The 563,754-nt window shown below is 50.5% G+C and overlaps 15 protein-coding genes and 1 long non-coding RNA gene across 39 annotated transcripts in view; 7 read left to right on the forward strand and 9 right to left on the reverse strand.

Annotated features, from left to right (window-relative positions):
- Positions 1–3,000: 3,000 nt before the first annotated feature.
- MAPK14 (mitogen-activated protein kinase 14) lies at positions 3,001–43,028 on the reverse strand. 2 transcript variants are annotated; one of them, XM_074977730.1, is made up of 12 exons: positions 42,446–43,028; positions 32,432–32,561; positions 26,138–26,196; positions 24,108–24,219; positions 23,278–23,307; positions 22,716–22,763; positions 22,122–22,236; positions 21,261–21,332; positions 6,806–6,885; positions 5,887–5,965; positions 4,886–5,059; positions 3,001–4,387 (listed from the first exon to the last, which is right to left on the reverse strand). In XM_074977730.1, exons 1-12 carry the CDS (start codon positions 42,559–42,561, stop codon positions 4,320–4,322), a joined length of 1,083 nt encoding a protein of 360 aa, XP_074833831.1. In that variant the 5' UTR covers positions 42,562–43,028; the 3' UTR covers positions 3,001–4,319. The 2 variants fall into 2 exon arrangements, with proteins under 2 accessions (XP_074833831.1, XP_074833830.1); XM_074977729.1 differs by lacking the exon at positions 6,806–6,885 and adding an exon at positions 12,592–12,671 and having other exon boundaries at positions 42,446–43,026.
- Positions 43,029–43,213: 185 nt separating this feature from the next.
- Positions 43,214–74,199, forward strand: SLC26A8 (solute carrier family 26 member 8). Of its 4 annotated transcripts, none has more exons than XM_074977433.1 (20): positions 43,214–43,521; positions 45,096–45,274; positions 47,375–47,514; positions 49,982–50,098; positions 53,709–53,884; positions 55,709–55,873; positions 57,382–57,531; positions 59,200–59,282; positions 59,841–59,988; positions 60,878–60,991; positions 61,699–61,776; positions 64,250–64,345; positions 65,401–65,507; positions 67,310–67,379; positions 68,535–68,627; positions 68,716–68,850; positions 69,660–70,043; positions 71,799–71,853; positions 71,988–72,175; positions 73,335–74,199. In XM_074977433.1, exons 2-20 carry the CDS (start codon positions 45,105–45,107, stop codon positions 73,554–73,556), a joined length of 2,691 nt encoding a protein of 896 aa, XP_074833534.1. In that variant the 5' UTR covers positions 43,214–43,521; positions 45,096–45,104; the 3' UTR covers positions 73,557–74,199. The 4 variants fall into 4 exon arrangements, with proteins under 4 accessions (XP_074833534.1, XP_074833533.1, XP_074833535.1 ...); XM_074977432.1 differs by lacking the exon at positions 43,214–43,521 and adding an exon at positions 44,012–44,107; XM_074977434.1 differs by lacking the exon at positions 43,214–43,521 and adding an exon at positions 44,012–44,107 and having other exon boundaries at positions 73,449–74,199.
- A 4,213-nt stretch (positions 74,200–78,412) lies between these two features.
- Positions 78,413–126,118, forward strand: SRPK1 (SRSF protein kinase 1). The gene is made up of 16 exons (XM_074977560.1): positions 78,413–78,743; positions 79,182–79,242; positions 98,732–98,850; positions 102,643–102,751; positions 103,156–103,243; positions 103,868–103,955; positions 105,618–105,724; positions 106,488–106,653; positions 107,878–107,903; positions 109,670–109,883; positions 111,109–111,546; positions 112,833–112,933; positions 115,838–115,945; positions 117,649–117,718; positions 122,878–122,970; positions 124,018–126,118. Exons 1-16 carry the CDS (start codon positions 78,413–78,415, stop codon positions 124,200–124,202), a joined length of 2,304 nt encoding a protein of 767 aa, XP_074833661.1. The 3' UTR covers positions 124,203–126,118.
- Positions 126,119–127,772: 1,654 nt separating this feature from the next.
- On the reverse strand, positions 127,773–139,733 carry LHFPL5 (LHFPL tetraspan subfamily member 5). The gene is made up of 4 exons (XM_074977678.1): positions 139,198–139,733; positions 128,949–129,185; positions 128,115–128,148; positions 127,773–127,875 (listed from the first exon to the last, which is right to left on the reverse strand). The coding sequence occupies exons 1-3, from the start codon at positions 139,607–139,609 to the stop codon at positions 128,132–128,134; spliced, it is 666 nt and encodes a 221-aa protein (XP_074833779.1). The 5' UTR covers positions 139,610–139,733; the 3' UTR covers positions 127,773–127,875; positions 128,115–128,131.
- Positions 139,734–149,038: 9,305 nt separating this feature from the next.
- Positions 149,039–151,813, forward strand: CLPS (colipase). The gene is made up of 3 exons (XM_074977250.1): positions 149,039–149,122; positions 150,248–150,370; positions 151,673–151,813. The coding sequence occupies exons 1-3, from the start codon at positions 149,039–149,041 to the stop codon at positions 151,811–151,813; spliced, it is 348 nt and encodes a 115-aa protein (XP_074833351.1).
- Positions 151,814–152,910: 1,097 nt separating this feature from the next.
- On the reverse strand, positions 152,911–167,011 carry ARMC12 (armadillo repeat containing 12). 2 transcript variants are annotated; one of them, XM_074977557.1, is made up of 6 exons: positions 166,846–167,011; positions 159,375–159,523; positions 157,621–157,755; positions 156,530–156,703; positions 155,901–155,966; positions 152,911–155,157 (listed from the first exon to the last, which is right to left on the reverse strand). In XM_074977557.1, exons 2-6 carry the CDS (start codon positions 159,420–159,422, stop codon positions 154,819–154,821), a joined length of 762 nt encoding a protein of 253 aa, XP_074833658.1. In that variant the 5' UTR covers positions 159,423–159,523; positions 166,846–167,011; the 3' UTR covers positions 152,911–154,818. The 2 variants fall into 2 exon arrangements, with proteins under 2 accessions (XP_074833658.1, XP_074833657.1); XM_074977556.1 differs by having other exon boundaries at positions 155,901–155,972.
- A 22,442-nt stretch (positions 167,012–189,453) lies between these two features.
- Positions 189,454–254,829, forward strand: FKBP5 (FKBP prolyl isomerase 5). Of its 3 annotated transcripts, none has more exons than XM_074977834.1 (12): positions 189,454–189,556; positions 219,623–219,751; positions 222,109–222,253; positions 224,380–224,522; positions 227,110–227,224; positions 239,923–240,079; positions 241,533–241,623; positions 243,224–243,307; positions 244,845–245,016; positions 245,301–245,482; positions 251,098–251,337; positions 253,179–254,829. In XM_074977834.1, the coding sequence occupies exons 2-12, from the start codon at positions 219,647–219,649 to the stop codon at positions 253,266–253,268; spliced, it is 1,524 nt and encodes a 507-aa protein (XP_074833935.1). In that variant the 5' UTR covers positions 189,454–189,556; positions 219,623–219,646; the 3' UTR covers positions 253,269–254,829. The 3 variants fall into 3 exon arrangements, with proteins under 3 accessions (XP_074833935.1, XP_074833934.1, XP_074833936.1); XM_074977833.1 differs by lacking the exon at positions 189,454–189,556 and adding an exon at positions 190,187–190,275; XM_074977835.1 differs by lacking the exons at positions 189,454–189,556; positions 244,845–245,016 and adding an exon at positions 190,187–190,275 and having other exon boundaries at positions 245,297–245,482.
- An 8,110-nt stretch (positions 254,830–262,939) lies between these two features.
- TULP1 (TUB like protein 1) lies at positions 262,940–301,789 on the forward strand. Of its 5 annotated transcripts, XR_012642568.1 has the most exons (15): positions 262,940–266,827; positions 269,980–270,028; positions 285,626–285,755; positions 286,625–286,777; positions 288,527–288,643; positions 289,678–289,791; positions 291,186–291,326; positions 291,998–292,095; positions 292,788–292,958; positions 295,107–295,219; positions 295,959–296,067; positions 296,511–296,609; positions 297,171–297,342; positions 300,749–300,873; positions 300,976–301,099. XR_012642568.1 is itself a non-coding variant. In XM_074977354.1 (14 exons), the coding sequence occupies exons 1-14, from the start codon at positions 266,781–266,783 to the stop codon at positions 301,107–301,109; spliced, it is 1,644 nt and encodes a 547-aa protein (XP_074833455.1). In that variant the 5' UTR covers positions 262,951–266,780; the 3' UTR covers positions 301,110–301,789. The 5 variants fall into 5 exon arrangements, 4 of the variants coding, with proteins under 4 accessions (XP_074833455.1, XP_074833457.1, XP_074833454.1 ...); XM_074977354.1 differs by lacking the exon at positions 300,749–300,873 and having other exon boundaries at positions 262,951–266,827; positions 292,791–292,958; positions 300,976–301,789; XM_074977353.1 differs by lacking the exon at positions 300,749–300,873 and having other exon boundaries at positions 262,955–266,827; positions 300,976–301,789.
- Positions 301,790–312,681: 10,892 nt separating this feature from the next.
- Positions 312,682–374,246, forward strand: TEAD3 (TEA domain transcription factor 3). 3 transcript variants are annotated; one of them, XM_074977885.1, is made up of 14 exons: positions 312,682–312,936; positions 340,325–340,579; positions 350,810–350,874; positions 355,305–355,367; positions 355,492–355,554; positions 359,582–359,593; positions 360,167–360,304; positions 360,762–360,805; positions 361,764–361,825; positions 364,001–364,104; positions 364,575–364,748; positions 366,517–366,657; positions 367,282–367,434; positions 369,328–374,246. In XM_074977885.1, exons 2-14 carry the CDS (start codon positions 340,444–340,446, stop codon positions 369,439–369,441), a joined length of 1,269 nt encoding a protein of 422 aa, XP_074833986.1. In that variant the 5' UTR covers positions 312,682–312,936; positions 340,325–340,443; the 3' UTR covers positions 369,442–374,246. The 3 variants fall into 3 exon arrangements, with proteins under 3 accessions (XP_074833986.1, XP_074833985.1, XP_074833987.1); XM_074977884.1 differs by having other exon boundaries at positions 312,688–312,936; positions 363,971–364,104; XM_074977886.1 differs by lacking the exon at positions 355,305–355,367 and having other exon boundaries at positions 312,691–312,936; positions 363,971–364,104.
- Positions 374,247–376,923: 2,677 nt separating this feature from the next.
- On the reverse strand, positions 376,924–383,044 carry LOC142002060 (uncharacterized). Of its 2 annotated transcripts, XR_012642612.1 has the most exons (5): positions 382,407–383,044; positions 382,063–382,158; positions 379,550–379,739; positions 378,990–379,103; positions 376,924–377,588 (listed from the first exon to the last, which is right to left on the reverse strand). It is a non-coding gene; the product is annotated as an uncharacterized LOC142002060 (long non-coding RNA). The 2 variants fall into 2 exon arrangements; XR_012642611.1 differs by lacking the exon at positions 382,063–382,158.
- Positions 383,045–383,583: 539 nt separating this feature from the next.
- SMPD2 (sphingomyelin phosphodiesterase 2) lies at positions 383,584–403,737 on the forward strand. Its single transcript, XM_074977876.1, has 11 exons — positions 383,584–383,704; positions 389,875–390,048; positions 392,016–392,112; positions 392,240–392,316; positions 397,908–398,001; positions 398,106–398,195; positions 398,938–399,020; positions 399,237–399,369; positions 399,619–399,723; positions 400,970–401,120; positions 402,101–403,737. Exons 2-11 carry the CDS (start codon positions 389,999–390,001, stop codon positions 402,442–402,444), a joined length of 1,224 nt encoding a protein of 407 aa, XP_074833977.1. The 5' UTR covers positions 383,584–383,704; positions 389,875–389,998; the 3' UTR covers positions 402,445–403,737.
- MICAL1 (microtubule associated monooxygenase, calponin and LIM domain containing 1) lies at positions 403,307–446,101 on the reverse strand. Its single transcript, XM_074977875.1, has 25 exons — positions 445,779–446,101; positions 431,855–432,146; positions 430,012–430,219; positions 429,000–429,116; positions 428,212–428,313; positions 426,921–427,076; positions 425,492–425,592; positions 424,386–424,643; positions 422,723–422,838; positions 421,969–422,095; positions 421,461–421,530; positions 420,721–420,868; positions 419,828–420,015; positions 419,053–419,162; positions 418,289–418,339; positions 417,426–417,545; positions 416,554–416,728; positions 411,801–411,883; positions 410,142–410,814; positions 409,340–409,407; positions 408,712–408,813; positions 406,444–406,537; positions 406,153–406,252; positions 405,484–405,557; positions 403,307–404,611 (listed from the first exon to the last, which is right to left on the reverse strand). Exons 2-25 carry the CDS (start codon positions 432,119–432,121, stop codon positions 404,448–404,450), a joined length of 3,672 nt encoding a protein of 1,223 aa, XP_074833976.1. The 5' UTR covers positions 432,122–432,146; positions 445,779–446,101; the 3' UTR covers positions 403,307–404,447.
- Positions 446,102–450,850: 4,749 nt separating this feature from the next.
- On the reverse strand, positions 450,851–492,656 carry LOC142001809 (uncharacterized). Of its 4 annotated transcripts, XM_074977389.1 has the most exons (20): positions 492,477–492,656; positions 491,521–492,087; positions 490,049–490,181; positions 489,838–489,942; positions 486,055–487,713; positions 474,264–474,321; positions 469,224–469,285; positions 468,263–468,343; positions 467,796–467,871; positions 464,854–464,929; positions 463,541–463,568; positions 462,219–462,359; positions 460,127–460,258; positions 458,417–458,564; positions 457,630–457,679; positions 456,997–457,047; positions 454,066–454,148; positions 453,845–453,982; positions 452,806–452,919; positions 450,851–451,109 (listed from the first exon to the last, which is right to left on the reverse strand). In XM_074977389.1, exons 7-20 carry the CDS (start codon positions 469,227–469,229, stop codon positions 450,950–450,952), a joined length of 1,284 nt encoding a protein of 427 aa, XP_074833490.1. In that variant the 5' UTR covers positions 469,230–469,285; positions 474,264–474,321; positions 486,055–487,713; positions 489,838–489,942; positions 490,049–490,181; positions 491,521–492,087; positions 492,477–492,656; the 3' UTR covers positions 450,851–450,949. The 4 variants fall into 4 exon arrangements, 3 of the variants coding, with proteins under 3 accessions (XP_074833490.1, XP_074833491.1, XP_074833492.1); XM_074977390.1 differs by lacking the exons at positions 486,055–487,713; positions 489,838–489,942; positions 490,049–490,181; positions 491,521–492,087; positions 492,477–492,656 and adding an exon at positions 478,043–478,125; XM_074977391.1 differs by lacking the exons at positions 469,224–469,285; positions 474,264–474,321; positions 486,055–487,713; ... (2 more) ...; positions 491,521–492,087; positions 492,477–492,656 and adding an exon at positions 478,892–478,953.
- Positions 492,657–496,076: 3,420 nt separating this feature from the next.
- On the reverse strand, positions 496,077–508,709 carry FANCE (FA complementation group E). 2 transcript variants are annotated; one of them, XM_074977407.1, is made up of 12 exons: positions 508,592–508,709; positions 506,857–507,090; positions 504,436–505,090; positions 503,683–503,727; positions 502,900–502,959; positions 502,606–502,749; positions 501,179–501,302; positions 499,580–499,655; positions 498,996–499,062; positions 498,414–498,539; positions 497,472–497,572; positions 496,077–497,132 (listed from the first exon to the last, which is right to left on the reverse strand). In XM_074977407.1, the coding sequence occupies exons 1-12, from the start codon at positions 508,627–508,629 to the stop codon at positions 497,129–497,131; spliced, it is 1,674 nt and encodes a 557-aa protein (XP_074833508.1). In that variant the 5' UTR covers positions 508,630–508,709; the 3' UTR covers positions 496,077–497,128. The 2 variants fall into 2 exon arrangements, with proteins under 2 accessions (XP_074833508.1, XP_074833510.1); XM_074977409.1 differs by lacking the exon at positions 496,077–497,132 and having other exon boundaries at positions 497,468–497,572.
- A 6,561-nt stretch (positions 508,710–515,270) lies between these two features.
- On the reverse strand, positions 515,271–522,478 carry LOC142002022 (uncharacterized). 3 transcript variants are annotated; one of them, XM_074977799.1, is made up of 8 exons: positions 522,330–522,478; positions 520,435–520,512; positions 518,913–519,223; positions 518,506–518,600; positions 517,741–517,949; positions 517,089–517,199; positions 516,783–516,915; positions 515,271–516,154 (listed from the first exon to the last, which is right to left on the reverse strand). In XM_074977799.1, exons 1-8 carry the CDS (start codon positions 522,401–522,403, stop codon positions 515,999–516,001), a joined length of 1,167 nt encoding a protein of 388 aa, XP_074833900.1. In that variant the 5' UTR covers positions 522,404–522,478; the 3' UTR covers positions 515,271–515,998. The 3 variants fall into 3 exon arrangements, with proteins under 3 accessions (XP_074833900.1, XP_074833899.1, XP_074833901.1); XM_074977798.1 differs by having other exon boundaries at positions 520,393–520,512; XM_074977800.1 differs by lacking the exon at positions 522,330–522,478 and adding an exon at positions 521,575–522,268 and having other exon boundaries at positions 520,393–520,512.
- A 7,317-nt stretch (positions 522,479–529,795) lies between these two features.
- PPARD (peroxisome proliferator activated receptor delta) overlaps positions 529,796–563,754 on the reverse strand; it is a 39,311-nt gene continuing 5,352 nt past the window's right edge. For 3 of the 4 annotated variants that reach the window (XM_074977327.1, XM_074977326.1, XM_074977325.1), the window contains 6 exons: positions 543,365–543,595; positions 541,837–541,988; positions 540,779–540,917; positions 539,043–539,245; positions 535,468–535,918; positions 529,796–534,732 (listed from right to left, as the gene is read on the reverse strand). In XM_074977327.1, the coding sequence (XP_074833428.1) occupies positions 534,485–534,732; positions 535,468–535,918; positions 539,043–539,245; positions 540,779–540,917; positions 541,837–541,988; positions 543,365–543,494 (1,323 nt within the window). In that variant the 5' untranslated portion in view covers positions 543,495–543,595 and the 3' untranslated portion in view covers positions 529,796–534,484. The remainder of the gene's footprint in view (positions 534,733–535,467; positions 535,919–539,042; positions 539,246–540,778; positions 540,918–541,836; positions 541,989–543,364; positions 543,596–563,754) is intronic. The other variant, XM_074977328.1, reaches the window with a different exon arrangement.

Here is a 563,754-nt window from a genome sequence, read left to right on the forward strand (position 1 = left end):
CTCCTGTGGTTCAGCAAACTCTCTTGTTTGGCACTGGTGAGGTCCCAAGAGTGCTGGACTAGAGAGGTTCAACCTGTACAGCTGTCTTGTTTCCTGCCTATAAAAGGGAAATTACAGCCATGAAGCTTTCTAGCGTAGAAGAGTAGGAGAGCTGACCAAGCAAGTGTTTTTCCAGTACAGCAAATTCCCTGATTTTCTTTGATTTGGCACAGCTGAGCTTTCCAGTTATTTCACATAACTTGTTCCAGTACAGGTCAATTGTACCATACAATATATTGTAGCCTAAAAGGATATATAATATACTTGATTTACAGTTTGTAAGCCTATATTCAAGCCCATATATTCTATTAAACCCTTCACGATTTTATACTATCTTTAGCCGTAATGCAAGGGGTCTACAGGGTATCCATCTTTTAGATGTTAGCTTTAACAATGTTTTAAAAACGTAGGTGATAGAGTATGTAGAAATTTCTAGCCCTTCTAATTTGGCTAGTATAACCGCAGAGACCAGTGTGCCGACGCAGAATGCGACATTGTCTTGTGTGATATTGGAAGGTGCCAAAAATACATGGGCATGGTCAGACTGGACATCTTGCTTTTCCACAGAGACTAGGGTCACCATATGGTACTTCTCAGCGTTTTAACCACAGATGCCCATTTTAGGAGTTTGTCCACCAAAGCATAAAGTGATCTCATGCATATTCAAAGGAATGTCAGTTTAATCCTCCAATCAAATGTGCATACCCGAAAAGTCTGTGTGTGGAAGTCTGGTAATGCTGGGTTGAAGTGATGCAAAAAGGCCAATAACACCCCAGGGGTGATAGTGTTAAGGTAGATTTTCCTCCTTCAAACTCTCCCTTGCCTTTTCTGTTTACTAGCACTCGTACCTTTTCTATAAGACCCTGTCACCACCAGTAGAGCACGGCTGGTCCATCAGCTCCCCAGATTTTCAGGAGTGAGTGTGAGTATAGTGCTATAATAGGCATTTACAATTGTATATTCAGGCTGCATTTAATGTTACTGACCAGGGCGATTGCATCTGTTTCTCTGTTCTTTGCCCTAGTCATTTTACTGTGTGTGATTTTACTACCAATTGCAATAAAAATTGTGCAGCTCTGGCATTGCTCACAGTGTACAAGTGATTGCTGCAGGTCATGAATCTGCCTCCAGCTTTTCTAGCTTTTAATATCTGTAGTCTGGGATGGAAGGCAAATTTAGAGATTCTTAGGTCGGATTAGGAATACAGTTTTGAGCGTCAGCTCGCGAATCAAATTCCCAATTCCAGCCAACAATATTTTCCAGTACTTTGGGACACATTTATTAGCATCGTCGTGAATGAGTTCACTCTTTAAATCTGTGTAATAAAATTCTCCCATTAGGCTTTTTGTTTAGTAATAGCCATATCTTGTGAAGCTCTTACTAGTGATTTCCAAAAATAAAGCTTGATTTGATCAACAAGTAATTTCTCCTCTGCAGATGTGGTATACTAGGGAACCTTATATCCTACAGTTAGACAGCTGCAAGACTATTCTACAATGATTGTAAAGCATCTAAGTGACAGTACAAGAACCATGGAAAAAAAAAAACACAAAAAAAAAAACAAAAAAAACTTACTTCTAAATAGGAACTGAAAAACCAAAAAAAAAAAATTACAAATACTTAGGAGAGACGTAGATCCAGGGCAGACTGACTGTTCTGGAGCAGAGACAAAACCTGGACTATTATTATGTTGGACAAATACTTACAAAGCTGCCTACAAGCTATTCATTGGCAGACAACATTCATGGTCAAACTCTAAACCACCTCTGCATCAGTTGGAGAAGCCAAGCTAAATGAAAGTGAACACTGATTTCAGAGGAAGTGGAGGTAAGATGCGCATCCTCAGGCTTTGTAACGCTTATGTCCTAGTATGAAACCAAACCTCATGCAATCTCTTGGAGGGGCCAAATTCACATAAATGAAATATTTAACATTACACATTGGTAAGCACCAGCAGCCAGTATATCTGAAAAATAAGTTTTATTTTAAACCAGTGGTATTGTGTGGCATAACTGATTACAGCAAAGTTGATGGATACAAACAAAATAGCAGAATTTCTTTTCTGAAGTACTTCTGTTCAGCAGTCAGGCAGTCAAACAGCACTGCTCTGAAAACAGGGAGTGCGTGCCACACGGGCTCCCATTAGAGTCTGGACTTGGAAACATTCACACTCATACATGCAATGCTTATATTTAAAAAAAAAATATCTTTAGCAATATTTCGGCATGAAATCACACTGTAGCGTCTACACATAACATGGCTGATAAAAATAGTCTTGCTGTAGATTTACAGATTACATCTCTATTTCCATTTAAATACTTAGACCGTAGATTCAGCAGAGAAGGTGTTTTTCTACTGGCAATTTCATTTGGTCAAGGGGAGAGTTCTGTACCCAAGGCATGAAGGAATTGCTCTCTCCACCCCATCCCAAGCTTCTCCAAGAGGGTTTGACCTAAAGCGAGATCACTTGAAAGTGTTCTAGGAAAAACTAATGGCTTCATCAATCACTTCCCACCTCTTTGTGCTGCCTCTTTATGCATAGGAATAAATACGTTAAAACAACCACTCTCCACTCCTACGTCAAGGATCCATCAGGATACAAAATACTGCAAAACCCCTGCTCTTCCCACACAGGAGATGCCTGCAATACATGTACTTATGAAAATGCCTTTTCCCCTATATTCTGAAAGAAGGGCCTCTGAGCCACCCAGGACAGCTGCATTAGAGAAAATACTGAAAGACGCTTTCCTCCCACCCAGTCCCTAAAATGGCCATTTCATTCATACAGGGTCCCTATAAAATACAAAATATTTTAATCAATTTTATTTTTAAACATACTCCCTTTTTCCTCAGGTAGAGGCCAACCTACTAAAATATCCAAAAAGCTCTTTTCCAGGAGGGTAAAAAATAACCTTATGTGAGAGCTAACCACACCCACACCCACACCCACACCCACACCCACACACCCCCACACCCACGCACCCACCCACAGAGAGAGACAGAGGCTCTGACTTCCCGTTTGCTTATTCTACGTTTCGTGCTCCAAGCAATTCTAAGAAACTTCTTTTGGGGAGCAAAATAAAACTTTGAAGTTTGGGTAATTAAATTGCCATGTGTTTAGCTGCTCCTTTGAATGACTCTATCCTTTACCCTATAAATACAAATATTCTGAGAACAGAAAGACCAGGACAAAGAAAGAGGTGCATATGTATTTTATCCTTTTCTTATCAAAGCACCCAGAATGGCAGATATGTTCACAATGAGTTGAGCTACAAGAGGAAGGATGCTGCGATTTTCCCGCAGCAGAAAACCTCTGAACAGTACTTTATTGGCAGACTTCCTGCTCCAGTATCCTCCTCCCAAATAATGCAACAAAAGTAGGTCTACATGCACATACGGCTACAACATGCAAAAAACACCCCATCTTGTTTGGAATAAAGCACACACACACAGCCTGAATCCTCTCTAGACTGCCTGCGTCCACACTAATGCCAGGAAGCCTAAGGAGGAGGGGAACAGGAGACACATGGTGATTCCCAATCCAAGGGCACACAGGCTATTGCCTTGGAAAGTGTATTTCCGAGTTATAGTGTTCACGCCTGGCTACCTACAGCCCATGGAGAGAAGTAGGCTCAGAATTCCATTCAAGAATGTTAACTCCAAACTCACCTTCACTCTTTTCCCATTCATTTAAGGCACAAAACATATTTACATTTTCAAACCAATTCTTCTTGTGTTTCAAAAACCAAAGAGATATTTGTATTTTCTGCTGGCATGCAATACTGGAAAGAGGCTTTGGATGTAGACCAGCCGTCTGGCACAAAACACAAAAAGATATCCCTCACTCCAAGTCGGCTGCTGCAGAAACCAGGAGTCTGTGTTCAAGTATATAGTTACTTTGATTATCTAAAGTCCCTTCCTCATAGGAGAACCATTTTAATGGTAACAACTGGGTCTTGAGAAATAACGGGGCTTCCTTGCATTATGTCTGGTTTGCCTCAGCAGCAGTGCGAGTTGGCTGCTGTTCCTCTGGAAGGGCTAATAAAACTGAGTCACAAATAGGTACTCAGAAGCTTGTCCCAAGCTGTATGCAGAATACAAGACAGCATGCAGCGTGTTTACATAAAGTCAGCCTTCCTCCCTCTCTCTCTCTCTCACACACACACACACACGGAGAATATCTTTGTGACAAGAGGCACTTGAATGGTATTTGGAGAGCCCCTATGAAAAGGCCTTCCCCTCACAGTGAAGCGGGACAAACAGAAGAGAGAGGCAGTTTCTCAGGATTCCATCCCCTCTTGGTCAAGCGGCGGTGGTACAAAGCTGACTACTTCATCATAGGTCAGACCTGGAGAGGAAAGAGGAACAGAGGCTCAGTACAGCAAGAGGATTGCAGTTTGATCCTCAAAACCACACTTCGAGGAGAAAACATGCTCTAGATATGCTGAGCAAAAATAAAAGCCCTACAGACTGGCACGCCAAAGGAGTCGAACATCAGCATGTTACTTCCAGAGCGCCGGGAAGGCATACTTCAGCCATCTCCAAAGCACTGAAGTCTCCATATTCTCTCTGTAGGAGTTAATATTTGTATCACCAGCTAGCAGATGACTCATTCTGCATACAGTGTGCCACCAGAACAATACAAGATATTCCAAATGAACAAAGAGGCAAAAAAAAACTAATGAGACCCTTTGTCAGCATACATTTCCATCGGCTCCCTCTCATGCTCACCACTGCTGAAGGTTTGTACCGATCAACCCCAAAATCTAAGATTCAGCGTTAGCTCATGGCATCTGCCTTTAGATAGGCAGCTTGCCTCAGTGACTCCACCCTTCACAGGACTCACTTTTCCATTCCTCAATCTCAAGTTCTCTACTTTCAAAGGACTGGTCGTAGGGGTCCGCCACTGGTTCATCATCTGGATCGTGATACTGAGCGAAGTAAGCATGGGCCAGTGCCTCTGCTGCAGTAATTCGCTTGTCTGTATCCAGCACCAGCATCTTCTCCAGCAAGTCCACAGCTGTCAGAGCCCAGAGATAGAAAAGAATGGTGTTTTGCACACGATGAGCCACCATAACACTACGGCTCACTTTTATATAACCAACACCTATGGAAGTTTATAGCTTTTCATGAACTCCCTCCCCAATCCTTTAAGTGTCGGAGGCACCAGGACACTGAAACACTCTGTAGGCAAAACATGTGCAAACATCTGTATTCCAAGACATGCCAGAATTCAGCTTCACATTTCCTCAATACGAGATTTTACAGCTAACAGGAATGTAAAGCAGGAATGATCGCTTATAATGGCAATCAAAACCTAGGCAGCAGCAGATCCTAGTTTTAATATAGACACCACAAGTTAGCATTGTGGGACTAAACCAAGAAAAAATTTTTCCTCCCTCTCCCAAGCAAACACTCTGGATTCTAATTCAGATCTGTAGTAACAAAATGCAGAAGCAGCTACCTGGGAGTCAGTGCCAAGCAGCTAGTTAAAATATTAACTGATAAAAATATCTCCTACTTTAGAAGCCACAAAAGAGTATCAACGACTTTAAATTTTATATTTAAGCAGTGAATTATACCAGGAATTATTAGCCATGCTGCAGGTGGCAACACTTATTTTATTTTATAAATCTTGCTGTGGTAAAAAGTTCATAATAGTTTATTGGAAGTTAACAAAGACTGTGTCTCATTCGCTTCCACCCTCCACCACCACAAACCCACCTAAACATATATCCATCCTCACACTAACTCAAAGGGAAAAATCCCAGTATCCAAATCAATAAGCAAGACCTAACAATATCTGCCACGAAATCCCCTTCCCAAGAGAAGTGCTGGAAGCCTTACCCAGTGGATTGGCACCAATAAACACATTTTCAAAGTTCATCTTTGGCATGTAGGACAAAGACTGGATGTAGTTTCTTGCCTGTGGAAATAAATGTTTTGTTAAAAAACATCTCCCAGCCACCAAGATATGGCATGCCCCTTAATTTGCCAGAAGTATTTTTGTTGTGTATACACTGCCTACTTACTATGGCTCTCCTGCTCTCACATCTAAGTGTACATCTGCCCTACAAGGAAGATTGACCGTGGCAGGGACAATCTTCCGGGGTTCGATTTAGAATACTTAGTGAGGATGCGCTAAATCAAATTTACAGGGTGCTCCTGTCGACTGAGGTACTCCTCCCTCCTATGTAGGCTCCCATCAACGTCTCTTAGTGGAGACAATATGGAAGTCCAAGGTAAGATATAGCTGAAATTGCGTACCTTAATTCAACCCTCCCCTGTAGAGTAGGCCTACCCTGCGACTCTTATTAGGAATTTCATCTTTCTCTCGCCTACCAACCATCCATGGTGGAGAGAGCAGAACAGCTAAAAAATAATGACAAACAAGACTTGTTCCATGGTTTGTGCAAGAGAGGAAACATAAAATACAGCCCAGAGATCTGTTGCAAAAATTTTACTGCCTCCTCCAAGCAGCATATCATATACTGCGCTGGTATTCAGACATCTTCATGGTGTCCAGTGGTAAATCATTCAACAGTTAAGTGACATTCAAAAAAGAACTGATTCTGGTTCTCCTATGTCCCAGAGGTTGACAGTTTAGTTTGCATTATTCCAGTTGAAATTTGCTTTAGATCTTTTTTTAGGCTTGCTGTAGCTGGCAGTTATCTCAGTACACACGTCCTGCCTCACGCAAGCATTTAGTGAGCCCAACATGCGGTGACCTGAATTGCAAACCCCTGTACATCCTGCCAGGTCTCACCTCATGGCTGGGCATCCTGTTAATCAGATATGCAGGGGGTGTTCCTGTCAGACGCATGATCTGCTGAAGCTGGTTAATATCTTAGGTGCCTAGTCAAGGGCTTTGTTAAGAATAGTGCAAAAAAAAAAAAAAACAAAAAAAAAAACACCCCACTTTAAAATACAGAATCACAGCTGCACACAATCTATTTCTTCAGCCTACCACAAGGCACAGATGAAACAGGCAAGTACAAGTACCCCTCAACCTGTCAGACATCCTTGTGAGGTTTAGTGATGTGCACCAGTGAGCTCCTAAAGCAAGTGATTCCTAATTCTCAATGGTGAACAGCCTGTTAAACACAAAGAGGCACTAGTTTAACAGCCACACGCACTTAATTTATGAATTTGCCTCCTTAAAACTTCCCAACAGTTTCATTCACATATGGCCTCTGAACAAACTGATCCTCTGAACTGGCTTTAAAGTGCATGTCTTTACTGACTGATGGCACAGGAAGCTGTCAAGACCCTTGTGGCCTAGATGCTGGTGATATTAGTGCAGCAACCAGCACCTTCCTTCTGAACTGCTACAAAAGGAGTGTGATATGTGGGTGAGGTAATGGAAGACCACAAATGCAGGGCTAGCAAGACATTAGCACCGCACAAAATAAAATATTAGCTGATGTCACTGAACAGAAGTACAGAGAGTTTAACAGCATCTCAACAGAGGCAGAAAACCCTACATGAGACAAGTACTAAAACAAAGCAATCTGGAACATTACCCCTGCCCCACACAAATCCCCATCAACTAAGCTAGAAGATAGCTAATTGCCTGTTTATTGTATAAAAGAGATTCTTAATGTGGACCTCGGTAAAAAGGAGCTCTGCTTTTCCCTCACAGAAGTAAGTTGATGTAGTACAACTCAGGGCCTATATGCTGAAAAGTCCATCCTGATGTACACAATGCTCCCAGACTCTACCACACCAAAAATTGTTTTCATGACACTGAAGCAGAGCATGGCATCACCATCTTCAAATTGTGTCTCCCCCACTTCATTTTCTTCCTTCCCAAAATATGGTTTGCAGTGTTTTAGCTGTACTGGTCCCAGGATATTAAAGAGACTAGGTGGGTGAATATCTTTATTGGAGTTGGAGTGGGAGGGGGAGAGATTACCCGACCCATCTAATCTTCCCAATATGTATCACTTTTTCTTAACATACTCTCCAAATCTAAAATTCAAGGCTTGTTCACCTGAACATTTTAGTTTACAGCAACTTCATGTGCGTGACTATCACACAACCTTCCACTCACAAGTGTCCATGCAGATCCCACTGAGGTCCATTAACAGTTGGTTAATGAGCTCTGATCAATCTCTGCAACAGGACTGATCAAAGTGCACTAACAAACTGAGAGTGTGCATCAGCACTATCCACACAGATACTCCATGGCAGATTAAAATAGGAGTTTGCTGTAGACTTCCTGTATAGACAAACCCTAAATTATTCACCTAACTGCTCAACCAAATCTTCCATTCTTTAATCTTATTTAGCCTCTTCTCAGAGCTATAGGTGGTCGTTTCAACGACAGTCAAAATATTCTCCTCCCCTTAGCCTCTTTAGTTTTTCCCCACTCTAACACCAAACAAAAATCAACTCCATTATTGGCCAGATCAGTAACTTCTCCTGACGAATTGACCTCTCAATCATCAATGCATAATTTAAATGTCATCTACTATTTCACCAAGACTGCTCTTTCCACGCACCTAGATTTCAATAGCTGTTGTCTCCAATGCCCTATCCTTTGGGTCAAATCTTATCCTCTGAGTTCTTCCTTTCCCAAAATTCACGAGTGCAGAAACCCACATCATGCCTGCAGCCCGACAATCTGGGCATGCTATGATCCACCCTCTCATAAGGCCCAGTATCATACTGAACTGCAACCCTGAAGGACCTGAGGTCATCCACAGGGGAAATATTGATTCACCAAATAATAATAATGAAAAAATCATAGTTTTGTTTAGTAAGGGACCTGGAAAGGCCACTTAGACCTACAAGACCTCTCCATAAGCAGCAACATTTTAATCATTCTGCAATTTCTAAAGTCATTGAAAATTCTTCACTCTCATTGCCTACCTTCATTTACCTGCCTGCTCTACATTCCTACCACTTACAAAAAAAAAAAGGGGGGGGTTCAGACTTTCCTCTATGTAAATAGCACCCATTCATCATCACCTCTTAACCCGTAGCTAGCCTCCTAACTTTATTTCTCTTCAAGTAGACCTACCAGAGGGAGCAAGGGGATAGTCAGTTAACCACAAGAGCTCTCGTGCACGAAGTTCAGGAGGAACCTAAAAATCTATTACCTTTCTTATTCAACATTTGCATGAGGCAGATGAGGAAGCCGGTGAGAGATCGACAGGATGCAACCCACACCTTACATTCTTGAAATGTAGCTTCACATTATTCACCAATTCCAGAAAGTCCAATCACACTGCATTTTCAGTGTCTGGCTTAGAATCACAGCTATGAAGCAAGCTGAAGCCCACCCCAAGCAAGTCTGAGGTGATAATGGGAGTCTGAAGAAAACTATCAAAGGAAATAAAGGAGGTTTCCTTTCAGCTGAATGGGAAGGTCAAACAACGTGTGCCACTTGGATTTGTGCCCTAGGATCCTTATATTAGGCCCTGGGCTGCTTCTATCTATTCAGATATGCAAGTGTATCCGAACAGGATTCACCGCAACATCTGAGATTAGATTTTTGAGTGAACAGTCCGTAAATGAGAGCGAGGAGCTGATGACTGTGGAGTGCCCTCAAACCTAGAATTTAATTCTTTGCTGTGGCCCTGGCTCAACTATGAATAAAGTTTGTGCTTAAGCATGTTAGATAAAATAACACATTTCTAATCATAAAGCAATTAAGGTTTGACCATGACAAGATATAAAACCTTGTCCTAAACTACTGTTTAACATTATGTTCACATGTGCACAGGGCCTTCCTTATCCACACAGAATGTGCGGTTGAGGACGACACCCCAAAATTTGGGAAACCACTGGATCTGAATGTTCACTCACCAACCTCTTCCTGGCTCTACTTCCTCTGGAGACAACCTAGTTAACTTAGAAGTGAAAAAGCCTGAAACACTTGTTAGCAGAACACTGAACCCTAGAAAGAGCCATTCAACAGGCATGTGCCAATCCGAACATAATACCAGTTTCTGAATTAACTGTGTTAGTCTACAGGTGTGGTGTCCAAAATGCTAGTCACAAGCAACATGTAGCTATTTGACCAGTTGAATGTGGCTAGTTGGCTTGAACAATAAACAGATATTCAGAATAAGGTGGCTAGTTTGCTGTAGTGACTACTGCTTCAGAACTGGTTGGACACCATGGGTCTACAAAATCGGCTTTAAAAATATTTCATTAGGGTGTTGCTGAGGATTATAATACCACATCTCAAAAAAAAAAAAAAAAAATCCTCCTCCTCCTCTCCCACCCCAGGCTACCACTGAGCATACGGGCACCAGTTTAATAGTACCGCACAGGGCTCAATAAATCCTAATGATAGGTTTTAAAACAACCTATTTCTCTAGTCTAGACAAGGCAAGTGTTTTTATTTACCCAATCTGTCGAGATTCTGCAAGGTCTTTTTACTCAAGCTTTTTCTAAAGGGAGATATAACTCTTTTCTTGCCATTTCCCCTCATATATTCAGTTAAATTGCAATGTAATGCTTTAATTCCACCCAGCTCCTTCTAAAAATGCCAAGATTCCCCCCCAAGATTCGCCACACACTTCTCCCACCAAGCAGTGGGGTGCATGCTCGGAGCGGGTGGGCAGCGCTCCCCGCATGTAGCTCTCAGGAAGAGCAGCATTACCATGCTGTGGCGAATACAGTTCTCAAGCTGTACGCGCCTCTTAAAGCCTTTAAATTTTAAAGGCTCCACGAGCTGCACACAGTGTCCCATTCGCCACATGTGGCAAGCAGCAACCGTATTGGACACCACGGACTTAAATTCTTAGTGGCCCCCATCAAAAGTTATTGCCCACCTCTGCCATAAGGCATTGTTCTCAACTCCCTTTTCCTCTCCAGCTACCGACCCTTATCTGCAAGCAGCATTTCACAAACACTCCCTACCTTCTTCAGGTTCAGTCAGTGAAAATTTGAGCACAATGTCCCTTCCCCATTTACACGCTGCCTCCCTGCTTGAACACATCACTCAATTCCAGCTTAACTTCCGTCAATCACCATAAAAGACAGCTAACCTCCTACTTGACACGGGGAATACCATGAATTACATCTCAATTCTGAATGTGAGCCCTGCTCTTAGATTTCCAATACCATGGTAACTCAGATGCATTTCCTTTGCACCTTAAGCTGCTACAATTTTGCAAGTCTGAGTACTGTAACTTGCTCAACAAAACCACACCTACAGGGACACCAGTTCTGTGAATTGCTCACTAATTTCATGCCTTACTATAGCTCCTTTTATGTCCTCCCCCACATTTGCCCACACCCAGAGTTCTATGGATTCTCAATGCTTTGGCCTGCTATATCTTCAGAAAACTTCTCAGCCTCAGAGCTCTAGTTCTTCCTATACCTGGCCTGCTCACCTCTGAGTTGTGGCCCCATCTGACTTCTTACATGCCAGCGAGCTCAAGTGTTTGCTGGTCCCACATCAGATATCTGAAGTGGGCTAGTTATACCCCACCACACTGATTCTTCCATTCTCTAACAAGTATCTCAATACCACTTTTCTGCAGCCTGCCACTAGATACCTATAAGCTAGTTTATTACATCAATATTTACTGTGGATTAGCAACCCATTTGCTTCTGCTACTCCCAACCCTCCCCATATAGTCTTCTGGTTTTGTTTTCTCTCTCTTTTCTTTGGGGGTGGGGTGGGGGAAAGGGTGGTTAACATTTTTATTGTCATTTCCCCTGGGATAACTTCAGTTCCTTGTAATTTCGCAAAGAGATAACATTGAGTCTGATTATACTTTGCCTCCCAAAGAGGTTCACAATCTAGGAACAAATGTGTTCATACGGCAAAGATGGTAGGAATGACTGAAGACATTGGTCAACGTTTAAATAGGAATCTATCTAAATCAATCTTCAGTTATAGATAACTCACGCAGGCGAAAGTACAGTGGACATTAACACACTTACTAGCACAGCATGGTTGGCTGAAGTGGGTAGGCTGGCTGTATATTATAAGGGTAGCACCTCTTTCATAATTTAGCAACAGCTATGCAATTTGGATTTTACACTCTGAAAATAAAAGTGTGGTAGTGGTGGGAGCAGCAGCAGCTCATTCTGCTGTCCCAGAAAAGGCTGCTTTGGGAAGAACATACAAACTCCCATGGAGAAACTGCATATTTCAACGTCGTGCTATTTTTGGATGGGATCGTTTGCCCCAGAGAGTCCCTTGGGCAGGCAATCTGGAGAAACAGTGATTGGGGTAAGTCCCATGATCCAAACCACAAGAGGTGCTTCTCCAGGAACGTCTGCCCCCGTGATCCTTTGTGAACTACAGACCCACAGAAGAAGTCAAAAAGTAAAACTGGATGGGAAAGAGAAAAGGCAGGAAGATAAGAGATGAGGAAATATATGAACTCAGACACATCCCAAGAGAGAAAAATGAAAAGGGAAGAGACCAAAACACTCAGGAAAAAGATCAAAGTACAAACAGACTACAGGAGGGCAGTACAGTGGGTTTTTTTTTAAAAAAAAAAACAAAAAAAAAAAACACACCACACACACACACACAGGCTCCCAAAAGGGCAAATATTACAAATCAAAGTATAAACTCACAGACTCTGAGGAGATTTTCTTCAAAAGCTCAGGACCTGGGGTTCCAACGAGTCTCAAAATGAGCTTCAACTGATCAATATCTAATGGTGAACCATAAAGGAAAATGCTGGGACAAATCAAAATGAAAAAAAAAGAAATTCAGAGTATCAGCCTAATGAAGTTGGAAAGTTAAGGTCTAACAAGACCTTGTTGGAATGATCATTTTCAACAAACTTTATACATTCCTTCTGTATAAAGTTAAACATCCCCACACAATCCACTCATGTCCAAATCACTGATATTAAAAACCGGACCACAAAAGTGCATACATGCATTGAGGAGAATTGATCACTGACACTGTGCACTTGACTGACATGAACAATGCACAGCAGACAGACAAAACTTTTGTCTCACCAGCAAGGCTTGGTTCACGTGCTCACTCCACCCTTTAACATCCATCCACAGCTTTAGTAGCTAGCAGTAATTAAGCATATTAGTAATAGATGCAGTGAAGCAGGCGGCTAGTGAGTGTAGGTGCTAGTATGCAACAATGCAATTGTAATACACTGCTGAGATAGTCTGACCACCTCTGACAAACTCCAGCTGTCACTGCAAGTCACTGGAACTTGTTGCTGTCTAGAGCTCTTCTAGCAAACTAAAAACTGAGCTGGCACACCCTTCTCCTTCTTTCCATACTGCACGCTGAATGGGAGAACACTTTGAAGTGGCCAAGATAGCCAGCAGAGGGTGCTTGTTTCTATAGGCTTCTTTTAGAAAATATGAAGTGGACTACATCTTTTTCTTTCTACGTGGCTCACAAAACAAAAAACAGAAGTTTTGCAAAAATAGGGCCTGAAAACCCCCAACCTATATATTTGTTTGATGAAAAGCTTTATGCTTCCAGTAGGACAGGTGTCTTAGAATAGACAAACTGCCCAGTCCAAAAACAGAATTTGGACATGTCGTTTAGGCAGTTAAGCTACTCTCTTTGAAAAGGGAGAGTGAAAATACATATTTAAGAAATCTGAACAAATGTACACTGAGAAATCTGTTAAAATACTATTATAAGTCTGACAGTAACAAGAACAAAGAGCCAGACTGGAAACCAGCTTCTTTAAAACAACTGGGAGCAAACTTATTCCATCTCTAAATTGGTCTACTATGCTGCATTTCAAATCTCAGGGGTTTCAGACGTCTTCATTCAAGTTTGTTCCTCAAATATTATACCCTTAAACTATATTAACACAGTTATGGGGTTTCCCTAGGCAGCATTATTCATGGCCAGGGAAACAATGTCACTCTGATCTCATAAATGCAGTTGCAATTGTATCTTACGACATGGAATCTCTTCACTGAAATACAGGAAACTCTCTCATATTCGGCAGCCCTGGGACTGGCAGGTTGCTGGATATGCAAATATTCTGGCTAAGAGAGAGCAGCTGGAGGAAGGCACAGGTGGGGGTCAGGGTCACCCCCAATAAAAGAAGTTCCACCCCCTCACCCTCCCAGCACTCCAGTGCTGCGTCCTGTTCAGCTGCTGCCCCTACCTTGTTGGTGGGGACAGCATGGAGCTGCTTGATGATGGCGATGTGGGGCTCGCAGTGTTGTGCAGGGAGCCGCTCTGGATGGCAGATACCGGGCAGGAGAGCAGAAAAGCCTGCTGGCTGCACACACAGACAGCACAGAGGGATGCAGGGAGAACTGGCTTTGAAGGGCAGGGCATTGATCACACTCTCCATAATTCACAAACCCAGCCATGACACCACTTCTCTGCACTCCCACCTGGTGTCTGCTGCCCAGAGCTTTAGTTGTCAGTTATGCTGATTATTTGAGGTTCTGGTTACTTAAAAATGGGATAAAAAACTTTTACTGGACCACAATTCACACACAACTGAGTATCCTTACTACATGCATTTTGCCCATATTAGGAGTACAATTCTTACTGAAAAAGTTTTCAAGTGGTGCAAACATTTCAGAGAAATTTTGCCCCACCCAGAGGCCATTTTTTCCCATAGTTATTTTTAAAAGGAATCTTGTACTCCCAAAATGCATCTGCTAATACTAAGGACTCACTACACATCCAATTCTTCTTGTTAAAGCTGTATTTTGATTAAAATTTAGTCTACAATAAAAGCCTCTATAATGGATTTAAAAAAAAAACCTGTGCTATAACGTTCTTTGACAAACAGATGAGTTGACATTTCACTTAGTGACAAAATTTCACATTTTGATTAAACTGTTATCAAGTTTGAATGAAAAGAAGCACTCAAACACTGCAGCCAATTATCACAAATGTATACCTAGACAGATATACCGTAATCAATGAATTGCAAATTCTCAGGCATCAAAACTTGTAATGGAATCAAACATTTCTGTGATATGATCAGCAAGAAACTGCTATAGTTAAAACAATCAGCTATACTTAAATGGCTCTGATGAAAGCCAATTTGAGATAGCCATTACGCTCTGCACCCCTGCTCTTTCATAATACATTTATGGAAACTATGGACTGTCTGCATGTCTTCATTTCAAGTTTGACATACTTTCCCCGCCTCCCACAAGTGCGTTTTAAAATCATGCTTTCATCTGTCACAGTGTTCCCCAAATAGTGTTTCATGGGAACCCAGGGTTCCACGAAGTGAAACTGAGGGTTCTGGGAGAAAATTACATTACAATAGCTGACTCCGCTGCAGTTCCCCGCCACCACTGAAACAGCAGAACCAAATGTAATTGATTTAATGGCTGGCAGGAGGGATCTGGGCATTAAAATCAGCTGAATTTAGTTCCATTATTTCAGTGGCGGCAGGGATGGGGGAACGGGTTTGTGGGATGGGCGGGGGGGGGCGTAAACTTGGGGATCAGGGCAGATTTGTGGGCTGAGGTGGAATAAAGCTTGGAGACCGGGGGTGGGGGGCGGGTTCGGGGGCCAAGTGGGGTATAGAGCCTGGGAATGGGGTTCTGCAAAATTCTTTGGTGTTTAAAAGGGTTCCATGACCAAATAAAAATTGGGAAACAGTGGTCTAATCAGAATAATGGATTAGACATTATGGTACTGAAGTTGAAATACAGAGCCACAATGAAGTTTGTCATTATGTGCATTAATAATTACGGAAATAGCTGCTGTGCATGTAGACTCTGAGTTTAAGACCTAAAAGCATCATAGGACTCTATCTACTCCAATGTAATAGCTAATCTATCATCACTAAGGACACAAAAGAAGCCATGACCACTTGTGATCATTAAAAGACCCCATGACTTTTTATTAAATTCAAAACATCAAGGCCATTTCTACGAAGGCCACTTCCTTCAGAAGTGGCATGCTAATACAGGGAGTGAAATATGCTAATGAGGCACAGATGCAAATTCCCCATGCCTCGTTAGTATAACGTCTCGTGATTTGGAGTCTGGAAGACCGTTCTTCTGGACTACAAAACGCTGTGTAGAAGCGTGACCCCAGGGGAGCTTCCAGAAGGAAGTCCTCCTTCCGGAGGCCCCTTCTTCCTGAAAATTTTTGGGAAGAAGGGGCCTCCGGAAGGAGGACTTCCTTCCAGAAGCCCCACCCCCGGGCCACGCTTCTACACAGCGTTTTGGAGTCTGGAAGAACGGTCTTCCGGACTCCAAATCATGTGACGTTATGCTAACGAGGAGTGGGGAATTTGCATCCATGCCTCATTAGCATCTTTCGCTTCCTGTATTAGCATGCCACTTCCAAAGGAAGTGGCCTGTGTAGAAACAGCCCAAGAGCATTGTAAAAGAGCTAAGTGCTTCCTGAAGTTTTGCTGAGCTCTTCACTTTTTGTCCTAAACTACTGGAGCACTGCTGTGCTCTTGTGGTTGGAAGTGAAGATACCCATATATAAAATTTACAAATGCAGGACATGTCCATTTAGACGTGAGTCCCCACTGGTGTAAACAAACTGACGTGGATACAGCCGCAGTTATCCCTAATTTAGATAAGCCTCTCAGTGTTTTGGCACCTAAATCTTCACAGAAATATGAAAAATAATGTTAAAATTGCCCAGTGTTATTTTAAGATACTAAAAGCGCTAGACTTACAGTGTAAAAACTAAAATGAGGGTCAGCAGCACTCTTTTAATTTTGGTAGTCACACTTACAAACTCAGCAAATATTTGGCACTTCCAAAGGGATGTGTGCCACCAACCAAAACACACACTGCCCACTCTGGGCGCTCTACTAATCAGCTGGGCAACACCTGAATCTCTCTTGGGCAACCACCCAAGCTGACAAGCAACACTGCCACCAACACCTGCTTTAGTGCTAGAGTCTGAACTCCCTAACCGAGTTACCCATTCAGAACAGACCCAGAGCACTGGCTTTGACCGGGTGTGTAAACACAGTAGTGTAGATGACACTATGGCACATAGTGGGCTGGCTACCTCATTAATCGTATTCTTGGGATATAGCAAGGTAAAAGTTGCTAGAAACTTCCCAAGTATATTACACTTCAGGTACCTGCATGCAAACCTGTGAAGCAAACCAAAACTACTGCATCTAGTTTTAGGCCTACCATCAGTGTCCCACTGAATTACAAGCGTAGACTTCACTAATGGGGGGAAGTGGTGCCAGAATGAAGTCAACTCTGAACAGTTACACACCAAACTAACAAAGTTAGTAAAACACACAGAGCAAAAGGAAAAACAAAAAACCAAGAAAAAACAACAAAATTCACAAGAGGAAAAAGTGTATGGAAAGGGAAGCAGAGCATGCAAACCTCAGTAGGGATCGCCACAGGCTCTTGGAGGACTGAAATCCCAGTGATCCTGAAACGCAGAAAACAGTCAATCGTCCATCAGCACAAGCAGCATGCACTGCAAGACTACAGGAATTTATCCAGGCAAAGCAGAGAATACTCACAAGGCTGTATAAGCAGAGCAAAATATACCAAGAAACTACATAATTGCCAAATGATTCATTTACACCATGAAAATTCTGTTGAACAGCAAGCAATTGGATAGCCCCCCCCCAAAGAAAAAAAAACACAAAAAAACCAAAAACAAATTTTTAAAGGGACAGAATCAATTTAACAGTCAAATATAATTTTGTTTGTATTGTAACAACTAACATGTAAGATTGATAACAGTGAAAGAATTGTTTCCTTTTGCATGACAGTACTTTGTACAGGGAAAACAGCAAGTCAGCTTCCTGTTATTTGTGGAAGAGTGGTGCTAAATGAGTTTTTAATCAATGGGAAAATATGCTTGTAAAAGTACAAATATTAGTAGTAAACATAAAGGTAAGATTACAAATAATTCAAGTCAATTTGCTTTCTAAAGATGAGTGAATTTCAAGAGGACAGCAAATGCTTAATCTGACTGGTGGGAGGGGGAGAGAATTAAGGTTTTCTATTATAGCCCTTGCTTGTATTTCCACATCCCCAAATTTTTCTGCATCTGCTGACTATTTCCCTGTACTTTCCCGCATCAAAAAAGATTCTACTATATTTTAGAACCTCACAGTTGATCCATGAGCTTCACCCCGGAGTTAACTGAGACACATATAACACCTTAGGGACTTAATATTCCCTCTGTGCAGTTTACAGAACCATATGACTAATCACTTCCATAATAACCCCCCATTCATGGAATGCTGATCTTAGAAAATGCAGAAGACCTCAGTCACTTCCTTTAGTTTCTTCTTGCTATCTTTGTAAATCTGAAAGGGGTTGAGATTTGGGGGTGTTAGCTTCTTTCAATCTCTTTGGAATGAGGTGTAAAGACACAGATAAAGGTCATACCTAACTCCCAACAGACACTGGATTCCAGTACTTGCCCACCTCAACATGCAGAGGATGTGCACTGTCACTTAAAAGTGGAGATCCAGGCAGGCAACGCTCAAAGAAAGCCTTCAGTAGTTCTCTATCTGTGGATGAGGTCTGGTAAGGGCCTGCAACAGCTTTATATACATTTACTTCTGGGGGAATTCTGTGCCACTGTGCAATGTAGAATTTGACAGAATTCCACTTCTGCAGCAGAATTGGGAGATATAGAGCTGCTGGCCACTTCTGGACACCGCTGGACTCTGCAGGGCATAGCTCACTGCGAGCATAGCACACAGCTTGCATGGCTTAGAGGCGGCATGTTGTGCTTGATCTTCATTCCCCTGAAATGGGAAAGGGCCCTGGAATCTCAGCTCTGGCAAAGAGCCAGGCTTAATGACACAAGATCTCCCCCTGGGACAGCAAAGAAGCTGAAAGGAGACTAAAGGCAGGAGTGCCCCATGGCTGGGATGCAAGGGGTGACCCATGGAGGAGCTGCTGGTATCTGGGCCAGAGAACACCCAGCACCTAGACTGTGCGGAAGATAGGAGAGTGAAAGTGTCTGGGCTTTAGGGACCCCACACAGCACCCTCTAATGGGAATAGGGTTGTCAAAGAGGTTTTAACTCCTTTGTAACTGTCTGTAATGTAGACATTGACAGGTATTTTGAAATAAATTACCAAAATAATTGAAACTGGAATGATTATATTGCATTATTTTGACAAAATGCGCAGAACTTTTAATTTTTGGTTCAGAATTCTCCCAGAAGTATAAAGTTGAACAATGATTTACGAGAAAAACATCACAATGTGACAGATCATCAACAGGTGCAAAAGAGCGTAAGCATTCAAGACAATCATAAGCATCTGCAGTAAATTAATGAAACATTTCAGCATGATATAAAGACAGACAGGATTTCTTAAAATCAGATTTGATTTTTCATAGTAGTTATATGCCTATAATGCATATTTTAAAAAGTCAAAAGAAAGTCAGACTTGGAAGGAGAAACCTAGTGGTTTTGCTCAGTGCCCTGGCATTTAACAAAACATTTAACTCTTTTACAGCCCTTTCCATCAATAAGTTTCAAAGCATTTCTTTATAAATGGACGTCAGTATTATTCCAGTTCATAGAGGGGGACAACGAGGCATAGAGAGCTCAAATTACTTGCCCATGTTCACCCAGAAGACCAGTGGCTACCCCAGGTCACCTGTGTTCCAGTCCAGTGTTCTATCCACTAACATAAATTGCCTTCCCTAAACGTTTCAAATAGGATTTGCAATATAAATTACATGTCTTTGTAGCATTTTTGTTACCTCATGAAGAAGAGAGAGCACCTCAAGTACAAGCAACCTTTTGTTAGAGTCTCTGAAACAGTTTTATCTTGTTTACATTCTGATTTCAGAGTACTAGTACTTCCAGAGTCAAACGTCAACAGCAGTGATATTTTTGCTGATACAACTATTCTGGCTTCTTTGCTTTTTTTTTTGCAGGGGAAATAAACAAACTGTCTAAGCCAGACCACGTCATAAACCGGTTGCCAACTCAGACAAAATGGGGAGACAGTAGTATTTGTCAATTTCTCTTTTCTAGACCCCAAGCAAGGAAGAGGGGCGGTAGAGAGAGAAGCAGAACTGGGGTTCAAGTAGCCCAAAGTTGGAAGTGGAAACAGAGGGAGGAGAGGAGGTAACTCTCATTGAAAGAAAGCACATTAAGAGGGATGAATGCAGAACTGAGATCACAGTTAGTATGGAAGGAAATAAAATAGATTATGCAATATAAGGAGAAGGATGGAATCGTAAGACACTCAACAAGGAAGAGAAAACAGACAACAGAAAATGGTACAAGTGTAAGGAAAGGAATAGAGCAATTTGGGTTATTTTTTTAAAAGATCCAGGAAAGTGCTTTTCAAAGATGATATATTAAACAGTAAGTTAACACATTAAATATTAATAGAAAACAATCAAAATATGTTCCAATAAATAGATGCAAATGTTAGTGCTTGTGCAGACAAAGTACAATTGAGCATGTGGAGTGGTGGAGCTTTGGTGAAAAGTGCTTAATGTCTGATGAAATCCATTGCTATACTTATATTTTTAACTCAAACCACCTCTACCCAGAATTATTTTTATCCCTAGACATGCAACAGCTGACTAAAGTTTTGGTTTTTTTCATTTGAAATACACCAATTTGCCCCAAATAGTAAATTTTATTCTAATTCCCTGGGGAAAATATTCCTAGATGTTCCTGCAAAGAATTTATTCTCCCTTTACAAATTACCCTTCTTGTAGGTTTTCCTAAAGATCTCATCCAGGCCACTTTGGTGCTACCAAAATCACCATGAAACAAGTTTTGCCAGAGCCTGAGTCCTCACATCAGCACCAGCATATACTAAAAGGGGGAGTGGAACCCATCTGATTAAAATAAATAAACATCTGACAAGGTAGTTGGATATTTTGGAACAAACTGGCAAGAGATCCCTGACTTGAAGAAACAGGAGACTCACGGATTTTAATAGGAGCCTGTTTAAACACAGAGGGCAGGTTAGCTTAGTGAGATATAAAGGATGTTTTATACTTGTCAGGAACCTGCAATAAGCAGAAGAAGGGTGCAATGGGGATATGGGCATTTTGTGCCCATAACTAAACCCAGAAGCCAATAATTTAGCCAGACCAACAAGCAAGGGATGCCCAATAACTGAAACAAGTGAATACTCTAGGGATTGCAGCTACCAGTGAAGAGTTCTGTCTCCTTTTGCACAGTAATGATTTCTCATGTGGGACAAACACAACCATGTCTGGAGCACAAGAAGTCATTCACTGAAAATTTTATTCCCTTGGGAAATGTATAACAGAGAAGTGCTCTAATTTACGTTTTTTTTTTTTTAAAAAAAAAAGACAAAGTTTTTAAAGGATACGGTCTGTACCAGGAAACAATGTTCTTCCAGTCAACAGCTCGGCCATAATGCACCCCACTGACCAAATATCAACTGAACAAAACAAACAAACAAACATTAATATAAATGTACTGTATGAAAAAATAAAACCTCAACTGAATTACCTTGATCGGTAAGTACAAATAATTCAATCCTTTGGTGTTAAAAACAACTTATACCATGTCCCTGGCCAGCCAACTACATTCTGCCACCCTCAGCTGACTCTTCATGAAGCAAACCTAATACCAAATTACATGAAAGTTTCCCCAACTGGGCACAATGCCCATCAATCAAAGTCTACAGAAGAAGAAGGCGAAAGCCTGTTCAAGGCAGGCAGATGTCTGTGGGATGGATTTGCACAGCTGCAAGGGGGCCTGGTCTTACACCTGTCACACCCAAATGGAAACAGATGGAAAAGGAAGGCCAAAAAAACACCCAGGGGATGTACACACAAATAAAGAGGAGACAGTGACAGGAGAACAGAAAAATAAATAAAAGGTATGAAATCAAAGGAGCAGATTTCATATCTACCTCTACAGGAGGTCGTGACCTTGCAAAATTATAGGAATGTCTGAGGATGGACATTTTACTCATTATAAACCCCAGGAATTTTAAATGATTTATATAAATGAAATCCTATGAATGCAAATGTAATGACACTCAAACTGTGGCTTAACAACAGCTGGCTGGCCATTTAGTGTTGCCTCTTTCCATTCAGCTTTACTCCAATACAGTTGCCCTAGTTGCATACTTACAAAGTGAAGGAAAGTTGTCCATAAGACAATAGCTGTCGAGAGGAGAGCTAAATTACAAAAACGCTTGAGAACCTCTCTGCTAATGTACCTGTCTGGTTGTAATGCATCCAGTTCAGCATGATCTCAGGAGCCCTGTACCACCTGGTAGCCACATACCCAGTCATCTCATCATCCGTGTGCCGGGCCAAACCAAAATCCAGAATCTGCAAAGAGATGCATATTGTTGCAAAAAAAAAACCAAAAAAAAAAAAAAAAACCAAACACCCCACAATCCAAACTCTTTAGAACAAGTCAGGCAAATTTAAAACTGGATGAAGAAAGAACTGAATGGAACAATAGAAAGAGTTGATTATGGGACACAAATTAAGGCACTTGACAAGAACAGAACAGGCCTCAGGTATCACCACTAAGGCAGAGTTGTGCATGCACTTGCTTCTAACTGTACTATGTTCAATTCCAAGCCAAAGTTGTTAGCCTTTACTCTTATGAGCACTGAATTCACTCAATATGTAAACATTTAAATTGGAGTTTAGCACAAACATCCTTTCAATCCCCTAGAAACGTTAACAGGTGAGGCCGGACATGTATTCCAAGCATATTCAGCTGAGCTATTAAGACGACGACAATTTGCTTAAGTGACTAATCAAACCACAAGTCGAACTACACACTATCCTCAGATTACCTTCAGCTCACAGTCTTCATTTACAGCTAGGTTACTAGGTTTTAAGTCCTAAAAAGGGGAAAAAAAAAAAAGCCGATATTAGCAGTCTTGCATAATAATGTATTAGCTGCAACCACAGCTGAGTTCACGCATTGTCTGCATTTGGCATTAACAAGCATGTAAACAGGAATGCAACTTTTTAGGAATGTGGGGGAGGAAGTCTCATTTCTGAGCCAATTTTCATTGAGTTTTCTGCTGTTCTCATATGCCTGCTGTAGAAGCAGCAGCCAGTTCTTTTCAAGATTATCTCACAGAAGTCTAAGCCTCAATACCTCCATTAAAGTAACGAAGACAGGATAATGCAATTTACTCAAAGAGACAGCAAGTCAAAGCAGAGCTGGGAACAGAACCCAGGAATTTTAAACATCCATTTTTCATCCATAGCTACTAAACTATTTCCTTCAATATTCCCCAGTAGCTTTCAACAGTTCTACAGCTGCTGTGATAAAAGACTCTTTGGTATACCTATTAAAGATAATGATTTCAATACATTTTAAACAATGACTTTAGTACCAATACTCACTCTATGTATTATGTCAGCCGAATGGATGTACTGTAACACAAGATGACAGATATTTTACAGAACAGTATAATAAACATCTTCTGTGTCCTTATTACCAATGCCTATATCACCCACCCAAACCCACAAATAATTCACTTAAAGTGGGACTCAAGTGGTGCATAGACCTTCCATGGGTCACGTGCACAAGGGTGTTTCAAACTTTTCAAGATTTCACAATTACCAACAATTAAACTATATGTTGAAGCTCTCTAATCCAAACTCTCTTGTCTGGCAAATGCTGTAACCTGGCATGATTTTAGTTAGCCGGAGGACCACTTATCATGGATGTGGCCAAGTTTCCATGGTCCCAAAAAGTTTGTTTACAGTAATTTACCCCTAAATATCTTCTAAGAGCCCAGTAAAAAGCAGAAGTGCTGGTAATGTGCTAGAAAATATTGACCTCTCATCATCTGGTAAGATCTCTCAACCGGCACTGGTCAGGTCCCAAGAGTGCCAGATGAGAGAGGGATCAACCTGTACAACAATGATATAAAACGGAAGGGATAAAGCATCCAATATGGCAGTGCATGGAACTGCTCTTATTCATAACCTTACAGATTCAGCCCATCATTATACCCCAAGCAAAAACATATTCATGTTTTGAGTTTCTTGAAGCTCTATAACAATACCGAATCATTAAGTTAACAGGGGAAAGTACATCTAGGGTAACCTTCTGCTGCCCTAAGAAAGTGAATGCATTCATGTTAACCTCTAAGGGAGATTGCACACTTCAGGAATTTTCATCTCTCCAACCTGAGTGTACAGTACATTCATAGGACTAGCGCATGTACCTTCAGACCCCGAAGAATTTGGTATATAAGAAACTGCACATGGTCATCTGTGAGTTTCTGACATTTCACAATGTTGTTCAAATCAGCCCCCATGAGGTGGGTCACCAGATACCTAGAAACAAAAGGAAAAAGGTAGGAGAGGGAGAGCCATCAGGAAATTCCTCCTTTTTCCCCCCATAAGAAAACTTCTAAGAAAACTAGCACACATAGGGCTTGAATGAAGCTTTTCTTAATATGGAATAGGCTATTAGACCATCCTTCCTGTTCCTCAACAGTAGAGAGCTGTTTTAAGATATGCCTTTGAAGATAGTACCATTTGACAAGAGGGGTATATCTGAAAGCCAGTAAAGAGGTCACTGTTCCTAGAAAACCATCCCTCATATGCCAATGGACAAGCTGAAAGCAAACTGATGTCTCATGTGAAATGCTCTTACAATAGTTAGAGTAATGCCACAAGTTTGCATTAACAGAACATTTCCTCTCTCATCCCTTGTGCTGCAGAATCACACTTGTGAGGGATCCAAGAACAACTTACAGGGTGCGAGATCAATTTATCCACTTCCCTTTTGTCTCACCCTCCATCTGTCAGGATCAAAGATTGTATTTATACAATTCAGGACAATGCCTTGTCAACCCCTTGCAGCATCTCACAGCTGTATCCTGTTACAAGCCATTCCCAGGCACATCATGATTTCAGAAATATAAACCTGTTCCCTCATAAGGGGAAAGAATTTGGTGATGAACAACAACAGTTTGGAGTCAATAAAGTAACCCAAAAAGACTGCTTTATATTCCCTTTCCAGCTCAAATTCAAGCTATAGGCACAAACACACTGTTTGTCAGAGTTACATGGTTTCAGCTTTAGTCCAACATCAGAAACATCTACTGGATCAGTTCTAAAAATTTATGAATGGCTTGGCACACACAGCCTCATTCCAGATAGGGTAATGCTAATTTTCCAGCCCAGTCAATCTTTTGCAAAGCACTTGTACCCACCAAGCCAGGTCCTAACGGCATTGCCTGAGTAGCACAAAGGAAAATGACCAGGACACCCCACTATATAGACTGTGGCTTCAAATAACTCAAACTCATTGCCTCTTTCCTGCTTTTTTTTTTTTTTTTGTCATTTAAAATGTATGATTATGCAACATCATTGACAAGACTAATGGGGATCTTCAAAAAGCACTAAAGGGAACCCTAAATATTTATTGGTTGGCTCAGCAAAGAGCAAATGGTAACGGGAGGAACACAAACGACACCTACTAGTACTTTAAGGATATATATATAAAAAAGGAAAGAGGTGCACATGGCATAACATGGACATATAATTAGAAATGTGAGTTTCTGGACAAAGAAAATTATTAGGTCTTGAAATAATCGCACATGGGGTATAATAGAACTCCCCTTACTTCCGAGGTTTAAAACTAGATAGACAAGGTGCTACCAAAATTGAATAATCCTACACTGACAAGAAGAAGAATGAGGTAATTAAAAAGAAAACAGGGATAGAAAACGCTTGCAATTCTAAAACAAAATTTAACTACAAGCATCATAAACCTTCCTCATTTCAGCCAACGTACCAAGGGTGGCTAGTGCTGCTACCATTGTAGCTTGTGTGCTTACAGGGGAAGGAGGTGACCCAGCAGGAGAAAGACAAAAGAGAAGTAAAGGAAGATATAACAGTCTTCAAATATGTTAAGGGCTGTTATAAAAACAACTGTGATCAATTGTTCTCCAAGTTCTCTGAAGGTAGGACATCTAGTAGTGGGCTTAATCTGCAGCAAGGGAGGTTTAGGTTAGATACTAGGAAAAGACTGCTAACTATAAGGACAATCAAGCTCTGGAATATATTTCAAAGGGAGGCTGTGGAATCTTCATAACTGAAGATTCTTCTCAACAAGTTAGACAAAATACCTGTCAGGGATGGCTTGGTCATAGTTTAGAGGCTGGATTAGACTTCTCAAGGTTCATTCCAGCCCTACATTTCTATAAACACTTTGGGGACTGCAGTCTTCAAAGATGTTACCTACACATCATTGAATTCTTCCAGCGACTTAGCAGGTGTGAACACATCCAACAGACCAATCACCTATAAAAGGAAAAAAATGAGAAAGCTAAAATATAGTACAATCTGATCTACTTAGTAAGTGTGATTAGTACCCGTACTGGAGTAGAAAGGATTCACTCCAATTGATTATTTTCTTCTACATCAAGAGGCCAGGGGAAGAGAGAAGAAATTAATTTTCATGATCCTGAACAAAGGTTATGTTCTTGCGGTGGGGTGGGTTAGATCTAAAAGTTTTAAATATATATATTTGCCATTTCTACCCCAACTATCCATTCAAAGAATCAAATAGGAAAGGTGAAAAATTGATACGACACATTGATATAGTCACTTAATGCAATTCAGAGGTGAAAGTAAGCCTGCAGGGCCAGTACAGCATTCAGGTAAGAAAGCGGTCGAAGTAGCTTTAAGTACGTATGTACGTGTGTGTGTGTGTGTATTTATTTATAATATATATATATAAATAATAATATATAAATTCTCTCTCTCTCTCCCCCCCCCGCCTTAAAGCTACTTCGACCGCTCTCTTACCAGGATGCTGTACTGGCCCTGCGGGCTTACTTTCAAGTCTGAATTGCGTTACGTGACTATATCAATTTGCCATATAAATTTTTCACTATATGGCCAACACTAAAGCACCGGGGACAGCCATCTCCGTGCTGTAATAAAACCATCTCTGCAAGGTGAACAGGTTCTAGTGCTGTGAGCACTGCCTACACTGCGCTGAAACTCGAATCACTCGGGTGGGTGTTTTTCACACCCCTCAGCAAAAAAAGTTTCAGCACTGTAAGTGGCAGTGTAGGCAAGTCATGCAAAGGGATCTGTGAAATTAAGGGTGGCAGTGGGAAGGGGAGTTGCAATCCAATTATTCTGGTAAGAAATTTAAGTTACTTTCAACCCTGGCTATATCCGTGGTTGTAGACAGGCTGATCCCAGGATACACTTTATTGGACTAACTTTTGTTGGTGAGAGAATTTTTCAAGCTTGCACAAAGCTCTTCTTCAGATCTAGGAAGAACAACAAGAAGTCCTGTGGCACCTTACAGACTAACTGATATTTTGGAGCATAAGCTTTAGTGGGCAAAGACCCACTTCGTCAGATGCGTCTGATAAAGCGGGTCTTTGCCCACGAAAGCTTATGCTCCAAAATATCAGTTAGTCTATAAAAAGGTGCCACAGGACTCCTTGTTGTTTTTGAAAATACAGACTAACTCGGCTACCTCTCAGATCTAGGAAGGCTACTCAGCATGTCAGCTAAATACAAGGTGGAGCAGATTTTTAGCATAAGTAGTTGACACATATCGCAAGGGACTATTCAAGGTGAAGCTGGCATTTAAAAATTTCTCCAAACCACAGTGAGGAAAGAAGGAAGGTAAAGGAGGAGGTGAGGGAGAGGGCTGTTAGTGGATAACAGATTTTTGTAATAAGCCATAAAATCTAGAGAGTCTTTACAATCCACTAAAAGTAGTGGACTCAATAAAGTTATAAATTTAAGCTCCCAGGCTCATCTTTTGAAAGTATCGAGCAAGTTTAAAATGTACACGAAATACTGGACAACCTTTAACGAGGAGGAAGAGAAAGCAGTGGACAACTGAAAGTCTAGTTATAAAACAAAATGCTTTTGAAGACAGCACTGTTGAGAAAGCACACAACTGAAGTTTTAAAAACAGAGTTAACTGGATTGAGAGGTAATTAGGTTTTCCTCCTAAATTAAGTTAAGATATTGGTGGAAAAAATTCTAACATTATAGGCCGTATCTACACATGCCCCAAACTTCGAAATGGCCACGCAAATGGCCATTTTGAAGTTTACTAATGAAGCTCTGAAATGCATATTCAGCGCTTCATTAGCATGCGGTCGGCCGCGGCACTTCGAAATTGACGCGCCTCGTCGCCGCGCGTCTCGTCCAGACGGGGCTCCTTTTCGAAAGGACGCCTCCTACTTCGAAGTCCCCTTATTCCCATGATCTGATGGGAATAAGGGGACTCCGAAGTAGGCAGAGTCCTTTCGAAAAGGAGCCCCGTCTGGACGAGACGCGCGGCGGCGAGGCGCGTCAATTTCGAAGTGCCGCGGCCGCCCGCATGCTAATGAAGCGCTGAATATGCATTTCAGAGCTTCATTAGTAAACTTCAAAATGGCCATTTGCGTGGCCATTTCGAAGTTTGGGGCGTGTGTAGACGTAGGCATATTGATCCAAAAGACCAAAGAGGTACTGTTGAAAAACTATACATCAAATATATCAAGAGTCCATACCTGTCTGTGTTTTAATTACCCTTGTTAACTATTTGTTAAATTATGGTTTATTATAATGCCTAATTATTTTATTCACTATCCGCATATAAAGGATGGTTCTTTTTTTGTATATTTATTTTGAATATGTAAAATATTTCATAGATTAAGCTACATGAGACAATTATCAAAATACCCATTTCTAATATTATGAAACACTTCGGTTTCAGCATTTAAAGTTCAGTTCCATGTTATACTTTAACTGCTTTTATGCATGAAGAATGAAACATACTCTCAGAATTATAGCACTGTGGAGTACCTGATGGATTTGCTAAGAATTCAAATATATCCATATAGCACTAGAAATTTGATATGCTTTACAAACATACAACATTTGTTTCCTACGTGAAAGAATTTACGACCCTGAGGCAAGACAGGACAAAAGTTCAGAGGAACAATGATATGGTGATTACTGATACGGAAGGAGGATTTTCTTGAAAAGATGTATTTCAAGAGATTTATAGGCAGAAGACTGTACATGACAGATAAAATCAGGAAGATTATTGTAGGCACAGCGGTTAGAATGAGACACTGAAAATGTAGATGAAGACTGAAATGAAACAAGAGAATTGGGAAGAGCAAAAGCAACGGCACATGATGAGAAACGCAATTAGTGATTTGTTATTTGAGAGTCTTTAAGGTGCTACAGGACTGCTTATCACGTGTGATGAAGCAGCGTAACCCAGCTGCCACTCAGACAATCTGTAATAAAATCACTCCTCTAATTTCCACTTACTCCTATCCACTCATCCTAATGTGCAACTGCTGCCTAGAACTAGTTAAATAAAGAAGAATTTTCATAGTAGTTTTGGGAACAAAAAGCATTCCAAAAAGTTTCAAGAGCAATTTGATAGATGTGTGTCAACTAGGGCAATACCATCAACACCAGAGCTCTACCCTCATGATAGCATGAAACAGGTACTATTGGGGAATGTTCTTCTTAATAGGCAAGCGTTCTGGAAATTCCACTTACGTTTAGCAACACTAACACTATCAAGAAGACTGCTGAAGTGTCAGAGCCTTTGGCTACAGCACAGCTGACTGAGGTGGCTGGTCGCCAACTACACACATTGGAATGAAAAACAACATGAGGAATTCCAATCAAAATGCCCCAGAGAATTCATGAATTAAGTTGTTTGGGGATGTTACTTTTTCACTAGTTAGGAACGCTGGAAGTGAGTTGGACTCAGCTCACTGCCAAAATTTTAGGAATTTTCTTCCTGTCAACCTAAAGCTCATAAGTTATTATTCTCCCTCTTAGCAGTCTCCATCTCTTTGTACAGCTGTCAAACTGTTGAGTCATGTGATTCTGGTGCCTCAAAATAGCATACAGCACTAATGCCTTAATGCTGCAGTGAATGAGAATTATTCACCCTAAACAAGACCTTTTACTAGGGCAATGTAGAAGTTACTTGCAGGATGCCAAGGATGTATTCTGATCAAGTCAGAATTGTATTTGTTTTCTGTATTCCTTAGAGGAATTCATGGGTAAAATGATGAGAAAATAAAACAACCCCTCTCACTTCTGCAGTATCAAGACAACCAGCATTTCAAGTTCACAGATTGGGATCATTGTTTACATTTAAACTTTCCCATTTGCTAAGACTTGCTGGACTCTGTGCACTGAAGTTACATGACAGACAGAGATTATTTTTCAAAGGTTATTAGGGTTGCAAGAAACCTGTGATATTACCTGATTCATCCTCCTGAGAATCAAATTTCAGGCTTCGTGCATATCACAAGAAATTGGAGAAGGTAGAAATACGACTTATTTTCTTTGAAAAGGCACATTACTTTTGGAATCAAATACATTTACTGATCGTCAACACACTTGATGCACAACTTAACATGGGCAGAGATGCACTACAAACTTGCATTGTCATGGCTGTGCCATTTCTGGTTAAGACTCTAAACTGACAGCTGAGAGCTCTCCCATCATCTTAAGAACTCCACCTCTGCAAAAGGCAATAGCCATGTCAGCAGGAGACACTCTCATGCCAACACAGCACTGTCTGCATAAGGAGTTATGGTTGGTTAACTATGTCACTCGGGGTGTAGATTTTTCACACCCTTGAGCAATGTAGTTGTACTAAGGAGTGTAATGTATATCTGGCCTAAGACAACATCTCTGTCAAAAGCAGCATGAAATTCTGCACACATAGTGTATAAAAAACAGAGCACCAATGAACATGATAGAGCAATTATTACATATTGGTGCAAATAATTTTCTTTTCGTAACAGATACACGATAGAACTATTAAGATGCACAGTGTTCTAAGAAGGGATCCAAAAGAGGGGTAGATGTTTGGCACAGTGGTATGAAGAGAAATTCTGTGCAGAAGGGACAGCGTGACAAGAAGCACAGGGATAAAAGTGGGAGGAGGATAGAAGAAGCAGTAAAACAGAAGGCATGACCAAAGCACAGGAAAAGAGGAAGACTTGAGAGGAGAAAGAGATTAGAAAGAAAATCATATGAGGTGGAGTTCTGCAGAGCCTGAACCTGATCTAGAGGCAATGGAAAACCATTGAAGGGATTTGAAGATGCAGGAAAGGGAGTGAAGTGCAGTGCACATGAAAGACAGTGTTTGCATTCCCTTACAGTCTCATGGCCCAAGTACCAAATAAGAAAATGTGGGACAAAGGTCCCCCTATGCTACAGTCCAAATATTAAGCTTTCCTCCCCTAATCTAGCATGTGAACTCTCTGAAACAAGAGCAAAACTTTAGTAAATGGTTCCTACAGTGCCTAACGCAAGGAGGCAATGAGCCTTGATTGACATCTGGTATAATACAAATACTGAAGTCAAGGCCAAGGACAATCTGCATCAGTGAAGAATGCAACAGTTGAAGAGGCAGAAAACACACAATAAAATCTACCCAGTGGAACATACTTGGAGAGTCCCAGCATCATGGAAGATAAGTCAGCATGTCACAAGATACTTAGCCAGCATCCATCTTTGCAAGGGTAGTAGCAACTAATGCTAAAATGAGCGATTGGAGCCACCACAGTTCAGTAGCTGTGTTGAAACCCAGACTAGAAGAGGAACATCAGCAGGAAAGTCAAGTGACATTTATCTTACCACACACGCAAAGACTGACCTCACAGTAGGAGGAGGAAATCAAGCCTCCCAGAACACCACAATAACATGCATTAAAAGCACAAAACTCAAAAAGTGGAACAGGCAAAGCACTAATTAGACTCATCTTAATACCTGTGTACTACTGTAACACACTGTGCATCAAGATGAGGCTTTACTGGGAAATAGTTACATTGCAAGTCTGAAGGTTAGTTCCCTCAAAATATCCTTCTAACACTTCCACTGAGTTACTGAAATCTAGATCAAATTCTTACTATTAAGGATCTTCTATAAACCCAGTAAAACACGCATAGCACCCAAAATCAATTATCATCACACCTGACTAAGCAGGTCTTTGCCCACGAAAGCTTATACTCCAAAATATCAGTTAGTCTAAGGTGCCACAGGACTTATTGTTGATTTTGCGGATACAAACTAAGCACAGCTACCCCTCTGAGACTTATCAAACACAAGTATGCCACAGTCATCTGTATAACAAGCAGGTTCTTATATTGTAATTAGATTTGTCTGGGGAGATCTGGTCACTTTGAAGAGCATTTACACCACTGCCTTCTCCCTCAGCACCTCCATTCCCAACAGCTACTAAACACCCTGCAAAGCAGCAAAACAAGAAAGACTTGAGACAGAAATTAACTGATTTTATACAAAAGAAGTACCCATTCTTCTGACTCACTCCTGTCATGTTCTCACAGTACTAAAACCAAACATTTTACTCAATACCCAAAATTCCTGAAGCACAAGACTTTTAATGTAGTCATGCTGGAAGTTCTATTTCCCGATCATTGTCTCATCTGAATTTGATCAAGGTTTTCACAATTATGAATATTCAGTTTCCCCACACACTGCATGGCTCTGGGCTTCTCCTATAACTTACATTTTCATGTTTCATATGTTTAAGTAGTCGTAGTTCTCTGTAGGTCCTTTTTGCATGGATGATGGACTGAAATGGTCTGGATAGTTTCTTCACAGCCACTCGCAGCCCAGTTTTTCTGTCAAAGGCAGAACTACAATTAAAAAAAAAAAAAAAGTTACCAACTAACCATGGATTGAGACTGAAATAACCCATTTTTGTTCTTCCCACTGAAATTAATCCACTAAATACCCTGGGTCACATTTTAAAAAGCTAATTTTCCAATCAGCAAGGTGAACTCTTTGCATCAGGATCAGTAAGTGGGAGGGCAGGAAAGGGGTTTTGTAGAAGAGGTATGTATAGCATATTTGAAGAAAGCAGTCTGATGCATACCCTAAAAACATTTGTATAAAACATTTTAACATACTTTGGAATTGGAATGGGGCAACCCCTCTCAAAAACAATATTCGAAGAAAGACTCAAAGACTTTGATTCTTTTTTTAAGCAGGAGACTCTGGCCTTGTAAAAACCAGTAATTTACAAGGAAGTGCCCTGCTAGCTTCCCTGAAAATTTCACAGCATAATGAGAAATCTTTTAGGAAACTTAAATTAAGATTATTCAACTAGTTCAGTTCAATTACTAGCTCACTCTAACTTACCAAATAGATTGACAACTCAAAAAGCACAAGAACTTGTTTTCTTTCTTACAATCTCCAATATCCTGAAGAATACAGCGAACACATAAAATCAATTTGATTCACTAACTACACAGGCTGTTTGCTTTTTTAAAAAAGCAATTTTAAATGGAAAAATCTGTTGTGACAGATTCTTATGTATCAGCACATTTAAAGCAGTTTTATTTAACTAATAAAAACAACTGATTTGGGCATTTTAAATGGATCCCAGGTTTTACCTAAACAGAGTTTGACACGAATGAAGAATGAAAAGGTTAATCTGAAAATTCAAAAAAATCATTTACCATTCTCTAACAAGTAAGAATTAACAGTCTGCGAGTCTATTAAACACATAATTGCTTAAAAATTTATCCAGATTTAATGCAGCTTTCTGATTAGGAAAAATAATACCAAATGTACATAATGACTATGTTTAGTTGTAAACACACATTTTAGTGGTTACCAACTAATGAGAATCACCTTCTCATTACAGGATAAAAGGTACAAATACAAAATGATATTAAAAATTGATTATTTCCCGTCAAGGTTTCCCCAGCAGCTGTTTTAATTCATTTTGATTTGAATAAATCCATCCTGAATGTCACCACAAATATTTTTACTTAGATGTAATAGAACATTGCTTTTCATCTAACCTCTATCCCTGCACAATATTCTAGAGCCCCAGCAGAGAATTTTAGAACACAAGCAGCAACAAAAGGTGGATATTTATCCATGAACAACTAAAATGTCACTTATATTTTCTTCCCCCTTTTGATGTTGTCTAAATCTAGCTTCTTCTGATTTGTCAAAAAGAAGAGAAGGCGGATGCTATTAAAATGTGAAACTGATGAAGTTACACTTAATAGTAAAATAACAGAGAAAGTGTGCAGAGAATGGAAGAAAAGCCAAGAGTCATGTGTCCATTTCAAAGAACTTTTATTCAAAGCAGCCTGCCTCTCCTTTCTCAATAAAATCTATACAGGCTATTTCCCTTGATAATCATGAAAAGGAAGGGAAAGCTCATATTTACACATTCAAAGAGGGAAGCAAGGCCAGTAATGGAAAGTCCATAACCACATCCCACAGCAAGTAACAGCAGAAAAACGTATCTGTACTAAATCTAAAGACATGTACACAAGTCAGAAAAAATATTAAATATGACCCTCTTCCAAACCATAACATACATTTCTATAAAATGAAGTCACTATAGTTATTAGTATGGCTTGCTAACTTTCACTTAAGAAAAAAAAAAAAGCCCTATTAAAACCCATGTGCACTTTCAACTCCCAGTGCTGAAATGAATCTTACGAAAAACTCAGCAACCATGTAGCCAAACATTTTCCCCCAAACAGCAATGACTATCTTCCATGCTTTTGCTATCTTGCATGATATCAAATGCCTTTCTGCACACCAGTAGCCTCACCTGTGCAGCTAACGTAAGAGTACATTCTACTGAAACAGCTCAAAGGAGAAGATATGGAAATAAAACTGGAAAAAGTCTATCAGAGCTCACAGGAGCCTCAGACTGCAGTAGTTGAATTACTAACATTGGGTATTTCAAAATGTGTTTGAAAATTTACTACAGGTTGCACTTGCTAGACCAGAGAGTGCTGGTTTTAGGAACATCCTTGGTCCAACAAGACCACTGATCCTCTGGGACCAGAGAGTCTGGCTGCCCCATGGCAATGTGGCCTGGGACTGGGACCACCTGGCTACCCCACAGCAGCACAGCCAGGGCCAAGTGGCAGCTGTGCAGCCTCTGGCAGCACAGGGCCACCTGCCAGCAGATGCAAAAGTCTGCCCCCCCACCCCCCAGCAGCTGGGAGAAGGAGGGGTGCCAGCAGAGAGGATGCCTGCTAAGGCTAAACACTATAATATACTTCACAGCTCCAGAGTAAAATCTTAGTCATCACAATGCAATCTAGAATGATGTGAATTGGTCACTCTCTTTAGCAGGATCCATCTCCTTCAACTGTGACAGGTAGCATACAATGCAGTTAAACAGTTGTTCTTGCCTTGGGAAAAGAGACTCCTTTGCATATTATTCTATTCTCACAACTGCAGTCACTGCACCATACTTCTCACCTACCAGAATGCAACAGGCTGCCCACAGTATCCTTAATCCTACCCACCAAGGAAGCAACAGATTGGAATTCTTGGCTAGGTTTTCCTTATTCACAACAGAAAACAACTATAACCACAGTTATATAAAAGAATGCTGTGTGGCAGGAACCAACTACAACTTTAAGACTAATTCTATCTTCACTAGGCCACCTTGCCGTTCATAACAATTACATATAAGCTATATATCCAGTGTGAATTCACACAAATAATTGGGTGAACTGCAATGACCTGAAGAAAACAGTGTCCAAAAAAGTTTAACTGTCAAGTGGTTGTGCGTGTTCCTTTTCAACTGCCTATGGCCTCAGTATTTCCTTTCAATATGATCCCTGAACTTGAAATGCTTTTAGGATAAAAAATTTTCTCCATTATTCTCTCCCGTTAGGTTTCTTTATGGAAAAGAGTAGTAAGCCAGAAAGTTTTAAAGAAAGATACGTCACCCACACTTTACTTTGTCCATTTAGATTGTGGTGGGCAGCCCTCTGCAGTGCCACCATGGACTGCAGGATGTCTGTTTGCTCCTTGACAACTGTCTGGAGCTCTGACAAGTACTTGTTCCTGCACTAGAGCGTGCTTTGCTGCCACTGCTGGCCCACTTTCTGTCAGCAGTGGCTTGGGCTCGCTCCCTCTGTGCCTCTTGCAGCAGCTGCAGGATGAGGTCCTGCTTTGACCTATTCCTGCGGCGCACTACTGCAAGCCTGTCTCCCCAATTCACACCGCCTGTTGAAGACAGTCAAGGTAAAAATTAGGTACAATTTTTAAATGTGATACAATGCAATCAATGGGTATCTGTTTGACAAATCACTGCAACTTTTGTCTTCTGAGGCCACTTTGGAATCAACGTCAGCAGAACAGAAGTTATAAGTGCTCTAGACCATTTCATTGTGGACATGGTAAGATCCTGACGGCTACAGGAGTGGGGGGTTGAAACAAAGCCCTGTAAAACGTAAAGGGCAGGAAAAAAAAAGTTTCCCATTCTCTTTTTCCTGTGCAGGAAAGAAGGCATTTAAAGCAGGGAAAGCCCGTGCTGGACATGCTTGTGTCCGGGAGCAGGGTCCGCGCAGCCCAGCAGTGAAAGGGAGGAGTCAAGCCTGCCATCTGCACGGCAGGCTGGGAGAGTAGGGGGGGAGCACTCCTCTGGATTGTAAAGCCTGAACATAAAAGATTCTTGGCATTGGTGTCTCCTCCTAAATCCTATGCAGGGAAAGTCCACACTGGATATGCCAGTATCTGGGAGCAGGGTCCACACAGCCTGATATGCACGTTTTGGGGAGGAGGGAATCAAACCCACTTGTTGCACAGCAGGCTGGGTGTGGGGGCAGCCCTGTAAAATGTACAAGACAGAAAAAACCCTCTCTCAGCAGCTCCTCTTAAATCCTTCCTCCCTTTCCTGAAAACAATGGCACACTAGATTTTGGTGAGCTTTTCCCCCGGTTATCAGAACAAATGCCAAAACATGGCAAGCATGTACCCTGCTCAGCTGCAAACTACCATGGCAAGCATTGTGAACATCTCACAATTATGCTGCAGTTTCTACAGAGCCTACCTAGGAGCCACCAAATCAAGGAAGACTATGAAGAAGCCAAGAATACAACAAGTGGAGAAATTGACATATGCTGGCACTAGTGGTTCCCAATGTTGCAGGGGGACACCAATTCTGGTCCTGTGGTACAAGCACAAATGGACAGGACCACATAGTTATATGGGTTTGGGACAATGACCAGTGGCTGCCAAACTTTTGCATACCTAAGGCCATTTACCTTAAACTTAGTGAATTGCTTCCCCCACATCCTGAAACACAGCAACATCAGAATGAGGCCCACTCTTACTGTTGAGGAGTGAGTGGCAATAGCCCTGTGGAAATCCGCAATGCCAGACTGCTACCAGTCAGTCAGGAATCAGTTTGGAGCGGATAAGTCTACAGTGAGGGCTGCTGGGATTCAAGCAGCTACGACAAGCAATACCCTCCTACTCAGAAGAACAGCAGCAACTCTTGGAAGTGTGCAGGAGATAGCAGATGGAATTGCTGCGATGGGATTCTCTAAGTGTGGTGGGGCAACAGATGAACACATATCCCTATCCTGACACGTCACCACCTTGTCAAAGAGTACATAAAGACAAGGCTGGCTACAATGTACAACCTTAGTCACTCCTGTTGTAGGGCTGGAAGGAGAAGGAAGGAATTCCAACAGAGATGTTGAGTACAATAACTTTTGACAGAAAATTAAAACATGAAATATCTGTACTCCAGTGATACTCTACCCCTAAATTATGACAGTTTTAACTTGTGTCACACCTGAGCAAAGGCCTAAAGACAGCGTCTTTAAAAAATTTTCAGTATGCTGAGTAATTTTTGGCAAATGCAGATGAATGCCTAATGCTTTCACAAATAAAAACAGAGCTACACAACATCTGTCACGTTGAGAAAGTGTTTTTAAAACACTACATAAAGCAACATTTATCTCACCCTTAAAACACTATACATTACAGTTGAAAGACTGTTGAGGAAGAGAACATGATACAAAAGTAGAAATTATGAATCCCACATTTCAGGAAGAAACATGAGTTTAGGAATTAAATACCTCTGTCTTACATAAAAACTTCCAACTTTCACAGCCAGTGAGCCACTATCATGGATGCAATTCAGGAAATTGCTTCACTACCTCTTAACATACCAGAACACACCACTTAGACTGAAACAAAAAAAGCAATCATGTAGCACTTCAAAGATTAACAAAATAATTTATGAGGTGATGAGCTTTCATGGGACACCACCTAATCAATTGTTAGACTTTAATGTGCTACATGACTGCTTTTTTGTTTTGACAGACTAGACTAACACAGCTCTCTCTCTCACCACTTAGATTGGTTTAAGTGAAAGCTCATGCTCAAAACTTTTCTGTTAGTCTATAAGGTGCCACAGGACCCTTTGTTGCTGTTACAGATTCAGACTAACACGGCTACCCCTCCGATACTCAATCACAACTGAAACCCTCTAAGAATGATTTCAAAATTCAGAGGACTGCTGTGTAGAGAAGGTTAGGTTTTTTCAGTGGACTGATGTAAGGAACTGGCAAAACTACTAGTCAAGTTTGTTTAGAAACTGGAAAACTGATTATCAGTCTCTTACAAGTCTAGTTACGACTTCGGGTGTTCTCCTTATTAGCTGCAATGCAAGCAAACTTCTCTACTGACCCTGCCTCTTTAGCAGTATCCTCTTTTTGGTCTTGAAGATAACTAATCGTTGTTTTAGGGACCAACAACCCCATTGTGTAAGCAGGAAATCTACTGCCCTCAAAATGTTTGACAGACCTGTTTACGTATTACGAAAACCAAAGTCATTTATGAGTTCAGTCATTGTACGTATGGCAATTAACACATGTCCAGCACACAGCTATAAAAAGGCATTTATTTCAGCACCTCTTCCCAACCTCTGTTTGATCATATTAAATTAGTACCGTTTTGGAAAAACAATACAATATCAGATTACCCATAAATATTGCTTTGTTGTACAATAATTATTTCCAGACAGAAAATGGATCACACAATACCTCCACTTCTTAAAATTCAAGTTCTGTAACAAGTTCAAACTCCTTGGCCTCACTTTCAACGCTCTACCTAGCACCTCCTCATGTGTATGACTTGTCTCCTGTTACACCCCTACTTGCATGTTCTGCTAATAAGGCCACCAGCCTTATTATTTTCATGCCCCTCCCAGTGAACTCTATGGCTCCTTTCATGCCACACCCCACACTGGAAACACCCTTTCCCCCCCAGCAAAATATGCAGTCTTGTCATCTGCCAAGTCCTCTCCCATAAATTCATTTCTTTTGGCTAGTCTTTCACAATATAAGGTGCACCCCCACATGGATACATTACCCTATAAACCAATGAAGTTATTTCCCCTATATGTTGGAAAGGTAAAAAGAATAATTTCTGTTTTATTATTATTAAATTTGGAAGGATCTTGATGATGGACTGGTGAGGGTGAAGACACATACTATTTCAAAAACGCTTTCAGGTAGAAATGATTTTGCAAATAATTGATGATACATTTCCCCTTTAAATGTAGAATTTAAACTTCCTTAAATTTGCAAGGGTTTTTTTTGCCTTTAAGTCTAAAGGGAACTAGCTGCATGGCATAACATACAAGAAACTCAGACTCCGAATGTGATGCTTTGATTTTTTGTCTCACAACTAATGTCAATACTGCATATTTTCAGTCGACTATGCTATAAAGAACACTTCTTCTTGAAGAGCTACACAATTTATAATATTCTACCCTAAACTAAGTAGGGCTGTAAAGAGGGACCGAGGCCTTACATACATCAGGCAAAGGGACGGCTGTAAAACATTGCCTGGAATGCCTTGAACTTTCACTGTCCTGCAAAACACTTTTGTGTAACAGAACACATTTTAGTAGCCAACGTGGCTGAAACAGCCACACCAGTGTTCAATTTGATCCCATGCAGTCACCAATGATCTCTCCCCAATATGGTCAGAAAGTTACAAGAGTTGCATCAACCTCAATTCAGTCACTTGTCCCAATTTCATTCTCCAATGAAATACCTTGCACTTGGAACCAAAGTCTCCTGTACATGCAACTCCAAAACACACTGCAAGCTATAGACATGCTGCCATCACTTCATGGGAGTGCACAACAAGAATTCAAACAAAAACAGCTATGTTGCATGAAGGACCAGCAAGAGCAGACAGCATAACCATTTCACACAACAGGTGTTAGTGCAATGGTTTAATAATTTTGCATAGGCAATTTCACTGACTACACTACTATTTCCCAAAATTCTGAAAACTAATCCACCCACCCACCACGCACATCCAGCTCTCGCTGTATGCATCTTCCTTCTATTCTATTTAAATCAAAGATGAGACTCATGAACAAACTGAAAGGTCTGCATTTGCCTTCTCTCCCAACTACTGCACCCCATCATTTAGGAAACACTCGTCTACCTGAGTTGTTAATCTTCTCAGTCACAGCCAACCCACTCATCCTGTTTAACCCCCGGCCTAGATGTGCAACTAATGATGGATCATCATCGCTGCATGGGGAGTTTTCAGGCTTGAGGAGGTTAATCATAATCTTGTGTTTGCAGTCTCAAGTTGTTGCAAAGAAAATTCTGATGCTGAACAAGGCATCTCCTTTATACTAGGACCATGAAGGAAAAGATGTGCTAGACCATACCAAGTCCTTGTGTGAATTCAAAAAACTTGGATAATCAGCAACTATCAGCTACACATCTGAAACTACTTCAAACAAAACATAAAGCTTTCTCGGTTATTAATGCAATTGCACAATCTTTGAAGGTTTTGACACCATGAAACAGGAAGTTAATGATGCAAATCCTTATGGTATATGGGCAGTGAAAAGAAATATTCTGAAGTAATGCAAGCATTTTGGAGAGCACAGTGCAGGTGGGAGAAGAAAGAGACCTGACTCATTTTATTGTTAGTGCTGATTGACTCTGTTGGAAGGCACTGAGCACTCTCAACTCAGCATCTAAAGGAAATATCCATCAACCAGCAAGGTCAAACCTTTATCTTGCAACTACAATTAAGATCAGTATTTCTACACCAAAAATTTGGGGGAAATGATTTCAGTTGTCTTATTAATTATTCATACTGCTAGAACATGTTTGCCTTTTACACTTTGTATACAGTTTCAATGTTTATATACTTTAATACAAGGCAGTTTTAACAAACGTTAAATGGAACTTTGCACACAATGTTATAATATAATCAACCTTCATTAAAGACAAACATCTGACAGTTTAGTTTTTTTTAAAGCTACAGTATACATATAACAATTACTTTTTTTCATTAATATTTACCGAGTCCTGGGCTGTAGATATAAGTTGACATATTGCCTCTAAAATGCAAAAGAAAAAGACCTCTGACAACGTGGAGATCTACTGAGATTGAACAACAACAACTGGGATACTCCTGGGATCAGCTGGAAGGTTTGTTCCAAGACAGGGTGAAGTGGAGGAGACATGCCAATAACCTATGCTCCACCCAGAGTAAAAGGGTTTAAGTCTATAACCTCATCAATGCATGCTCACTTCATACACTAGAGGAGGGAAACCACGGTGGGGAGGCTCTATTACAAAATCTTTATCAGGGTTTGACATATTGGGTGAAAAACTTTAAACACTCTTCACGTTCATAAGACATTAATGTTTTACACATTCTCTTTTTTTTTAAAAAGGGCAAAGCCAGCCAACAGCTTTTACGAATCACTTATTTGATGACAACATTAAAGATAATCAGGGAGATGAACTCATTGCCTAGTCTATACATTTGAAGGCTGAAACTAAGTAATGTTGCATTACCAACTGAGCTAAAGTACTTGATGCACCAAGGGAGTTCAGCCCCTCTAGTCATGCTGTGGTAATTACAAACAAACCAGATTCTACAGATATAGATCTTAAGTGTATTAGTTTAAGTAAAGATTAAAGATCAGAGATTGTTTAATGCTGGTTACGTCCACACTTTCACAGATCTGACAGCAGGACCTACACCTAATTTTCTCAATCCAACAAAAGCACAAGTGTCCCTATGTTAATTTCCAATAACATGATATTTACCTTAAAAAGCACTGCTGGTTGATAGGGCAAGCCAGATGATAAACTCACAGCCTTTCCCACCATCTCACTATCCCAATTTCACCAGCCCGCTCATTACAGTCACCCCAAATGCAACCTGCTCTGCAGCTCCCAAGTGAAAATAGAACAAGAGCTTTCAGACACCCTGTTCTGCAAAGCAGACTGCAGGGATCTGGCACAACTCCACCCCTGATCTACTGACGATGGGGGAGAAGGAGAAGAAAGAACGTGCATCAATATCTCGGAGGAAGAGGGGGACAAAAGTATCTCCTTCTGTGAAACTGGCTCCACCACTACCAGCTGCCATGCGGTGCAATCTGGTGCATCCCCCGAGCGAACCACTCCTGCTGCAGCGGTTTCCCCACTAACCCAAGATAAAAGTCCCCCGTGAGCAAAGCCGATTCAACCATATCGGGGGCAAGGGCGGGGCGCCCCCCCCTTCACTCTCAGCCCGACACGTGCAACACCCAAGGGCACCTAGACCTGGGTGAGAAGCCGGGCACACACACCCCGGGCGGGGCCAGCACCGAGAGGCCCGGGGACTCAGGAAAGGTGCAGCCCAGAAGCCGCCCCCCACCACGCGGTGCATCCTGTCCCCCCCACCCCGCCCGCACACTCACCAGACGGAGCCGTAGGCCCCGGAGCCCACCGGGGACAGGTTCTGGTAGCGCTCGGGCACCTCCCAGACCGTCTTGTTCAGCTCCTGCCGGTAGAACTTGGGCCGCTCCTGAGACATCGCGGCTCCGGAGCCCGCCCCGCCCGGCCCGGCGGGAGGGGGGACTCTGCCAGCGGCCCCAGCAGCGGCTCTTCCTCCCCTGCCCCCCCACCCTGCAGAGAGGAGACAGGTCTGCCCCCTTCCTCCCCTCCGGGGGGCCTCGGGCCGCCTCCGAGCCCCCCCCTCACCGCCGCCCAGCTGGCGGCCTCAGCGCAGCCCCGACAGGGAAGGGGCCGGGGGTGTCTCGTGCAGCAGCGCCTCCCCCTCCCCCCGAGCGGGCTGTCTCGCGCTCGCTGTTGGGATTCGCCTCACGCGCCCCCTCGGCGCCGCGCGCGCTGTCACCCCACGGGGCGGGACAGCGGGTGTGAAGGGAGGGGGGTCCTAAAAGGAACCAGATGTTGGTGGGGGGGGTGCACTCCTCTCCCAAGCAGGCAGCGCAGGCGATTCCGGAGTGACCTCCCCCGCCCTGCCCAGTGGCACTGCCCAGGCCCGACTAGGCGATTCCTCCACCTCCTCCCGGAACCCAGACCAATCGATCGCGCTCCCACTTCCCGAGCCTCGCGAGAGCCGAGGCGCAAAGAGCGGCCATGACCCAATAAGGAGCCCGGGGGTGGGAAGCTCCTCTCTCGCGAGCGCCGCGCGGGCGGCCTGTGACCCGTGGGCGGGGGTGCTCAGCGCGGAGCGGCGGGAGCTGACCCTGGGTCGGGCTTGCTTGTGCCTGGCAGCCTGGGGCCGCCCCCGGCCTAGTGGGGGCTGCAGGCAGGAGCTGAAGCAGCTGTCCCCGCGTGTTCTCGCTTCCACCCTGCCCTGCTCTGGCCGGGGCGGGGCGTATGAGCTGGGCTCTGCGCTGGTAGCTGTGAACGTGCGATCCCGGGGGTGTGAGCCTGGGCTGAACGTTCCCCCCTGTAGGGAAGTGCCCCAAGCTGAGTCAGCCGGTAGATAACCCGCGAAGGGGCTGGCACACGAGCGCCTTTCCCGGCGGTGAGCGTTTGCGGGCAGGGGGCCTCCCTTTCCCCGCCGGCGCCTGCAAGCTTTCCCGGCCGCTGCAGCGGCGCCGCCGTGCAAGGCGGGCGTGAGCGGCTGAGCTCCTCGGCGGCGCCTGCTGCTGGTTGGCGCCCGGGTTAGTTTGCAAATGACACGCGGCTTTGCAAAAAAAACAAAACAAAAACATGAAATAAAATGACCCCCCCCCCCCCCCCGAGCGGCGTTGGGGGGAGATCGGGCCGGTGCCGCAGCTGTCCCGTCTGTCCGCCCGCGCTCTGCGCTTCGCGGCGGGATTCGCTTATCCGCGAGCTGCACCTGCACTTTTCTGTGCACTATTCCGAGGCAGAGCCCGCCGGGGTGGGGGTGGGGGGGGATCAGAGCTGACTTCCCCGGGGGGGGTGGGGAGAGCAGAGGCGCACGTGCGACCTGACTTCCCCGGGGGGGGGGGGGGGCGGAGGAGAGCTCAGAGCAGGGGGGATCGGGCCCCCGCGGATGAGCCGTGTGAGGAGCCCGGGCCCCTCGCGGGTTGGCAGTTGGCGAGGCCCAGCGGCCCCCGCGAGTCTTGAAGCGCAGGTGGCTGCGGGTAGGTGCCGGGCCCCCTTGTTCCTGGGCCGGGCAGGGCCCAGCGGTGGCGGCACGCGCGGGGAGGGGGACAGGGAGAAAGGATGAAGGAGCCCAAGAGAGGGTGGGCTGGGGGCGCCCAGGCCCAGCCTCAGCCCCTCAAGAGCTGCTCCATAGGGAATAGGGCTTTCATTACCCCCCACCCCCAGTGAAGTGACCCTTGGGGGTGCTGCTGCCCGAGGGGGGTGTTATCACTGCCACTGTGCCACCATGGACAGAGGGCCTCAGCCAACAGCCCCGCTCTGCCTTGGCCTAGCCCCCCTGGCTTGGGGCCCTGCTGCTGGGGCTGGAGTGGTTTCTTTTATATGCAGGGTTTGCAGTGTGGGTCACTGACTCTCAACACCTGCACTGTACATATATCGTTCCAGCACCCCTCTTGGATGGGATTACGCCAGAGATGGATTTATCCCCTGGCTCAGTCATTCAAACGTTGAAGATTTCATTGGGGCACTCTGGTTCAGTGATCTTCCTTTTCCCCTTCAGGGTTTGTCTTTGCTGTGGGAGTTTGTTTTTCCACAAAAGAAAAACAAAAACTTTTTTTTAAAAAATGCATGGAGCCTTCACACTCCCAGGCATGAAAAATCAACTTAAGAGGGGAAATAACTCCAAGTCTGTGAATGAATTTCAGCACCTCCCCCTCCCAAGGTCAAAAATAAACACATGTGAACAATGCACAGCTGTTAGTGGCTTATGCGAATACTCCTTTTGCAGTGTTGTGGCTGTGAACTGTGGCTGTAAATGTGAACGCTCCATTTTGCTGCAATGCTGCAGCTGTGTGAAAGCAATTTTTTGAGTTTACTTATTTTGACCTAGGGATGTCAAAACAAGTATCATCAAAAAAACCCATGCAGTGTAGACGCAGCCCCCTCAGTGTCAGGGGTAAGAACAACGGCTTTGATTCCCCTCTCTTGCCTTTCTTTATTTCTTCATTTTTGACTGTCCATGATCAGTGCAATTGCATGGAGCCAGACACTGAGACCATCAGTGCTCCCAGGCAGCTAGGGAAGTACAAAATCAAAAGAGGCATATACACTGAAGAGCACTTCCAGAAAAACTATGAGAGAAACACTCCCTCCCCAAGCAACAGGGACTTCAGACTCCCCCAAGTCCAACGAAGGATCCAGTGCAGGTGAGTAATATACAAGGAACAACTTGGCAGGTGTGAAGAAGTTGTTCAGGTATCAATGTAGAAGCAGATACTGACCCTCCTGCTGCCCCAAAGTCAAAATTACAGTGTAGCAGAAGTGTCTAATACAAGCTGAACCAAAGCACCAAACTATGTATAGAGTTCCATGCTCACAGAAGCTGTGTGTTTTGTCAGCCAGGATGGAAAATGTTTTTGATACCCTCCAAATGAGTGAGCAAAACAAGTCATCAAGCAAAACTGTTGAGAAAATGCACACACAAAATTGGGGATATGGGACCTCTGGATCAAGATTTAATGCTGCCAAGCGTTGGTGTGCAGGGGGTCACCCACTTCTAAGGCCAGCTGTGCATCTGAGATGCTTTCCCTCCTCTAGTGGCACAGTTGCTGTGGTAATGTGAGGCACTTCTTCATAGTGCTGAGGGGTTCTGTTAATTATTTCAGACCCCTCGAATGCTTACTTTATTCCTAGCTGGCAGCTGCAGACAAAAACTATGTCTGTTTTTTTTCTGCCATTTGCGTTTGCTATTTTTGTTGAAATTATCTCAAGTACTGCTTTCACTTCCCACCTAGTGTTGGACAGAAAGAAACAAGATGTTCTGAGTATGGCAGAAAACGCACTACCTCATTCTGAAAAAAGCAAGCAGTCCTGTAGCACTGTAAAGACTAATATATTCATTTATTAGTTAATGAGCTTTTGTGCTTGAGAGCCACTGCTTCAGATTTTCAGACTGGAGTAAATAAGAATCCAGGGAGGAGGGGAAGGAGGAAGGAAAAGGGAGGTGTGTCGCCTGTCATTAATAGTGCCAGTGGAAAAAGTAAATTAAGTGGGATGTGTGCCATTCCTGCAAATATCAAAGGTAGGGAAATTGCCCTTGTAATCCTTGTAATGTGTAAGATAACTGAGATCTCTATGAAGCCCAATGTTAAATGTGTCAAACTTGCAAGTAAGTTCCAATTGAGATGTCTCCCTCTGTAACGTTGTGGTAAAATCCTTCTGTAGAAGAACGGCTACTTTAAAATCCTTTACTGAATGTCCAGGGAGGTTAAACTGTTCCCCTATAGGTTTGTATGTATTCCAGTCCCTGATGTCAAATTTACGTCCATTGATTTTTTTGGTACAGAGACCACTAAGTTTGTCCAATGTACATAGCAGAGAGGCATTGCTGGCACATAATGGCATAAATCACATTAGTGGATGTGCAGGAGTATGAGCCCCGATGGTGTGGTTGATTTGGTTAGGTCCAGTGATGATGTCTACACTATAGATATGTGGACAAAGCTACCAATGGGGTTTGTTGCAGAGATAGGTTCCTGGATTATTGGGTAAGTTAAAAGGGTTAGTTAGCCCCCCTGAGACTATTTACTTCATTCTGCCTTACTTTGGAGTCGTGCTGCTCCACTCCAGTGTTCCCTAATAGGATGTGTAAGGTGTGTGTACAAATGCAGCATTAGTTAATGTAACCCCAGCCTGTTCTTTCCATTCGGGACTTGCACTGCCGGAGTTATCTTTTGTTCTGTTCGCAACGTCTGAAGCATCTGGTATTGGCCACTCATAGAAGACAAGGTGTTAGTCTAGGTGGACCATTAGTCTAATTCAGCATGGCTGTTGTTATGTTTTTAAACGTGATTGCAAGCCATTAGTTTGACATCTCCATCTTACAGGAAATAAAGCTGACTGTTCCTTTCTTAGATGAACTAGGTGACTTAAGTCTTTTTTGCTTAAGTTTACAAGGAGTTTATGATTTTCAGTTTCCAACTTCATCAGAATAGCAGGAATCAAAGCACAGTCATCTGCTCCCCATTCGTAGTACCAAAAGCAGGAAATTGCTCTGTTCAGAGTGGTGGGATCTTGATTATGTGTGCTAATGGGCACATAAAATGTTTGCTGTTGATTTGACTGGAATGCAAGGAAACCAGATATAGGGATCAGAATGGTGCATTCGTATGATATGTCTATGGGGCCTAAAAACAATCAACCATAGCTCTAGGAATTCTGGGCATAAAAAAGACAAAGTCCTGGTAAAGAGCCACGGAGGTGGAAATACTTAACAGTTTACATAAAACATGTCTGGTTCCTTTCAGATTCTCTTGGGCAAGATTCAGGAAGATCATACTCAAGATGTTTCCTATTCTGAACTGGTTGTGTGCCTATCGAATCAGAGAGTGGTTCCTGAATGACATACATGCTGGCCTAAGTGTGGGGATGGTCCAGATTCCACAAGGTAAACAAAGAATAATATGCTTGTGTATCTTCCCCATTACATCTTTTTCCTCCCCTAGTTTTATTCAGACCTCATTTTATCTCTTTTCTCCCTAGGTTAATCAGAAGTTTATTCTCCAGTCATGTAGGGTCCCAGGGTGGACAGAGAACAACAAGAAGTCTTGTGACACCTTATAGACTAACAGATATTTTGGAGCATAAGCTTTTGTGGGCAAAGACCTGCTTCATCAGATGCATGAGTGGGAGGGTAGTTTCAGAGGAATGCACAGCCACATTAATGTGTGCATATGTCTTGTGGCACCTTGTAGACTAACAGATGTTTGGGAGCATAAGCTTTTATGGGCAAAGACCCACTTCATCCAATGCATGATGTGAGGGGTGCGGTTTCAGAGGGGTTGTGTGCAAGTGCATGTATGTCATTCAGGAACCACTCTCTGATTCGATAGGCACACAGCCAGTTCAGAATGGGGAACCCCTCTGAAACCACCCCACTGAAACCAACCCCCAACTCATGCATCTGATGAAGCGGGTCTTTGCCCACAAAAGCTTGTGCTCCAAAATATGTTAGTCTATAAGGTGCCACAAGACTTCTTGTTGCTCTCGAAGCTACAGACTAACACGGCTACCTCTCTGATACTTGTCAAGGTGGATAGAGTTTGTACATGCATACTTTTGTGTTCATGCAAGTGCATGTATTTTTTCAGGTATGCTTCTTGCATATATGCACATATTAATGTGGCTGTGCATGTGTTTGGACCCACTTGTGGGCTTAGTTTTGAGTGATGAATTTTAAAGTCGCTTTTTCAGCTCCCATGTGTATGCTTGTATACATTTGCAAATTCTTACCCTATTATGGAATTGCTACTTACGTTAAGTTTGAGTTTGTCTGTACATTTGTTTGTTTAAAGTAGAGATTCAACCACTTTGTTATGTATGAAGAGTACAATGTATTTTCCACAAAGTTAATAGCTTGATTAAAGAATATAGTTTCTGAGCATTTATGATTAATGAGCTAAGATAAAATGTCTTAAACAACAGATGCTTTGAGGAAGGGAAAAAAAACGTAATCTGTCTTTACTAATTACTTGAATGCAATTTGGAATCACAAACACTAATATGCCTTAATTAAAATCATATGGCCATTGCATGTTTTTACTACAAGGTAGAGTCAAGATGGTTCGGATGCCCTGACAGTTTTCATTCTATGTTTGTGTGTGTGTTTTTTTTAAAGTTTAACCTGAACTCTGAATTACCAGGATCTGTAATGTTTCTGGGATAGTTGTAACATTCCTTCAATGTATTTTATCCTAAATAACTGATGCATACTCTCAGTCTTCACCCCCATTTTAGGGTAGCTATTGTATGGGATTAAACAGTGGGCTCTAAGACATCACATTTCTTTAGTTGCATTTATAGCCTGCTATGTATAGGCCTGTAAATATCTGCATACATATATTTGTACTCACGCTCAGCATATACATTCAGGCATAATATTGGATATACACAGAGAGATGCATACACCCATGCGCACCTTGTAAGATTTAGTATTCTATTAGTATTCTTTGTGACAATGAGGTTTACAGCTCATCTACAGGCGTCAATAGTAACAGAGAAGGAGCCGTGCTAGTCTATACACTATCAAAACAAAAAGCAGTCAAGTAGCACTTTAAAGACTAGCAAAATAATTTATTAGATGAGCTTTCGTGGGACAGACCCACTTCTTCAGACCATAGCCAGTTGATGAGCAACCTTTAGGAAGTTTCTGGATGATCCGTCGCCAATGTCTGGAGCTGAAACTCAAAGGAGACTAAATAGAAGATGAAGAAGAACCTTGAATCTGAATCTCTTAAAATCCTGGTGGAATCCACCTAATGGTATCTGAACCCCTCCTTGCCCACCTATGATTTACTAAATGAAGTACACAGATAATTTGGTAGTCACCTCCTTTTGAACTACGTGCTGCTTGTGAACAAAACATCAGACAGCTGTGAATCCTATTTTTCATACCTTTCAGTGCACTTTAATCGGCAAGATGTATAAACCTTTATCATCTAACCAGCAATAGGAGGGTTAGGTGAAATGAGTATGTGGTGCTAAGTCCAGTTTCTAGTTAATAGGAGCACATACTACAAAACAATCGCTAAGTTTGGCACAAACAGTCCCCTTAGTTGTCAGTCTCAATTTTTGACTTCTCTGCAGAATGGATTATGGGGGCTGAACTGTCCTGTCATATAGGGAGGTGGTTTCTCCAGACACAGATTGAGACAGTGTTGGGGAAGTATGAGGGAGCCCATACACTGCTGCTTGCTGTCTGTGTTGTGTCTATTCTATGAACAAGTATAGAGCTTTATTCTCCAATGCTGTCAGGCTGGCACTTTTCCCCAGCAGAATTTCTCTTCAGAAATAAAAACTAACAATAGAAGATAAAATCTCACCAGGCACACTTTGCTTTTATGTTTTTCCTCCAGGACTGTCAGGAGTTTTGTTAACAAGGTTACCACTACCAGTTGTCAATGGTTTCTATTCTGCATTCTGCTGCTCATTGACGTATGTCATATTCGGGACCTCACGCCATATTTCCATTGGTAAGTTTTACTCTGTGAATAGGATTCCCATGACATGTGCATAGTTGTCATTAAAGCTTGTGGGAGAGGTGCTCATGTCTGTCTTTGTCTTATCTTTTCTTACCTGGCAGCCTGGCATTGGAGTTTGCCTTCTGACTCCCATTCACTTGCTTGAATTCTGGTTCCAATTCTGAACAGATTGTTGTGTGATTTTGAGCAAATCACTTAGGATTCAGCTGTGGATGAACTGTATGCCAACAAAAAAGGAGCAAGGTGTATGTACACTGACTTCCTTGCATGGATTTCTACATCACAGATACCAGCACAGAGGAAAGAGCTAGAATGCCATGGCAGAGTACAGTAATCCGCACCAGACACAGGATTCGCACAGACTACTCTTCCTTCCCTCTCTTTCCCACCATTCCCTAGAGAAGGTGGGGACCCAGACTGTGACTGCATCACTGTTTAGCTTCTGGTCTGCTTGTGTGGTCATACAGCTGCTTGTCACCACAGGTTGAACCTCTCTTATCTGGCATCCTTGCAACCTGACCAGTGCTGAACCAGAGAATTTGCTACAGGCTGTGAATATTGTCTAGCAGCATTGCCAACAATTCTACTGCTTACTGGGTTCTTAGAAGACATTTAGGGGTAAATTACAGCTAAATCATAGCACAGAACACTGAGAGCCAGGACTAGTCTTGTAAAGAAGCTTTATGGGACCTTGTGAAACTTGGCCACACCCATGATAAGCAGAGATCCAGCTAACTGAAATGATGGCGGACCATGGGTGCTGCTGGACCAGAGAATGCAAGTCTACAAAAGTTCAACCGGTATTGTATCCTGAATGGTTCCACATTTGCTGATAGTGCAGACACAACCACATGAGAGAGTGAGAGAGAGCATTATATAAAAAGATCAACAAACAAATGAACTGAAGGATAGAAATCTGTGAACAGAGTCCCATCAATTTTGTTTTGATAGTGGTTCTGATCCCAGACCTCTGTTTTCCCTTCCGTTCAGGCATTCTCCTGGATCTCAATATACCTCCTAGATTTAAATGTTGGCTGTTCCCATGTATGGGATGTTCTTCATGTCAAATGTACTTAAAAACTGAATTCTAACTTTTGCAGTAATTATTTCTCAGCTATATAATTCTGAGATTGCATTTTTGGGTAACATATATGATTTAGGGGCTGGTTGTTCTGCTTTCAAAGCATTCCCTCTTTAAGTAGCTACAGATTAGGCAAGTGAATTACCTTGACATTGCTATTGCCAGCAAATGATCACCTTCTTGCTAAATTAGAGCTGACATGGTGAAATGAGTCTGTAGGGTGGAGCAGGGAATGAGGATTCAGGCCTCTGTCATGTTTTTTTCATGGCTTGCCCACTGACTCATGACGCATTTTGTCTTTCTGTGCCTCAATTTTCTCTTCAGAAAAATAGACATGATAGCACTTAAGTTCCTCACAAGTGTTTTGTGAGAATGAACGAGTATTTGTGATCCATTGAGAAAGGCATCCATGTAAGTAGAAAACTTCTTCATGATATTGCCTTGGTTCTGCAGATCCCCACTATGTGATTTCTTGTCCTGTAATATGACAACAGAACCAGTTTCAAAGTGAGTAGCCATTGAGGGAAAGTGCACATGCCCTTCTCTTCCAGCATGTCAGACCAAAGGTATAAAAGCATCCATCTCTCAATTGTCTCTTTCCCTCTATTCTTCTCTGTTCGTTCAGCTGAGTGGACATGGAGCCCTGTTCTCAACTTGCAGTAGGGATGGTCTTATGATAGTGTTTTGTTTTAAAGGGTTGGTCTAACAGTAACATCATAGGGTTTCCCCAAACACCACAGCTTGTTTTTGTGTGTAGACTGTTCATCTTAGATTTCCTGTGCTTCAGAAGATGGAAGGAAAAAGGGCTCAGGATTTCTTACCCAGGCAAAATATTTCTATGGAGATGGTTTCTCTGGATCTTCACTTAAAGAAGGAATCCTTTGATCTTTTGGAGAAGGATTTTGTTTCTGTTATGCTCAGCAGCTCTTTTGGTTCTCCACCCAAGAAGTCCTCGAATCCAAGGGAGAAGGGTTATGTCACATGACTCAGAGAGGTCCATCTGGACCCAACCCTGGCCTTAGAGCTTTCACCATTCAGAAGCAGGAGGTCTTTGAATCCTTTATGAGTAAAGAAGTTATGTCCTATAGGAGGTCCACTTCTTCTCAGAAGAAGACAACACAGAAAAGGAAGTAACTGACACCCGGAATTTGTGTAAGAATCTTCTGGATATGTAGACGTTAAGCAAAAGATAGTTGTGATTATGCCTTTGTGCAGACAGGCACCTTGGAGTTTATGGATTCAGAGGTGATACATACGCCTCAGATTCTTTGATTTAGATCCCAGGAGTCTGAGTCTGATGACTGTCATTACAAGGCACGATAGACATTCATAGTTGGGATTTGTGAAGAAAACGTCACAATGAAGAACAAGAGCTTATTTACTAAAGTAGCTTTTACTCTTTTGTGTGGTCTTGTGCATCTCCACAGAACTCATTTTCCTACCCAACCACTGTAATAGATTTAATAGATATTCTTGAAGCTAAAGCCAAACTTCAAGGACAGCGGGGGTGTTTCTAAAATAGCAGAATAGAAGGAAACTGCATGCATGCACCCTGGCACACAGTCTTGAAGGCTGACTGCTTTGAAATGGGCACCTCTGGCCGAGTGATGTGACGGGCCAACTCAGAGAGGCTTTAGACAGGCAATAGGTTTGGAGATCAACAGTTAATTGGGCAATAAGTAACTTCTTTTTACTTATTGCCTCAGCTGGGGACTTCTCCTTTGAGGTTTCTCCTGGTTGATTGTGGGTAGATGTCTCTGTACTGATTACAAAAGCTGGACTGCTATGTGCAAAGACTGAGCAGAAACCAGTGAACCCATGCTATTTCAAAGGGTAAATTGGACAGCAATCAGTGCCTCATCAATGAACGGCCTTTGGCCAGAGACGAGACTATAACATAAATGCTGAAAAGCGTGGCCACTGTATCCTAGTAAGTGGGTGTAGGGTGCCCTCTAGCCTTTGAGACACAGCTACATTTCCTTCTTCAGATAACTTCTTTCATAGTATCAGAGAGGATCTGTGTTAGTCTGTATCATCGAGAACAAGAAGTCCTGTGGCACCTTATAGACTAACAGATATTTTGAAGCATCAGCTTTCATGGGCAAAGAAGCAGGTCTTTGCCCACAAAAGCTTATGCTCCAAAATAACTTCTTTCGTATTCACTCTTCAGTCCATGTGACAGTGGGGTGAAAGCTGCTTTGGAGTTTGTATTGAAATAATACATCTGAACAGTTTGATAGATCACATGAGGATGTAGATGCATTCAGATCTGGGATTATACAGAAAGATCATCATATATTTGGGAATATATAGCTACTGAGAACCAATGTTTGAGACTTGATTTTATATGTCTGAGACATGATTTTTTACACAGTTATTAAGAGTGGCATGTGTATGAGTAAGTAAAATACATGGTGAAAACAGACCTACTAGTGCATGGGTGAGGTGTGAAAAATGAACTTGTGGTTGTAGGGGATCATGCAATCTTTATTTTCTGTTCTCTGCTTCTGTTGGTCACAGGTTCATTTAGCATCCTGAATGCAATGGTGGCAGATGTTCTGAAGACTCTGAATTTCAGCCCTGTATTAACGGCTAATGGTACCTTTGCCAATTTCTCAGATGCAAATTATATGAAGAGTTACATGGAAGCCTTGACGCTTACGGCATCAACGACATTTCTGACTGGTGTCATCCAGGTAGAAGTGACATTCATTTTAGCTCCCTATGGATAAGTTGTTAGTGGACATTGTACAAACCTGGAAACTAGAACTACCAAGAAATTAAACTGTCTCACCACTAGTCTGAAGCTCAGCATATATGTCTGAATAGATACTGTTTGCAGTACATTGAACATAGGGCTGAAGTTCTTTTACCTCTTCTGATTTCCAACCATAATATGTCAGGCTGCCTCTATCCTTAACCCACACATTCAGTTTGCTTCCAAATCCTGGTACATCTTCCATATAACATTTCCTGAATCAATGTTTATTTCTCTGTCCACACAGCAAGAATTGCTGGAAGCTGAGGGTGGACGGTAGGGGATGGATCACTCAGAGATTACCTGTCCTGTTCGCTCCCTCCAAAGCAACTGTACACATGCACCCTTTGACTCTCTTTGTTGGTTCCTCATTTTCTGCTGCATCAGATTTCAGCTTTTTGACTCCACCTTTAAGACGTTTTATTGCTCTTACTCTCCCTATTTGTCTCTTGCCAGTGATGCCTGATAGTCTTGCTAATTTATCTGTGGCTTCTGTGCTATTATATGTTTGGGTTTACTGTAATTTTTAACTTAAAACCTGAATTTCCCACCTTTTCTAGTAGGTATTGTACATGACTGCATTGTTCTTGTAAGGATTTAACCTTACATGTGCCCTTACACATGCTAACTCTTAATTTTTCTTTAACATAATATTTTTGTCTTCGAGTTATTTCTAATTCACCAGATCAAATGTGAAGGTCAGAGAATCTCCTTGTGTGAAGCTGTATTGCTAGAGTTAAACGTTCTGTATTTAGCAGCCTGATTCTCCACTCCTTGCACCTCTATGTAGGCATTTATACCTGTTCAAATTGGGTGAAAAATGCCTAGCAGGCTGCTTCAGTAGTGTTTACGCCAGGAGTGGGCAAAATCAACCCTGAGGCTGCATACAGCCTGCCAAGCATTTCTCTCCAGCCTGCCCTGTTGATTTGCAAAGCACGCATATTTACAGCCAGCAGCATGTGGTCAGCTGCCCCTTCCCACACCTTGTTTCATCTACAGAAGAGTTACCCCTAAGATTCTCCTCCTAGCTGTGCAGAGGGGGAGAGAGAAGGCGGGAGTGCTGAAGTCAGGGTGTTCTCCTGCCCCTGATACAGAGCAGAGTTTGGGGAGAGGGAGACACACAGTGGAGCTGCTCCAGTCTGAAGCATGGATGGTGAGTGACTCATTCAGGTGTGCAGAGCAGGAGAGTGAGGAGACAACAGAGCAGGACAGATTTCCCTTAAGAAGACACAGGGTGGCTTCTCTCCAAAACTTACCCAGCAGCAGCCAACACATACACACTCTGTGTCACTGTTGCACATACCTAGTCTGTGCCTCACACACATAATCACAGTCACATGCACACTGCAGCACACCCCCAATTTGTGTCACAAAGTCTGTGTCTCACACACAAAGTGTTTCTTGTGCATACCCACACACTCTCTTCGTCTCTCACTGTAGCCCTCAGCCCCAGCTCTTGTACCCAAGGCCCTGCCCCTTCCAGAGGGGCCCAGCACCAACCTGCCACCAATACAAAATTCATGGCGTGGACCCTCTGTGAAAATTATTGCCCATCCCAGTTAACACTCTTTGTGCAAAGTGGATACAACAGATACAAATGAGCACACCTGGTATAGAGCAGTGGAGAGTCAGGCTGTGATGTATAAAGGTTGAGGGGATTGGAGAGTTAATGATTAGGTTCCAAAGTGGCTGATCACTTAGCTGGTTGGGCTCAGTCCTTTTTGAGCCCCTACTCCTCATTCCAAGCTTGTCCACCTTTCAGTTGCTTTTAGGCTGCTTCTGTTTGGGATTTGTCACAACCTACCTGCCAAAGACCCTCATTGATGCGTACCTCACTGCAGCAGCACTGCATGTCATCGTATCCCAGTTTTCCTTCATCTTCGGGATCATGATCGACTTTCATATGGGCCCCCTGGCCATTTTCTACGTGAGTGAACCGAAAACGTGGTCCATAGCTACGTTCACCCTTCCCAGGAGGGTGTGTGATACAGGGTGTGCAGAGCTTCAGGAGGCTAGAAGGAGAGTGGAGCTGAACAAAATAAATTGTTCTCTATTCACCTGAGAAAATACAGTGAGGAGTAAGAAGCAGTACTTATGCTGTTGTTTTCTTTATTGCTGTCTAGAGAAAACATGTTTGTAAAATCTTGCTGTGTGTTTAGCAGCTGTCTCCCTCCTCCTCTTAAGGTGCTTTTGTAGCAAAAGAGACCGCTGGTTCAGATTCATTGTCAGCAGTGCAGCCTGCAGGCCACATGCAGCTCGTCGGGTTCTAAGCGTGGTCCACAAGACGTTTTGCTGACTGTTGCCAACATGCAGGGCTGCCAGAATCTGCTGATTTCTGTCCACATCATTTTTCTTGCTGGTGTTAATAAAGTGACACACAGGAAGGGCAAGGGCATGGGAAGTGACGTGCATGCTGCTTGTATACAACATTGACTGTGAGAGCCATGTAGTCCCTCTGCATCCAGTCAAAGTGCTGATATCGTTCAGTTGGCACACCCCACAAATTCTAGGTAGGCAAGGGAGGTTAGCAAGACTACCCTATCCTGAGAGACTGTGTTGGTTATGACAATCTTGCAGACCACTGAGATGAAGGAGGGCCACTCATTCAGCCTGGTCACTTGGTTTGGTTGCCCATCGCAGTATTAGAGATCATGAACACCAGAGCTGCGTCTACACGTGCACGCTACTTCGAAGTAGCGGCACCAACTTCGAAATAGCGCCCGTCGTGTCTACACGCGTCGGGCGCTATTTCGAAGTTAACTTCGACGTTAGGCGGCGAGACGTCGAAGTCGCTAACCTCATGAGGAGATAGGAATAGCGCCCTACTTCGACGTTCAACGTCGAAGTAGGGACCGTGTAGACGATCCGCGTCCCGCAACGTCGAAATTGCTGGGTCCTCCATGGCGGCCATCAGCTGGGGGGTTGAGAGATGCTCTCTCTCCAGCTCCTGCGGGGCTCTGTGGTCACCGTGGGCAGCAGCCCTTAGCCCAGGGCTTCTGGCTGCTTCTGCGGCAGCTGGGGATCTATGCTGCAGGCACAGGGTCTGCAACCAGTTGTCAGCTCTGTGTATCTTGTGTTGTTTAGTGCAACTGTGTCTGGGAGGGGCCCTTTAAGGGAGTGGCTGGCTGTTGAGTCCGCCCTATGACCCTGTCTGCAGCTGTGCCTGGCATCCCTATTTCGATGTGTGCTACTTTGACGTGTAGACGTTCCCTCGCTGCGCCTATTTCGATGTTGGGCTGAGCAACGTCGAAGTTGAACATCGACGTTGCCGGCCCTGGAGGACGTGTAGACGTTATTCATCGAAATAGACTATTTTGATGTCGCAACATCGAAATAAGCTATTTCGATGTTGGCTGCACGTGTAGACGTAGCCCAGCTCATATCAAAAAGCAGTAAAATCCCCTTCTCATCCTCTCTGTGATGTTTCCCTTTCAGAACCTGTTTCATTATTGCATGGCTCTCCCAAAGGCTAATTCCACCAGCATATTGCTATTTTTGGTTGGCCTCGTCATGCTGAGGATCAGCAGTTGTATCAAGATAACTTACAAGCACAGTCCTGTTGCATTCCCTATGGAGCTTCTCCTGGTAAGTGTTCTCTGTATGTCCACTATGGTATCACAAATGAAGAGGAACCAGCAAAGTCTCAGTCTCAGGGGCAACTTGGTTTGGAGGTTAGAGCATGGGACTATGAAACAGGAGATCACTTGTCCCATCACCTGCTCAGCCATTTATTTGTAGAGTGGCTTAGAACAATTCACTAAATCTCTGTTTCCATTTTCCCCTGCGTGATATAAAATATCCCTACCTTCAGAAGATGCTGTGAGGAGTGACTAAGGACTATAATAGCAATGAAGGGTCCTGTGGCACCTTATAGACTAACAGAAAAGTTAGTCTATAAGGTGCCACAGGACCCTTCATTGCTGTTACAGATCCAGACTAACACGGCTACCCCTCCGATAACTTAAGGACTATAATGTGCTATAGAGATGCAAATTATTACTCAGAGATGGACCCAACTAAAATACCAGGTCTACACTCTGGATCAGAATTTGAACTTCTTATTACGGGCTAAATTAGAACCTCGCGTCCAAACACTCATTTGGGTTTCTACATGTGGGTCTGAATGTGAACTTTCCCAGACGGTGGGGCTAAGTTCAGGCTCATTCTATTCTAGAGAGAGGTTCTAGCTGCAGATTCATATTTTGTTGTTGTTGTCATCTTTTATTCATTTTTTATCTTTCTCTTTTTCTTCTCCAAAGTCTTTTGTTTTTTTTTTAGTTATCAAAAACATTACATGTAAATGAGTCCAGAACGGCTGAAAGGAAAACTCTGGCCTTTTTGCTGGGCCAAGAGTCTGAGAGTTCAGAGGTATTTTTCTGAAAAAATAAGGTATTCAGAGTCCAACACTTTAATGGAAGTTGAGGCCACTCAGCATCGTGTAAAATAGGGCCTATTTGTGACAATGGCCATATGGAAACCCAGGATCAGACACAGCATTGCTGAGAGTCGCGGTGTGCCTTGGGGCAAGGTGGGAGGGGGGCCTGGCTCTGTGCCCCGGAAGAGGCATGACCAATGGTGAAGGGGCAGGCTCTAGGACATTCAGCCCTCAGCACTACCAGGACCGTGGCATTGGGCCCCTTCCCCACTGCTCCCTCCAAGCCATGCACAACTGGAGTTGCTCTGGTGCAGCAATTCAAAGGGGCCCAGGGGCAACTGCTCCTTTTGCTCCCCCTGCCCAGACATGGGCCTGTTTGGAGACCGCAAACTGGTTTCTGTCCTGATTTATTGCTATTTAACAACTGGAGAAATAAAACTTTTACTCTTCAGCGTTCATAAATAATCAAGTTAGCAATAAAGTTGATTGTAATATCGTCTTACGCAGAATGCCTCCCTCACTGCCACATTACAGGTGGGGGTCACTTGCAAAAACCTCAAAAGTGCCTGTGGTGATAAGCTTTTTTGAAAGAATATTTTACAGGTTACTTCATGGTTCTTATGCTTGGAGAAAAAAAAATCCGGAGGCAGCACCTGTAATTACTCCTGTGGAATTTTGCACAGTGCCTTGTTAAATTGCAATAGAATTTTAAGAGCTAGTGTCTCACTTTCTCCTCATCTTTCATTACCACAAACTAGAAACTGCTTTTCTTATAGTGTGTTTCTCAAGGGAGCATTTTATAAGATGTATGAATAGACAGATGCTGCTGCCTCAAAATTTTATTCTTTAGACTACAAGTTTCCTATTTTCTTCCTCAGATAATCACTATCACCATTATTGCTAACCACGTGCATCTGCATGCTGAATCCAGTGTGGTTGCGGCCAAAATGGTTCCACACCGGTAGGCAACTTCCAGTGAGGAATGAGAGTGTGCTGTTTAATTTGAGAGGTGGGAAGGGAGGGAGAGAGAGAGAGAGATCGAGAGAGAAAGAGGGAGAGGGAAAGGTCTTTCAGTCACTACTGAAATCTGACTTGTGCTGGTTTTGTGCCAATAACTTAAGAATGAAGGTTTCTTTATGCCATTGCGAAGAAGGTTTCCTTATCCCATTGACTGGGACAGCTGTGCGCTCCCTCTGCATCCAAGCAGAGCGCTGCTATGGTTCAATCAGCAAACCTCGCATATTCTAGGTACGCAAGCAGAGTTAGCAAAACCACCCTGTCCCAAGAGACTGTCTTGGTTATGGCAATCTTATGGCCTACTGAGGTGAAGGAGGGCCGCTCACTCAGCCCACTCACTAGCCATACATCAAGGAATTCTCCTGAGACGGGCAGTGGCCACCCCAAGCAGATTTTGAGAATCTGCTGAAGGATGCTGAATGCCATCAGCAGAGGTCCTGAAAAGGGGCCTGTACAGAAAGCACGGAACAAGATTAAGACAGTTTCTTCTCTGCTGTTCCAGGTTTCTGCCTCCTACGCTGCCAGACTTATCAAATTTAAGCAGCATTGCAGCCCATGCCTTCTCCCTGGCTATTGTAAGCTACTTCCTTCTCATTTTTGTGGGAAAGAAGTATGCTTGCATTCACAACTACAACATCTCCAGCAATCAGGTGAGAGCCAAACTTCACATGCGTCCTACACCACCCAAACTGGTCTTTCTCCTCACTAACCAATGCCACTAACTAGCTGGGAATGTGGTGGGAGGCCTAGGGGCAGAGTAGAAGTGCAGCCACTGAAGAAAGATAAATTTAAGTTTGCGGGGAGGGAGAGATGGAACTAAAACAACCGCTTCTTCTACAACCTGACTCTGTATGTTTCTGGTTGAGGGCTGCATCCCCTGTTTATGCCAATGAATTTTGGAACCTGGTCAGACAGCTGTGCCTACTGATAAGGCTGTGCACCTCCTACGCATTAATAGCCAAAGTTATAAAAATACTCTCATTTCCTTCCTTTCAATACCCACCTGTTGGTGAAAAGTTTCTTTCCTGTCAGGACTGATGATATGGGAAGTCTTTGACCTCAAACTCCATTATTTCTAACATACTATAGTAAGTAGCTAGTAAGTTTGCACCATTTCAAATTCAGTTTGTTACAAAAGCATTGAGATAGTATTAGGATGGGACAAAGGCAGTTAGGAAGTCAGGATGACCTCTTGTAGCCTTCAGGGCTGAATACAAAGCGAACGTCACTTGAATAGGCATTAAGCTGTGCATGTTGACGGGGGTGTCATTCATTCAGGGGGCTAGAGTTCACTCTCAAAGGACTCTTGGAAGAAGAAACTGAGGTTGTTGAGGCCAGAGCGTCAGATATGAACCTGTGGAACCAGGACAGGGAGTGTCCTAGCACGCACTGCTTCTCAGACAGTTCCCAAAGCTTAGCAATGCAGACGGACATCCAAAAAATGAACATACTGTGAAATATCACTGTTGAAAAAGCCACAGCTACTGTGAACTGTCATGAGTTTTGGGGTTCAGTGGCTTCTTTGTTTATGTTTTACAGGAGCTCATGGCTGTGGGGCTATGCAATGTCTTCAGTTCATTTTTCAAAAGCTTTGCTGTCAGCTGTGCTATTTCTGGGACTGTCATTCAGGAGAAGACAGGTGGAAAAACACAGGTGAGTTGGGCAAGTTTTGTGAGCTGTGACGCTTGACCATGAGGTCAAGCTTCCAGACCCTCATCTAGGATCAGTATAACTCAGCTAGGACCCAGTTTTCCTGTAAGCAGTTTACAGACTACTGTAAAGACCACTTTTCACATGCCTTTGCAATATAAATTCTATCCCCTGAAGACCCTGCTGTCTTTAATTATATGATCACATACTGTTGTAACTGTTGCACTAGCTGCAGCAAACACGATGTTCTGTTACATGTACATCAACACGTACTTTTGCTGCTGCTTGTCTTCTGAAACATGATAGTGATGGTCTTGCAATTAGAGGCACAAGGTTCCCTGTGCCCCTTTCCTTACATGAAGGAGGTCTCAAATCCCCCTGCTTGTACTCTTTGTGGGCAAATGGTCCTTCAGCTAAAAAATAAGTGTGTCATATTATCACTAACTCTTTCCAAATACTGTGAGTGGGATTAGACCAAGAGGATGAGAAGCACAGCGAACGCTGAAGCTCTGGAGGTGTAGGGTTTGACAAAATAATGGGACTTTTGAAGTTTTGTGTCCCATTGTCTCATGAAATCTTGCATAAGAGTCTTATCTCAGTCAGCTGTGTTGCTGGCGGCTGGACAACTTTTGATATTTCCAAGGTGCTCAGTCCAGGAGCAACACATTGTCCTCTCTGGAATGCACTTTTAACACAGTATTTCTGTTCAGTTTGCAGCACTAATTGGAGCAGCCATAATGCTAGTGGTGATGCTGAAACTGGGACACTTTTTTCAGTCTCTGCCTAACGTAAGTGAATGTGAAATAGAATGTAAGTAGGCTGCTCCCATAACTAAGGCCGTGTCTACACTAGCCAAAAACTTCGAAATGGCCATGCAAATGGCCATTTCGAAGTTTACTAATGAAGCACTGAAATACATATTCAGCGCCTCATTAGCATGTGGGCGGCTGCGGTGCTTCGAAATTGACGCGGCTCGCCGCCGCGCGGCTCGTCCCAACGGGGCTCCTTTTCGAAAGGATCCTGCCTACTTCGAAGTCCCCTTATTCCTATGAGCAGATGGGAATAAGGGGACTTTGAAGTAGGCAGGGTCCTTTCGAAAAGGAGCCCCGTCAGGACGAGCCATGCGGCGGCGAGCCACGTCAATTTTGAAGGGCCGCGGCTGCCCATGTGCTAATGAAGCACTGAATGTGTATTTCAGCGCTTCATTAGTAAACTTCGAAATGGCCATTTGCATGGCCATTTCGAAGTTTTTGGCTAGTGTAGACATAGCCTAAGTCTTGTAGAATGCAATTGGGATTACACTACAGTTAACAGTTTCTAGGGATGGCACCAAATCAAAGTCAAATTCAAACTCTCCTGAACTTTATGAAGCTGGAAATCCAGCTAGAAAATTTTGCATCTCAGACCCAAAGAGTTTAAGCTCTGCCTGAAGCATAAATGAAACTTCATAGCCAGAATCCATCATTTAAAAAAAAATGTGTTCACTTATTATCTCAGTCCCCTGTTTTGCAAACTCCTACAAATGCCTGAATAGTCCCACTGAATGCAACCAAGCTATACACATCCATGAAGTGCTCTTAGACATAAAACATATGTGTTTATAGGATTGGTGCCTTATAAACTTCACTACTGAGACCGATCCTTATTTCCTGAGGTCCCCTGGCCTCTGTGCCCCTGGCCTGTCTACACCAGCACTTATGTTGGCAAAACTCTTGTTGCTCAGGGGTATTATAAAAACCTCACCTCTGAGTGACATAAGTTTTGTTGTCTTATGTGCACAGCATGATGCTAGCAGGAGATGCTCTCCCACCACTAGTAGCTAAGCCTTTCGTTGAGCTGTGGCAGAGCTCTCTCTGGCCTACATAATGCGGCTACAGGGTTGCTCTTATCTTAGCACATCTGTGTCAGGACAGCTGTATCCATACAGCTGTATCACTATAAGCTTGTATGTGCAGGTATAGCCTAAGATGGGAAAATCAAGTCCTTTCCCAGAACTATCTGACAAATTGGATGCTATCACCCCCAATTCTCTTGTCTACACTAGGAAAAAAGGGTGGTTTTGATAAAGGATGTCAAAAGGCTTCCCCTCTCTTTAGGGCTGGATTAATTCTTCTGGGGGTCTGGGATTACTATAGTTTGTGGGGGCTGCATGAGCTCTTGGGAAGGGCCAAAACCAAGGGATCTCTGTGTGGGAGGGGACTGTGGGCTGACCTAGGAAGATGGGTATGGCTCAGGACAGAGTGAGGGTTCCAATTTGGGGTGTGATCTCTGGGGTGTGGCTGGGGATGAGGCATTTGGAGTGCAGGAGGAGGCTCCATGCTGCAGTCAAGGGATTTGGAGTGTGGGAGGGGACTCAGGACAAGAAGCTGAGGTAGGGCTGTGGAGTCTGGGCAGGAGTTTGGGTGCAGGTGGGGGCTTAGGGTTGGTGTGTGAGTTGTGGGATCTGTGAGAGATTTAGGGTATAGGAGAGGGTTGGGACAGGGGGTTGGGGTGCAGACACTTATCTGGGATAGCTCCCATTTGGTGAGTGGGCAACAGGTGACTCTGCATGGCCTGTGATTGCTTGCAGGCATCACCCCGCACTGCTCCCATTGGCTCGGAAGGATCCACCTTCCTTCTCCCCCAGTTAGGCTGAGCTGGCCCGGAATGCAGTACGCAGGGGCTGCAGCCTCTAAAGCCCCTTCTTAATCTGGCCGTGCCCGTCTGCCAAGAATTGTCCATGCTAGCTGAAAGCACCCCTCATAACAGCAGTATTTCTATGGTGTTGATGTGGGCCTCCCTTAGCATTCCAAGATGCAAAACGATATTTGCAGTCACTTACTAAAGAGTGGAAGGTAACGCAGCATTTCAACATACAGGGCCATTCTGTTTGCAGACATTCCAGTGAAACGAGACAAGAGATTATGCACAAATTCAAAAGGGGTTTAGAGATCAGAAGAAAATTATTAGTCATATGCAGTGCTTTTTTTTGTGCTGGTACTTGCTGATACTGAGTACTGGCACCTTGGCAGCCCCAGTCATGGGACTGGCCGGGTGGAGGGGTTGGGGAGCTGGCTGAGTAGTGGCTCCTACTTTTTTTTTTTTTAAAACAAAAAAGGCAATGGTCGTATATATACGTGGTAATTACTGAAATGTAAGTATTTTAACATCATAACTTAGCAATTTATATAGCCATGATCTAAGTATCCCTTGAATATCATGTTTAGAGTCTCATAATGAATTAAAAGAAGAATAAATGCTATTTTTCTCTGACTCTCATAGGCTGTACTTGCAGCTATTGTAATGGTCAACATGTTCCCATTTCTTGAAAAATTTATGGACATCCCCACCTTGTGGAGACAGGATAAGTATCACTTTGTAAGTGTGAAAGACTCACACGGACCGTGGAGTGCTTTTACAGGAGGTTGCAGAGCAAATAATTAAGGTGCGCTTGGAGAGGTGGTCCACAGAGGAGGTTAGGGCATATTTTTCATGGCCATGAATTTGGTAGTTCCCTACATGTAACACCACCACTAGTGTATTATAGGCTTTAGATTCTGCATCCTCAAATGCATGGTAACTGTATATTTGGCGGAGTAGGGGAAGTAAATGTGTCAGCGCATATGGTTTGATTCAGAGGGTGAGGTTCTGAAGTCCTGTGCTTTGAAACCTGATCTGTCACCACTTCTAGGCTAGAAATGTTCCAGGAGTGAAGATGAGACACTTCACCTGCTACCATCTCCAACCTCTACTTTCATACAGCAACTAAATGGGCAGCACAGAGAAGCCAGGCAGCTGCGCCATGTGGTAGGACCAGCAACTGCCAAAACATGGACCTTCTAGCCTCTGGCCAGTCTAATCAACACTTTAGAATGTTTTCTGACTTTCTCTGCCATATGTTGATTGGCTATTTGTTCCAGTCCTCTCCTCTCTTCTCATGGTACCTTAACTTCAGCTTCATACCTTGCCCCTGACCTTGTCCCCTTCTTTTTTCCTCTCCCTTTTCTTTCCACTTAGCTGGTCCCCTCCTAGGTAAACCCATCTAATCTTCCATCTCAAAAATGTTGAGGAACTAACCTGATGTTTGCTGCCGTCACAGAAATCATTCTGCTTGTTTTTGAGTAGCTCCTACCACAGTGGGGTGCTGGGCCAGGACCGGGGTAGACAGGTGTTATTGTACTACTACTTCTCATATAATAATAAATCCAACTTGATGATACTGCCCAGAGGAGATCAACTGAAAAGTCATTAGGACCTTTCTGAGGTTTACAGTGGCTCTTTCCGTGGGAAGCCAGTGCAGGTACATCCCTCAGTACAGAAGGCATCTGAATTATTTGGTTGACTGAGTGAATGCTGACATGGAGCAGATTTGTGTGGTCTCTGTGTTTGCACTTTTCAGTAGCTAACATTGTCCTTCCTGCCTCTTATTAAAGGTTATTTGGATTGTGACTTTTGCAGCTGTTCTGTGCCTTGGTCTTGATATTGGCTTGGCCATCGCAATGGGATTCACTTTCTTCATCATCACGGTTAGGTCACACAGGTACTGGGTCTTGTTACTCTCAGAGCAGGGCACGAAGCGTACCTAAAGGTGTTGTTTGGGAATAGCAGTGTGATACAGTCCAGTCCAGAAGTGGTTTTGTGCTTGTGGGGTAAACCCGTCAATCAATGTTTTCTGAAGTGTAATGATTTTCCATCTGTGCATGCACTGGTACATTTTTGGCAATTTCACTTCCTAGCCTAACTGATGGACTGTCCATTTGAGCATCTGGAAAGGGTGCCCACCTAACTGAGGGCTGTTCATTGTGGTGATGACATCAGCTAGGCGAATCAGTGACCTGTTTGTTTTAATCACTTAAGCTCCATACACAGTCTGACATAAGAGTAAGGTGGTAAATGGTGTCAGAAGATTATCCCTACAGTGGTCATTGATATTCACCTGATGCAGTCCATCAATGTATCCTTCTTCTCACTACAGACATTTACTGCTAGGGGAGGTCACCTTATTCCAGATCAACATGAAATGGATCCTTCTTTATTATTGTAAAATCTCCCGAGCCTCCCATTTATTTAAGGTTTGCACTGATAGACTTATTGGAGATATGATTTCCTCCCAGTGCTTATCAAAGGACATTAAATTATACACAGAGACGCGCTATGAGCTAGGAGGTATTCTAAGTCTTGAAAGTATCACAGCACATTGCAAGGACAGAAGGTACCACCAGCTCATGAAGTTTCACATCCTTATATCACAGACCTCTAAATTATCATCCAGCCACCCCCATGCCAGGTTAATAGCCAGAATTAGACTGAAGTATTATAGCCCTCAGCTGAATTGACACTAGATGTCACAATTGTGAAATATTTCAAGTTGCAAGTTGGAACTTAATTTACACTTCTCTGCAGCATCATTGTCTTGCCCTAGCCTTCATATTTAACAAGCACATTGGGGAAGTAGTTCTGGATAATTGGCCATTTATATATCCTCTCCATTCATACCATGTTGCCAGTTTGTTGCTGCTTGTGAATTTCTCAAAAGTGGGGATGTGTACTGGCAATTCTCGAAAGAATGAGAAAAGTTATCAGGAAATGAATTTCTTTGATTACAGGGTCATTACATGTAAACACTAACCACACTCTAGATCGGGGTGGCCAACCCATGGCTCTTTGAGCCATTAGACATGGCTCCCTCCTTAAGGCTGTGCATTGGGAGTGCTGTCTGCTGCTCTGTACATGCACCCCAGCACTTGGTGGGAGACGCGCAGGGTGGTGGTGGAGGTGGTGGTGTCAGCTCCAGTGAGTTTGGCAGCTTCGGTATTGAGTTAGAGCTGGGTAGGGGTCTTGGGGTGTACCTGGCTCTGGGGGAGGGGGAGGGTATCCAGTTATGGTGGGGAGCTGGGGAATGCCTGGTTCTGAGGGAGGTCAAGAGCATTGAGCCACGTATTATATGTTTTCATATATTTATGTAGATACATAGATTGGTAAAAATAAATACTGTATATAATATATAGCTCTTTGCATTCTGTCCGTGGCTCTTAGTCCCTAACTGGATGGCCACCCCTCCTCTAGATCCTCCTCCTCCACTTCTTTGCAGAATGTATTGGATTTGGAAGAGGGAGAGATTGCACGCTTTCTTCCATACTCGTGTGTGGAGCGTTCCCTGGCTTGAAACAGAGCTCTCTAAAGGGTTCAAAGTCGGATGGGATGGGTACAGGTGCTTGTGCATCAAACCCCAAACCTGCAGTTGGTGTGCCCTTCAAAGAAGACAGGAACAGTCACAAAAATATAGGGCGGGCCTGGTGTTTCTCTCTACTCAGAGAAAACCTAATAAACATCTCATTTCAGAATGAAGATTGTAATGCTGGGCCACGTTCCAAACACAGATATATACAGAAGTTTATCTGACTACAAAGTGGTAAGAGGGGAAAAAAAAAACATCCTCAGTCCTGCTCTGTACTTCAGCTGTGTCACCTGGAGACCTGCGAGTGACCCATCAGACTCAAAAAAACCACAAGAAGCCCTGTGGCGCCTTAAAGACTAACAGATTTACTTAGGTGAAACCATTGAAAGTTTATGCACAAATAAATGTGCCACAGGACACCATGTGGTTTTTGCACGTACAGACTAACACGGCTCCCCCTCTTAGACTTGTCACCGTCAAACTCCTTTCATTCACTTCAGGCCTTAAAAATCTGTACAGGTCTTTGAATTCAGGGACTGAAGACCCATACAAATTGTCCCAAGAAAGGGACTTGTCACCTTGGGAGTTCATTCTATTGATACAGGCTCCCTCCATAATGAAAGACTTACTCCCTGTCATTGCTGCAACTATAGAGCATTTATTGCTGACCTGCTGCCCTTAGTTAGGCCTTGTCTATACTAGGAAAATGACACATTTTTCACAATACGTGTCAATAATAGCTATGTCTGTAGGAGACTTCAAAATTGTCCCAGCAGTGGTAAAAACATCAGGACACCCACATTTTTACTGTAATACAGGTTAAACTTCTCTAATATGAAACTCCTCATCCATAATAGGGCATGATGTTAGTTAGCCAGATGACCACTTATCATGGGTGTGGCCAAGTTTCCCGTGGTCCCATAAAGTTTGTTTCCAGTCACCAGTCCTGCCTCTCAGTGTTCTGTGCTGTTATTTAGCTATAATTTACCCGTAAGTGTCTTCTAAGAGCCCAGTAAGCAGTGAAAGAGTTGGTAACGCTGCTAGACAATTTTGACCTCCTGTGGTCTGTCAAATTCTCCTGTCCAGCACTGGTCAAGTCCCGAGGGTGCTGCATTGGAAACATTCAATCTGTATTGTTAATCCTGCTCTGTGAAGATCTGGATAATGCTGTGGTGAACAGATTACATTTGTACTCCTTATTGTTAAACAAGGTGTAGGTTGTTTTCAGTAATGAGTAAATGAGTAATGAGTAAAGAGTGTGGTTTTGTCTATACTCCAGCAGCCAAACCATTTTCATTCCTGCTACAAGGAGACCCATTGTCATTGTCAGCAGTGGATCATTTTTCTAGTGTAAGTATAAACCTTAGAGACATAGGTTTTGTCTTCCAGGCAGCAGAGATTGAAGGTGTTAAAATCTTCCAGTGTTGTTCCTCCATCTCCTTCGCAAATATGAGACACTTCAAAGACTACTTGTTGCATAAGGTAAGCCCCACATTTCCAATCAGTCAGCTGCTAACCTCCTCCAATGGAAACGCACAATCTTGTATGATGAACTCTCTGTCTTTTTCAGATGGATATGAAAGCTGTGCCCCTCGATGAAAATGAAATGAGAGCTTTAATCTCAGTTAGTCTGTCTAGCACTGGAATGGAGAGAAGGGATTTGAAATGTGCCTGTGTTTGTGATCCACCCGAGCCATTACCCAGGGTCAGACACCTTTTTATGTAAAAAAATAATTATCTAGTCAGAGGAGTCAGACACTGTGACACTGAGGGCCATATCATTAACGTGCCGGAAATCTGAAGGCCATACTGAATTGCATATAAACTTACATATATTTGCAAACCAAAAAATAAGCAGGTACAGTCCTTGTGTCTGCTCACAAGACTTATATTTGTTTATATTTCTGTGGGCAAATTTATTTATTCCTACCCTTTGTTTTCTGTCTTCCAGTTATCAATCCATGAGAGGACCTCTCCTCTTATCCCATGACAACTTATTTTACTTAAGGGCCTTTGGTGAAGGACCTTGTCAGAGGCTTTCTGGAAATCTAAGTACACTATATGCACTGGCTCGCCCTGGTCCACATGCTTATTGACCCCCTCAAAGAACTCTAGTAGATTAGTCAGGCATGATTTCCCTTTGCAGAAACCATGTTGACTTTTCCCCCAACAAACTGTGTTTATTTATGTGTCTGACAATTTTATTCTTTACTATAGTTTCGACAGATTTGCCCACGACTAGTGTTAGACTTGCTGGTTTGTTGTTGCCAGGATCACCTCTATAGCCCTTTTTAAATACTGGCATTACATTAGCTATCCCCCAGTTGTTTGGCCCCAAACAGTGGGGCTTGGGTTTAACCTTGAGCCCCAGGAAGTCCAATGCTAGCATTGGCAGTCCCATTAAAATGGAATCGTGACCCATGACCCACTTTGGGGCCTCAACCCACAGGTAGAGAAGTGCTGCTCTAGCCATAATTCTTCTAACAGTCTTTCCTCTCCACTGTACCATTCTAGATACCCTATACTGAGAAACTGGTGAAGCGACTCCACAGGGATGATGAGTCTTCATCATCTTCCCTGAATCTGATACGGTGGTCAAAGTTTGAAAGCAAGGAAAGTTCTGGGTCTCTCACAACAGGAATGTCGCAAACACAGCATGCTCAGTCCACAGCCATCAGGCTCAGGGCAGCGAGACCTGAGACTGGAAAAAAGAAAGGTGAAAGGAAAAGAACATGGCATTCTTCAGACCCTGGATTAGATGCTTCCACCACACTGTTGTGTCAGGAAGGAGTACAGTTGCAGTCCAGGGAGTCGTCAACATATCCAGTCCACACCATTATTTTAGACTTCAGCATGGTGCAATTTGTGGATTTACAAGCTTCAGATTTACTCAGGCAGGCAAGTCACCTGAATGCACGTAAAAGCAGAAACTGAAGTTTGCCCAACATCAGATGCTTTCCATAACCCTAAAGTTACCTCTTTATATAAGCACCCACACCTGTTCCTATTGACTTTAATGAGACCAAGATCCAGATCTCTCTTCACAAGTGTGTAATTTCCAAGACCTGTACATATTCCCTGGCTATAGTTTAAAGGTAAACTGTCAATCTAGAAACAGCACATACACACGTGGCACTAACGATATCTGAGATTATTTCAATTCAAATTGCTTTTTTAAATTTCTCCTTTACTTTTGCCCCATTTCTGCTATATATATGTTTTGCCCTTCACACAGCAAGCTGAGCACTTTGGGGCCTTTTATTTTGGAACTTCAGTGCTTCGTACTTCATTGTAAGCTCTAGGAGGAAGTCCTGTTTGGAACACTCGGCGTGCTGAATCTCCTTTCCAAAGTAGGAGAGGCTAAACTGTCCCCGTCCCTGGGATGTTTTATTGAATGTTGGGATATCCCTCATTGTAAGTTAGCACATTCTTCCGTGAAGCCTTTGTCTATATCACTCGTGTCTCTAGGTCACTTGAGCATTTTTGACTTGGATTTTTCAAAACCAACTAATGATTTTAAAGGCCTCCATTTAAAGGCCTCAGTTATAAAGGGACCTGCTTGCCAGGGAATTCTGAGCACCTACCCTGTAAAATCAGGTTCCTCTTAAAATTAAAGTATCTCAAGATGGGCACCCAAAAATGGAGGCAATCCAAATTCTGGTTGTGTTTGAAAATGTAAGTCCTCATATCTATTGCTTATTCTGGGGCATATTTTGTGCGTGGGTGCGTGCACAAGTGTGGGCACTCAGTCTTTTTTGACTTGTGTGATATGGGATCTTCATTTCCTGTACAACCAAAGGAACTGATCTGAATACTGGGAAGGCAGGGTTTCTATCCTGCAGACTGTGGTACCTGATATCCAGTATACGACCTGGCGGTTTGGAGTCAAGATTCTTTGAGCTGTAAGAGTTCCGCTGGCCTTGCATTGACCTGAGTCGTCCAGAAGAATGCTATCTTCGGAGAAGCAGAGTTCCAAGCAAAACCTGTTCCCCCTTCTGGGCTAGGTCCGTTCTTGCACAGAGCATAGGATTGTCACTAAATTAATAAGCTATTAGATTATAGGCCATTAGTCTACTAGGCAGCATGTTTAAAACAAACAGAAGGAAGTATTTTTCATGCAATGCACAGTCAACCTGTAAAAACAACAAGAAGTCCTGTGGCACCTTACAGACTAACAGAGGTTTTGGAGCATAAGCTTTCGTGCGCCCCTGACAAAGTGGGTCTTTGCCTACAAAAGCTTATGCTCCAAAGAATCTGTTAGTCTGTGAGGTGCCACAAGACTTCTCATTGTTTTTGTGGATCAAGACTACCCCTCTGATACTAGTCAACCCCATGAAACTCCTTGCCAGAGGATGCTGCGAAGATCAGGACTTTTTCAGGGTTCAGAAAAGAACTAGATAAATTCACATAGTGCAGGTCCATCAGTTGCTATGAGCAAGGATGGGTAGAATGGTGTCCCTCACCTCTGTTTGTCAGAAGATGGGAATGGATGACAGGTGAAGGATCGCTTGATTACCTGTTCTGTTCATTCCTCTGGGACACCTGGCACTGGCCACTGTTGGTAGACAGGATACCGGGGTAGAGGGACCTTTGATCTGACTCAGTCTGGCCAGTCTTATGTTCACTAATATTAATATAGGATTCTCTCTACAGATGTTCCATATGTTTCAGAATATTGGCATTTCGGTCCTGATAGCCAGCTGCCACTGTGAGTATAGTATTGGTAATGCTGTATTTAGCCCTTTTTTGTAAGAAAAAGATGAAGCTTTAAATCTCAATTAAATGCTTTATCCATGCTCCTTCGTGTGAACCTGTCCATACCAGTTTTTGTTTCTTTTGCAGTCTCTGTAATAGCAATCTTTGAGAAGAACGATTTCTTTGACAATTGCGTCACCAAGGCACAGTTTTTTCTCACACTGCACGATGCTGTGCTAGCCGCTTTGGAACGGAATCAAAGGCCAGAGACTGTGGAACTCAGCATTGGAGAGCCTGAAAACGAGTTAGGTGAAGGGCTGATGGAAGAACAGAAGGTGTGGTGCTCAGTTTAAATCTAGATGTGCATTGTGATCCTATAAGTATTTGAAGCTGCACCCATAGAAAGACGTTATAAGCTGGGGAGTTAGCATGGGCATATGGTAGCCAGGGATTCCTGTGTTCTAATCTCATCTCTTATATTGACTCCCTCTGTGATCTTGAGAAAGTTTCTTAATTAGTTTTTCCCCAAGTTTCCTCATCTGTAAAATGAGGGTAACAATGCTGCCCTATGTTAGAGCCTGTTGTATTAATTAATATTTGTAGAGCAATTCTGAAATTGTACAGTGCTGTGGCCAGGTGCCATTTTCAATTTGCTTTAAAACAAATTCAAAATGCTGTGCTAAGTCAAACCCATTCCCTCCCTGCGGACTGGCTTTAACAAACCAATTGACAATAAGATACAGTTCTGTTAAAACCTTTTCCCAAGCTAGGCTACTCGGGGGTCCTACTTCAGCACCACTTAACCCACAATCTAAATTCTGTCCCTCCAAAAACACCTTTCCTAGCTATCTGATATCCAGTTGAGATAATTAACCACTTGCCTCATTTCATCATCAGAAACCACTTAGGCTATTCCCAGCAGGATCAAAACATGCTAGCCACATACAGTTGTTTGAGGAAAACAGTAATATTAAATCCCAAGGCATCAGAAGAAAGGTCTGATATTTCTCAAACTGGTATAAATCACAAGCATGAACATCAATGGATTTACACTAGTAGAAAATTGGTGTTAGTGAGGAGAAATGGACCCAAATTGTTTAGGGTCATGTAGGAGTAATGTCATGTAATTAAGCAAAGATAAATGTAGAATGAACACCAGAATAAGTTCCTAGCAATAAGGTGTGTCAGCAGCAAATCACTAGAAAATATATTGAGGAAAAATCATGCATTGGCTGTGGGCTTTGTTGGGTGATTAGGAGGGACTGACAACTTTTCTGATCATTATATTCTGATCCAAAGAAGAGGCTACAGTGGCATTGGAGGCCACAGAGGAGGGTTTTATTCTTTTCTGTATTATTGCTGGATCACTTCAGTGTTCCCAGGGCTAGTGCAAGGGAGCAAGGGGGCTTTTAATTCCAGTATGTTGGGCATTGTGCAGCTCAGTAGAAGGGCATTGTATAGCTCACTGGAAGGCATTGCTTTGGTATGTTTCAGAATGAAAGTCAGCACTCTGATAACAAGAAAGATATTTCCTCCTTAACGATTAGTAGGAGTGAACTCTTAAATGAAGAGCCAATATCAGATCTCTTCCACGCATACTCACTCCAGAGTGAAGAAGAGATCAGCACGTTCCAACAGTATGATGTGCCAACCCTTGAGCCGACTAACAGAGAGGAAGAGTGGGAACGGAGATGGAACTATGCCAGTGATCCCTAAATTTCAGACATGAATAAGCGCTGATAGGAAATCCTAGTCCAGTATATACGAAGAGTTGCCGACATAGCTCAGTTCAGGTCGTTCTTGCCTGAATTTTTTGTTTTTGTTTTTTTGCCTTTGTCTCTTTCAAAGTTATTGAAATAGGCAAGTAGTCAATCCATTCAATGATTCTGTTGTTTTAAGGAAACTAGCACTGTTTATCAAATTACTCTTCAGTACTTTCAAGTAGAAACCCTATTCTGTTTTAACTTTTGTAGTAAATTAACTATAAAACCTGGAACCATTAAATTGATTTTCATATGTTTCTGAAATTTGATGGAATTCGTAAACGTCCTCCAACATGGCACGTCTTTTGCAGTTTGTTTTGCTACTGACTATATCTCGTTTTAAGCACATTTTTCAGCAGATTGAACACATGCTATTTCCTTAACCTCAGATGCATGCAAATTTAGGGAAAACTCTATAACAGTGTTTCTCAACCTTTCTGCTACCAGGGCTTGCTAAACGGTGTCAAGGAGACCTCAGGGACTGGCATGAGTCAATGGACTTGGTCAGTGAGAAAGCCTGCTCTAGAACAAAGCATTTCATTACTCGTACTTTGCTAAAATTGCCTAATGTATTCAGTAAAAATTAAATGCTTTGACTTTTTTTTTTTGGTGCCTTTCAAACCTCCTATAAGCTCCTGCCAGAGAATTATGTTATTTGCATCTCTTTTTAGTAGAATTTCCTAACAAATGGAGACAGAGAGTTTCAGTTTCATTATTAAGAGCTGAGAAAATGGCTGCTTTAGAATAAGACAGAGGAAGTGGCAAGTGGAAAATACAAACGTCTCATTTGTGTTATCTGACTTCCAGCTTCACACTCAAGAGATTTTGGTGAAACTGTTATATCACCATAATGGTGCATGCTGGGGTTTTATTTGGAACAGAAGCAGTCTTGCTATGTCAGGAGTGCACAGTGACTCTACCATGTGCACATTTAGGGAATTCTTCCCTGGCCTCAGTAACTGGAGTAAGGACTAAGGGGGAATTTCATCAGCAGAAGGCCCATCTACCACTTAAACCCTTTAGTGAGAGCATACATTCTAGATTTGAACAGTGCATGGGCCCTGTGCTGGCCCTGTGCTCCAAGCATGAATTTCACTCTCTGTGAGCTTCTCCAGCCTATGCTGTGTGCATGATGTGGTTTCTCCATGTGTTGCAGTAGCAGAGAGATTATACAGGACTCCTCCATTGCTGGGCTGTTCCTGGCAGTTATGTTTTAATTATATGTGGATGAATAGAAATTTTAATATTTTATTATTTGTCGAGATTGACTCTCTCTAATATGGCACCAGTGGGACCTGACCAGTGCTGAATGGGAGAATTTGCCAGACCACAGCAGGTCAATATTGTCTAACAGCATTACTAACACTTCCAATGCTTACGGGGCTCTTAGAAGACATTTAGGGGTAAATTAGAGCTAAACAACAGCATAGAACACTGAGAGTCAGGACTGGTGGCTATAAACAAAATTTATGGGACCACGTGAAACTTGGCCACACCCATGGGAAGTGGTCATCCAGCTAACTAAAATAATGTCGGATTACTGATGATGCTGGACGAGAGAATGCTGGAGTAGGGAAATTCAACCTGTAGCGTCACTTGCATTAGTAAGTCCTGGAGACGTTTTAAATTTAACTTCTTCCTGTGTCCAGGGAGATTCTAGAAGAAAGACATGTAAGGTGAAACAGTAAAGGGTTTTACAAAACCATGGAGGTGCACGTTCTTACAAGTTGAAGAAGCTTGGAGTGTCACAGCTCTGATACTTGTGAATGGAGCTTTCAGTTCTTTCTGCTAGTCTTTCTAACAGTGTTGAGTAACTCTCTCATGCAACAGAGGTTTCCCTTGTGGTGTTTCTGTATGGTGGCTTCTAGCCAAGTTCCTTCCTGAGTGGCAGCTCCAACCAAAACAGAGAAATACAAAATCACAGCAAACACAGCCTTAATGTTCAAAGTACATGGGCTGCCTTGTGGCATCCCAGTGTTATAATGAAAATTATGCTACTTGCCCTTTGCAATCAGAGCCTTCCCTTTGAAATTTGGGAGGGGTATGTTTGCCCGGTCACCAGCCTTGCAAAGAATAAATAATACCAGCAGCAAAGTACAGCTGTGCGCTTTCCACTCCCCATTCAATGTTAACTTCAAACACCAATATGATTTTAAAACTGTTCTAACATATACATGTATTAATTATGCAAGATAAGTACTCCTCAGTCAGTGTGTCAGGCACGTTCTTACTGCCTGGTCGTTCTCATTGCAAGTCACTGCAAGCCTTAACACTAATCCCAAAATTGTGTGCAAGGTTTCTGTGGCACAGATCCCTTGGTGCAGAATTCTGGGTGTGAGGAAGCATGTACTTTGCATCAAAAGAATCAACCTATCCCACTTAAAAGGCAGTGCAATGGAAGTCAAGGACCAAAGGTCTGTCTATGCAATTATATGCTTGTAACCAGGTTGTGAGAGTCTCATTGCCTGATCCAGTTACAACAAGGTCGTGTTTTGTTGACATAGTGATGTTTTTCACACCACCACCATGAGCTGTGTGTATGCTACCATGCCGTTTAACTGCTTCCATCTCTGTGTACTGGGGAAGTTTAGGCACCTATCCCATGACATCTAAATAGGAGGGTCCTGATTTCCCATTCCCTTGTACAATACCCTTAGTTAGTCCAATGCAAAGAGGGTGTCAAATGCCACAAGAGAAGAATAAATCGAATGAATGACTACACAAGGGAGAAGACAATTCAGAAGCCCCACAATGTGAAGGGGACATGCATAGAGAGTGGCAGCAGCAATTCATGGAACAACGCACTCTAGTGTGTCATATAGCACAGAGAGCTGGGAGGAAGCAGAACCAATCAAACCAGGTACACACAGGTACAGCTACAGGGGCATCTACACTCTAAAAAAATCCTTGCCAAACTGGGTGAAGAAGGAAAATCATATCTTCCCCTCGGCTTCTGGAAATGTGAAAGAAAGATGGCTACTATGGTTATTAACTGAGCATTGATCAAGTTACGTGTGAACACACGTTTTGTTTAGTGCCAAGCATGACAGTCACTGGTTACAAATTCAGGAATAGCAAACCCCCTTCCAGGCACAGAGCCTCAGTGTGCCATCAGATGTACAGAATGGTACAGATAGAGACTAAAGGGAGCAGGGCATATGTTTATTTAATAGCTAGGAAGCTAAATTTTTGTAAGGAATTCAATTGGTGGTTCTAGGAGCATCTAATGAGCAACAACAAAACAATAATTTACACAGTGAAAAGTACTTTGTGTCATCTTAAAGTTACATACGTACATGCCATGGTCTGTAATTTTGCCTTACCTAAGAAATGGTTATAATCTAACCTAATGTTGTGTTCCTATAATGACATCTAGATTTGGGGTTATTTCTAAAACTCTGTTGCCTAGAAATAACAACAAAATACATGTTACTAATATGCAGATTTTACTAAACCAGTGTTTTAAACTTCCGCTATAGCTGAAGATAACTAACAAGCATGGTTGCTGCAGCTGTGATGATGGTATCTTTGTACAAACAGGATGATAATGCCAGACTACAGTATTACGACTGAGATGAGATGAGTCATTTTAAAACAAATTTACAAGATTTTTGTAGCATTAAAATAAAACATAGTCCCTTACAGAGCAAGACATCCCAACTGAGTGGCACCAGACCCCACCAACACACGCAGATGCAAAACTTGGAGACGCATCTCCATGAGTACAGTTTTCAACACCATATATTTCAGCATACATTTCAAGATCCACGGGTCCTTCTCATGTCTATGACCATGTTTTTTCTCTCCATTTTTCATCTGAGGAAGTGGGTTTTGCTCATGACTTAATAAATGTATTAGTCTCTAAGGTGCCACAGCACTGTTTGTTATTTGTAAAGCTATGGACTAATATACCTTCCCCTCTGAGACTATACATCATGCAATGCACTGAATGTCCCAATAATAACTATGTGGATGAAACCAGACAATCACTGCTCTTGCATGAACTCACACAGGAAAGTATTAAAAGACAAAACCACCATGTGGCTTGTAACTGAACACTTTCACAAAGTGATCACTCTATATCTGACTTCATCCTCAAAGAAAACCCATGCAACTCTTTCAGAAGACAAGCCTGGAAACTTAAATTCATAATTTTGCTAAAACCCTAAAACGATCAACTGAATAAGAGATGTTGGATTTGTAGCCTATAGGACAATCTATAACTCCCTCCCTCCCTCCTCCAGCTGTTCTTCCTACTCTGCATTTTCTTTGCTCCTTACCACGGGAACAGTTTTAACATGTATGTGGCATGTATAACTTGTGCAGCATCTGAAGTCTGAAGAAGCGGGTCTGTCCCACGAAAGCTCACCTAAGAAACTATTTTGCTGGTCTTTAAAGTGCTACGTAGCTGCTTTGTGTTGATATTGCCTAGCATAGTGCGCAGTCCGTGTAGTGTGTGAGGTGTACACTGGTTGTACTTTGTTATTTGTAGTGTGTGCATTGGGGTGCGAAACAGTGTGCACGGTGGGGGGGGTCTCATTGCTTTCGCGTGAACACGACATGACATCGTGACCAGACATTACATTACATAGTGCGCACGCGAACGGGTGGACCGCGCGCGGTGCATTGTGGGCCGCGGCCTGTGACATCTCCGGGGCCTGTATTTGAAATTGCGTCGCGGCCAAGCGGCTGGTGAACGTCACACTCAGCGCTTCGCTCACAGGCCCAGCGCGTGTTGTCTCCGCCCTCCCACCCCCAGTCAGTCACAGACGCTCCCACCGGCGGGAGATCGCGCATGCGCTCGGGACCATGGAGCAGTTGGGGGCGGGGCGGGGCTCGGGGGAAGAGCCGCCCCCGACGTCTTCACTCTCTCTCCGTCGGCGGGGGCGGGGCCGGACACGCTCGGAAGAGCTAGGGGGCGTGGCCTTCCTCACGAGCACGAGCTCGAGCTCGAGCGGCAGCAGCGAGGGCGAGGAGGACATCTGGTGGCGCGCGCAGCGGCGCGCGAAGATACCGAATGTGCGCATGCCTCGCCCGGCTCGGCCCAGCCCCGCGCAGGCGCACAACCAGGCGAATGATTTAGAGCGCACGCGCGGAGAGCTGCGGGGGCTACCGGCTCTAGCCGCCATGGAGCGGAAAGGTGAGTGGGGGGGGTGCTTCCCCCCGCGACACGTGTACCCCGAGTTGCGCCTCTGCCCCTTCCCCCGTCGCAGGCAGTGTGGTCCACCCCGCACCCCTTCCTGTCTGTTTTCCTTGCCCCCCCACTGCCGCGTTCCAGCCCCTCACTGCCTGTCTGTCTGTCTGTCTGCTCCCCGACGGGCGTGTTGCTGCCCCGCGCTCTCCTGCCTGCCTTACCCCCGGGACGCGGCTCCCCTCCTGTCTGCCTTCAGTCCCCGCCCGCCCGTCTGTCTGTCTGTCTGGTTTTCCCCCCCCCCCACCCGTGCACGTGCCCTCCTTGTCTGTGTGTCTGTCTGTCCGCGCTGCCTGCCCCCTCGGTTCTACGTGCCCCTCTGTCTCTCCCTGCCGACTCTCCTTCCACTCCACCCTTGTTCATCCCTCTGCATCTGTCTTCCCCCAGTTCTGGCGTTGCAGGCCCGGAAGAAACGGACCAAAGCCAAGAAGGAGAAGGCCCAGAAAAAGTAAGTCGGACCCCACTTCTCTCCAGCTGGAAAGTGACATCGGATCCCGGCCGGGGGTTGGCTGATGTTGGGCTTGGGCTACACTTGAACTCACCGGTGCACCTCTTTTTGCAGTCTTAAGAACTGGACCATATCTGTGACTCCATAAGATGGTTGAAGTGACTCCCATGTCTCTCTATCTTGATCAGTCTCCCAGGCATCATGTAGGCTAGCCCCTCAGTTTACTTAAGGTGAATTTTAAAGACGGATGTGGCTAAGCTAGTCTAAGTCTTTAGTGTAGATATACTTAAGCTGATTTCGCTAGATGGGTTTTCAGCTGTATTAGTGTACTTTTGTCATACAGGTGAGGCCTTAGAGTTGGTCTATGTTTGCAGCCTTTTCAGGTGTTCCTGGCCCATACTAAACAACCTGTCACTGGCTTTCTTCTCTTCTCTTCCCCCCACCCCCCCACTCTGAAGATCTCTTACAGAGCTAGAATCTCTGTTTCTCTTTTTCTGTAGCTATCGGAGGGGGTATAGTAGGCATGCAGGTTCTTAAGTAGGACTGGAACTATATCATTTGCATGTAATGAGGGCCTGGTATCTTATTAGCCTGTTATGAAGTTTGGTGGCAGGAGTCTTTGCCATCCTACTGCACAGTTTCTTTTGTCTGTAACTGCCTCTGCTTAGAACTAGCACCTTCACCATTCAGTCACATGACTTCTGGTGTATTTGGAAGTGGAAAGGTTGCCCTGGAACCTCTTTTGCCAAGTCAAGACATAGAAGGTTCTTCTAAGCAGTTTGATTACTTAAGCAATCTGTTTTTAACTTTCACCCTCTCTTCTCTGTGGTTTGCCTTATAACTTCATAGTTATGTTACAATGTGCTGTTTACTTTACTCTGTACCTTTGACATCTTTGTGGGACTTCTGTACCCATGCCAGGAATTACATAAATCAGTTGGGTGATAAATTTTTGGATGTGTGTACAGACCAGTGGATTCTCTAAGTGACTCATATCCTAAATATCCCCTTGAAATCCTATGCGTTAAGTCATGCAGTGCCATTAATACTTAGTGGCTACTGATTTCATTTTGGTTGGATGTGGCCTGGCCTGTAGTGTTAGCTGGTGTGACGATTCGATCTGTTGTCAGGAGTGCTGCTGGTAAGCACAAAGCTCTTTCTGTGAGTCTGCTGAAATGTATCTTCTGCATTAAGGCTCTCTTTCAGTGTTCTTAAGCATTAGCAAAACCAGAGAATTGTACAGGAATTAAGTGAGAAAATGTCCATATAAGTTAATTTCAGCACTTTCTGTAACGAATCACTTTTTTTCCTTAACTTTTCTGGTTTTCTGCTCAAAATGATTTTCTTTTTCTCTAGAGAGCCAGTGAAGGTAATAATTAGGTTTTAGTTGCATAGTGTCATTGCTGTTTTTAATCTCTATGGGTCTGATTCTTATTTAGTATTTGCCCTTTCATTTTAAAGTGTATGTGAGAGTTAGAAATACATTTCGTTGCTTTAGCTGAAGTCATTTTTTGAGTTCTTCATAACGTCAGAAGCACTGACAAGGCTTTGGGGTGGAAAAAGGCATCAAACACCAAAAAAAGAAAAAACTTTTTGCAGGCAGGAGAGGTATTGTATTACATTAAGACCATTGGGAGGAATTTACTGCCTTTTTCTAAAGCTAATTAATATGACAAGAATATGAAAATGGCTTCTATCTGAAGTAGTAATAGTCTTGTGTCTTTATTTCTGAGCAATCAGATTTTGAGCTGCTTTCTGTCTGCCTCCTCTTTTATCCAGTTATGTGTGGGGTAGAAATCTAGCCGAAAGCTTGGTATTGGTGGAGCTGGTAGACCATAGCTTCTGTTGGTAAAATTGTCCAAAGCTGAAAATTATTGAACAGTAGGACTCTTGCAACTGTGGTGTATTTCCAAAACCACACTAGTTGGGGGGGGTGTCCTGAACCTCAGGTGATACTGTATGCAATCAGTTGACTAAGCTGCTTATTTCTATTGATACGAAAGTATAGACGTCTTACTTGAAATGTATGAATAATGTTGTTTTGGTAGTCAGCTATTTCCAGTTTTGCCACTGACTTGCCCACAGCAAAGTCTCTTCATCTCCAGGCTAGGATATCCACATCCCTAAACTGGTGATAATGCTGACGTGCCTTGCTGAGATGTAACGAATCTAGTTAATGAAATTGATTACTTTAAATGTTACTTGTAACATCTTAGATGAATAGTTTTTTTGACTGACAAGTTAATGAAATAAATATATCACCACCTCTTACTTGGTTTTGCATGAAGAAAGGCCCATCAGTTTTGCTTTTTGCATGGGATAGCAGAATACTGCAATGTTTGTTTGAAACACGACAGGGGAATATTTAAATCCAAATTTGTTTTTGTTAAAATTGTCTAATGTAATACATTTACTGGGGTGTAATAAAATATTTTTATTAATCTGTTTTTGTTCTAAACTATTGGAAGTGCCTCCTTTAACATCTTGTCATGAGTGTCAAGATTTCTGACTAAAGACAGTATAAAGTACAACATTAAGTTTTAAAATAGGTTAGGCTGATTGTTAATTTTACCCCATTTAATTAGGCTAAATATATATTTGTAAAGAACGTCCAAGATGAAGATTATATTAAAGATGCAGATATTGTAAAATACCAACTCAGTGTGGATATTTTTGAAAAATGAAGTCGCTTCACGTACATCGGCCCCTAATTTCTTCAGCCTGTTTTTGTGGTTCTGTAGTTGTATTTTATTTTTAATGTTTTCTTTTTGCTGTATGAAAAACCCATGGCGTACCTGCAAAAAATGCTGTCAAGGGCAGCGTTACAAAGAATAAGGTGACTTACCTCATCTCATTTTCCAGTTATAATATTTCTATAAGAAACACCTAGAAATGTGGGTGTAAAAAGTCAGACTGGCTGAAGTTTATTGTGCCTACTTAAAAAAAAAATAACTGGGGGGACGGGGACTGAGTTTTGTCCATGAAAACTCAGTGAAGTTTGGCCTTTAGATAGATAGATAGATCTTCCCCTTACCACCAAAAAAACACCTGTAAGTCTGACTCACATCTGTTTGACTTAAGTAAGTGGGAGAGAGCATGTACCTGAAGACAGCCTGTTTCTAGAAGAGGACCCGGAAAGAAGTATCTAGTAAGAAGGAAAAGCATCTGAATCCTCAGTGTCCCTGAAGTACTGGAAAGCTATCCATAACTCCAGGAAAAGCTGGGGGGGCGGGGCGGGGAGGAATGTTGAGTTCTTTTCTGCGTAATAAGCTGCGTTACTGGAATCTGGCCTGTTTCTACTTCTCTCCTTGTTTGCCCTTTGGTCTGATGTTGGAATGGGGAAAGAAAATGGTTCTATGTGCCACTTAGCTTTTCTGTAAATGCTCCAAGGGTGTGGAAAGAGAGGGTCTGCGACAGCAACAGCAGTGTGGCCCAGAGAAATGAACAAGAGTGGCAGTAAGGAGATCCAACGCTGCGGTCCTGACTGTGCCAGACTTTCCTTGTGGTCTCAGGCAAGTCACTGAACTTCGTGGTTTGGTTTCTCCTGTCACGGAACAGCTAAGTGAAAATATTTAAGAGATGTGAAGAAAGCTTGTCTCAAGTTTTGCTTTGTTGAGGCATGAAAGGGTATGCACCTGCCTATGCTTTAAGTGCTGCTAAAACGGTCAGTGTTCTGTATGCAGACTGTTTTAGAACACATTGCTTCCAAAAGGTAATCTTGGCTCATGGCTAGCTGAACACAGTCATGTGGTGCATTTCTATTACCCTGTGGTAAGTGAACGGCATTGAGGACTGTGACACTATCAACTTATATGATATATGCAATTAAGTTTACTAATGGATTTACAGATGAATTTAATACTGCTTTTCACTAAATTTAGTACCTTTAGAGGTGTGGAAGGTTTTGTGCAAAGTCTTCCTTTTAGTAACTGGACCGAAACATATTTTGCATTACTGAAATCTACTAATTGCACTATACGTCTTTTTGAAGTGTTCATAACGTATTCCATGTTTTCAGGGTGGGGAGCCAGGAACCAGGTGACAGCACTGGTCAGTTTCCCGGCTCCCACAAGCAGAGGGGAGCTGGGACCCAGGCTGCTGCCAGCTCCCCATCAGTCAAGATGTCGATTTGCATTGTGACAAATACTTAAGTTAAAATCACGTAAGTCGGAGGTCTACTATATATCACTTTGATTACACTGTTGAGTTCGTTTTTGGAGTTCGAGACTGCATCTCACTTTCTTTCATTTTGGTTTCCAGATTTCATAGAAGAAATTAAGTAAAACAATTTATGTAACTTACAGGAAAAAAATCTACCAATCGAAACTAATTTTTACTTGTACACATTTATAAACTTCATTTATACAATATTTCACTAACTTATTTCAAGGTGTGACCACATTTTTTCCTCTGGAATATCTTCAGATGGATTTTCATTGGTGGATTTTTTTGGGTCTGCTTGTTAGAAATGGAGCAAGCCAGCAGCTTGCTTATTTAAAAAGATTACTAAACCATCTGTAGCTTATTAAAAAGCAAACATTGTATCAAGGCTGGACAGTGCTTGGAGAGGTCATTATGTCTAGCCTCTTGTGCAGAGGTAGGGGTATGTTAGACGTACATAATATTTATATATGGGAATTCCACAAAAAATCAAGTAGCTGCATGGACTACTAGCTTCAGTTATGGGTAATGCTATTTTCTTTCTTTCAAGCATTTAGTCAGATCTGCAAATTGCATGGTTAGAGGTTGAGTGGTTTTTTTTGAACAAGAACTTGTAGCTGAAAATTAAAATAAATACTAGTATGACTAGGAAATTGAAGAGTTAAAGACAGAAAGACCCCATCAGGACACTGTTTGTTTTTAGTCCTGAATTTGTCATTGTTTTGAAATTGAGTATTGGTGGTCAGCCACTTGGATTTTCATCTGGCTTAGACTTAGACTTAGACCTGCCTGTGCGTCTGGGCACATCAGGCAACAAGTGCTTTCCAGAGATTCTGATTTTAGTCTACTAATAATAATAATAATAATAATCAGTAAACGCTTTCATATCCAGCAGCCCCAGCACTCGGGAGCTTGCCAGAAGTTAAAATATTCTAGATAATGGAGAGGGATACCTAGCATGCATAATATCTGATCTTGTTTTTCTTTAGTGTTCAGAAACAAATGTATGCAGAGTACTTTATTTACCAACAGTAATACTGTGCATGGTAAACTTACTTTATTTGCTGTATTTATTTCACTGTACTGTACTGTAAAACGTAACTAAAACTTACTTAGGGTTCAAATGCTGGTTATTGGAGAGTTCCAGGTGACAGAATGACAGATATGAAAGAGTTTATTGTACTTTTTCCCCATCTCTTGGAGGAGGTGAGATCTTCAGTAAGTTGTGCATGTGTGCCAGTGGAATTTCTTATACTCTGTAGTTGAACATCTGTCATATGTGTTTTTCGTAAAGTGGCTTGAAATCGGTGAGTTGTATCCATACTTCATTGACCAAGAAAAGATCAGTGTTGAGTTATTAAACCTAACTTCAAGTCCTGACTCTGCCTTAATCTGACCGTGGGCAAGTGGTAACAATAGAATCTACTTTTATAAAGAGCTGTGAAAATTTAACTACAAAGGATTATTTTTAAAAAAAAAAAAGTCAGTGAGACAGTAGTATTTGGAAATGTTTTATGCAGATATACAGTGCATTTTCTGCTGTGGCACGTGGTTTGTTTATTGAATTCAGTTGCATGCCAAAGCCTAGTGTTCAGATCTGTGGTATAAAGTTGTTCATTCTCAACAGATGTAGTGATTTAAATAGAATGCGTAAAGAGGCAGTCCTAATGTATAAGGCCTGCTAAAGCTTTTTTCCCCTTGCATGTATTTTATTTGGCATGACATCACACAGAGTTTTCTCCTTGGACCTGTCCCACTTGCTGGATCAAGGGAACATTGAAGTGGCAAATATATCTTTTTGCTAAGAAGGTAGAAAGCATAGTGTTGAATAAGAGACATTATGAACTAATTACGTGTTTGTGTTCTAGGGCATGTGTGGCCACCATGTCATATCTGTGGGGTATTTGCAATAAGCTGGCATGAAGGAATAATTGATGCAGTACTCTAAATAATGCTCCTAATGCGAGTTGCCTACCAAAAACTTTCAAAGAAAGAATGAGGATATGTGGAAAGGAAAAATGGGCTTTGAAAAATGATTAGGTTATTATCTCCATTCCTGCCAATTTGTAGGTGATTTGCTAATTCCTCCGCAGAAGAACTGAGGCTTGTAATTGTTAAGGATCTCATTGTTCTGAAGTTAAATGTTACAGTAGAATGGTTGTAATCCCGTTTTCTATAGAACAGTTCACTGTCCATGTTAACCAGCCTGCTTTGTTAAATATAGTTGTTGTTTTACATTTGTTCTTGGCTTTCCTCTCCACTAGGAGCAGACATTGGCCTTTTGCATCTCCTCCTTTTCAATGAGGCAAAAATGTTTTTACTTCTGAGAAGGCACAGCTGCTCCCTGCAAGGGAAGGACAAATTGGGGTTCAGAAAATATTGTAATTTAATGGTGTGTGTGTTCCTGGTCTTTGTCTGAGAGGAGGGTGGCTCTTGTCTGATTAGCAGCTTTAGAACATCTGGCTAAGCAGCTTTAATTCTAAAAGCATTTGTCCTTCTGCAGCTGATCAACATGCATATTGGACTTGTTCCCTAACCAAAGAGAGGCTGACATGGGTAATGAATTAATTTGTCATTTACATTTGTGAAATAGCAGCAAATATTTTATTGGTATGTAATGTCTGAAATTGTGGAATGCAGATGATATTTAACTGAACAATTAATAACAATATTGCAGCAAACAATTATAGAATTTAGGGTCTTCTCTCATCATCTGTTGCTTTGAAGGATCATGCACTAGAGGTGCAAAGGGACATAGGAGACCGCAGTCCAATAGTAGTGCTATACACAGGGTGGAACAGGAGATAATTTGTATGAGTCATTTAGTTTATACAGTAGACCCCCAGGTTACGTGGAGGTTGTGTTTCTGCACAACCACAGGTAAGTCAAATTTCACTTTACTCAGGGGAGCCAGCACAGCAGTGCTAGTCAGTTTCCTGTCTCCTGTGAGCTGCCTGGAGCCAGGGCAAGGCTCCAGCTCCCCACTCTTCACAGGAGACCGAAAACTGGCATTTTCTCTCTCTTGGGAGCCAGGTTCCCAGCTCCCTGCCACTCACAGAAGACAAGAAACTGACTAGCGCAGCAGGACTGGTCAGTTTCCCGCTCCTGTGGGAGCTGAAGTCTGGCTCCCAACTCCCCTCCTTAGAGGAGACAGGCACTGGCTCCCCACCATCCTGAGTCATGTTAAACCAAGATATGCACAACTTGAGTGCGTGTATCTCAGGGTTCTACTTTAATTGTCCAAAAGATGATCACTTCTTGCTTTTACAACTAATTTGAATGTTTACTGCTTTTTCCAGTACTTGATTTTTAACTTTTTAATCTAGGATATAAAGAATGGGAACGGAGAGCTCTTGACTTTTTAAGGGGAATGGGGGAGGGAAACTCCAAGGGCTCGTAACTTGACTTTTGACTTATAGATACAAGCAAAAAGCTGTCAAAGGTGTTAAATTTCTGATACCAGTTAAAAGGTTTTAATGAAGACTGCTAAATACATTTAACCATATAATGTGTACTTTTGGGTGATGAAACAGATGCAGAGTTAGGTAAGGAATCAAATACATAGAGTCCTGTTTGCTTACCTCTTACAAAGGGAAAGTCATTGAAGTATTTGGGGGTGTCCTGAATGTTTGACTATACATAATGTCTTTTGTCGAAATCACTTCCATAACTGCTGACTACAGAAAGTTTTGCCATTCATCTGACTTCTAGTTTTTCAGTGACCCCTCCCTCCACCAATCATATCACACAGTCAAATTCTGATGGTCACCACCCTCCCCACTTCTTTTCATTTAGTATTTTACTAGAGACATTGCATTGAAATTAACTAGTAAAATCTGGTCTTCAGTATTTACCCTCCATTGTTATGAGGCACCATCTATATAACAGTCAGTTGTGTATGCTGGGTAATGGTGGGTGGAGGATGAGAGAACTTCACAATATATTTCCAGTAAAATTCTATTTATTCTTCCATGATCAACAGAATACTTGGTAATAAAAATGTATGTGAATGCCAAGACTTTCATTTGGGACAAGGTTCAATTTGTGACATTATGCTTTCTCATCTTGATGCTTGTGAGTCTTTTGTGCACTGAAACTTGCAAAAACTCTGTGCTTCAGCAGCTAACCTGCTGAGTTACATGAAACAGAGCAGACTGTGTGGAGATGCAGCAAAATCAGCATATTATCTGTGTGATGTGAATTCCTGTGAATCAAAATACAATGAAAAAAATCTAATTTCAGCTCTAATCAAGTGAACAGTCATTGCATTTATTATATATCCCAGACCTAGTCTACAATATGTCCCCTGCCCCTTCAATCTAAGATACACAACTTGAGCTCTACTTCAGTTTTGCAAATAGTGTAGCAGAAGTTGATGTGCTTAAACACACTCAAAGTGGTGTCTTCCATGGGGTAAGGTCAGTGGCTGCTGCTGTCCCTTCGACTCAGCCTGCTCCTCTCATCCTGGTGGAGTACCAGAGTCCATGGGCAAGTGCTTACTTAGAAGTGATAAGTTGACCAGATGCAATAAATTAACTGCTGGTGCATCGATCACTACAGCCTCAATCTACTATGGAGTGGAGAGAAGCGCACAGAAGTGATATATAACAAGATTGTGTTTAAGGCAATAGTATTCTCTGATCTTGTTTATAAGGCTAATTTGTTACGTCTTGTATCCTATTGTTCATATTGGAATATGTCCTGCTTTTGTTGTAGAAGTCTCGGTACTTTTAATGGTGGTTGGTCAAATTTGGTGTTCTGATTTAGAATTAGAATTGATGGGCCTCAAGGTGATACCAGACAGCAGATTTTAGGTACTGCCATTTGTAGCTGTGAAAAGTACATTATCTGTAAAGCCAATTTAACAGAGCCAATTTTAATTGAAATTTTCTGGGCTTTAATATTCTGAGTGTACACTACACCTGTAATTGCCAAGGTGTGTGTGTGGTCTTTGAGCATTGTTTCCTGAAAATTATAATACTTGCCGTCTCTGATAGTCTTTTCCTTGGGAAACTTGATATTTTTATTCAATGCAGTTTATATTGTGAACCTTCAGAAGATCAAACTGTTCTCATCCATCTGCTATGAGGAAAGACTTGTGAGATGCTGCTGAACTTAAGATGCAAAGTTAAAAATGAGACTCAAAAATGCACTCCAATTCAAAGCATTTGTATAAAGAACTGTTTGTTTCATATTGAATTCTTTGAACCACAGCACAGTATAAACAAGATATTTTTCATGTCAGATTGTTAGAGTAAGGTGCAGGACTGTTCCAAGTCCAGATATTGACTAAGAATTGCCAGTTCGTCAAATAGGGTATCCTGCTTCAGAAAGAAACAGAACTATAATGCACAAAACCAAATACTTGGTGTTGTATATGAAGGGTGATGGCATGAGTAGTTCAACCCTAACGCATGGCATTTTATTACTGTTAGCATGAATAACTATACATTTTTTAATAATACTGACTATATAGCTACAGTATTTAACTTGTCTTCCTGTACCTTGTACAATATCTTTTGCAGTATTTTGTTGTGCTTTTTGAATGTACTGGATAACTGAATAGTAACAGGGAGCTGTGCTAGTCTGTATAATATCAAAACAAAAAAGCAGTCAAGTAGCACTTTAAAGACTAATGTATTAGGTGAGCTGTCGTGGGACAGACCCACTTCTTCAGACCATAGCCATACCAGAACAGACTCAATATTGACCAATATCGAGTCTGTTCTGGTCTGGCTATGGTTGGAAGAAGTGGGTCTGTCCCACGAAAGCTCACCTAATACATTATTTTGTTAGTTTTTAAAGTGCTACTTGACTGCTTTTTTTTGTCCGGATAATTGAGTGATCCTGTGTCAAGGGACATGGTAAATGAGGGGTTTACTTTTTTCCATTGTACCATTTACAGCTTAATACCTCAGGTTCCCTCTGCCTAGTTATTGTTCCCTTACAGGCTAAATGATCCTAGGTTTTGAAGTTTCATTTTATGAATGTCATCTGGTTTTCTCTGTACTTAAAATATAGCCCAAAGTCATTTATTCAAGAATAGTGATTCTGAATGTCTTGTGAGAGACCCCTTTAAAGGGACTCGATTTCTAGAGGATAGGCAAGTGACCCATTTTCCAATGAGTACCAATTAAGGTGTCATGGTGGGCACCCAAAATTGCTCCATATGTGAAACTTTAGTATTGATTGAGGAGTGCAGTGAGGTTTAGGAGTGCAATGGTGAACCGGGAGGAGCACACTGGTGGGTGCTCGTACAGCTGTGGAACAAAAGGACAATCTTGTCTCTAAACAGCACTAATGTGCAGGCACGAAAAATAAATGCAGGCTTCAGATGGGATGTGCTACAGTTTGATATGCCAGGGAGTACTTGATTTGTGATGGCTAAAACACAGGAATGGCATTGAGTCAGAGTTCTATTCCTCATCTTTCCATTGGCTCACACTCACTGCTCGTCTCTGTGTGTCAGTTCAGCCATTCATAAAATCAGGGGAAGTTTCCATGTGAAGCCCTCTGAAATCGTTTGACATGTTATCAATGCAAAATATTCTTTATTTTCATGCCTAAGCACTTTATTGTTCTAAAGGCTTTTGTTGTGAGCAGCAGCATCTTCATTTGAGCCAACAAATGGACTCATTTGACTCTTGATAGAGGCTTCTGTTAGCTGACAGCCTATTGCTGTAATGAAAAAATTCTATTACTTTAGAATGTGCATCAGTTAGCTAAGTAAAACTTTAGCCATCGTGATGTTTAATCCACACGTGCATTTAAATTAGTCTAGAATCTATTACAAACAGAAAAGCTAATATCATCAAATGTCACGAACTCTTTTCCCTGCCTCACGGGGTCATTGGCTACAAGGACGAGATAGCAGAAGCAGCCACGATGGAATGAAGAGACGTGGGAAAGGGAGTTGCTCAGGGAGGGTCAGTGGGCAGACAGGAGTCAGGTGTGGGTGTGAGGATAGGAGGAGCAGAGCGGCTCAGGAATCGAGGTGTGAGTGGGAGCAGATTGGAAGCATATACTGTGTCAATGTCCTGTCCCCCAACGCTCCCTGCTTTACCAACATCAGTGGAGATGTAGAGAAGGTTCCTCATCACTGTACTATCTGTTGTAAACCGACAGCATTTGTGACTGAAAACTACCCATAGTCCTGCAGGTAAGACTCTTGGGGTGTGGTGGAATCTGATCAATAACTTTCTGCCCCAACACTTTTTAAAGAAAAACAAACACTACTGAATTTGGGGCTCACAAAATACAAGTGGGTCAACAACCCTCTTCCTACCTTCACATTCCTGGCAAGCAGGGAATAGACTGAAATCTGGGGCACAGGAGAATGGTATTTATGATGGCAGCTTACTTTTGCTATATTAAGTGTCCAACATGTAAAGAGGGTTACAAGCAGGAGGGAGAAGTTGTGGTTGTGGAATCTCCATCACTGCAGATACTTAAGAGCAGGTTAGATAGACATCTGTCAGGGATGGTCTAGGCCAGGGGTGGCCAATCTTTTCTGTATCGGGGGCCATGTAGCAATTTTTACATGTTCTGGGGCTGAACACAAATACATTTCTGTGTTCTAAGTGACCCCACAGAGCCTTTCCAACTGGAACATATGACTCCAGAGACACAGGTTATCGGCCCCTGCCCCAGCCTGATTACACTCCATGCCTCACACTCACTTTGGCCAGCTTGGGTAAAATGGCGCCACTGTCACTGCCACGGGAAAAGGCTTGGCAGGCTGGAAAAGATCCACCCCAAAGACCACATGTTGGCCACCCGTGGTTTAGACAGTGCTTGGCCCTGCTGTGAGGGCAGGGGACTAGACTCGATGACCTCTGTAGGTCCCTTCCAGTCTGGTGTTCTATGATTCTGTGATCAGTTTTCCTAAGAATATCTTGTGGTTAAGTTCCTCAAGTTTGTCCTCAGTTTCTTCCGTGAAATCTTTGCCCTTCCTTAAGGGTTTCCTGTTGCTCTCTCCAGCTAGTAAAGTTGATGTTCTGAATAATTCTGAAAGCATGTCAAAAGTTGGTGATTCGCCCACAAGATCTTTTTTTAATTCAAATACAAAAGTGATTACTGAACTGCACATGACAGGACGTATTAAACTCTGCTGGTTTCCATAGAAGCCCTTTACAGCTTGTGCTTCTGATATGGCAGACAGTTCTGTTTTGTAGCAGTAATAAATGCTTGTAGGGGGAGTGGGAGTGAAGAACAAGAAACTTAATCATCTTGCTTATGTGTACATTAGCACAATCTTGATGTGGAATTCAACGGTTCTAATCTTCAAACTGAACTCCCACAAACAACAGTTCTTGTATGCCTTGGCTGCTGTGAGAAACGTAGCTTTTCAAAAGCTAAGTATTCTTTCCCTGACAATAGAACTCTTGTTAAACTACCTCAGCAGATGTCACAGACCTGCCATTGTTGGTTTTAACAACCAATTCTGTGATTGAACAAAAAAGGTAGGGAGAATAAAAACTTGTCCTGAATTTGTGCAGGGGTGGGTGGATCTCCTGTAATTAAAAAACGTTTACGGACAACAACTGCAGGTAGATGACTTTTGCTTCTTGAGTGCTTTGTTTTGCTTCACAAAGTATGACTTGAGCTGAGTTCCTCAGCTCCTTTAAATTTGAAAAGTTTCAAGGGTGTGGCTAAAAGGGTCTAGCAATCAGTTGTAACAAGAAGGTAAATATGCAAGTTTCAAGGTAGCAGAATGGTGAGAGAATACCAATGTCACTTTTTCTGTGTATACACACAGTGATTCCTAAAAATAGCCAAAACAAAGAAATAACCTCCTGGATAAGATCTTGGTGGCTATCAACAGAAGCAGGATTTCTCTGGCTAGGAGTACGTTGTTAAGACCTTGACATTGCCTCTTTTGTTACAGGTCTTCTGAGGGACAGCAATCAGGAAGATGTAGTTCTTTTGGGGAGAGCTTGACCTGATGTACTAATGTCAGGAACAACAGTGTCCAAGGTTTGAGTCTGGTCAAAGGCTTTAGTCTCTCTCAGAAAGAAGTAAAAAGACCTTTTCAACATCTTGCCTGTAAAGGGCATGCAGACATGAGACAGTATGGGCAAGATGATTTAAGGTGGAAATTCACTCTCCCTTTTTGGAAAAACTCAAGAGTGAGTCCAATAGCACTTACTTACCCTTTATTTAAAAACATACAGACACACACATGGAGTCCTGTGGCACCCTGAAGACTAACAAATTTATTAGGTCATCAGCTTTCCTGTGCTGCAGTTCTCAAACAGGCTACCTCTGTGTTTTACTCTTGTAGCATTTAGGTTATGACAGTACCATGGAGACTAAACTTGCATACCTAAATTGCCATTTCTGTGCCAGCATAATCCCACATTGATGATACAACCTTTGCTGACTAGAGTTGTTTTCCATCAGTGTAGGAATACCACCTCTCCAAGTGACAGTAGCTAAGTTGATGGAAGCAGTCTTTTATCAGCTTAAGTGCATGTACGCCTGGGATAGATGAGCAAACTACAGCACTTCATGTATTTTTTTCCCCATACTCCTGAACAATGTTATTTGTCAACCCAGTAAAGTCTCACTAGGTATAAAACCTGTCATGTAAAATGTGAACATTCAGTTAACAAGTGGTTCGAAGGTTTCATTGTCTTTGTAGATGGTTTTGAGGGCCTCTGAGAGGTGACCTGCGGAATGGGCGATGTGGGTTTTGAAATTGTACTTCAATGCCTTACTTCTACTGACTTGTTTCCCCGAGTGAGTTCTGCAAAGACAAAGACAAAAGTTTGCCAAAAATACATAGAAATACTTTTTTATGGCATCCAAGAGGCTGAACACGTGAATTAACTAAACAACTTAATGAACATTTTCACCTCTTTGTGATTTAAAAAAGAATGAGAAGATATTTGTAACCACAGCTATTGGTGTTTGGCATAACTTCTGAAAACATTTCTTACCTTGAACATCCTCCATTTCCTGCTCTATTGCCCTGAGGCTTCTATATTGAAAAGTTGGACTATCAGCAGTTAGTGACATTAATGACACTGGAAGCTGTGACTCTAGTGATCTGTTGAATATGCAGGCTTATAGCAGTCAATTTCAGGATGATAAAGGTGAGTGAGGCAATATATTTGGGCAGACTTCTATTGGTGAAAGAGACAAGCTTTCAAGCTTCCACAAAGCTTTTCTTCAGCTGTAGTGTTGAATGGGCAGAATTAGTTTGTTTTTTTTTTCCTTGTTGCACTGAATCTGACTAAATTCAGCATTTCCTCCAGAGAAGACTGTAAAAAGCAAACATCAAGAAAATGTGGCGAATGTTTGTTTAACCCAGAGTATGACTAAATTTGAAGATCAGTTGAGAGCAGCCCCTTCACTGTTTGCTGCAAGGCCCTGTACCTGCAATGCAGTGCTATGCATCTGCAGCTAGGTGGTGGAGACAAATCCTTTTTCTGCCTCCCACTTGCACAAAGCTTTGCTGCTTTCAGGAAGAGCAGCACTCCACCAGCACTGTGTGCGCCTCTGCTCCCTGAACAAGCTGCTAGCTCCCTCTTCTTTTTTTTTTTTTTTTTTTTAAATGGCTCTTTTGAAAACTGTTGGTCCATCTTCAGGGGTATCTTTATCAATGGGAGTCCGCGCTTCCTGCAGGTAGGCTTTTCTTTTGTCTCCTGTGGACTGCTGCTTTTTAGAAAGACTTCCTTAGAGAGGAAAAAAGGACTTTTCTGTCCCTAGAATTAAGACTTTGACGCATTCTATGAAAGCTCTCACGCTTGCCTTAGAATACTGCACCTTGACATCTTTTCTTCTTCCTTAAAATATTATCTGATCATGTGATTGCAGAGGCAGGCTGCAAATCTAGTTAAATCTTAAGATTAGGAGGTAGAGGGAACAAATATTAAAAAAAAAAAAAAGATCAAAGTGCATTTTAGTGTTGCATTGAGCAGTGTAGTTATAAAAATTAGTTTCTATAGATTCTGCTGAATAGCTATAAATCACCCAGCTATGGTTGCTTTTGTGGCTTCTACTGACAGCGATCGGCTTCTTTCTCCTATGTTTTAAATGTAGGCAATGGAGTTCTTGATCCCTCCAACACAATCTGCCTGCATGTAGGCTATGCTGTCTGAGTGAAAGGTGCTGACAGAGTGGCTGTTATCAGGTTTTTGTGTGTGAACGTTTGGGGGTCTGGTTTGAATTCTTGCTCTCTATTTAGTGGAGAGTTTCATCTTGGTTTATTACTTTGACCCTTTTAGTGTACCTTCTTGATCTGGCAGTTGGCATTTTAGAAATCAAGCTATTATGGGGAATCTCGTGGCTTCTAATGAATTTGAATAGGAGATGAAAGGCGTTCGGGAAGAGAGTTTAATTTTTACATGGTATTATGAAGATCTGTTGCTATGCGGCTGATAGGGAAATTTAATGTAGAACTGTAATGTCTTCTAAGACTGAATCTCAGAGCTGTGGGACTGTGCAAGATGCAAACTACATGGTGTCATGCCTCTCCAGGTGGTCAACAGCATGAGTGGGGAGCTCCAAAATTTCCAGTGTGGCCTGAGTGGTTTCTAAAACCATCCTTGATACAGGGAGAGCATTGCAAAGTACTTCAGTGGGTTTCGGACATTCTGATGTGGACCATTTTAAGATGACTCTTCTTGTGGCCCAACTTGCTTCAGAGAAGGTGTAAGATGGGGCAGCTATTTTGGACTTGGTTACATGGAAGTGGAAAAAAATCTTAAGGTCACTCTCTGAGCAGACAGAATGAAAACTAACTCTGAATGAGGTGGGTGTGACCTTGCTCTTTTACATCCAGGGAGAGGGAAAAACAGAAAAGTAAGTATTTATTAGCACCTAATCTCTTTTATTGTTGCTTCTCCCAAGACTCTTCTCATAGCACATCCAGATGATTGAAACATCTTTTTCTCTAGGCTTGACTGTGTGCAGTCTTGGCCCAGTCTGATCCACTTGGAATCCCCGGTATTTCTGTATCAACCTGTGTGCTGTCTTGGGGCGGGGACGGTGCATACATTGTAGCTAGCTCAATGGACACCTGGTCCAGACCTGGGACTCCTAGGTGCTACAGTAATACAAATAGTACACCCATAGCCACACCATGTTTCTTGGCAGCTTGGGTCTGTCCTCCTGTGTTTGCTGCCTGCCCCGGTTTTGAAGTAGCATGCAAATTGTTTCCTCTCTCTACCTTTCACTAAAGTGACAGACTTACACTAGCTATGCAGGATGCAGAGAACATTTTTACGCTTAGCTTAAAATCCTGAACGAAGTCAAGCTACAATATGGGAAATCTTTTGATGTTTGAATACTCTTAGGTGCATTACTGTAGTGTAGTAATTGGGAAATGTTCTGCTATTCCAAACCAGTGATGTGCATGGTTTGTCAAGTGCTGAAGTCTCAAAGCACTACTAGGCCTCATGATATCCTAAAAGACAAGAGGCCCACTGTCCGATTCTCTGGTGATCCGCTACTGATAGCAGTGCCATAGGTGTCGCTAGTGCCATAGTGTCCAGTATGGTCACCGCTTGCCACATGTGACAAACACACACCACAGTGAGGTGATTGTTTCTGGAGGTGCATGTAGCTCTTGGAGCCTTTAAATGCAGCTCCTCCTAGAGCTGCATGCGAATGTTGCCCGCTCACGTACGCGCCCCACCCTGGTGGGTGAAGCACATGGTGGCCCCAGTGCACACGCCCCATCCTGGCAGCTCCCATGGCAGCCTCAAGCTGTTCTGGTAGCTGTGGTGAGTTACCAGCATTTACAGTGGGGGGCCTGGTTCTGGGGGAGGGTATTTATTTGGAATGGGGCTTGGGGAGCCTGGCTGGGGGTGTTGGAAATATAGAAGGATCACAGCCACAACTGTGACAATCTTTCAGTTGCCATTGGACACCACTACACTAGTTAGTTTTTACCACAGCATTACTGAAGTTCACCTCAAAACTATGGCCACCTTCAAAGTCAGTCTTGATCGGATTAGAGTTGGGAACAGTTTCTTTTACTTATAGGGGGTTCCTAAAATGAATTGTCTGTTTTCAGCTTATAAAAAAGAGTTAATCTTCATGAGTAATGCAGAATGTGCATGGAAGAAAAGAGTTAAGTTTTAAAGTTGCCTTTGCATCCTGCAGGCTTGTATTAAATCAGAACCTCTTACCTGAATTGTATAGTTTGGCTAAGGCTGTCATGAGGTGACTGTGACTCAATCCTGTTCACTTCTGAACAGCTACAACTGCAGGATGCACTACTTGACTGACATAGCCAGCATTCGTCTCGGGTTTGGTCTCCCCTGCGGTGATAAGCTGACATAAAGCAGTTTACATTAACCTAACGTTTGGTCTGCGTGCCAGCCTTGCTCCCACTGATGTAAGCGCCATACTATACCGATGACACTTTCCACCTCCGCTAAAGGAATTGGGTTTATGTAGTGAGAAAGTATACATCTTACATTTGGCTTTTGGCAGTCGTTCTTGTCAATTACGTAACTCCATGCTGGAACAGGGAGTCAGGTGGGCATAGCTCTGCTTGGAGTAAGGAGCAGAGTCTCATCCCTTTCTCGCCCCACACACACACTGCCCCTCTGAAGTCAGGAACTAATCCACTGGTGAAGGGTGCACACCACCAGCAAAAGGAGGGTCTTGTGAACCTGAACCACCAGAGTAATTACAGTGTAGTATTGTAAGCTGACCTGATGTAGGTCAGCTTAATGCTCTAATGTAGAGAGAGATGCCCTGAGTAATCATTCATTCTTTCTAGTAATGTGGGGAAATAATTTTGAGCAAGGTGGATGGGAGGCACCAATTAACTTACAAAACAAGTTGCAATACAGGAGAACTTTTTACAGTGAATCTTCCAGTCAGTTTAAATTATTGGATATTTTCTTAGTATGTTATGCTATAAATAAAAGAGAATGCCTTGATATATTGTCAACTGTACTTTTGTGTTATACTTTTTAAAAATTCAAGTTTAGTGATTATCTACTACTGCTCTGTTTATATAGTGCCTCCCATAATGGGGCACCATTCTTGGTTACTACTTTAGTACTACCGTAATATTATTGTTGCAAAAAGTGCACACTTAAGATACAGATTTCTTAGAAAAAGATATCTAGGTTAACTCTGTGTGAAGGGGATTGATTAGCTCTGTAGGGCTTTGTGTAATAATAAAGGTTTTGATTTGCTTTGAAACAGATGCTCTCCTTTCCCCCCACCCCCAGGAATTTCTAATGGCAAAGTTAATCTTTTCTTTGCATCTCCCAGTATTGCATCACAATGGGGTGACAGCCTTCCTGCAGCCCACTTTTCATAAGCATAAATTGAACACTGACTGGAGGAGTGATGAGAAAATGCCATTTTGAACCAATTTTCATGTTTGCTTTATTTCTGGATTTAGAAAGATATAATTTCTTAAAGGACATTCTCAGCTAGTTTAAGTGTAAGGCTTTGAATCGGTCATGCTCAAATTGTAACTTAATGTTTTGGGGGATTTGTACATCCTCTTAAAGCAGTGGGAGCCAAAATGTTGTGCTGATGTAGGTGAACCTGATAATGACACTGACTAGCTAATCTTTTTTTCCTGCAGTTAATCTAGCGCACATGGTAAATGACTCATAAGATTCTGAAATTTACATCTGTAGACCCCTCAGTTGTTACAGAAGGAAGGAATCTTTCATCTTCTGTACTGGAATTCAAGACAGTTTTTTAAATTACAGCTACTCTAGTTTTCATAGAGCAAACTTTTAAGTTCTTTTCTTAACAGTTACTATTAGCTCCTAAGACCCTAACTATTTTATACCAACCCCTTCTTAAGCATATGGGGAAAGTGTGCTTCAGTGAGAAGGGACTGGAGTATCCAAGAAATGTCACTGAATCCTCTTAATCTGGAACAGTTTCATATAACAGGCGCGGCCTCAGTCTTAAATGAGTGAAATATGGTTGAGTTTATGGTGTTGAGATTTGGTATAAGTCGTGCTGTAAAATATAAGTTGCTAAACCTCACTAGAAATATTTAGTGGGGAAAAGAGACTGGAAGAAGTCCTGAGGACAGTAACTTTATCTCAGTGGGATCTGCTTGGCTTTGTAACTCACTAAAAAAAAACTGTGCACACTTGTTTTAATTTTAAAAAAATGCCTCTAGAGAGCAGAGAGTTGCTTTTCTCAGCTATGAAGAACAAAGAGCTGCTGTTCACGTGCCACCTGGGGTAAATGCTTTTAAATATGAGAGCAGGTTTTCTGAAGGCCACTTAGTTGTCTTCTTCCCTCTCTCCTGTCTCTCACCTAGTAGAAAGTGAAAGCAGTGGGACTGAAACTAATATAGCTTCAAATTCATATTTGTGCTGTCTCTCAGGCCTGAAACTCAGCATCGAGGTCCCACTACCCCTTCAGAGAATGATCTCCCTGAACAAGAGGAGGAGATCCTGGGCTCAGATGATGATGAACAGGAGGATCCAAATGATTATTGTAAAGGTGAGAGGTTGACCTTTTAGATTCATGATAAATACAGGTTGGTGTTTAATCTGATGTGGTTTATTGGTCAGAGCTACAACTACAGACTCGTATTGGTATAACCGCAAGAGGTGGGGTGAAAATTCCACATCCCACTAGTGACATAGTTGAACAAACTAACCACGAGGTGTATGTTGGTGAGAGAACTTCTCCCATCAACGTAGCTACCATGGAGGTAAATTAAGCACCCCAGTGGAAGAAGCTCTCCTCCTATTGATATGTCTTCTCTTAAGCACTACAATGGCGCAGCTGTGCCAGTTCGGCATTTGAAGTGTAATCCTGTTCAGTATCTCCCAAGCAGTATGCAGAGGAGGAAATGGCCTCTGTTTCCTTGGTGTGAAAAGAGAAGTGTCAGAATGAAACGCTCACTTGTGGCTACTGTGGTGTGGATGTAAGAATTGTGGTGTTTGAAAAAAGTCTTAAACCTTTGTACTCTTGGTTCTGTGTTTAGTGGTGCACGTAGAGGGGAAAACAAAAAGAGAACAAGTTTAAGTTTACGCCATAGAGCACAAGTGTTAACATAATTTGTACAGGGAGACTGTGCCAGGCATGTTGGAATGGGTAGTAATCCATGGGTGGTCCTGCTCGGACAGTGGATGCTGCGTTTAGATTCAGTATACCTGTACTGCCCTGGATCCATTACAGTGGAGCGCTATTACCAATGCAGGAAAGTGCATTGCTTTTGGTGTCGATGCTACAAACAGTGGCGAGAGTAATGGAGCACTGGGTGAGTTTTGCCAGGTAAATAATGGTAGACAAATTTGACATGCTACTGTTAAACAGACTTGATTATTGATGTACACTACTTGTCTTAAAGAATGTTAAGGATGTAAAACCAAACATTCAAAAGCTAGGAAAAGACAGAAATATGGTTGTCCATGGAGCATTAATTCAGCCCCTTTGTTTCTAGGTACTACGACAGCCTTTAATTATGATGGTTTAGGATTTTGACACTGTTGTATTTAGTAAAAGTCGCAGTTCATGGGCAATAAATATAAATTCATATTCCTGACCTTTACTAAAACTAACAAAATGAAGAGTGGAAGTGTCCCAGCACCCACAGCTGCTGAGGCTCCAGGATTCTTTCTGGCGGTTCCAGCACCCCACGGTTGAAATAGAAAATGTCTGAGGTCCCTGTAATCCCAGATTCCGTGACTTAATCTTAGTTATGATACCATTTTTCCCCCTGCAGGACCATGCCTCCTTTACTGCACAGGGTTGAGTGGTGCTCACTGATAGTTATTGTATATTTTGTTCCCATTCACCGAAGTCTTGTATTTACTGCACACCTTTCAGATCCTGTTCTGTGCACATCTATATGAATTCCTTTGTGCTTTTTATGATACACATGACCACAGAATATGCATCTTTGTGGCACAGAGATTAAAGCCAAAAGTATCCACAAACCTGAGTGCCAAATTTCAACTACTAGGGTCTGATGATTTTTTTCCAGAGTGCTTAGGGTTTTTTTAGCACTTCACCTAGCAGAGACCTTCATTGCCTTCAGTTGTGGCAGAGTGCTCGTCATTCTGCGTCTGGTGCCCCCAGGTGTCTCAGACTGGATAGTCAGAAAATGGGGAACAAAAAATTAATAACCACCTAGGAAAGATTTCTTGGTGATTTGCTCAGTATGTCCTAGAAGCTTAATGGCCGATACGGAGGAAGAAGTCACTTCTCCAAAGTGACACTGAGCTTCCTTAACTGTCCTTTCCCTTTCTGGTGCTGCAGTCTCCTGCCTCATTCACAACACTCCTTCCAGTTCTGCAACAAAAGGAGGCAGGAGATCTGCAGACAGCAGTCTCATTTCACTACACAGTTGTGATTAGGCTCGGAATGGCCTCCATTTTGCTCACTGAGGTCTTATGGGTGGGAAAATGAATGACTGAGTAGAGCTTGTCAGCTCTGGCCCTCCCTTTTACTGGGACCCCACTCTTTAAATACTCCTCTGAAACCCTCACACCCCCACTCATGTATCTGACAAAGCAGGTCTTTGCCCATGAAAGCGTTTGCTCCAAAATATCTGTTAGTCTCTAAGGTGCCACTGGACTTCTTGTTGTTCTCCTATTACTTGATATGATTTCGGTGAACAGAAAAGCATAAAAGAACAGAGCAGCCAAAGGAGGAACTTAGCAGAAAATCATTTTAAAAGCTGCATTTCCTACAACAGACTATCTTCTCCTCACCCTTCCTGTGAAATATTAAGAGCATCATTTTCCTTGACATGGTTATTATAAATTGATTTAATTACTTATTGCAGTAATTGTCAAGCCAGATAAACTGGACAATTGATTTATTGACTATATATCAGTTAGTCTTGATTTGACTGCAGGTTGAACCTCTCTCATCTGGCATATGTACAAGGGGGCCAAAGAGGTGTTGCATAGTAAATCTTGAATGTAGCAATTTCTAAACTGTTAGTGTTTTGATTTCAGACCTCTTAATGTTCTGATGTAAGACAAGGCAGAAAAACCTTTTGAAAAAGGTGACATGGTTGGGCCCTTTGGATCCACAGCACAGACTTCTGCCACCTTGGAGCTAATGGCATAGTTAATGGCAGCAGCAACTGTCATCTTTGAAGACCAGCCAGTAAAGGGAGATTAAATGCTCGTTTTTCTATAAGGTTTCCAAACGTATGTGTTAACCTTTTTAGTCCAGCAATCCAGGAAGAACAGGGTATCAGATGAAAGACTTTTGCCAAGCAAGCTGCTTCCAGGGTCTCACTTGGCTCTGTGATCCCCACTGCTATAGGAGCAGTGGGCAAAAACCTCAGTGGAAGTGTGTCATTGTGCTGCTTTTCCACCAGGTGGGGTAAGGGAAGGGGAGCAGTCACCCACAGAGCCACTTCCTCCTGTGTACCATGGCTATTCTCAGATTAGACACTCTTCGAGTACAGGGGTTTGTGTACTTAACTTTGGATTCCAGAGTCCAACATATTTGCCACAGTTCAGTTCCAAGATTAATAGGGTAGTATATTGTGATTATTACAGAGATCCCTCTGCCCCATCCCCTCCAGCCTTCCTTAGTTCCCCCTCTCCAGAGCTTTTCATTTCTCTGCATATTTCAATGATGCTACTTTCTTCTCCCACGCTGCCCAGACATTGGGAGAGAGTACACTGGGAATGTAGGAAAGACAACAGCCCTGCTCTCTGTCCTGGTGTCTGATGCCACAGCTCCCTCTAGCAATCAAGAGGAGCAATTTCAGAGGAGGTTCTACTCAGTCCAGGGGTAAATCATCTTAATTTTGCTCGTGAGGGAAATACACATGTGGTCCAGCCCACACAGGAGCTGTGTGCAGATGGAACATGCTTAGTGCATCTGAAACTTTCACGGAGGTTAGCTGCTAAACTCTTAACAGAGCTCTGGTAATCGCTGACTAACAGTTGTTCTCAGAGGCTAATAGTTTGGGCCAGTTCAGAAATTTTTTCCATTGGGTTATGAAAATGTGCATCCCGGACACCAGCATGACCCACTGACTTCTGTGCCTAAAAGTGTCTTCATATACATGCAAGTTCAACTTTAGAGCATATTTATGTTTATATAAACTTAGTGGGTTTTTACAAATGCCAAGGAGGAAGCAGTGAGGCTTTTGAGCAGTATTCACACAAAAAAGATACTCGTGTGCCCATTATGTTTAGCGTATTGAAATGTATGTGTGAGTGAATTTTTCCTGTGCTGTGGTTCTTGTTCCACTTGTCTGCTCTTTGACTTCCATGTGAAGGTTGGAATTGATAACTTCCCATTTGCTTTTTCCAGGTGGTTATCATCTTGTGAAAATAGGAGACCTATTCAACGGGCGATACCACGTGATCCGGAAACTGGGATGGGGACACTTTTCCACTGTGTGGCTGTCTTGGGACATTCAGTAAGGCTTCTATTTTTTTTTGGTTGGCATTTGTCCTAAGAATCCAGAGTAGATAATCTTTGCACAGATAAGATTAGCAGACTTTTTTACCATTTTACGTTTGCTGTGCATGCAGTGTCATAAAATATGACTGCAGTAGCATGTAAACAAATATGAATATTTATAGTGCATGTGTGTTAACACAGAATGGCCGCTCAAGTTATAGTTTGCCTTAAATCTGTAAGGAAAGGAAAACTAACTGGGCTTTGTAGGAGCCCTAAAGACTGGTAGTTTATTCATGAGAAAACGCTTATCTTCCTGTGTTACCAAGGAAGCAATCCTTAACCAGATCTTGGAGGTGAGTGAATTGAGGCCACTTATTTGGAATTGGACCATTTATCACTAACTTGATGTGTCTGTTTTAGAGGGAAAAGGTTTGTGGCCATGAAAGTAGTAAAGAGTGCTGAGCATTACACAGAAACAGCTCTGGATGAAATCAAACTGCTGAAATCGGTGAGTGCCTGAAGGCAGAAAGCTGTTTTCAGCTTTGTCCGTTTTTAGAGTTAATTTGTCATTAACAGAGTTAATGTCATTAATGTTAATGTCATTAACAGACTGCTTGTCTCTGGGTTTCACAGTAAGGGGGAGTAGTGAGTTACAGACCTAATCAACCAGTGGAGTCTCTGGATTAGCCCTTTGATCCATAAGGGGGAAAGAGTGAGCAAAGCTGACAGACTTATTTAGGGAATACAGTTCAAGTTTTAATTTTTTCCTAGGTCGTTCTTTATCTCCTCCCTGGGAACTGCCCATAACCCGTACTGATAATAGTCTTTGATCATTATACAATAATTGAAATTCCTTGCCTCCTAATCTCCACTTTGTACCTCCCAGAGCTGGTGCTTTTTTGCTTTCCAGTTCAGTTTTATTGATCTGATGATAAAATATCCATGTGAAAGGATTGTTGGGAAGATTGCAGGAGGGTATGCACCATTCTGGGATCCACTAACACTGCTTGGTACAGGTCCTGCTTTTCCCCTTTCCTGAGGCGGTGGGGAAGACCATGTTACACACCCAGGGATGTCTAGCCCAGGGACTCTGTTGCATGATTTCTTACGTACCTTGTCTTTCTCCATGTAGGTCCGCAACACAGACCCCAATGATCCAAATAAAGAGAGGGTGGTTCAGTTGTTAGACGACTTCAAGATCTCAGGAGTCAATGGCTCCCGTATCCTTTTCAAATGAAAGCACAGAACTGAATTAGCATGGCAGTTTCGTGTCTCTCTCTCTTGCCAGCAGGAGATGAACAATGTCCATTCAGCTGTTTTACTATCCAAAACCAACCCCAATAAAACAGTTCTCTGCCTGTGGGCCTTATAGCTGCTGACAGGGCATAGGCCTATAATAATTTATCAGTTTGCATCTCTATAACCATATAAATAGGGTGAGGAGGAGGAGAGTGCTGCTGAGTCATGATGTAATATGCAAGACAGCATGACTGCACTTGATTGAGTTGAATAGCACAGTGTCTTGGGGTTTTCCTCTTTGATCCTTGAACAGACCACCTGCAGGCATCCTTTTATTAAAACCTCTGGCTAAAAACTAAAACATTGTGTAATATCCAATCAATCAGCTAGTGCTGAGTGCAAACTACAGGCTTATAAATTAGCAGCCCAGTGTCTGCTTTGGCAGCCTTACAGGCCCAATATAGTTGCTAAAGCACAACCTTATGACCTGCTTAGCAACTCTTAATGTTGGATTGTCCCAGCTGTTGTACATGTTTGTAATATCAAGAACAAAGGTGAACATTTATCAGAAGCTGCTTGACATGAAACACTTTACTGGGTTTCTTCATAACTTCTGTTCTAAAATCCTGGCCCCAGGACTTTCCCTCAAACCCTGTCTCCCTCGTTTGCAGAATGAGGGGCTCCCGTTTATTTCGCTGGGAGCACTTAGTAGGTGGCAGAGGGAGAGTCAGACCCCAGATGGTAAGCTTTCTAATGTTTACACAGCTGGGAGAGAAATAACAATTGTTCAGCAGAACTCACTTTTCTGGTCAGAGCTCAAATATTGTTATGAGGAGAGCTGATGTGAGAGCCTCCATGATCCTTTGGGAATTTGTCTGCTCAGCTAGACAGCAAGTTTAAACACTAGCAGCAGATCAGACGCAGCCTGCAGTGCAGATAGTGTTTTCCCAGAAGTTAGTATTACTACTGTGGTAACACCATTTTGCCAGCTGCCTTTTTAGCCATTTCAAGCCTTATGTCAACACGGACAGTGCTGGTAATTGTTCACATATACATTTGCTGCTTCAAATATCGAGGCAGCTATTTGTGCTGGGAAGGCGAGGGAGTAGGTCGGAGCTGCAACGTCAAACAGCTAGAGCCCTGCATAGATGCAAAAATGTGGATCCATATCTGCCAGGCTCAGCTCCTCATCCAAGATGCAATCCAGGTTATGCTTCCATCTTCACAACAAATCTGGAGGGGAGAGGGAGCACAGATGAGTGAGGAGAGGCTGTGTTGTGCAGGCAGCAAGTCAAGCGCAGCAGAGACCTGAGGCCTGAGTCAGTGTGTACCATGCAGGTGAGGGGAGGGCTGCCTGACAGGGCCAGCGCTCGGCCTCTCCTGTTGGGAGATTTAGGATGCAGCTTCTTGCATCCTTTCTCTGATGGCAATGTTGAAGCCTGCCCTGGCACCATCCTCCCCACTTGGCAAGCAGGAAAGAACCCTGTGCAGGTATCTCCAGAGATCCACATGATATGGGTTAGGTTTGCAGGGCTCTGCAAATCTCACAAGGTATTGCTTGGGGTTAGATTTAATTTCAGCTCTAAGAAGTGTGGGGTCACTTTGGTTCATGGTGTCCCTCTTTCTCCTTGACCCTGCTGTAGATATCTGTATGGTGTTTGAAGTTCTAGGGCATCATCTCTTGAAGTGGATCATCAAGTCAAATTATCAGGGACTTCCACTTCCCTGTGTCAAAAGAATCATCCAGCAGGCACGTTCCAATACCCTGACTCCAGTGAGAACTGGGTTTTGGGACTGTAATTGCTCTTCCATCAAATGCAGGGAATGAAACTTGAAGGCATTCATAGTAGTATATGTTCTTACAAAACAAATAAGTGGCTTCAGTAGTCCAGTTACTTGCATTCTGTTCAGTTGAGGTCTAATTTGAGTAGGGACTGCATGTAACATAAATCCCTCTGTGCTGCCTATAACCATTTAAACTTAGCATCAAAAATTGGCTGGCTAGACTTTTCACCCCCTTTCTCAAACAAATCTTGTTGCTCCTGAAGGGAAGGTAAGTTCCCTCCGCTTTCCTACAGCGACTGGATTCCCTTTTGTTTCTGTAAGTTCACTCTTCACTGACCGCATTACTCTGTTTACAGGAAGTAGGAGGATCTTGTACTCTTCTCTCTTAACTTTGTAAATAACTAAGGGACAGGATGCTCCTGGGACATAAGATAGGAGTGGGAAGGTACCAAGTGTTAAAATTCAGGGGGGCTTAATCCTCAAGTACTGGTAGGTCAATGAATAAAAGTGGTGATAGCATTTTATTCTAATTACCTAGTTAAAGTAGTAAACTTCCTTTTAACTCATGGTAACTGTAACACCAAGATAGCCCTGGGGTTTAACTTGAAAACTTCCTGTTTGTTCATTACCTAGATAACTATTGAACATTCATTTTCTCACCCTTCCACATCTAATTTGCTCATTGTGTGCATCTCTTGAATATTTGTTTTCATCTCTCCTATGCACAGGTTTTGCAGGGTCTGGATTACTTGCACACGAAGTGTCGGATCATCCATACAGATATTAAACCTGAGAATATTCTCCTGTGTGTCAATGAGCAGTACATCCGCAGGCTGGCCGCGGAAGCAACGGAATGGCAGAGATCTGGGGCTCCCCCTCCTTCTGGCTCTGCAGGTGCCTTTACCACAAAAAACATGCAGAGTCCAAAAAAATTGCAACTGATCTGAGAATTTTTCTAGTTCTCGTCTCAGTATTGCAGAGTAGAGGAACAGCATTTCAAGCCATTTTGGCAAAGCCAGTCATAAGCTGCAATATTAGTTATATACAGCGTACATGGTCATTGATATGCGCTTTCTATGTTAATCTGACACAGACTAGGTGGCAAAATAGTCATTTGTCAAGCATTCTGAAAGACTCCTACAGACAGCACTAGACAAATGTCACATGGTATTTTTCTTAAGCGCTGTTGTGAGTGCATGAGAATTCAAGCTTTTAGAGAACACATCCTTGTGTGTTCTAGAAAGTGGGAAAATTTCTTTCCTTTGGCAATTCTGTGGATCTGTTTTGGCAAACTTTTGATGACATGACTTGAGCAGCACACATTAACCAACTTTCAGGGCAGGTTTGAAGGGGGATTAAGCCAACAGAAGTGGTTTCCCTGTTGTCTGATTGCAGCATCTGATTTATGGCAGAGGTCAGGCTTTATTTTTGTTTGAAGTCTCCACATATTTTCTCAACACGCTTTCTTGGCATCTCTGTATGTGCCCCATATATCCCCAGGACTTGATGGTTCTTGTCAGTCTCTGATATGCAAAATGTAGCTTTTGGCTGAGGCCAGTACTGCACAGCTTTGGCTGGCTAGGCTACTAGCCTCCCCCAGAGTTCTCATATTCTGGTGCCAACATCCCAGTTAACATCTTGGCTTAAGCAATGTATATAGTGCATGAAGCAGGTATCCTATCATGCTGTTGCAAGCTTTAAGTCCCTTTTCCTGGTCACCAGTTAAGGGAGTCTGCTGTCCAGTCTGTTTAACTGGAGCTTGACTCCTCTAATGGAAATGTTTGGTGGTGTATTCTTTCTGGCAGGGTGACTGCTGTTCCTCTTTGGAGAGTTGAGGCTTTCAGAATTGGAGGATGCACTTGAGCTCTTTGTCCCTAGGCTGTAGAGAAATAAGACGGACATTCCCTAGACACATAGGGAGGGAAGGAAAGAATCAGTATTTCTTTCAGTGGCGCTTTGTTTCAAAAATACCTAATTTCCACAAGGAAAGAAAGTGGGACTCTGGAAGACATGCCTGGTTTCCAGTAGTTAATGCATTCTGCTCATGTGATGTTTTTACTGCAGTGCGATTGCAATCTGTAATGTAAGCATACTAACTTATTTCTCTTTCTCTTCCAGTGAGTACTGCACCACAGCCCAAACCCGTAAGTATGGTAACTTTTTTTCCTACCTTTAAAAATGTAAATGCGTGCTGCCTACATACCTTCAGGTTTACAGCTTGTTTATAGTTGTGCTGTGCTTTTGTCTATAATATGATAAGTGGAATCCTACTTTGAGGACCTAGCAAAAGGAATGGAGGAACTTGCAGTAATAACAAGTTCAGCGTATGGCTGTTCAATGCATGGATGAACATTTAAATTTGCTGTTACAGGTACAGCTGGGTGCAGAATGGCATCCAATAATGGAGCTGTTCAGTACCAGCTTCCCAAGATCACTAGCATTTTCAAGAGCTCAGCATTCCTAGACCATCAATCGTTAGCTGTGGTTAATGAGGCTGTGTGCTATTGAAGTGGCCCAAGTGGGTTGGAGCTTTAGTAATGCCAGCTCTTTTACATATTTGAATCTGGTCAATGTAGTGTGACGAGGCAGTTGCTATCTAATGTGTGTTTGGCCTGTGTGAGAGAGGCTGCAATATCATACATCTCAAAAATGCCAACATAATTGACACCTGTTATGGGATCCCCAGTGGATGGTCCCAGGATTCCATGGGTTATGGAGATGGAGCTCCTTTTGCTCCAGGGTGGCTGTTGAAGTACAGCATGGGTTCTCAACCTTGCAGGTGAACCACAAGGCTTGGAGCTGTACCCCCACAGCAAAGGGCCTGTGCTGGTGCTCTAGCCCCATGGTACCTCCTCACTCCCAGCCCATGAGGTGGTTCTGTGAGCACCAGCTTACTGCTGCACTGGAGGAGTGGGGGACAGCCCCATGACCAGACAGGTTTTCATGGGGAAACAAATGTGGCTCTATCTGCTGTCCCTTCCTCTCTCCCTGGATGGAGGAACACAGCACCAGAAACTGCTCCCGGGACCATTTCCCTGCTGCTCCCATTGGCCAGATTTTGACTTCCCGGCCTGCTTCCATGCCTGCTCCTACCCAGACCCGCCTCCTGCACTTTCCCACTCAGACCCGGCACCTCAATCCCTATCCCATTCCCCAGCAGCCCCCTCCCATGCACTGAACCCCTCATTTTTGTCCCCACCACAGAGCCTGGGGACCTACGAAATCGGCTGGCTCCAGAAGAGTTAATCTAGTTTGTGGGAAGCCTGGGTCCTCCCTCCCCTGCCTCATGGGGCAGGAGTGCAAGAGAAATGAGGAGCTCAGTGGGGCCACATCTGTTCTGCTTATCACCTTTGTGTGGCCCCCAACTGGCTTTTTTCTGTGGGTCAGTGACCCTCCCCCAACCCAAAAATGGTTTCTCACCCTTATACCGTAAATAAAGACCATGTTGAAACCTTTTCTTTGGACGTAAATTAATATTTTATTTAAAACAAAGTTTGTTAAACTAACCGAGTTAAAGCACTTAGTCTGTTCCATGAGTGATGCTCCCGTAGCCTAATATGAACCACTTAGTATTTAAGGTGTGTAGAGATAAGTGAATGCATTTTGTCATCATGGGTAGGTGGAGGGTGGGCCACAGAAATGTCTGTGTTGATCAGAGCGTACTGCAAGCCAACCACTTAAGTACAGCTAAGGGCATGTCCTGTGAGGGTGTAGTTTTTGGGTCAGGGCTGAAGCCCATTGGCTTTGCAGTAGGTAAAGGGCTTTCTAACTGCTGCATCTGTTCTTGGGGGGCGGGGGGTTACTTTTCAGTCTCCAGATTTATTTAGAAAGAATTGCACTGAAAACCTGACTGCAAGCTGGGATTTTATTGGAATAAATACCAAGCCAGGTGTCTGACGTTTCTCTGCAGGCTGACAAAATGTCAAAGAATAAGAAAAAAAAACTCAAGAAAAAGCAGAAACGGCAGGCGGAGCTGCTGGAGAAGCGAATGCAGGAGATAGAGGAGATGGAGAAGGAGGCAAGCCCTGTACAAACAGAGCCTGAAGAGCAGGGAAAAGCTCAGAACCCTCTTGAGATGCTGTTAAAAGAGAGTTCATCTGATGAAGGGGTGCCAGGAAAGCTGGGTATGGATCTGGAATGTCACTCTCTTGTATGCAGGCAGTTGTTTAAAGCAAAGCACAGTTAACATTCCTTCCGCTACGCTGTTAGTTGCAGTGTTCTTCTCTGCAGCATGTGGTGGTCAGGCCTCTAATGCTATGCACCAGCCTTGTGAATGCTGACCACTGAACTGTAACTGAATCGCCACTGTATTTCACTAAAGTTGTGTAGTTATGCAATGGGCAGTATGTCTACATTGCAAAAGCTGTAGCTGTGCCATTGTAGTGTGGACATCTACAGTGACAGAAGGCGTTTTTCTACCATAGTGAATCCACCGCCACAGACTAGTGAGAGCTGCAGAGGAATTCGTCCATTGGCTTCTCTGTATTTACGATGGGGAGTAGGTCAGCCTTACTGCGCCACATGGCACATGAAACTTTTCACAGCCCTGAGTGATATAACTAGGTTGTGAATTTTTAGATGCAGACCAGGTGGCGGGTATTTCAGCACCACTATGGGCATGTCTCTTATTACCCTTCCAAGCAATGAGCAGATACCAGTCCAGCGCAAATCGATTTATTGCATCTGGTATAGGTGCGATAAATCAACCGCTGAGCACTCTCCTCTTGATTCTGGTTATCTGCCAGAACGAGAAGTGTAGGCAGAGTCCATGGGAGAGTGTCTGCTGTAGACTCTCTCTCTGTAGTGAAGACACTGCGGTAAGTAAATCTAAGTACATCGACTTCAGCTATGTTATTCCTGAGGCTGAAGTTGCCTAAGTTTGATCGACGGGCCGTCGTGGTGTCGACCACACCTATGTCAGTGCATCCAGGCTGGCATAGCCCTATAGCGTAGACGCAGTCTTTGCGGACAAAAGGGATTTTTACTACTAGTATACAGACACGACCTCCCCAGAAAAGCTGTGCCAGCCTGATGCCTGTTGTAGATACAGCTGTGTGGATGGAAGAGCACTTGGTAGCTACATCATTCAGGAGTTAGGTTTTTTTCATACTACTGTCTGATATAGTTACAGCCGCCTAACTTAAGGGCAGAATGAGTCTGAGCAGGGACCAGCAAGCATTGTGCTGGTTGGTAAAATTAATTAATTAAATCATTGTGCATGGCTGTTCTTTGTAAACATAGTCGTTTTGGGGCTCATTTTAGGTCTTCCTATAGCTGTTAGTCCATGTGTTGCTTCCCTGTCCTTGAGAGCTTTCGGATAACTTTTTTTTCCCTTTTCCCTTTCTCTAGCTGAAGTTGCCCATGTGCAAGAGCAAACTATCCTAATGGAAGGCAGCATGGAAAAGTGCATACCAGAAATGAACTGCAACGGAGTAGTACACATGACTGCCTTCACAGACTCCAGCAACCAAGGGTCTGGGAGGCTTGAGGAGGACCTTCATAATGCCAATGACTGTGATGGGCACTCTCTAGCACAGGAAGAGGATGGCTTACATAGCTGTAATTACAGCCAGCGTAACGGAGATGCAGAGAACAGGTCACGAGAAGTAATGTCGGACTCACGTGTGCCCTTAATTTCTGAGGTGCTGGATTCCATGGTATATCAGCCAACTTCAAGCGAAGAACAATCGTTCAGTGAACAGGAGATCAGCCAGTTGCAAGAAAGTATACTCGCAGAGATACCTTCAGAAGATGAGAATGAAAATAATGGCCCATCTGAGAACAAAGGTACCACTATTGCTGGTAGTGATCCCTTCTGCTAGAAGCATCTCTGACTTGAGGGCACTGAAATCTGAGCCCCCGTATACACTTTTTATCTAAACTTTTGATCTGGCTGTGCCCAAGCCCCATTTTCCTCCCTAAAATGATGCCTTAGTTTCATATTAATCAGGACATCTTCCTTCCCATGTTCTTCCCAAATCCTCGTATGAATAAGAATGAGTGAGCACTTCAGTCTGTGGATGTCAGACGCACAGACCCGTTCTGTAAAACAGCTGGCTGCTTATTGCAGAACTGTGGCGAACTCTGACCCAGACCTGTAGGAGCACTGCTTGGAAGTCACCTATTGGAATCGAAGCGAGCAATCATTTGAAGAGGAAAAGATGGTTATCAACCTTTCGTAACTGTTCTTTGAGAGGTGTTGCTCCTCTCCATTCTGAATCCCACCTGCCTCCTCTCTGTTGGAATGGTGCAGCAAAAAAGAATTGAGTAAGTGAAGGGTGAGCAGTGGTGTATGTGTGCTGCCATAACAGTGCCGCTCCATGGGGCTTCGTAGCTGACCCAATGGGTACTGGAATGGAAAGCTTTCCAGGGATCGTCCACGCAGCACATGCGCACGCATGTTGGAATGGACATGAGGAATGCATCTCAAAGAGCAACAGTTACGAAAGTCTTCTTTTTTCCAGAGCTGCCTTTCCTAATGCACTTAGGAATCCTTACTAGATGTCGCTTAATGACTTTTTATTTCTAGCGTATCCATGTCTTCTTGTTGGAACTGTACTTCACTTTGCAGCCAACTGCATTGCTGCTGTGGGGAGAGCTGCTGCCATTTTTGGAATTGAATCCTTGTAACTTCAAAGAGAGGCTCCCTAGGGCTGAGGCTCTCTTACACACTACCAGTGCTGCTGAAAGCATTCTGCCGGTGTCAGCGTGTTTACTAAGAAACAGAGTCAAGCAAGCAGAGCTCAGACACTGCCTTCTTCCTGCACTTCCACATGCTCTGTTATGCTAGCATTTCAGTCTCTTCCTACTGCAGCACAGGCGGAGGAGCTTTTGAACATATGCGGACGATGCATAATGTACTAGTTAGGTTAATTTTACAATGTTTATGCCCCCATGAACTGTGGTGATAAACAGATATGGACTAGAGGTCGGTGGTTAGTAGCTAGACTGCAGGGAGGAGTACTCTCATCACTGACCCATGTCTTTCCTGCATGAATGCCTTTGGGGTTTGGGTGGCAGATGGTGGCCCTGTCGGTGTGGATTTAATCAGCTGTTGTGCATATTGCATTTAGGGAAATCCACTGCTGGGAATTTTCTCCTTAATCCCCTTGAGCCAAGGAATGCAGATAAACTCAAAGTGAAGATAGCTGATCTAGGAAATGCCTGCTGGGTGGTAAGTGTCAAACCTTTCAGTGTTGAGTTAGTAAAGCTGCTTATCTGTTCCCAGTTGACTGGGATTGAGGGGGCTTTGAAGAAGGCAGTCTGTATTGTTTACTTTTAAAAATGTGTAAAAGTCTACAGCTCACCTGTATCGGAGGGGTAGCCGTGTTAATCTGGATCTGTAACAGCAACGAAGGGTCCTGTGGCACCTTATAGACTAACAGAAAAGTTTTGAGCATGAGCTTTCGTGAGCACAGACTCACTTCATCAGATGCTGGTCTTTGGAAATCTGCAGGGCCAGGTATAAATAAGCCAGAGCAAGGGTGGGGATAACAAGGTTAGCTCAGTCAGCAAGGGTGGCTTATTTATACCTGGCCCTGCAGATTTCCAAGACCAGCATTTGATGAAGTGAGTCCGTGCTCACGAAAGCTCAAACTCACCTGTCGTGTCTTGAGGGCTAATTTAATCTTTGCACTAAGTTTTTAGACTAATGTGCCTTATCAAAACATATGTTCTGAGGGAACCATTTCATTTATGATTTCTGAACATGCAAAGTAAAATGTATGGCAGTGCTTCTAAATGCTTGGACATCAGGAAAAACCTAGTTGTCAGGATGGTTAAAAATTGGAATAAATTGCCTATAGAGATTGCAGAAACTCCATCACTAGATTTTTAAGGGCAGGTCTGACACCTGTCCGACAGGGATGGTCCAGATGGTGCATGTTCCTGCCATGAATGCAGGAGAGTGGACTTGATGATTTCTCAAAAGTCCCTTGCAGCTCTGTGATGCAGAAGCTGTAAGAAATCTTAAGCAGGAAAGAATGTCTATAGATAGCCATGTTAGTCTTTCTCTTCACAGAACAAAAGAGCTGTCATTTAGCACTTTAAAGACTAGTTGAATAGTTTATTAGGGGATGAGCTTTCGTGGGGCAGACCCACTTCTTCAGATGTAGAGTTTTCCAGCTCTGTAGAAGTAGGTCTGCCCCACGAAATCTTATCCTCTAATAAATTATTTGGTTAGTCTATAAAGTGCTACAAGACTGCTTTTTTGTTTTGTATAGGTAACCCTGGAGGCAGAGCCCACTGGCAAGGGAGAATGCAATCTATTCCACAATGCTGGCGCAGGGACTTGCCTCTTCCTTATCAGCAGTCTCACTGCCTCCAGGGTTACATCTGTGAATAATATTAAATAGCAAGACAGTTTGGAATTCTCTTTACTCCCTTGAAAAGTCCTAAATTCAAGATTCTCTGTTTGCATTGCAACTGATCAGACAGTATCGTAGAATAGGGGTGAGCAAACTTTTTTTGGGGCTCCACTTTTCGTCCCTCCAGTTAACACCTCTTCCCCTCAAGCCTGTCTAATGTAATCCAAACCAATGGAAATCTCAGTTATGTTCAGATATGTGGGGGGTGTACTCTGTAGCCAGTGTAAGAAAATAAGTCTGTAGAATGTACAACCTTTATTAATCGGTATAGAAATGTGAATACACATACTTGAAAACAGTAACATATTTCCACATTTTTAATGAGGTGGATGAGCCTGAGACCCAACAGCCAATTGTGCTGTGCCCCCCCCCCCCACCCCCATGAAATGTCACACATGCCCCCAAAGGGGCCCACCGCCCACTTTGCACACCCCGGTCCTAGAAGTCTTTCTTGCTCTGGTTTAGATAGGTGCTGCCATACACCTTCTGGGAAGCAGGGGATGTTGGACTTCTGAAGTAACTACAAACTGCTTCTCAGTAATGACTCAAATAGAAATGTATTGGTCTGGGTATATTTATCATGATAGAGGCTATTAACCTTTATTTAAAAGGTGTTTGCAAAAGCTTTGTCGTTCACCTTAACTTGATGTTATCATGGTTTTAGAGTCAACCTGAAACTGTGATCCACTAGCACTAGCATGCACACACTGATAGCTATGAAGTACATCCCATTGTTAACATGGTTCCTAATGTTTAGGCTGCACGGGCTACGTCTACACGTGCACCCAACTTCGAAATAGCTTATTTCGATGTTGCGACATCGAAATAGGCTATTTCGATGAATAACGTCTACACGTCCTCCAGGGCCGGCAACGTCGATGTTCAACTTCGACGTTGCTCAGCCCAACATCGAAATAGGCACAGCGAGGGAACGTCTACACGCCAAAGTAGCACACATCGAAATAAGGGAGCCAGGCACAGCTGCAGACAGGGTCACGGGGCGGACTCAACAGCAAGTCGCTCCCTTAAAGGGCCCCTCCCAGACACACTTTCATTAAACAGTGCAAGATACACAGAGCCAACAACTAGTTGCAGACCCTGTATATGCAGCACGGACCCCCAGCTGCAGCAGCAGCAGCCAGAAACCCTGGGCTAAGGGCTGCTGCCCACGGTGACCACAGAGCCCCGCAAGGGCTGGAGAGAGAGTATCTCTCAACCCCCCAGCTGATGGCCGCCATGGAGGACCCCGCTATTTCGATGTTGCGGGACGCGGATCGTCTACACGTCCCTACATCGATGTTGAACGTCGAAGTAGGGCGCTATTCCCATCCGCTCATGGGGTTAGCGACTTCGACGTCTCGCCGCCTAACGTCGATTTCAACTTCGAAATAGCGCCCAACACGTGTAGACGTGACGGGCGCTATTTCGAAGTTACTGCCGCTACTTCGAAGTAGCGTGCACGTGTAGACGCAGCCACGGTGTCCTGTTTGACAGAAGCTGGTGGTGTCTGACGTGTAATAGGTTACTTGTCACAAGTCACTTGCTAAAATTATTTGTTGAGATTTAATTGAGATGTCAAACTAGCCTGTCATGTTACATCTGCAAGCTGTCTCAGAAAATAGCAACTCTCTGGTATTACCTCAAAGGAATCTCTTCCTTCAGAGCTTAATGCAGCATCTTTTTTTTTTTTTTTTTTTTTTTTTTCTCTTCAGCACAAACACTTCACTGAGGACATTCAGACAAGGCAATACCGGTCCTTGGAAGTGCTGATAGGATCTGGGTATAGCACCCCTGCTGATATTTGGAGCACAGCCTGTATGGTGAGTATGGTCAGACAGGGTCGACCTCCCATATTCGGTGGCTGCAGTGAATTCTGGGAAATAGCAGCATCCTGTGTACTCTGTGGTGCAGAAGGGAGCTAGGGGTAGGGAACTGGTGTGCAGGAGGGTGTATGAGGTTTGGGGGAAGGAGAGGGCAGGGGACTGGGCTGCAGGAGGGGGATGCACAGTCCGTGAAGGAGTATGAGTTCTCAAGAGAATTCTGACATGGAAGTGGGGGGCTGGAGTGTGCAGGGTCTGGGAGTTGGTTGTGACTTAGGCCAGGAGTGCCAGGATTTGGCCTGTGACCTCTGGCAATGGATTGTGGTGCAGGATCTGGAAGGATGTATGGGTGCAGAGGTTTAAGGTTGTGACCTGGGGCAGATGGTTGCAGAGAGGGAGGGGATGGGATGCCAGAGGCAGGCTGTTTGGACAGGAGGCACTGAATTAGGTGGTTCACGTCAAGCAACCCCACCTGCACACACTGCTCAGAGTTGTTGTGTGCTTCTCCGAGTGTCACTGCGAGCTGGGGGAAGGAAGGGAGAGGCTTTGTGTGAGGCCCCCATCCCCAGCACAATATTGTGGCTTCCATTGGTTGGTTTCCAGCCAATAGAAGCTGCGAGATTGTGTTGGGTTCAGATGAAGCCTCTCCCCCAGGCTTGCAGCAGTGCTCAGAGCACATACAACCCAGACGTTCTGAACAAAGGTGCAGGAGTGGGGCAGGCAGACAGCCTGTCTGAGGCTCCAGTTTGGTTGCAGGCTGGATCCAGTGGCTTGGCAGGCCATGTTTTGCCTGCCACTGCTCTTAAGTTATAAGAGGAAGCTGTATATTGAATTTGGTGGTCCTAGCTCTCACGTTTAGTTGGAGTTCTTGACCAGACAAACTCTCTAAAATAGATAGTAGGTAAGAGCCAGGATGGCAGAGTACAGCCTGTCAAGGGATGGATTCTGAAGCAAGTTCCATAATGTGAGTACGGAAGGCACTCACTACAGTTTCCTAAACGCACTAAAACAGCTCTGGAAATACGCACACTGATTTCGTTCTGAATCGACAAAAGTTGCAGCACCTCGGAAATCAAAGCTTGGAAACGGTAAAGTAGATAGAATTCGTCATCAGACAGCCAGAACGTACTGTGTTGCACAGGCTCACGTTGTGGGCTGTACAGGGATGCTTTAGAAGGTACAGTGGTGTCTCCAAATGTAGAAGTAGAGAATGGGCAAAAATGTGCTTGGAAGGTGGTTGGAAAGGTCGTTGAATTTGTGAAAAATGCCCTTTTTGGAGGAATAGTCTTAGAAGTTGCCGTGTTAGTCTGTAGCTTCACAAATAACAAGCAGTCCTGTGGCACCTTGGTGTCCCACGTGGCCTTGTTAGCTAACTATCAAAGCAAAGCCTAGTTTGGGGGTCGGCGGATGAATCTTTGCTTGGTACAATATCTTGATAGTTGAACTTGATGTCACAGACACTCACTGTGCCATGATCCAGATTTGCTCAATGAGACAATTGAGGTATACTAATAGACCTGTCATTGTGGCAATGCGTCTTCCTCACAAAAGATTAGACTAGAGCTGAATATCTTTCTAGGTTTTTACAAGTAATTGTTTCTGTCTCCCATCCAAACTGCCACATCTGCTCTTCAGAACTAACATGTAAGTGTCTAACAGCGACAACTTGAGTAATTCAACACATTAACTTTTTTCTTGTGTAGGCCTTTGAACTAGCCACAGGAGACTACCTGTTTGAACCCCACTCGGGAGAAGACTACTCTCGGGATGAAGGTGAGTGTGACTGTCTTTTTAAAAGGGAAAAGTAGCACAAGAGTTATTGGGTGTCCCCAGGGTGGGGGAGATCTTTTTGTTACAGAGGCGCAGAGGCTCCTCCTTTGGATACTTGTCCACTTGCTGGAGTAAAGAAGCCCCAGGTTAGTAGTATCGGAGGGGGACTTGTGTGCTCCTGAGGCTTCAGTTTCAGTCACTAAACAACAAAGGTTCAGTTTCCGTTGCTAGATACCTAACAACTTCCCTTGCCTTTAATTGCTGCTGGGAATCTCCTTCCTGCTCCAAATGAATATGATCAGAACAGCTTTAATCATTTTCCTGTGTCCTGATTTGCACCTTTATCTGCTGTAGAATATGCACAATCTCTGATTTAAGGTCCCCAGTTCCAAATATGCTTAATGAAGCCAGTATTTTTAATATTGATGATGATGTCATCCTCTGAGTCAGCATTAGATATGGGAGGTCTAGTAGTAGTATCCCCACAAACACAGTGATACTACACTAGTTATAATATAAACACTTATTAAGTCGAGCTTTTCTCTGTGGGCCTCAAGAAATGCAGAAAAACAAATCCAACTTGCTGCAGAAATGTGAAATAAAGTTTTACTTTTTAATCTGACTAGATTTTTAAGAAATTGCTATTCCTGTGGATTTGTCTTACTGATGCACATTGAAGTGACAAAAACAGAAGATACTACTAGATCTTGCATTGTGTACACTGAAAATTACCATTGCATCGCGCTGTGCGAATAGCTTTAGCTTCATTTATGGGGAAATTGAGATTCAAAGGGGTAGCCGTGTTAGTTTGTATCAGCACAAACAAGAAGTTCTTTGGCACCTTACAGACTAACGGATGTTTTGGAGCATAAGCTTTCATGGGCAAAGATCCACTTTGTCAGATGCATGGGAAAGGAACTTGCCCAAGACATTACAGCGGGCCAGTGGCACAGGAAATAGGACTCGCATTGTCAGAACCCAAGTCCAGTGCGCTCAGAGAAGGGTACTGTCTCTGAATATTAGAAACATGCGAGAACAACAAGTGAAATTTTTATATATAAAATGCAGTGTATTGAACTTTGTTGCCTAAAAGCAAATCAGAGTGTCGCCTTTCATAACGTTACCTTAACTTTCTCCTGCCTCTTTTACAATGCAGGTAATGAATTAGCTTTCAAGGGCAAAGACCCGCTTCAGCAGATGCTCACAAAAGCTTATGCTCCAAGAATGTTAGTCTATAAGTAACAGAAAGCTGAGCTAGTCTCTATATTATCAAAACAAAAAAGGAGTCAAGTAGCACTTTAAAGACGAACAAAGTGTCCTACAAAAGCTCACCTAATAAATTATTTTGTTCGTCTTTAAAGTGCTACGTGACTGCTTTATTATTTTGTTAGTCTATAAGGTGCCACAGGACTTCTCATTTTTGCTGATGTAGACTAACATGGCTACCCCTTTGGTAATGGATTGGGTGGTAGTGAGCTATAAGGGTACTGTGTCCATTTTAGAGCTCTGAAGTTTGAGCAGGCAGCGTAAGACTTTGTTCAGAAGAAATACAATGTTTTTTAAATGCAGCTTTCTCTAGTAAGTTGCTCACCACCACACCTGTAGCATTAATCATGGATTGGCTCATTGATGACCATTAGCTTTTATTTCACATTTTGAACAAACAGACCCTATATGAGCGGTGGAATTAGCAAACATTTCATTCCATTTCCCAGTGACTTGAACGTAGAAAACATTGCTGTCAGTAGAGAAGTGCTGTTCCCGGGCCTTTTGTTCTCAAAAGGCAGTCTTGTACCTTCTTGGATTGTGTAGCTTAAAGATCCAACTCTCTCTCTCTGGGATCTTTTTGTGTCTGTAGTCATTTGGTCTGTACTGCATACGCCAAAGAAATAATTCACTTTATCTAACATGGACACTTTGTCCAGGAGGCTTGTCAAGAATTCTGCACCACTGGTGCAGCTCCTGTTTTTGTCACTACCGATCAGTAAGACTGCTCCGTAGGAGTTGTAATTTCTTAAAATCTATAGTTAAGTAAACTTCATTTCACATTTCTGTAGCAAGTCAAGTTTGTTTTTTCTGTATTTCTTGGGTAGATTTGAATGCCTCTGGATTGGTCCAGTGGCACCTAGTTGCACCAGTAAATTCCCTTGATGCTCTTAATTGGCACAGTTTGTACATTGAAAAGCACTATCACATCACACAGCTTGTGTGTGTGATATATGCAAATTCCCTTGGTCTGGGAGTGTCTGAGCAGTCTTAGTAGGCATTGGAAAAAAGCCATATCTGCTTCAGTGAGGGGGAGCCCCTTCCAGACATTCTAGAGCCCAGAAAACAGTTTTCCATGGAAGAGTGTTTGCTTGATTCCAGCTGAGGAGTATTGACACCACAGCATAACCTTTATGCTATTCTTTGGCCACAGCAGTATGTATCTTAAGATCATGATCTTCAGAATGTTGATAGATAGGCTGTGCCTGCACAAGCTATGATTCCCCCCACCTCCCCCCACCTCCTGTGCAATAAAAAGTTGGATCACTTATTGCCTAGGTTAAAACACCAGATCAAATGGAACTGAAAGCTACAAGATACATGCATGGGTCTGCAGTCCGTGAGACAGATCAAAGTGGCATCTCAGTAAGAAAGTTTGAGTCCTTTCTCTGGGCATCCCTCCACGTAGCATGCGTCAGATCTCTAATCTTAAATAAAGAATAGGTTTGTAATCCTGGGATATTGGAAACCTGGAGAAATTGCATCTCTTAGATCTACTTGGAGCATTTCAGTAATTTACGTGTCTGAAACCATGACCTCTAGCTCCCCTTGCAGCTAAATTTGTAAGTGCAAGAATATAAGCATTCTGCATATGTGGGAATCCTAAAGCTAAGGAAGCACTAAAATTCAAGGTGAATGGCTAGTATCAGTCACCTAATTAGTACTTTACCTGGCTCATGTACCACTGCCTTCCGACCTGGGCTGTTCTCTTGCATTTAAAAAGCCTTCTCATACTGGCCTTACTGTGTATTTCCTGGCTCTCTAAATAGCCCTAGTGAAACTACTCTGAGTTAAATAACTTGTTCTCCATCCAGAACTTGAATTGCACTTGGAGGGGGAGAGACTGCGTCTTTGTATTTTCCCTTCTTGCAGCTGCCCTCCCACGTTCTATCGTGAGGTACCAAAATATCCGTGGAGGCCAGACTGAGTAGTGACACCAGAACTTTCACACGAGCCACTTCTCTGAAATTTCCAGCCCATTTGGTAGTCTTCAGGGTTTCCCATGAACTGAGGTCTTGGGCAGCTGCTCAGGAGAGATTCAGGTGCCACGCAGCTCATTAGCAGAGTGCTCACTGCACCCGCAGTGGGCAGTTCATACTGGGGGTGCACATTCACACATGCCCACGTGTACCTAACAAAACTTATTCCACCCATGGACAGCAAAAATTAGTGGGAACACTGGTAGCAGGTAGTGCTGATGAGCACAAGCTTTTACTGAACGGCAGGGTTTTTAGTTACCCCATAGCTTGTCTATAAAGTGATCACTTTATATCTGCTCCTTCACCCTGAATATAGTCTCGTTTAAAAGTCACTGCCAAGGGGGAAAATGTGGGGGTTTTTTTTTCTTTATTGTGTATAAAGGCCTCAAATGTATTGCTTGTTTTTTACATTAAAAATATCAGGTCTTATCTGTTTGGTTAGAGCTTTTGGTTTGCTGCAGGACTTTTGAGGCAGATGGAAAGCTAGTGAGATTTCATTAGCTCTTAATACAGAGTGTAGGGGTTCCAACAGAGATCAGGCCCTGTTGTGCTGTCACATAACATATGCAGCATGCATTGAATACAACCTGAATAGATTAAGATGGAAAAGGAGTGGGAAGTGAAGTGTAATATGATTGTTTAGTCTCATGTGGGCTGTGATGCATTAGTTTAATTTATGCTGTTGCATTTGGTGCGGGGTGCTGCCAAGGGTTGGGCCTCTGATATACAGGAGTCTAGACCAGCTCTTTTCTGGTCTTTAGCTCTGACTGTAGCATAGCAGCTTAGTGACAGAAATGAGAGCAAACCTAGTTTTCAGCTGTGTCAACATAGTGCCTTGTCCCAGCCCCCACTGCTGTCTGTTACAGGGCTGAAATCTGAGCAGTGTGAAGTGATAGTTCTTTCATCACTGTTTGAAATATGAGCTAAAACTGGTTTTAAACACTTTGAAGGAAAAGCTCTCTACCTGCCAAGCACCTGTACCTCTTCAGTAGGGGGTCTGAGTATGTCCAAATGCATTCTTTGGACTCTGAGCAATCCTACAGCATAACAGAGACCAAATTTGATATTTCTGCTATTTCTGAAGTGTAAAGGATGGGTGTCCAACCTTTTGGCTTGCCTGGGCTGCATTGAGTGAAGAGGAATTGTCTTGGGCCGCATATAAAATATATAATATAGTTAATGTATATAAATCACATAATAATGTTAAAAGTTTATGATCTTGTGGGGCCGCATTACTAGCTGTCCAGAGCCGCATGCAGGCCGCAGGTTGGACACGCCTGGTGTAAAGGCTTTGCCCTTTATACATCATAAAGTTGAAATTCCTTGCTCTTCAGCGGATCACCTTTAAACAGCTCCTCTTTCCTCAAGATTGTTGTGGAAATAAGCCTTTTACGGCCACGGTTCCATTCTCCCATCTTTGTCCCTTTTATTTTATTCTTCTTCCCCTTCTGTTTTAGACCACATTGCGCATATTGTAGAGCTGCTAGGCAGAATTCCAAGGCACTTTGCCCTCTGTGCGAAATATTCACAGGAGCTCTTTGATCACAGAAGTAGTATCCCTGCCACCTTTTCCTCCTCCAGGCACCAGGACTGCAGACAATCAGGAGATAAAGCATCCACACCACTGTGTTGTTCCACATCAGCCCCCACCTATCAATGAGAATAGGCTTCTCCAGGTCTGAGTTCCTCGAATACTAGGAACTACAATCCAACGATTCCCCTAATAAGGGAATCGAGCTCTGGATTTTGTCCATTCTCTCCCAGTTAGGGAGGAAAACAAGAATGAAAAGTTTTCCAAATGGAGGTGTGCATGCTGCTCTCTGTCGGTGTCCAGAGCTGTGGCTCTGTATGGAGTGCCTTGTATTGATACCTGCTGTGTATGTCTCTCTTCTTTCTGAAATGTTTTGGAACATGCAGATCACATTGCATTGATCATAGAACTTCTGGGGAAAATACCTCGCAAGCTCATTGTAGCAGGAAAATATTCCAAGGAGTTTTTCACCAAAAAAGGTAAAAGGAAAATAAGATTTTTTTTCTAGGCGTGCCCTAATGACTGTTGCTGGAACCTACTCGGTAACTAGAAACCACAGCAAAGTTGTGGTTGTAGGTCTTCTGCCTGCTGCACTAAAGATTCTTGCAGGACCAACATGCTGCTCTATACATAAGATTTTGTTGGCTGCTGATTGCACACCAGTGCTCGCATCCCAGCACACGCCAACCACAAGCAGATGGCAAATGATGCTGGGGTTAGTATGTTAGTTTTGTGGGCTGATTCGGCATCATACAGTTAGTTTTTATCAGTTAATGGCTTTAATGTGCTGTTGAGTTCCTTCATATAGACAACTTTGCTCAGCTCCTGGCTTGCGTGTCTAATTCTACCAGAGCAGCAGTACCCTCTGGAAGTGATTATTGAGAGGTGCTATTTCAACCCCCAGTGACTTCTCTTCCAGAGATTTCTGAAACAACACAACTCTGTTTGAAGGAGCAATACTCTGCTGAGCTGTCAGAAGCTAGCAGCACTGTATTATCCAGCCTAAGAATCTCTTAATGAGGGTAATACTTTTCTGGCATGATAAAGCTCCTTAAAACTAGCTGCTAAAATGCATCTGTCTTCTCTCTGTTGGCCAGAGCATGAGGACCACAGTGTTTTCTGCTCTGTGATGTCAGACAGCCTTCAGATTTAGAAATCTGAACAGCCACCTGCTACATGGAGAACCTCTCCTCAGGCTGGTTCAGTGCATCTGCTAGTCAGGACAGATGGCAAGCACGCTGGTTGGTGTGTGTGTATTTTTTTTGTTTCTGGTAACTAATTTTGTATTGAAATTGGGGCAGAAGTCAGAGGAGAGAAATGGGACTTTCTTGCAAAGTACTTCTAAAACTGGCTGACCTCCAAGGGCAACTTTATGAAAAAAAAGAGTGGAACTTGGGTTAAAATTCAACTCTGTACCCCCCTAGCCAGCATTTACCAAAGCAACACTTGAGTTCTGAGGCTTACCCAGAGGAACTTGGTAAGCCCCTCTGGTACTTGCTAATTCCATGTCTGTTTTTGGTTTTCAGGTGATCTGAAACACATCACCAAACTTAAGCCCTGGGGCCTTTTTGAAGTTCTGGTGGAGAAATATGAGTGGTCACAAGATGAGGCAGCTGCATTCACAGACTTCTTATTACCTATGCTGGAGCTGATTCCAGAGAAACGGGCTACAGCAGCGGAGTGTCTCAGGCACCCCTGGCTGAACTTGTAGGGCATCAACCCAACACCACAGCCGTACACTCTGGTTTACAGCCTAGGTACACCCAGCTGTTCCAACTGCCCCTCCCCAGGTCCATTCTTGCCCTTGTTCCTCTTCAGTGCGAAGCTTTTCCTTCAAGGCTTCCAAGATTTTAGATAAATGTAACCTGTTCACTTGAGTGTGCTTATTGGAGTAAGCAGAGACTCTTCTCAGCCAGTGGGCATTCTGTGAGCTTTGCCTTGTTTGGGCTTTGCCAAAGATTGACTGACTGGAATCTGAAGCTGCCCGAGTTTCTTACCTGTGAATGTAGGCGTGAGCTGATCTGTATTGAGTGTAGGCTCCCTTAACTCAGTTACACCGGTGAAGGGCATATGAAGATCTGTGAATCCATCCTCAGCTCACTGACTCCCTTGTATAACCAGTGGCTAGCAGGAAGATGAGAAATAGTAGATGGGCACCTGGGTGATAACTCGAAATCCTCCACCTATCCCTAAGTGTTTGTCATTTCTTGGGAGACTTCTCACATTATCAGTCAAATATATTTTTTCTTTAGTTTTAGCCGCTGAATCCTATGAAGAGCTGTATTTAAAACCTATTTTTAGTCCCATGTATTTTTTTTCCCCCGGTATTGAGATTAGTTTCTGAATTCAGTGAAACCTGTTACGCGCTCTCATATGCCTGAGCCTTAGAACTAGAACATCACATGAGAGAGACTCTCCACCCCCCCCACCCCCCCCCCCAAAAAAAAGCAAAAGTTGGAACTGGTTAAACACACGCTCTTCAGGGGAGATGTGTGCCTGCTTTGTCAGCAGAGTGGAGCTGGGCTGCTGGTGCATCTGCCTAGACATTTAAGTGAGCTGTGCGTGTTTTGTGCCCCCTACTGGCACTTCTTTTGCCTTGGCTGAAGTTATCATAGCGTCAGTGACCAGCTGGCATTTAGTCTAGAAAGATGGAATGTACTTTCTCTTACTTTGACCATTCAGTTACAAAGGGCGGGGTGGAGGGTGAGTTGGAATCTGTTTTGCAGCCGCACTATGTTCCCTGAGTTTGAAACATCACATTTCCAAAGCTTAATGTCAAGATTTCTCCTGTTAGCTTGCTGTAGGTGCTGGCCTTGAGAAGTAACTTCCCCAGGTGGGATTGCCTTTCATTTTCAGATGCAATTGAGTACCTGGGGATTAACACAAAGCTGAACTAGGTGGTTTGGCTTTTTAGTCTAGACAGTCAGCTTCCCTTTCCTAAAACCATTCAAAATATGGTTGCCCGGTAGAGTATTATATAAGCTTTTAAGGCTCTCAGAGGAGCTGGGTGACAGGGGTTTGTGGAGGCAGTTATTTTAATTCAGAGTTAAAGCATTGAAGCGTTTGCTATTTTATGATGGGTCTCTCCTAAGCTTGCCTACACTATTACAGATTCGTCGCTGTCTACTCTAAAGCAAGGCTTTGGCAGGGTAGGGACTTGAACAGCCCTTCCTCACTATGGACCAAACAGGCCTTTGGGATCAAGAAGTCCTCAGAGGGCAAACTGCCACAGGACTCTGGAGCTCCCAGAAGGCCAAGAAGGCGCTAGTAGATGGTGACACCCTAGTTGCCAGTGAGACAAACATTTCGGTCTTCTGTGTGTTTGCGTTCTGACTTCACAACTTCCCATCCACAAAAGCCGATGTCCTTCCTTAACCCACTTCAGAGGCATAACCGTCTTGCCCTATAGTTTCTTGCTTGTCCGGTCTAACACCGACCTGAGCGGTTACTGAAATTCATGCTGCATGTCCATTTAGGGGTTCTTAAGTAAGGTTCTCTATGCATAATCTTAAGATTAAGGGAAATAAATATACCAAAACAGTTCTAAAACTGCTGACTGGTTTTCCTGGACTCTGGAATTCCTTTCCTGGCTCCAAGAGTCGCTTGTTGCAAAGGGATTACAGACAAGACTGGACTGTGTATTATTTGCCTTCTCTTTAAATACTGTGAAGACTCTTTGGCGGGGTGAGTGGAACTTCTGGTGGGATCACTGTAGCGGCTGCTGTCCTGTGCACTTCTGCAACGTGGCTGACGTGAAAGGAATGAGACCCACGGTGGGGTCTGCACATTGGGTTTTGAGGTATGTTCCCCCCATCACCACCAGAAGAGGGTGTTATCCTCTAGTTCATTAAAGCGGCAGCTTGTGGGTTGAAGACATGTAGAGGCAGCTGTCAGCATTGTCTTGTCCCTTCTGCTCACTCTCTTTGGGGGGGGGGGGCACTAAACTTCCAAATTGCCATAAAGTGCTCACTAAAGGATTTGTACTTGCTGTGTTCGTCTAAAACCTGAAGGAAAATACATTTTTATTCTTTCTACTTGAGTGCATTGTCTTTTCTTTGTAAATGCAGTACAATAAAACAGATTATTTAATAACCCACACATATGCTATTCCTGCTATGTTCCTGCGGTAGCTTCTTCATTCAGAGCCATTGTCTGGCCATTGCTTTTTGTATTCTGCTAGAGGAGGGGGCAGTGTTAACACATTGAGTCCTGAGACCCCATTCATGTGCAGCATTGTGTGAGTTAGGTAGATGAAATCACAATTGTTCTTGCTAAAATAGAAACTGATACAGTTTTTTGCTATAATGTCCCCTTTAAACAGCCATGTCCCGTACTTTGGCACAGTTTCCGTTTAATAGACCCTTCTTCTCTCTGTCTCTTCTTCCTTCCCTAATAGCTTTACTTGAGATGTCCAGAGCTTTCCTTACTTGGAAGATCAGGGTTGCAGCCTTGCTGGGTCTGACCTGCTTTCTAATAGCTGTATGGCTAGAACCATTAAATTCTGGTTTGCTGTTTAAATTTTGGCTTTAGAGCTGGTAGTTCTGCCTAAAAGGCAGATTCTCCTGATCAGAAGCAGTTGCGTACCTGTGCAACTTGCCGAATGTGAATATGTAGAATGCTGCTGCAGGTGGGCAATCAGCTTATGCAGATGGTTCAACAATGCAGTGACAGTGAGTTGAGCTGATATTTGAGTGACATTATCTGCACTAGTGAAGATGATCTGAGTTCCCTGCTCGGTCCACCTGTAGCCCCCTGATTTGTGCCAGAAAAGAGGCTTCATCATGCTTTGCCTCTAACATTGCTCATTATGGTGTGATAGGGATGTCGTAGCTAGGGAAGTTGATTTGTTACTGCACGTTAATTCTGCAAGAAGCTGGATTATTTTACTAACTGCACTGTGTCTTTGAGTCACTCTTCTTACGGGTAACTTCAAGAGACAGCATTATAGTGAAAGCGCATGGAGGGCTTAACTGGAATTTGCAGGTGGAATGGTTTCCTCTTGTAGAACAATGCTCAAGGTCACAAGCTGCCAAATGAAAAGTAAGTTCTCCAAAGATAGTAGCACCAAATCAAAATACTGCAACTTGGCCTTTTATTCAGCAGGTTTTCCCCTGAAACAAGCCAGTACAAAATGGGATTGAATAGATCAAGCATATACTGCCATGACCCTCCAAAGGGGTGGAGTCATAAAATACTGCTCTGTCCCACTCAGTAGCTGATTGGGTCCTTTTGCTCAAATAAACTCAAGGGGGTTGAGTCTACAGCAGCCTCCTGCATGGAATCTTCTCAAGAAAGTTTGTAGTGAGAATAGGATTCCTTCAGGACAGCTTCTCTAAGAAAAGCATCCAGTTTCTGGTAGTTACCTGGAATGACTTTAGATGTGTCTGGGAAGAGAATGAAACAGTTAGAATGAGACAAAATTGTAAGTTAAAACAAATTGACACATGTTTTCCCTTTAACACCCTTTTGTGTAGTAAATCACTGCTTTAATGCCATTTAAGCAAAAGCATTTAACTATATAAGAGCAGTTAGAATACAGGACACTGAAATCTGAACACTGCCACTGATCTTTCAAGAATCTTCCAAAATATACTTGGAACAAATTAGAGGTAACGTCACTTACTGTGGTGTTCAGCTTCTTCAGTCATGGCTCTCCTCTGTAAAACAAAGAATTCTTTAACACCGGAGCAGCTGTCTGCAAGTTACATCACTTTCACGTAAGAAAAGGACTCCTTACTCTGGTGGTAGATGAGTGTAAGGGCAATGCATGGTGCCCTGCTGCATGCTGATCGTGGACAAACCTCAGATCACGTCTACTTACTAATCCATTCTGACGGCATTGTTCATAGGCGTGGAAATGGACTGGCTCGGGTTGGCAACCCGTAGCTCCAGAGCTTCGTGCAGCTCTTTAAGGAGCCACTTGCAGCTCCAAGCGCTGCTGCTGCTGCTGCTGAGTCCACTTGTAGCTCTGGAGGCTGCTGCGCTTAAACAAAGCCCACCATTACAATGGGCTTTAGGTTTTTTTGTTTAAGTGGCGGCAGCTTCCAGTGGAGTGAGGGGTAGCAGGGAGCCCTGTAAGGGGAAGCCAACAGGGCAGGGAGTCACGCCTGGGGGTGGCGGGTTTCTGCTTGTCCTGCAGGAGCTGTGCAAGGAGGAGGCCAGCAGTTGCCAACTGGCAGAGCGAGGGCAAGAGGGCACCGCCTCCCAGTCACATGGGAGCTGCAGTTTAATGCCAAAGGCTGCTCGAACCTCTCACCATGCTCAAATCAGCACAAGCAAGGCTGGACTGCCCGGCTCACCGCGGTTACGTCGAGCCCAAGGTGAGCACTTGGCACAGTGACTTCCTCCCATCTTGGGGCGCTACAGCATGTCTGTCCCCCCCCGCCTGGGCATTCCGCTTCTCCCAGCTGAAATCACGCTTCCCTTCGGAAAGCGGGACTTGGCCCAAGACAGTTACCTTTATTTTCGACTTTGAAATCGTCGGGGAGCAGGTTGTCCTGCCGGTTCCCTAGAACAAAGGCCAGGAAGGAGAGGATGAGGGCGTCCAGGATTCCGATGATGCAGAGGATGAAAGCCCAGCGCACAGTGCATGCCCCCAGCGTGTATTTATCAGTTTTGTCCCCACACATGCGCTTTACTTCATTGGAATCCCAACCATCAGGGTAGATCAGGCAACCTATCATTAGGCCAGCAGCTGCAGGGGGAAGGGGGACACGGAAGTGACAACAGGTTACGCAGGGGCAGTGCCATGACCTCTGGAGGAGCTGGGTGGAAAGCATGAAATAGCAATGCCTGTGAATGCTACTTAGTCTTTTTTTAATGGTGTGTGTCCGCTTCCCTTTGAACAAAAGTTCATGTGTGATTGTGCAACATAGGGTCACCTTTCACAGCTCTACATGGATTTTCTGGGCATTTTGTCCTGGAACCTGGATTATCACTCAGCACCCGAGACGCTGCTGAAAGCTAACAGCACAGCGATTTGATGTGGCCCACACAGGATCTGGCTGTGGCTTGGAACAGAACCAGCCCTGTTGCGCCCATGATGGTTACCCACCAGCTCAGAGTGAGCTGCGGACTAAATGAAAATCACAAAACGTGTTGCTGATGGGGAAAACATCAGAAAATCCATTTTAACTGCTCTGTGCCTTGCTTTGCTACGGGCGCGTGAAGTGGAAAACTGTTTCTTGGCTAACAAATGCCCTGCACAGCTATTTCTGCCTCCTTGTGTCAGTACTAGAAACAGCTCAAAGTTTGAGTTGTGCCAAAGAATGTTTGTTAAAAGGGCCTGGCTCTGGTCGTTGTCTCATGTCGCTGTAATTGGTTGGTCAGACTTCTGAGCTACCTAATCTGATTATTTCCTGGCCCCAAGCCATCTTCCACCAATAACTGCATTGCACTGTTCTATTGTAAATCTCACAGTGCTCCACGCAGGGTGTTTATCCTGCCACTTTTGCAGGTGGAAGAGTGAGGCACTGAGGGGGAAGGAATAAGAAACCAAAGCTCAAGGATTATGGTGGGATGTGGGAAGTGCACTTGGGTTAACCCTGGGTGACGGGAGCTTTGCATCCACCGAGCAGCATTTGATGTGATCTCTCTGTCCTGGGACCTCATTATCTGCAAACGGGCAGACCCAAACAGACCAGTTGCTCAAGCAGAGCTAGAACTGTTCTGTTACAGTGGCACAACATCTGTCCCCCTGCCACTCCAGCCTGGCTGAAGTTACTGCACATAGGATAAAAATGGCTTAAAAATGTGCTTTGGCTTCTTTCAATGTTGCTTAAAATGCTTTCAGTGTAGGGCACGGTAAGGGAGTGGTACATTAGGATTTAAATGGTCACACAGGCAACCTTTTCCCTTGTAAGAAACGATTACAAAAGAGTTACCGACTAGGAGTGAGAAGTCCTCATTAGATGTCGTTTCACTTGAAGTTGCAACTTTACGATCCCTATCCCCGGTGTATATGGAGGGACTCCTGGAGTGCTGTATGCTGCATGCACGCAGGCCAGGGCTACTGGTATAGCACGGCGTTCCCAGTGTAGGCTTAGCCTAGGCCAAATGTTTTCATGTAACCTGTGTTTATCCATCTGCCCACCTCGCTTTGTTCAGCTACCTTCACTGCCAGGGGTGAGCAGGCGGGGGGGCACAACCCCCGCATCTGTGCCATCTAACCACTGCTACTAGAGAGAAGCTGCCTCTCTCTTGAGAAAGGAACTGCTGTTGCAAATATCTCCCATTAACTTTGTCAGCTGGGCATCACCATTCCGTTCCCGCATGAGTTTGCGACAGCAGCCTCTCGGAGTCTCCCTCTCCATCCCTAGGAATGGTCTCCTCCTAGCAGGGGGCTTGTGTGAGCCAGGGAAACTCCTATTACCATTTGTTTAACCAGAGTTGGGCTAATGTCTTCCAAAGTATTTTACTGCCGCCCAGGGAGTTCACACCCACATTGATTTTGACGTGATTCCAACTGCAATCGCACAAAGTCGACTCCTTCCATAAACATTTGGAGAGAGAGGTGCCTGGAGCCGGCCTGACCCATTTCTGGCCCTCAGCTGCTTTCTCTTTGTGTGCCATCTCTGCACCATGCAAGGCCTTTCCTGCTGCGGTTAGAGCAAATGCAGCTGTCGCCTCAAGTTTTTTCTTTCTGGCTGGGTAGCTTGGCTTCTGCTCGCAAGGGGGCTGTGGCTGCTAAATGCAAAGGATAAAAACTAACTTTCTGTGCAGAGGGCAAGAGGTTTCCCTGCTTTTCACCCCACTCCTCCCAGCTTAAGGGGCTGGGGCCAGGGTTAAGCTTGCACAATGTCTAGGAGAGGGGCCTATGCAGTCTATAGTGCAGCTGTAGTATCCATCACAAATCCGTATCCTGTATGCCTTAAATGCAGGCTCCTCAGCCACAAACAGAATCGTAGGACACTAGAACTGGAAGGGACCATGAGACATCATTGAGTCCAGGCCCCTGCCCTCATGGCTGGACCAAGCACCATCTAGACCATCCCCAATAGATGTCTGTCTAACCTGCTCTTAAACAGCTCCAGGGATGGAGATTCCACAGCCTCCCTCGGCAATTTATTCCAGTGGTTAACCACCCTGCCAGGAAGCTTTTCCCAGTGTCCAACCTGAACCTTCCTTGCTGCAGTTTAAGCCCATTGCTCCTTGCACATCCTTCCTGTGCAACAGCCATGTTACTGTACCAAGAGCTCCAGAGTGAGGAACTACTCACCTCTGGGATGCACACCCTCTTTTGTGGGACTTACAGCAAACGGTTTGCTGAAGCAGCTGCATGCTTGTGGTTACTGTACTTCCACGTACTGTTTCAATGCTGCTGCAGTAGGTGAACAGCAGCAGCCTCCGTATCTCTGCTATGGGGGGGGGGCGTAAAGATGCTGCCCTTGCTGACTTTCTAACTCCACTCACGCAAAGGCCTTCCCTGTAGTCACCCTTCCTTGCTGTCCCTGGGAATGCTACAGGCCAGAGGGGGCTTTCAGGCCTGGTGACAGCTGCTGCCTGGCAACAGCCTGCTGAGGTGGTTTTCAAAGGCTTGGCGAGAGAACAGCAGCAAGGCCAGGCAGTGTCTTGCTGGCATCCAATAACCCATCTCTCTTCATTTAGAAGCTCTGCTTTCCAGGCCGCTCATTTCCCCTGCGGCTCAGCAGGAGGAGGGTACCTACTCCTCGGACTGAGGGGGGATCCTGGTACAAATAAAACAGAGGTGACTGAGTTCCCCAGCACCACCCCAAAATAACTAGCCTCCCAGTGCCTGCTCAGTCTGAGCATAGGAACGGCTCTGCTGGCTCAGACCAGCGGTTCAGCCGGCCACAAAGCCTGTCGGACAGCAGTCGATGCCTGATGGTTCTGTGGGACTGAGCAGAACAAGGCAATGAAGGAGTGATCCAGCCTCCATTGTTGAGTCACAGCTACTGCCTGGAGTAGGAAAAAGGCCTGCAACATACGCCGGTGGGTGTATCTCAGGGCTGGGATGAGGCCTAGGCCACAACAGTCAACACTTTGGCCATACAAAGCTGAAGTGAAGCTGTGAACAAGAGGCTGCCGCTCACAGAAGTTGTCAAGAAGAGGGCTGATGCTAGAGAAACACTCATACCTAGTAGGCGCTAAGCACAGGCTGTGAGCACCTTCTGGAAGGGTCCTAACAGAACACCTTGATAAGCAACAGCTCAGTCCCAACGCACACCTCAGACCACCAGGGCAATACCGACCCTGGTTCAGGACAGGGTCTGAACTGGCAGATGATGATAGTGACCGAAGCCCCATTTATAAAGTGGTATCTAGGTAACATCAGAGAGTGGCAACCTGCTATCTCAGGAGCAACGTGTAACTTGTTTGTACTTAGGTATAAAAACGTACCACAAAGGAGTTGTTTTTGCCCAGGCTAGGGAGCCACAAATGATCCTCTCACTGACTAAGCTGAGTCCATTGTCATGTGGTACCTATCAACTCTTATCGTACTTCCTTTGACAATAAACCTCTCTGGGCACGTTCGTACCTTATCTGATTTTTGTGGTCTTTCGGGCTTTCTTGGAGTCTGCTGCATTAGCCATCCATGCAGAGCTAACGTGATAGACAGAGGGAGCAGATGTTTGCAGCTGAATGATTATCATCATTGGACAGAGCAAAGAATCTCTCAGGACACCTCACTGGGGACTTCTGGTAACTACACGGGCAATCAGTGGACTTGTACCCCCAACTCTCTTGACAAATAGCCATTGATTGACCTATCCCTCCAAAAGTTTAGTACCCAGTTCTACACCTGGCCATCGCAATGCGTTCCACAATGACTGCATGTTGTACGAAGAAATACTTCCTTGGGTTTATTTTAATCCTGTTTCCTACTCACTTGATTTGGTGACCCCTGGTCCTTGTGTTCTGTGAAGGGGTAAGTAACAGGTCCTTATTGACTTTCTCTGCCCCATTCATGACTGTCTCCGTTGTTACCAGCAGAACAGTCCCGGTCTTTTTGATGCATCACGATAGAAAAGTTCTCCTGTGCCCCTAATCATTTTGTCGCTCTCCTCTCTACCTTTCCCGGTTCTAACATATCTGATTTTTTTGAGATAGGGGTGACCAAAACTGCACCCAGCATGCCTGGTGCAGGTGTACAAGGGATTCACATAGGGCCATTGTGATATTTACTGACTTATTACTGATCGCTTCCCTAATGGTTCTGAACCTTCTGCTCGTTTTTTTGACCGACTGTTGTGCATGGAGCTGATGTTTTCAGAGATTATCCACAATGACTCCAAGATCTCTTTCTTGAGTGGTGATGGCTAATTTAGACCCCATCATTTGATGTGTATCCTGGGGGTTTCATTTTTTCAACCTGCATTACTTTGCATTTATCGACATGTAAATTCATTTGCCAGCTGGTTGTCTGCTCACCCAGTTTTGTGAACTCCATTTATAAATTCTTTGCAGTCAGCTTTGGACTTAACTATTTTAAGCAGTTTGGTATCCTCTGTAACCTTCGCCATCTCACTTCTCACCCTCTTTTCCACATTATTAATGAATATGTTGAACAGTCCTGATCCCAGTACAGATCCCTTGAGGTCTCTGCTACTTACTTCTCTCCACTATGGAAACTGTGCGTTTACTCCTACCCTTTGCTTTCTCTCTTTTAACTAGATCCCCTCTTACAGAACCATAGAACACCAGAACTGGAAGGGACCTCAAGAGGTCATCAAGTCCAGTTCCCTGCTCTCATGGTAGGACCAAGCACCATCTAGATCATCCCGGTTAGATATTTATCCAACTTGTTCTTATCTCCAATGATGGAGATTCTACAACCCCCCACCCCCGAAAGCAATATATTTCAGTGCTTAAACACCCTGACAGGAAATGTTTCCTAATATCCAATCTAAACCTCCCTTACTGTAATTAAAGCCCATTGTTTCTTATCCTATCATCAGAGGCCAAGGAGAATATTTTTCTCCCTTCTTCTTGTGACACCCTTTTAGGGACTTGAAAACTGGTGGTATGCCCCCTCTCAGCCTTCTGTTTTCCAAACTAAACAAGCCCAGGTCATATTTTCTAAAATGATCGGTTTAGTCGCAATTCTCTGGACCGTGTCCAGTTTCTCCCCATCTTTCCTGAAAGGTGGTGGTCAGAACTGGACACATTACTCCCACTGAGGCCTTATCAGTGCAAAATAGAGCCGAAGAATTACTACTCGTGTCTTCCTCACAACACACCCAAGAGAGATCCAGGTGCCCCCTAGTTGATTAGCAGAGTGCCCACAGCTGCTGACAACTGCCAGCACAAGTTTCTATGGGTGGTGCACATCCACACAGGCCTTGGTGTGCGTAACAAAATTTATTCCACCCATGGACTGAAAAAGTCAGAGGGAACCCTGGTCATGACCCTCACAAGCTTTGAAATGTGACAGGGAAATCTGAGAGAAGCTTCAGGCTCTGTCCATGGTGCTAACACAATGTGCCCTATCATGCTGCAGGGATGAAGTGCACCAGACTGCAGTGCCTGAGGGGTAATCAGTCCAGCTACTGCTAGGCCTGCAATTTAGACTTCACTCCTAGAACCAGGCTGTGATTTGGTCAGCAGAGTCTGTGGGGAGGCTGAGGTGGCTTGGAGGCAGGCGTATGTCTCACAAGAAAACTAAGACAGCCTTAGCTGTGAGGAGTGGAAGGGTGGTTGTGTGGTTAAAGTGCTGAAGGCAGTCTTGAGTCATTTCCCTGTGTGCCTTGGGCAAATCTCTTAGGCCAAGATTTTGTTAAGTGGTTAGTGCATTGGGTGCCTAACGTGAGACATCTGCAAGGACCCTGGTTTTCTTTAAGTGTGAAGCCATCTGCCCTCTGACAATCCAACCCCTGAAAATCTTTGCCATAATCTGTGTGTGCCTCAGTTTGCCATCTGTAAAATGGGAATAGTCTGCTCCCTTCAGCTGCGCTCCCCTCATCAGCAGGATTCTCCCCCTGTCTGGTTCCACGGTGGCTGGGGCTCCCAAGGAATACTTAAGTCTTTGAGCTGTGGACAAGTCTGCTATGGGACTTGAAGGAAGCTGCATGATTTGCTATATTTAAAGCTGGACTGGACAGAGCCCTCAATGTACAGATTCTCAAGAAGAGTTCTGCACAGGCCAGGGAGACAGTGGAGTGGGTTGGATTGGACAACCTCTGGGCTTCCTTGGAGCTTCGCCCCTCTCAGCATGGATGAGTTTGATGTGCATCTGTCTAGAGAACCTCCACTCGGAAGGAAATATCTTGTGTGTTTGACATGTGTTCCCTATGAACCACAATTCTGGCAGCAGAGCCACTGCCTCTCTGGCATGGGTTGTGGTGTCCCTTTGCTAGCAGCCAGCTCAGGCACAGCTTAAAACCCTTCACCATGGGACGTCCACATCCAAATCATCCATCAACCCCACCCTCGCCAGAACACAAACGAGCTTGCAAGGGAGTTAAAAACAAAGGCATCCCAGCCAGACTGTCCTCTGTCTTTTGAGAGGATGGGGAGAGGGGACTAAGGCCCAGTCTGCACGAGGGAACAAAGTCGATCCAAGCAGAGCCATGCTATTAGCGCAGCTAGAATCCACATATCAAGATTGACTTTCTTCCCTGGTGTAGATCGGGGTTCTTTGGGCTCCTGCTGATGTCCCTGACTCCATGTAATAGCATCAAACACCAGGGTCAATGGCCACACCCAGAGAGTGATTTTTTTTTTTTTTGATGCATCTTCAGACATTCAGCAAAATCAAGCCCCAGAAGATCGCTCGTGGCGTGTTGACCCCCGTAAGTGTAGACAGACCCTAAGAGTTGACTGCTTTCTTTGGGAAACCTAGCACCTTTCCATGTGCTGGGTTGTTCCCCCGCAGGGCGTGTTCAAAGCAGAAGCTACGTGCCTTCCGAGGCAGGGTTCGCAGATGCCTGCTGTGCGGGGTGGAGCACGGTTTGGTCAGAGTCTGAGCGGCTCGGTCGCTTTGCTCTGCTTGGGGCTGTGCAGCTCTGATGGATCTCTAAACTGGTCCTGCCTGCCAGGCTCCTGCAGCAGCACCACCCAGTGCTCCTACCCCATGCAGGGCCGTTTCTTTTCTACTGCTAACCTGCAGGTGCTTTAACAGCAGCACAACAAGCCCGTCAGGACAGGAGCTGGATACTCAGAGCCCTGCCTGCCCCTGGGCTTTTGCACTCAAAGGTGCCCGGAAGTAGACTTGCATCTTTCCTGCTGAAGCTACTACAGATTAACCATTTTACCCGCTCTCTGCCAACCACCCACTCACTTGCATTCTGTTCCAGGGCCAGCGAAGGCCGAACCACTCTGGCCTGAGCCTGGCAGCTGCGCGGCCAGGCAGCTGGTACCATGTGTACAAATGCCACACAAGCTTCTGCTAGTTCACCTCAGGCCCTGTGACCCAGCTACTGTGCTGTTGTCACAGCAGGTCTGCCGGGAATTAGAGGCTGCTGGCTCTTGGCAGGAGGGAGCCTGTTGTTACGCATACAGCTGGAAACAGAATATCGCCCTTTTCTCAGGAGACCTAAGCCAGGATGTGAAGTGGATGGAGGGGTAAGACTAGCCCCCTTCTATCTCATACCCCTCAGCAGACTCATCCTGTTTGGTCAACAGCTTCCCATCTGAGACAACACACCAGGAATTGCTACGCCAGTCCTCTGGGGCAGCCAATCTTTGGTTGTTCCAGGCTCCCTGGGCTGCTTCTAAGCCTCTTATCTTAATCTTGACATTTGTTTCCTTTAGACCTATTGGCATTAGCTGATCATCTGCAGACCAAAGTCAGCCCTGCTGCAATGCCTTTGTCTGCAACGGCTTTCCACCAGCTCTGAAGATGGCCTGACTTTCTCTGCTGCTGTGGCATTTTTCACCCCCTGCAAGGTGCCCCACTGGCTGAGCCAAGCAGGAACTGTAACCAGATGCAGCCTTTCCTGTTTGACATCAATATTTCATTTCGCGGGGGAGGATTGGATTAGATTGCAACATCATCTTGCTGTGATGGGGAAAGTGCATAGCCTTTGCCTTGCTTCTGAGTACCAGCACTGCAGGCAAGGTTTAATTAACAGGCCTTCTACCCAGCCTAGGCTCTGTGGGTTGGGTGGTCTGAAAAGTTGTTCTCCTTCCAGCCTAAGTTCCACAACAAGTTGCTTTCTGATGGGCTGGGGAAACAAAGCCAACACTGGCCTCACCATAGGGCTCTGCCTACACTTATCTGCTCCCTGACCTAGCAGCTGCTTGGCCAGTTGTTGCTGCAACCTGAGTTTAGTGGGTGGACAAGTTTACAATCCGCAATGCTTGCATTAGTCCAAACCAATCAAGTCCCACCCCTCAGAGAATCAGGTGACTGCCATGGGAGCTGGGCCAGAGTCCCTGCCCCAACCACAGAATCACACCTCACTTGATATCTAAGGACAATGCTTCATATTCTCCAGTCCTGTGGAGCATCACATTGGCATCTGCGGTAAGTAAAGCAGCTTTATGGCCAGTCTGAGCTAATATGGCAGCTCCAGCCTCATCCCATTTTGTCTTCTGTACCTCATTTGTTCTCTGCCAACCAGGAAAGAATTACAGGACATGAGTTGTAGAGGGTGTGAACCACCCCACTTTTGACAGCAGCCAGTGGGTGCTTCCTGCCTCGGGCCCACATTCCTTCCTGAGGGGTTGGCTCAGAGTTTCTCCCCCATTTAACTGAAAAGGATCTTGTCTTCCTGCTCCAAGGAGCACAGGGGAACCATACACAGAACTTGCCTGGCTTCCTGCGCCGGTGTGTCCTGGGACTGGCTCCTACCTTACAGAACTCAACTTTGGGCAGAGGGCAGTAGTAGGTAAGTGCCCTATGTCAGGAGGGACCCCCCTGAAATCCAGAGGAGAGTTCATTTGGTATAGCGCTTCTCATACAGATGCTGGAAGGTGGCCCTTTACAGCTGTTTAAAATCCATTTAGGCCCAGTGAGACTTTTAGCCCAGTGCCTGTTCTCAGCTGTTCTCCCCTTCATGCTTACCTACATGTAACGAGCCTGGCTGGTCTCAGCCCTCTCTGCTAGGGCTTGGTGTGCATGGTGCAAAATCACTATCCCACTATCATAATCCCTATATGGCCCTTTTATTGGAAATGTGGCCTACGGGGTAGAGAACTGGACTGCAGCCCAGGAGGACTGACTCTGCCACAGGTGGGTGGGGTGGCTTGTGGCAAGTTACACCACTGCTGGTGCTTCAGTTTCCCCAGCTGCAAAACAGGGATGGTGCTGCTGCCCTTCTTGAAGAAGGACTTGGAGATTCACTGATGCAAAGTGCCATATAAGCACTTGGTGTTGTTGTTGTTGTTATTACTGGCAGCTTCAGCAAAAAGCCCCCTTACGATGCGGCCTAAGAAGACTATAAACTATCCTCTTCCTCTGTTGTCACGCTGCCAGGCTAGCAGTGCAGACCTAAAGGTTGGGCAAAGCCAGAACCTCCAATGCCTGCACAAGCTAATGCAGGGGTGGGGGGAACAGCAGGTTCTAACTCTGTCCAACCTTCTCCTTTTACAACCATTCAATTGACCCAAACTGCAGGGGACATGGTACAGCATAAGCTTCTCTGGCCCATCCTTAGTTGCCAGTCCCTTGCATTGCTCCCCCCAGCTCCAAGAACGGGCTGATCTCAGCTGAGCCCTGCAGAGGCCGTGGTACCACAAACCATTGTGAATTGTTTCTGGACCATGGATGCATTTCTGCCCCGGGGACACCATACGCCACTCACCTGCTGCCAGCTGCATCCAGGCACAGATTTTGTAGACGGTGGCCGAGTTGCAGAAGAAGAACAGGCTGAAGCAGAGGATGCAGCCGATGATGAGGAAGGTGGAGATGCCCACAAAGAACATGGCGGTTTTGAAGGCGCCGGAGGGGATGGTGCCGAAGTCCAGGGGGCTGCCCTTGCAGATGAGCTCCCCCGTCAGGGCATTGCCAATGCAGTAGGAGTAGAGGCCGAAGTAGCCAGCCTGTGGGGTGTCAATGCTGTCGCCGATCCAGTAGGGTTGGATGAAGCTCACCATCATGATGATGGCAAAGCAGAGGGTGAAAAGGGCCCACAGCACCCCCATGGCCCGCGCGTTGCGCACGTAGTTGGTGTGGTAGATGCGGGCTGCTTCTTGTGCTGGCAGCATCTTCCCCATGGTGCAGGTGGCGGGCCTGGGGCTGCTTCTGGCCAGGGGGAGGGGGTCAGGGCCGCCCTTGCCTGCGCGGGGGCGCCAGGCTCTCTCCCCGGGCTGCCTGTGAAAGGGAGCAGTGACAGCTGGAGGGCTGGAGGGGACCCTGCGCTCCCACCCTCACCCAGGGACCTCGCCCAAGCCCAGCCCTGGGATCAGCCTGTGGCCAGACCCCGGGCTCCAGCCCCACTGTCCGCCCAGCCGCTCCCGCCCCGGCCCAGCTCCCAGCCGCGCTCCCGGGGGACCAGCCGCTCCTCCCCGGCTCCTCCCAGTCCCCGGCGCCGCTGCCTCCTCCCTCGCGTCCGCCGCGCCCGCCCTCGCCCGCCCCGTGGTTCCCCGGCCCAGTCTCCGGCCAGGGCTCAGCCCCTGGCCCTGCCCGGCACCTGCGGTTCAGCACCAAGGAGAGCGCCCGCTGGGGAGCAGGTCGCCCGCCCGGGCCACGGCGCAGCCGGACGTGGGTCCCTGCGGGGGGGGAGGGGGCTGGTGGGGCCCACGCGAGCCTTGTCCCGGGTGGGGGCTTGGACGGCGAGATCGAGGGAAAGAACGAACCAAAGAAGCCCCCTCCTGGACTCAGCTCCCTGCCACCTCCCCCGGGGGGGGGGTCAGGACTCTTGGGGTCTATCCCCCAACCCCCCAGGAGCATTTAAATGTCTGTTCCAGCACCCAGCCTGTCCCCCACCTTCCTGGCACCCCTTCCTCCAGCTATCATCCACTGCCCCCTGCCTGGGACCCTGCCTCGGCAAAGCCACCCATCAGAGACTAGCCCCTTCACCTAAAACAAGGGAGAGGAAAGAGCCAGCCGGATTGCAGGGCTTATGGGGTGAGAACAATGGGGTGAGAGGGTCAGATCTTCAGCTGGGGGGACTGACTGCAGCTCCATTGATGGTAATGGCTCTTTTGGCCCAGATGAGCTTCTGGCCTGCAATCCTGAGAAGTGACTGGCTATGCAGAGTCGCTGAGATGCCCGGGTGCAGTTACAGTGGGGATCTGAGAGCCAGGGAACCAAACTGGAAGCTCTGTGTACAATGGGACCCACTTCAAGCCAAGGTGGGGTGGGGCAGCACTTCCAGGCCTGTTTTTATGGTGGTGAAAGTGCTGGATTGCCACTCCTAGATGGGAAACTCCTGTTTAGCTGCAGATCCGATACAAAGCAGGTCACACCAGTGAGTCTTCCCCCTCTTACTCGGCCTGGCTGCTTACAGAACTGCATCTATGTTAGGAATTTGGGGGAAAATCTTTCCCCATTGCACTAGCTTCAAGAGTGGTGGGAAGATATGCCTGTCTGATCTAACCCCAAGGCAAAGCAACCTTAGTCCCAGCTACATAGCTGCTACTGGTGGCAGATTAGCATGGTGTTTTATATGTTTCTTTGTCTAGCTACAAACACAGGAGCCATAGTCTTAAACCATTGTGTCAGGTGCACTACAAAACCAAAATAAAAGGGCAGCCTATGCTCTAAGGAGGCTACAAGCCAAGTGCAGCGCAACAGATGGATTTCCCATCTCTGTCTCACTTTCTTGGCAGGAGGGAGTCGCCGTTAGCTTTCCAGATTGTATGAGCCCCTTTCAAAGGAACAACCTCATTAACACCCCAGTGTGAGCTGGCAGAAAACATTTGGCTGGCTGACTCGTTTAGAAGGAATAATTTCACCATGATGTGAAAAGACTGCGCTGATCTGGAGCTTTTTCAGAGGACAATGGAGGAGAACTTTTCTGGTTTCCACAGGGCACTTCATCTACAGGAAGCAGGATGATGTTGATGCTGACAGCCAAGGTAAGGGTTAGAACAGTGCTGAATTACTGTGAAGTACTGTGTATGATGTGAATGTAATAAGGCTCATTGCTTCTGAATTTGCGAAAGGGAGCAGGGATCCCTTAGCATTAGCTAGTATGCTGAAATTGCCCTTGAATGCTGGGAACTTCAGAGGTCATCAAATCCAATCCCCTGCCCTGATGGTAGGACCAAGTACCACTGAGATCTTTCCTGGTAGATGTTTGTCTAACCTGCTCTTAAATAGCTCCAATGATGGAGATTCCATGGTCCTGCGAGGCAATTTATTCCAGTGCTTAACCCCCCTAACAGAAAGGAATCTTTTCCTGATGTCCGACCTAAACCTCATTTGCTGCAAATTAAGCCCATTGCTGCTTGTGCCAATATCAGAATAATTTTTCTGCCTCCTCTTTGCAACACCCTTTTAGGTACTTGAAGGTTGCAATCGTGTCCCCTTTCAGTCTTCTCTTTTCCAAACTAAACAAACTCAGGTTTTTTCAATCTTCCTTCATCGGTCATGTTTTCTAGACCTTTAATTGTTTTTGTTGCTCATCTCTGGACCTTCTCCAGTTTCTCCACATCTTTCCTGACATGTGACGCCCAGAACTGGACACAACACTCCAGTTGAGGCCTAATCAGTGCAGGGTAGTACAGAAGAATTACTTCTCACATCTTGCAACGCTCCTGTGAATACATCCCAGAATGATGCTTGTTTGTTAGTGTCACACCAGGCTCTGTGACCTCCTAGGTCCCTGTCGGCAGTACTCCTTCCAGACAGTCACTTCACATTCTGCATGTGTGAAACTGATTCTTCCTCCCTAAGTTAAGTACTTTGCATTTGTCCTTATTGAACTTCATCCTATTTACCTCAGACCATTTCTCCAGTTTGTCCATGCCATTTTGAATTATAACCTTTTCCTCCAAAGCACATGCAACCCCTCCCAGCTTGGTATCTCCCACAATCTTTATGAGCGTACTCTCTGCCGTTACCGAAATCGTTGGTGAAGATATTGAACAGAACCAGTTCCCAAACTGATCTCTGCACAATGCTGCTCATTATGCCTTTCCAACATGACTGTCAATGTTATTCTCTTCCACATGGATTATGAATAGTTAACCAGAGTCTGGGTGCACATGTGTTTAAGTAGAATCTTTGGTCATGGTCAGTAGCTGGCCAGCGCTCACTATGTAAATGTGCAGAAAACACATGAACATATTAACTCTCCTGGGTAAAGATGACCCTTTACTAAGAGCTCAGGTGAATGATTGATTGATAACAAGGAATGAAATGCCCACAAGGCATAGTTCAGAGGTGTATAAGCCCTGTGAGAGTTTGGGGTATATGTACTAAGGATATTATATGTGTAGTTGCAGTTCCCCAATTAATATCTGAGGAAGTCTGAAGTATGATGGGGTCTTCGGGTTAGCCAACACCTTGCTACAAGGCTGTGGGACTTGTGGGCTGGAAGTTAATTATTCATAATCCATATGGAAGAGAATAATGTTCACAGTCATACTGGAAAGGCATAATATGGGACAGGGAGATATGGGGCAGGGAGGGGTGGCTCCTCCAAGCCCTGGGGAGCTGGGAAGGAGGCAGCAGCTGCTGGTGATCCCCGGAGCCCCAGGAAGTGGCAGCTGCCTGCCCCTCCCCAGAGCCCTGGGGAAGCAGCAACCCTGGCACTCCCCCCTGCTTCCCCAAGGCTCAGGGAAGTGGGGGTGGGGGGATGGCCCAAATACGGGACAATTAGTCCCTTTTAAAAAATAAATAGAGATGCCTTTTTGGCGTTTCAAATGTGGGACCAATATGGGACAGATGGTCACCTTAGCCAGAAAGCCTCAAGGTAGCCAAAGGTAGCCAAATGTTCCTTGTTACAAGGGATATTTAACAGACCAGGTATTTGAGAAGAGCAGAGAAGACAAGCGGCTTCCGACTATAACAGACGGCCGTACTTGTCTTGTTTGCCGATCAGGGTGATGTGCGTGGCCAATGTATTTATTGAGAGTTTACGTTTGGGGAATTGAGACATTGAGAATACGTATTGTATTACCTTTTACTGCTTGTTCAATCCCTTCTCAGATAAATCGCTGTGCACTGAGCAAGTGCTATCTGACTTTTCAATGGTACAAGTAACACTACGTCCCAGCCATGAACAGGGTTACCTCTAATTTTTTTCCAGACATGGGCAGAATAAGTTTTGTTCTGTGCACCAAGGCATGTGTGGATGTGCACCACACGACATACTTTGGGTGGTTGTGGGCGCTAATCAGCAGGGCTGTAACAGCATAACAGTTTGTGTTTTCTATAACCCTATTGAAAGGGCAGAGGCTTTCTTTCCTCTGCAGCTGAAATGAAGAGCTGCAGCTAGTCGCTGTAAAGCTGGGAGTCACATGCTGTATTCCATGTACATTGCATTACAGGAGTGTCACACCAGGCTGTTAAGAGGGAGACCCCATCCACTGGCCAGATAAACAAACAAAACAAACCAACCAACCAAACAAGCACTTTGAAGACTAACAGAATAATTTATGAGTTTAATAATTTCATAGTCTTTAAAGTGCTACAGGACTGCTGGTTTGTTTAGATAAAGAAACAGTCCCAGACAGGTAGAGAAAACTTAGCAGTTTGTCTGGCAAGAAACTACTTATCAATAACTGAGGCTGTGGAATCCCCATTCTATGGTGATTGTCTTCATTTTCCTACTGTTTGTCTGCGTGATCTCTGTCTGGTTTGTAATTGTTTCCGTCTGCTGTGTAATTAATTTTACTAGGCGTAAACCAACAAAGGTGGTAGGGTGTAACTGCTTAGGTAATTCTGTTAGAGTCGGTTACAAATGGTTAGTACATTTATACTAAAATAATTGGTCCAGATAGAGCTAAGAAGGACTCAAGTTTCACTACATAAACTGGGGTCCAGGAAGGAAAAAAAAGGCAGGAAGAAAGGTGGGTGTTTGAATTAACAGGGATCCACCTTGAGCCCTAGGAACCATGTCCCTGAATACGGACAGGATAAAGATATCTGTGAGGGTAACAGTGTGGCACCTGAATCTCTCCTGCGTGGTCACCCAAGTGCTCAGCTTACAGGGAACACTGGCAGTGGGCCATTAAAGATCCGTTTCAACAGGAAGCATAATAAAATGGGACACAGGAGAAATTCACCTTCTGCTGACCATCTGTTATCACTCAGGATGGCTAATAAAAAGGCTGCAGATGGAAAATGCAGCAAACAAGTTAATCACTGTTAAAAGGGGACTGGCGTGGAGCTGGTACCATTCTCCGAGTTCTTTTTATCATCAAGCCAGCCTGAGTCCCTGAAATATCTTTAAAGCAAATATATCCACCAACAGGTGCTGTGTGCCTGCTCCGGCTTGAGGCTCAATGCTGCCAAAAGTTTATTGCTAGTGCGGCAGGGCACTTACCAATGCTCTTCTAGAGTGCGAGGTACAACGGGACTGGATGACGAGAGAAGGTGGCTTGGATGTTTATAGGAGTTTGTCACTGCACTCTGCTTAATTTATATTTAGATGTTACTAAATAGTTCTAATTGGACTTATCTGTTTATTACAATGGAACACCCACTCTATCAGATACATCGGGCTATACATAAGTTTCTGAGCTTCCTTGTGGCACATTTTTGGCCCCTGAAGCTGTTAAGTGGGCTAGATTTGCTGTTATGGGTTTGCAAAGCAGCAGAATTGTCTTTCATTTTATTATCATAGTCCTTTCAAAGAAAGTAGGAAGGGAGGGTGGATTGTCCAGTGCTGAGACCTTGGGACTGAACAGGTGATTTCTGGATTTTATCCTCAGCTCAGCCTGCTAAAGGGTACATCTATACTTACTGAGAGATCAGCCTGGTCAGAGTTGATCTTCTGGGGTTTGATTTCACACTCCTAGCAGGGAAGTGCAAAATCAAACTCTCGGGACTTGACAGTCAAGCCCTGGACTCCTCATTATTGTGAGGTGTCAGGGACGGTGACAGGAGAGTTGCTCCTGCCGACCCCCCTTGGTTGTAGATAAGTCGATTCTAACTATGCATTTGCTGGAGTTGGAATTGTGTTTCTAGGATCAACCTTCAGGTCTAATGTGGACCTGGCTTGAGCCACCTTAACTATGGTTAACTATTCGCACAGTTAAAAAAATTCCTCTTCTTCCCATTCTCAGCTTGTCTATCCTCATCTGCTATCCACCTGGATCATGTTAGACCTTCCTCTGCTAGACTGAGGAGCCCATTTTTAAATCTTTGGTCCCCATGTGGGGACATACAGGCTACATTCAAGCCATCCCCAAAGGTGAAAGTAACGTAGAATTTCTTAAGTATCGGAGGGGTAGCTGTGTTAATCTGGATCTGTAACAGCAACGAAGGGTCCTGTGGCACCTTACAGACTAACAGAAAAGTTTTGAGCATGAGCTTTCGTGAGCACAGACTCACTTCATCAGATGCTGGTCTGATCAGCATGTGATGAAGTGAGTCTGTGCTCACAAAAGCTCATGCTCAAAACTTTTCTGTTAGTCTATAAGGTGCCACAGGACCCTTCGTTGCTGTTAGAGTTTCTTACAGGCACTGTCCTCTTGACTGTCTCTCAAAGGCGCGTCATCTTGTAACCGTTCTTAGGGCTCTGCTTTAATTTGTAGATGGGAGTCTGGGCATTTTCCCCAAGTTCACTCCCCTCCTACTTGTTATGCTGTGTAAACCAGAGTTTCCCAAACATACCATTACAGGTGGCTCTTAAGAAGCCGTTCACAGTTTAAACTGCCATTCAGGCAGATAAACCAATCAATTAAATTAAGTAGCCTTTCAGCCCTGCAGGTCAGGGAACTGTCCCCCTGCATGCAAGAAAAGGTATAGCGCAGAGAGCTAGAGAGCCAAACACGCAACGTCCAGCTCAGGTGAGGTAGGGTCCGGGGTGAGGGGCTGGGAGCTGGTCAGGGCTCTGTACCCCTGCTGGCTTTAACCCATGGGGATCGGGGGTCCCCCTGCACCCGGCTGGGGTCCCCATGGCTGGCGCTGCCAGCCCAGGGCTCTGCAGGTCAGGGGTCCCTCCCCTGCACCCAGAGGGGGTTCCTGCGGGCTGGCACTGCTGACTGGGGCTCTGTGGCCCAGCCAGCTTCAAGCTGCTGAGGTTGGGGGTCCCCCCCTGCACCTGGTTGGGGTTCCCATGGCTGGTGCTGCTGGCCCAGGACTCCGTGCCCCTGCCAGCTTCCATCCACAGGGGTCAGTGGGCTCTTTGCCTCTCCTAGGCCCCTCTGGCCCCTGAGTTACTCCTAGCCTCTGAGTGGGACTCCTCCAGCCCCTGAATGTGACTCCCCAAGACTCTGATTGTGGGTTCAAGCCAGGGGGAGCAGTTTGGGGGTGAGGGTCTTTCTACCACCACAATTCTGATTAACGGTAGCAAATGTTATTATTTTATTAATGTATTTTTCCCTTTTCCAAGAAATAACGACTATGAATATATAAACATGCAGGGGCACAATTTTATATTCTTCCCGCAGGCACAAAATTAGCTAGTTACGGAACTGCTCCACCCACCCACCCGTTTTTGAATTGCCATGGGTCACCAAGTCTGCCTGAATTGTCAAAATAGGTCCCCACCTGGAAAAGGCTGGGAACTGCTGGTATAAACAGAGGAATCCCAAAGGTGCTATCTCTGTAATTCCACTGAGCACCTGAGGAACAAATGCCCAGTGCTGAGTGGGAACAAGCAGCACATAACTCACGGAAATGCTGCCTTCCAGACAGTAGCAACACAGGCGTTGTAAAGCCGGCCTCTACGCACCAAACATTTGCATCTGGTCAAAATTAGTGGCAGAAATCTCCAAGGGCGTAGGGTTACTCATGCAGAGATTTCTGTAGTCCAGAGGGAACTGATTAATTAAAAATATATGTAACCCTTCTATTAATGGCATGTGACTGCAAAATGGGACAGGTTTAGTTGCTTGGGGAGTCTGTCAATAATGCAACCAAACTGGCTCATGCCCCCACCTGGTAACATGGGTCAATCTCACCCTACCTGCTGGGTGCCAGTAAAGGCAGTTCTTCCCCTCTAGTAAGCAGAGTCTGAGACTGGAACAGCTCGTTTAATAACAGTAGCCTAACATAAATTCACACAGAGACATGCAGCTTTGCTAAGCAAGGCAACAAAAACTCCATCACACAAGGCACTATCCCCAGAGTCTGCTGAGCTGTGTTCCTTGCTTAGAGCTCTTGCCTTACACGCCCCACCTTTCCCTCAATTTTCCACTCAGCACAGATAGCAACATTACCATGAGGAAGCCAGTGTGGCATGTTAGATGGGCTCTTTGCTGGCAAACCTTTTGGGTTCTATTTGTATTATTATTGTATTAGCTCAAGTGGGCCCTTTTCCTCTTTCTCCAGGCAGTGAGTCTGACATGGCTTAATCACTTAATCTCTCCTGTGTATATTTTGCTTTGCTCAGCTGTCTTCTTTCTCATGCCAGTGAGCATGAAAGTGGAAGTTTGGAAAATGTAATTCTGCCTCTAGAAGGACCTAAAAAATGAAAATATACAGATGGTGGGCTCTGAGCTTAACGGGTCCAAATTCCATAGATCTGTTAGGGTCTGAATCCATACCGTGACTCCCGAGAAGTTTGTAGGCCTGGGTGTCAGCACTAGAAACTCTGATTTTTATTGTAAAAGAAAAGAAAAAAATGATCTGTGCCATGGAAATTCAACCAGCTTCTGATTCTGTTAACAAAAGGTTTTCTGTTTTTCTGAGTTGCCAAATTTCCCTTGCACAGCCTGATGTTTGAATCATGGCCAGAACAGAAAGTGCTTGCGCAAATTCAAACAAACATAATTGCAAAGGCAAGTTAAGCCTAGGAAATGGCAGCTTCATTCCCTAGCAAAATCCTTCTCTTAATTCCTTTGGTTCACAGACCCACGGTTGTTTACATGGGGGTGCTTGTGGTTTGAACTGACAGTTCTGGTTCAGTGCTGTGATTTCCAATGGTTCTCTGCATTCACAGCGCCCAGCCAAAGCCATGCTGATGCCATCGATATCCAACAGGGTGGAATCATTCCCCGCTTTAGGTTTTCCATGATCTTGCTGACATTGCCTGTGAGGGACCTGCAGCGGCACTAAATAATCCGGACAGCCCTGGAATGATCAGCTAGACCCGCAAACAAACGGAGTGCTTCTCGACTGGTGCAGGAGCCTTGAGACAGAGATAAAACAGCGGAGAAATGCTCTGATCCCGCACTCCACACTCAGGCAATATTCCCATTCACTTCAGTGGGCATTGTGCCAAAGGAAGGACTCCAGGAACAGGCTCTCAAAAGCCCTTGTGCCCTAAAGGAGGCCTTACCAAGTGTCTGCGTGGGTGGCAGGTGAATGTCACTGGCAAAGCTGAGCTGAGATTGCCTGTGTACGGACTGCAGCAGGACTGGGGCCTTTCTTTGTTCCTCTTGATTCTTCTCTTCTGTCTTCCACTATCAATACTTCAAACTGCCGGAGGCTGGTTCAGCCTTATCAGCAGAGTGAGGTGTAAGTACGTGATTGGGAGCCGGCTGGTGACGTGAGGGCAGATCAGCTTTATAGACCTGGAACACAGCTGGAACTGGACCAGCCCTGAAAGCCCTGGATAGGTCCTTTGGCTGCCCCACGACCAGATGGCGAACGTTCTCCTCGTGCTGTGGCTGAGCCTTGCTTCAGCCCAGGCAGTTTCTGACGAGCGAGGCCTCATCTTTAATTTGGTAAGTGGAGGCTGGGAAAGGCAGAGACCTACAGGTCTAATCTCACGTGTTCTCCAGGGACAGACCGTCTCTTGGGGAATTAGCTGTCCTGTGGATTTTCAGGTGGTGGTTCTGAATATCCACCCACTTCCTTTCTGCGGTCAGTCTGATTCTTTGGGAATTTTCTGGAGCAGAGGAAAGAGAACGATTCACAGGCATTGGTGGCAGCTTAGTGCTTCATTTCAAATTCTCTCATTAATGCTGCTGCCTTTATGGGCATTTCTGTGGCCCTTCCCCAGGCCTCTATGGGAATGACTCAGAACTTACGATGGACTAATTCCCACCGCCCCTCCCTGCAAAGGATGGAAAGTTATTGTTCTGCCCATGTTACAGCTGGGGAAACTGAGGCACTGAGTGATTACTGGCCTGCTTTGCAGTGTGTCGTAGAATCATAGAATCCTAGGGCTGGAAGCAACCTCAGATCATCAAGTCAAGTCACCCTGTCTCCCGCTGAAGCCAAGGGGAGGGACAGGAGCTCAGCCACTCTGGACCTCAGGCCATTCATCATGGCCAAAAGGGAAGCTTATGGCAGAGCCAGCACCAGAGCCTGAATGTCCTGGCCCAGGGACTTAGGGAAGGCCACACGGTGTCTTAACCACAAGCAGTTGTTTGGGACCGTGACATAAAAGGTGACGTCAGCCGGACTAAGCCCTGGGAGCCCCAGCTGAGAGGTGCGTGGTGGCATTCAGAGGGAAGAAGGGGAGGTGTCAGGTTTTCAGACAAGCAAGCTGGGGCCGGGAGACGCCACCTTCGGCACTTGCCAGCCGCAGTGCGGCGTTTCACCCTCGGCTTGCAACGGCAGACTGGGCAGGGGTGCGAACGGGGGGCTCGCTGGTAGGACCTCTGCACCAAGATACGCTCAGAGGAGCCACCTAGAGCCATTTTTTCCGGAGTCATTTCGTTCCGGGCGGGACTTCCGTTCTCTGCTGGTGCAGACTCTGCGCGGTAGACCAGCTGAAGGCAGGGCCTGCGCGTGTGTGTGTCAAAAGGCAGCCACTGGGCGTGGCTCTCCCTGGCTGGGACAGCAAGCGGCAGAGGGGGGCCCGTGGGGTCCACCCTCCAGCTCTGGCTGTGTTTTCCCTCCAGGACAACGGGGAGCTATGTCTGCAAAGCGCTCAGTGCAAGAGCAGCTGTTGCCACAGGACCAGCGGGCTGAGCCTGGCTCGTTGCACCTACCGAGCGGCCGAGAATCAGCAGTGTTCCCCACAGGTACGGGGCATTGCCGGCAGGCCTGCTGGCCCGTTACCTCTGGCTTGTGCTCCCCCAGGCCTGCCCGTCCCCAGCCCCAGGGGCAGCGAGCGAAGCGGCAGAGATCCGGACGTGCCGGCAGGGGATAGAGACCCATGTGTGCCAATTGTGGGAACAGCAGCAGGGAGGGGCAAAGCGCTACCAGCTAGAGAAGCCCCATCCAGACACTCGAACCTTTGGGGCTCTTTTCTGTGACCTGCCACTGATCCTTAGCGCTTGTCCTCCTTGTGAGACTCCCTCCAAAGAGCCTGGGGACCTCAACGCCGTCCCAGCAGGTTTCCAAGCAGGGTTATGACCCTCTTGCCCCTCTGGAGACACCTCCTCTCCAAGGTAGCCCCATTCCCCCCTACGCTGCGGGGGTCATTTGCTGTTGGCCCTCCTGGAAGGTGCTTCCATGGTGAGGGAGCCCAGCAGCCCCTCTCCGGGGCCTTCGTAACGCCCCACTCAAATTCTGGGCTGTTCTAGGGCTTCCCACTAAGCTGTCCCTGCCAGCCATATCTTAGCCCCAGGCCCAGGCTGCTGATCACCCAGGAAGGCCTGGTTGCTGTCCAGAGAGCTCAGCCTGGGTGGACAAAGAACAGGGGACAGGGTAATACCACATCTGGGTCAACGTAGGGAGCTGTCAGCATCGCTGGGAGGGCTTCGAACCTGGGCCCCTCACAACTGTCTGCGTGAGTTAAAGGACCAAGTTCCTACTTGGAACTCTTCTACAGACCAGCCATTAGAGGGGAGCAGCAGTTACACGCCGCCTCGCCCCATGCCCCTGCCCTGCTCTCATCTGCAGGCGGATGGTTGTAAGCATCGTGGTGGAGGTGGGATTTGAACACAGGGGGGTGGTGGCTTTGTGGGGCTGTGCGGGGAGGGTGTCTCACAGCAGAGAGCTGGTGGTAGGAGGAGCTGAGTGGTGTGCTGGAGCCTGGCTGGTTCACTGAAGGAGGCCGTGGGCACGCTCCGGGCCGGGTGCCTTAGTTAGGGCAACTATATCTCCCTGTCTCAGATACGGGACAGGGAGATATGGCCGGGTGGCGGCTCTCACAAGCCCTGGGGAGCCGGGGAAGGAGGCAGCAGCTGCTGGTGCTCCTCAGGAGCCCTGGGGAAGTCACAGCTGCCAGCCTCCCTGGGAGCCCGGGGCGGGGGAGGGCAAATAAAGGACAATTTGTCCCTTTTTAAAAATAAGTCGGGACATGTTCTACCATCCTGCCCAGTACGGGACAGATGGCCACCCTAGCCTGAGCGTGACTCAGGCCTTTCTGACCTTTGCAGAGCATCTATGGGGTTTACTACAAGTGTCCCTGTGAGAGTGGCTTAACCTGTGAGGTTGATAAGACCATCGTGGGATCCATCACCAACACCGACTTTGGCATCTGCAAGGATCCTGGGACGTTGTCACATAAAATGGAATAACAGCACAGAAAATGTCTCTTGTTCCCACACAGGCACCCCACAGCCATCCCCCTCCCCCTCCACACCCCACAGCCATTCCCCCTCCCCCCCATGCACCCCACAGCCATCCCCCTCCACACGCCACAGCCATTCCCCCTCCCCCCCATGCACCTCACAGCCACCCCCCTCCCCCCCCACACCCCACAGCCACCCCCCTCCCCCACACGCACGCCACAGCCATCCCCCTCCCCCCTACACCCCATAGCCATCCTCCCTCCTACACAGGCACCCCACAGCCCTTCCCCTAACCCCCACCCACCCCACAGCCATCCCCCCCCCACAGGCACCCCACAGCCATCCAAGGTCAAATTTTTCAGCAGGGGAAAATCACCATTTTCTGTCCAGCTGCATTCACATTCCCTCCTAAGCAGTGTTACCAGAGAGCTCTATGATTGTGTACTTCCACCGTAATCATGTGTAACGAGTTCCGTCACTCGAGCAATGGCTCTGAGCGGCGTTCCCCCTCCGCCGAATGCAAACATCTATGGCTGCTGGAACACTCCCCATGACCCAGGGCCGAGCCTCTTCTGTCATGTGGGCTTTGCTGAGTTTTGAGAGAGAGCCATTTGCCAGCCCCATGTGGCTCTTTGGCTGGTTCCGTGGGGCTGGTTGGTTTCAACACTAAATCTATTTTCAGAATAATGTGGCTAGTGGCTATTGCTTCACAACAGGTTGGCCACAGGGGTAGGGTTTAAAAATAGGGCGGAACCCCCTGAAAAAGCTTGTCAGCCCTTGAGAGGAACATCTTGTGTCCTGTGTTTGAGAAGGCTTCCAAACCCCAGCACAGCAATGTTGCCAATGTGCAGCTAGACTTTGCATATTGTGTAAACTCCTCAATTAAACCTGATGATTTGGCTCCCACTGTGTCTTGGGGTTCTTTTGTGTTGTTTCACTGGACAAAGAGCAAGACGCACAAAAGGGAAACTTCGGCACCAAATGGTTAAAAGGGACTTTTTCAAGGGCGCCCAACAAGGCAGAATTGGAGCCATGAACCCAGAGCCCACGTCGCCTGTTAGCATTAACCACTACACCATCCTGCTTTTTGTGGCTTATTTATTTGCCTCGCTTAGCCTATGTTTGCCCTCATAACCAAGGCATCCTTCAACTGAGCAGCCATTTGCAAAAATCCCAGGCTTTTAGCAAGAGCAGGTGCTAGCTGGTACCTCAGCTTCAGTCATAACCTGGCCACCGTGGCTGGCACCAGGCCTGGTGTCCCCAGGGTGACAAAGCTGAGACAGAGAGGTCCAATTCCCTTTGCCATTAATGGTTTCACTAGCAGCGTGGGTGGACAGGGGTGTCTTGTTCCCACTCAGGGCCTGGTTAGACTCAGCCCTGTGGCCCAGAGTTGTAGGTGGCTTGTTCCATGTGCAATTTCAGGGGAGCAACCGTTCTTTAGGGAGGCGGGTTTTATTCTTCATCCACCCACAGTGCCCCTGGATGGCTGCAACTGCTGCGTGAGGGCTCCGACAGCGTACCAGGGCACACCTGCCTTGGGAGGTTACAGGGATGCTGCATGACTACTAGGGGGAAGTAGACTGGCCAGTGTATGGCCTGCCCACCCCAGGCTGCCAGGTGCAGCCCTGCACGTGGCCATCCTGCACAGAGCCCACACGGGACGGGCTGGACAGAGGCTGTGCACCCCAGCTGCCTGAAATCCTGGGGAATGGACAGGGGTGGATAGAGGCTCCAGTGCCCCATCACGAGCCTTCCTAACGCAACAGTGGCACTTGTCAGCACCAGCTGGGGCCATCCCAGGCAGCTGGGACAGAGGGGTGCAGCCCAGCCCTCTCTCTCTCTACAGCCAGGGCTGGGTCTCGGGGTATTGAGCAAATTCTGCAGGAGACCCAGGAATAGGGGGAGAAGGGCACTGAGGGGGGGCAGCTGGGCTCTAGGCTGGGTAGATCTTTGTCGGGGCATCCAGCACCTGGCATTTGCCTGACAGCCGGGAGTGTGGGTATAACGTCTCCCTGGTCCAGCTTGCTCAGCATTCGGTCCAGTTATGTCCACACCTCACACTAAGCCCATGCTGTGACTCAGGTTTGAACCCAGGCCCTCCACCCACCAGTCTGACTTGGTCAGCCAGCACTCAGGACTTGGGTCCACTGTTCCCTATCAGCTGCAAGCTTGGGTGGCCACAGAGTAGAAATTCAAATGCCACCCAGCCGATGAGCAAAGCGCCCCCTAGCCAGCAGCCTGCGTTTCTATTGGTGGTGCACTTCCTTCCGTGCACAGAACAAAATTTACTCTGTGCCCAAATGGAAGAACGTAGAGAGAACACTGCTCAGGTCCTAGGCCTCGGCTAGGGACTGGTTCAGAGCCTCAGGGCTGAGCTCCTTCTGCTGTGTGGGTGCAGCTCGGGTCAGGGCCCCTATCAGAAGGCTGGCACAGGGCAGCGTGGAAGCGAGAGCCCCCAGCTCCAGTGAATGTCAGTTCAGCTTTACAAAGCAATGTGAATATTCAAGTGCGGCTGTGGAAACTTCATGTGCCCACACCCAACTTCCACAGCTCTGGGCTTCGTGTGCCATGCATAAGGCTGGAGGGTCGACTCCCATTCCAGCCAGTGCTGTAGCTACACCCATGCCTGCTCCCCCCACATCTGGACGAGGCACAGGCACGATTTACACACACAAACACCCCAGATTCAAGCAGGGGTGAGCAGCTGCCGCCCAGCAGCTTTGCCTGTTTTCAGTGGGCTTGCACAGTGAGACCAGTTAGCAGGCAAATTCCCAGCCTAGCTGTGGCCTGGATTGAGTCCCCAAGGAGAGGCGCTGGGGCTGTTACCCAGGGGCTGCAGTGCTGAGCCAGGAGCCAGGCTCCTGGGAAGGCCCCAGTGCCCAGTGACGCTGGGCTCGCTCCAGAGAAAGTCGGAGTGGAATGGCAATGGGCCCTTGCTCCTTTGATCTTTTATTAGCCTCTGGTGATTCTTCGGGTCTCATCTGGTTATTCCTGCCCTGCCATGAGCCAGCTCAGGGCTTGTCGTCTTCATCGAAGTAGGAGCAGTCGATGCGATGGCTGCTTAGCTTGGCCTCCTCCTCCTTGCAGAGCTGGAGGCTCAGGATGACCTTGCAAGCCTGGATCTGCACCTCTTCCTCTGGGTGGATGATGAGGGAGAGCAGGCGGTCGGCCAAGCGGGAGTCCTCCCCGAAGAGTGCCGCATGGAGGGACTGCTCGTTGTACTCCCAGTGCACTGATTGGTACTGGGGAGTCAGGCGCCCCTCGCTCAGCTTCTCCACGAACACCAGCACTTCGTAGAGCAGGTTGCCGGGCAGCGCGGTGTGGAAGAGGTTCAGGAAATTGGGGTTCACCTGGGGGGGGGGCCCAAGGAAGGTGCTGCTATGGGATGAGTTCATCACATCTAACCTCCAACCCCGGCATGGCTCTGACAGATGGGAATGCAGGATGGAGGGAGGGTCATGAGGTCCTGGCGGGGATTATGATCTACCCGGGGACACCTCTCTGCTTCTCATTCCCAAGCTCAAAAGCAGCAGGTTCTCTGAGCTGCAGCTGCTCCTGCTGGCCCTCAAATGCTTTGAGATCAGCCTCTCGGAGGACCCCAGGCCCTTCCCGAGGCGACTCCCAGCCTGTCCATGGAGAAGCATGGAAGTTAAGGAAGTGTCTATGAACCTGAGCAGACAGCCAAGCGCAGGGGCCGCAGGCGTCACGGGGGCCAGGGGAAAAGCCCTTTGCTGCCCCGCCCCATGTTAGCACTCAGCGTTTGCTGGTGTAGGACAGCATGTTTGGTTTTGGTGGGTTGGGCTTTTGCCCTTTTCAGACGCAGTAGCCAAGCTGGCTAATTGGAAGCCAAACTTCCTCGTGTATTCAGCCGGAAGCTCAGCGCCAGCTGGGAACCATCAGCCCAAGCAGCTGAAGTTTGGTAAATTTACAAGCAACAGAGTCTGAGAGAGGGAAACGTCAGGCACGGCCTCTGGCGCCTGTAACAGGATCCCAGGTGCTTCTGGCCTCTCCTCCCCTTGCGCACCCTGCTGCCCTCTGCCCTGGGCCCAACTCTTCCAGACATGCCTAGCCCTGGGAGAAGGCCGGCCCTTACCTGGCAGTTCATGATGTCGTACAGAAGGTCTTCCTTCTGGGCCAGGCTGCTCAGCAGCTTGAGAACCTGCACCTAAAAGAACAGGACGGTGCGTCTCAGGATGCCTGCACCTGAGAGAACCTGCACCTAAGAGAACAGGCCAATGCACCACCCCAGCCCTCGTCGCTGCTGAAGCAAAGGCCAGCAGCCCAGCAGGAGCCCCTGGAGGGAATGAGGTGGGAGAATGTGCCGCTACTCACTCCAGTCCCAGCCTGTCCCAGCAGGGGGTGCTGCAGGAGAAAGACCAGCCTATTAGCTGAGCTCAGGTTGGGAGCCCAGGTCGCCCACCTTCCGAGCTGGGCTGGGACCATGACACACTGGGTAAGTTTAGAGAAATCCCAGTTTCCCACCTGTGTCTCAGGCGTGTGGGGAGAAGCGAATGGGGTTAATTAGCTAGTGCTTATAAAGCACATGGAGGATCAGTCCTGTGTGCAAGTGGCGGGGCGGGGGGAGGTGGCAATTGCTCCACCGGCTTGGGGGCCGGGTAAGGAAGGGGCTCACGCTTACTCCTGTCCCTGACAGGGACTCGCCCTCTGTAATGGTGCAGAAGCTCCTGGCTGGAAGGGGGAAGAACGGCCCCGTTTCTATACCTGGGCCAAAGTGCTCCCAGCCTGCAGGATTTCCATCAGGGAAGGTATCACCCGTCTCAGGAGCGGGTGGGTGTGATCTGGCAAAGGCAAGCCATTCAGCAGCCTCAGCCCAGCGACGTGCAGCTCTGTGTCCCAGATGGTAGTGATCAGCTCCAGGATCTTGGGCACAAACTCCTGCATGGCAAGACAGCAGCCCGGTAGCTGTTCACTGGATCCCAAAGGTCTGAGACAAGCTACCATGAATGAATGACTGCAAAGGGTTAAACCCAGGGAGTGTGGGTTCTCTACTGATAAGCAGCCAGACAAGCCAATGGGGAGAGGGATAGTTTGTACTGAAGCAGTGGCCTGGATCTGTCTTTGTTTGACTGCTGCAGAGAGACCAGGCTGGCTGGCTTAATGAATCCAGTCATACTCAGACCACAACATGACCTGGGCATACAGAAATGTAAGTAGAAAGGAAATGTTTAGTTTAACACAGCCCAGTTATTTTTTTTTTTACTTTGGGTTTGGTGCAGGACTTCTCAGGCTGGCTGAAATATTCCCTCCTGTACACTGTAACTTCTAAACTACATCCCAGGGGAGTAATCCTCTGTGCTGGGTCACCTCTTAGGGAACTTTATCTGTTTTGTTTTGTTTTGTTTAGAAAGTACTTTTTTTAAGGCAATGATTTGATTCCTGTGTCCATCTAGGCCTAAAGCTGAAAGATCAGCTATCAGTTTGCAGCTAATTTCTCTCTTTTGTTTTCGAGCTCTCTCCTAAGGGCGGGTTAAGAGTTTGGCATTACTCCCAAGTTTGTCTTCCTTGGTTCTAAAGGGGGTTTTCTCGCTTGAGTGCTGGTAGCTGTCTCTCAGGGTCAGGGAATCTGTGACCTTGAGAAGCTTTTTAAGCAGAGCCTATAGAGCCAAGGTATTTTTAAGGCCTTTTGCATGCCCCCACCTTCTGCACTCAGTGTCAGTGTGGGGATCAGCCCTTACATAAGTGCAACCCCTTCGCAACACCCTCCAGGGGAGTCTGCTACCAGCTCAGGCAGGGAGCTGGTGCAGCTGGCCCCAGAGGCAGCGGAGTCCAGCCATCCCGAGGGGAGCAATTACCTGGATTTTAATTCTAAACTTCCGGATCCCAGCAAACGCCTTGAGGGCATTTAATGCCTGGATTTTGATGCCTTTATCTTTGTCATCCAAGGCTCCAGCCACCAGTCTGATGTCCTCATAGGTACAGGCTGAGGCCTGGGAAAGTAAGATCCAGATGTGGATGGAGCTGAATTAAACTGCATACAGGGGCATAACTCTGCACAACGAGGGTGGGTACTGTGGGACCAGGAACCACAGAAGTACTTGTGAGGGGTGGGGGGCTATGGAGACCCCTTGGCAGACAAGGCAGTGGGCTGTCGAGCCAGGGGGAGCCCCATTAAGGAGCCCTGCCAGGAGTCCTGTTGCTGATTCTTAAAGTTAGTCATGTCCTAGTCAGGGGTCCCACCAGGGTTCCCTCCAATTTTTTCCATCCCTGGGCGGAATAGATTTTGTTGTGTGCACCAAGGCACGAGCAGATGCGCACCACTAGTAGAAGCACAGGCTGCCAGCCGTGGGCGCTCTGCTCATCAGCTGGGTGGCATTTGACCCTCTCCTGGGTGGCTGCCCAAGTGCTCAGCTAAGAGGGAACCCTTGGACCAACCCCAGGGGCCCCATTTGCTGGGGTGAGGGGGAAGAGGAGGGTTAAGTCTGCCTCCAGGTCTGGTGCATCATGTCTCTCTCACCAAACCACCCCAGGAAGAGCTAGAGGCCTGCCCCAGTGTGAGTGGGAGGCCCCATGTCCTGCGGCACTTGATGCATTCGTACAGACCACAGACCATCTGTCCTCCCATGGGTGGAATACTTTGTTCTGGGCTCCAAGGCATGTGCGGATGTGCACCACCCGTAGAAACACAGGCCGCCAATTGTGGGTGGCTGTGAGTACTCTGCTAATCAGCTGGGCAGACCTGAATCTCTCCTGGGCGGCCACCCAAAGGCTCAGCTTGCAGGGAACGCAGGTCATGGATCTAGCAACAGTTTTAGCCAAGCCCCACGAGCTTGTCTCATTCGCCTGGCTCTGCTGTGGGGCTCACGGTACACTAAGTGGCCCTCTCTGCCATCCCGCCTCAACCTGCTGTTTGTGGCCAGTGGCGGGGAGCGAGAGGTCTGAAAGAGGGGGGGGCTTTTCTCTGTAGCAGGGCCAGTGCAGCCGCAGGGAATAGCTACAGTGTTCCCTCTGAGCTGAGTGCTTGGGCGGCTGCTTGGCCAGCTGATTAGCAGAGTGCCCACAGCCAGCAATAAGTGTTTGTAAGGGGTGGTGCACAGCTCACATCATAAAATTTATTCCACGTGTGGAGGGAAAACATTCGAGGGAGCCCTGCTAGGAGGCTCTGTACATGCACAGACGCAGGTGGTTTTTGCAGCAGAGGGAATTCTGAGCTCGGGCTGGTTTCCAGCAGGGTCTTCTCAGACTTAGAGAAATGCCATTACAAGAAACCGGCCTTGCCCTGTAAAAACACGTTAGAGCAGGGATCAAGCCAAATCCCCTGCCCCTTTAAACTCACGCTATCCACAGCCAGGTTTGCCGCTTGGCCCATCCCTCCTTAAACAGCGTCTCTGCCTTTACCCCATCTTTGGGATCACGCAACAGAGTCCCCTGAAAAGCCACTGAGCCTGTGATGCCAGCTCAAATCAGAGCTCGGTCAGGAATTGCATCCCATTCCCTCTTTCTGCCTTCCACCTTCCCCCCCACCCTGACCCAGAATCTCTCTGCACCCAGCCCACAGCAGGTCTGGGGGACATTCTGCTTGAAATGCCCAGCTTGGCTTTGCTCTCACCTCTGACTCCAGCAGGTAAACGCAGCGGGTGATGCTGTGTAATATCATGGTCTTGGCGTAATCATCCTGCTTCTGGCTCAGGGAAACCAGGAGTCGCCGCAGCTCTCCGGAATCTTTCCCAATGAAAGGCTCATGCTCTATGGCGAGTCCTAGGAACAATCACCCAGCACTGACACCAGCGCCAAGGCACAGGGAGTGGAGCCCCCCACCCCCACAGCCTGCAAGCTGAGCTCCAAGAGGAGAGCATCACAGAGGGCGGCTTTTAATACTAGAGTGCAGTGTTACCTAGTAGCTAAAGCACCAGATGGGGACTCAGGAAACCTGTCATCTGATTCTGCTGCTGAGTGACTTGAGGCAAGTCATTCGTGCTCCAGGCCTCAGTTTCCCCATCTATAAAATGGGGATAATGAAACTGTCCTCTTCTGTGAAGCACTGTGGATGTGGCTATGCAGCAAAGTTATTTTGAAATAACAGCCGCGATTCAGAAATAACATTGTGAGCATCTACACAGCGAAACCACTCTGTTGAAATAATTTCAAAAGAACGCAGAGCTTCTTTCGAATGCCGTAAACCTCATTCTACAAGGAATGGTGCCTGTTCCAAATAGGGGCTGCCTAAGCAGGGAATAGGAGCTCTTTTGAAATAAGCTATTCTGAATAGTTATTCTGAAATAACACTGCTGTGTGGACATGGAAGGCTGGTTGCAAGTGCCTATCTTTGGTGTGCTTCCAGGGGCTCTAATCCGAAATAGGCTCTCTTGTGTGTGAACACACTGTTTCGGAATAAGTTTTGCTTATTTTGGGGCTTCCCTGTAGTGTGAATGCCTTATTGCGGAATAGCTTATTTTGGAATAATAACTTCGGAATAAACTATTTTGGAATAACTGTAGTGTAGACGTGCCCCTTGACAGCTGTTGAGGAGCCATTTTTGACCCGTTATTGTGTGGACAGAGCCATTTCCTTGCTCAGGTCTTGAGCCGTGTGTGACAAAACTCAAATCCAGACAGGACCAACAGCTTGAGTTACAAACTCCAGATTCAAGGCAGGTTTGGCAAAAGCTTTGCTGGGGTTCCTGGACCTTACAGGCAGCCAAGGCTGTGTTCTGCCTGAGCAGCCTCCTCCTGCAGGATTTAGGATCTGTTCCAGACCATGCAATGTGCTGTGCTCCCAGCTGAGTTTTGGGGCAGGCAAAGACCACACAAGCCAAACTCAATAAACCAAAGCTTCGTTGACCACAAATAAATCGAAGCATCCAACAGGCCGTGACTACGGCTGGGTGGAGGGGGTGAGCAGGCACCCCTCTTCACCTGGCCAATCCCTCCCTCCCAGCTCTGTCTGGGGAAACGCAAGTCCCCCACACCCCGAAGCAGCCTGACCCTCTAACGGGGAAAGGAAGGGTTCCAGGAGAGAGTCCCAGGTGCAGGGCTCCAAGCCGGCACATAGAAGCAGGAGGTGAGGGAGTGTTTATCCCATGAGTTCAAGGCAAACAAGCCATCCATTCAGAACATTACTCAGCTCATTGGCCTATGGGGGAGCTTGACCCCTGTCTGGGATATCCCGGCTCAGTTGACTGAGATCCTGCACCCACTGCCTCTCCTTTTGTGGTGCTGACCTAACCGGTTGCATCAGCAGGGTACTCCTGCAGGGACGGGACGGGAGGTGAACAGCCATGGCTCACCAGGGCCCAGTGCAGACGTTTATCATTACAGCAGGGCGGGGAGACGCTGAAGCAACAGCTGGCAAAGCCTGGAGAGGTACTGGCACTGCCCCCTGCAAAGGTGGTGCACTCCCACAAACCACGGGCCAGCCGTCTGGAGACAGCAGCATGCTGCAGGGTTTGCAGATTGGCCCAACAGCTGTCTGCCAGCAGGGCATGTTGGCATGAGGCCATGTAATCATCCCGGAGACATCCCAGCGAGGCTGCTGGAGACGGCTAGGACTGTGTCAGCCACCCAGGTTACCTGGCTAGCAATGTTCCCTGTAAGCTGAGCGCTTGGACGGCCACCCAAGAGAGATTCAGGTGCCACCCAGCTGATGAGCAGAGCACCCACAGCCGGCAGCGTCTGTTTCTGCTGGTGGTGCACAGCCTCACAGGTGTCGGTGCACACAACAAAATTTATTCTGCTAATGGATGGAAAAATAAGACAAAACCCTGCTGGCTGGGGTAGGGGACAGAGGCCAGAGGAAGCTACTGGCAGTGATGGAATGGCACTTTCAGGGAAGGGTGAGGGAGAGCTTCAACAAGGCCACACTCAAAACTAGGCCGATAAACAAAACCAAACCATTTAGAACCAGGCCAATAACAACACAGAGGTGACAGAACAAATGTTCTCCAGCCGGGACTTGCCAGTCAGCACACCCGCTGTGCGTGCCTTCAGCAAAAGCGGTGCTCGCACGTAATCATGAGGCTATTGACATGTCCAAGCTAGCAAACTAGCCTCAGGATCCTCTGATGAGCTGGGACGAGCAGTACTGCGAGAGACCAGCCTGGGCTGCTGGGTGAGCGCTGGATCGGAATGCCGCGGAGGTTGTCCGCATCCCGGCTTTTGGCTTGGACTCCTCTCCTACCAGTTGGGGAAACTGAGGCACAGAGCGTTGATGCAGTTTGCCCGCAGCTGACTAGCTGCAGAGCTGGGCATAGAATGCGGAGGGCCTGTATTCTCAAGTGCCCCCTGAATTTCCCCCAGCAAGCAATACGTGAGGCTTACATGGTGGCAGAAGTAACTTGTCCCTGGGGCCTAACCCCTTACCCCAGGCCAGTGGGGACAGCTGCAGTCAATAGCCTGCTGCAGCACCCTTCGCAGGGCCCTCCTAGGAGCCCGCGGCTGCTGCCAGTACTCACGGGCTATGCTGACGGGCTCCAGAGTGAAGGGGGGGCTGTTCAGCCCCGCACGGATGGTCTTGTACAGCAGGTAGAGGGCCCCGGCCCCCGTGGCCACGCTGAGCATGTTTTTACGGGTGCACATCTCTAAGTACTCCATCTTCCTGCCTGGCGGCACCCAAGGGAAACACCGAGAACCCACTGGGGCCGGGGAGGTTATGCTCTAGAATCAGAACTCCCAGGAGTCCAGAACAGTGGCTGCAGCCGGGCCCACCGCTGGAAAGACTCAGCTGCGCATCGCACGGTTTGTGATGTCACCAGAGTCCATCCTGGCCTTTGTGGCACAGCAGCTGGGGGCGGTTCCTACTGCCTGGCCAGAGGGAGGAAGGACTCCTGCCTGGGCCGTCTTAGGCAAATGGCCTCTTGTCCTCTGTAAAATGGGGAGCGTACTGCTCCTCTTCAGGCTTCCCTCCAAGATTTTTCCCATCCCTGTGCAGAATAAATTTTGTCACATGCACCAAGGCACGTGCAGATGTGTGCCACCAGTAGAAACACAGGCTGCCAGCTGTAGGCGCTCTGCTCATCAGCTGGGTAGCACCTGAATCTCTCCTGGGCAGCCACCCCTGTACTCGGCTTACAGGGAACGCTGCTCCCCTTCCCTAGTGAAGTGCTTTGAGATCCACACATGACAAGTGCTGGGAGGGTACAATGACGAGGCATTGACTAAGAGCATGTCTACGCTACTGGGAAAATCGACCTGCTCAGGGTTGATTTTTCCGGAGTTCCATTTCGTGCACCTGGTGGAGAAGCGCGAAATCGAACTATCTGGGGTCGGCAGTTGACCTTTGCACTCCTTGCTGTTGCGAGGAATAAGGGAGGTCACTGATCTCCCTCTGTATGGATGGCCGGGTAAGTCGATGGCAGGTAAGTTGATTCGAGGTCTGCAACTGCCTTAGCTAGAATTCCAATCCGCAGTCAACTTAACTCCCTCGGGTAGACCAAGCCTAAGTCTATTTTAAGTGTCTCAGCCAATGGAGCTCCCACTGCTTCCTTTGGGAGTCTATTCCCCAGCCAGATCTCACGCGGGAAAGGCTTTTTGCTGAAGTCCGACTCCGTGGGCCCTTGCGTTGGTTGCTCCCGTTGCTCCGAGAAGTACCGCCTTCTGCCACGATTAAATTACTGCTCCGCTCCCGAGGGCCGAACCCTTCACTCAGCCGGCCCAGAGCCCAGATTCGGGGTAAGTGCAGAGCCATGGCTGAGTCTGGATCCGCACTTTGCCGCTGTTAACTTTGTCGGTCATGAGTCGAGCCTAGCTGTGGATCCAGCGGCAGATCTGAACTCTCTTTGCCGGGTGGCAGCCCCCCAGAGTGAGGCACTGGGTGCCGCCTTGGAAGCTGGAGGCGCTTACTGCTTTGTGGGCGGGAAGCAAGCCCTGGTCCTTTAAAGCATCTGGCCTGGGTGTGGCTTTCTAGTGCCCCCGGCAGTGTTTGTGGGGAGAAGCGCAAGGCCCTGGGGACTGTCTTTCCTGGAGAGCCCATGGGGCCAAGGAGCGACCTATGAAAGGGGGGGCAGTCTTGCCTACAGCCCTGGCCTGGGACACTGGAGACCTGGGTTCTATTCCTGCCACTGGCCCACTCAGTGACCTTAGGTGGCTCGGTGCAGCGCTCAGTGCCTCAGTTTCCCCATCTCTAAAGGGGGGGATTGTGAGACTGGCCGCCTTTGCGATCAGCTTCCTGAGCTGTGGCGGAAAAGCACTCACCAGAGCAAGGTGTCAATACTTCAGAAAAGGGAGCCAGCACCTGCAGGATCAGAGCCTGACGCTGCTACCGCCCCGGCTCCGTCCCTCGGAAGTGGGGACGGGGCTATGAAGAGCATCCTTGAACCCAAGGCCCCAGCTGGCTCTTGCGGCCCGATCCCCCGAGGCAGATCCAGCATGCGCCATTGGAGGGCAGCAAAGCCTTGGAGATGGCTGGAGGGTTTCCATCCACCCTTGGAGCCACCCTGCTCCGGCCAGGAGGGCACCATTTCCACCCCAGCCTGGAGCCTGCAGGTGTGCGGACGGAGGGAGACAATCTCCTGTGCTCCCTCCAGGCTCCATGGCTGCACCTTGCACAACTCTCCCCCCCACCACCACCAGCGTCTTCCTGCGAAAGCTCTCCCCTCTCCTCCCCTGCCCCAGACCTCCCCCCGCTGGGCTTCCCAGACACAGCACCAGGGTCCCAAGGCGCTGTGCTGCTATGGCCCAGGGGTGCTGGCCTGCAGGGGCTCCGCTGCCTCAGGTCAGAGGTAACACCCAAGCCTTGGCCTATGGCTGCTCTATGCCCTGAGCTAACTCCGGCCTGGGTCAGGTCGGCCTCTCCAGGCTCTGTCTGCAGCTGGGTGCAGGATTCCTCCCTTCCTGTCTCAGATCGCTAGGTAAGAGGGCAGAGCCCTGTCAAACAGCCATCCCGTCCTGCTCCAGAGGTTCCTGCGTTTCAGTGGCTGGGGAAGAGAGCCGGTATGTTAGGGCTGCCCTTCCCTTGCCTTGCACCCCGCTGCTGGCTGGGCTGCTCAGCTGTGTGCCAGAGACCCCGCTCTGCAGAGTCTAACGGGGATTCTCCCATCGCTGCAGCAGCTGGGGAATCTCGCACTCTGTCCGGCTGAGCGGAGCCGAACTAGTGTACTGTGTGCTGCTCGGGAGGGAGAGTCAGCACATGGGAGTGGGGGGAGGAGAGGGGTCAATGAGAGATCTGGCCCAGTGCCAAACACAGGCAGGATTTTCCAGCTCAGACCTATGTTCACTGGTGAGGCTGTGCTCACGGAGCCGTAAAAAATGCAGGAAGGGGCCGTAGTGAGCGAGGTGCAGGGGAACTCGCAGAGGGGGGGTGGGCAGCCAGGAGGGCAGAGCCTGGCAGAGCGGAGTGCTGGGACGGGGAGTCACACCTGGCCTCCGTGTCCGGTGTGTCCTACGGGGGCATGGCCGGTGTTCGTGCAGGCAGAGATGTGTCAGGCTTTGGGCCTTGCAAGCAGCTGGTGCTGAGGCAGGGGTGGGAGCTAAGCTGTCTGCAGGGAGAGCCCCGTTCCAAGCTTTTCTTTCTCAGCTGCACCACGCTAGCAAAGTAGGGCCAGGCACAAAACGGTGGGGCGAGGTGCCAGGCCCACGTGTGCACCGGGATGGGACAGGCCCGGAGCTGCTTGCGGGAGAGCAAAGTCCAAGGGCTTTGCATTTCCTCTGGAGCATGGCAGGGGTACAGGTTCCTCTCTGGGGAGCGGCGCTGCCAGGTGTAGGCCCTGGGCCGGGAGGAAGGGGAGCTCTCTGGTATGGGCAGCCAGCCCCAGGCTGCGCTTTGCAGGTCAGGACCTGTCCCTGTCCCGTGGGAGGCGGCACAGGGAGCGGAGCGGGTGGTGGCCTGCGTTAATAGGGAGGTGGCCGTGCTGTACCGCCTGGGGCTGTCTCAGGGTGCTGACATCGCCCCAGGTGTCCCGAGCTGCAGAAATGACGCCTGCCAGTCGTACAACGTGATTGACGAGACTCGGCACGCCCGTGCCCACACGCACCACCCACGTGCACCCGGCCACAAGCCCACCCCGGGGCAGCGCCACCACACCCGGCCCCGAGGCAGGCACCGGGAGGGCTGCAGCCAGAGGGCCTGAAGGGGCCCCATCACCACCGGCCAACCCCTCCCCCCACCATGGCCTTTCCCCACCCCACGGTCCTCGAGCCGTTTGTGCGGCTGAGAACAGGCTCGCCGAGGCCGCGCGCTCCCTTCCGCTGAGCTGCTCCCTAAAGGCTTTGCGCTCGGCCTCTCCGTCTTCCTCCCCCTCCCCTTCGCGGGCTGTGTGTCATGCCGAGGGTACAGGATGTTCTGTTCGCTCATGCTCACTCTCTCACCCCCCCTTCCTGTTGGGCTTGTGGCCTTCACCTTTTTTAACTCGTTAAGGAAGGGAGCGCTGCTCGCCCTTCCTTCCCCCCCCCCCGCCAACAGCCGAAGGCCTGCGGGGCTCTGTCTGTTAGAGGGTGGGTGTGGGGGGCAAGGGGTGGTCCTGAGCAGGGGGGCTGGGCAGTAAGCAGCAGGGGGTTTATTTGGCAATGGAGGAGAAGGAGGGTGGGGTTGAAATTCGCCGTCGCCCAGCACCCATGGGTGCAGCCTGCCTCTCCCGCAGCCTCTCGCTTCCCTCCAAGCCATGGGTGGCAGGGAAAGGGAGGGAGCGGCCTGGCCAGATGTAGACAGGGACCATCGGGCAAGAGCTAGTTTCGGCCTGGGAAAATCCCAGCTGGGCTGAGGCGCGCCTTTTCCCCAGACAGGGTCTCTCTGACCAGGGAGTCACAGGTGGGCTTTGTCTCCAGGGTGCTGACCAGGCTGCAGGCTGCTCAGCCTCTCTGAGAAACTGAAGCTGGGCAGCCAGGCACTGAGACAGCTGCTTTTGAAAAAAACTTTGGTTTAAGTGACCCAGCCAAGGTCACACAGCAAGTCAAAGCCAGAGTTGAATAGAACTCAGGAGTCCTGGCTCCTCCTTCTGGATGTCTTCATCCCAGCACAAAGATTCTTCTGTTTTCCCAAATTCTCCCTGGTGTAAAGCATGAGTAATGCCATCCTGCCTGATTCCTCACCCTTTCCCTCTCGTGTAAATCAAGAGTAACTCCATTGGATCTGATTTCCTACTCACTCACCTGGTGTAAATCAGGAGGAACTCCATTGGTCTTGAGTCCCTCCTCAGTCACCTCGTGTAAATCAGGAGTAATTCCATCCAGCCTGATTCCCTGCTCACCCTGATGTAAAGTAGGAGTAACTATAAGGATATCAGGGAATTAGCATCATTGGAAGCTTTTAAAAATAAGTCGGCAAACGCCCGTCCGGATGGTCCAAGATGGTCCTTCCCCCGCACGAGGGGCTGGATTTAATATTTTCCAGAAATCCCTTCCAGCCCTGTGGGTGTATGACTCTGTGATTTACCTACGTGTCTGTGATTCTGTGATTTGTCTGGGAACATTGTGATATGCAAGCAATATAACCCATGCATGCTCCTGGGGAGTGTTGCGTGACGATACAAATGGACCCACTAAAGGGCATTGAGGCATGACCAGAAATTTTAAAAGCCAAACTACATGGCTGATTTAAAGTATTTTCTCCCTGCTCCAGTAACTGCAATCGACAATGACTAACAAAATAGCTCAGCCTTGCAATGAGCTGCATTATAAATGCTATCTAGCTCCTTACACCATGACTAATCATGTTGTGACTACTGATGGGCTGCTGAGTGGGTGTTTGGTCCACAGCTGGCTTGGATTTGGTCTCCTAGTGATTGGATTCAAGGACACTAAAGCTTGCAAATACTTTGTGGGAGACTAACATGGACAAACGGTAGACATCTGATGAGCTTTTTTTAAGGAATTTTCCATTGTCTATAAGTCAATACCTTGCAAGAGATTTTTGGCTCCATCTAGTCCGGGAAGTAGGGTCCGCTGGGGGCTCAGATCCAAACCAGAACACTGTGGGGGGGTGGGATGAGGATGGATCTGAGCTCTCCCTCTTCTCCCCATTCCCTCTACGGTCAAAGGCAGTCACATGCCAGGTTCCAACTGTGTGACCTTTCTCAAGCTGTAATGTTCTCCAGGGCTCCCATGGAGCCGCTTTAAGCATCCTGGTGCAAGTTCTCCACCGGCTCTTTTGAAACCACCTCCCTGCAAGGTAGTAGTTATGTTGATGGAAAAATTCTTCTGCAAACCTAGCACTGGCTTCACCAAGGGTTAGGTCATCTTAACTCTGTTGCTCAGGGCTATGGATTTTTCACACACCTGAGCAATGTAGTAACCTAATTTTGAGTACAGACCTGGCCTTCCAAGCCAAAAAGTAGTAATTCTCTGTTCCTCTCTAAACCCTTCTAGCCTAGACTTCCAAACCCATTTAGGAGGCCCCGTCGACACTTGAAAGTTAATTTGGATTAAGGTAGGGTGTGAATCTAAAGAGCAACAGCTGTTCCGGAGAAACTGCATGTGAGGAGGCTCTAAACCCAAGTGGATTAAGCCAAACCAGCACAAGGCACACGTGGATGTGGCTGTATTCAGGGGTAGCTCCTTCTTAGGGCTCGTCGGCAGCAACAGGCAGGTGTGAGAGGAGGGGATGGGGATGGAGGGTGAAGTGAGTTGCCAGAGGAGGTTATGTAGGCATCTGTGGCAGAGCTGGAATCACACCCCAGGAGTCTTAGTCCCAGGCCGTGCGTTGGGGCAGAGGTGTGTGCGCTTCCCCTTGTAAACCAGATCCGTAGCCCAAGCTATATACTGGCTCTAAGTGTGCTCCTTCGAGGTAGGTAGGGTGTGTGTGTGTGTGTGTGTGTGTGTGTGTGTGTGTGCGCGCGCGTGCGCACAGAGAAGATCTCTCTCCTGCTAGGCTCTTCCTGAATAGCACCTGCAGGGGCTCCTGCTCCCTGTCCTTCAGGAATGTCCCATCCGCCCAGCCCGCTGGCAAAAAATCAGAGGGGAGATAGCAGGACTTGGCGGAGAGCTGCTGTTTTCCCAACTCCCTTCCTGTCCGTGCGCTGCATGGCAGCTCCCTTGCAATGAGAACTGTAACCCTTTGCGCCTGGATAGCATCACCCATGTGAGGAGCTTTATCCCCCATGCACAAGGAGCTCAGCGTCAACCCTGTTAATTGATGGGGAAACTGAGGCACAGAGGGGCAGTGAATTGCCCAAGATCAAATGACCGGTCCTGTCCAGCTCTTCCATCAGAACCCTGGAGTCCTGACTCCCAGCATGCGAGTGGAGCCGTCTGCTGCTTACCAGCAGCGATGGTAACAGTGCCAGCAAGTAGAGGGAAGGCTCTGCTCATGGTGCTGACTGCCCGGGGTTTGAGCCTTGCAGCTGCCTGTGGTATTGATAAGCACTGCTCTGCAATCCCAGAGAAGAGAGAGGTGGCTGGATCTGGAGAGCCGATCCCAGCAGGCACAGGGGCTGGTGGTGCATGTGATCCAGCTGATGGGGTGACAGTGCACGGCAGCCTGTTGACTTCGGTGGGTTTGCAATCAAAGGACAGTCGAGTCAAGTAAGCAGTCAGCTGCTTTCTGCACTCATGGGAATGTGAGGAGGTAGTCAGTGGATCCCCAAGTAGAGGCCATGGACTACTGCCAGCTCGTTCCAATACTGAACGCCGTAAAACAATCCCACCTCGAGGCATTTGGCTTTCCCTGCTGTGCAAAGCCAGCAGAGCTGTGGGCAACTGAAAGCAGGAGTCCCTCTTTGGGAATGGCATTTGGGGAGGTGCCCATGCTTGGACCGGGATCCATCACCAGCCTGACGAGTGCCGACTCCGGGAGCTGTTACCATATGAGTTCTCCTCCCCGGCTTGCTAGCGATGTGTGTTTGCTGTATCCAGGAGCAGTTTGAGGGTTTGGTGGCACAGGAAGCTAATGTGACCTAGAACACGTTATAACAACTAACGTCCAGGCGTTGCTAGCAGGGCCTGAACCTGTTCACTCTGTGGCTCACGGGAACAGGGCTACTGGTTTTAGCAGGAACCCCATTGAGTCTAGAGTTCCTTGACAAGAGTTCACACAAAGAGCATTGGTCTCAACGCTGCGTTGCAGGCCAGGCTGTTGGTTGGCTCTTAGGCATCCAAGGACATCTCCCTCCCTTCCCATCTTAGAGAAATCTGCAGGGTGGGAGCTATGCAGGAGATGCTCGTTCCCTATTGCTGGCACATTCCTGTGGACACAGAGTCCTAGCCAGGGCTGGGGGATAGTACACCAAGCACAGCAGCCGGCCTTGGGGAGGGAGAGGAAGTGTGTGCATGGAACAGCTGGTGTCAGATGGAACTGCTCGAGAAAATGGATTGCTCTGCAAAACACAGATCTGTGTTCTCCAGGTATGTCCGTTTCCAGCCTGGCTGTGGGCCTCTGAGTGGCCCTGGCCCCACGGCACTTGGGGACAGAGATGAGTGCATCACCGTTATGTGTCTCATCGTGACTTTGCCGCAGGCGGCGTTGGCTAGCCCAGTGGTTAGAGCATAGGACAAGATCTCCTTGGTTCCACAGTAGTCCCAGGTGAGCGGGTGGGGCTAATTTGCGGGCTGGCGGGTTAATTTGGTGGCTGGTGCACCAGACCACTCTCTCCTACCATGGGACTCCCGTTCTTCAGAAATAAAAGGGTTTAACACAAGTTCTGCATCTCAGCCACGTCCTTTCCCCTGACCCGGGGTCTTCTTCTGGACAGTCCTGCAGCTCTTGTGCTCCTTCCTAGCCTGCTTCCTGCAGAATCACACTGCCCAGGCTGGAGGTCTACTTGGAAGGTGCAGTAGCCTTCCCTTGACCTAGGGACTCCTGCAGGACCTGCCAACCCCTTGCAGCTCTGAGTCACTCACGTTCCATCACAGGAGACTCTCGCTGGTCTCTCATGTTTCCGGGCTCCTCCCTCTAAGCTGGGGGCATTCCTTTGTACAGCTCAGCATGTCGACATTGCAAATTAAGATGTAACTAGGACCAGACCCAAGTTCCATCTAGTCGAGTATCTTGTCTCTGACTGTGGGCAGCACCAGCTACTTGAGAGCAGGGATCTTACGTAACACAGATGTGGAACCATTTACCCCTCTAAATTAGTCCTCTTGATTCCTTATAGGGATGGGCTGGGATCCTGACGCATGACATTTAATACCCCCTTCTAATTCCTTGTTCTGCCGTTCACTGATAGCACTGGCTGTTCTTGATATCCATATAGATATCCAACCCCTTTTAAAAACCTTAAATTCTATGCCTCAGCAGCTCCCTGTGTAATGAGTTCCACAGGCGAGCTGGAGTGGTGTGAAAGTATTTCCTTTCATCAGTTCTGAATTTGCCACCTTTTAATTTCATTGAATAGTTCCTTGTTCTTAGGTTCAGAGACTGGGAGCTGCTGTTCTCGAGCTACACCCTTAGGACGCTTTTAGCACATCCCCGCTCACTTACGTGCTTTCTAAGATGGACAATCCCCATCTTTTCTGGACAAGGCGGTGGTCAGCACTCCTGGGTTCTACCTCGGTCTCTGCTCTGCATGGGTTTGGTCAAGTCCCTTCCTATTCACCACTGGTGAAATGGGGCTAGCTACTTTCTCCATGATGTGTGTGTTGTGAGGTTTGGTCCATCTCTTAAATGCTTTGGTCATCTCAGCCACCTCTCAGGGGGCCCATCGCGTTTATGTCGAATATCTCTGGGAGAAGGCAAGTTCCCAACATCCTCGCCTTTCCCAGACAACTTCTCCTGAACTGCCTCTCACGCTAACGTGACTACACCTCAGTCTCATGTTGTTTGGTTCCTCGGCCTCTCCCCAAGGGCTGAATTGCGGGCAGCGGAGTGCCGGGATGCGTAGTTTTTGCATGAATATGCCTGTTGCTGCGTGTTTATGTTAAAGGAAGCAGGTCAAAGCAATGCGCCTTGTATTGACAATGATCTGTGACGGTTCTTAGTTCCTGAGGGCGGTAATGCCACAGTTTCAGCCCAGCCCATGGAGAAAGTTCTGTCTCCCCAGAGAAGCTTTCATCTTATTGCTGAGCATTCCATTGTGACAGAGGAGCCAGGCCTTTGTCCTGGAGCTTCAGTTGCTTTTTTTTCAACACCCTGGGCCCGGCCCACAAAGTGCTTTGCATATAAGGACAGAGACCTTGAACATGCTTTGGAACTCTCCGGGAAGCTGGCATGGAGGGTAGAGGATGGGCGTGATCCGCCGACAGCTCAGGAGACACGCTGCAGCATTCTGTGCTAGCTGCAGCTTCCTATGAAAGCATCAGCCCTCGCCTGTGTTTGTCACAGTGCTGTAACCCGGCGGCAAGGTGACGAAGGCCAGGTCTATGTCTCCCCAGAGGAGATGCAATCATGCACAGAGGGTAGAAAGTGTTCTGCGGGGATACAGCTAGGAGAGGGCCCAGTGCAGAGGTGAAAGGGGGCTGGCGCGGCTCATGGAGCAGGGCTTGCACTGGGTAAAGACACACAAAATCGATCTCTCTGGGGTCGGCAGTCGACTCCAGAACTCCTCGCCATCATGAGGTGCAAGGGAGGTCGACAGGAGAGACGCTCCCATTGACCTTCCTCGGTGAGGACAGTCAAATCAGTCGATTTCCGATACATCGGTTCTAGCTACGCAGTTGCCATTGCTAGCATGGCGTATCTGAAATCGACTTTCTGGCCTCACATAGACCTGCCCAAAGAAGCGACTGCTGGCGCTAACCTGCACGTGGCTGACATTAGAGCACGGCCTCAGCAACACTGCCAGCACGGCCACCCACATGGGGGGAGCAAATGGAGCAGCTGCCTTGGAGGGACCCAGCAATTTAAAAGGGCCATGAGCCCGGAATCCTTCAAATCACCACCAGCCTTCTACACCACCTTTGTACTCCCAGGCTTCTGGCTGGCTGGGGAGGGGCGGGGTCTGCCCACAGACCCACCCTTCCACCAGCAGCCTTGCCCCTTGCAGGGCTCAGAGCCGCTCCCCCTTGCCAAGGACGTGAGGCCTGGCATACTGCTGAGACCCAGTGGCTGCTTTCATGCCAGGCTCGGCGTCAGTGGGAAAGCAAGAGCTTGCCTTGAATCCAGAAGGAACTGACCAGTTGTGGGTTTGCATCAGTGACATTTGCACAGCAGCTGCAAAGCATTTCCAAATTCTTTCCCCTGCCTTCAGCATCGCCTCTGCCTCGCTAAGATTCTGCATCTGCCAGCTGGTCTTCAGCCAACGGCTGGTCTCCTATGAGCACCGGGCCATCTAGATGGTAGAGCTGCAGTCAAGTGTGGTGAAGGATGGGCAGAGCTGGGAATCATCTATACATTGCTGGCACTTGGGTCCCTGTTTCCTGACCCATTCACCTAGTGGTTGCATGTAGATGGCCACAGGGCCCAGGGGAAGAATCGATCCTTGTTCTCAAGAGGAGAAGGATCTAGTGGTGGACATGCAAGTTCTCATCTCTAATCACTGGGTTCAATTTAGCTCTCAGGCAAGACTGCAGAATCTCCTGGTCAGCGGCATTGGAGGATGCAGAGAAGTTTAACAGGATGAGTATAGATGTCTGTGTTCTAGGTGTTGACATTAGCCTGTCCTTTGGTGCCACCTCAGTGGTTTTGGTTCTGTGTCTTTTCCTGAATCCTGACTAAAGTGGGTCTGAAATGTAAGTGCTGGAACTTCTTCTTGTTCTTTGAGATCACTCAATAACGAGTCGGACGTCTTCATGTCACCCTCCTCTTTCTGAGTCCGATGACGGCTGCCGAGGTCGATTCTGGAGCCGCAGGTCTGATCTCAGAAGGGGCAGGTGGTGGTAGCTGTTAAAGGGGCACGGGGCAGTTTTTTTCTGCTCTTGTCTTCTTCTCTACCTCTCCTCACCTACGCTGCAACGGGACCTCTCAAACTGAGCCACCCCTCACGGATTTCCACTCTCCCCTGGGGATGGTCGTGGGCAGGGTTCTCCCAAGTGTTGGGATCGATGCTGCACTTTTTCATGTATACCTGCAGCTCATCTTTATATCGCTTCCTCTGGCCCCCCCAGCGCTCCTCCGTCCTTCTTCCAACTCAGAAAACAGACGCTGCTTTGGGAGGCGCTGATCAGACATCAGAACCATGAGACCAGTCCAACAAACTTGTTGGTGAATGATACTGGCTTCAATGATGGTCATGTTCAACTCTTCCAGGATGCTAGTGTTCAGGTGCCTGTTCTCCCAAAGGATAGTTAGGGTCCTCCCGAGACAGCATCTAGCTGGCTGGAAGTAGGGCTGCTGTGGATTCTACCACCTTTCTCTCTGACTTAAAGCAGTTTCCATTATAGCCAGAGTTTACAGCTTGGTTCAATGGCCCTCAGCACCCTCACTATAAAAATTGTTCCAGGCCACCCTCCCCAGGCTAAGATTTTGGCTTCACTTAGCCTAAGCGCTGCCTCCATCTGAACTGTCCCTATTTTCCGTGTACTCCATGTGTCTTCTGGGAGGTATGTCAAGGAGACGGATAAAGAATATTTGGCCTTCTACCACCTCTTTCCCCAGGGGCCTTGAAATGCTTTGCCGCTGCTAGTGGATCAAGTGAAGCTGAGCACCAGGGAATGGCAGACGGAGGGATTTTTAGAGCTGGGTGAATAACGTGCTGTGATTATTTACCCATCGGAGTCACTTTTTTGGGGCGCATCTGACAAAGCGGGTCTTTGCCCACAAAAGCTCATGCTCCAAAATATCTGTTAGTCTATAAGGTGCCACAGGACTTCTTGTTGTTGTTTTGGGTTGTATTTGCTTTCCGCGGCCCTTGCCACAGAGTGTGGGGTTCCCCAGGCCCTGCACCCCAGCCATAGCCAACTGTGCCTCTCTCTCAGCAGGGAGAACAGAAGGTTTATTAGCTGACAGGGACGCAGCGTAGAACAGACTTGTCAGCACAGAAACCACAAGCAGTCAGCACAATTTATCTTGGGGAGAGGGGGTCCTCAAGTCGGGGCCCTGGTCCTCCTTCCTCCTGCTCCAGCCAGCTCAGACTGCCCCCAGTCAACAGCCAGTTTCAATTCAAACCAGCCAGGCCCCTCCTTTGTCCTGTTTCCTGGGAAAGAAGAGTGTCACCTGGCTGCCTAGGTTACATAGAGCCCAGAGGCCTATGGCCTATGTGTGAGAGGTCCTCACGCCGAAATTCCCATCACCACTATGCACTGATGCTGTGCCTAGGGAAACTGAGGCACCCACCTCGGGTTGATACAGGACAGTAGGAAACACATGCAACCTAACCCGGGGAATAAATTCCTCACACACCCCATTTGGTCACAGCCATTCAAGCAGCATGTGCAGAAATAAACATGTCAAAGGGGTGTGAATGAGTCTTTGTGCTGGTGTGGTACAGGCTCCCCTCTGCCAGTTGGGTGGGAGGCTGTTGGAGCCCCTGCAAGGGCAGAGGCCTGTGGCTGCTTTTGGCTGGGGAGGTCCCCACGTTCCATCTTGGAGGCAGCAGCGGTCATAGGTGAGGGCGCAGGTCCGTTGGGAGGAGTGGAGAACGGAGGAGAGGAGAGAGGGAAGTTGTGCAGGGGCCTGGCATTTGGCAGCAGCTACAGCCAGAGCTCTGGGCCCCTCTGACATGCTGCAGCAGCTCTGTTCCGCTGCTCCACGCGGCTGGCGGCTGGAGGAGGAGCCAGCGTCGTGGTCAGCGTGGTGCTAAGGGCTGACTGCCCAAGGTCCCTTCCCTTCCACCCTTGACCCCCTCCCTTTCGGGGAATGGAGCCAGGCCCCCTCTCACTTTGCCTGATGCCCGGCTGATTCCAGATCCCCCTCTGCACTGTAACACATTCTCACTAGTGGCGTACGCTTAAATCCTCGTCTAGTGGACAAATGGAAACAACATGGGGCTTGTCTGCCTAGTTGTAATTCAGTGCTCAAACTGTGCCAGAGCTGAGCCCCGGCCCCTCTGGGCCTGGCAGTTCATAAACCTGGCACCTCTGGGCCTGGCACTTCAGAGTGTGGCACCTCTATACTTAGCAGTTCTATATACCCCCCCGGGCATGGTAGTTCACAGCCCTGGTACCCCTGGGTCTGGCAGTTTGTTGCCCCAGCTCCTCTGGGTCTGGCAGTTCAGAGCTCTGGCGCTTGTGGCCTTGCCAGTCATAAAAGTAAAAGAAATTGCTCGAGCCCAGCACCCAGCTTCATTACAAATGAAGCCCTGAAGGAAGCCGGTGTTGAATTCAGAGTGAATGTGGTGTCGTATTCAGGGACCTCGGCAACACAAACTGTCTGATAAAACTGGACGGACTCAAGGTCTCCAGCTATTTTCCCTGCAGCAAAAAAAGGGGACAGATATTCCAGATGACTGATTTGCTCTGCTCTGGGAATTGGCATGGCCGGTAAGAGGCCACGGGGGGATGAATAAGCCTGGGGAAAACCTACTGTCTTGGGACCCTTCCTGAGCATTTGCTCTATTGGAACATGGAACATTGTCCAAGGGAAGAAATACAATCAGCACCACCTGGCATTTTGAACACTAAATGGAATAAAATTCTGGCAGACCACCTGGGACAAGGGCTTGGTGTGTGGGGGAGAAAAGAGGGTAACCGGTGGCATTTGACTGAAAGCCTTATCCTTTGACTTTGCAGAGGGGGAAACTGAGGCACGGGGAGGGGCCTGGGGCTGGGTACACAGAACCCCAGCGTGTGGCATGTTGGGTGGCCTGTGCCTCCCAGTACCATTTCCGCAAGAGCGGCAGGACTACGCTGGGTGACTAGCCCTGCCCAACGGGCCTGGCTTCCCATGGCTTGCCACCCCCAGGGACCTCTGCTCAGCAGCGCCCAGCCCCTCTCTCTCTCTCTCTCAGGTTTGTGGCTGACCGCAAGCCTGCAGGAGTGGTTTATCTAGAGACAGAGCACACCCACTTCCCCAGCTGCTGAGTCAGGCTGTTCCCTTTGCTTGCCTCACCGCTCGGTACATTGTGTCCCAGCTCGGCTGCTCTGGCACCTCGCCCAGCTCACATCAGCTTCTCACTCTTGTTTGTGTTCTCATCTTGCACCGAGGGCTGGCTTGCGGCTCAGCAACCCGCCCTGAGCCGCCCACCCCTCCTCTGCTCCAAAGGGATAGGGATAGCAGGAGAGGAGGGGGTGAGGGCAGGTTCCTGGGGTGGGCAACTCTGACTTGCGGCGGGAGGGCGGTGGCCGAAGCAGTGACTCCAGAATGAATGTCCAGTTTCATAAGAGATGAACTGGGGTCATCTGTACACTGAGTACATCTAATTGCTCTATGTATTTTCCGCCTGCGTCTCCTATCAGGCTAAATAACACAGACCCTGTATGTAGGTCTGACACACGCGTACGTAATATTCTCACGGGAGATGTTTATCTGCTACGCTCTCAAGATTAGTCAGTCAAATGTCAACGCTTCCCAAGGACAACGGATCAAATCAAACTCCTGCATTGTCCTGTGTCCTCCCCCAGTGTGCTTGAATGTGGGGATTCGACCCTTACCCTAGGCTAGCTAGCACCTCTGACTCTTAGACGTTGTTCAAACGGTGCTGCTGTGTAAAATGTCACGTAACCATCCAGCCCACACACAATCACAAAATGCTCCGACTGCAGATGGAGCATGGCTGGAGGGACAGGAGCGGAGGAAGCCTATAGTCGTGGTCAGCTGCCGTGAATCAGTTGTAGTGCTTTGAGAAGTCTGGGTCAGCCCAATGACTTTGTTAGCCATGCTGGTTGTGGCAATAACCCAGGTGTCTCGATGGAGAAATTCTACCAAGCGCACAGAACACCTAGAAGTCTCGGCTGAGATTGGGGCCCCATTGGGCTAGGAGTTGTACATACAGATCCCTATGCCATAGCCTCATCTTCTCAGCCTGACAATGTGAGGATTAATTGCCCTCTTACCCTAGCTCAGGCATTTGGGCTGGGGGTGGGAGCCTGTCCCTCTGCGGGGTGACCTCCCAACTTCCCTCCTTAAAGCATTGCTGCTCAGAAACAGGGCTTAATTTCGTCAGGAACTTGAAGACAAATTATGGGGCAGACTGTCCAGCCCGCTGATCCCTGGGCCCAGCCCCTGTTTACAATCCAAAAAGACATGACAGACAAAAGAAAGCATTTTACAGATGGGGAAACTGAGGCACTGGAGCCAGATTTTCAAACACACTCAGCACGCTGAATGCTGAGCCCTAGAAAATGTGTCCCAGAACTCTTCCGAAAACCTGGTCTCAGAGGAATTAAATCCAGATCTTCTGAGTCGAAACCCCAGGCCTTAAGCATAAAGCCAAGCTCTCTGTCAAAAGCTCAGTTCAGTCCAGACTGCAACTGGCTCTATCTGGGAAATCACATTGATTCTCAAAGCTCTGTCTCCTAGACAGGACTGAATAGAAAAACTGACTCAGACTACAGAGACGCTCGGAGACCGGTGCAGAATGTGTGACTAAAGATGCTGTTGAATTAGAAACCATCTTCAAAGGAAGTCACAAACAGCTGGTTACGACAGAGCAACCTGGCATGCAGTTGACCAGGGGATTCATCCTCAGCTGTGAAGTCCCTTCTTAGCCTTGTTTTCCAAACCTGTTTTGGGGCCTATCCAGCTGTGCGACCTGCCCCTAGCCTGGAACATGGACGTACGCACTTAGCATTAGTCGTGGGAGTAAAGGTTGAACCTCTTGTCTGGCACCCTCGGGACCTGACCGGTGGCGAACGAGAGACTTGCTGGATGATGGGAGATCAGTATTATCTAGCGCATCATCAACACTGCCACTGCTTACTGGGCTCTGAGAAGACATTTAGCGGTAGATTACAGCTAAATAACAGCACGGAACACTGAGAGCCAGGACGGGGGCCTGTAAACAAACTTTTTGGGATCACAGGAAACTTGGTCACACCCGTGATAAGTGGTTATCCGGCTAATTAAAGTCATACCAGATTACGGATGTTGCCAGGCAAGAGGGTGCTGGACTAGGGAGATTCAACCTGTAGGCCCATTACTGTCCATACACCTGCATTTTCAGGGCTTAGAAGGCCAGAGGTGAGGGGGCAAAGTTGCCATCTGGTGGCTGGTATGTGGCTCGCTCAAAAGAGCGTGACTAGAATGTGGCACCATCTCTGATGTGCCAGGCATCTTTTTGCCTCGTTCGACTGTAGCCCGATCCCACCAGCAGCTGCCTGTCGCTGGAGACCAGTGTTTCCTGTAAGCTGAGCGCTGGGGCGGCCACCCCGGAGTGATTCCAAAGCCACTCAGCTGATGAGCAGAGCCCCCTGCATCCGGCAGCATGTGCTTCTGCTGGTGGTGCTCATCCGCACATGCTTTGGTGCACATAACGAAACTTATTTTGTACATGGCTAGAAAAAATTCAAGACAGTGTTGCTGGAGAGACCTTGTTGGGGACAAGGCTACCAACCAAAACTGAACTGGGGAAGGGGAGGCAGGAGAACGGCCTGTAGAAATGTGTCTTCCCAGCTGCTGTGCTTTACCACTTCTGTACAGTATAGGGTGCTGCCCTATCATCTCATTTCAGCTATCAGCAGGAAACCTTCCCTCCCCCTCCCTCCAATTCCCAAGTCATGACCGGGGAGGAGGTTGGTACAGTTTGTTACATTCAGGCCGGAATGTACTTTGTGTTACAAATGGCCTCTGGCCAGGATTCAGAAGCTGGACTTTATTTATACTCCTCTGCTCCAGGCTCAGCTACATCCTGCTGTCAGTTACTTCTGCTTTTATCTGCAACGGGGATGACCTGATCTCAAAAAGCCATTCATCCTATCGAACGCAGAGAAATAGACGTGGACCCTGCATGCCTGCTCTCCCAGCTGCCAACTCGCAATTGATTTACACACTTGTAAATTTTTTTACAAAACCATTTTAAAAACGGAACTGGATAATTTAGGAAAACTTTTTGCCCTTTCAGCCGGCGTGCAAGTTCGAGAGGAAGCACAGTCCAGTAGGTAAAAAATACGAGTGAGATCAGCCTCGTAACTCTGTTAGCAACTCTGCATGATCCTAAGTCTCGTAAGCAGTTTGTGTCTCGTTTTCCTACAAGGAAATTGTGTCCCCAAGTCGTCTCACTCAGAGCCTCCAAAGCCAAGGGCTAGGGGAAAGGCAAAATTGCTTCTTGATTACAGACTGAGGGACCTTCTTGATGGCGACAATAGATACGTTCAGCAACCTAAGCCAGAAGTTTACGGCTCCAGAATGCCTTTGAGAATCTTTATCTTGTGTGTTCATCAAAGCCACAGAATCATAGAACCCTAGAACTGGAAGGGACCACAAGGTCATCGAGCCAGTCTCACAGCAGGACCAAATATCATTTATGTCATCCCTGTTAAATATTTATCTAGCCTGTTCTTAAATGTCTCCAGTGATGGAGATTCCACAACCTCCCTAGGCAACTTTATTCCAGCGTGTAACCACCCTGACAGGGAGGAAGTTTTTCCAAATGTCCAATCTAAACCTCCCTTGCTGCAGTTTAAGCTCATTGCTTCTTTTCCTATCCTCAGAGGCCAAGGAGAACAATTTTTCCTGTCCTCAGAGGCCAAGGGGAACAATTTTTCTCCCTCCTCCTTGCAACCCTCTTTTAGGTACTTGAAAACCGCTATCATGACCCCTCTCAGGCTTCTCTTTTCTAAACTAAACAAGCCCAGTTCTTTGTCTTCCCTCACAGCTCATGTTCTCAAGTCAGTGGGAGCTGCTTCCTCTTTCGAACGGCTGCAGCCCTGCCAGCTCCCGCCGCATTTTCCCAGCAAAAAGGTAGGCACAGAATTTATCGGAAGAACTAAAACCTGCACAAAGGAACCTATGGACCAGCCAGATAAAGTCCTACCCCGGGTGCATGCCTTCCACATGGGCTGCGGATTAATGGCCCTCATCTTGCAACTGAAATTTCACCACCAGAAATGGGAGTCAGTCAAAAGAGATGAGACTATTTTGCCCAGTCTGAGAATACCTAGGAGTTCACAGTCATCATCGCCTATGGCCTACAGCTTTAGCCAGTGAATGGAAATGAAACTCTGGCCTGTTGCTTCAAAAGCACAGGCTGTAGCCCCTTGACCTCAAAGGAAAACACCAATGTGCTGGCAGTACTCTTGTCCCTATGATATGCTTAGCAGCTGTGATCCTCTCCAGCCATGGGCAATGGCACACAGATATTAACCGACTCATTATATGGGTGCTAAGCGAGATGTGCCGGGGGATGCTCTCGCCACCTGAGCTTACACAGCTCTGCACTTTCACACGGGGACCACGAGCGTTTCTCACCGTGAATCAAGTCCAGGCTGACTCAGTATTAACTACCCCAGTCCTGCGTTACTTATACCCTCCAGCTCCCATTGACATCAGGCCTACAAGAGAGAGGGAGATGGGGGGCTCTTGGAATCAGAAAGACTGCAGGCTGGAGTACCCGTTCACGGAGAGCTTGTACTGTTCCGCATTGTCTAAACTAGCACATCCTGTACCATCGCTGACAACAGCGAAGTATTAGCATGAATGGGGCTGCACCATTTAAGGTAGCGTCAAGAAGAGCTGCTCCAAACAGGTGGCCTTGACATATCGTTGAAAATGGTTTAAGTGCTCGGAGAGAGAGAGGGATAAAGCCCTTGTCATCACTGGTGCGGCCTCGCCCGGGACTGACAGCAAGTACAGAATGCGCTTCGCAGCAGGCTGGCAATGGTGTAATATGGAGATCCATCTAGCAGTAAACCCTGCATAGTGCTAGCTCCAGGTTCAAGCCAGCAATGGTAGGAGTTCTGCAGCGTTCGGTGGTCACGCCCACGGTTGACCTCCGCATGTAAAGGTGTGCGTGAAAAACAGGCTACAGCTCGTACCGGCTGTGCCACAACTCCACCAACTGAAAGCAATCTAGTTCCAGGATTTAAGGACAGCAGGCACCAGACATATTCACACGTGGGAAGTGCATGGCCCCTCCACAAACAGGCCAGCTCATTTGCAACGCCGCTCCCAAAACATGTTTATCTCCTCGTCATATGTAACAATACGAACGTCAGAGGATGCCTGAGGACTGGCTGCCAAATCCTCAGTTATTTGGCACTTCCAAGCGGGATGATCAGAGCCCTGGCTTGCTAACTTTGCTATTTTAACACAGTTCTCATTTTCGGACTCAACCCAGCCACCTTCAGCAGCACCAGTGCAAAGAGCTGCACTGCTCTGAAGGTGTCACCGAACAAATTCAAGGCGTTTGGGAAGAGCCCCTTTTCCCCCTCCCTCCCTGCTGGTGGAGGCTGCGGAATGGAAACCTTGCATGGTAAACAACCAACTTAACAGTGCAGGGTGAGGGGGAGAAACCAAAAGGAAGCCAATTTGTTTTTAATCTAAAATGAGCTGGAGGGATTTGCTGATGATGTGGCTTTTAGATTCACAGCAGCAGAGCAGAGACTGTGTTTTCTTCTCTATCTCGAGTGGTTAAGGCAGATAACACAGTCTATTTTTAGAAGGAGATGCAGATGAATAAAAATCTTTTACCTCCACTTTTACGTCATGTTAGATGCTGCTGAGATTCTCAGCACTGCAAAGTATCCTGTCTATGTCAAAATGGAGCAAGAGGTCTTACTACAGGGGCTGAGTTTGGCTAGATTAATTCGTGCCACAAACTGATCTGTCGAACCGTGAGCTTGTCCTCAGGGACCTCTCCCAGCACTCCCTGGCTCTCTGGCCAGTGTCAACCTAGACAGCTCTGCCTCAGGCAAACAGGTACATCAGGGCCAGCTGTCCTATTGAGGCAGAACAGACAGTTCTGGGAGCAAAGAATTAGGAGATTATTTATGGTGTCATGCTTGGAAGGGGCAGATTTTCTCTAGCTGCGCTTGCTGCAGTTCATGGTGGAGGAGTGATATGGAGCTGTTGGTAGCATGAAGGTCCAGCCTGGCTGCCCCATGTGCTGCTTCAGAGAAGCTCTTGAAGGCAGGGCCGTGCTCAGCCATGTGCAGAACATGCAGCTGCGTAGGGCACCTGAAAATTTGGGGCACCCCTGAGTCCTAATGTCCACCCAGCCACCCTGCTTCTTCCTGTTCTGTGGATGCTGCAGCCTAGTGGGCCTTCGTTTGAGTCATAGAATTCTAGGTCTGGAAGGGACCTCAGGAGGTCATCTAGCGGATGAGATAATTGACTTCATTACTGCTCGAATGGCTCTTTCACAGGTTCAATGTTTTTCTAGTAGGTCTGATAGAAGGCTATTTCACTTTTAAATCAACTAACAGGCATAGGCTGTTAGTTTCTGAATGTACTGTCAATAATCTCAGAGAGTAGCCGTGTTCATCTGTAGTTTCACAAAAACAAGCAGTCCTGTAGCACCTGAAAGACTAACAGATCTATTGATTAGGTAATGAGCGTTCATGGGTAAGGCCAATCTGAAGTAGTGGGTCTTACCCACGAAAGCTCATTACCCAATGAAGAAATGTGTTAGTCTTTAAGGAGCCATGGGGCTGCTTGTCTTTTCGTGAATGCACTGTGTGAGTCCACAGGACCTAAGTTGAAAATTTACTTTACAAATATTAGTTTGTTGTTAAATATTATAAAATCATATATTTAAAAATAATTTCCTCTCCCTCTCCCCCAGGGGGCTGCCATTGGGCAGAGGGGCACCTGTTTAATCGCATTGCATCACTTCAAAGAACAGCCCTATAACTCCTAAGGACAGCCCGGAGTCAGCTGGAGAGGGGTGAAATTTGCAGATTTCCCGCCCATGTCATAGGGCTGGTGTTAAGCATTCATGATAGAGACCAGATTTTCGAAGCGGCTCAGCATCCAAACGTTGAGTTCTTCGTACAATCTGTTCTAGGCTAAGGGATGGAGGGGAGAGAATTTCACCTAAAGAAGATGTTGCACTGAGATCCAGGGGATTTCCCTGTAAATCTTAGTGGAGCAATGGAAAAGCATCCTCCCAAAAAGGCCAGCCGTGCCGCATTACTAGCCAGGCTTCCCCTGCTTCATGCAGCTTATCTCTGAGCTGCTGTAATCCCTATCCTTGCACCTAGGCTAAACCCCCTACCAACTGGCTTTGGAGCAGGAAGTTTTAATGCTGCTGGAATCCGAACTAATTCCCACTCAGGAGGGATTCAAAGACCGCCCAGCTGATTAGCCGAGCGCCCACAGCTAAGGTTTGTTTCTGTAGGTGGTGCACACACACAGATGCCTCAGTGCACACAAAAAATATTCTGCACCTTGGTGGAAACCCTGCACTGGTACGGACAAGATTAGAGGGTGCAGGGGGGAGTGGCCATTGTTACTCCTTTCTCCCCTTACACGCTTATCTGAAGTCTTCGGCCGATTGTTGTGCATGTTTCACCTGAGCTGGTCCTAAATTTCTGAAAGCTCTGCTGGAGTCCCCAAGGTACAGTAGCACAGGGATCTGCGGTAAGGAGAAGCTGTTGGTGGAACGTATTGTCCCAATGACTGGACCATGTGCAATGTGCCTGGCATATAGAATACGTATTACTTGCTTAGATGTCAGACATTACTAATGGGACCAGGACTAATGATAAGGGCGTAGGGCCTGGCAGCAGCCTTTCTAGACGCAACATACTGCATGTCATTTCCCACTATACATAGTTTCTGTTCCACACATTGTACCAGCGCCTCATATACCAGGTGGTAGGGGCTGAAAGTTGGGCCACACGGGCTAGTGAAGTTTGTCTCTGTCAGATCTCCAGAGGAAGCAGCTTGCAAGCGAAAGAGATTCTGCCACCTCTTCCCTCTCCTGCAGATTCCCAGCACCAACCCCTCGCTGTATCTGCACAGGGATGGGCATTAACCTGCGCACACAAGCTGACAAACTGCACTTGCAACTCACGAAAGCAGCGTTGCTAGGACCCTAGTCCCTACAGGTTCCTGACAGATGGAGGATGGGGTGGTAAGTTGTACTACTGCAGATGTTTTGCTCTACTCAATGCCAAGAAACACACATACCACCACCAAGAAGCTCTATACAACATCCTTAGTCCTAATAAATAATGCTGTGCAATGACCAGAACTACCTTCCCCCCCCGACATCCCTCCAAGCCATCTATTGGCGTTGCATCTATACATGGCTACATGGCTACTTCTGGGCAGTGTTCACTCTAAACTGAGCACTTGGGCAGCTGCCCAGGAGAAATTCAGGTGCTGTCCAGCTGATTACCAGAGTCCACAGCCACTCACAGATGGCACCATGTGTTTCTACCAGTGGTGTACATCTGCACGTCTTGGTGCACTTAAAATTTATTCTACCCATGGATGGGAAAAATTGGAGAGAACGCTGCTCCTGGGTACCTGTATCTATATGAAACTTACAAAGTGCATGATACAAACATCCAGTGTCCATTCTTACCCCATGTTTAAACTCCTGTGGTTCCCATTAAATAACTTTTGCATAGCTAACACTAGAAGCTACAGTAAGTTTAAAATTATATTAAGGCTATATCCTAAACAGCCAAGGCCAGGAAATTGAGGCTTACACAACTGGCAGTCTCTGTTCAAGAGAGGCCCAGTGCTGGAATAACAGGGTATTTGTGTTAAGAATGAGGTCCTTCGGAGTCCAGTGTTTTGTCAAAGCTCAGGATTGGACGGCCAGAGGCTGCTGCTGGTCGTGACTCAGTGCACTGGGAGAGCTGAGCAGCAGGGGTTGGTCAGGACTGAAAGCTGTGGTTAACGCAGTGGGGGGCCCACTGCCAGAGCATTATATGAACTCTAGATTGGAGGGGTAAGCATTATCACTGGTCAAGGGAATGGTGCCCTGGCAGATCTCTATACGGACGCCTGTCAGCCATATTATACCTAGCTGAAGTTGGTGCTCTTACGCTTCACTTACTCATCTGCTCCAAATTCACTTATGAAAGCCTAGGGGGAGAAAAAGAAAAGAAAAGAAAAACAAAAACACAAGCAACCTGAGGCTTCTGTTTTGCCCAAAAGTCAGCCACTTTAACATAAGCATTGCAGAGGGCTGGGAACGTTGTGATCTTACATAACATATGTGCTGCAATACCCTGGCACAAATAGGGTGAATCAAGTACAGAGTGGCTGCCTTAACTGTGAATTTCCAGGCTTTTGTGAGTTTACGTCAGTCTCACTGTTATTTGAATGTGTTTTTTAAAATGGCAGTATCCTTTTTTAATGCACCTATAAAATAAGGGGAAGGAGAAATCAGAGCAAAATGGACCCTGGAGCTGTCTTGACAGTTGCTAGAATCTGGTAAGGAATGTCATCTGGATTCTAGAGATATTTTGAAAGAAAATTCCATCACCCTCTCACCAAGAGGCTGTAAAAAATGTAGCTGCCATTTTTGTGGCCCAACACAAAACCGATGTGTGATCTCTTCCTGCTGCACCTAATGGTTTCTAGGAGAAAAAGCTGGGGGCTTATCCGAATAAAAATAAATAAAAATAAAGTGATCACTCTGTTCTTTTGGGCTCTTTTTTTTATTTTTGGTATTAGAGACACCTCATTGGTTGCTAAATGGAAAAAAAAATTAAAATGGTTGGGTACATGGATGGGGAATGAGTGTATCTTTCAATCTTCCAGAAGACGTTTAGGTTCAGAGTAAAATTCATATTGGTAGACTTTCTTCTCTCATATATTGCATGTCCTTAATACCAATAAAATTTAGTACGATCCATATTTTCCCTTCTACCTTTTGAAGACAGAAAAGTGCTGTTAAATCAATGAACTACCTATCTGAATATTCAGTTTTAAGTTACAGTTCTCACTTCCAAGGCGTTATTTTGGTGACTAATAAATGCAGTAAAATAAAAAAAAAAAAACCCATAACATTATTTAACATTGTATCTAAGGAAGAATTTGATAAAATTAGAAATCCATGGACAGTGAAGCACATTCCTTGGTCACCTAGGGCTGCGTCTACACGTGCACGCTACTTCGAAGTAGCGGCACCAACTTCGAAATAGCACCTGTCACGTCTACACGTGTCGGGCGCTATTTCGAAGTTAACTTCGACGTTAGGAGGCGAGACGTCGAAGCCGCTAACCTCATGAGGAGATAGGAATAGCGCCCTACTTCGACGTTCAACGTCGAAGTAGGGACAGTGTAGACGATCCGCGTCCCGCAACGTCGAAATTGCTGGGTCCTCCATGGCGGCCATCAGCTGGGGGGTTGAGAGATGCTCTCTCTCCAGCCCCTGCGGGGCTCTATGGTCACCGTGGGCAGCAGCCCTTAGCCCAGGGCTTCTGGCTGCTTCTGCAGCAGCTGGGGATCTATGCTGCAGGCACAGGGTCTGCAACCAGTTGTCAGCTCTGTGTATCTTGTGTTGTTTAGTGCAACTGTGTCTGGGAGGGGCCCTTTAAGGGAGCGGCTGGCTGTTGAGTCCGCCCTGTGACCCTGTCTGCAGCTGTGCCTGGCATCCCTATTTCGATGTGTGCTACTTTGACGTGTAGACGTTCCCTCGCTGCGCCTATTTCGATGTTGGGCTGAGCAACGTCGAAGTTGAACATCGACGTTGCTGGCCCTGGAGGACGTGTAGACGTTATTCATCGAAATAAGCTATTTCGATGTTGGCTGCACGTGTAGACGTAGCCCTAGTGTGAAATAGCTCTGTCAAAATTCAGATCTGTAAGAAGTAGCATTCCTAAAATGAATACAAATGCCTTAGTTCAGATTTATACAGCATTCAAGACAATAGGGTCTTGAATCTTTTCCTGGATTTATGGTTTCTGGGTACTGATTGCCATACAAATAGAGATATGTTTTCAAAAGATATCAAGATCAGGTTTTGAAGTGTTTCCCACTAGTGTTCCCTACAAACTGAGCACGCGGGCCACCACCCAAGAGAGATTCAGGAGCCACTGAGCTGATTAGCAGAGCACCCACAGCCAGCAAGATGCGTCTCTACTGGTGGTGCGCATCCACACATGCCTTGGTGCACAAAACAACATTTATTCTGCCTGAAGACATTGAAAAAATAGAGGGAACCCTATTTACCACCCACAAACGGGGGCGGGGGAAAGGGGCAGGTTTTTGAGAGTTCAGCTTGTCGGATGTATAGACTTAATTGAAAATCTGCCGACTTAATTTGGTACTAAGTGAGAGCAGATCTGTCCTGAAAGTATAACGCTAGTTCTGGATGCTGAGTCCTTCTGGAAACTCCAGCTATAGCTGTCTCCATGAACTATTTCTTATCTAGCTCCCTTTGCAGTGTGTCTAACCGAAACAAGGCAGCATTTGTGCTACTACAAGAAAACCTGAATGTGAAACTGACTAGAAATACAAATAACTAGGCTCATCTCATTGTCCACCCTGAGTGATACAAAGATGTAAACCAGGTTCAACAGTACTGGAAAGGATAGTTAACAAATAACATTACTTTTTTTTTTATAATTTGCAGTCGGTCTCCAGTCTGGATTAGTTTTTTTTAATTAACAGGATTAGCCTGTTTGTTACAAAAGCCCATGTCTGCTCTGAAACAATTCCTTGCTGTCATTAACTTTCAGATATTCACAAAGGTTTTACTTCTCTTTTTTTAAAAGACAAGGGGAAATATATGTTCAGATAACGGTGCTAGTCTAAGATTAAACCCCCAATACCAAAGGGAATGAGGACTGCAATTAGCATATAACTCCATTCCCTCTCCACTACTGCTGTGTCACTACACTGTGTTTACAACATGCCATATCTGCTGCAAAAAGCAGACATACACAAAGAGGTGGGTTAAAGGTAGAGTTTTGCTTTAAAAGGCTGAGGGGTGGAAATACTTTCACCGGATCCTGCAGGTCTTCAATTTGGCCCCTTGTTCATCTTTGTGTTAATAAAGGAGTGTTAAGGAGAATTCTCCCCAACCATTCCCAGGTCATGAAGTAGCGATTTCATAGTTGCTGCTGCAGTTATCCACAGCTCAAGCAGGTGTCCCAGTTTCCAGAAGAGCCAGCCCAGGGTCCTCAGGTCTGAGCTCCTTTAAAAAAACCTGCCCATCAAGTGTCAACATGGTTGCTGCGATGTCCCCAGTGCTTTTGAAAACCAGAAATTTGGGTCAGTGAATCTAGGTAGGACCTAGTATCAGAGAGGTAGCCATGTCAGTCTGTATCCTGGAGAACAACAAGAAGTCCTGTGGCACCTTAGAGACTAACATATTTTGGAGCATAAGCTTTGGTGGGCAAAGACCCGCTTCACCAGATGCAGGAGTCTGGGAGCGGGGGGAGGGGGGGTTCTCCACTCTGGATGTATACTACTGATAATGGGCCATTTCCACCTTGCTGAATAGACCTTGTCAGCTCTGGCCCTCCCTTTTACTGGGACCCCACTCTTTAAATACCCCTCTGAAATCGCCCCCCCCCCCCACCTCATGCATCTGATGAAATGGGTCTTTCTTTGCCCAGGAGAGCATATGCTTCAAAATATCTGTTAGTCTATAAGGTGCCACAGGACTTCTTGTTGTTCTCTAGGTAGGACCTAATTTACCTAATGCCACCCATTTCTCCCAAATAATGGCTGTGCAATGTAGCCCTGTGCATTTGTACATAAAGAGCAGAGGGAAGAGGAAAGCCACCAGGGCTGTTTCTTGCTTTTGCCCAGTTTGAGGAGTTGGGAGTCATCACAGGAGGCTTTAAAAGGCCCCATTTTGAGCATATTCCCTGGGGGACTCTGGCTAATGTAACAGGTCCCACTGGTGAGAGTGGTGTGAATTCTCCTGGCAACTTTGGAGTCTTAATTCCCAGGCTATTCTAAGCTGGGTCCTGAACCGCTGTGCTGCTGCTCAGCCGGAGAGGGCTTCAGGCAGGTCATCAGAGCGCAGCACATGCGTGCCAAGGGGCAGGTCCCCGTTGCCTTCGGGCTGTCCCTGGGAGGCAGCGGGCGGCTAAGGCTGCTTGGGCCGGTTGAAGGGCGGCTGGGTCGCCTCTGAGTTCACTCCGGTTGCTTTCACTGAGGGCGTGTGTTCGTTACAGCGCCGCGTTTGCAACGGGCTGGGTTGTTGTGGTTTTTTTTCGTTGTGATCTGCAGTAGCTCCTTGGGCTGACCTGTGGGTTGCGGGTGAGTGGCTGCCCCGGGCCTGGGGGGTTTCGCAGGCGGGTGGGGGTTGCACGGGCAGCTGGGGGTTGCACGGGGGCGGTGGGGATGCACGGAGGGTTGGGGGCAAGGCACCGGGACTGGGGAGTCGCACTGAGGGTTTCGGGGGGTCATACTGACAGTTGAAGGCGCTACGTGAGGGCTGGAAGGTGCGTTGACGGTTTAGGGGCGTTGCACGGGGGTTGAGGGGTTGCACTGACGGTTTAACGGCGTTGCATGGGGGGCTGAGGGGTTGCACGGCGGGTTCGGGAGCGTTGCACGGGGGTGTTACGGAGTTGCACTAAGGACTTGGGGTTGTACTGAAAGTTTAGACGTTTTGTGCGGGGGGCATGGGGCCGCAGTGAGGACTTGGCGGTTGCACTGACGGAGCGGGGGCGTTGCACGGCGGTGGCGGTCTTGCCCTTATTTTGTCCTGCACCCGGGCTCTTGCAAAGAGAGCGCGAAGCCGCGAGCAGCTCCCGGCAAGGTGGCAGGGAACAGCCTCCTTATTTACATAGGAGAAGGGAGGGAGCCAATGAAGAAGCGCCTCGGGCTCCCTTGCCATAGACGGGCGGACGCTGCTGCCAATGGGCGCTCGGAGGGGCGGAGCATATTCGGGCAGGCGCGGGCTGGGGATTCAGGGCCGGCTCTGGCCGCGCTCTGCGTGTCAGTCTTAGCCGGGCGGCGCGGCGACGGCGCAGCAGGTACGGGAGCCCCGGGAGTGAGTGGCGGGACGGTGGTTTAAAGCCGGGGCTGAGTCTCCCTCCCCCCCCCGGAGAGCCCCCCCTCCCTAGGGCAGCCCCCCGAGGGCACCCCCAGGGGTAGCCCCTCCTCCCTAGGGCAGCCCCCGCCTCCTAGGATTCGCCCCCCACGGACAGACCCTCTCCCCCCCAGGGGCACCCCCCAACCCCTAGGGACAGCCCCCCCTTACAGTCCGGTGCAGCCACGCTCCTCCCACGCAGCCCCCCTATGTGCAGCCCCCCACCCCCCCCGGCAGGTTCTGGGTAACTTTGGATCCAGGCTACCCTCCTCCTACCCTGCGGACTCCAGGTCTCCCCCCACCCCCAACAGCACCCAACTTTCCCCTTCCCATCTCCCCCAAAGCCTCCTTCCTCTGACCCCTTTCAGTCCAGGCCCCCCCCCCCAGCTTGTATGACTTGTGCCTGGGTGGGTATTAAGGGGAGAAGAATTACATACCCCAGAGGAACATTTTGGGGGTTGGAGAGCAGGGAGGGAAAAGTTGCACCCCCTCCAGCAGGGGAAGTTTTAACAACAGGATGGTGTCACTATACTATTTCTGCTGAGAGAGGGATGGAGGGGCTATCATCCCACCCCCGCTGCACACCCACAGCATTAGCCAGCAGTATAGAGAGCCTGGTCTGGGAGGTCCTGAGGAGCTGTGAAAGGAAATGCTGTAAATATTGCATTGTGTATAATTATCGTAAGTGCTGTGTAAGAGCCAGGTGGCGATCTTAACATGGGAGGAGGGTAATTGAGGAGGCATGGCGGAAAGGGGGCAAAGGAACTTGGTGGGATGTAGGCTCAGGAAGAATTTGGATGGCTGGGTTATCTGTGGTGTGGCAAAGAGCCCCTGGTAAGTACTACCGGAGCCTGCTGTGTATGGACGGTATGTGAGATTGGAAAATGTGCGCCATAGTCCTGGTCGTTATCCTTGGGAGGTAGCTCTGCCTTATGATGCTGAAGCACTCTGCTCCAAGCCAAGGCTTTCAAATTGTTTTATAAAACACTGTTGCCACTAGAAATGAAGTTTTGCAGGGGTAGGGAGAGCAGTGTCCATTCGTTGTGCTTTAGGATCTGCTGGCTGGCTTACTACTTTTTCTTTTGCGGGGGAGTGGGAAGGGGAATGTACATTTAAAAACATTTTTTAATGCAACATGGTGTGTTGCACCTCTGGTACAGTTGGAAACTAGGCAGAGTCTGACGGTGTTGTTGACTTCAGATACAGCCAGGTGAACTGACTGATGAATCAACCCTTAATTTGAACACACAACTGACAGGTGGAAGTGTGTTTCAGTTCTCACAATATATTCATATCGAATCCACGTGGTGTTTGAATGCCATTGGGGTGCATTCAGCAACATCAAAGTGGATAATCTGTTTTAATTTAACGCTGCACAAAAAACAAAAACAAAAAAAAATCAGAATCTTTGTTTTGAATCTTGTAACTTTTATGGACTACAATTGGGATATTTAAATATACTTTTTCATCCGGATATGTTAAGTTAAATTGACTTGGTATCCACTCTGTTTATTCCAATAATGTAAAAAAGTAATATAGATTAGTGCTTTTCAATGAATTGGATCACAGCCTGCAGCCATGATAATGGAGCACTAGAGGAGGATATTTTTTCTCCAGTTGTGAGAGCAGTGTTGTCACAAAATGAGGTCCCTGCATAATGACACCTACCGAAAAATGTCCCATGGATTGTAAAAAGTGAATACAAAGCATATGACTCTGCGCAATTGCCATATGGAACACAAAATAAACATGACTGAAAGCTCTCACTTTCTTACGCTCCATAGCCCAAATGGCTCTTGTGAAGTTGCTCTTTTCACGCTCAGTGCATTTCAGATGTGCATATTGGTGCCACAAAGGAATATTACTTACTGGAAGAACTGTGAGAGCCTTTGAAGGGTAAATTCAGAAATGATGTGTAATGTCTCCAGTTGATTAATTCTGGTTCATATTTCCAGGGCTGTATTCAACGGCTGTATTTTGGTTCATATTTCCAGGGTGTATCCTTTGATGCACCATTTTATTTATCCTGCCTGTGAGTGAAATTGACCGCTTTGCTCTGTTCAGTTCATAGTGTAGACAGTGATTTTTAAGGTTGCAGTCTGGAGACTCTCTTTTAATCAGAAACATAAATTGATTCCATTTAAATATTGCTTTCTAAAATATCACCCTTTCCTGGGACAGATCATTTAAATGGAGACTTTCTTTGCAGGAGGCTAGGAAAGATGTTTAAAGTTGATTTCAAACTCCCTGTGTGTAGTGTTGAGCCTATATTAAAAATTGGTATTATAAACAAGACTGAAAATGCTATTTAGCCTATGCTCATTGGTTAATCAAGTGATATTAGCGAGAGGGTTACCTGGAACCATGTGTAAACACTGCCCCATCAATAATCTAATGGACTCGGAGCCGAATAAATGAATGCTGTTTTGAGACAGGGAACAACATGGCTGTCTTCTTTTGGCAAACTTCATAAAGATGCAGCTGGACTGGGTCGGAATAAAGTATTCCTAAATGGAAAATGAATGAAGGCAAGGATGTTGCACTCAATCTGCAAATTCTGCTTTGAGTCCTGAATGTTCTGGCTTTTAATCTTTTTTTTTAAATTGTATCTTAAAAATGATACCATACAGACTTCTTGAATTACAGGTATTTGAGAGGTATAAATGCCAAGCAGAGGAAATGATTACTGAGATCTAAAGCACAGTAACAGGGAACAGTGGGGTGAAACTGAGAATAATTTATTTGCAGTGCTGTGTGTTTTCTTTTTTTTTTTTTTTCCAGAACGAAAATGTAGTCCTTGCCCTGAAGATCTTATGATGTAATATTATATGGAAAGTCATGAATGAGGGCAACAAATATTTAGGGAGTAGGAGGATTATGGGGAGTGGAAGGACAAAGTGTTACAGTAAGATCACACGCTTAATTTAGGCACAGGCATGTCTCGGTATTACTGTTACTTTTGAAAAAAATGTTTTGGCCATTATGAGATTTAGCTGGGAGAAATGGCAACATTAGAATCCATTACTGTTCAGTAATCTTCCCAGGGGCTGACGTTGCGCTGGCTGAATCTAAGGGAACATCTGTCCTTCCCAGGAGATCGACCTGGTCAGGGTCAATCTTCCGGGGCTCGATTTCGCACGCCTTGTGGGGATGCATGAAATTGAACTATTCGGGCTTACCTGTTGACCCCTGTACTCTTCAATATTGCAAGGAATAAAGGAGGTTGATGGGAGAGTATCTCCTGTTGACCTTCCTGAGTGAGGACATCCAGATAAGTCAATCCTAGATATTTCAGCTACACAGTTGTTGTAGCCAGATTTAGATATCTAGAATTGACTTTCATGTGTAGTGTAGACTTGCCCTAAGAGGCAAAGGGATAGAGCAGGGTACTTGAGAGACAGAACAGGGTTTTTACATGGGCCTCTGTCACTAAATTTTGTCCCCTAAAGGGAAGTCACTTCCACTCCTTTTCTCTGATTTTTCTACCTCCATAAGCCAGGAATAAGTTACCTATTAGGTTATGCAAGCACAGAGTGCAATTATCTGCACTTACAAAGTATTTCAGACCGGGTTGGACAAAACACTGAAAGATGATCTACTGTAGAGCAAAGCCTTAATTCAACAGGGAAGGGGCAAAATAACTCAATGTGCATGTTCCATTTCTAACTCTTACTCAGGCCTTAGGTTGATGGAGCTACAGCGCTTGGAATGCTTCTCGCTACCATTGCTCAGGAAGGTGGAGTTCCCACAGAGATGGAAAAAACCCATCTGCTCTTGCAGTCTGCCTCGGTGCCACAGGGTTACAGCGGGATCCCTGCTGCACCATAGTTATGCTGCTGTAGTTCCTGATGTATAGACATGGTCATACTCTATACACTGAGCTGAATTTTACACAGTGCTTGTTGAAGCATGGCGTGCTCCTTATCCTGAAGCGATCCTATGCTAAAGTAGACCAGGTAGATGAAAGACTACATGGAGATGAAAATGAGAGGAGGAGAATGAGGCGGGTTAATTGATGGAGAGAGAGCATTCTTGGGGGTTGGGGGAGGGAATCAGAGAAATAAAAGGTAGGGCTGGCAGACAGTGTGAGAGAGGGAGTAAAATTGAGAACAAGAGAGATGAGGGAAGAAGCAAGGCAGGAGCATGGGGAGAAATGCAGGAACAAGGATGAAAACAGGGTATGGAGGGAAGGCATGTGTGGTGTAAGAACAGATTAGATGTCAGTGGTAGAGCGCTGCCAATCTGCAAATATCTGTAGCTAATTTTGTGGGTGCAGATATGCATTTGGTGTGTGGAATCTTGCAAGTTTGTGGATATCTCTGGTTACCTGCAACCACATCTGTGGGCACAGATACATACAGCTCATTTCTGCAGATGTGGAGGCAGATGCAAATGTTATATCCACTCAGGGCTCTAGTCATGGTGCCTGAATTTCTAGGGACTTGAAATTGAGGAAAACAAGCTTGGATTTGGTATGGGGGGGGTGGGATTTTAGAATGGCAACTTAATCAGAGCAATGACAGGAACATGACTCCAGCATGAACTTTTTGGAGAGACTGGAAAGGGGAAAGTTACAGTTAACAAGAGTTCAAGTCCCTTATCCACACCTGGCTTATTGATAACGGTAACAAGGAAAGATCAGAGATTTGTGAGACACTGCTGGAAAAGTAACAGTGTGAGTGAGAGACTATGTACATACGCAGAATCACGGATGGGCTCGTTTTGTGAGTATGGGAAAGAGGAAGGCTAATGTTTTTTAGTGACAAAGAAGGCAGGTGATGCCCACCCAGGATCCTATACCAGTGACGCTCGCATCCCTTCGTCGCAGTAGACATATGGGTAAAAAGGGAGAAAATCCTTTTGACCTGGCTCAGAGTAGGATGTTAGTGACATAAGGCACAGCACCTTCCATGGAGAGAGCCAAAGTCTAAACAGCATGCCCGCTTAATCTAAGTCCCCGCAACCAAAGGGGAGAGGAGTACAGAGGAGCAGGCCAGGGAAGCATGTTTGTAAGGAGAGAGGTGAAGACAGAGAAGAGATAAGATATGTGGAAGAAGACGAATTAAAGGTGACAGAAGAAACTGCCATAGTCCTAGGACTTTCTCCATCGGCTTGAGATACGAACTACAGGTTGAACCTCTCTAGTCTGGAACTCTTGTCTGGCAACATCCATAATCCGGCATGAGTTTAGTTTGCCAGACAACCACTTATCATGGGTGTGGCCAAGTTTCCTGCAGTCTGTACATTGTGTTTGTAGCCACCACTCCTGGCTCTCAGTGTTCTGTGTTGTTATTTAGCTCTAATTAACCTCTAAATGTCTTCTAAGAGCCTAGTAAGCAGTGGAAGTGTTGGTAAGGCTGCTAGACAATATTGACCTCCCATGGTTTGGCAAATTCTCTCATTTGCCGCCAGTCAGGTCCCGAGGGTGCTGTATGGCCATTTCTACACAGGCCACTTCCTTCGGAAGCAGCATGCTAATACATGGCGCGGAAGACGCTAACGAGGCACGGATGCAAATTCCCCGCACCTCATTAGTATAACGTCATATGATTTGAAGTCCGGAAGACCATTCTTCTAGATTCCAAAACGCTGTGTACAAGCACGGCCCTTGGGGGAGCTTCCAGAAGGAAGTCCTTCTTCTGGAGGCCCCTTCTTCCTGAAAATTTTTGGGAAGAAGGGGCTTCCAGAAGAAGGACTTCCTTCTGGAAGCTCCCCCTGGGGCCGCGCTTCTACACTGTGTTTTAGACCTGGAAGAACAGTCTTCTGGACTCCAAATCACGTGACATTATGCTAATGAGGCATGGAGAATTTGCTTCTGTGCCTCATTAGCATCTTTCGCTCCGTGTATTAGCATGCCACTTCTGAAGGAAGTGGCCTGTGTAGAAACTGCGCATGAGAGAGGTTCAACCTCTGGTTGCTAGTGTATCCATTAAAGTTCACAAAAGGTTTGTCTGTGAGACCCATATCTTCTGAAATAAGAAGTGGAAGCTTTATTTAATATCAGTTATTTTAATACAGTTATTAGAATATTAAATGGTCTAGCTTACTAAATGTGTATTTACAGGGGGTGCATTTTGAGTTGTTATAAACTCCTTTTTAAAGCTTTTTCACATGCTCTGAGTTGTAAAAGAGCGTAAAAATAGGCTCCTGTGGAGGGCGGAGAGAGACGTGACTTTTATCTTGATCTTAAACTCAAGCAGTTAAATAATAAAAAGAGATTAAAGGAAGCAGTCGCAAATCAGGCTGTATCATTCCTGAACATCAGAATGTTACCACAGAACAAAGAGGGTTTTAATGACGAGGATTGCTTAAGTATTCTGTGTGTATGTCTCTCTCTGAAGGAGTGTTTGCCTTGCAAATTGATTCATAGTATTCACTATTAAGACTGAGCGAGAACATGTTGGTTGTCTGGTCTTTCCTCCACACAGTGATGACATTCCGAAAGGGCAGGTTCCTTTAGGACTTGGGTGAGCTTCAGTAATTTTCTAACTTCTTGTTGTACACTGAGCTGTTTGAAATCAGAGAGAATAAAAATTTTCATTAATTTATTTACTGAAGTAACACTTGGGGCAAGCTTGCCAGTGTCGGCTAGAAGTAATTAGGTGCCCAATTCCTGCTGAAATACAGTGAGCAGGGCACCTAACTCGTGCATAGTTTTTTAAAAAAAATCTCACTCCTAATTTTTTTATCTGAAAATGTACTTTCTCTCCCCTTCCCCACCCCCCAAAAATTAACTAATTTAAAAAAAATGTAACAGGGAAGAGTGTCTTTGAAGTTAAATTGTTCTATGAACATATACTACTTCAGGGAAATTACAGTCCATGTTCTGAAGAATTTACATCTCAAATATTTGAGCTCTTTTTGAAATATCGAGATTGTGTGTCAGTGTGGTCATAGTCACGACAAAAGCCACATAAACATGTTTTGAAAGTATCTGCAATAGTTCCAGAATGCTGTGTGTAAATCTCTAATCCCTTGAACTGTTGGGTCCTCCATCAGCGATTGAAATTGTTTTTTTAGACACTGTGCCCAAAAAGTGCAGGGACTACTTAAAATCACATTAATCAAAAACAATTTACTGGCAGTAAGATTATACAATTACTGTTATTCCAGAATTACGGAATGTCCCTTAGTTAAAAACTCACTGGCTTTGTTTTGTTTCTTTCCCCGAAAGGATAGCATTCTGACATTGGATTAGGTTATGAATGGTAAAATAATAGCTCCCAGAGATCCTGGCCAGCATTAATCTATGTTGTGCAAGGTGGTGTAATGTAGTAATGTGATGTGATGTAATACTTGTAGTTTAACTTTATAGAAAAATCAATAAGGATGACAGCCCAGCCTCACAGGTGGGCAGGTTATATGTTATTGTTTGAAACCTGTTGAATTTTATGAAGTGCTGGTGTGAAGTGACACTGACCCAGAGGAGAGCAAAAATGTCTTTTAAATACAGCCTGGTCTGTTCTGAAAATAAGTATCAGAGAGAGTTCGCTTGACCCATTAGGATTTTGTGCAGATCTGACTGCCACTTGAGGGAGCTAGAAGTGCTTTAAACCAGTGTTTCTTAAACTTTTTGAGACCACGGATCACCAAAGGATAATAACTTTCATGAAGAACACCTATGAAAATTTTCTTTAAAAAAATCATTGTTAGACCAAAAAAAAAAAAGGAGCAACACAGACAGCAAAAAACAAGTGAAGTAATTTAATCAGGTATCATAGCAATGAAGAAGTAACGTTGTGTCTGGTTTTAATAACTGAAAATATAGACCATCACTGTATTTTTTCCAAATGCTCGTGGCACACCTGCAAGTTGTTCACAGGACACCAGTGTTCTGCGGAACACAGTTTAAGAAACTCTGCTTTAAACTGCAGATGCCTGCTTTGAGCCCATTCAAAACAATGGGAAACAGGTGAAAGGAGCCTGAAAAAAGCTATAATTTATTTTCCCTATGTTGGTGGGGCATAACATAATAATGAGGTCTTCTGTAAAACCTGATTGCAGTTGGTCTGGTTAGTTATATGAGTAACAAGGCTTCTGTTTAAACAGCAGTTGCAGATGAAATATTTTTATGTAAAATATATTTGAACAGAAGAAAAAATACATAATTAAATAACCCTGGGCTGGTAGAAGTATAGGCTACCCAGACGTGGAATGGTACAGGCCCTCTGCTTAACTCTCTGTCGAAATCAAAGCCTCTCCAGTTGGCTGAGAAGTGTTTTAGAACTACTCTTCTGATATTTCATTTTTGCTTTTATAAACTAATTTCATTAGAAGTGAAGTTGAGGACAGTAATGGAAAGTACCCTCTCTTCTCTGATACAATTGATCAGATTTCTAATATGTGGGTTACTGCTCCGGTCCCAATAGAAACGATTGTTGGCTTGACTTTTTAGACTAGTTTCTGTTTCAGAAAAGAGATTTTTTATTTTTTTTTTTGGAAGTTTCAAGTGTCTCCTCCCATTCAGCAATGCAGCATGTCTATGAGAGCTTGAGCATCACCTAGGGTGTTGGAGTGCTCAGATAATATTGGCAGGAGAGAGCTGAAAATGCCTTCTTTTCCCACTAGACACTAAATTTGTAGTAACAGAGAGGGAGCCGTGCTGGTCTATACACTATCAAAACAAAAAAGCAGTCAAGTAGAACTTTAAAGACTAACAAAATAATTTATTAGGTGAGCTTTCATGGGACAGACCCGCTTCTTCAGACCATAAACAAAAAAGCAGTCAAGTTGCACTTTAAAGACTAACAAAATAATTTATTAGGTGATGAGCTTTCGTGGGTCTGAAGAAGCGGGTCTGTCCCATGAAAGCTCACCTAATAAATTATTTTGTTAGTCTTTAAATTGCTACTTGACTCCTTTTTTTCTTTTTAAATTTACAGTATGTTACTCTTCAATGACATCTGAGAGAGGTTTTGCTGTGTTCCCAGTTGGATGCATACATATAAAAATCACCTTGTGCTGTGCAGAGATCAGTGGAGAGATTGTCCCCTCTGGACTTCCTGCCACAAGGGAAGGAAATTTGTACAGAACTTGCTCTTCTAGGTCAAAGTGGGTTGCAACTATCACCCCGGACCTCTTGAGCCTTGGAGGGATCTGCAATCTCCATGTGACTGGAGGAGATGGTTTGCTTTGGGAAAACATCACTTCCTTGCAGAGGTTCCCCACATCAGGTGTATCGCATTCGGAGAAAGCATCAACATTATGTTTTGTGCTCTGCTGTCAATCCCAGACTCTTCTAGGAAGACGCGGAAGCCCAGATGTAGGTAGGAAGAAGAGTCATCGTGAAAGAGCCACACTGCTGGTGGAGAGTTAATCATGCAGACACAATAAATAGAGCATCCTTCTGAAGATGCTCCCAAGGGTCAGTGGGGATAACCCTGTGACTCTTGGAACATCAGTAGGTTACTGGAGCCAAGCTGCATTATTCACCCTCCCCAAGCCCCATGTGTGATTGGAAGAAAACTGAGTTGATCCTTGTGGCATTTCTGCGCCCACCCAACGGAAGCATGACTTGGCCCTGCACCAGTCTTGTATTTCAGTATATACAGGAATTACTGTTCATCCTGGTGTATAGGATTCAGTGCCAACACTAAGCCATTTATGTACCCAGAACTTAGAGAAGGCTCAGGTATACGGCCGCCATAACGCCTAGTGGCTCCTGACAGATTCGTTGCTTAACACTGTGCTACAGTGTGCTGTGATGGAAAAAGTTTGGGTTAATTGGTAGCTACTTTTCCTCCTTGTGGTTACACCTGCAGTCTTTCAAGAGCCCTGAATTTGCTGCTAAATAGTAAAGACTCCTCTGACTTTACAGGGAGCTGCTTTTCCTGGGGATCCAGCCTTCACGTTTATACCAGTCTGTGTTGTCTTGTAAATACCTCCTAATATTTAACTGTCTGTATCTCAGCTAGTCACTTACCACGGTTCACTTACATATCTCCTTCCTAATTACAGGGCAAGATTAATTTATTCTTATAAACCACCAGATCTGCACCACTGATCTCTAGTGTAGTGACTAGAGCAGGAGCCTGAGGAGTCCGGCCTTGTAGGTTTTATTGCCAGATCTGTGACTAGCCTTTGTATTAGTTAATTCTAGTGTGCCTCGTTGTGCACAACTGAGAAATGGGTATTATATGCCTTGCAGTCGTCTTTTACGTATATTGTTTGAATGCCTTGGATTAAAGGTACAGTGTATATACACAATATTATAGCAGAGGGCAGGGTTTCTAATTTAACCTTCATAAAGGGAGCTCGGATTCCCTGAATTACTGCTCCAACCACTTGTGAGGCCACTATTCTGCAAATATTTAAGTGTATGTTTAATCTGAGTGCCTATAGTCCAGCACACATGTAAGTCTTTGTAGATTGAGGGTTTAGGTATTAGCTTTCTTATAGCGTCCTGTCATATTCTTGGATAAACTGTTTCCTATCCTTGTGTTCTCCCTACCCTATGGAATATGGAGAGGAAAGTCTTTGGGACTAGCTGTGTCCCATCAAGGAGCAACAGAGTTCTTCCATCTGGGGTTTTGCTATTTTCTCTTTCCTTGTTAAACTCAAACACTGAGTTTTCAAAAATCCTCCTCTCTTGGAGACAGACTTGAGGGGATTCTTTATCACTATGGGTTTTTCATGTAAAGCGCTGCTCTCTGCTAACGCTGATGAAACTCAGGATCAAGCTGTAATGCTCAACCCCGATGGCCTGTGCTCATTTGCACTCTAAGGACGTGTCTATGCTATGCAACTTTTAGCCAGACGATTGTGTGGACAACGCCCTGGTGCTAAAAGTCAGTGTGTGTGAATGCTTTTTGTCGGCATTTTTGCCAACAAAATACTACCACTTCCAACAGAGCAGCCATGCACGCATGCATTTGCTGCAGCAAAACCTTGTTGTTCATGTTATGCACAATTGAATGACAAAACTTTTGTCAAGTAAGTGTAAGTTTAGACACCTCCCAATTCGCTGCTGCACTGTTTGCTTTGCCTCCTGAGATTTCTGCTAGCTTTCCATGTCCTAGCTAGAGTGAGTTTGAGGTTGTTAAATTGGTTAACAGATCCCGGTCTGGCTATGTCGACACTGCAGGTTTTTTTTCAATGTTACTTATTTTGACATTCTCGTGTCTAAATAAGTACTGATGGAAAATCGCATTCACGGGGCCACAGCCTTCTGAAAGGGAGCGTCCTCATTTACAGCTACAGTTCACAGCACAGCACTGCAAAAGGAGCGTTCGTATAAGCCAATAATAGCTGTGGTTTGTTCACACGCGTTCATTTTGGACCTTGAAAGGCGGGGGTGGCAAAAGTCGTTTGCAGAGCTGGAGCAATTATTTCGAGGCAAAAGTCCTCTTGTCTCATATTATCCTGCTCGGCTGTGTAAACGCTTGGGGTTTTGTTTTGTTGTTTTGTTTTTTTCTTTTTGTTTGTTTGTTTGTTTTTTGGAAAAAGGGGTTTCCCGGGGGGGGGGGGGGGGGAACAAAAGCAAAAAGCAGAGTAGACAAGCCCTTAGGAAGCTACACATGGAAACCACCACTGCCACCCAAGCAAATATACCCTTTCATAATGCCCATTTTATAATCCCACATCGAAACACGTGCAAGGTATATTAGACGTTTTGCTGGAATGTGTACATTAAAAGAACATCCTCCTGGGTCATCATTTCCTGTGGAATTGGAATACATGTAAATCTGTAAGGGAACACTACAGCCTTCCTGGACATTCAGTAATGGATTTAAAAATAGCCATTCTTCTACGAAAGAAATTTACCACCATATCACAGGGGGAGATGTGAACTGGAATTCATTTGCAAATCTGATGCATTGAAATTAGGCCTTAACAGAGATCTCAACTATCTTATGCATTACAAGGGTAATTTCTCCACTTTTGATGTTCTCAGGAATGGGACATGTGCAGCTTAATTTAATTTGCATCATCTACCGGTTTTACTAGTGACAAATAACCCCTTTTCTTGGGCTCCTTCCTTCAACGCCCCCTCCCCCTGCACCGTATAAACCCTAGATTCTAATTGTCTCCTCCAATCATCTGAAGAACTGGGTCTTACCTACGAAAGCTCTTGACCTAAAACTGTTAATCTTGGAGATGCTACAGAACTGCTTGTTATTTGTTTCTCTCTGTTTATATAATAAGTTCTTCCCCATCTGAAACGAAAGAGAGTCCGTATTCCCATATAGCAATGTTGTGGCTTGCTAACAAAGTTTCTGCATGCCACAGCCAAGCAGTTTTTTAAGTGGCTTTTTATTTTTACTTTGAAAATGAATCTGGAACATTCCGTATGGAAGAAAAATTAAATGGATATAGAATTTGCAAACAAAAGGTAATAAGGTTGGGGGATTATAAAAGGCATTGGAAATCTTCACACCCTATCAAGTGGCTTTTGCATAGTGCTCAGTGTTGGCCTAATTAGTCCCATTGGGAATCTTCGCCATGTGTACTTCAGTGGGAGCAGTGATAGGTCAGCACCAGGAGCTTTGGAAAATCCCAGCCATATATAGGCACTGGAGATGAACATTCTTCCTCTGCTAAATTAGACTTAGCTTTCTTTCTGGTGTCCAGAAATGTGTATGCGTGCTCATGTTCTGTGCTAGTTATTTGTGTTAGTTGCTGGCTCTGCTCCAGGTGAGTCCATCGTTCGATTGTGGACATTGAAATTAAAATAAGCTAGAGCTATTCGTAGGGAAAAGTGACCAAAGAAGACTAATTGTGGTAGAGCAGTGGTTCCCAAACTTGTTCTGGTCTTGAAACACTTGGACGTTAACGACGTTCTCTGTGGAACCTTTTTTTATATCACCATACTAAGAGGAATATTACTAATGGAAAATATTTCATAATAATAAATTAAATTCTTGTACGATAAACACAACTCAACAAATAATAATGAAACCAGACATTAAGGAAACAAATGTAGCAGGGAAAGATAGATAAATCATCCTAAAATATATTTTTTTTCCCTGAGAATGGGGAAGAGATGGCCATTACTCAATTTCAGCAGTGGAACACTTTGCCATACCTTGCGGAACACCAGTGTTCCACTGGAACGGAGCTTGGGAACCGCTGCGGTAGAGGGTAAAAACAGCTTGCAGCAATAAAAGTGTCAGCAGTGGGCAGTCAGATATTTTGTAATATTTTCACACCTTTTGAAACATGGCCAGATGCAATCTGATGCGACTATCTGTTCTGATGTTGTTATCTCTAACTCGTGAAAAGTTTTGAAATGACACTCCCTGTTATGATGTATGTATATGTAGATAGTGTTTGGAAAGCATGATACCAGAATATAAGGCTGGGTTTCCAGTTACCACAGTTGCCAATGGCAGGAATAACAGGGGTGGTGGACGTGTTTATATATTTTAAGCATGCATCGTCACTAGGTTCTCACCCACTCAGGAAGCAAGAAACTGAAAACTGAAGGTTCAGGAAATAGCATATTGTATTGCATATATGTGGGGTGCTCCTAAATGGTCATCTGAAACCTTTCCAATCTGGTGGAAATACAAAATGGGAATTATTAGAGAGGTCACTGTGGTAGTCTGTATCTTCAAAACCAACAAGAAGTCCCTTGGCACCTTCTAGACTAACGGATGTTTTGGAGCATAAACTTTCATGGGCAAAGACCCGCTTCGTCAGATGGAAACTGGGGAGTTTCACTCGTGATTTTAAATCCCATCTCACTGGTGGAAGCTGTAAAATTCTCTCTCTGTGACCATTGTTCTTTCTGGAGTTCTTTTTGTCTTATGTAATACTAGCCAATTGATCTGGTGTTGCTCGGGTATTTAAGTTAAGTGTTTTGGGTGTTTTTTTTGTTTGGCAAACAAAAGGGAAAAGGACATGGTTTATCCAAATGGTTGGGGGTACTTGTGTGGGGTGGGGGAGTTGTGGGGAGGCAGCAGGGATCCCCAGGCACAGCAGTGTGACTGAATGGCGGGGTGGGGGTTGCGGTAGAAGGGCTCTTACCTCTACTGGCAGGGTAGAGCCCCTTCTCCGCGTGGCCAGTTTTCCTGCTGTGGCTGCCCCCAGGGGACATGCTGCTATATCGCTGTTCCCTGCATTTGCTGCCCCCCCGCTCCCCCTTGGTGTATGTCGTCCCTCCTGTTGGTGCCCCTCCCTTTCCATGTTCTGGGAAATCCTGGGATTTCAGGCATTTCCCACTTTCCAGGCACAATCAAACCTTGACCTGGGTTTAAGTTAGGGCAAGAGGAAGCTGCATACCAAATTTTGTGGCTGTAGCTCTTATGGTTTGCGAGTTCTTGAACAAACATAGCACAGACAGATGCACTCGAAAATACATAGTAAATAAATCTCTCCCTTAAAGGAACAGACTGTGAAATAACACTAAGGATCTGCCATGGGTTTTGTAGTTTTTTAAAATTACAGGTGTCCTTCCTTGAATCACGATGTTATGTCTAGGCTGGGTACCTTCTAGCTGAATGTTATGTAAGAGTACAATGGGTGTTGAGTGAAAAGGAACTTTGCCCAGGCTCGTCCTTCATTATTAAGTAATTTGGAAAAATTAAAGTCAAGGATCCACTTGAAGGCAGAGTTTGTGCATTTTGTGGATGTGTGGCTTTCTGAGCAACGCCCTAATAAGTAGGCAAATTGTTCTTTTAGGGTTCTTTGTTATACTTTGAACTGCACATCTGTAAAACTCCTATACCCTTTGCTGTTGGTGGGACCGGATCAGACTAGTACTGCCTTTCGTTCATCCTTCTTAGGGATGCAGGCAGAACACCCCAATTCTGCTGTCCGAAGGCACCCATATACATGTACTCTTTGAGCCAAAGAATATTGAGGCACAATGTTCACTTTCTCCTAGAGCTTAAACACAAGGGTGGCTTTTTATTTCACATATTTTGAAAACTGGCTGTGACTTGAATTCTAACAAAAACCACTTGAAAGGTACAGGAATATTAGGTGGGCAGAATGGTTAGCATCTGTGGCTAGGACACAAGCTGTCATATTAGCAGTACAACATGTTCTTTGCTTGCCTGCGCTCCCTTTATTTTTAAGGTGTCAGGAGCTGTTCAACATTGCTTGTTAGGTACTTCTGTTGCACCGAGTTGCCCTTTTCAGAAGTGGTCCTTTCTGACAATTTGGGAACAGACAGGGTTGGAAATAGTAATAGTTATATTACTATTTGTCTGATGCTGTATGGTAAGATTCCAGTGCTAGAGCGTGGGGTGACAGAAATCCCTTTGGGGTAGAAAACTGGTGTGCTGATCAAGCCGGAGAGCACACCATCCTGGGGCTCCCCACCATCCTGTCCTGCTGGCCCTAGAAGCTTTGGTCTCCCCCCACTGAGGCAAATAGTTGGGGTTACTGCTCCCTTGCAGAGCAACACACTCAGAACCAACTTAGCTCTGGAAGGGCTCGGCTATAAGAATGTTCATAGCACCCAGGAAACCAACCCGACCCCTCCAAAAGGACCAAAACCCCAAATGAATCCATCTGAGCTTGTGTCAAAGTCTTACACGGAGAGAGAGAGAGAGCCCATAATGATGTCCACCACCTTTCTCAATGAAAGGAAGATGGGCTGCCCTGTAGGTAACAGTTATTTACACTGGGCTTGATAGTAAACAAAAGGGTTTTTATTAAGTATAAAAAGTAGAGTTTAAGTAATTGCAAGTGAAAACAGACAGCTCAGAGTAAGTTACAATAAACAAAACATGCTTGATAATTCTTATGTACTAAGAAATTTGTTACATGCAAATTCTTTCCCTAACTGTTGTTCTTATCTCAGGTAAAATGCTTCAAATTAGAGTTGATCTTTATTCTGGCCTGGGTCTGCAGCTTTTCATAGTTCTTTAGAGTTCTTTGTTTCCAAGTTTCTTCATGTGCATCCTCTTAGGGTGGGCGAGGAAGTTTCAAAGGCCAGCTGAAGACAAAGGTCTGATTGCTTTCTGTTCCTTAAATAGAGTTTATCCCAGGATGGAAACCCTTTATTCAGTCTCCCCATTCCCATGGAAAGGTACTGGATTCAAGATGGATTCCAGTATCAGGTGGCTTGCTCACATGTTTCTAGGGCAAACCACACTTCGGGTGTACAAGAACAATACCATTCATGGGCCATTTGTTTGAGTACTGAGTGATTAAGTTCCTAGAGTATCACTAATGGCCCTCAAGCACATTTAGAATTGAAACCATATTCACACTTCACATTCCTAACTTCACATGAAAGAATGATGCATGCAACAAATAGGATGTACAGATTCAGCAGATTATAACTTTAAAAATTATGTTACGTGACCTGTTTTGCAAAAAGCATCTTCGAGTTGTGCATATTCCTAAAACAATTTTCATAAAGCACGGAGGGCCCCATGATACATGGGTACTCAGTGAAGTCATGGCAGCAGTGCTTAAAATAATCTGTGCTGAAATAGTTTTGTGTGCTGTAACTAGTCACACAACATGGTGTAAAGAACATCTAATGGGTTTTGCGGGGTGCAAACCACTGCCAGGGAAGTGGGTATTTCTCAGTGCAATTTAGAGTATATTTAAGATCTTCCCCAGACCCTGTAGCCCTGGCTAATGCTGCACTTCTGATTATCTTTGCTTCTTGAGAACTGCCAGGCACAACAGGAACATAAGATTTGCCACACCGGGTGTATAGGATGATTGATACTTTGCTTCTGGCAGTATTTGGTACTTGGTACTTAAGAGGAAGGCAACCCCTTAATGCACTTAATTATTATTGTACATGGGAAGAGGGAAATCACTTGTGCTTTCTATATTCTTGTGATAGTGGTGCTGTTCAGTTAACCCTGGCACAAGTGTCTTTGAAACATTCCGTTTAGTGTTCTGTAATTAGTTTAATTGTACTTGGAATAGAAATGAAGCCATGAATCTAACCATGCCAGAACGCCAGTGGCATCCTGTAGATGGTGCTGTAATTACAAGTTCAGATAGGGTTGCAGGCAGGGTGGTGGCTGACACTTCTAAATAGAATCAAAACAAAAAAGCAGTCCAGTAGCACTTTAAAGACTACCAAAATAAAAATTCATTATTTTGTTAGTTTTTAAAGTGCTACTGGACTGCTTTTTTGTTTTGATAGTATATAGACTAGCACGGCTTTCTCTCTGTTACTATCCTAAATATAAATGAAAGGGAGCTTTGGTCAAAGAGTGGCTTTAATGCACCATGAGCATTGTTGGGATTACTTTGGCTTTTATGTGCTCTTTTATAAGGTGCCCGTCTGCTTTTGTTTGTGGGTGCAAAGTATGTGATCTAGGCAATTGGGTATATTTCCCCAAAAGGACGGTTTGTGACCCGTTATCGCCATTCTGATGTTCTAACATACTTATGTCTCCTCTGTAACAACCTAAATTAAGAAAACGTCCAGGAGACTAGTTGCTAGAAGAGATCCCAATACCCGTTGGTAGCAGGAAGCTTTTAAAAGGGGGCATGTAAGATGCTTTTTGCCGTTTCTGCATATCTTTTAGCAGGCACCTGAAAAGTCAACAGGTTATAGGGCTGAAAGATTCCAGGTCATCCAGGTGTTTGACTCTCTGGTGAGGGCTGTAACTTCCCTCAGAGTGACTTATCCAGGGAGCGAAAGTCTCTTTGCTGCTTTTCTTACTGGGAGGGAATAAAGTAGATGTTAAAGAGGAGTTCTTGAAACCTACATGTAGTCATGGTTTCTGTGATTTCTCCTTCAGAAACAGCCAGCCTTGACTGTGAGCTAACTGATGATAAACTACAAGTACATTGGGTTCCTTTAGCTCACAGTGACTCATAATTCACACTGTGCATTTAGCAGCTAAGCTTCAACAATGCACTTTGCAACTTTTATTTTAAAAAGTGATTTTGATTGTTATGACTTTCAGAGGGGTGCATTTGTTGGCTTGTTGGATAATGCTCACAGTGGAAGGTAAGTATACCCACGCTAATTTGATTAGATTGAAGTTAATTTTAAATTCATAGCTTACCCTCCCCCCTTCCTTAAAGAAGAAAAAAATCTGAATGTTAGGTTGAAAGCTATTCTGAAAACTATTGTACAAAGCTGTGAATCTTTGAATTCAAATTCTGGCACATCTTAAAGTACATATCTGACAAATTACCTTGTTTTTTAATGGAATTTTGTTAATGTGAATCAGAGAGAAATCCTTAAATGTACACATAGAAAAATGGATTTCCAGAAATAGTATGACTGTAATTAAGAGAGAGAGAGAATTTCTACTGAAGAGGCCCAGATGTAACATTTGTGCAGATGCATGTCTAGCATTGAACTGAAGTTTATTTGGAGCTGCCTCCTGTCTGTAATTCTGAAGTGGTTTCAGGAAGAACACTATGTGCCTTCCTGGGAACTGAGTCAGATCTCAGAATAAATGACTAATGAAGTAATACAGTACTAAAGATTTCTTTTTATCAGATTTGCACAGCCAGGCTAGTGGAGAAATCTTGTTGCTTCATGGCAGCCAATCAGAGTGCAAATTATTCTATTTATTTCATTTCTGTTGCTGTTATTGTTGTTGTTTCAGTACGGATCTGAAACTCTGCAGCTGCATAATTTGACTTGGAAGAAAAAGAACTAGTGTCAGGTTTAAGAAGGTTATATTTTTCTCAGATCCAAATGGCAATTGGTTACTGAATCAAAGAGAGTTTTTCTCTTACTTCACTCTGCGGGGAATGTATGTAGAGACAAAACTACAGGCATCTTACAAAAGCCTGCCACCAGGGAAAAGTCACTTTTCTTTTCCTCTGTCCTGGTATATGTAAACATTTTTGTCAGTCATTTTTCTTTAAAAATAAAACAAATCCGCTTTCTCAATCGAAGAGAGGCAAAAACAGCTACACCAGTGAAGAAAACTCGAGCTGTTGCATCTACCCTCTTCCGTTTTCTTTATCTAATCAACACCCCGCTGCTTAATCACTCGAGTGCCAGTTAATGGACAGTATGTACCTACAGAACTGAGCTGACTAATATGGTTGTGGTTTTAAAGGGACCTCCTCTCCAAATCTAGTCAATTTCAAAAACAAAAACCAACAAAAAAAAAAGTAACAAGTAGCTTGAAATCCTGCCTCCCCCCCAACTTTTATCAGCTTATTTTATTTTTGTGGTTTCTTAGACTAACTTTTTTATGTTAAACATGCTTGTCTCTCATGTTGGTGTGTGAAAGACGTGTTGGGGGATATGGTTTGTTGTGGAAAGCAAAACTGTCCATGTACTGAAAAGAATGAAACTGACTATATAAAAGTGCCCAGGGGAATATAAAGAAGAAAATAAAATAGATATTCATCCTCTTTTCTCACTTATATTGTAATAGTTGAAAATGCTGGATAGAATTGTGCCCTTTGTTAGAGTTGATTCTGTCTCTTGTTTAATAATACACAGAAATAGCAAATAAAACTTTTTTCTTTAGCTTATGTGAAGCTCTGCATTCTTAAGAGGCTGTAATTTTAATTCTGTAAAGGCCAGTGTTACAACCTGTTTGGATGGACAGATCTGCACATGAAATTTGGATCGTAAACTGGGCTCTGAATAGAAGCTGGTTTTCTGCATGCCCCTATGTTGCTTGTGTGAGTGTTTTTTTTAAATAGTTTTTCATTTTGTGTGTATGTGATGTGACATTCCCTTGGTTTACAAATAAAATGGCTGATAATACAATAGACATTGGGTTTACAGATTCCTTATTGAATGAAATCAATTTTATCACTTCTCCCCACCCCAACTTAGGTTAGGTTTGTGGTTTAAACCTATGCCCTCTGTTTATTTATTCTTAAAAGTTAATTATCATCTGGGATTAGGAATCCCATGTATTAATTTTTATGCAGCAGTTGGCTGGTTGCTGTCATCAATTCCCGTCATGTCTATTGACAGTTTCCTTCCCGTAGAGGAAGATCATTATTACTTCAGACAATTCCAACTACTAAATTGCATTAGGCTGAAATCTTTTTGATTTATTTATGTTTTTATGGCTAGACATTTTGTTCCTTTTTTTGTTTAACACGAAGTCCTTTCTTTCTTGTTCATACAAACATCCCGCAGAGATTTACAAAGTTTCCATTTGGTGCTTTTTATCATGTTGTTTTCTAGGAAGTATGAATCAGGGCTGAGGGTGTACTTGTTTTGTTGGAATTCTATCCTGTGTAATACCTGTCTGTCTTCATAACGAAGATTATACAGCTGTGGCTTGTTCTCTGTTTTGCTGTACGCTGAATGTCAGCAACACCTGTGCAATGCAAATGGCTAGTAGTAAAATTCCACTTGATAGTAAACACTTGGGTGGGAGCACAGGGGTGGTTCAAAGAAAAACAGCTTCAGCTTTAAGAAGGTTCCACTATATTTATAGACTGCCTTTCTTTCCATGACAACATATGTGATGCCACATGTCTGGCCGTGGTTTTAGACAGTCTGAAAAATTTTCAAAGTATAGAGGAAAATCTTTTTAAAGAAAAAATCTGCAGCCGCAGACTCTAGATGCAAAGAACATTCCAGAAAGTTGCTTCACAGCTGAAAATTGTCTTTTATAGTGCTTGTAATGATTGCACAATATTTTTCTAAAACACGAGCCGGAATTCACTGCTGTACATATGGCTGTTTCCAAAATGTGGATGAGAAAAGCATTTTGTAGCCGTGACTAAATATTCTGGGCACATGAGCACAGGCTTGCTGTTCTGCGCATATTGTGGCATGCTTCATTTGCCTGGGTGCACTGAATACCATCGATCTCTGTCTGTTGAGTTGAGAATGGTAAGTGAAAGCCAATATTTTCGACTGCTCACCCTAATGTGCAGGATTGTGTTTGGGGGAAACAACAGATTTGCAGGAATAAAAGATGCAGAAACAAGTCCTGTTTTTGATTCACTCCAGAATTCACAATTATTTAGTGGTGTTAAACACAAGGGCTGCAGGGTGTCCTGTTTGGCTAGACCCATTGTGTCTGAGCATTACTGCATGTTCCCACTTAATGTTCAGTACACAGTGATACGGGCATCATGTGTTGATTCAAGGGTGGAAGGGGCAGCCTTAAGTCTTGTTTTGTTCAGTTAGGCAGAGCCTTATTGTTTCATGTTCAATTAACTTGCTTTATATAGCCACACTTGAAGGATATGATTAGACCTCCCCTCTTGTTTTGGAACGGTGATTGTCGTCACTCCTACATGACAGATTATGCCATCAAGTTACATTTTCAGACTATCAGTTGCAATGATAAATAGCTAAGAACAAGTAAACACCCTCTTCCCTTTTTCTAGAATTCCTAAGCAGCTTTGTCCCCACTTGCAGGGGCGGTGCATAGTACATGGCTTTGTGTTCTTCCCACCAGGCAGCAGTTTCCTAAACAATTTGTTAACCAGCTGCCTTGGTGGGCCGTCGAGCAGGAGTAGAGAAAGGTGCAAGAGAGGGAGACACGTTGATGGAGCCTGGAGGTTAAATACTGAATCAAAACTTTTTCGTGTCACCCATTCTAAAACAGCAAGTGGGACTTTAGGGTACAGTCAGCAACCTGTGGGCAGCCCATGGCCCACTGGGGCTGCACCTGTGGCTGCAGACCCCCGTTTACCCCCTCCTCCCGCGCATCAGAGCCTCTCCCTCCCTCCCTTATCGCCCTGCACTTTCACAGCACTGCAAATCACCTGATTTGCACTCCATCCCTGCTCCTCCCAGTGCTTCTGCTGCATGGCAAATCGCCTGTGCTCCAAAGTGCTGGGAGGGAGGAGGAGGAGCAGGTAAGTGAGGGGCCTTGGTGCCTGAGAAGCACTTGGGGGAGGCGAGGCTGTGGGGCTATACATGGAACCCCAGTGAGCCATGGGCTGTTCTAGGGTGTTTGTTCTCATGTTTCCATTGCTCGTTTTTTAGGCAGTGTTGCCAAACTAAAGCTATTAAATTTGACAGCACTGCCCTATGAAATAAAATGAATTGACTTGTCACCAGATGGTGAATGAAACACACTGCTGTAGCATCAGAAAGCAGGGAGTTAGGAAGGATTTTGGAGTAAGAGGGCAGATGCCTTAGCCAAACAAGGAGCCCTGCTCACACCGAGTGAGAAAGAGGAGGAGGAGGAGGAGGCGCGGGAAACCACTCTGGCAATATTTAATGATTCGGACAGGGTGTGCCGAGTAGTAGTGACGTGGTTACCTATTTGTGCAGGTAGGGGAATGTGCACAGGTGACGGAAAGCCTGTGGCTCATGAACAGTACTGGGAGCAAAGGTTAGTCCTACTAAAGGGCAGGAAAGGAGACACATATGTAACTGCTATATCATATTACATCTAAACTTTGAGTCTCAGGTTGAGGATGTGCATGACTTCCAGTGCCTTAAATGTGTACTTGTAACACCGACCGACCCGCGTTGCCGGCCCCAGGGATAGAACCTGTGAGCATAGGGTCTAAAGTCCTGCTCTCTACCACATGAGCTAAGGGCTAGGTGGCTGTCAGCTACGGCTGTACAGCAGAGACATCACTCACCCCAGATGAGGTCTTAGTACCTCTGGGTACTACATACTTAAAGTTAAGCATGTGCTTAAGTGATTGATTAATAGATGTAAATTTCAGTGGCTCAGGAGAGGCAACTACAGTGAGGTAAGTTGATTATCCCTTCCTTTGCACCTCTTGTATCTTTCCCCTGCTCCTGTTGTATCAAGATGCCCTTCAAATTAATGGAATATCAGGATGCATGGTACACCTGGTAGCATAATAGTTCTGTTCCATCTAGGTGTTCAGACCTTCTAGCTGTCTAGTAACTTACATTTCCAGTTAGCTTGAATTTCTGAGACCTTCCAGAAGTATTTTTTTCAGACCCTGTAAAGGTCTGTTTTCTGGGATTAGGTTTCATGCATCTGGTAAAGAGGCATGAAATTGATCTGTCTGGGATCAGCAGTCTGCTCTGTACTCCTCACTGTCTCGAGGGAGTAGGGGAGGTGCATGGGAAGGACGCTCCCGTCTCCCTTCCTCATGTAAGTCAATTTCCAATATGTTGATTCTAGCTACGCAATTGCTCTAAGTAAATTGCTGGAAGGACTGCTCTAAACGGCCGATAAGGCTGACCAAAGCACTGTTGTTTTCATAGCTAAAGGCAGTTTCATTTGACTCGGGTTCTCAGACACTTTCATAACGTGGACCACATACTAAAAGAGTTGTGTGAGCTCTTTCCCTCCTGTTTGCTGTGACGCACTGTCCCAGCCCTCCCACTCACAATTGTATAACATCCCTGTGGTGACTACAGCAGTTGCTTACATAAGAAAGGCAATACTAAGGATGTACTGAATGTATTTTCACTGTGATTGAGCAACTGGAAACAAATGGAGCCAGCATTTATTGACCAACCATTTCTCTGTAGTCAATCAGCCACTGCTTCAGTCCTTTGGCTGTGCTTTCTGCACTAGACAGTTGATGATTCTTGACGTGAGGTTGGTCCCAGCCTATGGTAGAGGGACTGGTTTCGGCAATGATCTCTTTTTTCAAATTTTTCTAATCCGTTTAATTAGTGTTGGTGCAGGCAGGAAGAAAGTGATAGGTGTTTGACAGTACTTGGGGAAGAATACTGCAGGAACTTGTGGGCGCATGGAAAAATTGTCCAGTATTGACTAGAAACCCGGGACTTTGGGTTTCTGTTCTGGCTCTGTGGCTGGCTCACTTGTGTAATGTTCGGCAAGACTCATAAATCTGTTTTACTGGTGTGGACGAGGAGGTGCCCAGAGCATAAGGTGTACCTGGTCATTTGGGGAGTGGGCAGTTCTCAGGCTTTGTAATATATGCAGAGAACTTTGAGAACTTTGGATGCAAGTGCTGTGGAAGTGAGATAAAAACATAGTTTATAGAAGCTGTGTGGAAAGAGGAAAAGGTTACGCACTTGTTGGCTTGGGGTAAGTACCCCTTTTGCGGGGTGCAAGAGGGTTTGGTTGATTGCTTTTTGCAGCTTGTATTAATATCTAGAGGTACAGATGTGATCTTAAATACTAAATGTAGCTTTTGGTGAATGCCCTAAGGGGGGGAAGAAAACAAAATACCCAGTTAAACCAAAAATAAGATGTATGGAGTGCCTTTGACCTAACTGCTTCTTTGTGTGTATAGTTTACAAAGTATTTATAGTTTAAAAATATAGTATAAAGATGAATATCACTGGGAAAGAGACTAGTGAAGGAACACTCTCCATCTAAAGTACAATCTTTTTTTAAATGAGTACATTCACAGTTGTCTGCTGCCAGTAAGTCCCTCTACTTAGGTTTCTGGCTTTAGGGCATTTTAAAAGGTTTTATTTTCCCTGTTCCCTGTTGCAGTCTGTGAAACTCCCAGGTAACTGGGAAAATTAACTAGACACAACGTAACAAGCTTTTTACTTTTCTGTTTATTCTATGCATTTCATTACTGTTTGTGTATTTCATGTATTTCACTCTCTCTAATTAGTTTCCCCTGTTAGCATGGGTTCAGAGTCAACTTTCTCTTTAAAGGTGGGTGTATTTTTACCAACTGATGTATCTGCTTTTTCAAGTTGAAAAATCATTTGGCTGAAAAATCCCTAAATGAATGATTTCTTCCTTTCGTTTCTATTAGCCTCAACCCCAAAGGCAGTGGGAAAGTTTCATAGTGATAACTACTTTAATAGGTCTGTTTTATGTCTAAACACCATTGCTTTCCAGTTCTACATCATGTGTTTCCTTAATTACACATTACACAGCAATACAGCTGCTAAAATAGAATAATAGTTTTAAGGAAATTGCCAGGAAATATTATTAAAACTTCAGCCAATTCCTTTCCCATTAGGAGGAATTTATAGAATATGCTCTTGATGGAGAAGATTGACTAATTGTCCAAGCTTTAGCCAATTGCATAATGAGTCCAGCACAGCAAGGTGGTGTTGCAGGGTTGCCTGTAATTACACAAATTGTAGTCTCCATCCTTCTGACTTTGTTGCCAGCTTACTGTCATTATTGTGTCGTGCAGCATGGGAGACTTGGTGTTTTGTTTAAAGCACCAGCTCCTGGAGCCCAGTACATATGTGAGAATCTCATCTTTCCCTCTTGAATTTGAGCAAGTTTAGCTTTTTTATGGCAGGGAGAACCATGAAAACATGACCAAATGCACCCTAACCGCTAATAAAGAGCTCACACTTAGTATGGTCAAAAAAAAAACAAAACAGCACCCTTATTTTAGGGGGAGGGAAGCAAGGCCTGATTCATCATTTTTGAACTCTTCCCCCTCTCTGCCTCTCCCACTCTAGGCAGTATGTTCTTTCAGGTATTATCCAGCTTGTGTATATTTTAAAACTGATTCTTTTGCAGCAATGGGCTTAACACTCCTACGGGGAATCCTCCTTACCTGGCACATTTGGTACTATCCCCAGCTGAGCTAGGAGTTTAAAAAGGCGAGCTCCTTCTCCGAAGCCTACTGTCCATGAGGAATGAGAAGCAGAGGAAAGGGGAAGTAGCAAATGAAGGAGGTCGAAGTGGGAAGAGGAAAAGGGCAACAAAGACTAATGGGCGGTGGGAAGAGAGAGTGGATAATGAGGGAGGAAAGCAGTATTGCCAGCCCTCAGGTTGAAAAAATCATGGGTCAGTATCCCCAAAATTGAGTTTGGCTTAGCAACTCACGGGGAATGAAAACAAAGTAAAAACCCAGGGCGTCTTTTTCTGCAATTCTTGCCATGGCAATTGCAGAGCTAGATTCGACCTATCTGCAATCAGCTTATCTGGTCATCCTCACCGAGCAGGGTGGACAAGAGAAACTCTGCCGTCGACCTCCCTTGCTCCTCGTAATATCAAGGAGTATAGGGATCAACTGCCGGCCCAAATAGTTTGATTTCATGCGTCTCTAGCAGGAACATGAAATGGAACTCTGGAAGATCGACCCTGACCACGTCGCTCCTCCAGGTAGTAGAGGCAAACCCTTCAGCTAGTTTTGGTTGAGTTGGCACACTGAAAATACCCGTGTGGACGCTGCGGCATGGAAAGTGGCTCTGGCCGACCATTAGGGATATTAATGGTTAACCAGTTAGCCGGTAAGCCCCACCCTTAACAGATGAGGCTTACCAGTTATGTCTAACTGTTGGGGGGCTGAGGCAGTGCCCTCACCCCCTGTTTAGTTGGTTAACTGGTTAAGCTTAACATTTAACCAGTTAACTAATTTTATACCACAACTGGCTTTCACATCCAAGTCTGCCAAAACCCCTACCTCCAAGGTTTGATGGCCAGCCCAAGCCACCGCCTATTCTGTAGCATTGACCCTGATATTTTAATACACTAGCTCAAGCAAACCCAGTGTGTCTCTGTCAATGTGCGCTGGAATCACAACTCCTAGCTGCAATGCAGACATACCCGTGGGCACGCTTTGGGCCCATTGTCAAGTTGTTTTCTGCAGCCGTATGGATTAAAAGTTATTCTAAAATAAGCTGCCTTTTTTTTTTTTAAATGTACTCAGAGGATTCCAGGAACTGGGGCTTAAAGAAGAATATCAAGGGTCTTGAGACTCGTTTTACGGCGAGCGTCAGCTACACAGGGAAGAAAAAGAGACATGGACAAGACAAAAGTGCAGAGTGGGGGGGTGGGGTCTAAAAAGGCACCAAGCCTGCAGAGATTTTAAAATGCCAGCTCAGTGGAGCTGGACTTCCCAGTGCGTCTGTACAGGGCTACGTATAATTTGAATATAGATATACATTTAAGAAACAACGAGGTATCTGAGGGTGGGGTGCTGCCTTTAAAAATAGCTTTTGGCTTTGATTTTTCCCAAGGCACGGTAAATAATCTTCCATGGGAAATAGTTGACATGCACTGTGGGCACAGAGTAATTTGAAGTACAATGCACAAAAAGGTTAGTGTTCTAAATAACTTTCACAGCTTGTGGGCCCTGAACCAGCTCCTCAGTGATCTGGTTTATTTGGTTGATGGATGAGAGGGAGTTTGCACATGTATGGTTTTCCGTACGCTTGTAAACAGAAGTGTCTACCTTTTAGGGAATGAAGGGCTTTTCTGTGTTACTTGGCATCTTTATCACCAGGCCTGCCGACCGCAATTCTGGGCCCAGGGGCAGAGCAATCAGTGGGGCTCCCCACCCCACACATGCGTAAACCCTGCTTGCGGTCTGCCTGACATTTGGGCAAAGCTGTGCCTGTGTCGCTGGTGTCTAGCAAGCTGCCAGCGTGGCCAGGGCTTCCACATGCCAGCCCAGTGGGGCTGCCACTGTCTAATTGTGCAAATCCTAAGACACTTTTCCCAGCCCCTGCCCTGCCCTTCTCTCTCTGTGGCTTAGACCATCCCCTCCTTGTGTCATTCCCCCTCCTCCACGCTCACTCACTTTCACCAGGCAGGGGCAGGGAATTGGGGTGTAGGAGTGGGCTCTGGGAGAGATTTTGGGTGCGGCCTGCAGTCTCTGGGGCACAGGGTGTAGGAGGGTGTGTGGGGTCAGTCTCTGTGAGGTAGTTTGGATACTGATTCTGGGCTGGGGCAGGAGTGGGAGAAAGGGGTTGTGTTTACCTCAGGTGGCTCCCAAAACTGATCAGCTCATCCATATGGCAGCAGCACCTAGACAGGGAAGGGGAAACCAGGTGGGTCTCTGCATGCCGTTGCTTGCAGCCACCACCCCTGCAGCTCCCATTGGCCACAGTTCCTGACCAATGAGAGCTGTGGAGTCAGTGCTCAGAATGGGGGCTGAACGTGGAGACACTCCCTCAACGCAAGCAGGCAGCCAGGGCCCCTGGGCAATTGGTTTCTTTATCCCCAACCTCTTTATCACTAAACTTAACGCATGTGGGTGACCTTGTGTTTGGAATCTTTGTGGTCATTCAGACAGTGGGCTAGTCTAAGCTGATCATTTTGTGTGTGTGTGTGTGTGTGTGTGTGTGTGTAGAATGGGTTCCTCTCTTACGATCCCAGAAGGAATGGCGAGTGTATCTCTGATGGGGGTAGCACTTGTGCCCATCTGTTATGATTGGTCAGGAGGCTAAGACTATTATCTCTGCCTTTGCCACCGCTCTGCTCATCTGCTCTTGCATTCTAGGGACGCAGGCCACAGCTGTCTGCTAGCGAGTCAGGATGATCAGGTGGTGCTCAAGGCTCTGTCTGGCTCTTGGCTGTGCTTGGGTTCCATTTCATCCCGGCCGGGGGAATCTTTCAAACCCTGGATTATCTGAGCTTCATCTCCCTGGTTCCATCTCTAACGCTTTGTCCCATCAGAGTGGTTGATTATCTAGCAAGCGTTTAGTGCGGGTCCCTGGTGTTAAACCTTCCAGGGTGGATGGCAAGACTTGTCCAAAGGTATTCCAGGGCATGTTGTGCTGATTTGCGATGGTAGAGCATGGCCTCAAAGCACGGTGGTAATTGGTATACCATGATGGAGGTGGACCCAGGCAACTGAATACCTGTCCTTGACCCCACTGAATGCGTGATTGCCTGAGGTCATCACTGATCTGTATCACTAAAAAGAGCCTCAAACAGTTAACAAAACTATCTGCAGCTGAAAGCCCATGCTGTCGCACAGGTGTAACTTGTAAAATCATTGGGGTGGGGAGGGGAGATGCTGGTCTTTATTAAAAACGAAATGGAGCTCCAAACTCAAATTGGATGGTCACAGACGCCGCACACCTCCCCACCACCACCCTGCTCATGATAATACGTGGTCATATTCTAAACAGAAAGAGCTCTCCACCATGTACGTCACTGTTTGATCCCATCAGGCTAACTCAGCAGACATCTTAGGCTTCGAAGTGCCACCGCTTACTGTATCGCTTGCAGTGGGGGGTGAAGTCATATTGTCTATTCAGAAGAGGTTTCGCTTGGAGAAATCTGACTTTGTTGACTGTCCAAAGTCACTAAGGGCGCAGTGGGTGGTCAGGCTGGCCTAGACCTGTATGGATAAGCATGGGAAATTCTGTTTTGATGAATTTTCTTTTTAACCATTGGCTTGTCTCTTGCATGGAAAGGGATCATTTTTATGCTAATAGCTTTCCTTTCCTGCTAAGGTCAAAGGGAAGATCTTTGTAGTTAAGTGTCCTCCACTGCTTTTCTAAAATGTGTCATAAAAACAACAGGAAGTCCTGTGGCACCTTATAGACTAACAGATTTTTTGGAGCATAAGCTTTCATGGGCAAAGACCCACTTCATCAGATTGCATCTGACAAAGGGGGTCTTTGCCCACAAAAGCTTATGCTCCAAAAATTCTATTAGTCTATAAGATGCCACAGGACTTCTTGTTGTTTTTGTGGATACAGACTAACATGGCTACCTCTCTGATGCTTGTAAAATGTTTCATGTTTCTCTGTGCTGGCGCTCTAGCAGTGGGGACCATAGAAGAGTGTAGACCTGTGAAAATGTAAAATTGCCACTTAGCGTGTTGTGTTTGTGTGTCTTCAGCGTCCATGCTTATGAAAGGAGACCATGACAACTGACGAAGCCACAAAGAATGAGGGAGAGGTCCAGGCAGCAGCTCTCGCAGAGCGAGGAGAGGATATCACGCCCAATAAAGATCGAGGGGTTCTGAAGGTGAGACCATCACGGAAGCTCATGGCACTTTTCAGTCATTCCTCTCCTAACTCAGAGATGCTCCGTATGCATCTGTTAGCTGTCTGAATGTCTTACAGCTTCCATCACACGCAAGTCCTGAGGTCTGCAAACTGCTCTAGGGTATTGGCTCTCAGCTGGAGGGTTGTGAGCTAGGTTCAAGAGGTCCGGCCAAAGGAACCAGAGAACAGGGCCAGCATTAGGATTGCTGGGACCCAGTGCAAAAAGCTCAAGCCCAAGCCTGCCATGCAGAGCTGAAGCCAAAGCCGCAGGCAGGGACTTAGGTTTGCAGAGTTCCCTGTCGCATGGGGCTGCGAACAATTGCCTGACTTGCTATCTGCTAACACTGCCCCTGACTTTTAAGCTACTGGGTATGCCGAACAGTGGTTGTGGAACAGGTGGGCTGTGAAGTTTTCATAACATGGTGGGGGGTGGGATCTTAAACACCAACTTCCCCTCTAGCTGGGGTGCTTGAGAACCCCCCATTTCCCCCTTTGTTAAGCAGTGGCCGTGCTTCTTTTTGCTGACACACCTACTCTGCCTCGTCCCCTCCTCCCCGAGAGCCCTGTCCCCCTGCTTTCCCCCCCTCCCTCCTGGAGCTTCCTGAATGCCTTGAATCAGCCGTTTGCCATGCTCCAGAAGCGCTGGGACAGGGGAGAATTGATCAGTGGGTCTGCCAGCAGACAAGAGGCACAGGTGGGAAGGAGGCTGATGGGGCAGTTTGGCTGCTGGCGGGTGCTGAGCACCCACTAATTTTCCCCTTGGGGTGATGGAGGGCTGGAGCACTCACAACGTCAGCAGCTATGTGCGGGGGGTCCTCAGGAAAAAGAAAAAAAAGGTGAGATTCCCTGATGTGGTTGTCCAGTTTGTTTTACAAAAAACAGGAAGAGTAACCGGCACTGAAAACAAATTGCAGAGCTGAGGTTTAGCCTTCTCTGCGACTTTCTCTGTTCTTGTGCATCTAATCAGATCTTTAGCAGTACATCCATGCAGTAGGTTTATGCATTATTCAAAGGCTTTTCCCTAGAGCTAATTTCTGTTACTACATCTAATCTGCTCCTCTACTCCTTTTCCTATCTGGGGCCAAATTCAGGATTGTTCCATTGTGTATTTTCTAGTGCTGGGTCCCATCTGTCCAGTCTGTGTGACTATAACAATTTTCCCATAGAACAACAAGAAGTCCTGTGGCACCCTATAGACTAACAGATATTTTGGAGCATAAGCTTTCGTGGGCAAAGACCTTCTTCATCAGGTGCATTTTACGAGATTTTGCAAGATGCATCTGATGAAGCGGGTCTTTGCCCACGAAAGCTTATGCTCCAAAATATCTGTTAGTCTATAAGGTGCCACAGGACTTCTTGTTGTTCTCGAAGATACAGACTAACACGGTTACCTCTCTGATAATTTTCCCAGAGGTATTTTCTCTGCACACATTATGTTCCCCCACCAATGCCTCTGTGTCTTTTAAGCCTGCTTCACGCAGTAGCATGCAAACATTTTGACCAAAAGTGAGTGGAATGAATTTACCCATGGACATGGCATGAGGTTGCCAGCAAGTAAATATTATTTTATTAGCTAGATTCCTAAATATGTTGTTAAAAACATCGTCATATTATTGTGAAGCCTTCACAACTCTCTATATATGTGATGGAAACAGCTAATGTTTGCTGATTTTTTTTTTTTTTGTTAAGTTGGAAGGGGGACAAATCAACACAAAGGCTAGTTAAATCAGTACCTCTTTAGATTTCTGCAACCATGAGTTGGAAGACAGGGTTCCTCTGAAGATCTGGTTATTGCAGAGTATAACTTGAATAGCCACTTCAGTTGGGAAGCTAAATCTGCATCTCTAGATCTTCACTGAAACGTCTGTAAAAATGTGCTCTGGGTTCAAACGTGGCTTAAAAATATCTTCCCTTGAATCTACCCAGGAGAGCTCAGGAATTCCACATAGCCACTACATCAGTGGTATTAGTTAAACTTCAAAACAAGACTGCGTTGCTTTGGTACTAACCATAGATCTGCCATCTAGCGTGCAACATTTAGTGGGCTTTTTCTTTGGGACTGAGGCTGTGGAACGAACTGTGTGTGGGTTTTCTGTTGCACTGCTGGAACCACAGCTAGAATGAGGTTGATGTGTGATTAAAAAGTGTGCGTTGTGATATGGAAGTTTGGAATTGTTGCAGAGATGAGCTGTGCAAGCAGGACTTAGAATCACGCCTATGTCTAGACCCTGTGCCTTTGCACAGAGTAGAAAAGCTGTGAGAGTCAGTCAGTGGTGCAGCCTCTTTGTTGAAATGACCTCCTGCCATGTTCACCCCCGCTGTACTTCTCTATCCTAGATTGTGAAGAGGCCAGGGACTGAGGATGCATCCCCTATGATTGGAGACAAGGTTTACGTCCATTACAAAGGGAAGCTGGCCAATGGAAAAAAATTTGATTCCAGCCGTGATAGAAATGAGCCATTTATCTTCAGTCTGGGGAAAGGTAAGGAGTGAAATGGAAAAGCAGCTGTAGGGACCCAAAGTGCATTTTCTTGGATAGCGTTAGTTTGTTTTTGCATAATTCTGTTGTTAGAGAGATTGCATGATTAAGCAGAATGAATATAGGACTGGGAATAAGGGTGTTTTAAGTTATAATTCTGGAGCTGGTGGTGGTTCCACGTAGGCACTGCTTCGAGTTCCCTGGGTGTAGAGACGATACTGATGGACGCCAATTTTCAAATGTTTCCTGACTTTAGGTGCCTTTGGAAATCTGACTGTAGGTGTCTAATATCCAGCAGTTTCCATTAAGTCAATGGTCCTTGTGGTGCTCGGCACCTTTGAGTGTGTGTCCGGGGGCGGGGGGGCAAATCAGGTGACAATGGAAATATGCATTTCCTTTCCCTCTAATTTTGTATGCCACTTGGTCCACTTAGTTATAATTTCTTGCAACATGTTTTTTAAAGTACACTAGAACTGGAAGGGACCTTGAAGGGTCATCAAGTCCAGTCCCCTGCCCTCATGGCAGGACCAGGCACCATCTTGGTCATCCATCACAGATGTGTGTATAACCTGCTCTTCAGCCCCCAATAGTGGAGGTTCCACAACCTCCCCAGGCAATTTATTCCAGTGTTTAACCCCCCTGACAGGTAGGACGTTTTTCCTAATGTCCAACCTAAACCTCCCATGCTGCAATTCATGTTGTGCGTGCCAGACTTTGAACTGCATACCTGCCTCTTTGTATCTTTTGCAGCCAGTGGTAAACTTTCTATCCCCGGCTTGAATGATACTGAGGACCTCTCTAATGAAGTGTTAAGTTCTTGTTGGCAGTCACATGTCACTGGTAACATAAAGGGAGGTGGGGGAAGTGTAGCTACATGACTTAAAAGTAGCTATCCTACAGCAAAGAAATGTCAGGACCAGACTCCAAAGAGAAACTTCTGAGCTACAATTCATCTGCAAATTCAACGCCCTCAGCTCAGGCTTAAACAAAGACTCTGAATGGCTGGCTAAATACAAAAGCAGCTTCCCCTCCCTTGGTGTTCACACCTCCAGATCAACTGCTGGTAGTAAGCCTCACCCTTGCTGACTGAGCTGACCTTGTTACCCGCACCCTTGCTCTGGCTTATTTATACCTGGCCCTGCAGATTTCCAAGACCAGCATCTGATGAAGTGAGTCTGTGCTCACGAAAGCTCATGCTCAAAACTTTTCTGTTAGTCTATAAGGTGCCACAGGACCCTTCGTTGCTGTTACAGATCCAGACTAACACGGCTACCCCTGCGATACATGAATTAAGATATAAAGGAGTGACTTCTAACTTGGATGATTTCTTGCTTTTTGGCGCTCTTACTGATTTATCAGCAAATCTTCAAGGCAGTTTGAATTGACCTTCATGAGCAACCAGTGGAGTTACGTTTACATATATGAATTTCCATCTTCTGTTTGCTATGTGTCAGGCTGAGAACAAAAAGGAATTGTTTTGCAGCATGTGACATTTTTTTCATTAAGGACCACCATTTATTAAAGGCCTCTATTTACTAAGGTTGCATTCCCCTTTATGGCCCTTATGCTCATAGAATGGAGAACACAGACTAGACTTGTGGATGGTGAAGTTTATTTAACTCTGTAGGATTTGGGGTATTGAGTCAGAAAAGTAGCTTAGTGCAATAGGCCTTCCTTCATGTAATTCTGTTGTGGGACCTTTCACGCAAACTTGTGTGGGACTGGTATGGAGCTGCCTTCTGCTCTCGGGGTGTCGACACACCTCTCTGCCCATATCTTCTCCACAGCCCCCCTCTTGCACCTGAACAACATGGTTTTCTGCAGGACCTCTGTGTTGGCGTGAATGCCTCTCCTGTTATGAAGGGGGCTGCAACAATTTTCGATGAGTGACGTTTGTGCATAAACCTTCATGACGTACACTTCAGAGTTTCCCTAGATATCGATGGCAGCTGGATCTGATGTATTCTGTGTAGTGACTCATGTTGGTTTAATGACCACAAGTAAGACTGTACATGCATAGATCCAGCAGAGTGTTCAAAAATAAAACAAATCCAACTGTATCCAAAGCTTGTTTTGGCAAATTTATGGTGTGAATCGTTCCCTCACACTGACGCATGACCTTCTCTCAGGCCAGGTAATCAAAGCATGGGACATTGGGGTTGCCACCATGAAGAAAGGGGAGATCTGTCAGTTGGTGTGTAAACCAGAGTATGCGTACGGCTCTGCTGGCAGTGTCCCGAAAATCCCCTCCAATGCAACTCTCTTTTTTGAGGCAAGTATGTGTAAGAGCGTTGGTATGGAAACTCCCTCCCTTGGGCACGCTGTGGAAAACGGCTTTGAAAAGCCCTTGGATTCTTGCATTGTTTGTGGTAACTTGTGCCAGTGCTTTCTCAGAAATGTGTGTCTACATTGGAGAAGCAGTGCCCAAACGGGATCTGAAGCCCAGAAAAGAAATCTTAACTTGGAAGTACATGGAAAAACACTGTCACAAATAGGACACAGATGCTGTTAAGTCTCTCCTCTGTCTGTGTGTGTGTGTGTGTGTGTGTGTGTGTGTGTGTGTTTACACACATCGATAAAATAGGGGAAGGGCAGGGCAAATTTTTTTTTTCTCATCATAAAAATCCAGTCGAGCTAGGGAGCTAAATCAATGGCAGACAGCAGCTGTTGATGAGCCAAACTGACCACATTCTTTATGCATGTACTTGGCAAAACCTTGCAAATAAAGGCGCTTGTGCAAACCTCAACAGAAGAAAAAAGCATCTTTAGTTAATTAAGGCTCAGACCATCCCCGCTCTGGCTGCAGTTAATTGCCTTGGAGAGCCTCTGGCCTCTGCCTGTTTCGTTGTCAGCAGACTTAATGGCCTCTTTCTTGGTGGTGCTATGTCTGGTCAACACAGACAGAAGGGCAACAAAGGCGATTAGGGAGATGGAACTGCTTCCATAGGAGGAGAGATGAAAAAGATTGGAACTGTTATGCTTAGAAAAGAGATGGCTGAGAGGGGAGGTCCGTACACACAGGCAGGGAGTTATATGATCCTGTGGTATGCCAGGCTCTAGCAAAACTCTTCCCTTGGCCCTTCCTGCATCCCCCATCTCTAGGTGACTTAATCCCCCACCACCACCCCACCAGGGGCCTCGCGGCCCTCACCGGCAGAATGGCTTCCTGCTGCTTGCTCCCGGCAGCTGCCAGCGCAGGCATCACTGCAGCTTTGGGGAAGTGCTTCCTTGCAGTGCACTGTTCCAGCTGCTGGAACAATGCAGGGAGCCACTGCCCCGCCCCCCGGGGGCTGCAGGGCTGCACTGCTGGTGATGCCGGTGGGTCCCCGGGGTGTTTTAAGTCACGTGGGGAGGGGCAGACAGGGCTGGGGGATGCGCAGAGGCAGTAGCACCTGAAGACACCCACCCCAGAGCCGCTGCTGGTGAGGTGCCCCAGGTAAGTATGTCACCCCCATCCTCCCCCCCCCGCCCTCCAACTCCCAGGACCCCCAGCCATTGCCAGAGGCCAGAGCCAGTACCCAGACTGTATCCCAGAGTCTGCACCCCTCACCACCTCCTGCACCCAAACGCCCTCCTGGAGCTTGCACCCTCATTCCACCACTCCATCCAGAGCCTGCACCCACCCTCTTGCCCCTTAGTCCCCTGCTGCAGCCCAGAGCCTGCACCCAGTACCCCAAATCCCTTCCAGAGCCCAACCCCTCATCCCCTCAAACTCCCTCTGAGTCTTAGGCAGGTAAAAGCAGGAGAGAGTTTGCACGGGAGAGGGGTACAGGTTCCTGGCTTTCTGGGCAGCACCAATATTTCTGCCAACCTCCCATCCCTGCCCAGAAAATCATGAAAGGTGCCAAGAAAGCGAACAGGGAAGTGATATTTACTCCTTACAGAACGGAAGAGCTGGTGGTCACCCCATTACGCTAAAACAAACATAAGGAAATACTTCCCACAACACGCATGCTGGAAGTCATTGCTAGGGGATGTTGTGAAGGCCAGAAATAAAACTGGATGCAAAAAAAGAATTAGATAAGTCCTGGAGAATAGGTCTGTCAATGACTGCAGGTTGAACCTCTCTAGTCTGGCACCCTCGGGACCTGACTGGTGCCGAACAAGAGCATTTGCCAGACCATGAGAGGTCAAGATTGACTAGCAGTGTTGCCGTTGCTGCTGACTGGGCGTTGCTTATTGGTCTCTTCAAAGACATTTGGGGTAAATTACAGCTAAAGAACAGCACAGAGCACTGAGAGCCAGGACTGGTGGCTGGAAGCAAACTTTGTGGAACCCTGGGGAACTTGGCCACACCCATGATAAGTAATTGTCTGTCTAACGAAAATCACGCTGGCTTACGGATGTTGCCAGGCAAAAGAATGCTGGACTAGAGAGGTTCAACCTGTATTAACCTAGCTGCTCAGGGAGGCATTCCCATGCTTTGCTTGTCTGTCCCTAAACCTCTCACTCCCAGCAGCTGAGACTGGCTGACAGGGAATGGATCACCGATAACTGCCATCCCTGGAAGCACCTGGTGCTGCTTGCTGCTGGATGGCATGGTCCTGACCTTGAAGGACCATTTGTCTAACTCAGGATGCCTGTTCTGTAGTTCTTGTGTTCAGTTGCCTTTTAAGGATGTTTCCACAGAATCCAACAGCACTGTGTGAATTACACCATTCCAGGATTAGTGGCCTCTAGCGTTTTCGTGTTACTTTCCAATTGTTATCTTTGTTCCCGGTTTTAACAAACAGGCCTGGTTACCTAACGTAGAAATGGCTTTTATGGGCTTCTTCCATTTGTCAGCTGCAGTGGGTTGGTTACTTTACCACATCTGGGCTCAGCTGTTGCTTAGTCTACCATTTATTGCTTTATTTTAGATTGAGCTTCTTGATTTCAAAGGGGAGGATTTATTTGAGGATGGAGGAATCATCCGGAGAATCAAACGGAAAGGCGAAGGGTACTCCAACCCGAACGAAGGCGCTACTGTAGAAAGTGAGTACCAGCTTGTCTGCAGCCAGGGAACGCACCTTACCAGCTGAGTGCAAATGTTCTGGTGAGATGAAACCTCTGTAAGAGTATTCCAGGGGCTTTGTAGCACTGCCACCTTTCTGATGATGAAGCAGGTTGGTGAGGTTGCTGCTGGAAGTCTCATCCATCATCTGGTTGCCAGCAACGTTCCCTCTAAATTTTTCCATCCATGTGCGCAGTGAATTTTATGTGCAATGAGGTCTGTCTGAATGGGCACCACCAGTAAAACCACAGGCTGTTGGCAGCTGCGGGCTCTCTGCAGATCAACTGGGAGGCACCTGAATCTTTCCTGGGTGGTTATCCAAGTGCTCAGCTTACAGGGAACGCTTGTTGCCAGTCCGTATTTTATATTGTCTCTCTGGTATGACCAGGTCAGATCCTGCAACTGTGCCAAACAGGCTTCCTACAGCATCTGTTTTAGCGCAAAGAGAAGGTACCCATGTGGCGGACGCTGGCCAGGGTTTCTGTGGGTTTATATGAAGATGGGAGTAGGGGAAACAGGAGGGAGTAGAAGAGAGTAGGAGTTAACCATCAGCCTATTGATCTTCAGAGTTTGTTGTGCTAACACAATTCTTCCTTGGCCAGTCCAAGTGAACACTCCAGATCCACTGGTTCTTGGGAGTTTAATGGAAGTATTAAATTGAGACAGCAGTCCAGTGATGATGAAATGGCCACTGAGGTATAACTCAGGCTAAGTCACCCTGGTTCTGCATTTTGTCAAAGCCTCCACTCCCACCCTGGCTTTCATCAACAAACCAAGAGTAAGTGATGCCCTAAGTTCTCGTTAGTTTGATGTGGAAATGTTAGAGGAAATTAGCATGTACAGAATGAAAGGTATAGTTCCTTTGCTGTCTTCCTTTAATTAATTTTTTCAAACTTTTCCTTTCTCATGTTGCACTTGGCAACATACTACCGTGTCGTAGGGACCAGGGTGTAGGACACTTTGAACAGCCAAGCTCTGGATTTCCTTATGTATATTGTGATTAAAATCTCAGCTTCAATTTAGCTTTAAAGATTTTACTCGAGTCCAATACTTCATTAAATATTACATGCATGTCTTGGCCTAAACTAGGCAGCTTTCTATTTTCATGGTCCCTTTTAGTGTTCTGGTTGCATCCGTTACACAGTTTATTCTTTTCTTCCCCTCTCCCTGTGACCAGAATGCTAACTTCGGATTGCTACTAACCAGAGGGGATAAATTAGTGAGACGATGGTCTGAATTCAGTAGTGTTCTGAGGGCTTAAATAAAGTCCTAATCTGGCCCAAAAGTAGGGAGCTGAAATCCCATTCAGATTTCTTATAGCACTCTTTCCATCAGTTTGATGGAGTAATTATAGTTTCTCTTCTAAAGCAACTCTTTGATGTGGGGTTGGGGGATAAAGAAATCCAAGTTTAAAGAGAATCATTCAAACACAGAATGAGAGTGACACAGCATTTCTGGAAACGGGGCATTGGAATGGCTAAATTGTATATTTAGGATTATCTCGTCATCCTTGTCCCTGGATCAGAGCTTCTGTGTAGTGAGAGTTGATGAACCTTTTTGGGAGGGGAGAAATTGATCTAAATTGTCACATTCCACTTGTTAAGCCTGTTAGTTTAAATGCCTGCTCCAGTAATTGGACTGATTTTAGAGAGAACTCCTGTGGACTCTGCTAATTTCACTATGCCTATGAAATGTTTTGAGTCCTGGTTATGTGCATTGAGACAAGCTTTGTGTAAAGTTTCAAACTTGCTTTATTGTATCTACAGGCCAAGTTAAAAAAAATTGAAGTAGATAACAGTTCAAAAGTCCTAACTGCTGCATTCCTTCCATTGCGTTTTTGTTTCTTTGAAACATCAAAAGCCATTATTATCCTTTTGTATGCTCAGAAAGTTTGAAACCAAACACAGTTATCTTTACGAAGCCACAAAGTAACAAACAGAATGAAGCATTTAGAGCATAGTTTGTATTTTTGATCTCTGGATTGTGGTTTGATTTATCAGAATATCCAATGAGTCAGGAAGAGAAAGAATATCAAGTTATTTCATTATATCAAAAATGCAATTTGGCTATTGCTTAAACATAAGTTCTAGGGTCAGAGGGCACCACGGTGGTGATTTGGTCTTGATGTCCTGCATAGCACAGAGAGACCGTAGAACTTCCCCACAATAATCCCAAGCTCAGTTCCTTTTAGAAAAATGTACAATCTTGATTTAAAACCTGATAGAGCAGTTCTTTAAAGACTTGCCCTTAGGAGCGGTGGCACGGCACAAGATTCCAAATCTTCCATTAATTTCTTTAACTATTTAAAACGTACATTTTCGTGTTAGCTTGTTACGTTAATATAGACGGGAATAGTCAGGATAGTAGAAATTAATGCCCTGTGAGGCCGTTTTGCATAACGTGTGAAGCCTGTGCAAGGCAGAGGTCAAGAACTGTTAGAGCATTGCTAGCATCTCTACAGAAGTGATTATTCCCCTTCATTCAGCACTGGTCAGGCCTCATCTGGAGTATTGTGTATAGTTCTAGGACCCTTGTTACGGAAAGGATGCGGATGCGCTGGAGAGAGGACGGTAGAAGGTGGCAAAAATGATTAGGGGGTTGGAGCATGTGACCTATGAGAGGCTGAGGGATTTGGGTTAATTTAGTCTACAGAAGAGAAGCGGTGAGGAGGGGGATTTGATAGCGGCCTTCAGCTACCTGTAAGCAGGTTCCAAAGAGGGTGGAGAGAAGTTGTTCTCAGTGGTAGCAGATGGTAGAACAAGGAGCAATGGTCTCACATGGCAGTAGCTTGGGTGCTAGGTAAAACTATTCGTCAAGTGGGAGGTGAAGCACTGGAATGGGTTACGCAGGGAGCTGGTAAAATCTCCTTCCCTGGAGGTCTTTAAGTCCTGACTTGTCAAAGCTGCAGCTGGGATGTTTTAGTTGGGGTTGGCCCTGCTTTCAGCAGGTGGTTAGACTTGATGACTTCCTGAGGTCTCTCCCAACCCTGAGATTCTGTGAATACTTGCGGTGTGCCAGCAGTTTGATTTAGAGCAAGTGGCCTTCGGTTTCATTCTGATCCAGCACCCTTCCCAGGACCTGGGCGTCCTTAAATGTGGTTCGAGGATAGAAGGACACATTTCAGACCTGCAAGCCCTTTAAAATCAGTATTTTGGTTGCTATCGTGGTGGGGGAGCAGGTGACCATCTGTCTATCTGCACTTCATGGCTACGTCTACACGTGCACGCTACATCGAAATAGTCTATTTCGATGAATAACGTCTACACGTCCTCCAGGGCTGGCAACGTCGACGTTCAACTTCGACGTTGGGCAGCACCACATCGAAATAGGCGCTGCGAGGGAACATCTACACGCCAAAGTAGCACACATTGAAATAAGGGTGCCAGAAACAGCTGCGGACAGGGTCACAGGGCAGACTCAACAGCAAGCCACTCCCTTAAAGGGCCCCTCCCAGACACAGTTGCACTAAACAACACAAGATCCACAGAGCCGACAACTGGTTGCAGACCCTGTGCATGCAGCATGGATCCCCAGCTGCGGCAGCAGCAGCCAGAAGCCCTGGGCTAAGGGCTGCTGCACACAATGACCATAGAGCCCCGCAGGGGCTGGAGAGAGAGCGTCTCTCAACCCCTCAGCTGATGGCCGCCATGGCGGACCCCGCTATTTCGATGGTGCGGGATGCAGATCGTCTATACGTGCCCTACTTCGACGTTCAACTTCGAAGTAGGGCGCTATTCCCATCCCCTCATGGGGTTAGCGACTTCGACGTCTCGCCACCTAACGTCGATTTCAACTTCAAAATAGCGCCCAACACGTGTAGCCGTGACGGGCGCTATTTCGAAGTAGGCGCCGCTATTTCGAAGTAGCGTGCACGTGTAGACACGGCCCATGTCAGCCTGGTGGAATTGGACTCCCTCTTCCCTCATCATAAAAAGATTAGGATGGCACAAAATAACATGAATACAAATGAACTGTCATAATCTGTTTTCAAACCAGGCAGCAGCCACATTTGCACTGTTAAAATATTTCCCTTCTGCTCTGGTAAATACCTGCTATTAACTCAAAGTATACAAAAGTACCTGACATCGCTGCTATAATTAGACTGGAAGAATATGTGTATTTACCAGAACTGATATCTCTGGGCGGGGCTTTCAAAGGCCACCTTATTATCTCGAGTTTTAGGGCCTAATTCACAGTCCCATTTCCTATAACTCAGCCTGCCCTAGAACTTTTGCATTCCAGCTTTTGTTATGGCCTTGTTTCTGTTTTAATAGGAGTGCAAATTGCAGTCAGCACATTGGGTTCGTGTGCCAGCCACATTCAGAACACAGCGTTCTGTGCTCTTCAAAACAAAATCGCTCTAGGCGCTGGGAGAACAATAAGTCAGCACTGCAGCTGAAGGGATATGCTGGAGGCAGGCTGGGGCTTCTTGCTGCGTAATCCAAGTGTAACTGTGTCCAAGCAATCTGCTTTCGATAGCACTTAAATACACTTGGAAAACGAGCAGGAGGCTCACTCCTGTTGCCATTCTCTTTCAATGTAATTAAAACGGAATAAAAACTACTGTTTGGGTTTAAAAGGCTTGGATCGGAACAAGTCTGCAGAAGGCCAGCTGGAAGCATCCGGCCATGCTGAGCAATCTGTTCTTAGAGCTCGCCTCAGGCTATGTCTACATTACCCGGAAAATCAACCCGTTTAGGGTCGGTCTTCCGGGGTTTGATGTCATGCACCTGGTGGAGACGTGTGACATCGACCTATCAGGGGTTGGCAGACGACCCCATAGCGAGAAGTAAGGGAGGTCGACGGGAGAAGTTCTTCCATCGACCTTCTGAGTGTGACAGCCAGTTAAGTCAATTACAGACAAGTTGATTCTAGCTCCACAATCGCTGTACCTGGAATTGCATATCTGCAATCAACTTACCTTTCTATGTAGCCCAGTTAGACCAGTGTCTCCTCATGCCGGCAGAGGCTAGCAGCGCGTCAGCTGTCACTGCCAGAGCCAGGGTTCTCTCCCCTCAAACTCCTAGAATTATTATGGTAAAGGGAAGGGTCAGGGTAACTGGGCTCAGTGACCTCACCGAGTGCATATTTCTCTCTCTAGATAGCATGCAACGGGAGCAGCTAGGCCTTATTGCCTTAGCCAGGGGAGGGCACGCTCTGGCCGGTGGGTCACACCCAGCCCGCCAGCTGTCTGTAGCTTGCACCTCGAGCTCCTGCGGGGGAGCAGAGTCTGGGCTGTGCGCGTTCTTTGTCTCCGTGTGAATCACGGAAGCAGCAGCATGTCTCTACCTCCAGCACAGGAGCAGCCAGAGGGCTGTGTCCATGCCCTGCCCTGCCCCAGGTAGGGCCCGGCAGGTCTCGTTGTCTGGGAACTGCAGCCAATGGGAGCTGACCGGGCAGTGCCTGCAGCTTCAGGGGAGGGCTGCGCACAGAGCCACGAGGTTGCACCTCCATGTAGTATCCATCCGGAATGGGAACATGCTGCTGCTGGAAGTTGCTTGAAGAGGTGAACGCAGCCTGGAGCCTGCAGCTCTGAGCTCCTGCTGTGCTCCAGACTCCTGTCCCAGTCCTCATTACCCCTCCTGCCCTCTGAACCCGTCAGTCCCAGCACAGGTACATGGCTGCATTCCAAACCCCTCACCTCTGGTCCCAGCCAGAGCCCTCACATCCTCCATAGTCCAACCGCCCATGTCAGCCCACAGCCCCCTCCCGCATCCCGAACTCCTCATTTCTGGCTCTGCTCCAGAGCCTGCATCCCCAGCCAGAGCCCTCACCCCCGCCACCCACCTCGGCCTCAGTTCCGTGAGCATTCATGGCCCACCATGCAATTTCCACACTGCCCACGTCAGCAAGTCCTGCAGGTTTCTATGGTTAGAGAGACCCGGATAGCCCAATGATCGTGCTTGGTGTCTGCAGGCAACGGCAGGCCAGATCTCAGCACCAAAGCAGAGAGGAGGGAGGCTTTACAGGGCAGTGCAAGGTTATCATGTTACTTGTTTTCAAATTGTATGCTGTGGATTGGTGTGGGAGTGTGAGGTGCTTTTGAAAGCAGAAAACCCAGGTGACTCGGTGGAGGCAGAAGAGTTTAGGTCCCCGAACTTTTCTTTGGTAGGGGTGGCTGGGAGAACAAGGGTTATTTTGCATGTAAAATGGAGGTTTCCCCATCGGTTTGTACCCCCCAGAGACCCTTTGAACTCTTACGTGAGCCAAAGGGCTGGGAGGTGGGAGCAGATTTGGAGCAGGGACTTGACTCTAGGTTTCCCAAATCCACAGCAAATCCTCTGGCTGCCGGGCAGTTGGCTGTTCCTGTCTTCACTGATCTTTGTGGACCTGAGAGACTTGCCCAGCTACAGTTTCATCAAAACTAGGTTTGCCCAAAGAGCTGTGTTCCCTGTGAGCTGAATGCTAGGGCTGCCACCTCGGTGAAATCCAGCTGCTGCCCAACTGATCAGCAAAGCGCCCCCAACTGGCCACAGTTAGTATCTTCTACTGGCCTCATTACTTATTGCAGGGTCCAGTCCAGTCCCAAGTCTCCCCAGATCTGGCCTTCCAGATGCTCTTCCTTAAGTACCAGGCACTTGGACTTTTCCTCTCTCATTGTCCTCCCTGCATGAGTGAAACCAGACAGCCTGATAGCTTCTTCAAGGGTACATGCTCCAGTCAAGTGAGCAGGTAAAAATAAACACAAACTCTGGTTAATAGAAACCCCTCAGACTGAGAAATGCAATCATGAGAGAGCAGCAGGCAGGTGCAGGTTGCAGAGGAAATAAACAGAAATACACAACCTTAGGTTTCAGACTTGCATATTAAATAAAATCCCTTCTCTAACACAGTCACCACCTTGCCTCTGAGCCCTTTCTCAGCATACCTCTAGCCACAGGGGCGATCCAGCCTACACAGACAGCCTCCTGCTTTTGAGACTGCCCCTCCAGTTCTGGATGCCAAGCCCCAAACACACTTGTTTTTTCCTCTCTGGCCATGGTGTTTCATGTTTTTTCAGAGCGGAGGAAATTCCCTCTCGATTTGATAGCTGGGGATGTCCCAGGGTTTTCCCATTAACTCCTACTGACCCACCCTTGTCTTTCCCTAGGCTGCACAGTCATTTCTTGGAACTGATATTGCATCAACATCTGGTTTTGGCAGGTTCCCTTCTCCACTCAGCTGCTCCTTGCCCTGGTGTGAGTGGGTAGCAGAATGTTTCAACACAAATTATGTGCTGAGTTTTGTAAATACACAAATACGTCCATTCATAACCACTGTCTTTATCTCAGAATGACCATCCAGTTCAGAGCAGTGCAAGCTTTCCTAAAACACAACTTGCAATCAGTTCATCCAGCTGCTCGTTTGGGGGTGGGTGGACTTTAAAGTTACATTCATTCGAGGAGCGTCTGGACCTTGATCATCATAGGACCTCTGTTACCGTTTGGTCAAAATTGGTCACACTGTGGTTTCTGGGTCGGTGGTTGGCCAGCCGTCCACTGGATTGCTGTTACAATTGTTGGCTTTGGAAGACCAAGGCAAAATACGTCCCAAGGCTGTTAGGCAACTCCAGAGCTTCATAAGCACATCCAGACTGGGTCAGACCAAAAGTCCATTTAGCCCATTATCTTATCACCATAATCCCCACCCTTCTCTGCAGTATGCCAGGCACAACTCCGGTGCTAAGTTGTGGGTCTGTTAAGGTGATAAAGATGCACGCATCTCTTGCTAGTGATGGAATGTTATAAAGAATTGCAAGTGCCTTTGAGTCTGATTAAATGGAAACTGCATTAGTCACCCATGTTGCAGGCTGGAGTCTCCCAAAACTACACAGCAGTTCAGATGCAGTGATAATGCCCACAAGACTGCCGTCTTCTGCCCAAAGGCCAGTCTGCCTCATCAAAATGCTGTTTGTGAACCTGAGTGGTTCCCGACCCTGGGAGGGCACAAAGGGAGAGAAATTCTGCAAGACAGAGGTTTGCAGCTCTCTACAAGAGTGATCAATAGCTCTTCCTTTGTGTTGCTGTTACTCCCATTTGTTTCGTCAGCCTGACACTGAAACGAATTCTCCTTCAGGTTGTAATGGAGACTTTGTAATGTAATTTTGGTTTGCTCTCCTCCCCTTTCTTTCTTACCACTTATAGTAGCTTAGTCCATATTCGTAGAATCCAAGGGCTGGAAGGAACCTTAGGAGGCCATCAAATCCAGCCCCCTGCTTCAAGTGGGATCAGCCACAACTAAGTCATCCCAGCCAGGACTTTATCAAGCGGGACTTAAAAACCTCTAGGGATGGAGATTCCACCACCTCTCTAGGCAGCGCATTCCAGTGCTTCACCCCCATCTTGGTGAAGTAGTTTTTCTTGATATCCAACCTACTCCTCCTCTCCTGTAACTTGAGACCATTGCTCCTTGTTCTCCCATCTGTCACTACTAAGAACAGCCTTTCTCCATCCTCTTTAAAGCTCCCCTTCAGGAATTTGAAGGTTGCTATTAAATCACCCCTCAGTCTTCTCTTCTGCAAACTAAACAAGCCCAAATCCCTCAGCCTCTCCTTGTACGTCATGTGCTCCAGCCCGTAATCATTTTCATTGCTCTCCACTGGACCTGCTCCAGAACATCCACATCCTTTCTATACTGGGGGGGCCCCAAAACTGAATGCAGTACTCCAGATGTGGCCTCACCAGTGCCGAAGAGAGAGGAACAACAACCTCTAGATCTGCTCAAAATGATCCTCCTAATGCAGCCCAGTATGCCATTAGCTTTTTTGGCTACAAGGGTACACTGTTGACTCATATCCAGCCTTTCATCCACCATAACCCCTCGTTCCCTTTCTGCTATACTGCTGCTTAGCCAGTCAGTCCCTAGCCTATAACAATGCTTGAGATTCTTCCGTCCCAAGTGCAGGACTCTACACTTCTCCTTGCTGAACCTCATCAGATTTCTTTTGGCCCAATCCTCCAGTTTATCCAGGTCACTCATTTGAAACATCTGAGCTGGTACAGCAGTGCTTGCAGAACATGTCTGCGGGGTGTGATGCAGTTTGAGGATCGCTAGAAATACTTGACTAGAACCAGAGAGTTTAAAAGATTTGGAAGGTCATAGACATGCTGGGCCACATATTGGGAGAAAGTTTTCTAACCTATTGAATGATGAACACTAAAGCCGTGTCTACACGTGCACGCTACTTCGAAGTAGCGGCACTAACTTCGAAATAGCACCCATCACGGCTACACATGTTGGGCGCTATTTCGATGTTAACATCGACGTTAGGCGGCGAGACGTCGAAGCTGCTAACCCCATGAGGGGATGGGAATAGCACCCTACTTCGACGTTGAACGTCGAAGTAGGGCACGTGTAGACAATCCGCGTCCCGCAACATCGAAATAGCGGGGTCCACCATGGTGGCCATCAGCTGAGGGGTTGAGAGACACTCTCTCTCCAGCCCCTGCGGGGCTCTATGGTCACCGTGTGCAGCAGCCCTTAGCCCAGGGCTTCTGACTGCTGCTGCTGCAGCTGGGGATCCATGCTGCGTGCACAGGGTCTGCAACCAGTTGTCGGCTCTGTGGATCTTGTGGTGTTTAGTGCAACTGTGTCTGGGAGAGGCCCTTTAAGGGAGCGGCTTGCTGTTGAGTCCGCCCTGTGACCCTGTCCGCAGCTGTTCCTGGCACCCTTATTTCGATGTGTGCTACTTTGGGCTACGTCTACACATGAAGCCAACATCGAAATAGGCTATTTCGATGAATAACGTCTACACGTCCTCCAGGGCTGGCAACGTCGATGTTCAACTTCGACGTTGCGCGGCACCACATCGAAATAGGCGCTGCGAGGGTACGTCTACACGCCAAAGTAGCACACATCGAAATAAGGGTGCCAGGCACAGCTGCAGACAGGGTCACAGGGCGGACTCAACAGCAAGCCGCTCCCTTAAAGGGCCCCTCCCAGACACAGTTGCACTAAACAACACAAGATACACAGAGCCGACAACTGGTTGCAGACCCTGTGCCTGCAGCATGGATCCCCAGCTGCCGCAGCAGCAGCCAGAAGCCCTGGGCTAAGGGCTGCTGCCCACGGTGACCATAGAACCCCACAGGGGCTGGAGAGAGAGCGTCTCTCAACCTCCCAGCTGATGGCCGCCATGGAGGACCCGGCAATTTCGACGTTGCGGGACACGGATCGTCTACACAGTCCCTACAACGTCGAAGTAGGGCGCTATTCTGATCCCCTCATGAGGTTAGCGACTTCGACGCCTCGCCGCCTAACGTCGAAGTTAACTTCGAAATAGCGCCTGATGCGTGTAGCCGCGACGGGTGCTATTTCGAAGTTAGTGCTGCTACTTCGAAGTAGCGTGCACGTGTAGACACAGCTTTGGCGTGTAGACGTTCCCTCGCAGCGCCTATTTCGATGTGGTGCTGCGCAACGTCGATGTTGAACGTCGACGTTGCCAGCCCTGGAGGACGGGTAGACGTTATTCATCGAAATAGCCTATTTCGATGTCGCTACATCGAAATAAGCTACTTCGATGTAGGCTTCACGTGTAGACGTAGCTTTAGTGGGTCATTCTCACATGGTACCAATACACTGAAGTTAGGCATTCTGTTTCTCTCAGCTTTCTGTTTAAAAATAATAAATAAATAAAACCAAATACCCTAGAAAGTTAACTTTTAATCGACATGATGGTGATTGGTCAATTAAACAAAAGAATTGTAACTGAATATCTGATTATACCCATCTTTACTGGCAATTTATCCTGTGACAAAAATATAAAAGTCTGGGCTGGGGAAAGTGTCTGGGTAGACAGATTGTCCCAGAGGAAAGGATTTGAGCTGGAAAAAGGGATAGGCTACTTCAATCTGTAATGTGATACATTTTATTTAAGTTTCTGTTTCAATGGTATCTCACACCAGACAGCTTAACATATAGACATGATTAAACTATAAGTGTAGTGGGGAAATTATGGTGAGAGAGGAGCTTCGGTGTCATGTGCAGTCACCTAGAGGGCTGGTTTGTATTGGAACCAAAGATCACAAACGGTTGGATACTTTATTATCAAACAACCAGGGACTTCTTAGCTAAAATGGGCCCATGATAGGAAATGAAGAATTACTCTCTCACTTCCTGGGAGTGACTAGGTTACTGATAGCCTTTCACCGGAAAAAGGAAAATAGTCCAACTGTAGAGGAATGGTGGAATAGAACAGGAGAGGATGATGGAAAAATTAATGCACCAGTTACAGATCCTTGCCCAAAAAGATCACACCTGTCCAACTTCTTTGAATGCTAAGTTTTGTTAGACACACCTGATTGGTTAAATACACGTGATCAGACATTTCAGTCAATTTTAAGAAAATGATCAAAAACCGTTCTGTCGAGGGTTGTGGAAAAGGGTCTCTTTAAAAAGGTCCACCTGATCCAATAGAGAGACCTGACGGTTACAGTCATATAAGTTTCTCTAAAACAATAGGTCAGTGTTGTAATGATGATGGTTGTTTTGACCAGTGGTTATAGGTTAAGGATTTGTAAACCTGCTAACACTTCCTAAATCAATAGTTTTGAATCATAGAATCATAGATTGCTAGGACTGGAAAGAACCTTGAGAGGTCATCAAGTCCAGCGCCCTGCCCTTCTGGTAGGACCAAGTACTGTCAAGACTGTGTAATGAGTAGCTTAACACCAGTTAACACTGAACAGAATTTAGATTTGGGTCTACAGGTTATAAGTCAGTTTCTTTCACCAGACGCTGGTCTTGTTGACTTTCACATCATATCTAGCGAAGGCTGGTGGGAGCATACCAGGGCAAGCTAACGACTGAAATTCTCTCAGGAGGGAGGTATTAAAGGAAAACACACCTTCCTTCACTTTCCTCGTTGTGTATTGCTTCTGGGCAGAGGAGAGGGGGACGTTGCACCTCCTCACCCCCAGAAATTTGTTCCACAAGGTCGTTAGCTAGGTAGGTGTTACATAAGCACCGGAACCTCCGAAACCCAAGCAGTCTCCATGCGGGCTGTGTTGGTACATGAAGACAGGGTCAGAGCACAGCAGTCCCCTGGAGACTGTCACCAGATGTGCTGATCATACCACTGAGCCCCCCAACCCTCCACGACCCCACATCCCAAACCTTCGTGTGCCCTTCCTCCCACCTAGACTCACAACCCCAGCCTGCTCCTGCACGCCTCCTGCCCAGATACCCCCACACCCTCAGCCACTCCTGCACCTCCCCTTCCAGCCCAGACCCCCATGCTGAGCCCACTCCTGCACCCTCTCTTCTGCCCCAAACCCCATAGCCCATTGGTGGGGACCACATCAGTGAAAAGATTTCCTACCCCTGCTCTACGGTTAAGTGAAGCACAGGTGGATGGACTGGCTTCCCCCACCACCACCATTCTGCTCTATTTCGCCAGCTACAGAGCTGATTAAAGATAGTTGGTGGAATCTAGGCCTAGATCAAGACCTTCAGACTGGTTTTCTCAGCTTAGTAGAGCCCAAATGTCCAAAGAAAAAGTGCACGTCTAGAATCTTATGACTGCCTTCCTTCCCGAATACAGGAAGCAACTTAGAGAACACACTGTATCTGAAACCAAATTGTTGTGTTGGATTACAGCACAAAACAACTTCATCTGTGCAGCTCTTTCCTCCTGGTGAAACTTTTCTGGCAATTTTGCCTGCCTTCCTTGCATTTCTTACTCTGTTTTGCTTCCCTGCAGTCCACCTGGAAGGATTTCATGGTGGCAGAATATTTGACTGCAGAGATGTGACGTTCGTTGTTGGAGAAGGGGAAGACCATGACATTCCAATTGGAATTGACAAAGCTCTAGAGAAGATGCAGAGGGAAGAACACTGTATTTTGTACCTTGGGCCATGGTATGAAACTCTTTGCTCTGGGTGAACAGTATCTCTCTGAGCATCTTGAAGACAATCTCAGTAGTTGGCTGTCTCTGAAAAGTGAAATGATGCATACGATCTTTTCTGCAATGCCCACTCCTAGGGTCTCTTTGGAACCACTCAGATCTATAAACTGATGTCAGACTTCCCAGAAAGTGAAAACAAGAACGTTGTTGTTTCTGTGCAAAATTTTGCTGAATAAATAATTGCATAGTTTGGCGTTGTTCTTAGTAGTCATAAAAATCTGTCACAAGCACACTAATAAGGAGAGTTGAGTTGTGAGCGAGCACTCTTCTTCAGATACTTGTGTCTGAACTACCAAAGGAAATGCATCCATTGCTATCAATGCAATCTGCTGCTTGTTTTTGTGTGGCCTTACACACACAAAAATGTCCACACAGCACACAGATCAAAATCACGTGTGTGAAAGTAGTTGATGGGTGCACCTCCAACATCTATGATGTAGCATATTTTCTTTTTTATATATGAAGTAAAACCACCCTAGCCTAACAAAACAAAAAGCAGTCAAGTAGCACTTTAAAGATGAGCAAAAGAGTTTATTAGGTGAGCTTTCGTGGGACAGACCCACTTCTTCAGACCATAGCCAGACCAGAACAGACTCAATATTTAAGACACAGAGAACCGAAAACAGTAAGCAAGGAGGACAAATCAGAAAAAGATAATCAAGGTGAGCAAATCAGAGAGTGGAGGGGTGGGGGGCAAGGTCAAGAATTAGACTGAGCCAAGTATGCAGGCGAGCCCCTATAGTGACTCAGAAAGTTCCCATCACGATTTAAACCATGTGTTAATGTGCCGAATTTGAATATATAAGCCAGCTCGTCTGCTTCTTTTTCCAGAACGGTGCGATAATTCTTCTTCAGTAACACACATACCTTTAGGTCATTGACAGAATGCCCCATTCCATTAAAACCCTAGCCTAACATGTTTAAACACTGGGAGAGGGTTGGAATGATCTCTGGTTATCAGTATAAATTTAGGCCAAGATGTCAAACTCTGGTTTGCAGGGTCAGGCGCCTACATATGAATTTAGGTGCTTAACTTCAGCCTGCCTTTCAGGCTACAAGGAAAAGAGCATTGCCTTAGAAGGGTTATATGGAAGGAAAATGGAAATAGGCCATTCGTTGCAGAGCTGCAGATCATGTGAGGTTAATAGTTCCTAAGAGGATGGGTGATGCATCCCATCTGAATGCCAGGGGAATAGTGTTTGAATCCAGTCCTGTTTCTAAAAACAACATTGCTACTGATGAGAAACTTGGCAGAGTCTCCTACGCAACATCTGGCTTGTCTCTAGGGTCTGGTGTGTAGCTCCCCACTCATATCGCTGTGCATGCGTGAATATTCAGACTGTTGAATGAAGTGCCTGATCACACACCCCTTTCCTCTGATGCTTTATTTTGATGCTACGTTTCAGCTACGGGTTTGGCGAGGCCGGGAAGCCGAAATTTGGCATCGAGGCAAACGCGGAGCTCGTTTATGAAGTTATGCTCAAAAGCTTTGAAAAGGTGAGAATAGAATTTCTCTCGACAGACAAACGTCTGCTGTCGAGGACTACAGGAAGCCATTCTGTACTGATAGTATGTAACGCTTCGTCTTTGGTATGGCTGCAGCACCGCCTGGGCAAAGTATATATGTCAACAGAGATCACGGTGTTCTCATTTTGTTCTCTGATGTGTTTGTTTTATGTTGTTGGAGGCGGTTCAAAACTTGTTCCTAGCCCTTTGTACTCCGCCCGCCCCGGGGCTGCAGACAAAAAAATTCATGTTCTGCCAAACAGCTCTGACAGGAGGGCAGGGCTGGGCTGCTGAACAAACTGTGCCCTCTTCGGCTGGCTGGAAATCATGCCCATGTTTGTACAGTGCTGTTGAAGAACAAGATGTACGTGGGGCAAAGCAGATGTTGCCAGGCTCTGTCCCGGGGCATGTGTGTGGGAGAAAGGCATCTGTGCCTGGCTTCCCTCCCCCATTTCTTAATGGAGGGAGGACACAATATCCCTCCTCCCTGTAGAAATACTTTACCTACCCGCCCCATGCTGTCTGGCGTGTGGTTTTTTTGAATGGGATTTTGGAGCACCAGGCGTTGGAATGAACCAGTCTGAGTCACCGAGTGTCCCCTCATCTGAGCTTGGGCACAGCGTCGCTTTCTTCTGCAGCTCTGATCAGGTCAGCCAGTCAAGGAGAAATCCTTGAGAGCTCAGCCCATGTGCTGTGAAGGGTTTTGTCTTGGGTTCCAGTACTGAAGGCTGATTTTTGGCTTTGTTGCCTTTTTTTAATTCCTAAAGCTGTGTCTGATGGACAGGTCAGGGATTTATTTACGATTTTAGAGCAGGGGTCAGCAACCTTTCCGAGGCAGAGTGCCGAAATGTGACCTTTTGACCTCTGTGTCCGGTCCAAGTGCCAGTGATAATTTTTAAAGTCACTAATAGCCCACCTGAAAACAGCTTCATTCATAAATAAATGAAGCTGCAGAGCTTTCCCGTTTTAGGTGGTGGTTGGTAGCATCAGGAGGTCTTCTGTTAATCCACAGGCTTTGAGCAAGCTCCCAGCTGCAGGGGGGCGGAGGGTGGGGCTGAGCTCCTGCCCTGCATGCCGATTAAAGATTGGCTTGCGTGCCACTCGTGGCACCCGGGCTGGGGCTTGCTGACCCCTGTTTTAGAGCCATACTCGCTCTCGAGAGCCACAACTCCCAACAAACTTCTTCAGATAACGAGTGATGAACATTGGCGCAGCAAAGAGTTGTTAAGTGCAGCGTGGCTTGGAGCCAGCCCGTGCTGAAATCTGGGTTGCGATAATCAGTTTCTTTTGTTGGGACAAGGTGGGGTGGGTACCCTTTATTTTATTCTTTTGGAAAGAGACAAGTTTTCAAGCTGCACAGAGCTCTTCAGGTCAACTACATAGATCGAAAGCTTGTCTACTTCCTCACTGGAAGTCGGTCCAATCAAAGATATGTCCTCACCCACTTTGTCTGTCTAGTACCCTGGAATTCCCACAGCTACAACCACATGACAAACAAGGTGGGAGACGGCGCCGCCGGAGAAGTCAGGAGTGCCAGCTGATATTGTTTCCTGCCTCATCATCTAACGTTTGTTATAACGTTTGCATGCAGGCCAAAGAATCCTGGGAGATGGACACCAAAGAGAAACTTGAGCGGGCTGCCATTGTCAAAGAGAAAGGGACAGTGTATTTCAAGGTTTGTAAAGACTTAGTAAGTCACCAAGAACTGAACCGGGGCTCCCAGTCTAACGTTTTCTGAAGTTGCTGGTGGACCTTTCGGAGAAACACTTCCAAGACGTGTCAGCGTGGGGAGTTCATGGCCAGCGGGTGGGGGGGGTTGACTTGGCAGATCAGTCGCTACTGCATGCTCACGTGAGGCACTGAAGGGGCGTTAGCTTAGGCGCTTTCAAGTGACTAGACTAACCTGCCCGGGGGACACTTCTAGCATGCTCACATGGGGAGAAAAAGCCGAGCAGTTGGCATGGTGTCAATTCACGCCTGCGCTTGCTGTGTGCTGACTTCCCTGTGTAGACAAGGCTAAAACCTCACTGGACAGGCATAAACCATCACAGTTTGTCCCTCCCAGGTTTAGACCCAGCAAGGCAAATATTGCTCCTCTCCTGCCTTCCCTCCTCTTCAAGCTACCAGTAGGGTAGGTTGCAAATAAGCCCTTCCAAGGTCGGAGTAGCACAGACTCCTGAGGAAGGAGCTGCAAGGTAGGACAGCAGTTGGACTTTGGACTGCTCTTGCCTGAAGTGTTGTTCCTACCGAATCAGGAGGTACCACTCAGACAGGCCTCTTCATTTAGTACTCCTGTCTACCTTTTTTAGGCACTGTGTGGAATAGTCTTACGACTTCCCAACTTTGTATAGCTGGTGCTTTCTTATGCAGTGCAGTTTTAATCTGTGGAACTCACTGCCACAAGATACTAAGGTCAAGACATGTTTATGACTAGCAAGAATATCCACAGTTACATTATACCACATACAGTTTTAGGGCATAGAAACCTTCCTGCTTTGGGATATAAACTCAACACCAAGCGGAATTGCTAAGAAAACTCCTGCAGAGGTTAGTTTTTTCCAAACTGTCTACTGTGTGATTTCTCCCCACTTGCTCTGATGCATCTGGCACCGATCACTGTGCCATGCCAGTTGTTGGCTTTATCTGGCACTACAGTTCCAATAGCTCCTAAGAGTAGCTGAGAGCTTTACTGAAAGGAGCATACATGCTGTCCTCTTTGTAAGTAAAACAGTATTACTCAAACTCAGGGTTGCATCCAGACACTGCTAACCTTGAAAATCAGATGGCTCCCATCAAGGTTTCTGTGGGCTGGGAGAAGATGTTTTAGTCTCTGGACTTTGGTCTGTGGGGTGATAATAGCAACTTTTATCAGCAATTCAGATGATTTGTTACAAATAACGTTGTTTCAATGTTGCTGGCTGCTTTGATGGGTTTGTATTTGAGTTAATGAAGATATTCATATCCTTGCCTTTCAGCCTTCCGCTTTCAGTTTTGAAGCTCAGTTTAATTTCTGAAATCGGACGAGCGCCATTGGTCCATCTTCCCCTGTATTACAGCGTGTTTCCAAATAAGCGCTTTTCGGTTCCATGTGACGTCTGTCTCTCATGAGCACTTTGGGACACCTGTCTTTTGGCGGTCCTGGAGACTGCCTTTTGTATTCCAGTTTTCCCTACCCAGCAGGGAAAGGGCATAATCTTTTTCTGCTCCCACAGCGGGCATCTTATCGGGTGGTGTTGACTTGCAAGCCTCCTGCCCTCCTAGCTTCAAGGGGATTGTCTCCTTGGAACCCTGAAAAGAGAGAGCTGGCTGTTGAAAGGGAAGGACAGGAGAGAAGCACTGTCTTCCACTTGGACCGGCTAATGCTGAGTTCATTTCCTCAGGCAGGTGAAAGCCTAGGCTGGTGGGGGGTGTGGGCATTCCTCCTAGCACTCCTGGGCGTGGGGTGTAGAGGATAGGGCCTGATTTTGCAGAGGTGCTGAGCATTGCCAATCCCATTAACTTCCACTGGAGCAGCAGCTGCCCAGTGCCCCTGAAAATCAACCCCCTTCTTTTTCTTTTTAAAGGTTGTTCAGATTGTGAAACTGACTTAACCCTGTTGCAGAAGCACATCTGCTTCGGTTTGCCCAGGAACAACTCCTTTAGCCTTGTTTTTGCTTCACCCCAGGCAGGCAAGTACACGCAGGCCGTGATTCAGTATGGGAAGATTGTGTCCTGGTTGGAAATGGAGTACGGCTTGTCAGAAAGTGAATCTAAAGAAGCCCAATCTTTCTTGCTGGCGGCCTACCTCAACCTGGCCATGTGCTACCTGAAGCTGCGGGAGTACATCAAAGCTGTGGAATGCTGCAATAAGGTAACAGTACACCTGAACATGTGGCTCAAATAGGCTGCTTTTCCTGTCCACTACCTCACCTCTTCCCCTGCACTAAATTTCTGTACGTTCTCAAGGCAACTTCAACACTCTGGTGGGTTTAAGACTGAAACAGAAGGTTTTCTCATGTTCCTTTTTTTTTTTTTTTAAACCTTTTTGCGGGGGTTGGAGGGGAAAGCAGGGGATGGAGCTGTAGCACAGTTTTAGAACATTACACTCAGTGTGATCTTGGATACATTACAACTCGAACAAAATTAGAAGCCGCCTCCGACAAAACTAGCAGACATCAAACAAGAATCTTCTCAATTAAAAAATAGGAATAGATTTCACTTTGCAACTATTCAGAAGCTGATTAGCATTTAACTACTAACCCTCCTCAGCCCAAATAACTGCACTTTGTGTCTGTCCTATTTATAATCCACCTGTCTTTGCATATTTAAGATGCTCAAACTATCTCTGTGATCAGAAAAACAAGCAATTGAAACATGCTGTGAATTTGGAGTATCAATAACCCTGTAGATGAGCATGTGTACTTCAAAATCCCCGTGCTAAGATTAAGTAAGATTACTTTTGCATGTATCTGCGCTTGAAACAGTATTCTGCTACTAGCCAGTAAGCAGCAAATGTTGAACATGTCAGAAAATACACAAGCAGTTCTGTGACAGCTTAGAGACTAACAAATTAGGTCATAGCTTTTGTGGGCAAAAAACACACGTCATCAAATGGAAATGGAGGGGGAAGACAGAATCCAGAGTTTATATGGAGGGGCAGGGAGAGATTACCTGTCACTAGGAGGACAGGTTAATGATGCAAATTTAGCAGGATGTGTCTCATTCCTGTGAATATCAAAGGTAGGGAGATTGCCCTGGTGATGTGTAAGATAAGTGAGTTCTCTATTAAGCCCAATGTTAAATATGTTAAACTTGCAAATTAATTCCAACTTAGATGTGTCCCTCTGTAATGTGGTAAAATCCTTTTGTAGAAAAATGGCTACTTCAAAATCCTTTATTAAATGTCCAGGGAGGTAAAGTGTTCCCCTCCACGTCTGTGTGTTCCCATTCCTGATGTTAAATTTATGTCCGTTCATCCTTTGGTGCAGAAACTGTCCAACTTACCCAGTGCACGTACCAGTGCACGTTGCTGGCATATAAAATAGTTACTTTAATCCATCCCATCATCAGCTCAACCTATTGATATCCAAGTGCCTGTATCTCTGTGAAAATAGAGCCAATCAAATCTTCATTGCTGAGCCTGGCTCTGTCTAGCAATGTTGTTACAGAAGATTGAATGCATGTTTCATTTAAAAAGAGCAAAATGCTAGCAGAGTTTTGTGTGTTCTTGCTGGAGCTGTTACACTGTTTGCTGTTCTAAAATATTTTTTCATCCTTGGACTTGTTTGTATAGAATCTCAGTATTTATGTGGGATTCCCCCTTAAAAGACATTAAATGGCCTAGTCCTCTTTATGGAAGGAGAAGTTAAAGTACATTGAAACCAATCTGTTAAATTAGCATACAAGCGTCTGAACCAAGTCAATTTCAGACATTTGATTATTTCTCTTACTTAAACACAAGCAGTTCTCAAATTCCTGAAAAATAAATTCCTACATACTCTAGAAGTGATGATCACTGTGCTGCACATCCTGTTAACCCCAGGCATGAAATTATGTGTACTTGTCATGGGGTGATGGGGTCCCAAAGATGTTAGAGACAGCGTTTCAGTAAGTGTACTGCAGGTATAATTTTATTTTGAGCAGTGTCTTACGTGCAAACTCTGTTAAAATAAAATGCTTCGCAGAATTAGTTCAAGAGATCATTAGTCCAAAGTGATTACCTAAGACAGATGTGTCTGGGTGTGCAAAAGGATTTCAGATGAGGAGGCAGTCTGCCCTCTTAATCTTCTGGGTTCCAAAACTTAACTGTTTGTTAGTTGGTTTTTTAAAATCTTTGTCTGAAATTTGCAGACAGAGGGTATGAGGTTTAGGGCTGGATCCTGCAGCTGGGTCCATGTGGCTAGTCCCCATGATTTCAGTGGGGTTCTAACCGCACACACAGCAAATCTGAATCTGTCCCCTGTAATATTACAGGGGCGGTTCTGGGCGCAGCTGAGAAAACCAATCCTGGGCAAATCAAACCAGCCACAAAATTACCTCTGCCAGCACCCACTGGCCAGCCAGAAGCTACACAAGCAAACCCACAGATTCTCCATCTGCTCCTAATCCCCAAACCAGCAACCTTCCTTACTTAGGTGACAGGCTATGAAAGCCTGTTTCACCAAATCCACACATACTTCCAGACCCCAAAAGGACCAGCCATAGTTCCAGGTCAATATATACTCAGGTCTTACCCAAAACAGCATGCTGGGCCAGTCCTTTACAATCTAAAATCTAAAGGCTTATTAGCAGAGAAAGAAAGAACAGGGTGAGGGAGACAAATTGTTAGAGAGATGCATTCCATACCTCAATAAATGCAGGATACAGCTGATGATATATACTGATTTCCTGAGAGTTTCTGAAAAGACATCCTTCTGAGAGATGGCCTCAATTCACATAGGCTTTAGTTCATGAAGACTGAAAGAACAAAGATGTTCAGTGCCTGGGCCATCTTATAGTTAGTTTGCCATGTGGTGCAAAGTTTCCTTTCTTCTTCCATAGGCAATGGATGGTCACCTGACCATGGCATTTTGCCATCCCAGTCCATTTACATAGTGTGTGGAATCAACATCTGGGCATCTGATCTGTGTCCCTTTGCTCAGCCCAGTTCATCTGACTGGGGAAGTGATCACACCTCCTTTGGTGAATCTCAAACCTAAAACATTTCTAGTTCAGGTGTAAAGCCAATATCTATAACTTTTACATATAAACATGGCACAGATATTCAAGCAGCATGAACAGATTCAGGGCTTTGGCAGCTTTTGTTAGATGCCTAACTTGGTCCACCTGGCACAAGATTTGGTGCCAATTATATAGAATGGTGACGAATGGTTTCATATTTAATTTAAAAATACAGTAATGTCACACCCCCATAGATGTTGGCCTGAGCATCCATGACATTCCGTCAGCAGACGTGTAAGCATATTGGGCAGGTGGGTGGCCGTAAAGCAATTAGTGTAATCTAGATGGTTGCAAGGTTTGTCTTGTGCTCTGACAAATCAAAACTATGAGACTTTGATGGTTAGAAATCTTGCAGATTTGATCCGTAATGTAAGTTAGTCACTTCAACTGGGGGGAAAAAAATAAAACAAACCTGAAACCTTTAAATATCAGCTTCTGCACATAATCGTGAGTCATGATACGGTTGTTCAACAAAACCTTTTTTAATATGAGTCTAATGTTCTTTCCATGAGCTAACAATGCAGTTACTCACACTTACCACTGGGCCAATTTCTGCCTCATGTGAAGCCCAGATCTGTGTGTATAACGTGTATATAAGCAAGATCAGAATCTTGCCACACTGGTGTTACTCTTATACAATTCTCTAAGGGAATGTTTATACTTATGGGAAGATCACTGCGCCATGATTGATCTTCCAGAGTTCGATTTTACTGCATGTGATCTCTCTGGGCTCGGCTGTCAACCCTGGTACTCCATGCTATCCCATGGATTACAGGACCTCGTTGTGAGCTGGAAGAACCCTGATCTACACCAAAGTAGAAAGTGAATTATGGTACATGGCTAGAATTGCATAGAATCACAGAGCTGGAAGGGACCTCAAGAGGTCATTGAGTCTAGCCCCCTGCTTCAAGCAGGACCAACCCCAACTAAGTCATCCCAGCCAGGACTGTGTCAAGCTGGGACTTTAAAACCTCTAGGGATGGAGATTCCACCACCTCTCTAGGCAGCGCATTCCAGTGCATATCTGTAAATAATGAATTATTGTTTTCTAAAAAAGAAGGTAATGCAGCTGCCTCAAGAAGGTATTTGAAATAGTGAAACAAAATTGTGCACCAAGAAACCCGCTGCTAAGGATTAAACTTTAATTAGTGGGTTCTGAGAGCATCACTTCAGCGTTGTCCGTGTGTGCATCTCTGGGTGTGAGTGTGGAGGTTTCGTACTTAACCGTGAATTCTTTTATTTGTGGGTTTGTGTCCCACTGACTGTTACTTTTCGGAGGGAGTGGAAGGTGTGAGTGTATTAATCAGCTGCAGGGTTCTTGTATAGATTTTTAACCAGTATGAGAGGTCAGTACCATTTTGGGTAGGACATGTTAGGAGCATTGGAGAGATTTCAAACCTTTTCCACCACCCCCATTGCTTCATGCCTGATGACTCTTTAAAGCTTGCAGTGCCTCTGAAACACAGACAAGCTTCAATTAGTGGAGCATGAGGAACCACCAACATCAGGCCTGCCGACAGCGGGGAAGCAAAGGGGGCACTTACCCCTGGGCCTGGCAGTTCAGTGGAGTGTGGAGCTCCGGCTGTGGCCCCTGCCAAAGTAGCAGTGGCCAGAGTTCCAGGCTCCTTTGAAGTGCATCTAGTGCTTAGCCTGTGCATTGTTTGCTTAGAGAGGTGGTGGAATCTCCATCCCAGGAGGTTTTTATGTTCTAGCTTGACAAAGTCCTGGCTGGGATGACTTAGTTGGGGTTGGTCTGGCTCTGGGCAGGGGGCTGGACTCAATGACCTTCTGAGGTCCCTTCCAGCCCTAGGACTCTGTGATGCTCTGATCCAGTGCTCACCAGATGAACCTGTCTTGATGGCCAATAAGGATCAGGTCCATCTGGGGCCTCCAGTTTCTGCTCGATGTCATTGGCGCAGGGTTGAGGTCTGGCAGCTCTGATCTTGGAGCTGTGTCCTGGAACTGCTTCCCAAAGAACTTCTTTTTGGGCCCCAGTTTATATAGTGAAACTTGAGTCTTGCTTAGCTATCATAACCAATTTTTTGACCCACATTTTACTAACCAGTCTGAACCTCCTGTAACCGAGTTACCTAACCAACCATACCCTACTGTCTTCATTGATTTACACCTGGCAAAATTAATTATGCAGTAGGCAGAAACAATTAAAAATGAGACAGAACAAACAAACAATAGGAAATTGACGACCCTAGTCACCAAATGAGGATTCCACACCCCCAACTATTCATAAGGAGTTCCTTGCCAAACAAAGCGCTATCTAAGTTTCCTATAACCATTTTGAGATCTCTCTCTTTTTCCAGTGCTGGTGGGGGCCAATAGAATGGGGCTCCTTCGTAGCTTGATAGTACCGTATTATAATGCAGTTTAGATGGTTTTGAGCTAACGGCTGCTGCTCTTCCAGCTTGGCTGTCGATACAGGCCTGAGGCTTTATGCCCTCCAATAGGGCTGCAGGAGAAGACCTTATCCTTATAGACGTGTGTGTCGTGCAAGCCAGCTTTTTGTTGTTGTGTGCTCGAACAGACAGCTAGGTAGTGGGATTCTTGCCTGGGCCTTTTGCTGCCATACTGCACTGGGTAAAACAAACCTGGAGACACCTGGCCATGTGCCTCTTCTGTGAATGGTGCATGGTGCTCATTTACTCAAGTCATTCCCTCCCTGCTTGTGTTGACTGGAGCACAGTAAAGGAAACCCCAGGATAATTACTGCTGGTTGCTGTCTTCTGCTAATGTGGCACTGTGTGTTCCCAGGCATTAGGACTGGATCAAGTCAACGAGAAGGGTTTGTATAGGAGAGGTGAAGCCCGGCTACTAATGAATGAATTTGAACTGGCGAAATGTGACTTTCAAAAAGTACTGAAAGTAAATCCCCAGAACAAAGCTGCAAAGTCCCAGCTCACCATCTGCCAGCAGAAGATGAAGGAGCACAATGAGCGTGACCGGCGGATATACGCCAACATGTTCAAGAAGTTTGCAGAGAGAGACGCGAAGGTTGGTACCGTGCTGTCACTCGGAGCACCTCTGTTACCGCGCGATAGCTGACCGACGGACGCGGACTCTCCGCCAGAAAAAGGGACCAGATTAGCAGAACTGTTCTTCTAACAGGAGCGTCACGGGCGGGGGGATTGACCCATTACTTGGAGGGAGCAGCTCTGTGGAAAGAGAGTTTATTTCTTTTCTTTAAGGTCCATTCTTGGTCTCTCTCTAGCTGAGGCTGATATCAGAGGTATCAGTTGCTGGTAAGAGCAGGGCCACCCATAGGGGGTGTGGGGCCCAGGTCAAACATCCCATCCAACCAGGCTCTGCCCCCTGACCCCCCACTCCAGCCCTTCCCTCAACTCTCTGCCCCTGTGGCAACCACCCCACATTACCTCTTCCCACTCCTGCTTCCCTTCATCCAGCCTCTTCCCAAAGCTTCCCTGCCTTTTCTGAGTGACACTGTGAACCTGCAAAGCAGGGCCAGTGGTGTGGCTTCTGGCCCCCATGCTGTTCAGGCCCTGCATCCCCCTGGAGCACAGGGCCCGGGGGGGCTGCCCCAAATTGTCCAATGGGCGGGACAACTCTGGTGAAGGGTACTTGCAGTGTAACAGCTGGGAATGGGGCTGGGGCCAAAACTTTGTCTCACAGTGTCCATCTGACAGCTGTTGGGTGACATACTCCTGGTCACTGCTGCCCTATGCTGGATCAGAGATGTCCTTCGGGTCTAGGGCTAGGCCTGAAATGTCCAGTAGGAGATGAGAGAGAAAATCCTCTGGATGTAAAGCTCATGTCTTGCAACATACTCCTCCAGTCTCTCAATCTGTAATAAGGGTGGCTCTTTTTTATAAGAGCAGGCTATGAAGTCATCTAGACAAGTGCTGGATACACACAGTACTCCAGCAGGGGAGTACATGAGTAGGAAACCAATTTGTTTCAAGTTCTGTACGGCATTATCCTCAGAAACAGCACTGATTAAAGAGAGAAACCGGCCAAAGAATTAACTGTATCATACGTTCCTTTGTAAGGATCAGTGAATGCTCCAGGCTATTAACTGTGACGTGCAGAGGAAATCGACGTAGCCAGTTGAGTTGCTCTCTCAAGAATAATGTTCTCCTGAAGGTTTTACTTTGTTTCTCTCTTTAGCTCTTCTACATCCCCAAGCACCCACTTCAGTAGCAGTCCTCAGGGCTGAACCCTGCTCCTGTGAATTAGCTGAGGAAGTGCAAAGGGTAAATCCAGTACCCTTCCCAGCTCCCTCTGTAATGTATCTATCTTCCTCAGCCAACCGGAGTGTAGTACAGGTTGAACCTCTCTAATCTGGCACCCTTGGGACCTGACCAGTGCCAGGCAAGAGAATTTGCTGGACCAGAGGAGGTCAATATAGTCTGGCACGTTACCAACACTCCCACGGCTTCCTGGGCTCTTAGACATTTACATGTTACAGCTACATAACAGCAGAGAACACTGAGAGCCAGGACTGGTGACTGCAAACAAACTTTATGGGACCACGGGAAGCTTGGCCACACCCATGATAAGTGGTCATCTGGCTCACTAAACTCATGCCAGGTTACGAATGTTGCCGGATGAAAGAGTTCCAGATTAGAGAGGTGTGACCTGAAGTTCAGTCTTCATATGGGGCACTAACTCTCTTAGCGAAGAGGGTTCTGGTGCCCAGTCTGTCTGCCCTATATGACTACCATTAGTAGGCCATAGGAAAGACCTGAGATTAGGAAGAGATGTCCTTCACAATGTGTTTGCAGGGATTGTCTACCCTCACTAAAGCAGGGTTCGCTTTGCCTTGACCACTGCTTGAGTCTCGACTAACCCCGAGTGATTTACTTGCTGTTATGCAGGAGGCCGGCAAAGCCACTGGGGAGAGAGATGCAGAGAAAGCCATGTGTGAAAAGGAGCTAGAAACTCAAGTGACGGAAGGCAAAGCCTGAGGGGACAGCAGATGATGGAAGAGGTGGTGGAAGACTGATCCTTATGGACTTGGCCTGCGCCAGAACAGGTTTCTGCAGAACTCAGGACTCAACAGTGTTTTATTGTAAAGCGTGTTACAGTTTGTGTGATCGTGGAAGCAAAAGGCCTAACCAGCAGCGTCGCCAACAAAAATGTTTCAACGGCCCTACTGCTGTGAGCATGCTCAGCAGTGAAGCAGAGGCAAAGGGATGGTGGGACAACTCCAGGTAGAGCAAATGGTTTTAAAAAGAAAGGGGGAAAGACAAAACCCAACGTAACAAAAAAGAAAAACCCCTTGGCGCTAAGAAAGTTTACTGAGGCATCTCGTGTCCTGCTCATTTCAGTTCATATCAGCTTTCCATACCTTGTCCAGGGTCCTCTAGAATGAGTTAGAAAGTAGGAGCTCTCTGCTGTACAGTTCAGCGTTACAGTCGGTTGCACTTCAATAGCGCAACACAGGCCTATGTTGCTGTTGCTTAAAAAAAAACAAACAAATTGTTTTGAATGCTACTGGTGCAAGGTGTCATGCCGTACCTATGAGAACAAAGTGCAGAGCAGTGTAGCCAGTTTGTATACTGCGATGCTATAGACTTGAAAGCCAGAAGCAGAGGGGTGGCCTTCACCTGTAACTTCTTTCTTCTCTCTCACTCCAGTAGAGACCTCAAATGGGTTTCTATAGCACAGGTGGACTTCTGTGGGGTCAGAACAATTTAGCTTCCATGATGGCTCTCACTGAACGCTTACTGGTAATGTTCAGCAGTGATGAGCTCTCAGGGGTCGGTTTTCCATTGGGAGGTATTTTGGACATGCTTCTGGGGATGCTTCAGTGTGATGATGGTAACTGGCATTAAAATACTGCATTTCATCCTTTTCCCATTTCCTTTTAGGAAACTGTTACAGTGGCTCCTGCTAGCGCTGTTTGAGTTACATTTTCCATCTGGTCCATTATAACTCCTCTCTCCTCTTAGGGATTTATAATTTGGCTTTAAAATAGTGTTTCATTCTGGGAGTTAATTTATTTACATTTTTAAAAGTTGCATCACATTTTAATTGTGTTGGCATGCAAAAGACTGTATTCAGAAGCTGCTGTTTTCAGATGCTTAATTTACAAGCTGCCGACAACAAACAGGTTTATTTTTTTAAAATGGAGTTTACAGCTTATTAGGGGGTTGTGCAAAAAAAGTCAGATGAAATATTGTGGTACAAAACTTTATTTGGTCTCTTTGCTGCACATATGCGGTACCAGGAATCATCGCTTGCTGATTGAATGTTTCTGTCCAACGGTCATGGATGTTGTGGAGGCAGCTGTATTGATTTGTTAATAACGACAAAGCACAGAAATGCATCGTGAATTACAGATCTGGCTGGGAATACACGTTCTCAATCTACACCATGATGGCTCCTTTGAAACCTAGTATATACGTTTACCTGAAAGGGACGCACTCATTACCTTTTTAAAAACAGCTTTTACATTATTTTTCATTTACTCTCCATTGTATTACCCCCTTTTGAAGCTGGAAAATAAAACTTCTTTTCCTATTGGTTCTGTTCTCCATTTAACAAATACAGTATTTTCTTTTGATGTGTCTTCCCTAAAGCTGCAGCAACCAGTTGATTCCTCACTTCACTTCTCAGCCTTTCAGCCTACCCGGGGGGATGTTCATAACCAATAGTGTTGAAGATAAGCATGACTCCAGTGATGGAATCCCTTCAGGAAACCTTCCATTCGAGAAAGCCACAGGCTAACGCTGCCCTTGTGTACCCGTGCAAAGGTGCTGTTGACTTTCATTGGGTCTTATATACCCAAGGGCAGAATTTATTCTCTGCTCTGACGTAAGAGCAGGGGTTGGTCATATTTAGTTGTTCCAGTGTGATCACATCCAGATAGAAAGCAGCCTTAAAAAACAACTTGGTAATGAATTTAAGCAGTGTTAAATTTATGCAAAACCTAAAGCCCAAACCCCACTTTCTGTACATTTTAAATAAATCTGATTTTTGCCCTGTGACTCCCCCGCCCCTGGAATGAATCGGCGAGCGCGCTAGAGGGTCTAGCAGCATGGAAGACTCAGGCATGCACTTCCCCTTTTTAATTAGCAGTCTGGTATTTGCATACCTGGGGGAGAGACATGAAATCGAACTTTCTGGGGTTGACGGTCGATCCTGGTGCTCCTCAGTAATGCAAGGAGTCAGGGAGGTCCACGGGCAAAATGCCCCTGTCGAATGCCCTCAGCGAGGACAGCCAGGTAAGTGGGTTGTAGATAAGTTGATTCTAGCTACGCAGTTGCTGTAGCTAGAATTGCGTATCTGCAGTCGACTTACCTGGCAAGTGCAGACCAAGCCTGAATGTTCTGCGTAGGTCAGGCCTCATCACATCCGTTTGAATTTGGTTTTGGAAGACTTCAACCATCTGGCTTTTGGACAGCAAAGAAGATTAGGCCAATGGATACGTGAGGGGTTTTTGCTCAGAAAGCTTTCCTTGCTTCTACTTGTACAGGGATGAAGTGTGGGCGTGCGTTAAGATCATTGTCGTTTGAGAGTGTTAGAGAGCTCACAAAAGGGACCAGGCTGGCTAGAGAACCTTCCTACAAAGGTGCAGCTAAATGAGTGCAGAATGCAGTGGAGCTGCAAGGGGTGGCAAGGACCAACTACCCTGAGCCGAATGTAGATTTTTGTCCTTGTCTCCATATGTCTGCACACAGTTTACCCAGTTCTGCACAGGAAAGTTCTTCCAGTGCAGTCAGGCCTTTGGAGACAAATTATTTCTATCCAGCAGGGCAAGCTGCCGCTCCGCTTCCCCCTGCACACTGTCCTTCCAGTGTGCCTAACACCAAACTGGCAGTCCAGGTGCCATCTTTAGGGAGGAGGAGGTGGTAAGATTCCTTGCCCATTTAGTGCTGGATCTTGGCTGAAACCAGTGCACGTCAGTGACCATTTGGGAGCTAGACATGTTTCATGGAGGACCGTGCAGCTACCTGGCCTGATCCTGTCACAGTCCATTTACCCCTAATAAAGGTGTAAACTGACAACAAAGCAAACCTCTTGATTTCGTGAAGCCAAAATGCCAGGATCTTGGACAGCTAATAAAGAAAAACTGCAACAAGGGGAGGAGATGGATGGCAGGAGATAAATCACTTGATCATTGTCTTCTGTTCTCCTTCTCTGGGGCACCTGGCATTGGCCACCGTCGGCAGACGGGATACTGGGCTGGGTGGACCTTTGGTCTGACCCGGTATGGCCATTCTGATGTTCTTATGTTCTCATTAGTTGTTTCCCAGCCCCGCTTGCCATGCTGTGGACTGTTGCACAGAGAACCCCAAACAAGTTACCCAGGCAGGTGTCTCTCAATTCAATATATTGCAGCAGTACCCAACCCACATGTACCACTCCTGCTGGGAGTGGAGATGCCTCGCCTTGGGAGTGTCTATGTGGCCATGCTGAGGCAGATTGTTCTGAGGGGGTTCCAGTTCCTTCCAGCTCTTCTCCTCTCTAGAGAGGCATATGAACATAAGAATGGCCATACTGTGTCAGACCAAAGGTCCATCCAGCCCAGTATCCCATCTGCCGACAGTGGCCAATGCCAGGTGCCCCAGAGAAGAACAGAAGACAATGATCAAGTGATTTATCTCCTGCCATCCATCTCCTGCCCCTGTGCTGAAGGCCAGGGCACCATACTTTACCCCTGGCTAATAGCCATTTATGGACCTAACCTGCAAAAATTTATCGAGCTCTTTTTTAAACCCTAATAGAGTCCTGGCCTTCACAGCCTCCTCCGGCAAGGAGTTCCGCAGGGCTCTTCTAGCCTGTTAGTGTTTTTAAAGAAAGGAGGACACTGCATCCCTGGGCGCATCAAAGCTTGAACCACTAATCAAGTTGGACAGTTTTCCCGTCCCTTCGTTGCTGTCTCTGTCCTCCTGCAGCAGCCATCCTGTGTCCTGCAACTGCCCTGCTCCTCCACAAGATGACTGTGCTTTCTGTCACTCCAGTTTCACCCTCTGCATATGAGTCTCTTGCTTGCTTTGCTGCCACCCCATTGGCTTATTCTCACCGGGCAATCTGGGCTGCCAGCGGAGTCAACCTTTCCGGGTGACTGTACCCTTTTAAAGGGGCTGCTTTGTCGTGTGCACCCCCAAGCTTCCCCTCACTTAAAAACGTGCAAAATCTGACTTAAAAATCCAGACGTGTCCCAGCCCTGCTAGTACTGAAAAATGTCTTTCTCATTGTTACGATAAAATTTATAAACTCATGCAAACATCAATACTGTATTTCCGTTTCGGTGGCTGGTACAAACAAATCGTTATCTTTAAACTCATGGTTTGTACTGACTTCGCTAGTGCTTTTGCTGTAGCCTGTTGTACAAAGTGACCAATCTCTAGTTGAGCTGATGTGCCTCAGGAGATCTCTGTGTACCCCCAGGGGCACACATACCTTCTGAAATCCACTGGCATGGATCCTATACCAGGAGCGATAACACTTTGGAGAAGGTTATCTGTGCTCTTTCAAAGCCTTCCATCTGCCTGACATGTTTCTGCAGGGTGGTATGGCCCTGTGGCCCCATCCTGGTCATGTATTGTCTCTCTCCCACTAGCCGAGGCTGGGGTGGGGAATTGTACGTCACCAGGAGGCAGAACTGCAGTAGCTCCTATTGAGGCTGGTATTCCTGCTGGAATTCTGCCGCCTTGGCGCTCCTGGGGCTTTCCCCATCCCATCGGCTCGGGAGTAGGCAGTAAGTTTTCAGCACACATTCACGCTGGTCTCTGCCCCTGTGTGAGCATAAGGCGATCAGAGCGGAGGCGGATCGATTCCCAGCATGGAGGCATATCTGGATCAGCCCATTAACTCCGCAGTATCTTTGCTTATTGACTTCTGTCACTGGACTGTGGTACTCTCCTGCATGTTGCTGTGGAGGAGGAGAGGTTGCTAAGAAACCAGCAGCTTGATGACAACAGGAGGGGCTAGAAAGTGATCTTGAAAGCCCCTGTCCTTCCTGCAAAGCCTTCGTTCTATGCCTGATGCCGAGAGGGAGAAGAGGACGGGTCTACCGCTGCCATTTTCAGATCAGCCCTTGATGCTCATTAATGTTTCTCCCCCATGCGGTGATTTACACAGGCACAGATGATCACAGTACAACCGCTCAAGTGTTGCCTTATCACTTAGGATACTGATGCTTTAAGGGAGGTTAAACCGTGCAGCAGCTCACATGTCTTCAATAAAGCCTAAACACGTTCTTAGAAGGCTGATGCCTATTTTAATGATGGTAACACACAGGTAAACTAGAGTGAGTCCAGCGACGTATTTATTAATGTCCACCTGTAACCTGGGAACTTTGGCGTAACCTGGCCCCTGAGCTGCCAGCGTCACACTCGCATCCTGTCTCCTGAAGAATGTCACGTGATGTTTAATGACTGCAGATGTGACCGAACCGTCTTTGAAACACAGGATGTCCATCAGCACGGTGCCAGGCGGCACATTGGCTTGGTGTGGGCTTGGCCAGGAAGCAGCTAACTGTGCTATTGTCCTTTGAAGTCATGACAAACTTACCCCAGTTCAGCTGAGTGCAGACAAACTTCTAAAAGCGTCCCAGCCAGCAACTGGCCAGGTGCTGCTCATTTTGATGTTTTTGCATGAACCAGGAGAAATTGGCATGCTTGGGGGTGTTGTTTCTCAGATGCTGCGTCAGCAATTGTTTGGCCTTAGTGCTATAGTGCTGTGGCTGTTCACAGCCATCACCCAATGCCAAAACCAAGCCTTGCATGACATAAGAGGTAGGGATGTAGTTGCTCTTTTGTCTATAAAAGGAGACACAGAGAGGCTAAGTCAGTGATTCCCAGCCTATGGGTCGGGACCCAAACCCCATGTTAGATTGCTGTTAGATTTTCTACGGGTTGCTGGCTGGGCAGCTCTAAGCAGCATATGGCTCCTTACGGAGCCATTTGCAGCTGCCCCTGCTCACTCCTTTGGCTCCCGGTCCCTGCCTGTCCCTGCTGAAGTGGAACTCAATTTAATTGGTTTAACAGCCAGCAGGAGGGATCCAGCCAGTAAACAAATTAATTTGAGTCCCATTTCAGCGCGGCCGTGCAGGGGACTGCAAGTAGTGCAGGTGACGGGAGGGAGTAGGAAGGCTGAGGGGAGCCCCATGGAGAGGTGACGGTGGACCAGCAAAGGAGCAGTGGGGGTGGATTGAATTGCCTTGCGTCACAAATTGTTAAAATGAGTCACTGTCCCGAAAAGGTTGGGAAACCGCTGGGCTAAGTGGATTAAAAGAGCTGGGATGAGACTCCAGACCTCCTAGTTCCAGTCTCAAAAAACTGAGCTCCCTCTATGCTAAACAGGCCTGCCAAAGGGGAGGGGGCAGCTGCCTTGGAGCCCTTCAAATCTCTGCTGTCGTGCTGTGCCATGTGCTCCAGGCAGCACTGTGGGGCAGGAGAGGTGTGCTGTGGTCCAGGTAGCACTGAGGGTGGACTGTCTTTAGCCCCGCCTCTTGCACCCAAGACCCTGCCCCTTCCAGGAGCAAGGAGGAGCCCCTTCCCTCTGCCCAGAGGCCAGGTGAGCAGTGTTCCCTGTACAATGAGCAATGTGGCAGCCACCCAGGAGAGTTTCAGGTGCCACCCAGATGATTAGCAGATCACCCGCAGCCAGCAGTGTGTGTTTCTACTGCTGGGGCACATGCTGTGGTGCACATAACAAAATTTATCCCACTCAGAGCGCTACCAATGAGGCTGTTGGCCCCACTGACACTAACCAGGAATGATGGAACACTGTGCCCCAGCCGTCTTGTAAAACCAAACAAAACAGAGACAGAAACACCAAATCAAATGCAGTTCTTGTAATCGAGCAAATGCGACTGAACCAAGGTGAGCCAGAAAAATAGGATGAACCAGGAAGAGGCTTGCTTCTCTATCAACCTTACAGAAAAGAGAGAAAATGGAGAAAGTTTTGCCACAGCTAGAGCAATGTTTCCGGTTTGAAAACCAGAAGAAAACGTAATTGGAAACCAAATTGCCGATGGCCCTTTTTGGTTAAAACATGGCGAATAATAAGAGCTTATAAGGATGAAGAAAATAAAATGCACTGCAAGGAATTCCCCTTTTAAACAATTTGCTAAAATAAATGGAAATATGTTAACAACGTTTCTTTTTAAAGAAATCTGAAATAAAAAATTAACTTAATAAGAATGACAAAAAGTTTTTGAAAAATACAATCATTGAAATGAAGCATACCAAAAAAGCTGTCATATAGCACTTTAAAGACTAACAAAATAAAATAATTTATTGGATGTAGTCTTTAAAGCGCTACATGACTGCTTTTTTTTGTTTTGATAGAATACAGACTGACATGGCTACTAGTGAAATGAGGCATGTGTATTTTCTGCCTATTTTTTAAAGAACACTCTAATTGAGTAAAGGACCCTGAGCTATTCTGGGTAAATCAGCTAATTAAAAAGACAGGTCAAGGTACTGACTTGTCACTCTTGTGCCATGCTATGGTGACATGGGCCTGCCTCGTTGTCAAAGCAATGAGATTTCTTGCTTAATTATAGCAATGTTGTTCCTCCAGCAGCAACAACCCACTTCTATGTGGTAAAACGGTTTCTTGGAAGTGGATATACGACAACTCAAAATAAGATCAGAGGTGAAACACAACCCACAAGCGGCCGGCCCCACCTGCAGGGTTGGGTTAAACTAGCATCTGACTGGTTTTCACTTGCCATTTAGGCAACGAAACAGGAGTGTGCTGCTTTGCTGAGCTCCTGTCACTCGCCAACAGTTCTGATCGGGGCCAAACGTTTTGCAAGGTGCTGAGACAGTCGAACGAAGGCCCATTGGCTATTTGGTTATAGCTGCTCTTGGAGTGACAAGGTATAGGAGCCCAGTGTTTGGAAAGCGGTGTAGAGCATCACCCCTGCTGCTGAAATGCAGCCACTTCTGGGGCAGGTTCTATAAGGATGCCCAGCAATGCTAGACAGCAGAAAGTCCCTTTGCACACGATTGGAAGTAGATCAGGACTCCAGGGCTAATGCCCTCAATCATATGCAAAATACTACTGGTGTCTAATGGCTGTGGTTGCTTAGCTCTTTGGGATACCCCATGCTGGAGGAGATCCCATCGGCAACACATTGCTCTATTGCCATTCTAAGCAGTTGGCTTGGAACTGTCTCAGAAGGGAGAGAAGTTCCTTCTAATGTGTTAGCTTTCTGGCAATGCCTGCCTTTATTAGAGGCCTGTGGGAAAGAGGGGGGTTGGAGGCCTTGCTCCCTGTAAGCTCCACGCTTGGTTAGCCACTAAGGAGAGATTCAGGCGCTGTCTGGCTGATTGCTATAGCAGAGCACCCACAGCTGGCAGCCTGTGTTTCTGTTGGTGGTCAATGTCCCCACTAATTTTTTGCCATTGGTGTGGAATAAATTATGTTCTGCGCACCAAGGTGCGCACCACCAGGAGAAACATAGGCTGCCGGCTGTGGGTGCTCTGCTAATCAGCTGGGGGGGCACCTGAATCTCTCCTGGGTGGCTGCCCAAGCGCTCGGCTTACAGGGAACGCTACTGGTGGTGCACACTGCACATGCCTGCATGCACATAACAAAATTTATTCAGCACCAGATAGGGGAAAAATTAGCAGACAGGTTGTTTGGGGGGACTGAATATGAGCGAGCTGGGGTAGTGTTTGCTGTGCTCCTGCAGAGAACTGTGGAGAGGAGTGGAGGAAGGGTTCTGGTGGCGAGGAAGTGAGTGTTAGAGTAGGATCTGAAAAAAAATAGGAGGCAGTTGTAGGTGAAGAAGCCGCTGGCTTGAAAGCCAGACGCTGTGATTGCCAGAATGCATGAGCACAGATCCCGGTGACTCACTCTGAATAACACATTCATTTGCCTGGTCACAGCCTAACCCGAGCAGTTGCTTTGCAGGGGATGTTTGATGTAGAGGGAGAGGGTTTGCACCCCACCATCCTCAGCCCAGCAGCCTCAGCGGGTGGAGAAATGGTATTGTGGTGCCACCTCGTGGCACCAGCTGCAGTTGGTTAGGGACTAAGCCCCTGCAGAAGGCAGCAGGAACATTCATTTCGATGGTTGCTGCAGATAGATTGGAGTTGTACTAACTTGGCGTCTGAGTTCAGCTCTGGGTGCCGGGTTAGAGGACGGACCACAGCCTGGGAAGCAGCTGTGTAGCTCTACTCCAGCAGAGCTGGGACGAATTCAAGAGCCTTCGCCAGAGGCGTCGTGTGGTCTGGGCGCTGCTTGTTTTCACCAAACTTGCTGGTACCTGCACTTCATAACCCATCACTGCTGCAGCAGCCACTGGGCCTAGAGTCTCTAGGCCCCTTGTAAAGTGGTGGTAGCAATATGGACAGCGGGAGCATTCCCCTCCCCCAGGACCTTTCCTCCTACAAGACTGGGCTGCCTGTTGAGCCATCCACATTCTGCCCGAAAACGCAGGCACTCGGACTGGAACTTAAGGGAGTCCCACATGGCCCCCTTGAGCTCTGCCTTACACCAGGGTGGATCAGTGTAACTCCACTGAACTGGGGCTCTACCGAGGGCATAGCTCAGCCTGTTCCTGTTCCTACCGCTCCAATTTGGCAACCAAGCTTCTGTTGTTGAGAGAAGTAGGACTGGGACCTGAAACTTGCCACTGGCGGAACAGATGGGGTGGGGTTACACGGCAAATTATCCTCCAGGCTGAAGGAGCCTGGAAGGTACATTGGAGGGAAGAACTAAAAGTCGAGGAAAAATGCCACTGCAGGAGAAATGGCTCAGCGAGTGGAAATGACCTATGCAACGCATTTAAACGGATGAAACCAACACGCCTGAACAACAGAATGGCTCAGGATAAATGAGAGACAAACCACTACCCGGGAGTTCCTTATTCTGGTCATTGCCATAATCAGGGAAGAGTTTGCCTCCCGGGGTAGACGTGAGCCTGAGGAGGGGGGTAAGGGTGAGTCGTGGGAATGACAGAATTTTGTGGAGCCTTGCTAACCAACCTGTTAGCCGTAGCCCTGGACTCCAGCTCACACCAGCTGATTCAGCTCATTGTAGGAGTACTCCAACTAGCTGCCCTCCCTACCCAGGGCTCACCCAGTTTCCGGGCTGCTCTGATGGGTGTTGTCAGCAGGGATTTAGGGATATTTGGAAGGAGCTACTAATTTAGGTTTGATTTGCTAATCTAACTTGAAAATCAAAGGCCTGTTCCGACACCCTGATCGGTTTAAACACCATGGAGCTAGAGAGATGCTGCGGGTCTACAGGTAGGTCTGGGATTCCTGCTGATAACCCAAGTAAATTTAACAAGATTTTTCTTTATTTTCCTTGCACAGCAGGTTGGTTTAAAACAAATAGTTGAATTGATATAGAAGTACAAAGTGAGTGATATTGAATAATAGAGAGAGCCAATATAGACTTGCAGACGATATACTTCTTCACTATTTGAGCCCGGCGTATTGATTACGGTTTGCATTACAGTTCATATCTCGATAAAGTACAATATTCCCTTCCTCTCAAGGATCCTAGGAGGTGAGGGTAGTAAAAGACAGACCAGGTGCCAGAGAAAAGAAATTAAATTGAGGCAAGAATCTTAGAAACCCTTTGAGGAGCCAGGTATGAGCCTCCTTTTCCCACTCGCCATGGGGTATTATGGTCCCTTTTATGTCACCTTAACCCTACTGCCCCAATACCAAACTAGGCATTGGCACCCTAGGAATTTCTGGGCTACACAGCTGTGATTGGTGACATTCATTTGCGGTGTCATCCTGAATTTGCATGAAGTGTGATGTCATGGGCCTCGTCCGTAAGTTCCCAGAAAAAGCAAGAGTACCCAGAAATGCCACCTTGCCTTACTTCGAACAGGGTGGGTGCGCCCCAGAGGTTTGATGATGTTCATCTCTGACACATAGCTTCCATGACAACCACCCCTTTTTATGTTAGCATGTGGTTAGAAGCCTACGACTTCACAGATCCAGGGCACAGGTCAGACAGGCGCTGATAAGATCTGCCTTTATGCCTTGTATCTAGGGGTGAAAATATAGGGGAAACCAGAAAAACCCTTGCAGCAAGCTAATTGTTGCAGAGCAGAATCCTCTGCAGGTCTCTTGTGGTTACTCGAAATGGAACGTAACAAGAACATAAGTTTGCCTTTTTCTAGGTCAAGCCACCTGTGCACTGAGTTCACTGCACTGCACTTATAGGTACAGAGAAGCTTTAAACCAATAGGCCTTATAAGCTGGCAGGCTGCTGCATTGAGCCCTGGAGAGTGGAGCAGGGAACCCCAGGGCAGGCCGACTCATTGCTGCCAGGTCCGGGCTTGCGCCAGCAGGAAGGGAGGGGCTGAATACGCAGGGTGCTGAGCAGGGCAGGTTAGGTAACGGGATTAACTAGTCCCATCCAAGCCCCTGCGGCGTGGGCTGAAAGCATCGGAAGAGGCAGTTTGTAGCCCTGACTCTGACTTTCCCAGATGTCATCCCCCCAAGAATTGAGACCGAGCAGTGGAGAATCAGGCTCCAGGTGTTGCCCAGCACAGCAATTCTAGGCCAGCGGGTCAGGGCAGAGGCTGTGCGCCTGGGCAGTTACCTCAGGCGGGCTGGGGAGCGCATTGCCGTCAGATGGTGTCTCTCCTAAGCAGCTCGGGGTTGAAATCTCGCCTTGGAGGCTGAGCAGTGTGGCTCTGGAGTTCCCAGTATAGCTGGCCCAGCCCCCTGCTGCTGTGTAAGCCAGGCCTGGCCACACCAAAGGCCTGTGGGAGCAGGAGGGGTCCCCGGGCTAACGCGGCAATTCTGCAGGCTTTGTAGGGAGCCAGAGGAGACCCAAGCCAGCGTGGGACGTCCCCGTGAGCCTACAGGGCTGGCGGCGTTCTGTGACGCCCGAGAGCACCAGGCCTGCGTGCCCCCAAGAGGTGCTGGGCTCACTTTGCCACTCACCCTGGCTTCATCCTGACAGGACTCCACTGATGGCAGTGGAATGGCTCCTGGTTGCGATGGGTGTTGGGCTGTTAAAGGTGAACCGGTCGGGGCTGGAGCAGCTCCTTGCCCATGGGGCAGGGGGTTGCTTCAGCCCTGCAGGGCTGTTGCTGCCGACAGGGTGCTCCAAGCTGGCCAGAGCCGTCCCCATCTGCAGCAGTGAGGGGAGCAGAGCGGCTGGATGGGGATCTGGGCTGGAGCGTCCCTAATGAGCGTGAGCCAATGGAGCGTCAGTCACACTGCGCTAACTCCAGTGCGTGAATCGCTCGATGCAGGGATGGGCGTGGGGGGAGTTCGCTGGCCCGCTTCAAGCAGGAGCTCAGACGACAACTTCAAAACAGGCTCTTGGGCCTTAAAATCTAGGCAGCCAGAAATCTGGGCTGCCCTGGCTTCCCTGCTACTGGTGCTGCAGGGCTCGTACAGCCTGTGCTGCTGCTTTGCTGCCAGCGCTCTTGGAGCCAGTTGGATGACGGCTAGCTCTGGTGTGCCTGTGTGAGCTGCAGGTGCTCCTCGGATTGTGGAGCTGTACGGTACCCACAGGGGCTTATACTTGTGAACTGTGTTCCCCGTGAGCGGTTTGCTTGGGCGGCCATTCAGGGGAGATTCATCTGCCGCCCCGCTGATTAGCAGGGCAGGTAGGTGTTTTGTTTGTACCGGTGGTGCACGTTTGCCCAGGCCTCGGTGCACGTAGAAATTATTCTGCACGTGGACATTGAAAAGCAGCACACGGATGGCAAAAATGAGAGGGAACGGTCCCTGGGAACGGCCCTGCTTCCCGAGCTGATCACGTACGAGGCTTTAGCCCCTTCTCTCTCCTTCCATCCCTGCCCTGCGTGGACGGCACCATGCGCTGCTCCAGCTTGCTTTCAGCACAAGGAAGCGTCTTGAAACCATGTGCTGTGGACACATGCTCTTGCCCCTACTATAACAGTATACACACCTTGGGGTGTGTGTGCTACACTCGCTTGCCCAGCGTTACATAGCGTGATCTGTCCAGCTCTCTTGGGTCCTGTAGGAAGGCATTACAGTGACAGCTGTTGTCTCCTGTAGAACCTCCCCAGAGGCCTGGTTGCCAGGCCATGAGCTCCTGAAATCCTATTACCAAGTTTCACGAGAAATAAAAAGTCAGTCATCTCGGTAGCTCGCCGCCTCTCCCCAGCCGCCGAAATCCTACACGGACCTGCCTGTGCCAAAGGCTGGGCCCCTGCTGAGCTGCTGGGTAGCAGAGAAAATTAATTGGAAAGGTGGATCGACTTCATTGCACTCAGCTATTTTTGTGGGGTTGCGCCAGGATTTTCTGAGGCGGATTAACAGGCAGCCTCAGCTCAACAGAGTCCGATCGGTAGCTGGTCACATCTCACATTCAAAACCCACAGCCTGGGTGCGGAATTTTCGAGTCTGTGCTGACGAGGAGGAACATCTGCACGAGCAGACAGGACGGCTCCAGCTTCACACATGCCAGTAAGGTGTCTTGGTGCTCCTAGTCTGGGTCCCAGCTGACGCCTGCCTGAGCCCTTGCCTTCCTGTGAGTCACAGCCCTGCTGGCCGTTTGTCATGCCCCTCCAGTCGGAGATCCTGCGGGAGGTGTGGACCTCGGACAGGTGAGTGTTTGGTTCCTTCCGCTCCCGACTGCTCACAGACATTAGACGTGGTCCTGATTGCAGACGGAAAGTGCTTGTGTTGGGTTGGGTCAGTTTAACGTGCAGATCAGCTGATGCAGCAGAATACTGCAGGTGTGGTTTCTGTCTCAGGAGCTTCTCTACCCCACCCTCCTTCCCAGCAGGCAGGGAGCACTGCCTCATTCAAACACAGCCTTCCCCTGGGACTGTGCACCCTAGGATAGACCCTGCTCCTGGTCTGGAGGTACCTTGCTCCTTGGGAAGGCCATCTGTCCACGTTCATTCATGGCCTCATCCAAAGCTTGTGGAAGAAAGACTCCCACTGACAGCCAGGGGAAAGCCTCCAGTTTTAGGGTTCCTCCATAGCCTGCCGGAGAACCTCAGTCTTTCTCTGGGGACACCCCAGCCCACTTTCTCCTGTGAGGAGGGATGCCCTATGCCAATCAGTCTCAGCAGAGAGGGGAATTTCCATTTCGGGGGAAATGTCAATGGAGAGGGAGAGGTTATTTTTTCAGAATCCAAGACCAGTGGCAATTTACCAGGAGATGGAAATTCTAAAAAGCTTCAATTCGCAGCCATCAAAAAGTTTGTTTTCAGTCGTGACAAAGCGTTATGCTGTATAATGTGTATAAATACAACATTGCCGTTAATATCAGAGAACACTGGAACTGGAAGGGACCTCGAGAGGTCGAGTCCCGTCTCCTGCCCTCGCGGCAGGATGCATGACTTCAGAACATCGGAATACCTGAGTCGAAACGGAGGGAGTTGAAACAATTGAGCTGACACCAAAGGTGTTTGCCGCCTTTGTGCCCGTTGCAAATTTCAATGGAATCAAAATGTTTCCAGGAGAGGTTTTCATTTCGCCCAAACGTGCTCTGTTCTCAGGCTGGCACGTTCCCCCCAACCTGTAAGCAGGAGAGTCTGCCCAACTACGAGTGGAGAATAGCGAGCTGCCTGGGGATGGGGCTGGCAGGGCTGGGGGTATGGAAGCATTGTGCTGAGTATGACTACTCTAGCAGAGAGGCTGGCTGTATCTGGGAGCATGGAACTATGGTGAGAGTCCTTACACAGCCCCTACGCTGTAGAGTCACTCGCACACTCTGGATGTGTCAGAATAGTAAACGCGGGGCTTTGCCGCTGTCCTAGCCAGTGTATTCCCTGGACTCCTATATGCACCTTCCTTAAGGTGACCATCCATCCCGTATTAGGCAGGATGATCCCATATTTGGGATGCCAAAAAGGTGCCCCGACCTATTTTTTAAAAGGGACTCATTGTCCCATATTTGGGCTGTCTCCCCGCTGACCTTTTCAAGAGAATCACTGAGCCCTGGAAGATCTGTCTGCAGTGAAACTAAAGAAGCTCAATCCATTTAGCTTAACAAAGACTCAGTGCAGAGGTGACCTGGTCTCCCTCTGGACATACCTACCAAGAGAGACGCTCTCTGATAAGGCACTGGATTCTCGCAGGCAAACGATCCAATGGCTGCGAGCTGAAGCTAGACGAATTCAGACGAGAAATGAGGTATAACTTGCATTATTTATTATTTTACCGCTGTGGGTAATTAACTCCTGGAATATCTTGCTGAGTGGGTAGTTAAATCCAGGGCAGTCCTTACCCATATGCAGCTGTGTGGGGCACCTGAAAATTTGGGGCACCAGGGTGTCTTAATGCCCACCCATCCGCCTCTTCCTATCCCTGTTCTGTGGGTCTGCTTCCTGCACAGGAGCTAGGTAACGGTGAAAAGGCCAGCTAGAACTATTCGTAGAAGCTGTGAAAGAGTCATCCAAGTGGTAACAAAGCCATTTAACAGGCATGTGCCAACCCCGAATACGTACTGACCGTTTCTGAATGTAGTATGTTAGTCGACAGGGCCCTAGTTTAAAATTTGCTTTAAAACTATTTCATTCATGTGCTGCTGAAGATGATAAAATCACGTCCCTAAAAAATCCTCATGGGCTGCCCTCTGGCACAGGGGCATCAGTGTCATAGTATTGTGTAGGCCCCCGGAAATCCTCTGGATGTGCTGCGGCGTCTCTTCCTAGAAGATGCTGTCTGGTTCAGCCAGCCGTCAGGGGCTTGAATGAGTCACTCGCTGATATTCTCTGGCCAGGGCTAGGCAGGAAGTCGGAGAGCTTGATCATAGTGGTCCCTTCTGGTCTGAAAAGGCACAGAAACGTGCTGCCCGGGGTTCTGCTGCCTGATGGCTGGCCCACAAGATCCCCACTGCTTTAAAACAGAGATGCACTGGAGAACAGAAGTTAACAAACTTTGCTGGCTCCACTGACGAGCTGCAGCACCCTCTGCTGGAAGGAGAGGGTCACCTCTCCGGAGGATGCAGGCAGTTTCCAACATGCCTGAGCATTGCCGTCCTGTCTATCTGCCATCAGCCATCTCCAGCCCCCATCTGCGCCGCATGAGGACTTGCTGGGATAAACTGGAATCAGACACCTCCTCTTATCTCCCCCCGACTCGCGAGCCTTAGCCACTAGAGCAGCTGTTCTGCCTGTCCTGGAACCACCTCATTGCACAGCTGGGTCTGCAAGGGGTCTATCTGGTTGGTTCATCTGCTGTAAATGCTCCCAAATTCTCTGCTACTGTGGCAAACAGCCATTGGGCCAGGAAACCATGGGAAGAGGTGGCAAGGATGGGGCTGGGAACTGAGACTGGTGGGAAATTAAAAGGGATGGGAGGCGGCATGTGGCAGCGTAGACACAGGGCATGTCCACCTCTCCTGCAGGGATCCTGTGTTAAAGGCTGGCCGTACACCAGTCTGTAGAATACACTCTGACTGCAAAGGGGTCCCTCCAGGCTAGCCCCAGAGAAGAAAGAGGTGGGCAGGGAGAGCAGGGGGCTGTGGGGGCAGGGAATGGATTCTGTCTAACCTCGGATTGGTGCAAACTCCAGGGTCAACCATTGCTTGGCTCATCCTCCGAGATTTCCTAGCAGAATGAGTCATTTTGGCTGCATCTGCTGCCCTTGCAGCGTGCTGGGTCAGCCAGGGCTGAGCACCCAGCCATTGACACCCAGCCCTTTTCAGGCATCTCCAGCTTGGCCCCAGAAATGGAGCCGCCCAATGTCACTGTCGCTTTGGGCGATGTCAGCCTTTGTCTCACTGTACTTCTTCCCCCCCTAGTGCGAATGAGGAACCCGGAAGCCCCCAGAAGCAGAAACTTCACAAGCAGGTAAGAAAATCCTCGTGATCTTCTCCAGCCCCTAGAAACCTGCCTGATTTGTGCTTTTCCCAGGCTCTTATCTCTGCAGCATCTCACGCCCCTTCGGAGAGCAGCTGCTGAGAATGCAGGAGAGTCCGACACCACAGGCTGTTTTGGGTGCCCAGCTGCGTGCGCATTCTGGGCCAGTGGCTGCTGTCAGGGCTGGGAAGATAATCAGCGTTCCCTATAAGCTGACCATTTGGGCAGCTGCTTAGGAGAGATTCAAACGCCACCCAGCTCATTAGCGCAGTGCTCAGGGCCAGCAGTGTGTGTTTTGACTGGTGGTGGACATCGTCACATGCTGCAGTGCATGTAATAAAATTTATTTCACAAACAGATGGAAAAATTAGCGGGAACTTTGTGGCTGAGAGAGTGCTTCACGGAGATGGAGTGCACCGTGGGCCTGGCTCGTGCGAGCCCAGACCTGAGGGATGGCTGCTTCTGCTCAGAAGCTGTGGCATTTGTGTGTGAGGCTCTTAGAAATAACTGTGAATTCTGAGACTGATCCCTGGCCCTGTCAGGAGCCTGTGCTAGAGGGTTCTACCCAAACACATCCACTCCAGGGCCAGGCCCCGTCTGATTTCCCTCCCCCACCTCCAGTTCAGATGGGAGCTAAATCCTGCTTCAACTCAGAACTTGGGGCCCGAGTGGGCCCATGCAAATAGGGGCTCAAACAGTCCCAATGGATCCTGGTATATCTGTGACCCCAGGTTTTGTTCTTTGCTCCTTCCTTCCAACATGAGAGCTGAGCCTCCTCCATTCAAATGGACCATCCAAAGCCTGCTTTTGGTGCTTCGCAGGTTTCATTGTTCCCCAGGCCAAAGCAAAGGTTATTTTAGAGACGCTGGAAAAAAGGCGCTTTCAGTACGGCTGATGGCTGGGGTCAAAGGTATGGCAGCTGAGCTCCAAGGCTGTAGTGCAGAAAGGTGTTCACATCCAAACTGGGCTGAGCAATTAAAACACGCCTGGCAGGCTGTGTGTTGGCTGCTCAAGGAAGCGTGGTCAGCCGGCGTTCCCCAAGTTGTCCTGTTTTTTGGAATTGTTGATACTCAAGAGCCTGGCTGCTGCTTCTGCACAACAGGGGGAAGTGTTTGAAAAAGCTTATTAGCATTATAGGCAAATGCCAAAGCACAACGAGAGGATAGAGGCAAACAGCTCCAAGATCAAGCCCGGGGTCTTCTCGCCACTCGGAATGAAAACGGTGCTGCTCACAGCGCTCCCTGTAAGCTGAGTGCTTGGGCGGCCACGCAGGAGAAATTTAAATCCATCCAGTTATTTAGCAGATTGTCCACAGCCTCCCACAGCCGGTAGCGTGTGTATCTCCAGACGGTGCACATCCACGCATGCCTTGGTGCACATAAAATTTATTCCGCACCCAGATTGAAAAAAATGCAAGGGCATATGGCTCAAAATCTTACAGCAGAATTTACATTGGAAGGTGATCACTTTTCAACAACAATTGCCATGTTGTTTTCATTGTCTTGGCAGGGAGGTCGTTTACTGGCTTTCTGTCTTCTCATTGAGAGCAAAAATTGTGGAGTCTGGATCGTGATGTGTGAATGAGCTGTGGCTTATTTGGTGGCCTTTGTGACCCTTTATGGTGTTTGGTCCCCCCATGAGGGCAGGGGGCTGGACTTGATGACTTCGAGGGCCCTTCCAGTTGTAATGTTCTATCATGCTACGATTACATGATGTGTTTCAGCTGTGATCTGGAGAACCAGATTCTGATCTCGGTTCCACCAGTGTAAATGCAGAGTCTACACCAGTGGTCTCAGTAGAATGAGTCCTGATTTACTCGGGTGCAACCAAGGTCAGAAGCTGACTCTGTAGCAAGGGAAATAACAAACCTAGGACTCAAAACCAAGAAGTCCTGTGGCACCTTATAGACTAACAGATATTATGGAGCATAAGCTTTCGTGCACGCATCTGATGAAGCGGGTCTTTGCCCACGAAAGCTTATGCTCCAAAATATCTGTTAGTCTACAAGGTGCCGCAAGATTTCTTCTTGTTTTTGAAGATACAGATTAACTCAGCTGTCTCTGAGACTTGAACCAAGGACTCTGGTCCTGGCTGCTTGACAGGGGCCTCAGTTCACCTTTCACATGTTTCTGAAGCAGGAGCAGGTAGATTTGGCTGGGCAGGTCAGTGCTGGGAGTTACTTATTTCAATGGCAGCTGAGAAAACCTTGACTGTACCTCCCTTCTTATCTGTGGTGTGGAAGGACCTAATTCTAAGCTCCCACTAGTTTGAACCCTGATTCACATCAATGTATGAGAGCAGAACTGTGTGCCCGGAGCTGTACTCATAAAAAATGAGGTCTGTCCACTCAGGTGATTACAGCCTATCTTTTGTCTATGCTGCGGGGTTTTTCAGAACTAACTTGTTTCAATGGTCTAACATCAAAATAAGTTACTTGTGAAAAGAGCGTTCACACTGCAAAAGCATTTTGAAATTGAGTGTTTACACTAGAGAACCCAATTTGAAATAAGACCAATGATGGGACACCTCCCCGGAGGCCAATTAAGTTGTAATTATCTCAGCTTAGTACACACTGAGTCCATTTTGAAATCGAAAAGGGCTGGGGTCAGCAAAAATCATGCTTTTCAGTAGAGCTACTATTCCAAGTTAAGTGCCCTGTTATTCCAGAATAACAAGCTCTGTAGGGTGGATGCAAGGGCTGGTTTGTTTGCTTGCGTGTTTGTTTGTCCCAGAAAAAATTTTTTCCATCAAAAAACAAAAAACCCCACAGTGTAGACAAGCCCTTAGATCCAGATGAAAACTGAAGTGGGGTTTGTTTGGAAGTGACAGAAAATATTTTTGTACCATTTATAAAACAATCTGTATTTGTCATTACTAAGTTGACACACAAGCTCTGCTAGCCAGGTGGGATCTTATAGTTCCTAATTCATGACTTAATCCCTCCGGCTAATCTTTCAGTAATGATTTGCTTTCCAGGTGCTTCAGAAGGGATGAGAGAAAATATGTCTAGCCACCATTACTAATGGAGGTAGACAAAACTCTGTGTTCTCAGTGAGACTGCTGGATGCAGCCCCTTGCTTGTGCAGAGTCTGGCAGAATGGGGCTTCCAGCCTCCCAGCCTCTGCTGCTGCAACAACCAATAATCATGTCCTCAAAACGCTTTCACCTGTGAAACTGCTGGTGCTGGGGTGCAGGGGGGGGCTGAACTTTATTAATGGGGGGGGGCCACTGACCCCCACTTGTGCCTCCCCCAACTGCTCTCTGTTAACCAGAATATCTGAGTATCCGTCAAACTCCTGATCTTGGGGCTGCCAGATATGAAGGAGTTTACTGTAAGTGCTTTCTGCCTACCTGACTCTTCCCTTCCCTTTGAACTGGATGCAAAGGGCGGCAGAGCAGAGATGGACAGGGAGCTGCTATTCTCATTAGGATCTAACTGGGGGATCCTGCAGTTTGCATCAAAGCAGAGCCTGAAGAGTTTGTGCCCATCAAAATTTTTTTAACGAGCGCATTGCAAATGTATAAACTATCTGGAATGGAAACCAGGGGCCAAGGCCTCATCTTCTCAATTGTCTGAGTCACACCGTGTTCATAAGTACTGCAGAAATAGTTGGAGCCCGAATTACTTTGCACGTCACACAGGGTGGCCACCTCTGGGGTGCTGCTCATCTGCTGTTGAACGGTGCAGAGCAACAGCACATCGCAGTTTGGGGAAAGACATGAAGGGGATCAGCGTAGCCCCTTGAAGCTGCAGGAGGAAGTAGGGAGGCAAGACTAGACAATGCAATCAGGGCAGTGGAGTTCACACCCCTTCCCTTCTCTTGCAAACTGTCCCAGGAGGCGGTTAGCATCATGTGCTGCTATTTCATTGAAGTGATTCAGACTTTCTGTGTTTCCCTTATTGTGTCGGTATCAGTTTATAATCAGCCCCAGCTCGCGGAATGAAACCACTGGAATAAGCTGATAGATGGGTCCAAGAACAGCGATCTGACCTACCGGTGAATACACCGCCAATCCAGCGAGAGGCAGTTACTCACAGCACCCTGCACCAGGCTCGGGGCTCTGAATCAGCACCTACTTCCCAAGCGTTTATTGTCTAACTAATTGCCAAGCCACGTGGTCTGTGGCTGATAAACCATTATTATTTATAGCCCCAGCTCAATGGGATTAGGTGCGGGACAGCTAATCCATCTGCTTCCTCTGTGTGACCTCAATCCCAAAGGAACTGAGTTTCACCAGCTATTTCTGGGCACCGGGGTGTCACTGAAATCTCTTTACCTGCAACCGTTCGGCTTCTGCACAGGCTGCTTCTGCCAGAGCCTGCCCAGCAGGGCCCCGTCGGTGGGTGGGGCCCCAGGCAGAACACCGACAGCGGTGGGTGGCGGATGCTATAGTCCATGGAGCGTGGGCCCTGAAGGCATGAGGCCCCAGGCAACCACCCTGCTCGTCTTCCTCTAAGGCCAGGGCTGGTTTCTACTACTCCCCGGCTATAAGGCAATATCCCTCCTTCACTGCACCAGCTCAAGATGGGCGTTAGGGCCTCAGGACTATGCTGGGCCTGGGCGAATGGCTGAAGTAAGCCTGTTCCGCCTGTGCTCAGCTGTGTTTTGCTGTCCCGGAGGAGAGCTGTGAAGTGGGTAACAGCTCCTGGGTCTTTCCCCCAGCCTTTGCCTGCCCCACCCCCAGGACTTTCTTGAATCGCTCCCCTTCCGTCGTCTCCCTGCTTGAAAAAGAAATACTTGAGTCCCAGCTGCTGTGCCCAGCCCCAGCGTTAATCGCCACGTGTAGCCATGCTGCTTGCACAGACGGAGAGCTCACCTGTGACATCCCTGGAACGCACCTGAGAGAGCATCCTGGCCTCGGGAGTGGCGGGCATGTCCTGCCCAGGGATTATTCCTTCTCCACCAGGTGCAACGAAGGGGAAAGCCAAGGCTGAGGATAGGTCCTGATTTTCTTCTCCCCTGGTATGGATAGTGCCTTGGCAGGCCCAGCTGCAGTACCTTACTGGCTGGTGCTGTACCAGCTATAGACCTCCCTGGAGGCGGATGGAACCGGAGTACACCATGCTCTGTATCCCCTGGTTAGTGATCTCTGCCTCCCAATCCCTGGGCATTTCCTAACTCTTTTTTCTGTTTCTCTCCCTTTGCTTCCATTCATTGGCCCTCCCGGTGGTAAGTCATTCTGCTTTACAAACCCGTCCTTTACAGGTAGGTCAGAACCAACCCCCAGAGCCAGATGCTGCCCCTAGATTTGGGGCCATTCCAGTGCCAGCACCATCCCACTGTCTGTAGCAGGCTGGCCTGAAACCCTGGATCAAACTTTGAGGAAGTTCTGATGCAGGTCCAGACTCCACCGCCTGGGCCCCACCTCTGTTGATATTTAAATTCAGTGACGTGTTGGCAAATAACAGGTAAGATTTCCCAGGGAGCAGAGGGAATGTCTGATGAAGAAAGGCCTGAATTTGGAGCCACCTGGGCAGCCAACAGGTATGCAGATACTTAGTCCCAGAGCTTTGCATGCTTCTAAGCAGGACCGGTTATATGGGTAACAAGGCGATTTAGATTTATAATAGTTCGGGAAAGGCCATCAACCCTCCTGGGCCTGAGCCAACCTCAACCACTCAGGGTCCAGGGGAAACTTCCCGTTGGGGCAGGGCATCCCATAACTACCTACCCAGGGGTTTCTTGCCCCTTACTCTGATGCAGCTGGTGGTGGCCAGCATTGAAGCCAGCGTCCTGAGCTAGATGGAACAATGCTCTGATCAAGCCAGACAGTTCCTCTATTCCCAAGGGCCTACATGTTGAACCAGAAGAAGAGGGAAGCCCACCTGCTCTGAGACCTGGGTGACGTTAGAGGGAAGCTCACTGCGCTGTTGGCTAATCTGCAAGAAGCTGAAAAGCCAGAGGAAGAGCTCTGTGCAAGCTTGAAAGCTTCTCGCTCTCACCCATGGAAGTCGGTCCAATCTAACGCCAGGTCTACACTAGACCTTACAGTTGATTGTCAATACGCAATTCTAGGTGTGGCGGTTGCATAGCTGGAATTGAATTATCTACAGTCAACTTATCTGGCCATTCTCGCTGAGGGCCGTCGACAGGAGACTCCCCCGTTGGCCTCCCTTATTCCGCGCGCGATTGGGAAGTACAGGGTTTGACTGCCGACCATTGACGTTTCTATTCTGTGCATCCCCACAACGTGGAGAAGATCTATGGAGACTGAAGGACAACAATTGGGGTACCCATGGAGTCAGCTAGAAGTTTTGTCTCGAGGCAGAGTGAAGTGGAGGAGAGTTACAGATGAGCTATGCTCCACTTGGAGAACAAAGGTTTAAATCAAGCAAGTCTGGTTTAATTCTTCATTTGTTCCCCATGAGGAGAAGGCCTAATCCCTATCTCCTGGCTCTGACCTAATTAACGCTGCTTTTGACACTGATGTAACTCCCTCGGCTCCGGGGACTCTCTTCTGACCCAGGTCGGTGTGACAGGGAATGCTGGAGCGCTCCCTTTCATATTTATGCTGGACATTTCAACAGTTGATCACAGCATGATCACGAAATGCCAGAGACTGGTCTGCGTTGGCTATCTAGAACGTCAAGTCATCTGCTCTCCGGGCTCTTGGCCAGCATCCCCTAGTCGCTTTTCTCTGTCTTACCTTGGCTCTGGATCCGGATTATGAGATCCAGTGTAGTGAGTATTACCCTGCTGTGTTGGGGAGATTGTTCCACGGTGCTCGTTCTAGGACTGGAGGCAATTATTTCTACTGCTCATTGGCTTGTTTTTGTAGCCAACAGATGCTGCCTAATCAAGAATCCCATTCTTCAGCCGTAGAGGTTTGGGGGAAACTCTGACCTGAGGACCATGGAAGAAACATAATCCATACCGCCCTCTAGGCGCAAGAAAGACTTGTGGGCAAAGTACAAAGCTCAGCGTGGAAGAAGGGAATTTTGCTTCAAAAAGATTTTGGCAGACAAAATTTGGAAAAGAATATGTCCCAATGTAAATTTTCTTTTGTTCTCTCAAGCTGCTTCCCTGAGGCACACACAGTTAATCCTGAGAAGGATATTTCTTCCTTGAGTGTCCCTGTGGGTGCTCCACGATAGGTGTCGGGCTCGCCCCGGCGCCGCAGGTCGGATCTTTTCAGCAGTTTCTGCCGGACCGCACATGCACCGGCGCACGCCACTCCCTTGCGCGCTCCCGGCCACGTGCGCGATCCGGTCCCCGCCAGTTCCTCTTTAACCGCCATCGGCTGCAGACGGAATCCGCTCAGGCTACGGCCAGAGTTAGCGTATTTAATGTTTTTAAAGTGTTTAGAGTTTCTTTTTCAGTCTTTTAGCTTAAGTTAGCTTGTTACTGTTTTCAAAAAAAAAAAAAAGAAAAGAGAGTAAAAAGTAAAGTTTTGCAGCCTTAGTAGCAAGCGGAGCAGCGGACGCCCGGGGACGTAAGGCCATTAGGCCTCCTGCCGCAGCAGGCTGAGTCCGAGAGGGGAACAGGCACAGAGAAGGTGCTAAGTACCCTATTAACAACTCAAAGACTCACCACAATGTCATCTTCAGGATTCAAAAAGTGTGAGTCAGGCCGCGAAGCAATGCCAGCCTCCGATGGGCACAGTCAGTGCATTAGGTGCCTTGGGGAATCTCATGTCACCCAGAAATGCTCCTTCTGCGCAAAGCTCACAGCCAGAGCAAGGAAGGACAGAGAGATGCGGCTGAAAATGCTGCTCTTTGACAAGGCCCTCCAGCCAGACGCGCCGGAGCGGCCTCAGCAGGAGGGACCCGCAGGGGCCCACAAAAGGAAAGCTGCTTCCCTAACCCCATCAGTGCAAAAACGGAGGAAGCTTTCACCAACCCGATCCCTGCCGGCAGCCACAGCGAGTGGGACGGGTGGAGTGCATAGCCCCCAGCCGCAGTCACAGCTGAGCGGCGGCGGCGCGGAGACGCACGTGGCAGAGGCTGAGCCTCCGATAATCAAACAGCCGCCCCGCACCGCGGGCAGGGCGGCGGCCAGGCAAGCGCCGGAACCGGCGGCACCGCAGCTAGTGGCACCAATGCCCAGGGAACCGGCGGTGCAGAGCTCACAGGCACGCGGCCTGCAGGCACCGGGGGAGACCACCCGCGCGGCACAGACAGCGGGGCCGAGATCCCCGACACGGAAAGGGGCGGAGCCAGCCCCACAGGGGAGGGGAAAGGCAGCACAGAAAACCCGGCACCGCAGCCCTTCTCCAGACAGGGCTGCAGGGCTACTCGCTCTAAGCCCTCCACTTATGCTGCGGACTCCAATGAGGTGGCAGGGGTCACCTCCAGTATACCCTGAGCCCCCATCCCCATTCCTACAGCCAGCATCACCATGGCTCAGACCACCATCGCCTTTCCTGGGCTTTGAACCCCTGGAGTACTGCCACAAATCAGTCTCTCCATTATCTCAATCACCCAGACGATCTCGCTCCCCCAGACGCAGGGGGTATGCGCCTCCAGAGTGGTCCAGGTCTCCATCTCCGGAACAGTGCCCGTGTTGCCATGGTCGCCCCTATCACGCGCGGCATAGACACCATAGGCATACTCCCAGGGACAGATCCCCCCAGATGGCTCAATATCCCCGAGGGCAATCGCGGACGGGGACGGAAACGCAGATATCTCGGGGGGAGTTGATTCTGGAACCCCGAGATTTTCCCTCGCAAGTATCTAGCGAGAGGATGTATCACCGTCAACAGGACCCAGAGGGGTCCAGAGAGGCTTACCCTAGCGGTTCCTCGCTATCTTCCCCTGACGAGGCCACGGCCCCAGGGGACGTCCATCCTCCGGACGATCTCAAACAGTTCCAAGAGCTGTTTAAAAGGGTGGCCTTCACACAAGGCATCCAAACAGCAGAGGTGCAGGAGAAACACCATAAGCTCCTTAAAAACCTGAGACCTCCGGCCTCTTCCAAAATAGCTATTCCGCCGATGAAGCAATCATGGAGTTCGCCACCACAATATGGCAGACCCCTGCGTCCACTCCGCCTATAGACAAGAGAGCGGATAAGAAGTACTTCGTCCCGACGAAGGGCATGGAGTTCCTGTTCAGCCACTCGCAACCAAATTCTCTGGTGGTGGAATCGTCTCAACAGAGGTCAAAAACTTCTCAGTACAAGACAGGGGGAACGGACAAGATGCCAAGAAACTAGAGTTGATCGGCAGAAAGGTCTACTCCTCCTCTACCCTACTGTTGAGAATGGCGAATTACGCAGCGCATCTAGCGAACCATAATTTCGACAACTATGCCAGGCTGACTTCCCTCATGGACTCGCTTCCTGAGGACACGAAGCCGGTGCTCAAGGCCATCGTGCAGGAAGGCTACGCAGCCTCAAGGACAGGAGTTCAGATCGCCCTAGACGTAGCGGATACGGCAGCACACTCAACGGCTACGGCAGTGGTCATGCGCAGGGAGTCTTGGCTCCAGACATCGGGTATCCCGAGGGATCTGCAGGCAAAGATCGTTGATCTCCCCTTTGACACGCAGAAGCTGTTTGCAGTATCAACCACAATATCCCCAGTACCACAGGGGCTACAAGCAAGGGCGACATCAACAGCACCAACAGTACAGAACTCCCAGGCGACGTTCTCAACAGAGCCGTGCGTCCTCGGGGCAGGGTCAAAGGCCACAAGTTTGACACACAGATTGAGGGCTGCACTATCACTACCATCGCGCAATGTCATCCAAAGCTACTGTTCCACCATCGCCTCCGACCGCTCTACGACTAGTGGTAAAAGATCACCACAGACAAATGGGTACTGGAGATCATAGCCACGGGTTACGCGATTCCCTTCCAGTCGCTCCCACCGCCACGACCTCCACCCAGACCCCACCTAAAGGATGCCTCCCACAAAGTGAGACTCAAGCAGGAGGTAGACCATCTTATGCTTATAGGGGCAGTGGAAAGAGTGCCGGAGCAACTCCGAGGGAAAGGGTTCTACTCAAGATACTTCCTCACAGAGAAAAAGACAGGAGGCTGGAGGCCCATCCTAGATCTTCGAGGCCTCAACCGGTACTTGCGCAAGCAACGCTTTCGGATGATCACAGTTGCCTCTATACTTATGGCACTGGACGATAGAGATTGGTTTGCAGCCCTCGACTTACAAGACGCGTATTTCCACATAACTATTCACCCGGCTCACAGGCGTTTTCTCCGGTTTATGGTAGGCAAAGAACATTTTCAGTACAAGGTTCTGCCGTTCGGCCTCTCCTCGGCCCCCAGAGTCTTCACCAAGACCTTGGCAGTGGTGTCAGCCTACCTGCACAGACAGGGGGTGTTTATATTCCCATATCTGGACGACTGCCTACTGAAAGGGGCCTCGAAGGAGGAGGTACTTCGCATAATACGCGTCACAGCAGACACGTTCTCTTCGCTGGGCCTGGTCATCAATCTGGCAAAATCAAAGATAGACCCCGCACAGGACAGAGTTCATAGGGGCACGTATAAATTCCATCACAGCAAGGGTTTATCTACCAGATGCCCGCTTTCGCGCCATTGGTTCCCTCATGCAAGTCATCACCTTCAGCCCTACGGTGCCGGTTCTGACGTGCTTACAGCTGCTGGGCCACGTGGCGGCAGCAGCAACGTTTGTGGTACAGAACGCCCGATTGCATATGCGCAGCATGCAGCACTGGCTGGCGAGCGTCTACAAACCGGCAGCACACACCATCCACAGGGTGGTGTCGCCCACGACAGAGGTGCGCAGATCCCTGCAATGGTGGGTGAACCCCATGAACATGCTAACAGGGGTGCCCTTTCACCAACCACAAATATCTGTTTTTTCTCACTACTGACGCCTCCCACATAGGGTGGGGAGCACACATGGGCGAAAAGGTGACGCAAGGACTGTGGTCCTCCACAGAACAGTCACTGCGCATAAATATACTGGAGCTCAGAGCAGTGTTCAACGCCTGCAAACACTTTCGAGACCATATACAAGGCAAAGTAGTCGGGATCAGTACAGACAATACCTCCACCATGTTTTATATAAATCGGCAAGGAGGAGCTCGGTCCCGTGCCTTATGTGCGGAAGCAGTCCGGTTGTGGAACTGGTGCATCGCCAACAATACAACCTTGAAAGCCTCGTATTTACCAGGCGCTCACAATGTGAAGGCAGACCAGCTGAGCAGGCGCTTCGCACTCACACACGAGTGGCAGATCCGTTCCGATCTGCTATGACCGATTTTTCACGCATGGGGATTTCCCCAGATAGACCTGTTTGCCACTCAACACAACAGGAAGTGCCCACAATACTGCTCCAGGGCAGGACTGGGACGGGGGTCCCTGGGGGACGCATTCGCGATCTCGTGGAGGGGCCCCCTGCTCTGCGCATTTCCTCCCACAGTGCTTATCCACAAAGTCTTGCAGAAAGCCAGGAGAGAGAGAGCCCGAATGATCCTAGTAGTCCCAACGTGGGATCGACAGCAATGGTTCCCCTTACTCCTGCGCATGTCGGACCGTCCACCGATGCCCCTCCCGGTGGCGCCGGATCTGCTCACGCAAGCCCAGGGGTCCATAGTGCATCCACACCCCCGAGGCCTGCGACTGCAAGCATGGTTAATCCATGGCTCAGCTCCCAAGAGAGCACGTGTACGGAGGGAGTGCAACAAGTCCTAGAAAGTAGCAGGAGGACTTCCACCAGGAAGACCTATAAACAAAAGTGGACTCGATTCACTGCATGGTGTTCTACCAAGCTATTAGCCCCCCTTGCTGCGCCTATACCTGTAATACTAGAGTATTTACTGGACCTCAAGAGAGGCGGACTCTCCCTATCCTCGTTGAAGGTCCACCTTGCCGCTATATCGGCTTTCAGACATGAAGAGGAAGGGCACACGGTGTTTGCCCATCCCATGGTTACCAGGTTCCTCAAAGGGCTGGTAAACCTATACCCCCCTCGGAAACTGCTTCCACCTTCTTGGAGCTTGGACCTGGTGCTTAATGCGCTAACGGGACCACCGTTTGAGCCCTTAGCCACGGTTTCCCTCCGTCTCCTTACGATAAAGACGACCTTCCTTCTTGCAATCACGTCAGCTCGCAGGGTGAGCGAGCTTGCGGCAGTTATGGCAACGCCACCCTGCACAGTATTTTCCAAGGAGGCGGTAACCTTACGGCTGCATCCAGCCTTTGTTCCCAAAGTTTCTTCAGAGTTTCATATTAACGAACCTATAGTTTTACCCTCGTTTTATCCAAAGCCTCATAACTCCAACAAAGAGGCGCGCCTACACCTCCTGGACGTGAGGAGGGCGCTGGCTTTCTATATAGACAGGACTAAGTCCTTCCGGAAAACGGATAGACTCCTAGTCTCTCTCGCTCCCAAATCAAAAGGAGAAGGTCTCTCTTTGCAGAGAATCTCGAAGCACATCGTATCCTGCATAAAAATGTGCTACGAACTTAGAAAGACTCCTTTACTGGCCCCGCCTAGGGCTCGCTCCACTAGGGCGGTGGCGGCATCAACAGCCTTTTTCAAGGGCATTGCGCTAAAAGACATTTGCAGAGCGGCGACCTGGTCATCCTATGACACCTTCGCCAAGCATTATGCCCTTCACAGGGTATTCCAAGAAGATACCCGTCTCTCGACAGCGGTCGTCTCGGGGACAAGCGGCACATAAACTGATTACCCACCTCCTATCTTGGGTTACTGCTGGGTAGTCACCTATCGTGGAGCACCCACGGGGACACTCGAGGAAGAAAGAGAAGTTACTCACCTTAGTAACGATGGTTCTTCGAGATGTGTCCCCGTGGGTGCTCCACCACCCGCCCATCCTCCCCGCTTCGGATCTCTGTTTAGTATTTTTCAGGAGCATCCAAGGCGGTTGGTCAAGGAACTGGCGGGGACCGGATCGCGCACGTGGCTGGGAGCGCGCAAGGGAGTGGTGCGTGCCAGCGCATGCGCAGTCCAGCAGAAACTGCTGAAAACATCCGGCCTGCGGCGCCGGGGCGAGCCCGACACCTATCGTGGAGCACCCACGGGGACACATCTCAAAGAACCATCGTTACTACGGTCAGTAACTTCTCTTTTTGGATTGTTTACATGCACACTAAAAGGAAAAAATCTCTAACAATGCAACTGCTGCTGGAGCAGGCCGAGCGAGACAACGAACGGGCACGGACGTAACTGATGAGTCCACAGGAGTGGTAATGGACTATGGATGGTTTCTGCCAGTCCAGATCATGCCACTTGGGTAGTGACCAAGAGGATTTGGCCTTGTGGTAATCAAAGGGCTGGCTGTGAAGTCAGTTAGTGGGTCAGTTTGGCCCCAGTGGACGGATTTCCAGAACACAGAGGTCATCTTCTCTGTTGGCACGAATGGTCCATCTTGACAAAGAGGTAAAAATCAGCAGTGGCATGAACTGGAACCCTAGAAAAGAGCATCCAGATGGGAGGGGGTGAAAGGAAGCATTCATGGCTGCTGCCTCTCCCATCCTGGTCTGGAGCAGGACATCGGGCAGTCTCTAGAGCTGGCTGGCTTTCCCCTTGTGTCAGGACACAATTCGCAACAAAAAAAGTGACTTCTCCATGGCAGTTCCTGACCCACCTGGGCTGGGTGCTGTCTGTGAAGCAAGACAGGGAAGAGAATGTCCAGAGAAACCTGGTTTGAGTTGTGGGCAATTGTGGCTCTCTCTGGCCACCAACCACAGCTGGGAAAAAAAATTGTGTTTGTCTCCTGTCTGCATCCAGGTGTTAATGTTTAGCTTCTAAAGGGAAACTGCCAGTTTAAACAATCAATGGGGCAGGGGCCAAACAGCAGAGGGCTTCAGAACTATGTTTTTGTAACCCCTGAGATGGTTTAAAAAGGAGGAAATTCATAACAACCAAATTCTCTTATGCGGTGGTCTGTTTCCTTCCTTCCTGATGCTTCAGATCAGCTCATTTCATGCGGGGTCCCATGCACTAGCCTAGTGGAGCAATGTTTGGGCTGGAGGTGATGCAGGGGCCCTTTGAAAAGAAATCCCCGTGCCTGGAAAACAATGCTTTCCGTTTGGTGAAGAGGAGGGAGAAAGGCTGTAAGAAAAGGGCAAATCTATTAAAGTTATTCATGGGGTTATCATCTCTTTTCCCCCCAAAAAACTTTGGTTTTGGAGCTGGCGGGGTCTTTTTAAAATGGGGGGACAGGGTTACTGCTGAAGACTGAGAAGAGACGAAAGCTCCCAGGTGCGATTCTGATGTCACTCATGCTGCTTTAACATCAGTGTGACGCCATTAATTTCAGCAGAGTTACTCCTCATTTACTCCAGTCTGAGCAAGATCTGAATCAGACCCAAGAGGATGAATGAGGAGCCCACTAAGGAAAGCCCCTTCTTCCAAGCAGTGCAGGGAGGCTCTCGGTTAGGGATTTCTTCCTCAGCGAGTTAGGTCCTGTCCCTCGGTGCTCTGTCAGCTCCCTTCCACCTGCCCCTTCAGCCCTGTCCCTCACCTGTCCTGCACTGTTGGTGTCTGGTGCCTCCCTCGCTATTTCCTTCCATCTTTCGCTGGCCAGTGCGGAGTGGCTTCGTTTCCGTAGACTAACTCTGCACCAATCTCATATATCATCTGCCCATCCTCTGTGGGGTCTGCCTCGCCTCTTCCAACCCTGCATTATGCCTAATACCCGGGGCTTGGGTTGTCGTTCGTCGTTCATTCTGGAGATATGCCCGAACAGCTGTAATTTGCACTGTATAACTTTCCCCAGTAGGTTCTCTGTCGGCTTTATCTTCTTTTGTAATTCCTTGCTGGTGACCTTCTGCATCCACCCTATTCTCAGGATCTTTTATAACACCTCCTCTTGAATGCCGATATCCTTCTCTTCGAATCTTACATTATCACGCATGTCGCACATCCCTGCAACCTGCTGCTGAATACACACGTTTTCGAGACGCTTCGCTTTGTTCCTGAGCTAGTCGCTTTGCTTCTTCAGATCTTCTCTGTCACCTTCAGACCTGCTCTTGCTTTTGCTATTCCAGTCGCTATTTCCTTCTTACAGTCTAGATCATGTCATGTCCCCAGATATGTGAACTCCTCTGCATTGTCCAGTCCGATCCCAGCTGCGCTGCTCTTCCTTCCTATTCCTTATCTCCAAATACCATTGTCTTCATTTTATCAATGTTCATAATCTGTCCGTACTGCTTCCCTTCCTCATTCAGCACCTGCATTGTTCTCAGTAGCTTCTCTTCATCTTCCTTGATGATAACTATACCATCTGCAAACCTCAGGTTGTTAATTCTCAAGAGGTGGTACTTTGATCTTGGCCGTTGCTCTCTCTAGGTACCTGATGAAGATACCCGGTGATATCAAATCTCCTTGTCTTGTACCTTTGCTCATTCTAAACCAACTTTCCAACCCTCCACACATTCTTACCCGCTGCCTCTGCATTATCGTTAATATCCTTCAACAGCTGCATCAGTCTGCTGCCCACTCCGTATGACTCTCACACCACTGAAGTCACTTTCGGAGAAATAATGTTGTGTGTCTGTAAATTGTTGGTACTGTGTGGACATATATATGACAGGGGTACTTTATAAAAAAGGTTGAGAACCACTGCTGTCGACTGTAGGTTCTGTTATGGGGTCTTTGCTCAGCTTTTAAATGCCATGTCCCTTCCTCCAGTGCCTCCTGCTGGGGCAGAAGCCGAAGAAGAAGCGCCAGGAACCCACGCTGGAAGCCAAGCCCAAGAAATTGAAGGTGAAGAAGTTGGACACCCAGAACCCCACAGAGGAGCCCAGTGCCCTTTCTCAGAGTAAGAGACACCAGCAGCTCAGTCCCAGCCAGAGACAGGGAGCCCCTGGGAGCTGTGAATGGGGGCCTGAAGATATCAGGGAGGGCTCCCTGGGAACTGAATTGCACCCACAAAGGCAGCCCCTGCCAGCCGCCTTCCCAGCTGCGTAGTTGCTGACCCACTAACCTATCTGTGTCTGCTTCCAGCCTCTCTCCTGGTCGCCGGCAGCCCAGGGGCGTCCAGCAGCACCCTGGGTGTCCCCCCCGAACAAGGGTCAGGCTGCTTCTCAGTGCCTGTGCCCACGCTGGGAGGGCACCTCCCGGCTTCATTGGTAGGAGCAAACCAGAGCACCTGGGCTCTTGCAGGCTCCTGGAGCTCTGCCGGTAGAAGAGGCTGAGCCTCACTGTACTGCCCACAAGGCAGGGCCAGGTTGGCCAGCAGGACCTTGGGCCGGCTTGTGCACACCCAAGCTTCTAGCATTTAGACTGGCCTGGACCTACTAAACTGGGCCCCCAAGACACAGGCCTGCGCTCTGTGTGTTTCCTGCAAAGCCAGGAGAAGAACCGAAGTCAGGGGCCCCTCCACAGTGTACGGGGGTCTCACAGATCAGCTGTCCCTCCCAGCACCTGTAGCCTCCCTCCCCACTGTGATCCACCCCCTCGGAAAGACCATCTTCGGGCCTCGCCCCCATGGCCTCTCAGGCAGCCCCCCTCCTTCCCCAGCAAGAAGCGCCCCCATCCACTTCTCCTTCCCCCCCGCACTGCTCGTGTGCTACGGGGTAACTGGAGTCTGACGTCATTCCAAGCCCCAGCACACCGGGCACGTGCTGTCCCTCCCCTGCTCCGCCTCTGCCGGTCCGTGCGCTGTTCTCACTGTGGCTGCTCTCGCAGCTGTCAAGAAAGTGAGGAAGAAGAAGGAGGAGAAAGTAGAGGAGGAGAGTGAGAAGCAGCCCTGCCCCAAAGCCTCCAAGGAGCCCGGGAAGAAGAAGAAGGAAAGTGCCCCCTCACATGTCAGTGTGGCCAAGGCCTCCAGAAAGAAGCAGGGTAAGAAGGCAGTAGGCTCTGTCCATCCAGGAGGGGTCCTGTGCAGGGTGCAAATGCTCACGCCCAAGCCTAGCACACAGCCGCGATCAGCCATGGCCCTGCAAACACTCATGCCCGTGTCGCAAGGCAGCCACGCAGGCTTGCGGCCTGAAGACAGCAGCCAGGCATGCGCGCCACAATCCACGCACGCCCTTGCACCACCGTGGCCGTGCAACCCCAGCCATGCTGTGCACCCCGGCGAAACACATCCCTGGCACACGCATGTTGTGCAACCAAGCCAGCCCGCTGTCCTGAACGCACAACCCGATCTAAACACCGCTGTGTAATGCATCCCAGCCAAACACAACCCTCGGACACTCGCGTGGTGTTACCAATCCAACACACTGCCCTGCACGCACAAGCCAATCCAGCCACAGCTATGCCAGGGCCCCCAGCTGGACACAGCCCTCGCACACTGGCATGACATTCACAGTCCAGTACACAGCCCTGTACATATATCACAATCCAACAATCGCACCACAACCCAATCTCTGTCCTAACACAGCAGCACCACACACCCCAGTCCAAATCCAGCCCTCCCGCATGCACTTAGGACCCAGCTAAAAGCCTTCTTGGAAGACGCTCCGTGCAGCAGAGGAGAACCAACCCCTCCATCCCTAAAATGCAATAATATTTCATGTCCTGGGAAGGTCCCCAGCTCCCAGGTGGGGTGAGTCACTCCTCTCTGAGTTGCCCCCAACAGGCAAGTGGTTGTTGCCATTTTGGGCTCTGTTTTGATTCCCCCCGCCTGCACACGAGCTCTATTTTCCAGACAAATATTTCACCCACCCACCAGCTCCTGCTTGTTGGGGGGTTGTCTGGGGGAAATTGCGGTAATCCTCATTACCTTCTCTTTGGGGAAGCGGAGTGGGGAGGCATGGGACAGAGCAAAGCACTCCCTGGGGGATGCCTGTACCATACAGGGCACAAGTAGGAAAAGCCCAGGAGACAAGACAGGCACTAGGTGGCAGCCTACACACGCGTGCGCGCGTGCACGCATGCGCACACACACACACACACACACACACACACACACACACACACACTATTACACACATACACATTATTTCACACACACACTAATTATTTCACACACACTTTCTCACACACACACACTAATAATTTTCTAACGGTTATGTTCTAACCTGCTCTTTTCTGCAGGGGAAACTCCTGGGTTAAACAGCTCAAGAGTTTGAGCTATACTAGGGAGAACACCCCAATGTATCCAACCAGGCTTGAAACTGGTTCAGCAGGTGAAGAGTAGGCCCAGCTCCAGGCAGCCCAAACTGGTTCCCGAAGCAGTGTGAACCTGTGGAGGAAAGCTCCCAGTATGGGCCCAGTGAAGTCAGAGCAGCCCCTCGGAACTGGAGGCTCTTAAGCACACACTTAAGCTTCCCTCTCACCTGAACCGTTCCTATTTACACTGGCTGAGCAAATTGGTTAGAAACCAGTTTTACAGGATTCATGATCCAATTTGCTTTGTTCTTTGCTGTACCCCAGCACAGACTAGACTCCCAGATACTGGAGGGGTGAGGTGAAAGCAGTGGGTGATGAATGGCAGTAGGTGGATACAAGTCCAGTGGGTCCCACGCTAGCCCCCACCGCAGAGAAAGGCCCTTTATACAGGACAGACAGGGCCATTGCTTATTGACAAGGCTGTGGCTGTTTTTCTTTAAACTCTTCCCTCTCGGCTCCCCACCAAACTTCCAGAGGACTCTCAGGAGGAGGAGGAAGAGGAGAATGACGAGCTGCCCAAAAAGCCGAAAAAGAAGCCCCCCAGAGAAATGCCCGCTGGAGAAAGCAAGGAGAGGAAGCCCAGGCTGAAAGGTCAGCAGAAGGGGCTGGGATGTGGAGGTGGACCCAGGGACTAAGGTCTGCATGGGAATGAGAGGAAGGAGTGTGGGTCCATTCCCTGCAGCTCTGCAGGGTCCACGTGTGACCTTGGGTACGTCACTCCCTGTTTCTGAGCCTCAGCCCTCGCTCTGTGAGAAGGGAAAAGTAGCCCTGCCCTGCCATTTGGCAGGAGAGGCTTGTCACAGGTGAGGCCAGGCCAGGTATCCTCTGTCAGAGTCGTCCCATCCATAGCAAGCTCCCCCTGCTCCCCGACACTCACCACGTGGCAGGAGTGGCAGCCTGCTCCACTCCACCGTGGCCTCCCAGCCCGCCACGTCTCCACAACAGAGGGAAGCTGCCCCTGCTCTTCCCAATCACAGGCCTCGAGGCTAAACCCTAGGGAGTTTGCTTCTCCCAGCGGGAGGCCAGGTCATAGTTCTCCTGGCAGGGCTGAGGGAAAGCCTCTCTGCTGGCAGCGTTCTCAGCATTGCCTTCCAATTAGCTATCTCCCATGGGCCAAGAGGGACTCTCCTTCCCTACCTCCTAGCGCCAATGGGGTGGTGTTCTGGGATAGACACGGCCTGAGAGCAGGGATACAGATGGGGCAGCTCTGCAGAGCCGCAGCCTGGGGCTTTCCTGAGGGATGCTCCAGTCAGAGATGACCGAGCGCAGCGGGGGTGATCAGGGCAGTCACCACCCATGCTGGGAATTAGCAGGGAGCGCTGGCCAGCTGAGGGCCCAGGCCTGCTGGGAAGTGGCTGCGGTTGCTGGGGAGCAGAGGGATGGGGCTGTCCTGTGTCTGCCTCTCCAGGGGTCCCTGAAGTCACATCCCCGTGTCCCCCCCTTCGCTCGTCTCCTCCCTGCCCTTTGCCCCTGCAACCCCATCCTCCCCTTCCCTCTCTGCTGCTTGCTCCCTGGCTCGTCCCCACTCTTTTCTCTTCCTCCCTTCCCATCTCTCGCCCCTCGCTCTGCCCTTCTGTGCCCACATCCCTCCCTCTCTCTACTGCCCCCTTTCGCTGCCCGCATAGGAGAGAGAAGTGATGGGGATGCCAAGACCAGAGCCGCGAAGCCCACAAAGGAGCCGACCGCGTCCATGTTCCAAGTGGGCGGGGACAAGAAGGAGAGAAAAGGCAAAAAGAAAGGTGACAGGTGATGGCTGCCCATGCATCCCCCACCCCACCTCTCCCAAGCTCTCAGCATCAACTAGGAGCTGTCACTGGTACCAGGGGAGCCCTGGGGATATGGCCTAGCCCATGGGAAGGGCTGTGACCACGGCTGAGTTGTGAGCTAAAGAGAGGCGAGAAGCTATTGGGTCGGGTCAGTGGTGGGTGGAGACCTCCCAGGGAAACTGGTGATGCGTTAGCAGGGACAGCACCTGCCCTGACTCAGTGCCAATCCAGTTGCCCTGGAAATGCTGTGTAATATCTGGGTGAGGGCATCTGGTCGGCTGGCAGATGATACCAAGCTGGGAGGGGTTGCAAGGGCTTTAGAAGTTAGAGTTATAGCTCAAAATGACCTGGACTAGCTGGAGAAATGGTCTGGGGTAAGGTCAATAAGGACAAATGCAAAGTACTGCACCTAGGGGGGAAGAGTCAGCTGCATGCATGCAGAATGGGAAGTGACTGTCTAGGAAGGAGTACTGCAGACAGGGGTCTAGGGGTCATAGTGGATCACAAGTTAAATATGAGTCAACAGTGTGACGCTGTTGCAAAAAAAAAAAAAGCAAACGTGATCCTGGGCTGCATTAAGAGGAGTGTGGTGAGCAAGATACGGGCAGTCATTCTTCTGCTGTGTTCTGTTGATAAGGCCTCCGTTGGAGTGTTGTGTCCAGTTCTGGGCACCACATTTCAGGAAAGATGTGGAGAAACTGGAGAGGGTCCAGAGAAGAGCAGCAATGATGAAAGGTCTAGAGAGCATGAGCTCTGAGGGAAGACTGAAAGAACTGGGCTTGTTCAATCTGGAACAGAGGAGACAGAGGGGACGTGATAGTGGTTTTCAAGTACCTGAAAGAGGGTTACAAGGAGGAGGGAGAAAAATTGTTCTCCTTGGCCTCTGAGGACAGAACGAGGAGCAATGGGCTTCAACTGCAGCAAGGCGGGTTCAGGTTGGACGTTAGGAAAAACTTCTGACCTGTTGGGGGGTTAAACGCTGGAATAAATAGCCTGGGAGGTTGTGGACTCTCAGGGACGGTCTAGATGGTGCTTGGTCCTGCTGTGAGCACAGGGGACTGAACTCAATGAGCTCTCCGGGTCCTGTCCAGGTCTAGTACTCTCTGATCCTATGAGTAATGGCCCCATGGCACATCCCTAAAGAGTGTGGGTGCCAGTCAGGTGTTGGGCAAAACCCACATTGAGCAACTCCCGCCTCCTGAGTGGGACATTCCCCTGCAATGTCAGGCGTGTACAGGCTGCACCTTCACTTCCCTGCTAATGTCTGGCGATGGCTTTGAGACCCTCAGAGGTGAGGCAGGACTGTGATCCCAGAGGCCCGTATGTCCCCTAGACACGTCCCGCCATGTGTGCGTCTCCCCCCACAGCCCCAGCTCTCACGAACAGCGAGGCAGAAGACGACTCTGATGCCAGCACCAAGCCAATCAAGCCCGACCCGAGAAAGGACACAGCTGCCATGTTCCAGGCAGGAGGCGACGGCCCTAGGGAGAAAAAGACCAAAAAGAAAGGTGAGTACCCCCTGAGCTGGCTGTGGGCACAGAAAGGGACAAGCCCCTGTGCTGAGGGCCAGCAGGAGAGGGGCTTACAGATTCTTCCGTCTCTGCCAGGTGGGGGTGTGATTGTGGGTGGCTCTGGAGGAGATGGGTGTGTTGCCTCCTACTGGCTCATTTAGTGTAGAATCAGCCGTGTCCTTTGTCTTGCCGTGTGCAGAAACCCCACAGTGTCCAGGCCAGCAGCTCAAAGGGGTACGTGACTGAGTTAGGGTCCCTCAGGCTCCCTTTGCGGGCAGCATGCCCACCACAGTGCTTCCGAAATGACCTGCTGCTGCTGCTTGGCTGGACAGCCAGCATTCCCTGTAAGCCAAGCGCCTGGGCAGCCACCCAGGAGAGATTCAGGTGCTGCCCAGCTGATTGGCAGAGCCATACGGGTTTCTACTGGTGAGCACATCCGCACGTGCATCGGTGCACACGACAAAATTTAATCCCTACGTCGACGGAAGCAGTTAGCGAGAACACTGCCGTGCAGGTGTATAAAATGCTCGGCTCCCAGACAGCCGGCTGTGCCGAGGGTGGCCACTGCCTGGTGCCCTCTGCCTGCCAGTGCTCTCTGCTCCTGTCTCCCATCCTGGGCAGCGGAGTGGGGGATACCCAGTGGGCACTGTGTGCCTTTCTGTCTGCAGCTCTCCCCAAAGCCGCTGGAGAGGAGAGTGAGGGCGAGGCCGTGGAGAGCCCTCCGAAGAACTCCAACAAGAAAGGGAAGGGAAAGAAGGCCAAGAAGGTAAAAGACCGGCAAGTCCAGGGCTAATGGGGCAGTGCTGGGAATGGGGCTGTCTCACGGCCTCGTTTGCCCCTGAAGTATCACAGCCCCAGAGGAAAATCCAGGGCCATCCCCAGCAGTAGGGCTGGAGGTAACTTCCTGGTGTGGCGGCTGGAGAGGCAGCCCATGTCCGAGAGTGGGAGTCCAGAAAGAATGGAGGCTGGAGCCACAGAAAGGGACCCAGGCAGATTCCCCTGACATCTGGGAGGGGAAAAGGGCTGCCTCAGCAGGTTCCCATGGAGGTTGCCCGGGCAGGTTTCTACAGTGGCTTGTGGGAAGGGGGTCAGCCCAGTAGGTTTCTGTGGTGGCTGGCAGGAAAGGGGACACCCTGGCAGGTTCCTGTGGTGGCCAAGGGGAAAGGAGACACCTGATCAGGTTGCTGCAGTGGCTGTGGGGCATTGAGGTCAGAGAAGGGAGAAGCTGAGGGGCCCGGTGCTCAACTGGCCAGGCCCGGGGACCTTTGTGACCGAACGGGAAGGGAAAGGCACCAAAGCGAGATGCGGCTGGGCACTCTGCTGGCCTACGCACAGTGGTGAGTGCGCTCCAGGCTGGTATCGCTCTCTCTCTCTCCGACCAGTCCTGTAGCAGCGTGTGCCTGGAACAAGCCCTGCCTAAAGCCTTCTCCCCTTTCTGTTCTGGGCGCGGGGCTGCAGAAGGAGGAGAGGCCGCCTTCCCCTGTCATCGAAGTGGGCAACCTGGAGGACTTTGTGCTGCAGCCTGCTCCTCAGGGGGTGACCATCAAGTGCCGGGTCACTCGAGACAAGAAAGGGATGGACCGGGGCCTCTACCCTACGTATTACCTGCACTTGGACAACGAGAAAAAGGCAAGTGGTGAAATGAGGTCCTGGCCCCTGGGGGAGCAGGGCAAACCCCTCACTCAGGGCAAGAGCACAGGGGAGTGGTTTCCCCACTCCAGCCAGTTTTTTGAGACTTGGAAATAACGGGCTGAAAAGTCCCCATCACAAAACACTGAGAGCCCATGACATTTCAGCTGCTGTCAATCAAAGTGTCGCTTGTCGAGAATCTTGAGACATTTCATTTTGACTTGGACCGTGGAGCTCTGTGAACCGGGCGGTGGTTGAGTCGACAGAAATGTCAGAAGGGAAAGTCGTTTCGAATCACACAGGGACCTCTGGAACTGCGAAACGGGTGTCTGGCAGCTTCGGCCCAGGGGAGATCGGTGGAGACCAGCGTTCCCTGTAAGCTGAGCGCTTGTGCGGCTGCTCACGAGAGACTCCAGTGCCACCCCGCCGATTAGCAAAGCGCCCACAGCTGGGTTTGTGTCTATTGGTGGCGCACGTCCGCACGTTCCTCGGGACTCATTTGAAGTTATTCTGCAGGTGGATGGAAAAGATTAGCGGGAACATGACTTGAGACGGACCTGAACTTGGGCACGCACAAAAAAATTGCTGAAAAATTCCCGACCAGCTCTACTCAGGACACTCAAAGCCTGGCGAAGCACTTAAAAAATATATTGCTGAGGGGAACAGAGACCGAACAGGTCAGACCCATCCCTGGCATAAGCCCATCGCAGTCACCGGGGTTAAACCGAGGCTGAGTTTGTCGCCGGGAGTCTGTCTCATCTGTGCCTCCTGCTATGCCACGGCAGTTCCCCTCGTTGCTCCAGCCTCAGAGCGGTGTGGCTGTGTGTCCGTGGGACCCGGAGCAACGCAGCAGCCTGGCCTGGTCCACTGCCCGTCTCCCATGCGGCTGCGCTCTGCTTGACCGCGATGGAGAAAGCTGGGGGTGCGCTCCCCTGAGTGCTGCAGGGCTTGGGGGAGCAGAGGGGAGCAGGCGGGGACCAGGGCGCTCCTCTTCCCCTTGCTGCAGTGAAGTGAAGCGCAACAGGCTGGGAGCCGGGTGGAGGAGCGACGAAGACTGTTGGGTTGCTCTGGCTCCCGCCACTGTGGCGAGTACATGGGGTCACAACTACTCTGCTGCCCCGTGCCAGGCCCCCCAGGGCTCACATAGCTTGAGGAAGGGGGCTTTGGGAGAGGGGTTCGATGGGGGCAGGAGGGATGGGAAAAGGTGGTGCAGACGCAGAGCTTGGTGAAAGGGATAGAGTTGGGGTCAGGGCAAGGGCAGGGCCTGCAGCGGGTGGGTTCCGCTATGCGCCCCTAGGACGGCTCTGCCCCACAGAGAGTTACCACTAACTCTCTATTTCTGCAACTCTCTCCATCCGGGAGACCCACAAGACGGCCGCATTGCGTCCCACTCCACGTTGTGCACCAGCTCAAGGGCGGTGGGCTGCAGCCCTCTCCTCTTGTACCACGGCGTTCCGACGCAACAGGCCCACACCGGTCACACCAGGAGCGAGACTCGCATCCGGCTCAAAGCCGGGACGGCGGAGGGGCCCGGAGCCAACTTCCCCAGAGAGTTTAAAAGTACCCCGAGGGGAAATCTAAGACCCAAACACGAGTTCAGCACTGGGGTGTCCAATGCATAAGCCACGGGCCACATGTGGCTGTTTGGCTGGTTGAGCCTGGCTCGCTGGCTTGAACAATAAACCTATATAAATAGAGAGTGACTATTGCTCCAGAACTGGCTGGACATCACAGGTTTAGCCGATAGTCCTGAACACAGGGAGCTCCTTCACCTCTCCCGTCTCTGACAGTGGGCCTAGCTCCCATGGAAGCGAACTCCTGCGCTCCGAGCTTCTCCTGGTGGTTTCATGGTCCCAGGGAAGGTCACTCTCCTGGGAGGCGGCGGCCGACGAGACAGGAGATCTCTGTGGTAGTGAAGGCTGGTCACCAGGAGGGCTTTGCGTGTCAGGACAGTGGCCTTGCCCTGAGCTCTGTGCTTACCAGCCAGGCAGTGTTGGCGCTGCTGGTGGGTTCCCAGCCGGATGTTAGCAAGCAGCGTTAGTGTGTCCTGGTCCTCATGGAGTTTCTTCCAGGTGTGTGGTTTTAACTGGAGCTGCAGAGAGTGGCTCGCTCCCTGTAATCCAGCCCCATCTCACCCCTCTCCGACAGGTGTTCCTGCTGGCTGGCCGGAAGCGGAAAAAGAGCAAGACCTCGAACTACCTGATTTCCATCGATCCCACTGATTTGTCCCGAGGTGGGGAGAACTTCATTGGGAAGCTGAGGTACAAGAAAGGCGGCACAGGGCAAAACTGAGTTCTCTGAGGCCCGGCCCTTCTGACAGAGCTCGACAGCTCGTGTTGGCAAGGTCGGGGAGCTTGCAGGTTCCAATCCTGCCCTGGGAGGGTCGGTAATGAATGAAAGTGGTCACCAGCCGATGGCAGCTCAGTGGAATGATTTAGTGGGTCCAGATCCTGTTCCCTGTGGACAGTTGTTTGCGTAATGAAAACTACCTTTGTGCTTGACTCTGATCGGCCCTCTGGCTGGCAGCCACCAAAGCATTCAGGGACAGTCTGGGCCAACGGGACTGAAGTTTCGAGACCCTTGGAAAAACCCGATGTCCCCACGCCGTGGCTTCTCTTTGACTGTGCTGTGCGTGGGCCATCTGCCCAGAGAGCCTTTTGCCATGGACTGCCCTTTCACAGCAGCACAGTGCCTAGAGAGGAAACCTCAGGAAGGGCAAACGGAGGATTCGGGGCAGTGTTCCCTGAAAGCTGAGCATTTGGGCGGCCAGCCAGGAGAGATTCAAGTGTGACCAAATGATTAACAGAACACCCACAGGCGGCAGCGTGTGTTTCTATTGGTGGTGCTCATCCACACATCCCGTAGTGCACATAACACAATTTATTCCACACATGGGAGGGAGAAATTAGAGGGAACCTCAATCGGGGATGAGGATTGGTGCCAAACGCAAGCTCCCCACCCATCCCATCCCTCAGCCTGATTTTCCCTCTTCCGTTGTAGATCTAATTTAATGGGGACTAAGTTTACCGTGTTCGATAATGGTGTGAACCCCGACAGAGCGAACACCGACTGGTCCAACGTGCGACAGGAGCTATCGGCCGTCGTGTATGTAAGTGACAGACGTGGGCTCCTTCCACCCTCCCCAGGTGGAGAGCCACACTCCCTGGGCAGCATCCACAGCGGTCTCAATCTACTGTGCTCATGGCAGCCTGTGCCAGACCAAGAGACTCCTGGATTCAGCGCCAGTCAACACGGCTGTTCTGAGTCCTGTCTTGGAGAGCAGCAGTCTCTGCTGGTCCACTCGGTGGTGCCAGGGAGAACTCCTCCATACACAGCCCAGCTGTGCTGTGTGCTCAGCCAGCCGGAGACAGGGCAGAATGGGGCACTGCTGGGGCCCAGAGCATCATGCTAGGGAGTCCCAGATGCAAGCTGCTGGTACCAATGGGTCAGGAAACAGCTGCTAAGTCTTGGAGGGGGATGTTTGTTCTCCCTGACTGGGATGCACGAGCCGCCGGTGACTCACTGATGAGCCCGCTGGGGCTTCTGTTTCAGGAGACAAACGTTTTGGGGTTCAGAGGCCCTCGGAAGATGACCGTGATCATCCCTGGAATGAATTCTGACAATGAGCGGGTGCCAATCCGGCCTCGAAACGTAAGTTGGCACACCAGACAGCAAAGCCCGGAGCCAGGCCCCCACCCCTCAGTGTGGGAGCCCCTTTATTACCATAATGCCCAGAGGTGCACTCAAACCTTGGACTCTGGAGCTTAGTGCAGGAACCTTTACCCCTGAAATAAAATCCAGCAGGCCCTCAGCTAAGGCAGTAGAGGAGACTCATCTCAGGACAGTGACCCACACCCAGCAGGTGTGTGGGTTGCATTAACAATCCCTAAGGGGGGTGGTGGTTCCCCACCCAACCAGTGAGCTACCAGGGGTTATAAGTACGAGAACAGAATGGCTGAAACCTGCAGCATGGAGAGGATGTAAAGAGCCTGGCAGGTCCAGACACACACATGGGGATAGACCCATATACTGTGCTGAATCCCCATGGCCAGCTCCCCTTGATGTCAGGAGGAGCACACATACCCACACCTGGTACAATGACTCAAACAGACCCCGCGCCCCAGGGAGATACTCACAGGGGCTCCTTGGGTTGAAAAACTTGTGCCTGCCTTTCTCAAGCTGCTTCCTGAGCGTGTCTCTCGCTGTTCCCAGGACAATGACGGGCTTCTTACAAGGTGGCAGAACAAGAACATGGACAACCTGATCGAGCTACACAACAAGGCCCCAGTATGGAACGATGAGACCCAGTCTTACATCCTGAACTTCCATGGCAGAGTCACCCACGCCTCTGTCAAGAACTTCCAGATCGTGCACAGCGATGATCGTAAGTCCGTGGGGAGAGTTGCCACGCCGGGTCGGTTCCCTGTCAGAGAGCAGTGCGTGTGACACAGGAGATTCCTTGGAGGGAGCGCTGCAGAGGGGCTGTGTCTGGGGGAGCACTGATCTGGGCCTTGATTTGGAGCCAGAAGGTAGTGAGTTTCTGCTCCTGGAGGCCCTTCGCAGCCAGCACAGGCAGGCAGGATCAGCCGCATCTGCTTGGCGTTGGGCATCAGCCAGAGAGTCAGCCACCCAGCGATGGGGGCAGAATCTTTACACCGGGGGAGAACAAATGATCCCGGCAGGCTGAGGGTGGGGGATCTGCCGCTGGGAAGTCCTCCTCCTGCTTGGAACCTTGCATCCATTGGGGCTGAGCATGGAGGAGAGAGCAGCCCCCAGCTCAACATTCCTGACCCCCAACCTCATTTAAATCAGAGACTCGGCTCTGCCCCCAGGGAGAGTTAGGACCACTGTGCAAGCAGGATGCCGCACCCTTGGGCCCCGGGCTGCTTACAGGGTTGGGCCCCATGGCGGGCCCCCTTCTGCTCTGTGCAGAATGGAGCTCCGGGGGAGCCAGAGCACGAGGCGGATTGTGCTCAGCCAGTGGTGGGGATCTTACGGTTCATGAGCCAGATGTGGCCTGCAAGGATCAGCACTTGGCCCTCCCCTCCCTGCTCCTCCTGTGTGGCCCCACAAGCCAAAAACGATTCCCCACCCCTGTGCCCAGGGGACCAAAGCTGAAGGTCTGCCATGCCCCAGCCCAGTTCATGCAGCCTGAGGCTGGAACCTGCCCTCTGCATGGTCCCAGGTGCAGGGAGATTGGTCTCCTCCTGGCCGTGCCCTGCTCCAGGCTCAGCTGCTGGCTACTGGATGAATAAGGCCCTAGGAAGAAACTGTTGACACATCCCCACTGAGGCCATCTCAGACCACCTGGCCATGGTGAGAGCTCCTGGCTGGGACCCCTCTGATGGGGAGAGCCCCAGGAGCAGGTTACTCCAGCTGGGCCCAGGCTGTGAGCTGCCGGGGGTGGGACATGAGAGGCAGTGAGCTGCCAAGTATCAGATAACCCAAGTGTAGACCCCTGTAAGGATCACAGACCAAACTCAACCCGGGTGTAAGCGGGACCCGCTCCCACTGAGGCCAATAGTCAAGCACCTGCCCACCCCAGCATGACGTGGGCCCCCTTTTGTGGCTGGTTTTGAATCAGTTTTGTGTGAACTCCCGTCACCCCACGTACAATCCCAGAGGGAGCAATCACAGGAATGATCTGGGGACAGTTTTCCAGGTCTGTGTCATGCCAGAGTTCTGGACAGACGATCCCCCTGGTCCGTCTGCTTGGGAAGCCGTGAAAACTCACCTCCGTGCAGATTCTCAGCGCTAGCACAGCTGACCCCCGTTAGGCATCACTCAGCGTTCTGAAAAAACAACCCCGTGGGGCCTCGAAGAGCGGAGGGTGAAATTTTCAAGCACTCAGCAGCAGCCCCAAATGGGGCGTGGGGGTTTGGGCACCGAGCTCTGCGGGAAGCCTGGCCCCGGGTGTAGCCGATGAGATATTTTGAAAATTCAGGACAAGCCGGGGCGGCTGCGCCAGGCTTTGGGGGGCCCTGGCAGCCGCTGCCCCAGGCATTGTATAGACGGAAGGGACTAGAGGGTTGTGTTGGCCTGTGCCGTGCCATCTTCCCTGCCTGCTGAGCCTCACTTCTCTGCAGCCGTGTGAAGAGCTCCCACCTGGTTCCCAGCACCTGCGGAGGAGTGAGGTGCTGTGGGCTGGGAGGATGGTGGTGCCCTGTAGCATGGACCAGGCTGCCTCCTACTGTGCTCGTGGTGTGTGGCAGTGAGGAGGGGAGGCTTCTGCCAGTGCTGTGTCCAGCTGTCAGCCCCGACTAATCCTCTGGGCCCCTTTGCTTGGGGGATGGGGTAAGAAGGCGGGACCTGTGGCGCGGGCGAGGTAGGGGGTTGCCGCAGGCTCCGCACCGGGGGTGGGGTTGCCCCAGAACCCTGCCCCGCATGGGATGGCTGTGCCCTTGGGCCCAAGTGGGAGTCCAGTGCCCCACAGACCTGGTGCAGCTTCAGCTCAGAGGAGTCTTGCCCACAGGCCCCCTTCCGAGGCTGGTGGCAAAACGACGTTTTATTTGGTTGGCTGCCTGAGCTGGCTGGGTTTGGAAGGCCCCCGAGAATCAGGGGTTCAAAGCTCGCGCCCACCTCCTGCCCCCGACTCACAGCAGAGGCCACCTGCGACTATCTGAGCCCTGGCAGCTCTGTGAAATGTGCGAGCGGCCAGGCGCTCTTCTGCCTGTCACCTGTCCAGTCCGATCAGGGGATGTTAGTGTTGGATTACAGGACAGAAAGAACCTGTCGGGGGCCCCCCGGTTATTTTTACAGATTTTCTCTCACCCTCGCTGGTGTAACAAAAGGAAGTCATGGAGAGAGGCTGTGCGCGGGGGGGTGGGGGGGAGTGCTTCTGCAGGGCTGAGAACAGTCAGGGCAAGAGTTCTAGGGAGAGATCAGTTTCCCTTTTGGGAGAGGCAACGCCCTGTTCTCTTCCCCGATCAGCGAGGGAGCGGGGCTGTGTGGGGAAGGCAAGTTCTGTTGATCAACTGGCCAAGCTGACTGTCAGGCAGGTGGCTGAGCCCTGCAGCCAGGCTGCTGCCCCCTCCCTTCTCCGCCCCATCCTGCTCTGCTGCATTTGACATTTGAGCGAGAGCCCCGCGGCCTTTTGGTACGCCCTTCGCTCAGCCTCAGCCTGGGAGCTGGCAGCAGGTGCGGGGCCCACACAGTCCAGCTCTCAGACATGACGCCATCGAAATGGCTTCTTTGGAAGGTCACCTTCAATGGACAAACCGCCAGCTGAACCCACCCTCTGTGGCTGAGCTCCTGGGAGTTCAGCTCCTTACGGGTACAGCTTCAGCCTCGGGGGGCCTAGAAAACTGAGCTGGATGTGTCACAAGATGGACTTCCACATGGGTTTTCTGGCTGGACTGTTGTGGGGACCAGCAGGGAATTCAGAGACCTAGAGGAGCACTTTGTGGCATCTCCTAGTCAAGGATCTCAGAGCTTTTATAGGCATTAATGAACCAAGCCTCTCGACCTGTTGAGTTATTCTTGGGTTAAAGAAGGGGAAGCTGATCATAGAATCATAGAGCTGGAAGGGACCTCATGAGGTCGTCAAGTCCAGCCCCCTGCCTGAAGCAGGATCAACCCCAACTAAATCATCCCAAGCCAGGACTTCAAAACCTCTCGGGATGCAGATTCCACCACCTTTCTAGGTAACACATTCCAGTGCTTTACCACCCTCCTGGGGAAATAGTTTTTCCTAATATCCAACCTAGACTTTCCACACTATAACATGAGACCATTGCACCTTTTTCTGCCATCTGCCACCACTGAGAACCGCATCTGTCCATCCTCTTTAGAACCCCCCGTCTTCAGGACATTGAGGCTCATGTGATTCAACATGACTGGGAAGAACCAAGATGTTGGAGATCCGAATTCTCCAAGCTCTGTCACAGAGAGTGGGACCTTGGGCAGTCTCAGTCTTGTAAGCCAGAGTTTTGGTTGAGGATGTGGGGCTGTGATGCAGTCTAGCCCGGGAACCTGCCCATATGCATTTGCCGTCATGTTCTCTTGCCTCCTCTTTCAGCTGACTACATTGTGATGCAGTTTGGCCGCGTAGCAGACGACGCTTTCACCATGGACTACAACTACCCCATGTGTGCTATGCAGGCTTTTGCCATTGCCCTGTCCAGCTTTGATGGAAAGCTGGCCTGTGAATAATACACCGGGGAGCCCCACACACCCGTGCAGTACCGAGCCTAGGCCAGTCAGAGAGGCGACATTGCCTGCTGGAGCAGCTGAGCTCTGGAGGGGTTTGCCTGCAATGCGAGGATCTGCACCGACAATCGAGAACCTGTGATTCACTCCGCCGATGGGAATAACAGCTGGTCTGGCGTTGATATCACCTGTGCACATTTGGAAAGTGGGGCTGCCTCAGACCAGTGGGAGTCACTAAATGTAGATCTTTATGCTCTCGTCAGCGTTTAGAAGGTCAGATAACACACAGTCACCACTCTGCCTTCCTCGGCTTCCACCCTCACTGATGAGACATCCCCAAGCACTGCAGCGATGCTCTTGTAAGCTGTAGCAGGTTGGACTGTTACTGTACAATACCATAGAACTTTTTATAGTCTTGTCTCCGCTGAGTCTCTGGCTGGTTCAGAACTGGGCGCTAGTCCCTGTCCATAAAGCAGAGTTACTCCCGCTATACGTAGCCGATGAGCCTGACGGTTACTCTGCTCCATCCTTTCAGGAAGTTCCTTGGAATCGTGGAAATGCTGTTGAGATTTTTAGATTCTTTTTTGTATATTGTAGCATTAGGGTTAAATGACAAAGGCGGTTGGGGGTGGAGGGGGGATTTGTTTTCTTTGTACTGATAATGATCAATAAATGAGCAACTGCCGGAAGAAGTCTCTGTTCATAATGCAACAGATTCGCTTAGGCCAGACAAAGCATGGGACTCGTGGGTGAGAAATGGCCATTTAAAAAATGAAATGGAACTTAGTGCTGGACTGGCGTGCTCGCAATATGCCGAGAACAGGTCCAGCAAGGGAATGGAGACGTATTCCTCGCACGCACTGTCCGCACTAGGTAGTTCCTCCCTGTCCTGTACTAGAACGTCTCCAAGCAGAAGATATATTGGATTCTTGGACAGCAATACTCTGGCCTCCATCTATGCAGCAGGGATGATTGATTTGTGCAGAGCTCTGATCTGGTATGTCCTTGTGCAGGTTCTTCCAACCAGCACCTGGCACAAGCCTAGTAAAGAGCTTGTCTGGGTTTTATAGACGCAGAGACGGACCTAATTCCAACCCTGTGCATCACCGTCTTCCCTGTGCAGCCATTGCGGAAAGGCCACTTGTGACTCTCTGTAAGCTCTGAACTTGGGCCTACATCCACATCACCACCCAATGGGCATACTATGATTGCGTGCAGTGGGGTGGTCTTCTTGTTCTGCTAAAATAAGGGTAAAACAGCCTGAGAGACAGCTGGACCGTGGGCCAATCAGAAGAGGGCTAGAGACAGCCAATCAGCGCCTGGCTAGGCCCAATAAGAAGGGCCCCTGGAGACAAGATGCATTTGCATTCTTGTTCCAGCCCTGCAGAAGGAAGGACCTGCCTGCCTGGGAAGCTAGAGAGGGTACCTGGGACAGAGCAGTGCAAAGGAAGGGCAGGCAGAGCTGGGGAGATCTGGCCAGGCAAACTCCCAGGCTGACTCAGCCTGGCTTTCATGGCCTGAGATGTATTAGGGCTGCAGGGAGCCAGCCAGGGCAGAAGGCTGCAGGTCCACACCCCGCTCTCAATAAAAGTGGTCATTTCAGGCTGCAGTTTGCCCCGAGACAGAGGCTAGTTGATGAGTGGTGGTGGGTCACCGCAGCAAGGTGAGTATAGGGCGGAGCCCAGCGCGTGGCGACACTGCCATGGGGCAGCACTGTGAGGGAAGGGGCACCGTGGGGTGGGAGGGACATGAGCTTGAAGGCAGCTGCCTGTGGGTAAGACGCTGGCCAACAGGGGGCACTCCAGGGCTGGAAGAGCTTTTCCCAGCTAGACCAGCAGGAGGCGCCATGGCAGGGAGCAATGGAAGCCTGACAGTGGAGATGTGCCATAAGGGCTTATGCTGCACCAGTGGCTGGGACCTGATCAGATGAGCTCTGGCGTCCCTGGTTCGGCCAAGTGAACGATTGAAGCCAGAGAAGGACGCAGTGAGTTGTGCAACAAGGAGGATCCTGACTTGCTGCTGCCACAGACCTGCCCTCTGCATCTTGATTTCCCCTGCTGCCCCTGGTCCCTGCCCTCAGCCTCGCCGGGTTCCCGGCTCCTGCCCTCAGCCTCATCCAGCCCGTGAATCCTGACATCTGGTTCCCAGCTGCCCCAGCTCCAACCCTAGGGTACAGCTCCTTCGATTGCAGGCTGTGATCCCTGGCTCTGACCGCGAGGTGCTGATATCCCTACTGCCTTGCTGCTCACAGCCCGAGTCTGATTCTTCATCGCTCTCTGTCTTGCACAGTCATTGACAGCTGTGTAAATCAGATATAAAATATTGCCAGTGTGATCGGGTAGTGTCAGGCACAATCACACATGCCAGGCAATGGAGTCTCTCTCCATGCTTCCAGCGCATTAGCCTTCCCCTGCACTCCAGGGAGGATCACCGACTCCTCTCCACGTGACTTTGGGTGTGTCATCTCCCTCCCTTCCTCCCTCCAGGCCTTGCTGAACGAAAACAGCTTCCAAGGCTCTTGCTTTGAGGATCCAAATCTTGTCAATGAGTGTGAATATTGAAGCAAGCAAGCAGAGGAGCCCCAGTCCTGTAAAATGACCCACGTGGAAGATAAATGCAGCTGGCCGTTCCACAGAGGAGATTCTGAGCCACCCCCCTCCTAATGCGGACGGGAGGGGAATCGTTAAACGACAACCTGTGCTTTGAGTTATCTTTATTGGATGAACAGCAATTCCAAACCCTCTCGCCTCTTTCTAGCCTTCCTGCCTACCAGGCAGGATCTTGTTACACCTGACCAGTGGAGCACGGTTGGGCTGGGTTCTTGCTAGAAGAGACCCCAAGGGGAAATGCAAGGTGCTTCAGGAAGTGTTGGCCGTGACTCAGCAGGCGTGGCGCTCTTCCTTCTGATTCAGTACTTGTGTGTTGATTAGTTGTGGCATGGCCCTGTCTGGCTGAAAAATCCTCACTCCCCAGCCCTCTGATCACCTGCCATTTCAGTGCTCCGTGATGTTTTCTGGAAGGGCAGGTATGCTTGATTTTTTTTGGCCAAGACGACACCAGGGTTCATTTGGGTTAACTAGCTTTTGCCTACAGTAAACCCTCAAGTTACACAGGGGCTCTGTTCCTGCAACCCCCATGCAACTCAAATTTTTGCACAAGTTGAGGGGATATGGGAGCCAGGCTACGGCCTGGTTCCTGGCTCCCCCGGGCTTGCAGGAGCCAGGAAACTGACCAGCCCTGACTCCTAGAGTGGCAGGGAGCTGGGAACCAGGGGGCAGCCTGGTTCCCCTCTCCCTCCTGCTTGCAGGACCTGGGCAGCTGATCAGCACATGGCTTGTCAGTTGCCCTGGTCTGGCAAGGGGCTGGGAGCTAGGAACCAGGTCAGCCTGGCTCTGGGCTCCCCTCCCCTTGCAAAACCCTGAAACTGACTAAGACAGCAGCCTTGGTCAGTTTCCTGGCTCCAGCCAGGGGAGGGGAGCCAGGAACCAGGGGCAGCCTGTCAGGGGCGATAGTCCCCTTAAACCGAGACATGCGCAACCAACTTGCGTGTATCTCGATGGTTTACTGTACTGAACAGCTTCCTGTCTTCTCTAATTGGCTACAATGATATTCTTCACTTTTAGTACTAAATTCCTGTGAAGCGTTGCTTCGAGGTAGCAGACGACTGTCGTCTGCCAATGAATCCCGCAGGTAGGTGTATCAGGAGAGTTGGAAGGTGTTCTGTAAAGTCATGCTGTAAGGAAGTCCATTGTTGACTGTTAAGAGTGGAGCTGCTGAATGTTTAATAACTGTGGTTCTGAAGGGGCTCTAATCCTCTATCTCTTTCACTGGGGACTCCCTAGGTGGAGCGACAACTGGACTGCCCTGCCCCGGCTCACAAGCAAATCCATGAATAAGCAGGGGGTGATGAACATGCAGGAGGGGGCAGTGTTCCCTCTAATTTTTCCCATCCATGGGTGGAATAAATTTTATGAGCAACAAGGCATGTGCAAATGTGCACCACTGATAGAAATATATGCTGCCAACTGTGGGTGCCTGGCTGGGCAGCACTGGAACCTCTCCTGGGCCCCTGCCCAAGCGTGTAGCTTATGGGGGGACACTAGTGGGAGGAGGGAAGGAATCAGAGGTGCAGAATCAAAACCAGCTGGGATCCTTGAGTCATCGCTTCTGGTCTCCCACAGCAAATCCGGAAAGGCCATGACCCAGTGCCAACTATAGAAATGTTGGGCTGGAGGGTACCTCAAGAAGTCATCCAAATCAGGCCCCAGCATTGAGGCAGGGCCAAGTGAACCCGCCCATTCAGCACAGTAATGAGGTGTAAAGTACTTGGTCACTGCTCACGGCATAGAGGAGAGGGCAGCCGCCACTGAGCCCCTGCCTCCCTCCCAACCCTGTCAGGGGCAGGGAGCGACCGGAGCCTGACTTTCCACCCCGTTGTGTCCTGCGGGGTTGTGCAATAATAAGAATTAGATGGATGCACAGTCATGGGTGTGGGCTAAGATGACTGATTGTCGAAGAGCCGTTATTACAAACAAACAAACCAACCAACCCCTCCTGGCACGTCTCAGTGGAACTCCCGAAGAGCTGGCTGCTGCTGCCCAAATTCTCAGGAGGAGAAGGGCCACTGGCTGCCTTGAGCTACACTCAGGTCCAGTGGGGCAGGTAGTCACCATGGGCCCCTGATGCAAGCTGAGAAGAGGGCTGGGCTCCAACCCCCTGGAAGGGAGGGGGCCTAGGGTGGTCAGCCCTTACCGCCACTCCGAGTGCGGCAACGGCCCTCCTCTGCCCAGCAATCCAGAGTGGCTCTGCCATGGCACTTCAAAGAGGCCCGGAACTCCAGCTGCCGCCATTGAAGTACCAGCAGCCAGAACTCTGGGTGCTATTTCAAAATGCATTTTGTGTGTAGCAGTGGCATAGCTTATTTCTAAATAAGGCTGCAGTGTAGACATGCCACTAGAAGTCCTGGTAGAAGGCCTGGCGTGAAACTTTCTGCCTATGCTTTCCCTAAGGTCCCAGCTTGGTTTATTTTCTTTGGGGTAGCGGCCAAGTCAAACATCTGAACCTTTTCAGCTTTGCCCATCATTGCCTCTCAGCCCCACAAAAATATTTTTACCTCACCTAAATACCAGCCCACTAGCATCCCTACGCAACCTAAACAATTATTATAACACTACCGCAGACTGCAAACACAAAAGCCGCTGAAAAACACAACCCACAGCATATAAACAAAGAGCACCTTACAGAATTACTCCAACATGCACCGTTCTAGCAACACATGCACTCAGCCAACAGCAATTAAAGCACATGCCAGGCTGACCCAAACTCAGTCCCACTTGCAAATAATCAAAACTGAAACCAACTGCAGCACAGGAAACAACTGAAAACAATTTACCAGGGCAGGAGATGGTTGGTCCTTTGTTTGTTCTTACTGTTAGTGCCAGAGACAGCAGAAGAGAATAAAGGTTGTAGCATTTGAAATGTGCATCTGTTTTGTGCTTCAGAGAGTGTGAAGGACACAATGAAAGAGCAATGCATAGAAGGCGGGAGGAGAGGAATGTTTGCTGCAGGGAATGATGAAAAAGATCCTATCAACTTCGTTGTGACTCAAAATGCAGTTTTCTTTAAAGGAGTTTTACAGCTCACAGTGCATGCGCCAGCATGAGGCCCATCCCTACGTATGTCCTTTGCTGAGGTCTTAAGTGTTGCAGGGCCCATTCCAGGGTTGCCAATCCACAGAAATTTCATTTATGGACGAAATGGAAAAAATTTGCGAACAGACAAATTTCGTTTTACGAACATCAATTTTATCCTATAAGCAGATGGCATAAATGGCCAAAAGTGAAAAGTAATTGTCATTCACACGTCACAAGAACAATGTGCTATTTAACTCCCTTTCATTTTGTTAGCCATGTTGTCACTGTGCTGACGTTAACTCAGCGGAATAATGTAGATGATGACATCACGTGGACGATGTGATTCACGTGACCTCACCTCAACCAATGAGCTAAATAATCAACTAAAACATCCAATTTCTACTGCTCTGCAATAAAATGGCTGAAGCAGCACAGGAGAAATGTAATTGCTATAGAATAATGGCTGGGTTGTTTTTTGTTTTTTGTTTTTTTTAATTTTATTGAACTTTTACGAAATTTACAGACACCTAAATTTTTTTACAGACTTTACGGACATCTCCAATTTCAGCTAATTTTTTTACAGACTGTTTGTCAATTTGCTGATGGTTGGCAACCCTGGCACATTCTCACCTCCATGCTGAATTTCACCCAAAGCAAAATACCCACAGCCAGGTTAATTGTATGTCTCCTGATCCCTCTGGCTCCAGGCCGGGTTACACTGCAAAAGAATTGGACTTAAGATATGCAATTCCAGCTGAAGAATTGTGTAGCTGGAGTCGACATACCTTAAGTCAAACTTCCAGCATGGCCCTGCTGCAAGAGGTTAACGGGAAAACCCCTCCCTGTGACTTCCCTTACTCCTTGTGACCATGAGGAGTACTGGAGTCAATGGGAAGGTCATCAGTGTTCAATTTAGTGCATCCCTACTCGGCATTCTAAATCAAACCCTAGACAGAGCCAATCCAGCAGGACGTGGCCGGAGGTGTGGAGCCCAACGTGGCACGCTGACAGCAGGCACCATGGATGCATTGTCAATTGGAGAGCAAGGCCTTGAGTACGTGAGGCCTAAGGCAATTGTCTCGCTCACTGTGCCCTACGACCAGGCCTAGAGCTGGAAGATCGACCTTTAGAGCATCGAGCCCTAAGTATTGTAAGTATAGAGGTGGCCCCAGAGAGAAATCACCACTGTTTGGCCAATGAACCAGGAAGGAGAAGCATTTTATTTCATGGAAAGTGAACAAAATATTACATCCTAAAGTAGGGTAAAGCCTCACCGCCTCCTAGGTTCTTGTTAAGCAAGGCTCCTGCTGTTCTGGAGAGTTGCCCACAGGGCAGCTGGGTCACCCAGAATATTGTTGTTGAAGTTCCCAGTAGGTGTTTTGCCTATCAGGCAAATTTCACCTGTACCTAGAATCTGGTGGGTGGTTCGTTCAAGGCCTGATGCTCCCTTCCAGTCAAGTTAGCTGTGATTGGCCTACCCCAGGCCTGGTTCCGGACGCTTGTTCGCCATCTGGCCGTACTGTGGGTGATAGAGACTGAACAGATCTCATTCCCCAGCCTACCTCTTGGTCCTCAGTTCTATTCCTGCCCTGCCCAAGCCTTTCTCTTGCTGCTCCTCCTTTGCCGTCCCCCAGCTTGACGATGCTTCTACCCCATCCCTCGTTGTCACAGTCATCATGGGCCAAGCTCCTTGTTAACCTCTGTTCCACAAGGCTTGTGCACATTAGTGTCCCCATGCAATGCGATCCACCAGCCCTCCCTGTGCTAATGGCTCAACATGAGGGAGGGGGTTATTTCACTGTGCAGAAATGAGGCTATGTGGATGACGTCACGGCGGGGAAGGAGGGCAGCTCCACAAGACTGAGGCACATAGGGGAGAAATCTGGTTCTCACATGCTGGTGTAGATGAGGAGGAACGTCTGGGAATCGATGGAGTTAAACTGGTGTAGGGCAGAAGGAACTCAAGCTGTGTATGTGACGGGAGCTTGAGTTAACCACACATAGGCGTGTGGGTTCCACTTGTCCTGCTGCTGTTTGTGTGGTACCTGCTCGGGGAATGGACAAGTAGCTGATTATTTTCTTCTGGGCGGTCGAGTAGGACGTCTTCCTGTCCCCCTCCTGTTGGTGAGAACAAGGTGACCAGCCCGATTCTGGAGCTGCAGGTCTTCTCCCAGAAGGGGCAGGTGTTGGTAGCTGTTGGAAGGGCGCGGTGCAGTTTTTGCCACTCTTCTAGTCTTCTCCGCTTCCTGTCTGCACTGCGGTGGGAACTCTCAAATTGCGCCACCCCCTCACGGATTACCGCTCTCCACCAGGGATGGTCCTGGGCAAGGTTCTCCCAAGTGTCAGTACCAATGCTGGACTTCTTCATGTGTGCCTTCAGCATGTCCTTAAATCGCTTCCTCTGCCCCTCAGTCCTCCTCCGGCCTTCCTTCAACTTGGAACACAGAATCTGTTTTGATTATTACTACTCCAGGAGCCCCACTGGGCTGGGCACGGCACTGGACAGACACACAGTCCCTGCTCTGAAGAATTTAGTGTCTCAGTAGATCAGATAAACAAAGACCAAAGAGGAGTGATTGCCTAAACTCACACAACAGGTTCGCAACAAAGACAGGAATAGAAAGCTGGCCTCTGCAGGCCTAGGCTAGCAGCTGACTTACGAGAACATGCTGCTTTTCAGCTACTAGGTGGCTCAAACCAACACCAATACCTGTAACCAGGGCTAAATCTCAGCAGCAGGTGTTTGGGTTGCTCTGGTTTGCCAATTGTAATAGCTTTTGTAATTTAAACCACCTAAGGAAGAAGGGAATCCTCTGGCAGCCAACCTGAGGATTAGGTGCTTCCTCTTTGCCACGAGCTACCAGAGAAGATGGGTTTTGTTACTGACTTAAAGACTTTCAATCATTACTGATTCTTTTTAGCACATGCTGGGGGTTTTTACAGTGCCAGAGCTCGTTTTGGTGCTTTGATTAGATGTGGACTTTCCACCAGAGGGAAATATTATTTATATTGCTTGTAGCACTTTTATTTGCTAGTTTGGAAATGACAGTGGCTGTTTCCTACCAGTAGAAGAGGAATAGCAACAGCAAGTATTATGGACTTCTGACATGCAGCCGAACCAAATGACTGCATCTGAACATGCCTCCTTTGAGAAGGGGCTGATCCAAACAGCACAGGCATTTAAATGTGATCTGCTAAATGAAATAAAGCCCAACCACTTGTGCATGATTAATTTTACACAAAAACAGTCTCATTGCTCCATCTGTTCACGAAATGACTTTAAGACTCCAGCCTGGCCTCCACCTTGGCCTGGCTGGAGGAGTGTTGGCCTGAACCTGGCGCCTCTCCCCAGGCCCAAAGGTAACTGCAGCCAGAGTGGTCTCACCCCAGACACGCACTTCAGCCCGCACCCTTGTGGCTGGAGTGGCCTGGCCCCAGACCCCCTTCTGGCAGCCGGGGCAGCCTTCCTCCAGCTCCAACTCAGCCATCCTGGAACCTACTGGGGCTGGCAGAGGGATGCGCGTCCTGCATCCCCAAGCTGCCACAGCAGGGAAAGGTGCCTTCCTCTGAGCCCAGATGAGAGGGGCTGGGGGGAAAGTCTTCTCTCCTCACAGTAGTTCTGGAGAACTCAACGTGACCCTACACCAGAGCCTGCATTCTGGGCCAGAGCCTTCACACCCTTCAACCCCAACCTCTGACCCAGGCCTGAGACCCTCAACCCCCAGCCCACCCCAGAACCCACCATCTCCCGGCCAGAGCCCTCACATTTCTACACCCCCAAACTTTCTGCCCCAAGCATTTGGCCCCTCCCACATTCAGAACCCCTCGGCCCCACCCCGCCACATGAATTTTGTTTCGTGCACCAATACAAAGGTGATGTGTCACACCTCAGTTCCCTTGGGGTGCACATAACCAAAATCATCCCATTCAGGGGAGGGAAAAATCAGACGTAGCGCTGACGGGGGGGACAAGCTTTTGGAAAAAACCTATCCCTCGGTGCCACCATGGGAGCTGCTGTGTGCTGGGTGCTTTTGAAAATTGGGGCCACAATTGAAGAGCCAAAATGAAATCAAGCCCCACGTGTGGGTGGTAGGAAATATAGCTCTAAACACTTTGGATACCTGGATCCAGCATGACATGTTAATTAATAAGCCAGCGCTGGGGAGGGGAGCATAACAGGGAGACAATACGAGGCATTCTGCGCTGGTGTAAGAGCAAAAAATGACACTAAACTAGCAAACTGCATAGTCCCCAGCTGACTGTGGGGTAGGTGGTATGTGGGGAAGAGTGGAGGCCAGGGGTCAACAGTTCAGTAGATGGGAGCTAATCTGTGCACAGCTTCCTGGGTGACAGATTTATATAATTTTTGCTGGTGCCAGAATGAGTCCAAGCAGAGCCGCCCCTAACTGCACACTGTGGGAGGGCACAGGGTCCAGGGCAGCCTGGCGGGTTAGTGGTGGGCCAGGAGCTGGCAGCACTAAGCGACCTGGCCCCAGCCCACCAGCTCCCAGAGTCACTCGGGAGACTGACAGAAAAGTGGAAAGAGATGCAGGGGAGAGGGGCTTGGGGAAGAGGTGGAGAGGGGGCCAAGTGCAGGTTCTGGGACAGTTGCGCTGGTCCACCCTAGGGTGGGCACAGCTCTGAAAATAGAAGCCCACGCCCTGGTGGAGCCAGGCCCACATGCCTGAGTACTGGTGGGGCACAGGCGCTGTGGTCTCATCTAACTCGCTGCCTAGGCACAGCCCGGGGTCTGCTTCCACTTCCCAGTCCACCCTGGGCTGCCCGTTCTTTGTGCACATTGGCCACCCACGGGCTGTGCACAGGTGTCGCACCCCAGGTGCACTGGGGGGGTGGGGGGGGCTGCAGGAAGCTAAGCTTGGAGCAGAAGGGGAAGCCAGCAGAGGAATCTGAAGGGCTGTGCTCAGAGCAGAGGCCAGGGGACAAGATAAGGAGCCTGGGACCAGCTCCCCACCCTGAAACCTGTCTGCCTGCCTGCCTTGCACTCCCCTGCCTGCCGCCTGCCCTGGCCGGCCGGCTCCCCCAGGGGGCGCTGCAGGAGGAGGCTGAGCAGCCGGGGCAGGCGTGGCCCGCGAGCCAGCTCGTCTCTCTGGCTGGGGACGGAGCCGGGCGCCACTCCAGCTCTGACGTCAGCCGCGCAGTCCGGGGCTGTGATTGGGGAGCGCGCGCCCTATGCTGCTGGCGCCGCTGCAGTTCTGGCGTGCAGCGCCCCCGGGCAAGGGCCTGGCCCGCTGTGCCCCCACGCCCTGGGCAGGGAGGGGTCCTGCCCCCACCGGGCTGCACCCCCCTGCCCGCCCCCTCCAGCGTCGGGAACACACCCCACTTCTCATGCATGGGGGGGGCTAGCCCCTGTTCTCCCCCCCAGGCTACCCTCCCCAAGGGGGCACCCCGAGACCACTCCTATCCCATCCCCTAGAAGGGATCGCTCCCGTCTGACCCTGTCTGGCCTTTAGAGGGGCACCCCAACAGCCCAGCCGCCTTCGAGCAGCGGGAACCCCAATCCCCCGGCTGACATCCAACAAGGGGACTCCCTAGTACGCCAGCTCCCGACCAGCTGGGGAAACCCATGTACCCCAACCCCCCTTGCAGCAGCGGGGCACCGCGATCCCCCAGCTGACATCCAACAAGAGGGTTCCCGAATCCCCCAGCCCCTTCTAGTAGAGGGCAACCCCAATAGCCCAGCCTCGTTCCAGTAGAGAGGAACCCCAATATCCCCCAAGGGGACCCTCAATGACCCCGCGCCTTCCAGCAGCGAGGATCCTCACTAATCCCCCAGCCCTTTCTTTCCAGCCAAGGGGAACCCCAATGCCCCCGCCCCGTTCCGGCATGGGGGGGCCCCGCTTTCTTGCGGAGGGGTGCCCAGGAGCCCAGCCCCCGCCCCCGGCTGGCGGAGCCGGTCCGGCTGGGAGGCTGCCCCGGTCCCTGGCCGGGGGAGGGCCGGCCGGGGCTGGAGGCCGTGTGAAGGGGGGGGAGGGCGCAGCCCAGCCCAGCTGCCTCCTGATTGACTCCCAACTTTCTGCTCCTCCCTTGCACAAACTTTCCCTTCCCTGCGCCTGGCTCCGTGCGCGGATTCCGGAGCCAGCCGCGCTCCCCGCATTCCTGCCGCCCCTGTCACCCCCGCCCGGCACAGCACCCCCGGCTCGCCCGCGGCCGGCCGAGCGCTCCGGAGCACGGAGCAGGTAAGCGCCCCCAGGCCGGGGGGCTTTCTTTGCTGTAAGGCGCCGAGAGGCGGCGGCTAGCCGTTCCCCTCCCCCGCCCGCCGGCTGATCCCTCTGGCTGGGGAGGGGCTCCCCCGCCGCTGATCCCGGTCGTGGGGAGGGGATCCCCCCTTCCACGCGTCCCCCAGCTGATTCTTCAGTGTGGGAGGGCGCTCCGCCAGCCCCTCTCCCCAGCGGGCTGGGCTGGGTTTGGGCTTGGGCTGGGCTGCCCTGGTGGGGGGGTCCCGTCCTGAAATAACTTTGGGGGAACAGCCCCCTTCCCCCCCCGCCAGCCCTTCCCCGAAACTGCAGCTGCCTGGCGCAGCCGTTCCCACTCTGCCGGGGAGCTAGAGCGGGTGGGGGTGGGGGGCCTGCCCTGGCCTGGGAAGGGATCAGCCCCTTTGGAACACTAGAGAGGATGTGGGGGTGGAACTGCCCCCAGCCCCTCCCCCCAGGTTTGAGCCCCCCCCCCCCCCGCCGCAGGTTAGGGGGTGTGGGTTTCCCTGTGTGTTAGCTGGGATAGCTGGTTGCAGTCCTTTGGTTGTGGAAGGATATTGTATCCATATCCCCCTCCGCCGCCTCCTTCTCTGTGTTTACCCTCGCCTGGAGGGGCTCATTTTCCCTCTGGTTCGTGGATTTATTATTACTTCTTTTAATCCTGGGATTCTCGTTCACTCCACCCCCGAAAAATAATTCAACAGTTTTCAGTTTCAAAACATCCAATCGCTCCCTGCAGGGTAGTCTGGGAAGGTTCGTTTTCTGCCCTGTGCCCGCCTCTTGCTCCAGTTTAAGTTTTGAAGTCCAATGGCCTGTGATCGCTTTGGATTTATATTTTTTGCTTCTGCTTTGCATCTAGGGGCTTTGACCGTGTGCTTGCTGGATGTACAGTTACAAAGAGGCCTTGCGCGCAATGTATGATCCATTGATAGCATGCGAAGGGCCAATCCAATGTTATATAAACTGCATCCTTTTCCCTCTGGCTTGCTGCAGTAGCCCCCCCAACTATAAAGACTTCCCTTTCTGACTTCAGAGGGCATCATGTGTTTTTTTGGAAACCTGTATTGTGTGTATGCATGAACAATACATCCAAGTCACAAATACGCTGGAAGATAATCTGCTGGCTGCATGTTACACACTTCCTTGTCACACAATCACCTTACTAATGAGTCATTAATTAGGTGCATAATTTTCAGCCAGGCCTCATGTTTACAATATTTTTCATGCGCCGGCTTCTTTGGGGGAGGGGTACCTCGAACAAAACAAAGTTATGTGACTCCCCAAAATAACATGCTTGTTTGTGTAAGGAACCTGCAGGCTTGGGTTAACTTTGTGTGTAAGCTAGGTTGCATATCCAGAGGGGTAAAGCCCTTCTGAAGGATGCAGTGGGTGTCATTTTGAATTCAGGTATGAAAATCAATAGTGGGAGGGTGGTGTCGGGGGGAGGAAAGTGAAGGGAGATTTTCAGAAATGTGGCTTTGGAGGTGCCCTGTGCTGCTTGTCAAAAATAAAATCCCTCCTCCCCAGAACATCCAGTTTGGATTGATTAGTTCTGGGCAGCTGACCCAAAGCGCTAATTAATTAACAAACAGGGAAATGGCGAGCACAGAGGGCAAGGAAGAAAAGTGTGAGGTCCCAGTGGGACTTCCTTTTGTCTATCATAAATAAGAGCAGTGGGACATAGGTGGTGGGGCTGGGGGGCAGGGCTGCGGCTGTTTGTTCCTCCCTTAGAAAAGGGACTCTGAAAATGGGATATTTTGGAGGCAAGCGGCCACGGCCCTGGCCCCCATCTTGCTGCCCAGCCGTGCGGAAACGTGTGTCATGAGTCAGGGATTTTAATGCTGCAACAGAGCCACTTCCCGGCCCTGCTACCCCCTGCTTGTGTGTGGGGGGGGGAGTGTTTGTGAGTGGGCCAGCGTCGGGTGCTCTAAGGAGGTACGCTTCAGTAGGGGCTGAGGGAGGTGCTGCTTTTCGGGGAGACCTCACAGCCAGCTTGCTGCCTCTCTAGATAACCGGTCCCAGCTCTGTGGGGACGTATTGCCAGTCGAGCAGGCCCAGACACGCAGGCACTTGTACCATGCAGGGAATGCCTCTCTAGAAAGCTGGAGACGGGTCATGCTTTTTGCTGCTGAGTGATATCCTGAGTTCTCCCACCTTCTGTTCTTGTCTCCAGGGGCCATTTAAATGTGTTTGTGTTGTTTCTCCCCCTATACAAACCCTGTTGTGACAGTTCACACTTCTCTCCATGGGTTCTTCTGCCTTCTAGGCAGGCAGGCTGCTGTCATGACCCCCATTTTGCAGACGGGTAAAGAGAGATGCAGAAAGGAGGAAGTGTCTACCCAAGATCACCAAAGAGGTCATAGGCTGCTGTGAATTGGACCCAGGTCTAATGTCTGGGCCTGGACCTTAACCACACACCAGTCTGTGCTTTCTAAGCCCTTAGAATGGATAAACGTTAATAAACTGTAATAAAGATAGCCTTAAGAAGAATCTCCAAGCACATGTAATGATCAGTAACCCTACAGCAGCTGGAGTTTAACTCACCTCTGGAAGAATCGATAGAATAGAGTAGATATAGCAGTGATTTGTTTGCTAAAAAATAGGAGCCAATACCTAGCCAGGGTTCCTGTAGCTGGGACTGCCAGGGTCCCCTCTGCCACCCAGCCAGGGATCCCGGAGCTGGAGCTGCCAGTACGCAGTACCGGCACGAAAAAAGCACCAAGCTATATGTCAGTAGTCGCACAGTGTAATTTAAATACTAGGTAAAGATAAGAATGGGTGTACTTGTATCTGTCTATAACTTTGTCTCACTGCTAAGGGCAGGTGTTGTTCAGTCTGGCAGTTTTCATACCAAAGTGCTTTCAAGGAAACCACTGTCTCATAGCATCACTCTTCATGCTATGAAAACTCTGGAGCCGGACCTGGCCCTGTGGAGAATGTTGATCAGATCATAGAAGAGATCAAGGTTTGACCAGGCCTTCTTGTTGATATGCTTAGCTTTGCAAGGGGGAGGGGGAATGAACACAAAGGAGAATTAGTTCAGGACCTCGGTATATTGGGATTCAGATCCCTGGGCCTGCATGTCCTTTAACTGAATCCAGCCAAGCTGGCAGGGAATGACACCTTGCCTGCATCTGAGAGCAATCGGGTGGCCTTAGTGAAATGAGTTTGATGAGTCTTAGGTGCTCGCAGAACAGGGTCCATTAGTACATCTGGCAGGGAATGGGGCGTGCTGCTCGCAGTTGGAGCAGCGAGCCCAAAGACTTGACGTGCCATGGAGACTAAATATTTTCTAGGGTCTTTGGGGCTCAAGATTTGCGTGCGTGTATAGCTCCTTCTGCTGTTGCCCATACTGTACCTGCTCTGTGGACGGAGTACGCTGTTGGCCAGGGCTGCCAGGATGGCATAGAACACACCTGTAATAAAAATAACTCAAACAAGTGGGAGGAGAGGGGGTTAACTGCTGGGTCTGTCCTGGGTGTTTCTAGTGTGCCTGGCACTAGACTCTGCGAATTCGGCTCTGCACGTGCCGGGTTACTTGCAAATACCTGGCATGTCTTTGCGGAAATATTGAATGTCTGTGGCTAGCTGAGCATGCAGGGGAGGAAAAGGAGGGGCTTGGCACAGGTGCTGCCAGGTGAGGAAGCCACAGTGGAGAAAGATACAGACAGATTCTCTCCTCTCCTCCCGCCCCCATACCTCACTTACTACCTTTCCCCGCTTCATAGTGGTGAGCCCAAAAGCAACCTGTCATATCCTCCCACCATCAGAGGTACAGAGCTTATCTTCTGGCTTCCCACCCTTCCACTGACCATCAGCAGTGCAGAACAGGCAGTGGTACCACCTCCAGGTGACTGCCAGAAACTGGTGCTGCTTCTACCAGTTACACGAGGCCAAGGGAGACCCAGTAAGAAAGAGGTGCAGCAGAAAGCCTGATTGAGTCTGTGACACTCTGGTGACAGCAGGGGATGGTGCAAGCTGCCAGGTGAGCAACACAATGGAGGAAAAGATGAGTCCCAGCCAACAGGTTAAAGCTGTGCTTCCTGGGAGGTGGGAGTGGAAGTGGGCAATCAACTATAATTAATGCATTAAAAATTAAGTAACCACGCAACTCCTGTCAAACACACACACACACAACACGAGACCAGCTGCAGGCAATCCCTTGTGATAGCATAGTTTATAGACAGAGCTGTTACGAAGAGGAGAGGCTGAGCTATATGTGTCTCTTACATAAGAACTGCCAGACTGGCTCAGCCCAAAGGCCCATCTAGCCCAGCATCCTGTCTTCAGACAGCGACCAATGCCAGGTGCCCCAGAGGGAGTGAACAGAAGAAGGAATCATGAAGTGATCCCTCCCCTGTCGCCCATTCCCAGGCTCTGGCAGACAGGCCAGGGACACCGTTCCTACCCATCCTGGCTAACAGCCAGTGATTGACTTTATCTGCATGAATTTTTCTAGTTCTTTTTGAACACTGTTAAAGTCCTGGTCTTTGCAACATCCTGTGTTGAGGAGTTCCACAGGACGACTTTGTGCTGCATGAGGAAAAACATCCTTGTGTTAATTTTAAACCTGCTGCCTGTTAATTTCATTGGGTGACCCCCTAGTTCTTGTGTTACAGGAACAAATACATAACTTCCTTATTCACTTTTTCCACACCAGTCATGATGTTATAGACCTCTATCCTATTCCCTGTTCATTTCCTCCTCTTAATTAGTCCCACCAATATGAGAGGTGAGGGGCATTTGGAGCACTGGAGGAATAACACCAAGGGGACTTGAGCCCCTAAGATCTGCCCTTCTGTACCTGGGCCCTGATACCATGATTGTTGTTTGCTGTTTATGTAATGGTAGCACCAAAGAGCCGCAGTCATAAAACAGGACCATATTGTGCGAGGCGTACAAACACTGAGCAAAAAGATGGTCCCATCTGCAAAGAGATGGGTTGAAGTTCCTTTGAATAAAAGTCTCAAAGAAGTTCCTTTGAATAAAAAAAAAACAACGTGTTTTGAGTCTGAACCCAATGATAACACTCATACTAGCTTTAAGGAGAGCTAAGCATTGGTCCGTAAGAGTCAGTCCCTGCTGGGAGGAGATTGGTCTGAAGGACATCTGGTTGACTGACCACATAGTCTTTAATCCCCTGAATGCCTTCACTATGCGGTAGACTCTAACCACTCCAAGCACACCCTGGTGCTTTCCCCACATATTGTGCTGAATTACTGACCGCTACCATGTAGAGCCCGGCAACTTGACTTGCCAGACGCGGCTAGTTATGCCAAGGGATCGCTATGTTCTCATGTGAGTTGTGCTGCTCTCTCAGGCCTGGATTTGTGCCTTTATTTTATGAGGTATGATTCAGTGAGGGTGTCCAGTAGGGATGCTATATGTTTAACCAGTAAGGGTACAGGTGTGGAGGAGGCTTATGGGATAACCAGCCCTTGTGGGTGAACTCCGCAACAGCCAGCCACGCCAGACCGGAGCAGCCCTGGGTGCATGTGGGCCATGGCAGGGTTGGGCAGCAGGTCCTGAGTTAGAACAATTAACTGGTTAACTGTTTTAACATCCCTAGTGTCCAGATCCAGGCTTATTAGGCAGAAGGTGCAAAACTTCCCTTTGTAATGGGACTCGCACCTTTCCTGAGGCTTGATTATCCCAGATGCTGGTACGGCTGAGGGACTGGAAGGTGCCTGAAGCATGTGAGCACTCAGTGTTTCTCTGTCACGTGTCAGTGTTGGCTTATGAAACTTTTTGGACTGAGTGTGGGAAGTAAATGATGGGTGAGGATCCTAGGCTGTTGTCACTGGGGCCGTAACCCACACGTGGAACGATAGCCTCTTCGGTGCAGCAGGGAAGAGCTGGGTTCTGTTTGGATTTGGGCAAGTCATTTAAACCCCTTTGTGCCTCAGTTTCTCCCCCTGTAAAATGGGGCTGATACCGGCCTCACTCACTGGTACTTGTGCAGCCCTGTGCGACCCCCTGCTGGCAGGCAGCAGAGCGGTGCTGCCATTTTGGATTCTCCCTCCTGCCGTTTTGGTGAGACCTGGGTGCCTGGTTTTGAACAGGAAAATGCCACGTTCCTCCCCTCTGTAAATCCATGCGTGCGCCTGGTCTGTGCTTCCCTTGGGCTGGGAGTCAAGCAAAGCTCCTGAGCTTTCGAGAGGGGCCATGAGCATTCGCTCCTCGGAAAAGTGCATCCAAAATGGCACCTGGGCCGTACCAGAGCCTCAGTGTCCTTGGAGCAGCCTTGTGCCTCTCCTGCGCAGCTGCCTTTGTTCTCACGCAGCAGCCAGGCGGTGTCTTTACTGTTCCTTGAGTGGCCGGCGGGGCTTAACTCTGGGTCTGGACTGCGGGGGCCTCCTGGAAACATGAGTTCCGATCCCAGTTTGGATCACTTGAACCCTTCATTCTTCCAAGTGACATTACTTAGTTAATTAGAGGTCATACTGTTTCCCATGGTTAGAGCTGCGTGAGACCTATGCTGTGGCCCAGACCTTCAAAAGTGCCTTAACGCCTATTGAAATTAATCGGAGTTAGAGCTTGAAAGGTATGTAAGTGCCGAGGCCTGAGGTCCTGTCTGCTAGCTGTGGATATGGAAGTTCTCATTGGCCCAGCGTCCTCTACTAAATGGTCCCCCGTTTTTCTTGTCGTGCAGTGTCCCACTCCGTGCCCCACCCTGCCCCTGAGGTGGCCGCATTTCAGCAATGCTGCACTGGGACAGTGGTAAAGCACTCTGGGATCTCCTTGACTGCAGTAATCAAGTGAAGATTTACTGCCCAGTGGTTTAAAGCTAGACAGAGCAAACCTCCTTAACAGGCCCATCTCTGGGCACAAATCGGCCTGGTTTAACAGCTGTCCTGAAGCTTCAAGACTCTAGGACCTTTGTTCTCAACCAGGGCTATGTGAATCTCTGGGGTACACAGAAGCTTTCAGGGGAGTACATCGGCTCCTCCTGATATTTGCCTAGGTTTTCAACAGGCTGCACAAAAAGCACTAACAAAGTCAGTACAACTAAAATTTCCTACAGATAACGACTTGTTTATATTGCGCTAGTATTTATGTCCCGGTGGATTTATTTTATAATTACATGGTGTAAGAGGAAGTCAGCAATTTTTCAGTGCTTGTGGGGCTGTGACGCTTCTGTATTTTCATGTCTGATTTTGTAAGCAAGTCGTGAGATGAAACCAGGGGGTATGTGAGACAGTCAGGATCCTGGAAGAGTTACAGTGGTCTTGAAAGCTGGAGAGCCACAGGTGTAGGACACCTTGTGCTGCGGGATACCATGTGTTAAAAGTTATTAGAGTAGCACCTGCAAGCCTGAGCCAAGACCCAGGGCCCCATTGTCCTAGCGGGGTTGTACACATGTAGTGAGAGACAGTACTTGCTCGTAAAACTGACTGACTGACTAGGCAGGATAGACAAAGGGTGGGAGGCAAGATGGCATGTTGTTCCCATTTCACAGATGGGGATCTGAGACACAGAGAACACAAGTGGTTTTTCCAAGGACACATATGGAGTCTGTGTCAGATCTATGACTGTTGCCCAGCCCTCGGTCCCCGTGTTGTAAGCACAGGGCCAAAAGCAGCGTATGAAATAAACACAGTTATTGGCAGCATTAAAAGTGTTGCGGAACTATAATGAACATGAGATCCCAGCCCTTCTAGCAGCCTGGATAGCATAGCAGAAGGTCACATGCTGGGAAAGCTGGAGCAGCAAATCGCCCCTCCTGTGTGTAAACCACTGTAGCTGAAGACTGTATTGTGCATTAAGCATTGCAGGTATCTACAGGTTAAAGTCATGAAGTAGATCAGTGGGATCTGGTCCCCAGCAATCAGCCCAGTTGGTCTAATTATTGGGCTGGTTAAGGTGATCTGAGTGCCTGTCTGTAGCGAGACATGTCAAGAGGAGAGAAAAATTGTGCTCGGTGAATATTTTTGTGTGGCTCTAAGCGATCAGACACAAGCAGTGTGAAAAATGCCCCGTTCGGAACACAAAAGCTGTGCAGAACACAAAGTTTGTCGGCAAAAGTCCCAGCATCTTCGGGTGGGGTTGGGGGCAGCGGAACTGTGTAGAGACAAGCAGGAGGAACAGTTTATAGTGTGCGATTATCAGAAGTGATTAAAACATATACGGAAGGGGAGGGAATCAGAGCCCCAGATCGAAACACGAGGAGGAATGTCAGATATGGACTCCACTTGTGACCCATTTCTAGTGAGAGGTCAGTCCTAACTTGTAGAGGTCCCATTAGTTATCCCAGGCGTCGCTTGGCGGGGAACATCCAGGAAAGTCAATCTAAATTAAGTTAGGCTGTGAATTTGAAGTGGCTAAATTAAACCACATTATATACCTATGTACACTCTGTAAATCACAGTTAAAGTGGCCTTAATTCAGTTTAGTTTAGTTTAGTTTAGTTTAGTTTGGAAGGCTGCATCTACTCATCATAGAATAGCTGCAGTACTGTAGTTACGCTGTCGTAACCCTGTAGTGTAGGCGCAAGCTAAGGGGTTGGAAGACGGAACTGCACCTCCCTGAACAAGGATAGCTAGGGCAACACAGGCATTCTTCTCTCAACTTAGCTGTATCTAACCTGGGAGTTGAGCTGTCATATCTGTAGCCCTCAGGGGTGTGAGTTTTTCAGAGTCCTTGATGAAGAGGTGGACCGAAATGTGAAGTGTAGACCAGGACTAAGTGAATTAAGCTAAAACAAATTAAGGCCACTTTAATTCTGAATGAAGGTGTTCACACAGGGGTGTTTCATGCAGTTTAACTAAGCCACTTCCAGTTCATACCTTTAGTTAATTTGGATTGATTTCCCTTGATGTCCTCAGTTAAACATCCGTGAGACACCATGTGTGTAGCCATCTAGGAGTAGGGACTGTGGGGGTCTTTTGTCAGCTTTGGGGGAGATCAGTGGTTTTCAATCTTTTCTTCATTTGCGGACCCCTTAATTGTAAATGGCGGTGCGACCCCCTTTGGAAATCTTAGACATGGTCTGCTGGCACCCAGGGGTCTGTAAGGCACAGGTTGAAACCCACATTTCTGTGGTGATAACCTTTCATTGGCCCCTTAGGCATTGTCTCCAGACCTCTGCCCCCAGCGTCCACAGATTGAAAACCACTGGTATAGACTTTCTACCTGGCCTTGGACAAGTAGCTTAATCTCTCTGTGCCTCAGTTTCCACTTCTGTGAAATAGGCCTAATAACCCCTACCTGTTTGGATTGTAGTGAAATGTAGCAGTTTCGAAAGTGCTTTGAGATCCTTGGATTGGCACGCTAAGCGTTATTTCTTCATGACTGTCTCTTCCTAGCTCCTTGTAAAATTAGATCCAGCTGTTCACAAGAGTTGCTAATTTCCCCAGAAGATGTTCTGAGCCTATAAACTTGGAGCAACTCTGAGTCAGTGGAGGATGGGCTGGAATTCTCATGCCAGCTCGCCAGCCATTTCTCCCCATTCCCCAGAGGCAGGGAGCTCATATTGTTGACATTTAGGCAACTGTCCTTGTTTTGTAGTTACGCCCAGCATTCGTGTTATTAGTGGGAAGATCTGGGCACTACACAGCCCATGTCCAGGACACTGCATGTACGCCCTTGGTTCTGAATCCTTGCCCCCCATCTCCCCTGCTTCTGAGACACAATCCCCAGAGAACTGGGCAGCCTGAGGCTAAATAGCCTTTTTGACTTCCCTCTGTGTCTATGCTGTGGTCTTCACCCTGACAGATGCTCCTCCTAGGACTCCCTCCAGAACCCATCCAGATTGGCCATACTGAAAAGCCAGCAAGACATGTTGGCCATTTCTTCCTCACCACTCACCTGAGACTTAAACTATGGCTTCCCCAACTTGCAGCCCCACCAGAGAGGTCAGCCCATCTCTGGCTTGCCCACTCCCTGCAGATGGGGAAGCTGGCCTGGTAGGGCACAGAGGGAGAGGATTGTGGTGGTAAGGGTAGAGCGTCTGTGATTACTGGGTTGGCTGGATGATTGTGGGAGAGCTGCAGGGAGTGCGGGACTGATGTGCTGGATTACAGTCAGTGTAAGTACTGGGCTGTGCTCTCTTTTGGAACTGCTTCTCTATTAATAATAATGCCTTAAATATTTTTAGCAACTTGCATTCTCTATATGCAGGAGGTTCTTCACCCACCACTGCAACACGGCCACCTCAGCAGCTGTTTTAACAGCACAGAGCAGCAAAGGCTAACTCTTTGGGCGGGAAGTGTGACGGGGGAGTTAGCTGGCCAGGAGGTCATGAGTCAACCCAGGAGCGGGCCAGGACCCCAGGGGTACCCTGCTCTTGTGGTCAGTGCAGTGGAATCGGCAAGAGAGACAGCTCTTGGTTTCATAATGGTTGCAGTCGCTAGATGCTTGCAGGTCTGAGTGCCTAATGCCGCCTTTATTTCAGCAGCGGCCCTGATAATTAGGACGTACTTAGTGGCTTCCTCCTGTATGGTAAAGCTGCAGAAATTCTCACCGCTCACGGCTCTGAGCCTAGAAGCGACTGAGCTAAGTTCTCCCACGTTGAGTGGGAATCACTTGGAAGAGCAAGACAAGTGGTAATGGGCTGGGTCTCTGGAGATCGCACTCGCTTTGCAGCTCTGCCGGGTTTCCCCTGGGTGGTGATGAGCAAGTCTCTTGGTCTTACTGGGCCCTGGTACCCCAGCTGCCGAATGCAGGTGCTACTGCTTCCCTTGGCTTGTCTCTCTAGAAGCCTCTCGCCGTATGGAGCCAGCATCACACGCAGTGGGCCCTTGACGGTGTTCCTTCTAATTATTTCCAGCCGTGGGCAGAATAGATTTTGTTTTGAGCACCCAGGCGTGTGCGGCTGCGTACCACTGACAGAAACGCACGCTGCCGGCGGTAGGCGCTGTGCTAATCAGCTGGGGGGGGGGTGGGGCTCGTGAATCTCTTCTGGGTGGCTGCCCCAGCGATCAGCTTTTAAGGAACACTGACCTCAGCTGGGGCCCAGTCGCTCCTGCGGGCTAACCAATGGTAAGAGCATTTCTGTCCAGTTTTAGAAACACAGAAATAATGTACATGGGGCTCCTGCTGGAGGATGCCAAGAGCTTAATAAACTGTGTGCACAGAGTACCCCTGCAGTGCAGCTTGTGTGGGGGGAGAGTATCAGCCTTCCAGGACAGGGCTGGGTAAATCGTGCCAGAGACTTCGGAGTGACAAGATGCTCTTTAAATACCCCTCTGAAACCACGCCCACCCCCGCCACTCATGCATCTGGTGAAGCGGGTCTTTGCCCACCAAAGCTCACGCTCCAAAATATCTGTTAGTCTAGAAGGTGCCACAAGACTTCTTGCTGTTGTTTAACATGCTCTAGTGTCCCTGCTCGGCAGATCAGCCCTTGCTACATGGGAAGCCACATGGCTCTTAACTTAGAGGGGAGGCAGAAGCTCCCTGTGAGGTGGTGGAGAAGGAGTGGGGATGACAGCTGGCTTCAGGGTGGGGTCCCAGCAGCTCCTACCTGCTTCCGGACCCAAGCCCGGATGCTGCCATGACTGCTGCAGCCCCTCCGAGTTCCACTCTTGTCTCCATGAGTTTACGCAGGGCCTGAGCCCTCCCTAGCTCTGTGCTAGACCCCCCCCCGCACTGCCCGACCCCTACTTCTTCCGCCACCCCCGAGGACTCCAGGAAGAAGTTGTCGGGCTGTGTTGGCTGACTCAGCTGGGATATGACATTCTGGCGCTAAGGGGTCTGGATATTCCAGCTCAGAAAGCTAAATGCCAAGCGGGCAGAGGCAGTAGGAATGACCCCAAGCCAGCCCTCCGGCTGTCAGTCGAGGTGAACACGTTCCAGGCTCTGGGCTGGAGGGAAAGACGTGCCCCTGCAGGACTCCCTTCTTCTGAATTAGCTGCCTCCTGGTGCGGATACCGGTTCTCGTGCGTTTCCTCTCCGGCTCCTCTGCAGAGTGCGCCCTGTGCAGCGTTTCAGTGGCCATTCATGGATCATCCGTTTAGCCCGAGCATACGAATTGCACAGTGCACTGGTGGGCCCTCCAGGGCCTGCTTCCTGCACGTACGGCGGGTGGCACATGACATCCATACTCCCATGATGGTCTCTGCGCGTGTGTGAGACGGTGAAGCCCCCTTCTTGGAGGGCGCAGGGACACGTTTAGGCCATGATGCCTCCTGCATAGAGTGAGGCTGCCAGGGTACCAAGTCAGAGGAAAGTGACTTGTCATCACGGGGTGCCCTTGGCTTCTGCCCGCCTGAATGGCTTTTTCCCTGTCTTTGGCCAGGTGTGAAGGCCATCCCCCGCCCACCAGAGCTGGGCTGGCCTGTGTGGGCCAATGGCGATGACGCTGGTCTGGTAAGGTGCTGCTCCCAGATGCTCTGAGTCAGTGCTGGTGTCTCAGGGGCAGCTGTGTCCCCGTAGGCACAGGGTGAAGGCAGCGATTGCAGCTGCTTCCCTGACAAGGAGTGAGTTACCCAAGGGTGGAGGGAGGGGCACCTTGGGCCAAGGGAGTGGGTGTGAAAGAACTGGAACCTTCCTGTTTGCACAGGGGTTAGAGGCGCCTTATGGCCCTTCTTTGGAGATTGTCCGGATCCACACAGCCCGTGCGTCTGCGCAACGCGGGCAAGACACTTTCCCTGCCCTGCAGATCTGAGGCCTTGTCACTCAGGAAGGAAATTTACATTAGGCCATTTCCAGGCTGGTTTGAGAGCCCACCGGGGAGCTGGCACTGATTTAGCCCCCCTGGTTTAACAAGACACCCTTCGCTGAGTCAGTACAGTGCTGTTTGTAGGCTGGGCCTGGGGCGGGGGAGCAGGCTGGTAAGCTTGGAGCCGTCGTGAGGCATGGGAGATTGTGGGCAGTTGTGGGGTAGGAAAAGTCCCAAATGCGAGTCTGGGAGGAGGAGGAGGGTTTGGACAAAGAGAGGGGAAACCGTTGTGGGCGTCAGGACAGCGGGAGAGAAGATGCAAGGGCCAGAGTGGGCTGGAGGAATGGGACTCCCCAATGGGACATTAAGCCTTAGGGCAAAAGTCATAGCTGGGTTCAGCGGCACCATGGACAGCCCTTCATATGGACGCATGGAGTTCCTTGCCCTGAAATGAGCTGGCCAGAGAACGCCGAGCTGGTCTACGTCTGTCATACTAAGAACATCTGGGATAGCTGTACATGCCCGTCTCTCTCTCATCCTAGGAGAATGATTTTTGTATTTGCTTTTTCTTCTGAATTCCAGCCTCTGGTCTTAGCAAAGTATCCAGTGGCTGTTGGTTTTGTGTCTGTGGAGTCGACTTTGTCCATCTTACCAAGGACAGCCAGCCCCTAAAGCTAGCTTTTCAGGCTGGAATGCATGGTTAATCACTTTGGCCAAGCCCTGCGCTTGCTGAGCGAATTGCCTGAACACTTTCAACAGAGATGGTTTCTCTCCTTGAGTCTCAGACAGTTAAAGCCAATGGGATCTCCGTGGAGTTGTCTTTGCCTCTGAGTGCCAGGAATTCAAACACTCAAAGCCACTTTCTCTGCTTGCATCGGCAGGGTCTAAAGCTGACTAGGCCAGAGTTGCTTCTCCCCGTCAGCAAACAGAGACTTACATTTGCAAAGAAAGGTTTAGTTTGTAATAATATTTCTCAGCATGCTACTGGTCAGATTACATCCGGTCGAGTTCATTCCCCTGGCAGTTTCAACTGGAAACTTTCTGTCCTAACAGTGCACTGTTCAGCTGCTGATGTGTTCCAGAGGTGGCTGCATTTCAGGGATGGGTAAAATAACTCTGGTAGGTAGGAGCTTGATTCCTGAGAGCAAGGGAGCCCAGTAACGCCCGGCAGATGATCCACTGGGAATGTCAGGTCTCTTAGGAACTGGTCTACAGTTTGTAGAGTCTTTTGTGCCCCAAGGTGCTGTGTAAATAAGATGGTGGTCACCTTTGTGACAATGCCTGTGGTGGAGACTACTCGAAGGCTTAATTTCCAACTAGTTTAATAATCCAGGAAATATGTAAATGGGAACCAGTGAAGTTCCTTTCCTGGCTAAGCAGGATGCGAAGCAAGTGGGGTCTTCTGTTGCCAGGTTATATGATTGTATTTGAACCAAGATGGCTGCCCTGCCAGCAGCAAGGCTTGAAGAAACATCTGCTTTGCTTTAAAAATACCCGGCTGGAGGCTGCAGTCCTGGCTCAGTTCTTCCCCAGTCAAATCCCTGTTGACCTGAGCGGTCTAAGAGCCCTGCAGGGTTTGACCCAGTTCAAGATGCATTTCTTGAGGTGATGAGAGGTACTGGGCTTGAGCGAAAGGGCCCAAACCCTGTTCCTTCTGAGCCACGGTTCCCTGGCGTCTCTGACGGACGCAGAAGTGGTTGGCTGGGAGGAGTGAGGCTGGGATGATGCGGCAGCCAGTAAGCTAATGGTGGGAGAACATGAGAAACACGGGCAGTGCTACACGTGTGGCATCTTCCTTGAGGAAAGGGGCTTTTTTGGAGAGCGGTGGGAGGAGGAGGGTTATGGAGAGTCCAGGCTGGGTCTGCCTCCTCCTCCGACCGTCCTGTGGTGAAATGGGAACGGAGAAAGAGAAGAGGCGCGAAAGGTCTTGTTTGTGGAGGTTCGCAACCCCCTTCGTACTGTCTCCGAGGTGAGAAGAAGATTGGTGCGTAGCAAGGGAGGAATGGCCCACTGCGCAAGGTACGGGGGCCCTGTTTCTGGCCGTACGAGGTGCCCTTTCCTGGATCTGTGCCTCAGTTTCCCCCCCACATATAACGGAGAGACTAGTACTTCTATCCCTCTCTATAAAGTGCTTCGAGAGACTTGGGGAGTGGCCCCAGCTGGCAAATTGGGCACAGTTGCGATTGGTCTCTGAGGGGGCCGTGCCTGCCCCCTCAGGCTGTGGGTCGTCACTAGGCAGAGCACAGGTAGGGGAAGGCTGGGGTTGGACAGGAAGGTTTCTTGGTGGGTGGCTGGGGAGGAAAAGAGTAGCTTTGTTAGGGTCGGGTCGGTGGCCAGTTGCCTCGCCATGCACGGGCTGAAGGCTGAGTCATTGCCTAGGTGCTCGGAGCCGTGTCCTTGTTTGTTACGGGTAGGTAGGAGTTGAGCAGCGCATCTGGAGACACAAGTGGCTAAGGGGGATGGGATGGACTTGGTGGTTGCCTGAGAGACCCAGGCCCTCTTCCAATTTGCTGTCATTTCACTAGACGCTATCCAGCAGAGCTGCATCCCTCGTGGCCTTCCAGCCACGTGGCCTCCTGTGGTTTCCTTGCTCCGATTGCTTCCTGAGTGCCACGCCAGGCCGGAAAAGACAGGAAGTGATAGAGGAAAGGAAATTACTCAGGCTGTCTCGCAAGGGAGCAGAAGTGGGGGGTTGGGAAAGTCCCAGGACTTCCGAGTCTGAACCATCAGGGGCCCTTTGGCATCCATTCCCGTCTGTCTGAATGATGGGATGTGATGGGAACACGGGAAGGGAGAATGGATCCAGTCAGGGGCAGGCAAAAGAGACAGGCACTCACTACCTGGCTTGTTGCTGAGCTCTACTTCTCTCTGAAGCTTTGGCTTTGCAGAGCCTATTATATGAGATGCACCAGTGGCTTGGATTTCTAAATGTCTTCGGCAGGTGGGATTGTCACAGATCCACTCTGAAGTGATGTCTGCTTCTGAGCAATGGGAATCCTGGAATAGCAAAGGACCTTGCAGTTCAGTAACGGTTTAGAAAAAAGACCGCAACCTCTGAGCCTCTGGGGTTTGGTCCTTGTGTGGAAGCTGGGTTGCTGGAAACACCTTGTTGGAGTGCCCTGCTGTTAATACAACATTTTCCACCTCCCAGAACCCCGTACTGCTCTTCAGAGATCACTTAAGTCCTAGCTGAAAGGCGATCACTTCTGGGGTGGAGCATGTGAGAGTGTTTTCCAGCAAGTAACGAACAGGAACTTCACCTGTAGAAGCCTGTAGGGGGTGGGGGGTGGATTGGTTAGAGTCTGCAGAATGTGGTCACTCAACCTGCAGCATGGCCAGGACACCACATTAACATCCTCATTTTTCGGAAAACTGCAGTGGGATTTTTCCTGACTGGGATTTTGAAAGGCAGGTGCAGTAAACCCTCGAGTTACATGGGGGTTGCATTCCTGCAACTGTGGCGTAACTCACATTTTCATGCAAGTCAGCGGGGAGATGGAAATTAGGCTACAGCCTGGTTCTTAGCTCCCCATGGCTTGCTGGAGCAGGGAAACTGACCAGCCCACCAGGGCTGGTCAGTTTCCTGGCTTCCAGAATGGAGGGGAGCCAGGAACCAGGGGACAGCCTGGTTTCCCTCTCCCAACCCCTTGGGTGACCTGGGAAAGTGACCAGCCACAAATTGTTCAGTTTTCCAGTCTGGCAAGCAGCAGGGAGCTGGGAACCAGGCGGCAGCCTGGCTCCAGGCACTCCTCCCCTTGAAGAGCTGGGAAAGTGACCAAGGCAGGCTGCTGCCTGGTTTCCAGCTCCCCAGTGCTTTCGGGATCCAGAAACTGACTAGTCCATTAGGGCTGGTCAGTTTCCTACCTCCTTGTCCCTGCCTTCCCCCAGCCACATGCCGCTAGAGGAAGGCAGGGAGAAGGGGCTCTTAGCCTGCCTATCTGCCCACAGCTGCAGAGCAGCTTCAAGTTGTGCTTCACTTATGTTAAAGGAAATTACGCACAACTCGAAGCCATGTGTTTTGAGGGTTTACTGTACCTCCTCGTGCCCCACTGAGCCACTAACCCTGCCTGCGGCATCTGTGGCTTCCTTGGCACTCTCCCACCTGGGCATCCCCTGGCCTGCACTGGTGAGGTTAGAAGCCCTGGTGATAGGGCTGCAGGCTGAGGTTGTGACTGCTGGGTGAAGATTTCCTGGTCAGACCTAGCCACGTGGTCCAGTCACTGTAGGTGAGGATCTGAACTCCCTAGGCTGGAGCAATGCTGCATGCTCTGTCTTTAGGAAGAGGCAAAATCACTGGGATTCCGACCCACCACCATGGGACAGTGCAGCTGGGCTCTGGAGCAGCTTTGGGAAGCAGGACTTGTGGGGCCTGGCCCATCTGCGTCAGCTGCTGGTGTGGATGCTGGGGGTCAAGAAGGCCAAGTCCCCCATCCGACTGGTGTTGACTGTGGTTGTCACACTGCTGTGGGCTATTGTGGGCCCTGCAAAGAGCATCAGGGCCCACGGGCCTGAGAGACGGTGAAGAACCAGAGCCGCTGGCACGTCATTCCCTGTGCTGTTTGGATTTCTGAGGCCAGTCCCTCACCACAGAAGATTTTACGAGCACCGTCCGTTCGTGGCCACCACCTTGCTCCCTTCCACCCTGCAGGACAGAGCACTGCGTGTCTGGGCATTCCCTGGAAACCACTGCACCTTCCCACCCTTCCGAGCTGCGCTGCCACCCAGCTTCCGGAGGCTTTGCAGGTGGCAGCCTAGCTTCCCTGCCCCATCTTCCTCCCTCCTGTTTCCTTCCCTGTCGGATAAAAGGTATTAACATGTAGACAAAACAAACGTGGAAAAGCCAGGGGAGGCGGGGAAGCAGCATCATGGAGAACGCCCCCGGCGAGCGTTCTCCTTCCAGAAATTAGAAGCATATTAAAGAAGGCCTCTGCGTGCTTGCAAATTGTTTCCTCCTGCTGGAGTTCAGAACCTGCTTTTGGGGCTGTGCTTTCTCTTGGCTCAGGCTGTAACACACAAGGAGAGGCTGAGGAGCTGCTCTGTGGCTTGGGGCCAGCATGCGGACACGCCGTACTGGAAGGGAAATGTTCGCACCCCCCACCCATGGCTCTGAATTCCAGTAGTGCGGTCTGTCTCAAAAGACCCCAAAGTCCTCTTCGAGCGGCGTGTATCTTGGCGTACCTGAACTGCAGCCGCCTCTGGGGTGGAATGCGGCAGCTGTCTGGCAGCACACAGCAACGCTGCACTGCAGCCCTCCGGAGAGGAAGGGAAGAAAGAGACAGGGCGTTCGGGGCAATGGGCTGGTGTCGTTCGTGTCACCGCAGTCAGGTTGCTGGGGTTCATAGTGCGGCTTTTGCAGGAATTGTCGGGGGCTCCTGATGGAAGGGGCAGTGCCTCCATTTTGCTGGGTCTCTGGATAAGTGCTCCTGGCATTTGAGCACCAGTGAGGCAAAGTCCCACAATTGGGTGAGGGGCACCCCCTCAAGATTCAGTTAATTGCACCGGTAGGTGTGGCTGCTACCCGCTCTGTCTATCACCCAGCTCCCTGAAGAGCCAGGGGACAGTCTGGGCTGCCTACGCCAAGGCACAGAGAGACTTCAGTCTGACTTTCCAGAGGCCCCTGCTCTGCCTCGCTGCTTCCCCCAGCCAGGCCATCTTTGCACCTCTGTTGGGGCCCTGCTCTCCGGTGGAGACTCATGGAGGGCATCTGATGGGACAGGAGCTCTGTGCGTGGCAGGGGCCCAGTGATCACTCGGCTGCTTCCTCCTGTTCCCAAATGGCTTCAGCAGCTCTGCTCAGGGAGACATTTGACGTACGCAAATGTCGGGCCGGGCACCTCTGACGGCCCCACAGCCTGCGGTGGCCACACAAACTCTGCCACATGAGGCTGCTTCCGGCAACGAGGTGCTCTGCGTCTTGGCTTGAGGGTGAGCCCCAAGGGCTTCTGTAAGGGCTGCCGGCCCCCTCCGAGCCCGCTGCCAAGGAAGTGGGAGGTCTGGGCAGGCGTTCTCAAACCCTTCCCACGCAATGTGCACCCCAGGATGACTTGCTTGGGTGTGTTCCATGAGAACCTCCCCTTGGGCCTATGGTTTGGCTGGGGAGCTAGCACCAGCAGCTCTCCGTGTGACCTGCTAAAACCCCGATGTCCTGGGGTGTTGGGTCCGGATGGTGGTTCTGTGCTGTCCCCCTCTGGATTTCTGCTCCATCCCAGGCTTCTCTCCCGTCCTTTCGCTGGGATCCTCTCTGGCTGGCCCCTCTGGCAGGGAGCCTTGCCAGCCCAGCAGGCTGTTCCTGCTTTGGAGACTTGAACTTGGCAATCAAATCCCATCCCGCCCCCTGTGCTATAAATACACACAATGCCATCGCCCCTCAGACGGGGCCGCAGCCCGAGGGAGCAGGCGGTGGGAGCTCGCCTTGCTGTGGAGCCTCCGGAGGGTCTGGTAGCCAAATGCTGGCCTCAGCCTTGGATTGTCCTGGGGGGGCTGGGAACGAGGAACCCCTGGGCGAGGTGGGGGAGCGAGGCGAGTCTCTTCACCATCTTGAAGGTGCCAGTAACCGTCTCTGGCCCTTTGTACAGCCCCTTGCACAGGTGTGTGAGTGTAGTCATGTGCTGTCTCATCAGGCCAGGCCTGTCCTACCGTTTCACCTGTCGTGGTAGTGTCTGGGGCTTCTCTTCCATCTCTGTTGCTTTCCTCCCACTCCGTGGGTTGCTGTGAGGGCTGACCCCATCTAGCCTGTTTCACTTAACGTCCGTTAGCATCTCTGTGGTGTCTCTGGTCCTCCAGGATCCCTCGGGGTCATACCGCCATGTACGCGCAGCCCCAAAATGCAGCCTCTTCTGGGGAGAAGAGTGGTCAGCCCAGCACCATGGTGAGTGTTGGGACAATCCTCTCCAGGCATAACCTTGTGTGAGCAGCATGAAACTCTGCTCCGGAAGGGCCCAGTGGGCGCCAACCTGTGCTTCCAGCCGGCCTAGGGTGGGTGCACGTGGTGCCCTGTGCTTGGATGGCAGAGCTGTGTGAACTGGTCCTGAGCAGAGCGGGGGAGCCAGTTACTTTCCTTTGCTCCTTCCCTCCCCACCCTGTTGCCAGGGTCCCCTTTGTGCTGGGGGAGTGACCGAGTGAGACCTTCTCTAAGGGCAGGGCTGCTGCTTTGGAAGGACTCTCTCCCTTCTTCTCCTTCTTCCCCTCCTGCCGGTGTGAGCTCTCGCCCGAGAGTTCGGCAGGGGGACTCGGAGTGGAACGTGCTACCTTGGATTCCTTCCCCCCCCCAGCTTTCTTGTCTGCCAGAGCAGATTCTGCACTGGGGGAGGTCACGCCCAGGCTGTAAGCTGAAACTTTTTGTCTTTCAGGTGAGAGGTGCAGCTGGCTGGGCTAGCTCCTAGCCAGCAGCCTCCTGCCTGGGCTTGTCTCTGAACTTTTATCCTCTTTAGAGTGGGGGTGGGGAGGAAAGAAGAGATCCCCTGTGGGCCCAGCAAGGACTGACCCCACATCGGCCAGCCTGGTGGGTGCACACCTCCCTTGACTTCCAGCTGTGCCTTCCCAGCCCCGTCAGCCTTCCCAACTCTTCTGAAGCAGATCCTGCTTCCCGCACTTCCCCGATACATCCGCACCCCACCCTGCTTCCCTTCTCTCCCCAGCAACAGGAGGTGCTCTCCTGATTGTGCCCCAGTGCCATGGCCCAGAGCTGGGGAGATCCTTGACCAGGGTGGGAGCTAGAGTGCTTCCCAGTGCTTCTCTTGCTCCTAGTTAATTCCCAAATGCAGGAACCTTCTCCTCTCACCTGAGCTCCAGGTGGGAATTCTTCCAGTTTTGCTGCAGTAAGACAGTAGGCGATGAGGAATGTGAGACCTCAGCCCTGGTGTCCCTGTTGAGAAGGGCAGTGCCAGCGACACAGGGCCTGGCAGGATCCTTTCGGGAGTGTTTACTGCACAGCTCAAGGGAGCAATGAGGAACGGGCTTCAGGTACCTTTTCTAAAGTGTCTGCAGGGTGTAATCCCCAAGGACAGCCATGGGTCGTTGAGAGGGGAGCGAGAAGCTGGAAATAAGGAGAGGCGAGCGTAGGCTGTCCGGACAGCCTGCCTGGCTGCGATCTGCGTCAGGAGGTGGAACAGCATCCGTGGAGAAGGGATGACTACGCCAGCGCTCGTGATGGTGAAAAGCAGCTGGACAAAATGCTGGAGAATCAGGAGCCAGCCACTACTGGCCACTAGGTGGGAACTGCCATGGCCTGTGTCTGGCTCTAGTGTCTGCAGCTTCTGGGGCAAGGAGGGGGTGTGGAGGAGGGTCTCTAGTGTGATTTAGAACAAACCTGAGCATGTGTCAGAAGACCCAGCTTAACATAAGAACGGCCGCACTGGGTCAGACCCATGGGCCATCTAGCCCTGTCTCCTGGCAGTGGCCAATGCCAGGTGCCCCATAGGGAATGAACAGAGCAGGGCAATTGTCGTGATTGATCTCCTGTTGTCCGTCCTCTACTTCTGGCAAACGGAGGGCAGGGATATTCAGAACAGGAGCTCACATCCCGGGCCATCTTTTCTAATAGCCATTGATGGACCTGTGCCCCAGAAATTGCTGTTTCTTTTTAGAACCCTATTGTAGTCTTGGCCTTATTGACACCCCCCGGCAATGGGTGCCAAGCTTAAAAGTGAAATGTGAATTTGCGAGATCATCTCATTCTGTATCGTGTTGTGAGCTTGCCCTTGCTTGCAAACGGGTATGCCGGCCCATCCGTGGCAGCCCTTGTCTTGTTACGTGTTACAGACTCTCCTAGCTTCCAGCCTTATCCAGGAATTTTTCACCCTCCATCTTTCTGCATCTCAGCTGCTCGAACGCTGGCCTTTGTGCCTTTCTCCGCCTCCCCTCTCTGTAAAGCTGGCGGACGATGACACCACCATCAGGAAACACCCCAGCCGCACCTGTTTCCTGAGGTCAGACCTGAACTGGTGGAAATCCATGTAGGTCTGTGAAGTCACTGGACCTGCATCAGTAGGTACCTGCTAAGGGCCTGGCTCCATAACACATGCTCACGTTCTCATCTGCACCTGTATCTCCCTCCCAGCCTCTGGCTCCTAAGCAACCTGAGATGAAAAGCATCATTGCTTTAATATGTGATACAGCATCTCTTGTGTTGCCGGAGCTTGCCCTTGGACGGCCCGCATGGGTCGGTCCCGTCCGTCTCCAGACAGGCCTGGTTTTCCTCTTGCAAAGCAAACCTTGTCTCCGTTACAGTCACCCTGCTGTCTGTCCCGCACACTCTCCGGGTGTCACCATTCCCCTTGTGCTGTCTCCCAAAGTCAAGCATTCCCTCCCTCCACTGCTGTATCCATGGAGGCCGCAGGTAAGAGACTGGCACCCACCAGCTCCGCTTGCATTGGCTCCCATGCGCTGATAGGGGCTTGGTGTTTGGGGGTGGAAGCTGCAGTGCCACTGACTATAGTGTCTGTATCTTTACCTGGCTTTTTAAGAAGCAGCTGTGAGAACAGGTGTGGAGCCCCAGGGAGATGAAGGCAGAGAAGAAAATAAGCTCTTAGAATATAATATTCAGGGGAGAGAGACTGGGATAGGCGTGAACTAGATATAGCGGGTTAGAAATCTGCCCCCCTCCTCCCCCACAGGGCCCATGTAAAGTGCTGGCATCACTGGCATACCAGCTTTGACTTGCAGCATTCTTGCTTTTCCAGTCCTGGGTGCTCCCCCCCACAGGTCCGGGGGCCGGCGGGGACAGCTGTTCTGCAGAGAATGCAGTCAGGAGGGGGGTGTGCATGACCTACAACGGCCTTAAAGGCCTCCCCCGCCCCCACCACCCATATCCCTCCTCCAAATCCTGATGTGGTCTTTATTAGAGCTGCTCCGACGCTCCCTGGGTGTGTGGAGCACAAGGCTGGCCCCACAGCTGATGGCTGGCTTATCTAGGCCGCGCTCCTTCGGCCACATCCCCTATCCCTGCTCCGCTGACACCAGCAGTGGGGAGCAGTGTTTTCCTGGCTCTGTGCTGCCAGGGGAATCCCTCCGCGATGGGCTGGTTGTGCCAGGCCAGTGTCAGACTCCGCAGGTGGTGCGACGCAACTTGGCCTCACCCCACTGGAGATACCCAGCCCAAGGCAGCGATTCAAGTAGGCTAAGCAGAGAGGTGCTCCATAGTCAGTGAGGGGATGGGGGAGTTATGCTCCTCAGCCTTCCCCGACTCCCCCTTACTTAAGCCCTTGGCCCAGTGTCTGTGTTTTAAGGGGGATGTTTGGTAGCGCCTGAAGGTTCGGGGAGGGAGGGGAAGACAGGGGAAGCAGCAGAAGAGAGGTGGTAGGAAGGAGGAACGTGGATAGCGAGAGCCCTGTGAGGCTCCGAGACTGGTAGAAGTAGGGAGCTCTCGTGGCCTGTGCTGTAACTTACTGAAGCTCCCGGGAGAGTGGGCACCCCCCTGGGAAGCTGGTTCTGGGGAAGGTCCCTTCTCCCTTCTGAGGGGTGAGGTCACCCTCTCGTGTGCACTCCAAGACAAGCCTGGAGGAGCAGCAGGAAAGAGGTCGCCGTTGGAGGGGCCTGTCTGAGAAACGGGGGCGTTCGTGCTCAGGAGGAGGTCTTGGGCAAACAGGAGACCTTTCTGCCCCTGGAGGGAGATTGTGACCCGCGCCCCTTGTGTGACAGCCCCTGGTGCCCTCGGGAGAGCTTGCTTGCAAAGGTCGGCCAACCTCTGGCCACGTGGCGGGGGTGGAGATGGCCCTCCACGCTGTGGGGGTGGAGTTGGATCCCGCGAGGCTCTGTCATTACTGTGGAGCTCACCCGAGGGATCTGCCCAACGTGGTGGCTTCCTGGAACTCCAAGAGGAGTGGGCTGCGGTCCTGATCTGGGGGGAAGGAGTCCCTCTGCTTGCCACGAGGACAGGCTGGTGTGGAGGAAGGAAGGAAGGAAGGAGACATGTTTCGCTCCAGCCTCTCTCCCCCACCCGGAGCAGGTTAGGCAGCCCCACACCTCGAACGAAAGCCCGGCATGGTTGGTTTCCCAACTGTTATTGTGCTGGCTGTTTTGCAAGGGCTGGGTGGAGCCTCCGAGTCATCAGCTCTCGCACTTTACGTCAAAGTCCTGACTCGCTGCTCGCCTGCACCCTCCCTCCAGGAAATGGAATTTCTCGCTTGGCAGGGCACGGTGTTCCCAGGGGCTGCTGCTCGCACCTTGGCTGGGTTGGACCTTCCCCACTGCGTCCCCAGCCAGGTGGGGCAGGGAATGGGGAGAACACAGTCCTGCACTGTCTTCTCCGCCCTGCAGCCCCAAATCCTCAGTCTGTGTCTGCCCCTGAGGGGCAGGAAAGCTCAGGGTGTTTACGGCGGTTTTCCCACGAGTGGGGGCAACAGGAGGCGATACCTGTGGATACCAGTTCAGCTGTGAGGGGAGACATGGGCAGGAGCTTCTCACATATGGGTCCGATGTCTGCATGGGTGTTCATACAGCACCACCGGGTTCCCATCCTGCTTGGGGCCGTGTGCATCTACTGTAATATTAACAGTAATGGCTGCTCCGGACTTGACTCTCAGCCCCTGGTTATGGCCTCCTGGGTGGGATTTCCTGGGGGCACAGGGTTTGCCAGCCAGATCAGACCAGGGATCTATTCAGCCCAGGATCTTGTCTCCCAAGAGAGGCCAGGCCCAGCTGCTTTAGAGGAAGGTCCTTTAGTTACAGCATCCCCCTGACCAGCGGTACAGGTTGAACCTCTTGTCCGGCATCCTTGGGACCTGGTCAGTGCCCAATGAGAGGATTTGCTGGACCATGGAAAGTCCATATTGTCTAGCACGTCACCAACCCTTCCACGGTTTACTGGGCTCTTAGAGACATTTGGGGGTAAATTACAGCTCAGTAACAGTACAGGACACTGAGAGCCAGGACTGGTGTCTGGAAACAAACTTTATGGGACTGCAGGAAACTCAGCCACACCCACGATAAGTGGTCATCTGGCTAACTAACATCATGCCAGGTGATGGAAGTTGCCGGAGAAGAGAGTTTCAGGTTAGAGAGGTTCAACCAGTAGTTCGTGGCCATGCCAGGAAGCAGGAGGGTTCAGATTCTTTCCAAATCTCTCGCTTCCTCACTTGTAGGACCCTCCTGGGGCGTTCTCCTGTAGTCTCCCAGGAAGCTGCAGGAGAGCCCCTTGCTGTTGTGTGCCACGGTTGTAGCTGCACAATGTCCTGTGGGGTGGAGGAAGGCCTGGTGTCTCCAGGGGGAAAGTTCCCTTCCTTTCAGCAGGATAAGGTGCTGGCTGCGATATTCCTTCCATGCGCTCCAAGAGGAGGAAGTTCTGCTGCGTCCGGGCCAGCATGCAGCAGTTACCCTGCTGTTGTTTAGCCCCTTTGCCTCCCGCAGCAGTGACTCCTTCACCTTGTTCCTCCTTAGCTAACAGCCCTCGTCCCTCGGACCTGACAGGCACCCGTAACAAGCTCTTGCCCGTACCTGTGCATAACCCCCCGCAGGCGGCCTCGAACCTGGGACCTCTGGTGCTTAGTGCAGGAGCCTCTAAAGTTGGAGCTAAAAGCCAGCAGGCTCTCAGCAAAGGCTGTTGAGGAGACTCGTTCTGTCTGTGTCAGTGGCCAAGGTGCCTCTCCAGGGGAGGGCGCATCCCACCTAAGTGTGGGGGTCACATGTTCACCCCACCCCGCCACCCTAAAAATCCCAGCCCGATCCCATGACAGCACTGCCAGCCGGCGTGCATGCGTGCGGGGAACCGGGAAGCCAGACAACAGCCGCAGCAGCCTCCCTCTCCATCCCTCCCCCCAACTCTTTGGCTAACTGCTCCAATTCTGTTCTCCTTATTTGGCCACACTGCTCCCAAAGAAGGGGGGGGTGGGGGGGAGAGCAGTGGGGGGTGGGGGGGGAAGCAGCGCCAGAGAGTGGGTGACATCACAGAGCTTGGGGGGGGAGAGAGAGAGAGAGAGAGAGAGAAAAAAAGTTACTTAAAAAAAAAAAAAAAAGTCCCTGCGCACTTGAACCAGGCGCTGGCTGCAGTTCCTTTAAAAGGAGATGTCTGCACTGGAGATCTCTCTCAGCCCGTCCGGGAAGCTGGGCTGAAGGAGACACCTCTTGTTCTCAGCTCCCCACCAGCAGCAGCTGCCGCCAAACATTGCACAAGAGCCAGCCTGCCCCGGGAGCTGGGCAGGGAAGGGGGAGCGGGAGGGGAGGTAAAGTCGCAGGCGCGGGTTTGAGGCCTGTCTGGCAGAACCTGTCTGGGGAGCAGAGCTTCCCCAGAGGGCCCCCCGCGAGCACTCTGTGCCCTGCATGCGGGGGGGTCGGGCCTGTCCGCGTCAAAGCAGAGTCCCAAAGCCAGGCGCCAGGGCGGGGGCAGGAGGGGCAGAGGGGTTTAGAGCTGCCCAAGGGATCCGGGCACCTGGCCCCCTTTCGGCTCAAGAGCCAAATTGCCAGAGGGCCTCCAGAAATCCCTGCTTCAGGCTACCAGCGTCAGAGCCAGCGCGTCCCACTGAGGCTCCGGGGTAGTTTGGCCGCTGGCGGGAAGAGGCTTTGAGCCCGATGGGAGCTGCTGGCGAGGCTGGCATTGGCGAGTCCCCCATCGGGGCTTTTGTGGTGTGCACAGCAAGGGAGCTGAGTGCTGGCATGAGCTCTGTGCTCTTCTCTGGAGGCACCACGCAGGCGCCCCCAGTGCCGAGGCACAGCCATGCTGCAAAGCAGCGATGGGGGGGGGAGCAAGACAGCAGCCTGGCCTGTGAGGAGTGGGGTGGTATATAGCCGCTGCAGTGGAGGCCTACCCCCTTCTCTCATGACCCGTGTGGAGCAGCCCAGCGTTTCTCAGACTGGGGCCTCTGACCCAAAAGGAGGCTGGAAGAGCAGCGGCTGCTGGCCAGTAGCACTGCTTTGAAGGCAGCGCCGTCACCAGCAGCAGCGCAGACATCAGGGCGGAGTGGTAGGGGGTGTCGCAGCCTGACGCATTTTCAAGCCAGAAAAGTTTAGAGCCCCGTACCAGCCCCTCCTCCATCTCCATTGTTTCCTGTCTTTGCCCTGGAAGTGGCAGAGGGCTCCTCCCTGGCAGGGATCTCTGTGTAGTTAGCCCTGGAGAGCCAGTCACTGGGCAGCAGGCTCTTACCTAATGGGCCCACTGTTGGTAAGTGCTATGCAGGGTTCCCTCTAATTTTTTCCATCCATGGGCAGAATAATTTTGTTCTGTGCGCTGAGGCCTGCACGGATGCACACCACCAATAGACACACACGCTGCCGGCTGTGGGCGTTGTGCTCATCGGCTGGGCGGCAGCTGACTCTCTTGGGCGGCTGCCCAAGCGCTTGGCTTACCGGGAATGCTGCTGCTGTATCTTCTGATGGGGTAGAAGGTTGGAGGCTTCTGCAGGGCTGGGCTGTGATATGGGGCAGGGGGCATGGTTGTGTCTCGGGGCTGGAGGTTCCCATGGGGCTGTGCGATGGTGGGGGGAGAGGGACATTCCTGGGGGCTGTGCTGCAATGTATCTCAGACCCATCGCCCCTCTGACTCCCATGGTTTCTGGAGGGCCTTGCAGCCCGCTCCAGGACTTGCGCTCTTAGTGCAGCACCCTGGCAGCGCACGCTGCTTCCCTCTTCTCCCTCCTGGTCCATCTCTGGAGGCTGCCCCATTGGAGCATTACTGGAGTGTGGGGAGGGCCGTGCTTCCCTGACTGGTCAGCGTCCGTTCCCCTCCCAACCTGTATTTCCCCCTGCTCTGGTGTGCCTGGCAGGAGGCGGTGTGCTCCAGTGCGTACAGCCAGACGCAGGAACTCAGGTGACATCTATCGCTGACCTTTGCTTTGTCCCCTCAGGTTGTCGAGTTGCCATTTGGGGCTCGGGGTCGGAGCCCAGAGCAGCCATCACAATAGCGTCCAACAGCTGGAACGCCAACGGCAGCCCCGGGGAGGGGCGGGAAGATGGACAGGAGGGGATGGACAAGAGTCTGGACAATGATGCCGAGGGGGTGTGGAGTCCAGACATCGAGCAAAGCTTCCAGGAGGCACTGGCCATTTACCCCCCCTGCGGCCGGCGGAAAATCATCCTCTCGGACGAAGGCAAGATGTATGGTGAGTGAGACCAGGTCATCTTTGGTGTGAGAAGGGACCCAGGCTTGACCCAACACCTACTACAGGGATGCCTATTTGAATGTCCACCATTAGGTTCCAGAGTGAACAGCTCGTTGAGCTGAGTAAAAGCAGCTCGTGCTTCTCTTTGAACCAAACGCTGCCCCTGAATTCACGTTCCAAAGTCCCATTACGTTGAGCATACATCCCGCTGGCTGTTTGGCTTTGTCTCTGGCCCCATTCAGGAGCAGAGCAGGGAATTTCCTTGGCTTTGCTGCGAGGGCTGGGTGGATGTACGTGGAGATGGAAGTTCTGTCTTTGTTCGCAGACCGGGTGTAGGGAGTCCGAGCAGGGATTAGGGCAGTCGTTGGGGACTCAGGATTGAGCTGCATGTGTGGCAGGGGAGACCAGGCCTTGAATAGCAGTGCACCTTGTGGGGTAGGGTTGAGCTCTGTTGGCAGAGCTGTGTTGGAGGCCAGCAGCTGGGGGATGTTGTTACTGGAGCAGGCGGGGATGCTGTCCGGGAGGACGGAGCAGTTTGGGGAGGTTTCTACAGCACCCAAGGCTCTGACTTCTGGTCTCTGGCTTTCTTGTGCACAGAGATTCTCAGGCCTTCAATGGATAATCTTAATCACGCTGCATCAGCCTCCAGAGTCTGACCTCATCCCTGTGACCGCCGGCTGGCGAGGGGAGTGCGGGTTGAAGGGGGCAGAGAAAGAGGGAGAGGCAGGGAGAAAAAGTAACAGCAGATTTCTGAAAGGGAATTGCTCCTCCGGGCTCAGCCCCCGAATGCCCTGAGCCTGGATGGCTCTGGGTCTGAGCATGAGCGGGGCTGTCCCTGCTTCCCAGTCCCTTGCTGTCTGCGCTGGGGGTGTCTCAGCCACAGTGTTTTGGGCTGTATCCCTACCGGCCTGCGGAAGCCGGGCCAGGAGCAGGGGTGGCGGCCATCTTGGAATGGCTCAGACCTGATAAGCCGTGTGGAACTCCCTTCCCCATGCTGAAGTTGTCTTGCACTCGCTGCCTGTCTCTGTCCCTCCCTCTGTGACATCTCTCCCTTCTTTCGCTCCCTCCCTCTCTCTGCTTTGCCTGCCTGACTGGTTTGGCGAAGCTGCAGCCAGAGAGAGAGGCTGTAGGCAGGGAGACCACACGCCTGGGGCTGGGCGTGAAAGCTGGTGTGTCTGGCCTCTCGTGCAGGTCACAAGCAAAACACTTCCGAGGCTGCCTCGGCGCCGCCTTCGGATTTGTCTTTTCAAGCCATAGACGTCCCCCTCTGTCGCTGGCTTCCCCAGCTCTGAATTTGCGGGTATGTTCCTGGAGCTCTCGCCTTCGCCTGCTCTCCCCTCTAATGCCATTTCCCGCCCCCTGGGCCGCATTCACCCAACGGAGTCGTGAATTTGCTGTCCCACTGCAAGGGAGTCGCTGTGTCAAATGGGTGAGGGAAGTCTGTGCCCGGTGGTTGCTCTGGGTTCAACTGTAGATCCGTTGCTGGCGTGACGAGATAGGCAAGTACCGGAGAGGTAGCCGTCTTAGTCTGCAGCTTCGAGAACAAGACTTCTTGTTGTTCTCGACGATCGGCAAGTGTGGCCCAAGTCAGCGTATGGGTGTCTTCAGCTTGGGGCAGGAATCCTTGTTGCTGCAGGACCTGGCCTTGCCGCCACCTGGCGGTGCAGTAGGTCAGCAGGTGGCACATGCTCTCCAGTTTCCATAACTGTGTTGGCATGACAGGCCAGACTGGTGCTTGCCTGAGTGGAGAGTGTGTCTGAGTCAAGGACAGGCCAGGAGCTGGAGTTCGGCCCAGCTCGGTGGCAGGGGTCTTTGTGCCGTGAGTTGGGTGACTCTCAGCCCAGCTCCTGGGTGGTCAGGTGTCCACATCGACACCTTTGCAATCAGTGCCTTCGATGCCTTTGAAACTCGCCTCTTGTGAAGTGGGCCCTGCGGCTGGCTGTGCTCCACCTTCTCGAGGGCTGTTGGGCTCGGACCGTGTTCCCTGTAAGCTGAGTGACTGGGTGGCCGCCCAGCTGAGGAGCAGAGCTCCCACAGCTGCCAGCATGTGGTTCTACTGGTGGTGCGTGTCCGCACATGTCTTGGTGCACATAAACTTTATTCCACACAGGGATAGAAAAAATTGGAGGGAACCCTGGTCCAAGACCCTTCTCCAGCACTAAAAAGAAGTCAGACCCCATTTCCAGCACCTTTTGGTGAGAACTCTCAGGTCCCAACAGCTAAACACCAGTCTGGGTTTGCTCAGCTCTTAGACAAAAAGCCTGCAAGGAAACCCAGGCAGCTGTTGGGAATGGCACCTGTGTTTCTGTTTGGGTGCAGTGCAGGAGCAAGGCCTTTAATGAACTGGAAAACGGGGTGAGTCCCCCGCAAACTCTTGTGGCCTTTCTCTGCCTCCCATGCGGCCGGGGACTAGCGCTGCATGTAAACACATGCGGTGGCCTCTGCTCCCCGCCAAGTCCTGCTGTGATGTCACACCTCATTGTTTGGTGACCTCAGAGCTGTCTCCGTGGGAATGGATGGCCCTGTTATAAACACTGAATTGTGACCCCAGAGGATGACTCAGGAGGTGGAGCAAGCACTGTCATAGTGGTTGAAGTGGGAGACTAAGCTTCAGGAGTTGTTGGTTCTGTTCCCAGAAAGCCCACTGACTCTGCCTGAGTTTACCCATCCTTATAACAGGGAGAATACTTGGCTTACGCTTAATATGTTTGTAGAGCACTTTGAAATCCTGGCTATAGAAGGGCTAAGGCTTTAGGATAGTTATATATAGGTCATATTCTGAGAAACTGGGCCAGCTTTTCCACTTGATCAGAACTGGCTGGTGGGTCTTTACACCAACACTTCAGGAATCATCGCTGACCTCCAGGGGATTACAGGCTGCTGGTAATGTCCAACTTCTCTAGTCGCAGGCGATTCCAAAGCACTTGGCCCACTGTGCACAGAGCACCCAGGAAATGCAGCCACCTCTGGGGAGGGAGACAGTTGCAGAGTGCTACACGAGTTTGCCAGCTGGTTCCAGTTTGAAGTTCTTCCCGAAGCATTGGCCGTTCCATTAACTGCTCCCTATCCCTAAATGAGTCATCCTAGCTCTCCACGCCTCTCCCCCTCTCCTCTGATCTCCCTACAGCACAGCACGACTGCTCCCTGCTCCTGCTCCCAGGATTTGGGTTACCTAGAAGGACCTGCTTGGCCACACTGCCTCGCTCCCCAGCGGGGGCCCTTTGAGCCCAAGTCTTGGGGATGGAGGCTGGGGAGCACGGGGATTCCAAAGCGGGTGCATTTTTTGGATTTCTCCAGAAATAGTTAGAGTGCCTCTGGGGAGCTTGGCTCCTACTCAACAAACTCAAGTGAGCAAACTGGTTTTTCCAGCCACTGGGAGCCATCTGGCAGCCGCTTTAAAGAGACAGCAGCCCAATTCCACTTTTATCTCCCGTGCGGCCCCACTGGAGTCCGAAACTCATTTTCACCTTCTTCTCTCGCTCTGAGGGGAACGGGTGAGCTTCTGCACCCCCATCCACCAGCAGGAGGGTGGCTTGGAGAGGCTGGCGGGTTCCCTACCCAAAACTGAGCTGTTCTGGGGGAGGAGGGCATGAAACTGACAGAACAAGTGTTCCCTCTAACTTTTGCCGTGGTGGAATAAATGTTGTTATCTGCACCAAGGCCTGTGTGGCTGTGCAGCACCAGTAGAAATACACACTGCCCACTGGGACACCTGAAAATCTCCTGGGTGGTCACCCAAGTGCTCAGCTTATGGAGAACACTGCCCGTGACCCTGGCCTCTGGTCTTTAAGTCATGATTTAGGGACCTAAGTAACACAGCCAGTGGTTGGAGTCCGTTGCTGGGGGGAGTGGGTGAGGTTCTGTGGCCTGGGCAGCAGAGTAGATAATAACAGGGGTCTCTTGCTGGCCTTCAAATCATATGATCTGCGTGGCCTTGAATGAATCCCTCCCCCTCACTGTGTTTGTGCTGCCTGTTTTCCCGCTGGAGCTCTTAACCCCTTTCGCAGGGCGTTATTTCCAGCCTGTAGCAGCACTCTGTGTGGCCCTCCGATGTGGGACCCCATGGAAGAGCCACGGATCTCGATGCTGGGATAGTGGCGGCAATGGCAAAAAATGAGTCATTGGCCAAGCAGAATCTGGAGGAAGGGGGTTCCTCTGCCCAGGGGAAGGGCTTAGCTCACTCCTGCTCTGCGTTTTACAGACCAGGCAGCCCCAGAGGGCTCTCTGAGCCACATCTGGGTCAGATGAGAGAGACTAACCCTAGCAGAGCCAGTGGTCCAAACCCCGTTCCCCCACTGTTTGTCTGGGCAAAGGGGGTGCAGCTCATCTCCTCTGCTTGCCTCTCAGGCTAACGAATTTTTAAAGGAGGACTCTGGTATCCCATTAAGAGAATACTCTCCTGTTCTATAGCTCTACAGGTTGAACCTCTCTCATCCGGCACCCTTGGGACCTGACCAGTGCCAGAGGAGAAAAGTTGCCAAACCATGGGAGGTCAATATTGCGTAGCATGTTACCAACACTCTCACTGCTTACTGGGCTCTTAGAAGACACTGGGGGTAAATTAGAGCTAAATAACAGCACAGAACATTGAGAGCCGGGACTGCTGGCTGGAAACCAACTTTGTGGGACCGTGGGAAACTCAGTAATACCATGATAAGTGGTCGTCCGGCTAACTAAAGTCGTGCTGCGTTCCGGATGTTGCCGAATTAGAGAGGTTCAACCTGCAGCTCCAAACTTGCCACTGTAACCGGGAACCTGGTGTCAGTAGCATTTCCTTCCCTGCGGGTTTCTGCGCTTAAGTCCTCTCCCTATAGCTGAAGTGGGTCTCGGGGTGGCATTGCTGCCGTCATTTGGCAGCTGCCTTACGGAAGCACCTTGAGATCCCCTCCCAGCAGAGCCTGGGATTGCCTTGTGCTCAGTGCAGCACAGATAGTCAGTGTGCAGAGTCCCTGCCCTCGCGGTGCCGGGCTGGGGCATTCTTTTCTTGGCCATGCCGCAGCTCTCTGAGAGAGCGAGGGGCCTAGATGGGACACAGCAGGGTGAGGGCTTCTCCGACCCGCCAGCATGGCTACCGAAGCGGGCAGGCCTTTGAGACGGGATTCTTGGGGGGATCCTGCGGCATGGTGTCTCCGGCGCTTTGCTTGGGGACATCGGTGCTCCGATTGCAGAGCTCCGAGCAGCTGGCACAGAGAGGCCCAGGGACGCAGTGGAAAAGGGCCAACCTTGACCTGTGGTAACCTCTCGCATTTGAATGGTGGCCAGGGCGCGAGCATGGGGAGACAGCGGGGGTCCGGAGCTCGTCCAGCCAGGGGTGTCTCTCCGTCTCCCAGGAGCTCAGGGCGCCTGCGCCGTGCTCCCAGACAGCAGGTGTAACTTGAGTTGGACTCGGCCAGGGCTGCTGGGCTGCGGCCGCGGATTGGCTGGAAGGTTGTCCCACTGGGTTATTTTTAACCGAGCCGTCCAACTGGTTCACGTGGTGGTGTCAGGGGAGAGGAATTTGGGGAATGTGGTAATTTGGAGGAGGGACGTGCCCTCCTAGAGGGAATGGGCACAGCCGCCGGTGAATCACGGGCTGTAAGGCCTGCCAGGACCGGAGAGCGAGAGAGCACGACCCTTAGCTACCTGGCACCGTAGAGACAGGGAGGAGGGGCACCCGTGGGGCCCTTCCTGCTCTTCCCAGAGCCAGCCGCTCACAGGCTTTGCTGCGCAGGCACCATAGCGACAGTGGGACCCGCACAGAGCTGTCCTGCTGGTGCCGTTCACTGGCACACGTGCACACACGGGGAGCAGAGAATGGGGCTGGCGTGTGCCAGGACCAGGGAGGCACGTGGTACGACAGTGGGCGGGGGGGCACCCCGAGCTGAGCCGAGGGAGGGAGGAGAGAGTTACCTGCAGGCCAGGTAACCACAGGTGCTGTTGTGGAGGGGCGGGAGGCAAGGCAGGGAGAAGCGACAGACGGAGAGGTGCAAAGCTCACAGCGTTTGGCCACCGCTGACCCCCTTGAGGTCTCTGTGAACTCCCAGCGCACCTGGGAGAGGCTCTGTGTGTGCGCAGAGAGCTCTGCAGTGGCGGGGCCTGTTCATTCCCGCTGCGCCCCACTGCAGGGCCTGGGCTGCCCCACGCGGCTGTGCCGTGCCGTGCCCACGGTTACTTCAGCCGTGCTCAGAAGTGGGAGGAGGTGGGGACAGAAGCGTGCTGGGTCCCCACCACGGCATGGTGGGAAATGCGGTTCCTTCCCATTGACTCACTCCACCCACGGGCCTCTGCTCGAAAGTGGAGGAAGTGCAGGGCGCCTCCGGCCCTGAGCTGCCTCTTTTCCTCCCCACCCCTCTCCTCCTTTCTCCAGCCTCCTTCTCCTCCCATCTTTGCTCCCTCACCCCTACACTCTGCACTCCTTGTTCCTCTCCCAGCAGCTCCTCCCTTGCCTCCTCTGTCCGGATCCGGGGATTTTCATGGTTTTCTCCACTGCTATCACACAGCCTGTTACCCCTTTCTGCTTCCCCTCACGCTTCCCACCACGCCGTGGGGCCCAGCCTGCCTGGAGTGCAGCCTCTCCAGGCCCTGAGGCCATGACCCACTGTGACTCTAGATCCCGGGTCCCGGCCCTAGAGGTAACCCCCAGGCTCTCATGCTCCAGCAGGATCACAGTGAAGGTCCCCAAGGCCAGAGTGAGCTGGTGGTAGGGCTGACACCTGTCAGATACTTCCAACAGTGCCTCTCCAGAGCAAAGCCAGTGCTGGGCACAGGTAACAACAGAGCAGCTTAGAACATAAGAACATAAGAATGGCCATACTGGGTCAGACCAAAGGTCCATCCAGCTCAGTATCCCGTCTGCCGACAGTGGCCAACGCCGGGTGCCCCAGAGAAGGAGAACAGAAGACAATGATCAAGTGATTTATCTCCTGCCATCCATCTCCTGCCCTTGTTCTGAAGGCCAGGGCACCATACTTTACCCCTGGCTAATAGCCATTTATGGACCTAACCTGCATCGAGCTCTTTTTTAAACCCTAATAGAGTCCTGGCCTTCACAGCCTCCTCGGGCAAGGAGTTCCACAGGTTGACTGTGCGCTGTGTGAAGAAAAATGTCCTTTTATTAGTTTTGAACCTGCTATCCATCAATTTCATTTGGTGTCCCCTAGTTCTTGTATTATGGGAAAAGGTAAATAATTTTTCTATATTCACTTTCTCCACACCATTCATGATTTTATATACCTCTATCATATCGCCCCTCAATCGCCTCTTTTCCAGACTGAAAAGTCCCAGTCTCTCTCTAGCCTCTCCCCATACGGGACCCGTTCCAAACCCCTAATCATCTTAGTCGCCCTTTTCCGAACCTTTTCTAATGCCAATATATCTTTTTTGAGGTGAGGAGACCACATCTGCGCGCAGTACTCAAGATGTGGGCGTAGCATAGTTTTATATAGGGGAAGTATGATGTCTTTTGTCTTATTATCGATCCCTTTTCAATAATTCTTAACATCCTATTTGCTTTACTGACTGCCGCTGCACACTGCATGGATGTCTTCACAGAACTATCCACTATAACTCCAAGATCCCTTTCGTGATCCGTCATAGCTAAGTTTGACCCCATCATGTTGTACGTGTAATTGGGGTTATTTTTTCCAATGTGCACTACCTTACACTTACCCACATTAAATTGCATTTGCCACACAGCTTCTGGGCTGTGTGAAGAGAGCGGTGCATGAGCCGAGAAACGTGGCCTCTGGGGTGCTCAGGGTTTGAGTGTTCCTGGGGTGAGGCCTGAAGAGCAGACCTCAGACCCCGAAGGCAAATGGCTGCGGGAAGCCAGGTGCTTAGTGGTTCGCCGGCTGCTCTGCTTGGGCTGCAGTTCTTTCGGATGTGCTGTTTGCGTGGCAGAGGCTTCCCCAGGCCCCTCGGAAAGCTCCCCGATGGCCTGCGGGATCCTGGCTGGCTCTCGGGCGAGGGGAGTGAGGAGAGGTCTCGGGCTGAGGGCTGGAATCTCCTCCTTTCCCTCACACCTTTGACGTAGCCTGGTAGGAGCAGGCAGGCAGGCTGGGCCCCAGTGCTTCTGATTCCATATGGCTGGAGACTAAGGAGAAGGGAGCCCCTTCTTGTGGGTGTTTATGGGGATGCAGGATCAGCTGCCGCTGCCTTCTGAGGCAGAGTGGCTCAGTCATCCCATGCAGGGGCTGCTGTTAACCCAGGCCATGGGGACTCACACCAGCGGTTCCCTGGGCGGGAGCCCCTTTACTCCTAGGCGAGAACTGCCGGCACACACACGAGAGTGTGGGACGAAGGCCGGTTGGGCGGGGCACTGGGGTGGGACTCAGGAGAGTGGGGCTCTGTTCCTGATCTGCTGAGAGACTTTGGGCACATCAGGGCTGCGTGCCTCAGTTTCCCCATCCGCAAAGCGGGGTGGCTAATGCACCTCACAGCTGGTACTGGGGGGCGGATGCTTCATCTGACCATGAAGGAGTGCACGAGCCTTCCCGCTGGTGTGAGGGCGTGCTCAGCTCACCAGTAAGAGGGTGCATGAGAAGGTGCAGGGGCAAAGGGGCGGTGTCTAACAGTGTTCCCTGGGGTGGTCACCTAGGAGAGATTCAGCTGCAGCCCAGCGGATGAGCAGAGCACCCACAGCCGGCACTGTGCATTTGTCTCGGTTGGGCACATCTGCAAGTGCCTGGGTGCATGTAACAAATTTTATTCCACCCATGGATGGAAAAACATCAGCGGGAAGCCTGGGTGTCTGCCCCATCCCTGAAAGGGATTGCCCCTAAGCATGCGTGCCCACGCCTGCAAGGTTACCGGCTCCCTGCTCCAGCTGCTCTTTCTGGAGGGCGCATTGTTACGCCCGCATATGGCACCCTCCTTCTTCTGCCCTCCCCAGGAGGCCTGGGACGCAGCTGACCCAGCACAGCACCTGGTGCTGTCTGTCGCTGGGCTGCTGGCGGGACCGCAGGGCTGTGAGGCGGGGACAAGGGGAGCTCGGGCTTCTTCCCTGACAGCGTGAGGGCTGTTCAGAGAGCCCCTCCCCCCGCCCCCAGAAGAAGTGGGGCATCGGTGCTGCTACAACAGTTGTTTGGCTTTTTTTACTTTTTTTTTTTTAAATCCTAAACTAGCTCCAAGGGCATTTCGACTCGCTCCAACCACCACCATCTGGTCCATTAAAATAAATCTGGCATGCTTCCCCACCCCCCGCCTAGGTTGGGGGTGGGGAGGGGGCAGAGAGAAGAAAGCTCCCAGCTGCTCTGAGGTTTGAATTTAGATTGGCCGCAGCTGGCCTGTAAAATGTGGAGCAAAAGCACTTCTGCTTCGGATTAGGCCCAGGATGTTGGGAAACGCTGCTTGAAAGGCCAGTGCCACTGGAGGGGCGGGTTGGGTGGTGAGGAAAATTCGGGGGGGGAGCTCCCAGTGGTGCTTATGGGACGGGTTTGCCGCTGTCCTGCTGGGGCCTGGGGAGTTGCCTGTTTCCTTCCCAGGAGTGGGGGAGGGTGTTCCCGGGAGCAGTGATGCTCACGCGCCGGGTTCCAGGGGAAGGCGCGCACACAGCTCGCCTGCCGTTCTGCCACGAGGGGAGGCGCTTCTCCGTGTCCCTGTTTGCTCTCGGCTCTGCACAAACTGCCTTTGTCCCCCAGCATGGCCCCTCTGCATCAGAGTCGTTTCCTTGTGTCCTGGCCCCTTTCTGCCTCTCGGCCAGGGGTGAGCAAACGGTTTTCGCCGGGCCCCGCTTTCCAAACCGAAGGACATGTCTGTTGCGTTCCTACAAAACCCCCTTTTGGCACTTGGAAGGAAATAAGTCTGCAGAATGCAAAGAAGTTATTAATCGGAATAGAGACGTGAACACAGAGACATAGAAAGGGTAACAGACTTCAGCTTCTGTAATGAGCGGGATGAGCCTGAGACCCAGCAGCGGATCGTGCCGCCCCCTCCCCCTTTGAAATTTCATCCCTGACCCCCGCTTTGCGCTCCCCTGCTACAAACGCTGGCAGCAGAGACCTTCCGGCCTTCCTCACCAGCTGGCTCAGTCTTGCCTTGACAGCTGCCAGGACAGCACCACCTTCTGGCAAAGCCTTCTCACTTACCATGTGGCTTGGAGAGAACCCTTGGCTAGGCCAGGGCTGGCATGTGGGGGTCACAAGGCCCCACGGGGACTAGGGATGAGAAGGGTCTGGGTGTTGAGAGCAGAGCCAAGGATGCAGCAAGAGGCTCCAGTTTCTACTGTGTTCTCACTTTTTTGCCTTGCTCTAGGTCGCAATGAATTGATAGCAAGATACATCAAGCTACGGACGGGGAAAACACGGACGAGAAAACAGGTAAAAAACCCGTTTTATTTTATTTGTAGCAGTTACTTGTGGGTAATAGACTCTGCCTCAAGGAGCCCACTGAGAGGCTCGCTCGTTTTGCTGGATTTTCCATCCTGCCACTGCGAGGACGGGCTGGCAAGACCCAGAGCGGGGTCAGGATGCCAGCGTTCTGCTCCACCGCTGGCTTGCTGGGCTCCTTGCGTGTCTCCTCAGTGCATGGTGGGGGGAGCTTGCTGGGAGCAGCTATAGCCCAGCTGAGGGGAGCCAATGAGGGTTGAGACACCCACTTTTTTCCCCCACTGCTTATCAGATGCGTGAACTCCTGCACAGCTGTCCTGTGGACTTCAGCTCTGTGGGCAATCGGGACTGGGTGAGCGTCCTGGACACAGTGCACTGTCCCCTCTCGGGGGGCTAGGCCAGGTTGAGATGGATGAATCTGCTGACGCCTTGGCTAAGAGAACAGCCTCCTTTAGCAGAGGCTCATTCTAGCTGCTGCCGTCCCATGCAGGGACATTGGTGTTACACTCAGACCACTGAGCTGGGGATTCATTAGGGATCGGCGCTCCAGCGTGTGCCTGCGTAGCTCAGCCGTGTCCTTCCTTGAGCCTCGTGAGATTCACCGTGGGCATCCTCGGAGCAGCCTCTGCACAGAGCCTCGACAAAACTGCCTCCCCTGCTGGAGGGAGCCCTGCAGAGCAGAGGCAGCCGTGATGGGACGAGCCTGGGAAATGTGGACTTAACCTTCAAAAGTCATGCGATTCGGGGTTTGGCTGGTGGTTGGGGTTAGGGCTCACGAGGTCTTCCTGTTTCATACCCACCTGGCCGCCCAGCCCTATCGCTTCTGGATGACGCTGGGCTCCCCCCTTGAACCTGGATCTGGATTATGCATGTGGCCCCTAGCTAGGCCAGGCCAGGCCGCAGCTCAGAACGGTCACGGGCGTGTTCAAGACCGGTCCGGATTAACCGTCTGCAGGCCCTGCGCCGAACACTTTGTGGTCCCTCCTGGAAGAAGTGTGCATGGCGTGGGGAAGTCGACTGAGCTCTCTGCCGGCATCCAAGTGGCTCAGCTCTGGGGTGGGAGGTAGGCCAGGCCCACACAGGTGATGGGCCGTAGAGGCTGCCCGAAGCCAGAGCTCCTCTGGAGTGGAGCCAGAGGGCAGGGCCAGGGGGCAGAGAGGCACCAGCGGGCTGGAGGGGCCTCAAGACACAGCACAAGCCAGGCCATTCTGGGACCCCTTTGGAGTCTGGTCCCAACACCATTGTAAATCCAGTCCTGGTTGGAGAGTGGTAGCGAAATCCTGCATCTATCAGCCCTCCCTTCTAGATGCAGCTGTAGCGCCCCTCTCTGCTGGTGCTCCTTACCAGGGCTGGTGGTGTACCTGGGGGCTGCAGGTGCCATGGTGCTGGAGCACTAGAATGCTGTCCTGTCAGCGGTGGGTATGGGCACAGTGCTCTCTCCCCTGCACTGGGCGCTTGTGGTGCTGTTAGGTTCGGTGGCAGGGGAGTCACAGAGCTCCTTGTTCGTTCTGGCAGCTTGTATCACCTCCCTCCTGCCAGCCCAGCATGCCCCGTTCGTTTGTATTGTCGGGTGAGCGTGCAAGGTGGGACTAGCGCTGGGGCTGCCTTGAAAAAAACAGCAGGCAGCAAATCGCACCTCCTGCCTCCCTTCCTGTGGGAGCTCTGTGGCGTTCTTGGCGCCTGGGACCACAGGAGCAGGAGTCCATCATCCCCTTCCGCACCTGTGTCTCTGTGTGCTTCTGGAGTGGCCCAGGGAGGTGGCCCTGCGTATTTGCAACAGGTCCGGTTGCCAACAGATGTCTTGCCGCTCCTCACGCTTGAATGCCCCCAAGTCTGTAGCCTGGGCATGCGCTGTGACGGGATTAGAGCAGCAGGCGTGGTGATTGGCTGAGGTTTGTAGCAGGGTTTGTGCCACCGCCAGGGTGAAAGGACAGTGGAGGTCTGACTTCTGCTTGGCTTTGCTTCCCCTGACTTGTGATAACTGGCAGCACTTGGCTGGTGAGAGGAGCCATGACGGGGCAGTACAGACTGAGGCCTAGGAGACAAGAGTTCAATCCCCAGCTCAGGCACAGATGGTCTTGTGCAAATCGTTTAATCCACCCTTGGTCCTCAGCTCTCCATCTGTAAAATGGGGATAAGAGCCCTGCACACCCACGCACCCAGAAAGACACAGGGTTTGCTACTGCACTGATGGGGGCAATGTAGGTGCTGTAGATGGACATGTAGATGGATTGTAAGGTGCTTGGATCCAACAGAGAGGAGAGAAGTCCAAGTCCCTAGGTATCGGAGCAGACCAAAGCCCATGTTGGCTCTGTGCAGTAGAATCCCTGGCAAACTTACCTGGGCTTGGTGGTGGGCGCAGCAGGAGGAGGCTCTGCTCAGATGGAGGAGAAGAGGGGGGAAGTATGTTATGGAGCCAGCAGCCCTCAGCAGGTCCCTCTGGAGATGGTTAGAGCCCAGAGCAAAATGAACCCGGTGATCTCCATCAGGAAGGTTCCTCTCTTTGTCAGAGGCATCTCAGTGCATAGCAGACCAGTGTCTGGGCTGGAGAAGCAGCCTGCGGGCTGGGACTGGATGCAGGGCAGCAGGATTTAGGGGGCAGCTGATGGTCAGAAGAGAGCCTTTTGGAACTGGTCTCACGTTGCTGCACAGACCTGCTCAGTCTCACAACACAGGCGTGGCCAAAAGCTCCAGCTCTGTGAGAGCCAAGAGAGGCTGCTCCTGCCAGACTCAGGTTTCGAAATAGACCCCCCTCGAAAGATGAGCCTGGGAACTGAAATTCACAGGTCTGGTGGACCTCATAAAGACGTAGACTTATGGCGCATCCCAGCCATCGGTAACCCACTAATCCCCCCTTGTCCTAGGACTGCAGAGGTGCCAAGAGCCCACTTCAGTGCGAATGGTGGGTTGTAACATGTTGCTGGCTTACCTGTTTCACACGTGTAGCTGGGATGCTCTGAGTACCTTCCCCAGAGTGGAAGAAGAACTCTGTGCTGTTTGAAAGCTGCTCTCTCTCCTCAGCAGAAGTCGGTCCGATAAAAGATATTGCCTCACTCGTCTTGTGTCTCTGAGATCCTGGGACCGGCACAGCTACCGCAACGCTGCACCCAAGTGATTGTCTGAGGGTTGTAACTCCTGTTGACCTCAGTGAGGGTTGTGACATCTGGGAAAGCCAGTCACCTTCTATTTAGGTCCCTGGCTTCGAATGCCCAGATTTGGGCCTTTTTTTCTGTGCTTGAAATGCTACTGTGGCTGCACACCCGTGTAGACATGCACTGCCAGGAGGGGGGTTCTCCTGTCTGCACAGTTAATACCTAAGAACGGCCCTACTGGGTCAGTCCAATCACCTGTCTTCCAACAGCGGCCAGTGCCAGAGAGTGAACCGAACAGGGTAATTGAGTGGTCTATCCCCTGTTGCCCTTTCTGAGCCTCTGGTAGGCAGCCGCTAGGGATGCCCACCCTAAAGGCACTAGCTAGATAGACGAAAGAATCCTTCTGCCTGCCTAGTGCTGGCTACACAAGGGCTCAGGCGGGCATAACCACACTGTTCAGGGAGGTGATTTTTTTCCAGGCTGCAAGTAACATAGGCAGGTTGATTTTTCTTTCGAGCGTAGACCTGGCCTTGAACATTTTTCCCTATGGCGTTCCTCCTCTTTGCTTGGCACAGTTCCCAGAGATATGGGGGAGCACCCTGGAGCCCATTCCGGCTCCTGTGTCTTCCCTGAAATGATTAGCTGTGCTGAAATGGCAATCATGGAGTTGGCATGGCCATGCGGATGGGCAGAATTTGCCATGTATGATCGCCCTCCCTGAAGGTGGTGCACAAGAAGGAAAGAGTGCAGGCTGAGCAAGCGTACAGGGTTGGTGCCAGTGTTCCCTGTAAGCTGAGCGTTTGGGCGGCTGCCCAGCTGACATTCAGGTGCCGCCCAGCTGATTAGCAGAGCGCACCAAGCCGACAGTGTGTGCGTCTGTTGGTGGTGCCTGTTTGCACATACCTTGGTGCACACAACAAAATTTATTCTCCCCCGGATGGAAAAAATTAGAGGGAACCCTGGCTGGCGGCTAGAGAAACCATCTCCGTTGGTCAGAAGTGCCTCATTTGCATAGAAACCACCAAGAGCTGATAGGCTTGGAGCCCACACCACCTTGGTTGCAGTTAGAACCACACAACAAAGTGCCCCAAGAGGGGTGTGCTTGTGGACCAGATCCTCGGAGTAATGTTCACCAGCTGAGGGGCTGGCTTGGTATTTTTGGCCACTGTTGCTCACTTTCCATAGGAGGATTTCTAGTTCTCAGGAACCTCGGCCAGGCCAGGCGCCTGCATCATGGGTGTGCGGCACGCTGTTTTCATGCAGCCCGGTGTGGGATCATGTCTTCATTCTCTTTGTGTTTTCCTTTTCGAATGGCTTGGCGGGCTCTAGGTGTCCAGCCACATACAGGTTCTAGCTCGGAAGAAGGTGCGGGAGTACCAGGTTGGCATTAAGGTACGTTGGAGATCCTGCCCATGCGTCCGTGGTGTGTGAGCATGGGGCAGCCCCTCTCCTTCCTCTCCTCTGCTCTGGTTGACGGCTCTGCTGTTTCCCCTCTCCTTCTGCTCTCTCTCTGCAGGTCTCTAGCCACTTGCAGGTTCTAGCCCGACGGAAATCTCGCGAGATTCAGTCCAAGCTGAAGGTACGCGCTCCCCGGCTTCTCCCCCACCTCCGCTTGCCCTTGAGCCGTGGCTGTGCTGACAACTAACCCACTCCGCTCTGTGGTGTGCCGCTTCCTCTTTCCTTTTTATGTCTTTCCCCCTCTCCCTTCGTTCCTGGAACCAGACACTCCGCGGGGAAAGGGTGCCTGGAAGAGACCGCAGCAGAACACCCTAGCTGGACAGGTCTGGTTAGGAAGCTCCTCAGGTCCGTAGAGCCTCCCTGGAGAACCACCCCATGCCCTTTGCAGGGTGGTGAGCGCTGTGCCTGTGTCAGGACCTGCTTGCACAGACAAGGAGGTGCAGGGTCGGTAGGTTGCAAGGGCTGGTCGGAGCCCATGCACCCCAAAGGTGGTAGAATAGCAAGAAGGACTCTTAGGTTTTCCCCTTAGTGCTTGTCCTTCTTCCCAGGAGGTCCTGCACTCAGCAAGAGCTGGGTGCTCCCCTGTCGCTGGGAGGGGCAGGGCCTCCCCCGAGCCTGCAGAGACGCACCGTGGAAGAGGCCCATGGCAGAGCAGCGCAGTCCGGTGGGCAGCTCCTGCTTTGAAGCCGTAATGTGCGATGGAGGGGAATGAGAAGCAGAGCCTTGCTCCAGCTACCCATGCCTAAAGCAAGGGGCTTTGCCAGGCAATGCTGCCCCAGGAGACGTGGACGCTCCGGGCCATGCGGTGTGACAGTCCCAGCTGGTTCTAGTGCGCTCAGCCTGTGTGGGACACCTGGACTCACACTGCCCCTGCGGGTGCTCAGACAGTGGGGCCCAGGCACTGACACTGCCCCCCCATCCCACTCCCAGAAGGAGACACACAGGAGCTGGGTGCTGTGCTGCTAATTGGCGGCTGGTGCATTGAGGGGATGTGTGAGCCAGGGGGCTCGTGCGGTGGGGCATTCTCCCTAGTGCGGGAGAGGAGCTTCCCCTGCTCCTGTTCATTGTGGCTGCTGAGAGGTCAGGTTAGGGATCCAGGAGCCAAGGATAAAACTGGAACGTCGTCTCTTCTCTGGTTGGCTTTTCTTTCTCTCCTTCCCTCTTCCTAACGGGAGTTTGACTAACCTCCCCGCAGCCGTTTCCCCTGTGTGTTCTTTGTGTCCTTGTTTGCCAGGTGCTGGAGAAGGGTGGGGTGGGGTGGGGCCGCAGGGGGACTCTGCAATGGAAACCCAAATATAAGTGCTCACCAGGGTGTTCCACCTTTTCTTGTTGCACATATTGTACTGTGGGAGCCTCACGACCGGGGCCCCCTTGCGCCCAGCCCTGCACATGTTCCCCATGCGCCTACTGGGTGTGAGTCACTGTCCCCTGGAGTGGTACTTAATAGACCCCTTACAGACAGGCAGAATCATTCTCCACTGAGCCCCAAGCTAGCTGCCTTTCAGCTCCAAGGCGAGAGACTCCTGCACTAAGCTCCAGAGGTCCTGGGTTCAAGTCTGCCCATGAGCAGTTACACACACACACACACACACACACACTCTGACCCCTGTCCTGAAGAGCTTAAGCAGAAGACAAGAGATAACAGGTGGATGCAGTAGACAGAAGGGAAGAACACCCCATAATAGTGCAGTAACTATGATCAGCATGCACAGTGTGGGAGGCCACACCCAGGTGACAGAGAGATCAGCTGCATTTGTTTGTTCCAGGGCTCTCTGTCTTCTGCCTCTCATAATAAGCCCATACAGAAGATCCCCATAGTGAGGGTCTGGCTGACGGTTAAACTGCACAGCATTTGGAAGTCATTTCTTTACCCCTGTTGATGTTGCTCCTATTAAATTCCGTAAAGACAGTAACTCCTCTGCCCCAGAGACTCTCAGGAGGTGGGCTGTGGAAAGGAGCTATACTTAGCAAGCCCTGCTCACTCTGTTAGAAAAGTGGGGGCACTTCAGGGTGATTTTGGAGCCCCAACCGGGCCGGTGTGTGTAACAGCCATATTTTCTTTTTGTGACCCTCTTTGAAAACGGCCAAGTCTGACTGCCTTTCAGTTCTCCATGCAGCTCAGATGAGTGTCTGTGCAGGCAGCGCTTATACGCCCCATGCGCAGGACTGGGCAGTATTGATTTTTAAAATACAGGCGTATCCTTAGTCTCTGGTTGCTCTTAAAATTAGGTTGAAATGAATCAGCTGATGAACCCTCAGGATTCGCTCTGAGGAGGAAAAGTAAATATATGAGATGATGATTGGGGCGTACATACCTATTAAGCAAACACTAGGATAACCGCAGATGTGCTGGGGAAAATTGCAGAGCCTTCTGTTCCTGCTCTGCTAGCCAGATAGCCGTTGCACAAAGGAAACCTCGCTCCTTCTACCGGTAGCCTCTCACAGAAATGTGCAAACATCTCGGGACAGATTTCCTAGTGCTCCGTTCCCACTGGGCACTCCCTGCACTGAGACCTTTGGAAAAGGTGACCCCTTTCCTAGAAGCCTAAAGGGGAGCTGTGCTCCTGAGGTGAGGCTCATGCGAGCTGTGAGCTGCTGATACAGGCGCACACATTTACATCCTGGTTTTAATCCTCTCCCTCCTGTGGCTCCTTCCCGGAATCCCTGGAGCTGTGGTTATTTTTGACTCCTGTTTGCTCATTTGCACTTCGCCAGGTGCAAAGCTTTTGAGACGTGATGAATAGGAAAGACTGGATTCTGTCAGTACCAAAGAGGATCCCGTTGTCCAAATGAGGATTTATGGGCAGGCCCTGAAATTCCCAAATCAATCCATCATAAAACAGCAGAGAGTGATTTCCTCATAGGCGTTCCTCTGTCCTCTCCCCAGCACTCTTCCAGTTCGAATTGCCCCTCTGATCTACATGCTCACATCTCCTTGGTACACATTGTTAGGTGCTGGACTAGGAGTTCGGTAGAACCCTCCTCTAAATGATGTTCCAGCACCGCTGCTTGGAGACAGCCATGCACACTTCACTGCCCACCTCTCTGCTGTGGGCATGGATAGAACCAACCAGTGCTACAGGTTGAACCTCTCTAGACCGGCACGCTGGGACCTGAGCGGCGCCAAGTGAAAGAATTTACTGATCCAGGAGAGGTCATAGAATTCTAGGGCTGGAAGGGCGCTGAGGAGGTTGTTAAGTCCAGCCGCCTGCCTAAAGCAGGATCAACCCCAACTAAATAATCCCAGCCAGGACTTTGTTAAGCCAGGACTTCCAAACCTTTAGGGATGGAGACTCCACCACCTCTCTAGGCAACACATTCCAGTGCTTCTCCACCCTCCTGGGGAAATAGTTTTTTCTAATATCCAACCTGCACCTTCTGCTCTGTAACTTGAGCCCATTGCTCCTTGTTCTGCTGTCTGTCACTACTGGGAACAGCCTCTCTCCATCCTCTTTAGAGCCCCCCTTCAGGAAGTTGAAGGCTGCGATCAAATTGTCCCTCACTCTTCTCTATATTATCTAGCACATCACCAACACTTCCACTGCTTACTCGGCTCTCAGAAGACATTTAGGGGTAGGTTACAGTGAAATAACAGCCCAGAACACTGAGCGCCAAGACTGGTGGCTGGAAACAAACTTTATGGGACCATGGGAATCTTGGCCACACCCGTGATAAGGGGCCGTCCAGCTCACTAAAATCATGCGGCTTATGGATGTTCCCAGTTGAGAGAGCGCCAGACTAGACAGGCTCAACCTGTATTACATCCGTCACACAGGTACACCGGGTGAGGTTGTGTCAGACCCATTCAGCCCTTGGCTCACAATCTTTAGCTCCACTTCCATCTGGTATTTCACTGGTGCTGCTCAGTGGTGCTGAGCTGAGAAGAGGTTACTAACCGTACGGCTCTGTTGTGCCAATCCACATCCCATACCTCCAGATTGCCAGGCAGGGCAATAAGCACAGGGAAACCGAGTGCGTTAGAAACCTCTCAGGTTCACATGTGGTTTGTTTCCAAAGGCAAACCCACCTTCCCTTGGTTCTTTGGATGGTCAATAGGATAATGGCTCCTGTAGGCGTGCAGACGTCTCTCTGCTCTAGGATAGATGCAGGCCATACTAACCGTTGCTTTTCCTTTCTTTTATGTACAGGCCATGAACTTGGTAAGTAGTGCTTGAGTTTGCCGTTACATTCTTTAAACTTTTCCTTATCCCTTTAATACCCCTTGGCCCTCTGCCAGGGACAGAGAAAAGTCCTTGGTGTCAGTGATTTGTGTCCCTGTGAGTCAGGACCCAATTCCTGCTCCAGTGCTGTTCTGCTGCAGTCGCCCTCTCATACATGAGACACAAACCTGAGGCCCTGGTCACTTGAGCTCAACAATCCTTGGGATGTTAATGTGGGCACATTCCAATGGAGGGGGGAGGTAGAAGGAAGGGATCTGTTTTCCTTCCGTAGTTCCCCTGCTGTTTCATTGGCTGCATCAGTCTCCATCACATCCTGTCCTCGACTATTATGTGACCGTGCATGGCAATGATAAACAGCTGCCATGCTCCACCCCAGAGGCAGCTGCATCTCAGTGGGGGTTGTTGGGATCCCTTTGTATGCACAGATCCAGTTTGAAAGTGCACTGGGCTCCCTTGGGATGATGTGGGGGTTGGAGGGGGGGCGTAATCTCTCTCTGCCACCCTGTCCAGTTTGGGTTGGTAACCGTGCTTTCTGTTCCTCCTCTCTCGCAGGACCAGGTCTCGAAGGACAAGGCCCTGCAGAGTATGGCCTCCATGTCGTCCGCCCAGATCGTATCCGCCAGCGTCCTGCAGAACAAACTCAGCCCCCCTCCTCCTCTTCCTCAGGCTGTCTTCTCTGCTGCCCCCAGGGTAAGGAGCGCTGCGCAGGGGCTCACCCCATGTCCCCAGCCCAGCAGGATCTGCCCCATGCAATAGGCTAGGAATGCCACCTGAGGAGGAGGTCAGGCACCCTCCAGCCCACCTGTCACAAGGGGAGTTGGTACGGGAACAGCAGGGGAAGGGGAAGTCTGCAAGGCAGCTCACAGCTGCGCCAGTCCTAGCCTGTCCCCATAGGCACCATCGCTGAGCAAAGGGGCAGGAGAACTGACCCCTGGAGCGCTCACGGCTCGAGCATTCCCTAGTTGTTCTCGCAGATTTCCTGCAGAAGACCTGACGTCGAGTGGGGCTGCAAACTCACTGGGTAACCTGAGACCCCTCGAGCTGTTTAAGGACCTGCCTGGAGGGCAGCACAGTGTGGGGCAGGGTGTTGGAATGTGCTTCTGCGAAGTCCCTGACTATTCCTCGGTGTGTGCTTTTGTTTCCCCAGTTTTGGAGCGGGTCTATCTCAGGACAGCCTGGACCCTCTCAGGAGTAAGTAAGGAGACATCTCCAGGTTCGACCAGACCATACTAGGGTTGCTGATTCTTTAACCTGTTTTGCTTTTCTCCCCCACCTTCTTGTGTCAGTCCAAGATCCTCCAAATGATACGGCAGCAGTGTGGTGTGATGGGGAGAACAGGGCCTTGGGGGCAGTATTCTTTCTCACTTTTTTCCCATCCCTGGGCAGAATAAATTTTGTTAGGTGCACCGAGGCATGTGTGGATGTGCACCGCCAGTAGAAACACAGGCTGTGGGCACTCTGCTCATTAGCTGGGCAGCCTCAAATCTCTCCTGAGTTGGCTGCCCAAGCATTCAGCTTACAGGAGACACTGTCCAGGGGGCCAGGCTCCTGCATCCTATTCCCAACTCTGCCAGTGCAGGCAAACCACAGGGATGCATGTTTTGAAGCCAGCATGTGTGTGGAGAGCAAGCGGATGGCAGCAGCAGGCCCCCATCTGGCCAGGAGAGGGTGAGAAAACTGTTTTCAGAACTCCCCTCTTCGTCTGGGGTAGGGTGCTAAGAACACTGGCCTGGCCACATGCCGGAGGGACGGAGGGACGGACGGACGGAGGCCTGCCGTGTCTGTGGCCATGAGCCGCCCACCCCTTGCTGCTAATGACTGGCTCCTGAAGAGCATCTGGCTGATTGCTGTGTGCTGTGCCCATCGGCAGGGGGGAGTGTCGGGGAGAGGGGGGGTCGGACACGCCCCAGACCCTGGTGGGAGGGGCACAGAAGCCCTCTGAGGAGTGAAGAAGGCAGATGAGAAGGAGCAGCTGGTCTCTGTGGGCGTGGGCGCAAGACGCACAGCACAGCTATGGGAAGAGATGTTCTTGTTTTAGCAGTCCAGGGAGGGTCTGTCAGCTGCCTCGGGAGAAGAGGTGGGGGGCGGGGAAAGGACACTTTAGGAATGAATCTCGTTAATTTGCTGAACTACCCGCTTTGTTTTTCAGCATTAAACCGTTTGCACAACCAGCCTACCCCATCCAGCCACCAATGCCTCCATCACTAGCCAGTAAGTGGGTTGCTTTCACTCGGCGCCAGGTTTCTGCCAGCCCGTTGCCTCTTGGAGGCGCAGGGATATTTGGCTGCTTGTCTTGATTGTCCTGCCCTTGGCTTCTCCCCCAGAAGTAGACGCCACCTCCCAGCTTCTGCCCATTGCTCAGATACTTGTTCATTCATGGAATTCTGGGCTGTTGCTGTGGCCACCCCAGATCTCACTTCCAAGGGCCTTCCTCCTCTTTCTCTCACCTCCCACCCCAGGGTCCCGCACACAAGGCCGGTGTTGTCTCCTCTGCCCCAGAGGCGCCGCCCCAGCTACCAGTCCCGGAGGGTGGTCTCCCCCCTGCGCCACACCCCAAATATGAGGGTGGCCAGGAGCAAAACGCTCAATGCTGGGATGAGAACCTGCCCTGTTTATTTTTGAGTGTATCAGCAGCCCCCTGCCACCCAGTGCGCCCAGGAATAAAGCAACCTCGCAGCATGCCCCAATCCTTCAGCCTTTCCAAACAGAACCCAGCTCACACCGTGTAGCTCTTTATTCCTCCCTAGTGGCTAGACCATGTGTCAGTTATTGCGTCCAAGGGAAGGCAGTCTGTTCTCCAGCCCAGGCAGGAGAGGCGCCTGATCCTGGCTCCAGAAGTCCTGTGTGGGTGATGCAGCCAGCTGCATTGTTCCGGATTTAGCATGAAGCCTAGGTGGAAATCCCCCATTATCATAAAGTGCAATCTGATTAGCCGGGGAGCCCAGCTCGCCACAACCATTCCCCAGGAGGGCTGTTAGCCAAGAGAAGCCGATCCTCTGGGGCGGTGGCTCCCAGCTTTTCCAAATGCTGTTCTCATTTCAGGCAGTCGATTTGTGTTCCCTAAGTTTCAACTCAGTTAAAAACCTTTTGCCTACAAAATCTGATATAAACGTACCAAAGAGTCCCAGCAGGCCGACACTGAAAAAGGCCTGATTTTCTCCTTATACTCATGTAACCATAAAAGCAATTGACTGGAATATAAATATTGAACTTATATTTCAGGGTATAACATATAGGCTGTGTCTCCACTGCAAAAATGACTTCGAAGTAAGCAACTTGGAAGTTGAGCATCTACACACACCCTACATCAAAGCTAAACTTCAGAGTAGGGCACTGCTCCATTCCCGGGAATGGAGTAAAGACATCAAAGTTGGGCTCCCTATTTCAAAGTTAACTTCGAAGTAAGGAAAAAGGTGTGTTGACTCTCTGCTGCCTACTTCGATATAGTGCCTAACTTTGAAGTTAATTTTGAAGTTAGGTCCTAGTGTAGACATACCCGATACAGAATGCTATAGACAGGTCATAGTCTGTGTGAAATGCTGGGTTGTACTGATTTCACTACTGCTTTTTCTGTAGCCTTTTGTAAAACAAGGCCAATGCGTAGAAGAGTCGAGGTACCCCAGGGGCATGTGCGACCCTGGTTGGGCAATCCCTGCGCTAGGTGGTTGGCTGTTATTTTCAGCTCTCAGGCAAGAATCAAAGTCCCGTGGTGTTAGTTGCTGAGTGTTGTGTATAATTTAAGTAACCACCAGCCAGTGAACCCAAAAGGTGACCCTCTGAGCAGGGATAGGAGAGCGTGGAGGTGCAGTCTGTGATTTTCCTCCAGTGCATTCATGGAAAGAGCAAAAGGTTTGAACACGCAGTGCTTGGAGGAGTGTTTTGCTACTGGGAGGGAGCCAGCGCCACAGGAGGGCCACATGTGCAAGCCAAGGTTCGGTCTGGGCTGTTCTCTTTGGGAATCTTTCTGGCGATGATAACCTGGCATGGCTCCGTCCCCCTGTCTAGTGGGGCCCTCATAGGGAGGCGTGTTTGTCTGCCACTTCCTAGCGGGCGCTGGAATAGCCCCACAAAAGCAGCCCTGTTGCCAGACCTCCCCCATATGTCCCCGCTTATGGCACACCACCGTGCTGTGCACGGAGACAGCTGTCCATGTGCAAACCATCGCCACAGCTTAGACGATGTGTGTCAGCTTGGTGCACAGCAAACCGGCTGTCGACGCTGGCTAGGAATAAGGGCGGCCAGACTGGCTCAGCCCCGCCAGGTCTCTTCCCGCGCCTGCGTTGTGGGCGCAGGTTTCCCTGAGCTGCTCTCGGGATGGTGGGTTATTGCTGGATGGTGTCTCCATCTTCCTTCTAGGTTACGAGCCCCTGGCTCCTCTTCCCCCAGCTGCCTCGGCCGTGCCTGTCTGGCAGGACCGCACCATTGCCTCCACGAAGCTGCGGCTCCTTGAGTACTCTGCCTTCATGGAGGTGCCGCGGGATGCTGAAACGGTAAGCACTGCCGTGGGGTGCGCTAGCGAAACCCCCTCCACACCCGACTGAGGGGGATGGGGGGCCCAGAATCCAGCAGGGCTTTTCCCCTGTCTCTGTGCTCGTTAGCACCTAGCAGTGGAGCTTGGGACATGTCGGGCAGGGGTCCCTCTAATTTGTTCAGTCCGTGGGCAGAATAAATTTTGTTCTGTGCACTGAGGCATGTGCGGATGTGCACCACCGATAGAAACACAGGCTGCCGGCTGGGGGTGCTCCGCGCCTCAGCTGGGCAGCCCCTGAATCTCACCTGGGCGGCTGCCCGTGTGCTCAGCTTACCGGGAACACGGGTCTGGGGTCCCTTAGAGTGGCCACTCTCCGCTGTGGCAGCAGAGGTGGTGCTGGGAGGCTGAAAGGCAGTGGGTTCTGGCATCCGACACATCATCACTGCAGGGTACGTGGCCCCGTGCTGACCCGTCTTGCTCCCTCTACAGTACAGCAAACACCTCTTTGTGCACATCGGGCAGACAAACCCCTCGTACAGCGACCCCCTGCTGGAGGCTGTGGACATCCGCCAGATCTATGACAAGTTCCCCGAGAAGAAGGGGGGCCTGAAGGAGCTCTACGAGAGGGGACCCCAGAACTCCTTCTTCCTGGTCAAGTTCTGGGTAAGAACCACGCACGCCACACTCGCTCTTCCCCCCTCCCGACCCACTCCCAGCTGCTCCCCCACACCGGGACGGACAGGAGCCGGCAGCCCTGCTTGTATGGTGATGGGAGTCCAGTCAGAAGCTGGTGCCAGGCAGGAGCTGGGGTGGCCTCTGGCAGGGGTGATATCCCCTGTCTCCTGGGGCCTGGATTGAAGATCTTCTGGGGCCACTAGACATGGGGGTGACTCAGAAGAGGGGGGTCACTTCCCTCCAAGCCAGGGCAACGCTGGGGAGGCTGCATTATAGGGGTCTTTTCCCTCTGAGTCCCGGCTCATCCCCGTGATCTCCCGTCTTCCGTGCTGCCGTTTCATCCCCACCCACGTGCTTGTGGCCTGTGGTGCAGCCACGCTTCGCGTGATTCCTGAGGCTTCAGCCTTCACTAGAGCTTCAGCCCTCCCCAAGGAGCAGGGAGCCTGGCGGAAGTAGTGGGCACAGCCTGTACCATTGGCACAGGAGGGAGAGAGCAGCTCCAGTCCTTCCTCCTGTGAACTGTGGCTTAGTCTGTTCTCTGCGCCTCCCTCCCTGCAGCCCCTGGCCTGGGAAGAGAGGGTGGGAAGGGTGAAGAACCCCTGGAATTCCATCCCCCTGTCCTCCCGGGAACACATCCCTCCACCCCAGCCCGAGGGAGGGGGAGAAGAGAGCTCTGGGGCTGCAGGAAGGTCAGAGCCGACAGGGACCGCAAGGGGAGGGACACGTAATTAATTGCTGGGCTGAGGAAGGGGCCACTGTAGGGCTGTGGGGAGGCCTGAAATTAATCAGGTAGAAGGTAAGAGCTGGAGAGAAGCTGGAAGCCATTAAGGTGCCATGTGTCCTCCACTGGTGACCAGTCTCCTTCCTCTGTGTTTGGGAGTGCCGGCTGCACTAATTGTGTCACACACACACACACACACACACACACACACACACACACACACACACACACACACACACACACACACACACTCTCTCTCTCTCTCTCTCTCTCTCTCTCTCTCTCTCTCTCTCTCTCTCTCTCTCTCTCTCTCTCTCTCCCCATGAGGTAGTTAAAAAAATCAAGACAAACCAAAAACCGCAATAACGAGAATTCCTGTGGCACCTTAGAGACTTCAGTCTTTGCGCACCAAAGCTCACGCTCCAATCAATCAGTTAGTCTATGAGGTACCACAGGACTTCTTGTGGCTTTTGCGGATACAGACGAACTCGGCTCTCCCGTCTGATACGTGTCACCACAAAGCACAATATCTTTTGTAAGTCTCCTGGTGTAGGGGGTGGGTGTCACTCCTGTTTCTGACCTGTTGGGGCTGTCCCTGCTGTGTGCTCCTGAGAGACAGGACCTTGGGTTTAAGACCCAGCTGTGCTGTTTGCAAGAGCGGAGGTGCTTAGCTCTGATGTCCTGGCCACATTCAAACAGAGGTAATATATTCTACCTCCCTCCATCTTCTCCCCAGCACACTGGGTTGCAAAGGCTTCAACAGTATTCTCTGCCTCCTGTGCAAGCCCAGCACCCGCCTGTTCCGCGCGCTGTTCAACAGCTGCTGCCTCTTGCCCCAGAAGTGATTGCGTTGCAAGAGAGTCTGGAGTGCTCTGTGCATTGAGTCTGTAGAGCACCTGGCCACCTATGTAACATGGTATCAGGGATTTTCACCTGGAGGTCCCTGTTCTCACACATTCCTTGTTCTGGACCTCCTGCCTCCAAACAAAGCTTTGCTCAGCTCTTGACAATGCCTTCCCTCTCCCTCTGCTCTAGGCGGATCTGAACAGCACGATCCAGGATGGTCCTGGGACTTTCTATGGCGTAAGCAGCCAGTACAGCAGCACGGAGAACATGACTGTCACCGTCTCCACCAAGGTGTGCTCCTTTGGGAAGCAAGTCGTAGAGAAGGTAGAGGTGAGTCCCGCACTTGGGAGGGAGTGTTGCGCAAGACAGAGAGCCAGGCTTCCTCAGGGTCTGGTTTTGGCTCAAGGAGACAGCAAGGTTGGCAAGAGCAGGGGACTGAGGGTCAGCACTCCGGCGTTCCTTTCTCAGTCCTGCACTGGCTCCCTAGGCCATTTGGTCAAGTCACTGACCCACCCGTGCCTCAGTTTCCCCATCTATAAAATGGGAAAAGTACCTTCCTCTGTAAGGATTTAAAGCTGAATTATCGGAGATCTGTGCCTTTATTGTTTATGACAGGCATGAGCCGGTGGTGCTGTGTCACAGGTAAAATGTGCCAGCTGCTAACGGAATCCGACCCCAAAGATCAATCAACCTAAAGGCTGCTGGAAAAACAGCACTTTCCTTAGACAGATCTGGTGCTTCTAATACCTGATCTAGTACATTTCAGCCTTCTGCGCTGACATTACCCCCTCCCCTTAGAGTTTGTTTAGGTTCTTGCTGCTGATCTCAGTGTCTACGCTATATAAATCCTCCACCCTCTGTGTGCTCACTCCTCTCTGCTCCTTTGCGTGCTCAGACAGCAGCCGGGAGCTAACCATGTTGTAACGCTGAGCACCTGGCTCTGCTCTCCTGCAGACAGAGTATGCGCGGTTGGAGAATGGCCGGTTCATCTATCGAATCCATCGGTCCCCCATGTGCGAGTACATGATCAACTTCATCCACAAACTCAAACACCTCCCAGAAAAATACATGATGAACAGCGTCCTGGAGAATTTCACCATCCTGCAGGTACCTGTCCTTTCTTCTTCTTCTTCTCTCCCCCCTAGTTTTACATTCCCAGGCACACCGTGGAGATGACTGTGAGTGATGCAAAACTTAAGACCACGAGTTTTTCCTGTGCACTGAGTGCTTGGGCAGCCACCCAGGAGGCATTCAGGTGCCTCCCAGCTGGTAAGCAAAGCACCCACAGCTCCTCACAGCTGGCCGCATGTGTTTCTGTTGCTGTTGTCCATCAGCACATGCCTTGGTGCGCGTAATAAAATTTATTCTGCCTGTGGGTGGTAAAGATGAGCGGGAACACTGATGGCCACTCTTTTTTGCATGTAAGTGTAAATCCCCTCCCCTGATGGTGAAGGTGTGTAGACCACGGCTTAAACTTCAGAATAAGTATTGATGCTGGACAGTAACAGAGAGGAAGCCGTGCTAGTCTATATACTATCAAAACAAAAAAGCAGTCAAGTAGCACTTTAAAGACTAACAAAATAATTTATTAGGTGAGCTTTCGTGGGACGGACCCTCTGGGGGTCCGTCCCACGAAAGCTCACCTAATAAATTATTTTGTTAGTCTTTAAAGTGCTACTTGACTGCTTTTTTGTATTGACTCTGGGTGTACCATTCAGGACGTTTTAAAGCACCCTGATTTGTCAGACAATACTGAGTACCCGTCCTCTGGAAATCCGGCTGGCTTAAGGTGGGAACCTAAAATTATTTTGAAAACATAGGCTCTCCTTTTTTCAAAGCCATCTGCTGATCAGACCAGCTTACCTAGAATTTTTGCAGGCTACAGCTTGTGTCAGGGTAGCTTTTTGGGGAAATTTTAAGGAAAAACCATACAGGGATTTTGAAGGGACTTCTGGAGCTCTTTTTTGTTCACCTATATTTTCTCCTTCAAAACTCAGCGTGCGTGCGTATAAAATACAGTAAAAATGTAGTATGAATAGACGCTATAAAGATGCCTTTATCAATAAATATATGTGCAATTGTATACCCAGTTGCATTCACATCACTGTAGCTGGTCGCAAAATAGTCTGGCAAAATGTGTTGTCTAGACAAAACTGAAAGTTTTTGAGAAATTTTGTAGATTTCAATGACGTTTCCCACAGAAAATTTATTTTCAAAATGAAATTTCGTTTGGAAGTGTGTCTTTTTAAATGTTTATTGTTGTATTTAATTATTTGTACATTATTTCATGACATCATAGTCATAGTATAAGATGTGGCACATGTCATGTATGACATCATTATAGATGCCTATGTGTTGGAGGGAGATAGCTCAGTGGTTTGAGTATTGGTCTGCTAAATCCAGGGGTCTGAGTTCAATCCTTGACATGGACATTTTGTGATGTCATGGGCAAATAGATTTAAAAAAAATCTGTCAGGGATGGTGATAGGTCCTGCTGGGAGGGCAGGAGACTGGACTCGATGACCTCTGAAGGGCCCCTCCAGTTCTTTGAGACAAGTGATTACCAGAGCTCACGTTAAAATAAAAGTAATATAAAAAGGTATTTAAAATAATGTCAGTTTCTAAAAAAAAAAAATATTTCACTTTGAAATAAAACTTCAATTTTTTTCCCCAAAAGTACATTTTTTAAAATGTTTGGTTCATGGTGAGCTTTGAAAATATTTGTTTTGGTTCCAGTTCTGAATGAAAACAAATTGCAAAGTGTCAAACAATTTCCCATGAAATAAAAGTTTGGAATTTGCACCAGCCCCAGACTTCACCTCAGTGGCTTCATGAGGTCCAAGCCAGAGGAGGAGGTGGGACACGTGTACATGGGGGTATAGAATTAGAGAGTACAGATCCGTAAAGTGAACTGTCCATGTGGTAAAACTGTGTTTTACAAGACAACATAAAACCCCTCTGTGGATTCTCCTGACTCTGCTCTCTCTCCTACCCACCCAGGTTGTTACGAACAGGGATACCCAGGAAACCTTGCTCTGTATAGCCTTTGTTTTCGAGGTATCCACCAGCGAGCACGGCGCCCAGCACCACGTGTACAAGTTGATCAAAGACTAGAGGCTCCATCGGATGGGGCGGGGCGTAGGGGGGAGAGATCTTTGCAGAGAAGCTGCCTATTCGGGATGCCTCAGAGGAAGCCTTTGGAAAACAACAAAAAAGCCAAAAAAGACTGACTCACAATCAAAGATGTTTTCTACTTAGGAACATTTTTTTTTTTAAAAAAAAAAGAAGAAAAAGAAACTGTAGAGCGAGAGGAGGGGGTTGTCCAGAGCTGGAAGGGGAAAGAGTCGTCGCTGAGGTCCACCGCCTGTGTGCCTTTCCCAGCATGCTGCCATGTAGACTGCCAACCCTTCTTAATACCCAGCCGTGCCTTATTCCTCCTTGCTCAGAGATAAATGTTTATGCACCGCCCCCGGCCCGGCTCTGCCTGGCCTGGTTGTGATGAGCAGAATGGGTGGGTGGTGCTAAAATGACCTTTTGGAATGGATGCCGCCTGGTTTAGCCAACAAGATGCGGTGTGGTCTGGAAACAGGCGAGGGAAAGGGAGAATGTTTCTGCCTGGCTCTCCACAGGAGGCTATGTGCAAAGCCAGCACGGCCCGCAGAGCCACAGGTTCGGGTGTTGGTGTGTAACATCCCCATCAGTTGGTTGGGAGAGGGAGTAGTGTCTGTGTAAGAAAAAAGTGTTATCACCACAGTGGCACTGAGTACTGTATTTGTCCCAGGAGCGCAATGACCCTGCAACACTGTCCCTAGTGCTAAGGCTTTGGAGGCAGCACAGCAATAGGCCTTGCATTATGATTAGATGCTGGTCCCATGGCAGGGTCCCAGGTGTTGGGAGTGTGCGTGCATCACTTTAGAGCATGTGTTGAACCAGGTGAGAGGAGAGGACCCTAAGTGCAGGGCTGTTTGTAGGAGGTCAGAGCAGGTGGTGGGAGGTCAAGAGTGTAGCCGGAAGGGGCTCGGCTGGAGGAAAGTGATAGACAAGGCTGTGGAGACAGCAGTATAAGAGCTGTGCCCAGGCACAGTCCAAGAGGGCCATGTGCCAGCAAGGCTGCTTGGGGAAATCCCGAGGCTGGGAAAGGATGAGATAATGCAGGAAATTCTCCAACATCTCAATCAACTGGAAGCTTTAAGCAACTCTGGCCAATGCTTTGGCATCTGACTTCGTGAGGTTGACATGGGAAAAGCCGAGACCAAAATCTGAGGATTCGTTTAGCTGGGTATTAACTTTTCCTACCAAACCCCATTGCTTTCCTGATCTTTCCCACATGTAGGCAATGGAGTGGTTTACCCATATACCACAGTGTAACCTTATCACCCCCGCTGGTGAACCCCATTAGCCAAATCCACCAATGGTGTAAACCACACAATGCCATGGACTTCAGGCATTGGCTTATGCTGACTGAAATCTGGCCACATGGCTGTGACAAAATGGAAGGCGGTGATATGGAGCAGGATAGCTTACAGGGATACTAATGAGTATTGATGGTCCAAAACTTAGGATTTGTATTTTAAAGAGGCCCTGGGGAGAGTTGACAAAACTTGAATGGGAACTTGCTGTAATTTTTTAAAAATTAACTTTTAAAACATGCATTTTTTTAAAAAAGAGAGTGGATCCTTAATTGGAGTTGAGCTCTCCTGCCCCTGCACTGTCTGTAGCCCAGACACGTGAAAGTGACTAGAACCCGAGTGAAACTGACTCGTAGTGTCATTTCAGATGCAGGAGCAGGCCAGATAAAAAAACAAAAGATGCAGAATAGGTGTGGAAAACATCTGCTTTTCTGGACCTCCGGGGCTACTCGTTAGCAGTGCTGGAAAAGGTGTTTGAGAATTTTTTTTTTTTATCAAAAATCCAGGCCCCAGCACTGTGTCTCTGTACAGTCCCTAGCACGGTGGAGCCCTGATCTCAGCCAAGGCCTCCGCATGCTACTGTATGACAAGCAAGAATGAAAAGTGATGTGTATCCTCCTCCTGCCACTGGAGTCAGGAGGAGGTTGGGCTTTCTGCACCATCCAGGCATCGGCCTGGGTTGGTTTTCTCAGTACAGTTCTTCTAACTATTCATTTGTGGCTTAATAGTGAGTACCAGGGAAATGGCAGCAGTATTGTTTTTCCCCTACTCTAATTTGCATATGCAAATTTCCCATCTTTTCCTTGTCGGCTTTTTCTGTCTTTTATTGGTTTAAGCTTTTCCTTACGCCGTCTGCTTCCCAGCACGCCACTGCCACTAAACTGCCTCTCCTGGGCCCTGGCCAGTCCCGGCTGAGGGGTGTGGCTTTTTTCCCACTGAGGGGCTGGAGATGGGGCAGCTCTGGATTTCCTTTGAGAACTCTGGGGACGGGGGAAACACTACTACAGGAGGGAGTCCAGGAGTCCTAGATACCCAACTAGATTATCTTGTAGGTCTGATCCTAGCTAGGCTCCTGCAGCGAGAGGTCCCAGTACTGGAGGAATGTCCCTGCTAAGAGACCAGAGCTCTGGGAAGGGCCCCAAAGAGGATGAGAGTGGTGAGTTCTTTGAGAGGGTGCCTGAAGGAAGAGACGGGCCATACTGGGCAGGTGGTGCTTGTGCCGATCACAAGGGTTTGGTGCAGGTCAGTAACATAGGGTAGGTACGGTGGAAGGAGAGTAGGAGGGACGCTGGCATTAGGGTCCTCTCCCTTCTTCCCCCATCAGTCTGCAGACTTCTCTTCCTTTCTCTGTCTTCAGGAGGAGGCATGCTCGGCATTGAGTCAAAGAGGGGATCTCACGGACCTGGGAGCCCTGCCGCATTGTGCTGTTTCCTCAACTGATGGCTTAATGGCTTGTCCGTTGCTGCCTTCCTCCCAGTCCCTCCTGGGATTGGAGTGAGAGCAATGCGAGGCTGAGGATACAGAAGGGACGGTTAGGGGTTGTCATGGAGACTGACATTTCATTGCTTCGTAACTGGACTTGGCCTTGCTTTCAAGGGGCTGGATCTTTGATTTTGACCTGTATCTTGTTTTGTTTTATATCCCCCTCTGCTCAAGCTGGTGGCTGAGTCGCACGTTTTTCTGATGGCTAGAAGCCCTGACAGTGCCTCAGCGGCCAACTGCACAGCTATTGCATAGCGAGGTAGGCAGGCAGGCAGCCAAAGTAGGGGTCTTTGAATGCCATACGGCGGCCCTAGGCGCTGCTGTGTGGAAATCCAACATGGCGGCCCTCGATATAGCTGTGCGGGAATCTAATATGGTGGCCTGGGTTTTGTGACAAGGGAAGCTGTTGGAAGCATTGAGGGTATTGTGAGGAGGGCAGGTTCCCAGGCCTTGAAGAAAACTCTGTCAGTCTGGTTTTCTAGTACAACAGAATTAACTAGTCTAGTAACATTGCCATCAGTGCTTCCCATGGGCGCCCGGGAGGAACCCTCCCCAGGAGCGTGGAGGGAGACTCTTCTACCTATGTGAGCCTGAGGAGCCAATGGGGGCATTGACAGGCTGGTGGACTGGGAGCATGGCAAAGCCTGGTGCGTTAGCTCAGGAGAGCACCCGGCAGCGCTGGCGAGCACACAGCAGGGGCCGATGTTCCAAGAGCCGACGGTACGAGGAATTCAGAGCAAAGGTGCGTGGAGACGCTCCAGGACTGCTGCCCCTGCACCCTGAGTTGTTCTGAGATTTGGTCCCCAGTCCCCTGATTGGGGAGAGCAGACGTCCCAGGCTCCCTGTCCCCCTTGGCGTGGGTGGTGACGGTTGCGGGGGGGAAGAGTAGCTTTTCTCAAGTGGCGCAGCCTGTTCTCCTGGGAAGACTCAAGTCGTCGGTGGCTGATTCTCCAAGAGCAAGCGTGCCGACGTGAACGCTTCAGCCCAGCCCGAGCTGTGGGGTGGGTAATCGCTGGAGCAGGAAGGGGCGGCGGGGGGAGGGTCTGTGCGGTTTGGGCAGGGGAGAACCGTGGATCCCCATAATCCCAGGCAACTCTCCCTGTCCACGCAGTGGGGCAGGCTGGCTCTTTTATATGTAGCACGTTAGTTTCACTCACAGACCTAAAACTCTGGGAATTGAGATTTAATCCCCCCACTTTTCCAAGCACCCCCCCAAGCATGCAGGCACACTGCGATGCCCTGCCGCTCCTTCCTAAACTTACCTTCGGGGGGGGGGGGCGCTGCGTACACTCCAGGAGCAGGCTCCAGTCTCCTTGCCATGGGGCGGGTGGGGGGAGTTAGCCGACTTGGGCTTTATAAAACCCCAAAAACCCCCAACCCTTCCCCTTGGTTGCTTTAGGTCTGCTCCGCCACTGGGCCAGAGCCCTTTTGGAAAGAATTTTCCCCTAAACTGGACGGTGTTACGTTTCCGAGCCCTTCACCTGCAGCTCTCCCTCCTGCTTCCCTTTGCGATCTCAGCGCCTCACGCAGCACGTCTACTGCAGAGTTCACACACGCTCGCTGACCTCTGGTTTGCGGGGACACATACACACGTGCGGGCTGCCCATTTCCCTGGCTGTTGCTCACCCCGAAGGGACAGCAGCAGAGCTGACAGCTGCTTGGCTCTCCCTTAGTGGGACTTAAAACAGGTACCCAGAGACTCTTAATCAATACCCCTCTCCTCCTCCCCCCTTGTATTTATGAATTTCACATGAAGTACTGTTTTATTTTTTTAAAGACTTTGTAAAGCTTACCAGGGTTACGGTCACCATGTGTAGAGCTGTGTCAGTCCACAATGTAAAACCCCCCTTTTTTTTTTATGTATTATATTTTTTGTGTATTTTTTTTTAATCCAGCTGTGATGGGTTGTATCATATATTTGTTGTGTTTACTGCATCTGTCCAACTCCAACGAGACAGTGGAGCTCCTAGAAACCTATGGGTCTGCTGAAAAACCATTAAAATTATTTGTTCATGGGTTGGCTCAACACATTTCGAGCTGGTATTGTTTTCTGTCGTCTTGTCTCACTGCAGAACCTAGAGGCCCTAACAGCGGTCAAACCCGGTTGTGCTAGGTGCTGTACGTATACAAAGAACGAATGAGCCTTATAACGAGCTTACAGGCCAAACCGACGAGGCAAAGGGACTATTCTCCTCTTACGAATGGGTGTGGGGGGGGGAGGCGAAGAAGTTCCTTTGTCAAGGTCACACAGGAAGTGTGCAGCTGAGCCAGGCCTGATGGCCAATCTGAATCCAGTCCTGTGCCTTCCACCACATAGCAACCTTCCTCCGGCTATGTTCTATACTGGGTACTGTTCGGCAAAAGTAGTAGACAATGCCTGGCAAGGCTGCATTTTTTTGTTGTTGATGAATTATTTCTCATTGCAAATGGGACAAAGAGAGCCTGGCTGAACTGGATACAAATGCAACGGATCGGGTCCATTCAGTTTGAAAGTCTGTCTTCATCTTCGATTGTCCTCTTTTTTGAAGCCATTCCAACCCCCACTTGAATTCTGCCAATTTTACTTCACGTTTAATTTGTTTTCTTTTTTAAAGTGCGTGATGCACTTCCCAGCAGAAATGCTGCAAGCGCCCTTTTCCTTTTCCAAATCAAGACTTTATTAGCAACACCATCAAAACACAGATACTGTATGATATCACACAATGCACTGCACATATTCAAGGCGGAGTTAGCCAACATCGCCATCACATATTGTTTGCTATTTCGAGCTGAGTTCATTGTTGGGCTTTTAGCTGTTCACTGTTTATTGAAAATAATCTGGAGGGTTTTTTTCACTTTGCAATTACAGCATTGGGAGCCACAAAATCCTTAACGATTGGCATGCGGCTCCGGAGCTGCAGATTGCAGACCCCTGTCAGACTGATGGGCTTTTGTTTGGTAAGGGGTGCTTTTTTTTGTTGTTGTTTATGCACTGCAAACCACCCATCCTCTTCAACAGGCAAGGCACTTGCATTTTTCCTGCCTCGATTTCCCCAACTGTAAGACGGGGAGCAGGGGAGCAAGGCAGATACCAACCTTTTGATGACCCGTCAAGATCCATTGATCAGAAAAGCATTTTTCTTACTAACTCTTGAGTCATCTGTTGCTTTCAGACCCCCAAACTGAGCAGGCTGTGTGCCCCCCACTCTGAATGTCGGGGGGGGGGGCGTGTCTTCATTTTTGGCCATAACTGTCTGAGAGATTTGCCCCCCACAACTGAGAGCCCTAAGAGGGGCCAGGGGTAGCTCTATCTGCATTGTCTCCCAGAGACTGGCTACCAAGTTGCTGCCTCTGGAGTCCTTGGGGCAGAGGGCTCCATGAAAGATGCAATGCCCTGAACTATGAGATCTTTTCTGCTTAGGCTTCCTGGGTATTGGGCAGGGGGGGGGGGGGGGGTGAAAGAAACGAAGCGCAGACAAATACAATGCACAGTCACCATGGACACATCCAGCCTGGGGAAGAGACGGAGGCTGGGCCCTCCAGAAAGCATGTGATGCCACAGCGCTCACAAAAAGGCAACAGAACGCGTGCCGTGGCAATGTTCTGTTCACCAGCCCTGCCTGCAGTGGTGACTGGGCCTGTGCAGCCCAGCCAAGTTCCTGACTGTCACCTGCCCTGAGTCCTCAGGAGCAACCCACGGAACGCCCTGCAGTCTCCCTCCTGACCAGAGCCACACACCCACCCCCAGCCCACGGGGAGAGACACCAACTTGCCGTAGGTTCTGCCAGGGCTCCAGCCCAAGACCCGCACCATAGAGGGGGGGCTCCAGGAAGGCTCCAGCCCCAGCCTCGCACTGCAGAGGGGGCTCAAGTCCCAGCCCTGTGCTGCAGAAGAGGCTCCAGCCCCATGGTGGGGGCTTGTGCTGCAGGGGCCACTGTGGTTGGGCTCTCGCCTCAGCCCCACGTCACAGCACATGCACCGGGGGCTGCAGGGCAGCTCTGGACCCAGCCCCCACGCTGCCATGGGGGCCTTCGCAGCAGGGACTCCAGCTCCAGCCCCAGTCCCACCCTCTGGCCCTCTCCTGTGCTGCATGGGGCATGGCTGACCTTACTCCCACTTGGCTTGTGTAGGACAGACAGACAAACAGGCAGCTCTCCGTTTAGAATAGTAGTGCAGAGCCTGGGACCCCCCTGTGCTAGGTGCTGTACACACAGAGCTTTTGCTCTGCTGCTGCTGCTCGGGAAGGAGGAGCAGGTTCAGACACTGTGATTCTGTATGTCCCCCGTTGCCTTTCCTTGGGGCAATGGAGGGGGGTAGAGCTGGCTCTTCCTGGTGTGCACACCCCACCCCTTGGAGATGCACAGAACTTGGGAGCTCTGGTGAGTATGGCACAAAAATGAGCTGTGGATGGGGTGGCTGGACAACCCCCTGAAAACTGCCTGGCACTGGCGAGGGACAGCCCCAGCCTTCCTTGGAGCTCCCCTGATGTTTCCACCAGCCTATTGTGAGGCGGAGGGGGTGCAGCCTCTTGGGCAGATGTCCAAACCGTGGTGTGAAACAAGCAAAATGAAGCCTCTCGTCACCCAACGCACAAACTGACCCTCGTTGCCAGCAGGTGCAGCAAAGACCAAATCAAACAAGCAGTCCAGCAGCACGTTCACAAAATAATTTATTAGGTGATGAGCAGTCGTGGGCCAAATGTTTCGGTGGAAAAAAAGGACGCAACCCCACGCACGCCAACCCCACACTCTGGAGCATCTCCCGACCTCCAAATCTTGGACCCTGGGCCTGGCCAACTGCGGATAATTGTTTACAGCTGTTGCCTTTCACCCCTGCAACCCCACCTTTCCCCTTCACTTCCACCTGCCCTCCTGATCTAATCTGTTGGCTAAGGGACTTCCAGGGGGCCAGCCTGCCTCGCTCCAGAGGCATGTTTAGAGGCGGGCATGCCCCTAGCAAAGTAGGCACCCGCTCAGGCCAGGCCCAGCTGTAAAGTGCAGGAGTTGTGCATTCTTCCCAACACACACTGATCCCCGCCCAACACCACCATGCCAGTGTTCCCCGTAAGCTGAGTGCTTATGCAGGCCTTCAGGAGCCATTCAAAGGCCACCATGCTGATTAGTAGCATGCCTGCAGCGAGGTGTTTTTTTTTTCTGGGTGGTGCACATTTACCCCTGTCTTGATGCACGTAAAACAATTAGTCTTCTTCGAGTGGTCCCCGTGGGTGCTCCACCGTAGGTGTCGGGCGTCGCCCCGGGTCCGCAGATTGGAAACTTCTACCAGTATCCGTCGGGTTGCACATGCGCCGATGCGCGCCGCTCCCCCCGTGCGCTCTCGGCCGCGCTCTCAACCGCCAGCGGCTGCAGACGGAATTTGCTCCGGCTCCAATGCCTGAGACAAAAAAGAGAAACTGTGGTTATTGTTGTTGATAGTTATTAGTTGTTAGTAGTTAGTCGTGTTCTCACTGTTCAAACCGTTGTGCAAAAAAAGAAAAGCAGAAGAAGGGAGGAACAAAGGGGAGAAGAGCGGATGCAGGCGGATGCCGTTGGCGGTCCGCTACCCCTGGAGGCCATGAACGTTATTTGGTTAAAGACTTCATTAGCCGATAAGTACTCTATTAACATTTAAAGACTTACAAGCCGTGGTGGAGGTGTCTTCGCAGGGCTTTAAGAGGTGTGCGTCATGCCGCGAGACCATGCCTGCCTCAGACGGGCAGAGCGAGTGCATTCGTTGTCTTGGAGAGGCTCGCGTTACTCAGAAGTGCACTCATTGTGCTAGGCTTACAGCCAGGGCCAGGAAAGACAGGGAAATGAGACTAAAAATGATCCTGTTTGATAAGGCCCTCCAGCCTGAACCACCGGAGAAGCCCCAGAAAGAGGGGCCCTCGGGATTGCACAAGAGGAAGGTGGCCTCCCTAACCTTCTCGGTGCAGAAGAAAAGGAAGCTCTCTCCAGCTCGATCCTTGCTGGTAACACCAGCGAGCAGGACGAGCAAAACACAGGGCCCCGACCCCCTGGCTGCTCATAGGGGGGATACAGCAGCGCATAGGAGCGCGCTTGGGCCTCCGACTGATCAGCAGTCGGCACTGAGGGCGCCGCAGGCGCCAACGCGGCAAGTGCCGGAGTCAGCGGCGAAGACTCACGCGGCACCGCCCCTTGCGGCACCGCCGGCACTGGAGAAGGGGCACCTGGAACGGGGCCAAAGGGTGCCGGAGGAAGCTATTCACGCGGCACCGCGTGCAGCGGCACCGAGCGCGGCACCGAGGTCCCCGGCACCGGAGGGAGCACAGACAAAAACCCAGCACCGCAGTCCGGCTCTGGACGTCATTGCGCTGCCGTTATCACCCAGCCCCCCTCCCGAGATACACACGCCGCGCCGGGCAGCCACTCCAACGTCCTGTTTCAGACCTCCCTCCCCGTTCCCTCAGCCACCACCACCATGGCTCAGACAACCTTCGCCTTTTTCCAGCGTGGGCCCCTACGAATACTATCACAGATCATCTCCGCCGTTTTCAATGTGGTCACGGAGATCACGCTCTTCCAGGTGCCGTATGTACACATCCCGATCGTGGTCCAGACCTCCAGCTCTGGGCCCTGGCCCGTGTTGTCATGGCCGCCCTTATCATACTGAACACCGGCATCGGGGGTCCAGATCCCCACTCACACCTCGCCGACATCCCCTCATACAGTCCCGCTCCATGGGAGGAGCACAGCTTCCCCATACAGACACTGGTCCAGAGTCCAGGGATCTTTGTTCACAACCCGCAAAAAAGCAGGTATACCACAAACTCACGGGTCAGAAGAAGTAGAGGAGGTGTACCGCAGCGGCGCCTCCTCGTCCTCTCCGGCTGAGGCGGGTGTCCCCGGGGACATCTCTCCTTCGGACGACCTTAAGCAATTCCAGGAGCTGTTCAAGAGAGTAGCATTCACGCAGGACATTCAAACAGCGGAGGTGCAGGAGAAACATCATAAACTCCTGTAAAATCTGAGCCCCCCAGCTTCATCCAAAATAGCCATTCCGCTAGACGAAGCCATTATGGAATCAGCCACCAACATATGGCAGATCCCAGCCTCCATCCCGCCTACAAATAAAAGGGCGGATAAGAAATACTTTGTTCCAGCCAAAGGCATGGAATTCCTGTTTAGTCACCCACAACTAAATTCTTTGGTGGTCTAATCATCACAGCATAAGTCTAAGACACCCCAATATAAATCAGGAGGATTGGACAAAGACGCGAGGAAATTAGACCTGTTTGGCAAAAAGGTCTACTCCTCCTCTACCTTATTACTAAGAATGGCGAACTATGCGGCGCACCTGTCCAACCACAATTTCGACAATGACTCCAGACTGACCCCTCTTATGGACTTCCTCCCAGAGGATAAGAAACCAGTGCTGAAGGCGATTGTTCAGGAGGGCTATGCAGCCTCGCGAGCGGGAGTTCAAATCGCCCCGGACATGGCGGACACAGCGGCACGCTCAACAGCCACAGCAGTGGTCACGCGCAGAGAATCCTTGCTCCAGACATCCGGCATTCCCAGAAATCTACAAACAAAAATTGTGGACCTTCCATTTGATAAGCAAAAACTATTTGCAGAATCAACCGATTCGGTCCTACACTCCAGCAAGGACTCGAGGGCCACACTAAGGACCTTGGGTATATATACCTCCCCATACAGGAGGAAAAAGTTCTATCCCCAGCAAAGGGCGCTACGCCTATCAACCGCAGCGTGCACAATAGCAACGAAGGTACGACCATGGGCGCCACCATCAGCAGCAGCAGTGTAAGGCCCCCAGGCAATGTCCTCGACAAAGTGGCACAACCTCGGGGCAAGCCCCAAGACAGCAAGTTTGACGGCTATGTCTAGGACTGCAATATCGAGACCATCTCCCAATGCCACTCTCAACACATATTCCATCATCGCCTCAAACCATTTTATTCCCAATGGCAAAACATCACGACAGACAAATGGGTACTGGAAATCATAGCCACGGGTTACGCGATCCCCTTCCAATCACTCCTGCCACCAAAACCTCCCACCCAGTCCTGGCTCGCGAACCTTTCCCACGAGACCAGGCTGAAACAGGAGGTAAATCATCTCATGTTCATAGGGGCGGTAGAGAGAGTACTGGAACAATTCCAAGGGAAGGGGTTCTACTCACAATACTTCCTAACAGAGAAGAAAACAGGAGGCCGGAGGCCAATTTTGGACTTACGGGCCCTCAACCGGTATTTGCGCAAACAGCGCTTCAGGATGACTACAATTGCCTCCACAGTTACGGCACTGGACAATGGAGATTGGTTTGCAGCCCTCGACTTACAGGACGCCTATTTTCATATAACGATCCACCTGGCACACGGACGTTTCCTTCATTTCAAGGCTGGCAAAGAGGATTTTCAATACAGAGTCCTTCCGTTTGGTCTTTCTTCAGCGCCCAGAGTTTTTACCAAAACCCTGGCGGTGGTGTCAGCGTACCTGCACAGGCAGGGTGTGTTCATTTTTCCATATCTGGACAACTGCCTACTAAAAGGGGTCTCGAAAGCAGAGGTCCTACGCATGATACACGTCACCTCGAGCACATTCACCTCGTTGGGCCTGGTTACCAACCTCGCAAAATCAAAGACCAAGCCCATGCAAGATATAGAATTCATAGGGGCACGCATAGACTCTATTACAGCAAGAGAAAACCTACCCAATGCCCGTTTCTGCATGATCCAATCCCTGGTACAAGTTATGACGTACAGCCCCACGGTGCCAATCCTAACATGTCTGCAACCATTGGGGCACATGGCGGCAGCCACGTTCGTGGTACAGAATGCCAGGCTGCACATGTGAAGCCTGCAGCACTGGTTGGCGAGCGTTTACAGTCCATTAGTCCATACCACACACAGGGTAGTATCACCCCCGACGGAGGTGTGAAAATCACTGGCATGGTGGGCAGATCCCAAGAACATGCTAGTAGAGGCGCCCTTCCACCAGCCACAAATCGCGATTTTTCTTACAACAGACGCCTCCCACATAGGATGGGGAGCACACATTGGCAGCAAAGTAACCCAAGGGCTGTGGTCTCCCGTGGAACAGACACTGCACATCAACGTACTAGAACTCAGAGCAGTGTTCAACGCGTGAAGACGCTTTCAGAAGTACCTGCACGGCAAAGTAGTCGGGATCAATACCGACAACACCTCCACCATGTTTTACATCAATCGACAGGGAGGGGCCCGATCCCAAGTGCTATGCGCAGAAGCAGTCCGGTTGTGGAACTGGTGCATTGCCAACAAGATAACGCTAAAAGCTTCATACTTACCCCGGGTCCAAAATGTGAAGGCGGACCAACTAAGGAGGCGCTTTGCGTTCACGCACAAGTGGCAGATCCGCTCCGACCTGCTCCACCACGTATTCCACAAATGGGGGTTTCCCCAAGTCGATTTGTTTGCCACCCAACACAACAAGAAACGCCCTCAGTACTGCTCCAGAGCAGACATAGGACGGGGGTCCTTGGGGGACGCCTTCATGATCTCATGGAAGGGCCCTCTACTCTACGCGTTCCCTCCCGTGACTCTCATCCACAAGGTTCTAGAGAAAGCCAGAAGGGAGAGAGCACACATGATACTCATAGTCCCAACCTGGGACCGACAACAATGGTTTCCCCTGCTCCTGCGCATGTCATGCCGCCCACCACTCCCCCTGCCGATAGTGCCGGACCTACTCACGCAGGCTCAGGGGGCCATAGTGCACCCATATCCTCAGGGGCTCCGCCTACAGGCATGGCTAATCCATGGCTAAGCGCCTTAGAGAGCGCATGGTCGGAGGGAGTGAAACAAGTCTTGGACAGCAGTAGAAGGACCTCCACCAGAAAGACTTACGAGCAGACGTGGATGCGATTTACCTCCTGGTGCTCTTCCAAGCAGCTAGCTCCTCTGGACATCCCTATAACTGTGATTCTAGACTACCTGCTGGAGCTGAAACGAGACCGACTCTCCTTATCCTCGCTAAAGGTCTGTCACGCGACTATATCAGCATTTCGACACAAAGAGGAAGGGCCCACCGTATTCGCCCATCCTGTCGTCACAAGGTTCCTAAAGGGGCTGGTAAATTTGTACCCCCCACAGAAACCGCTACCACCGTCATGGAGTTTGGACTTGGTACTCCACACGCTATCGGGACCGCCCTTCGAACCATTGGCTACGGTACCCCTCCGACTGCTTACCACGAAAACGACCTTCCTCCTCGTGATTACGTCAACCCGCAGGGTGAGCGAACTCACAGCAGTAATGGTGACACTGCCCTGCACAGTATTCTCAAAGGAAGCGGTGACATTACGGTTACACCCAGCCTTCGTTCCAAAAGTTTCCTCAGAGTTCCACCTTAACGAACCAATAGTATTACCCTCGTTTTATCCGAAGCCTCGCAGCTCCAGCAAGGAGGCGCGGCTGCATCTGCTAGACGTGAGGAGAGCGTTGGCCTTTTACATAGACAGAACTAAGTCCTTCCGGAAAACGGACAGGCTCCTGGTGTCTATCGCACCCAGGTTGAAAGGGGAAGGCCTATCTTCCCAGAGGATTTCGAATCACATTGTATCCTGCATAAGACTGTGTTACGAGCTCCATAAGACCCCTCTGCTAGCTCTGCCCAAGGCTCACTCCACCAGAGCGATGGCAGCGTCGACGGCCTTCTTCAAAGGAATCCCGTTGAAAGACATTTGCAGAACGGCGACTTGGTCCACTTACGACACCTTCGCCAAGCATCATGCCATGCACCGGGTGTTCGAGGAGGATACACATCTGTCAACAGCAGTCCTCGCAAGGGCGAGCTGCACGTGACTCGATTACCCACCTCCTTACTTGGGGTCACTGCTGGGTAGTCACCTACGGTGGAGCACCCACGGGGACACATCTCGAGGAACCATCGTTACTACACAAGTGAGTAACTTCTCTTTTTGCACACGAGTGGAGGAAAAAAAATCCACAGGTGGCTGGAAAAGAGCGGCGGGACCTGTGCTCAGAGGAAGCTGAGCCCTTGGGCAGCGCTAAAGAGAGAGTCGACCCCGCCCGGCGATCAGCAGAGCGCCGACAGGTTCCTTTTGGAGGTGCCCATCCGCACAGGCCTCGGTGCACATAAAATTTATTTTGCACCAGGGTGGAAAAGATTCGAGGGAATCCTGCCTGCTGCACCCCCTAAAACTAGAATCCCCTCCCCCAGCTTGGGGGGCCCCCCCCACACGAGGCTGAGTCATGCACCCCCCAAAACTTTCCCCAGCCGTTGCACCCCACCCCTCCTTCCCCTATCCCAGCACTCGCGCGCGGAGACCGAGCCGCCGCACAGCCCCCTGGGACTTGTAGTTCCCGCGCCCCGCCCGCCGCGCCGCCCCGTGGGATCGGCGGCGCCCCGCGCAGCAGCAGGCGGCGGCCGCCGGGAGGGACTCCAAGCCCCAGCAGGCCCTGCGCGCACCGTCCGGCGGCTGCAGCTGGCTCAGCCCGGGGAGCTGGCGCGTGCCCCCGGCAGAAGGTGAGACACCCCCAGCGCCCAGCCCTCGGGGGAGGGACCGGCACCCACGTGCCCCGGGGCGGGCAGGGCTGTGCCCGGGCCCAGGTGCGCGTGCTTCCTTTGCAAGCTGCGCCCGCGGCGGCGGCGGCGGGGGGGGTCTGTATGGCGGGGGCTCAGCTCCCCTTCTCCCCCCCTGCCCCCCAGCCTGCTGCGCCCCGGCCGGTGACTCGCTGCTGCGCTTGCAAATCGCTGCGGGTGGGGGTGGGGGGTAAGAGTGACTTGTTGCCCCCTCCGGACGGCCCTGCGTGTGGGACCCGGTTTGCACCCGCCCCTGTTGGCATCGGGGGAGCGCAGCCCCCGCCCGTTCGCCGGCAGCCGTGCGCATTAAGGGGGATTCATGCAGTTGAAGGGGTGCCAAAATGCCAGTGCCGGGGAAGTTCTGCCCCTGCTAGGCCAGGTGTTAGAGAGGCGGGTCAGTGAGGGGCGCACAGCTCACCTCCGCGAGGTTTGGGCTGTAAGTTAGGCTCCAAGCAAGGCCGGGGTTTGGTAGTACCAGGGTGACGGGCTGTTTCCCATCCAACAGAAAAGGAGGGGTGTGAGAGCAGGGAGGGTCAGAGATATGACCACAGCGGGTGGCAAGCGCCCCAGCCCCAGGGAGCAGCCTCTGGCCTGCAGCATGGTACCTGCCACCCTGGCCTGCCCCAAGGAGCAGCTGCTGCTCGATGGCCACTCCTGCCACCCTGGGCTGGGGAGTGCTGGTAGGTGGCTGTTGTAGCCCCTCGCCAGCCCCAGGCCAGGCTTGGGGAGCACCAGCCCTGTCGTGCCCTGGGCTGTACCCAGACCCAGGCAACTCCAGGTAAATCTAGTAGCGTCTAAATGTGCTTTTTAGAAGCACTGCCTGAAGAAGGTGCCTTCATACCCCCAGAACCAGGCTAAGCTTGGGACCAATTTAACTGTCTTGGTTTTAACAAAGAAATCACGGGCCTCACTGTTAGGCTGGTCCCCAACCTTGCTGCAGACCGGACGTGGGATGTTTCTAGACTCTTCCTGTCCTGCTGACTTTTGGCAGTTGCGTATTTCCACTGAACTTAATTGTGGCAGCTTTAAAGGAGCCCAGCTCACCACAGACGGATGGGTTCCCATTAAACCCCTGGAAAGCCCTTTTACCCAGTATAATCCTTGTAGAAGCTTATGACTTGTAATTGCTTACACTGTTCATTACCTGGACACCAAACTCGGCACAGATCCGACATATAATTCCAGCTCTCTCTATAATTCCGCTGCAGCTCTGAACTTCCCTCATTCACAGGGTTAACTGTCTTCACGTGACTTTTTTAAAAGAAGTTATTTTCAGCTGTTTTCTATCCTGTCTATGATGTGCATGACCCTGTATGTGACAGCCGGGCAGTAACCACAGCAACGCCCTCGTTCTCATTTTAATATGATAACATTTATAATGTGTGACACAGTGGAGCAGATAGGAATGCAAACATATGCCTCCTTGTTAAGAAAAGTCCTCATTTTAAATAAGTGTGACCCAGAAGGCATGAGGAGAAAGGTTGGTTAGGTAAAAAGACTGGAATTCAGGAGGTTTGCATTGTTCCCAGTTGTGCCACAGGCTTCTCATATGACCTTGGGCAAGTCATTTAATCTCTCAATGTCTCAGCTAGCCTCTGTTAAATGAGACTGTTTCCTTTCTCCCACCCTTCCTCAATTTGCATTGTAAGCTGTGTAGGTACATAGTTTATAAGCTGTCTCTTATGTGGAATATGTACAGCACCCTGCACAATAGGGCCTTGATTTTTGGTGAGGATGTTCTTGTCTTACCCAGTAGAACCTCACTGTGACAAACTCCAGGAGAGTTACAAACTCACCAGCCAATCAGCCTTCTCCTTTGGGAACCGAAATACACAGGCAACAGCAAAGAGAGGGGGACACAGATGCACGAATGCATCAGAGCAGGGTTAAGAACACCAAACGCTAATGTTTTTTATGCAGAACATCTATGAAAATGTTCTTGAGAAAAAAATTGTCATCAGGCCAAAAAAAAAAAAAATCAACCAGCCAAACAGGAACATATGCAGCAAAACGAAGCGATGGAGAAATAACATTGTCTGGTTTTAATAACAGAAAATAGAGACCATCAGCGTCTTTTCCCGCATGCCTGCAGCACGCCTGCGAGTTGTTTACAGAACACCAGTGCTGCGCAGAACATAGTTTAAGAAACTGCAGTAGAGCATTGTGGTAAACATAAACTTGTGCTTCCTTTGTGTGTTGCTTTGGAAGCTGTGCCCATGGCGGACGGGTCTGTATGGTGGGGGCTCAGCTCCCCTTCTTCCCTGACCCCCCAACCTGCTGCGCCCACAGCCGGTGTCTCGCTGTAGCGCTTGCAGTTCGCTGCACAATCGCTGCGGGTGTGGGTGTGAGTGTGTTTGGGGGGTCATAGTGACTTGTTGCCCCCTCTGGAAAGCTCTGTGTGTGGGACCCGGTTTGTACCCGCCCCTGTTGGCATCGTAGAAGCGCAGCACCTGCCTGTTCCCCAGGAGCCGGGAGCATTCGTGAGGATTAATGCTATTGAAGGGTGCGGGAATTCTCGGAAGGGGACCGGCCCCGTGCCCCTGCCCCACCCAAGCTTCACCCTGTCCCTGCCCATTCTCTGCCCCGTCCCATCATGCTCTGCCCATGCCACACCTCTTTCCCATCCACACCACGCCTCCTCCTGCCCCTGCTCTGCCCGCACACACCCCTTCTGGTGCGTGTGGGACAGTCCCCCCTTCCCCACCTTGGAGCCACACGGCACAGGAGCTTGGAAACTTGCACTGCTCCCAGGCTGCTGCGCTCTGGAGGAGGCCCTCCCCGCACGCATTGGAAGTGGCACTGCTCTGACAGTAAGAGGGGACGATGCTGGCGGGGGGGTGGGGGTGCGTGCAGCACCTGTACTCTTCCCCATGCACCACCTGGGCATGAACTACTAAAAAGCAGGAAAAGCAGCATAGCTGCAGGAAGTCAAGGTTCAGGTTGAAATTTTCGAAAGAACCCCTGTAATACATTGGTCAGAGTTGCAAACAGCTTCCGTTCCCGAGGGGTTTGTCCCTCCGAGGTTCTACTGTGTCATAATTCTTCGTCTGTGTGTAGGAAGACCAGTAGGTGTTCATTTAAATGTTTGCCCTAGTTAGCACGAAGGCTGAATTGCCCCAAAATCCATCCTGGACCGGGTGGCGATCTCTTGCCGAAAACATTTGTGACCCAGTCAAGACAGGTTGTGACTTAGATGACCAGTCCCAGACTCCAAGTGGTGACTTGCAAAGCAACTCAGTGTGCAAATGAGTGACCCACGCTGTTCTGTCAACAGTTTTGATTTGTAAACGCAAGGAAATAGGGTTGGGATAGTTAACTGAGTCACCGACCATCACAGGGACTATGTTCCCAGCGAGTGGTGTCCATCAGGGATAGCTCCCTTGGCTCTAAGGTACAGTAAAACATGGTAACAAGCTGGTAAGGGTGATCTGTGCCAGAATTACTCATTTCTGTAGAATCTCTTTATCTACAGGGGGAGACAGCCTGTCCTTTTGGTTAGGAAAAGTTATGTCCATCTAGGGGCTTGTCTACTTTAGAAAACTACATTGTGTTAACTACCAGAGTACTACGTACGATTTTGCAGTCAGTGTGGACAGGTTCGTGCCATGAGGGATATCGTGTCAGTTAGTGGCAGATATATGCTTCAAAGAAGACCATCCTGACCAGTGATGGTCCAAATGGCCATAGGTTTGTTCCAGCCTACTGATACCATGTGGTCTTCCAACCGTCTTTGAAAATTCGGTAGGCTGAGTGCCAAAAAATTTCCAACCCAAAGGATTCTTTTTAAAACCCAAAAAATGCTCTGAAAATGCTTTGAGGAAGTGGATGGGCAGAAGAGTTATAAAGAAAGTGATCTCAGGACAGCTGTCGCCAACGCTCAGCTAGACAAAGCATTCCACAAACTGGTGCTGAAACGCAGCCGGTTGTGGGGAGGAGCATCCAAGCTGTTTCACATGGTAGCACAACACCATGGTGGCGGTAGTCGAGGCTAAAGACACAGGTCTGTTCTGTAACGCCACTTCAGACTGTTTAAACTCCAGCTCCTCTTAAAGGAGGAATAATGTGAGCTTGATTATTATTAGTCTCCAATTATGACACTACCAGCAATTGAAAGGTTAGCCTTGCACATGCACGATAAGGGTATGTGCTGTGACTGATGTAGCAGGATCCTACTCCCTCCACGGTTGCACAACACTGGGGGAAAGGCGGGTGTCGGCAGCTAATTGAGTGAAAGACTTGCAATTGTACAACATGCGGTTACGCAGCCCCATCAGCCCCCGGGTGGGATAATTAAGGAAGATACATGCAAATGCCTGCGTTAATACACAATAGGGCTTGCAAATGTAAACACAGTGTGTTCCGGAAATGAAAGCGCGTGCGTGGATTTCAGCATGTCATTAATGCCACTTCCTTGTTTGTATCCCGGAATTTGCATGGCTACTTCGGCTTGGAATGTGTTCCCCTTCATGCTTACAGTGTGTCCAGTACTGAGTGAATTAATGTGACGGTGCGCACGGTGACGCTTCGTTTCCTGCCTGGCCAGTATTTAAATGTGCAAATTTCATTGCATTAACTGAAGGCTTTGCGCTTATATGTGCTGTACACATGCCTCGGTATTGTCTCAATGATCTGTGGTATTCCATGGGCAGAAATCAATCTGCCCCTACCTGGGGAGCAACGGGGAATGGAAAGTAAGGTGGCTTTTTAGCTAGCACTGTCTAGTTTGGCTGAGCAGATGAGAGTGGCAGTACGCTCCGAAGACAAATAAACTCGGGCTCAGGTCACAGGGTTTATAAATTGAAACTGATGCCCCGACTTGCAGAGCACAAATGTAATGATTTGCCTCCACCATGCTCACCTAAGCAAGCAGGCTGCTGCGTGATGCGCTGGCTAAACATCTGACCTGAATGTCCGGGGGGATCTGAGAGGTACCGGTTGTGCTGAGATGGCCTGGTGGTGACAGAGGTGTAGATGAGGAAGAGGAGGAATTGAGGAGTGAGGTGAAAGGGAGTAGGCACCAGGGTTGCCTCCAATTTTTAACATCTGTGTGCAGAATAAATTTTGTTGTACTGAGGCATGTGCCGATGTGCACCACCAATAGAAATATGCTGTTGGCTGTGAGTGCTCTGCCAATCGGCTGGGCGGCACATGAGTCTCTCGGTTGGCTGCCCAGGTGCTCATCTTACAGGGAACACTGGTAGGCACCAGTTAATGTTGGTGGGGTGGGGGGTGTTTATGCCTGTCTGCAACTTGAGGCACCTAAAGATTGGGTAAACCTCCCTCATAGGGTCCCAAAGCCCAGGCTCCAGCCCAAGCCCAAATCTGAACACTGCAATCTTTAGCCGCATGATCCAAGCGCCTCCCACCTGAGCTAGCAGACCCTGGCCAGTTGGTGTACCCTACACTGTGATGTGTAGCTCTGCAAGCCCAAATGAGCTGCTTGGAGCCTGCTGCAGCTGTTACATGAGTCTTGCATTGCAGCAAAGACATGCCCCGGTAAGTGTACCATGTACAATTAAATTCGTACGGCCTGGGGAAAAAAGTACAGTTCTCTCCTATGTTACAAATCGCCTCTGGGGAGATTAAAAGAGGAAGCGGTTTAAACATCCCATAAAAATCCAGAACAAATGGTTGGTTGATTCTCTCTGCCTGGCAGATAAAAAGCTGGCTGGTCAGTTTCACTTAGCAACCCGGTCAGTTTCACTGCCTGGCTCCCCAGGCTGTTTGGGGGGCAGCCGCAGGTGGGGAGGAGGTTTATCCCTTCCCCTGCCTCAGCTGGAATTTGTGTTGCACATCCGAGTGGGTTTAGTGTGTGAATGCGCCTGGTCTCACCTGTGCATGTCCCTTTAATTCCTGATCGCCTCTGAGCTGCAAGCTGTAGTTCTGTACTTTCCCCTCCTGCTATCACCTGCCATATGCCGCCTCTGGAACTCGGCCGTGAGATGCATCTACCGCCCTTGTTGATGCAGGTGTGCATGCTGAGTTAGTTCCAGTGGACGCTCCACCCCCTCGTCCTCTCCGGCTAACCTGCTGCTGCGCAGCTGTCTTAGCTACACTCTTGCAACTGTAATCCCTCTCGCCTGGCAAAGCCTGACCCCTCTCTCCTTACTCAGCTCCACAGCCAGGGAACCTGCACGCGTTTGGGACCAAGGGGAGACCCTGATTCAAACCAGCTCCAATCGCTTCTGGCTGGCGTCAGCCTCAGAGCCGGATTCCCCGGGCTTTCCAACCCCTGCGATGGAGACGGACCCGCTGCTGCAGCTGCGTGTCTTTGACCTCAATTGCTGGTGAGTCGCAGTTTGTTGACTCTTTGGTTCGGGGAGCAGAGTTCAAAGTTGGCTATCCCAGGCGGGGGGAGCCGTTTTGCCCAGGGAGGGCCTGGACGTACTTGGCATGGGGATGAGGTGCCATCGCGGAGGTGGTCTCTCTCTGCATGGTCCTGGCTATTCCCGCTCATGGATAGAGAGCCAGAAGCCCCACTGCTGGCTTAATACCTCTGCATGCCTCAATTCTCCTGCAGTCCCTACCCCTCCCAGCTGGGCTGTAGCTGGAAAGCGTGTGCGGCTCCTAGAAAGGAAGATGCTGGCAGGGTGGTAGTCTATTATGCACGAGCCCATCCAGCCATCTAAGCCCCTACCCTGCCCTTTGCCGGATTGCAAGAACATGGGAACGCCCACACTGGGTCAGACCAAAGGTCCCTCTAGCCCAGTCTCCTGTCTTCAGAGAGAGGCCAGTGCCCGGTGCCTCAGAGGGAGTGAACAGAACAGGGAATCACCAAGTGATCCCTCCCCCGTCGCCCATTCCCAGCTTCAGACAGACAGGGGCCAGGGCCACCGTTCCTACCCTTCCTGGCTAACAGCCATTGAGGGACCTATCGCCATGAATTTATCTAGATCTTTTTTGCACCCTGTTAAAGTCCTGGTCTCACAGCCGCCTCTGGCAAGGAGCTCCACAGGCCAACCATGCGGTGTGTGAAGAAAAACTTCCTTTGGTTAGTTTTAAACCTGCTGCCCATTAATTCCATTGGGTGTCCCCCAGCTATTTCGTGAGGGGGAACAAGTAAATCGCTTTTCCTTGTTTGCTTTTTCCGCACCTGTCCTATCCCCCCTTAGTCTCCTCTTTTCTACGCTGAAGAGCCCCAGTCTTCCACCATTCCAAACCCGTCTTTTCAGTCTCACTTCTCTGCCCGAGCAGGAGGGGCCTGGAACCGGACCCAGCACCTGCTCTTCACAAGCAGGCCCTTGGGATGGGTGTGAAGTGTCATGACACTGCCCCCCACATCCCTCATTGCCAGGGGCAGCGCAGGGCCTTGGTTAACCCACCGCCCTGGGCTTAGCTGCAGCTCTGTCCGAGGCACCCTGCAGGTGGGAGGGATCTCTGCCCTGCTCCCACTTGGTCCCTTCTCCCCTGTCCACTTACAACAAGCTGCTTCCCTGGAGCAAGGCCCCCTGTCCCACCCATCCACAGAGCTTTGCCTCCCAACCTTGGTGCTGTGGTGGGCTCTGTGCCAGCCTCCTGAGCCCAGCCTGCCCCATCTCAGGCAGTGGCATCTCTCGCCTGCAGGCGGACGGTGTGTACTGCGGGTTGGGGACGGGTGAGGGATCTGGGTCAGCTTCTGTGTAGGGGTACACGCTGCTCCCCGTTCCCATGCACACACGTGCAAAGCATCTCTCATGACCCAGGCCGGCCTGCCTGCCTCACCCTCACAGCTGCAGCACGGCCTGCTGGAATCACGAGGTGCACCCGGGCCGGGAAGCCCAATGCAACTAAAATCCGCTCCACCCCTCCTCCCTGCTCCTTCCTCATGTCTGAGGCCACTGCCTGGTCCGATTTCAAACCCGCTCCTGGTGGGGATGCGGTGGGCAGCCCCGGGCCTGGCTGTTTTGTTAATGGGGGCAGAAAGTGCTTTTAGGGTCCCCTGCACAGCTGAGCCTCCCCCATGTCCTGGTACATGCTGGAAGGGGAGACCCAGGGCTGCCACCTTGCCTGCTCCTCTCACCCCCAGGCCAGCCCTGGGAGAGCCTCTCCTGAAAGAGGAAACTGCCTGTCCCTCTTGCAGCCCTGCCTCGAGCCGCACAGGGCTGTGGGTAGGGCTCCAGGGAGCTGGTGTGCGGAGGGGTGACCCTGGCCGTTCAGGGCTCTCCCAGCACAGGGGCACCCCTCCCACCACACCTTGCCCTGTGACTGCTCAGGCTGGTCGAGGGCAGAGCCTCTGTCTGGGATGCCTGTCGCCACCTCTGCTGTCTCCCCCCAGGGCAATCCGCTACTTGAGCAAGCGACGGCAGGAGCGCATCGGACTGATTGGCGACACGCTGAGCCAGGAGGGCTTTGATCTGGCGCTCTTGCAGGAGGTGAGGGGTTGAGGGCCGGGAACTGGCAGGGAGCTGAAGGTGGGGAGGGCAGGCAGCCTGGACTGGGCTGGCTTCTCTTCCATGACTCGAGTTCCAGCCATTCTCAGCCTCTCTCCCGCGTCCCCAGGTGTGGAGCGAGAGCGACTATGGTGAGCTGAAACAGAAGCTGGCTGCCCGCTACCCCAACTCCCACTACTTCAAAAGGTAAGCAGTGCTGGCGGACTCCCCGGGCGCTGGTTATTGGGGCATACAAAGGGTACTGGCAGCCCTTGGTGTTGCAAGAGTGGTCTGGGCGGGAGGCGGGATGCAGGGGAGGCCTGGAGGCAGGGTGTATACAGAGTAGCTTCTTCCCACTTCTGGGCAGAGCCCTTGAGCTAGATCCAGCCAGCAGTTTGCCTTGATCTTCCCCCCAGGGCTCCCCCTGCCTTCTGCAGGCTGGATCCAGGCCATGCTGACCTTGGGCTTATGTCCGCTCTAGGGTAAACCTGGGAGACAGCATAAAGTGCTCTTCGGAGTCAGTACCTGAATGTGGTGCTCGGGGGTGCTGTGCTGGGGCCTTTTTTCTGTACACAGGGCTATTCCCTGGGGACGCTGGTCAGTTACATTCTGCACCTGCTCTTTGGGTGGGACACAGGGCTCACCTCCAGCTCCTGCACACTGCTGGGGTGCGCGGTTTAACGGTTGCCACATTCCACCCCAGAGATGGCTGCAGTTCAAGGCCTCAGGTACGCAGTGGCCTGCGAAGCGTGCGGGGAGGAAGCACCCAGTCTGCTGCTGGGATGTCAGCCCTGAAGCCTGCTCCAAGCTGTCCCCACCCTCGGGACAAGGGCCGGTGTGTGGCCTTTTCCCCTCGAAGGCAGAGCAGGGGCTGTGTCATGAGGGACCTGGTCTGGATTCTTTGCTGACACCTCCCTCCCTGCTGCTTTCCAGGTTTGTGGGTGGGGCAGGCACAACAAGGCAGCACATAGCACCACTCAAGCTTAGACACAAAAAAATAATTGTGAGTGTGACTTCCAGGTACCTGTGAAATTGCTGCAAATAGAAAATGCCCCAAAATGGGCATTAGTTGTAACTGTGACTAGCACTGAAATCTACACAGTCAGTTCTTCAAGTACCAGTTGCCAAACTCCATGCTTGGAACTTAGAGGAGTCACTTCTTCAGCACACTACTTAGGCATTAAAGCTGCCTATAGTCAAGCCACTTAGCTTGCCTTGTGAGGCTCTGCCACATTGGAGCCAGGGGAATCTCCCCCTCCTCACCCCACTGGGGGGGGGGGGGGGGGGGGCGGGGGGGACAATTTAAACTGCAAGTACCAGCAGCAAGCACTCAGCCTCTCAGCACAGTCACCAGGGAGGGAGACCCCTTTGTCAAGTCCTTTCTTAACACACAGAGGGAGGACTTGAACTCAGGTCTCCCACATGTAAGGTGAGCAGCACAACCAGCTGACTGCCAAGGGAGCTTAGTACTACTCTCTCCGGAACTCATACTTAGCTACAGTGGAGCAGCTTCAGGCAGGCAAACTAAGGAGCTCTCCCTCTAACTCTCTGCATTCAGGGAGACACCAGGTTCAAAAACCACATAGCCAGTGGCCAAGTCTCACACTGGGCCCTTCCTTTGGCCTAACTAAGATTTAGCTCCTAGGGACTCACTTCAAGAAGAAAACTCATAGGCACTCTAATCAGCCACCTTCAGGACTTGAACCCGGATAGCTGCTGCCCCAGGCCTGGTACTCAGCTCCTGAGCTATAGGGCCACAACAGTACCCTCTTGGCTCCCCAGCAAATAAAGCAAAGCATCACACACCAGGCTGTTCCCTCAGCCAAGCTCTGCTCCTTGCCAGGCAGCACTGTCTGAGCATCACACCCTAGCGCCCAAGTTCCCACCTTTCTCTTGGCCCAGCCGCACCCTCAGCATAACTCCACAGCCCTCAGTACCATCCTGCCTCGCCCCAGGCACAGGGGAGGCCCCCTCGCTGCCTAACTTTGGCTTTGAGGGGGTAGCCCTGGGCGGCTAAGACGAGGTAAATGGGGCCGCAGGCCACGCACTGTTAGCCAGGTCCCAGCTGTGCAAAGTACCTCACAGACCATGAAATTGGATGTCCTCCTGTGAACTGCCACCACTGACAGAGTGCACAGGGAGGGGCCTCAAGTTGGGGGTCCTCCCCCACAAGGGAGTAGCAGGGGGGGACCACAAGGTTATTTGAGCAGGGTCAGGGTGTTGCGCCACCCTTACGTCTGTGCTGCTGGAGAGCGGTGGGCGTAATGGTGAGTGGGTGCCCAGCTCTGCCAGCAGCGCCCCGCCAGCAGCACTGCAGAAGTAAGGGTGGTAAAAACCAGACTTATGTTGCCCTTACTTCTGTACGGCTGGGTGGCCAGAGAGTGGAGGTTGTTGACTGACGGCCCTGCTCTGAAGACAGCTACTGCTAGCAACAGCCTCGCTCCTGCTGGGAGTACCTCTGCCTTCAGCACGCGCTTCCTGGCCCACAGCTGCCACACGCCGGCTGCACAGAAGTAAAGGCAGCAGTATCGTAACCTGCACGAACTTTGTGCCCTGCACATAACTCCTCTATGGGTCAGGACTCCCACAGTGCCAGCACCGTGACAAGCTTTAAATGATGACATTTACCATTGGCAAGAAAATATATATATAAAATCCCCTGCAGAGAACGGACATGCTCGGTTCTTGCCACAGTCGCCCCTTTGAGCCCCCAGCTCGGTGAACGCCAGGCGCACTGACCTCAGAGTGCAGACCGGACACCAGCAGCGCAGATCCTGGCCTCACACCCAAGACCGGGGGAGGAAATTGAGAACAAGCAGATTCAGTGCATGCCACAGAGCTCTGAGCCCGGGGCTGAGGTGGGGATGAGAGAGGCAGTCTGGCACGCCCCCTGCTGCCACACCCCAGCTGCTAGGGGCTGCACAAATGGCACCACACGCCTCCTCGCAGCAGCCCTCTTTTCTCCCATGCCACTGAAGGCTGAAGTAGAGAGACAGTGTCTGCCTGGCAGCCTCAGGCACGCAGCCATGCTCACGGACCTCTTCTTCAGGCCAAGCCCCGTACGAAGGTGGATTCGGCCGCCTCGCAAACAGAGTAGAGCTCGGTCCTGCATTTCCACGTCCGAAGCCAACCTCCACAGCAGCACACTGTTGACTCTTGGTATTTACTTTGCATGAGCAGATGGCAAGCACATCCCTGAGTCCGCTGCCTCGCCAGCTGCCTTGAGTGCCAGGAAACCCACCTGTGGGCAGGGCTCACTTCAGGACCAGGTGACCCTCACAGCTCACCCTCTGCTCAGGGAGGAGAAACTTGGCAAGGTTGGAGTTAGTCTCTGACTAGCTCATCATCTTCCCACCACCCTTTGGTACAGAACATGGTATAATGTCTGGCTTCTCCTCCTTTGGGAGTCTGGCATCTGGTACCGTTACATAACCCAACTCAGCATCATTCACGTGAGCACGCCGGACGCCTCCCCTCAAACGGCTCAGACTGCAGCAGGGATCCCCTCTCATTTTTTCCAGCCCGGCATGAAATAAATTTTCTGTGCACTGAGGGCATGTGCAGCTGTGCACCCGCCATAGCCACCCACCTGACTCTCTCCTCAGCGCTCAGCTTACGGGGACCGCTGCTCTGGGCGTTTCGTAGCATGGCTGCTGCTGTGCAATCCGTCGGCACTTGGAAGAACTCCGCCACGTAGGTCGCCCAGACCGGAAGTGCAGCTGTCCCATGCTGAGGAGTAGGCAGCGTGAATGGCTGGTCACAGCAGAAGTCTGGCCCAGTGGTTTGGGCAAAACCAAAGGGCAGAACCAGAGCCATGGTCAGGAGTCAGAGGCAGGCAGGGACGAGGGCTGGAGTGGAGCAGGCATGAAGGGAGGACTGGACAAGCAGCTCCTCTACCTTGCTGCTGTGTCTGCCAGGCTTAAATAGGCAAGCGTTGGCCCCGTCTGCCCAATCAGTGTGCACGGTCACTAAGGCCAGGTCTACGCTAGGCCTGAACGTCGATTTCGGATACGCCATTCTAGCGATGGCAGTTGCCTAGCTAGCATCGACGTATCAGAAATCGACTTGCGTGACTGTCTGCTCCACGGAAGGGCAACAGGAGCGTTTCTCCCATCGCCCTCCCTTGCGCGAGGAGTACCAGGATCAACTGCCTCCCTGGACAGACCAATTTTTGTGGCTCTTTACTAGACACTGGAACTCGATCTCTGGCCTGGGTCGATCTGCCCGGAGGCGTACAAGCCCTAAAGGAGGGTGTGTTAGGCCCAGAGTAACTCATTACCTGGTTAGGTGACCATGCCCCATGCTGGCCCAGTCTCCAACGGTCTTTGAGCAGCTTTTTCCTTGGGTAATGTGCGTGCATGAGCCGGTGGTGACTGGGTCCTTTTTTTCCCCCATTTGCTGGCTTCGTATCTTCTAGTGCTTCATGGCCGGCGGCAGCTTTCTCTGAGGTGTGCCGCTGTTCCTCTTCTGGAGGAACATCCTTGTTCACGGAGGCGCCCCAGGGCTGGCCATCTCCAGTGATTCCCTGCCCCATTTCTACGGTTGTGGAGTCTGTCGCCCCCGTGGTCGGCTGTCTGCTCAGCGCATGGCCAGTGACCGAAGCATCAGACGTGTCGGGTTCCGCCAGGGTGTTGACAGCCCCGCTTTTCTGTGCCACTCAGCGTCGATATTGCCCAGTGCCATTCAACGCATGACACCCACATCCCATCGCACGGCACCGTGGTCAGTTTCGCTTTGGTGCTGCCCTTTAATCTCCTGTGCTTGGCAGTCGGTTGTGTTGTCATACGCGGTGTAAGCCCAGTCTTAGCCTAGGGAGCAAAACATAGCCCGGAAGTATTTCATGGGCGTGTGCGCAGCTTTAACCTCAGTTGCAGCCATCGCTGGCCAGCAGACAATACTCAAAAAATAGCAACTAACGCTTCTCAGCTCAGGCCTTGCCAGGAATAAGGACAAATATTATGTTGTGTTTCAGGGTATGCACAGGTTCATACTATCATACAACCACTTCAACTGCGTGCCAAAAAAGCACAGGACCAGGCATAAAATAGACCGCCCGGTGTAAGTGTGTGCTAGGTTGAATGTACAGTTGCGTTATCAATTAGACGTTTGCTGCCCATTTTGGTCAAAATTAGACTGCGTTTCTTTGAGCAATGGCTCTTTTTGTGATTTTTCTTAGTCATAGAACATGAGCACTGGAAGGGACCCCGAGAGGGCCTCAAGTCCCCTCCCCAGCCCTCACGGCCAGGCCAAGCACCATCCAACCACCTCTGACAGATGTTCATCTAACCTGCTGTTAAATATCTCTAGTGATGTAGAGGCCATTATCTCCCTAGGCAATTGATTGCAGGGTTCAGCCACCCTGCCAGGAAGTTTGTCCTTATGTCCAACCTAAACTGCCCATACTGCAATTTAAGCCCATTGTGTCTTGGCCTAGCCTCAGATGTTAAGGAGACCATTTTTTTTCTCCCACCTCCTTGTATTTTGCTTTTCAGGGGGGCTTGTACAGCCTGGACACCCAACAATGGTTAAAGGTGATATGCCACCGGATCTGTGCGTCACATAGGAGCGCAGTGACATTTTCTAGCTGATGGAGTTCAATCTGGCTGGGGGGGGTGCTGACCCCTTGCTTTACAACCCCAGCCCCACGCCCCTCCCACAGCCAGGCCTAGAACCCAGCTGTAACTACTCACCCCATGTCTTCCCGCAAGGCGGTTTGCTCGGGAGCCCCAGCTGGTGGCCCCACCAGGCCGGGGAGGGCTGAGAGCCAGCTGATGATGGTGCCTGTTTGTGTTTTGTAGCGGGGTGATCGGCAGTGGGCTCTGCGTGTTCTCCAGATACCCGATCCTGGACACCTTCCTGTACCAATACTCCCTCAACGGTTACCCCTACATGGTGAGTGCAGGAGCCGCTCGTGCCAGCATCGCAGGCGGGGGGCTGAGGGGGTGCCTGTGGCAGCCATGCTCGGATGGTAACCGGCCTTCTCGCTCTCCCGGCAGCTCCAGCACGGGGACTGGTTCTGCGGCAAGGCCGTGGGGCTGCTCACCATCAAGATCCGCGGGGTTAACTTCCACGTCTACGTGACCCACGTGAGTCTCGCCGCAGGGCGGGCGGGCGAGGGCCAAGGCGCCTGGAGCTGAGGGAGCCGGGGCGGCATTGGCAGAACATCGTGCAGTCTGCCGGAGATGTCCCAAGCTGTGGGGTTTCTCGCTGGTTCCTTCGGCAGACGGACGCGTCTCCCCAGCAGGAGGGGGTTCCTCATCGCTTGTTGCTCCATCTCACTGTCCTCACCCCAGCTTGGGTCCCTTTAGCCCCCTCAATTCCCCCTCCCGCTCTGCCATTCACCCCCCTGCCTCACACAACCACGCTGTGCGCCATCTCCTGGCCATCGCTGGTAGGACATGGGGCTGGAAGGACAGCTGGGAACGCAGAACCAAGGCGCCCATGAATTTTTTCCGATGCGCAGAATAATTTTTTCCGTCCCCCGAGACATGTGCCGATGTGCACCACCAGCAGCAATACATTCTGCCGGCTGTGGGCGCTCTGCCAATCGCAGCCAAGCACTCGGCTTACCAGGAATACTGCTCAGGAGCACACACCCCCCGAAGGGGCTCAGCGTGCCGGAGCTGACACTAACCAGCAGTTGGTAATGATGAAGCAGGGCTGGATTCAGTCTGCTTGTTCTCCATCCTGGCCCCTGGCCTGCCTCTCCTTGCCTGGAGACATCTAAGGCAGGTCGCCCGGAGCCCCTGTGATGTGGGCGGAGGGGTGGACAAGGGCTAGGTTCCTGCTGCGTGTCTAGACTCATTGCGAGTGTTCTCCCCCGCCCAGCTCCACGCGGAGTACTGCCGGGAGAAAGACGCTTACTTACCCCATCGAGTGGTGCAGGCCTGGGAGCTGGCTCAGTTCATACAGTGAGTAAAGCAGAGACGCCGCAGGGCAGACGGGGCAGACGGGGAGCGCTGGCGCCCTAGCGGGGGGAGCTCGGAACGGCTCCAGCCCGGCCGCGTCCGGTGGCCAAGCCGCCCTCGTCTCCCAGCAGCAGGCGCTGTGGGGCGTGCGATGGCGGGAGGGGGGCTAGCTCGCTCTGCCCCCCACTTCCCGCGAGTGACGCTGCCCCGTCCCCTCAGGCACACCTCGAAGGGCGCGGACGTGGTGCTGCTCGCGGGGGACTTGAACATGCACCCCGGGGATGTGGGGATCCGGCTGCTGCGCAGCTGGACGGGGCTGCGGGACTCCTTTGCCGACACGGAGAGGTTCGAGGTGAGCGCTTCCCCAGAGGGCCTGGCCAGCGGGCAGCCCCGGGGCGGGGAGATGAGCAGACGCTGCCCCTCCTTTGCGTCCTGAGTGGCCCCAGCTCCCTCCCCAGTCTGCTCTCCCGGTGCCTCCCCCCCAGCCAGCAGCCGGGCTGCAGGCCCTGAGCTCTCAGCAGGACGCAGGCTCGCCTCCCCGCCCCCTCCGAGGGGCTGCGCCAGCTGCAGGGACATGGACTGACCTTGCTTTGGCTCCCAGGGCTGCGAGGACGGCTGCACACTGGTGCCCGCCAACTGCTTTACATCCAAGATGGAGCTGCAGCCCTTCCCGCTGGGCATCCGCATCGACTACATTCTCTACAAGGTGCGTGCGGCGCGGCCGAGGGCGGAGATGGGCACGGCCCTGCGAGTTGGGCAAGAGCCCGTCCGGGCCTGGCCCAGCCCATCTGCCACCAGCTGGCTTCTCACGCTGTGCTCTCCAGGCCCTTGTCCGGGCTGCTGCAGCCTTACCAGGGCAGCTCCGTGCCTCACGTGCTCCCGAGCATCAGGCCCGTAGGCTCACAGTGCTGCTTTGCATTGGTTGAGCACGGTGGTGTTCTGCTGTCCCCATCCCCACGTTCCTGTGCGCGGCGCTTTTCATCCATGGGCCCCAAAGCATTGTCACCACAGAGGTCAGTCACAAGCTCCCCATTTTACAGATGGGGAAGCTGAGGCACACAGCGTCCATTTCCCCATCTCGCTGAACAGGCCAGTGGTACTGCTGGGAATAGATGCTAGGTCTCCTAAAGCCCGCTTTGGTGTTCTGTGCCCTGGACAACCCAGCTGCCGATGTTATAGAGCGCAGGGGCTGGCAACCCCCAGCACGTATGCCAGGAGTGGCACGGGAGCCACAGGGGGATCGCTGGCTGCTGGGGCTCCTTGGAGGGGCTGGGGGTGGCTCTGTGCCTCCCACCACCAGGGCTCTGCAGCTCTGGCTTCTGGGGCTCCCTGGCTGGGGCGGCAGCAGCTCCCTGCTTGGGGCCAGTGGTGGCTCTGTTCCCAGCCTCTGTGGCTGGGGCTCCCTGGTTCAGCAGCATCCATGGTCCATCTCTTGCTGGACCAGGGAATCCAGGCTCAGAGCAGTTCAACCTGTATTAAAATCCGGGACGTGTTTTGACATTTCAAAACCCCGGCCGGCTGAAGAGATGTAAGGACCCAAACGGGAGAGCTCCCCAGCATCTTTATTAAGGACACTGTTGTCAGGAGGACTATAAGCCACTTTAAAGAGCATCCCCGGCACTCGGACGGTACTTAGAGGGGAAAAGGTCCAATTTCCGCGCTCTGCCGCAGCAAGCTTGCTAACCCCGGTCTTGAAGTCCCTTCGGCAGAACCCCCAGCCCTTGCCGCGGGGGGCCTCCGAGCTGAGCAGGGGATGCAGGAAGGCTGTAGTGACAACCCCAGCTCCTGCCCTGCTGTCTGTAAGGACGGGGCAGGGCTTGGTTCATTCAGCCCTTTGGAGGGCAGGGAGGTATTGCCAATAAACACCCCCCAGGCCAGCCGCATTCCGGCCACCGCAGGGAGAGGCCGTGGGAGGAACCGTGTCCCATCGCCCGGCATCTCCCCTTCCCCAGGGGCTGTCCCGCTTTGCCGTGAAGTGCGACAACCTCGTGACCACCACGGGCACCGCCCCTGGCCACAGCATTCCCTACTCGGACCACGAAGCCGTGATGGCGACGCTGTGCGTGAAGCGACGCGAGGAGGCCCAGGGCGCCGGCGCAGTCGGTGAGTGCCTGAGCCACTCGGACCTCAGCAACGGGGGTGGCGGGGGGGGCAGCACGGACAGCAACCCAGGGCCTGGTGTGCGGCAGCGCGTACCTCCAGCCCCCGGCACACGCTGGCCGTGGCTGCATCCGCCCCCCTGGACGGAGGCCCTCGGAAACCGGCGAGTGCACAGCCCAGGCAACGGTCGAGTTGGCGCCCACAGCTCATCCGCCTCCCGCCCGGCGGGGCTGACGGTGCTGGGAGTCTAGAGGGGGGTCCTGGCAAAGTGCCCCCTCCTGCCCCTGCTCTGCCCAGGCCCCGCCCTCTGCCTCCACCCGCAGGAGTGCCACAGGCACAGTCCCTCCCCGCGCTGGAGCGATGCCGCCTGAGAACAGTGCCAGAAAGCTGCAGGGGAGGTGGCTCACGCAAAGCAGCCCAGCGCTCACGAGTGCGGGGCTGTGCGACTCAGGGCTGGGGCACACGTGGCCCCCTTGCGCATCACCTCTCGGCTTGCGCTAGCACCGGGCTAGAAGACTCAGCATGCCGCACGCCATGCCCGGGTGCTGCTCTGCACCAAATCGGGGTATGCCAGGGACCGTTCTCACTGCACGTGGCCACCCAGCAGCCTGCAAAAACGCCGTGCAAATTAACCCCACTCCCTGCCTGTACAGGGCTGCAGCAGCTGCCCCCATGGCCTTAGCACCAGAGCTGGGGAAAGTGCCCCAAAAGTCGCTGGAGTCCAAGTGCAGCCGCCTGGTGTTGGGATGTACTTAAGTACCAGCGGCGTCCCTCTGCAAAAGGGCTGCAGTAAAAGCACGCGCCCGTCACATCTAGGTTGTGCTCACGTATCCGGAGGCGAGAGCAGCTGCGCTTTTAATTCTCAAGTACCTTGGGTACGCCGCTGCTGTCACCAGGGAGCCAGATGTTGGGAGCTCCTTTGGGAGGCTGGGGCTGGGAGGAGCCGCCCCCGGCTGCAGCTGAGCCCCCGCTGTCTCTCGCAGAGCCGGAGCTGGTGGACGTGGTGAACGAGGCCCGGACGGAGGTCCGAGTGGGGCTGCATGCAGCCGAGCGCCAGCGCTACTCCAACGGCCGCATGGCCATCCTGGCCCTGCTGCTGCTGCTCCTGCAGGTGGCCATGGGCCTGAGCTCGCTGGCCAGCTGGGACTCCCAGCAGCCCTTCCCCAAGTTCTCCTTCTCCCTGCTGAGCCTGCTGGCCACGGTGGTGCTGCTGGTCGCCACGGTGCTCTACGTCTTCCACACCATCGAGGTGAGGATGCTGCAGGGGACAGAGGACCAGATGCAGCTGGTGCTCCAGGCCTTGCAGGACAAGCTCAGCTCCATGTAAGACTGCGGAGGGGTGGTGAGGGACCAGGACGCTCCCAGCGGAGGTGGGGCCTGCCATGCTGGAGAGCAGGCGGGTTCCTTGGCATTTGATCACTCCACACACTTTTTTTATGGCTAACTTGGTTTTTAAACGCATGGCATTTGGTAGCTGACTGATGCCAGCAGGTTTTACAGAACGGCCTGGAGGGTGAAATAAACCTGGCCAAGCAGATTAGCGTGTTCGGGGCAGCGGATGCTTTTCACGCAGCGAGTGCGGGTGTCGGGGGGGGGGTTAGCCGGGGAGAACGCCCAAACTACGATCCTGGGGCATCACCCTAGGACAGAGTCTGCTGGTCCCCTCTGGGGATCAGCCAGACTAACCCCTGGCTGGCTCGGACAGCGGTGACCACACCTGCGCTGGGGCAGATACAGGAGCCCTGACACAGGAGAACTTACCCCGCGGTCTGGGCCGGTGTAAACCACTCCAGATCCGCTGCTCCGTGGCCCAAACTAGGCCAGCTGAAGCTCGCTTGGGGGTGTCCGCCATGGCCCCCGCACCCTGTGACTAGGCAGGAGTAAGAGGAGCCCAGGGGGCAGCTCTGTCTACAGAGGTGGCCCTAAGGCAGAGCCTCAAGGAGCCGGTGCTGACGTCTCCCAGGGGATGCAGCAACGCTGGCGTTACAGGAGCAGCCCTGGCTAGCCACAGTTCTCCCGCGAGTAGCGCCAGCGTCTGTGCTGTTTACCTCCCTCCCCCCCCTCACCTTCCATTCCCACGCTTCAGCCTTCGCCGCTTGCTCCTGTGAGCCTCCCAGAGGGCTGCACCGAGCCCTGGCTGTTTCCAAGGACGACGAAGGCACCCGCTGCTAGAGGCGCAACAAGGGGGGTGAGGTAAAAACTTTTACTGGCCCGATTTCTGAGCTTCGCAGAGCTCAGCAGCTGGCTCTCGCCGCCGCCCTGGGACCAACAGGGCTGCAAGGTAGCATAGGCCACACAGGAGTTCCATGGTCGTTACCGAGAGGGACCAGCAGCGTGTAGACCTTTGATGGAGACTAGGGAGGGGGCTGCATGAGTGGGCCACCTTCCTCTCAGGGGGCCGCGAGACTGTCCCGGTGGTGCTTGCCTACCGAGGACCTGCAGGGCGCACGGATGACTGGAGGCCGAGGGAGCACGTGGCTGACAGTCAGCATTGTGCACTCAGCTCCTGCCTCGCCTCGCCTGCTGGCTTCACGGGCAGGTCCCTTTAGCAACAGAGGTGAGAAAAAAACCCAGCGCGAGCGGGAGCCAGCGGACGCCAGCAGCCCTGCACGTGGGCAGCGGTGAAAAGGTCTGGCAGGCCACGCACACAGCCCCTGGACTCAGGCTGCCCAGCCCTGGTGCCACCTGCAGAGCTCTGTCACTGGATGGGCCCCACCCGCGTCTGGGTGGACACGCCAGGAGCAGTTTCTAGCAGGACTGAGCTGAAGGGAACCCAGCAGCTCCCTGAGGAGGAACCAAAGAGCTCCTGCCCTGAGTAGCTGAACCGTGCAGCTAAAGTGCGAATGCCAACGCTGTCTCTTCACTGGGCGGGGGATAGTGAAACATACCCCTGACCAGGCAGCTGGAGTAAACACCTTTGGCACGTTGCCCCTCCTGGCAGCCCGGGGTTAAGGCACCAACTACCTTGGGCATCTCCGACACGGTCCGAGCCCAGTGCAGAGGACGAGGCCCCAGTCAGTCGCTGTGGTTCAGCCGATGCTGCTCCCATCTACCTAGGGAGCCACGCTCCAGCGAGAGGAAACTGGGCCTGTCCTCGTGTGGCGGCAGAGCACGGGCGAGGGGGCTGCTGGGCCAGGCAGCAGAGCCCTGATAGGGAGGCGTTGGCAGTAGTTACAGTTTCAGGAGTATGCTGCTCTGTGCAGACCCCGTTACCCGGCCCGCAGGCAGCTGGGGAGAGGCCGCACAGCCTCTCCAGGCACCGGTACTACAGGCAGTTGCGTCCCTTCATGTCCTATCCGGCCAAGGAGCCGGGCTGGCACGGGGCAGGGATCAGGCAGCCCATCCACACCCTGTCGCTGGCAGAGCCTCGCTCAGCTCGCTGAGGCGCATCTCCTCCAGCACGTGGATCAGGGCGTTGCGCTTGTTCACCACCTCCAGCAGCTGGGCCAGGATTGCCTTCTCCTCCCTCAGGTCCTGGGGCATCTTCAGCGTCTCTGCAGGGGCGGAGCAGAGGGTGGGTGCCCGGCAGCCTGCTGCAGCCTGGTGCCTCGCACAGCCACCGTTAGGGGAGCTGCATGGGGCAGGTCACAGCAGGGCAGTCCGGCCCCTGCGCACCCCCGCCCCGTCTCCTGCCCTGCGGCGATGCTGGAGCAGAGGGCAGCAGGAGACCCCGTCAGGCTGTGGCAGAAAATGGAGTGGAACTGCCCCGCTCATCCGAGCGGCTCCCGAAAGCGAATCACCTGCAAGCTGAGGCGACGCTTGCTCCCCAGTGAGGGCGTAGGAGGCGGTGCTCCGAGCCAGGGCACCAGGGTCCTACTCCCAGCTCCCCCCGCCGCCCCCCCCGGGGCACGACAGTCGCCTCAGTTTCCCCTCACTGGAGGATCACAGCTGAGAGGAGAGTGAGGGTCAGCTCACCCCACAGGAGGGGGAACGTTGGCAACCCTGAACCAGCTGCAGGTGTGACACAGGTGACCACCCTCTGCCTGCCCAGACCCCCAGAGCTCAGTGGGTCTTGCAGAGGGTCTGATTCTGGGTACCCAAGCAAGAGAGCTGGGGCCTGATCCTGCTGAGCACCCCCAGTCCTGGGGAGTCCCATAGGAGCTCGGGGTCTTACTGGGGGGGTGGGGACTCCAGCAGAGGATCAGGCTGGACCCCCCTGCAATGAGCTGGCACAGCCCTTCGGCTCCGTCTGTGGAAGGGGAAAGGTGCCCACTCCAGAGATGCCCAGGGCAGGACGAAGGGGGCTACAACCTGCCTCCAGAGAGGTGCGGAGCTGTGATTTTCCAGCAAGGGGAAACCGAGGCGACTTCCGCACAGCCTATTGCCTACGAGCAGGTGGCTGGGAAAAGGAAGAGCTCCCTGTTACCTTCCATGCTCATGTACCGCCGCAGCTCCTGGTCCAGCTGGCACTGCTCCTCCTCCAGCTTCAGCTCCTGCACCCTGCAGGGGAGCAAAGCAAGAACCGGGTCCGGCCTCGGAGCCAGGACAGGAGCCCTGGGGACATCTCCACTTCCCTGCACAAGGAAGGCCGTCCTCTGCCCTGGCTTGGGAAGGGCGCTGGTGGCACTCCGGGAACGGGGGGGGGTTGGCAGGAGAGTTGGGTGCTCGTAGCTGGGCGGCACCAGGGGCACGTGGCAGTTTTGTGCACGAAGCAGCACAAGCTGGGCTGGGAGTTCGTGTCACCCCCGCTGGCTGGGGGGAGCGTGGGTAGCCAGCGAGCAGCCGCCTGCTCAGGACACCGACGGGGCAGCAGGAGTTGTCAGGTTCGGTCTGGAATCCGGCCAGAGTGGGAGTCTGTCCCCACAGCCCCTGGGGCAGGCTGCTGAATTCCAGCAGGGGAGGAGGAGGGGGTCCTCTGCTGCTGGCTGTTTGCACACAGGAGCACACACACACAGAGTGTCTTACACACACACACACACACTGTCGTATCACACAGTATCTTACACATACACACAGACTATCTTACCCGGTGTCGCGCACACAGTATCTCTCTCTCTCTCTCTCTCGCACACGCACACACACACGAGTGTCTTACTCAATCATGAGGTCCGACTCCTCGGAAACCAGGCTGTTCTTCTTCTGCACCAGAGACAGCAACTGCTTCATCCTCAGGGTCTTCAGCTCGGACTGGGTCTCTGGGGGCAGGAAGGAGGGCAATGGAACGGGGAGGACATCAGGGCCCCCCAGCAATGAGCCACCTGTCGCGGTCTGGTGGAAAGGGCTGGCAAATAGGGGCAGGGGGTGATGACACCTGTCCCTAGGGACACTGAGGCAGTGCGCCCTAGTGGTGGAGGTCCTGGCACAGCTACTTTGGGGACCCCCTCACCTCCTGCGCTGCGCAGTGATCTCTCCAGCTCTATCCCCTTCTTCTCCAGCTCCCGGAACGTCACTTCGATCTCCTCCAGCCGCCGCTGGATGGCCTGGAATGGGCCGGCAAGAGGAGAAAGGTCACTTGTACTCCTGGCAGCTCTAACCTCTGGGGAAGGGCAAACCATCATGGGGAAGAGTGGCCAAGAGCCGATTCTCTGCTACCAGGAATTGGCGTATGGCACCTTTAATGGACACACTAGCATCACCAAACCTCAGCAGCCCAGGGAGGCTGGAATCGCTTTACCCCATCTGCAAAGCAGGGCAAGCCCAAGTCCAGTACAGGGGTTTGTCCAAATTCACAGCCAGGCAGCCACAAAGCTGGGAACGGCGCCTGGGATCCAGGTCACAGAATCTTAGAAACGCAGGGGCTGGAAGGGACCTCGAGGGCTCATCGAGTCCAGCCCCCTGCAGTGGGGTGGGACCAAGTAAATTTCACCCTGGCAGGTGTTTGTCTTAAAAACCTCCAAGGCCAAGGATCCTACAGCCTCCCTTTGAAGTCCGTCCCAGAGCTCCTCTGAGTTCAAAAGTTTGCCCCATAGGTAACTTACACCTCCTGCAGATAACCTAAGTCTGGCAGCAGATGAATCCTGTTACTTCTTGTCCTACCTTCAGGGAACTCATCCCTGCCTTGAACCAGCATTCCCTGCAAGCTGCGCGCCTGGGTGGCCACCCAACAGAGATTCAAGTGCCACCCAGCTGATGAGCAGAGTGCATGTGTTTCTGCTGGTGGTGCACATCCACCTGGGCCCTGGTGCATATAAAATTTATTCCACACTGGGAGGGGGGAAAAATTAGAGCATCGCCCTTCACGCGTCAGAAGGCTGTTACCAGATCCCCTCTCAAGTCTACACAGGGCCGGCGGCAGACTTCACCGGCCCTGGGCAATGTGTGTGAAAGGGGCTTGATGAGCACAGCCAGACTTCAGTGCAGCCCAGACCACACTGCACAGGGCTCTGGCAGAGGCAGCCTGGAGCCCTGGGCCCTTTAATTCTCTGGGCTCCAGGGCAACTGCCCCCTTTGCCCTCCTGTCAGCAGCCCTGTGCCTTAACGTGCCCATTTTTAACCTCTTCCTCACAAGTGAGTTTGGCTGAGCCCTACAGCATTTTCCTTGCTCTCCTCTTGACTCTCTCCAGCTCGTCCACCTCTTTCTTAAGGCACAGCACCCAAACAGGACACCGGCCTCCAGCTGAGGCCTCACCAGTGCCAAGCTGAGCAGGACAATTACCGCCAACGCCTCAGTATGGCACTCGTGCGACTCCGCCTCACAACACTAGTGAGCCTTTTTCACAGCTGCATCACACTTAACTCACGCTCCACTGTCAGCCCCAGATCCTCCTGCGCGGTGCTATCCCGGAGGTGGCTATTCCCCATTGCATCGCCGGGCACGTGAGTTTTCCTTCCCACATTCAGCACTCGGCACTCTGAATGTCACCTTGTTAATTTCAGGCCAATTCTCCAGTTTGTCAAGGTCCTTTTGCATTCTAATCCCAGCCTCCCTGGTGCTTGCAAGCCCTGCCAGGTGGGCGTCATCCTCAAAATTCATAAGTGCAGCCACCACTCCGTTGTCCCAGTCGGTACGCAAGAGCATGTGGACGAGGAGAAGGAGCGTTGAGGTATATCTGCGCTTCCCGGACGGGGTCGATTTTGTGCACACGTGTGAAATACAACTACCTGGGGTCGGCAGTCGACGCCCGCACGCCTCAATCTCACGAGGAGTAAGGGAGGTCGACAGGAGAGTTTCTCCCATTGACCGTCCTCTGTGCAGATGGCCAGATAAACTGATCTTAGCTACCTCCATTCCAGCTGTGCAGATGTCACAGTTGGAACTGGGTATCTAAGATTGACTTTCAGCTCTCGGGTAGACCCGCCCTGAGAGATACTCCCACTGCCACTATTCCTTCCTGGGACAGGCAGTGGGTAGCTTCCCTCTCCCCTCCAGTGCCAGGGCATGGGCAGAACAAGGAGCAGTGGTCTCAAGTCACAGTAGGGGAAGTCGAGGTTGGACATTAGGAAAAGCTATTTCCCCAGGAGAGTGGTGAAGCTCTGGAATGTGTTACCTAGAGAGGTGGTGGAATCTCCATCCCTAGAGGTTTTTAAGTCCCAGCTGGAAAAAGCCCTGGCTGGCATGATTGAGTTGGGGTTGATCCTGCTTTGGGCAGGGGGCTGGTCTCCATGACCTCCTGAGGTCCCTTCCAGCCCTAGGATGCCACGATAATGTGATTACCTGGGCTTTGCAGAACCTCTTCATCTCCGCCTCTTTGGCACGGCGGGTCAGCGTTCTCTTCCAGGTGGGATATGCTTCCATCTCACCCGAATGTAGGACACGCTGGAAGCACAGCGCAAGAGTCAGAAGGAGGCGCACCAGAAACAACGCATGAAATCAGAGACCCAGGCCGACTTCAGGGCCTGGGGCTGTGCGAATGAGCTACGAATATTCCTTATTGTTCCTGGAGCCCCAACCACCCGCCAGCCCCTTCCTACCAAGCCAGAGACAGGGTTCTGCCCCAGGGAGACTGCAATCCGGTTAGACAAGGCGAAGGGGAGGACAGAAGGGAAAGGGATGGAGGGGGGAGGATGAGACAGTCTGAGGCCCCACCTACTGCAATTTAAACCCTGTGGTGCAGACAAGGCCCCGGTATGAGTCTTCTTGGCCCCGCAGTCACACCCCAGAGCGACATCAGGATTCGTCTCTGACATGGTTTCTCAGCCTGTGGCCCCCTCGGCTCACAGCTGTGGCCCATGGGACATCCTTCGGGCCACACAGGTGGCGTATATCTGGCGTGGGTGCAGCCCACATAACACACACAAGCACTGGTCTCTTGCGTCGACTCCTCCGCGGACATCACGCTCACCTGCTCCGCTAAGTGCCCCAGGTCTTGGCTCTCCTCCTCTTCTGCCTCGCTGTCAGTCTCCTGGGCATCTGGGCCGAGAAGAGCAGCTGATACCACTGACTGCCAGGGCTAGTCCTATCACTTGCCTTCACGGCAGCCCAGCTGCCAGACAGCCCAGCTCCAGGGCTCAAAGAGGGAACTGGCTGGCGATGGGACCAGCACATGCGGCCTCATTGTGCCCAGGGCCTGCGTCTACTGGCTGGGAAGTCAGCTGGAACGGTGGATTTTGGGAGCACCTGTTCTGCAGGAATGGGGCGGTGACCAGCGTTCCCTGGAGCTGAGCCCTGGGGCGGCCACCCAAGAGAGATTCCGGTGTGCCCAGCTGACTGGCAGAGCACCCACAGCCAGCACCATGTTTTCCCCCGGTGGTGCCCCCCTACACATGCCTCCGGGCACATAACATAATTTATTCTGCCCAGGGATGGAAAAAATTAGAGGGAGCCTTGGCTGTGAGCCAACCACCTCCTTGCACCCCCGCAGCTCAGACAGTACCATCAGTACAGGGCAGGCTGACGCAGCTAAGTAGAGGGGAAGAAACCTTCATAGCCCACTCCTGGGCCTCGGTTACAGCCTGATGCTGTCCTGCCGCAGGCTGGGAGAGACAGGGAGATCAGCCACCGCTCTCTGCCCTGTAAGTCAATGGGGTAGCCATGGGTGCTCGGGGGGGGGGCAGGGAGAAGCATCTAGACACACGCCCCTGGGGAGTTCTAAGCCTGGCTAGAGAACTGCACTCAGCTGCACCAGAGACTCAGGCTGCAATTACCTTCCTCCTCCTCGTTGAACCCAGGCTCCGCCCAGCTGACCTGCTGTCTCTCCGGAGCAAGCTGGTCCTTCACTGGGGCCGTGTTCCGGAACAGTTCTGAGCCTGCCAGGGGCTCCCCAGGGCTCTCCTGGCTCTGCGTCGTGGAGTCCAAGGTCAGGCTGAGTGTGGACAGGTTGAGCTTTTCCGTGAGCGACAGCTGAATCTTCTTCCTCTTCCTGGTGTCTCTCTCCAACTCCTCCTGCCCTAAGTTGGGAGGCGTGGGCCCCTCTTCTAGAGGCCGAGACTCTGGGCTGGGCTGCCGCAGCACCGCACCAGCAATGCCATGTTCACGGCGACTCTGTTCCTCTTGCCGAGACTGGCTCTCGGCCCAACCCCCCCGGCCGGTCCCGGGTTCTTCAGGCTGGGCCCTGCCTGCCCCATCAGAGGAGACGGGCCTTTCCACCTTCTGCTCCAGCCCAGCAGGAGGCTGGGATGCAGGTTGCTGCATGCCCCCGATGCCAGAGCCTGTGTCCTCTCCAGCTTCCTGCCACGGCTCTGACAGCTGATCTTCCGCCAGCTGATTCTGAAAGAACGGGCTCCCAGGAAGGCCCTGCCCATCAGAATCAACACTCAGCTTCGCCGCCCCAGCGCTGGCGTCAGAGGGAGAATGGCCTTGGGCATGCTGGGAGAGATCCTAGCAAGGGCCAAATACAGAGGGTTAGAACCGCAGCTGGTGAGCAGCACTAGGAAACTGCATTTGCTAGCTGTCCTGTGGTGCCTTATAGACTGACTAACAGATATTTTGGAGCATAAGCTTTCGTAGGCAACGGCCTGCTTCATCAGATGCATGAGTGATCACAGGACCTAACATAAACCACACCATCAGGGGCTCTTTCACTTCTACTAATACAATATATGCCATCATGTGCCAGCAATGCCCCGCTGCCATATACATTGGCCAAACTGGACAGTCTCTATAGAAAAGAATAAATGGATGTAAATCAGACACCAGGAATAGTAACATACAGAAACCTGTAGAACACTTCACTGTCCCTGGACGCTCAGTAACCGATTTAAAAGTAGCAATTGTACAACAAAAAAACTTCAAACATAAACTGCAAAGAGAAATTTCAGAGCTGCAATTCACTTGCAAATTTGACTCCATCAACCAAGGATTGAGCAGAGACTGGGAGTACAAAAGCTGTTTCTCTGCTCTTGATGTTCACACCTCCACATGAGCAACTGACAATGGGCCACATCCACCCTGACTGAACTGACTTGATTTTTCCTCTCTTGACGTTCACAACTCCACATTAACTGCCGATAATGGGCCACATCCACCGTGACTGAACAGACCTTGTCAGCTCTGGCCCTCCCCTTCACTGAGACTCCCTCTTTAAATCCTCCTCTGAGCCCCCTACTCATGCATCTGATGAAGCAGGTCTTTGCCCACGAAAGCTTATGCTCCAAAATATCTGTTCGTCTATAAGGTGCCACAGGACTTCTTGTTTTTGAAGACAAATTAACTCAGCTCCCACTCTGATATTTGCTAGCTGGTTACCAGGTCAGCCCGAAGTCCACGTATGGCTTTGCCGCTGGCTAGGGTTAAATCTGCAGGAACGGGCCCAGCCAGCACCAGACGGATCCCTGCTGGTGCAAGTGTGGTGGGGTCCCACTTACCTCTTGGGGTGCAGCACAGGGAGCGCTGTCCGGCCCCTCCACACTGGAAGCAGTCGAGTAGTGCAACATGCAATAGAACTGTCCTGGGGAGAGAAACCAGAGAACCAGTCATCAGAGGACTGCCGGGCGGCTACTCAAGCCACAGTCTCATCGCTAGGGAGCCCCTCCCTGCTCTCCCTCGCCTCCAGCCACAAGGAGCAGCATCGCCAATTTCAGCGGGCTGACTGGGCATGGGGAGGAGACAGCTTTCCACCGCGACCAGCAGTGTCTCCTTGCTACCCTGTGCGCCCTCCTTTGTCTGCATCCATCCAATAGACCTTGTCTTATACTGCACCTCAGCCCCAAGGAGCTTACAATCGGTCTGCTCTCTGTTCGTGTGCACACATCTCCGTATTAATCGTACGATCACCGTCATCTAATCTCTGTACTGAGTCTTTCCATATGACTTTCATTTCCATATATATTAAGACCTTCATTTCCATATGGAATCGTAGAATCCTAGGGCTGGAAGGGACCTCAGGAGGTCATGGAGTCCAGTCCCCTGCCCAAAGCAGGACCAACCCCAAATAAATCATCCCAGCCAGGACTTTGTCAGGCTGGGACTTAGAAACCTCTCGGGATGGAGATTCCACCCCCTCTCTAGGTAACACATTCCAGTGCTTCACCCCCCTCCTGGTGCAGGTCCAAACATAACTTTTAAGTCTTTTGATGTCGAAACATTGTCTGCATATACACTTTGCAGGAAGCATATTTCTAGAAATGCACAACACTCTGTTCTGAGCCTTTTTGTAGAAACTGCATTTAGCCTTTGGTAAGAGAGCTCTCTCCCGTTTTGCTAAATTGATGGCCCTGTTGAGTGAATGAGGTGTGAATGGAAAAGGTGTGAAAGGCCAACGCCTCCAGCAACAGTTGCAATAGTTGGGGGCGGGTACCAGATCTCGGGACAGTGAGACCTGTGAAATGGGCTCATTATAGGCCTAGCATCGGCAGTCCAAAGCAAGCACCTTCTTTTGAAAGCAGGCCCCAGGGATGACTGACTGCATAAGAACATACGAACGGCCATTTCTGGGTCAGACCAAAGGTCCATCTAGCCCAGAATCCCGTCTGCCGACGATGATCAAGCAATGACCAAGGTTTGGGCATATGCATGGGATGACTCGCTGGTGTCCATTGGCATGAGAGAGCAGCCACTATAAATCTAAGGGGTCTTGCACGGGGACCCCAGGTCTCATCTTGTCACCATCGGAGCCTGGATCCAGATCGGCAGTGTCCAACTGCACCCCTCCCCCATCTAACTCACCGGGCCAGTGCAGTGAGGGGGAGCAACTAGCTGGTAACAACAACAAGACGGAGCGTCCTTGTGAGTGAGTTGAATAGAAACAGAGAGGCGGCCGTGTCAGTCTGTATTCTAACAAAATAAACCAGCAGTCACGTAGCACTTTAAAGACTGTTGGCACGGGAAACATTATTATATTCTGATCTCATAGAGACATTGTTTTGTAAATGAATGCTTATTGATGGTCTCATAAGGTTCAATATTGAATTTAGCATTGTTAGTGAATCCTCCTTAATTTTCAGTTTTGTTTTGTTAATGAGATCCTGTTCGTGTTCTATACGACCGAATAACTCTACCTTCCTGTAATTTACTTTTTGTTAATAATCTATTGGTACTTGTCCTCCTGCTCAATAGGGAATTACCAGAGCAGAATGGCATAAGACCAGTAAGAATTCAGTTTGAGCTGGGGGAGTGGATAAGGGAATTATGAGAAACTCTCCCCTGGTTTGTTGGGAGGGGGTGAACAAAGGAGGAGAGAGGTATAAGTATTGCACACTGCTTGTTGCAAGGGGTGCAGGCTTTGAGGAGAGATCCCCCTGCACCTTACTTGGCATGCCAAATAAAGATTCTTCTTCCACTCTCGGTGTGTTATTGGGCCAGCGTTGCATACCGGGCACGAACTGCCACTGTGCCACCTTAAGAAGGAGGCAACAAGACGAACAAAATAATAATAATAATAATGATCATTATTATTAAAATGTTATTATTACTATTATTTTGTTCGTCTTTAAAGTGCTACGTGACTGCTGGCTTGTTTTGTGAGTGCCTGTGAGTGAAATATGTACCATATGCATATGGTAAGAGTTCATAATGGACCATCAATAAACGCGGCACATTGCCTTTTCCCCTGAAAAAGATTCCATGCATTTCTTATAGGTATAACATTCTCCTTCGCATAGTCCCCCGCGGGGTAGGCACAGGGGCACATATACACCTATTAGTGGTGCCCCTGTGCCTACAGTGGAGCACCCGTAGGGACACACTTCTTGAAGAACCATCGTTACTGCACAAGGTGAGTAACTTGCTCTTCGTACAGCACCTACCACACCAACTGGGGCCCGACTGGGCTGCTAGACACGACAGCCGGGCAAACGGTCAATTCTCAACACTGAGGAGTAAGGGCAGAGTAAGATCTGGCTCCAGAGTTGCAGTTCCAACCAGACCAGGTCGGGGTCAGATGAGAAAAATTAAAACGGAGCGATCTCCTGCCAGTCTTCCACGAACAACGGAACCCGGGGTTAGGTGGGGAAACCGGTTTGAAATGGATTAAATAGATAAATATGCCGTATCAGTCATACGACTTATGTAATCCATTTGCTGCTTGGAGTTCCCCTGCTACACTGTCTGCGCTCTCTTTGCTCCTGTCTCAGTCCTGGTGAAAAATAATGTGCCCTCCCAGCAAATCCGGGGATCCCCCCAGTAACTACATTAGACACACAAAAGCAGCTTTTCTAAACCCTACAGCCAGCAGAAGGGATCTCGCGTGGCTGGTTTTTCAATTTTTTGCAACTGAAAACCCTCATTTTTAAGCCAACGTCCCCCTTGCAGCTGTTCGACAAGCAAATATCTCGCAGGGGGGAAGTCCTGGTGAGGAAACTCACAAAGGATTTTTGTCTACACTTAAGAGAAAAACGAGGGTACTCTGAGCTTGTGTTAAAAATGCAGGACCGACCAGCAACTCAGGTTGGCAGCTTGAGTCCAACCCCAGACTACCCTGAGATAACACTCAACTTGCTGTGTCATTGCTGCTATTTTAACGCAAGTTCAAGAACACCCCTTTTGGGCTATCCAGATATACCTAAAACAAAAAGGAAACTGACAGTGGCTGGTCTTCGTCGGTCACACTGCAAGAAATGGGCTTAGGGAGGTTTAAGTTGGACATTAAGAAAAACCTCCTCGCTGTCAGGGTGGTTAAGCGCTGGAATAAATTGCATAGGGAGGTGGTGAAATCTCCATCACTGGAGATATTTAAGAGCAGGTTAGACAGACGTCTATCAGGGATGGTCTAAATGGTGCTCGGTTCTGCCTTGAGGGCAGGGGACTGGACTCGATGGCCTCTTGAAGTCCTTTTGGGTTCTAGTGTCCTGTGAGTCAATGAAACACAAAGAGCTGGGACAGTGACAGGCCGGCTGGCTTTCAAAGTTCTCTTCCTTTTGAAAAGCGGCAACCTCCCAGGCACGTCCCTGGAGGCACTGGTTAATCCCATGATTTGAAGCTGAGGCTGTTCCTTTAAAGCAAGCTGTACACCTAGTGGAACTGAGACCCCGAACCTCTGCCCGCATTCCCTGCAAGGCCCCTCAGGAGAGATTCAGGTGCCGCCCCGCTGCCTGGCAGGACTCTCACCACCAGCCACAGCAGGTGGAATGTGTTTCTAGTGGTGGCAGTGCACCAAATTTAATCTGCCCACGGATTTTAAAAGCGAGAGGGAACCCTGGTCTCTGCCCTGGTCTGTAACTCAGACCTTCTTTCCTACAGCAGCGACAGGCATTTCTGAACCGTTGCAGCACTTGTGCCAGGTGGAACAGCCGACACGGACCTGCCACAAGCACTCTGCCACAAGGAACAGTTCACAGAACTCGGGGACCCCTCGCCCTGTTCTCTGGATCTGCAACGTGGGCCGCAAAGGGCGGGCGGAGCTCTCGTTTTCCGCCTTCGCCCTCTGCCTCCCATGAACGCAGCTCCGGGCACCGTATCACAATGGTGGGGGGAGCTGCTAGTCCATGTGCATTCGCACGTACACACTCTCCTCCGCACACCTGTGCACACCGAGGCCTCTCCACTTGAAGGGGGTTGTTGGAAGGGCTGAAGAGAAGCCTCCAAGCCAACAAGCTTCTGCTCCTAGGACCCCTCCCCAGAACAGCCCTGCGTATATCACCACCACAAGCTGGCCCAGGCACACGGTGGGGAGCAAGTGGGACATCTGGGCCCAGGACACCAGCGCAAACCTTTGAGCAGACCAGAGCGCTGGCTTAGGCAGCTCTCTGGGCTGCGGATGCGGGGGGGCAGTTGGCCCCCAGGCCCAGCGTTTCAAAGGGCCCAGCGCTCCAGCCGCTGCTGCTCCTTCGCCAGTGGCGGTGGCCACAGCTCTGGGCCCTTTTGAAGTGCTGCGGCACCGCTGAGCGGGGCTGTGAGGCAAGGGGAGGTCGGCTCTTCTTGGCCCCGCCCCTTCTGCTCCTGGCCCCGCCCCTTCTGGGAAGGAGAGCCAGGCCCCCCACCTTCTTTGCCCTGAGGCCTGTGGCGGCTGTCGCCCCGCTGGGTGTCTCTGGGAGTCCTTCCGCTGGCAGAGACGGACACAGCGGACTCGAGACAGGCAGGGCTGGTTCCGTGGCGGCTCAGGGTGTCACGAAGCCGAGCCTGCCCCCAGCCTCCAGTTTCCCCGGGCTAGTCCCCGTCCACACGCCGGCAGCCGGGCCTCACCGTCATCCTCGTCGAAGGCGAAGTCCCCCAGGCGCAGCGTGGTGCCGCACTGGTGACACTGGAAGCAGCCTCGGTGGAAGAAGCGCCCCTCGGCGCTGACCCGCTCCAGGATGTACATCCGCTGGCCGCAGAAGTAGCAGGCGTCGCTGCTCTCCGTGGGAGGCGTAGTAGGGGTCTGCCGAGGAAGCCAGACAGCCTTGAGGCCAGGCCGTCCTCGCAGCTGCCCTGAGCTGTCCACAAGAGCTCCCGACTGGCCCACCCGAGTGCCGGCCAGGTGCCAGGCTCCCTGGGAGTGTCGCCCTTACCCTGGCTTGGCACAGCCCCAGGGGAGCTGTGCTGCCTCCTTAGTGGGGACGGCAGAAGCTGGCACAGAAACCAGGAGTGGGGAGGGGCTTTGAGGGGACCCTGAAAGCCTGGCTGAGCACAACACCACCCCCCAACCCTATGGGACAGCCCCCCATGGCTGGGCACTGCAGCTCCACCTGCACCGGGGTGCGGGGGGGTGAATTCTAGCGTTAGAGCTGCTAGTGCTAATACAATGTAACCCTGCCGGCCCAACAGTCTGGCTCCCCAGGTGAGCTCCCAGCTGAGCCTGTCGGCCTGTCCTCGGGCAGCTGGCCCCTCCCGTCGCGTGCATCTCTGCACTGGTTCTCTACTTTCCGTGGGTGCCTCTCCCCCAAGCGGGAAGTCACACCTCTTGTGGAGCCACGGCTCTGCTGCACTGAGTACTCCAGCCAGTGGCAGAGGGAGATAGCACCTCACCTCCAAACGCAGCCCTAGAGCTCTTTAAACCAGGCTAGGATCTCCCTCGCAAGCAAATGCAGGTAACATCTGCCCGCCGGCCTGGCCACCACCAGGGAGCAGAAACTGACCTGCCTCCTGCCCGGAGTGGAATCGGAAGCGTTGATCTGCATGGCTGGAAGCTGGTCGTGGCTGTAAGTTCCCCGGGCGAGGTCAGCAATGGACAAGTCGCTTTCCAGGCCTGATTCCAGCTACAAGCAAATCATTGGGGGAAATCTAAATGCAGGACGACAGCCAGCAAGCAGCCCAGCAGCTCCTGCAGGGCTTGTCAGTTACTACAGGAGCCTTACACGTGTGTCCTGGGCCCAGAAGGGGCTTGTGGCCTGCACATGCGTGTGCATGGTCACGAGCCCATCTGTCCAGGCATCGCACACGTGCTCCTCGCACAGCCACGGGACACAAAGGATCACACTTGCCCACACGCTCCTGCTCACTTTCACCCCACAGACCCTTCTGGAGCCCGGTGCAATCCGGAGACGGCAGGAAATTAACAGATGTGGATTTCAGTGCCTAGGCGTCAGATTGGGGGCCTGTGCTCGGACTCGGAGCCAGGCACCGATGACAGCCCCCATGACCTGCATTCCCTCTATTTTTTTCCATCCGTGAGCAGAATAAATTTTGTTATGTGCACGAAGGCATGATGGCTGCACACCACCCATAGAAACACAGGCTGCGGGGGCTCAGCTAATCAGCTGGGCACCACCTGAACCTCTCCTGGGCGGCCGCCCCAGCGCTCAGCTGCCAGGGAACGCTGATCACGGCCTCTTCCACTTGCTGAGACCCCATGTCTGTACTCGAGGCAGCCAGAGAAGTTGCTGGGGAGAAATGCCAAGGGCTCCCTTCCTTGGGAGGCAACCCGCAGCCCCCGCAGCGTGACGAACCTAGGGCCCCAGGTCTTGTGTCCCACGTCCCAGCTCCACTGAGGGAAACTCACCCCTGCTTCTCTCTTCATCCTCTTGGTCTCAGCCTCCTTCTGGGCACCATCCTGAAATCAAAGAGAGGTGCCCTGCGCGAGACGCCACAGCAGCAGGATGCTCAGGGCCTCTGGCAAAGCCGCATATGCTCCTCTGTGCCTCTCGTGCCATGAGGGTCCCCCAGCGCGGCCAGGAAGAAACGGTGCCAGCTGGGCCTGGGCAACCTCTCATACACTCCACCCCCACCCCCTGCTCACCCCTCCTTGAGGCCGGGATTACCTGGGCTGGGGCAGAGCTGGGGCAGCGGGCGGCAGTGGCTGCAGAGGGTCAGCGCCCCCGTGGCCCACCTGCACGCTCACCCTGCAACACAAATGGCAGCTTGCTCCACTGCACCCTCCCAGCCTGCCGAGCCCCACTTCCCCATAGACAATGGGGAGCAGAGGCCGCAGAGAAGTGGGGCTGGGAGAGCACAGCCTGGTGGGAGGGAGTGGAGCAGGCCACCGAGTGAGGGGGGTGACCACCGGCTGCCCCAGGTAATCCTCCCCCCTGCTGTCCACAGGACAGCTGGGGCAACCCCTGCAGGGCCCCCCCAAAAGCACAGGGCCTGGGGTGGCAGCCCCAGCTTGTCCCAGGGACAGGACAGCTCTGGGGGCCAGCTCACCAGAGCCAGCTGCAGCCATTCGTGCTACTCGGGAGAGGGGTGGCTCAGGGTGTCCTGCTCCTCACGAACGCCTGGGCTGCAGACAAGGGACAGTCCTGGGTCCCGGTGCCCGGCAGCATTTACCTGGGTGCGCTTGCGGGTCAGACTCAGGCTCTTCTGCAGCTTGCTGAGGAAGAGGATGGCTCCCTGGGTGCCGCGAGGAGACAGCAGCTTCCTTGTGCTGTTCTCTGGTTCTGCAAGACAGAGAAGAAATGCTCACGACAGGGGCTGGCACAGGGGCCGGCAGGAGAGGCCATGCTCCTTGGCCGGGTGCTGTGGAAAGGGACCACATGTCAGCTTAGCTTTCATCCCTCTGGCCAGCGAAGGAGGGGAGCATCTTCAGACCTCCCTAGGAGTGTGAGCTGCAGCCTCGAGAGGTGGCAGCTGGGCGTTCTGTGTTTGACAGCCAGGCTCCCTGCCGGCACAGGAGAGTACAGGGTTCAAGCCTGGCTCTCGTCCCGAAGGATGGCGGGCGCACTGGAGCTAACAGCCTGCTCAGGGAGGTGACCCTGCAGGGCTGCTTCCCTGGGTGCCGGGACGTCCCTGGCTGGCTCAGAGCCCACCCCAGCCACAGGCAAGACTTCACCTCCAACCATGGAGGCTCCGGATGAGAGGCAGAAGGACCCTGTCCACCAAACCCCCCAAAAGAGGAGATTCCACCAACAGCCCCGCTCCGTCTGCATGGGGCAGAGCCTGACAAGCCCCCAAGTTAGAGGGAAACTTACTGTCAATGTCAAACCAGCAAGGGGAACCACACAGCACGTGGCCTATCTGGCCGCAGCTGGGCAGAGCAGACACAGGGCTGGGAGCAGACGGCCCTGGAAATCCAGCCCTGCCCCCAGCCCCCGAGGAGTCTCACCTGCGGGAGTCTTGAAGGCTTCATAGAACTGGCTCAGGTAGGTGATGAGGCCGAGCTGGTTGGGCTCGGATGCAGAGGCCATTTCGGGGCTGGAGAGGACGGGTGGGATGCCCAGCTCCTGCTCAGCAATGTACAAGGCCATCTGGTTATTCCTGATGGGACTGCACTGGTCCAGGGAGTCAAAATCTCTAGGGACAGGAACAGGATGTCAGGCTAACAGAGCAGGCAGCCAGGCCAGCTTTCCCTGTGAGCCGAGCGCTTGGGCAGCCCTGCAGGAGAGATTCAGGTGCCGCCCAGCTGATTAGCCGAGCGTCCACAGCCGTCAGCCTGGGTTTCTAAGGTGGTGCACATCCGTGCATGCCTGGGTGCATGTAACAAAATTTATTCTGCAATTCTGCACAGGGATGGGAGAAGTTAGCGGGAACGTTGGGCCAGTCCCGGCTTGTCCGAGGGAGGTGAAGTCGGCAGCAGCACGTCAGACTCTGCTCAGGAGCTTGGGTGCTGAGCGCTAATCCAGCTTAGATTTCCCCCCCGTTTGGCAAAGGGACAAACTCAGCCCGTGAGAGCCGGGCAGCTGCACGACAGCCCCGGCCTGGGTGGTGACACTGGAAGCAGCCTCGGCAGGAGAAATACCCTCAGCATTGGGCAGCATGTCGACCCAATACTGCGCCGTTCAGCAACCGGGGTGGGAAAGGTCAGGAGGCGGGAGGGAAGGAGGGTCCTGGGGCCACCGTCCCTCACACAACACACATCCCCCCAAAACCGGCCGCTAGGAATCCCTCCCAGCCACAGCACTGCGGAGACGCCCCCCGCGGAAGGGGCCGTGCCTCCTGTCCAGCCCTGCTGGGGTCGCCCAGCTGCCGCCGAGCCCCTGGGCCCAGCAGGAGACTTACAGGAGGTCAGGCCGGAAGCGGTGGATGAGGGCGCACAGCGCCAGGCCGCTCTTCCAGGAGTGCGTGAAGTCCGTCACCGTGACGCCGCGGTAACCCGCCGTGTGGGCCTGGCACCAGCTCAGGAGTTCCTCGTAGGCCCGGCCGATGTCTGGAGGACAGAGAGCGCGAGAGGTATGAGGGAGCCAGGCTGGGGAACACGCCATTGCCTCCATCCAGGGCTTGGGCACCTCAGTTCCAGAGCCTGGGAGCCAGCACGCAGAGCGGGAGGAGACCAGTCTCCCCTTTGCTGCTGCAGACATTTCCCCCCCAGATCCCTGCTGGCCTTCGGGGAGCAAGTGGCTCCCAAGGCCGCCCCCCAAAATCCAGGGAAGAGCTGCACATGCCCCCTCTAAGGAGGGAGCCTCTCCCCTCTGCAGCGCTCTGGGAGAGACCTGGGGAGAGCAGAGCCAGATGAGCACACAGCGTCCTGCCACGAGGTGCCGTGGCCCCCGCTGCTCGCCCAAACGCCCACGCAGGCAGGGCCAGAGGGAGGGTGGTGACGGGGTGAGACGCCAGCGAGAAGGGGCTCGGACAGGGGCAAAGCCAGGCAGGAACAGCACAGCTGCCGGGTGGTGGGGGGAGTTTTCACCAGCTGCTGCTTCCCTGGGGCAAAGAGGGTGGCATACGCCTGGGGGGAAGCGGGCCGTGGGGGGAGCCAAGCAGCTGGATGCCCGCAGGTGGGGTCCCCCCGGCAGACTTGCCTGTACCGTCGCGGTTGTTGCTTCTCTTATGGTCCATCTCAACTGTCCCCACCATGTAGAAGTCGCGGACCTGAGAAGAGACACCCAGAGAAGCAGTGACTGACCCTGCAGGACAAGGCCCCCGCCGCCGGGGAAGGGGGGCCAGAACCCCAGGAGCAGGCATGCAAGGAGCCCTTTGCACTGAGCACCCAGCCACGCCCTCTCTCCTTCTGAGACCTCGCCACTGACTCCTCCCCAGAGCTGGGCACATTTGCTGTGCTGTCATCTGCATCGTGGATCATTCCGGCAGCTTCCCAGCGCATCCCAATCTTGCCCACCTACTCTAGAGCTATGCAGATGTCCACTCCACCGCCCCGTCCCTGGAGCAGAGAGCCACGGCCTGGTGGCTCGTGGCGCTAACGTACCGGGCAGGGAGGGAGAAATGGCTTTCGCAACAGGGTCGCTGCTTGTGTCACCAGACACAAGGAACCCGTCAGGGAAGGATCTCCGCAAGGCCTGGACGAGTTACCTGGTTGGGCTTGATGGCTCGGAGGTTGATGTTGGGGTAGCGTGTGGTGGGGTCGATGCTGTACTGGCTGATGTTCTTGTTGGTGTTGTCAGGGGACGTCTGAGACAGCTGCTGGTAGATGCTCTCCCTGCGCAGAGGAAACGGGCCGGGTTAAACACGGACGTTCCTCCGGTGCCGATCTCCGAAGCGAGGAGAGAGAGAACGGAGGGTTCAGACGAGGACCAGAGCAAGGAAAGCCGGAAGCAGCACGAGCTTTGGCAAGGGAAGCATCAAAGGGTCACAGGCCCAGACAGGGTTTGAAAAGCTACCAGCGAAAGCCACCAAGCCCGCTTTTTAAAGAACAGCAGATGCAGGAAACTGGCCAGTCAGTGGGGCCCTGGACGATCCAGGTCCTACAGCAGCAGTCGAGGAAGACAAGAGACAAGCAATGAATCCTTTGCGCTGGCCGCCCCCGTAAGGGGCAGGCGAGAGATCCCCACACCCGAGCCAATCATTTTAGGTGACAAATCTGAGGAAGGGTTGCAGATTAAGCAGGTTTGAAAACTAACGGACGAAACGTGATAGGAAGAGGTCACCAGGCCCAGATGGGACTCGCCCCCGGAGGTTAGAGCAGGGGCTCCCATGGGCTTGGCAATTTCCCCCCTGCAGGGAGGGGCCCAACTTGGCTCTCCAGCCCTGCACCCCACTCGTGTTACAGCCGCGTGTCTCCCTTCCTGTGCTCCTGTCGACCAAAGCGCAGGAGTGGAGACCTCACCTCTCAGCCAGAACGTCCAGCGGGGAGCTCCCCGCTGCCCATTTCTTCACCATCCAGGCAGCGTCAAAGGCGGCCAGAAAACCCCGCGCCACACCAGTGCCCAGCGGCCAGAAGGGCTACAAGGGACAGAGAGAGAGGAGGTGGTGGGAGCGCTCGTTGCGGGGGGGAGGCCACACGCATGACTTCAGTGAGCCGGACAACCACTTATCGTGGGTGTGGCCAAGTTTCCTGCGGTCCCATAAAGTTTGTTTCCAGCCCCGAGTCCTGGCTCTGTGTTCCGGCCTGTTCTGTAGCTGCAATTTACCCCTCAGTGTCTCCTACGAGCCCAGTGAGCAGTGGGAGTGTCGGTGATGGACAATATTGACCTCCCGTTGTCCAGCAAATTCTCGCGGCCAGCACCAGTCAGGTCCCGAGGGTGCCAGACTAGGGAGTTTTAACCCATACAAAGATGCAGCTTGCAGGGACTCCAGGCTCCAGTGTGCCACATGGCTGGGCAACACCGAGCCCTGCACGGCACTGGGCGTGGGAACTGAGCTCTCCTTTGCATGTGGAACATGCGTGTCGCTGGGGATCACACAGCACTACACAGGCTAATGGATCTGCTCAGCCCCACAGGGGCGGCTGTTGTGCCAGCTCAGCAGCGAGGGAAACCGAGGCACGTTCGGTCACGTCGGGGTCAGGAATGGAACCAGAAGGCCCGATGCTCAGCCCTTAACCCCCTCCCCAGTTAGCACTAACAAGCTAGATGAGGCTCCGTCTGCACTCCAGCGAGGGCTGGGATTCCCTGCAGGCAGACAGCTTCTCGTGCCGCACAGCAGCCGTGGGAGCCACAGACAGCAGCAGCAGGGCTTAGCCAGAGCCAGCACAGACCTTCCTGAAACCAGGACCCAGCTAAGCCATGCCTTCCCTGCCATTACCATGGCTGTGCTGATCTTTATACCTGCCCGTGTTCCCTGTAAGCCGAGCGCTTGGGTGGCCATACAGGAGAGATTCAGGTGCCATCCAACTGATGATCAGAATGCCCACCGCCGGCTGCCTGTGTTTCTATTAGTGGTGCACATCCACACGGTGCATATAACAAAATTTATTCCACCCTGGCTGGAAAAATTAGGAGGACCCCGATACCTGCGCTAGCTCGATGAACCCCACTGCTAGCTCATCACATAGACATGGCCAAATTAGGAGCAGCTCCTTGGACTTCTGGAGTTCTGGCATGTTACTGACACTGCCCCAAAAGGCTACAGCATGGCGCAAGACTCTGCCTCAGGTTAGGGGTAGAATCGCCACGTCTGGGAACACGGAAGTTGACCAGAGAGGGAACGGGCAGTGCCATCAGGCAGTCTCCTGCCTGACAAGGAGTTAGAGGGTCAGTGGTGCTTCTAGGGGTAGAATAAATTTTGTTACATGCACCAAGGCATGTGCGGATGTGCACCACCACAGAAACACAGGCTTCCGGCTGTGGGTGCTCTGTACATCAGCTAGGCAGCAACTGAATCTCTGCTGGGCAGCTGCTCAAGCACTCACCTTGCAGGGAACACTGGTTAGGGTGTACACTGCCGAGGGAGGAGATGCCTCCACCTTTGCAAGCTAACAAGCTGAGACAGCAAACACCTTCCCCTCCCCACCCTCCCACTTATTCGTCTCTTGTTACTGGAGCACTGACCTCCACTAGACAGTCCCCCACCAGCCCGATGAGCAGCCGGACCCCATGGCACTCGCGCACCAGGGCCGCGTTCTCCGAGCGGTTCATGCAGGTGAAGTCGAACATATCGACGTCTGGGCGGTGCTGATGGTTCAGCGCAAACTCCAAGTCAGGCAGCTGGTAGTTGGTGGAGAAGTTGGCGGCGTCCTTGGCGTAGCGGAGCAGGGCCTCTTGGTTGACATTCTCCGCAGCCAGCAGGCTCTCGATGTCTGCTTTGTCCTACGGGAGTACAGGGCGAAGGGAGTTACAGGGGGACTCCTGGCACAGGCACCCGAAACCGTGCCTGCTTGTAAAGCAAAGGGATCGCTTCCCGACCACTGCTCCCGCTAATCTTTTCCAGTCGTGTGTGGAATAACTTTTATGTGCACTCGCAAATGTGCACCACTGACAGAGCCACAACACCTAGCGTTGGGCACTGTGCTAAGCAGCTGGACCGCACTGGAATTTCTCCCAGCCACACCTTACAGGGAACACTGCTCGCCACCTGTCAAAAGGAAGCCACCTCTTGTGGGGGACACAGCAGCTGAATAGGAGTTCAGGGTCCCAGGCCTGGGCAGGGAATACTGAGTTCTGTTGTACCCCAGTGAAACCACAGAGAGGGATAGAGGTCAGCGGTGTGTGATGCCAGAGAGGAAATTGACCAGGGCACGTCCCCTCCAGCAAGGAGAGCTGTAGAGATTCACTGGGTGACACCTTCATTTGAGGTCTCATCTGAAAAGTGGGATTTCACTAAAGCTAGGTTGGGGACATCAGCCGGAGCAGCACACCCAGTGCTCGTGAGTGGGACGACCCAGCAAACCCCCGTCACCATTTCTGTGTCCTCCGGCGGCCTCCCAGCCACACACTGGCCCCGGCTGGTGGAAGCACCGGCGGGCTGGTAGCACAATGCACCACCAGCCATGCATACACGGAGCTCGCGTTCTTACAGGGCGTCTGCCACTTAAGCTGGTGCCCTGCTGAACTCAGCTGCCTGGTCCCATCTCCCCTGCCCTGGGCCTGCCCTTCCAACTAGACAGAAACTGACTTTCTCCTCCCTGTGCCCACGCTGGCCTCAGGAGGCCTCTCACCTGTACGATGACCCCCTTCTTCAGCAGGCTCTGCTTTTTGGCCGTCATGACAAAATAGTGGGTGTCGTCTTTGTAGTAGACGATGTTCTCCAAGTCGATACCTGGCACGGGACAAAGGCACGAACAGGGGGGTCAGCTGCAGCTGGGCAGAAGTCGCTGGGGTGAGAACGCTGCACCCGCACAGGCAGCTGCCCTGCAGCCTTTTCCAGCTACAGAGGGGGAGGGAGGCCAGCTGGAGTAGTCACCACAATCCAGACAAGGCCAATGGGCCATCTGCTCTATGCAAGGGGGTCGCCAGCAATGGCCGGTACCGGCTACTGCACTAAAGACTATAACCCCCTGCCCCCAACAAACACCTGCCAGGGGCAAGTTTCTTCCTGACCCCAGGAGGTTAGCACCTGGCTTATGCCCTGATGCATGAGAGTTTATCTCTGTATAGAGCAACATTAGTACTCAATGGAATGTAACTTTTGATGCTCTTACTGTCCACAACACAGAAATGTAGAGCTGCCAGGGACCTCAAGAAGTCCTCTCCTCCAGGGGTGCGCAAAGGGGGGAGAGGCGTGAATTTTCCTAAGGCGGGCGCAGCATATTCAGGTGCTGGGTCTCAGGCACATCCAGCTCATTAAAAGGTTGGAGTAGGTTCTGTTTTTATGTCGGTGCATTCACATTTCTACACCAGTTAAGAAAGTTTTTACAGTCTACACACTTATTTCCTTACACTTGCTGAAAGGGTTTGGGGTTTTTTTGTTTTTGTTTTTTTTTTTTTCATATGAACAAAACCAAAATTTCCATCAGTCTGGCTGACATTAGACAGGTTGGGGGACCCTGCTAATTGCAGAGAAAAAAACCAAAGAGTTTGCTCACCGAGTTTTACTCCATCCTCCGTATAAACCTCTGATCTCAGAGCTATCCAGTGCAGTGGCTCCCACCAGCTCAGTTAGCATCTTATGAGAGCAAACTTCCTCTTCTCACTTTTAAGTGGGTTAGTTTTTCATCTCACTGAACTTCTCTTGCTCTTGTGTTATGACCCTGGGTCAGCTGAGCTTCCCCATTAATGAGACCTCAGCAGCTGGCGAGGTTAGATATTGCTTTTCCTCCTCTCTGGTAGCTTCCCACCTTTGCAGCTCAGGCTGACGGCAAAGGGTTCCCGTCAGCCCAAGCCCCTGAGCGAGGGAGGGTGGTCTCCTTGTTCTGTGTTTGTACGCCCCCGATCCTTTGGGAGACTGGGCCATGACTGGGGCTGCCAGGTGCTACCCCAATGCAAACAGTAAACACCAGCGGCCCCTGATCTCAGGGCTGGAGACCCCTTCTCAGAGCACAGGCTCCGCTGAGGAGGGACCCCAGGCCCGGGGGCACAGCAGGGGCCGGCTGGCGCAGCCCAGGCAAAGCAGGAGAGGGGTAGCTGATGGGCGCAGGCCCTGCTGACCCGTTTTGTTGTAGAGGTTCTGGAAGAACTGCTGGTTGTAGATACGGGCCACGCCGCTGATCTCGGCCACTTCCACCTCAGCCCGGCTGTGGCGGTTGACGAAGTTGGCAGTGATGCCAATCGCCAGCTTCCCACGGGTCTCCTTCCGTTTGAAGCCTGGGGAGGCAGAAACCACACCCATCAGGCCAGCTGGGGCCCAGCCCAGCTCTCAGGGCAGGGTCTCAGAAGCACAGGAGAAAGCCAGTGGGGAACGGAGGGCAGAGAAGGAGGTGCAGGCCACAGCACCTGGCAAGGGCCAGGACAGACCCTTAAGGGTACAGTGTCCCTGTCTGCTACTCAGTGGCTCCGAGAACCAGGCAGTGTGGGGCAAACACAGGGAGTATGTGAGGGTGGGAGCAGGGTTCAAGGAAGGCCCAGACTGAGCCCCAGCTCTGAACACGCCCTGCCACCCCAGATCACCTCTGCGGGCAAGGGCTGAGCGAGCAGGAGCATGCAGCGATTACCTGGCCCAGTGCAGGCACTGAGTCGGGGAGCGCAGGGGGGCAGTGCCCCAGGAAGGCAGGTTCGGTTTTGTCAGGGGAGAGGCAGTACTGGAGACAGGGCGGTTCCAGGCTGGCCGTCAGGGCCCGCGTGCCAGGCCTGGGAACTCCCGGCTGCAGGACGCCCCAGCTGGGCAGGCTGGCAGCCGCGGCTCTGCAGATGTTCAGGCGAGCAGCAGCGTGCCCAGCCCTGGCTGTCGGGGGGAGCTGAGCTATCTCAAGGCCTCGTCTCCCCCACCGGCTGTCCTCCAGGCCCCTCACAGCACAACTAGCCAGGAGGCGCCGGCTGAGAGAGCACTGCATCCCCGCTGCAAGGGGGGACGCCAGGTCTCTGCACTCTGCCCCGGAGCACCCAGCCTGTCAGCTGCTCCCCAGGCCTCCCCCTCCCTCCGCGGGTCTGGCAGCCCTGAGGACTGAAACAATCACCAACCCGCCAAGGCACCCCTACCCCCGCCCAGGCCAGAACAGCCCCCCCAAGTCCAGGCTGGGATGCCACCTCCCCCTCCCCTAGGCCAGGACACTTCCTGCCCCCCCCCAGGCCAACACAGCTGGCCAGCCCAGTGTAACAGGGGCCTGAGAGGGGCCCCCATCAGCCCCTCAGCCCTGCTGGGACTGCGCACACCCCCCTGACAGGCGAACAAGCAGCAAGTGACAGAGGAGATGGAGCGCTCCCAGCCACACTAAGCCCAGCCGCCTTGGGTACCCTCCCGGCATCAGGCTAGAAGGGAAGTGGGGCAGGTCTGAGCTCTCACCTTCTGGCACAAATTTGCCTCCACCAGCTGAGATGAGGACATCAAATTCATACTGCCCCACGGGAGAGGAGCTGGGCTGGAGCTTGGCCCTCCAGCCACCACCTGAGGGGAAAGACAAAGGAGAAGGGTGCGTCAGAAGGGGCCTGATTGACACCCTCAGATGAATACTGACCCGCCCCACTGCCATGAGCATTGATACATAAACACAGGCTGTGGGCTAGTGGCGTGAGCTTGTGGCTGGTTGTCAGTTCTGGATTCTAATCCAAGTTCATACATGATTTTGTATATGTGCCCCCCCCATGCCTCAGTTTGCCCACCTGTAAAATGGGGATCATGGTAGTGACTCATCTCCTGGAAAGAGGAAGGCTTTGCATTGGTGGAGGCACTGGTATCGTTATTTAAAACAAAACAAAAAAACTCCCAGCCAGACCACAGTGAGGGGAACCTGACAAGCAGCTCAGAACCATGTCACAAGTGTGTTAGTTGTCTGCAGAGACTTCAGTCTTGGCCAGCAGTAGGGCTCAGAAGAAAAAAGGCAGGAAGCACCCGCACTCCACTCCTCCTCTACTTACCTGGGGGGCCTGATGCAGGGGTGCCAGAGGCGTTATGGAGCAGGTTGGACCCCACTGTGTGATCTCAGAAGAGCTCACACGCACCCAGGGCACTTCTCTGCGTCTCCGACCCCAGGACAGCCCCCTGTACTGAGCTTCACCCGTCAGCGCAGGACAGGCTGGATCTGAGCCAACAACAGCTGGAATGCATCCGGCCTCAAACTCTGGCTTCCTTACCCTCACGGCCCCCCTTCGCCACAGGGGGGAGCAGCCCCTTAAACTGCACGTTGACGTGAATTTCCACCCCCAGGAGCAAGGCGACCTTCAGGAGGATCAGCTGCAGCTGACGGATACCTGGCGAGAGATGGACGGACAGCAGAAATTATAGCTCCCCAGAGAGCGGTAGCAGACAAAGCCCATTTAGCACACAGCCCATTCCCCACCCAGCCGCCCTGCTTTGTGGTCAGACCCCGACCACTCCCTGCCTCCCTAGCTACTCGCTGGCCAGCTACGGACATGGGATCTGGACCTCTCCCCAGCCGGCCTTAGGTCGGGTCAGCCAGCCAGCACTGCAACTCCCTGCAGCAGCAGTGTGGGCCAGGCACCCCTCGGACAGACAGCCTGGGTTGGAAGCGAGTTGGGGCTCGGCCCCAGCAAGCAGCTGCCGTCTGTGTTTACTGTGCAACCTGGGGCGTGATCGCAGTGTGTGGGAGCTGAAATGCTCAGTGGCGGGAATGCTGGAACCTGGTAAGGATGGGGTTCCCTCCGGGTCAACACAGTTAGGGTCACAGTGTACTGTGGCTATTACCCTGGCTCCAGGCACCATCCCTAGCCTCATCCGTAGCACCCAGGCATTGCTGCCCCCTCCTGCCTAGCCACTGCGGTGGGATGCCTGGGGCTGTTCCTCAGCGCACCCAGCCTGTCCCCTACCCATCCGCAGCACACTGCCAGCACAGCTCTGTTCACGCTCCGCACACTCACAACCAACCCCTGCCTAACCAGCGTTCCCTGTGAGCTGGGCACTGGGGCGGCCAGCCAGGAGAGATGCCGGTGCTGCCCAGCTGACGAGCCGAGCGCCTGCACTCGGCAGCTTGTGCTTCTATTGGTGGTGCGCATCCACACGGGCCTCGGTGCACATAAAATTTATTCTGCGCGTGGAGGGAGGGAGGGAGGAACCACTGCACCCCACGCCCATCACGTTTTGTCCCGCCACCCCCGTCCACAGCCGGAGCTGTGCCCGCCCACTCACTAATGTGATCCAAGGTCCCGGTGCAGAAGCGGCCGTAGAACTTCTTGGCGCCCAGCGCCCGCAGGTCGTGGATGGTGAAAGGCCAGAGGTGCAGCACGTTGTTGCGGGAGAAGGAGTCTCGCTTCTCCACCAGCACGACACGGGCTCCCAGGAAGGCCAGCTCGATGGCGGTGCGGAGCCCGCAGGGGCCTGCCCCGATGATCAGGCACTGGAAGGAGCAGAGATAGAGCTGGGTGCTGGCCCTACAGGGGCTACACAGGGGCTCCCCTGGGATAATCCCACCAGGTACGCCCCTGCGGATCGGTTGGGATGAGGGTGGGAAGTCCAGGCCTGGCAGGGCCAAGAACTGGGGTGAAACGAGCATCCTGCAGACAGCAGGGGGTCTATACTGCAGCAGGCAGGTGACTCCATCCCAGCCAAAAGAGCCACAAAATCGTCCCAGCCCCCTGCGACACAGCACGAGTCGCACCACCGGGACAGGAGGGCTGAAAAGCCTCCAGCCCTGGTCTCCCCTGGACCACAGTGGGTCCCTTTTCAGCAGGTAGAATCATGGTTCCTTGCTGAAAACTCAGGCCTTGCCTGCAGTGGGGATTTGCCCAGTGCAGCTCCCCAGGGGACAGGCACCGCTGGGATCAGCACCAGAGCAGCGAGCCAGGGAGTTGCGCTGCAGTGAGCTTTCCCCGGCACAGCAGCAGCTTGGCCTGTTGCATGGGCGCAGGTTGAGAGTGGTGTTCAAGCCATACTTGGTGCCAATGGTCTTTGCGGATCTTTTTATCTGGTGACTGGCCTCCCCCGGCCGGCAGTGCCTCATGCCAGGGCTAGAGCTTCCCAGAAAGCTCCTCGGCAGAGTCGCCGCCTGGAAAGATCAGCCCTTACCGGCACAGCCCTGCCAGTACCACGCACTGGGAACAGATCCCGGCTGGGAATACGCAGAGCAGAACTGTTACAGGCTTCAAAACAACGCGTGTCGGTCTCTGTCCCAGTTGTACTTCCCAAGGACAGATAACGGGGGAGCTAATGTCTCGGCCAGGCCCGGTAGACTGAACACCACCAGCTCCCTCCCCCCCAGAGCTAACACTGCACCTCCAGCCGCCTGCCCCAAAGCCATTCACTCCCTGTTCTCCACAAGCGGACAGCCAGAGGGCTCGAGTGACCAGCCCAAGCCCCGAGGGAATCAGTAGCAGAGGTGGAAGTCCCTGGCAGTGTTCCTGCACTCTCCCGCCCGCACACCCTGAGGCCTGTAGGCCGGTGCCTCTCGCACACCCAGTGCAGGGCCAGGCAGGAGGGTTTGGGGAACAGCGCATTAGCAGAGTCAGGCCCAAGCAGGAGAGCTCAATGGGAAGCTGCACCCCGCCAGCCGCTCCAGCGCCATTGAACTGTCTGCGTTCTGCTCAGCCAGGTGCTGAACTGCTGAGACCTATCACGAGCCTCCCCACCTTCCATCAGCAGCTGCCCAGGTTGCTCAGATCCCCTCAGCCCTGCCCGGCAAGGACAAAGCAGTCACCCCTGCAGACAACCTGGTGATCACCAGGCTCTGGGCTCAGCCCACGCCGGCCTCGCCTCCCCCGCCAGCTCCGAACCACAGCTGTGTACCAAACACCACACCACAGCGGGAGGAGGCGGGCGGGATTCGAACCCACGGCTCCCCGGACTGGAGCACAAGCCCCCACCACTTGAGGTAAAAACAGCTCCATCAGCTGTTACTAAGTAGTAGGTTGTTACCGTTATTTGGACCAGCTACTAGAGGGAGGCAAATCACCCTCCATAAAGCTGAGTGATCCCTTCCCCTTGTTCTCAGCCTGGGCCCTTCACTGGCTGTAGCAGCCAGGCCTGCCCTTCTTACCTTGGTGTTGGCACAGGCCCTTCCTTGGTCATAGTCTCTGTGTCCAGCTTTCTTGTCTAGCTTGGCCCACAGGGCCTTGGCACTCCAGTAGTTAAGGCAGGACTTGAGCTTATGGTAGAACTGCAACTGGCCCCCCGGCTCCAGCCCCAGCTGCGCACACAAGGCCTGGAAGCTGCTCAGCACCTCCTCGCAGTGGTTGGCCCGGAGGAAGGTGTCGAAAAGGGAGTGAGCCAGGTTACCCTGCTCCCCATCCTGAGTTTTCATCATGGGCCCTCAAGGTCAAGAAGGGAGGCTGGAAAAGAGAAAGCCAAGCACAGACTGAGCGAGGGAACCGACCTCTCCAGCTGTCCTTATCTCTCCGACATTCCCCCAAGGCACAGCACGGGGGAGGGAAACAAGGAACGTTGCATCACCGTAGCAGATAGGAACATGGAGCCTGGTTTCCTGCCGCAGGGCAGTCAATACCTGATGCTGCAGAGAAGGACACATTCATCCACCAAAACCCACAATGCACCAAGCTAACCACCCAATTATAATCGAGCCCACTTAGAAATTGAACCTTCAGAGCTAAAAGAATGAGCAACAACTCCTTGTGCCAAAAGATTAGGACCTAACACAGCCTTCGGATGTGTTACATTTCACAGCTTACGCACAGAGATCTGGATAGAAATATCAAATGCTCTGCTGGGAGGTTGCAGCATTACTGTTTTGATTCTCAAAAGCCAGAAAGATAGCATACAGCAGTGTTTCTCAACCTTGGTTTTCATAAAGTGCCCCTTTTCACAAGAAAAAACAGAAATATAGAAGTAACCCCAGTACCTACAATTTTAGGCCCACAATTTTTTTCTACCATTGCAACACATTTGTTTAAACAACTTAATTGTAACCGGTTGGTTGGAGGAAATGGCCCACAGGCAATAAACTTGCCATTGGACTTATGGCTGTGCAAAAAGGATAAATACAAAATTAGATGAACATAAAAGAAGTCCAATTTTTGATTCATAACAAAGATTGATAGCCCGGGAGGCTAGGTCTACACTGCTGCAGATGATCAACCCACTCAGGGTTGCTCTTCCAGGGTTTTGTTTCACACGTGCACGAAACGATCCTTTCCAGGGTGAAAGTCGAGCGGCGAGGATTAGAGAAGGATGATGGGAGAAATGCTCCCATCAACCGGCTTCCATACAGACAGACATTGAAGTCGACTGCGGATAAGTCGATTTTAGCTACGCAATTGGCCTAGCTAGCACTGTGTATTCTGTGACTAGTATGGGCATATCCTGAGTTAATGTACCCTCTGGACAAGCTCTGTGTACCCCCCGTTGAGAACCACTGACACACAGCAACCAAAACCAGAGAGAAACAGAACAGGCTGCTCCCTATGGCAGCATGCTACAATTCACCGCCCCCCCCAATACATTTCTACACTGGTTCTTTCAAGACTGACCCACAGCCAGCTAGCACAGAGCTCTGGACCTGCAAACAACAGGCAACTCAACCTCTCTTAAACAGACAGCTTGCACTTCCAGCTCAGTCCTCAGTACACCCAAGACAAAGATCTACAGCCTCTTCTCCCTGCGGCAGTGAGTTCCACTGGTTGCTCGAGAGCTGTTGCCCAGCATCTCACAGCACCAGAGAAGGAGCAGTAAAAACAGTCAGCTTGGACTGTGCACCTTTCTCCCACCCCAGAGGAAAAATAAAGCAGAAATCCTGGAAAGGAAAGGCAAAGAAGTGACCCCGGCACCTAACACAGGGAGAGAACAGAACATTGCTCAAGCAGCACCTTCCTCACGTTGTCACCACACGCAAAGGGGATCTGGGGAGTTAATTCTGCAGTCGTTTCCTGTGGCATCAGCAAAGCCCATTCTCCCTTTCTCTCTGTCACTCACCCAGCTGGGGAGGGCAGGAGGTTTCCCGAAAGAGAGGGGCCCCTGGACAGCCACATTAAATCCTGAGCGAGCAAAACATGAGCTGGGCCGGCACCAGATTTCAGCAGCCTGGCGAAAGGCTGCAGGCTCCGCCCACTCTGCATCCACGGCATCCCAGGGGCCACCCACCCTGGCGCCGGCGCTGCAGGGGTTCCTGGGAGCGAGTATGCAGAGCGGTGGGATGGGATCTTAGATGCTGACTGCATTGGGGCAGCTGCTTCCAGGTTTAAGCAGGCAGCCTGAGATCTGCTGGCCGAAACAGCAGCCTTGCCTGACTGCGTTAGAGCAAGAACCGCAGCAAGCCCCTGTACGTCCAAGGCCTCTGGCCAGAATTAACTCCTGCTCCGGATGTTAGGTTGTCAGGTGATAAACCTGAAATACATTCGCTGGGAACCACAACGTAACACGGCTTCACTTCTCAGACTCCAGAGCAGTTGTTCTCAACCAGGGGCACGCGAGGCCCTGGGGGTTCACAGAGGTCCTCCACGGAGGAAACAGAGGCACAGAGAAATGGAGACTGGGGCAGATGCATGAGGCAGGGCTAGAATAGGTTTCCTGCCCGGTGTCCCAACAGCCCCTCTGCGGGATAGCTTTGAAGCAACAGAACATTACCATCAGCTGGGGCCCAGCCATGTGCTTGGAGCTGCACAGGGGACGCCTGGCCCCCAGCACCACACCCCTTAGACCCTATAGTGTCACGCAAGGCATATTTGAACATTTATATAGCCTCCCTGGGGTGCTGCGTAGCAAGGCCAAAGGCAGAGCAAGCAGCCAGCCAACATGCTCGGTAACTGCTGTGAGATACATTTCCTGCTGTGGTTTGTCACTGTTATGAAACGTAATTTACGGCACACACAAAAATAAACCCCCTAACTGCCGACAGATGACTGGGGACACCTGAATTGCTTGGCGCCACCTCCAGCCCAGTTAAAACCACAGCAGCCCAGGAGCGCTGGAAAAAAACGTATCACGGGGCTGCTGCTGCTGCTGCTGCTGCTGGAAACTGTGTATTTGGGGCTGGTTATTCTTCAAGCCAAGGGTGGGGCTGAACCTCTAGATCCAGCACCACCGCATCAACCAGGCACTGGTGTTATCCCCCCTTGTCTTCATCTTGGTACAAAGAGCACAGGACATTTCCTGGGAATTAAGGACTGTCAGGGATGGGCTAGTTCTCACCACATCTCCAGCGATCAGCTCTGCTCAGCCAGCTGGTAACCGCCAGGAAATGCCTCGCAGTGAGCGTTGAACAATACCATGCCCAGGAAAAGCACACTGGGAAAAGGCAGCTGGAAAAAGGGCCAGTTTTGGCTCTGCTGTGATCCCCACAACGCCTGCCAAGCCCTGGAGGTGCTGAAGCTTCTCCCTATCTCCCACCGAAGCCCCAGATCAATTCACAACTGCGGGAAAGACAGGCGTTCAATCAACCTGCATCGTATGTGTGGCCGGAGCCGGAAGGCGAATTCAGAGGCTGCCTCCCAGAAGGGGTCAGGTCCCGTTCAAAATCCAGCCAGGTAAAGACCCGGTATGGCTGCCGACCTCCTAAGTCAAATGGGCCATGGCTGGAGCACTCACTTGGGAAATAGGAGAGTCAGGTTCAATTCCCTGCTCTCTGATCCAGCCCCAAGCACTCCAAGAGAACAGCTTTAGCAGGTGAGACTAAAGATCCCTGCACCAGAGCGTTCCCTGGTTCTGCATGCATCCCAGGAAATGAGAGACCCCTCATTCAAATCCTTTCTTCACCTCTGGTAGGAAGGGAGGGAACTGTCTTGGGCCTCCCACTCCCCGGCGAGGGCTCTAGCCACTGGGCTAGAACTTAGAAGGTCACCCTCCACCTCTGGCCATGGTTAGTATGTCTACACAGCCAAGTTATTTCCGAGTAATGGCCGCTATTCTCAGATAACTTTGTGAGCGTCTATACAACGCAACCGCTACTTCAAAATTGGTACACCTCACTCTGCAAGGAATACTGCCTATTCTGAAAGAGATATTTCAGAATAGGGGCTGTGTAGACAGGGAAAAGGGGATATTTCAAAATTAACTATTCCAGAAGAGCTTACAATAGACCCCGACTTACGCAGAGGTTGTGATCTTGGCAATCTTGTGAAAGTTGCCACAACTCCTTGAGCCAGGAAACTGACCAGCACAGCAGTACTGGTCGATTTCCTGGCTCTTGTGAGTGCAAGTTGCTGGAGCCTGGCTCACAGCAGACAGAAAACTGAGCAGTGCTGGTACTGATCAGTTTCCTGGCTCCTGCAAGCAGAAGGGAGCTGGGAGCCAGGCTGCTGCTTGGTTCCTGGCACGGGAAAACTGCTTCTGTCAGAGGCAGCAGCCAAGAGTCAGGGGCAGCAGTTGCGTTAACCAGAGATACATGCAACTTGAGAGCGCGCATCTCGGGGTTTACTGTATTCCGAAATAATTCTGCTGTGGACACATAATAATTCAGATTACAATAGTGCTTCCAGGGGCTCTGTTCTGACATAGGCTCTATTGTGTGCAGATACACTATGTCGGAATAAGTTTTGCTTGTTCCGGGGCTTCTCGGTAGTGTTGCTGTTGTTATTAATTATTAATTATTATTATTATTATTATTATTAGCAGCGTTATTTTGCAATAGCTTATTTTGGAATAATAACTCCAGAACAGCTTTGCTGTGTGGACCTACCCTGTCTGTGCAGTGCAGCAGACCTGATTCATTCCCACAACAGGCACCTAAGCTGCCTGTCTGCTGGCAGGGATGAGAGTAGGGGTGTGAATCCATTCCGGGATCGCTAAGCAGAGCGAGGTACCTGGGATGGGGTCTGCGAGCAAGGGACAGGGCTCAGCACACATTCCTCTCATCTGCATCTCCCACTGGCCAGCTTCAACAGCCCCCACTTAGTGTGCCAGCCCATGTGGGTCACACTCCCAGCCCCCCTCGCTCTCTCTATTCATTGTACTTCAGGTGCCTTGCTCCACCGGGTGGATCACAGTGTGCCTGTGATTTTTGCAGGGACCATGACACTGAGGTGCTCATAGAGACACCATCCCCGGACCTAACCACATCAGCCACACCATCAGGGGCTCGTACACCTGCACAGCCACTAATGGGATCGATACCATCAAGTGCCAGCAATGCCCCTCTGCCACGTACATTGGACAGACTAGACAGTCTCTGTACCAAAGGATAAATGGCCACAAATCAGACATGAAGAAAGGGAACACACATAAGCCCGGAGGGGAACCCTTTAACCTCCCTGGACAGTCAGTAAAGGATTTAAAACAGCCATCTTTCTACACAAAACAAAAAGTCAAAACTCGATTGCAAAGGGAACCAGCTGAATTGGAGCTCATTTGCAAATGCACAACTCTACAATCAGGCCTTCGTAAGGATCTAATTGGTTAACACGCTACAGAGGCACCGTCCCCTCAACAGACATTCGTATCTCCCCATCGGCTATGCTGCGTGGCCACAGACCCCCTGAGCAATCACCTATTTGACAATGGATAGCGACTTCTTTCTTTTGCAGTTATTTTCTTACCTACATACCTGCCTTCATACTTCCGCTCCAGGTCCTCGCATGAAGTGGGTTTTATCCACAAGCTTATGCCCTGATCAGTCAGTTAGTTCCTAAGGTGCTACAGGAGGTCGCGTTGGTTTAACTCTGGATTCAAACCAGCACTCCTGAGATCCAAATCTGGCCTTACTGCCGATCGTTTCCCAATGGTTTCCAACGCAGTGTGGACAGCCCCAAACTGGGTGGTGATGGAATATTAAACTACTTCTGTGACTGTGTTGAGAAGCCCAAGGGAAGAGCGAATGGTGTTGGGTCATTCTCCAAGCCTCAAAGTCCCCACCCCGATGGAAAGCGGGCTGGGCTACACAGGAGAACAGCGTCTTTCATTCGCTTCTGGTGCCACTGCTTTGCTTTTCCACTTCCACCTCCTCCCCGGAGTGAGTCACGGTCAGCCGGAGCCGTGATTCAAGGCCAGGCTTTGTCTAGCATCCTCCTGGTTTGATGTGGTTGTGGATTTTAAGACCAGCCTTGACTCACTTCTCTTAGGCCTTATGGAAGAAGTTGTGAAAAGTTTTTCAGAGATGCTGGACGCACGCAACATCCATTGTTTTCACTGGGCTTCGGACCAGACCCTGGGACTTTCAGAAGCACAGGGTGCAAGGCAGTGTGGTCTAGTGGGTAGATTGCTGAAGCAGGACTCGAGACAGCCAGCTTCCAATCCTAGCAGTGCCAATTTCCTTGCCCCGCTATGTAGAGCAAAGCATGTCCCTTCCTTGGTGTTTGTACCGCACCTAGCACAAGGAGGCCCAAGGAACTGGCTGGGGTTCTCCAAGTCTGTGTTTCAACGACTGGCCTGCAGACCAGCACTGGTCCCTGAGGTCTCCCAGACACAGTCTAGGAAGGCAGCAAACCCATCCCCGGCGTCACAAAGGTGGAGAAACTCTACTGTCGGCCGCCTCTGAACACCAGCCCTAAGTCTCCTGTTGGGATGTGACTGCCAAGAGCATGGTGGTTTGCCAGACCTGCCCGGGGAGCTATAAATGACTGGCGAGAGGCAGAACAATACTTACAGGCGGTGGAAGACGCTCGCAAAACCCATCCAGGGCCATGCCAAGGCAGGAGCTTGGGAAACCCCTCCCTTGTGCCCCAAGCATGGGGCAACCCCCTCCCCACTGCAGGCTGTGCTCCTTCTCCAGCCCCACTCCTGCTCTGTCCACACCAGCTACCTCCCTGGGGATTACGGGGCCTGGCGCTGTGTCAGCGGGAGTCACCGCGTCCCCTCGCCACCACACGGGTGAGCAGCGCTCCACTACTCCACACCGCCCTCCAGGTCTGCTGCTGTGTCCCACGCCTCCGCGGCGCCAGGGTGTGCCGCTTGCCACCGCGAAGGAGCAGTAGGGCGCCGGGACACGGGACACAGAATGGAGAAAGCTGTAAGCTCACACTGCCAACGTGGTGAGGAGTGGGGGGAAGGAGAAGTGACCCCTACTGCCTATGCTGGCCCCAGCCCTCAGCACCAGCTAACCCACAGTCCTTCCCATCTATCGGATGTCTGGGGCAACCACAGCAGAAGCCCCAAAAGCATCAGGCCTGGGGCAGCCACCCCACCTCATCCTAGCTCTGTGCTTACGAATCTGTGTCTGGACAGAAAGATGCAGCTCTCCCTGCACAGGACCGTGCTCGTAGGAGGTTGCTTAAAGCCAGAGGGTATTTCTGGTGACCCAAGATTCTGGCAGGTTGTAGCCATCCCTCAAGGCCAGAACACGGCTGCTGTTGTTATAAGGAGGGAGGAAAAGGGTTCTCCTTAACCGCTGAGGATAGGACAAGAAGCGATGGGCTTAAATTGCAGTAAGGCTTAGGCTGGAAAACTTCCTACCTGTCAGGGCGGTTAGCATTGGAATAAATTATCTAGGGAGGTTCTCCATCGCCGGAGATATTTAAGAGCAGCGTGAGTAAATATCTAGCAGGGATGATGTAGATGGTGCCTGGTCCTGCCGAGAGGGAGGCGACTGGACTTGACGACCTCTTGAGGTCCCTTCCAGTTCTCGTGTTCTATGATTCCCCATCTCCTTGGGTACATCTACGCTCCAGCCAGAGGCCTAATTTCCAACACAAACACATGCACACTAATGCGCTGGGGACAGACACGTAACTCCGGCGGCGTGAGCGCTGGCTAGCTGAATACAGTCCTGCCCAGGGGCCCTAGGCACTGACTCCGGTAACGATCCCACGTCAACGCTGCTAACTTCTGTTTTTATCAGGCTAGCCTGATCAAAGTTCACGCACACATATCCAACCCAGCGGGGAATCCACCCCCAGCTCCTTGTAGACATACCCTGGCTCTCTAATCTATTGAGCCTGCAGGCAGTTGAGAGATGAACCACTGTCACTGCTCCAAATCTGCACGGCGACCTCATTCGCGGTGCAGGACCGTAACAACAACATTCTGAGGTTCTGCAGAGAGCTCCTTGGGCTTCTGCTCCGCTCAGCTCGGGAGAAGAGAAAAGGTGCGTTATTGCTGGCGCTTGGCGGGGAAAAGGAGACTGGATCCTCCCGGTGATTAGATCCAGGAGCTGCCAAACAGACAGCAGAGAACCGTCATCCTTGGGCGGAGGGCGGGGCTGGACTTTTGGAACACCTGTCACCAACACAAGGGTGGTAGCATTTAATGTTTCTCTGGTTCCTTGTCTTTCAGGTCTTTGCAACACTTAAGGAAGCTTCAGAACACACCTGTGAGGGAGGGAGCCTCCTCATTACACGGGTGAGGAAAGTCGAGTAGGCAAATGATGCCACAGATCAAGTGACTGCCCCGTGGGAGGGGGATATTAGCACATGTTGTATTGCACAGAACCTCAGAAACTCAGTCACAGATCAGACCCCAATGTGCTAGGAGCTGCACAGAGAACATCTGTCTGTCCATCCACTGCCATAACCAACACACTACCCCGCCCACCCAGAGCCAGGCACAGGACCCAGGGGCTTCAAGGCATGTTAGAAAATTGCATGGACATGTCACAGATGGGAAACATGAGAGGGCACAGGACTTGCCCCAATCCCTTTGCTCAGCTTTAACCACTTGGACTGAAATTTTCTATTCCAGCTCTCTGCTTCAAGCTGAATTTTTTTTTTTATTGAAATCTCAACCAAACCAGCACAACCACAGTCAAGATCAAGAACGAAGGACAAATACTTTATTTTGCCCACTCTGAGAAAAAAATCCAATCACCTCTTCCTTGAAAAGCCCTAACTCCTGGATGCTTTGGCATGGGGCCTTACAATTTGGCAGGGGGCTGGCCTGGGAGCCAGGGATGTGCCCTTTGCTGTCCCTGGGATAATCTGCCCAAATATGGAGTTATAAGCCCTTGGAAAAACCACAGTTCGCACATGCTCAGTACAGACGTCTTAGAATTTAGCATCTTAATTCCCTGAAGTGAGCCCAGGACTTGTAACCGTATAACCAATATGGTTTCTCTAGCCATTTTGAGAGGCCTGTAGCTTGCCTGCAGCCTGACTAAAGAGCAGCAGCCATCAACTGTGAAGCTACAAGTCACAGACTCACATTCCACCTCCATTCCAGCACAACAGTAGCATATCAGGCTGGTAAGAAGACCCCATCCTCGTGCCACCCACTGTTAAACAGATCTCAAGATGGGTAAAGAAAACTTCATTAACAGCATTTCATCTGGCAGGCAACGACTTCTCAATGGCTGAGGTGGAACCACCATTCTCTGATGATTGTCTTCACTTTTCTACTGTTTTCTGTATATTCTCTGTCTGGTTTGTAATTGCTCCTGTCTGCTGTATAATTAATTTCGTTAGGTGTAAATCAGTTAAGGTGGTGGGTTACGATTGGTGAGATAATTCCGGTACCGTAGGCTATACCGGTTAGTAAAATTGTCCTAAAATAATTGGTCAAGGTATAGCTAAGCAGCACTCAGTTTCACTACTTAAAAACTGGGGTCCAAGAAGGGAAAAGCGGAACAGAACATCAAAGGGGGAAAAAGAAGAACCGAAAATCAAGGAGAGAAAGAAGAACAGAACGTCCAACGGGGGGAAGAAGGAACACCTAAATGACTCATCCCCAAGAGCCCCCCAAGACCCTGAGGTACAGCAACCAGCATCCAGAGAGTGACTTTGTCTGTCCCAACAGGAGAAGTCTACCTGCCTTATCAGGACTGGTGAGTATGACACTGTGTGCTTAGCAAGTGTTCTCCTTTCTTGGTAATTGTAAATAAACAGAGAACAAGGATATTACTGCGTAAGGCTTTTTCAGTGGCACAGATCCTGCATGCCCGCAGGGAATTACACCCTGAGCCCTAGCAATTGGGTAAGGGTGGGAGTTTAAATTAACAGGGTCACACCTTGAGCCCTACGGACAGCGTAAAGGTGTGTATGTCCCTGAGTGTGGAAGGGATGAGAAATGTGTGCGGGTAACAGACTGAACAGGGCTGTCTCAGCCACTGCTATGCTGGGCTTTTGTAAGCCATACCAGGTCTGCATCCGGGCACCTGAACAGAGAGCTGGGAGTCCATCTCTCCTGCAGCCTGAAGGTGCCTCTGAGACAAGTGCACAGGGAGTAAGAGCTAGACATGAAGCGTGGGGGGCAGTAAAGGGCAGGGATAAACTGGGGCAAGAATCCAGAGTGAGAGGTGTCTGAAACCAGAGCCGGCTCAGGAAACTAGGGGCCTGGCTGGCCAAGAATATTTATGCGTAAGATTTTGTGGGCAAAGACCCAGCTGCATCTGCTGAAGCTTATCCTCCAATTCAAACTCTCTTAACAAGGAGTTAATGGGCACAAAACAGACATAAAAACACTCCTGATTCACAGACCTGTCAGCCGGCATTTTAATGGAATGGGCCGTTCTGCTCACGACTTAAAAGTCTGCGTCTTACTGAAAAGGATTTTCACAACCGTCTTGAAAGAGAGGCTGCTGAACTCCCTTTTATATTCAAATTTGACACCTTAACATGTGGTTTGAACGGCGAAGTGAATTTTCTGGGTCATTAGAGGGGCTCTTTTGCATACTTGGCTTAATCTAATTCTTGACTTCCCCCGCCCCACCCCGCCCCTCTGCTCTCTGATTTGCTCACCTTGAGAATTTTTTTCTGATTTGTCCTCCTTGCTTACTGTTTTTGGTTCTCTGTGCCTTAAATATTGAGTCTCTTCTGGTCTGGCTATGGGCTGAAGCACTGGGTCTGTCCCACGAAAGCTCACCTAATAAATTATTTTGTTAGTCTTTAAAGTGCTACTGGGCTGCTTTTTTTGTTCCAATATATCTGTTTGTCTATAAGGTGACACAGGATTTCTCATCGATTTTGCAGCTACAGACTCACCCGGCTCCCCCTCTGATACTTGGGAATATCTTGCAGTGCTCGACTTTGCAACTTTAATAAAGTTCTTTTAACACCACTCGTACGTGACTGCAACAGGCGGTGGAAGTCGAGTGCACTGAGGCTGGTCTATGAAGTGGCTATAAAAGGGACTATGTGCGAGTTCCTACGTATCACAGCATCTGAGGGGAACTCAAAGTGACTTAGTTCTGTGACCTTTTTCCTCCTCCTCCACACACAGCTGCTTCTTCCTCGTCAGTATTTCCTGTGTGCGCTATCTGCATTCTTTCCTGCAACCGGCCACCGCTCACCATCGTGCCGTCCAAGAGATTTCTTGTGCGGCGGCTGAAGCGCCCGTTACTCCTGTTAGACGTAGGGACTGACTCCAACCAACCCCCGGGCAAATGGCCCCTGATCTTCACAGTCCAGAGCCTGACTTAGCAGCTGTCTTGAGGGGCTGAACTAAAATCCTGGCTCTGGACATTACAAATCTCCAGCTGGATCCAGGCTCTGTGGCCCCCCCTCATTTTTAATGGCATTTCCTGACATATGTCCAGCATGGCGGAAGCATCTCCTGCACCATCCGGGAGGCTTCTCCTCAGGATCGCATTTATAGGGGTGACATGGGAGGTCTGTTCCCATGACAGCTCTTAGCCTCCCTGCTGAGGCTGCCAGCAACAGAGCCGACAGGCTGGGAGAGGTGAGCACCCCAAGGACTTTGAGCTCACCTGGGTGTATGGGGCTGGAAGTTTCACAAGAGATCTAACTTGGGGTGACACCTGGAGCTCCGTGGGGCAAGCTGGTGGGCAAAGACAGCCCCCACACCACCCTGACCCCTCTGCCCGCTCAGGACAGGTCTCATTCCTACATCACTGCCTGCCTGCCGCAGCACCCACTGCTAATGAAACAGGCATGACCCATTTCCAATCCAGTCCCAAGCAGCCACAGCTCACAGTCTATATCCTCTGCCCCACCGTACCCCAGAGAAAGCAACAGGCCACAAGAGAACTGCTCCCCTGCACCCTCCCACTCAGCAGCTGGGACGCAAGAGGCACAGGGAGTCCTGCCCTTTTCCCTCGCTGGATTGTTCCCAATGGCTTTCTAATCACAAGACACTCATCGTCGCGTGGAAGTTAAAACGCAGGGGCCTGTCTGCCTTCTGAGCTCCCTCCAGGCCGCTGGGAGCTGTGGCTCGCAGCCCACATGAATATTTCATCCCCGCGTACTCTCCCAGTGGCACTGCAGCAGCGCTGGGGCAGAACCTAGACGCCACAAAACCAGTGCTTTCCCGGACCCACACCCCTTCTCCCCACCCGGCTCCCAGGAGCGATGTGCTGTGTAGCGAAGGCCAGCTCTGGATCCCCCCGCCCCTCGCTGCCAGACCCAGGCAGACGCAGCTCAGCCCCCACCCCGCTTTCTGGCTGGCGTGCTTACCCCGGGCTAGCGACCGCTGGCAAAACAGCTGCAGTGGGAGCTGCGCTTTATGACAAAGCAGGAACGTTTAACCCAGCCCTCAGCAACCAGCCTACGTCAGGGCACTGAATCACCTGCCATGTGATGCCAGGGATGGTTTGCTGGACCCCCCCCCCCCCCCCCCCGGCAAGGAGCAGCGGGTGACCCTAGCCCAGCTACATGCCAGTAGGGAGGCAGTGTTATGAGGGCAAAGTCCAGCCCACCACTCTTGGGCTGGGCAAAGCGAAAGTGAGGGTGGCAAACTCAGCTCCTCACCTGAGCTGGGGAAAGCCAGGGGGGCCCAGAAGCGCTGCGGTGCCCCTAACGCCCAGCCCGGCCTGCGCGCTCCGTGCACCAACGCCCACAGGAGCAGACGGGCCTCGCGGGAAGAAGCCCCTGTAATGGAGCACCAAGGGGGGGGAACCGCCCCCCTCCCACCTCGTGGCAGGGTGAATTTGGCAGGGGGGGGGAAGTGGAGGCAAGGGGCTTCTCCCCGCCACTAGGAGGATATCCCCTTTTTCCCAGGGGAGCAGGCGCAGGCAGCAAACCCCCTGAGGCGGGGGAGGGGGCGGGGAGAGGTGACAGGCAAGAACCCCTCCCCGCCACAGAGCAGGAAACAGGTGCGGGGAGGGGAACTCCACCGGTGCAGGGAGAGAAGTGATGGGCGATGCTGCGGGTCCTGTTTTGTCCCTGGCGGGGGAGGATCTGCCTCACAGGGCATATGGTTGTGGGGTGGGGGGAGGCTGGCGCTATTCTCTCCCCTGCCCCCCCCCCACCTTAGTACAAGGCTGGTTCCTGGCCCAGGGAAGCTCGGAAGGGAGGGCTGGCACATGGCAGCCGGGCACCCCTCCAGGTTACCCTCCAGAGAGCAGCCGTGGGGGGCAGGTGGGCTCCCCAGTGAGCAAGGACCTCAGCCCCCAGGCAGATAAACCGCTACCTGGAGCCTTCTAACAACTCCCTCAGCCCTCCCACCTCTGCGGGGGGGGGGGGGGGACAGTGGCACAGGGGGCTATGCCCTGACTCACGCCCTGGCTGTCCAAGCCCAGGCCGGGTGGGGTGCGAGGCAGTGGGACGAACCAGCCAGCCACCCTCCCAAGCAGGGCAGACAGGCCGAGCTGGGGGCAGAGAGGAGATGACCGGCAAGGCTCCCTCTGGTCTCTCTGCACCTCCCTCCTCCCTGCTGCGAGGTGCCCCATGGCGCTGGGGCAGGTGTCACCGCAGGTCCTGCCAGGGCACATCACCAGGGGGCTGCGAGGGGTCCCCAAGCCACCTGCCTGCTCTCCGCAGGGCATCCAGGGAAGGGGCAGGCTGCACTCCAGCCCCCCCTGGGGCCGGATCCCGAGGGGCAGGGCTGGCTCCCGGCTCCCCCAAGCACAGCCAGTGCTAGGAGCACCCCAGGGCCGGACACTGCCACCTGGGTCCATTAGCCTGTCGGGCAGCCCCGCACAGTGCAGAGCCGGAGAGGATCAGGCCCAGGCCTCCCCAGGGGCCGCAGGCACAGAGATGCTGGCAGGGGTTTCCTCCCCACACCCAGGGCAGGGCTCTCAGCCCCTCCCCTGTACAGACCCTCCCAGCACCAGGGCAGAGCTGGGGGGCACTTTCGGGGAGGCCGCTGGGCTCGCCTGGGTGGCGCTGGGCTGGGGGTCCCCCCCACCCACCGCTGCCCCCCGACTGCAGGGCGGACCCACCTGCAAGCCCCGAAGCACGAAATGGACTTACATGCGGAGGCGGTGGGGACCCCGGGGTGCCACGGGCCTGCCCGGGACAGGGGGCTGCACAGGGCCGGAGCGGAGCGCGCTGCGAGCAAGCAGGAAATTGCAATTCGCACCGCTCTCCGCTTCCTGCGCCGCGAGGGTCCCGGCTGGGCTGCGGCTCACGCTGCCGGCCCCGGGGGTGGGGGGAGTCAGCGGCTGAGACCCGGCCCCCAGGGAGGAGCTGAGACCGAGGCCGGCCGGGAGCATCCTGCCAGGGGGCGGGCGGGTGCGCAGCTGCCGCTGCAGCATGAGCCCTGCCTGCCTGCGAGCTGGGCGTGGGACCCAGGCGTCCTGCGGCCCAGCCCCCTCCTGGCACCATTAGACCGCACGCCCCGCCCACAACTGGGTGGGGGACCCAGGCGTCCTGCGGCCCAGCCCCCTCCTGGCACCATTAGACCGCACGCCCCGCCCACAACTGGGTAGGGGACCCAGGCTCGGTGACACGAGCTGGCTGAAAAAAGTTTGTGGAAAGTTGCCAGGTTTTCTCACCGACGTGTCTGTTTTGCCACGTTCGGAACCGAGCAGTTCCCCCTGTTTGAAACCCAAATTGTTATTCCTGGTTGTTTCTCTCACGCTTCTGTCGCAAAAGAGTTGCAGAGAAGGTCACAGCTCGTCCTCCCCTGCTCAGGACCCCCCCCCCCCCCCCGAAAGACAACAGCTTTTTCCAAATGTTTGGTATTTTCAAAAGCAAATTAGGAGGGCGGGTGTGGAAGAAAAAGTGTTTGAAAATGTCTGGCTAGTTCCAGGGGGAATTGAGGCTGAGCCACTGCTCCCTCCCCCCGGGTGGGACTGGGACTAGAACTAGAACCCAGGTGTCCTGGCTCCCAGACCCCTGCTTTAGCCAGCTGCCCTGTAAGGGAGCCCTGGCATTGGTATTGTCAGTCAATCTCTCACCCCTCCACGCCCCCCAGAACTGGCGTCCATACCACAATTCCAGCGGGTCTGAAGACAGGGAGGACCCCAGGGTAAGAAGCAGGATCCCCTGGAGGAACGGGTGCCGTGTATGCAGGAGGCAAATGAGATCACGCAATCCCAGGAAGCCAGACACTGCTGCTTGAGGCTGTAAGACTCTTTCACTCACTCACACACACACACACTCTCTCTCTCTCTCCTTCTCCTCCCTGGGAGCTTCAGGCAGGCCTGAAGGAACCATTTGTACAGGGCCATTGAACTGAACTGGAATGTGGGTGTGATAGAAACCATGGCTAGCCCGGGGAAGCAGCACCCTCCTCATGCCAGAGCCTCTGGCTCCCTGGGCGAGTCTGCTCTCCCCTGTTCTGCCACAAGGCAGGCACCCCCTTGCACTGGGAAGCTGCTCCCCCCGCCTATCTCAGGCCAAAGGAGGAGAACATGCAGGTATCTGGAAGTCTCCCACCTGGGGGCTCTCAGCTCTTCACTCCCTGGCTGGCCGTGCATCCATCATATTTAATCCTCTCCTGGTCCTCAAAGCCCCCGTTTGGCTTCAGGGGGTTTCTCCTCCCAGAGGCCTCATGCAAAATGTGTCCATCTCCCGCAGCTGTGGGGCCCTGGTGAAATCAACGGGAGTGGCACAGCTGAGGCCGACTCGTGGGAGCAGCCAGTAGCTATGTCTCATGTGACGAGGCACCTAGCAGCCAGGCAGGTCACAGAAAGCAGGGGACTCTGACTCATGTACAGGGCACAATCCAACGTGGTAACCTGCCTGCCACCAACAGGTGAGGCCAGCTTGTACCGGCAAACCGGGCTTTTGCACATGGTATTTGCTAGGAGACAGACCCAGCAGCATCCTCCAGCCAGCCTCATCCTTTACCTCTCTTACCTTATCCTCACTGCTCTGCCTACTGCAGGGCCCTGCAGCCTGTGGCTCTGGAGCTCCATATGGCTTTTAAGGACTTCCTTTTGTCTCCCAATGCTATAATTGCAAAGTAAAAACAAAAACAACAACGAAAAAAACCCTCCTGATTATTTTCGATAAACGGTGACCACCTGAAAGCTTAAACATGAACAACTCAGATCTAAATAGCAGATACATGATCTCGAAACACTGGATTAACCCTTCCTTTAATATATGCAGTACATTGTGAGGTATGATGCTGCATCTGTGTTTTGACCATGTTGATAATAAAGTCTTGATGCTAAAATGGAAAAGGGAGCTTGCAGGATTCCTGCTGTGAAGGGCAACATGCATTTTAAGAAAAGAGAAATTAAACATGAAATAAAATGGGCATAATTGAAGTGAGCTTGGAGGGGCTTCAAAAAAGGAGAGAACTGAAGATAAAAACAGACGATTTCAAACTGAATGGACCTGATCCTTCACGTTTATGTTGAGTTTGGCTGGGCTCCCTTTATGTCTCATTTGCAATTAGAAATTTGCAAACAACAAAAAGTGCAACCGTGAGAGAATATGTAAAATGTTTGCCCAGCACTGAACGTGTATCACATCACCAATCATTGGGAGCACGCTGCTCTTAAGCTAGGGGTTACAAAAAGTAGGGTTTGATGTTACTTATTAAGGACCGTCTCATCTTCATGTGCACTGCGGCTTTTGAACTACTGATTATTTATAACCGAATTGGACAAAAATGGCTCTTCTTGCTGGTTTGGTTGTTGACCCCCGGGCCTAGGCCATTTCCCAATCTCTCCCCTGCCTGTCACGTCCCTCCTGAAAGCCTCCCTCCCCTTTATTATTGATCCTAGAGCCAGAGTGCTCCAGCCAGGCTCAGCCAGTCCCTCCCCACAGAGCTGCTGTTCCAAACTGTGAAAATGGGGTTACAAAGCTGGGAGGGGAAAGAGAGGCACAGCAAAAGGCAGCCCCTGGCCCAGGCTCAGACAAAGCACAGCCTTCCTGACTCCCAGGCCAGTGCGCCAACCACTGGATCCTCAAGCCCTCCCTTGCCCATGCCTGGCTTGTGTTCATTTGACTAGTTTAGACCCATGGCTCTCTACCAGGGATTCACATACCACCCCACCCCAGCCACTCCCCATCCAATGTACGCAGATGTCTTCCAGGGAGTACATCAACTCCTGGTACACCAGGCTACCCACAAGCACTAGTGAAGTCTGTATAACCTAACATGTCAGCCAATGCCCTGTTTATACTGCTCCACACCAGCCTGTCAGTGCAATATTCATACGCTAATTGATTTATTTTATAACAACAGGGTAACAGTGAGAAAGTCGGCCCTTTGTCAGTACCGGGGGGGCTGTCGCACTTGTATGTCTAGGGCCGAGGTTGTAAGTGAGGCGTTTTCCAGTGCGGTGAAACGGGGAGTACGCAAGGCAAAGCAGACTCCGGAAAGGGTACCGTCGCCTCTGTCCAGGGGATGCTGCAATTTTACCCTGGCTCCACATGCAGAATCCCCCCACTAAGTGGAGTCTGGACAGGTTGAGGACCACTGGCTTAGACACTCTGATGGAGGGGAGACAGCTCCCTCAGGGTGTAAGACAGTTACACTGATGTCATTCACATGCTCCCCCAGGCTTAAGCAGCACCAAGGCTGGTGGACCCCTCTCTGGCCCCCAGGCTGAGCCCCCCCACCCCGAGGGAGCCCCACCCACCCTTCTCAGTTGGGCTCCATTGCAAAAAAACAAGCAGCAAAGAACCAAGGACTTGCCTATCCCATGGGCTCCTGCCAGTCCCCAGCACATCTTTCTATAGGCACACACAAAACTTTCAGGGGGCTGTTTACAAAGGAGGAGCAAGAGGGAGCAGAGACCCAACCTTTGTTGTGCTACGTGCACGTGTTGCAGTGGGTGTGTTATATTTGTGCAGCGTTCAGCTGTGCGTCTGCGTCTCTGAAGGCCGGCGCCAACCCCAGCCCTGCTCGCTCCCCACGTGCTTGGCAGCCGTAACTTACGCCAGTCCAAGAAAGCGCTTGGAAGGACTTACAGCTTGTCGACAAATCTCACCACCTGTCCCCTAAGCCCTCTGCTGGAAGCCAGTAGTGCGCAGGACAAACCCTCCTGCACCCCGGAGCTGCTGCAGCGGGTAACTTGGTGAGGACAACCCCCAGGGAGTGGGGACACAGGGAGGCTGGCTGGCAAATCAGGCAAGCTGAGATCTTCCCTTTATTCACCAAAGGCGAAATGCAGGGGCTGTCCTCAGTCAGCCACTGGAGTCCACACTGAGACAAACCTTCTCCCGTCAGTTCCTTGCTGGGTTTCTAATGCCTCAGAGGCAGCTACAGAAAATGCCCCCAGATCTGCCCACCCCACAGATTGCTACAGTACAAGCTGGTCGAGCAGGGAGAGCATCTTTGTGTACAGGGCCCCTGGCCCTTCCAGCAGCCCCCGGAGTCAGGTGTGGTAGAGGGGCTGGAGACAGGCAGCCCCCACAGTTCAACAAGCAGTGGCTGTGCGTGAACCTTGCAGCCGTGGCCTTTCACTGGGTGATTAGGAGTATGCGAGTGTATGCAAAGAGGGCAGCTGAGAGCCCCCTGGCCCACCTTAATAACCACCAAGCTGGCTTGGAGGAATAGGGCCCAAGAGAGCAAAGCCAGCAGGGCAGGCTGTTCAGAGGAGTTTGTATGTTAAAGCATCTCTGCAACCCAGGGTGGGGTTAGGTTGTCCCCACACCCCTAGAGACTGGATGGGATCTTACTTCCACCCAGAGCAGGGGGGAAAGTGGCTTTTCTACGGCAGCCCTGTGCGCAGGGGAGGTGCAGCAGGAGGCAGCAGCTGCTAGAGCAAACGGAGGTTGCAGCAGCTTTTCCAGCCTCAAGAGAAGTGGGCTGAGGCAATTCAGAGCAGCTCAGCCCAAGCCACGGGGAGAGGAAAGGAAGAGGCCAGCTTGTTGAAGGGCCCCGCCGGGCATGCAGTAGAAGGTTTGAACCTGGGCCTTCAGATCCTCTGACAGAGGCAGCCCCAACCGGGAGCAGTGACAGACCCAGGGACCCTAGACCGGGCTGAAAAGGGCCATGCTGGGACTGATGAGCCTGTGGGGACAAGTGGGTGAAGCAGCCTCTAAGAGCCTTAGTGCACTGGAAGCTCCTTTCACACAAGCAGGCCTCTCCGAGCCATGCCCAGCTTCCACGAGGGAGGTCACCCCTGAGCCATTCCCTCTTTCCCCCCATTGCTTTTATTATTCTGTTTCATTTCCAAAAAATAAGGAAGTGCTGCTAAAGTGCATCTCTCCTCCCGGACTCCTCGCCCGCCGCCCTAGGACTTGGAGATGGGTGGCGGCGGCTGCTTCTGCATTTCCAAAATCCACATCAGCACGTGACAGGTGATGCCCAGGAAAAGCAGCCACAGGAAAAGCCAGCAGTGCTGCGGCAGAAAAAACCAAGGCCAGGGGAGCTCTTTTGTGGCTGCGTGGGACCTGCCAAGAATGAGAGAAAACCTCCATCACCCCAAGGAGCAGAGGGGATAATGTGCCAATGGCCCCTCCGTCCCCACCAGAAACGCCAAGGCAGCGGCAGAGGGCACCCGGGGTGGGGGTGATTTCTGGCTAGTGGGGAAATAAATTACACCCCACTCTTGCCTCCTGACAGAGATAACAGTGAAGCTGACAGTAAAAAGGTACCAGAGGAAAGGTTCCCTTGGACTGTGTTTTCGGTACACAGTGTCACTTTCCCCCCGGCACAGGCAGCTCACGTGGCCGGTGGAGTGGGAAGCCCAAGAGCAACAATTTAAGAACTAGAACAATGGACCTGTACAACAGCGCAGCCGTCAAGGACAAAGGGGCAAGGATAAGGCCGGATGCTGCTTTTGATCTGGACTAGAATTCAGGCTGTTATCTCTATCGGCGAGGCAAGATCCAGGCGTAATTTATTTCCCTACTAGTCAGGAATCGCCCCCACCCTGTGCCCTCTGACAGCCCTGGAATTCTCCCGCTACCCTGGCCCCAGTTGGAAGTGTTCAAAATGTGAAGGGTCTCCTGCCGCTCAGTGTAGGACAGCACCGAGCCACCTGCCTGCAAACATTCCTTAGCTGAACCTCGCAACAGACCTGAGAAATTGACAATCTCCCGCCAGGCTGAAACTGCAACTGAGGCACAATGGTGAGCTGACTTGCCTGGGAGAGAACCCAGGCAGCGCAGCACCACTCCCCACTTCCTCTGCTGCCTTGGTCTCAGTCCCCTGGGCCCCAAGATAGCCCCGCCTCCCTTCCCTTGTCCCCCGACTATTTCAGGGGCACTTCACAGACCAGGTCCCTAACCTGCAGTGCCTTCAGGGCAGTGACGGGCAACCAGGACTGCGTGGGCTGCACAAGTGGCCCTTTGGCTCAGTGGGCCCCAAGATTGAAGTCCAGCGGTGGGCAACCTGCCACCTACTGGAGTTCCACCTGTGGCCTGCACGGCCCTTCGCTACCCACTTCCCCCAGGCCTCTCGTGCACTGGGACCCCAGAATCTCACATTTCCTCCTCCTCCCCGTCCCTCCCAGAGCTGGCACACCCTGCAGCAGCTGATGGTTCTGCTTGCCCTCTGAACGCACCTCAGTTAGGGCCCTGGCCTGTGTCCGTGAAATGCCTTGTAAACTTGTAGGGTGACAAGCAGAAGGGAGCAGGGTTATCTCCAGCACTAGGGGACTCAGAGCAAGGCTCTGGGACATGACAGACAGGGTACCGAGCCACAAGAGCCCAGGAAGGGCAGAGACAGCGGGAGGGCTTCAAGGAAGAAATGGATTTGAAAGAGGCCCTTGGAGTGGAGGCTGGGCATTGGGAGCACGGGAAGCTCGGGGCAGCGCCCAACGTGGAGGAGCAGAGTGGGGTCATTCAGGATCCCCCAGCCCACGCAGCAGGAAGAGCTGTACTAACCCAGGAGCCTGGGCAGCTGAGCACTACGTTCTGCAGCTCCCAAGAGACATTCGATTTCCTTCCTGCCCTAAACTGGTGCCACATGTTACTGGGGGACTGGTGAGCAGCTGCTGCGCGTTCCCCACCCCAAAAGTGGCCACATTGCGGCGGGGGGCGGGTGAAGGGAAGTTCTCTCTCCGGTGTGTCATGCGGGAAAGATTCTGGAGTCCCCTGCCAGGGCAGCTGGACGCCACATGGGGCTGAGATGTCGTTAGCTCACGTCACACTAAGCCGCTCCAGTTCCTCCACCAACTCGCCACCGTCTGATGCCCCGTTGGGTTCCTCCTTTGTGGGTTTGCTGGGGCTTCCCCGTTTCTGCAGCTCCAGCTCACTCCTGGGTTGGGGGAACACAGTAAGGATCCATTACCAGCAGGGCCAGTGGTCCACCCAGTGCAGGATCCCCCACTAGCCACCAGCCTCAGATGTGCCAGAGGAAAACGGAAGCCCAGCCACTCCGAGGCGTGCATCACTCACAGTCCCAACCGGGCAGAATGCTGGAAATCATTTGAAAAGGGGCAAAGAAGAGCTTACTGCCTTTATATAAATCCATGATGCACCCACATCTAGAATGCTGCGTACAGCTGTGGTTGCTGCATCTCAGAAAAGATATATTGGCGCCGGCAAAGGTTCAGAAAAGGGCAACATGCATGAGGAGGGGTTTGGAACGGTGCCAGAGGCAGAAAGATGAAAGAAGACTAGGGCTTTTCCGCTTAGAAGAGAGGAGACGAAGGGGGGTAGGACAGAGGTCTATAAAATCATGGCGGTGTGGAGAAAATGAGAAAGGAAAAATTATGTACTTGTGACCATAACATAAGAACTGGGGGGTCACCCAATGAAATTCATGGGCAGCAGGTTTAAAATTAACACGAGGACGTTTTTCCTCATGCAGCGCATGGTCAGCCTGTGGAACTCCTCGCCACAGGATGTTGCAGAGACCAGGACTTTAACAGTGTTCAAAAAGAACTAGAAAAATTCATGCAGATAAAGTCAATCACTGGCTGTTAGCCGGGATGGGTAGGAACAATGTCCCTGGCCTGTTTGTCAGAGCCTGGGAATGGGCGACAGGGGAGGGATCACTTCATGATTCCCTCTTCTGTTCACTCCCTCTGGGGCACCTGGCAGTGGCCGCTGTTGCAAGACAGGACGCTGGGCTAGATGGATCTTTGGTCTGAGCCAGTCTGGCCATTCTTATATTCTTAAAAGTTCCCTTCCCGGTCCCCCCTGGGATCTGGCAGGAGGGAGCCCTGACACACCCTTACCCTTCTGCACAGCGGCCTCTGTCCCCCGCACACTCCAGGCTGTCTGCCCTCTGCTGGCTTCGGTGCAAGGAGTTGGAGGAGTCTGAGCGCAGGATGAAATAGCCCTCAGTGGAATCCTCTTGGAGGCAGCCGACATGTCTGGGAGCAGAGGGGAGTCAGCGGGGCCTTGGGCCCTGGCCTCCCCCGCAGCCCTACACCTGTGGGGAGCGGTCCCACCTTACCTCTCTGTGCGAGGGCTGCTCTCCCCCACAGCCTTCGCCGCCTCCCCCGCAGGCGCTTGTCCACTGTCGGGGCTGGGAAGTGGCTGCGGACAAATCGCAAGGGACAGCGTGAGCAGAATGGAAGAGCTGGAGAAAAGCCCAGAGGCCTGTGGTCCCAGCATGCTGTGCGCGGCAGGGGGCAGCAGGGGACGGGTGAGAGAGAGCAGAGGGGAATGTCTGGGAGGCCCCTGAGCTGGCATCCTTGTGTGCATGTGAGGGTGTCAGGGAGGTGTGCATGGGCCGTGTGTGACACAGGTACACGCTGTGTCTGTGCACATGGGAGTGCCAGGAAGATGCACGTGGGCCGTGTGTGAGACACAGACACAGCCCATGCAAGCACGAGGGAGTGGCAGGGAGATGCACGTGGGCCACGTCGTGCGAGACAGATACAGCCCGTGCAAGCACGAGGGAGTGGCAGGGAGGTGCACGCGGGCCGCTCGTGAGACACAGATACAGCCCATGCAAGCACGAGGGAGTGGAAGGGAGATGCACGTGGGCCACGTGTGAGACACAGATACAGCCCATGCAAGCACGAGGGAGTGGAAGGGAGATGCACGTGGGCCACGTGTGAGACACAGATACAGCCCATGCAAGCACGAGGGAGTGGCTGGGAGGTGCACGTGGGCCCCATGTGAGACACAGATACAGCCTGTGCAAGCACAGGGGAGTGGCAGGGAGGTGCACGTGGGCCGTGTGAGACACAGATACAGCCCGTGCAAGCACAAGGGAGTGCCAGGGAGGTGCACGTGGGCCACATCATCTGAGACACAGATACAGCCCGTGCAAGCACGAGGGCGTGGCAGGGAGGTGCACGTGGGCCGTGTCGTGTGAGACACAGATACAGCCCGTGCAAGCACGAGGGAGTGCCAGGGAGGTGTACGTGGGCCGCGTCGTGTGAGACACAGATACAGCCCGTGCAAGCACAAGGGAGTTGCAGGGAGGTGCACATGGGCCGTGTGAGACACAGATACAGCCCGTGCAAGCACGAGAGAGTGCCAGGGAGGAGCATGTGGGCCGCGTTGTGTGAGACACAGATACAGCCCGTGCAAGCACGAGGGAGTGGCAGGGAGGTGCACGTGGGCCGCGTCGTGTAAGACACAGATACAGCCCGTGCAAGCACGAGGGAGTGGCAGGGAGGTGCACGTGGGCCGCGTCGTGTGAGACACAGATACAGCCCGTGCAAGCACGAGGGAGTGCCAGGGAGGTGCACGTGGGCCGCGTGTGAGACACAGATACAGCCCATGCAAGCACAAGGGAGTTGCAGGGAGGTGCACGTGGGCCGTGTGAGACACAGATACAGCCCGTGCAAGCACGAGGGAGTGCCAGGGAGGTGCACGTGGGCCGCGTCGTGAGAGACACAGATACAGCCCGTGCAAGCACGAGGGAGTGCCAGGGAGGTGCACGTGGGCCGCGTCGTGTGAGACACAGATACAGCCCGTGCAAGCACAAGGGAGTTGCAGGGAGGTGCATGTGGGCCGTGTGAGACACAGATACAGCCCGTGCAAGCACAAGGGAGTTGCAGGGAGGTGCACGTGGGCCGTGTGAGACACAGATACAGCCCGTGCAAGCACGAGAGAGTGCCAGGGAGGAGCACGTGGGCCGCGTCGTGTAAGACACAGATACAGCCCGTGCAAGCACGAGGGAGTGCCAGGGAGGTGTACGTGGGCCGCGTCGTGTGAGACACAGATACAGCCCGTGCAAGCACGAGGGAGTGGCAGGGAGGTGTACGTGGGCCGCGTCGTGTGAGAAACAGATACAGCCCGTGCAAGCACAAGGGAGTTGCAGGGAGGTGCACGTGGGCCGTGTGAGAGACAGATACAGCCCGTGCAAGCACGAGAGAGTGCCAGGGAGGAGCACGTGGGCCGCGTCGTGTGAGACACAGATACAGCCCGTGCAAGCAAGAGGGAGTGCCAGGGAGGCGTACGTGGGCCGCGTCGTGTGAGACACAGATACAGCCCGTGCAAGCACGAGGGAGTGGCAGGGAGGTGTACGTGGGCCACGTCGTGTGAGACACAGATACAGCCCGTGCAAGCACGAGGGAGTGCCAGGGAGGTGCACGTGGGCCACGTCGTCTGAGACACAGATACAGCCCATGCAAGCACGAGGGCGTGGCAGGGAGGTGCACGTGGGCCGCGTGTGAGACACAGATACAGCCCGTGCAAGCACGAGGGAGTGCCAGGGAGGTGTACGTGGGCCACGTCGTCTGAGACACAGATACAGCCCGTGCAAGCAAGAGGGAGTGCCAGGGAGGTGCACGTGGGCCACGTCGTCTGAGACACAGATACGGCCCGTGCAAGCACGAGGGCGTGGCAGGGAGGTGCACATGGGCCGCGTGTGAGACACAGACACTCTGTGCAAGCACGAGGGAGTGGGTGGGAGGTGCACGTGGGCCGCGTCGTGTGAGACACAGATACAGCCCGTGCAAGCACGAGAGAGTGCCAGGGAGGAGCACGTGGGCCGCGTCGTGTGAGACACAGATACAGCCCGTGCAAGCACGAGAGAGTGCCAGGGAGGAGCACGTGGGCCGCGTCGTGTGAGACACAGATACAGCCCGTGCAAGCACAAGGGAGTGCCAGGGAGGTGCACGTGGGCCACGTGTGAGACACAGATACAGCCCGTGAAAGCACGAGAGAGTGCCAGGGAGGTGCACGTGGGTCGCATGTGAGAGACAGATGCAGCCTGGGCCTTTACAGCCGGGACCCTGGGGAGGTGTGCCCGAGGGCTGCGTGACACGCAGTCCCTTCCGGTCTGAGCGTTCAGGAGCGTGTGTGCCGGGGCTGATGGTAGGGGAACACCTCTGGCCCCTGGAGCGACGGCACGAGTAGGGACGCAGGAGCAGGCGCGATGCCCCGCCCAGCTTCGTCCCGGCCAGCGTACGGCGGCGGCCCTCACCGTGAGCTGCTTGGGAAGGACAGCGATGCTGACTCTCCGGCGGGCCGACGCCTGGGACAGGAGGAGGGAGAAGGCAGTTAGTGCACGGCCCCACCCCCAGTTCTGCTCCAGGCAGCCACGTGGAAAGTGGGTGCTAACTCCCCCTGTGGCACAGAGCCCACTCGAGGGCCCTGCCGCCCTTGCCCCCAGCTGCTCCCTCCTGCGGTACCTGGCAGGAGCGGTGCTGCCTTACAGGGGAGGGGAAGAGTTTGTTCTCTGCCCCCACGGCATCAGGGATGGAGGGAGAGTCTGTCCCTGCCACCCACACCCCGCCCCGGCTCGCTGACGTGCCATGAATGGGCTCTGGATTTTCTGGTGCAAGGGCAAAGATCCCCCCACCCCAAGAGGTGATCAGAGGCCACTTAGAGGCTCAGGAGTGTCCTACACGCCTACAGTCTCCGCAACTGGCTCCCTGCGCTCGCCAGTGAAGGGGGCCATCCAGGCTGGGCCTGACCCCCGGCCGACCACTTCCCTCGGCCTCCTGAGCTGCAGGGGAAACGGCTGCTGCATTCGAAGCGCTGCTAGAGAAGGGCCTCCTTTGAGCCACCCCTCTGCGAGCTGGACAGCCCTGCCCGGGAGGGGCACACATGCTACCTGGTGGAACGTCCGCGTCAGGGGCAGCTTCGCTCTCTGCTCGCCGTCGTCTAAGGAAGCAAAGGGGGGGGGGGGGTTGCTTCAGAGGCAGTTCCTCCGGCCCTGAGCGACTCACGCTCTCTTGCCACCTGCACAGCAGCCGTGCCCTGGCTTGCCCTGCTGGGCTCCTGAGCTGACCTGCTACGTCCCCAGCGGTGAGGGGTGGTTGACCAGCGGAGAAGCTCAGTGTGGAGGGAGCTGGGAGAGACGTCCCAATGTCACTGTGGTTGGGTGGTTGCCGAGAACCGGCCAGCCGGGAAATCCCAGGCCCTGGTGCGGGAGGCTGAAGGAAGGGGAGCGGGGAGATGGGATGCACCCCCCTGCTACTGGGGCTGGGGGCCTGTCACTGCTGCACTCCCAGCTGTGTTGCCTGCCCGCTGCAGCTGGGATGGGCGGCTTGCAGGCGCTCAGGGCTGGAGGTCACACAACTCCCTTTAATAGGGCCCTTCTGTGGTTCAGCTATCCAGCCCCGCGGAGGCGCACAGGGGCCAGGTGAGCCCCTAGTCAAAGGGGAGCAAGTGGCTACCACGTTCCTCCCTCGGCTGAAATTGACTCGGGCCACACGGGCTACTAGGGACCAAGTAACCCACCCAAAGCCATGCAGTGAGTCAGTGCCAGCGCCCAGCATCGACCACCCAAGCCCCAATGCCCAGCCCTGTGCTTTAACTGTTACACCACGCCTCCTCTTGCCATCGGCCCAGGCGCCTCCCCGCTCCACCTGCACCCCGGGCTGCTGAGCCCGCCTCACCCCTGTTCTCAGCCAGCTGCCGGTTGCGGGAGTTCTGCTGAATCAGCCTCTTCATTTCCTCCAGCTCCGCGTGTTCCCGCACGTGATGCCTCTTCAGGTTCTCCACGTGCTGCACCATCACCTCCACCGCCCGGCTCATCCGTGCCTCCTGGGCCCGAGGGAGAGGGATGGGGATCAGGCAAAGCCTCAGCCCCATGGCGGGCAGGCTCAGGGCGGCCGCCAGCCCTGGCGGTTCTACACAGGACCTAAGGCTCTGCCCATCACCATCAAGGCAGTGGCTAGCAGGACTCCACTGTGTTGGTGGGCAGGGCTCAGGCATGAGCAGCAGGAAGGCAAGGAGCAGGTGGGATCTGGGGCACGAGAGAGGAAGGGAGCCTAGTGGATAAGAGGTTACAGGCCAGCTGGCACATGGCTTGGCAGCTTCCCCCACACTGCTCACCCCAGGACAGGGCTGTCACTAATGCCAGCAAGCACAGGAGTGGCTCTGCCAGCTGGCAGAGGGGGTGGGCCCAGGGGCTGTGGAGCCAGCCCAAGAGACAGGGTCTATGGAGCTCAGCACGTTGAGAGTTCAGGGTTAATCTTATACTGAGCAGTCCTGGAATCATCGACTCATAGAACTGGAGGGCCCTCGAGAGGTCATGAACTCCAGTCCCCTGCCCTCACTGCAGGAGCATGCACCATCAAGGCCAGCGTTTCCCCAAGTGTTGTCCGTGGCCCAGTACTGGTCCTTGGGGAAAAAAAATGCCGGTCCTTAGAAAACAGACAAACTGTCGCTGTGCACTGTTGTTGTTGTTGTTGTTGTGAATAAATAACAACAGTGAAAATTTATTCATTTCTCTTTTTTTAAATATGCATTTATATGTTGGGCCACAAAAAAGGTACTGAAAAAAAACCCAGGTCCCAACTATGTAAAGTTTGGGAAACCCTGGTCTAGAGCAACCCTGATAGGTGTCTGTCTGACCCGCTCTGAAATAGCTCCAGGGCTGGAGATCCCACAACCTCCCTAGGCAATTTATTCCAGCGTTTAACCACTCTGATAGTTGGCAGGTTTCTCCTAATGTCCATCCTGAACCTCCCTCAGAGGCCAAGAACAACAATTTTTCTCTCCCCTCCTTGTAACCCTCTTTTAGGTGCTTGTAAACTGCTACCATGTCCCCTCTCAGGCTTCTCTTTTAACTAAACATGCCCAGTTCTTTCCTTCTTCCCGCAGAGCTCACATTCTCTAGACCTTGAATCATTCTTGTTGCTCTTCTCTGGACCTTCTCCACATCTTTCATGAAATGTGGCGCCCAGAACTGGACACAATACTCAAGTTGATGCCTAATCAGCGCAGAACAGTGGCTTCTTGTGTCTGACTCTCAACACTCCTGTTAATGCCTCCCAGAAAGATGTTTGCTTTTTTTGCAACGGCAGCACATTGACGACTCATATTTACCTTGTGATGCACTGCGACCCCTCGATCCCTTTCCACAGAACTCCTTCTGAGACAGTCGCTTTCCATTCTGCATGTATGATGCTGATTGTTTCACCCTAAGTTGCATACTTTGCATTTGTCCTCATTAAACCTCATCCTGTTTACCTCGGACCATTTCTCTAGTTTGTCCCTTTGGTCCCCTTTGCCCCAGGCTCCATTGATGGGGCTTCCACCACCAGCCACAGGGGAGCAGCCTGTCACCCTCCCCTCTGGGCTCTTAGAGCCCCTGGACCCACCTGATGGACCGCACCCAGCTTCTCCGCTGCACTTATGGCCCGCTCGACCGCCCCAGCCAGCACCGTCAGACTGTGTTGCAGCTGCCGGACGAGCTCCTTACGCTTAGGGTCGACACAAGCCAAGGCCAGCCTCTGTGGGGAGGGAGAGAGAGGGGGAAAACCAGCAGCAGCTCTGCATGATCACCCTGCCTTCGCTGGAGCCCCCACCAGGGCTATGATAGAGCGGCAAAGAATTCAGCCCAGGAGAGGCCCAGCTGGGCTGGGACATCACAACCAGCCAGTTCCGCAGCAAAAGCCCAGGTGTTCATTCAGTGCTGATGCCTGGGGCCAGAGACAGAACCTCATGTCCCCATCTACTGAGCAGGGCCAGCTGGGGCCCAACAGGACAAGCTCCTGCCAGGTCACTGCTCAGGCCAGCGAGAGCGGTCACTGCTGTAGAAAGCCTCCTCTCCCTCCAGTGCAATGCAGCTGTAACTCCTATCACTTTCTGAAAGCTTTGTTTCGTAGCAGCTGCTAGGTCTATATTAAATAGTACATGAAATTGTTTACAGATGCCGTACGCCTGTGAGAAATCCCGGCTGTTCCTTTGTAACCGAAATGGCTCGCTCTGAAGTGAGCCTTCCTTTCTGTGAGTGAGGAAAGTGTGAATGAGGAGGGGTGGGTGGGTGTGTGCACGCACACGCATGCACGCGCACAATGGACTCACTCCCCAAAGCCAGCCTGTCTCCACAACTGGCTGCCACCAGCGCCTGGGTGGCCAGAGAATAATAGGAGCTGAGCCCTGCAAAAGGACCCACCCAAGAAAGAAAGAGGCCCCATCAAGAGAAGATCAAAAACCCATCGGCCGCCAGTTGAAGACTCCTGCTCAGACAGCGGCGTGGGGCAGAGGGGCAGGACAAGAGCTGTGGACTAAAACATATCAGAAGATGGGTGCCAACCAGCAGATTTTCTTCTTGCCCTCCTCACTCTACAGGAGTTAGTCTCTGCTGGCTGCGGAGGCCCCAGGCAGCCCTGGCCCCTGCCCCTTCTCCCTAGGATGGACAGTTCTGACTGCTCCTAATTACTCCACTGACAAAAGCGCAAGCTGACAACGTTTGCTGGGGGGCGTACAATCCACTTTGCACCTGGGTTCATGACTGCCACCAGGCACACTGCACCTGCTATGGCGTGGCTTCCTCGGCCAGGCCTGCGCAACTCTTCACCTGTGTGAGTTCGCCTGGGTAAGTGCAGGAGGGCATGAGCGTGCGTGCATGAAAGCTGGTTCCCCTGTTCCCTTTAATCCAATAGTGGCATTTAATAAAATACGCAGGAGTGTAGCCCTGGGTGGTCTTTAGTGTAAATTAGGGCAAAAGTCACAACTTCAGCGGAAACTCAATGGATTTACAGCAGCAGAGAACCCAGCCCAGGGGGATGCCCTCCACTGGAAGCGGTCAGGCCTCTGCTGAAGGAGCACGCTGAGGTGCGGACAGATTGCCGGTCGTGGGGTCTACAGGCGGATGGCACACCAGCCGCCAAAGAGTCAGCAAACCACTCTGGGCTGCGGCTCCCTGCTCCCAGCAGGGCTCCGGTCACGTCAAGGGCCTTGAAGCCAAAGGCTCAGGAGCAGCATTCCCTGTGAGCTGAGCATCAAAGGCTGCCCAGCTGCTGAGCAGAGCACCCACAGCCAGCAGCCTGTGTTCATCTTGTGGTGCACATCTGCACATGCCTGGGTGCACAAACAAAATTTAGTCCACACACGGTGCCAAAAAAAAAAAAAAAATGAGCGGGAACATTGCACGGATCCCACCAGCAGTGCCACATGCCAGCCCATTCCCCAGGCTGGAGAGGACTCCCTGCACCCTGGAATGCAGCAGCAGCCGCATCACAGCCAGAGCTCAGGGCGTGACAAGGCCCCCTCCCAGTGAAACAAACGTCCCCCGAGGGGAGCCTTAAACCTGGCTGCAGAGCAAGGTGAGTGACCCCATCTGCTCCTCCCTTGGGAGACGGGCCAGTAGGGCTGTGATAGATGGAAACTGCACACTGGGGGCTAGGAAGCCGCCATGGGGCAGGATCGCCCTCCCCCGCAGGGCACCCCAAAGCCAGCCCCACTGACCTGCAGCACGGCCTGGCACTCCTCCAGCTCCTTCTGGATGTTCTCCTCCGCCACAGTGCGCGCCCGCTCCTCCACCTGCACCCGCCGCCGCAGGGTGAACGCGTCGCAGCGGAAGGCCAGTGCCAAGTGCGTGAACGCCGCCTGCGGGGGGCAGGCAGGGTCACCTCAGAGCCACATCCACAGAGGACGAGGACAGCGTGTGGCCAGGAGGGAGCAGTCAGGGAACTGCCGCACACGCCCAGGTTGTAGGCAGTGCAGCAGGTGCTTCTGACGGAGCCGACGCTGCAGCAGCAGGAGGGGATGTGGACAGAGCTGGGGCACAGGGCCAGGCGTAGGCTTGGCTTGATCACTTCAGGAGAGCCAGGGGAAGCCACTTCTTCCATTACACGCCCCCCTGCAGTTTCAGGGTGCATCGCTCAAGCCTATTGGACAGGTCCAGCACCCCCCAGCCCCACCCCTCCCTTGCTGCTTGTAACAGGACAGCTGTTCACACAGCCACCCCCATGCCGCAGGCCTGACTCCGGTCTCACACCAGTGAGTTGCCACTGGGGTAAAGAGGGAGGAATATGGGGCCTGCTAACCACTACATCAGCGCAGCCAATGCAGCAGGATTGCAGCCAGCAGGGATGGCAGGTCATGCACCAGCCAAGGATTCTGGCCCCTTCAGGCTAGGTCAGTTAACAGTATCGTGGCATGCACTGGGGCAGGAGTCGTCCCAGGGGGCTGCTGGAGGGGCAGTGTTTGAGGTCTGACTGTGCAGATGTCCTGCTGAGCTAGCGGCTAAGCCCTGGCAACCAAGCTGGAGGCTGGCAGGTTCTTCCCTGCAGACAGCACAAGCCAGAGGCACAATCATCTTCCTGAGCAGCTGCCAGCTGGGAAGCAACGCCCAAGCCCGCCCTGGCACTCAGGGGACTGCTATCATCCTCATCTATTCATTCAGTGGGGCCTTTTTCAAGGCTCAGAGCACTTGATAGCATTACCATGCACGGCACATGCCACACAGAAGGATCACTTCATTCATGACTAAAATGCAGCCACCTCTGGGGTGGAACACCGCAGCAGTTTACATGCCTGTGCCAATGCTGCCATTGGTAGGAGGGGAAGTGGGACGTTTCTGTGCATGATTGAAACCGCCAGGGGAAGTCAGGGAAGAACGCAAGCAGGAAGAGACACCAGCCCACGGTCTGGGTGGAGGGGGAGATGCAATAGGCAGCCCTGGTGATTAAAGCCTGTACACACAGCTAGAAGGAACACTCCTCCAGTGCGTGCATCAATCTCATTGCCACAGCTGCTAGGCTGATCAGCCAGAGAGCAGAGCTTACCTCCACATCCTGCTCCGTCAAAGCCACTCTGCAAAGGAAGAGCATGGGTGGCCGTCAGTGACGCAGGGGACTTGGTGATGGGGAACACCCAGAATTTACGTCCTAGTGACCAGCCAGCCTGACCGCAGCCAGCACCCAAGGCCTCGTGGTGCCCAGCAGGTAGAAGGCAATTCCTGTACATTCAGTCTTCCTCTGGGGACCGGTTTGCCCATGGGCCCTGTGCACGCCGGGTCCCAGAGAGCCAAGCACAGACCTGGGCGAGCAGAACTGGCTGCACTCAGGTGGGCTGGGTGTGATTCAGGATCCATGGGATGGGGCAATGGTCCCTCTACTTTTTCCCCATCTATGTGCTGAATAAATTTTGTAATGGGCACCAAAGCACGTGGGGATGTGCACCACCAATAGAAACACACACTGCTCCCTGGGGGTGATCTGCTAATCAGCTGGGCAGCACCTGAATCTCCCCATGGCATCTGCCCAAGTGCTCAGCTCACAGGGAACGGGGGTCAGGGGCTGGCTTGACAGCAAGCCTGCATACAAGGAAAGGGCAGCCAGAAAATCTTCCCCACAGCCCACTGGTGGGGCCAGCCCACCCTAGAGAGAGCCCCTTCTCGGCCCCAAGGCAGGGGTCTTTCCTTGGGCTCTGCCGAGTGCAGCAGGCTGGGACGTGTACCACAGCGTGCGGCATTGTGGAGATGCACCAGTGTCTGTGTCCTCAAGCAGACATTTAGGTGCTGGAAAGAGGAACAAAGGGTGGGTGACGTCACAGCTGGTGGCCAGGGCCCCTGCCCGCAGAGCCACATTCATGCACCAGCTGTGCCTGATTTGGGTCCCCGGGGGAGGAAATGCTGCATTCGATCAAATAGGGCAGGGACCTGATGCTGGGATCCCGTCCCAGACCAGGGCCATATCCAGCAGGCTGCAGAGTGGCTGATGCGGACACCCCTCACGCTCAGCACAGTTCTGCCGCCGTGAGAAGCCTCCTGAAAGTTTGGGTCCCATTCCAGCTACACTGAGCCAGAGCCCCCTTGAAACAGACCAGCCACTTCCTGCAGGTCACACCCACCACAATCATCCTGGGGCCAAACCGCCCGGAAGTGGGGGCTGCTGAGTCACTGCCAGCCCAGCGCCTGATCCTGACTTCTGCGGGATATGAGCAACCCCTCTCTGCTGCGGGAAGAAAAGGGGGTGGGGCCCTGCACTGGATTTGAACCAGACGCCCGGGAGTGAAAGGCTCCGTACCCCGTACCCTCCTTGGCTATTCTGGCTGCCTCCACTAGCCCAGCTGGCAGTCACCTTTGTCAGAGCCCTACCTGTGCAGGCCCAGCCGCTCCAGCACCGAGAGCTCCGCCAGAGAGGTCAGCAGAGGATCCTCGGGCGTGTCAGAATCTGGGGGGGGAAGAGAACCACAATCAACCCGGAGTGAAGGAGATGGAGGGAGGAGATTTGCGAACTCCCTGGTGGTCTCCACAGGGCCAGCTGCCTCCTGGTCACTCCAGGTCTGTGCACGCTGCAATCAGAGGGTGTGGCCACTGTTCAGGGAGATGGACGAGAACCAGCTTGGGTACTGGAGTTGGAAGACCGGGGCTTTGATGCAGACTGTACCATCCTACCCTGGGTAATTACAGGGGCAGATAGCCTACATTGCAGCCTACACTGCTACAGGTATTTACGCTGCCCAGATGAATGGTGGCTCTGGTAGGTTAGGAATCATTTAAAAGGGAACAGCAAATAAGACAAGGACTATCTTATTGCCTCTCTATAAATCCATGGTATGCGCACATCTGGAATATTGCATGCAGATGTGGTTGCCTCATCTCAAAAAAAGGTGTCTCAACACTGGAAAAGGTTCAGAAAAGAGCAACAAAGACAATCAGGGATTTGGGACGGCTGCCGTATGAGGAGAAAGGAAAAAAAAGACTGCGTTAGAAAAGAGGAGGCTACAGGGGGATAGGCCACAGGTCCATAAAGTCACAAGTGGTGTGGAAAAAGTAAATAAGAAAAATTATTTACTTGTTCCCGTAACACAAGAACCAGGAGTCACCAAAGGAAATTAATAGGTAGGAGATTTAAAGCACAGGAAAAGAAGGATTTCTTCACACAATGCACGGGCAACCTGTGGAACTCCTCGCCAAAGGATGCTGTGAAGGCCCAGACTGTAACAGGGTTCAAAAAAGAGCTAGATAAATTCATGGCGATTAGGTCCATCAATGGCTGTTAGCCAGGATGGGTAGGAACAATGGCCCTGGCTTCTGTTTGTAAAGAGCTGGGAATGGGCGAGAGGGGAAGGCTCACTTCATGTTTCCCTGTTCTGTTCATGCCCTCTGGGGCACCGGGCATTGGCCACTGTCTGAAGACAGGAGGCTGGGCTAGACGGACCTTTGTCTGACCCAATCTGGTCGCTCTTATGTTTGCATGAACTGCACTTCGACCACTGCGGTTTCAGTGTGGACAGACCCTATGGGCCACAGTGGTTTGGGAACTGGCCTGGGACTCAGGAGACCTAGGTTCAGTTCCTTGCTCTACCACTGACTCCCTCTGGGGCCCTGGGTGAGTTACTTAGCCTCTCGGTGCCTCACTTCTCCTTCTGTACCAGGAGGGTACCAGCCCTGCCACACCAGTAAAGCAGGAGGTGCTCTGAGGCTGGGTTTATGGCACAGGAACACAAGCCCTGCCCCAGTGGGGATGCTATGGTACCTGAGGTCTCAGCAGTACCCTCGCCTGCAAAGCAGCCCCAGGTAGGCAGCTCCACAGTTGCAGATGGAGAAGGGCCCATCTGTTCACATCACTGGGACCAGTCCACCCTCCCCTGGCAAAGTCATACCAGGCTTCCACCCCTCAACAAGCCAGCCACTAGCTAACAGCCGGGATATGTCACAGCCAAGAGCACTGAGGATCACGGTGCCCACCAGCTCCCACACAAAGGCAGGAGCGCCAGGGCCCTGTCCAGACAGGCTATCCCCACTCCAAAACCTGCTGCAGCTCCTCTGACTCCCAAGGTCTGTTCACCTCTTCTCCATCCAAGGAGCTCTTCCATCGCACCCCACCAAGCTCCCTCACACCAGGCCCAGGAGGCTTTCTGGATCTGGGGGTGGCCCCATTATGGGGGAGGAAAAAGGGGGGGCTGGCAGCTAGGGAAAGCTCTGGGAGGAGGAGGGGCTATGCCCCTTCATCTGGGCTCTGAGTTCCCCCACGTGGCCCCTTCCCACATATTGATCTCTTCTGACCCTCAGATTATCTCACCCAGCAATGCCAGGCGTGCACCAAGGCTAATCCATTTAGAATGATGCTATATCTGGCAGTGCATGCAGAGGCCTGGCTCCAGCCCAGGGAACCTCTGACACAGCTCTGGTCCCACCACGGCTGGAAATGCCACATGGGATCATTTACCTTCACAGGCATATGCAGACTGGTATGGGACCTAGCGGGACCCAGGGAGAGAATGACAAAGGCCCGACCCCCAAGCAAGAGAATCAAGTCAGGGAGCTTGGCCCAAAGCACCTGGAAGGCCAAACTGGGGTCCGATCAGTGATGTTTTGGGCACCTTGGAAACTCATCCCGCTGACCTGGTTCGGAGGGGTTAAATCCATGCACCAAGAAAGACATCTATAGACACTCACCATTGCCACCTACACCTGCCCCTGGAAGAGACAACTGGGTGAGCAAACGGGAGGGAGACTGGGCAGAGGGTAGTTCCTGGGTAGGTGGGAGCTGGGGATTGAAGAGAGGCTGTCAGATGCAGGGATCCCTCTAATTTTTTCCACCCACGGGCAGAATAAATTTTGTTGCATGAACCAAGACGTGTGCAGGCATGCACCGCCAATAGACACACACACACTGCCGGCTGTGGGTGCTTTGCTAATCAGCTGGGCAGGACCTGAATCTCTGCTGGGCGGCCACCCAAGCGCTCAGCTTACAGGGAACCTGGGTCAGAGGGAGGGAAGACAGGCAGAGCTGGGGTAACATTCCCTCCTAACCAGCATGTGAGGACGCTCAAAACCTTCGGTCCCAGCCCAGTGCAACGGGGATTCCCAGCAGCTCTGCAGTACACAGGCACCTGTCCCACTGCAGGGCGCAGAAGGGAACGGGACCCACCGGCCGAGGAAAGAGGCAGGAGAAGGAAGGGAGAGCGAGAGAAAGGAAAGCAGAAGGAGTGGAGGAGGACAGGGTGGGGGGAAGAGAGCCCAGGAGAAAATAAATGGCTCCTCAGGGGAGAGGGAGCAGCGGTAGCAAAGACTGAGACTCACTCACCAACCTTCATCACTCTCACCGTTGTCCCCGAACTGTACGCTCCGCTCCCTTCGCCCGGCGCCATCCACCTGGCCTCCCTCCTGGGAGCGCAGGCCACCATCGCAGGGGGGAAAAAGATGCCAATTACCCCAATGGGCCGAGGAGTAACGTGGCCTCCTGTCTTGCACTGGCAGGGGAGACAAGCTGGGGCTGGGAGACCACGGGAGGGGGGCTGCCAGTGACTCCTCTCCCAGTAGGTGGCGCTGTAGGTCGCAAGACAGCTAGGTGGTCTCAGAGCAGCCAAACGAATGAGGCATGGAGGATATGGGCCAGGGCTACTGGCGAGCTGAGAGCACTTGCCCCCTTCCACTATGGAGCAGGAGCGGGCCCTCCAGTCAATGGGGGGCAGGAGGCGTACATTAGGAAGGCAGGTGGACTCCCTCGCATGGTGGTGGGGATCCATACCGCACCGCCGCCCTTGCACCCCCTCACCTCATCTGTGTGCTCTGTGCTCTGCCGTCTCATGGCCAAAATGCTTCCCGAGTCTCCCGTGGAACGGCTCGTTGCTCTACACTGAGAGAAGACAGGAGAAGGCCCATGAGAACTTGGAGTCCCCTCTACCTCCCCCAGGGGGGAAGAGGCGCAGGCGGAGAGCACAGTCTGCCAAACCCAGTGCCAGCAGCCAGCAAGGAACTTGCTAGTGGGGGACAATCGGCGACAGAAAGACACTTGTGCACTTTGTGGGGAGGGTCGCGAGCAGAACCTGGAGTCTGTGCATTATTAAAACGCTGATTGGCCTTACAAGACAGGCAATGACCCAGCTCATCATGGGCCACGGGGTTACCCACTGGCTGGGTGGCACTGAACCCAAATTGCACTCGGGGCCCGACCTGACCAAGGCAGGGAGGAGGGATACGAACCCTCCACCCTCCTCTCTGATTCCAGTTCAACTCAGCCAGATGTCACTGCACTTACATTAACCCGTTCTTCCGCTCTGCAGAGGCCACCGGGATAAGCAAGTTGCTGGAGAACAAGCCAATGATACTGCCTCCTGCTGGCGAGAGCAGAGATGAACTACCTACGACACCCATTGAGGACAAGGCAAAACTGGGGTTCCTGCAGTGCCCCCTACTTGGGAGGAGAGGTGTGAACGGTTGCTGACGATCCGTCACTGGAAATGGGCGACAGGAGCAGCTCATGGCACTTTTTGGGGAACACCACGAGGCCCAAGCCTCTTTCAGAGTTAAACACGCAGCCTGCCAAAACCCAGGGCACGTCAGGTGGCTGGATCTGCGCTAACCAGCCTCCTACTGAGCCAGGGGGCACGCCCAACACAAGGGCAGCTCATGCTCGGCAGAAGCAGCAGCATACAGCAGGCACAGCCCTGGAAAAGCATAACAGCTCAGTGCTTCTCCCCAGCACAGGCTGCAAACCCCTCCTGCTGGCCCATTACCTGCATACAAAGACAACACAAGTCTGGCCAGCTCTGTCTGCTGCTGCCTCAGTGGCTGGCGGCTGAAAGGAAGCAGGAGATCCAGATTAGCCAGCAAGGAGCTCTGCCCAGCAGGGATGAGCCTTTACAGGGCTGGTGATGGCATTCCCCGCTGGTTCTCTTTTGGGGGCCTGTCCCACATGACAGACCTGCAGAAGGTGACCCCTTGTGAACCCAGCACTGCAGCACTACCCCAAGGGGCTGACAGCTGGGAGGAGGGCTCCTCCATCTCTGGGCAAGCCCGAGCCAGCCGCTCTCCAGCCCACTCTGCTGGTGCCCCTCGCCTGGCATGTTCTCCGTGGTCCTTACCCTTTCGATGTCCCCCTCTCTCACCCGCCAAAGCAGGTCAGCACCAGCCTGCAGCGCTGCTGTGTCCCTGCTTACGGCTTCTCCCTCCCCGGGGAGCTGGGCAGAGAGGTGCTCTCCAGAGCCATCTCCAGAAAGGACTGAGTCACCAGCTTCATCGCAATCCCCCCCCAGCTGCCAAATGGACCTGGCCTCCCAGGGCTACCCAAGTGTCCTTCCAGGAGGCAGGAGAACCACCCAGCTGGTGATGGAGCAACAGCACCATCTGGTGGGAAAGCTGCTGCCGGGCGGGTAGCTTCCCTCCGGGCTCCCCCCAGTACATGGTCTAGACATGGGCCTCAATGCCACAGAGCAAGGGGGCGGGTAAGGGAGCTGATAACCAGCAGTGACCTTTCTTTTCCTGACGTTCATACACACACAGGAGATTGGGTCTCACACGTTGCCCCATGAGGCCGCCGACAGGCGAGTCAGACACTCAGCTGCTGCCCCGCCTTCCATACCCAGCCAGCCCAGCCAAAGGACGCAGATATGTGAGGGGCTGTTCAGTCCCTAGTAGAGGCCAGTCGAGTCGTTGGAACTCAACGGGTGGAGCAGGGACTAGATCTGAGAACTGGGGCTAGATGGAAGTGTTACCTAGTGGCTGGAGCCAGGGGGCTGCCAGGTTTTATTCCTGGCTCGGGAAAGGTGAGCCCTGTGTGAGTGCCCCCCGCCCCTCTCCTTGACCTCCTCTGGGGAGGAATCACAGCTTTTACTACCCTGAGGCAGGGCCCTGTGTTGCAACCAGGCATCCCCTGCAGGTCCAAATGGATTCAGGCACACATAGTTCTCCTCTTCAGGAGTCTGGGACCAGGAGGGATCAGAGCGACCTCCTCAAGCCCACATGTTGCTTACCCTAACCACAGGAGCACAGCAGGTCGATAGAGGGGTTTAGAACAGGCTACAGTCTGGTCTGTCTTACTCAGCAGCTTCCCTTCCTGAAGGCAACGGGGCCAGGCCTGGGGGTGTCTGGATTGAAGTCTGGTTCCACAACTCCCCTGGCTTCTTGAGACCGCACCCCTTTGAAGCTCAGTAGCATTGTCCCCCACCCACCCCACTGCTGACACCTCCGGCCAAACCCCACCGCCAGATAGGCCCAGCAGGAGATGAAGTCTGGGTCTCAAAGCCAATGTCTCTGCCATTGTCCTGTAAGGACTTGGTTGGTTTTGCTGACTGACCCCTCTAAACTCAACCAGCTTATTCATAAAGTAAACCTCCACCATTGACACAGAAGTCCCCTCTCCATCTCAAGGGGGGAAGAAGAGGACAGAGCCATGTAACTGCAGCTCTGCAAGGCATGCCTCCAAGGTTGCATCCCAACTCTGCCACCAGCTATTGTACCAAGTCAGGCAAGCCAGATCCCACTCGGTGCCTCAGTTTCCCCCTTTACAACACGGACTTCACCGCTGCCTTCTTCTGCACAGTACTTGGCGCGCTCCGGATGCCTGGCACCTACACAAGCGCTCCGGAGCAGCAGCACACAGAAGGCAGAACGCCTCTCAAATGGGATATTTTTAAAGCTGTTTCTCACCCAGCAGTGACTCCCGGTGCCTCTGCTCAGCGCGGAGGTGGCAGTGGGGAAGGTGGCAGTGGGCGATGTTTGGATGCAGGATGCTGCTGCTTTGCTGTCTGGTTGCAAAGGGAGGGATTCATGACAGACGGCAGGGAAAGAAACAAGGTAGATTTCTGTGCCGCTCTGCATACCAGTTTCCCTCCAAGGCCCCATTCTCACCCTCCTGCTTAATCCCCACGCTGAAATCACCAGCCAGCCTCCTATCTCAGAAATTCTGCCCAGAAAAGGTCCTTGAGACCCCACCAGACATAGATCACTTAGGTGCCTTTATCCCATGGCCTCCTGCAGCCACTTACTGGCTGGGTGCCTCAGTTTCCCCATGGACCAAACAGAAGTGGAGTAATGGTACTGCTCTTACAGGGGTTTTGAGGATTAATGGCTGGGAAGTGCTGTGATTCATCTGCTGGGAAGCACCTGTGCGTGTCCTGGGTACCTACTGTCACAGCTGCTTTCTGGTTGCAGCTTAGTCATCACAGTTGGATTAGGGGAGGCTTTTTCTCAATCGGCAGATCTTGTGCTGATGGGCAAGGCAGCAAACTGACAGCCCTGCATCCTGCAGGTCCACAACATGTCCCATGTCCAGGCAAGCCCCTAATGCACCTCTGCCCCATGCCTTAATCTAGATGAGAGCCTCTCTCTTGAGATGGGAAGAGAGTTAAGTCGCTGGGACCTCTGTCAATGGAGAATGGCAACAGGAACAGGAATTAGTGCCCTGTAGTGGTGGGTTTGGCAGTGTGAATCTCTGTCTACCGGGAACTGAGTCCTGCCAGACTCATTACACCGAACTCACTTCCCACAGGAACTTTCGGTCTCTGCTAACTGGGCTGGATTCAAACTGCCACCTCAAAGGAAACAGGGGCTGCATCCCTGACCAGCCACCCCCCACACTGCAACTCCAGAAAGAGCATTGCCTGCAGCCGTACTGGAACCCAATCAGTCACCACAGCTCTTGAGTTTGCATGCTCCCCTTCTGCCTTGACCAAGCAGAAAATGACGCAAATCACCGACAGACACGTTGCCTGGTATTGGGCCTCAAAAGGGTCACACACTGTACAGGGAAGAGGTATCGGGGGTCCTTCCAGAGGTATGGCCACATGGTAGAGACATCTGAAAAGTACTTACATAGATGGGTGGGTAGAAGTGCAGCCTGAACCTCTCTAATCCGGCACTCTCTAGTCCCACAACCTCCGTGGTCTGGCACAACTTCAGTTAGCTGGATGTCCACTTACCAGCTGTGTTGCCAACTTGCCCACAGTCCTATAAAGTTTGTCTGTAGCCACCAGTCCTGGCTCTCGGTGTTTTGTGTTGTTCTTTAGCTGTAATTTATCCTTACATGCTTTCTAAGAGCCCAGCAAGCAGTGTACGTGTTGGTAATACCTCCAGACAATATCGACCTCCCCTGGTCCGGGAAATTCTCTGGTTCAGCACCAGTCACGTGCTGAGGGTGCTGGACTAGACAGGTTCAACCTGTACGGTTGCATGAGCAGACGGAGGAAATCAGTGGATGGTTAGCTAGACCACTGGTGAGGAAGTATGTGGAGGTTAAGGAGAATTTATAGGCACAGACACATAGTAAGGCTTGGTGGTGAAGAAAGAGTTAATTTGTATTGATGGCAAGGGAGCCAAAGCCTTCCTGGTGTTTTATTAGTATTATCATTAATAACATTCCCTGCAGCTGCGTAATCATCCCTCTGAAGCAGCTGCAAGTTTACATCAGCCCTCCGTTTGTTAAAATGTCACAGAGATAAATATGCCAGCGTGAGGGGCACAGAATTGTTAAGGAGAGCAGAATACGGTGCCTCCAAGGGTGCTCGGGGTCCGAGGGACACAAAACCAGAAAGGGGGATAATCAGCCAAAACCATACTTAAAAAGCAGCCAACAAAATATCTGGACAAGCCTGATCTGGGGTCTAACAGTCTAGCGCCTGCTAAGGCAAATTTATTAGAACTCTTTGACAGTGTCAGCAACTGAGTGGATAGAGGGGAATTGTAAGCACCAACAAGCCAAGGGTACCTCTCCAGATGCTGGGTCATGCTTTGGCGCAGGGGGGCTGGACTAGATGACGTCCTGAGGTCCCTTCTGGACGTATATTTCTAAGTCTCGTGGCTTGGGGGGTGGTTGCATCTCCTGCAGATCTTTAAGCTCGCCAGCTTGGGTACCAAGCAGAGTAAGCCAGGCCAACGTGGGCTCAGCTAATCACCCTAGTAACTATCCACAGTGCTATGGGAGGGATGGACAGCTCACCCTGCATCCTGTGCTACCGCCGCTTTGCGGCCTGGCACCAGAGAGCACTAGATAAAACCCAACTCAGGCATGTCTCTGCCCCAAGCTGCACCCACAGCCTGGGATGGCAGTGTCTCAGACCTTCGGCTTTCAAGGGTTATTAAGGACATGGTGTGCTGGGATCAATGGTGAAGGGTTGGTGTGGAATGATCCCAGGCCAAAAGACAGGGGCCTAAGAGTAGGACTAAGTGATGGATTTTTACCATGGGGTACAGCTATTCACAGGGGTCTCACAGCCCCCTAGTAAACAGAACAGGGCCCATCAGGGATCTGGCAAGGAGCATTAAGGAGTGGCCTGCCTGCTTGCCTTGGTCTCCCCTCTGGGTTCTTCACACTCGAAAAAGAGGCCTTCCCAAGTGCAGCCACCACAGCCCTCCTTAGGGTCTCGTTTGAGCCAGCCTCTAATTATAAGGAATCATCCGCCTTCTGCAGGGTTTCTCGTGCCTTCCAAGGAAGTAGCTGATGTCAGTCGCTGTCAGAACCAGGACCCTGGTTAGATGTAACCCAGCCCTGATCCACTCTAGGAATTCCTAGGAATGACAGCTCAGCACAGCTTACTACCAGGAAATGGGGGGACAATTACCACTACAGGGCATAGGTCTAGGGCAGCGGCAGTGAAAGGGTAAGTCAAACACACCCTTCTGAACTCTGATCTCTCTTTTTACTCCTGTTCCCTATCCTGAGCTCTCTCCCAGACCAGATCTGCCACATGATACTACAAAGGGTCATTCATTCATCTCCCCTCTTTAAAGCCACTGGCTAAGGTATAGACATGGGGAAATGTTTAGATTACTCTTCTTACCTGAGCTGCATAAACTGATAGCCGTATTCGCCCAGCCTGTCCTCATGCAGCGTCAGCCCTGGAGGAAAGACAGGGTAGACGGGTTACAGCCTCCATCCTTCCTTCCTCTGAAACTCATCCACTTCCAATAGAAAGGAAATCTGAGGGTGCTCAGCTGACAGCCAGCATCAGAGCTGCGCTCTGCAGGGAGAGGCCTGGCCTGAAAATCTGCTGAGTCTTTGCAAAGGGTGTATGGACATTACAATCCCTCTCCAGTTTGAGAACAGGTGGTACATATGGCTCCACCCTTCCATGACCCCTTCAAATGGCTCCTCATCTCAGGCTCACAGAAGAGAGTGGAAAGAGCACTATGGATTGGCAATGAACCACCACCGATCAGGAGTGGGCCACGTGAGTGGCCACCCTTCACCTCAGTGGGTGGCAACAGCCCATGGACCACCGGGGTTCCACCTGAGACCCTGTAGCGTCTTCTCCCCTCATGTGCTGGGGCACCGAAACCCCACACTTACCTACTGCTCCCCCTCCCTTCCATCTTCTTAGGGAAGAGCAAAAAAGTGAAAGGCTCTGGTGCCCCAGTGCAGGAGAAATGCAGTGGGGGGAGGTGGGCAGCCAAGGGGCCCTGAGCTGCAGGTTGCCCACCACTGCTATGTACCTTTGGACAACACTCAATGGTCCCACAGCTGTGCAGAGCCATTCGTGTTTGAACATGACTGAAATCCCACAGGAAACCACTGCGGCACTTCGCTCCCACCATAGCGCATTGTTGCAAGAACACCTGGGAGCTTTGGGTTAATTTAATTCAGTGCTTAGGTTTATATCATGCATGCAATGCAGCAGAGATGGACAGCTGTTGCATAAGTCTGGGTTACTGATAAGAGGCGCATGAAAGACTCTGCCATTTCAATGTCAGAGAGGATTAAAGGAAGCACAGAGGCAGGAGGCCATCCAGGGCCATTTAAGATACAAATTCCCTATTTATCAGATTACAGTTGGTATCATTTCCTTTGTAACTAGGTTATTGCTTTCATTATAGGGTCATGGCTGTCTAGATGAGGCACTTGATCATCTTTAGAAAGAACTGTGGGAGCTACGAAAGGAAGCTACGACTTACATTTCAGACCCTTGTTATTAAACCTCTGTGCCTCAGTTTCCCCATATGTAAAATGGGGATAATGACACTGCTCTTTGAAAGATACTTTCCTTTCCAGATGAACAATACTTGAGACATGCCAGATATCATTGTTGGTCTCCAGTAGGGCCTCTGTTTAAACTTTATACAGACAAGTCGTTCAACTAATATCAAACAGCACTTGGGGCTCCAGTCCTGAAACTAGATACAGAGAAGGTGGAGCTGAAGCGTGTGTGCCAGAGAGGATTGTGTGTATGATTTTTTATGCTCTGGAAAGATGTGATCTGTGTATTGTGTATTGCTGAGCATGCTGTCACTGGGAGAATAAGTCAGTCAAATGTCTGGGGTATATTTTAAATTCAGGATTGGAAGGATTAGATTTTTTTTCCCCCATTGGTAGTTGTCAGTAAGCACGAGTTTCACTGAACATACACAAACCAACCACAAAATTGTTTCCACTGAAAGAAAAAAAAAAAAAATCAAAATTTACAGACAGGAAAGGAAGAAAAATGCTGTTTGAGAATGTAGTTTGATTTAAGGATGTCAAACGTGTATATTTTCACGTGGGATGCGAATAGCATTACAACCCTTAGAACGAGTTTTCACTGATTGAACTGCAGCATCTACTGTCATTAAATAATTATTGCCTCATCCACACATCCCATCGTGTCTCACAACAGCAAAAGTTTAAAGGGAAAAAAATCAGAAAAAATGCTTTAAAAATCAGACATTATCCCTCACAATTATATAAAAATGAAATTCTGCCACACCTCTTTGTAAGGGACAGCCTGGGGGGTAATTCCGGAAATCTGTTTTATTTTGGCCTTAAGTGTGAAAAATTAAATAAAGCCACAGCCATCTAAATCAGTGCAAAACAGTGTCATGGTATCCTGTAGGGACTTGCATACAAGCCATATGCCCTCAAGACTGTTCGTACAAGTTGAACCTTTCTAGTCCGAAACTCTCAGGGGTAGCAACATCCATGGCCCAATACGATTTTAGTTAGCTGGATGTCCACTTATCATGGGTGTAGCCAAGTTTCTCACCATCCCAGGAAGTTTGTTGATAACCACCAATCCTGGCTCTCAGTGTTCTGTGCTGTTATTTAGCTGCAATTTACCCCAAATGTCTCCTAAGAGCCCCGTAAGCCGTGGAAGTGCTGGCAACGCTGCTAGACTATATTAACCTACCCTGGTTCGCCACCTCTCAGGTCCTGAGAGTGCCGGACTAGAGCAATTCAACTGATGGTTACAGATGTGTGTGAAACTCAGAGCAAGATTGAGACATGAGCAAGGTGAGGAAGGAGAAGTTTTCAGGTTTTGGAACAAGATGGTAAGTTGATGGGATGGGAGGAGCTATTCTAGATGGCAGGATTTAGAATCACAGAGTCCCAGGGCTGGAAGGGACCTCAAGAGGTCATCTAATCCAGCCCCCTGCCTAAAGCAGGATCAACCCCAACTAAATCATCCTAGCCAGGACTTTGTCATGGTTGGACTTAAAAACCTCTAGGGATGTAAAGCAGCTCATTTCCATAATGTTAGCAATGCTGTGATTCCTATCACACACCAGCCACCAGTGTGTGAAGTACTACTGCATCTCAGTCCAGTTCCCTATGAAGTCAGAAGATAGCTAGCTATCTGGGACAAAGGGGGAGAAATCAGATCCCCGGGCCCAGCCTCTCTCAGAGGAACCCTAATCAACACAGATTGTAAAAGCCAGCAGCCTGCACCAGACAGCCTGACATACTTGACAGGAGCAGAGCTGGCATGAGTAACAGTGAGGAATTTTGCAGAATGTCCAGAAGGCAGAAAAGGCCAGACAGCAGGTGATTTCTAGATGAGTAACAGAGTCTGAGAAAAGCCAAACTATATGGTACAGTACAACGAATGAGCAAAGCTGGTATGGTAGAGTTCAATGATCAGAAATGTGAAAATGGCCTATTCTTATTTGAATTGTGGCATCACATATCCACTCAGGATTCTCTGTGCTAGGTGCTGTACGGACACAGACCAGAGAGACGGTCCTGCCCCAGAGAGCTTACAAGCAAATAAATACCCATCTCCTATCTAATGTTTCATCTTGAAGTGCTTTGTGAAAGAGAGCAACATCACTGTCCCATTTTACAGATGAGAAAACTGAGGCAGAGGATAACGCATCTGCAAAACCTAAACCTCTCTTCCCTTCAGATATCTAGTAGCACTATGACCTTACCAAATATCTTCCTGGGTACCCCTTGCCCCTGCCCAGAGCTGCCTGTTCCCTGAAGTGGCCTGTCAGGTTCTCTTCTCAGGCCATCCCCGATCCCTTCAACCCTGCTGCCGGCTCTCCTGTACCCGGGACAGAGTGGTGACACACTGAGGGCAGAGTGCTCCAGGGCTACAGGCCAGCTGCATGCCAGATCCCCACCCCCTGCCCCATTGCCCCCTGCCTAGGCACAGTGACCTGTTCCTCCTACCTAATAGATAAACCCCCTAGGACAGGCAGTCTGAGACAGGTCTGGGACTCTAATGGGGTCCAGGCCCAGCAAGACCTGAATTTTGGGGTGTCCCCTGTGATCTGCCCTGTCAGGGATGCCCTGGAAACCTGTAGCCACAAGGCAGACGTACACCCCACACGGACCCCTGCTCCCAGCTTCCCCTTTCTCACCTACCTCCAAGCAGGTCTTTGGCCCAGAGAAGAACAACCTCCCCTAGGACGCAGCTTTGGAGAAACAGGCAGCCAAGGGTGTAGAAAGCTCCCTGCTGCCACAGCGCTGGGCCCAGTGGGACATTCTTCCGCTGTCGGAGCATCTGTTTATGGCGGCTCCCTTCCCACAGCCTGGCTCGTCTCAGTTACGTACACAAACTAGACACCACGCTGCCCCCTCCCTGGCCAAGCCCACAAACCCAAGGGGCGGGCAACACGCCGGGACAGCTAACAGCTCTCTTGCTCCTTTCATGCCCCAGTCTCCAAGCACTCGGGAGAATAACGAAAGGAGCTTAACAATACTCCTCCTCCTACTGATCCAGCTGACATCTGGGGAAACTGAGGCACGCAGGACATGCTCTCAGGTGAGTCACTTCCACTGGGTCAGTGGCAGAGACAGGGACTGAACCCAGGTCCGCTGCAAGCCCTTTGCTTCTGCCACAAGGAATCAGACGCTCAGTCTCAGGCATCCAAAGTGCCACATCGTCACGCCCCGGCCCCAGGTCTTGCTTACTGCGTATGAGCCATGTGAGCCCAGCTCACTCCCCTCCACCACCCAGGCTAGACCCTTGTCCCTCCATCTCCTGCCCTGCGCCAAAAGGCTCCTGTTTCCTTCTGCCAGCCAAGCGGCCCCTCGTTTCACAGCTCAGCTGACAACTCCTTACACCTGGCATCTAACTGCTCTTACCATTACAGGTCTGCTTGCTACCGACAAAGACAGTCCAGCGGCTCTGCCAGCGATTCCCTCTGTGCCCTTGAGCAAATCCCTTCATCTCTATACTTGGCTCCCCCCCGTCTGGATAGCAAGACCTACCTCCCAGGGGCCACGAAGAGTCCTTCATGCTTGGAGCGTGCTCCGACGAGGTCAAGGACTAGGCATTTCTGGAAATGCTCTTTCTGCTCGGGCAAAGAGAGAGAACGTCTCCCTGGCAGGCCAGGCCGCTGCAGGAAGCAGCTCTCCCTGGAATGTGCCGGGGCTGCTCCCAGCCGCTGGAGAAGCCCCTTGTTTATAAGCCCTGTGGCCGCCTTGTAAACACCGTGCACTGGCGATGCTTTCGGCTCCTGCCAGCGGAGCTCAAGCTCCTTCAGGACAGAGCAGTTTGCCTGCAGCGTGTGGAAGGGGGGCCTGGGTGAAGTGCAGCACATGGGAAGGCAGGCGCTGCTGCCCAGTCGAGGGAAGACGTGGTACAGAGCCAGCCCCGCGCCGGTGGGGGAAACCCACCATCGTCTCCGGCAAACCTGACGTTTGTCTCCCAGGTGTTTCATTAGCACAAGTCAAGACGTTTACACAGCAGCTGTCTCCATAGTAACCCCGTACCACTCCCCAGCATTGCAGCACCACCGTCCCCATTAGACAGTAAGCCCAGCTGTCCCCAGCAAAGCAATACAGCAGGCCTTGGACACCCCACACACACCTCATTTTCCCCTCCCCTGCGGCGAGAGACCCCCAATGTCACTGCCCCCAGCACTGCACTTGCCCTCCCTGTAACCTCCACGCTTGCCAGCAGCATAATGTGCCTGCCCCTCTGGTTAAAACCCCCTTGCAGCCCACAAAGCAGCTTGCTCCCTTCAGGAGATTAACGCTACAGTCGGGCGATGCCTTCAGTGGACAAAGAGTAGCAGCTACCCCCCGGGGCCAGAAAGAAGCCTGGCCAGCTCCATGCCCAGAGGAGATATGAGCCCCCACTTCCAGCTCCTCTGGAAACACACTGAGGTTCTGGCTGCAGCTCCTGACCTAGCACACACCTCACAAATCCATGGGACCTCCTGGCCAGACAGAGCTGTCCATCCTGCACCACAGGAAGGGGAGGCTGGACAGCAGGTGCCTCTGTTCTCCAGTTGCATCCCACCTCCAAGCAGAGCTCCTCTGGGCAGTGGGCACTGGCTCCCTAGATGCACTGGAGCAACCGGGCCATTGTCTAGGTTCCCTGCTCAGCAGCCCCTTTGATTTCCTCGATGATCAACAGGAATGAGCAAGGTCCAAAGGTTTTCGCCTTCATTATCCCCAGTACTCCACTGCAGTCTGCACTTGGCACGTCCTCCCCCTTTTGCTGAGCAGCAAGGCCTCGAGTTTTGGCCAGACCTAGACCATCCATCCCTGTCCTGCGAACAGCACTGTACGCGGGAGGGATTATTGCCAGACAGCCACACAAAGAACCCTTGCACGCATGCGCTGGCATGAACGGAGCCACAGCAGAAAGTCGGCCGAGTTGTGCCCATGCCTCGACCTGCCCACTTGGCAGTGGAGAGGCAGCCAAGGTAGAGGGAGCTGGGCTCCTGCTTAGATACTCCTCCAGCGTCTACTGCCTATTCCCTGGGCTTGTATCTTCTACCTACTCAGTTCCGTGCCCCAGAAGCTGCCTGCCGGCGAACCCCTCCGATTGGCTCGAGGGGAAAAATTCGGATCAGGCTTCCAAGACAACCTCAACGTTCAGAGCTGGTTTAATGTTTCGAAACACCGAAGGGTCAGGCAGAACCATCCCGTCTAGGACAAAGTGGGGCAGCCACCCCAGACCCTACACTTTTGGGGGCCCCACCGGCAGCTGCCCCAGGGATCCTATGGATGGGGAGAGGGAGGATTACCTGGGGCAGGGCACGGCTGTGGTGGTAGGCAGCAGCAGGGGGGTCATACCCCCTCAACCCCCCCATTCACCGTAGCAGGCCCGAATGGCACCCTGCCAGCGTGCTGAGCACTTCTCCACAGCAGCTCTGCTCCCTGCCACCTGCAGAGAAATAGGCCCCAGTGGGCCAGGAGGGCATGACAAGGGTGGGGGCAGTGCCGACTGCAGCTCCTGCGAGCCATGTGGTGAGCACAGGAGTAGGGGGGTATGGGGAGGTGAGCTCCTGCTGCCAGCACTGACCTGCACCTCCATCAAGTAATCTCAGGCTCAGTGGCTGGGGAGGGGGTAAGGGGCAGGGTGGAGCTGGAGCAGGGGGGAGGAGGGAGCAGGGCCTGCTGCATGCGGTTGCCCGGGGGCAGTTACTCCAACCCCCCCCACGCCCCTTGAGACAGCCCTGGCTGGGGGTGAGGTAGAATCTGCTTCAGCTCCGTACATCCCCTCCAAAAAGAGCAGAACTGCTACTACACACTGAGCTCTCTTACTGGACATAACCCCAGAAACATTCTTCAGGCTCTAGTCCTACGCCCGGAGAAGAGCTCCATTGACTTCTCTGCAAGATCACAGCCTTCAATATGCCTGGCATCCCTGGCAAGATTGGACTGCCTGCATGGCACTCGGTGCCAGGGACACCGACCATTGCTTCCCCCTCCCACCATCCAGTAATGCAAATAATTAGCAATAAAGCCTTCCGCCAGCGAGACCAATAACGATTCATCCCAATTAGAACTTAGTTAACTTCTTTAAGACGCTGGGGAGCCGAGTAGAGCAATGCATAATTCCTGTGGGTGGAGTGAGATCCTGCCTGGACACTTTTACAAGCCATAATTGTCAAATTCCACCCCCTTCTTTTCATGCTCTAAGGTCTTTACTGAAAGATTTCTCCTCCACCCCCTCCCATTTCCTATCATTTCTTTTAATTTTAGCACCCGACGTTCACACGGCCTCTGCACTAATCCACTGTGCAGGTCAGAGAGCAATACAGCCCCACGGAAGAAAGAGCAAGTCAGACACACAGCACAAGTCCTTCCAAAACTCAGCCTCAGTGCAGCTCTCCTTGGTCACTGCCAAGCTTTTGGAGAAGCAGGAGGGCAAGCAGGAGCCATCTGACACGACTTCATCTTAGTGTGGGATGGAGGAACGTCACTGCAAATGGCAGAAGGGGTCTGTCAGGACAGAGGTGCATTGTTAGACCAGCGGGCTAGAGGAAAAATGGCCTAGGAGGTGGTAGACATTAGTTCAGGCAAGTCATTTAGTCTGAAGGCCTCAGCTCCAACAGTGTACAATGGAAATAGCCCAGCCTTCCTTCACAGGCACGTTGGGAAGAAACAGGCTCCAGAATTAAGGGCAGCAGAGAGAAGCCAACTCAAAAGCCAAGATCAGCACTTGGTCTCCTGTAAGCTGAGCTCTTGAGCAGCCACCTAGGAGACAGTCACATGCCACCCAGCCGATTAGCAGAGCACCTGCAGCTAGAAAAATGCATTTCAACTGGTGGTGCACATAAAATTTAGTCTACCCTGCATGGAAAAAATTAGAGGAAACACTGAACAGAACCATTGAGTCCAGTCCCCTAGCTGCAGAACTTTGTCTTTTCTAACTCTAACTCTTAAGAAACAAAGGTTAGAGTTAGCACAAAAAAAGTTGTCTTGTATAACTGAAATTTTTATTTACATAAAGAACTTAAGAGAATATTGTTAGGAGTTGCAACCAAAACCAGGCATGAAAATGAGTCAGGCTTGTTTTCATGGTCCAATGGGGAGGAAAAGCTAGAAGTAAATAGATAACCTTAAAGGATCTGAAAGAAACAGGAGCTTAGCTAAGGGTAATAGCAACCAAAGCTACCACCATGGAGAGCTGGAAGTGCCTGATCCTTCAGACAGGAAAGAGGGGACATGACAAAAAAACATAATAATGAATGAGTTCAGGAAAGTAAATTGGGCACCTTTCTATAGGCTGTTGCTTTTTCTTCAATGTACAGTGCTGTTAATCTGTGAAACTCATTGCCACCAGCAACCACCATGGCCCGGTCATGTATTTGCATAGAACGCTGCCACAAACACAAGATAGGATAAGCTCTGAACTACTTCACTAGGTCTCTCTCTCAGCTGAACATTGACTACTTTCTTTCCAACCCCCGCCCCCAAACACACCCCTTTCTCTCCAGATATTACTTCCACAGGGCTCAGAGCAGCAAAGGAACTTGGCACAAGAAACTGCCTCCCCACCCGGCACATCCCTGTGATCACAGGGATACAGAAACTCCCTTACACTAGAGCGCAAGAGAGACCAAACACGCCCTGGGATGCAAGGGAGAGGTTTCAGTTTTCACTTCCATGCACACTATCCCCCAGAGAGAGCACCTTTGCTATTAAGCTTGTTGGGTCAAGCCTTACTCAACCTGTTTGCATAAGAGCCGTGAGCAGGAAGCTGGACTAGGGTGGCCCATTTAATGCCCATCAGCTGCTTTTCTACTTGTGTGCCTATTAAAGCAAAGCTGAAGCAGTATCATGAACTACCATGTTCAGTAAATGAGCTGAGCAGCTGTCCCTGTCCTACTGGAAGGGCCAAGTGTTATTTTTTTTGCACCTAGAAGTTGCACCTGACACACGCACACACACACACACAAAACCTGCTGCCCCAAGTGCTTAGAATCTAGGAACTAGTGGAAGGTGCATAAAGGGAACATTTGCTCGAGCTACCTAGCACTGAAAAAGCCCAGCATTGAAATTAACAACAGATGTTCCTGCTCGACCAGTACCAGCCCTGCTGGCTGGCTGATACCTTATAAACCAAGCCAACTGTACTCTGCTTTCTCAGTGCCTTTGGCATGGTAAAGATCTCCCTGCAAAGCTAGACATCATAAAAGAACCTGTACCAAAAGAAAGCATCAAAGCACCCCATGCAAAGACACATTCCAGCTAAGTATTAACTGAGCCAAAGCAATAACCTGATAGAAGACTTCCACAGGCTCCCTCAGATGCAGGCAGCAGCCGCTGTCTCTGGATTCTGGGCTTACACGCCTGATGCTTTGCAGCAAGATTTACCACCCCCTTAACTGATGTAGCCTACTACAGTCACATCCTCCAGGCTCCCTCCAAAGCTTCCTTAACCTGCTTTCAAACAGGAACAACTGCGATGATGGGGGATTATCCAGTCCTTTGCTTGCAAAGCCAGCTACTCAGATGACAGGAGCTGCTGATGCTGCAGGCATGCTTGGTTAGGTCTGTGCAGAGGGCATGGCTCAGCAACAAGCAAGCAACAAGACAATTCACTTTATCGTGGCCCCAGCTGGCAAGTACCTATTTAGTCATTACAACCCTTAGCAACAGCACTCATGAAACAAGCAGCGAGGGTAAGAGAATTTTAGGACTACGAAGGCCACTGTCACAGAGCCATAAGAAACCCACTTGTTCGCTTTGCTCTTGCTTGGAATTTCAGGCCTGAACAAAATCTGAACTCAAACTTCGCTGAGACACCCAAGTGCCACGTGACTTTACACGAGGCCTTCAGACGCCACACAAATTCTAACACAACCCCTGTAACGCAGCCATCGCTTTGTGAGCATACCCCAGTCGGTACTTGCTCCTGAAAAGCAGCCACCTCCAGGGTGGAACAGGGCACCTGTTTTAACAGTTGGCGGCAGACGCACGTAATATTGTCTACAATTAAAATGGGGGGGGGGGGGGGACTGATGTAGGCAGAACATAAACATCCCAGATGAAATTTGTTCACCAAAACAAAGCTAATTCCTTTAACCCTTTGGTGAGAAGACAGGATCTCAGCCCACAGTGACAGCTGTAGTCCTATGTCCTTTTTCTAGTCTATTAAAATGCACTACAGAAACAATAAGCTGTGGAACACAAGTTAATTGAGTTAAGGTAACCCTGAACCTTCTTGCTATGTTTTCTTTGAGCAAGGAAAGCTCCTAGAATGTTAGTGCTCAGCTCAGGTCACTAGCCGCTTACTTAAGCCACTCACAGGATTTCTGGAGTTGCAGCTGAACTCTTGAGCTGTGTCTACGCTACCGAGTTCTGTCAACAGAAGTCACTGTCGACAGATATTTCCCAACGGAACCTCTGTCTACAGAGCACGTCCACGATAATACAGGCTCCCTCTGTCAGAGTGACCAGACAGCCCAACCCTCTGTCGACAGAGTAACACCAACCCCCCCCCAGCGTGTCTACACTATTTTTTGTCGACAGAGGCGTTATGGCTTGTACGGTCAAGACCTAACTCTGCCAAGAAAACTGCTGCATTCTGTTGACAGATTCTCGACAGAACACATTTGCAGTGTTGACGCTCCCTAGTTTTATTGACAGAGAACTCTGTAACATACACCCATGCTGTTGGGTCTCCGGGAGAGTTTACTCCATGGAGTAAACCTTGGGAAGCAGGATCTGATGTCTGTCCTTTCAGCACCTCTTCTCACTCAACCCTGGAGCTGCACTCTGCTGCTCTCAGTAGCCCTTGTAAAGTCAGAGACGCTCTTGGAACATCACCATACCAATTGGAAAGCTTAATGCGGTTTTTGCAGACGTGCCAGCAAGCCCTGTCTCCCGCTGAAACCCACAAAGCAAATAAGGAAGTTTGCTTCCTTGATGATGCCTCAATACATTCTGGAACTAAAGGTGAAGATTTTTTTCGTGACCTGCTGAACCGAGAAAGCAAAGGACAGATCCCAGAAGAAGGGATGATGGCTCAGGGACTTGGTAAGGACATGAAGATTTCACCTGTGGGTTTCTAGCTGCACTGTCCCAAACTAGAGATTGGTAGGGATCAGTTTTTCCAGTGCCAACAGCTGCTCAGTTGCCTATGGAATTGTGCTTGGTTTTAAGTAAAACAGGGGCCTTTATAAAGGCCACTAAAAGTTTTCATTAATTAGCCCCACTGCTGGAAGTGAATGACTGACTTTTTCCCACCTTGCATGTGATCTCCACTCCAAAGTTTAAACATATTGGCAGGATCAGCTGAGGGGAATCTTTGACTAGTCCTGTTGTCCCTGTTCTATGGATACACAATGTAGGGCTACCTGTTACCTCTCTAACGTACTGAGCTCTGAAAAAGGTAATATCATTTTGAATCATCCAGAAACATGTTGTAGCCTGCTTTTTCTTTAAAGCAAAGCAGGTGTTAGGCAAGAGTAACTGGAAGTGCAATTTCAAGTCAAATATATCCAGTGATCCACAGTAACCAAAATACCATTAAAAACAACGACACCATGGAAGAGATCTTCTGCTTGAAACTCCAATACTAGTCACTATTGAGTCTACTTATTTAAGCCTTATTTCTTTAGTCTTTTATAAAGAGAAGTAGTAAAATAGCTTTACAACCAGTTTTCTTCTATAAACCAATGAGTTACCTGCACACTTCACACAGGCACACTGACAGGTTTGCCACTCCTGTTAAGTTTCCATTGGGAAGGAACATAACCTGCTAATGGAAATATACATAAGGAGACAGTCAAATCTGTGTCTTTTTCCAAGAGATTAGTAGTTTCACCAACTCCACAAGTTTGAAGTGTTACAGTCCTTGTCTTTTAGGAATTCACAATCTTACTGTGAATTAGACCCAAAAAAATAAAGAAATAAACCAACCAAAGAAAAATGTTTTTCCCTCTGAGTTCTTGTCACATGCATTAACAACAAAATTCAGACAGAACCTCCCAGAACTCAAGGTAAAGGGAAGTTGAGAGATTATCCATGGGCTTTGCTGAGTTATAAAATACTTCTAGTATCTGGAATGTGTATCTTTTTTATCTATTTAAACAAACTCCCATGGTGACATTTTCAAGTTGATTATGGGTGGGAGCTGCAGGGTTTGTAAAATTCTGTAAGACCTCATCACATTTCACTAAAAGAAATCTTTCCATGTTGAAGGCTCCTGACTAGCTAATGGGGACCTTCAGGATGGTACCTGCTCAGCTCCTCTGGCTTTGAGCTTCATCTTTGAGAAGCTTCCTGTTGCTCATTTAACTTTAAGGTGCTCACACAATGGCTGCTCTAAAACAGTGGCTCTCTACTGTTCCAGATTACTGTACACCTTTCAGGGATCTGATTTGTCTGGTGCATCCCAAGTTTCACCTCACTTTAAAACTTCCTGCTTACAAAATTAGATATAAAAAACAAAAAAGTATCAAACTTTTACAGAAAAATTACTGATTTGTATTTTATTACACAAAATACATCTATTAACATATAAATATTGCATTTAAATGTCTGTCTGGAAGGCTATAAACAAGCCACTGTACAAAATGTTAGTTTGTACAGACTTCTCTAGTGCATTTGATGTAGCCTGTTTTAAAACAAAGCAAATCTCTAGATGAGCGGACGTACCCCAGAACACCTCTATGTATCCCTAATTGAGAACCACTGCTACAAATCCCAAATCAGAAGCAGCTCCAAAGTACGTTTTACGCACTCAGAAGCAGGAGGTGACTAACAGCAAAGTACAGCAGAGGTCTCAGTCTGTTAGAATGAGATAGTGACTCAAAGCAACCAAGAAAAATAGCCCTAATGACACTGAAGACAGCAGATGAGGAGAGAAAGACATGCGCAGTGACTGGGTGCTCTCAACCTATTTATTACTGCCAGTTTAGGAGAAGCACTGTGGTTTCTCTGGGGTGCACTTCATGTACAAAGCACACATATTCTGCCCATTCTTCAGCAAGACCCCAGGAAGTTGATGGTCAGGTGAATGTTGTAGACTAGCCAATGGTTCTCAGACTCTTGGTTGGGTCCCCACTTTAATGGGGTCACCAGCACTGGCTTAGACTTGCTAAGGCCTGAGCCCTACTGCCCAGGGCCAAAGCAGAAGCCAGTGGGCTTCTGGTTTGTGCTCTCATCCCCTGCCCCAGGGAGTGGGACTGGGGTAAGGGCAGGCTTTGATCCCCCTCCTAAAGTTGTGTAGCAATTTTTGTTGTCAAAAGGAGCCGCAGTGCAATCAAGTTTGAGAATCCCCTGGACTAGAGCTCATCCTCAATCACGTCCATATGTCCAACAGCCACAGCCAGACAGACAACCTGGTGCAGAAAGAGAAAGACAGTATAATTCAACTCCAGTGGTACTGAAGAACAGTTTAAAGACCCTTATACAATAGCTTATATTCAGTCATCAAAACATTTGCATGATTAGATTACAAGTGATTTAAATCTTTGGAATCCTTCTGTAAGCTGCAATTGAATCTCCCCATGAATCTTTTTAAAGGGATGAAATGTTATCCCTGTCTGGTTTAGGATTCACCAGTTATGACAATTCCTCTATGGCCTACAAAAGCTTTAGGGCATTCCAAAGTTTCCACAGCTTTATATTTGAATAGTCCATTAATGCACCATTTGTGAATTTTAAATCCGGACAGCTTGTTGCACCAAACTCAAACCTTAATATTTCCAGTTCATCTAAAAAATATGTAAGTTTGCCACTAGCTTTAATACGCCTTAATTAAACACACATGCTAAACAAGTGGGTGCAATCAATGATGATGGAACTAGTCAAATGATTACATAGTACGTTTTAGTAGATCCCAAAGTACTTTAAAAGTTCTTGTTTGGCAAATCAGCAATATGCAGCAGAGATTAAGTGATCTGCTTTACACCCAATGGCAGAGCAGGGATGAGAAATCATTTATCAATATTCAATACAATACTCTCCCCAATACCATGCAATAAAAGTAAGATTGCTCCTTCCCCACCAAAATATTCCACAAATCACTAATCCATGCTGCACAGACTGTTTTACAATGAGCTCCTTGGTTCTGTTTATAAAGTAAACTCTTTTATATCTGGCAGTCCCGGGAGCAAGAGGTTTCTGGATTTACAAATATTTTGGGTAACAGAAAGGTATACCCAGCAATGAATAACACAAAAGAAAAACAAGATTAGGTATTAAGAAAAACAAACAAGTGTGCAGAGTGCTTTAATTTATCAACAGTAGTATTGTACACTATAAACTTATGTTATTTGCTGTATTTATTTACAGTTACTTTCACTACACAGTACTTATGGAAAACAACTAAAATTTATTTATGGTTAAAATGCCGGTTACTTGAGAGTTCTGGATGATAGAATGCCAGATATGAAAGAGTTTACTGTATTCTTCATACTAGAAAAATCATTAGGATTTCTGCTTTCAGCAATTTAGCTACCAAAATTTGCTTTTCATTCTGTAAAGGACTCATTTTATATACCAAATTTACTCAGTTATGCTTAGAGCCAGAGTATGGACTTATGTTCGAAATGGAAATCCTGGATCCATGCTCCACTGTCAGAAGTCAGTAGCTCTAGCTATTTAGTGAAATTGAAGTTGTTTTTAAATCAAGGGTCCATTTAAGCTTGATGGGGAATATTTCTCTTCAGAGCATAAATCAGAAAAGCCGTTTTATGCCTGCACTGACTTGTGAATTTGGTCAAGCAGTAATACTTGCTAGGAGTCAGATTTAGCCTATCATGGTACCACACATTAACATTAAATATTTAATTAGGGTTGTTTTCTAAACAACTTTGATTCCATCCCGTTTTCCATTCCATGCATCCGACAAAGTAGGTTTTTGCTAACGAAAGCTTATGGCCCAGAAATACTAGTTAGTCTTTAAGATACCTCATCCTCTACATTAACTTTCCTGAAAGTTACCAAAACAGTTTTAGAGCAAATACAGAAACCATCACTAGGAACTCAGTTTCGCCTTCAAGAGCTGAGATGTTCATTTACACAGTATTAAGCTTCAGCTACTACAAACATCCGTTTACATGAAACAAGTGCATTACCCTAATGCCTGGCTAACTGAAGCTTGAGAACATCCTCCCTAGTGGAAGGAACCAATCAGGCAAGGTGCTGTGTTTGTCCTTAAATCCCACTGACTTCAGTGAGCATCAAGAGCACTCAGCATTTTCTCAAGTTCAGGCCCCTTAAACTTGCACCGGTAGTTTAAAACAAACTCTAAAATCCCTCTGTCCTCAGGTTAGCAGCTGAACACTTTGTGTTCCCTAAACGCACAAACTGCAATTGATTGAATATTTTCCACTGGCAGCCTCCTTAATGCTGAGGACAGCCAATAATCAAGCAGCCAGCCAATAACCATTATAGCCCTGATTCCCCATGCCATGTAAATGGCTTCCGGAGTCTGGTGCTCTGCTTTTTATTTTGTTTACCTTTTCCACCTGAAATGTGATGATAGACTTGATCGCCTCAACCCTGGCCACCGGGTTGACATTGTGAGTGAAGAGGGAGGGGGAACTTGACAGGTTTGTTCAGACCTGGACCCAAGAAAAAAAAGGAATAAGATCAGGGACTTCCAAGCCACAAAGGCAAAGTATTTTTAACTCTGAAAAAGATTAATCTATAGACTATCACAGTTCTCACCACAGTGTTTGATTTACACCTTGCTAAGCAGCAGTTTGCAAGTTTCTCTACGAACCACTAAGTGTTCACGGCAAAGGCTCTTGAGGTATTTACAGACTCCTCAGAGAATCTCACATGAGGTAGCAAGTTTCACCTGGAGAGAAACCTAGGTTGAAGCAAGTGTAATGGTCCCATCACAACAGATCTGGAATGTTTCTTAAACACAGGTAAACCAAACAAGGCAGTTTCTGGAGTGAGTCAGGCAAACTTCCTCCTTCCAAACATGGATCAGCATTAACCTGATGTTGGGGCTGAGAGATAAGGGTTCTGTTCATTACAATAAGAGCCCTTGGAATTAATCAGGACAGACTCCGCTTGATTTACAGTATTGTAAACATGTTGGTCGCAGAATACGAGAGAGGTATGCTCCTCTTATAAAACCGAGATCTGCTGATGCAAGGCACAAGCTTTTGAACTCAATGAGACCAGACCTGAAGAACTCTGTGTTGCTCAAAAGCTTCTCTTACCTAGGAGAGAGACTAGGTGGGTCAGGTACTCTCTTAACTGTGAAAGTTGCTGCGGAAGTCTTTTCCACACTAGAATTTAGTCAGTGGTGCAGCTGTGCTGATGCTATTTACCTCTACCTGTAAGCTACATCTACACTAGGAGTTTACTGTGATGCAACTACTCACCTGGCTAACAGGGTAATGTGGGAAAAGCCTAAGGCAACAGACCCAGGGACTCAAATAAACCAAAACGGTTTTAAGTGCTTGCAAAAACTGCACAAGTCAAACTAACTAAACTCACATTACACTATAATACAATCACACCCCGATTAACTGTTAACAATTGTTAATTAACAAATTAACTGTTCACTCTCCTGTCAGGAAGCTTGCTGATTTGAAATCGCTAAGTTGGTAAATTTCAGCTCTAGCACAGCTCAGCTACTTGCACCCCTAACAGCTCTTTTGTATCCCATACTGTAGTTGAGGAAAGCAACTGCTACATAATTGAATTTCCAAGCAATCTGAGTAAACTGAACAGTTTCCTCAACTAGTGTCCAAATGGAAATGGCAATTAGTGCACCTGTGATTTACAAAGGTTGATCATATCAGTAACTTGGCCTTGACACCATGACAATATTAAAGAAATAATTCATCGTGATTACAAAAGGAACTGAAAAAAGCTATTCTTTTCTTGTTTAAAAGAATGACTTGTCCAAGGACTCTAGAACTAAACAATTCCTCACTAACAACTTAGTGAGTAGGAGTCAGTTACTCCTAAGGGACTTCTGCAATGCTCATGTTGGATAATGTAGTGTGTATCCAGAGTGACACCACTGTGGCAAGTTTCTATTGCATTTTAACAGTCCCATTTCTTCTCCATCTCACAGAATTTACATCAGCCCAAGGTCTGCATTACATTGTCTAGTATTGCCACGTAGCCACTAGCCATACAAATTACAGGCATATTGGAAGCATAGTTCTACTCACTCAAGTTTTTCACTAGTTGCCTCTTCTTCAGTTTCTTCAGAGTCTCAATATCCATGTGAGGGACAGCAACTGCTCTGGCCAAAAAGTATTGCTGGTTCCCAAAGAATTTAAGGCAGTGGGTGGACTTGAGCCTGTTGGGAAGGGAAGACGACACCCCACTCCGTCTTTATGGGCTGCCAACGCCATTTGCTAGGAGAGGAGTGCACAGAGCAACAGCTCAGAAACATTATGACAGTCATCATGAACCTTCACACATCTGCCTCTAATTTGCTTTCTCCAAAAAGTCAGTACGATCAGTACAGGAGCCTCACATTTTAAGACCCAAGCATGGGCCTGTCTGGCTGCACCCATGTGACGATTTAGGGGGGAGGAGGTGCTCTGAACTACCCAGGCAATTCAGCATTGCCCAAGCAGGCAGTCATGACATGTACATTCAAAGTGCCAGGAGAAAGTGTGATGTAGGTCAAACACAGGGCGGGATATTCCAAGCCTGACTGTGCCAGAAATTTGTCCTTCTACAGATCACAGGTTTGCAGACTGATCAGGAACACCACAGTTTCTGTAAGCCTGAAAAACGGGGGAGGGAAAAAAGAAATTTCAAGTCACTGCAATTTAAGAGCCCAATAAAATAAGATGAACAACAGCACACAAAGGAAAAGCTATAGTGACACCCGGTAGACCATGAATACTCTGCCACAAACCCCCTTCTCTTCACTAGAAACTGTCCGTCAGGCAGCTGACATTCGGGAAGCGGTTCTACCAATGGCACAGCGGAGAGTTCCGCCACGAGCGGTTTCCCTTCCGTCCCTTACAGGGCCCCCCTCGCGGTTTCCTGCAGGGAAAAGTCGCCGTTACGGATTTCGAAGACGAAACACCAGATCTGAAACTGGAAAGGGCCAACGCTAGTCACCACCCGGGACAAGATACACGGGCAGGTCCATTCACACCCCATGCACCTTGAATCCCCTGAGACACAAGGGCGAGTCAGCCGGCAGCGCTCCGGGGCGGCGAACCAGTCCTCTGTCCAGCAGCGGCCTGGGCAGCAGGGAAGGGAGGAGAGGGACGTATTCCTGCGGCACCCCGGGCCCACGGAGTCCCGGCACTTCACACGCCGCCTTACCTAGGGATGGCCCCCCCCGTACCTCAGCTCTCTCAGCCCCGGAAGCGGCTCGCCATCGCTCCGACCCTATCCGGGCCCGCTCTCGCGAGAGTTGGGAGTGGGCGCCCATCGGACGCCACCTCGGGAGAGGCGGAAGGAAAAGCAATGGCTGTGCTCGGGCGCCATCTTGGGAGTGGCAGAGCGCGGCCCCGGCTAATGGGAGTACGCAGCCAGTACCGGTGTGGCCAATAGCAGGGGGATTGGAACAATGGTGGAGGGTGGGTGCATGGGTGCTGAGAGCCATTGAACCAAACTGTAACCACTTCCAGCCAGGGGTGCCCTAGCACCCCTCATTCTAGCCCCACTGGCCAGGCGAGTGTGCAATGCACCAGAGCTGCAGAAGCAGAGCAGTGTAATTGCAGCTCCACTGGGACGGTGGGGGTTTAATACTGCCTAAGGTCTGGACACATGGGTTTTAGCAAGTCAAGCTGGCCAGTGCTTGACTTTGAAGCCAGGCTGCTTTGTCAGGGCCAGCAAAAATAAGGAGAGCCCAACAAAGCTGTGGATATCTGCAGGTATCCCCACCCAGGACTACGGGTGCAGATATCTGCAGACTGTTTTTGCAGACGTGCATGCAGATACCAAATTAGTATCTATGCAGGTCTCGAAAAAATAAGCCTGTGGTCCAGAGTACGCAGCATGCGGAATTTCCCCAAAGTCCATCCCGTGTACCCAAACTCACTGAGTTGAAGGCCTTGGGCTAGAGGAGGGCATTAACTCTTTCAGAAAAGATCCCATAGGCCACGAGTGGGCAACAATTTTTGTTGGGGAGGTACTCCAAGATTTTGAAAAGTGGTCAAGGACTGCATTTTTTTATAGACTGAGTGCAGGGTCTGGAGCAGAGGTTATATGCAAAAGGGAACTTACGATAGGCGAGGGGGGTGCAGGAGATAGTGGGAGGTCAGAGAGGGAGTTTGGGTGAAGTAAGGGTTGTGACCTGGGGCAGTTTGTGGGGGAAGTGGGGCAGAAAGAAAGACCCCCACATAAGAGAGATTCTTCTGCTGGTCTGAGTTTGTAGCTGGAAAGGTCAATGCTTCTGCAATAGTACACAGACTGACATTATATGCAAACAACATCAAAAGAGACACAATCTCAACTATGCTGAATGCTGTGCTGTCCAGAAGTTCAAAAAAATCTCTCTGTTTGCATTGGTCAGTTTTGTGCATCCAGCCAATAGGATCTGAGAGATTTTGCTGGGGGTGGGACGCTGCAGCCCAACTTCCCAACTCCCATTGGCCAATTTCCACCCAAGCGGAGCTGAGAGAATTTCCTGAGGCTGCAGGGGCAAAACGTGAAGCTCAGCCTCCTCTGCAGGTCTCGGGGGTCAGCCACCGGCTAGTGGGGCTAGATCCCGCCCCTATGGCCTATCTTACCTTCCCCTGCCATAGACTGTAAGGCTACAGCAGTGCTATTTACAGAGACCTCTCTCCGATTTGTGCCAAGCAAGAGTTTGCGTTAAGCACTTCCTTATTTCAGCAAATTCTTAAATGGCTCTAACTAGGGCACTTCTCCTACTAAATGACTAACCGTCACTATGAAGGCAAATAGTAGCAGCAGTGGGGAGATGAGTCATTTTAAAGTTTGATGAGTGTGATCAAGTGACTTGTGACCAGTAACCTGGCTCCCATCCGCCAGACAGATACTCTTCTGTTTTAAACACTACTGAGAGACCGGTCTTTTAATTACACAAGCCATCCTGAGTTCAGGATGCCACGCTTCCCCTAGCAGTGGGTATGATGAAACACTTACCTGAAGCAACACAGGACAGGTGCTCTAGGCTACGGCCACATCAGCGATTACAAATCCAGCAGTGAATCTTAAAACTTGGGACTTTTCAAGGGAATATGGAAAGTTTCAAATGTCTTTTGCTCTTTATATAGCCACCTTCTTTTCCTGCTTGAGATTTCAAATGGCGTTGAAAGCACTCCAATACAATTCAGAGGCCAAAACTCACTTATGCGCTCTACTGTCTAAACACTTATTGAAAGGGTCAAGTTCTCACTGCAGGCACTTGAGCAGGAAATGTAACAATACAGACTGTGTCTTCTTCAGCCACCCCGCCGTCCACCCCAGAGAACAGATTAGCAGCTTTGGTTACTCAACACTAAAGGCTGGGTTTTACAGTTATGCCCCAAAAGACATTTCTTTGGACAGCTATCCTCACCTTAAGTAGGAACTCAATTTTGGGGCATTCCTGGATTTAAAGGGGTACAGAAAGAAATTCCCATCAGTGGATTTCCCTAAATGCAGTAATATGTACAACAGCTGATAAAAGCCATGGAGAGGCCACCATTTGCTACCCAGCCCTGTTTTACAAAGCAAGGTTAGGGGCTAATGATCAGAATTCTCCTCCCTGCAAGCTAATTCAGAACCACTAACTCCAAGGTGCCAGCCCGATACACACATGGCTATGTGACTTGTACAAGCGTAGCTATTAATATCTATTTGTGACGATGTGGCAATTGCACTTTTTGTACAAAGTGTATCTGAATCGCAGGGTCCCCTATCTGTTGCAATGCTCCCCAGTGAGCGGAAGAGGACTGTTTGATCTTTAAGGCAGGGGTGACACTTGGTTTTCTGAGGCCTGGTTTACGTTAGAAAATTAGGCTGGCATAACTATATTGCTCAGGGTGTAAGACACCCCCCAAACGGTATTGTAAAGCCGACCTCACAGAGTGAGGCAAAGTTACAGTGCAAGTTATTGTGTGCAGGGTGGGTGTAGCTGTGTTACACCCAGGCTATTATGCAAGGAATAGAAAATAATATCTTTTATTGGCCCAATTTATGTTTGCAAGTGAGATGAGCTTTGGAGCTATGCACAGCTCCGCTTCAGCTTTTCTCCACCTATGGCTGGTGGGAGGCTGAGGCTGCAGTGGGTGGGGGTTGCATGGAAATAGGCGAAGGCTAGAGCAGGAGCAGAAATAAGGGCAGCCTGCTGAACTTACAGGCAAGAGAAATGATTGCATTCAGGCAGTGACACTGTGCAGAGACTCAGGAGCCTACACCGCTACCTTGGGATCAACTGGGCGGAGTGCCTGAACCCTGGTGGAATGGTAATTGCCTCTGTGAGTGACCCATCACCAGCGTTCCCTGTAAGCTGAGTGTTTGGACGGGTGCCCAGCAGAGATTCAAGGGCTGCCCATCTGCGCACCTACATCTGCCAGCCTGGGTTTCCATTGGTGGTGCACATCCAGTATCTATAAAATTTATTCCACCCCAGATGAAAAAAATTAGAGGCAACATAGCCCATCACACTCTCTGACCCAGGGGTGACTCATTAGGACGACAGGTGGATTATTAAATGATCTGTTTTGATGTACCGCCCGGACAAAGAGAAAGGACAATGCAACCAAATGAAAAGAAAACAAATGAATTTCCCTTCAGGTTTCAGATGGACACACATGGTACTTTTGTGTGCAATGAGAGGCAATCGGGAACAGTAATCAACTCAAAGTGAGTGGACACAAGGGACAAGACAGACTCCTCAAGACACACAGAGGCAAGTTGTCTCCTTTGCTGAGAGACCTGAGCAGAAAGCTCTCGTCTGTGGCTGGGGGGACAGCCTCCTTCAGATCCCCTGTGCAGGTCCCCCCACGAGCACTTCATTCCTTTGGAGCAAGGAAGAGCAGCTGTGACGGGCTCACTTTAAAAAGGGCACTAAACCAATTACATCTCCACTTCATATCAGCTTGTGATCTCTGAGGTGTTTATCAGAACATATCTGCCTTCCCACCTGGGCTGGAAGTTTCATGAGAAGCAGCTTTCAGTGCCATAGTTCAGCCTCATCAGCTATTTTGACCCTTCACGTGGAGGCAGTTGCAGAAAGGGAAAGTAAAAAGGCCGAGGAAGGTATGAGCTTCCAGAAAGATCCAGCTCAAGTTCTGAGGGAACAGCAAGTTTCACCAAGTCTACAGGGAGGTGGTTCGCTTGGCGGTCAGCGAGCTTCGCCAGGAAACCCTCGACTCTGGGAGACCCAAAAATACAGAGGGAGCCACTATGCGTGAAGGTTTTTTATGCAAGAGAACAGCTCAAGTGGGAATGCAGGGGGCGGGGGACAACTGGGGTATTAATAAGGGCAGCTACACTGGGAGTTCCCCTAGAATTTTAGTTCTTCCTGAATTACGGGATTTTCCACACAGTATCTTCAGGGAGAGGGGCAGCCAAGGGACAGCCTGTTAGAGGCGCTCAAAAACTACCTCTCTGTCAGCTGTATTCTGCGGGCACCCATCTGATGATACATCCTGTGACCTGTTCTCCTCACTTCTCTTACGCTGGCTGTCATGACACTTTTGGAAGCCAGCCACTTCCTGTGCCAAAGAGATAGTGTCATGGTCACCGACAGTAGGAAGGAGCCCTTCAATCCTGCCCAAGCCTCGGTGGCTGGAGTCCGGGAAGGCAGTTGTGTACACCGTTCTGTTCCAGTAGGATGGCTGGCACAGTGTGGCAACTTCACCTGGGAGGAAGGAAGAGAGAAAAAAGGACTCAGAAAACACTGAGGGTCAGGGAACCTTACCTCAGAGTAATGGCTAAAGCAAGACTTCAAAGCATTTTCCACCCCTTGCGTGTCAGCACCAATGCTAGGAACGCACGCGCCAATGCTAGGAATGCATTTTCCACCCCTTGCTAGCATTTTCCACCCCTTGCTAGCATCGCACCAATGCTAGGAATGCACGCGCACAGAACTATCTTCTCGCCCGCCCTCTTGGGCGGCTTGAGGTGTGGCCAGTGGGGGCAGATGACTCTGAGGCCCTCCCACCCCCAGGGAACACCAGGGATGGATTTATTTTTTCACCTGAGAGCTATTTGTTCCAGAGCAACCTGCAGAGATTTCCGGAGAGCCGTGTGGTTGACCTCCAGAGCAGCAGACAAATGGCTCCGGTGGGCTGGTGTAATCTGTGGAAGAAGAGGAAAACAGATGACATTTCGGCTACACTGGTTCTTGATTCAACGGAACAGTGGCTGGGATGAACTGGTTCCTTTCTCATCAACAACCACCGAGTTCCACTGAGTGAGGTGTTCCCCCATCTTAACAGCTGGAAGTTGGGAGCCCACCTGGAAACACTCTGGGCCCGATTTTAGGAGGAGCTGAGCATAGGCAGTGCCCACTGAGTTCTACTGGAGCGGTGGGGGGTATTATTCTTCTGCAGTACCATCTGTTCAAGAATTGTTCAATCCCTCTGAAAAATCAGGCCCCAGGTGTCCCAAGCAGAGCTCCCCAAAACCTGCAACTCCCAAAAGAAGTGGCTATGCTTGAAAACGTCCTTGCCATGCCCCTAGAAATAGGCAGGTCAGCTTTGAAGGTCACAACCAAAAGGCTCAGACTGAACACACTGCACAGAACTCAGGGGCTTCGAGGTGCTGGGGTTCCAGGCAGTCTAGCCCTTTTAAACCCGGTGCTTAAACCACTTTGTCCGTTATTCAGAAGAACCGACTGCTTTGGAGTCTTGGGCCTGGCTTCTAGAGGGGCTGAGTTGCAGGTGCTCAGCATCTCTGAAGATCTCCAGGTCTAAGTGACACTTCCCAAGTCGCAGGGGGGTTGCCAGTCAGGAATCCCACATGCACGGTGCTCCGCCATTTAAGACGGGAAGAGAAGAAGAAAATCCAGCCCCAGCTGAGGCCTCTTTCACCAAACAAGGCACAGGTAGGATTGGTCCAGTGCAGTTTCCTCTGAGCCCTGGGCCTGGTAAGTTGCAACCTGACCCCCAGGGGCCCACAGCTCTCAGTCTGGACTCACGTTGCTGCTGTATACAGTCAGCACCGCCATCATCAGCTTGGCGTAGTTCATGGACTGTGCCAACTCCTGGGCCAGCTGGCACAGTTTCAGGGCCAGGAGGTTAAAGAGCTCCTGGGGCAACTCCACCTGAAAGACAGACATGGACACGGAGCAAGGAGGAGGACAACAAAGGGATTTACAGGGAGTAAGGGCCACCTTAAATACCCAGGTCCCCAGACTAGGGGTTCTAGGTAAATCGAACTCAGGAGCAGTCAGCGTCCGCTAACATCAGGAGCGTCCTGCCAGGCGCCTGAGAGCAGTGTAGGGGAGGGACTGACTGCCGCTGCTCTCATCTACAGTATAATATGGGGGTGCTGCCCAGGAAAACAACTGGTCCCAGTACACAATGCTCCATCTCACTCCACACAGTCTAGAGATGGTAGCACAGGCCGTGGGAAAAACGGAGACCTGAGCTGCGGGGGAGAGAGAGAGGACTCTGGTCTCCCGGCTGTCAAGCTGGCACCTTTCATGGCTCCCAAATTCACACCCAGCTAATTTCAAAAGGGTCATTTCAATAGATCAGGAGAGAACACGTCTGCTCACCTGCCTTCCCAGCAACGTCTGCACAACCGTGAGGAGCTCCTCTGACCACGGCATCTCCAGGACTTGGCTGGAAAGAGCAATAAAGTCAGGGCTACGCTAGAAACGCTGGCTGGCAGAATAACGTTGGATAAGAGCGTGACTAGTTTATGCTGCCAAAAGGTGCCTGTGCAGACTCCGTTTTAGCTCACTAGAAGCGCTAGGATGAGCTACACCGAAAAGAGCATTCTTGTGCCAGCAGAAGCTGCATCTGCACTAGGGTTGGTTGCAGGACTAGCTGTGTGACCCAACCCTTTCTCGTGTCTGTGCCTGGGAAAGAGACACGGCTGAGCTGCAGGCACTGATCAGAACAGACTGCTGCCCACATCTACCCTCAGAGCTCTTCAGGGTGTAGGGCTCGCCTGCTGGCCCCCAGCTCCCACCTGTGCGATAAGAGGGAGTGGAGGGGGGAACTGTGTGGCTCCAGGACAGTACCTGGCTCAGCCTGGAGCGTGGGAGGGAGGAACCAGTGGGCGATCTCATGCACCAGTCATTCCTGCGTGAGGGGACACAGTGGGTGAAAGTTCCTTCCCTTCTGTAAGATTTACCTGAGCACCAGCCTCACGTACTCCGGCTCCAGGCAGTCCTCTATCAGCTCGCACACCAGCTTGGTCCGCTCAGGGCCTGTGAGGAGAGGGTAGGGTTCGCCACAAGCAGCCACACCCAAAGCAAACCTGGGAGAGGTGCCTTTGGCCCTTCTCCTCAATCAGAAGGAAAGGCTGTGTCTGCCCTGCCAGAGAGGCTGGCGTCCCCCTGCCAGACTCGTGGAGAGAACAGCCGCCACCAGTCCCGGTCACAGAGTCTCAAATCCAAAGAGTGCGAGTTGGGGCTACTTGGTCTCATTCCAAACATGCCACTCAGGGCCTGGTGTCCTGCCCTTCTCAAGTTGGAGCCGAGCCACCTTATGCCAGGGCAGAGCTTGGCACTCAGGGGCCAGCTTTGTCCTGGGTAATGTGCTGGATTTGGTGGGGGAGCCCAAGCCATAACATTGAGCTGAGAGGATTGTAAACTAGGCCTTTCAACCTCACGTCTCAGTGCCAACCTGCCTACATTGGAGCATCTTCCTTTGCATTTTCAGATACTAGGTTCCCCTAGGACAGGGGTCGGCAACCCAAACAGCAAGAAGAGCCATTTTTTTTCAAATGTGGTAAAAAGTCATTAATTCAAGAGCCGCGATGTATGTGAATACGAGACGGTTCTTAATAAATAACATCAAGCTGTACTTTTTGGAAGCCCTCTTTTAAGAACAGCACACACGCAATGATTTGTAACGTGCACAAACTTTTTACACATGCTATTTCCTCACACTTGACACGTGTGTTTGTACCACTGTCTTCCTGACTTTCACTCCCAACCCCACTTGAATGAGGCCAATTTTACATATGTTTAATTTCAGTTCTCTCTCTTAAAACGCGTGTTGGCCTTCACAGCAGGAATACCGCAAGCTCCCTTTTCCTTTTCCAGATCAAGACTTTATAAGCAACATGATCAGAACACAATGCACTGCACACGTGAAAGGGGGACTTATCCGATGTTTCGAGATCACATCATTTGCTATTTAGATCTGAGTTGTTCATAGTTGGGCTTTTAGATGTTCACGGTTTATCGAAAATAACCAGGAGGGTTTTCTTATTCACTTTGCAGTTATAGGGTTGGGAGCCACAAAGAAGTCTTTAAAAAGCCGCATGTGGCTCCAGAGTCGCAGGTTGCAGACCCCTGCCGTAGGACCTTCCCTTCAGACCTGGTGCTCTGGGACAAGGGCTCCCACTCCCATTCAGTCTAGATCAGGAGTCCTCAAGTGTTCGCACACCCTGAGCTGCCATCAGCCATTCATGACGGGGCCGCTTTGTTCCCTCCGTAATGCACTGGGCCCGTTGCACGGGTGATTGACAGGAGGTGCCAAACAATGATCAATGGGGCTTTTCCAGACACTGGGGGACCCCTGACCCTTGCGACTTAGCAGCCTGGCTGCAACAGACTTGGCGGACAGAAGTGAACCCGGGGTCTCCAACCATGAAGTTGGCTGGTGATCCACCGATCAGGTACCGCAGCTCAACGTCACAGTGAGAGCAAGCAGGCTGCACAGTACACACACCCAGCCTTGGAGGGGCCCTTCTCCCTATAGGATGGCAGGGCTGCGTGCTCACCTACTCCCGGGGCCTGCAGGGTTGGCGCAATCAAGGCACAGCAGACTGGACGAGCATACTTGGAGCAGAACGAGGTCAGGGCAGCCATGAGATGCCGGGAGGCCGGCTGGGTCAGCGAGAGGACCTAGGACATGGGAAAGACATGCAACCCGAGCAGCGCTTAGCGGGGACATGCAGATCTTTTCGCCTGGAGCCTTTCTATCCCTGGATGGATCTGCAAAGCCTGGGTGTTTAAGGGGGAATGTTATTGAGTCTAGCACACCCCATTTGGAAATGGCACTGTCTCCCCGCTGAAGGCGAACGGAGCTAAGGAGAAACCAGCACCTGTTCCACGTTGTTTTGCTCCCCTCTCTAACGTCAGGGATGTCTGATGCTGCCCCAGCCTGGCTGAGGTCCCTCTCTGCAGTTCAGGCTCTTGGACGCTGCTGGCAGTCAGATAGCGCAGAAGCCACTGCCATGTGCAATGAGTTCCAAGCCTGAGACCTCTACCAGAGCCCCACTTCCCTCCTCCAACCACATCACTGGCATCTGCGAGCGGTAACGGCAAAGCTGACTGCAAAGAGATCTCGTAAAACTGGGCAACAAAACTGCAGAAGAACTTCAATGCTGGTAAGTGCAAAAGAACGCCCACCAGAGAACACAATCCCAGCTGTCCGGGCAGAATGATGAGGGATCAATTAGCTGTTACCACTCAGGAAAGAGACCTGGGAATCATTCTCAGACATCTCAAACATGCACTCAGGGTGCAGCAGCCCCATTCTCTGGGGGCATTTCTACACTGTAGAGTTATTATGGAATAGCTTATTCCAGAATAATGCAGCCACACTACAGGGAAGACCTACAATAAGCAAAACTTATTCCAAAATAGTGTGTCTACACACAACAGAGCCTATTTTAGATGAGAGGGTTTCCAGGGGCTCTAGCAGGAAACAGGCCATGTCTACACAGCAGCCTTATTTCGGATTAACCTATTCTGGAACAGCTTACTTCAAAATAGCCCCTCTTCCCTGTCTACACAGCCCCGTTCCAAAACGTCTATTCTGGAATAGGCGCTACTCCTCGTTGAGGGAGCTTTATGGAATTCGAAATAAACCGTCCGTTATTTGGAAATTATTTCGAAATAGAAGTTTTGCTGTGTAGACGCTCACAAAGTTATTTCAGAAGAGCGGCTGTCACTCCCAAACAACTTTGCTGTGTAGATATATTGGTGTCCCTAAAGCTCTGACTGCCAGCAGATAGGACTGGGTGGCAGGGGACGGATGTCTCAGTAACTGCACTGTTCTTTCCACTCACTCGGATGTATCTGGCACAGCCCTGGGGGAAGACAGGACACTGGGCTACACGGGCGAGGGAATGGATCCTAGAGGACACTGTCTTGGGGACCATCTGCCAGCTCAGCACCCCTTAGGCGGGCCATCAGTACATACCCGCTGGAGGAAGAGCTGTTCCGTCAGCACTGCTGCATTGGTGTAGCTGAGCTCGGGCCTGAGAGCCAGCAGCTGGGTGCAGAAATGCACCAGGGCATGTTCCGGGCGCCCTGGGAGCTGGAGTACCGAGCACAGCCCCTCCAGCTGGAAGAGGGGAGAAAGGCCGTACAAGCGTTACGGGCGGCAGAGAGACGTTTCCCAAGCACCGAGAGAAGGTTGAGGCTGGTGCTCTCGGGATGACTGTTGTATGGGCTGTAGTCAGCAGCGCTCACGGTGTTACTGCTGCCCACTCACCTGGCCGGGGGTGCATTCGGTCAGGATCTGCAGTTCGGGAGGGGCGGCCCCATCTGTTTGCTGAAACAAAAGGGGAAATCAGGCAGGCTCTTCAAATAGCAGGTTCCAGCCCCGTCCCCCCCAGTGGGTCTCAACGGGACACACAAGTTGGACAGACCCAGGTCTGAAGCTCAGGGCACAGCAAAGCCACAAGATGACAAATCATCCGGCTTTGTGCCAGGAAGAAGAGCAGCATCAGCAGAGACATCAGCCCAAATGAACACTCACATAGAGAATCAACTCTCCAGTGTCCGGGCTAATCAGGAAACTGCTGGGCGGCAGGGGAGGAAGATACATTCCTGACCCTAGAAGGCTCTTACTGAGAGGCAGTTTATCTTAGTGGTTACAACACAGGATTAGCTGCCTCCACTCCCAGCTTCTGTTCCTAGCCTCTGCCACTAACCTGGAGCTAACTGCTCAGTCTCTTGTGCCTCAGTTTCCCCAGCTGCATAGAGGGGATAATGCCAGGCATTACAGGGGCTGGCGCCTGCCTCTGAGCAGCTGACCCCCCACCACTTACAGAGAGGGCACTGTCCACTGCTCAACAGGCAATCCTAGCTGTTTGTTCGTGGGTGAACCTGGAGGGGGTAGCAGCAGGGCTGTCCTTTTGCAGTATAGGTCACCCTGTCCACCTCTTCCTGCAAAGCCTGGCTCCTTAGATCACGTGCGTGCTCTTCCCGGAGGCCCAGGGTGAGCTGATTTACACCACACGCTCCAAGTGGAAAGACGGACCCAAATACTTACATTTGACTCCATCTCTAGCAGCATCTTAAGCCTAGGTATGTGCATCTGAGAAGAAACAGTTAAAAGCAGTTAAAGCCTAGAAGGGACCAAACAATGGGGAGGGAGGCAAAATTCCCAAAGGCTCAGCCCACTGTGCTTTCCCATCAGGTTCTGGGATGAGACAGGGAAGACAGAGAAACTAATCTCCTTCATTCTCCCATTCTGAACGGTTGGGTTCCGCTGCTGTGCGCTGTTAAAGAGCTGCTGCGCTTCACTCCAGAAGCAGCTGCATTTCCACAGTGGGCCACAGCACCCCTAAAAACACCACTCTGGCTTGCAATCAGTCAGCAGACCCCTGGGGGATCTGTGGGTGGAAGGAGGTACACCCAGGGTAGCCATTATTCCACTCAAAGGCAGCTGTTACCCACAGCTCTCGCTGCAGAGGGTCAGCTGCTAAAAATGGCCGAGAAACTGAAGTTACAAAATAATCCCTTTCACACCGACACCACTTATACCTGGAGAACAGGCCTTGGCTCCAGGCCCAACTCCTGCCAGTGTCACTGATTTTGGTAGCCTTTGGGTGCAGTACAAGTTCCAGCTGTTCGGAGCTGCTGTTCATTGGGGCAGGGGATACAGCCTCACCAGGTGAAGGATAAGGAGCTGTATTGGCCACACTGCTTTGGAAAGGCTGGGCTCACCGTTCTGTGTGAGCACTGAGATACTCACTTAGAAAATAACTGAACAGACAGAAGGAATTCAAGCCCTAGCTGGTACCTGCATGCAGTCAGGGACTTCTGCTGCAGCGTTGTGCTGGGAACCCTGACTGGCCTCTCTCGCCTCCACGACTGTGTCTTGCTGGGCATTTTCATTGGCCCCCCTTGTGTGGCCCTGAATGGACTCATATCCAGCCTCCTCCGTAGCATCAGCTCCTTTCAGAAAGGCGCTTCCCGGCAGAGGCTCCAGCTCTGACCCACCCTTTTCCAGCCGGGACCTCTTCCTCTGCCTCTCCCCTTCAGGGTCCGGACTCTCTTCAGCTGCTTGCTTGCGCTTCCCAAGCTGCAATGCAGAGTCAGGGGCATCCCCAGCGGGCCAGAGCTCGGGGCCTGGATGCTCCGGGATGAACCAGCTCCATTGCCTTTCCAAATCTGGTTTGATCTGAGGGCCACCCATGAGCTTCTGGCACAGACTTTTAAGCTGCTGCTGGCATGTGTCTGTCAGTGGAACTGGAGTCAAACAGCTTCTATCTTGCCTCAGCCCCCTCTGAAGCAGCTCTCCCAGGGCCTGTACCCAGCGGTCTGGGCTGGGATCTCTCCTGGTGGCCTGAAGCAGCTGCCTGAGGCAGTCCTTCGGCACGCTGCCCTGGACCATGTGCAGCAGGGAGAGGAGATTTCTCTGGCACAGCACAGGAAGCAGAAGCAATGTTGGCCTCCTGAGCAGAGGCAAGCGATTGAAAAAAAAAAAAAAAACGCAATTCATAAGAACATAAGAACGGTAACACTGGGTTAGACCAAAAGTCTATCTAGCCCAGTGGCCTGTCTGCTGACAGAGGCCGACGCCTGATGCCCCAGTGGGAGTGAACAGCACAGGAAATCACCCATCTCCAAGCCTCTGACAAACAGAAGCCACGGATGCCATTCCTACCCATCCCGGCTAATACCCACTGATGGACCCAACCACCATGAATTTATCTAGTTCTTTTTTGAACCCCATTAAAGTCCTGGTCTTCACAACCTCCTCTGGCGAGGAGCTCCACAGGGGGCCATGCGCTGCATGAAGAAAAACTTCCTCTTTAGTTTTAAACCTGCTGCCCTTAATTTCATTTGGTGACCCCTAGTTCTTGAGTTACGGGGAAAAGGACATAATTTTTCCTTACTCACTTTCTGCGCACCTGTCATGATTTTATAGACCTCTGTCCTATCCCCCCTTAGTCTCCTCTTTTCTAAGCCAGAAAGCCCCAGTCTTTTTAATATGGCGCCGTTCTAAACCCCTCCTCATTTTTGTTGCTCTTTTCTGAACCTTTTCCAATGCCAATATATCTTTCTTGAGATGAGGTGACCACACCTGTAGGCAGTATCAAGATGTGGGCGTACCATGGATTTATATAGAGGCAATAAGATATTCTTTGTCTTATTCTCTCTTTTTTAATGATTCCGAGCATTCTGTTTGCCTTTTTGACTGCTGCAACACGAGTGGATGTTTTCAGAGAACTATCCACACTGACTCCAAGATCTCTCTCTTGAGCAGTTATGGCTAAATTAGCCCCCATCAGTTTCTGTGTATAGTTGGGGTTATTTTTTCCAATGTGCATCACTTTACATTTATCAGCATTAAAATTCATTGGCCATTTTGTTTTCCAATCAGTTTTGTGAGATCTTTGTGCAGCTCTTCACAGTCAGGAGGAACGAAAGCAGTTCGACAGTGGACCTGCTTCAGGGGAGGGGCCCGCTGCTGGGTGCTGCCTTGGGAAGTCCTAATACGCTGCAGAGGAGCAGAGAGGGGCTGCCCTGGTGTCTGATGGGGACAGGCGCAGGGCGTGTAGGAAACGGGATATGGAGCTGAACTCCCCCAAGGTGTGGGGAGGGCATGAGGGCTGGGGCCACTCTTGACGCAAAAGCTCCTCCACGGGGGTAGCAGCACGAAGTCCAGCACACAACGGCCCCGCCCCAGAACTGCACGCTTTCTGGCTGGCCGGCCCCTGGCTCAGTGAAACAGGGAAGCCCCCAAGCGGTGCCGCAGCAGTTACTTCTGTGGCCGCTACAGTCCAACTTTATTACCCAGCAGCGCTGGGAAATGGGGGTTGCCAGATAATAAAACACACCACTTATTTGAGCTGGGGCCACCGGCCCTGCCCTGCTAGCTCGGTAGCCAGCCCTGATTGGGCCCAGCGGTTAACCAGGCTCCAGATAACACAGCTTTTACCATATTAGTACGCCAATGAGCGCATGGCTTCTCCTCCCCACTCAGGGCTAACACTGGTCTCTTTCTTCCCCCTCTCTCCCCATGCCGCAAATGAGCAAGAAGTCTGGAATACCAGGCCTGGTCCTGTATGATGCTGAGCCGCCTCAGCTCCCACTGGCTTTAAGGAGACTCAAGGCCAATCAGCACCGTGCAGGATGGAGCCCTTAGAGACCCAGAACAACTGCCAGACAGAGACATGATCACAGGAGTTCTAAACAGACAACATCGGTGACTTACAAGGTGAGGGTCTTCTCGGGCCCCCGCAGCACAGGCTCTTCGGCACACAAGGTCTCTGTGAAAAGCTGCCACTGGAACACCTGCCCCAGCTGGTCGCAGGACTGGAGGCGCTGGAGGGCTCGGAAGGCAGCTAGTGCCCCACGCGGCCCGGACGCCAGCGTGTGGAGGAGGAGACGGGAAGGCTTGTCAAACCTCTGCAGCCACACAGCTGGGGGAGCTTCCATTTCTCCAGCTCTGCAAAGGACATGTTCAAAGCGGGTGGGACGTGTTCCCAGCTCCCCTGGAGGTGCAATAAAACCCCAAGAGCAGCAGGAGAGCTGATGGGGAAACATGCTGTATTGGCTCAGGCCATAAAAGTGCTGCATAGGGAAACAATGAGTTTGGCACCCAACGTCCAGATAAGACCACGGGGTTGTTTAGCCCAGTGTGTCTTAAACTACGTTCCACGGAACACAGGTGTTCCACGAACACCTCGCAGGTGCACCGCGAGTGTCTGGAAAAATAGTTCAAAGGTTTACAGGACAGAGCCATTTTACGATAGTAACAGTGAGGGCAGACCCCGAAACATTTTATTTCTACATCTCACAAGAGTGGTAGTCATCTGGCAACACAGCCAGGTTGACGACCAACGTGCTAGCCTCCCCACTCCTCTGATCTTCTATCTATACCATGGAGTAGCAGCTGTACATGGCACATGTATATATCATCTATTATTAAAACCAGATACAACATGACTTCTTTATCGCTATGATCCCTGACTAAATTACTTCATTTTGTTTTTGCTGTAGATGTTCCTGTTCGGTTTCTTTTTGGTCTGACAATTTTTTTCGGAAGACATTTTTCATAGGTGTTCCACGTTAAAAAAAACAAAAAACAAAAAACAAGAAGTCCCGTGGCACCTTATGGACTAACAGATATTTTGGAGCATAACCTTTCGTGGGCAAAGACCCGCTTCATCCAATGAGGTGAGGCTTTGCCAAAATATCTGTTCGTCTGTAAGTTGCCACAGGACTTCCTGATGTTTTTGAAGATACAGACTAACACGGCTCTCTCTCTGATACGAGTCGCATAAAAGAAAAATATTGTTTGAAGTTCTGTGGTCTCAGAAAGTTCAAGAAACGCGGCTCTAGACTATGATTTGAAAAGCGTTGGCTAACATGTTAGCAGCCAAGCATTGTCCTGTCTCTGCATGCTAAAGGCACGTTCCCTTGTACACAGATTTTACAGCACCTCCCACATCCTTACAGAAACTATGCCCAAGAGAAAAATCTCAGGCCAAAATGTTCAGCCTGGAGCATCTGCAGCTCTAAATCCATAGGTTCCGCTACAGCAGAGGCCCAACGCTCTGGGTGAGAACCCCTTGGAGGTACGCGTACCCTGGGGGTACACAGAGATCGTCAGGCGGTGCCTCAACCCAGCGAGAGATTTGCCAAGTTTAACAACCGGCTGCAGAAACAGCACGAGCCCAGCGCCAGCCAATCTCTCACACGCTGACTGGTTTTGACTGCGCCCTACACTTGTTTTACAACCAGATGGCCAAAAAAAAAAACAGGAGAGAGCAGCTACGTGTCAGCGCTCCTGCGGCTGGGATACGTCTGCGTGCGGCTGTCTGGTTTTGTAAGCCAGTCCTACTGAAGGGCGGTGAGACCTGGGGGGTGCCCACAGCCCATCACCCTCCTGCAAGGGGCACAGGAGCCTGGACAGGTTGAGCCCCCTCCTGCAGGATGCAGAGTACCTGTGTCTCCTGGTCGCCTCTGCTGCAGCCCTGACCATCAGGCCCCTGCCTGTGGGCTGAGCATGCCGCAGGGTGACTCTTTTCTGCTTCCCCACTCAGCTTGGCAGGGAGGGACCAGCCACATGTTCCACTTCCTGGTTCAGGTCCCTTCTCTTTTCCTTCCAGCCCTTAAAGGAGCAGTGACCTGGTTGCGTCCCTTCGCCACGCAGCCCCCACCCCCGCACACTCAAAGACCTCACCCCGGCCCCACGTTCCCGCCGGCTCACAGTCACTCACCCACCGTTGGCCGAAAGGCCAGACAAGGACACAAGGGCCCTTGGCTTGCGTAAGCCTCTGTGCGCTTTAAGAGCTCAAAGGACATCAGGGCCAGGCTAGTCTGTACAGCCACAGCCAGCTCTGAGCACGAGAGCTTTTTGGTGCTGTTTTCACTTTTTGGGCAGTCACTTGATTTGTCTCTCACACACACAGACACAGACACACACACGGTTGGTCAGCTTAGACTCACGCTAGGTCCCCTTCCCTTTCTGCGGAGATGGGGCTTCCAGCTTCTCCACAACCAGTGTTTCTTCTAGTTTTGTCTAGCCACGGGTGGAATAAATTTTGTTTATGTGTGGATGTGCACCACCCGTGGGAACACAGGCTGTGGGCTGCAGGCACTCTGCAAATCAGCTGAGTGGCCGCCCAAGTGCTCAGCTTGGAGGGAACACTGTCCACAGCTGCCAAATTCATTCAGTCCATTTCACCCCAGCGCCATCTGTCCCTCCCTAAGTGCAGCATTTATCTATGCCCCCTCCTCCCCATCACCCCTTCCTTCTGGTTGCTGCCTGCTCAGGTTTCTCTGCATCCTCCCTTTCTGGAAGCAGCTCTCCTGGGAAACCTGTGAGGGTGCTCAGTGCACACGCCCAGCTGCCTAGTGTTACGGACTCTGGAGGTCCCATTTATTTGTACCTCAGATATGGCAGACCCAGCACCCCCAGCCAGTGTGTGCTGTAAGCTGAGCACTTGGACAGCCACCCAGGAGAGAGTCAAGTGCCACTCAGCTGATTAGCAGAGCGTCTGCAGCACCCATACATGCCTCAGTGCACATAAACTTTTGTTCTGCACATGCATGGAAAAAATAGAGGGACCATTGATCCCGGTCCTCCTGCAGTTCCACCCCCTATTTCGTCTGCTCCAGAAGTTTGTCACCTTCCCTTACCCAGGGCTGGGGAGGAGCAGGCAGCCAGATCCTCTTCACCCCCTGGCCAGGGCTGGCCTTGCACCAAAAGAGACAGCAAACTGAGTTGTGAGGCTCCTCCTAGGGCCAGAGCCGTGGTTTTAACATGCATTCAGTGTCCAGCCCACTGCAGCACTGATCACAACTGGAAACTCAGGCCATTGCTGTAACGGGAATAAGCCTGACTTACTCACACTGCCTGAGCTGCAGCGAATGCACCAAAAAGTAAATATGGAGTTTGGATATTTTTTTTTTCCTTTTCAGAGGAACTGTGGGCAAACTGCACTGCGCCCCCTCTGCCTCGCTCCCCAACGTATGAGTTCTCACCCGATGGCCTTTGATTTTTAAGCTCCTCTGTGGCTTGGCGGGGGGTGGGGGGAGGAGAAGATTTGTCCAACTGCCCGTCACAATCACCTGCAATTTGCCTTATTCCAAAAGTTACACATGCAGCATGCCGGTATTAGCATCAGCACCACCTTTCGCATCCCCATTGGACTGGGCGTCCTACAAGGAACTAAGAGCCGAGCCTTACCCCCAGATTGCTTTCGGTCTAACTGGCCGGCTTGGTTCCTCTGACATCTATGCGCAGAGCTGCTGCAGGTGTTTGCTGCTGTAAGAGAAGTCACCAGGTGTCACTGTCACATGCACTCAGCTCTTTTGATTTGCACAAGACGGTTTTCGGTTTGGAGGATGGGGCCGTGGCGTAGTTCGACTGGGGAGAGCAGCGGCCTCGTTTGCTCTCTGGGTGGAGATGGTGCCTGCAAACAGGCCAAGGGTGAGTGCTTGAGAAGGCTGGTAGAGCAGATCTCCCGGGGGCCATTTGTGACCACCTCTGTTCTAAGGCTGGGTAAATAAATTGCATTCAAAATACACCCAGGGTTCACCTCCCCAAGTGGCCCTCCAGTAGGCAGGTGACATGCAAAGTATTGCTTGGTGCAAATGTGGCAGCCTCTGCTCCCCCCATGCATAACATGGGGGGTGGTGGGGAGCCAGACCATGTGTGAAACCACCAAACGTACCAACGGCGCAGTCCCTTCAGGAAACCCCGTAACAGGCAGGAAGGCATGAGCCCCTGACCCCCCCCATGGTGCCCCCCCCGCCCCCAGACATGACTCAGGCCTGCAGTGACACAGGACAAAAAAAAAAATTGCAGCTTTATGGATTTTGCATTAGCTGGGCCCAAAGCACCAACACCTTTATAGCGGCGCTGTGCTGTGCACTGCCCACTTGAGAGCGCTTTCCTATTGACCCTTGGCTGTGCTGAGCCGCAGCTGCGCAGGACTCACTGGTGGGGCTGGCTTGTACTGTGCTAGACCCCATTGAGTTCTGTACCGCGAAGGCACAGCCTGCTGCTACGCCGTCTGACAGCAGCCGGAAGCTGGGCCCATTCCTCACTGCAGCCCCTGGAAGGAGGGACACCCCGCCAGTGTGATCGCAGTGCGAAATAGAGAGCGGACCACAGGCCCAGGAGGAAGAATGCCCCCACCCCACCCCGTGGCCTTTCAAAGCTGCCTGTAGTTGTAGTGGGCACATTCCCCACTCATGAAACACTGCCCCCACCACTGCAGATGCTGAGGTGAGAAGGGATGGGAGGTACCTTTTCCCCCTTCTCTCTGCTTTGCCCACTTCCCACACCAGCCTCCGTGGACACCACGTGGTCATAGTCACACAAGGCCCATATGGGCTCTGGTGGGGGGGGACATCCCCCCCCCATCCATGCAACAGTCTCTTGTCAAGGTCCACCCTCTATTGGGTTTAAGCCCCTCTGCCTCCTGGCACTGCACCGCTCTGAAACTCCAGCAAGTCGTCACACGCTGCGACCTTTTAAAGGGACTCCACTTGTGCTGGACTCTGAGAAGGCATAATGCCCCCATCCCCCGCCCTGTTCTCCAGCCCAGCAGTTCCTAACCGGGGTCTGCCCCCCCCGCCCTGCCTGGCTGTCCGTGAGACACTGCTGGTTTTGTGCCTCTACTTGGTGGTACTGAGTACTGGTGCCTCAGCAGCCGCGGGATTCCCGGACCAGGTGACAAGGGCAGGGGACGGGGGGGGGGGGGCGGGGGGGGCGGGACATGCAGCCAGCTGAGTACCAGCTCCTCTTTTTTTTTTTTTTAAAACCAAAAAAAAACCCACCGCGTGAGGGTGCAACGGGGGGTAACGCTCAATAGAAATGAGCGCAGAAAAGACGTTGTGAATAAACTTCAAAGTTACAAGCAATGGAACCACACCAGTGCGCTCACGAGGTGAGCCAAACGCCCATTTGGTGCTGTGTAGGCCCAGTCGCTGGGGTAAATTGGTTAGTGATGCGCTGGTCAATTGAATGGGGGTGATGTCAGACATGAGTACACGGCTGCTCACCCCATGCATAACTCGTGGGGGGGGGGGCCGTTTTCAGCATCCCTTAGTTACAGTTCCTGTTCCATTTCATGCGGAGGACACAGCAGCTCAACGTGGCTTTGCTGGAGGGCTGCGAATGGCTGGGGGGGCCCACGCTCGTGAAAAGGTTGGGAGCCGCAGCTCGGGACTGAAGCGACTCTCAGCCAGCACAAAAGCGGGGGGGAATGTTATTGAGCATCTGAACCCAGCATAGGAACTCTCAGGGGCGTGAGCCTGGCCTCCCTCAGGCCGCGTGTCTGCATCTCCCCTGCGTCAAGGAGAGCGCCACCAGGTCACTCTTACCAGCCCAGAAGCTCCTTCCTCCCAGCAGCTCCTCCCCTGGCCTTTGTCTTCTTTCCAGGTAAACAGGAGCCCCTGGGCCTCTCTTCTCCACTGGTCCTCTCATTCATCCTTTGTCCATCCCACACCCAGCCGCTCACTGGGGTCCTCTCTGCAGCCCATTGTCCTCCCAGTGGCCAGAACCAGCTCTGCCATCCGAGCCGGGACTCATGGTCACCAGTTGCTTGGGAGGGGAGGCGGGGGGTCCATTTTCCCAGTTCGCTGCTGGCCCCTGCAACAGCAAACTCTCTCCTGCCCTCGCCTCATGCAACCAGTAACACCCAGGGACAACGAACGCTGCCCCTCTGCATGCAAACCCTTGGAGCCCCCCTCCTCAGCACACTCAGCCCCCTTTCTCCTGCCCCACCAAATGGGACAGGCTGCCAGAAAGGGGAGGCAGCTCTCCCTGTCACCATAACATGTCCCCCACCACGTTGTCGTAGGCGTCCTTGATAAGGGCTGGAAGCAACTTGCAGTCTCCAGCATTATCTTTCCCACCCCCTTTGCCTTAACTGGGCCTCTGCCCCAGCGGAACTGGTTTATGGCTGCAGAGCCTCCCTCTGTGCAGACGGGCAAACCAAGTCATTGCCTGCCCTGGGGAAGGCTGTGATGCTGGCTTTGTTCATCCTGCCCCCAAAAGGATTAACTGGGCTACACAGGCCAATAAAACTCAGCACAGGTGGCCACTGAATCACCTTGTGCACAGACTTGTCAGTGAGGTGTGTCTGTGGCAGAAGAGGGACAGTGGTCTGTCCTGGATCCCAGTAAGGGTCTGGGGTGAGACACCAGCCTTAGCCTTACGGCCAGGGGTCCCTCTAAGCTGAGGGCTTGGGCGGGTACCCAGGAGAGATTCAGGTCCCACCCAGCTGATGAGCAGGGCCCCCACAGCCAGCAATGTGTTTCTATTGGTGGTGTACATCCCCCCATGCATCAGTGCACAAAACAAAATTGATTCCACACATAGCTGGAAAAAGTTAGAGGGAACCCTGCAGCCACCCTCACAAATGCAGGCCAGGCCCCGTAAGTGTATGCAAGAGGAGCGGTGGCTGGAACCTACTGACCCATATGGGCCTGCCCAGGGGAGGCAGAGGGCTTCTCCGCTCAGATGGACAGGCACTAGCACAGCTCAAGTTGATGTGCAAAAACTAACAGGCCAGGCCAACTGGGCCAATCACCTACATAGAGCCAGGCAGACACCCAGCCCATGGCTTCAGGCAACCACTCCAACCCCAGGGCTCTTTGGTGCATATGTAGAAGTAGCCTATGGCTTCTCAGCCAGGAAAACGCTCCCACGTGAAGTGCTGACACCCCCCCCACAGCCTCACTGAATCTGCCCACCCAAGCCAGCATTTTATCTTTCTGCAGCAGCCACTGCCAGGGGCCCTGGAGGGAATGAACAGACCGGGGGCCCTTTCTGTCACGCATTCCCAGCTTCCCTCAGGCTTTAATGCAAGGGAATCCATCCTTGCCAATCCTGCCCCCTGGCCATTAACAGAACTATCCCCCGCCACTGTATCTAGTTCTTTTTCGAACCTGGTTGTCTTGGCCTTCACCACATCCTGTGGCAGAATTCCACATGTTGACTGTACCAGGTGTGAAGAAATACGTCCTTTGGTCTATTTTAAACCTGCTTCCAAATAAACAGGGGGAGCCTTAGTTCTTGTGTTACGCATCAAGAACCCTCACTAGTCACCATTTTATAAACCTCCAGCCCTGGCCTTCCTCGTCCAAGCTGAAAAGTCCCAGGCTCGTTAGTCTTTCTTCCCAAGGAAGCTGCTCCAGGCCCTTGTCATTTTTGTTACCCTCCTGCCAAGCTCTCTTCCCTGCGCTGGGGAGACACAGTGTACAAGAGGTAGGCACACCATAATTTGTGCATTGGGTCACAGAAGGTGGTGGCAGCTGTGACTCCCACGGAGCAGGTAGAGGAGGAAGTTTAGTCCTTGACAGAAGACAGTGCAGAACAGCCTGGGCAGCACACAAACAGTACAATGCATTTTGAGGAAAGTGGGTCCGGGGGGTGGGGGGGTGCCCAAGCCAGGGCCCTGGCCCTCCTCTTTCCCTCTCCAGCCAGAGGAGACTGCCCCATGCAACAGCACAGTTCCAATTCAAAGGTGCCAGGCCCCTCCTCCGTCGGGTTTTCCAAAAAACAAAAGCTGATACCTAGTGGCAGAGCTTACAAAGAGCAGGAGCCCCCATTGTCTTCCTGCACTGACAGGATGCTGTCCTTAGGGACACTGCAGCACCCACATGCTGTTACTACCAGGCCTCAAGAAACACCTCACAGCCCCCTGCTTCACATACAGGCCACTCGAACAATACGAAGGTAGGAAAGGGATCCTCCCTCATGTCACCCCCATTCCTTTAGCTGCTTTGCTGGCTCCTGCACAATGAGAGAAAGGCTGCGGAGAACTATCCACAACGACCCCGTGATCTCGCTGGAAATTAACAACTACGACCATCCACGGACCCCAGCCCTGCAGAGGTGAGATTATGTTTTCCAACTTGCATTATTGTGGAAGGAGGGTGAAGCAAAAGAGATAGGAAAGAGGCCCTGCCATGGGCCACACTTGCCTCCCTGTTTGACAGCAGCCCACAGGCTGGGCTCTAGCACAGACAGGGGCCATTTATCCTCCTAGCCCGTGATTTGCCCCTTCTGCTCATGATAATAGGTAGAAGCAGGAGGGAACAAAGAACCAGAAGTGTCCACCGGTGACCTACTCCTGGAGAAGAAGAGACAGGGCAAAAGCGGTTTTAAAATTGATCTTTATTTCATGGTCTCCAGCTATCTTCTGAGTTAAAAAGTTTGCCAAGTATGTGCACAGGCAGTTTCCTGGCCTGTCAGGACCCCTTCCAGTTCCCACCCCCGTGGGTCTCCCTGCTTAGATTCTGAAGCCTCCGAGACAGATCAGTAAAAAAACTCCCCACCCCCTCCTCCTGGACTGCTCCCCTCTCTAAGCCTGCTACGGATGCCTGGGAGCAGTGCCAACCTGCCACGCTGCCCGGGCCAAGAGCACTGCTCAAGACACTCTCCCTCACAACCGAGCATCAGCAACAAGCAGACACAGGCGTGGTGGTAGGTGCTGCCTCCGACCACATCACCGAAACTGCAGGACCATCACAAAACCTTGGTGCGCAGCAAGGCAGCTGGGCGGCCGCCAAAGACCAGAGACAGCACCTGGCTGGGAAGCAGAGAGGGAGATGTGCCATTGCGTAAGGCCAATGGAAATGTGACGGGCCAGCTGTCGGTCCCACCAGCCCCAGAACGGATTGGATCGACAGTGGTAACAGTGGGAGCGCGCCCCACTGCCGGTGCTGCATGCCTCCGGCGTGCACAGGGCCGGCGCAGATCACTAGAAGTCCTGCCAGACAACTAAACAGATTAAAAGAAGCCCATTGTGTTTCCCCTCCCGCCTCCCCAAAGATACAGGCTCGCACACCGTGGAACGACCTCTGCTCCAGCCAGGCCCAACCTAGCCACCCTAGTCTGAGTCACTGAAACCCAACGGGGAAAAATTGCAGTAGTCTGGGTAGTCGATGTTCTCCTGCAGCATTGCAAGGGTGAGAGCCCAGAACATGCACATGTCGTCGTCGTCCTCCTCCTCCTCGGAGCTCTCGGAGGGAGAAGGGTTGAATGCCTGCAACAAGACAAGGGTGACAAGCTTATCCCGTGTGGGCAGCAGCCGACCGGGGAAGAGAACAGACCCCATCCCCTGCAAAGGGCAGCTGCAAGTGTGGGCTTGCCTGTTCCCAGCAGTGACCTGGATCTCCCACAGGCCTGTCCGGGGGAGCTAGGGTGTCCCAAGAAACACTAGCAGGCAGGACAAGCTAGGCAAGCTGAACCGTGAGGAGCAAGTGTGAGAGCTCCTACCAATTCAGCCCCCTGGTAAAGAGGCTGCAGGTTCCTCAGGGCTTTGCTGAGTGCGGGACTGGCCTCCAACGGCTCGGGGCTGCACAGTTATAGCGAGATCCGCAGAGTCATTCTCCTTCTAGGGCCCGATCCAGCTGAGTGTGGAGGCACGTGCTTCCTTTAAGCAGGAGGAAGCCCCACTGACTGTGGGCAAGTGATCAGGTGCCGGGCCGTGAGTACTTGCTGGGTCAGGGCGTCCCCCCAGACAGAACGGCCAGTTCTTGGGAACATTACGGGTTTGTTTATTTGTAACTACAACCCATTGCCCGACTGGGCCCCACACGCTGGCTAACGCCAACAGCTAGTGATGGGCGGCGGATCTCAAATTCAGAGAGATTCAAACTTCTCCTGCTTACCAGTGGGCTTCTCCTGCGTGGAGGTCTGCGTCGAGGGGGCTGTGCTCCAGGCGGGAGCTCGTGAAGATAGATGCACTCCGATTTAAAGGGGCAGCGGCCATGGCTCCGGGCAAAGAACTTGCATCTGATTTTCCTGGGAGAGTTAGAGGGACTGGGTTGAACTCAGATAGAAATCTGGTGTCATTTCTTCCTGCAGTTACTTGCCAAGACCGGACTCAGCGCCAGCCCCCTCTGGAGTGGAGTGCTTGAACAGCAGAGGGCAAACGCGCCCATCACACAAACCCTGTCCCAGCAAGCAGCACCTACCCGGTCCGCGCCTTGAAGGTTTCAATCAGCTTCTCCTTCTGGTCTGTGTCGGAGACCCAGTACTTGTGGGGGATGAAGTAGCTGGACGTGACCCGGCACTCGGGGCAGGCCCTGCAGACAGAGATGCAATTCATGGGGGGCATGTTCAGCCAACAGGCAGGAATGGGGGCGTCCAGTTCCAGAGCCCAGTGGCGCCACACCAGCCCCCCAAGAGTGAATGCTACCACCTCCTTCCAGGTCAACCACCCTAGATGTGCCACAGCAGGGATGGGCCGAGGGGGAGGGAATTCCAGCGGTCTCAGATGGAGATTGAAGCCCGAGCCACCCGTCAGATGGCAGCTCTTTGCACAAGGGAAAGGGGACCACGCCTGCAGCAGCGGGTTAGACAGGACAGGACCGGACCTATCTGCCCAGCTGGCATTGCCAGGGGCAGGACTCCAGATCCCCAAGCCCATGTCCTGACACCGCCCCAGGCTGCCCCCCATCCATGAGCACTGAAGCAGGGCTGGGGGTGCTTGAGCCAATCTAACGCTGTTCAGGTGGCTCTGAAGTGCTAACCTCCCCCCGGCCAGGGAGCACGAGGGCGGCGGCCCCCAGGTCCCAGCAGCGACGCGCGACCAGCCCGAGCGAGCAGCCGCCCGGCCGCACGCACTTGATCACGGCATTCTGGAACTCCCGGCTCTTGCGCCACTTGCGGATGCAGCCCACGCAGTAGGCATGGCTGCAGTTGGGGAGGATGCCAAACACGCGCTCCTCCGGCAAGGACTTCTCGTAGACCTTGTCCATGCAGATGCCGCACACCACGTCCTCACTTCTCAGCTCCGCTCTCGAAGCGGCGGCTGCACCCAGCCCACCGGCAGCCTGCACGGGACAATACAGCCGGCTAGCGCTCAGAGAGACACGCCCCCCACACACTTCCTTCCACGGAGCTCTGCTGCCTCGATACAAGCCTGAGCTCAGCCCTGTAGTGGCTGGATATACCCCCCCGCTTTGGGGAGGGCCAGCTTTGCACAGCCCTTCGGGAAGCAAGAGAGGGCCCTCTGCCCAGCAGCCACCAGGCCCACGGACAGGTGAGCAGGAGGATAACATCAGCTTCCCCCTGACGAATTCCTCTCGGCCGTTACAGCGTGGTCTCAAGGAGAACACAGAGGAATAACACTAGCCTAGCTGAGAGATCTGGGATCAGTGCACTGCCACAGACTACCTGGATGACCTTGGGGAAGGGACTCTTCCTCCCACGCCCTGTCAGGCCCTGCAGTTGTCCCCCACTGCACAGACAGAGAACTGAGGCACAGAGAAGCTAAATGTGTGAAGGGTGGAGAGGGACTTACCTGGCTCCCATGGCCATGGGGGCCAGGTAAGCACAACAGGTGGACACCCATTGAGAACGTCAGCACGGCTAAGCCGTCCCACCCACCTCCAGGGTTCGAGGCGCTGGGGCGACTGCCTTCTCGGATGCTTCCTCAGGTTCCAGGGAAATTCTCTGCAGTCCCAGAGCCTGTGGTCGGGAACCTGACCGGCAACACAACAGTTTGGATGAGATTCATTCCCGAGGCCGCCAGGCTCCCTCCCCTTCAGAGCCGAAGGCCTTCGAAAGACAGTCCACAAAAGCTCAGCCAGGGCTGCCCCCCTCCTGCCCCTCCCCCCAGCTCTGTACACCACCTCCCCAGTGCGACCCACCAAGAGCTGCCTGGCAGGCGTGACCTTCTCCAGGCAGGAGAACCGTAAGCATGAGGCACACTGGACAGAAGCCCTGCAGCCCACTCCAGAGCCCAGTCTTTATCACACACCACCCCGCAGCGGTAACAGGCCAGCTGCACTTACCCGCTTCACTCTGGGCCTGCCTGGGGACCAATGCTCTGCTCACTGCCCCCTCTGGGGGATTCGCGGGGACAGGGACACTCTCTTTATCTTCCTCTTCCTCCTCAAACTCCGTGCTCAGCTGCCTGAAGCTCAGCTGCAACTGCCTCACAGTGGGGACAGAAGGGTCCGAGCCGCGCCTGGCTCCTCCCTGGCTCCCAGCTGCTGCTTCCATCCGGCCGGAGGGCTCCGAGCCCCGGCGGCTCAGCGATGGGGCTGGCTGCGTGCCACACCTGCTCCAAGCAGGGGCTGGAGAGTCTTGGACGTGCTGGTAGCTGGAACAGTCAAAGGTTACAGGCTGCGCAGTAAGGCCCGGGGTGCAGTACACATTGAACCTTTCTAGTCCAGCAACATCCCTAAGCGGGCATGATTTTAGGGAGCTGGACAACAACTTATCAAGGGTGTGACCAAGTTTCCCACGGTCCCTTAAAGTTTGTTTCTAGTCCCCAGTGCCGGCTCTGTGTTCTGTGCTGTTCTGTAGCTATAGCCCACCCCTAAAGGTCTTCTCTGAGCCCAGCAAGCAGTGGCAGTGATGTGCTGGACAATATTGACCTCCCGTGGTCCTGCAAGTTCTCTCCTTTGTCCAGAAGAGCTCATCTCCTCAGTGGTACCCGGTAAAATGGAGATTTTCAGAGCAGCCGCCTGAAACCTCTTCCATTAACCTTCACGGCAGCAGCGTCTAACACCCTCCATCGCTTTGGAACCTGCCGGCTGCCTCTGCTTTACCCAGCCCTAGTGAAGATGCCACATATGCCAGCAGAAGGGGGGCGCGGGGTGGGTCATGGTAGGCATGCCACATCCCCAAACCCTACTGACTTGCTTTTGGGCTTCCATCAGCACAGCTCCAGCACCGGGATGGGTCTCCCCAGGCACAGCCATGCTGGTGCAGGTTTTAAATGCCTTAATTGAGGCTGCTCGGCAGTTGAACAAGCTACCACCTCCCAAACTCTGGCTCACCGCACCAGCCTTCAGCTCTTGGCTACGACAGTGTCTTCCGCCTATGCCGGCAGACTCGGTCCCCGTGTTCCTCGGCCCATACAGCTCCACTGAAGAAACTGGTGTAGACAGGTTTCAGGGGCTTCCCCCCCAGAGCCCCCATTCTACTGGGAACTACGGTTTCCATTTTAGACTGGGCTCTAGAGAGTCCTCCCCATTGTGTTCAGACAGCGGTTCCCCAAGTGGGATCCCCAGCCCCATACATAATGAAAGGATCTGACTCTCACGCTGGGTTTGAAGAGTGGGGGAGGCTGCTTTGTTCCCAAGACGGCCTCCTCCCCTCAGCACAAGAGGGGATTCCTACATTCGTGGGGCGTTCTGGTAGCAGCCAAGGGCACTTAATCGGGCAAGAACGTTGGGAGCCTCAGACCCTGAGTGTTTCAGTGTAGGGTGTATCTCAGGGCCCAACACCTCGGCCTCTCACCCACATCACTGGCAATCCTCTTACCTGCAACGGTCCCCGTAGCCACAGAACCCATTCTGGAAATACCTGCAGATCTGGGCTGACTTCCGGTCGTGTGCGAAACGGCAATTCTGGCCCCATCTGCAGGCTCCACGGGCAAAGTTCCTGCCGGCAGGCCAGAAGCCGCATTGACTTGCTTGGGGCACCTCCACAGACTCTCCTGCCCCGACCTCCCACTGACCTCACCGGACACAGCTCCTGCTAGCCCATCCCGACACTTCCCAGAGGAGTTCAGAGGCCTCACCCCCAAGTCACATCCTTCCCACACTGCAACCTGATGGAGGTGCCTGCCCCCACAGGCTCCTGGACAAGTCTCAGCCTCTAGGCAGGGCAGAGCTGTCACAGTCCTGCATGTTATAGCTCACCCCACCCCCATGAATTAGGGAGGATGCAGAAACCAGAGTTTCCCTCTGGGCTTGGGGGTGGGGGGACAAGTGCTCAGGGAAGAACCTATTGTCAGCAAGATTCACCCTGCACCAGAACGTACCCCCACTCCAGGGCAGGCTGCCAGTGTTCCCTGTCAGCTGCACACCTGTGCGGCCACTTAGAGATTTCAGAGCCCCCCCACCTGACTAGCAGAGTGCCCTTGCTAGGTTTTGTGTTGCTATAGGTGGTGCACATGTTCACACACACCTCAGTGTGCATAAAATTTATTCCACATACAGGTGGAAAAGATGAAAAAGAACCATCGCTGGCCACCCCTCCTTCCTGCTGCTCCTGTCCGCGCAGGCCTTGGCAACCAGCTCACTGAGGGCTTCCTTGCTGCCTGCTACACCAACAGGGCAGCAGCTGTTCAGTCCAGCTCACCCAGAGCTTGCTCGTCTTCAGGCCCAGCGAGGGGCATCTAATACCAGGTTTCTCGTGCCAGGGGAAAGCAGACTGGCTACCTCGTGTGCATGCCAGCAAATCATCATCGGGGCCAGGATTTCCAGGGAGCCGATGGGGACTGGGCACCCCATTGCCATGGAACGCATTTAACACCCCTGCGCTGTACAGCCCGGGGGCGCACCGAGGAGACGCCGCCGGCTCTGGGCCCCAGAGGTCAGAGAGCAGAGACAGCAGCCGCTAGGGACACGCGCAGAGCCGCGAGCAGGACCCAGCCCCTCTGGCAGGCAGGGCGCCTCACCCGCCCCGGGGAAGGAGCTGGCGTGCAGCAGCTGCGCTGACCTGGCTGTGCAGTTACAGGCGGTGGCCAAGGAGCGCCAGGCAGGCAGGGGCATTCCCGGGCCCGCAGCCCCTCCCAGCACGGGGGAGAGGCAGGCGGGGACCTGCGGGGTGCGGGCGAAAGGCCATGCACACCCCCGGCCACCCGCAGGGCTGCTCCAGGGCCCAGCAGCCGGGCCAGGCGGGGCGGGGGAGCCAGGGAGACCCACGGGCGCATCCACGTGTGCTCCAAGGCGAGCCGCGGCCCGGGAGTGCACCGGGGCCAGCTTCCCCGAGCGCCCCGCGTGGGGCGCCCAGCACGTCCGGGGAGCCGCCGCCGGGCGGCGGGAGAAGTTTGGCGGTGAGGAAAGTTCAGGGCAGACGTTCCTCCCCGCGGGGCCGGCGCAGCGCCGCTGCGGAAGGAGGCCCGGCCCGTGGTGGGAGCAGCAACTCCCATGGGGCCCGGCCTGGCGCGCAGGGCCCGCCCCGCGCGCAATGGTGGCCTTGCCCCAGCCCCCTTCCGTGCCCACGCGGTGCGCCCTCCGCAGCCGGCCTGGGGCCACTGCTGGGCCCCCTCCCGCCGCAGGCCCCGCGCAGAGCCCCGGGGGGGGGGATCGGGGCGAGCAGCCCTGCCCCTCCCGCCAGGGTTTCGGCCGGGGTGGGGGGGGGATCGGGGCGAGCAGCCCTGCCCCTCCCGCCAGGGCTTCGGCCGGGTGGCGCTCCAGCGTGGGAACCCCCCCGCCCGCGGCTCAGGGACCCCGCAGCTGCCCCGGCCCTACCTGCACAGGGCCCTGGCGCAGGGACCCCTGCTGGGCGGACCTCCTCCAGCAGCCACCAGCGAGCCAGGCTCCATCCTCCCCCAAACACAGCCTCCTAGGGCCTCCCGCCGCCGCCCCCCTCCAGAACTATTTATGGGAGGGGAGGGGTTAAAACCAGCCTCCCCCGAGCACCAGCCCATTGGCAAGAGAGAGGCTCGGACACACCCAGCTGCCTGTTAGGCTGTGCGTTTGCAGGAGTGAGGAAAAGTTCCCACCCACCTGCCCCGGCGGAGATCAGCTACCTGCAGGAGGTGCCCCCAGGGGCTGGGGGAGGGAGCCAAAGGGCAGGCTTCCTGGCTGTGCTCGGAGAGGCTGGTTTGTGGTGGCAGCCCAGAGGGAAAGACCCCTGGCGTTGCAGCCTACTGGCTCCAGGTCTGCAGAATGGAGGGCCCCTTTATTTTTCCACCTCACGTTCCTTTAAAACTAGAAGGCTGCCAAGCGAAAGTCTGCAGGGTTTTGTGGTAGCTGAAAGGGGCGCAGAGATCGCAACCAGGGGGCCATGGAGGTTTGATCCTCCTGGCACCGGCATTAAAGGGAAACACAGAAGGGCTGAGAAAATCATAGATTTCCAAGGGAGTGTGTGGTGTGAAATGGCTGTAACAGAGCAAGGTGTGTGGGTGGGTCCCAGAGCAGTGGCCAGCCAAATAACTGGCTGGACTGGAACGAAGACAGACTCTTCTGCTGACTCCCGTGGGTGTCCCGGCCCTGAGACATCATCACAGAGGGCTGTTGCGGCGGAAGCACTGGGCTGGGACTCAGGAGCGCTGTGCTCCTTTCTGCCTCTATCGCATCCTGTGACCGAGGACAGGGCACTTGGGCCCAGCTCCTGAAAGGAATTGAGGCTCCTAACTTCCAATTATGTAGATCCTAAATTCCTTTGGGGAGCTGGGTCTTAATCTCTCAGTGGCTCTGTCACTGGGGAGGAGAATATTTCCTTTGCCTAACAGGCACTAAGCACTTTGGGGCAGGACCTCCCCGTATGTACAGCAACTAGCACCCGGGGGGCCTCTATACAACGATAACCCCCCAGGGTTAGGTGGGAGTGAGGTGCTACATGTCCGGAGCACCTTGCGATGGTTTATTGCAATTCTTTGCTGCCTACTTGTGGGACTTCGTGTGGGTGTCTGTTGGGCGCAGTGAGAAGCACTCTGGATTTAGATAAGAGTTTCCCCAGGGAGGCTATGGCTACACTCCAGAATCTACAGTGGAGGAGCAGCAGCAGTGCAGCACTAACCTCTCTAATGTAACCACCAGTGTTCCTTCTAAGTTTTTTGCATCCATGGGTGGAACAAAGTTTATCATATGCACCAAGGCATGGGGGATGTGCACCACTGGTAGAAGCACAGGCTGGCCACCGTGGGGGCTCTGCTCATCAGCTGGGCAGTACGTGATGCTCTCCTGGGTGGATGCCCAAGTGCTCAGCTTACAGGGAACCCTAGTAACCAGTTTAAGCTGGGAAAGAGCTCTCCCATTGGCTTAACTATGCCAGCCCCACGAGCGGAGAAGGAGGGGCAGCCGAGTCTGCAGGAGAAGCTCTCCTGCCCCGACCCCCGGCAGCCCAGGCACTTAGGTCAGCGTGACATGCATCACGCAGGGGGACTTTTTCAAATGGAAACAGAGGCTGAGTGTCAGTTGCTCCGATGTGACGCTGTGGCAGGCAATCGCATAAAGGGGCAGCATGGAGCCCTGCCGCTGCCTGCTTCACATTGGTCCCAAAACAAAGCAGAGGAAAGGAAAGGCCTTGGGATAATGGCTTCAGGAAACAGGACAGTAAAGAATACCCAGGTACGGCCGATATTTTCTGTGCTCTGTGTGGTGATCTCTGAGCAGCCACCCTTTGGCCCAGCTGTCCTCGCCCATGTTCCCGGTAAGCAGCCGCCCAGGGGAGATTCACAGGCTGCCCAGCTGATTCGCAGAGCACCCACAGCCTCCCACCACTGGCAGCGTGTGGGTCTGGTGCTGGTGCACATCCCCACCTGCCTGGGCGCACACAGAACAAAATATTCCATGGATGGATGGGAAAAAAAATAGAGGGCCAGTTGGGCCTCCCCTTGTTAGCAGGTTGCTGCTTGTTACAGTTCTGCCTCCCCAAACCCTTTCAGGTGAGAGGTGCTGTTTGCCCACATGTATTTATGTAGCCGTGAAGTCCTGCACCTTGAGGGGCCTGGTGGGGAGGGGGAGGGAACAGCTCAGGTTTGGCACCAAGCAAAACATTACGCCCCACCTTCCTTGTCAGCAGTGTCCTTAGACGCCTGCATCACATGACGTTCGCTTCTGCGCGCAGCACCCCAGCGATGGGCACATCGCCTGTACCTCCCTGCAGCTGTGGTGGACTCATGCGCTTTAATTTTGCCTGCCAACCCTTCGGCGCAGATCTGCAAAGGGAGTTAGATGCCTCATGCCATGGATTTCAATGGGCGTGGGGCCCTTAAATACCTTGAAGCTTTGGGCCTTACGGACTTGCTTTACCTTAGCACATAATGAGGGCCAAAGGACCTAAGGGAGTAAGGTGCCTAAAAGTCCACCTCCCTGACTTGGGTGGAACTAGGATGCAGTGGTGTGAGGTTACAGAGGGGGTGGCTGGGTAGCAGGAAAAACTGTTTCACCAGGAGCCAGGGTGAAGCACTGGAATGTGTTACCTAGAGAGGTGGTGGAATCTCCATCCCTAGAGGTTTTGAAGTCCCGGCTTGACAAAGCCCTGGCTGGGATGATTTAGTCGGGCTTGGTCCTGCTTGGAGCAGGGGGCTGGACTTGCTGACCTCCTGAGGTCCCTTCCAGCCCTAGGATTCTATGGAAGAAAATGGCTTGGGGGTCACACCTAGAAGCCTGCTGCAGATTGCCCATCACTGCAAGAGGGTGAATCCAGTCCCCAGGATTTTTGGTGCCTAGCAAAGCTAGCCATTTAAATTCCCAGGCTCCTCTTTAGAGAGCATTTCTAAAACTTCAGGGCGGCAGGACAAGTTAGTGAAATGAGCCTAGAGGTGCAATACCCCTGCCACCAACTCTCTGGGGGTGGCTTTGGGCAAGTCACTTTACCTCTCCCTCCTCAGTGTTCTCATTCTCAATAATGGGCCTAAGAAGTTCCCCACTGCACCACATTGCTGTGAGGATTCATTAGCGGGTGTTTGTCTGGGACTCTGCCAATGCAAAGTGCTGCCTAATGGTTACAACACTAAAATACCGCCTCGGGGGTCTTTTTCGAGACAGGATGATGCAGAAACAAGACGGCTACTGTCAGTTTATGAACCCCCTCTAGCACGGACCACAGCTCCCCTGCCCTTGGGACAGCATGGCGAAGAGACAGATCAGTCCCTTCAGTTAGCATTTGCCCCACGCTTCTCCCTGGTGGGGCACCGTGTAGCAAGTTCAGCTGTGAACTACAGCACCCTGCCTGGCTGTCTGGGGATTTTTATTCACTGCTCTGTCATGGAAACGAAGAGAAGAAAGTGGGGACGGCTGGGCTGTGCTCTCAGAAAACCATCCGCCGGCACAGTCCAACAAGCTCTCCCATGGAACCCGCCAGGCAACCGCAAAAGAGGGAGCCCTCCGACAACGCGGAGAAGTCTACTGAGACAGGACAACAGCCGGGGGACTCCTGGAGCCAGGCAGAAGTTTTGTCCCAAGGCAGAGTGAAGTGGAGGAGGCTTGTAGATGACCTCTGCTCCGTGCAGAGTACAAGGATTAAGCAGTAGTAGCAATGACCACATGGGACTGTATTGTAGCTTTCACTCAGCAATAACTCACGGCATTGACAAGCCCTGACTTTCATTTTACCCTCAGGAAAATGGAGCCAGTTGTGGCCCAGGCCTGATTTTTGCGCACCTGTGCCTGAGGGACTTACCCGTCTTTTTAGGTGATCGGAGACATTTCCTTCCCTTTTCTGCATGCCCTGATGAGCAGTGAAACAAGAACACCACAGCGTTTTGTGCATCTTATCGGCTCAGCGATTTATTTCAGACTAAGCGCGGGTGGGCAAAGACCCCCTTCATCCAACGCGCATAAAACAGCGATGCCATTCAGACTCATTAGCTCCGGCTGAAACCGACTCAGCAGTTTCCATCCAGCTACTGTTTCAGGCTGGTAGCAGGCTCAGGCAGCTCTCTCCGTCGGTCATGCTCCGGTCTGCAGCCCAACTTCCTCCCCTGCCGGTTTCAACGGCAGCAGCTCTGCGCTGAGGCTTTGGGACACATGAATGGGCCCCGGACTGTTCCCATTTTGGGGGACAGCAAAACTTCGCCAGGTCAGAGCTGAGCTCAAAGTGGGGAATTATTTTACACACTGAAGAGGGAGCAGGATTGGGCCCTCACTGAATATTTGTGGGGTTGCCTACACCCCGTTCTCCACCTGCGGCTAAAAGCTTCGTGCTACAGGCAGCATAAGGACCAGGTCAGGAGCACAACCAGGGCCAGCCTTAAGTGGGGGGCAGGGCAATCCCACATCCCAACCCCTCCCTCCTGCAAGAGATAGAAGCCAGGGTAATGCTCACCAAGGGGGCAGCAGCCATGGGGTGCAGAGTGACCCAGCAGCCTGCTGTGCTCCATTGCCTCTCCCAGCTGGGTTGCTCCACTCTGCATCCTGCCCCCCACCCCCAAGCTGTGGCGCTCAGGGCACCGGTGCAGGTTGAGGGCAGGATGTGGGGGTACCACTTTCCTGCCGCTGAAGTGGAGTAGAGAAGCCCTGCTGGGAGACGCGGGGGGAGCAGGCTGCTGGGTCACTCCACTTCCCATGGTGAGTGCAAAGGGGGGCCCAACCCCTGCTGCTGCCCAATGCCAGGCTCCCCAGGATATGCCCCAGGCCACCTGGCTGCCATCACTATGGGGAACCTTCCCATCCATAGGATGGTTGAGGCAGCTGCCCCAGGGTCCCCCAGAACCCCCTGCTACAGCTGGGCTGGCTCTGGGCACAGCTCCCACTTACAGGGCTTGAGCTGGGCCGACTGGAAGAGCAAATGCAGTAGGCTGGAGGGGTTTGGCTCTTGCTCAGGGATTTGCAACTTCTCTGCAGCGCAGTCCCCTTCCAACAAGTCGCTACTCAACTCCAGGACCAAGGCCTGAGCTGCCCGCAGCCCCACACTCCAGGCAGCGGGGCCTGGAGCTTAAGCCCCAGCACACAGGGAGGGAGACCCTGGGCTTCCAGATTAGCCCCCAGTGGTGGGGCTCAGTCTGCCAGCCTTGGTCCCTGAAGGTCCCGGTCAGCCCTGGCCCCCCCCTTTAAAGCATGCTCCTGACCCCGTTTGAGCCTCACTTTTTGCTTGGGTGAAGAACTCTGAGGAGCACAGTAATGACCCCCTGGGGTCCTTGGCCTCCATAGCCATGAATGTACGTATGCATCTGGGCTCTGGGGGTGGGGTTTTAAAAAATGGGGGGGTGCCCAGAATGGGTCCAGCTCCTTCCCCCACACTGCCTGAGGCTCTGGGAGAGAGTCTGGGTGCGGGAGGGGTGAGTCACGCTCTGGGAGGGAGTTTGGGTGCAGAGTGCAGGCTCGAGGGGGTGGCAAGGGGTATGGGAACTGGAAGGGGTGCAGAACTTACCTGGGGCAGCCCTTTCGGGCAGTAGCTGCTACACAGGGCGGCCAGAGATTCGCCATGTCCTGCTGCCGGCAGGCACCACCCCTGCAGCTCCCATTGGCTGCTGGGGCGGGAGCAGCACACGGAGACACCCGCCACACTCAGGGACTAGAGGGTTGTATTGACAGCCATGCTCAGACCAAGGGCAAGCAAGACGCCACTTCAGCTCCACGGCGCTGCTGTCCCCACCCCCTAACGCCCTTTTAAATTGTGCAGAGGTAGCAGGCAGGGCCGGGGAGAGACTCCAGCCCCACACTGTGCTGGAGCTGGGCACCCAGGCCAGGATTATTCCTGGAGCCCCGACACCCTAGGTCCATACAGACTTGCTGCTGCCTTTGTCAGTGACATGCAATCAGGTCTTCTCGCTCCAAAAGACAGGCCTCCAGTAACCGAGGCACCAAAGGATCGACAGCAGGAGCCGGGGGCACGTACCACAGCAGAGCAGTTTCCGCTTTATTAGTTTCCCTAGCATGTGCCATTTGAATGTCCCACTTCCGCAACCAGCTGAGCACCCTCCCTTCCCGTTACATCAACGGGCGATTGGAGCACTCAGTACTGGCACAGGATTGGGCCTTAGGAGCATTAATGAAAACATATAACAAAAGGCCTGGTGGGTTAGATGCTGCAGGGGCCTGACCCAGCTCTGAAATCAACAAGAGCTTTGCATTAGCTTCAGTAAGCAGGACCGGTCCTGTAGTAAGAGACACCAGACTACGGGCAGAATGGACAAAATTATTGACCTAAAACTATTCTTGACTTCTGTGATTCTCTTGCTGGAGAGAAAGTACATTGGGACTCCCCCTTTGCTGCGTCCCTCAAAGAAGCCAGGAGCAGACGGAGATACTAACCCAGCCAGGCAACATAAGGTTGTTTCGACTGGCAGGGACCACCCCGTGAGTTCCCAGCCGTCTTTTGGAAACAGGGGTTTCAAAACATTCTGCAAAAGAGCCTGTAACTCAGCCATCGAAACCCCAGGTGAAAGGGAACACCACAACCTGTGTCTGCGCATGGGCAGAAGGCGAGCTGCTCAGTTGGCCCAATTTACAACAAGGCAGATTTGCTTCTGCACAAACCCCCGGTGGGGGGGGGACGACGGATACTATTTGCACATGATTCTTTGGCACCTATTCCATTTCCTGCTTCACAGGGGGCCTGTCTTCCTTGGCTTGACTCCACTCCGCACAACTGGCCAGCACCGATAGGCCCCCAGCTACCCAGGGACTGGCTGAGTCTGTTTCAATAATGGAATTGTTGATAACAAAGTAATTCTGAACAGCTCCTCGCACAGCGGGGTCCTGGATCCACGACTCGTGCTCTTCCATGTCCCTGTAACTCTGTAATATCCCAGCTCCCATAAGCACACACGCCCTCTGCCCAACTTTACACATGCAAATAGTCCTAGCAAAGCAAACAGGGCTAGCTGGGGGAGTAAAGTTACTCAAGTAAATGTTCACGCCCTTGGCACCCAAGGCTGTAATCACGTGACAAGCAGACTCCTGCACCAGCACAGAGTTCCACTGATAAGAAGTCCTGTGGCACCTTAGGGACTAACCAATATTCGGAAGCATAAGCAGATGCATCTGATGCAGCGGGTCTTTGCCCACCAAAGCTGATGCTCCAAAATATCGGTTAGTTTATAATGTGCCACAGGACTTCTTGTTGTTCTCTGATAGTTCCACTGATGTGGTTCTTCTGCAAGGAACACTGGGTGACGTGCAAGTAGTACAGCCTGGCTCTAAGGCAGAGCCCCAGGCACAGCAACACCCAGTGACTTGGCCAATTCAAGGACCAGTTCCAGTTGGCCCCCGGGTAGGGCCAGGCAGACACTAAAGGGTTTGAAGAAAGCATGGCAATGCCTTGAACGTGTCTTAAATAGTTAGGTCAGATTTATTTCAAGGTCGGTCAGTCTGTGACCCCATTTATATTAAAAACACTTGGAGGTGTGTACTTCTAGCAAAAATATACATTTCAGTTTGAGGCTTGTTACAACATTGACAAAGACCAAAAAAGTTCCTCGAGTGCTGAAGAGAACCTGGGACCAACATCTCTTGAGGGGCAGGAGTGGCTGCAAGCCACGGCAGCCTCCATTCACAGCATCGGGGTACTCCAGAGCAGGGGGCTGGCTGCAGGGCCAGGAGACACACTCTGGAAAGGTATTAATCACACACCCACATCAGTCTGTCAGTCACACTTCTCTGGCTCCTTTCACGAGAGGACTTCAAAGTGCTTTACAAATGGGAACTCGGTCAGGCCTCCCCACACCCCTGTGAAGTGGGCAAAGAAAAGGAGCAGCCCAATGAGACAGATGGGGAAACTGAGGCAAAAGGGGAGCAGCGACTTGATAAGCTGGGAAAAGCCACCAACAGTTTCAACTCGCAGCCTCAGCCCAGCGAGCAGACTGTGAACTCAGTGGCCTAGTTGCTCACTCCACAGCCGTGTTCAAAGGTGCTGGGATGAGAACCTGTTAAGTTTGGGAAATGCGCTACGCGACCCTCGTGCCTTCAAAGGTACATTGCCTACTACTAGTGTTCAGCCAGGAACCCTACCGAGAGAGGGCCCACTCTGGGAGGAGGGTAGGTGGGGGACAGAAGGCCGGGAGCACAGCGGTGGGATAAGCTGCAACATGAAGAGGTTTGGTGCAGATCCCTTGCAGGGTCCATACCAGCCCCACCTCCGATGCAGATGCTCCCTAGGGATGACTGCCACACAGTTATTTCTCTGCTTCAGGTTTTTTAGAAGCTATTACACCTCGGTAACCCATTACCCCAGCAAGGGTGGGGAAGGAGTGTAAGCCAGGTCCTTTAACAAGCCTGCTCCAACACCAGACATGGCCTGCCCAGTCCTTTTCTAGCCCCCAGTTCTCGGAAAAGTGACTGCAAACACAGCACTGCCTTACTCCAGGGACTTGCTGCACATGTGTCTCTAGAGGGCCCTTGGCTCACCTTAGGGACAGAGATACACCCCCCCCCCCATTACGGCTGTAGGGTGCTGGAGTCCGTTCTGCCCTGGCAACAGCCCATTGTTACTGAAATCCCGGTGGCAGACCCTCTCTTCCCAGGCAGGAGGCAAGAGCAGAAAAAAGCTCCGCTCCCCTCTGAGACCCCTGGGTGAGGCTGTGGGGAAATCTATGTTCCCTCTTTGTCAAGCTGGAGCCCATTTGCTCAGGGATCCAGGCTGGACTGCCAGGCCTCTCTCAGCCCCCAGCACACACAGAAGGACATCAGGTGAAATTCCCAGCACCAAAAGATTTCAGACCCGAGCCAGCCAGGGGCTCTCAGGTTGCTTCCACTGAGCCATGGCCAGCCAGCCGCCCGTTCGCTGTGACCATGGGACCACGCCCTGCAGCATGACTGGAGAGTCAGTACTGGCACAAGGCAGCCTCAGTACCACCAGCAAGCGAGAACTCTATAGAACCAGCACAATCGCCCCCTCCTCTCCTGGGCAGGGAGCGCTCCTCCTCTGTCCTGCCCTCTCCTGCCCCTAAGTGGGACCTCGGAGGCGTCAGTCCAACTGTCTCACGGTCAGACTAGACAGACTCCAAGAGCTGCAAATGGAGCTTAAGTGCCATGTATAGGGGGGACCTAGAGTCAACTGTTCTCATCCCAGCCACAAAACCTGACTCAGCCCTCATACCATCCTCTGTGTTCATTGCATGTCACCAACAGAGGCAGCATAGCTCAGTGGTTACAGCACTGGCCTTTTAAACCCAGGGTTGTGAGCTCAATCCTTGAAGGGGCCTCCCAAGGTTCTGGGGCAGGTTGGATTTCACAAATCGGGGATGGTGCCAGGGAACTGGACTTGACCTCTCAAGGTCCCTTCCAGCTCGATGAGATATGCACATCTCTTCTTCCGAGGACAAGGGCTGCAAACCGCAGCACCCTGAAGACACCAAGGGAGACAAGATGAGACCTCTATTTCGGAGCGGCAGACGGCACTGTGAGATCACTGATGTAAGATCACTCCAGGTTTATGAGCGCACCCAGCCTTCCAGGCAGGCCTGAAAGCTAAACTGGTACTTGCTGCAGCTAGAACAACGTCCATGAATACTAAACTGCTTGGGGGTATTAAGCTGGGTCCAGCTGCCTTGCCTGGGATCTTCCAACAGGCCTCTCTCTCTATTCCATCATCAGCTGCCACTTGTCACCATGAGAAATGCTGTGTTTTGCTTCCCATCTCCCACAATAAATAACACTTGGTATTTATATCACACTTTACAGCTTCAGCGCTTTGTACAGACACTAGCTAGTTATCCTCAGAGTCCCTTGCAAGGGAGATTAAATGATTAGCCTTCGATTTGCTTAAGGCCACAGAAAGACAATGGCAAGAGGCAGGATTAGGACCTGAGTACTCAGGTCCAGTGCTAGTCGCTTTCCAGCAGCCAGCTTTCGTCACGCTGCAGCATCAGCTCCTGCCACTCTCTGAGACGGAAGAGACTTAACAAGTCACACACAACTTACGTATCAGCCTGGCTGCTGTAGGACCACTCTACAGGCATCTCTAGCTTCTTCCATGGGATCAGCCTCCCAGGGCGAGGTGCTCTTGACTTATGGAGCAGGAGTCATGCTTCAAGCTGGGTATTCACTAGGGGTTTCACACTCCCCATCAGCCCTTTGCACAGCAAAGAGAGACCTTGCAGGCTGGAGCTCAGTGAATGGCCCAGCTGCAGGGAGCTACGTTCTAGCCCACTGCCAGGTGCTCCTCAGCAGATCCATTTTGCAAACCACTTGGCAAGCAAAGGATCTCCACCCAGCCCACCTGCCCCACGTCTGCAAAAGACCCTGCCTGCCAGGCTAGATCTGCCCCAGTGTGTACCCCGCTCCCCGCCAGTGGATTGGTGCTTGTGGAGAGCTTTACATATGATGCCAGCGTCTGGACCCAGAGGGAAAGTGAATGTAGTGCGGGCTCGCACCTAAGCTGTGTCAGAGGGGATACACTGTCCACAAGTCACAGGCAGCCCAGGCGGTGGGGGGGGGCAAGGCAAGCCCCCCCGTATTGTTCCACTAGTGTGCCCCAGCTCTGAGCAGGGAGGGGTCAGGCCCTTCTCTCCAGACATGGCATCCCCGCTGAGACTGCCAACTAAAGTGCTAACTAGTGCTCAGGGCGGCAGTGGTGCGGGCACCTGTCCACTAGGTGCTGGAAAGAGAACCACCAACTCGCGGCACACAGGCCCCTCGAGAGCCACTGGAGTTCCCACTCATGACAGGCGTGAGCTGGGCGGAAGCAGAGGACGGAGGCCGAAGGCCACCTACCCATCCTTCAAGGGCTGCTCTGGCCAAGCTGGAGTGGTTCCTATGGCCATCTGCGGGTCTTAGGCTCTTGGGAAATTACCAAAGCTGCCCCTCAGCTGGGCCGAGTGCAGATGGCCTGAGGCGGACGAATTGAGCCCCCCCAGATAAGTAAGTCCTGGATCCCACTGGGCTCTGGGTCACCCTTTGCAGGGGGTTGGAGGGCACCAGCACATTACAGCGTCTGTGATGATGGGGCAGGCACCGTTGCTGGCCACACACTGACAGGACATTCCCACGCTGCATCAGGAAGACCAATGAAACACCAGGTGGGAAAGGAAAGAGCAGAACAGAGGAATGACGACTGCTTTCTGGGACACCCTGGCCTCACCCTGCTCCCCACATCCCAGCACAGCCGACCCTCTGTCCTCCTACCTCAGCAGAACCTGGAGTCCTTCGGACCAAAGACTAGGAGCGACTGTTGCTCTGGCATCTGCTGTGAAGACCCAGGTAGTTCTTAATGAAGAAACTTCCACCGCCCTTCCTCCTACTCCATTTTCTAAGCTAACCTAGGAAAGACGGGGCAAGCAGCCCTCCCCTTTGAAATCAAGGGGCTAAGAAGAACCAGCTTAGCCCCAACAGGGGGTCAGGTGCAACATTGCATGCGACAACCCACAGCAATGACCTGCGAGGCAGAGGAGAAGCACGTCCCTCGAGCAAGGCCGGCCTTTCTTGTACATCCAGGGGACTAACCAGCAGCCTCTCCCACAAAGAAGCATCAGTACCCTTCAAAAGTCTGGCTCTTCTTTGAGACAGAGAGACACACACTTCCTTCATTCTCGTTCCAATGTTTTAGGCTTTGTAGCTCAGGCCTCAAGTCTTCGGCGTGTAACACACAACAACTGCACCACAGACGCATAAGGGCAGTTCCTGGACCTGCCAGATAATCATGGTCCTGTCTGGCTTCATTACATCAGACCAGGCCCTTGTTCCTCTGCTGGGGCAGGTCTCCCACCTTCTCTGCAATACACGTCACCACACAGGTTGCTTGGGAGGCAGAAAGGAGCAGCGTGACAGCTGGGCTACGGCAGCAGAAGCCTGGCTGATGTTTTGCCTTCTAAGTCCCTAAGAGCGTGCAAACAGCAGCTCTGGCTTACCAGGCAGTAGCTGTGAAGGCTCATGGCGGGTAGCCTATGTGCAGAGATCTTACAGGAAACAGCTCCAGGAAGAGGAAACGGATGATGATGGGGGGAGAGGGCTTCTCCTGTCACCAGACGTGTTTTGCTCAGGATCCATGGCTTGAACCTCGTGGCAAGAAAATCTCTTCAGTACATGTCCCTGTAGATTTCCTGCAGGAGTGGGTGTAGCGAGGTCTCCGTCTCAGTCTTTTTAATCTTCTGCACCAGCTGCGTGTGCTCGGTCACCAGCTGCCGCAGGTCGGCCATCTTCTGGAGCAGCTTGGGGAAGAGGTACTGAGCGTCCGGGTGGTTGGACTGCAGATGGAACTCCAGGGCCTGTAGGACACTCTCCTGTATTTCCTCCACCTGCTTCACGTCCATCAGGCCAGGGCGGTCTGCAGGGAGAGGAACAACATGACTTACGCTACGTCTACATCAGGCAAAGTAAGTCAGCCACAGATACTCAGTTCTAGCGATGGCAACTGCATAGCTGCAAACCGCCTTATCTGAGCTCGGCTAACTTGACCGTCCATACTGGGGAAGGTCCAAGGAAGACTTTCCCTCGTCCACCTGCCTTACGTCTCACATCTCACGAGGCGCACAGGGGTTGACTGCAACCCGAGAGGTCGACTTTGCACGTCCATACGAGACACACAAAGTCGAACCCCGGAAGATCAACCCGGTCAGCGGTGGTGCAGAACACATCCCGTGAGCGCAGCCCAAGAGTCAGTGCAGCCCTCCAGCTCCCCAGTCAAGTGCCACCCCAACTCATGGGGTGAATCGCAAGTGTGTGGTCCCTCGCTTGTGGGGATGGCAGCTCCTACCCTCACCTTGCCTGCCAGCAGTCTGCATTTGGCACGGCCCCAATGCCCAGAGATGTCAGGGAACACGCAAACTGTGCGAGTCACTGAAGGCTTCACTCTCAGGTGTACGTTATTCTTCCTCCCTAGTACGCCACCACTCACCGGTCCCAGGCAGCAGGACACCCCTCAGCAGTGCGCTGATCCTGTTCCCCAGCAGGAGTGACCTCAGAACAACACCCCCCAAACTCAATATGACCACGCCCCAGCCCCAGCCCCAGCCCCAGCCCCAGCCTTTGGAACACACGTGGCTGATGGGCCCTGGCTCACCTCCACACATGATAATGGCTGCCACGAAGAGGGAGAGGTCACTGTCGTCCAGCTCCAGGGCATTGAACTTGATGGCAAACTCGAACTTGGGCTCCATGATCTCGTTGAAGGGCTTGCGCAGGCTGCGCAGGAACTCACGGGTCACAAAGCCGTTCCCGTTGGCCACCAGGAGGCCATCCTTGTTCATGATGGAGGCCAGCATGGCGAAGATGGCTTCGTGGACGCCGTACTTCAGCAGTGTCACCTGGTCGTTCAAGTAGAGGCTGAGGAAGCTGGGGATGCTCTTGGCGAACTCGGTGAGCTCCCGCACTGTCTCCACGGTGGTGCACTGGCAACGGTAGAAGACATGGACCCCGATCTCCTTGTAGGGGGGAATCCCATTCGCCAGCTGCTTCCACACGAGCCCGTTTTCCGCCTCCCACAAGGTGTCCATGTCATGGATCACAAATGGCTGCATGGAGGAGAAGCCAGCAGTCAAGGTCTCTGCAACGAGGGCTCACGCTGCTGGCTGTGCTGAGTGACTGTGTGTCCACCTCTCCCTGGCGTGGGAGACCCTTCTAACCTTCCTTTTGTCATAAGAACACAATAATGGCTACACTGGGTCAAACCAAAAGATCCATCTAGCCCAGCATCCTGTCTTGTGACAGTGGCCAATGCCAAGTTCCCCAGAGGGAGTGAACAGAAGAGGGAATCATCTAGGGATCCCTCCTCTTTCACCCATTCCCAGGCTCTGACAAACAGAGGCCAGGGACACCATTCCTACCCATCCTGGCTAACCGCCATTGATGGACCTAACCCCTGTGAATTTATCTAGCTCTGTTTTGAACCCTGTTCAAGTCCTGGTCTCACAGCCACCTCTGGTGAGGAGCTCCACAGGCCAACCATGCGCTGAGTGAAGAAAAAGCTTCCTTTGGTTAGTTTTAAACCTGCTGCCCATTAAATTTCATTGCGTGACCCCCAGTTCTTATGTTATGGGCACAAGTATATAACTTTTCCTTAGTCACTTTTCTCCACACCGCCATGATTTTATAGACCTCTGTCCTACCCCGCTTCATCTCCTCTCTTCTAAGCTGAGAAGTCCCAGTCTTTTTTCATCTTTCTTCCTATGGCACCATTCCAAACCCCTCCTCATGTGTACTGCCCTTTTCTGAACCTTTCCACAAGCATCCCCTGCATATGGCGATGGCTGCAGCTCCAGGCATCCCTGCAAGGGGTCTGCAGCTATGCCTTGGAAACCCAGCATCAAGCACTACAAGACACTGACAAAGTTCAGCAAAGAGCTAGATAAATTCCTGGAGGACAGGTCCTTCAGTGGCTATCATCCAGGATGGGTCCAGCATTCCCTGTAAGCTGAGCACTTCGGCAGCCACCCAGGAGAGACTCAGGTGCTGCCCAGCTGGTTAGCAGAGCAACCACAGCCGGCAGCCTGTGTCTCGGTTGATGGTTGCTCATCCCCATGTGCCTTGGTGCACATAAAATTTTGCCCATGAATGGAAAATATTAGGGAGAACCCTGGATGGGTCTTGAGCGTTTTTGTCAGAAGCTGGGAACGAGCGATAGGGGAGGGATCCCTGCTCTGTTCATTCCCTCTGGGGCACCTGACAAGAGCCACTGGGCTAGATGGGCCTTGGTGTGACCCAGCCATTCTTCTGTTCGTAGAGCAATGAAGGTTCTGTGCTCCTAGATGGTGATGGGAGGCCTGGAAGCACCAAGGCCCCCATTTCCACCCGGAAGCGGGCTACCTCTGCTCCTATTTCAACAGCAGTCGGACTGTTGAGCACAGTCAGACACAGCAGGGAGTCAGCAGACCACAGACACCGACAGCCCATCGCTGACCACGGTGGCAAACTTCTGCCCAGCACGTCCGCATTCTACGCTGCGGTGGGCTGCGCTGTTGACCCACAACAGCGAGAGGGAGACTGCGGCAGTTACTGCCGAGTTCAACTCTCAATTCAAGGCCCAGGCCTCTGTCTAGGCTACTTATAGGGTTAGCCCTGGCTGCTGGAGATGCTGACCGTCTCAGCACCTCCAGGCAGATCTTGGCAGACTGTCAGGAACTTAGAACCGTGGGAGAGGGACACAGTACAGGAATCAAGTCAGCAGGGAAAGGAGGAGAAGAGGGTGAATTACCCAGCTGGATTCAAAAGAACTGCTGCAGTTCGTCCCAAGAGCTGGTGCCATTACTGTCTGTGAATGGCAAAGCACTTCTAAGGGGGCCTCCACGCAGCGAACCCCACTGCATCCTGAAGAGCAAGGCTGGGGAAGCTCTCTCGAAAGACATTGCCCCAATATAACCACCTACCCCCAAAGTAATGAAGAAATCCATCAATTGTGTCAAATTCTTCATACGGTCATAGAAATATGGGGCAGGGTGGGACCCTGAGAGACCATCTAATCCAGCCGCATGTGCTCAGCACAGGACCAAGCATGGCTGGAACCAGAGGTTCCCAAACTTCATTGTACCACCACCCACTTCTAACAACAAAAATGACTATCGGACCCCAGGTAGTGGAGGGACCGAAGCTTGAGCCCCATCGCCTGTAACGTGACACCTGTCCCCCCGCAAGGGGCTTTGGCCCTGCCCCCAGGTCCCAACAAGTCTAATACCTGCCTGGTGAGCCCATTAAAATGGGATCACAACCAGTGTTCCCACTAATTTTATCACCCGTGGGTGGATTAAATTTTGTTCTGTACCGCCACAGATGTGCGCCACCAATAGAAACACACACTGCCCACTGTGAGGAGCTGTGGGAGCACTGCTAATCAGCTGGGACATCTGACTCTCTCCTGGGCAGCCGCCCGCAAGCCCAGCTTACAGGGAACACTGACTGAAACCCACAGTGGCCCACTCTGGACAGCTACAGCCTATTTGAGAAAGACATTCCTTTGGCATTAATGATCTGTGCGTTCCCCTTGGCGGCCGGGCAAGATTCTCCGACCAAGTTAATTGCCAGCGTGAGAGGAGAAATGGACGCAATATAGTCCGTGTTGATTATTAATTTACTGTGAGTTATCCTGTTCTGAAAAACCTCCATTGTCAGGGATTCCACAGCCTCCCTGGGAAACCTGGAACAGCTTATTGTTTCTCTTAATAGCTAATCTCCAGTTTCACTGCTGCAGTTACCGTTGGGCCTAGTTTGGGAGGACACAGACCCACTGATCCCCATCCTAATAAGAGGCCATAACACTTCTGAAGACTCAGTCCAGAAGCATCACCCCACTTTGACACCAAACCACTCATAACTACACCAAGGACAGTTTCCCAGATGGGCACCAACTGTTAGTCATTTCATCTACCGCACAGGGAGCAATAGAAACTAGTTGTGGTCAGTATGAAATTTTAGCATAGGGAGCTCTCAGGATTGCCTGATCACAGCTGATCAGCACGGGAGGGAGCAGCTCGAATACGCCCCTGATGTGAGGTACCTGCAGCGGGCCCATGTCAAGATCTCAGCAATGCAGGTGGGTCTCCCTGGAGCCTGATTCTCTGAGGTGTTGGACACGCTCCCTGCCATGAGCTAGAAATAAAACCAGTGCCCAGTGCTGCGGTTTGCCCAGCTGGGAAGAGCACTCACCGGGGTGCTGCCGGTTTTGCCGGTGAGGATGCCTCTTGCCTTCTTTTTGGTCATGTTGAAGGTTTTCAGGTAGGCGTCGTGGATGTGCTTGGAGAAAGCTTTCAAGTCGGCCACCTGGGGGTTCTGGCAGCTGATCTCGCTGGCGGTCAGGCCTGCCACTAGCTTCCTCTTCTCTGCCTCTGGCATGCGCCCAAACCGAATGGCTGTTACATAACAAAGCAGGTGTGATCGAGAAGTTTGGGAGAAACCACAAGAGGTCTGGGATGCTCCTAGGCAGAGAAGCACCTGCAGTGCCATCAGTGACAGTAAAGCCCTCTGCATACGGGACCCCAGCTCCCCCGGGAACCTCTGGTTAAAAGCCCTTGGTGTGACCAAATCAACAAGGCACCAGGGTGCAGAGCTGGGACCCCTCCAGGGCTAAGCACTGCCCTAGTCATTATACCCTCGTGTTCCAATGAAGACTTTGTGCAGGTCTACACTGCAGTGATTTGGGCTCTCAAGAGACTGGCTCCTTGGATGGGCACGGCTCATAGTTCCTTAAGAGGGCTGTTAGGCATTAAACGACTGTTTTGGATAAAAACACAAGAGTCGTTGCTTCCTGCTGGGTCAGCTCTGTGCACAGGAAGAAACAAACTCTCTGTTCCTATGCGCACGGCACGTTCCAGGAAAAACCAGCAGCAAGGAGGAGTTGCTTGGTTCAGTGACCAGTGCTGCAAGAGATTGGCACTCAAACCACAGCTCATCCACTATGGAGGCACAAGACCAGGGGGAGAGCAGAGGCCAAGCTCTGTGTTTGGAACAAACCAGACTGCCAGAGCGACTGGCCTGAATCCAGCCCTTAGGGTAAAGGGTGTTGCCTACAGAGCCCTCTGCGAGTCCTCTCTGCTTTGTGTCAACTCTGAGCCCCACCCTGGCCTCTGTGCCATTTCCTGTGTGCCACTCCAGAGGTCAGAAGAGCACGTTTCTAGAGCCAGCGAGGAGCCTCTGTGCCCGGGAGAATCCTGGGACGGTGTTAAGGGGGCACAGACAGGTCTTTGCCCCCCACTCCGGGCTCCTCTGATGTGGCATGCAACAGGGTGTGACTGAGGCAACCTTCAGGCTGCTCCAACTTGCTCCATGGCCTGAACTGGCCTCCAGCCCCTCCGGATCAGCACAGAAATACGTCAGCATAGCACTTAAGCCCACCCACGCCCTCCTCCCAGTACGTGCAGCACTGCTGAGGAAAACACGGCTCCAGCCCTTTGGGTCCCAGGGAACTTTGATGGAGACCAGAGGGTTTGCCCTGGTCCCTGTGTCTCCTAAAGTTTCGTCTACCCCCCTCCCCCCGCCAGCTCCCCACTCTGATGCAGCACTCTGTGCACCCAGCTGCAGCTCCCCCAAGAACAGGCTTCAAGGCACAAGGTGCTCCAGGAAGGTAAAAGGCTGGTTTGTCTCTGGATGGCCTTTCACTCTGTGGTCACCTGAAGGCACCACCGTAGCTGCCAGGCTTCATTCAGGAACAAGACCGCTCTTGTATGCTCTGCGCTGAGGAACAGGGCTCTCCAGCTGAGGTCTGTCCACCCAGGACAACTTCCGAGAGCCTCTGTTTGCCCAAGGGACTAGTGAGTCCAAGAGCTCCAGTTTAAAATGTTTCGGGCGCACTGACTGTCGTAAGTGCCAGACAACTGGACTCTTGGAAGAGTCTCCACTGGGGGCTGGCGTGTCCCACCCACGCCAGGGTCTTGCCCAGGCCTCACCGTTGTGTGACATGCCGAGCGACAGGCATTTCTGGAAGCGGCAGTACTGACACTTGTTCCGGTTCTTCCTCTGGATTTTACAGTTCCGGTCACACTTCTCGTACTCCAGCTTCATGCGGATCGTCCGACGGAAGAAACCCTGCGGGGGAAGGGGCGGGCAGAGGGAGCAAGGCAAGAGAAAGCAGCATTACTAATGGTGCTGTGAACCGTATCAGCTGATGCTTGTGGTGCCCCAGGCTCTGTGGTTCATTCTGGGTGGAAAGCAGGTACCAGCAGCTAGCAGAGACGCTGCCAAACCAAGAGCACTTTCCACTGGGTAATCTCAACACAAACAGAGCCTCCCACACAAGGGGGATGATGCAGAAGGGACGGCCAAGGGAGGCGTTGAGGGTTTGGTACGGGAGAAGCCAGCCTGTAACAATACTGCATGTGGCCAGCAGGGAGAGATGGACAGACACGTTTCCCAACTCTCCGGCCATCCACTCCAGCATCTCCTTGCCATGAGGAATGTTTGGCAGCACCCAGGTCCTGGCTTCCTCTGGCCTCTGCTGTGTGCATGCATGTGTGTGTGTGTGTGTGTGTTGGTTGGGGGGGCGGAGGAAGGAATTTTCTAACTGGGTTCAGGCTAGGGCTGCCCTTTGACTGGGTGACGTCAGCACACACCCACTGCTGGCCTGTGGCAGAGATTATACAAGGAGTCTTTTTCAAAGCTAGCCCAGGGGTCCTGGAGACTGGCTGTGTGAAACACGACTAGGCAACAAGGTTGCTGAGAAGCTGAGGGAGGCACCTGCCCTGTGGAGCGGCTTCTGCCTCTCCCAAGAGAAAGCCTCTGCCCTTTCCACTGTCTGTCCTCCTGCCCTCCCCCAGAGGAGGGTACTGATGAGCTTCATGACCCATTAACACCGCAGCTCCACTTGGCTGCAGGGCTAAGCACAAGATCAGAAGCTTTACTAGGAAGTCGGTAGGTTTCTGTTCCAGTTCTCCCAGGTAACATGGAAAGGCCCAAAGCTTTGCCCTGTTGCCCCCGTAATGCAGTGTCTCTTGCACACACTCCATACCTTGCAGCCCTCACAGGCGTGCACTCCATAATGAAATCCTGATGCTATATCCCCGCAGACCCTGCATTCCACATTCAGGCTCCCCGAGGTAGTCTCCTCGCAGCCGATCTGGAGCTGGTCTGACAGGGATGGAGAAGAGCCTTGGGAGAGGTCTACAAGGATGCAAAGACAAAATAAAAACGGGTTTCTAGCCTGCGGCAGGCAGCATGCACATGAGCGTTTAATCCTCCTGTAACGAGCGAGCAAGCAGAGAAGATCTCGCGTCTTCTCTAGGTCACCACCACCCATGACAGATTTTGGACAGTTCTCTCATCAGGACAGGTTTCAGCATGTTACTGGGGGACACAGTGGTTTTCCTGTTGTAACAATGTCAATCGTTTATGGTGGTTTGTTTCTTCTGACATCTGGATTCAGGCTGGACCAGGAAACAGAACAGATACACTGCCATGCTCAGGCACTAGGCAGAGACTGTGTGCTTGGCTCCTCAGCACTGCAGGGGAAAGGTTTAAAGCAAAATAAAGATTGCTTCACAGTGGATTTTTTCCACCGCCCCAGCCCCCTCTCAGTTTTGGGCTCAAAATTATTGGTGTCCCTTTCATTTTCGCCTTTGCTCAGCAAACAGCCAAGCAAGCCACCTTTTCAGTGACATGGTTAAACCTTTCAGGAGCTTGGCTGCCAACCAACCAGTTCAGAACAAGCTTAAAACAAGCCACTCTGCATTCACATGCAAGTCCCTCTGCAGCTAGGAAAGACCAGTGCCCAGAACTAACCCCTAGCCCAGGAGTGGCCAACCAGTTAGGGATGAAGAGCCATGTGGATAGAGAGCAAAGAGCCATGTTTTTACACACACACACACACACACACACACACACACGCACTCTCTCCCCCCCCACCCCCATATAAACATACGATAGATAAAAATATAATACACTGCTCAATGCCCTCCCTCTTCTCCAGAGCCAGGCATCTGCAGCCTCTTGCTCTAACCCAATCCCCTTCCCCCTCCTTCAGAACTAGGCACCTCCAGCCCCCCATATTAACTCAATGCCTCCGCTACCAAGTGTGCCTCCTGCCAAGCACTGGGGGGGGGGTGCCGAGCAGCGGCTAGCACTCCCAGCGCGCAGCTCTGGAGGAGGAGCCTCATTTTATGGCTCAAAGAGCCACGTGTGGCTTGAGAGAGATGGGTTGGCCACCCCTGCGCAACTCCTTCGGAGAGCGGGGAGCTGCCTGCAGCACTTCATTCACATCACTGTCCATGGGGCGCCAACTCAGGACAAGCTGGAGCTCAGGTTCCTCTCATACTAAGCTGGCAAGTCTGTTCCGAGTTATACCAACATCTGGTCACTCGCGGCACCTGGCGTGAGCGCCCTCGGCAACAGCCCGGGGTTGGGCCACTTTCCCCTGGCATGCTGCTCGGTGTATTCCTTTATGCAGGCATTGTCCAACAACGCTTCCCACCCGCACAGCCCAGTGGCCATTACCACCGGATACGCCCCCCCCAATGCTCAGCTGTGCTCCTTCCACTTACCTGTACAGCTACTAGAAGGCAGCGAACTGTCTGGTCCTCCACTTGGGTCTGAGGCGTCACCTGTTTCTCTCACTGCCTCTTCCGCTTCCTCCTCCTTGATCTCTTGTACTTCCTTCTGTAGCTGTTCCATAACTGATCACCCCTCAGTGCCAAGACTGCAGCCCCTGTCATAGCTCTGGCATCATCCGCGTCTGTCTGGAGAGGGACGCCTACCAGGCTCTTCCTGTTAGCCTGTGGATAGATGGGGAGACCACAGAGGTCACCGGCAGCAGAACGGCCTTTGTGCTGAGCTCCTGCTACTCAGCAGCTGCGAATGAAGAAGAGGGACTATAGCCAGGCTAATCCCATTCTGGCTTCCCTAGCGACCCAGAGAAGAAAGCAGGCCCAAGGGCCTTTGGCAGGTCATCACAGGATCAAGACGACACTTCCTTGCTCCACAGAAAGATCCATCTCTTGCCAGACCCTGATTTTTACCAGCTTCTCACACAAACGGCCTATTTTCATGCCGCTCATTCACAAAAAAATAGTTAACTTTTTCCACTGCAAAATGCACACAGTGAGTTCTAGCTCTCAGGGCCTGCGGGGAGCCCATAGACATAGGGGTTCAGACTGCAGGCCAGCCTAGAGGTAAGACACTGCACCACAGCGGAGAGCCCTGGGGCCCAAGATGCTGGCCCTGTCCCTACATGCGCAGGCAGTAGGAGTGCTATGGGGATGTCCAGTCCCACTATAACTCTGGGGCAGAGGGTCTGAGGTCATGAGCAAGCCATCACTAGCGCCGGTTCAGGAGTGGGCACCAACCTTTGCCAGCTGGGGGGGGGAAAAAAAAAAAAAAAGATGAATGCAATGAGGGCGAGAGAGGGAAGGGGAAAATAAACCAGCATTCTCCTGCCTAACGCTACCTTCGCTGGTCGGGAGGTCTGCCCGACTCAGGCACCAGGAAGCCACATTCCTGCGGCACACGATGCAAAGCTGGAGGGCAGGAATTGGGTCCCTCCGGAACAAGGCTGCTGAACTAGCTGGCTGAGGCCAGAGGAGACTAGGAAGGCGTTCAGGAGGCCACTGCTACTCTGGGTTGTAATGCACATTTCTCCCCAGGCGCTCAGAGCGCTTCCCAAGGTGTGCGAATCCCATTTCGCAGAGTGGCACTGAGGCACAGAGAAATGCAGCGACTTGCCCGCAGTCACACAGAGGCCCCCTACAGGGCTGGGAGTCCCGTCCACTGAACCACGCAGGTCTGTCTGAGCCTATTACCTTCCGCTTGTTGGTCTGATCTCTTCCCGTCCCCTAAGCTGGCAGCTTCCATGAGGTTACCAGGAGAGCGACAGGGCAGCAAGTTTAGTGCACCATGCAACAGGCACTGCAAGACAAAGGCTGGATGCAACAGCTCCGAACCCCATGACCGGCTAGACGCCGCTGGTCTCTGCTGGCGACTTGCTAGGGCGGCAGACTCCGGTGGGCTTCTGGGATCATGCTGGTTCCAATCATGCTGCAAGAAGCTACAGCACTGCTGTTGCTGGGTGTTTGTTTATGTTGCAACTGGCCCCTACCGCTCTGCCAAAAGTCAGCCATTGAAGTATTTTTCTATTGCTCCACACAGCCGTACGCCACCACAAGGTCTAACAGCAACAAAACCTCCTGTACAGTCCAGCGAGTGTCTTAATTCTCCTTTGGGAGAATTAGCAAACTGACTCCTTGCCTCCACATGCCCATCCATCCCTCTGACTTCCCCATCTCCTTTCCAAGGCATACTGGGGCAAGAGCTACATTTGGCTTTAACCACACAATAGAGTTGATGAAGAAAAACTCAAAGTGTAAGTCGTGCATCATCCATACAGAGATACCTTAAAGCCAGATTTCCTTTCTGCTGCCAACCCAAGAGGTAAGGTTTAGGTGCTTTGCTGCTGGGGGCAGGCAGGTCTTAACTACTCTGCCCAAACACCACTCCCCGTCTCTTCTTAAGTTCTAGATCTGAAAATGAAAACAAACAGACCCGAGCCCTGACAATTCAGGACACAGACTCTGTATTGCAAATGCACATCCCACCCCAGCCCAGATCAGCATTAACACGCTATGTCCACACCGTAATCAGAGACACATGCAATGGCCATGGCTAGAGTGGGCCAACCGACTTGAGCTACAGGGCTGGAGCTCAAACTCTGAGACCCAACAAAGGGACAGAGCCAGAGCTGAAGCCCGAGTATCTACACTGCAGCATTCAGCCCTGCAACCGAAGCCGTCTAAGCCCCAGCCAGTTGACCTATGTTCTGAGACTTGGTTATCACAGTTGATCTGAATTAATGGGCTAGGGGTTATGCCTCGCCACCGGGTGCATCTGAACAAAAGATATTTAGGTTCTTATCCCAATTCAAGTCACATGGACAGAAAAAACCCAGAGATCTCTACTTAGAAGGGGAGTTTTGGAGTATGCAGCAAGGGTGTCTAGACCGAGAACATTAGAAAACATAAGGCAACCTTGTTCTCACCCACAACTATGTCAGATTTGGGGACAACTTACAGCTGAAAGCCAGCGGCATTGCTTTGGGAACCAGCCTGGCCCCACAAGATGCCACCATTTTTATGGCTGACCTAGAGGAATGGTTTTCTCTGCTCCTATCACCTAGCACTCCTCCTCTACTTTTGATGAAGAGGTTATCAATGCAGCACATGGATCCATGGTAAGGAGATTCCTGAATTCCACGGTGATTTCAACAACACAGTAAACTCCCGAGACACACGCAACAAACTTGCATGTGTCTCAGGTTAACATGACGACCGCTCCTCTCAGTGGTGGCAGCCAAGAGTCAGGCTCTCAGATTCCACCACTGACAGGAGTGAGAAAACGGACCAGGCACTAGCCCTGGTCAGTTTCCCGACTTGGTTCTGCAAGCAGAGGAGCTGGGAACTGACCAGGGCTGGTGCCTTTGTCAGTTTCCTGGCTCCCGCACTTTACTCAGGAAATCTGACTTATGTGGGGGTTGCAAGAATGCAACACCCACATAAGTCAGGGGTCTACAGTATTTACACACACACACACACACACACTCATCTTCTGCCTGAACCGTTCCACAGGAGAGATTCATTTCTTCGACACACCTAGTTATTTGCAAACCCACTGAAGTCAGACCAACTTAACTCCTGCTTGGAGCCAAGCCCTGAAAGCGGCTTCCGTCCGCGGGCAGGGGTGTGCTTTGATGGATCTCGGCACAGACCTTAGGTGAGAAGTGGCCACGCCCAAAGCACACCACTCCAACCAGTACTATTTAGCCACCCCTGCTGGGAGCCCTGGCAGAGAAGCACTGGCCAGGCCATAGAGTGAAGCCTCCTCGAGCGGAGCGGGATGCACTGCCAGGCCAAGAGAGGCACACCTATCCTGGCACTCCCCACACTATCATTGCCTTGGACATATTACTCATTTGGAGTACGAAAACAAGAGTCACCTGTTTCCTCCCCTGGCATTAGTCCTCTTAGCTCATTGCACCCAATCTTGCTGGGAGAGGTGTGTACGCCAGTGTTCCCTGTAAGCTGTGCTCCTGGGTGGCCATTCAGGAGTGATTCCAACACTGCCCAGCTGATTAGCAGAGCCCCCCCCCCCCACCTGGTGATGCACATTCCCATGTGCTTCAGCACACAACAATTGTATTCTGCACAGGGATGGAAAGGACTAGAGGGAACACGGGCCTGGTATGTGCACACGCACTGCTCTTCTTCCACTGCTCAGGAAGACGACATGTGGGGAAAGAGAGGTTTCCTTCCCGTTTTGGTCCCACTGCTAGGAGAGGAGGTAAAAAGTTGCACACAGCCTACACGCTGCTGTGCTGGCTCAGGGCTGTAACACCTACAGAAATCATTCCTATTACTTGTGCCAAGGACCAACTCAGTGACTCTTTGTACGTCTTCACTGGGGTCCTTTCCTGGAGGACAGGGAGGTGGCCCATGGCTCATGAGAAGTGGGCTTTCATCAACATCCTCCCACGCTCAGCTTGTGTGCTTGGGTTGCATCCAGCGTCTTTTCTTTGCATGGGAAGTCACAGCATGGAGCGGGTCACAGTTCACGTGCAGGAAGCACCATCTGGGAGACAGAGGAAGCTCAAGATGGTGCTGAGTGAAAGATCACCAGTCAAAACTGCAGGATGAAGGCAAAGGCACATCAAGCGCTGTGCCAGAATCACCTGGAAAGCCAGCCCTCAGCGTACAAGTCGCAGGCAGGAATCCCAGACCCTCAAGGCCCTGTTCAGTGAGAGTTCTCCCAGCTTAGGAATTCCTGAAGCGTTCTCATTGCAAAGTCCAAAGTCACCCTCTCCCCATGGATTTAGCGCTATGCATCGATGCATTTCACGCATCCGGGGAAGGTACATTCCAGACACCTGGTACGCATAATGCCCTGTTTTCATTTACACTGCAGCCGTGCAGAGAGGCGGAACAGGGAACGCTCTTCAGCCAGTGCAGAGCGCTCCCTTTCAGTGCCTCCTTGAACACTGAGCGACCATTCACATGCGGTGTTATTGTTGGCATGTTCTCACACACACCCGCCTCGTAAGATGCAGCACACGTGGAGGAAAAACTATTCATTGTAGTTTGTGTGCAAGGAACCAAAGTTTTTTTTTGAACACATACCAACCTCCCTATATATAGACACACGCCCTATCTAGAAATGAATGCATAACCTTCAGGAAAATCCTATTGCCTGGAACATCTGGTGGAGGGGCTGGGAGGAAAGGTCCGGGTAAGAGAAGCCAGGAGTCTACAGTGGAACCCAGACACAAGCCCATTGTTCAGCCTCTGATTAGCCATCTTGTGTTGCTGGGATCCATCTGGGAGGGCAAGCGTAGGGGACTTATTGTGAACAGAAGGTCTTTGTAGCTCTCATTAGTTTCATCATCTTCACAGTCCATTCCTGTTGGAATAATTCTGCTGCACTCCTGCAGATGCATTTTAGGCGTGCAGCAATTCCCACGTTTTGGAAGTCTGTACAACAATATGGCACGTCACTAATGGCTGCCTACTCCAAGTAGGCATCGCCTGGACTCTGAATCAGGGAGAATAGCGTCTTCAGCCAACGCTTCAAGGGGCTGAGTTCTGAGCCACGCAGGTCAGGCTCAATTCCTGAAGGTTTTTTGGCGGGGTGAATTTTAGGCTAGTGAAACGGGATGGAGCGACAAGCCTGGAGTCCACTATTTAATCACAGTCTGGGTAACGCAACAAGAATGAGTTTATAAGCTTCAACCTTCATTGCTCCCCTACCGGGCCTCACATCTGGGAGTGACACACACTCTCTCTAGTTTTGAAGACAGATCAGTCTCTGCAGCCAGTTCATGCCAATTGCAACAGCAGCTTTTGTAATACGGTCCCGGCTCCCGAGACCCATGAAACAGATTTCATAAAGGCTGCTAATGGGCTGAGAATAATTTGTAGTCATCAGTCTGAGCTGCATACGAACAACTCACTTAGAGATGAAACATATGGGGAAGTTGTAAATTGCACCCAGTAATGTGCTTAGAGTTCTACGACTACTTGATTGCTAAGCCCCAGTGACCTCATCTGTGAGCTTGGGAAATTACTTCCCACATCTATGCCTCACGTCCTCACTCTGTGAAATGGGCATAACATTCCTGACGCCACCCTTGAAGAGTGCTGTGAGATCCATATAGGCAGAGATCTAATGATAATACAGTATTATTTCACCACATCAGCAAAAGCCAGGAACTCTAACCTCTTCAGTGGAAATCCCACAGACTTATTTATATTCCTGTGTTTTCTTATTTTCCTGCATTCTAAACGGTTACCAAGCAAGATAAAAATAGGGATTAATTTCTTGCTGGGAAGAGTGCTCACTTGAGGGACCTCTCTGATTTCACTGGATGAAAGTAAAGCCAAATGCCCTCCGAAGGAAAGCTACAGCAGTAAGCTGGAAAGCAGCTGTCAACACAGAAATGATCGATACACAGTGCCGGAAGTGGACAGGAACAGGGACACAAGCTGTGAAGTGTTGTGAATGATCAGTGCACAGAGCACAACATAGAGAAACAGACTTCTACATGGCTGTGTGCTTAGTATGGGGTCTTGCCTCTCAAGGAGGCACGCTGGGAGTGAGAGTTATCTGCAGGCTGCTCGGTGGCCTTTGTGGAATGTGCTCACAAGGTCGCCAAGCCCACCAGAAGCGTGGCTTCCCAGCTGGGATGCTAGCCTAGGACTCAGGAGAGCCAGGCTCAATTCCCTGCTGACTCCAGTTGGAGTCTGAGGTCTGGGCCCCTCGCCTGTTGTGTGGTCCCAGGGCTCAGGCTCCAACCCAAACGTCTACACTGCAATTTCAGAGCCCTGCCACCTCAGCCCAAGTCACCATGCGCACTGTGCTGCTTCCGATGAACACAAGGGCGGTCACGCCCTCGCCCGCAACAAAGTGCAAACTGAGGAAACAAACCAGCATAGGAACCGAGCCAGGTAATGGGCGAGTAAATGTGCAGAAGGACCGCCTGAGGCAGCTGGGCCCAGATCAAGGGCGGGGGTCATGGCTCTTCAAGTCGCTGCTTGTGTCTCCAGCCGCTGCCGCTACTGACTCCTCTGAGGCTACGGCCAGAATGACGGAACTGAATTTAGCTGGTTTAATAGCTGGCAGGGTGGCGGGAGGGATCCGGCCGTTAAACCAATTACCTTGGGTGCCATTATTTCAGTGGCGGCAGGGCAGGGAGCCAGGTGCGCTGCAGGTGGGGAAGTGCTAAGCCCGCAGGAGAGCTGGGGGGAGGAGTGGCTGAGCCTGCCCCTGCTGGAGCCCCACAGCCCCACTGAGAAGGCGGCAGTGGCTGTGGAGGAGCAGCAGCAGCAGCATGCACAGTGGGAGGAGCTTGTCAGCTGAGGCAGGTTAATCCAGGGGGTGGGGGAGCAGGTGTGGGGCTGAGAAGGGTTAAAACTGGGGATAGGGAGGTGGGTTTGCAGGATGAGGGGGTAAAGCCTGGAGATGGGGGGAGGTATGTGGGCCAAGGGCGAGTAGAGCCTAGGAACTGGGGGTAGAGGGCGTGGAGGGTTGATGCAAACACTGTTCCTTCCTGCTCAAGAGCCTATTCCCTGGTGCAGCGTTTTCCTTGTTCTCATTTGCTCTCCAGCCCTGGGGTGAAAGTAATCAACCCTCTAACGGGAACAAATCACGGCGCGTGGCTGTTCTTAAAATAGGGGTGACAAAAAATAGGGCTTGACATTATTTCTCACGGGCCGTCTTGTACTCCCATGCATTGCAGCCCTGGAAGTACTGATTTTGTAACCGAATGTGGGGGGGAAAAAATGGCTCTTCTCGCTAGTTTGGTTGCAGACCCCCCGAACAAGGGGAACTGCACCAGCACATAGCTCCCCACCCAGCCACCCCAGGGGCACTCCACCAAGAAGACAATGGGAAATGCCCCCACAGAGCAATAAGCTGTTGGAAAGGTCAGAGGAAGCTCCAACATAAAGAAGTCGCTCTCAGTACCTAGGGCGAAATCCTGACGGCACTGAAGCGACCAGGAAACCGCCTGTAACTTCAAACAGCACCAGGCTCTCACCCCAGTGGTTAGTAACTGCAGCTCACAAACACCTTCAGGCAGGTTCCAGTTCATTAACATGCACCTCTTGTGGCTAGGTTCACAGGGGCTGGAAGTTCTGCGAGCAAGCGCTCACTTCACTTGTGGCCTAGCCTAGGAGACAGAATGGAGTGACATCCCAGCTTCTCCTCAGCGTCAATCCCAGGCATCACCAGCAAGTCATCAGGAGAAAGGTACATGCAAACAGGCCTGTACACATACAGTACAGATGTCGGAGCATCAATGGCCACAGTAAAGGAGGCAGAGAAGGGTTGGCAGCAACAAGGGCATCACCTGGAAATGGAAAGACAGTGATTGATGCCTTCCCCATACAATTTTGTTGCTCTTAAACTCGACCAAACAGGCCACTTCTCTGCACCCACTGAGGAGATACCAGCGCAAACACGGTCTCATCCAGGCACACAAGCCGGATGGGGTATGCAGTTATGTCATTAAAACGCTTACATACTGCACATACAAGTTAGATGCAGTGCCTGGCAAGTCAGAACCCAGGTCCTGCCCTCCCCCTGCTCCCTACACACAGGAAACTCCAGCTACAGCCCAGTGACAAAGTCAGACGCAAACTTCTTCCTTGCAGGGTAGCTAGTGGAGCTAGCAGCACAGTAGAGATATCTTGCTGTGGCACTAAGGAGGCAACCCTGCATTATACGGGGAACCAGTGTTTACAATGGAAGTTAAACAGTGCTGGCACTTTTCTAGATTTGCATCAAACAAAACCCCTTACCGAGATACCCACATAGGGTCAGGAGCAGCGTTCCCTCTAAGCTTGGGCAGCTACCCAGGAGACATTCAGGTGCCCCCCAGCAGATTAGCAGAGCACCCACACCTGGCAGTGTGTTTCTAGGACGGTACACATCTGCACATGCCTTGGTGCATGTAAAATTTATTCTGCCTATGGATGGAAAAAGTTAGAAAGAACACTGGTCATAAGGAACTCATGTGCATGTAGAGTCCAAACTCTTTGGGGGCAGAGGCCACCTCTGTTGCACACAATGGGGCTTGGTCCAGGCCCGGGCCTCCAAGGCACAGGACAACATCATGTGCAGCAGCGTGTCATGTATTTTTTTCTGAAACATCTTTTAGATGGTTGTTTCTGTAGCACCTGGCACGTACTGAACCCACAGCCACGTGCGGGGGAATTAAAAGAGGTTGACTTGAAGTCCCTTGACTAAGGTGCCTTTACATCATCATGCCAACACCTTCTGCCTCACTGCACACAGATTTGCAGAAGCCAAATAAACTTCCTGAAGCTAACTGGGTGATGCAGGAAAGGTAACTAAGGTGCCAAAGAAGAGAACGGACAAACAAAAATGCTGTATGTTCAGAACATCGCCTTTGTTAGCCAACAAACTATCAGCAGAATCTGGCCTCTCACACTCCTTGCACCCATTTGGAAGTTACTGCCCTGCAGGTTACACATGACAACAGAGGGCACCAGTGAGAGAGGTACTGGAACTTTAATTTCCATCAGCATTTCCACCATAATGCCTTCTCTAGAGATGAAGCTTATTTGGCACATCAAGTTTCAGTCACTAAAAGCTTCTGGCATTTTCAAGTGGAAGCACCAGTTGAAGATGCTTCGTCTTGCTCATAAAAAAATCACAAGTATTTAGAAGAACAGATTAGACAGGACAAGAGTCTGAAAACTCTGCAATGAGCTTTGTTGTACAGCAAGCACAAACACTGTAAACAGCTTACAGCTCTACCTTGTTAATAGCAGCATAACATACAAGGAGAACCCTACCTAAGAGCTATAAAACAACTCCAAAGGTCCCTCCCTTGTGCAAATACAGGCCGCCCCCGACTTATGAACACATCGACTTACGACCATTTGTATTTACAACCAACCTCCCATTAACACATATTACTGTACTGTGTAATATCGGAGTTGACAACCACGTACGTTTAATTTTTCAAACAGAGCCGGCAGCGTGGTATGAGAACTACAGCTCAGTCACGGTGGCAGCCGACATGCTGTCCCCCCCTCCATCCCTTAGTTTTGTTTCGGTTCTCAGTAGCACATTGCGTTTGCATGTCTACAGTTGGGCAGCGTGCTGACATTTCATTCCCTCATACTTCGCCCTTGCAGTATTTTCTGTGTTTGCTTGTGACCATCCTGGCGAGTAACAGGAAAAGTTGCCTGTGATAAGGGTGGTGAGAAAAGAAATAGAAAAGCTATTGATTTAGAATAGAAAATAGCAACAGTGAAGCAGTACTAAGGGGGTCAAACAGTGTCATTCATGGCGTGTAATTTTGGCCTACTGAAATCTACCATAAGCACCATTATAAAGGATAGTGATCACATTAGTGCAGCAGTGCAAGGGTCTGTGCCTATGAAATCAACAATTGTAACAAAGGAAAAGAACAGGTCTCATCCATGATACAGAAAAACTCTAGATGGAAGACAAAGTTCAAGAACACGTGCCGTGAAGCCTCAAGGCGATACAGGCTAAGGCTCGTAGTCTTTTTGAAGACTTAAAGAAAAAGGAAGGATATAACTACGACCAAACTTTCAGTGCCAGTCACAGATGGTTCCACCATTTCCAGAATCACACAAACTTTCACAATGTGAAAGTAAGTGGGGAGGCAGCCAGTGCTGATTCGAAAGCAGCAGAACCTTCACAGAAGAATTGGATAAGGTAATAAAAGAGGAATACTATGTGCCAGAAGAGAACTTTCATGTTGACGAGACAGGTCTCTTTTGGAAGAAAACGCCTGATCCTACATACATAAGGAGGCAAAAACTATGCATGGTTTTAAGGTTTTTAAAAGACCGTCTAACAGTCTTGTTAGGAGGGAATGTTTTGGGGCATAAATCGAAGCCCTTCTTGATTTATCACTCTGAAAACCCGAGAGCCTTCAAGACTATCAGCAAGGCTACATGACCAGTCCATTATTGCGCTAATAAGAAAGCTTGGATGACGCTTGCACGTTTTGAAGACTGGTTCATGAACTGTTTCATCCCTGAAGTCAAAAGCATATTTTCTGGAGAAGGGAATTCCTTTCAAAATTTTGCCTATTTTGGATAATGCTCCAGGTCACCCTCAACACCTAAATGACTAACAACCCAACGTCAAAGTGGTGTTTCTGCCTCCCAACACCACATCCATTCTCCAACCCACGGACCAGGGGGCCATAGCAGCCTTCATAGCATATTATTTTCGCAACACATTTGTAAAGCAATAGCTGCCACACAATGGGAATATGCCAAAACATGATGTGACTTTTGGAAGGACTACAACATTCTGCATGGGGTAGGAAACCTTGCTGCTGGGTGGAAGGAAGTCACTCAGCAATGTATGAATGGCATATGGAAGAAAATCCTAAAAAGATGTGTCAGCCGTTTCAAATGCTTGGAAAAGAAAAGGCGCTAGAAGAAATTTCCAATAAAATTGTACTGCTGGTGAAAGAAGTGAATCTGGAAGTGGATAATGAAGACACACACCAACTGGTTGAGGCTGTTGGGGAGGAGGTGAGCAATGAAGATTTAATGGAGCTGGAGGCAGAGAGGGTAGTAGAGGAAGAGAAACAAAAAGCTCAAGAAGCAGCAGCAGCAGCCCCCAAATAATTTGTGATGAACGAAATGGCTGCAGCCTTCAGCAAAATAAAGGAAGGAACACACACGTTTGGAAAAAAAATGGACCCAAACGTTGCAAGATTCTCAAAAGTAGATCACTTAATTCAGGACGCTCTGGCTTGCGATAAAGGAATTTATAATGAGAAGAGAAAACAAACTGTCTTATCCAAAATGGATTTTTTTTTGGTTGAAGAAAGCCCCCAACACTGCTGCCTCCCCCACTGAACCAATGGCCTCTACATGCCAAGGAACGGCTGAAGTAGAAGATCAATCTGTTGTTGATGACATACCTGTAGCGCCGTCAGCCACCTACTCCAATTCCTCATCCAAGTAATTCAATTCATTCACCTGCATACCTATCAATCCAAGCTTGTATGACAATATTGGGAATAAAGGTAAAGGTCATGTACAGTACCAACATTTACATGATGGTATTTACAATATTTACACCACGTTATTTGTGCTACTGGACTGCATTGTGTTTTGTATTTCATGTTGGCCAATTTGTCACGTTGGTCAGTTTGCTGTCACTGCAGTTGTGTTGTTTTTCTTTGTGTGTTTCTGCCCTCCCTGTTTCTTTTTTGTTGTTGTCGATTGTTGTTTTGTAGGTACGTTGTTACGTTTGGTGTACTAGTGAATTAATATTACAAACACTACTGGTAGTGGGCAGTTGATAGCTACCCGTATGAGGGTATTTCTGACTTACGACCAGGTGTTCAGAACTTAACCCTTTTGTTAAGTCGGTGACTATCTGCACAGCCTGTAATTCCTTACATCCATAGTGTGTTTTTTCTTCAGGGACTCTCAAAGCCATTGACAAACATTACGGAACTGAGTTTCACTAGACCTCTGAGAAGTAGGTCAGCAAGATCTCCGTTTGATAGAGGAGCAGAGTTGGGTGCAGAAAGGTTAACAGCCTGATTCGCACGAGCCCCGCCAATTCTCACCGACTTCAACGGGTGCACTCGAGTTCTTTGACTTTCTCCCCAGTGCAGCTTTACTATCCGTTTATAGCCAGTTGTTGTGAAACCCCAGCCCAGACGGGAAGAAGCAGGAAGCTGCCTACACAGCCAGTATCAGGTTACAGCCAATTATTCAGACACATGTGATGATGGGGCGCAAGTGCGTTCCCCACTCACTCCCAGAATGAGTCACAGGTCTGATGCGTGTTTTGCTTTATTTAACCTCACCCACTTCCTGAAAGTCGCCTTTGAAACCAAAAATCAAAGTTGCAAAAGATGCTGGATGTTCTCTTTCATAGTGGAACTGACATGGCCCTCAACGCCACATTTGCCTTCTGGACTGAGGAGAAGCTAGCGGCCAGGTTCCTGAAAGAGCGCTCTTTGAATGAGTTCCCTTGGCTGGCAGAAGCGGACAGAAGAGAACAAGACTTCTGGGACTCGTGATCTCAGACACAAAGAACACATTACAATGCCTGCCAAAAGTTACTTCTTTGCTTTTTAGTTAAAAAAAACAGCTTTGGCAGTCCAAGCACTCCCTTGGTGCAGCCAAGGCTAGACATCCCCATTGTCGTTATGAAATCAGGATAAACGAACCCCACGAGCGTAAAGTGCTGCCAACTTTGAGATGGCAGCTACTAGGGAAGTTTATACAATGTTGACCCTTGTCCATCTCTAAACCCCTTCCAACTCAGGAGTCTGCAAACTGTGGCTCTGGAGCCCCATGCAGCTTTTTAAGGACTTCATTGTGGCCCCCAATGCTATAACTACAAAGTGTTTAAAAAACAAACCACCCTCCTGATTACTGTCAATAAATGAATGTCCTGCAGTAAACATGAACCGCATTACAAATCATTGTGTGCGCAGCTCTTAAAATAGGGGGGACAAAAAGTATGGTTTGAGGTTACTTATTAAGGAACGTCTTGTATTCACATGCATTACGGCTCTTAGATTATTGGATTTTTTTTTTAAACCAAATTTGAAAAAAAAAAAAAAGGCTCTCCTTGCTATTGCGGTTGCCAACCCCTGCTCCAGACCAAGACAGCTCCAATAATAAGCTGAGCTTCATAACACACCTGTTCCCAAGAGCAGTACCATGAAAGAAAGGAATGAAGAATCCAGCATTTCCACGTGTCCTCGCACCCTGTCCCGACCCACCAGATGGCAACGCCAGCAACACAATCTCCTCTCTCTTTGTAAATACAGTACAGTGCTTCTTGGAACACAGTTACCAGTTAGACCCTTCAATGGTAGCGTTACTGTTTATTATATCTGTGCCCGACAACACTGCCTGCAATGATCGGTGCAGCCACACGCAGCTGCTGGTGTGAAAAGGACGGGAGGGATATTCAGGGCGGATTTGACTCACTGGAACAGAGACAGAAGACGCAGAATAGCAGAGACACTGCCAAGAAGAGGCACTTGTGTTTCTTAAACTGTTGGAGACCATGGAACACCAAACAATAATATTATTTATGTGGAACACCTCTGAATATTTTCTTTAAAAAAAAAATCTGTTGTAAAACCAAAAAACAAACAGCAACATAACACAGCAAAACCAAACTGAAGCAATTTAGTTAGGTATCCAAGCAATGATGAAGTTAGACTGTATCTAGTTTTAACAACAGAAAATATAGACCATGAGTGTATTTTCCCAAACACCTGTGGCACTCCAGCAAATTGTTCACAGAACACCCACGTTCCATGCAACAGAGCTTAAGAAACACCGGACTCGAAGCACCAGAGACCTGAACAGCATCTGAGAATAAAGAGACACATCAGTGTTGTAGAAGATCCTAAATTAACTGTGATAATGGAACAGTCGCCTAGTAATTCCCTGGCATGGTCAGGCAGCTCCCATCTAGCTGCAGGTGCTGGAATGTACAGTAAACCCTTGATTTTACGGACCACCATTCAGCAGACTTCAGGAAAAACAGGGTTGTCTTGTTCCCAAAGTGCACTGGGGTCCACGAAGACCTGCCTGCCACGCGCAGTGAGGCGCCTCCAGCCTTGGTCAGGCAACTCCAGCTGTGCAGCAGGCTCTGGCAGTTTGTTTTTTGGGGGGAATCGGGGGGCAGTAAGCCCTCATTTAATGGACTTTCGGGAATAACTGACACCCCTCCCCGCATTAGTCTGGTAAATCGAGGATTTACTGTACAGGCAGACAAGTGATCCAGCCGACTGCTTTGTCGCCAAAGGTTCTTCCTTACTCGGCTTCCTACAGTGCTAGCAGGCAGCACACGGTGTGGTGTTCAGCGAGACAGAATTTCTGCACGGCATCGATTCACAGACCGAAGTACCGTCCACCCTGAGCACGACCAACCGTTTCAGTCAATGAGCCCAAAAGCAACACGCTTTCCCCACTGGAGTTTGACTCCTGAGGCAATATGGGTCTGAGCTCGCTGTCACAGGGCTGGCAACCCGCAGAGCTCTAAGTGACAGCAGTTATATAACACCCTCCAGAATAACAGTCACAACTTTATAAATAGCACTTCGGCAAATAGTAACAAGCCTGCCTGGTGGGGGGAATCAGGATGCAGAAGCCTTAGAGATTTGCCTGTGGTGGCTACAGAAGGTGTTAGTGTTAGCAACGGGAGTAGAATTTGTGGGTTCCTGGTTCCCAGCCCTGTGTGAAACCACAGAAGGCCCCCTCTTCTCTCACTCACGCACCCGTATAAATTTCCAGCCCCAATTATAATGATCTTCCACATTTATGGGGCGCTTCACATCTTCAAATTGCTTTATAAGTGTTAGCTTCCATACCGTAAGATGGAGTTTCAATCCAAGTTCCTCCTCTTTGAGAGGGCAACAATGAGGCTTTTGGGGCTCATTATGCCTGCCTCTGCCAAAAATACTGGGGAGAAGAGAAAGAAAGGAGGGGTGCTGAGAGGCGCCCAGGAGCACAACAAAACTGGCACTTGGAACCAAACAAACTTTCTGAAGTTTCTGTAGGTCCCGCATGTGGGACTGCAATGCCCTTGCTTGCTTACAAATTGTCACAGAGCTGAATGTGGAAGGATCTGGTTTCACGATCAGTAATTATAGAACAAGACAGAGGCGTCAGTAAGCGAAGCCACAACACTTCCTGAGCCAAATGGGATTCAGAGCACGTAACAAGCTCAGCAAGGTGGCTGAATGGTAAAGCTGGGAAGGGATGAGTGAAACAGCCACTCCTGCTCACAAACTCCACATTAACCCAATTTTTCAGATGAAGGCAAACAAGCTGCAGACAAGAAACTGGGTCAAAGTGTACAGCTGGAACAGAACATAGGAGTCGTCCTGATTCCCATTCTTCTGCTTTAAACACACCTGTTTTGTGAAAACATGCTGGATCCTGAGGGCCTGCATTTCCCCATGACTTTAGAGAGGCAGAGGACCAGGCTCCATAACAGCCCAACAAAAACTAGTTCACAAGCCCAGGACAATTACCATCAACGTTCTCTCTATTTGTTTTCCATCCATGGGTGGAATAAAGTTTGTAACATGCACCAAAGTACCTGTGGATGTGCACCACCAGTAGAAACACATGCTGTTGTCTGCGGGGGCTCTGCTGATCAGCTGGGTGGCCTCTGAATCTCTCCTGGGCAACTGCCCAAGCACTCAATTTACAGAGAACACTGGTTAGCAATTTAAGAGCTCTTAAAACTACGTATATTTTGACCTTGCTGAAGTAGTTCCATCAGTTACACAAGCAAACCAGGCAATCTTATCCACTCACCACCAAGTCCTAAGGACATGCACTCTAACAGTCACCACTGATGCATGGCCTAACAAAGTCCTGTAAGATAAGTCTAGTCCTTTACCCTTCCTCCATCTGTGCCCCTCTCTCCCTGCCTCAGCTACAAGAGCTAATTAACAGTCCCATATGTTAGGTCCTATGAACGAGTGAGCACATCAGAAAAATCTTTCAGACTGTTCATTTTGAGATTACACTAATTTCATAGGAGATTGCTGATTTTATAGACCCTATCAAAATAACATCTGCAGCAGGAGTTAAATCCCATTCTTAGGGCACTGTTGACCCTGATTATGCCTGCGCCCAAAGAAAGACAATTTAGGAATTACAGACTGATATTGTTAGAACAAAACCACAGTGTTCACTGAGTCTCCACTGACACCACAAGAGAGAAAAAGCACATCAATGTTTGCCATATGGATACGTACGCAGTCAATTACCAGACTTCCTGCGGGGAGTTTTAACTACTTCGTTATATACATGAATGGAAAATCCCGCTTCAGGAGCTTGAAGCTAAGACAGTTTTCTGCTGTTTCTCTCTCATACGGCCGGGTGGGCGGGGGGGATTTTCTCCTGGTTTTATCAGGGATGGCTGTTTTGCTTGACGAAAGGTTTAGCTCTTCTGTTATCCTGTTTCCTGCAAAACAGCAGCTCTGACAATCAGAAGAGTCACGTAACATTCTATGACACCATCCCCAAGTACAGTGTGCTCGGTAAAACATGAATACCTCATACAACATCCCAGTGGCTCAGAGTACAACTCGTCAGCCCTGACTCCCAGATCTTCTCTCAAATCATCATCCGCAGTAACCTCACTCAGAGATGCAAGTGCCAACAAAGATACCAGTGAATGCCAACTGTTTTGACATCTAACCAGAGCTTCACGCTCTCACAACATGAGCCAAAGGCACACAAGCGACAAGAGGAGAGAGACTCCAGACCGCACCTGGCAGCCCCATCATACCTAGAAAAGCTTTGATAACAGGGGTTCGGAACAGGGGTGCAGCACTGCTCTGGTCTCCTTAAGAACATGAGAAGCCAATCTCAAAACGCAAACATTGTCACAGCAGAACGTGCAGAATTCAGGTGGTACTTTCCAGGTAACAGACACACCCCACACACTTATCACTATCCAGGTGCCTCAGAAACATAATGCTTGGGCATAGCACAGCATCTAGAACAGTGTTTTCAACCAGTGTACTGTGGCACACTGGTGTGCACGGAGAACTGCCCAAGTGTGCCCTAAAGTTTTGTCAATTTCCCCGTCCTGTGGCTCTTTGTAGAGTCACCATGAGGGGAAATGCCAACCTTGCAAGTCCCTGTCCGTGTCAGGAGACAGCAGAAAAGCTACTTCACAGCCTGAATGAGTCGGTAAGGAGCCCACCCCCACTCCCTGCGGTGGCAAGGGGGTGGCACTGTTGGAGCTGGGATGCAGTTTAAATGTCACACCCTGGGCTGGCAGGGAGGGGAGCCCGCTTTCAGTGGTTATTCTTACCATGGCCTTGAGCAGATTTTACAAGTGTGTCTGTGCTCACTGTCTAAGGCTGTGTATTCTGTGGCAGATCTGAAACATTAATGCGTTTGATGCTTCCTTTAGCTTGTTGTGTGCCCTTACTGATGGGGGTACTCCTGGAGTCAGCTAGAAGTTCTGTCCCAAGAGAGAGTGAAGTGGAAGACACTTGTAGATGACCTATGCTCCACTTGGGAGCACGAGGCTTAAACAAAAGTAGGAAGTAAAGTAGCTTGTTGTACGCACTATCATGTTGTAAACCTTTCTAGTAAGGCTATAACCCTAGTACATGTAAGTAAACGTGACATTTACAAGCAATCGATTCAGCTGAAAAAAGGAGTGCCATGGAACTGTTAGTACAAGGTTGGGAACCACTGATGAGAGAACTGTTGTGATTCACAGCAAAGCTTTTGTCCTTTCCCTTACAGTGGCACCGGCAATGCATTTCCAGACACCCATTACTGGTACAACATGGGGTTCAGGAGCTCACTGACAAAATGTTGCTTCTGACTCCAAGTTCTGGAACATTTCAAAAAGTGGAAGAAGATTTGGAGGGGGCTGGGGAGATACTGTAGCTCAGGAACAAGCAAGACCAAACAACCTCAAATTCACCCACAAACTGTACTCTTAGCTCTCAAGCAGCATACCAAATTTCCAGCCACTCTGCATATACCTGTAAGTTTTACGGAGCTTTTGAAAAGCAGTCCTGCAATGGACATGCTCTTCCAGCCTCTTGTCTCTGCCTTGGGATTGGTTTCTTGCTCTCAGCAGTGCTGCATAGACCCTCATTATGATCAAGTCATTGACGGAGGGTACTTGATGGTCCCTTGGTCAAAAGGTCTCAAATCCGCACCACTTACTCTACCTGGAAACCTGATGTGGCAGAGGAAATTTCAAAATATTCTACCAGTGCATTTTAGGGCTCTTTGAAAGATCAGCTCTTAGACTTCTCTGCTAACCCTTAAGTCTAGAAGTCAAGACTGCTCTTCCATGACTTCCAGGATTTTAAAGAGCTTCTTGAAAGAAGGTCAAATTAAACGTTTAAAAAATATTATTTGTAGAACAGCACACTGCTAAGTGCCTTATAACAAACTGATTCTCTCTCTCTCCAAGATCTCTGGAACCTGTGGCGTGAACTTCAGCGAGTTAGTTTCTGCTGTGACTTGGGGAGATAATTCAAGCCAAATCATGCCCCTCCCAGCTCTGCCTGCAGAGTTGCACTGGCAATGAAATGATCCCTCAAACCTGAGTGTCAACTTCCTCCTTCCCAAGTTAGAGAATTTCAAAGAGATGCAGTCAGATCTATTGAGTAAATGCCTCCACTTGTCTCCTTTACTGCTAGTCAACTGGTCTCCAAGAACATTTGCAGACTTCCAATTCATAATTTAAAAGTCACAGAATATACATTTCCAACAGCATAACAGATGTACTGTGTAAACACACAGTTTTGTCAATAAACTCCAAGCAGCGTCCTAGGAAAAAGACACCAGTGAACACCAGTAAGCTATGTTGCATAACGATGGCTTTCTGATCTACAAAGTGTCATACAGGATCAGTACAAAATCCTTTGCATACTCTGTACACATGTTTAGAGGCTGTGCCTTGAATGCTTAAGAAGTAAAACAGAAGAAGAGATACAAACGCTTGCAGAAAGCTCATGTTTCATTTCACTTTGAAACTAGCCAACTGCAGCGTGTTCAGCTAAGTGACTTGTAGAAAGGAATCAAGCCCACACAATGTTTTGCTTGCCATGTGATTGTACTGTACTGTGCCAACTCAGAAACCTAGGGGGAGAACACAAGAAACAGTTCTCAGAGCACATGCCCCACAAGGTCCTAACAAACCCCCTTTTATCTCTGCAGTAACTCAGTTGTTTTTGCCCCACGTAAAAAGAGAGTTGCACAGGAATAGACAATGTACATGCAGTAGTCTGAGAGGTGGAAGAAATTGTCATAGCAGTTTACACTTAGCTCTTTCTCCTACTCCAAGCCCCACCCACCATCTCAGAACAGCTAATGTTTCAGTTTAAATGCAGTCAAATTTATAGGTCCTAAAGACAGAATTGGGATTAACTAGTCTACCCTTCTGTAGAATACAGGCCAGAGATCCAAATAATTGCTCTTAACTAGAGTGTGTCTTTTAGAAAAGCATCCAGTCTTGACTTGAAAATGGCAAACAACGGACAGCTTACCACAACCCTAGGTAAATTGTTCCAATGGTTAATTTTGGTGTTTCAAATATACGCCTTATTTCTAGTTTGAATTTGTCTTGCTTCAATTTCCAGCCTCAGAAACAGCTAACGATGGTTTTTAGCCTGTCTTTGCTGTACTTCAGAGATGACTGGTGATGGGCTGGGTCATTCAAAGCACATCTAGCTGCCTATTCAGTCCCATAAAGGTCACAGTCAAGAACTTACGTGACAATGAGGGTAGGAACTGACATAAAGAGGGAAAGCTTAAATTCTGCAGACAGTAATAAGACCTCCAAAAGGCATGGACCAAATCTTAAAAAAAAAACCCAAAACATCATTCACACATGCACACAAAGGGGAGAATTACCTCTTTGGAGCAGCTGTCCCCATTTGCCTCCTGGTGAAAGCTACCCTATAGTTACCCTATCAGAACTAAGAGGTGCAAATTGAAGAAACCTGCAAGAGAACACAAACACAAATTCCCATGGATGTGCATGAAGTCCAGCTCTTTCTGTACCGCAGGAAGAAAGGGAGCAGATCCAACTACAACTCTGAAGTATATATGCACTCCTACTGCACACCCTACCCTTGGTGCTGTGGAAGACAAAAGCCTGAGAAGGGCAGAATTGTTCAGCAATTGTAGATGTGTATTAAAGACTCACAGTTTTTATTGCTTGTAGTACAGCTGCCATCAGCAGAGGTTATAGATCTCAAAGCTGAAATATCAATAGGTCATTGGTCCGCGATCAGGTATGATGTTGGAAGATACTCAGAGCTTCCTCCCTGACTTACGTCATAGGAAGCTGAATACACTGGACCCTAATGACATCATACAGCGCTGGTATT

The sequence above is a fragment of the Carettochelys insculpta genome, chromosome 26 (assembly GCF_033958435.1).
Source record: "Carettochelys insculpta isolate YL-2023 chromosome 26, ASM3395843v1, whole genome shotgun sequence".
In the NCBI taxonomy this organism is placed as follows: Eukaryota; Metazoa; Chordata; order Testudines; family Carettochelyidae; genus Carettochelys; species Carettochelys insculpta.

Excerpts from the sequence above, each read along its gene's own strand:
- MAPK14 (XM_074977730.1), bottom strand. The coding sequence starts at position 42,561 with ATGTCTCAGGAGCGGCCCAAGTTCTACCGGCAGGAGCTGAACAAGACG. Across the intron at positions 6,886-21,260 it reads ATTGTTTCCTGGTACAGACC|ATATTAACCAGCTTCAGCAG; the intron begins GTATCCTTTAAA and ends TAGGCACCTAAG. Across the intron at positions 4,388-4,885 it reads TGAGATTGAGGAATGGAAAA|GTCTGACCTATGATGAAGTA; the intron begins GTGAGTCCTGTG and ends TTTCCTCTCCAG.
- SLC26A8 (XM_074977433.1), top strand. The coding sequence starts at position 45,105 with ATGGAGCCAGACACTGAGACCATCAGTGCTCCCAGGCAGCTAGGGAAG. Across the intron at positions 50,099-53,708 it reads CTCACGCCATATTTCCATTG|GTTCATTTAGCATCCTGAAT; the intron begins GTAAGTTTTACT and ends TGTTGGTCACAG. Across the intron at positions 59,989-60,877 it reads ACAACATCTCCAGCAATCAG|GAGCTCATGGCTGTGGGGCT; the intron begins GTGAGAGCCAAA and ends TATGTTTTACAG.
- SRPK1 (XM_074977560.1), top strand. The coding sequence starts at position 78,413 with ATGGAGCAGTTGGGGGCGGGGCGGGGCTCGGGGGAAGAGCCGCCCCCG. Across the intron at positions 78,744-79,181 it reads AGCCGCCATGGAGCGGAAAG|TTCTGGCGTTGCAGGCCCGG; the intron begins GTGAGTGGGGGG and ends GTCTTCCCCCAG. Across the intron at positions 117,719-122,877 it reads AGACTACTCTCGGGATGAAG|ATCACATTGCATTGATCATA; the intron begins GTGAGTGTGACT and ends TGGAACATGCAG.
- LHFPL5 (XM_074977678.1), bottom strand. The coding sequence starts at position 139,609 with ATGGGGAAGATGCTGCCAGCACAAGAAGCAGCCCGCATCTACCACACC. Across the intron at positions 129,186-139,197 it reads CTGGATGCAGCTGGCAGCAG|CTGCTGGCCTAATGATAGGT; the intron begins GTGAGTGGCGTA and ends TTCCCCCTGCAG.
- CLPS (XM_074977250.1), top strand. The coding sequence starts at position 149,039 with ATGGCGAACGTTCTCCTCGTGCTGTGGCTGAGCCTTGCTTCAGCCCAG. Across the intron at positions 149,123-150,247 it reads GAGGCCTCATCTTTAATTTG|GACAACGGGGAGCTATGTCT; the intron begins GTAAGTGGAGGC and ends TTTTCCCTCCAG. Across the intron at positions 150,371-151,672 it reads ATCAGCAGTGTTCCCCACAG|AGCATCTATGGGGTTTACTA; the intron begins GTACGGGGCATT and ends TGACCTTTGCAG.
- ARMC12 (XM_074977556.1), bottom strand. The coding sequence starts at position 159,422 with ATGATATTACACAGCATCACCCGCTGCGTTTACCTGCTGGAGTCAGAG. Across the intron at positions 157,756-159,374 it reads TTTACCTGCTGGAGTCAGAG|GCCTCAGCCTGTACCTATGA; the intron begins GTGAGAGCAAAG and ends TTACTTTCCCAG. Across the intron at positions 156,704-157,620 it reads AGTTTAGAATTAAAATCCAG|GAGTTTGTGCCCAAGATCCT; the intron begins GTAATTGCTCCC and ends CTTGCCATGCAG.
- FKBP5 (XM_074977834.1), top strand. The coding sequence starts at position 219,647 with ATGACAACTGACGAAGCCACAAAGAATGAGGGAGAGGTCCAGGCAGCA. Across the intron at positions 219,752-222,108 it reads AAGATCGAGGGGTTCTGAAG|ATTGTGAAGAGGCCAGGGAC; the intron begins GTGAGACCATCA and ends TCTCTATCCTAG. Across the intron at positions 224,523-227,109 it reads ATGCAACTCTCTTTTTTGAG|ATTGAGCTTCTTGATTTCAA; the intron begins GCAAGTATGTGT and ends GCTTTATTTTAG.
- TULP1 (XM_074977353.1), top strand. The coding sequence starts at position 266,781 with ATGCCCCTCCAGTCGGAGATCCTGCGGGAGGTGTGGACCTCGGACAG. Across the intron at positions 285,756-286,624 it reads GCCCAGTGCCCTTTCTCAGA|CTGTCAAGAAAGTGAGGAAG; the intron begins GTAAGAGACACC and ends CTGCTCTCGCAG. Across the intron at positions 296,610-297,170 it reads TGCCAATCCGGCCTCGAAAC|GACAATGACGGGCTTCTTAC; the intron begins GTAAGTTGGCAC and ends CGCTGTTCCCAG.
- TEAD3 (XM_074977884.1), top strand. The coding sequence starts at position 340,444 with ATGGACAAGAGTCTGGACAATGATGCCGAGGGGGTGTGGAGTCCAGAC. Across the intron at positions 355,368-355,491 it reads AGTACCAGGTTGGCATTAAG|GTCTCTAGCCACTTGCAGGT; the intron begins GTACGTTGGAGA and ends CTCTCTCTGCAG. Across the intron at positions 364,105-364,574 it reads TGCCGCGGGATGCTGAAACG|TACAGCAAACACCTCTTTGT; the intron begins GTAAGCACTGCC and ends CTCCCTCTACAG.
- SMPD2 (XM_074977876.1), top strand. The coding sequence starts at position 389,999 with ATGGAGACGGACCCGCTGCTGCAGCTGCGTGTCTTTGACCTCAATTGC. Across the intron at positions 392,317-397,907 it reads AACTCCCACTACTTCAAAAG|CGGGGTGATCGGCAGTGGGC; the intron begins GTAAGCAGTGCT and ends TGTGTTTTGTAG. Across the intron at positions 399,021-399,236 it reads GAGCTGGCTCAGTTCATACA|GCACACCTCGAAGGGCGCGG; the intron begins GTGAGTAAAGCA and ends CCGTCCCCTCAG.
- MICAL1 (XM_074977875.1), bottom strand. The coding sequence starts at position 432,121 with ATGATGAAAACTCAGGATGGGGAGCAGGGTAACCTGGCTCACTCCCTT. Across the intron at positions 420,016-420,720 it reads CGCTTCCGGCCTGACCTCCT|AGATTTTGACTCCCTGGACC; the intron begins GTAAGTCTCCTG and ends TCCTGTCCCTAG. Across the intron at positions 405,558-406,152 it reads GAGTCGGACCTCATGATTGA|GGTGCAGGAGCTGAAGCTGG; the intron begins GTAAGACACTCG and ends GCTCCCCTGCAG.
- LOC142001809 (XM_074977389.1), bottom strand. Across the intron at positions 463,569-464,853 it reads GAGCGGCTGGGCCTGCACAG|AGTGGCTTTGACGGAGCAGG; the intron begins GTAGGGCTCTGA and ends CTTCCTTTGCAG. Across the intron at positions 451,110-452,805 it reads CTGGAGCGGCTTAGTGTGAC|GTCCCACGCAGCCACAAAAG; the intron begins GTGAGCTAACGA and ends CATTCTTGGCAG.
- FANCE (XM_074977407.1), bottom strand. The coding sequence starts at position 508,629 with ATGGTCAGGGCTGCAGCAGAGGCGACCAGGAGACACAG. Across the intron at positions 499,063-499,579 it reads TACGTGAGGCTGGTGCTCAG|CCAAGTCCTGGAGATGCCGT; the intron begins GTAAATCTTACA and ends TGCTCTTTCCAG. Across the intron at positions 497,573-498,413 it reads TGACTGTATACAGCAGCAAC|ATTACACCAGCCCACCGGAG; the intron begins GTGAGTCCAGAC and ends CTTCTTCCACAG.
- LOC142002022 (XM_074977798.1), bottom strand. The coding sequence starts at position 522,403 with ATGGAGCCTGGCTCGCTGGTGGCTGCTGGAGGAGGTCCGCCCAGCAGG. Across the intron at positions 518,601-518,912 it reads GCAGGCCCAGAGTGAAGCGG|GTTCCCGACCACAGGCTCTG; the intron begins GTAAGTGCAGCT and ends GTTGCCGGTCAG. Across the intron at positions 517,950-518,505 it reads CAGCGCCTCGAACCCTGGAG|GCTGCCGGTGGGCTGGGTGC; the intron begins GTGGGTGGGACG and ends TGTCCCGTGCAG.